Below are 532,150 nucleotides of genomic sequence, written 5' to 3'. Positions count from 1 at the left end.
TTGCTGATCTTTAGCGCCTCTCAGGGGTTGATCCGGATGAGGTTGTTGTTTATCATGATCAACATGGGCGGCTAAAGACGACCAATATCAAATGGGGCGATATTATCCTACCAGTTTCAGGTGCAACCAACAATAACATCTTGGTATTTACAGGCGACGGACGAAGTAAAGACTCCGGTGTACAACTCACGATTATCCACAGTGATGTCAGTAGACGTTTTGCTAAAGCCGGCGATACATTGACTGGTGAACTCAACATGGGCGAAAACAGTATTGCTAATTTGAAAGACCCATGATCGGACGTTGACGTTGCAACGAATAAATACGTTGCAATAAGAACCACGTTAACAACAATGAAGGATTGGCCATATTCAGAGAGGAATATAACAATCACGTGACCGCGTTTATAACTAATCGCAAAATCATATTCAATGTCCTCACTGATTTCTTTGGAAATTCAACGGTCATCGACATTAAACTCTCTGAAATTCGCACACTACTCGATGACAAACCCTAAAAGATCAAAAGGATTGCCGCTGGTGTTGTTCATACGAATCCGTTAATCAACGTGTTATACAAAGTAAAGTCTCGATCATCAACATGGTCATTACTAAATAACTTCATCAAACAGACCACAGAGGTAATCGGGGCGTAAAGGCTCTCCATGTTTAGTACTGCGCGACTGAGGGTATGAACCATATTTCGATGGCGTCATTCCGGCGATAGATTTCCCGGAACTGTGTCGGTCGTGTTAAATGAAAATAACGAGGAAGCATTCATGCTGAAACCAAGAGATGAAGACTTAACCGCAACGATTGGTGGTGTCTGGAATTCGTCGCGCAAACACCTCAATTAGTAACTTAGTATAAACATAATGAAACCGTGATAAAACATATCGCCGACGAATCATGTCATCGACAATGTTGTATACGCTATTTCATCGCTGGTCGTTGGAACAACGACGTTAATCGGCACGTTATCAGCGACGCACGAGATACCGCCCGTGCCTGGAACCGGTGTCGCTGTTTCTGTCGGTGTTGCTGATATCTTCATTATTATCATGGAAAAATATCTACATGTGCCAGAAAAACTTACATGAACACGCAGAAATAACGTACGCGAAGACGCATGCGTTAATAAATTTCGTCGATATTGTCAGCGGGGTTAAATGATGGTGCAATATCAGATAATTAATTTTGCTGCGATCAAGGATATTTATTATCGGTATCACAAAAAAGCAAACATACCGATGCCAACGCCAGATTTAGAATCCGCCGTATAGATAATAATGATCGCAGAAACAACCACTAGACTGGAACGGATTATAGCTAACACAACGCCGCCGAGTACCAAAATGATATCAGCTACGTCAACGCAGCCGACATTTGATATTGGGTTTCCAACTCCGATAAAAGCGCCCATGGGACCTGGATTGTCCAGTCGGTCACTTGAGATCGCACTGGCACAATTACGAGTTTATTTTAGTTGGCCTAATATCAGAGAAGAATCATCTAGTGGATTAGACGCTAATAATTCACTAATATTCTCTTATAAAGCCAGCGGTGAAACCACCACCGTTTGGTGATAGACCACTCCGACAAAACAACAAATCATCGGGTGGTGGTCGTCATGTATAACCAGGCATTATCAATATTACGTTGACGATTTCTGTAAATCAAGCCTGGGACGCAGTCAATGGTAGTTATACATCGTCTTGGTAAGCAATCCACGGTCAGGCTCAGCAGGGATATGTTCTTTAGAACTTTTCTCCGGAGTTCCCAACTGGTCATTTGATTCTGTGGTCATTTTATTGTGTCAGTGCCCGTTAATCCTGTTTATTTATGATGTCATAATCCGTCGCTCACACGAATACGTTTCGTCTAACCTACAAAGACAGTAATTTATTGGAAATGAGTGTGGAAGAATTAACTGTGAGTTTGTACGTGCGTGACAGGCCATGAAATTGTCCGCCGTGAAACGGCTTACAAGCAATGCTCCGCTTTACCAATGAGAAATAAAACAAAACAAAAAACAATAACATCGTTTTTGTCGTTAATTTCATTTTGGTACTGGTGACGTTGACATTTCGCGGATTCCTTGGTGAATTCGGGAATCCTGGCGCATTCCAACACAAGTTGATTTATTTGTCTCGCACGCGCTCTTACAGCCGCACGAGTCCGTATTTTTGAGACAATCATGATCGTATTTCATCAATGGCGCTTGCCAGTGGAACAAATTTAGCTATCTCATTTTTCGCGTAAATTCGCCAATGAATATTCCATTTCTCGTTGGAGTAATTTGATAACTCTATATACTACTGTTAATGTATATCTACTCTCTTGCCCTCACTGCTGTATCATCCATAAAGTATTGTTAATTCTTTTCAAGTACGAATTGAAACGCTAGTCCTTCTTGCTTGCTCGATCCCAGAGACACTCTTTTTAATATTTTCATGGTTCATCACACAACAAAAGTATTTCTTTAATAAAAGATTTTATCGAGACCATTTCGATAGCGTGTTGATGGATCGTGTAAACTTACCGCGATGAATCCATGCGGACTTTTCTGAGCATGGGCAAAGGCGTTTTTGGACTTGTTTATGTCCATGTCGTCGGCACACCACGTTTGATGAATATTTCACAGCGTATGTCTGTCAACACTGTCAAAAATTACAAATATTAGCTGTTTTCTCTAATCACTTTGATGATTTGAGTGTACATTTGCGTAACCTAAATGACATCTGTATTTGTATGTATGCCTCGTGAAAATATGCTGCCTGGATTGGTTTGTTTGTGAAACATAACATCATCGTAAACCACCAGATTGTTGAAATCCCCGTTACTATCATCGACGGACGGCGCATCATCGGTGTCAGTGATAACTTTAATAACATCGTTGATTTCGAGACTCGCCGCCGATTCATTGAATTCCTTAAGAACAACGTAGCATCGTTAGTCATCTTCGGATGGCGCCACTAGATAACGTTTGTCCCTTATGAGCTACCTTATTATCAGGTTGAGCAACAATTGGGTTTAACCAGAACCGGACGGACCATTTATAATGGCTCGAATTGAGTTTGGCAACACTGGATGATGCTTGACCGATGGTTGCTCGCGGGTTGCTGAAATCAATCACGTTCATATTTTACAAATATGGTGTATTTATAATCATGAGTTTACACTGTGTTCAGTGAAAGACGGTCACGGATATAACTGGGTTGAGCACAACCACGTTGAAAAATAACTCGCGGACGATAACAGGCAAGAGTGTAAAATGTTGCATAAAAAATATAAGTTTGTGAATGTTGACACAGTAAGTGGTGGTGATATTGCTGAAACACTCTGAAAATTACCAGGAACACCAAGTGCTAACTACCCGGGGGAAAATCATCTTCCAGGAGACAATTGTTGTGGTACTGGAAACTGAATTGATATTAGGCGTGATGAAGAAAATCAACCTACATCATGCGAAGTTCCGAAGTCGGCTAATACTACATATGATAAACTAATCGCTGATAATAGCAAGCTGGTTTTCAAGGCTCTGTCAAATTAATACCTGTTGTGATAATAGAACTGATATGCTCAAATACTTAATAAATTCTCTGTTAAATGCATGTGCACTAATTATTGATTTATAAGTGTCAATGTACTGATTACATTCTTTGTGATTCGCTGCGAGGACAGCAATGCTGACATAGTTCGTGAAAATTATTTTAACCGTATATTCTTAATGGAGACAGTGGCCGAGTGGTTAGCTCGTACGGACAATCTTTCGATCAACCTGTGAAAACTTGCATCACGTATTCGAGTGAGTTGTGTGCCTGCGATGCATTGAAAAAAAATGAAAAATCATTCAATGGGTAATTAAAAACTCATAACTCCTAACCCAGGTGCACTTGCCTGGGACCCCTTCCGAACCCAAATTTGTGTTTTCATTTTATATCACCCGGGGTTCACATGGGAAAGAGGGTGTGAGCTTGATTACAAAATCAATAAAACTGCAAATCTGCCTGGACAGCCTTCTAAATATCTAAAATTTCGTTTCGCACTTAGCGATTCATCACAGGGTGTTTTCACGCAAGAAGAAATAAAAAACATAATAATTACCCAAGATTCAACAAATATTCAACGTCAGTCAACATGGTCGCAATCATTCCTTTTTATGAGCCTCAGATTAATAAATCAGCATTACCGCAGGTAAAAACAACATTCTCACAATTGGGTCTTGATGGAGACACCCCTCAAAGTCAACGCATATTTTTTGGTTTCCCCCTTTAATGAATAGTAACCGTGCTGGTATACAAGCCTCGGATTGGCTTTAGTATAGATAATAAGTCAACATTGCTTGGCTGAAAAATGTATTTTTTTAGCCTGATATTCTAACAGCAAGTATTGATTGTATTTCATCCCGGTTCCTTATTTTGGGGGATTAACCCCCACCCACCCACCCACCCCTACCCCGCTACATTTGGCATAGTTAGTCATTTTTTTTTTTTTTGTCATAAATTCAACATTGGATTATTTTCGATTATTTGTTATGTCAGATTACGAAAACGGGGCATATCTGTGGTGGGTAGCACAAAAAGTCCACGCCATTTTTGGGCTGGTCGACCCCCTTCTGCTGCTAAGGACTTGCATTAGAAATTATGTAATTATGTGGGATTTATTTCGTTTTACGTTTTTTCTTTATATAATGGAGAAATAAAGTAATTGTTGAATTTCACAAAGCTTATGGACTTAAGTGAATTCGAGCCATATTATCATAATCTTATTTAACTAATGTAAAAAATAATCTTATATTAAATTAAACAGCTCCATAATAATATTAGAGTGAAAATAATGGTGTTCCTCTTAAATAACAATCAAGCACTACATAAAACAGACTGCAGGAACACTTGAAATGAGGAGGACTCCAAAAAAGGAATGATAATGATTGCACTTTTTTCCTTGTATACACCTGCTATTGCGACTCTATTTCACAATATAGACCAGGTGACATATCTTACTACTCATTGTGCATCGAATTTGCCTGTCATGTGACCTAGCCCAACCAAGGGAAAGTTTCTGAATTTTTCTAGAAATGTCGAAACCACATCAGCCATGAAAAATTAATGAAAAGGCGCCACTAAATCTTGTTATTCAGATCATTATTAGTAATTATCAACACATACGAATTTTCATATTCTTTGGAATTGTTAACAAGATCCCGTAACATAGGCAAAACTTAGCTAAAGATATTCAGCACAATTTGAAACCATGAATACAAGTTACTAAATGTTTCTAAAATCATGCAGCAGCAGTTACTATATATATATATATATATATATATATATATATATATATATATATATATATATATATATATATATATATATATATATATATATATATATATATATATATATAGATAGATAGATAGATAGATAGATAGATAGATAGATATAGATAGATAGATATTGCGTTTTAAGGCCCGTTATATTTAAAACAGTTAAGGTCTTTAAATATAATTTTTAAATCCTTTAATATATATACCCTCATTAGTCAAAGTAAGAGATAGTTAAGTTTTGTAAATGTATATATATGTATATGTATATATACGTATATATATACGTATATATGTATATATATGTATATATATATATATATATACGTATATATGTATATATATATCTATATATATATACAGGTTTTGCTGGATTCGCCATATACATATATATATATATATATATATATATATATATATATATATATATATATATATATATATATATATATGGCGAATCCAGCAAAACCTGTTAACATATAATAATATAATAGAGACCAGGACATTTTTTAGCACAGTGACTAGAGAAAAATTAAACATACATGGTCCAAACAAAACGTGAAAAACAGATGTCATTTATCTCATCACATGTAAGATCAGTAGCCTTCGGTATGTCGGATAAACTGAAAAGCTACACAAAATGATCAACCTACATAGATCTGATTGGATGAGGAAGAAACTGTACAGAAGCCCATTTCGCACAATACTTCTCCTCCCCTGGCCACAATTTCAGTGATATAACACTTATTCCAATTGCTCACAACCCCAACTGGGGTCCCCAACCAGGAAAGAAAGGGAATCTTACTGGATACACCGCCTTAGAACATTGAAACAAAGCGGTTCAACCAAGAATACTAGAAAAAGATAACCAAGCACTAATAAAATTATCTTTTGCAGCCGACAGGTTTTCTTTTAAATAATTCTCTAAATTTGCTTAATAGCCTGTGACTACTATAACAATAAAATATCCGGGATATAATGTGCTCTTACATAAATTTACATAAAATAACAGATGTCGTTATGGCTCATCAATTTCTAGGTCAATGCCAATATTTTTCAGTATCAGCAACAAGCTGAAATAAACTAGTTAAAACATAATAAAGTTCAAAGGTTGAATTCCTGTAGAAACAGTCATATAAAGTTTCGCAGACATAACCGTTTTTCTGTTTTATTTGCTTGTCTTGTCTATGTTTCGTTTTTGCTTTTGAAAAAGACTCATTGAAGAGTTGAACGCGCTAGCTAGATACTAGTTTCGCACTGTTCGCTGTATATATATATATATATATATATATATATATATATATATATATATATATATATATATATATATATCAAACCACTTTGTCAGAATTGTTTTCTTGTTCTTGACAAATCAAATACTATAATTGGCCTACTACCTAAGGCTTCAATTGTCCATACAAGCTTAAGTGAACTGTATAAATTAGTACAATTGGTCTACAATCAAGGCATTGTTATTCCTAAGGCAATAATGTTTCGTATTTCAAAATAGATTCCAATAATTGTCACGTAGCAGCAAGATTTGATTTGTCAAGACAACAATTCTGAGAAAGGTTCGAAAAAAGAATATATCTGTCTAAAACTGTTAAAGAAAGGGTATTGTTGATGCATATTACAACTGTCCTGTACTTGCATTTACCCGCTATCTTGTCTGTATTAATAATAATGATAATAATAATTTTTGAAATAAACAAGTAACATTATATATATGTAAAATTGACGGAATATCAGACTGGCAGATAGATGAACATTCAGAGCCAAATAGTTGTGTTCTTAAAAGAAAAAGACCCTTTCTTCAGCGAACCGATTGGAGTTTTGGTATTAAAACACAGATGTTTCCTCTCAGTACAAACTTTTCTTTGATACGTTATACAACTTCATACAATAATCATACGTTTCCTTTTACAGACCACCCCCACCCACCCCGATGATCTCAAGACTTTTCAGATCAACCTGGACGATATAGCCTCAGTAGGAAATTGAACATGGGAATACTGGGACTGTATAGCGACAATACAAATTGGGTTTGTTTTATAGCGACACTATGCTTTTATGTCGTTGTTCTATTCATCCCTTGTTGTGCTTTAACTTTGGATCCGTTTCGGTGTTGTTAAATTAGCCTGCCGTATCAGGTTTCCATACCACGCAAGCATCTAGATGGGTGTTCTTGGCTTCTTTTCCGTACATCAGGAGATTTCACAGGTACGCTCGGTAAGGGAAAGTATCCATTCTTCTACTGACTAGTTTGTTATTCAAGTACAGATCCACTGAGCTGAACAAGGAATGCATAAAATTGTTGACGGGAGCTACTGCTTCATCGTCTATATGACTTCCAGTAAGATCGACAACTTTGACTTTCAAGTACAAGTAACTGCTATTCAGACCAATGTAATCTTCGGGCTGTCATTTCATTTAAAGCCCGATGTGGGTTGATCCTTAGTCCTTGAGAGAGGAAACGGGACAAATTTATACCCATTGGGATACTTACATTGTCGTCATGGTGGGTGGCATGGCAAACAGATCCAGTTCCGACTTGGACTAGGCCAAAGATTCTCGATGCATCATTTTCTTTCTTTCTTTCTTTTTCTCTCTGTGACTTTTTAATAATCAAAAAACTTCTGGTTTCCCTTCTTTCTTTTTCACTTCTTTCGAAGGAGGAGTGGACATCATCTTTTTAACCCAAACTTTAAGTTTATATCGTTGAAGAGTGGGCAAGAGATCAGCAAAGACGCTGAAATCGTACTAAGAATGGAAACTGCTGACGGTGTTTGAAAGACTTCTAGTACCTCTTCTTCCTCAGGCATTCGTTGGGCTAAGCCTGTCTTGACCTCTGGGGATGATGGTGGTGGTGGTGACCGTACTTTTTTGCGATTTTGTGGTTACTTTAACAAGAGTTCCTAACAGGGGTAAAATCCTCCGTGTTGGAGCAACATCTTTTTCTTTTGACGGATGGGAATTTTCTTTTGAACCATTTGTCGAAGAACGTGACGATATTTGGCTAAACATTTTTCTGATGTTTAGAAAAAGGTATCGTGCCTTTCAAGAAATTCAAACACCATTCGCACACGGTATCGATGACGTCTTTGTAGGTTGTTTCAAGGAGTTTTTCCGCATGGGTGGAAACAGGATGGACAACATGCAACATGCCCCCATCGTTTCCTTTTCTTTCCTTTGGGGAGTGAAGAAGGATGTTTTTATGGGGGTAACATCATTGTTTGTCGGTTGCAGGGCACACACCCAAAATACACTGACGTTGATGACTTGGCACACGCCCTTTTTTTTTTGACTATTGCTTTGTCAAATATGTGACAATATGTTTTTCGAAATCGCCGAAGAATCATCCCCTTTGGTTGCTCCAATTTTTCTATTAATAACTGTCTTTTCTGGGGGTGATATCGATGCTTGGCTACGCGTTTTTTCGGGTGAAGAGACTGTCTGTGTTCTTTTCCATTTCATTTTGGACAGGATAACAACAATGGTGAAGGAGTGCGCTTCTTTGAGGGAACATCTGTGTGCTTTCAGGGGCACAAAAACACTGATTCCCATCCTTTACTGATGACCTTTTCTATACTGGACTGCACCGTCACTGATTTACTTTACGTCGTATCAACTTGATGACAGGCACACGTTTGGAGGGGTTCGCAACTGACTAAATCGGGTAATTTCTTGCTGTGTAAATCAAGTCAGCTCTGTAACATGCCTTATCTGCCTTGGACTTTGATTTTAGAGATATGTACTTTGTGAGCAGCTGCCACTGCAGCTAAGGAGTAGGAGAAAATTATGGCTGGAAGAGAAGTTCTCGGAGACGCGGGTTTCCGTTGCTTCATCAGGTGAGGAAGAACGGATGGCAAATTGGGTTTGGCAGGCATCACCAACATTGGGGAAGTGGAAGATCCTGAGGCTACTGGAGACGCGGTCACCGTCGCTGTAGGTGGTGGCATCTTGCGGGAAGAAGCTTCTTTATGGGTGTTTCCTTTTTCTGGGAACCTTTAGCTTTCTTTTTCTATGGGCTTTTTTCTGTTGTTGTGCCTTGTTCTTCAAAACACTCCTGTTTTTCTTCGTATGGGTCCGTTTCGCTTTTGTAGGAGTGACGTTTTCTTGGGGTAGACTTTCGGGGCATTGGGATCCCATTTTAAGAGTGAGAGAATGATGACACCTCCTAGAGAACCTCTACCTCCAGATTTCAAAATGATTTGCTTTTTGGTTTGAGAGTCGATGCGGCAATCGGCCAGTTGGGTAAATGCTACCTTGTTTCAGTCAAAAAAGCGATTATTCATGAGGAATGTGAATGATGCCTTGCAGTAATTGACGTGATGTCACCATAAACCATCGTAAGACTTCTTTGAGACTGGCTTCTATGACACGAGAACGTAATTGTGAATTTTGTTTCGCGACTCATACCGTACATGGCTCGAATCAGTTTGATGCGAAGATGACACTGAAGGTTGGTCATGTTGACACTGTGCGAGACAGACACAAAGTGTCCGAGGTTTTTATAGATCTTTGTGGTTGTTGTTGTTGCTGTTAAGGCAACAACAGGGGCGTGTACACGACAGGCCCTTCGTCTTGGAACCAGTGGTGAAACAGATGGGTGCGAAATTGAAAATAATCGGGGATGGTCGGTTTTAAATCCACGAGTAAATACGCTTGTGGGGTTTGAGTGGCATCGTCGTACGCATGAGTCAGTCAAGGCGATCCTAACTTTTTGGACAAGACTTGCACACGAGATTTTTGTCAAGGGTTCTTAAACAAGACCACGTAATGAGCATTGAGACTGTTGGTGCGATTGGGCTTTACTTTGTTGAAACAAAGTTTGGGTGATGTAAATGACAGTTTACTTTTCCTACATCTTCTCCTTACATATCGTCGAAGATTGGTTTGACTGGGTCAGATACGATCCCGTCGTCTTCGCCAGGAATGCCTTTAACAAACACGATGGAATCGCCTTGATTTGTTCGCAACAGACTATACGCCGAATGCCAATCTTTGTAACACCACACGATACTATGAGGTGGACAACCGATCAAATGATGTTTATGTCCTATCAAACGTTTGACAAATTCGGTTTTGCCTGAACCGCTGGTTCCGGCAATTGACATGTTAAAGAGGTACAAGTCATTCCAACTGGCACGATCTAAGTGTTCGTCGATGATTTTGAAAGTGGGAGCAGAGACAGTATATGTAGCCACAGTGCATGGAATGTCACTTTTGACACGAAAACAAACAAGATAAGAGCTTTTACACTTTTTAGGACACGGTTAATTCAACACATATTTAAAATGGAACAACGTGAAAGACAAATATGTATAAAAGCCAAATGGTTAAGTGCAACGATAAAATACACATCAAAATAATCAAAGTGGAGTATAAACAAGTCTCTGTAAACATGTTTTTGGTAACAAAGGTGTTCTAGGGTCAGTGTTTAATGTTCTTACAGTATCTACATTGGGTACAGTCACACGGGAATCCTTCTGGAATGGCCTTTCGGTAATGTCCATGACATTCCGGTCCTGAAGGGAGTGGTTTTCCTCGGTGACGGATTCTTATGGTACTGCAGTTAACACAGGTTTAAAGGTTACTTTTTCACAGGACACTTTAAGTTCAATTTTTCCTTTGAACGCATAACGCAAAATCTAGGGCAATGTAAACCACTTCTTTGGTTCAAGCCTCATAACCCCAGCTTTTCCAGTCACGTACATCTTTCCAGTGAGCGTGTAAGTCACAAACTATATACGCATCTTCGCAAGCGTCCAGAGTGAATAAAGTTTCACAAAGAAATGTTTCTTCGAACATCAAGAAGTTTGTAAATGAAAGCACAAAGATATTAACAGAACAAGTTTTTCGTGCTCATTTAAAATAAACACATTTTATTTTTGTTTGGTACAGTACAGAGCCTACCGATTCCACAAGGAATCGGCTAGTAAACGAAATCCCAAAAACCAAGTCACTAAGACACACAAAACATGTCGACCCCAATTCAGTGGAGACGGTTCTCGTAATAAGTGTTGGTAATCCTCCACTGTTTAAAAACTCCCATTGATTTCCTTCCGCGGAATCTATTGTATAACCATTGATAAATATCGCGGCATAGTAGGCCATTTTTAATTCTCTTTTTGTCGGAGGTAATAAGTGTACTTTCTGCACAGAGATGATCGTACTCCAGTGGCAAATTTACATGGTTTACCACTAACTTGCACATCACACTATGTTCAAACGTTTCCTCTTCGAATAAGTTTACGTTGTATAAAAGATTTTGGTAATCTTTTAACTCTTCTTCTGGATATTCTTTCCCGTATGTCTACCTTATAGAAAAAAGAACGAGTTACAACAAAACCAATCCTTCTCGCCCACGTCCAGTTTAACAATGTCTGACCACTGGAACACTTTCATCTATATCAGTCCTCTTTTAGCATTCAGGTACCAGTGGCTTAAACATCGGTGACGTGACGGATGCAATTGTTCTTTCCGTTTCACGTGTATTTTGACCAGCTCTCGGTAAATGAGTTCTCTCAACTCTGCACGCAAACCTCGAATGTTCTCTTGTAAAGTATCCATCCAGCGATTACTGAGGTCGTTCCACTAACGGTAGGTACTGACAATCCTTAGACCATCGATCATGTTCCAGGTAAACCGAATCTTTCTTATCCCACTAGCGACTTGACACACCCCAACTAAAACAATTGACTTTATCCCCTTCGCCCAAGTAGAAAATTCCGGCTCTGGATAATTATTCGGGAATAGGTCCTCCCAGATATTTATGCCATTTTATTATGAAGGCTTGAAAACGACTTTCAAAGTTGCAGTATTCAAGAAAACGCACGGGCTCATTTCGATGAGGCTACGGTGAAATCCGCAGAAGTTTGCTCATTTGTGGATGTCATTAGTATGGTGGTATACGCATGGTTTCATGTGGAGGATGACATCCAGGACGAAAACCAGTAAAGTGATAAGGTGTTCCGTAATGGGTGGCCTTGTTTTCGCATCCGTCAGGTTTGACACGCACATCATCACTTTCTATGGTAGGTGTAGTGGTAGTAGCAGTCATAGCAAAGTTCTCTGCTGAAGTAGTCATAACAAAGTTACAATGATGTCCTGCTGAATTAGTCATATCAAAATGTCCATGATGTGGTTCTGAATCGCAGTGGTCTCAGCGTAAGGCATCCCTCTCATCGCAGGACAGAGCATCGCACTCAACTTGAGAATCATCGAACTTGAATGATGTCTGTTTAAAACTATTTATCTTTCTCGCTTGGTCATTTTAGTTACAATGCACTATCGGTCTTGGACGTTGTCCCTCTTTATATACTGACCAATATCGACTTGTCCGTACGGCAAAGTGAAGTGGTTGGGAAGTTGCACTCGCTTCTGGTACACGATTTGATACACTTTTTCCAAAGGTCGACTGACGATTTGGTGTGTGGGTAAACGTACAATCGTGTGCGGTTCGTAGGTGGTCACTTTAAAGCATGCCAAAGTTTACCACTCGTCTGGTGGTAAATCCTTTCACTTTACACTCCGTGTGCACTTATCACTGTTTGTCCCTGTATTCGTAATCGAAATATTTAGAACCGGCACTAGCAAAACTGAGAATCTTGTCGTAAGGTTGATCGTCAGTCTAGGCTCCTAAACGGTCTCCTTCAGTTTTAGTGTAACAGAGACCCAGGTGATCCATGTAGATGCAACTGTCCGTGTCAAAATACTGGACGCAATCCCCTAACAGTTCTAAAACCTCGTACAATTTTTAGTGATCATGGGCTGTCACGATGAGCACTGATGACATTTCCAAATCTTTCGCCTTCTACAAAGTCCAGTTCTTCTTCGTAACGACTAAGATCAGGTCATCACGAAGGACGTCCACGTGTTTCATGTATTTGGTTTTATCATGAAGCATCTGGAAGTAGCAGGCCGGTTATGTCAAGTACTCCGTCTTGGGTAAATACGGTTGTTGTGCCATTTTGCTCCAAAAAAAATTCGACATCTCACTGGCAAACTATCGCCTTCCTTCATTTTTTTCTACGTGGTTTAAAGTGAGCCTTCCTGCTCTCAGTATTTCCCTTTCAATTTATTTTTGTCGTCGGGAGTCTGACACCAGGAAGGATAGCCGCTGATTCTTGTTTCAGTTTCAGAAAGGCATACACGTAGCCTGCGAAAATGCCTTTCTGAGTTTGGTCACCATTGCGGTACTGTTCTGTCTTGGGAAAGTGGTACATTTCGTACACTTCTAACAGTTGATATCCCAGGTCCAGAGCTTTAAACAATTCCACGCTGACCAACGTTCTGTGCAAGGCGCGTTCTTCCTGGGTGTGCTAACAAAGTCGGTATTGGTAGCACGTTTCGGCACAAGTACGGCACAAGGGAAACATCATTTTTCCTAGGCAATGCTGAGGTAGAACTGGATGGTACAAGTCCGTGGTAGTCAATACTTTGCACTTGATCAATCCTTCGTATTGTCGAATGTTGTTAAGTCAATGTGTTGCGTCAGTAATTGTAGATGCCCTGCGGAAAAGTGACGATATTTTCACACTTAAGAATACAGCGAACACACGTCCAAGTATTTATTCTCCGTTTCCTCGTCGGCTTGGTGCAGCAAACAGGTGGCATTTATCCGTCCTCCGTGCAAACTGTTCCTCGGGTGAAGTGGTTCCACCAGCTTCTAACTTTTCACGATGAATTTCAACTGGGGATCGGTTTTCAAACGGTGATCGTACTCGTGTTTCCACATTTCCACCACTTGGTATCCTTGCTGTTCTAACTTTTAGCGCCGCGGACAAGTGGCCTTGTACAAGTATTCCATGGTCCATTGTAAAAACTAATTTTAGTGTCATGTTTAGGGCAGCAGAGGGGACATCCGTGAAATAAGCATCCGTTAAACTCGTACACGATCTTGGGTTTTTTTAAGAACCAACCATCCATCGAATACGTTCCGATGCTCTTTTCGCCTCCACCGTTGTGGGCATTTTCGATCCAGTTGTCTTCTTGTCGGACAAGTAATGTAGACAGCGTAGGAATTTTACCGTGTATTGACATTGAAAAATGTCGTTGTTTGAGGGCGTATGACAGCCAAGATATTTTTGGTCATGAATCGTTGGCGGTACACTAAGGCAATGGTGCAAGCTTCTTTCAAAGGATCGATCCCTCCGTGCTCCATGAACTGTTCTCGAAATATTCCACAACAACGCCGTAAAATGTCCACGTCGGAACGATTTTATAGTTAACGTATTATATATGTATCTACTATATTTGTCTCTCCCTAGAGTAGTGCGTATTCAGGTCAGCCCCTTGCCACATTGTTACCAATGTTCAGTACCATGACGTCACCTCACCTGTTCCATTCATATTGTCCCAATACAACAACCCCACTTTCCCTTGACGATTTACAGTCCCAATATTCTAATATTAAATTTCCCATTCAGGCTATATCGTTTCAGAGTGATCTGAAAAATATTGAGGCTATTTTCTATTTTCTATTTTCCCATTGAAGCTATATCGTTCTAGTTGGGGGGGTGGGGGTGACTGTATTGTATTTTCCCATTGAGGCTATATTGTCGGGGAGGGGGACTCTATCGTATTTTCCTACTGAGACTATATCGTCGCAGGGGGAGTCTGCATTTTATTTTCATTGAGGTTATATCGTCCCAATTAACTACTATTGTTGATTTATCTAAATGGTCTATTACATGTGAAGATATCTGTCAGCTAAATTTAAATTGTCAGATGTTTAGAATGGTCTGACTTAAACGATTTATGGGTGCTAATAAGAGTTTTATTGCTATCCGACTAGACCATGTTCAAATAATTTGGACCTCACACCTAAAACGATCCAGTTAAAGTGTATAATAGTAACGTTTTCCATCTTGTTAATTTGTGCTTTCAATGGAATAAAATATTGGACAATGTTTGCATGGGCTTTATTGGCCGTACATTTTAATTTCCGTTATAAATATGCCAAGATACCTAGCCTTCCTTTCGATAATAAAACTGTCACATCTGCCTGGTTTACTAGATATGTGTCCTTTAAAGCAAAAAACACATATCAACAACATAAAATATGGGCATACCTATGAAGAAACATGGGAGAACATCGAAGATAAGAGATGTATATTACCAACAAAATCAAATTTATATCAACCTTTTCGGTCAATACAATTCCAGCATTAGTCAGCTTGGAATGGTTCTTGCCATCTCGGCACAAGACACAGAGCGATTAGAAGACATCCTACATCGGGTAATTGCATACTAAGCACTATCGATTAGATCCGAGAAAATGATTTAAGGACGAGTTTCACCACTTTTGGATATCTGAGAGAGAGAATGAGAGAGTGAGAGGGAGAGATGTAAAAAAAATCATTTGAAAAATTATGTGACATCACGGTGTATGTACAGTTTGCTATGATAACATTTTCTTGACGAGAAAAAGAGCCAATGAACTAATGATAAGTATAAATTTACGAAAATTTTATAAAATAGTATCAATTATTTCGTAAAGGTTTATGAAGAAGAAAAAAATATTTTCTTAGAACTCAGCATTTAAATGATAAAGAAGTGTTTGGGTCGTAGTGGCTTCCTTTCTTCTCATAAATACATGTATATGAGGAGATAAAGAAATTGGTCACTACGCAATCGTTCGGCAAGCAAATTTGGCACAGCCGTCCTTCGTGTCTCGGCAAATTTTCCCACCGTCCCATCTCTATCAATAGCCATTAATTGAATGTCCAAGTTTTATATTTGATTTATAATTATTTTGACCATCCATAAGTATAATGTATAATTAGACATATCACCGCTTTAGTGGGTGAAATGTACGTGACTAGTCTGTAGAAGTAGGTTCTATCAAGTTTAACCTGGTGTAAGTCAAAGATTTATTTTTGAGTTTGCATAGCACATTTCGTCAGTAGAAGATGAGTTAAAAACAGTACGTACTGGCGAATAGTTTGTTCACTGTAAGAATTGTTTGTTTAGGGAATGGGTATGAAGTCAAATTTCATGCTGATTGTGTCACTGTATCGATCGATCGATCTAGAGAGAGAGATATGTAGAGATAGCAGATTATTTAAGGTAGTTGGGACTGTGGACTTTTAATATTGAACCAATCATATAATTCTCCGCCACAACAGAATTGTATTCAGTTTTATCAGATTTATTATAATATTATTATTATTATTATTATTATTATTATTATTATTAACAACAAAAATAACAGTTGGACAGAAGTAACATTAAAACGCTGAAATCCTGAAATTGGGTTACAACTCTAGGACATTAAAGAGTATTTGACACGCAAAATGAAGGGAATATTTTAATACTAAAAGCAGATTACATACTATTTTGTCTCATATACCAGAGCAAATCGATAAATCAGTAGTAGGAAAATGGGCTATATAGATTTATGTTACTATATTGGATCATGGCCATCGAAGCCTCTTGACGTTCCCCTCGAATCACACGAAAGCATAATTTATACACTAGCCAATGGTATGTTTTTCGCAATTGCAACCCACTTGTGCCTCGTGATTATGCTGCATAATATATTCAGAAGAGATTGATTGATTTTTCAAATACGTTATCGGAATCCTTGACAAATTAATCATGTAAGAATAGTCTTGCAAGAAGAATGACGAAAATACGGTCAGGCATACAACAATATCAATGTAGCTAACCCAAAGACAGCGAAACTTCAAGCGGAAACAGCAAATACTTTAACATTCTTGAAACGACCAGTGACAGTGACAATGATTGCTAATGTAGTAATAAGTAAATCAGTTAAGATTGATAATTTAGACGTTAATATAGCAATAGCATCCGTACCCGAGTTCCATGAGATATGGTATGAACCGATCTACTACGCTATCTCAGCCGAACAGAGGAAACAACAGATTCTCCAACGCAATTTTCAATTCAATGACGCTAATGCCATAGCTGAGATATGCAATTACGTCAAGACCTTTAACATTGGTTAATATAATCGTACAAAGACTGCTCGTGTTCAAGTTGGCGAAGTACTCAGCGATGGGTCAATTATGGACAATTGGGCTGACACGTCGGAATATGGATTCACAATGGTGATCGTGCGATTCTAACCGCAAAACGTCGAAACTATCAGTAATGAAATCAATAAAGCTTTTGAAACGATTCTTGAGACGTTAGAAAAGATACGCAAATACAGGACCAAGATGGATTCTTGATAGATGTGTGGAAATTCAACTGTAAATCTCCCCATTAAAACTTTGCCCGGGGTCGAATTAATTTTCAACACCAAGTTATGCTGCAATGCAGTCAATGATAAACATGAAAAGCGACAACAACCGATGTTTTGCATGGGCATTAAGTCCATCGTTGCATTCCTGGGTGAACTAGAGTTTTCTAAGATAGAGTTTCCAAAAAGTGTAAGCTTGGATCAATTATCTCTACACAAAGCGAATGTTCATATCGGTGAACCATGACTGATTTGCTGTTGCTAAGCGACATGATGGTTCAGAGTTTTGGACCATTACGTGTGAATAAATTATCTTTTCCGGTTACGTAACCAGAACAGCAAGTAATATGATAGTCATTTCCTTGTCAACGATGCTTTCATTTAGTTCGCATCAAGTAGTGGCTCGCGGACAAAGACTTTTACTACGGATGAACTAATGAAAAACCACAGAGTACAATCATACCAGAAACTGGTGAGACTATTTTGAAATTTACTGGTTTGGATGGATACAATGCAAGTAGCTGAACAAGTCCTAATCTAGTATTGTTACAGTGTTGTCTCATGCCACGGAGCGACTTAGCCACCAAAGTTGTATCATAATCAGACTTCATCTTTTGATTTGTTTCTTAAATCGCGTGACGCTACATCGGAAAGGATCCGATAACAGCTAGCCATTGCTGCGGACACTGTTACGACCCTTGATGACACGCGCGCGTTACAGCGGCTATGATTTGCTGTATCTGTGAAAGAACTTTCACGTTCACGTTCACCGATGATAAAGTTTTCATTTGAATGAAATATGTAAAATATTATAAACGATACTGTCACAGAATAAGGCAGGAAATAGCTTCAGAACGATTTGATCATTTTCGTCGTACATGCGTACAACGTTACCTAGGGTGGATAATTGTTTTTCGAGGTAAGCAACTGAACTAGCATATACCTCGTCGTAGATCGCTTGCGGCGAGAGTTACTAAAAGCACGGTATGAACGGGTGTTTTACCCTGACTAGTACTCACTCTCCTGTGGATTTATGGCAAGTTCACCTTCTAACTGATACATTGGTCTATGGATCTTGTCAAGGAGTGAACGTTCTCCATTTGCATTCTCTAGTCATAGGGGTAAGTGTTACATTTGTATTTTATTTGATATGTGAAGCGTATTTAGTTTTCAAAGTCGTATCGTGAAATGACGCCTTTACTACTACGCAGATTTGAAAATTGTTAGAAATTTTGAATTACAAGTTGATATTAGAGTTTAATCTAGTAGCATGTATATATAGATTTTAATTCTGAACCTATTAGTATGATCAGTTTGGTTTTATTGTGGCTGTTTATGGCTGTATGTAGCTGTCTAGGGCTGTCTGTAGCTGTCTGTACGTATATATTATATACCTATGTCTTTGCGCATGGTGGATCCATGAAGGGTGAGTGTGGCCTATACAAGTGTGCAAACCCAATTTAGGAGAGCTGTGTGCTGTCGGTGTGTATGTGTGTGCGGGTATCTCAGGCTATATATCTGGCAGACTGTGTGTCTATATGGAAGTTGCTGTAATCATCAAGACCATACGAAGACGATACCACTATTTTGTAAACTTGTATGGTGGTTCCATGAAGGGTGTGTACGGCCAATACAAGTGAGGCCCAATTCAAGAATTCGGAAGAGCTCTGTGGTTTATCAGTGGACACATTTGCAAGTTTTACAAATATTTATGAATCATACGTCTTTACAAATGACTGAATCACCTTTGTTTCAAAATTTATTGTTGTTTCAATTGAGTACATTTGACTTATTTTGATTACATAAGATTATTTGAATCTTTATTTTGATTAGACGAGATTATGTGAATCTCACTTTCATTCCTGGTGACTATTTGAATCTCAGTTTCATTTGAAACTTTATTTTCATTCCATGGGATTAGTTGACTCTCACTTTCATTGCATGAGGTTATATAAGATTATTTGAATCTTAGTCATACATGAGAATACATGAATCAATTTTAGTTTACCATTTTGCGAATGTTTGGACAGAGTATTTGAATGAGACGTATTTTAAGAGCGTGAACTAATCACTGCATTTGTAATGGATAGAATCACTGCATTTGTAATATCGATTCTATTAATTCATTTTATAAAGTGTCATTTTTCATCACATTGTGTCGTGTTATCATTAGATCCAAGCATCCATTCAGGTCTATCCTGTTACACACACACACATACATTGGGCAATATTTCGAGTTTGATTTCGAGTACCCTGTCAGTCTTCACGGCTGCCTCAATGATTATTTGCTGCACCAGATGCACTGTCGGTACTCCGCGATTATTTGCTGCCGTTCCAGTGCAAAATCATTGTTGATTCTGAATGCGTTAATTTTGAACCGAATCTGTAAACGAAGAACAATTATGTCGTCCACAGACGAAATGTTCAGTGTATTTACGGCTGTGAATGAATGTCAACAGAGTCCATCGCATATTTAGCAATCACCAAAGTGCCTTGATGGCTCCATGCATCCAGATGAACATTGATCTGCGCATTGTCGCAACCAACGAGTTGTAACTCAGGAACGAGCCGATGTTGCGGAACACTATGAAAAACCAACGCACACGGATCCTCAAGGATCTTGTCTCGGACAGTGTGCAAGATAAACGTCTCCGGCTCATTTCTGTCCTAGCGTTTAAGTCACTCAAACTATTTGACGGAGAACTCAGCTGTGGAAGCGATTGATCTGCTGTCTAGTATTCAATCTGCGCCCATGTCTATTCCATACCACAATCCCAGTTTGATGTAACGTCTTTTTACTGCAGTGGAGCAGGTCGTGCACACGCTAAATCTTAGAGGTGAGACATTTACAATACAATTGTACATCTGAAATTTACATGTTCTTTGAATTTGATGACTGATACCCATGTTTACTTTCAATGAGATAAAACTCGTTTACATTACATATTACGGAAGTAGTCTTGGTGATGTTATCTGGGGATCGTTCATTGCCACATTAAGGTATCCACGGCTCTGATATTGCGCGTTGCACTAATCGCTATACAAGCTGCAATGGGCATCGTTGACAGTATCAAAAACGTCATTGTGGATCGGTTGAAAAATCCGAATAGGCGCGTTATTCAATCCATTCGAGATCGACTACGACTATTAGTGACTTGGAAACCATCAAAGGTCGGACCAAAGGCCATTGTGCTTCTACTTCTAGCCCTGGTTAGTAAACTCATCAATGAATCCGCTCATTAACATATAGCTGATTCGGCGGTTTCAAAACTGGAAAAGAGAAGCTGATCACGGTTGTGACTGTACCTGGACGTCAAAAAGGTATCATATAAATGGATTATCCATAGGCAATGACAAATATCAAAGCTACATCCTATCCCACGTTTGCAATTCACGCACATGTGATTATAGATCAAAGCAGAAGAGATTTTCCGTATTACTGGTATTGATTGCCATTAAAATTAGGATCAACATTGCTAACAGCTGAATCACTTGTATTGGCATTTATTCGGTCTGGTGACACGTCAACACTGCCAGACGCAACATCAAGCGATGTTAATGGACAGTTTACATGGCAAACAAGAACCTAACATGATCCAACCAAAACAAATGTTTGTGACGATTCAAATTGTAAAACGAGAAAATTGCCAAGAGCGTAGTGCAACGATATTTGACCGGAAAGGAGTGTATAAAGTTTCCCATCAGGTAGATTCTGAGGAAAGTTTGTACATGCATATCACAAGCTATGTCCATACATGGACGGGCTCAAAGCATCGACATAAGTAAGCAGATTTCCCAGTATGACTTCATCAATATATACATGATTTATTGCTTTCCACTGGAACACATGAATATATTTAGGCTATATGTGGTGGAATCAGAAGAGAACATATGTGTGAAGTCAGATTCAGTATATAGACGCACAGAAAGAAGGAAACATTGGAATTATTTTGTGGCGTCCGAATAAAACAGAAGACATATGTTCTTTTTCCTTACAATGATATCAGGCACCTCTACCTGTATCTCTATTTCCTCCTTCCTTACCACTGTTTTGAATCTGTGGGCATTCTGACGTCCAGTGTTCTTTCCCTCGCCATATACAGCAGCTATCTTAACTTTTATCTCGACAATAGTAGCTCGAAGACGTATCTTAGGCTTACATTTGAGTGATTCTCAGTAAATCTCTTGACGAGAAGGGTTGTCTGTGGTGACTTTTCTCACGATCTGCTACTGAATGGTGACTGAAAACTATATATTCTGAGGGTGAAAATCTCTCTCTCTCTCTCTCTCTCTCAGAACTAAAATTATAATCCAATGAGCACTTTCTGTTTCCATTGAATAATCCAAACAAATGTTTTTCATCTCAAATCATTTCTAAATAAAATATAAAATACATTTACAGACTATATGTTACAACAAGAGCACAAGAAAAAAGATAAAGAAAACTGCCCAGCCTGAGCTACTTATATACGGATGAAAAGAAATAACATGACAAATCGCAAATTGTATCGTAAAGCAACGCACATGCTTTAATCCATCCAATCAGAATTAATTTAATTTTTCTAAGATACCACCTGACCGACCTGTCCAATGGGAAAAAAGGCCGAATCTCGTAAACATATTTATTAATAATTCCATTATTAGTAACTGTTTGAAGCAAGATGAAATAATGCTTTTTTGTACACTTTTTAAAAAGTTTCCTTCTGAATATCACATTTATACAAATACATACAACAAAATATTAGAGGGGCTCCGAGTGGATAAGTGGTCTAAAGACCTCACCATTACGGATCACTGCCATCTCACCTCTGTCTTCGTGGGTTCGAGTATCGGGCTCAGCCATTGTGGGTATGTAAGAATGCTTGCCAGTAACTTATCGTTGGTCGGTGGTCCTTTCAGTTTGTTTTTTCTCGGGTAACAACAAACAATAGACATGCCTGAGGTTTATAAATTATATCAGTAAAAATAAATGTCTGAGCAGATATTTTACGGGGAATTTATTATTCTATGATTTTATACTAAAGCAAATATTCATTATCTGTTTCGAATTGTTATATTTGTCTTTCTCTTTGATTGTAGTCATATATTTAAATAGATCACATACTTTGTTATTGCAATGATAAAAATAATATTTACAAATCGTTTTCTGCACTTAGAAGGAAAGTAGGTGGTTTGCAATTCGAAAAGTATTGTCTCCCTTTTTTGCAGCACCATGTTGTATATACTTACAGCACGTAGGTTGTTGTTGTTGTTGTTGTTGGGTTTACGCAATTTTTCAGCACACGATAGGCTATACATGGCGGCCAGTATTAATGGTGGAGGAAGAACCCGGGAAAACCCTGGAAAGAACCACCGGCCCACGAGAAGCTACTTGCAGGCTTTCTGACATACCCACATTGGACGAATCCGAGACATGAACCCACGCAGAGGTGAGATGGTAGTGAGAGGTAACGGAGAGCGCTTTAGACCACGCGGCCACTCAGGGCCCCCCATCACGTAGGTAGTCCATCAATAGGTTCGACAAAGCTGTAGTATCATGATAGCATTTGTTGGTTTGATTGCAGAACAAGTTATGCAAGATGATGTGGTCAGTGATCAGAACTTAACGACCTTCACCGTTTGTTTTACTAATTCCATATTTTAGATTACCACACACAACTATCAGGTTCTTCAGACCATCACACATAAAACAAAAACAAAACAAAAAAGCCCCTTAAATTACTGAAGTACATGTTATGCTACACTAAAACAGCATATTGTTCCGAATAAAATTAGAGAATGCCCAGGCATTTATTAATGCCCCAACTGTGGCCCGTTAATTCAGAAAATCTCCATGTAATATGTTTTTGTATAAATAAAATATAAATAAATAAAATATAACAGCATGGATTATATTCAAAGCATACTAGATAAATAAGGATTTGAAGTTATTATTAAAATTTAAAAGCCTATGTTTATATGCAGAACTACTGTTTGTAAAAACTGTATACTGAAGTGATTATTTATATTTATTACACTTTTCACAATTACAGACGTATTCCAAAACCAATACTGGCGTACTAGCAGAAACGGACGTATTTTGAAACTTAGCAACTGAAATTCACAAATCAAGGCGTATTTTAGAACTTAGAAAATTGCATTGTGGTAAATTAATTCACTTTTGAACTTTGAAAATCTGCATGATGTGGCTGAAGCGTAAATAGCAATCTGACAAACCATGAGGCATTTTTCAGAACTGTTTTATTCCAGTCTACTGCGAAGTCTCTTTCAGTAACAGCTCCTTTTATATAAACAAGTAACTTTGATTTACTCTTCAAACATGAAATGAAATACATAGACGAAAAAAATAAAATAGTTTTAATATAAATTGTAAATATTTTTATTTTAAACACTTGAAAATTTAACTGAGTTATTATTCTTTTAGTTGAGCATGCTTGGAGTCGGGACATAAGTAATTTTATACAACCACTAGCATCTATTATTTAACTGCCTAAACACACCATACTAGTCAATCAAGGTACATGAAACCTCAAACAAAATGTTCAAAGAGCACAAGAACATGTGAACATTGATTGACTTTTTCAGGAATGGCATATGTGAAACACAGTCTTTTGTATTCAGTATGGGCAAATCTTCAAAACAACAAATCATCTGGACTAAATGTCAAATCACAGTCGTTTTCTACCTTAGTCTCTTTGTCTCTGTGTCCACGTTGTTATTTGAATTCCTGGCGCCAAGGATTCTTCATAACTAAAACTTCCCTTTCTCGTGAATTTCATCTTCAGCACATATACTTTGTACTGACAACAACTTGAATCATTTGGCGTCTGAAATAAGTTTTTAAAAAGGCTTTATTTAATGCCAGTAAATAATTGAATTACTATATAACTGTTTTAATTAGTGATGCACCTATTTTGACGTAGTCTAGTCTGCTTCATATTAATTTAAAAACCAAATGAAAATTGTTCTATCATGATTGAAATTACATACAGTCATGTATGTCAATAAAATTACAAATCCGAATAAAAAGGTCAATTTGCAAGACAATCATTCCAATTGTTTCTTTTCTTCTTGTTCCTACCATCTGTCAAACTCCATATTTGTTCCTAATTTTAATAGTTAAAGCATCAAAGAGAACGACAAATGCCTTAAAAGTGTTTTCAAATTTATAGAGAGCAACATATGATGTTTGGTTTACGCAAAAATATTACGTAATGGCTGCTATAATATAACAAGCAAAATATCTTGATAATGTCTGCTTCCTAAGTTAAAATATACCTAACCTATGCATAAAACAATATGTCATACTTTTACAATTTGATCAGTTATTTCTAAACGTTTGTTATTAATATATTTATACAATTTCTTTAACAGTATTAGAAAACAAAACTCCTTAGTTCTTACGATGTCATGGTTGACAATATCAGACTGAGGCATGCCTTGAACCATGCCAATAAAGCAAGCCGACCAAGATATGCCCTCATGAAAGTTGCTACCATTGGTGTTTACTGACAAGGAAATGGCCCTTCCCCGAAACCTGAGGAAGGAGATATATGATATCCCTAAGACAAAACATATATGTCAGCACGTAAAGGTAAGACATATAATAGATGAACATCTCTATCCACAAAAAATTAGTTTTTAAGTTCTATTTATATAATTTGTTTATGTTTTATTAGAAATATTTTATATTTTGTGACAAATGTTTGGCAACAAATATATCTAATACATGAAACTGATATTTCAATAATATCTACTTTCTCTGCATATGTCAACAATATTCAAAATAATAGCTGATTTAACTGATTATTTTCCTTCTTTGAACCATGTTGGCTTATTGGTTATGGTGTTGGACCGATGATATATGGGTTGGAATTTGATTCACATCTCTGGATCACCTACAGCATGTGTCCTTGGCCAAGGCATTTTCTTTTCCTTCAAAATAATATAGCATTAAACTTGTTGCTGTGCTGTAAAGCCACCAGATCCCAAAACGTTTTAAATTTGTCAGAATTGATATACTAAAATATGATTTAGTTTTCAAAAATGAGCCACTGTAGCTTGGTGGTTGAGTATCATTCGTGTAATCCAATAGTCACAGGTTCGGTTCCCAACTAGGTCAGCTGTGTTGGTGTATCCTTGGGAAAAGAGTACTTAGCTCCAATTTCCTTGACAGATAATAACATGTGTAATGTACCATTAAATAACAAAAGAAACCATCAATTTTCATTATGTATATCCTGGAAATTGAATTAAAAACATATAAATTAAAATTAATATTTCAACTGTCTTCATTATATGAATTTTAAAAAAATTCTTACCTCATATATCTTTATTCCAGAATATGTGAATGCATGGTGTAGTAAATGTGGAATAACAAACCCTCTCAGTGACTAACTGGAATCATGTTGTGTCTGAAATCCTTAGCCATTTGATAAGAAAACGTAGACAAAACTGGGAAAAATACGCTTTACATGACACTATTTCCCCTCCGAAAGAGGACGGACCCAAAATCATGTTATTGGTGGACAATGTCCCCGCATCAAGCGTAGCCTCGTTCAAATTAGCAACACTCAGAACAGAATGTTTCAGCCCAATCGATCGTCGTTGGACGGACGTTTACCAACAATAACGACACGGCAGAATGGAAAAGAGCCTGAAAGAACATTCGACTGTCGGGTTATGCCAAACAAAGAAGAGAAGCTGAACTTGTATTACAGCAAGCTGGTCAATATAAAGACAACCTGCGGCATTCCTGAAATGAATAAGCTGCCATACTTTTTGGCTCCACGCTACACATTGAAAGTACACTCAGACGAAGTGCGCTGACCTCTTTTGTTTCGAGACTACGATATCCCATACGGAAAATACATTCACGTCTATCATCATGATGAACTTTTCGATGTCATTACATGTATCACTGGATTACAGTTATTATTGTGAGAAATGCTACTCTGGGTATAACAATCCAGAGCAACACAACCCGTGCAGATCCAAATGTCGGGGAAGTATAGCTTCTAAAACCTGTCTTCACGAAGGACAAAACGAATGCATTTTCAGCGATCTTTTGCAAGCCCTGCGTGTTACAATCAGAATATCATGACGCAGAGTTCACAGCAGAAAAGTGTTACCAACTCCTGGGATTGCGCTCTACTTTTGAACAAGTCTTACGTACCAGTAGTGCCAAAGCGCACATTTGTCGACTAATCGTGGACTTGGAATATCAATGCTACATTCAAAAACACCAATAGAAAAAAGAGGATGAGGAAGACAAGAAAAAATGGAATTTCATCTTTTTCGATTTCGTATGCATGCAAGAGAACAATATTCACATTCCTCATTTCTGCGTGGCACACCACCGGGCGAGAAGTGCATCCAAGAACCTCCAATTTTGCATTGCCCTCAAGGTAAGAATAATTATGAAAAATGTGAAAATATCTTTCGAGAACTTAAAACGCCTGCCTATTGATCTTAGACTCTATCGACGAGACGTGGAGTCAAGAGGACATCGAACGTTACGAAGATTGCCATCGCTATGCCACGGTGATGGCTCACAATTTCTGTAGAGACACTGGACAATTTCTTTTGAAATAGTATATAGAACAATGCACTAAATGCCCTAAAGTCATCCTGAACGGAGCTAGAATTATTTCGATGCAAGAGGAATTTACCCATGCATTTGAGTCGAATGCCTAAACGTTTTGGTATGACAGAAATGAATATTTTCCTCACTTTTTTATAACTTAAAGCTCATTAGTACGACCCCGACCAACGTGAAGCTTTCTAGGCTTGGTACCGTTCTCAAGCTTCAGACCCCTTCGACTTTCAGGGAGAAATGTTAAATTATTATTGCTCCAGGGGTCTCATTAAAAATGTCTCCGAATTAATAATTCAACTTAAGCATGAAATAGGAAAACCTGAAGAAAAAGATATGTTTACAGGAAACTCATCATGCCTGATACTAAGTTAATCCTCAAAATCCCCTAATATTCAACATCCTTCTTCAAATACCGCACAAATTGGAAAAAGGGAGGGGGCTGGCTCTGTACGCTAGTGTCAGTCAGAAATATAGCAAGAGGAAACCTTGGAATTCCAATCGGTCAAGGTCAAGTTTGGAAACACTGAAATAGATAGCATTAATGTATACGACCCAAGAGGTAAATATCAAACAACAATTACAACTTACAGCTATATGAGAAACAAACAAAGAGCAAACATGATTATATGCGGAGATATGAATGTTCACAGTGAGCTGTGGGGAAGAAATATAAAAGACAAAAGATGAAAAATAATTGACAAATGGGTCATTTTAAATAATTCAGTTATACATAACAAGAGAGAAAAAAAAAACCAGATTAAATCCGGAGAATGAGATATTCAGCTGTCATTGATCTAACAGTTTGCTCAACCAAGATAGCAGGAATAGCTGAATGGAAAGTACATCAAACCAGCACCCTTGTGTGTGATCATTTCCCTATCATAATAACTACCCATATTCAAATCTAACTAATAAATCACAAAAATGGAGGTTTAAAAATTCAGATGGGACAGCATTTCACTCAATCTGTGAAAATCAAAATGAAGACAACCTGACGAGTGAAAATGTTGACGTCTTTAATAAAAAATATCACTGATACCCTAATCTTGGCAGCATCATTAACCATCACCAAAACAGGGGGAACAAAAAGCAAACAAAACAGTGCCTTGGTGGAATGAAGAATATAAGCAAGTTTTTAAGGAAAAGGAAAAAGCCCTCAATAAATTTAGACATCCTAAGCTTTCTTATAATGGAAAGGAGAAAATAACCAAATTCGTCATTCTTAAAAACCCAAAAGAAATCATGGACTGAATTCTGTTCGTCTCTTAATAATAAAAGCAATGCAAAACAGGTATGGGTCATAATTAAGGCGATCAGAGGAAAACCAAATAATATTCCCGAACTAACGGATGCCATTACAACCAGAAACAAGCAAATAAACTGACATGACCTTTGTAACAATGAGCAGCAACATAAACCACTCTGAGAAATATCAACAACATAGAACTGACATTGAAACCAAATACCCTAATCTTGCTGTCAATCAAAGACAAGATTCAAACCAACTTAATGCAGATTCTATCTTATAAAAATGGCGAAATGAAAAACATTCCAAAAAATCCGATTCCCAGTAGAAGGCACCCGCGGATATCAAATACCAAAACATCCCATTAAATATGGCGCTGGTGACATCAACATTGATCTGGAAAACATGAAAAATCCCACTGGAAATAGGTAATAGTAATACCCATACCCAAACCCTGTAAAGACCCATCGAACGATAACTCTTGTAGACCAATATCACTCAAACAATTTATATAAAATCATGAAAATTATGATTAACAATAGACTTAAATATAATCTGTAAAATAATAAACTAATATCACAAATAAAAGCGGTCTACAATTGACCAGCTTATATGTTTTGAATCATATATTAAACTTCCCTTTAATGCAAAACGTAAATGCGATAAACACTTAATAGTTATACTCTTTGTCTTGGAAAAGGCATATGATCTAATTTGGAATACGGGTCTATTCGCAAAACTTAAACATTACGGAATTTCTAGCCGTGGATAACGAACTGCCTTGCCGCATGCATAAGTGGATAACAAATTGCCTTGCCTCATGCGTAAGTGGATAACGAATTGACTTGCCGCATGCATACGTGGATAACGAATTGCCTTGCCTCATGCGTAAGTGGATAACGAATTGACTTGCCGCATGCATACGTGGATAACGAATTGCCTTGCCTCATGCGTAAGTGGATAACGAATTGACTTGCCGCATGCATACGTGGATAACGAATTGCCTTGCCGCATGCATACGTGGATAACGAATTGCCTTTCCGTATGCATACGTGGATAACGAATTGACTTGCCGCATGCGTAAGTGGATAACGAATTGCCTTTCCGATTTTAAGTTAAAGTCAGAATTGGTAACGAATACTCTGAAATATCTAAGTAAAAATAAAACAGGACACAGCAGGATAGTGTTATCAGCCCAACACTATTCAATATAATGATTAATAACCTAGACCAATCAATCGATCAGAAGAAAATAGAACTCTACCAGTTTGCTGATGATAACGATGTCTGGAAAGCAGGCAATCCGTTCAACGATACTGTTTATCAGTGAACTTCAAAAAATCCTAAACAAGTTTGAAAAGTGGGCTGATAACTGGGGCTTCAAAATATCACCAGATAAAACAAATAGGGTTGTATTCTCCCCAGAATAAAGAGAAAAGGGATCCCCTGCCTTATTTCTTAATAAAAAGGAGCCCCCTTCTTTTCTTAACAATATTCAAATACGTCTTGAAGTAGTGGCCGTTTCTTGGGTATGTACTTCGATGAGAACCTAACATGGAAACAGCAAATAGAAGACCTCATCGAAAGATGCAGCAGGATTAGATCCTACTCAAAAACATGGGAACAAATTGGAGAGCAGATCAAGAAAACCACTAACACTATACCGATTTCCACTTAGATCGAAATTAGATTGCGCTTGACAAGCTTCAACAAGCACAAGCCTATTAAGGATAGCCTGCAATAAAAAGCACTTGAATCACTCAACAACACGTTCCTAGAAGAACTTCAGATCATCGCAGTAGAACTAGCACTACAATGACGTAGAGAGGAGGCCATACTATGATATGCAGCGAAACCTCTACTCAAGTAAAAACCAGCCCAAGAAGGAAATTGATTGAAAAATGCAATATATCGTTCAGCCAGCGATATGTCACCTTACACCCAGGTGGCAAAAAGTACATCAATTGACAAAATAATTGGAACTAAGAAAAATCCAGGCAGAAGAAATCAATTATTTCGACCCAACACCATGGTTATGTAAGAATCCAGTAATCAATTTCGAAGCAATAACCTCAGAAATAAATCAGTCGAAGTATTGAAAATGAAAACAGGCATGCTTGATACAATATAAAGTATATACAAAACATGCACAAATATATTTACGAACGGGTCAAAGCCCACAAAAATAAACAAAACACCTGGAGCAATTTATATCCAAGGAAACAACAGTACTAGGAAATAGACTACCGCTTAAAAGTTCAACATATACAGTCATATTTTGGACAATAACAGAAGCCATTCAAATGAATACTTGACAACCAAATACAGAAAACAGTCATACTGAGCGACTCGTTAAGCGTCTTAAAACAATAGAGTCCAGAAAGTCTCAAAACAGATCTAATTTCCTGTATGAAAAATATATTACTCAGAATTTAAACCAGGGTCAACATGTAGTAGAATTCATGTGGATCCCATCCCACATAGACATACAGGGAAATAAAAGAGCTGATAAGAAAGCCAACCTAAAATTTCAAGAACAAGAAACTAAGGAAATAATTTACAGTGTACAGGAAATTTACAGTAAAGTCAGAAAGAAAATTGATGAAACATGGCAAACTATCTGGCACAACACTCAAACAGTCCACAGACACAAAGCATGAAGGATATGAAAATTAACCGGATCAAAATAGGAAAAAATGTTTTAGATGGCAGTTTTGTAAAACTTTGTATCAATCGATTGCGCAAGGGAAACGATGTCATCATTGCCCTGAATTTTAAGCCTTGCATCATGTATTCAATAAGCGTTCAAACCATGCAAGCCAAAGGAACATTTTCAGGAAAACCAAAAAAAATTGGCTCACAATGTACATATCCGGAATTATTGAAGCCAGCTTGTAATAAAACAATCTTAAGTTATCAAAACAATATCAACTTCCTTTCAGATATAGGTGAAACAGGTGAAATATATTTCAGATCCTACAGAATAATTGTTTAAACCAAAGCATTATGATTACCTCTTCCATTACCCTGTATCCACTCTATATTCTAAAATCTGACCCAAAGCATTATGATTACCTCTTCCATTACCCTGTATCCACTCTATATTCTAAAATCTGACCCAAAGCATTATGATTACCTCTTCCATTACCCCGTATCCACTCTATATTCTAAAATCTGACCCTAAGCAGAGCGATATGCACTGTGAGGTCTTGAGAGAGGGGCAGGTTGAGCAAACCAAGATGAAGAACGCGAGAATCGGGCCCTGTTTTGCCAGTGTGCAAATGCAGACACAACACCAATTGTGATGGGGCTACCTGCCTATCAGACGTCTACCAGCTGTATAGGACTCTACTGATTATGGTAATGCAATTAGTAACCGAGTTAGTATTAAATAATATAATAAGGAATGCTACGTTGCTTTTAATTCTTTTTTTTTTTTTTTTCTTCTTTTTCTTAGCCATTTAAACGTATAACAATACAATTAATATATCTTGTAACCTGTCGGCGAGTTGACAATTTGAATAATAAAAATTAATCAGGAAATAAATAACCATACAAATTTTCATCAAGATATCACCTTAAAATAAATGTCTATACCTGATAAAATCAACAATCGAGTTATTCTGGAAATCCCGTCTGGACGTCCCGTCATTTTAAGTGGGCGAATGTTTCAGAATGTTTCAGAAAATCACGTGTTTGAGTTATTCTGAAAAATGCCGTGGCTATGGTGACTATAAAAGACAGCCATAATTTATATCTGCCAATCAGTCGGGAAGAGCATTCGGGACTGAACAGAGGAACGTAAAATATTTTCTTGAACTGTGCTGTATTAATTACCAAGCAGACATTTAAATTATTGCATATAATTAGTTACACTGACACAAAAACTAAAATCTTAATTAGTCGTATAAATAGTACGCAGTAACAAGCGTGGTAGCTACTTAATTACTCTACCAGAGAGAGCTTAGGTTGACAGAGTTTTCTCCCTTCGTCTGTTTGCATTTTACACATTCGGGAGATACTGAAATATTAAAAAATAATATAACGCAGTAACTAGCTGGATAACTACTTAATTACTCTACCAGAGAGAACTTATCTTGGCAGAGTTATCTCCCATTATATGTTTGTACCTAACACAATTGTGTGATACTGAAATATTATTTTTTGTTTATATGTTTCGAAAATGCTGATTTAGTAACATTATCTGCAACAGATTTCACTGAAGGCATGCAAATATCAAAATATTTGTCAGCAGCATTCATTGATTTAAATATTTCTTTACCAGTTTCTGTTTTTACGGATTTAAAGACCCTAGGAAATTTGTTATATTTCCCAGTAGCACCAAATTTGTTATTCTGACTAAAAGCTCGTAAATTATTTAAATATTTTTTTTATTGGTATTTGAAATAATATGATTGATCAAAAGAACTTCTCGATTACTTGGTAATAAGACCCGTATACGAATTAATGACAAAGATAATGCTTCTTCCCCAGCAGAAAATTTGAGATTACCAGTATTATTGACATTACTGACTGTTGTTTTAGCCGAAAGTGCCTGATTACATCATCGCGAGATGACTCGTAATCCTTGATTATAGGATGTTTTACAAATTCATTTTGCTCCATTTTATATAATAATACCATTTGTGTAAAAGGTAATTTTAAAAAATCTGGCGAGATAATTTTCAGAGATTTTTAAGACTTTATCATTATTGTCGGTGACATGTTTTTAAATCATAATATCGTTTTAGCTCTCTGTATATTTTATCACCACATTGCACGCACAACTGCGTTTCTCCTCTAACACTAATACCACGTTTCAATTACGGTTTTGGTCCTAATCTCCCTTTTCGCACACTTTGAAAGTGAAGTCCACAGAATTCGTTTACGCAAGCTTTGTTACAGGGAGTTGTAAAACCTATCATAAACCATTTACAGTTTTTCTTTATTTGAATCATTATATAAATAATTATATTTTAGGTTAAAAATATAGTTGTCTTAATTATAATATGGAAGAATTCGAGACATTATCTACAATCGAGCCTTCTAAATCTTGACTCGATCTTGACAGAAGAACCCCTTACTTATGGAGGTAAGCTTTAGCTAATCAAGCAAATAATAATTTCAGTAAAATTATTTGTGACGCTTAGGAAGAATTTTGCATACATGGTACATCTCATGTGTGGTCAACATTTTAGAATTATTAACAATAACGAAATCATCGATGCTACAATGAACGACCAACGAGCGGCGACGATTATTAATTATCTCGATAATCAAAGATATTTTTCAGTGTTAATATTAAGGAAGTATAAGATACTTGTATTATCAGTGACAAACGCTGCAATGATTGATTACGTCATGGCATTGGAAATAATGTAAAATTAAATTAAATATCCAAACCAGGAATGTTGACTGAGACTGACAAATCGTATTATGTGAGAGCGTATACTATGACCGTAGTTATTTATTCAATATATCTGCGTTCATGCTCTAAAACCGATGACATTTTCAAAATAAATTGTGTAGCCGAGCGAGTAATGGAACATTTTACAAACGCGATACGTGGAAATTGTTTAATGAATCTAAGACGTAAAAAAAATCAATGATTGGTGTGAATCAGTCAAGGATAAATGAGCTACAATAAATGATGTTGCTGAATTAGGAAAGAAATTAAAATTCCCAATAATAGTAAAAACAATAATAGAAGAGATTTTGTACGAATCGAAATATTTATCGAAAGGAGCTGAGATAAAATCGTATTGATAATTATAAGCATGCGTGGACATCGGCTATAACAATGTTTCCACGAAATCGAACTGTTAAATCTTATAACTGTGATATATTTGACTTTATTAACGAAATATGTAAGAATGGTTTGTATCAGTGTGGTTATTTCAGACCTTTGAAAAAATCACAATGAAAATAAGAAAACCTGATGGAAGTATCTGCATCGATCGAGAAAATACGTTTCATCACTTCCCAAGACCTAATGGTGAGATTTATTGAACACAATCTCTCCACGAAGAAATGAAAAATCTTGCGCTGAAATATACCAACGATCATGAAAAGATGCAAGAGAGAGAAATTCGTGGAAGCCCTCGAGGTTTGATTTTCTCGATGATATAATATCGAGTTGTGTCGAATGCAGACACGGATGGTTATGGAATACCAGATAAACTGTATCATGGTTGATATGGTTGCATGTTATCCCAGACGTTTTCTTGGAAGAGCGTTCAAAATATTTTCTGCGATGTGGACATCCAACACATGAGATGACTGGAGTATCGATAAACGGACCATTACCAGATTTTGACCTGACTGGATTCGCGTGTATAGAGTCATTTAAGTTTGTTAAAAATCTTGATCCAATTTGTTATATCTGGTTTGCCAAACACTTTTCAGAAAATCTGTGAGCACCAACAGTATTATTACGGTATATGCTCGGTGAAAAAATATTAATATCGTTGGGTGTAAGTGAAGCGATTATTTCCTATAGTTCGCAGAAACAAGTGTGGTTACCACAGCAAAAGAAATATTATGATGATGAGAATCCTGATATAACCGATTTTCAGAATAAAATCGCAAATGATCTTGGCAGAAAAATAATTGGTAAATTTACCCAAGGAGGATCATATGATCATAAACGACATTGTACAAGATTGTCTATAGATGGTACTGAACTAGACTTAAGAATTACTCATTCAACAAAGAGAAACAGTTTTTTTGCCAGATATGATACATTAGGTACAAATGTGACCTGTATATATAATTTAATTATTTAAGATCTTCAATGATTGTGTATATTTCAATAAATGTATTATCTGTGATAAACAGTTTTCTGAATTTGAAGTCGGAGTCGCTACGGTTTCATTATATTCAACAAAAACATACAGGATTGTCAAAACAATTACATATTGGCGCTTATGCATCATGGGGCGAATGGAGAATAAAACAAGAAAAAATGCTTAGTTATTCTTATTCTGCCGAAAATGAAATAAAAAATATTTTTTACAAAATAATCAAATATCAAAATTATCATCAGCATCATCGGTATAGGATCTTGTAGCTAGATTTAAAACTGTTTATCTTAATGGACCCGAATGTTCAGGTAGATCAACACGTGTGATCGAATTATTTCTTCAGAGTTCTTCAAACTATGTTGATATGGGTTTTTTTAACACCTACACGTTGACTCGTCACAGAAATGAAAGAGCGAGGGGTAAATCTCATACTTATCACAGCTTCATTTGATGTAAAAGAGATACAGGGACTCCTGAATGTATGGGTGAAAATATATTCCATAGATTATTATCTTGGATGAAACAGGTACAGTACATTAAAAATATTTAATTTGGTTACCAAGAACGTCAGAGACACAAAATCTTGTGTTAAATGATATTGTTTTAGTTCCTGTCAGTGTTGTTTTGAGCGCGTTAATGTCTGATATAGTCAGGGACAATACTTCGTGGACTCTAGGATATGCAATAAGGATTCATTCGTCACAAGGATTAACTATTTCTGATAGTTCTATTTAGATTGTTCATGATCGTATTGAATGGTCAAATTTAGTTTATCTCGCAGTGTCTCGAGTCAGAATAATATCTCAGCTGCGGAGGGTTATCATAGACTTTACAGAAACTGCTGGTAATAGCAATAATGTTATTGATAATGATGTAATAAGAAAAAAAGTAGTTATAAACAATGTGACCAAAAAAATAAAAATAAACGCAACTTTGATATCGATGTTGAATTTATCATCATGCTGAAACAACAACAAAATAATCATTGTGCGAGCTGTAACACAGTAATATTGTGACAGTATTCAAATAATAATCCAAGAGAATTTACTGTAGATAGAATTAATAGTAGCCATGGTCACACACGCGGAAAAGTGATGATGACCTGTCTTGAGTGTAATCGGATTCGAGGCGCTAGTTCACAAAAGTGAAGGCAGTGGTAATTGAGTATCTTCAGGAATTACTTGTAATTGCTCACGTACAAATCCACATTGATGAGCAGTTGAATCTAGCCTGTAGATTGCAGATCTACCCGTGGATCTTACCACGCTAGAAACTGTATGTGTCGTAATATTCCAGATAGGATCATTCGCTCTTTTCTACCACCTTCAAGTTCATATAAATATCTGACAGTCAGGTTACCTATTACTGATTGTTTTGAAAAGTCATGTCGTTGTGTTGGTATATGTGTTTTTGTAATTGAATTAATAGGTTTCATAGAAATTGCACGAGTAATTTCATTATTTAACTCAGCTTTTACACTTGGTAATCTTGCAACCCATTCGCGAGATCTCATATTTTTCTGAATTATTTCCTTTGCATATTGATATCGAAATAACAGCTCAGCAAGTGTTCGATTAAATCGTTCTACAGTTGCCTTATGGTATCACGGTACCAATTGTTTTTCCATATACCTCAATGCTAATGTTTTGTGAAATAAATATACTTTCTGTCCTACTTGGGCATGCATGTCACACGCTGTCATATAGAACAATGCTAGATTGTCAATTTGACAATGACATAACCAGGTACTCCATTGCATTTAAGAGAGATAACTCTACTGGAACTAGACAGGGGTAAGAGTTATCTAGTCACAACAAGCACATTTTCAGTCATGTGTACCATATTTTAAAAAAATCATAAAAAATACAAAATATGATCTAGATAGAAATTAACACAAACTCACATGTTGCCAAGAGGCTCAACTTTTTTTTAAGCCAAACAGAAAGTACAAGTCTTACATAATGCACCAATCACAGCTAGTTTTGTTCTTTAATTCTGAATACAATGTTCCATACACCTTAAGCTCTGCCCACCTGGACTTGCGCAATTGGTACCGTTATACCTTATCATGATAAATTGCAGTATGTCCTCGTCTAATTTTGACATTATGTGTTTTCCTCAGCAATGATACTACACCAAGAAATTCCTTGCCAGGATCAACCTGTAGTAACTGTGGCCATCGCAAGGGTCCTCGATGATACATTTGTTCAAAAGCAGATACAACTTCAGCTGCTGTTTTAGTTGAAAGTTGTTCTGCTTCTTTATACCTACTTGCAACGTCAACGACAGTCAACGCGTATGTTTATGTACGTCATTGACGTTAACCAGTTTTAATGGTAACGTGTGAAAGAAATAAAATATCTGCTTGATGAACTTCATTAGGAGTACTGGCATCAAAATGTGCATGCTGAACTTTTTTAGGTGGTGGTATATAAATTTGCCATATTACCTGTCATGCTAACTGATTTGCAGCAACAGAACGTGTAACTTTTCTGCATCAGCAATTTTACTAATCGCTGATCTAACCCTCGAATATCCTTTTGGGCTTTAATAAATCGATTCCATTATAATTATAATAATCGGTTGATTAATTATTGGCCCCTAGCACTAGTTTACCTTTCATCGCAGATCCTATCAACCAATTAGCTAATGATTCTCTGATTCATTTTTTTTATTGAATTTAACAAGTGAATCAACTTCACGTTTGCAATATGTCATTGTTGTAAATCCTTATTGGTATATACTACATCATGAACCTGACATTCTTGATCAATCAGATTTACTGGATCCTCTCCAGGTTTTGATTGCTCCCGCTCTTCAAGTTGGATATCAAGTCGGGTTTCAGGACCACAATAATTACATACGCAAATATATTTTTCTCCTGGATACTTAGCCCATGGAACTCCTGGTTATTTTCCTAATGAAGCAGTGATATCAGCACCTGTTTTCCATGACTTGTCAAGGGAGATACATCTATATTTTTTATACCCCATTTTGCACATTTACCTCTAATTGCACGCATTTTATTTTCTGTATTATTGTTGTTAATCCATTTGTGGGCATAGATGCTCTGCATTGAACGCAATATAGATCCATATTATTTATTATATTTTTACAACATGGATGTCATTGATTTCTCAGCGACACTAAAGCAAGAGTCAGTAAAACATATTTCAGCACTACCGAATGCTATCACAAGGATACTAATAGGTCCATCCGGATCAGGTAAAACACAGTTACTGCTTAATTTGATAATGAGATGGCTCAAGTTATATTTAGTGGCACCATTCGAAGATGATCAGAGATGATACGATGTGCTTAAAGATTTTAATGAAAATGCAAAATTATATCACCGATATTGATGAAGGCCTATCTGTAGATGACCTCGATGAATTTATTAATAATCTCATAGTATATGATGATGTGATGCTGCACAAACAATCAAATCTAGATCAAATATTTTATTGAGGCAGACATAAAAGCACTGATGTTATATATGTTACTCAGTGATATACACAAAAACCTAAAGTGATCAGAGATAACTGCAATATTTTAGTTGTGCTTAATGGAATCGATACACATACTCTGCGAAATATTCATCAGACTTGGTGTTCAGGGGATATGGGTATGATTAAATGTAAATATTTCTTGTCAAAAGCACAATCTACTCCACAGAGATTTATAAAAATAAATTTATATGATCCTAGGTCACAATATCGTATAGGTCTTATAAAATTTTAGTTAAGAAACAGCAGCAGAGAGGAAGCGACCACAAATGAGTGTCCCAATGGGTAAACAAAAAACATGCATTAAATTTTAGAAAAACACGAACGACAAAAATGAAGTAACAAAATAAGCTAACCCAATTAGAGAAACTCTCGGTCAGTTAGAGGCTTCATTTTGATGTTATCGACCTTATATTTTTTATTTTCATAGGAAGCTTTATTTTTCAAAAATGTACAGCAAGTTATCTATTCTCTCTGCTACTTAAACGTACTTTGAAACACATTCTTACTCCACTATTTCTCTTTAGATTCTTTTTTATTATCTTACATTACGATAAAATTACATTGTTTCCTCTCTATAATTAGATTTTTCTACGCAGGTGTGTGCTATATTGTAAGAAGTAAAGTCCATGTTTTTAGTTCTTCAAAGACAAGGCAATCAGTGAAAAATATAAGTCTTAAACTTTGAGATGACTGTCTGAGAATTAGTTCAGGATATACTACTGAATGAAGAACACATAACTGATTATAATTTTGACTTGTATGCACATCTACTGAATTGTGATGCTGCTGTTAATGTAAATAAAAGTATCTGATTGCAATTTATTATAGATTCATTTTACGGTGATTCTTAAATATGGACCAGTCATCATAAGAATTATCATCAGTGTGTTTGGATTTTGCAAAATTGTATTAGGTAATTGTTTTTCTAAATTTATATTTTCTTATCTCTATCATTTTGAATTGTAAATGCCTTCTAGCTTCCACCCTTCCAGTTATTACACACAGTTTGCCAAAAGAAAGCAAAGTATTAAGTCTCTTAAATAGAATTATGTAACTATCAAGAAAGTAAGTCGTCCAACTCAAGAAAGTCGTCCAACTCACATTGCACAGACATTCCTTACATCAGCTGGTTCACTTTTTTTGTTTATAAATCTATGTAAATACAATCATTCCTTATTGCGAAACAAAAATAACAAAAGTTGCTTATAACTAGTTCATATATTAGTCATTACTGTTTATGGACCTAGGAAAAGAAGGACCCTTCTATATATCAATGGACTGTCTTTGTAACAACTGATCAAAGACTATTCAATATTCCACTAAATGTGAACGTTATAGTTGTTAAGATAGCAGGTTCTTTAGCCTTTAAAACAATTAAAAACATTTTTGGTAAGTAAATTGGATAATTTTGCTGTGGGCTCAGCGGCACGTCACAAAATGATATAGTCTGTATATATTGATTTGCTGGGGTAATTAATTCACACTCACTATTCAATGTCCATTATTTCTTAGTAAGCTAAATACGGTATTTATTTCATTTTATTCTGCGATGCAGAGCATCAATAAGTTAATATTCTCTCTTTGAACATTATGTATCAATAGCTACATAATGTTTATCAAAGTAATAAAACTTGTTTTTTTTAATTTTAGTGGGCTTAGTATATTGTTTTGTTTTGGCAATGGAACATAGACATTGATCTCCACTTCACCACAGCCAAAAGTATATTCCATGATACCATGCTCACTAAAACAAGGTATTGAAGCCCATAATTGATTTGGAATGACAAGATATTGAACTTAACAATAGCATATAGTTGTCTGTTATTATTAGCTGATTCTCTCCTCATGTGAAGGCTGTACATAAAGAAGGTTTCAAATATATCTGATATATGTGATGATATGTGTAATTAATCTACATTGCCTGCTTGACATTTTGTCCACAACTGACATTGACATTTTGGACTATAACACCTTTTCTGATTATTGGATTATTGTGAATTCATTCGAACATATTCAGATTCGTTATGATACATCAAGATCATTGGTATATCAGTGCACTGAAGACCATATGTACATCAGCACATTCAATACTGGAATTCATTCAGAACACCATACGTTTTGGCTTGTGGTGGAACTGTGAGGATTGTTTGGTACTTAATTCACAATACTGTAAGTTCCTAGTAATTTTTCACTTTATTTTCTCAGAAACATATATTTCTTGAATTTAAATAAACATTTTCTATTACTAAGTTTAAGACCATAAATTGGCTTTGTTTCAAAATTTTCTTAGTCCCTAGTATAGGCTTTAGTTTTACATTTCTGAATAATCTTTAGAGAAACCAACAAGCATTCACAATGTCATCTAAGGTAGTGAACTTTGTGTCCAATCCTTCCCAGGAAGGATTTAGAGTCAACGAAAAAGGACATGTTGCTTGAGCTTCCTAGACATTATAGCATTTTTAGAAGTATATAAATATTTAAAAAAACAAGACATATAAATAGATTATGGTTCAGTATCTGATGGCAAAGACATTTTTTGATTTGATTGTTTTGGGATTATTTTGTACATATGTAAGTCTGTATCAGGTTTGGATTGAAAAGTAAGAAAATTATAGATTAACGAACAGGTGGAAATGGAGTTATGAACATTTCATCTTAAGAAAGAAATAACACAAATGCAAAGTCAGAAAGATTTGAACAAAATCAAAGTAAATTCAGAGAGAAGTGAGGCAGATGCAAAGAGAAAGGAGAAATACAAATGCACAGAGAAAAAGAAGAAAAAGAAATACAATTGCAGAGAAAGGATTAGTAGGGGTAGAGGGAAAGATAACAGATGGAAATAAAAATGAAGAGAGATAGAGAGAAAGAAAGAGAAGAAGGAAATTGAAATGATTTAGGTTAAAATAAAGTATGCTGTCCCTTATACACTAGTTTAGGATTGTATGTTATTGGAATATCATGTTAGTACTCCTTTTTCTGAAGAAGATGTTGAGAAATATTTCCAAGTGCTTATATTCATATATTACCTAACTTAACTCAGTCTATTCCTGTGGCTGTAGATGTGAAAGTTTATTGTCAAGGTCTTTTACTATTTCAGAATTTTGGAAGACTGTTGGTACCAAAGACATTATGTTCTGGTTGTATGTCATTTAAATCGTCATTTTGTGGGACATGAACAACTAAATGAATTTAATGATTTACAGAGCTATCTCAATCAATGTACTCCTTAAACGTATTGATATGGTATAGTTGATTCCCATTCCGCCTCCCAGGAGTATCGATTATATAATTTCGATCAATTATTTTGTTTTTAATTGTATAGGGAGAATAATACCTAGCCTGAAGGTGACTTTGAGGTATGGGCAAGAGAGCTAGGTTGTCACCAGGTTGAAAAGTTAATTTCTTTGTAGTTTTGTCATACCTCAGTTTTGTGTGTGATTGAATAGACTGAATATTTGCACTTGCCTGTTCACAAGCTTTCGATAGTTTGTATTTAAAATCAGAGACATAATCAAATAAATTGGTATCTGATCCTTATGTTAAAAGAAGTTTTTCTTTCAACAACTTCAGTGGTCCACTAACATTGTATCCAAAAACAAGTTCAAAAGGACTAAATCCAAGGGGCTCTTTAACCGACTCCCTGGCATCAAAGCAATATGACCTTATTATATTCTTTAAAGTCTGACGAAATCTTTCCAACATCTCCTGGCTTTCAGGGTGGAATGCAGAGAACTTGAACTGTTGAATAGCTAATTCATACATAACTTGATGGAAGATCCCTAATATAAAATTAAAACCTTAAGCAGACTGAACGGACTTAGGAAGACCAAAATATGTAAAGAATTGAATTAAGGCTTTGACTATAGTTTTAGTGTTAATAATCCTTAAAGGGATTGACTCGGGAAACTTTCATTGATGCACACAAGTATTGGTTGCCTGGCTTTGTCTTGGGCAAAGGACCTACGCAATCTACCATTATTCTACTAAATGGTTCGTCAAAGGCAGGAATTGGTTGTTAATTAGTTTTATGTATCTTTTCTTTAGGTTTTCTTGCCATTTGAAAAGTGTGATAAGATCTCTACAGTAGTTAGAGACATCACTCTTTAATTTAGTCTCATAAAATGACGTAAGATATTGTGGCAGCTTTTATTGACTCTCAAATGACCATCTAGTGGAGTTTCATTGGCTAAACTTAGGATTTCCTGTCTATATGACTTATGTACAACAAGTTGATAGATAACTGACCACTCTTCATGAGTGGGTACATCGGGTAGTCTCCATTTTCTCATAAGGACCCCATTTTTCAAAAAATAGAAAGTTGGTACCTCTGTGGTTTCAGCTTTGTTTATAGCCCTCTGAAACAAACAGGAGATCTCAGTTTTGTTTTCCTGTTCAACGACAAGTGACTGTCTTTTGTCACCCTGATAGATATGAAAGAATGAATTGTCAAAAGAGGATCGCAATGATCAATACCATTTGATTGATCAGTGACAGAAGCCAGCATGACCTCATCAAAAGCCTGTCCAATACATGTGTCAGCCAAGGAATACTTTCTGGATCAACTTCATTATCAAAAGCTATGTTTGCATTAGCTCTAGTAACTGCACAAGCGGGGTATAAATCAGAGATTTCATTTTCAGTAGGATCAACCTTTTGATCCGAACAAGGTTTGTTAGTTACAAGTGGATTAACCACAACCTTATCTCCAGCTAAGTCATTGTCAAGCAGTAAATGAACACCCTCAAAGGGTAAAGAATCCCATCACCAACATGCATTGGCCCTGATGTTAAATTAACATTATGGAGAGGAATTTCAATAAAACCTCTCTCTACTCCCTGAACAAGAACACTTTCAAAAACAGAAGACTTCTCAGAGAAAGGCAAAGTACTTGACAATAACAGACTCTGAGAAGCTCCTGTGTCCCTTAATTATTTAATAGGGATAGGACTAGTCAAATCACCTTTGACATGAATGGTTTGCAATTCTCCATAATATAATCAGACTGGGATTTGTTTGACCCCAAAAATGTATTGTTTCCAATACATAACCATGGCAATGACCTATCAGGAACAAGGGCACTTGGAACTGCACTGTCTTTATTATGTTGCTTATTTTTTTTAACTTAAGGCAATCAGAAACAGTGTGCCCTATTTTCATACAATAAGTGCACTTTGGAAGAAGTAAGAATTTTTTCTGATCAGTCTTATCAGACATTAGATTCTTACTAGTTCTACCAGATTGAAATTGTTAAGAACTAGGTCGAGACTGATTTGGTATATTATTAACTATCTCTTGAGAGGAAAACTTATTGACAAATGAAACTTTGTGAGCCAAGGAATACTCATTAGCTGCATGAGCAACTTTTTCTAAAGTATTTATATTGAGTTTGCCAAGGTATATTGTGATGTCACTGAGGATCCAGTTCTTAGAGTCATCAACTAATATGAGTTGTCTACGTTTGTCATAATCATTCTCAATTGTTTTAGATGCACAAAACAGGTCAAATAGTTGTTATTTTTCCCTAACTAACTTGACATGGGTTTGGCTATTTTCTTCCTTGCAAATCGCAACCTCTGTCCATATGCCTCAGGTACCAACTCATAACCCTTCAAGGTACTTAACTTGACCAAATTATAATCAGTACTTGCTTCTACTGGTTGTGAAGGAGACATACATCATTAGTATTGCCAAAAAGTATGCCCTGTAATAATAAAGTCCAGTGCTCTCTTGGCCATTTTGAAATCTCTGCTATTTTTTCAAGATGAGAAAAATCCTGGTCTACCTCTTTTTCTTTAAAAGGATTTACCAATCTGACACCAAAAGCTGGACTTTCATTTGTAAAGTTCTTTTTACTTGCTATTTGTATTTCTTTTAATTTTAATTACATTTCCATCTCTCTCTTCTTTTGATATTCCAACTTCATTTGCATCTCTCTTTCTTCTTTTTGTATCTGCATTTGCCACTCTTCATTTTCTCTTTCTTAGTTTTGAATTTGCAATTTCATTTCTATTTCTCTTTCTTTCTTTTTTATCTGCATTTGCCATTTGCTTTCTTTTTCCTGCATTTGTTTCTTTCTTTTTTCTGCATTTTCATTTCCATTTCTTCTTTATGTATTTGTAACTGTGTCTCTCTTTCCTCCTTCAATAACTGCATTTCCATTATTTTCTCTTTCCTCTTTTTATCAAGCTAAAACTTTCGTAACTTCATTTTGTTTTTGTATTAATTAATTTCAATTCCATAACTTGCAATGTAGAACCAGGTTCAGATTTACTAATCATACTCAAAGAAATTTTATCTAAAATATTTTTTTCTGCTAAATATTGGAACATGATATTTCTTATTTCTTGTTTTAATAAAGATGGCTTTGGAGTGTTTTTTATGCCTACTATGACACTTGATGGCATACAGTGTTTGATGCCTACCATGGCACCTTGATGGCATACAGTGTTTTATGCCTACCATGGCACTTGTAGAGACATAAAATGTTTTATGCCTATGATGGCACCTTGATGGCATACATTGTTTTATGCCTACCATGGCACCTTGATGGCATACAGTGTTTTATGCCTACCATAGCACCTTGATGGCATACAGTGTGTTATGCCTACCATGGCACTTGTAGAGGCATAAAATGTTTTATGCCTATCATGGCACCTTTTTAGGCCTATCATGGCACCTTGATGGCATACAGTGTTTTATGCCTACCATGACACTTGTAAAGGCATAAAATGTTTTATGCCTATTATGGCACCTTGATGGCATATGTTGTTTTATGCCTACCATGGCACCTTGATGGCATATAGTGTTTTACACCTATCATGACACCTTGATGGCATACAGTGTTTCATGCCTACCATGACACCTGGTTGACATAGAGCATTTCACTTGTTAGCCCACCACTACACTTGTAGAAGCATATAGTGTATTTGTATACCTACCACTACACTTGTAGAAGCATATAGTGTATTTGTATACCTACCACTACACCTTGTAGAGGCATATAGTGTATTTGTATACCTGCCACTACACTTGTACAAGCATATAGTGTATTTGTATACCTACCACTACACTTGTAGAGGCATATAGTGTATTTGTATACCTACCACTACACTTGTACAAGCATATAGTGTATTTGTATACCTACCACTACACTTGTAGAGGCATATAGTGTATTTGTATTGCTATACCAGTCTCACAATTTTATTTTATTTTTTAAATGTTAAGTACAATTTTTCAAAATGTTGCGTACATGTACCTTGTTGCACACGATTACGTTGCCTTGAGACGGTCCCTCGTTGAAAGCACATGTCGGCTTTGAATGAGATCGACCGACACTCATTTCATCCATTCTGATGATTATTTCGACTCGTCACTATGTTCGAATAACTTAGATAATTATGTATTATTAGATGACAATATTTTATTTTGCCTTACTTGTTTACAGTGTATTTTAATCAAAGAGGGCCTCCCGGATCGTGTTCCGCTAGATTTGTAATGGCGCCATTGTTCGCAGTACTGTAGGTTGCTGAGCGCGAGATGGTAGCGTTCTCGTTTCTAACCCGTATCGGAGAACCTCGAGTGTCCCCGTTGTTTATGTTTATGTAAACATCCGAGGTTCTCCAAGGGTATAGACAGTATAAATAAGGCCCCCGTCCTTGCAGACGGGGGACTGACAATATTGGAATCACAACCGTCTGTCTCCTTTCGGATCAAATTCTAAATCAAAATTTGTATCAGTCATGACTACTTTTATTCAGGTAAAAGCCCTTTTCTGAAAGTGTTTTGTTACTACCAATATCAAAATTCGGATTTGTCCGGATTTTGATTTATACAAAATTCGGACTTATCCTGTTTTAAAGTTATTCCAATTTCGGATTTGTCAAAAATTAGGATTTGCCTAGATTTGGATTTATACAAATTTCAGATTTGTCCAAAAACTCGGATTTACCCAGATTTTGCTTTATACAAATTTCGGATTGCTCCAAAACTTGGATTTACCCAAATTTTGATTTATACAAATTTCGGATTGGTCCAAAATTCGGATTTGCCAAGATTTTGATTTATATAAATTTCGGATTGGTCCAAAATTCGGATTTGCCCAGATTGTAATCTATACAATTTTCAGAGTTGTCTGAAAATTCGGAGTTAACCAGAATTCATTTAAAGGTTTTATTTGACAGAATTTCTATTAATAGGGTTAGTACAATCAAATACATATATTAATAAAATTAGATTTGATGATATTGCATCAAATCTAATTTAAAAACGTATTTATGCTAAAATTGTTATTTCTTAAAATATACAGAAACAATGGCGTATTAAAAACAATAATCTTGTTTGGTTTGTATTGTATAGAAAATGTATGGTCATGAAGAAAAATTATTATTGTGTATGTCAATGTAATTGTGATCTTGTGAGAATTAAAAAAAAAAAGAGATAAGAGAATACAATAAAAAGTAAAACATAATTTATTCTGTATTTATTTACAAAATAAATAGCACACATTTCTTCGTTATTCTCTATAATCTCCTCTGTCATTCTAACCTTTTATTGTACAGAAATATCAATACAAACACTACAGTCAAAAGGTTATATTCATTTCACCTCAAGCCAGTACCTGGCGAACCCAGAATATTTATGACTGAAAGAACCGTACGAAACAGTCGTAACAGTATACCTACCACTACACTTGTAGAAGCATATAGTGTATTTGTATACCTACCACTACACTTGTAGAGGCATATAGTGTATTTGTATACCTACCACTACACTTGTAGAAGCATATAGTGTATTTGTATACCTACCACTACACTTGTAAAGGCATATAGTGTTTCTCTTGTCCTTCCATCTGCATGTTCATATAGCACATCATTGTTAGCTTTTGTGACTAAATCATTTTTCTGGTACTGGGGGAGGGGGCATCAGTGTTTTCTCAACACATTTATAATTTTATTTTAGTGTCTGTGGTGATGATACACTACTGGCATATATGAAAATACTATATCTACCAGCTTTTTGGTGGGGAGTATATCACAACAGATATTATTTTTTTCTGTATTCAAATTTGAATTACCAGTCAGTGTCTATTAGAATGTGTGACTAAACACTTTACTATCAATTGAACTACACCACTGCTTAGTGTGAGTTACAACCCGCATTGGGACAACAAACCCCGTTTTGAATCTCAGAAAATCCAACCACTGCCATGAATATTGTCGATTATAACAATATGCATAGTAGAATATTAAAAACTTGTATTCTACTAACCAAATAATTGTTGATAATATTAAAAGCTCTCAAATATCCTATACAAATGTTCAAAAAGCAAAACAGAAACATTTATTTACATTCACACAGTTTATTGTGAAAAGAAAATGAATTTGTGGCACTTTCTTTATATTGCACTTATTTATTTCAACTTAACATTTTGCATGGATTTCCAAATATATCGAGTCAGAAGCAGTACATTCCAAGACTTACATTTTCTCCTAGTTTATATTTTAAGTTCTAGAAGAGGTCATATATATATATATATATATATATATATATATATATATATATATATATATATATATATATATATACAGTGAATGCATCATATCATCCTAAGTACTGATTTTCAATGTGTTCACTGAGCCAACGATTACAGTGATTACAAATATTTCACAATCAAAAGATGAAATTAGCATCATTAATCATTTTCTCCTATGAAAACTCCAACATTATTTTTTCATCACAGCATGTCATTATTATGCAATTTTCCATTTCATACCAACATAAGGTTTAGTATGGCTTGATATGCTATCAATGTATGCAGCATTGTTTATCATAGTTCCATAGAGTTGATGCATTAAATCATATTATTGAGACAGGATAGAATATCACTGAACTGGCTGTTGTATAACATACACACATGCACCATGGTTAATATAGAATATCACTGAATTGGCTGTTGTACAACATACACACATGTACCATGGTTAATATAGAATATCACTGAATTGGCTGTTGTACAACATACACACATGTACCATGGTTAATATAGAATATCACTGAACTGGCTGTTGTATAACATACACACATGCACCATGGTTAATATAGAATATTACTGAATTGGCTGTTGTACAACATACACACATGTACCATGGTTAATACAGAATATCACTGAACTGGCTGTTGTACAACATACACACATGCACCATGGTTAATATAGAATATCACTGAACTGGCTGTTGTATAACATACACACATGCACCATGGTTAATATAGAATATCACTGAACTGGCTGTTGTATAACATACACACATGCACCATGGTTAATATAGAATATTACTGAATTGGCTGTTGTACAACATACACATATGTACCATGGTTAATACAGAATATCACTGAACTGGCTGTTGTACAACATACACACATGCACCATGGTTAATATAGAATATCACTGAACTGACTGTTGTATAACATACACACATGTACCATGGTTAATACAGAATATCACTGAACTGGCTGTTGTACAACATACACACATGCACCATGGTTAATATAGAATATCACTGAACTGGCTGTTGTATAACATACACACATGTACCATGGTTAATACAGAATATCACTGAACTGGTTATTGTACAACATACACACATGCACCATGGTTAATATAGAATATCACTGAACTGGCTGTTGTACAACATACACACATGCACCATGGTTAATATAGAATATCACTGAACTGGCTGTTGCATAACATACACACATGCACCATGGTTAATATAGAATATCACTGAACTGGCTGTTGTACAACATACACACATGCACCATGGTTAATATAGAATATTACTGAACTGGTTATTGTACAACATACACACATGTACCATGGTTAATACAGAATATCACTGAACTGGCTGTTGTACAACATACACACATGCACCATGGTTAATATAGAATATCACTGAACTGGCTGTTGTATAACATACACACATGCACCATGGTTAATATAGAATATCACTGAACTGGCTGTTGTACAACATACACACATGCACTATGGTTAATATAGAATATTACTGAACTGGTTATTGTACAACATACACACATGTACCATGGTTAATACAGAATATCACTGAACTGGCTGTTGTATAACATACACACATGCACCATGGTTAATATAGAATATCACTGAACTGGCTGTTGTATAACATACACACATGCACCATGGTTAATATAGAATATAACTGAACTGGCTGTTGTATAACATACACACATGCACCATGGTTAATATAGAATATTACTGAACTGGTTATTGTACAACATACACACATGCACCATGGTTAATATAGAATATAACTGAACTGGCTGTTGTACAACATACACACATGTACCATGGTTAATATAGAATATCACTGAACTGGCTGTTGTACAACATACACACATGCACCATGGTTAATATAGAATATAACTGAACTGGCTGTTGTATAACATACACACATGCACCATGGTTAATATAGAATATCACTGAACTGGCTTTCGTATAACATGCACACATGCACCATGGTTAATATTGATGCAAGTCATGAGGTCTTGAAATTCTGACATTTCACAAGTTATTGGAAATAAAATATATTTATAGATATGTTGATATATTTGTGAAACTGTTGCCAAATAACTACATTTAAGATTATATATACATACAGGTGAAAATAGTACATTATATGCTAATAGTTGATATATATATATATATATATATATATATATATATATATATATATATATATATATATATATATATATATACACATACACAGGTGAGAATAGTAAATTACATGTCAAGTATCTGATTCAGTATGTCCATCTATATCATGTGACTGCAATGATTCTGAAGTTGTATCATAATGATACAGGGTGTTCTCGATTCCTATGGACTCTGTATTAAACCTGAGGGTCTGCCCACTGGCAGTCTTTTTCCTCCAATACAACAACCCTCCAATTACTATCACGAGGAACACAACTGTGGCAAGAACAATAGCTGCTATAGAACCAGGGGACATGCTTTTGACATATTCTTCAACTGGAATAGATGAAAGCATAGAAAAATTTGAACTGATTGATAATGGTAAGTTACATTAATGACACATATTTTAAACTCATTGAAAGGTTAATACAAGAGTACCTTCTTAACCCTATGTTTTGGGAAGCTAAAAAATAATTAATTGATATTAGAAAATTTAAATTAATATACAAATCATCTTACTTCAAGATTTTGTATACCCTTGATTTTGGACACCCTTGACTTTCGTATACCCTTGATTTTGGACATGATTTTTTTTCTCTGACCAATTTTTTTATGCACCTATGTTTATGGACAGTAGTGGCTAGTAATTTGTTTCATCAATTGGACACAGTTAACAAGATCAATTACAGTTTGCATGAATAAACAGAAATATAATTTAATAAAATACAATGCTGCATATTTGAACCCAACAAACCCCACAATAAAACATAAATTGTCCTAAACAAATGTCAGTAGTCATAATCAAACATAGTTTTATTTGTATATATATTGGAAAAATGTATACACTATGCAGCGTGTCTGGAGTTAAATGCCTGTGTTGTGATTCTCAGAGTTTGTAATTTCATCAAAAGATTTTATATATATATATATATATATATATATATATATATATATATATATATATATATATATATATATATATATATATATATATATATATATATATATATATATATATATATATATATATATATATATATATATATATTGTTCATTATAAATAGCTGTTTCATTGAGCATGATTTGTGTTTATTTCTACAGCAGCATAAAAAGAAACAAAAGAATCGGGTCATCAAACATGGATCTCTCTACCTGAAATGTCAAACAGTGGTCACATGTATCTTGCTGGATTCACCAGGTTCTATATTAATCATGATTTATAAAGGAAAATTCTCTCACTGAGTCTTCTGACTGACATAATTAGCAATCAAGTCTAGTAAACTTTCATACAGTCCAAACTCACCATGCCCAACAGGGTGTGGGTTCAAATCCAGTCAAACAGCATGGGTCTGCCACCATGATATGCCTTCAGGCAAATGACTTTACTCCACTTCTCTCAATGTAATATTAGACTTCACCTGTACCTGTACCATTAACCACCATCAACAAACCAACTGACCAATCAGTTAAAGCCATTCCAAGGCAAATGAACAAGCACAAATTTGACAAGAACACATAAAGCATATCAAGGAATGAGAAATAGTAGATATGTAGGCATTACATAATGACAGAATAAGCCTTGAAAACATTTGAAAACAGAATATTACTGAAATGGAAATTTCTGCAAATGTAAAACATGGAATTCTTGAACACCATAATCTAATCCCAGTTTTAACACACCTGGCACAATTGCTGTAAAAATACCTGAAATGCAATTCCCATTGTATTACATCTCTGATAGTCATCATGTCAAAAGTGGTGTCTCATAAGGTTTTTAACAGTAAATAATAGATCTTCAAGCTGGAAAATGTTGTCACTTTACCAATCAGAAAGCGTTTTAAAGCTAAATTCACTACAATTCAATATACCTTTCTGGTTTTGGCTTGAAGGAGAAGGAGGTTGAGTTCCTGTGTACTGCCTCATTGTTATTGCAGGTCTAGTAATCCCTGGTGTCGAACTTGTGGGTACTCCCGCAGTAATAACTGGAGGTTGGGATATTGTTGTTATGGGACGAAGGGTGGGGATTTTCTGTGATGGAAGGCTGATAATGGTGGGTACTTGCTGGGTTATTTGGGTTGGTACTAATGCTGACCCTTGACTGGTTGTGGTCAGCTGCTGTGGGTCAACATCTGAAATAGAAAAGAGATGTCATTGTTACCTTGTTTAAATTACTGGTATCAGTGTCTAGGGTGAGAGGTAAATGTCTTGACACAGCTCTAAAGTGACCATTTCAGAATTAACCACTTGTCAATGAAAATCATACAGATCTATGATATACCTGATTAATAGATAAAAGTAAATGGACACAGGACAAGTATTACTAAATTGTGAGAAGGATATGATCTAGATGTATGATGACTGTACAAGTATTGTTGCTGTTGTTATTGTTGTAGTTGTAGTAGGGTTTAATGCCATTTTTCAGCACAAGATAGGCTATACATGGTGGGCAGTGTAACTGGTGGAGGAAGAATTCCTGGAAAACCATGGGAAGAACCACCAACCCACGAGAAGCTTTCTCACGTACCAATGTTACCCAAGCCTAAGAATTAAACCCATGCAGACAGAAGTAAGATGGCAGTGATCCAGAATGGTGAACACTCTAGACCACTTGGCCACTCAGGGCCCCTGTACAAGCATTAGTAAATCATGTAAGGATGTGAGCTAGATGCAGGAAGACTGGAAAAGTATTACTAAACTGTGAGAAGGATGTTATTTAGATGTATAAAGACTGGATAAGTTATTGATCGATTGATTGGTTGATTGATTGATTGATTGTGGTTTTGTGGCACACCAGCACTGTAAGGCTATTTAGCACCATAGAAAAGGGTATATGTAAGATTATTTACCACTGATAAAATGTTTAGCTATTGACATGAGATAATAAAATCAAACAGTTAAAAGCAAAATGATTAGACAGTGAGGGTAATATATTTAACTTCCCTCTTAAAAGGGAATGAAAATGGGGTATGTCAATATAAATGGGGTGTGTCAATGTAAATGGGTTGTGTCAATGAAAATGGGGTGTGTCAATGTAAATGGGGTGTGTCAATGTAAATGGGGGGTGTCAATGTAAATGGGGCATGTCAATGTAAATGGGGGGTGTCAATGTTAATGGCGTGTTTGAATGTAGATGGGGTGTATCAGTGTAAATGGGCGTGTCAGTGTTAATTGGGTGTGTCCATGTAAATGGGGTGTATCAGTTTAAATGGGGTGTGTCAATGTTAATTGGGTGTGTCCATGTAAATGGACGGTGTCAGTGAAAATGGGGTGTGTCAATGAATCTTTAGACTGAACAAGCATTAATAAATTATGTAAGAAAGTGATCTAGTTTTATGAAGACTGGACAACTGTTACTAAATGGTGGTAAAAAGGATGTGGTGTAGATAATAAAGACAGGACAATTATTACTAAATTGTGAGATGGATATCATCTAGATGTATCATGTTCTTTGCAACAAATGCTGTTGTAACATCCTGAGTCTTAATTTGCTTCCAAAGAAGTTAGAAAGATTGTATACAGACCAACCTAATTGACAGCAATATATATGACTGTGTGAAGACCAACCTAATTTACAGCAATATATATGACTGTGTTAAGACCAACCTAATTTACAGCAATATATATGACTGTGTGAAGACCAACCTAATTGACAGCAATATATATCACTGTGTGAAGACCAACCTAATTGACAGCAATATATATGACTGTGTGAAGACCAACCTAATTTACAGCAATATATATGACTGTGTGAAGACCAACCTAATTTACAGCAATATATATGACTGTGTGAAGACAACCTAATTGACAGCAATATATATCACTGTGTGAAGACCAACCTAATTGACAGCAATATATATGACTGTGTGAAGACCAACCTAATTTACAGCAATATATATGACTGTGTGAAGACCAACCTAATTTACAGCAATATATATGACTGTGTGAAGACCAACCTAATTGACAGCAATATATATCACTGTGTGAAGACCAACCTAATTTACAGCAATATATATGACTGTGTGAAGACCAACCTAATTTACAGCAATATATATGACTGTGTGAAGACCAACCTAATTTACAGCAATATATATGACTGTGTGAAGACCACCTAATTGACAGCAATATATATCACTGTGTGAAGACCAACCTAATTTACAGCAATATATATGACTGTGTGAAGACCAACCTAATTTACAGCAATATATATGACTGTGTGAAGACCACCTAATTGACAGCAATATATATCACTGTGTGAAGACCAACCTAATTTACAGCAATATATATGACTGTGTGAAGACCAACCTAATTTACAGCAATATATATGACTGTGTGAAGACCAACCTAATTTACAGCAATATATATGACTGTGTGAAGACCAACCTAATTGATGGCGATATATGACTTTGTGCAGATCTACCTAATTGACAGTAATATATATGACTGTGTGCAGACCAAACTAATTGACAGCAGTATATATGACTTTGTACAGAACAACCTAACTGACAGCAATAAATACCATATATTCCCTTAGTAACAACCCTAGAGGCATTACATTTTCCAAATGGGGCAGGTGGGCATTTATTTGAGGAAAATAATGATAGCATAAGTTGTTCTTTTGATGTACTTATATAAGGACCACATTTACATCTGGGAGTTTTTTCTGCCACTGAATTAAGTCATTGTAAATGTAAGCACAGTTAAAATGATCAGTCAATCAACACATTTACCCACTCAGCAGCTGGCTGGAGTAGGACAGGTAAAGCTTTGAACTTGCTGTGACTTTAGTAATTTTTACATACATATATACATTGTAAGTAGGGGTGTCAAAATTTTGGTGACCATCTACCAGGTACCCATTGATCCTAATTATAGGCTTACCCAACCAAACGAAAACTGTAAAGTCTGACCTGAACCACAAAAACCTTCTCTACTGAAAATGATGGGTCTTACAATACATCTTTTAACTTTTTTGTGCTGAAAAAATGGGAGGGGGTATTTTTTAGAGTGGCTTATATTGGGAATATAAAACATGATTGTGTACAGACCAACCAGTACTTATTATGTTTATCTATGTATTTAATTACAGATAATTAATTCCAAATCATTGTATTCTACTTTTTATTGCTTCCCTGTTTTAGAGCGTGTCTAAATTTTCAGTTTTTATGCATCAGGATTTGTTTTATCTAGTCAGAATATGAAATGATTGATACAGGCATTAAAATCTAAAATTTTAAACTCCATAATAAATCATTCAGAAACTCTTACTAATTAATAAATAAATACATCAAACTGAAGAAAAAATCTCTATTCAAAAGTTTACATGTAATAGTCAAATATTCAAAATGTACATTTGAAATACCTTTGACACAGGTAATACCTAGATATTTTTTGCCTACAGAAATTTTACAGCATTTAAAAGTCACCATGAAAACAAGATGTTAATAAACTTAATAGTTTAGTTTGAAATCAAACATGTTTCTCTTTGTGGACAAAATTACAAAATTTATCTGCCTAAATAATCTATTTATAATATATATCATCTAGGAGGATCGGATTACAGTGTCTTCCAAAACACAATACCATGAGACCAGGATTGGCTCACAGTGTCTTCCAAAACACAATACCATGAGACCAGGATTTACTCACAGTGTCTTCCAAAACACAATACCATGAGACCAGGATTGGCTCACAGTGTCTTCCAAAACAATACCATGAGACCAGGACTGGCTTACAGTGTCTTCCAAAACACAATACCATAAGACAAAAGTGCCTTAAGGAATGCATTTACAAAAATCTCACCTTCAGGTTTCTCACAAATATATGGTCTTTTACTGCTGCAGTCTTCGTCATTCCACTTGCCATCGCTGAGGAATACCTCAACACAATTCTCTTCATTCCCACCCCAGCCTCGGACTGAGGGTTCACCTGGATGCCAATTGATGTACTGTAAGGGCGTGTTGTCTATCCACAGGAACCCAGCTGGAATGCATACAGTGAAAAACATCTAATACAACTGAATAGAAATGCATTAACAGATTCTGATTTGTGATAATGAATCCTAAATCTACAATACAACAAAAGCAATATAATATAGTCCTATAGTCCATCTATGGAAAAATATAGTCCTATAGTCCATCTGTAGAAAAATATAGTCCTATAGTCCATCTGTAGAAAAATATAGTCCTATAGTCCATCTGTAGAAAAATATAGTCCTATAGTCCATCTGTGGAAAAATATAGTCCTATAGTCCATCTGTAGAAAAATATAGTCCTATAGTCCATCTGTGGAAAAATATAGTCCTATAGTCCATCTGTAGAAAAATATAGTCCTATAGTCCATCTGTGGAAAAATATAGTCTTCAGACTTAATCACTGTATCAATGTATCAATGTAGCAGATCATGAAAACTTTCATTGTAACACTGCTTGCTGTAGCATCACTTTAATGTCATTTGACACTGCTAGTAATAGTGTCATTTTAATGTTATGTGACACTGCTACTCATAGCATCACATGTTAATGGTATGTGACACTGTTAATTTTAGTATCAGTTCAATGTTGTAGTGTGAGTTTAATGCAATGTAACACTTTTAGCTGTAGTGTAAGTTTAATGATATGTGACATTGTTAGTTTGAAATGGATGGAACTGGCTTGAACCAGATGGTTGAAATCTGTCCAATCAAGTCTTAAGCCATAAAACTGGCTTGGAATAAACTAGTTTGAACTGGTTCTGAGCCAACATAAATTGGTTTGAACTGGTTTGAAACAGATGGAACTGGTTTGAACTGGATTGATCTAGTTTGATCCACTTAAAACTGGTTGAAACCTGTCCAATTGAGTCTTAAGCCATAAAATCGGCTTGTAATAAATGGTCTGAACTGGTTTTGAACCAGGATAAACTAGTTTGAGATAGTACATCTCGTTTGAAACAGACTGAACAGGTTTGAACCGCTTAAAACCAGTCGAAACTTGTCCAATCAAGTCTCAAGCCATAAAATCAGCTTGGAATAAATGGTTTGAACGGGTTTTATGTGACACTGCTAGCTTTAGTGTTAATTTGATGTTATGTAACACTGTTAGTTTGATGTTATTTAACATGCTTAATTAGATTTTGTGTGACACTGTTAGCTGAAGTATCAGTTTAATGTTGTAGTGTCAGTACAATGTTATGTGACACTGTTAGCTGAAGTACCACTTTAATGTTGTAGTGTCAGTATAATGTTATGTGACATTGTTAGCTGATTGTTGTTGTTGTTGTTGTTGTGGGGTTTAACGCCATTTTTCAGCACAATAGGCTATACATGGCGGCCAGTATTAATGGTGGCACTGTTAGCTGAAGTATCAGTTTAATGTTGTAGTGTCAGTATAATGCTATGTGACACTGTTAGCTGAAGTATAAGTTTAATGTTGTAGTGTCAGTATAATGCTATGTGACACTGTTAGCTGAAGTATAAGTTTAATGTTGTAGTGTCAGTATAATGTTATGTGACACTGTTAGCTGAAGTATCAGTTTAATGTTGTAGTGTCAGTATAATGTTATGTGGCACTGTTAGCTGAAGTATCAGTTTAATGTTGTAGTGTCAGTATAATGTTATGTGACACTGTTAGCTGAAGTATAAGTTTAATGTTGTAGTGTCAGTATAATGCTATGTGACACTGTTAGCTGAAGTATAAGTTTAATGTTGTAGTGTCAGTATAATGTTATGTGACACTGTTAGCTGAAGTATAAGTTTAATGTTGTAGTGTCAGTATAATGTTATGTGACACTGTTAGCTTAAGTATCAGTATAATGTTGTAGTGTCACAGCTTAATGTACCATAAAGTGATATAATTTTGCTAAATAATTCTATGTGTGTTAGACATTTTGATTTTAGAAAGGAACTGACATTAAAAGACAATCATGAAGAAGACATACCAACTTAGGATCCCATTCATGAGAAATGGAACATAGATGCGTCATACAATCAATGAAAGTTAAGAAAATACTTTCAACTGTGGTATTGATAGAAATAATTGATATTCAAGATTTTCAAATAATGGGCATATCCACTATCCCAAATATGATTTAGATCAGAACAAGAAAATATCTTGAGAAAAAAAATCTGATATGATAGCTTTCTTTTACACTGCTATACCAAGTTTACATAGTCTGAAGGAAATATTACTTTCATTGAATGAAAGTAGCTGATACAATAAACAAGGGACTCCACATAGCAAATAGTCTCATTGTCATATAAACATGTGTCATACAATTTGCCCTATGTGGAACATGTCTATCCCACATAAGTTATATAAACATGTGTCAAACAGTTTGCTCCATGTTGGACAAGTCTATCCCACAGAAAACATATAAACATGTGTCATACAATTTGCCCCATGTGGGACATGACTATCCCACATAAAACATATAAACATGTGTCATACAGTTTACCCCATGTTGGACAAGTCTATCCCACATAAAACATAAACATTTGTCATACAGTTTACCCCATGTTGGACAAGTCTATCCCACATAAAACATACAAACATGAGTCATACAATTTGCCCCATGTTGGACAAGTCTGTCCAACATAAAACATATAAACATGTGTCATACAGTTTGCCCCATGTGGGATAAGTCTATCCAACATAAGTCATATAAACATGTGTCATACAATTTGCCCGATGTGGGACATGTCTATCCCACATAAACATATAAACATGTGTCATACAATTTTCCCCATGTGGGACATGTCTATCCCACATAAGTCATATAAACATGTGTCATACAATTTGCCCCATGTTGGACAAGTCTGTCCAACATAAAACATATAAACATGTGTCATACAGTTTGCTCTATGCTGGACAAGTCTATCCAACATAAGTCATAAACATGTGTCATACAGTTTGCCCCATGTTGGACAAGTCTGTCCAACATAAGTCATATAAACATGTGTCATACAATTTTCCCCATGTGGGACATGTCTATCCCACACAAGTCATATAAACATGTGTCATACAATTTGCCCCATGTTGGACAAGTCTATCCCACAGAAAACATACAAACATGTGTCATACAATTTTTCCCATGTGGGACATGTCTATCCCACATAAATCATATAAACATGTGTCATACAGTTTGCCCCATGTTGGACAAGTCTATCCCACATAAAACATACAAACATGTGTCATACAATTTGCCCCATGTTGGACTAGTCTGTCCCACATAAAACATATAAACATGTGTCATACAGTTTGCCCCATGTGGGACAAGTCTATCCAACATAAGTCATATAAACATGTGTCATACAATTTGCCCCATGTGGGACATGTCTATCCCACATAAACATATAAACATATGTCATACAGTTTGCTCTATGCTGGACAAGTCTATCCAACTTAAGTCATAAACATATGTCATACAGTTTGCCCCATGTTGGACAAGTCTGTCCAACATAAGTCATATAAACATGTGTCATACAATTTTCCTCATGTGGGACATGTCTATCCCACATAAGTCATATAAACATGTGTCATACAATTTGCCCCATGTTCAACATGTCTATCCTACATAAGTCATATAAACATGTGTCATACAGTTTGCCCCATGTTGGACAAGTCTGTCCAACATAAGTCATATAAACATGTGTCATACAATTTTCCCCATGTGGGACATGTCTATCCCACATAAGTCATATAAACATGTGTCATACAATTTTCCCCATGTTCGACATGTCTATCCTACATAAGTCATATAAACGTGTGTCATACAGTTTGCCCCATGTTGGACATGTCTATCCCACATAAGTCATATAAACATGTGTCATACAATTTTCCCCATGTGGGACATGTCTATCCCACATAAGTCATATAAACATGTGTCATACAGTTTGCCCCATGTTGGACATGTCTATCCCACATAAGTCATATAAACATGTGTCATACAGTTTGCCCCATGTTGGACATGTCTATCCTACATAAGTCATATAAACATGTGTCAAACAGTTTGCCCCATGTGGGACATGTCTATCCTACATAAGTCATATAAACATGTGTCATACAGTTTTCCCCATGTGGGACATGTCTATCCTACATAAGTCATATAAACATGTGTCATACAGTTTGCCCCATGTTGGACATGTCTATCCCACATAAAACATATAAACATGTGTCATAAATTTGCCCCATGTGGGACATGTCAATCCAACATAAGTCATATAAACATGTGTCATACAGTTTGCCCCATGTTGGACATGTCTATCCCACATAAAACATATAAACATGTGTCATAAATTTGCCCCATGTGGGACATGTCAATCCAACATAAGTCATATAAACATGTGTCATACAGTTTGCCCCATGTTGGACATGTCTATCCCACATAAAACATATAAACATGTGTCATAAATTTGCCCCATGTGGGACATGTCAATCCAACATAAGTCATATAAACATGTGTCATACAGTTTGCCCCATGTGAGACATGTCTATCCCACATAAGTCATATAAACACATGTCATACAGTTTGCCCCATGTTGGACAAGTCTATCCAAGATATGCGCACTCACTCAGACTATAGATGATGTCATGGTGCTTAGAACATCTTGAAAGTATGCAATGTTTCTTGCATGTTTAGTACTAAAACAAATTTTTGGGACATTTTCTATAAAAAGTAATCCTCCCATAATGAAAAAGAGAGGTTGAACCCACCCATCACTGAGATGGAAATGATTGGTTTCTGCCTGGAATGGAAATATTCTAAGCAGAATTGAGCAGGAGACCTGATTTAAATAAGAATTCAGTTGGGCTGTGCTCACATCTTTGATGCAATTCTAAATTTGTTCCACCTGGCTATGGCAGAAAACACTGTCAGCCATTGTTTTGATATGTTTTTTAACTGTGAAATTTGTTTTCAAAGTGGACATTTGGGTGTAGAAAGAGGGTGGACTGGACTTTGAAATCTGCAGAAGGCAGGAATCTTTTACTTAGAATTCACAATAGAATTCCACTATAAGTTTTAGCAAGGATACTTTTTAAAAAAAGCATTAATATAAGGTTTTCCATTTATAAAGAACTGAGAATATATTCTTTGAATTTGTTAAGCAATCAAAATATCTGTAGTAATTATTAAAATTACAACTGTAATTAATTTTCTTTTCTTTTCTTTATTAAAATTAGAACTGTAATTAATTTTAAATTCACTACAGGCACTATTTAAATATAAAACGAAATTTCTTGCATTCAGGACATTTTTGTTACTTTTCTTTCATGGTTTACCAGAAAAAGCAAATCGTCAGTTCTTTTTCTCTGAATAAACATCTCAGAAAAATAACATAACGAGGTTTTGTTTTATTTAAGACAGAGGAAAAGAGATTCATCCCATTCTGCCTGTGTTCTGTGAAGTATTATCCTACACATGGTTTTGTTTCAAATAAACAACAAATAATAAAATCCGACAAGATGAAATGCAGTTTTTAGCAACCAAGAACATCAATATCAAGATAGTAACAGTGGTTATTTCCCTTGTTTATAGCCTTGAGACTATGTTCTTCAGAAACACAACTACCAATACCATGGCAGCCTCAGTTTCAAAAGATGCTCCATAATTTAGCTTGAACTGTTATGGTTTTTCCTCATTTATTTGGGAAAGCGAATCATACAAAAGTGTGCAGAGTATTATTTAGGTTCATACTGAGTTGAATTTAAATAAATAAACAGTTATAATTATATATATATATATATATATATATATATATATATATATATATATATATATATATATATATATATATATATATATATATATATATATATATATATAAACTCATAGTTTAATAACAGTCTTTTATTTAATCATCTTTTGAATTTCATTCAATAAGGTACAATAATACAAAACAGTGAATCTTATACATACAGCCAATCAGAGAAAAGCTCAGCAGCTGACATAAATACACAACTCTGATCAGCTGGAAGATGTGACATGCTAACACCTTACAACAATATAGCATCACTAGGGATGACCTACTTAGTTATAGCAACTGATGACATGGTTTCTTGGAATGGTGAATTTAACTGTTGAGTTGTAAGGGATGACAAAGTGTCACTAATTTGATGAACTGATGAAAAGACCCTGTTGTATCTTCTTACTAAACTTTAATTGTGATGACCACATCAAGATATCCTAGAATCTTTGGTTTTGACTCACTTAAGCACTTACTTTCACTTCTTATGGAAGATACTTTTTTCATAATTATATCTCTCATTACTTTAGCAACATTAATTATATTAACAAAGGATGGATAACAAATGACAATGATATAATCATTGATATTCTTTTTAGCAAGCTTTCATGCAGACAACCCCTTGTCATCATAATCGTGTATTACATCAAACGTTTTCTGATAATTATCATAATCTTCATTTTGGAACAGATTTTGTAATCGAATTGGGGAAAATCATGTTCATATTATAATAAAATTATTTACTTATCAGGGATCAAGCTAGACTTGAATTTAAGGAAAAAGTGACTTCTCCATTTGGATAGAACAGGGATAAGTGAGAGCTGAACTGGGAGAAGTGGAATCAAAGCAAGAAACTCAATACATACATACATACATACATACATACATACCTTCATACATACATACATACATACATGGGTCCCCGAGTGGTCTAAAGTACTCTCCATTACGGATCACTGCCATCTCACCTCTGTCTGTGCCGGTTCAAGTCTCAGATTAAGCCAATATGGGTAAGTGAGAAAGCTTGCCACTAGCTTCTTGTGGGTCGGTGGTTCTTTCTGGGGTTTTCCCAGGTTCTACCTCCACCATTAATACTGGCCGCCATGTATAGCCTATCATGTGCTGAAAAATGGCATTAAACCCCACAACAACAACATACATACATACATACATACATACATACATACATACATAATATAGTTGGTATAACTGAACTAAACACTTCTTTCCAACCGAATCAACACAGACATGTGAGTGCATCTATTTTTAGAAAGAGGGGGTTTCGTAATGTAATCCATTATATAGCTTCATTTCAAGTCAGTCCAGAATAGCATTGCAAATTTATGGTTTTGTTATTTGTCTATGTACTTGTAATAATTTTAGGCATTGGTTAAGTAGTACTTGCTTTGCTGCTTTTTCCCCCTGTATTTCTGCAAATATGAGTTCAGTCAAAAAACAACCTTGACTTTATTGCGCTTCTTGCAAATTCCCCAACACAGCATTGTCCCATACATTGCTGACCTACATAATTGCATTTTAAAGCTAAATCTTCAGCAACATAGTACATAGGCTTTTCTTTCTATGAACTGTATATTTTTCTGAACATATTTGCCCAATGGTTTACGAAAACAGACACTCTGATAAACTGGTGTGTGTGTGTGTGTGTGTGTGTGTGTGTGATTTGGATTTTTAACGTAGCTTTAACAATTTTTCAGTCATATCTCTATGATGTCTGCAGTGTGGCAGTTTATAGTGATGTCTAGCACTGGGGCATCATGCCACAGACATGTAGCATGATGTCCCACCCAGACAGATTATCCTGACACCAGGCTGACCAGTCCTAAAACTAACCTCTTAATGCTGAGCCCCAAGTGAGGCAGCTGTTAGTACCATTTTTGTAAGTCTTTGGTATGACTCGGTGGGGGATCGAACCCACGACCTCCTCGATCCGAGGTGGATGTTCTAACCACTAGGCCACCGGAGCGGTTCTAATAGATAGATTACAGTCATGGCCTGTAATATATAGATTACAGTCATAGCATGTAATATATAGATTACAGTCATGGCATGTAGTATGTAGATTGCAGTCATGGCATGTAATATATAGATTACAGTCATGGCATGTAAGATTTAGATTACAGTCATAGCATGTAACATGTAGATTACAGTCATAGCATGTAACATGTAGATTACAGTCATGGCATGTAATATATAGATTACAGTCATGGCATGTAATATATAGATTACAGTCATGGCATGTAGTATGTAGATTACAGTCATGGCATGTAATATATAGATTACAACCATGTCATGGCATGTAATATATAGATTACAGTCATGGCATGTAGTATGTAGATTACAGTCATGGCATGTAATATATAGATTACAGTCATGGCATGTAATATATAGATTACAGTCATGGCATGTAATATATAGATTACAGTCATGGCATGTAATATATAGATTACAGTCATGGCATGTAATATATAGATTACAGTCATGGCATGTAACATGTAGATTACAGTCATAGCATGTAATATGTAGATTACAGTCATAGCATGTAATATGTAGATTACAGTCATGGCATGTAATATATAGATTACAGTCATGGCATGTAGTATGTAGATTACAGTCATGGCATGTAATATATAGATTACAGTCATGGCATGTAATATATAGATTACAGTCATGGCATGTAATATGTAGATTACAGTCATGGCATGTAGTATGTAGATTACAGTCATGGCATGTAATATGTAGATTACAGTCATGGCATGTAATATATAGATTACAGTCATAGCATGTAATATATAGATTACAGTCATAGCATGTAATATATAGATTACAATCATGGCATGTAATATATAGGTTACAGTCATGGCATGTAATATGTAGATTACAGTCATGGCTTGTAAGATGTAGATTACAGTCATGGCATGTAATATATAGATTACAGTCATGGCATGTAATATATAGATTACAGTCATAGCATGTAGTATGTAGATTACAGTCAGACAAGGTGTTGTCTGCCATTATTTCCCCATTACTGGTTCACTTACAGTTTCAAAATAATTTTATGATGAAATATTGTACAAGAGGCAGTTAAAATATCCAGATCTTCGATTCTGTTCTAAAAACACAAATTGCTATTTACATACCAATATTACAGTTTTGAAACACAAGTTTGTATGTTTTTATTATCAAAGAATAACTTGCAGAAATCGGGCAGTGATAGTTAACTTAGTTGGGAAAGGATTGATGGTCAATCAGCTATCAAAATACATGCCTGTGAATGTGCTGGAAGGAGTTTGTTTGTCAGTGTAATTGATATCAGTACTAGCTACTGATGGCTTGATGAATACATTTTACTACAACACAACACTAGAATGAAACTGGCTAAGATGATCTCAGAATCTATGGTCAGTCATTATACCTATAAAAAATAAAAGGGCAAAGTTGTTTTTGCTTTCCTAACAGCAGAAGGTGAAGTTTAAATCTTTTAGGTGACTTAGTCGCCCTCTTCACCAGGTAGCATGACCACTAACTTATGATTTTTTTTAAATTCGATTAGTGAGTGGCTGTTTTCCAATACTTATTTGGCATGGTAAATATACAGTAACTCAACCTCCAAATGTGTTGTTTTTGGAACTTTAAACTGGTCTACATCTTTCATAACTTATGTCTTTAAAAGTGCAAATAACCTGAGACAGAAAATAAAATGTTACAGAGGGTCTCATTTTGATTTATTGTAATTCTTGCCATCATCAAACCAATTTATAAGAAATAAATTTGTCAAAATAAATATAATATCAAAATTCTTGTAAAGGCTGATTGCAAATTTACTGTTAAAGTAAAATTGCTTATTTATCAGATTGCAAATTTACTGTTAAAGTAAAATTGCTTATTTATCAGACAGAAAATCCAACTACAATAGTTTTTAATAAGCATTAATACACAGGATGTTGATTTAATTATGAAATATACCATAAAATTATATTTCATGTAAATTTCCACAAATTACAATATCTAAAAAAGCACATCATTACAGTATTGACAGATCCATATAAAACAATATAACATTATACATTGTTCTAAACGATGTCAATGATGCACTTGCCAGCTGTTAGTCACATGGCTAGAACTTGTTTAATAACAGACTTATTACTTATTATGGCAGGAAGTTCATTTTCCCCACCAGAATAGATAGATTTTTATGAGGACTTACTGATTGAAAAAAGAGAATGAGTTAAATGCAGGTTTTTTCATGGTATGTATCTTTGTTTCATTTCACAAGTAATAATAATTAGATTTTCAACAAATATTTATATCGTGTGACTCAATGTTGATCAGTGTAAACAAATATTGTAGCTATAATGTCAAGGAGAGATGTGTTCTCTTTAGACCTGTGAGCTTATGACACTGTGTTAAAATAGGGTGTGGGACAATATGACACTGTGTTAAAATAGGGCGTGGGACAATATGACACTGTGTTAAAATAGGGTGTGGGACAATATGACACTGTGTTAAAATAGGGTGTGGGACAATATGCAAGCAGATATTGTTTATTTATTCAAATTTAAGTACATTTTAACTGTAGCATTACCAAACATATCTCATTTATTTGAGGGAAAAAACTCCAATATTTTGCTTCATAATTAAAATCTGACATACAAAGTCTGAATTTGAGTGATCTTAGATTCTGAATATAGTCCTCACTGAGTTTTATTTACAGAAAAGTAGTGCAGGTGGGTATGGCTTAAAAGGAAAAAATGGTTCATGTAAGTATGAACCCAAAAATTAAGGGTCTAAGTATGAACCCCAAAAATTCACAAGGGCCTAGTCAGTATGATTGCTGGAAGTCATAATGATAAAACAAAATTTTAATTATTTGCAAGCAATACCAATACATTTTAGTAACACCAATACACTGCAAGTAATACCAATTCATTACAAGTAATACCAATTCACTGCAAAAAATATCAATACACTGCAAGTAATACCAGTTCATTCCAAGTAATACCAAATTCACTGCAAAAAATATCAATACACTGCAAGTAATACCAATTCATTACAAGTAATACCAATTCACTGCAAAAAATATCAATACACTGCAAGTAATACCAGTTCATTCCAAGTAATACCAAATTCACTGCAAAAAATATCAATACACTGCAAGTAATACCAATTCATTACAAGTAATACCAATTCATTATAAGTAATACCAATTCATTACAAGTAATATAGATTCATTTTAGTAATATCAATACACTGCAAGTAATACCAATTCATTGCAAGTAATACCAATTCATTACAAGTAATATAAATTCATTTTAATAATATCAATACATTGCAAGTAATACCAATTCATTAAAAGTAATACCAATTCATTACAAGTAATGCCAGTTCACTGCAAGAAATATCAACTCATTACAAGTAATATAATTTCATTGCAAGTAATATCAGTACACTGCAAATAATACCAATTCACTGCAAGTAATACAAATTCACTGCAATTAATAAAATTTCACTGCAAGTAATACCAATTCACTGCAAGAAATACCAATTCACTGCAAGTAATACCAATTCATTGCAAGTAATACCAATTCAATTTGCAAGTAATATCAATACATTGCAAGTAATTCCAATTCACTCAAAAAAATACCAGTTCATTGAAATTGTACAGTTTTTTCATGACTGTGGATATCACATATCAGATTGTACTATTGTTTTCCTGAACATGGATATCACATATCAAACTGTACATTTGTTATCGAAACTGGATATCACATATCAAACTATACAATTTTTCTCATGATTGTGGATATCATATCAAATGTACAATTTTTCTTGTCACTGTGGATATCACATATCAAACTGTACAATGGATATCACATATCAAACTGTTAAATTTTTCTCATGACTGTGGATATCACATATCAAACTGTACAGTGGATATCAGATATCAAACTACACTTTTTCTCATGACTGGATATCACATAAAACTTTAAAATTTTTCTCATGACTGGACATCACTTATCAAACTGTACAATTTTCTCACAACAGGACATCACATATCAAACTTCAATTTTTCTCAATACTGTGGATATTACACATCAAACTGTAAATTAAATGTTTACACTGTCTTGCCAAACATGTAAATAATGATACTTTTGTCCATGTTATATAGTACATGCTACTGTAATCTATTTCAGTGGATGGTACTCTACCTAAGTCATACAAGAAGCTAGGGAAGATTCAGGGTTTTTTCTGAGGATTTCTTTTTGGGACAGAGGTTGTTCATTGTACTTTCTAATGGCCAACATTCTTTTCCCCTAAGAGAACAAATTCATGACTTCAGGAACACTCAAGAACTGTTCATGAATGTTCCTGAAATGTTCCTCAAATTTTCATGATCAGTTCATCATTTGAGTTCATGAACAAATGTTCATGAAAGTTACACAATAAGTTCAGGAACACTTCATGAACTTTGATGCATCATACAGGAAGTTCATGAACACACTGATGAACTTCTATGAACTGTTATATTATCTTCACCACCATTCCTGAAATGACATGAACCTGGTTCATGAACAATTCAAGCACTTTGATGCACCACGAAGATATTTATCGAAAATGTTTATGACATTTCTATACCATTATATTCATGAAATGTTCATGAAAATGCATTTGTGAAATATAAATAAAGTTAATAAATTAAAAAAATGAAATGAATACTGTATAAATGTTCATAGAGATCTTTTATTCAATACTTGTGTACTGAGTAGTTTTGGATTAAGATGGGTAAATATTTTCTGACCAGCATGAACAAAATGTACTTGCTATAAAAGCTTTAAATAACTTTGCTCTAACGTTTTCGTCCATTACTGTCATAAACTACATACTCTGTTGACATGTAACAATCACCATTGATTGGTTAATATATGCGTGCAATTTCAGCAAACAAAAACAAGAGAGCACACAAATGATTTGCAAACCTTGAACAAAAAATGTGGACTTTCAATATCATTTCTTGGAAGTCAACAGGAATGCAGAGAAGAGATTATGAAGAATATGAAGGAAATGATTATGTGAGAGCAAAATTAGGAGGAAAAGCATACCCAGCCAGGATCATCAAAATTCTGGTGAATATCTTGGTCATTCATGATTATTTCAGTGGAAGTTCTATGGATATTTTATTGGTTGTTATCAGTCATCATATTAGTTTCAACCAAACTAATGAGGAAAGATTTTTTCAGACCCAGTTTGGAGTTGCTCTTCAAATTTTTGAAAATCACAAACAATTACTCTGCTTCCTTATTCTAAATCATTCTGACCTCGATACAAGATGCAGTACTGCATCTACTATAGGGATTTAGATGTTTGATATTGTTTTCTGTTTGGTGACTTACTATTTATATGATCTGATGTAACTTGGTAAATTTTAAAAAAAAACAACTAGTTAATGTGTCAAATTGTATGCAAGAATACAGACGCGAATAACAAATGTGATGAATCCAGAAGCAATTGCAACATGCGGAGTCAGAGCGGATGCATTAGCAACATTAGGGCCTATACCACACAAGTCTGACGTTTTATCAAAAGGAAATCGTGAAAATTTGCATCAGCATGAAATAACCATATCTGTACTAAAAATATATATACAAATAAGGTTATTTAGTATAATAATGTTGTCAAAAAATTTGATATTTTATTGATAAAACATCAGACTCCTGTGACTATACCCATGGCTATTCAGCTTCAGTTAATGACTTAATGAGTTACACATATGGCTAGTCAGCTTCAGTTAATGACTTAATAGTTATACATATGGCTAGTCAGCTTCAATTAATGACTTAATGAGTTACACATATGGCTAGTCAGCTTCAATTAATGACCTAATGAGTTACGCATATGGCTAGTCAGCTTCAATTAATGACCTAATGAGTTATGCATATGGCTAGTCAGCTTCAATTAATGACTTAATGAGTTACACATATGGCTAGTCAGCTTCAGTTAATGACTTAATGAGTTACGCATATGGCTAGTCAGCTTCAGTTAATGACTTAATGAGTTACACATATGGCTAGTCAGCTTCAATTAATGACTTAATGAGTTACACATATGGCTAGTCAGCTTCAGTTAATGACTTAATGAGTTACACATATGGCTAGTCAGCTTCAATTAATGACCTAATGAGTTACGCATATGGCTAGTCAGCTTCAATTAATGACTTAATGAGTTAAACATATGGCTAGTCAGCTTCAGTTAATGAGTTACGCATATGGCTAGTCAGCTTCAGTTAATGACTTAATGAGTTACACATATGGCTAGTCAGCTTCAGTTAATGACCTAATGAGTTACGCATATGGCTAGTCAGCTTCAATTAATGACTTAATGAGTTAAACATATGGCTAGTCAGCTTCAATTAATGACTTAATAGTTATACATATGGCTAGTCAGCTTCAGAAATGAAACCAGTAACAAATTTCTCTAAATAATATAAATGCAAAGTAAGTTGAGTATTAAGTGATCATAATTATTCCAGTAAATAAAGTACAATAATAATGTGCTAAAAGCTGAAAACATTTTGTTGATCAGAGGTTATCTGTACTAATAAACAAACTTTACCTTTCTTTAAGATCAGGCAGCAGAAAAGTAAAATAAATACAGGATCAAGTTGGTAGGTTAAGGAAGAAAATTTGAAAACTGGAGGATCTTATGACCAAAGTGGAAGAGACATTAAGTAGTGACTGCTGCAGCAATGTTAAAGATCCAAACAGTAACTGGATGGAACAGCTCAAGTTGCAGATGGAGACATTCAGTAGTGACAGTGGGTGGGATTTTAATATAATTGACCCTGAAGATCTTCATAAAAGACAAGTTATCTGACAGGTCAATCACAGGGGAAAAGATTGGTAAAGTGAGGAGAAACCCCAAAGACAGCCCCATGATGATGAAAGTTAAATACAAATGCTCCAATATCTCACAACAAATTTAAAAGAAAAATTACAGAACACACAAAAAGTGTTGCAAAGAGTAAAAAAAGAATATCACCTATCTGACAAACATCCATCCCATCCCCATCTGACAAATATCCATCCCATCACCTACCTGATACACATCCATCCCATCCCCTATCTGACAAACATCCATCCCATCCCCTATCTGACAAATATCCATTCAAATCCCTATCTGACAAACATCTATCCCATCCCCTATCTGACAAACATCCATCCCATCCCCTATCTGACAAATATCCATTCAAATCCCCTATCTGACAAATATCTATCCCATCCTCTATCTGACAAACATCCATTCCATACCCTACCTGACATACATCGATCCCATCCCCTATCTGACAAACATCCATCCCAACCCTATCTGACAAATATCCATTCAAATCCCTATCTGACAAATATCCATTCAAATCCCTATCTCACAAATATCCATTCAAATACCTATCTGACAAACATCTATCCCTCCCCTATCTGACAAACATCCACCCCATCCCCTACCTAACATACATCCATCCCATCCCCTATCTGACAAATATCCATTCAAATCCCTATCTGACAAATATCCATTCAAACCCCTATCTGACAAACATCTATCCCATCCCCTATATCACAAACATCCATCCCATCCCCTATCTGACAAACATCCACCCCATCCCCTATCTGACATACATCCATACCATCCCCTATCTGACAAATATCCATTCAAATCCTTATCTGACAAACATCCATCCCATCCCCTATCTGACAAACATCCATCCAATCCCCTATCTGACAAACATCCATCCCATCCCCTATCTGACAAACATCCATCCCATCCACTATCTGACAACCATCCATCCTATCCCCTATTTGACAAACATCCATCCCATCCCCTATCTGACAAACATCCATCCCATCCCCTATCTGACAAACATCCATCCCATCCCCATCTGACAAACATCCATCCCATCCCCTACCTGACATACATCCATCCCATCCCGTATCTGACAAACATCCATCCCATCCCCTATCTGACAAATATCCATTCAAATCCCTATCTGACAAACATCCATCCCATCCTCTATCTGACAAACATCCATCCCATCCCCTATCTGACAAACATCCATCCCATCCCCTATCTGACAAACATCTATCCCATCCACTATCTGACAAATATCCATTCAAATCCCCTATCTGACAAATATCTATCCCATCCCCTATCTGACAAACATCCATTCCATACCCTACCTGACATACATCGATCCCATCCCCTATCTGACAAACATCCATCCCAACCCTATCTGACAAATATCCATTCAAATCCCTATCTGACAAACATCCATTCAAATACCTATCTGACAAACATCTATCCATCCCCTATCTGACAAACATCCATCCCATCCCCTACCTAACATACATCCATCCCATCCCCTATCTGACAAACATCCATTCAAATCCCTCTCTGACAAATATCCATTCAAACCCTTATCTGACAAACATCTATCCCATCCCCTATATCACAAACATCCATTCCATCCCCTATCTGACAAACATCCATCCCATCCCCTATCTGACATACATCCATACCATCCCCTATCTGACAAATATCCATTCAAATCCCTATCTAACAAACATCCATCCCATCCCCTATCTGACAACCATCCATCCCATCCCCTATCTGACAAACATCAATCCCATCCCCTATCTGACAAACATCCATCCCATCCCCTATCTGACATACATCCATACCATCCCCTATCTGACAAATATCCATTCAAATCCCTATCTGACAAACATCCATCCCATCCCTTATCTGACAAACATCAATCCCATCCCCTATCTGACAAACATCCATCCCATCCACTATCTGACATACATCCATACCATCCCCTATCTGACAAATATCCATTCAAATCCCTATCTGACAAACATCCATCCCATCCCCTATCTGACAAACATCCATCCCATCCCCATCTGACAAACATCCATCCCATCCCCTATCTTACAACCATCCATCCTATCCCCTATCTGACAAACATCCATCCCATCCCCTATCTGACAAACATCCATCCCATCCCTATCTGGATTCACTATGTAAGTGAACAAGATAAGCCACAATGACCAAAATGTGACAATTTTCCATCATTTAGGAGAACATGGCAGTGAGAGATTTCTTATACTGAGGAACTTGCTTGTCTGTGGATCAGCATAGATTTCTTGATCTTTTCTATGTAATGATCCAAATCACAAAGTTTCCTGTATTTGTTTCCTATGCAGATTTTTGTAAGAAAAGCAGTAGATTCCATGTTAGAAAACAATAGAATGTAAGAACTAATGTATGCTGAATTATTTAATATGCTCTTTGTAATAATGTATAAATGTTGAGAAAATAATATTTATTTCTACAGCTATATTTGAACTAATCTTATATCATCTTTTTTCCTGCCCTTTTTCTGTGCATAAGATGGGAGGAAATCATTTTTGATATGCATCATATAAACCAGCATGGCATTGGGAAATCCCAACCTCAGGATGAGAATTTGTGGTCAGGAACTCAGAAAAGAATTATTCCTGTCCCCTATTCTGATCCATGGGTGGGATTTCCCTATCCCATGCCAATGTGCATTACAGATTTGAATAGAATGAGCCACACACCAGCCACTATGTGGTTGAACTGTATAAAGACACAGGAGAAATTTGACAAAACTTTCTGACAAAATCTTAACAACAATGAGAACAGCACCATCACCATCAATGCTGCCAAAGAAAAAATGATACCTACATCTTGTTGTGTTTATACGGGTGAGACAATGAAATGTACATGAAGAGAAAAAGAGAAAAAAATCAATCTTCAGAATTTTAGGTCTTATATGAGTATGTAGAAAGACTTACCGTCAACAGATTTATGTAGACTGGTCCAAAAACTGGCGTAGGGTGATGAAAGATTTTTCATCATCTGAACGAGATACATGTTGACAGTTTCATTGTGAATGGACACCAGATTGCCACCTCTCCTACTGCAGTCAAAAGAAGCATCAAGAAATGTGTACAGCCTGTACTGGAAGAACATGTAACAATTCTGCCCAATGAAGGACCAGCCAACCCCATTACAGCGACCATTTGGAGGTGGTGGTGTGTAAGGAGGAGAATCTGTAAAACATATATAATATCCCACTTTAAACATACTGTAAAACACAGGAATCATATCCCACTTTAAATGTACTGTAAGTAACTTATATTTCAGACAGCATGAAAGTTTTGTGAACGTAGCCAAACATTAATTTCACTAAATCTTTTTGAAATAATAGCAACACATTATTATTTGTTGATAACACATGAGGGTGTTGTAGCAAACATATGTATTGACTAAATTGTGGCAAATATAATGAATTTACCAAATTGTAGCAAATGTACTGAATTCACTGAATTTTACTAAATTATTAATATGTTATGATTTACACTAAGTTAGAACTGTTTTTAATACAAAAGCATCAAAGTGATCATACTGTCTTATGAAATTCACAAAATGTTTTGTCCAAAAGATTTAAAAGACTATGAATATCAACATTATCACTAAGCAGTTTTAAAACCATTATGCTTGGAAAAATACATGTCATGGATTTACCATAGCAAGCTACATGGCATGAATTTACAGTAGCAAGCTACTTGGCATGAATTTACAATATCAAGCTACATAACATGAATTTACAAATAGCAGCTATATGGCATGGATTTACAATAGCAAGCTACATAACATGAATTTACAAATAGCAGCTATATGGAATGGATTTACAATAGCAAGCTACATAACATGAATTTACAAATAGCAAGCTACATTGCATGAATTTACAATAGTAAGCTACATGGCACGAAATTACAATAGCAAGCTATATGGCATGGATTTACCATAGTAAGCGATATGGCACAAATTTCCAATAGCAAACTACATGGCATGAATTTTCAATAGCAAGCTACATGGCATGAATTTAAAATAACAAGCTATATGGCATGAATTTACAGTAGCAAGCTATATGGCATGAATTTACAGCAGCAAGCTATATGGCATGAATTTACAATAGCAAGCCACTTGGCATGAATTTACAGTAGCAAGCTACATGGCATGAATTTACAATAGCAAGCTACATGGCATGAATTTACAATAGCAAGCTACATGGCATGAATTTACAATAACAAGCTAAAGAACAAGAATTTACAATAACAAGCTATATGGCATGGATTTACCATAGTAAGCTGCATAGCATGAATTTACAATAGCAAGCTACATGGCATGAATTTACAATAGCAAGCTACATGGCATGAATTAACAATGCTAAACTAAATGGCATGAATTTACAATACCAAGCTAATGGTATGAATTTACAATACCATGCTAAATGGCATGAATTTACAATAGCAAGCTATATGGCATGGATTTACCACAGTAAGCTATATGGCATGAATTTACCATAGAAAACTAAATGGCATGAATAGACAATAGCAAGCTACATGGCATGACTTTACAATAGCAAGCTGCATGGCATGAATAGACAATAGCAAGCTACATAGCATGAATTTACAATAGTAAGCTAAATGGCATGAATGTATAATAGCAAACTACATGGCATGAATTTACAATAGAAAGCTACATGGCATGAATTTACAATAGCAAGCTACATGGCATGAACAGACAATAGCAAGCTATATGGCATGGATTTACCATAGCAAGCTACATGGTATGAGTTTACAATAGTAAGCTACATCACATGGATTTACAATAGCAACCTACATGGCATGAATTTACAAAAGCAAGCTATATGGCATGAATTTACAATAGCAAGCTACATGGCAGGAATTTACAATGGCAAGCTATATGGCAGGAATTTACAATAGCAAGCTATAGGGCATGAATTTACCATAGAAAACTAAATGGCATGAATAGACAATAGGAAGCTACATGGCATGAATAGACAATAGCAAGCTACATGGCATGAATTTACAATAGTAAGCTAAATGGCATGAATGTATAATAGCAAACTACATGGCATGAATTTACAATGGCAAGCTATATGACAGGAATTTACAATAGCAAGCTATAGGGCATGAATTTACCATAGAAAACTAAATGGCATGAATAGACAATAGGAAGCTACATGGCATGAATAGACAATAGCAAGCTACATGGCATGAATTTACAATAGCAAGCTACATGGCATGAATTTACAATAGTAAGCTAAATGGCATGAATGTATAATAGCAAACTACATGGCATGAATTTACAATAGCAAGCTACGTGGCATGAATTTACAATAGCAAGCTACATGGCATGAGTAGACAATAGCAAGGTATATGGCATGGATTTACCATAGTAAGCTACATGGCATGAATAGACAATAGCAAGCTACATGGTATGAGTTTACAATAGTAAGCTACATCACATGGATTTACAATAGCAACCTACATGGCATGAATTTACAAAAGCAAGCTACACGGAACAAATTTATGATACCAAGCTAAATGGCATGAATTAACAATAGCAAGCTAGATGGCATGAATTTACAATAGCAAGCTACATAACATGAATTTACAAATAGCAGCTATATGGCATGGATTTACAATAGCAAGCTACATGGCATGAATTTACAAAAGTAAGCTATATGGCATGAATTTACAATAGCAAGCTATATGGCATGAATTTACAATAGCAAGCTACATAGCATGAATTGACCTGCCAATTTTAACAAGACCTACTTAGTGAGGCAGTAAATTTTTTCAGTTAGACCAGTTTCAGTAAGTTGTAACAAAATATCATACTGCTGCTGTCAAAGTGGAAAACATTTATTTAAATGTCAAGAAAAAAGTGTGATTCAAGATTGATGCAGTGACAGTAAACATCATGTTCAACTCCAAAGTTTGTAAACTTTACTTGAACCTTAAATACATCCAGTAGTTTCACAAAATGCAATTCCAAACCCTACAGAGCTCAATAGCTTCTTGATATCTCTCAATTTTGATGCAATCCATTAAAAAAATTAACATGACTCATGGCCATGTCAATTATCTTCCTACCGTGTGACCTACTTAAACTGACACATGATGTCCACTAAACATAATCATTGCCCTTCCTGCCTTTTGCCCAACAAATCTCAATATTTCCTTTCATTCTTCTGTACTATTAAAAATTTTTAAGAGGTTTATTGTATCTTCCATCCTAATATGTCACTGAATGGATGCCATTTTGAACAAATAAGCAACAGCTTGATCATGCAGACATTTTGCAACACAAAATACACAAAGATTAAAGCATCTGCAGTACTCAGGTAAAGTTAGTGTCATTTGCTGAATAATTCCACTGAATCTAGTAAGAAACCTGGATCCGAATTTGACAAAAACAAGCCAGTATCCAGATTTTACCACAAACAATCGCATTTCTGAAATTTGTGTTTTTGTTCTTAAGTCCATATTTGACAGGTCATTTCCATAAGACTTACAGTACAGTGGCATGAATTTACAAAAGACTTTTTAGATGGCTAAGTAATAAATATCAAATTTAATCATGTCCAAATTCAATTTTAAAGCTGCTGAATTACTTCAAAAATAAGCATTTAACATCATTAACATGTAAAGATTTTAACCATTAATAACCATAATTACAATGACTGCATTAATTAATAACCATAATTACAATGACTGCATTAATTAATAACCATAATTACAATGACTGCATTAATTAATAACCATAATTACAATGACTGCATTAATTAATAACCATAATTATTATGGATGCAATAATTAATAACCATAACTCCAAAGTCTGCAATAATTAATAACCATAATTATTATGGATGCAATAATTAATAACCATAACTCCAAAGTCTGCAATAATTAATAACCATAATTATTATGGATGCAATAATTAATAACCATAATTACTACATCTTCAATAATTGATAGCCACAATTACTGTCTGCTATAAAATAATAACCATAATTACTATGTCTGCAATAATTAATAACCATAATTATTATGGATGCAATAATTAATAACCATAACTCCAAAGTCTGCAATAATTAATAACCATAATTACTACATATTTAATAATTGATAGCCACAATTACTATGTCTGCTATAAAATGATAACCATAATTACTATGTCTGCAATAATTAATAGCCACAATTACTATGTCTGCTATAATTAACAACCATAATCACTATGTCTGCAATAATCAATAACCATAATTGCTATGTCTACAATAATTAATAGCCATGATTACTATCTCTGCTATAATTAATAACCATGATCACTCTGTCTGCAAAAAATTGATAACCATAATTACTATGACTGAAATAATTAATTACCATAACTACTATGTCTGCAATAATTAATAACCATGATTACTATGGTTGCAATAATTACTAGCCATAATTTTTGTGTCTGCAATAATTAATAGCCATAATTATTATGTCTGCAGCAATTAATAATCATAATTGCTGTCTGTAATAATTAATAACCTTAATTACTATGTTTGCAATAATTAATAACCATGATTACTATGGCTGCAATAATTAATAACCATAATAATTATGTCCGCAATAATTAATAACCATAATTGCTGTCTTTAATAATTAATAACCATAACTACTTTGTCTGCAATAATTGATAACCATAATTCCTAAGTCTGCAATAATTAATAACCATAATCACTATGTCTGCAATAATTAATAGCCACAATTACTATGTCTGCTAATATTGATAACCATGTTTACTATGGCTGCAATAATTAATAATCATAATAATTATGTCTGCAATAATTAATAACCATAATTGCTGTCTATAATAGTTAATAACCATAATTACTTTGTCTGCAATAATTAATAACCATAATTACTATGTCTGCAATAATCAACAACCATAATTATAATGTCTGCAATAATTGATAGCCATAATTCTTATATCTACAATAATCAATAACCATAATTATTATGTCTGCAATAATAGCCATAATTATTATGTCTGCAATAATAGCCATAATTATTATGTCTGCAATAATAGCCATAATTATTATGTCTGCAATAATAGCCATAATTATTATGTCTGCAATAATAGCCATAATTATTATGTCTGCAGTAATAGCCATAATTATTATGTCTGCAGTTGTATTGCTATGCATATTTTAAGAACTTTACCATTTGTCCCATTCATTAACATGTTTGTTACAGCTAACTGCCTGAATAAGATGGAATCTTTAAATAATGTTTAAAAATCACAAGTTACTTTACCTGAGGTGATTTTACAAATGAATGGAAGTGTAATGTTGCAGGAGACATCACTCCAGAGGCCTGTGTGGTTGAAGAGAACGCAACCCTCATTAGGTCCCTTTGTGGGTTCATTAATATCCCACTTCGTATACATTACTGGCCAATTATCAATCCACACATAACTCCCAGTTTTCTGTAATAAATAATGGAATTGCATCTTGTGTATGTGTATCAGTGTGTACTAGTGCGTAATCAGACATGATCTCAAGGTCAGCAAATTCTTTTCTTTTTTTCTAAGAGTAAAACATTTAAGGTAGAATTCTGCCAAGTCAAACTGATGCCCTCCCAAATATTTTAAGTTTTTGATAGTTGGAAGTTTCCAGATGTCACAGACATAAAGTGTTACCCTATGCATGAGTGCTATTCAAGTTATGCAGAGTTAATTAACTGATCTATCTTTGAGTCATCAATGTTCGAATGAATATAATAAAATTATAAAATTCATGTAGCTTCAAAACAGTTTTACATGTGTACATTAATAGTCAACATAATACAAATTTTAAAGTAACAAATATACATTGATATGTCATACCTCAAGACCTTCACCTTTTATTAGCTAGAAATTATACAACATAATTGAGCTTGCTGGATGTATGCAAATATATGGATAGCATATGAAAAGAAAAAATATATGTGGTAAGCATTTTAATGGAAAAAAGATGTGGACAGCATATGAATGGAATATATATATATATATGGACAACATATGAATGGAAAAATGATATGTTGGAAGCATATGAATGGAAAAAAAATTCCAATTCATAAGCATACTTATCAGGAATTCCAGTATTAGGAATTAGGCAGTTTATTTTCTATTTCAATCAACCTATACATACTGTATAGATAGTAACAATTTAGGCCACCTGGGGGAAAATGGTGCATCCATTCCATTAATTCTAAACTAATTCTAAATTAATTCCATTAATTCTGAATTCCTTTATGTGCCCAAAGTAATAACCATAACATTGGCTTTCCTCACAAATAATCTCCACTTTCTTTTCTCTTCAAGTCTACTGCTTTTTTTCATCTGTTTACAGTATCATTGTCTATTTCATTGCCATGTCATTTCTGTTTTTGTCTTGACAAACTCTGTGCTATGTAACAGGTCATGATACCGGTGCTGGAGTACATTTTTCCTATCCAATGTGTCCACAATGAAAACTCCTGTTCAAAACTGCATCCCATACAAATTTGATTTTCTGTACTTGCATCAAACAAATTCAAAATGTGGAATTTTCACTAAAATTTCATAATAATCAAACAAAACTTCAAAAATACACCTGTTAATAACAGCAATGTTTAAGAACCTCTTACTGAAATTCGACTTTATATTTTACCTCTCTAAAGGCCATCTTAAAACAAAGGACAATAATATATGGTCTTGAGGGTTCTTTACATCTAGATCTGTAGTCAAACCTTTAGTATCCAACTTAAGTTTTAAAGAGATATATATGAGTGAAAAATCAGCACAGACCTGTCTGTCATTAAGACCAATCCAAATCGCTGGCACATTAGCATCATCCACCATTAAATAGATGAAGGATTCTTCATAAATGCTGTTTATGGAGATAAGATAAGCTCCCTTCTGGTTACAAATCTGATTGGCTTGTTCCCAGGTCATTGACTTGCCCACATATAGGTAACAACCCATCTGGAACTGTTTGAAACCTTGTTTCAAGTTGCAGATGTTGGGAGTTGGCTCTGGCGTAGGGATAGAGGCCTCTGAAAATGTATTATATTGTTTACTGATAAATTAATAAACAATCAAGCTGTCTTGAAAAGTATGAATTTTGGGTGACAATTGAATGAACATTGTGATTTAATTAAGGACTGTGCTATGGTAGAAAATGATAATCAATGCGATTGGTCCATTACATGCCTAATTCATTTGTTAAGCAGCTGACCTGGCTTTAAATGTGCACAGGTCAATCACTAGTAGGTTGTTTGTAATACCTGTGTATAACTCTGATCATCTGTGGTTACATGTGCCATATCAGTTAAGTTTTATATGTTCACATTTTGTGAATGGTCCCAAACATAACATTCAGAAAGCACAGTTGTTTCAACTTATGTGTCAAATTGCAGAAAGAGGGGTAATTTGCTGTCTTTAAAACTTCATTAAGATGGTGTTCAATTATGTGAAAAAATCCATTTCAAACACTTGCCAGAACACTAAGGCTTAATAATAATAATAATAATAATAATAATAATAATAATAATAATAATAATAATAATAAATAATAATAATAATAATAATAACAACAACAACAACAACAATAATAATAATAATAATAATAATAATAATAATAATAATAATAATAATTCTTTATTTAATGAGATTAGTTTAATCAGATTCCATCTTCATTTTCAAACTCGTTATCCATGTTACAGCAGAAACATGTCAAATATAGTCGTTACATGATGTCAGTCTTATAACAGTGTCCATGAGTCAGATGGTTTAAGTTTTGCATACCAATAGTATCAATACTAGCATGATCTTGTTACCCAACTAGTATCAATACTAGCATGATCTTGCTACCCAACTAGTATCAATACTAGCATGATCTTGCTACCCAACTAGTATCAATACTAGCATGATCTTGCTACCCAACAGTATCAATACTAGCATGATCTTGCTACCCAACTAGTATCAATACTAGCATGATCTTGCTACCCAACTAGTATCAATACTAGCATGATCTTGCTATCCAATAGTATCAATACTAGCATGATCTTGCTACCCAATAGTATCAATACTAGCATGATCTTGCTACCCAATAGTATCAATACTAGCATGATCTTGCTATCCAACTAGTATCAATACTAGCATGATCTTGCTACCCAATAGCATCAATACTAGCATGATATTGCTACCCAACTAGTATCAATACTAGCATGATCTTGCTACCCAACTAGTATCAATACTAGCATGATCTTGCTATCCAACTAGTATCAATACTAGCATGATCTTGCTATCCAATAGTATCAATACTAGCATGATCTTGCTACCCAATAGTATCAATACTAGCAAGATCTTGTTACTCAACCAGTATCAATACTAGCATGATATTGCTACCCAATAGTATCAATACTAGCATGATCTTGCTATCCAATAGTATCAATACTAGCATGATCTTGCTACTCAACTTGTATCAATACTAGCATGATCTTGCTACCCAATAGTATCAATACTAGCATGATCTTGCTACCCAATAGTATCAATACTAGCATGATCCTGCTACCCAACAGTATCAATACTAGCATGATCTTGCTACCCAATAGTATCAATACTAGCATGATCTTGCTACCCAATAGTATCAATACTAGCATGATCTTGCTATCCAACTAGTATCAATACTAGCAAGATCTTTCTACCCAACTAGCATCAGTTCTCGCAGGATCTTGCTACCCAACTAGCATCATTACTACTATAATCTACCATCATGCAACCAATTGATAAATAGATGGGCATAGAATTTTGCTTTTGGTTACTTCACTTCATAGTTCAGCCAAAAACTACATAAAAAGTTGATCTTTTAGTAAATTATGTTTCTCCATTAATATTTATCCTATGACACTGAAGTTAGCGAATAACCTCAACAACCTCATGGAGTCAAAACCTCATGGAAAAACAAAACAAATTTAGTTTTTCCAGTCTATAGAATCATTACAAAGGGAAGTAACTTATGCTTATTACCTCCCCTTACAACTCAACCCATCAACCTAATATTTATCCTTTTAAGCTGTAATACATGAGTATGGTCACTTTTACAAGAAAGTGTGGAAGAGTTTAAAAATAAGTATTTTTAGGGAAAATTAATTTACAAACAACTTGCCTTTACCATCAAATTCATTCCCCAAACACATTAATGCCTACATTAACACTACAGAAAAGGTGATATGAGATGGAAATGCATAAGCATCCAACCTCTACCCTTCAAGGAATAAATGGTTGGAGTCTGTAAGTAAAGGACAAATTGTTATCCTTACATGATGGCAGTGTAAGTAATGATCACATAACAAGTAACATCAATCCACAGATAATTATGCAAATGATGTTTTCTTGCAGAAAAACTATCTAGGCGAATCTAGAAAAACTGCCATTCCAACAGCTGTGTGAGATTGCAGTCACATTAAATGGGTCTAGTGGTCATCTTTACCAAAGTCACTCAATCCACCAGATTCAGTTCTCATCTGTGAATGCTGGGCATGGACTCTGACACATGAAAATATAGGACATGAACTCTGACACATGACAATATAGGACATGAACTCTGACACATGGAAATATAGCGCATGGACTCCGAGACATGGCAATAGAGGGCATGGACTTTGATGCATGGCAATGGACTGAGACATGGCAATATAGGACATGGACAACACATGGCAACATAGGACATGAACTCCAACACATGGTAATATATGACATGGACTCCAACACTTGGCAATGAAGGACATGAACTCCAATAGATGACAATATAGGACATGAACCCTGACCCATAGCAATGGACTCTGAGACATGGCAATATAGGACATGGACAACATATGGCAATATAAGACATGGACTCTGACATATGGATATATAGGACATGAACTCCGACACATGGTAATATATGACATGGACTCCAACACATGGCAATAAAGGACATGGACTCTGATAGATGGCAATATAGGACATGAACTCGGACACATGTCAATATAGGGCATGGACTCTGACACATGGCAATATAGGACATGAACTCTGACACATGGTAATATAGGACATGGACTCCAATACATGGCAATATAGAACATGAAATCCAACACATGGCAATATAGGACATGAACTCAGACACATGTCAATATAGGGCATGGACTATGACACATGGCAATATAGAACATGAACTCCATCACATGTAAATATAGGGCATGGACTCTGATAGATGACAATATAGGACATGGACTCCAATACATGGCAATATAGAACATGAAATCCAACACATGGCAATATAGGACATGAACTCCATCACATGGCAATATAGGACATGAAATCCAACACATGGCAATATAGGACATGAACTCCATCACATGGAAATATAGGGCATGGACTCCAACACATGTAAATATAGGACATGAACTCCAATACATGGAAATATAGGGCATGGACTCCAACACATGTAAATATAGGACATGAACTCCAATACATGGAAATATAGGGCATGGACTCTGATAGATGACAATATAAGACATGAACTCTGAAACATGGCAATATAGGACATGAACTCCAACACATGGAAACATAGGGCATGGACTCCAACATATGTAAATATAGGACATGGACTCTGATAGATGATGATTGCCTAATTTTTCATGAACTCGAACACATATGGGGCATGGACTCCAACACATGGAAATATAGGACATGAACTCCAACACATGGAAATATAAGACATGAACTCCAATACATGGAAATATAGGGCATGGACTCTGATAGATGATGATTGCCTAATTTTTCAGCAAGACAAAGAAGCGTTTGAAATGCCAGATCTGGCACAGAAGAGGTGACCACCATGTTTGACACTAAGTTGAAGATTGAGTGTAAAATCTGTCAAACTAATCTATGAAAATAAAATGGGTTGAGATGTTCACCATCAGAATATTGTTGTCCTAGCTTGGCTGTTCTGTGCTGTATTTGTCTAAGTGTGTGCTGTACCAGAAGGAAGAGAACTATGGTAACTGTGTCTACAAATAATGAACCAGTATGTTTTGACCTAATTTTTTAGGTTGTGAAAAAAGGATGGAAACACAACATGGCAAAAGAACTATGACAATTTATAGGATTTGGTAAAGAAATTATATCCCAGTAAAGTTATGCGAGAAGGTTCTGACGAAAGATGTTACGATAATTGTGTGTCAGGATAAAGGACAAGAACTACAACAACAACAACAACAATAATAATAATAATAATAATAATGATAATAATAATAAATCATTACAGCACATGTTGAGAAGCTTACGTTTGCTTGTTTGACAGACATATCCTCTGGGATCCCAGCATCCTATGTCATTCCACATCCCTGTGTCTCGCGATGATCCATACATGTGGACACATTTCTCCTGCAAGTTAAACCATAGGATATATCAGGATATATGAGGGTTATCTAAAAAATAGCCTAAATTTGAGTGTGTGTGTGTCTGGATTTGTATCGTAGCTTATACTATTTTTCAGTCATATTGTTACGATGTCTGCAGTGTGACAGTTTATAGTGATGTCTAGCACTGGGTCATCATGCCACAGATATGTACCATCATGTCCCACCCAGTCACAAATAGTGACACCAGGCCGACCAGTCCTAAACTAACCTCTTGATGCTAAACGCCCAATGAGGCAGCTTTCAGTACCATTTTTATAAGTCTTTGGTAAGACTCAGACAGGGTTCAAACCCATTACCACCCGCATCAGAAAATTTTAAAAACTGAGTTTGTAATTTACATATTATTTTAACATGTAAATTGCAAACTCAAACTTCACTACATTTTGGCCGAGTAGTCTATTGGTATATCTAAACAGAAGTGATCATTAACTGCTATGTGAGGATCTTGATGAGAGTCATTTTCAATACAGCGTATCTACATTGACCTTTCAATCTATGCAGACGTAATTTTTGTTTCATGAGGAAGGCATTGTTTAGATAAAGGAATATAATGTGAATGTCAGATTTGAAAGCCAGGTAGTTTTTATGGTTGAAGCAATTTGTTTGGTGGATGGTAGGAAAAATAGTTATGCCCTCATAGCACCTTTTGTGCCATTGTGGTATGAATAGCTTGACATCTTCATCTATCTGCTATGAATTGAAGCTATTTATGATGAAATTAGTTCCTCTTTGAGAAGATATATTATTTACATTCTTTTCCGGTAAGTTCAGGGGTCTTTCAATATTCAAAATGTGTCTGTAAAGGCAGGTGAAGTTTCAGTTTATGAGTCACAGCAAATATCCATAAACAGCTTTTGATTTTCTCTTCATCAAAGCATCTCACATAAGATTACTGTCTTTTGATCTGACATAAGCTGACTGTCTTTTGATCTCACATAAGCTGACTGTCTTTTCATCTCACATAAGCTGTCTTTTGATCTTGGTGATTTGAGCATCTGACTCATCCAGACACTGCTTTCACATAATGAATAAAGTAAGATAGCTATATACTTTTAAGTCCATCATAATTTAATTTTATAGCATAGATTAAAGTAAGCGGTAATCTTGTTTGGAATATTATTTGGATGAGAACAGCAATTACCTGTAAGTATGAATTTGCTATACAGTGATATTCAGTGCATTTGTTTAGAAAACAGTTTTAAAATGTGAATCCATGTACAGCAGTCACCTTTATGCAACAGCCGGTTCTGCCTTTTCCCATGAATAGCTGCTATTTACAGGTTTGACTTTATGCTAATATTGAAGGCTAAGTTATATAACTTATTAAAAATGCATACTTAATCAAGAGGGCTTGGGGATTAGTACATGCAATTGGTGCTGTAATTTGCTGATCTGGGTTCAATTTTCTATTAAGTACAAATAATATTTCCCTAACTTGTATGACAATATTCTTTCTCCATGCAATTTTACTTCATGTTCATTGACAATATTTTTTACTCTGTTTTCTATATATTTGTAACTTGCAACAATAACTTCTATATGCCTTGATGTCGGTCAGAGAAATTGTACATTTGGAAAAGTGTTCACAAGCAATTGTGTCTGATATGCATGAAAGCATTTATTCACATTTAAGTTCTATCCTTATGAGTGGGGGGTTGTGCCCTTAGTCAAGAAGGTATGGAGCTGCTGCATGCATGAAAGGCACTGAGTTCTGTAGCTCATGGACCCAGGTTAGGGACCAGTTAAAAGTCTATAACCTGTATGATAATATTCTTTATACATACACACACACACACACACCACACACACACACACACACACACATATTTAAAACAAAAGCCAAAATATTAGTTATGATATTCTAACTTAAACCTGATGTTATTAATTAATGAAAACATCTCAGGTAGAATTAAGATATTTCCACATTAAAAGTTTTCTTAAATCCATAATCAAGTATTGTATTCACAAGACATTATAGATGTCATAAGCCAAAACTGAATCACAACTTTAACCTTGAAATCAATGTCAGAAGCCAAAACTGAATCACAACTTTAACCTTGAAATCAATGTCAGAAGCCAAAACTGAATCACACCTTTAACCTTGAAATCAATGTCAGAAGCCAAGACTGAATCACACCTTTAACCTTGAAATCGATGTCAAAAGCCAAAACTCAATCACAACTTTAACCTTGAAATCAATGTCAGAAGCCAATACTGAATCACACCTTTAACCTTGAAATCAATGTCAGAAGCATTTGGTTAGGAAAGGCTCAAAGTATAAATATGAACTGAACCAGTCTGGCAACCTGAATAATTTAGGCTGTCAAAGCTTTTGCTTAGGAGAAGTTTAAAGTACGAACTGAACCAGTCAGCAGCCTGAATACTTTGACCTGTCAAAGCATTTGCTTGGAAGAGGCTCAAAGAATAAATGTGAACTGAAATAGTCAGGTAATCTGAATACTTTTGGTTAAGAAAAACTTAAAACTCATACTAAGAGTTCAAACATTTTGAACTTTGTTATTTTATTTAAGATTAAGCTGCAATTAAAGGACTTAAGCTTCATTTTGACTTTGCTTTTCCTTCCTTCATACTAAATTTCAATAAATTTTAAGCTGCCCAAATCCCATACCTGCTTTTTGGGCTCTTGAGTCAAAGTTAAGCTACATGCTTCAAAAGTATTGACAATACAGGTGTAACTCACTAATTTCATTTGAATAACCTGACCTACCCTCTGCTGGCCATTGGGTTCTCCAAATCCCCAGTTTGTATAGTAAAGATCTTCATTACTGATCCAGTAGAAGTGACCACTGTCATCCTTCTCCAATCCTAACCAGGGATCAACATTCATGTTTGCTAGCAACGTCACTAAAAAGGCTGAAAAAAATATTCAAGAACAGTGAAATCTGTAAGAAACTTCTAACAATAATAAGAATTACTTGCACCTAAAATATGTTCCAAGTCAACAATGCCAAAACAACAATGATATCAGTATAAGAAATTGAATATGAACATAAAAAACTGAATATCAACAAAAGAAATGAATATCACTATAAAAACATGAATTTCAATATAAAATATACCAATATGTTGAATGGTTATGAAACCAATCTGGTTCATCAAAAGATAAATCAATCACTTAAACAAGGATGATGGCAGTGATCAGAACATATACATACAGAAAAAAAAAACTTATACACATCAAATACACGCAGGAATCACTCATTCCTTTAAATATAAACCCAGCCAACAGTCAAGGGAATCACTCATTCCTTTAAATATAAACCCAGCCAACAGTCAAGGGAATCACTCATTCCTTTAAATATAAACCCAGCCAACAGTCAAGGGAATCACTCATTCCTTTAAATATAAACCCAGCCAACAGTCATGGGAATCACTCATTCTTTCCAATCAGCACATCAAACAGTCAAGGGAATCACTCATTCTTTCCAATCAGCACATCAAACAGTCAAGGGAATCACTCATTCCTTTAAATATAAACCCAGCCAACAGTCAAGGGAATCACTCATTCTTTCCAATAAACACAACAAACAGTCAAGGGAATCACTCATTCCTTCCTATCAACACACCAAACAGTCAAGGGAATCACTCATTCCTTCCTATCAACACACCAAATAGTCAAGGGAATCACTCATTCCTTCCTATCAACACACCAAACAGTCAAGGGAATCACTCATTCCTTCCTATCAACACACTACACAGTCAAGGGAATCACTCATTCCTTCCTATCAACACACTACACAGTCAAGGGAATCACTCATTCCTTCCTATCAACACACTAAACAGTCAAGGGAATCACTCATTCCTTCCTATCAGCACACCAAACAGTCAAGGGAATCACTCATTCCTTCCTATCAACACACTACACAGTCAAGGGAATCACTCATTCCTTCCTATCAACACACCAAACAGTCAAGGGAATCACTCATTTATTCCTATCAAAATACCAAACAGTCAAGGAAATCACTCATTCTTTCCAATAAACACATGAAACAGTCAAGGGAATCACTCATTCTTTCCAAAAAACACAACAAACAGTCAAGGAAATCACCAATTCCTTCCTATCAACACACTAAACAGTCAAGGGAATCACTCATTCCTTCCTATCAACACACCAAACAGTCAAGGGAATCACTCATTCCTTCCTATCAACACACCAAACAGTCAAGGGAATCACTCATTCCTTCCTATCAACACATCAAACAGTCAAGAGAACCACTCATTCCTTCCTATCAACACACTAAACAGTCAAGGGAATCACTCATTCCTTCCTATCAACACACTAAACAGTCAAGGGAATCACTCATTCCTTCCTATCAACACAACAAACAGTCAAGGGAATCACTCATTCCTTCCTACCAACACACTAAACAGTCAAGGGAATCACTCATTCCTTCCTATCAACACAACAAACAATCAAGGGAATCACTCATTCCTTCCTATCAACACACTAAACAGTCAAGGGAATCACTCATTCCTTCCTATCAACACACCAAACAGTCAAGGGAATCACTCATTTATTCCTATCAAAATACCAAACAGTCAAGGAAATCACTCATTTATTCCTATAAACACACCAAATAGTCAAGGAAATCACTCATTCTTTCAAACGTAAACATGGCCAACAGTCAAAGGAATCACTTATTCCTTCCTATAAACACAACAAACAGTCAAGAGAATCACTCATTCATTCAGTTATAAACATGGTCAACAGTCAAGGAAATCACTAATTACTAATTACCTCCTATAAACACACCAAACAGTCAAGGAAATCACTAATTCTTTCAAATGTATACATGGCCAACAGTCAAGGAAATCACATATTCCTTATTATAAACACACCAAACAGTCAAGGAAATCACTCATTCTTTCAACTATAAGCATGCCTGCTAATTCCAAATTAATATGATCTAACAAGCATTCTTGTCAAACTCAGTCCATCACTGGATGCTTATCCAGGAAATTAGGATGAGTCTTACTGTAGTTGTTTTGTTAAAATAAAATTAGGATAAGTTTTACTGTAGTTATTTTGTTAAAATAAAATTAGGACGAGTTTTACTGTAGTTATTTTGTTAAAATAAAATTAGGATGAGTTTTACTGTAGTTATTTTGTGAAAGTAAAATTAGGATGTATTATACACTAGTTGTTTTGTTAAAATAAAATTAGGATGAGTTTTACTGTAGTTATTTTGTTATATTATGAATTAAATGTACACTTTATTTATAAAGGAAAAACAACTCACCATTTTCTCCTTGATTCTGAACACTAGCCAAAGTGTACCCCTTGCCAAAGGCCTGACACTTGGACAAAGCTGAGGTAAAGTTTAGTGCATCAGTAAATATTCTGAAGCACTTGTTGCCATGGAGATTGAACCCTACTGGGCAGAATCCTGTCCAAGGCTGGGTAGGAGCAGCTGGAGTGGGGGCGGCACCCACCCTCTTCTTACATACATACCCTGCCTTGCTGGAACAGATGGCATCATTCCAGCTGCCTGCAAACACATATTAATTACATTATAACACTTTCTTCATTACCTGAACTTTTTAGAATTTCTAAAATGGAATTATCAGCAGATAACATTTGGCATGTACTAGATTTTAAAAGTAGGCAATAAATGTGCATTACAACAAAAGCCACTTCCAATATTGTTATCATTCTTATATTCCTTTTTTATATCACAATATCCAAATTACACAATAAGCAAATATATGTCTTAATAAATAGTGTGATAAAAATGAAAACAAAAATTATATTTGAAGATTAAATATGCTGTCTACATAATTCACAAATTTGTCAACAGAAATAAAAAGGTAGTTTCCCTGTGAATTAAACTGATACCTATAACATTATAAAACATATAACATTAAGTATGACCATATTATATTGGATTGTACTATATTTTACTGGACTATACTGACCATATTATACCGGACTGTACTATATTTTACTGGACTATACTGACCATTGTATAAGACAGGAATGTAGATCAATCAGTTCCAAGTTATTTTGATTTGATCAAAAACTTATGTTCTGGTATGAAGTTTTTATCAAATAAATGAGACTACATTTAGAAAATATGATTAGCATTTTAGTACTTATTTACAAGTCATAAAAATTAAACTGCAGGCATAGTCATGTGATCAAGCCAAAGTAAATTCACTGAATGCATAATCCTGTCAACAAGTCACAATTAATTCTATTTATGTATAATCATGTCAACAAGTCACAGTTAATTCTATTTATGTATAATCATGTCAACAGGTGAAATTGAATTCTCTGTAAGTATAATCATGTCAACAAGTCACAATTAATTCTATTTATGTATAATCATGTCAACAAGTCACAATTAATTCTATTTATGTATAATCATGTCAACAAGTCACAATTAATTCTATTTATGTATAATCATGTCAACAGGTGAAATTGAATTCTCTGTAAGCACAACCATGTCAACAAGTCACAATCAATACTATTTAGGTATAACTATGTCAACAAGTCACAATTAATTCTATTTATGTATAACCATGTCAACAAGTCACAATTAATTCTATTTATGTATAATCATGTCAACAAGTCACAATTAATTCTATTTATGTATAATCATGTCAACAAGTCACAATTAATTCTATTTATGTATAATCATGTCAACAGGTGAAATTGAATTCTCTGTAAGCATAACCATGTCAACAAGTCACAATTAATACTATTTAGGTATAACCATGTCAACAAGTCACAATTAATTATATTTAGGCATAATCACGTCAACAAGTCAAATAGAATTCCTTGTAGCCATAATCATATCAACAAATTGACTGGCTGTTGGCATTATCAAGTCAATAAATCAGTGAATTCAATGTAGGCATACTCATGTCAACAGGATGCAGTGATTTCACTACAGACATAATATTGTCAACAGATCACAGTGAATTCACTGTCAGCATAATTATCTGAACTTGATGCAGTGAATTCACTGTCTGCATAATCATTTGAACTGGATGCAGTGAATTCACTGAGACATAATCATGTCAACAAGATAGAGTGAATTCACTGTAGGAATAATCATGTGAACAGGATGCAGTGAATTCAATGCAGGCATAATCATGTCAACAATTCACACTGCCCTAAGGGTATAATCATGACTTCTAATTGCTGATGAGGTTTCACATTTTCCTGGATATGCAAAAGTAATTCAGTTTATGTTTTTAGAATTTGTTACACTTGTATTGTTGATTTTGCTAATCATTTATAATTTAGGTGGATATCCAACAAACCTGATTAAAAATCGTTCTATTCTTAGCATGAAAAAGTTGATAATAAATTAGTTTTATATAAAATTCAAAGCACAGGAAGGCCTGCATAATAGGTATTGACAAAGACCATGAATCAAAGGGACACAACTCTGCATCATCACACTTTAAGATTAATGGAGTTACCTACCATCCCTTATGTTAATGGAGACACAGTCCTCTGCCCCACCATAGTCATTAGGCTCTCCTGTGGCCCAATTCATGAAGGACACTTGACTGCCATCTGACCATCTAAAGAATATTGCAATGAAAAGTTAATCTCCTTTAAATTTTTAAAACAAAATGCTTGTGGTTTTTGGTTACAAGGTTCTTGTACTTCCCTTTTTTAGTATTGACCATATAATCCATCAATTACATGCAATTATTGCATCACTATATCTTTACCTGGAACTAATCAAAGCAAATTATTTCCTGCCCCCCCCCCAAAAAAACCTACATTTTAATACGAGCAATTCATCACCTGTGATTATTACATTGCTGACTTTGCCAGCCAGGGGTTGGGGATAGTAGGTGTAATGGCTCAAGGCCCAATATAAGTTATCAAGTGAACTTATTATTGTTGTCAGTCATAATGTCAACTCGACTTGACAACTTGCTGGGCTGAAACAACTGGACTGAAAGCATAAAGAAACCCTCACTTTGATCCACCAATGAACAAAAGTTAAATGTCTACAAGGCATGCCAAGAATGCCAGAATGAGGCTTTGATTCAAAAAGGCTCAAGATGCAGCAACAGCACAATCCTTATGGGTTTTTATTTTAATGAAAGTGAGATTTATAAGCTTTTTTAAAAGCCCACCCAATCCAACTCAAGATGTTGGCTGCTAAAATATCACAAGTACCTTCAAAAGGGAAAATAAGATAGTTACAATTGCATGCTTTCTTTTCCTCTATAATTAGCTAGATAGAACCATAAAGTTCTATCTAATGGGTATCCATTCTTGGGGCACATTCATTATGTGCCTGAGCCATCTGTTACAGAATAAGGCAAGAAATAACTTGGTTTCACCTTAGAATGATTTGATCATTTTCAACGTACATGCATACAACGTTACCTAGGGTGGATAATTGTTTTTCTAGGTAAGCAACAGAACTAGCATGTATCTTGTCATAGATTGCTTGTGGCAAGAAACACTAAAAGCATGGTATGCATGGGTATTTTACCCTTACTAATACTCATTCTCCTGTAGATTTGAGGCAAGTTTCATTTTATAACTGACACACTGGTATTCTGGATCTTGTCAAGGAGTGATCTTGTCAAGGAGTGTTCTAAAGCCATAGGGTAAGTGTTACATTTTTATTATATTTGATATGTGAAGCATATTCAGTTTTTAATATCATACCTTAAAATGTTGCCTTTACTACTATGCGGATTGAAACGTTGTGAACTTTTGAATTGTTACAAGTTAGTATTGGGGGTTTAATTTAGTTGCATGTATCTATATATTTTAATTCCATACCTATTATTATAACCAGTTTGGTTTTATTGTAGCTGTCTGTATGTATGTATATACATATGTCTGTGCACATGGTGGATCCATGAAGGGTGGGTGTGGCCAATACAAGTGGGATAAACCCAATTCAGGAGAACTGTGTGCTGTCTGTATGTATGTGTGTGTGGGTATATCAGTCTGTCTGTCTGGCTGTGTGTGTATCTATATGGACATGGAAGATAATGTAACCATCAAGGCAATAATAAGACGAAACCACTAATTTGTAAACTTGTGCACATGGTGGATTCAAGAAGGGTGTGTGCAGCTGATACAAGTGTGGGCCAACCCAAGAATTCGGGAGAACTGTGTGGTTTGTCGGTGGACACATTTGCAAGTTCTTCCAAATGTTTATGTATCATACAGGTGTAAAAATGACCAAGTCATATAATTGTTTCAATTGAGTACAATTGAGTCATTTTGATTACATGATATTATTTGAATCTTATTTTCATTCCATGAGATTATTTGAATCTCACTTTCATTCCATGAGATTACATGAGATTATTTGAATCTCACTTTCATTCCATGAGATTACATGAGATTATTTGAATCTTACTTTCATTACATGAGATTATATGAATCTTACTGTCATACATTTGAATATATGAATCATTTTTTTGTTTTCCTATTTGTGAATGTTCGGATGAAGTAACTGAATGCGATGTATGTTTAGAGTGTGAAAGAATCATTGTATTTGTAGAGTATATATTTTTATTAATTCATTTCATAAATTTCCATTTTTCATCACATTGTGTTTTATTGTCATTTGATCCAAGCATCCATTCAGGTTTATCCTGTTACACCACCTGATCTGATTTAGTATTGGTTAGCTATATAAAACCATAAAGTTCTAACTGGGCAAAGAAGTCTAATTAGACTATCTCAAGCACAGATGTGGTTGAGCCTAGGCAAAGAAGTCTAACTAGACTATCCCAAGCACAGATGTGACTGAGCCTGGGCAAAGAAGTCTAGCTAGACCATCCCAAGCACAGATGTGACTAAGCCTGGGCAAAGAAGTCTAACTAGACCATCCCAAGCACAGATGTGACTGAGTGTGAGCAAAGAAGTGTAACTATACCATCCCAAGCACAGATGTGACTGAGCCTGGGCAGAGAAGTCTAACTAGACCATCCCAAGCACAGATGTGAATGAGCCTGGACATCATCATCATCATCATCAGTCTCATGACCTAGTGTGGTCGTTGAGGCACTGTGCTGCTGAACATCTGACCAGTTCCCTCCACTTGTCTTGATCATGTGCCAATGCCTGTGTCTCCGCAAAACTTTTCCTGGTCCATTCTGTGATGTTGTCAGTCCACTTTTTTCTCTGTCTACCTCTCCTTCTGCCACCCTGGACTGTTGTGGATAGACTGTTGGCTCTAGTGACATGGCCATACCATTTCAGCTTTCTCTTTTTGACGGTGGTGAGGAGGTCCTCATATTGGCCTACTTCGTGCCTGATGGTGTTACGCACTTCTTCATTTGTGATGTGGTCCATGTAAGAGATGCCAAGGATGGTTCTGTAGCATCTCATTTCAAGTGATTGGATTCTTCGTTGTAATTCTGCAGTCAGGGTCCATGCCTCACATGAGTACAAAAAGACTGAGATGACTAGAGCTCACAATAGTCTGATTTTAGTTTTCAGACAGATATTCTTATCTCTCCAGATGGGTCTTAGCTTTGACAAAGCTGCCATTGTTTGTGCTGCTCTTGACAAAATATCTGCTCTTGATCCCTCTTCAGTGATTATGGAACCAAGACATCTGAACTGGCTTACTGTTTCCAGTTCATGTCCTCTGACTTTAATCTTGGCTGAGATTTGTTTGCCACTATTTGTCATCAGTTTTGTCTTCTCAGCGCTTATCTCCATGTCAAATCTGGAAAATGTTTCATCCAGGTTCTTCACTAAGGTGGCTAGCTCGTCTTCACTGCCTGCCAGCCCATCAATGTCATCTGCAAAGCAGAGGTTGGTGATGTTACGCCCTCCCATGCTGACTGTCCCACAGTGGTTTTCCAGGGCTTCACTCATGATGCACTCTAAGTAGATGTTGAAAAGCGTGGGTGACAGGAGACAGCCTTGACGCACTCCAACTGTTGTCTGGAACCAGTCCCCCACAGCACCTTGGGCAATTACTACATTGGTAGCCTTGGCGTACAGCTGCTTGATGGTATTGGTTAGTTTTTGACCCATGTTATACTTCTTCATTGTGGCCCACAATGCCTCATGCCACACTCTGTCAAAGGCCTTTTTGAAATCTATGGACACATGATAGATGTCTTGTTGGTGTTGCGAGTACTTTTCGCACAGAACCCTGAGATTGAATATTTGTTCTGTTGTGCTTCTTCCACTCCGGAACCCAGCCTGTTCTTCAGCGATTATTTCTTCTGCTTGTGGTTTCAGTCTGTTCAAGATGATCTTCAGCATTACCTTACTAGCATGGCTGATCAAACTGATAGTTCTGTAATTATGGCACAGCTGGAGATTGCCTTTTTTGGGAAGTGTTATAATCAGTGACTGGGTCCATTGTGTTGGCCATTCACCTGTCTGCCAGATCTTGTTGCAGATTTTTGTTAGTAGCTCTTTCACTGATTCTCCCCCATACTTGATAAGTTCAGCTGGGATGTTGTCTACTCCAGCTGCCTTCCCATTCTTCAGTGCTCTTATTGCTGACTCCACCTCTTCTTTGAGAATGGGGAAGTCATCATCATTTGAGGAGTTTGGAACTTCAAGCACCTCTGGGTCTCCTGTGGACTGATGGTTGTAGAGTTCTTTGCAATACTCAGTCCATCTTTCTGCAATGTCACTCGCTTCTGTGAGGCATTTTCCATTTTTGTCTTGAATGGTACTGACTCTTGGTTGTTTCGGTCTGGTGAGGTCTTTCACAATTTGGAATGCCTTTTTGCATGTTATTCCTTATCAGACTGTTCTCCATTTCTGTGCACTTTTATCCAATCCAATTTTCTTTTGCTTTGCTCAAGTTTTTTCTGATATTCTTGTTTATTTCTCGGTACTTCAATGCCCCTGTTGTGTGTCTGGTGTTTTTTTAGTTCTCTTCGGGCATCACACAACTTCAGAATCTCTTCTGTAACCCAGGGTTTTTTCTTCGGGCGATGGAGGCCAATGATGTCCTTGGCAGTTGCTGTCATGACTGTGTTGAAGGTGTCTGTCATCTCATTGACATCACCATCCATCACAAGGAGTGGAGCAAATTTTCCTCCAATTGTGGCTTGGAATGACTTGCAGATGTTAGGGTCCTTCGGTTGTTCAAGGTTGAATTTGAGCCTGATGTTCTTTGGCTTGTTAATTTTCTTCAGCCTCACTCGGAAGTTCATGATCACTCCCAACATCAGCACCTGGGAATGTCCTTGTTTTTGCTCTATTGATGCCAGATCAGTAACGGTTTTGAACCAGTATGTAGTCGATCTGGTTGTGATGGGTTCCATTTGGCGAGTGCCATGTGAGAGCCTGGACAGAGAAGTCTAACTAGACAATCCCAAGCACAGATGTGACTGAGCCTGGGCAGAGAAGTCTAACTAGACAATCCCAAGCACAGATGTGACTGAGCCTGGGCAGAGAAGTCTAACTAGACCATCCCAAGCACAGATGTGACTGAGCCTGGGCAGAGAAGTCTAACTAGACAATCCCAAGCACAGATGTGACTGAGCCTGGGCAAAGAAGTCTAACTAGACCATCCCAAGCATGGATGTGATTGAGGCTTTGGATTAAAATAAGAACAAGAACTAGTGAAGTTAACTTATTCTTGGTTAGAATCCATAATTGGTAAAGAGTTAGTTAGTCCTCTTCATCCCATCTGGGACATAAAACTGCAACTATCTTCCACCATCTAGGTCACTCTTGACGAATGACTTGTGCCTTGCCTCAGACACATCTAATTTCTAGGTGCCTTGCCTCAGACAAGTTTAATTTCTAGGTGCCTTGCCTCAGACAAGTCTAATCTCTTATAGCTCAGTCATCACTGTCCTTCGCCATATTATCATATTACCTTCAGCTGTCTACATTTGTGCCTACCATCTGAGGTCTACCCTGGGTATCCATTCTTGGTGCATCTTCATTACATGCCCAAGCCAAATGAACTCACAACCAAGAGAGACTAAACATCATAGTTATCATTGAAAAATAAACAACCCTTTTCCACTGACAAAGCATAAGCTTCATTCCTTGTCCTTGCTGATGCTAGGGAGAGGAGGAAAACTGTTTTATAGGAAAGATTGTTAAAAGAACCTGCACTCAAAAATCCACAAGGTAGTCCAGACAGTGACCAAAGAACATACAAGAGGTTCCACCATGGAATTAATGAGTGAGAGACTGGTGTCTGAAGCTTAACGTTTAGTGATCTGTTCTGAAAGACATGGGTCTGAGCCTACAGTGGAGCCTATAAAAACCTTAAGAGTATTAGGAGGGTCTGATTTATAACCCTTAATTGTGGATATTGAGTAAAGACAAAAAGAAGAGAATTGGCAATTGCTGGTAAAGAGGGGGTAAAGAGATAGCAACACTTTTCCTACTGCAACTGTTGATAAAGCGGGGGGGCACATATACCCACACATCTCTTACTGCAACAATTATATAAATTTCTCCACTCTGCATTGTAAACCCTTGTTTTCTATCATGAACAATGCATTTGGCACTCTGGTTCTAAAAATGGTCTTAGAAGATCATTTGAATTTATGAGCCAGGCATGAAGGTGGAGGATTGGAGGAGTGTTGTTTATGAAGGATCCTTTGTGATGCAATCAGAGATCCCTCTTCAGCAGTAATTCCCTGGGATTGTTGACCAACATGTTTGAAGAGATCATGGAACCACAACCTTTGTTATCATATGGAAGATATAAGGATGAGCCATGACTCTGAGTCCTGATTATGTGAAGAACTTGAAGGTTATTCATAAAGAACTTGAAGGGTTATTCATAAACAACTTGAAGGTTATTCAGAAGGTTATTCATAAAGAACTTGAAGGTTATTCACAAAGATGGGAATGCATAGGATGTGAATGTACAGTTGATCTTATTCAAGCCTGAAGGCATCCACCACTAAAATCTTCTGGTCTGGTACTGAATAGACATAAAGAGGAAACTCGTTCCTCAGCTTCACTCCATTGGTCTTTCCAAGAGATGAAAACGCCTCTATGCTACTGACTTGGAAACTCATTCCTCACTGCAAATACCATTGGTCTTTCCAACAAATGAAAACGCCTCTCTGCTACTGACTTGAAAACTCATTCCTCAACTTCAAATACCATTGGTCTTTCCAACAGATGAAAACGCCTCTCTGTTACTGACTTGTGTAGAGATCATTCTGTCAGAACTCCTTGCCCTATGTCCTCTTGTCCAGAATGTGATACACTCTGAGAGTTATTGCTTGTCCAGTGGGCAAGGTTCCAAACTTTGAAACAGGAAGCTGAGCTAAGAGTCTGAGGAATAATACAACTGATTTGTTGACTGTAATAACCAAGATGCAGCAATGCCTTACATGTCTGATGTACTACAGTGATGGCTTATATGATTCATGTACTACAGCAATATATGTTTAATGTACTATGACAATATATCTTTGATGTACTAGAACAATATTGTATATGGCTGATGTACTATAGCAATGCCTTTTATGTTTGATGTACTACAGCAATGCCTTTTATGTCTGATGTACTACAGAGATGGCTTATATGTTCCATGTACTACAGCAATTTATGGTTGATGTACTACAGCAATATATGTTTCATTTACTACAGCAATATATTTTTCATGTACTAGAGCAATATATGTTTGATGTACTAGAGCAGTATACGTTTGATGTACTAGAGCAATATATGTTTGATGTACTATAGCAATATATGTTTGATGTACTATAGCAATATATGTTTGATGTACTAGAGCAGTATACGTTTGATGTACTAGAGCAATATATGTTTGATGTACTATAGCAATATATGTTTGATGTACTACAGCAATTTATGGTTGATGTACTACAACAATATATGGTTGATGTACTATAGCAATATATGGTTGATGTACTATAGCAATATATGGTTGATGTACTATAGCAATATATGGTTGATGTACTATAGCAATATATGATTGATGTACTAAAGCAATATATGGTTGATTTACTATAACAATATGTGGTTGATGTACTATAACAATATATGGTTGATGTACTATAGCAATATATGTTTGATGTACTATAGCAATATATGTTTGATGTACTAGAGCAATATATCGTTGATGTACTATAGCAATATATGGTTAATGTACTATAACAATATATGATTGATGTAATATAGCAATATGTTTGATGTACTATAGCAATATATGTTTGATGTACTAGAGCAATATATCATTGATGTACTATAGCAATATATGTTTGATGTACTACAGCAATTTATGGTTGATGTACTACAACAATATATGGTTGATGTACTATAGCAATATATGGTTGATGTACTATAGCAATATATGTTTGATGTACTATAGCAATATATGATTGATGTACTACAGCAATATATGGTTGATGTACTATAACAATATATGATTGATGTAATATAGCAATATATGTTTGATGTACTATAGCAATATATGGTTGATGTACTATAGCAATATATGGTTGATGTACTATAGCAATATATGTTTGATGTACTAGAGCAATATATGGTTGATGTACTACAGCAATATATGGTTGATGTACTATAGCAATATCTGTTTGATGTACTACAACAATATATGTTTGATGTACTACAGCAATATATGTTTGATGTACTACAGCAATAAGTTTGCAGGGCCCCGAGTGGCCGAGTGGTCTAAAGCGCTCTCCATTACAGATCACTGCCATCTCACCTCTGTCTGCATGGGTTCGAGTCTAGGATTCAGCCAATGTGGGTATGTGAGAAAGCTTGCCAGTAGCTTCTCGTGGGTCAGTGGTTCTTCCTGGGGTTTTCCTGGGTTCTTTCTCCACCGTTAATACTGGCTGCCATGCATAGCCTATCGTGTGCTGAAAAATGGCGTTAAACTTAACAACAACAACAGCAATAAGTTTGATGTACTATAGCAATGTATGGTTGAAATACTATAGCAATATATGGCTGATGTACTAGAGAAATGCTTGGGAAAAATACAGCCTGCACTTCAAGATTGTTGATGTGAAGGGAACATTCTTTCTTAGACCACCAGTACTACAGGACTATCTGCTCTAGTTCTAGATGAGCCCTCCACCCCAAGTCTGAGACATCAGTTGAAAGGAAGGAGAAAGGTTCCATGGCATGAATAAGAACTGATGAAAGTTGGATCCTGATTGGATTTGGGCAGATAGGAGGTCCTTTAAGTTCTCTAGTTTGCAATAAGCTGGAGAGGAACCATATGATGCCTTCCCATAGGAACTAATTCTGCTGCCATGCTCAAAGTCCAACAGGGGTAGAGATGACTAATAATGTCTACTCATTCAGCTGCACTAAGAGAACAAGTATCCGTGAGACTGGGAGGACTACAGATTGTTCCTTGACATGTGTGAAAAGTAAATTATGTTCTGAGAAGGTATAAGATCCAACATCTGTTTGCAGATTATGCTAGTCAAGTCATTGTCTCCCAAACAGAGGGGATTAGGCCTAATCAAGTCACTGTCCCCTAAACAGACAGGATTAGACCTAGTCAAGTCACTGTCGCCCAAACAGAGGGGATTAGGCCTAGTCAAGTCACTGTCTCCCAAACAGAGGGGATTAGGCCTAGTTAGTCACTGTCTCCCAAACAGATGGGATTAGGCCTAGTTAGTCACTGTCTCCCAAACAGAGGGGATTAGGCCTAGTTAGTCACTGTCCCCCAAACAGAGGGGATTAGGCCTAGTTAGTCACTGTCTCCCAAACAGAGGGGATGATGCCTAGTCACTGTCTCCCAAACAGAGGAGATTAGGCCTAATCAAGTCACTGTCTCCTAAACAGACAGGATTAGACCTAGTCAAGTCACTGTTGCCCAAACAGAGGGGATTATGCCTAGTTAGTCACTGTCTCCCAACAAAGAGCATTAGGCCTAGTTAGTCACTGTCTCCCAAACAAAGAGCATTAGGCCTAGTTAGTATCTGTCTCCCAAACAAAGAGCATTAGGCCTAGTTAGTCACTGTCTCCCAAACAAAGAGCATTAGGCCTAGTTAGTCACTGTCTCCCACACAGAGGGAATTAGGCCTAGTCAAGTTACTGACTCCCAAACAGATGGGATTATGCCTAGTTAGTCACTGTCTCCCAAACTGAGGAGATTATGCCTAGTTAGTCACTGTCTCCCAAACAGAGAGATACATTATGCAAGAGAGCATGTCTGAGAATGTTGTACATCAATCAATTGTCAATAGTGCTGAAGGATGGGAACCCATCTCCCCCACAAGTTATCATTTGTTATCACTGCCAGATTTCACAAGTTATCATTTACTATCATTTCAAGATAAAAACTAGCAACTTGTGCTTCAAAATTTAAAACATCAATAAGAACATACTGATAAATGTGAAACCACTTTCTAAATATATATTTTTATTAGATTCTAACTGCTATGCACGTGTTATTTTTTTCCTAAGATCAGTCTGAAAGTGAATTTGCAAAGGGTAATAACAGTGTACATTGCAAGTCTAGAAATTACCACTTCATTGGACAGTCTGTTTTCGTAATTCATTGGGCACATAAATTAACAATCATAACATATTTATAAAAAGCAAAGTTTTAGTGTTATATGTTTAGAGCTTGAAATTATTTGCAGTTCAGCTGTTACTAATGACATAATTTTCAAGCACAGTAAAATCACCTTCACAAAAACATTTTATCTAGTTGCTCATGATCTCACTGCTATTTGGGCATATTAACAGTTAATTGAAACATATTTCAAAAATGCATTTTTGCTATTTTTCCTTTCTGAATAACACAACAGCAAGTATGATACATGTTGTGAGTGGAGAAATCAAAAGTAGCACAAGTAATCCTAGATGTAATATTTCTTGAGCTATATCTTGACTAGTTTGGTGCTATACTGTAATGACATTGTCACCTTGGAATGTGGATCTAAAATGCAGAGAAATAGAATCTTAAAAAAATGACAAGTTGAGTGTGTTATGGTTTTGACTGTGAAACAACTAACCATGTTTCACTATAATAATAATAATAATAATAATAATAATAATAATAATAATAATATTAATAATAATAATAATAATAATAATAATAATAATAATAATAATAATAATAATTTCTTTATTTAACTAGGGTAATTCAATTAGTTAAATGCAACTAATCTCCCTTGGTGACCTCTATTAAAAACTAAAGTAAAAAAATATAAATATAAATAAAAAAATAAACAAGTTTTTTCCCCTCTCTTATGAAAATAATTATTTACAAGTAAAGACATATATAAATATATACAAAAGTAAATTATAAATTGAGAACGTAACTGCATATATACTTTTTTTTACTGCTCTCCAATAACTATGTCTTGCAATGACTTTCTTCCTTTTTTAAACTTTACAATTTTTTGACATGTTCCCATAAGTATATGTTTTGTCCTAGATTCACTTATAAAAATCTGATCTTGTTTTGACCAGTCTTCAATTGATGTTAGGTCTGAACTTAGTTTGCATTCCAGAATACAGAATGGAAGGTCATTGATAAATAAATGAAAAAAATCTAGAAATATTATCTGTTAGATTGCTAGTATTCATTTCTTCTAGCCATTGGTCAGTTAATTTTGTTAAAGCTGTTTGACATGAATGTTCATTGCCAGAATGGGTATCAGATTCTGATTTAGGGCAGTGATGTAGATTTGAATGATAATATGGAGCTGTCATCACAAAATGTAAAAGCGTGGGAGACATTCAGTCAATCTGTTTCAAAAATAATTACTTTTACATCAGAGAGTTTACTGAAAGAAACAACAAATCCCACTGCTAGAATTTGCAACACCACTGTATTATTATATGACACAACTGTATTATTTTATTTGCTTTTTAAGAAGGACTTATTCAACTTATTAGCATAAAAGAAAGTAGATATGCAGCCCAACAGCATGAAGGCAAACAGCTGTGGACAGACAGACACCAACCCATAGCAGAAAAACTCTTCATCCTCTGTGCAATGGAGATCCTCTCCAAGCTGGAAAGGATAATGGTTTCTGATGGAACATAGATATGAGGGAAGTAGATGGTAAACCTCATTCACTGCCTTATTAAAAGTCAACATCTCTCCTTCTTCCAACACCTCACCTGGTGGAAGGAGTCATGGTGGCTCTATGGTCAGCATGCCTGACTTGCAGCTGAAAGGATCATATCAGCCTGGGTCATCCATTATGGTCTGTCCTTGAGTAAGATGCTTGATTCTAATTGCCTCAGCATGAAATAACCTATTTGTGTTACTGTGCTGTAAAGAACAAACCACATTGTGTGTGTGATGAAGAAGTGAACCCAAGTGATGAGAATGACCACTCATGCCACATTCTTCTGGCACTTATCTGTAACCACAAAGACATAGAGTTTTTTGTCCTGTCTCAACTTTCTAGGTGGTGCAGGATTATCTAGTCCCATCTCCATCCTAAAGGAATTAGACTTCCTGACTTGGAGATCATCTCATCTCATCTCCAGGCAGGAGAGATGGAAGTAGTTATATGATCCTCTGTCCTTAGAGAATGGGATTAGTAATTGCTTCTCAGCACTGAAGAATGTGAATGGTGATCCCCCTCCACTTTTCTGGATAATGACAGCCAAGAAGGCAGAGAGTACTTAGGGCATGCCTAGTCTGCTAATTGAGAAAGCCATTTGTGGTGGCATGGACATAAAAGGAAAAATGGCAAACTCACCAAAGGTGGTGGGAGTTGAAAAGGAATATCAAAAAGGGATGGATATCAAATTGACCCCTTCCCTCAAACCAGTCCTCAAGATCTGAATGCTGTTCCCTATTGGGAATGAAAGAATGCATTGAAAGTGGTGGATAATGAACCAATATCTTGTTTCTGATATGTGACCCATAGACCAATGATCAAAACAGGGTACCTGGTCTATGTTGATTAGTGCTCAACATATGGTGGTCAGTGTTTAGTGACCGGGTCTTAGTGCTCCATGATCAATGATTTGGGACTGAAAATGGAAGATCAGCACCATACACCACACCCAGTGATTGATGCCCATTGCCCAATGATCTGTGCCTGGTGCTAGGTGACTGGTGCCCAGTAATTAGCACATGGTGCTAGGCAATTGATGCTGCCCAGTGCCCAGTAATCTGTTCCTAGCACCCAGTGATTAGCACCTGGTGCTTGGTGATTGATGCCCATTGCCCAGTGATCTGTACTGTACCTGGTGCCTAGAAATCAGCATCATGTAAGTGCTAGGTGACTGGTGCCCAGTGCACAGTGGTCACTGTCAGATGACAAACTCATTAAATGTCAACTGTGACATTACCTGGTGACTGGTGCTTTCAGTCCAGTGCCTAGCACCCACTATCTGGTAACTGATGAACAGTGCAAGACTTTCTGTAACTACCACCAGATGCATACCCTGGTATTTTGTGCCTGGTGTCCTGAGACCGAATTTTGCTGTCTTCTGATACACTACCTGGTGACCAGTGCCTGGAGACCCAGTGACCAGTCTCTGGACAATGACCAGCCCTATGATGTAGATCTTATTGGTCAGTCTCTGTTCAATATCTAGTATCCTGCTTTGAAATAAACTAGCACAACATGACTGCATTTCCTTTGCATCAGAGAGGAAGGGTTAACTATTTGTATATAACGATTTTCCTACACTGGAAAGTGCCAATCCATCCCTCAGAGATGTCTCCCTTAATGGAACTGGGCAATTTCCCAAATCCAGATGCCTATCTCACTGAACTAGGTGACTTCTGTATACCAGGAAGCACCATAGCCAAAGGTGACTTTCATACACTAGGAAGTGTCATAGAAACCTAAACCTCTCTTGCTTAGGTGACTTTCACATAATGGGAACTGCTGTCAATGAATTAGGTGACTTCTTTACACTAGGAAGCACTATAGCCACAGGTGACTTCCACATACTGGGAAGTGATGTCATTGAATAAGGTGAAAGACACACACTGGTAAGTGCCATACCTTCAGGCAACTTCCATAAGAAGAAAATGCTAAAACACCTCTCTTGGAACAGAGGGAGTCATTTTCAGAAGTGAGAGAGGCATGTCATTTCTTCCTGGTCCAATAGGTCAAGCAACTTTTCAGCAGGTCACAAATGTCAAAAGGCCACAAACAACAATTGTGGTATTGTCTCTGCATACACATGCCATGCATACAAAACAGATGGTGTGAGTGTCCCACACTACCTTTCTCAATATCTTGAGCCATTATCAAATGCTGAAAGGAACTATATAATTACAACATTTAAACCAGAACAACAAAAGAGTAGGAAATATTGACCCCAACATTCTGGTTGCTATTAAAGGAATGAAACAAAAGAAGCAGTGCTTCACAAGTGATGTAATCTTAACCATCAAAATTAATTAAATTGGACACAAAAAAATATATCAATGACTACTGTGAAAATACAAAAGAACACAACTGAAAATTGAAATGCCAAAACATGAAGTGCTGAGTGCTCAAGAGACATGTGTATAAATGCATTAAGTCAATGGAAAAGAAGGAAGATATTCCAAGTCTCAAGAAGTAGACTAAGCTATCAGTTTATTATTATTTATTACCAGGTGGTGGAGATAATAATATCCTCATTCTGTATGCCGACAAGTGCTATATGCAGAATAGTGCCATATGCAGACTAGTGTCATATGCAGACTAGTGCCATATGCAGACTTGTGTTATATGCAGACTAGTATCATATGCAGACTAGTGCCATATGCAGACTTGTGCCAGGAAAAGCAATGCAAATTAACTACAGGTAATGTATATCTGCTTTTCAAATGTCATCAGTCCTACCAAGTGAAAGTTATAAAGATGTAAAATTTAAAAGAAATCCCTAGAATAACTGGTGGAAGAAGCTGAAAAAGAGACCACCTGCTACCAAAGACAAAATTGTAATCTCTGAAAATAGACTGACAATGAAAAGGGAAGAAAGCTAGCATTTGCATGTCAAACACACCACCAAAGCATTGCTGAAAAAACTGTAACCAAAAATGTTAAAAAACTGTTGATGCTGAGGAAACAACCAACATAACTTAAATATTATCTGGCTTTCCACTAATATGGGCTTGACAATAAATATGCATACCTGTTACCTCGGTCCCAGTCTATTTCTGAAAGTTCTAAATAAATATGCATACCAGTAACTTCTGTCCCAGTCTATTTTTGAAAGTCCTAAATAAATAAGCATACCAGTAACCTCTGTCCCAGTGTATTATTTAAAGTCCTACATAAATATGCATACCAGTAACCTCTGTCCCAGTCTATTTTTGAAAGTCCTAAATAAATATGCATACCTGTTACCTTGGTCCCAGTCTATTTTTGAAAGTCCTAAATAAATATGCATACCAGTAACTTCTGTCCCAGTCTATTTTTGAAAGTCCTAAATAAATAAGCATACCAGTAACCTCTGTCCCAGTGTATTATTTAAAGTCCTACATAAATATGCATACCAGTAACCTCTGTCCCAGTCTATTTTTGAAAGTCCTAAATAAATATGCATACCTGTTACCTTGGTCCCAGTCTATTTTTGAAAGTCCTAAATAAATATGCATACCAGTAACCTCTGTCCCAGTGTATTTTTTAAAGTCCTAAATAAATATGCATACCAGTAACCTCTGTCTCAGTGTATTTTTTTAAAGTCCTAAATAAATATGCATGCCAGTAACCTCTGTCCCAATCTATTTTTTAAAGTCCTAAATAAATATACATACCAGTAACCTCTGCCCCAATCTATTTCTGAAAGTCCTAAATAAATATGCATACCTGTAACCCCTGTCTGAATCTATTTCTGAAAGTCCTATCCAGACTGCATAGGAGGAACTATTGGCCAGCTGAAATAAAAAATAACATGTTACAAAAGGTTCCAGTGGACTTGAGATTTCCCACCTGGATGACATCTTCCTATTAGCGAAATGCAAGAGATCTGTGTCAGTATGATGTTTTCTGTAGAAATAACTTCCACTGCAGATGAATGTTTATGTTATAAAAGAACTATTATGATATCTCTAATTTTTCTATTTTCATCCATATCTGATGGCACCTAGCACCATTTGTCCATACTGAAACGCCCTTATATCAGAACATTTTGCATCAAAGTCAGCTTGGTGAAATTCCATTCAGCAATTGTTGCTTTTTAAGATACATTTGCGTAAATGTTTTTCATCTTTTAATGATGAAATGCCATCACTTGTATAAATCTAGTTTATGTCAAGTTTCACGCTCTAAAATTTGGTTAAATTTTATTGAGCAGTTTTTAAAAAAAATTTAAATGTTTTACTATTTGTATTATAAGAATAGTGGTCATATTTGATGGCAGACTGGAATAATTTTACAATATGTAAAACTGAAAGACTCCTATTTCTTGATGCTTTATCCAATATTGTTTCAAATTCTGTTGAGCAGTTTTTTAGAAGTCATTCAAAGTCTTTTTCTATTTTGATAAGGGTGGTTACATTTGATGCCAAATTGGTGTCATTTGCATAAACATGAATACTCTTCATGCCAGGATGGTCCAGACAAGTTTTGTTAAATTATATTCAGCACTTTTTAAGTAATTTAAAGGATTTTATATTTTAGTAACAATGGGTTTCCTATTTTTAGCAACAGCAATTATATTTGAAGGTGGATCAGAATTATCTCTATAAACTTTAAAGGTCTTCCTTCCAGGATACCGCCTTGCAGATTGGATAAATTCTGTTTAGCGATTCTTGAGAAGCCATTTAAAGCCTTTTTTTTATGACAGTCAGTAATAGTGCCCATATTTAAAAGACCGGAACATCATAGGTAAAATAAGTTTAAAGTACTTCATACCAGAACATTCTGTAGCAAATTTTGTGAAAACTGGTCATGTGCTTCTTGATGAGAAGGTTAAAATAGCAATGTACAATGGATGTAGGTCACAACTGATTATGGACACACAATGTACAATGGATGTATGACACAACTGTCTATGGACACAATGTACAATGGATGTAGGTCATTCCTGTCTATGGACACACCATGTACAATGGATGTAGGTCACTCCTGTCTGGACACACAATGTACAATGGATGTAGGTCATTCCTGTCTATGGACACACAATGTACAATGGATGTAGGTCATTCCTGTCTATGGACACAAAAAGTACAATGAATGTAGGTCATTCCTGTCTATGAACACACAATGTACAATGGATATAGGTCATTCTTGTCTATTGACACACAATGTACAATGGATGTAGGTCATGCCTGTCTATGGACACACAATGTAAAATGAATGTATGTCATTCCTGTCTATGAACACATAATGTACAATGGATATAGGTCATTCTTGTCTATGGACACACAATGTACAATGGATGTATGACACAACTGTCTATGGACACGCAATGTACAATGAATGCAGGTCATACCTGTCTATGGACACAATGTACAATGGATATAGGTCATACCTGTCTAGGGACACACAATGTAAAATGGATGTAGGTCATGCCCGTCTATTGACACATAGTGTACAATGGATGTAGGTCATTCCTGTCTATGGACACACAATGTACAATGGATGTACGACACAACTGTCTATAGACACACAACATGCAATGGATGTAGGTCATACCTGTCTATAGACGCACAATGTACAATGGATGTAGGTCATTCCTGTCTATGGACACACAATGTACAATGGATGTGGGTCATGCCTGTCTATGGACACACAATGTACAATGGATGTACGACCCAACTGTCTATAGACACACAACATGCAATGGATGTAGGTCATACCTGTCTATAGACACACAATGTACAATGGATGTAGGTCATACCTGTCTATGGACACACAATGTACAATGGATGTACAACACAACTGTCTATAGACACACAACATGCAATGGATGTAGGTAATGCCTGTCTATGGACACACAATGTACAATGGATGTAGGTGATGTCTGTCTATGGACACACAATGTACAATGGATTTAGGTCATGCCCATCTATGGAAACACAATGTACAATGGATTTAGGTAATGCCCATCTATGGACACACAATGTACAATGGATGTAGGTAATGCCTGTCTATGGACACACAATGTACAATGGATTTAGGTCATGCCCATCTATGGACACACAATGTACAATGGATTTAGGTCATGCTTGTCTATGGACACACAATGTACAATGGATTTAGGTCATGCTTGTCTATGGAAACACAATGTACAATGGATTTAGGTAATGCCCATCTATGGACACACAATGTACAATGGATTTAGATCATTCTTGTCTATGGACACACAATGTACAATGGATTTAGGTCATGCCCATCTATGGAAACACAATGTACAATGGATTTAGGTCATGCTTGTCCTTGGAAACACAATGTACAATGGATGTAGGTAATGTCTGTCTATGGACACACAATGTACAATAGATGTAGGTAATGCCCATCTATGGACACACAATGTACAATGGATTTAGGTAATGCCCATCTATGGAAACACAATGTACAATGGATTTAGGTCATGCTTGTCTATGGACACACAATGTACAGTGGATGCAGGTCATACCTGTTTATAGACACACAATGTACAATGGATGTAGGTAATGCCCATCTATGGACACACAATGTACAGTGGATGCAGGTCATACCTGTCTATAGACACACAATGTACAATGGATGTAGGTAATGCCTGTATATGGATGCACAATGTACAATGGATTTAGGTCATACCTGTCTATAGACACACAATGTACAATGGATTTAGGTCATGCTTGTCTATGGACATACAATGTACAATGGATGTAGGTCATTCCTGTCTATGGACACACAATGTACAATGGATGTAGGTCATGTCCATCTATGGACACATAACGTACAATGGATGTAGGTAATGCCCATCTATGGACACACAATGTACAATGGATGTAGGTAATGCCTGTCTATGGACACACAATGTACAATGGATTTAGGTCATGCCTGTTGATGGACACACAATGTACAATGAATGTAGGTCATGTACATCTATGGACACACAATGTACAATGGATGTAGGTAATACCTGTCTATGGACACACAATGTACAATGGATTTAGGTCATGCTTGTCTATGGACACACAATGTACAATGGATGTAGGTCATTCCTGTCTATGGACACACAATGTACAATGGATGTAGGTAATGCCCATCTATGGACACACAATGTACAATGGATGTAGGTAATGCCTGTCTATGGACACACAATGTACAATGGATTTAAGTCATGCCTGTTGATGGACACACAATGTACAGTGGATGTAGGTCATGTCCATCTATGGAAACACAATGTACAATGGATTTAGGTCATGCTTGTCTATGGACACACAATGTACAGTGGATGCAGGTCATATCTGTCTATAGACACACAATGTACAATAGATGTAGGTAATGCCTGTCTATGGATGCACAATGTACAGTGGATTTAGGTCATGCCTGTCTATGGACACACAATGTACAATGGATGTAGGTCATGTCCATCATGGAAACACAATGTACAATGGATTTAGGTCATGCTTGTCTATGGACACACAATGTACAATGGATGTAGGTCATTCCTGTCTATGGACACACAATGTACAATGGATGTGGGTCATGCCTGTCTATGGACATACAATGTACAATGGATGTAGGTCATGCCTGTCTATGGACACACACTGTACAATGGATGTAGGTCATTTCTGTCTATGAACACACAATGTACAATGGATGCAAGTCATACCTGTCTATGGACATACAAAATACAATGGATGTAAGTCATGCCTGTCTATGGACACACAATGAACAATGGATGTAGGTCATTCCTGTCTATGGACACACAATGTACACACAATGTACAATGGATTTAGATCATTCTTGTCTATGGACACACAATGTACAATGGATGTAGGTCATTCCTGTCTATGGACACACAGTATACTATCAAATCATTAAGAAGTGAAATGTGAAGGCAGTATTGGGTGCCATCAAGTCATTAAGAAGCGAAAGGTGAAGGCAGTTTTGAGTACTATGAAGTCGTTAAGGAGTGAAGGGTGAAGGCAGTATTGGCTACCAACAAGTCATTAAGAAGTGAAGGGTGAAGGCAGTATTGGGTACCAACAAGTCATTAGGAAGTGAAGGCAGTATTGGGTACCATCAAGTCATTACAAAGTGAAAGGTGAAGGCACTATTGGTTACTACAAAGTCATTAGGAAGTGAAGGATAAAGGCAGTATTGGGTACCATAAAGTCATTAAGAAGTGAAAGGTGAAGGCAATATTAGGCACCAACAAGTCATTAAGAAGTGTATTGGGTACAACCAAGACATTAAGTGAAGGACAGAGGTACAATTGGGTACAATCAAGTCATTAAGAAGTGAAGGATAAAGGCACTATTGGGTACTATCACATCATTAAGAAGTGAAGGGTGAAGGCAGTATTGGGTACTATCAAGTCAATAAGATTGTGTGTGATTTGGACTTTTAACGAAGCTTTAACAATTTTTCAGTCATATCGCTATGATGTCTGCAGTGTGACAGTTTATAGTGATGTCTAGCACTGGAGCATCAAGCCACAGACATGTAGCATGATGTCCCACCCAGTCACATTATCATGACTCCAGGCCAACCAGTCCTAACACTAACCTCTTAATGCTGAGTGCAGCTGTTAGCACCATTTTTGTAAGTCTTTGGTATCACTTGGCCAGGGATTGAACCCATGACCTCCTGCATCCAAGGCAGATGCTCTAACCACTGGGCCATCAGAGCTTTTAAGTCATTAAGAAGTGAAGGGTGAAGGCAGTATTGGCTACCAACAAGTCATTAGGAAGTGAATGGTGAAGGCAGTATTGGGTACCAACAAGTCATTAAGAAGTGAAGGGTGAAGGCAGTATTGGCTACCAACAAGCCATTAAGAAGTGAAGGGTGAAGGCAGTATTGGCTACCAACAACTCATTAAGAAGTGAAGGGTGAAGGCAGTATTGGCTACCAACAAGTCATTAAGAAGTGAAGGGTGAAGGCAGTATTGGCTACCAACAAGTCATTAAGAAGTGAAGGGTGAAGGCAGTATTGGTTACCAACAAGTCATTAAGAAGTGAAGGGTGAAGGCAGTATTAGGTACCAACAATTCATTAAGAAGTGAAGGGTGAAGGCAGTATTAGGTACCAACAATTCATTAAGAAGTGAAGGGTGAAAGAAGTATTAGGTACCAACAAGTCATTAAGAAGTGAAGGGTGAAGGCAGTATTAGGTACCAACAAGTCATTAAGAAGTGAAGGGTGAAGGCAGTATTGGCTACCAACATGTCATTAAGAAGTGAAGGGTGAAGGCAGCATTGGAACACTTCATAAATGTGATTTTTCTGATGAGCCTTCAAGGAGAATTTTCATTTTAATTTCAATAAGTTTTAAACTACAATATGTTAAAGAAGCTAAGTCTTCATTAACTGCTTAGAAATTTAACTTTCTTCAGAACACATGCTTTAACTAAAGAAAGAGGCAGAAATTGTAGTTGAAAGTTAGCTGACAAGGGTAATATTACTATGCAACATATTTCTTGGACTAGACTCGGTGCCCATGTTGGCATCACATTTCCGTGAATAAAATATTAACCATGCATGACCAAATCACCTCCAACATACAATATAATTTAACATAGTTGCCTTTCAGTTTCCTGTCTTGTAGAAAATCTCAAAAGCAGACAAATGAAATTGCCCACAATATCAGTTTTAATATTATTTTTTTATTTATTTACAAAACAAATAAGCCCAATCCATCCTCAGTTTTTAAAATACCTTTGACAAATTTGTTCAAAATTAAGACTGTTGCCATTTCCCCCATATTTTGTGCAGACTAGTGTGTCTGTTTGTTTGTACATTATAACACCATAATTGGGGCAACTGCAAAACAAGTGGATGATTATGTGTGTGATATATGACTCCTTTATGAAGCGGATGTTCCTGTGTGGGACAGATGGTTACTTTATGAAGTGGATGTTCTTGTTTGGGACAGCACAACAAGTGAATGTTCTTGTGAAGAACAGCAAAACAAGTTTGTTCTTATATAGAACAAATGGTTGCTTTATGAAGTCTAAGGATTCGGTCTGGCACAGTCACCACAATAGTGGATTCTGCAACCCAAATAAGAATGAAACTAAATTAATTTACAACAATTACTGTTCCATATCAGAAATGAATGGTGTAAATAATATGTATGGTCATATAACACTCAGGTTCACTGTTGTTGGCTTGCCCAGTGTTATTGATGTTGGCAGCCATGCCCACATTTAAAACATACTAAGATATTAAGCCTCAAACTATAACAACACTGCAATAGACATCATTTATGTCTAATTTATTAATTATTAAACAGACTGTAATAACATTGTAATATATGTTATTTATGTAGAAAGTATTGATTATTAAACAGACTATAATAACAGTGTAATATATATGAATTATGTGTAAAGTATTGATTATTAAACAGACTGTAATAAAATTGTAATATATGTTACTTATGTATAAAGTATTGATTATTAAACAGACTGTAATAACATTGTAATATATGTTATTTATGTAGAAAGTATTGATTATTAAACAGACTGTAATAACATTGTAATATATGTTATTTATGTAGAAAGTATTGATTATTAAACAGACTGTAATAACATTGTAATATATGTTATTTATGTATAAAGTATTGATTATTAAACAAACTGTAATAACATTGTAATATATATCAATTAAGTGTAAACTATTAAATTGTAAATACAAATATGGTCGTTGTAGTATTTTTTTTAAATACATATACAGTAAAAAAGAAAATTCTTGATTAATTGTTCAGAGATTTTTAGCTTTTCTCACTTTCTGGGGGCTCAAATTTTGGAGTTTAATTTCAGGTGTCTCCATGATGAACAAAGTGATGCCACATATTCAAAATTGTTTATGACAAGAAAGCTGACTGGTCAATTTCTAATTCTGTTTCTGATGAAGGTATAATAGACTATTTCATGTCTCAAATAGTAATAAACATGGCACTCACCAATCTGTAGTATATAAACCACTGTTCTAGGATGTCATGAATGGAGGCCAACTCTCCCCCTGCCATCTGACACACTTGTCTGGCCTCACGCCATGTCTTCCCATCATCCCCTGCTCCATCCAGGGCATGGTAGCAGAATCCATTATAGTATGAATATTCATAGTATGGAGCACACTGATTGGCTGGGGTGAAAATAATTTAAATAATAATGTTAAAAGTACAACACAGTTAATACAGAAATCAGTGGGGAAATAATTTTAAATAATAATGTTAAAAGTACAACACAGGTAATACAGAAATCAGGGGTAAAATAATTTAAATAATAATGTTAAAAGTACAACACAGTTAATACAGAAATCAGGGGGAAATATTTTTAAATAATAATGTTAAAAGTACAACACAGTTAATACAGAAATCAGGGGTAAAATAATTTAAATAATAATGTTAAAAGTACAACACAGTTAATACAGAAATCAGGGGGAAATATTTTTAAATAATACTGTTAAAAGTACAACACAGTTAATACAGAAATCAGGGGGAAATAATTTTAAATAATAATGTTAAAAGTACAACACAGTTAATACAGAAATCAGTGGGGAAATATTTTTAAATAATAACGGTAAAAGTTCAACAAGGTTAATGCAGAAATTAGGACAAAAAATAATTTAAATAATAATGTTAAAAGTACTATACAGTTAATACAGAAATTCTCATAAACACGATTAATGCTTTACAACACTTGGGTCTAAATTAGATGATGTTACAAGTTAATGTTGGTTGGACATATAGAATTAGCATAAATCACTTTCCAAAAGTGAAACTTCTGTAAAAATATACTGTTGAAAATTGTAAAGGTGTATCTACCCACCCATATGAAACAGTGAATAAAAAAGTGTGTGTGTGTGTGTGTCCACATATGTGCAAGTGTCTGATTGGGAAAGTAAAAGGAAAGAAAGTGTGAATAAAGATGAATATGCATGTAGCTGATAATATATGTTGCATGTAACCCATCCTCAGCTCAACTAATTTTGTCACCATCTTTAAATAAAGTTATAATAAAAATAGTAATAACAACAATAATAACTGGCAAAGCTGCACAACTGTTTGCCTAAGAAAATACCATCAATGTCAAAACCACACAGTAAGATGCCCAGGAAAATATACATATTTACACAATTAAAATAGGACTTTAAAACAAAGAGTCTATGATATTCCTCTGTCATGCAGATAATGTAGAGTCTATGAGATTCCTCAATCATACATATAAAGAAGAGTCTATGACATTCCTCAATCACACATATAAAGAAGAGTCTATAACATTACTCTATCACACAGGCAAAGAGTCAATGACATTCCTCAATCACACAGATAATGTAGACTGTATGACATTCCTCAATCAAACATATAAAGAAGAGTCTATGACATTAATCTATCACACAAGCACCAAAGAGTCGATGACTTTCCTCAGTCACACAGATAACGTAGGCTATGACATTCGTCAATCACACAGGTAACAGACAGTCTATAACATTCCTTGATGACACAGATAACCTAGAGTCAGTGATATTCCTCAATCACACAGATAACAAAGAGTCAGTGATATTCCTCAATCACACAAATAACAAAGAGTCTATCACATTCCTTGATCACACAGTTAACAAAGATTCTATCACATTCCTCTGTCACACAGATAAAAAAGTCTATGACATTCCTTGATCACACAGATAACAAAGAATCAGTGACATTCCTCAATCACACAGGTAACAAAGAATCAGTGACATTCCTCAATCACACAGGTAAAACAAATCTATGACATCAGTGACATTCCTCAATCACACAGGTAAAACAAATCTATGACATTCCTCTGTCACACAAATAACAAACAATAGAGGTGCTATTCCTCTATCACACAGCTAACAATAAGTCAATGACATTCCTCAATCATCCAGGTAACAAAGAGTCTATGATATTCTTCTATCACATGTAACAAATATTCTTACAATCTCCAGCTGTGGGAGCCATGATTGTTGTCCTTGGCTGATAAGCCTGCCCTGAAATGAAAAAACAAATACATCATTCACTTAAGTGTTGAGTCTGCTGATGATTAGTACATATCTAATGCATCTTGATGTTCAGCATAATTTGTAGAGCAATTAATTATAAATGCTCTACATCAAAATTAATTATACATGCTCTACTGCAATTAAATGTACATGCTCCACAACAATTAATTATAAATGTACCACAGCAATTAATTATAAATGCTCCACAGCAATTAATTATACATGCTCCACAGCAATTAATTATAACTGCTTCACAGCAATTAATTATACATGCTTTACTTGCTCCACAGCAGTTAATTATAAATGCTCCACAGCAAATAATTATAAATGCTCCACAGTGATTAATTATACATGCTTTATAAATGCTCCACAGAAATTAATTATAAATGTTCCACAGCAATTAATTATACATGATCCACATCAATTAATTATAAATGCTCCACAGAAAATAACTATAAATCCTCCACATCAATTAATTACACGCGTTCCACAGCAATTAATTATAAATGCTCCATAGCAATTAATTATACATGCTTTATAAATACATGCTCCACAGCAATTAATTATACACGCTCCACAGCAATTAATTATAAATGCTCCACAACAATTAATTATACATACTGCATAGTGATTAATTATACATGCTCCACAGCAATTAATTATACATGCTCCATAGCCAATAATTATAAATGGTCCACAGCAATTAATTATTCACGGTCAACAGCAATTCATTATACATGCTAAACAGCAATTAATTATACATGATTGACTTTTAAAATCTGTTATTCCCTTACTAAAGTCTCCTTGAAAACAGACCTTTCCATGAAATTCTCTCTTCATAAATCAGCTGATGATTAGTACATATTTAATGCATCTTGATGTTCAACATAATTTGTAATGCATTTAATTATTCATAATCGACAGCAATTAATTATACATCATCCACAGCAATTAATTATACATAATCCACAGCAATTAATTATACATCATGCACAGCAATTAATTGTACATCATGCACAGCAATTAATTGTACATCATGCACAGCAATTAATTATACATAATCCAAAGCAATTAATTATACTTAATCCACAGCAATTGATTATACATCATGCACAGCAATTAAATATGAATATTCCACAGCAATTAATTATACATCATCCACTGCAATTAATTATATATAATCCACAGCAATTAATTATACATCATCCACTGCAATTAATTATACATCATCCACTGCAATTAAATATGAATATTCCACAGCAATTAAATATGAATATTCCACAGCAATTAATTATACATTATCCACTGCAATCAATTATACATAATCCACAGCAATTAATTATACATCATCCACAGCAATTAATTGTACATCTTCCACAGCAATTAGTTATACATAATCTGCAGCAATTAATTATACATCATCCACAGCAATTAAATATGAATATTCCACATCAATTAATTATACATCATCCACTGCAATTAATTATACATAATCCTCAGCAATTAATTATACATAATCTGCAGCAATTAATTATACATCATCCACTGCAATTAATTGTACATCATTCATGGCAATTAATTATACATCATCCACAGCAATTAAATATGAATATTCCTCAGCAATTAATTATACATAATCCACTGCAATTGAATATGAATATTCCACAGCAATTAATTATACATCATCCACTGAAATTAATTATACATAATCCACAGCAATTAATTATACATCATCCACAACAATTAACTGTATATCATCCACAGCAATTAATTATACATCATCCAAAGCAATTAAATATGAATATTCCACAGCAATTAATTATGCATCATCCACTGCAATTGAATATGAATATTCCACAGCAATTAATTGTACATCATCCACTGCAATTGAATATGAATATTCCACAGCAATTAATTATACATCATCCAAAGCAATTAAATATGAATATTCCACAGCAATTAATTATACATCATCCACTGCAATTGAATATGAATATTCCACAGCAATTAATTATACATCATCCACATCAATTAATTATACATCATCCACTTATTAAATCTATTGTTTCCCTACTACAGATTCCTCAACAACAGACCTTTCTATGACATTTTCTCATTGCAAGTAACATTTGAACATGTGAGTCTCAGGCCAATTATTTCTTGAAACATTTAAGTCCTGACCTGCCTTCAAAAACTATGGATAGACATACAGCAAGCAATATGATGAAGATGATGCCCATGCTTAATATGATTCCCATATTTAATATCACTCCCATACTTATTATCATTCCAATACTTAATTACTCCCAAACATAATAGGACTTACACACTTAAGAAGACCCCCTTGCTTAATATGACTCCCATCTTTATTATATCTCCCACACATAATGACTCCATTACTAAATATGACTCCAATACTTCATGATTCTCACACTGAATATCACTCCCATACCTAATGACTCACATACTTAAGCACTCCCGTGACTGCCACACTCAAACACTCCCATTCTTAACATGACTCCCATACTTTGTATCACTCCCACACATAATATGACTCCCTTACTAAATATGACTCAATGACTTCTACACTTAATGACTCACATTTCTATTGACTTTCATACTTAATGTGACTCCTGTAATTAATGACTCCAGTACTCAATATGACTTCTACATTTAATGACTCTCATTTCTAATTTGACTTCCATACTTAATATGACTTCTACAATTAATGCTTCACATTTCTAATATAACTTCCATACTTAATATGACTTCTACACTTAATAACTCACATTTCTAATATAATTTCCATACTTAATATGACTTCTACACTTAATGACTCACATTTCTAATATGACTTCCATACTAAGCATGACTTCTACACTTAATGACTCACATTTCTAATATAACTTCCATACTAAATATGACTTCTACACTTAATGACTCACATTTCTAGCATGACTTCCATACTTAACATGACTTCTACACTTGATGCCCCACATTTCTAATATGACTTTTATACTTAATATGACTTCTACACTTAATGTCTCACATTTCTAATATGACTTCCATACTTAATATGACTTCTACACTTAATGACTCACATTTCTAATATGACTTCCATACTAAATATGACTTCTACACTTAATGACTCACATTTCTAATATGACTTCCATACTAAATATTACTTCTACACTTAATGACTCACATTTCTAATATGACTTCCATACTTAATATGACTTCTACACTTGATGACTCACATTTCTAATATGACTTCTGTACATAATATGACTTCTACACTTAATGCCTCACATTTCTAATACGACTTCCATACTAAATATGACTTCTACACTTAATGACTCACATTTCTAATATGAATTCCATACTAAATATGACTTCTACACTTAATGACTCACATTTCTAATATGGCTTCCATACTTAATATGACTTCTACACTTGATGACTTACATTTCTAATATGACTTCCATACTTAATATGACTTCTACACTTGATGCCTCACATTTCTAATATGATAATTTTGCTACATAATATGACTTCTACACTTAATGCCTCACATTTCTAATATGACTTCCATACTAAATATGACTTCTACACTTAATGCCTCACATTTCTAATATGAATTCCATACTTAATGTAACACCTGTATTTAATGTAACACCTGTACTTAATATGACTCCTGTAATTAATGTGACTCCGATACTTAAGATTTTCCATGCTATTACATTACAGATTGATAATATGAAATAGTCATATTACTTGTCAATTATAACGTCAATGAATTAAATGAATCAAGATTTATCATCTCAGCAGCTTCTTGGATATGTCCAAACTTTATTGTAAATTAAAATGTCTTTGTACAAATGCATAATTTTTTATTTTAAGTAACAAATAGCTTTGGAACAGTCTACAACTTTTCAAGTCAAAATGGCTTTGGACCAGTCAATAATTTTCATTTCAAGTCAAAATGGCTTTGGACCAGTCAATAATTTTCATTTCAAGTCAAAATGGCTTTTTGAACCAGTCAATAATTTTCATTTCAAGTCAAAATGGCTTTGGACCAGTCAATAATTTTCATTTCAAGTCAAAATGGCTTTGGACCAATCCATAATTTTTTATTATTTCAAGTTAAAATGACTGTCAGTAAAATATCCTTACCTTTTTTTATCATGCAGATCCAGTTACGAGCCCAGTAGCAGTTTTGGTCATTCATTTTGCCATTAGATGACCAGATCTCCACACAGTCCTCTGTACCCTGGAAGTTGTTGGGTTCTCCAACATTCCAATTTGTGAACTGTACTGGTGAGCCATCACTCCATACATAACCTGAGTTATAGAGTTATAACTGTACTGGGGAGCCATCACTCCATACATAACCTGAGTGATAGAGCTATAACTGTACTTGGGAGCCATAACTCAATACATAACCTGAGTGATAGAGTTATAACTGTACTTGGGAGCCATAACTCAATACATAACCTGAGTTATAGTTATAAGTGTACTGGGGAGCCATAACTCAATACATAACCTGAGTTAAAGTTATAACTACTCTTAGTGAGTATAAATGGTGAAAACATTTATTTATTCAGCAATACAATGTTCAATAATGGTATCTTGCTAACATTTATTTACCCTGAAATATAACAAAACATTAATTCAACAACATGGTTGGAACAAAAGATTATAGAAAATGAACCAGTCTTAGCATTTTCTCTTTTTGTTTGTCTTTAACCAAAGCATACTTAACTTGCTGTCTATCAGTAGGTTACTTGCATTAAACTAAAAAGTTTTCTTACTACAAAATGTGCAATACATAAACATGCGAACCCATAGAGAGGTAGAAGAGTAATTAACAAAAAGGGGCAAAAAACTTAATCTGAGTATAAAAAGTCTAATCTATATATTACATGCCATGACTGTAATCTATATATTAAATGCCATGACTGTAATCTAAATCTTACATGCCATGACTGTAATCTATATATTATATGCCATGACTGTAATCTTAATATCACATGCCATGACTGTAATCTTCATATTATATGCCATGACTGTAATCTAAATATCACATGCCATGACTGTAATCTTCATATTACATGCCATGACAGTAATCTAAATATTACATGCCATGACTGTAACCTAAATATTACTTGCCATGACTGTAATCTATATATTATATGCCATGACTGTAATCTAAATATCACATGCCATGACTGTAATCTTCATATTACATGCCATGACGGTAATCTAAATATTACATACCATGACTGTAACCTAAATATTACATGACATGACTGTAATCTTACTATCACATGCCATGACTGTAATCTTCATATTATATGCCATGACTGTAATCTAAATATCACATGCCATGACTGTAATCTTCATATTACATGCCATGACTGTAATCTATATATTACCTGCCATGACTGTAATCTACATATTACATGCCATGACTGTAATCTTCATATTATATGCCATGACTGTAATCTTCATATTACATGCCATGACTGTAATCTTAATATCACATGCCATGACTGTAATCTTCATATTATATGCCATGACTGTAATCTAAATATCACATGCCATGACTGTAATCTTCATATTACATGCCATGACAGTAATCTAAATATTACATGCCATGACTGTAACCTAAATATTACATGCTATGACTGTAATATATATATTACATGCCATGACTGTAACCTAAACATTACATGCCATGACTGTAATCTATATATTATATGCCATGACTGTAATCTAAATATCACATGCCATGACTGTAATCTTCATATTACATGCCATGACAGTAATCTTAATATCACATGCCATGACTGTAACCAAATATTACATGCTATGACTGTAATATATATATTACATGCCATGACTGTAACCTAAATATTACATGCCATGACTGTAATCTATATATTATATGCCATGACTGTAATCTAAATATCACATGCCATGACTGTAATCTTCATATTACATGCCATGACGGTAATCTAAATAGTACATACCATGACTGTAACCTAAATATTACATGCCATGACTGTAATCTTCATATTATATGCCATGACTGTAATCTAAATATCACATGCCATGACTGTAGTCTTCATATTACATGCCATGACTGTAATCTGTATATTACATGCCATGACTGTAATCTATATATTACAAGCCATGACTGTAATCTACATTATTACATGCCATGACTGTAATCTATATATTACATGCCATGACTGTAATCTATATATTGCATGCCATGACTGTAATCTACATATTACATGCCATGACTGTAATCTTCATATTATATGCCATGACTGTAATCTAAATATCACATGCCATGACTGTAATCTTCATATTACATGCCATGACTGTAATCTATATATTACATGCCATGACTGTAATCTATATATTACAAGCCATGACTGTAATCTACATTATTACATGCCATGACTGTAATCTATATATTACATGCCATGACTGTAATCTATATATTACATGCCATGATTGTAACCTATATATTACATGCCATGACAGTAATCTATATATCACGTGCCATGACTGTAATCTATATATTACATGCCATGACTGTAATCTTCATATTACATGCCATGACTGTAATCTTAATATCACATGCCATGACTGTAATCTTCATATTATATGCCATGACTGTAATCTAAATATCACATGCCATGACTGTAATCTTCATATTACATACCATGACTGTAATCTATATATTACATGCCATGACTGTAATCTATATATTACAAGCCATGACTGTAATCTACATATTACATGCCATGACTGTAATCTACATATTACATGCCATGACTGTAATCTGTATATTACATGCCATGATTGTAATCTATATATTACATGCCATGATTGTAACCTATATATTACATGCCATGACAGTAATTTATATATTACATGCCATGACTGTAATCTATATATTACATGCCATGACTGTAATCTACATATTACATGCCATGACTGTAATCTTCATATTATATGCCATGACTGTAATCTAAATATCACATGCCATGACTGTAATCTTCATATTACATGCCATGACTGTAATCTATATATTACATGCCATGACTGTAATCTATATATTACATGCCATGACTGTAATCTATATATTACATGCCATGACTGTAATCTACATATTACATGCCATGATTGTAACCTATATATTACATGCCATGACAGTAATCTATATATCACATGCCATGACTGTAATCTATATGCCATGACTGTAATCTTCATATTACATGCCATGACTGTAATCTTCATATTATATGCCATAACTGTAATCTAAATATCACATGCCATGACAGTAATCTATATATCACATGCCATGACTGTAATCTATATATTACATGCCATGACTGTAATCTTCATATTACATGCCATGACTGTAATCTTAATATTACATGCCATGACTGTAATCTATAAAATGGTCAAGAAAGACAAATTAATTACTTGAAAGACCATGGTTTAGGGAGACCATGTGTCATTTAGAGCAGGTTAACAAATGATTGTTGAATTTGTCACACAATGATTTCTTTAAAGAAACCCTCTCAGAGACCATTCTCTATTGACAGAAGGGTAATATCTTATGGTTTTAATGGAATACCAGTAATTACTGCAAATTATTTCATTTTAACTGGATTATTGGTAATTACTGCATATTATTCATTTTAACATTAATTATTATATGCTCATTTTTGTCTTTATTAACTCTACATGTCAGAATTGTGCAATATTTTACAATATTGCACACCTTCATATTGCACTCATGTGCACAACACATGTGCCCAACAGTTGTTGTTGTTGTAGGATTTTAACGCCATTTTTCAGCACACGATAGGCTATACATGGCAGCCAGTATTAATGGTGGAGGAAAAACCTGGGAAAACCCTGGAAACAACCACCAACCCACGAGAAGCTACTGCCAAGCTTTCTCACATACCCACATTGGCTGAATCCGAGACTCGAACCCATGCAGACAGAGGTGAGATGGTAGTGATCCATAACAGAGAGTGCTTTAGACCACTCAGCCACTTGAGGCCCCTGCCCAATAGTGAATTAGAAACTACTTTGTAAACAAATCATGTACACTCATGTAGTAGATGATTTATGTTTTGGTTGATTAAATTTTTTTCTGAATGAGCTAAAGCAGCTGTTTCATGGACTGCCACATACCAGTTGCTTTGCAATATTCAGTGTTAACTCTTTTGATAATATGTTTTGGATTTAGGCTAGCGATAGATGTCAGACTGGTTATAAAATTGCTGGGGTCCCTACAAATAGCATGCAAGTGACAAGGCATAAATGTGTCTTCTTTAACTTGTAATATATAAGAATGGAAAAAAATATACTTACAGTTTTACATTCTGAATTTCCTCAAAATGTACTTTCTTAGTTCTCCAAATCCGAATTACATGAGCTATGTCATGGGTACCAAAGCTTGATTACACATTTCAAAACTGTACTGTAATTTCAACTATATTCTAAGTGCAATAGCATCCTCCTTACTGCACTCAAAACAAAATGAATGTGATATTCCATAGTCTTTTGATAATTACAATTGAAAGAGTTCATATTTTTCCCACATTATGATTCCAAACATTTCAATGACAAAACAGAAACATACATGCAGATGAGTCAAGACCCTACTCCCTCACTGCACAAATCAGATGTTACTTCATGTAGAATTGACACAAATAAATCTAGTCCATAATCATGAAATTTAGTAGAATCAACAAAAATACCAAACTCTATTCATTCAGACCAAACGGAAAAGTTGTTGCAATGTGCATTAATTCACAATATGACTTTAAGTAGATCAAAATGACAATTTCTTTTGAAAGTTAAGTTAACCATGTGACTAAATTCAAATTTAGCTGGGCGGAGTTATATGCATATTAATATTGTTGTTGTGTACTGATGAATCTGTGCTTGTGTATTTAGTTTAAAATACAGCATAACTTCAGTTACTTTGTTTCTTGTAGTGTCTTTTTGTTTATATAATTCAGCCATAGGTAGAATAAGAAAATCAGCTTATAATAAAAAGGTTACTACATTTAAAAAGGAAAATATGAACTCGTTTTGTTGGATGGATATAGTGCACTCCCCAGGTCATGCAGTATATCTGAAAAAACTTGTTGATATTTTCCCATACAAATGCAGTTACCTATAATTATTGCAGATTATTTCATTTTAATTGGCTACTACACATTATATCATTTTAATAGGGTATTACACATTATATCATTTTAATGGGTACTAAACATTATTTCATTTTCATTGGGTACTGCACGTTATTTCATTTCAATTGGTTACTACATATTGCAACATTTTAATTGGGTACTACACATTATATCATTTTAATAGGGTACAACACACTAGATAATTTCAATTAGGTACTATACATTATTTCATTTTAATTGGGTACTACACATTATATCACTTTAATTGGGTACTACACATTATATCACTTTAATTGGTAACTACACATTATGTTATTGTCATGGGTACTACACATTATTTCTTTTAGCTGTGTACTACACATTATATCATTTTAACTAGGTCCTAATATCATTTTAATTGGGAACTACACATTATATCATTTTAAAGGGTACTACCCATTATTTATTTTAATTGGGTGCTACACATGATATCACTTTAATTGGTACTACACATTATATCACTTTAATTGGGTACTACACATTATATCATTTTAATTGGGTACTACACATGATATCACTTTAACTGGGTATTACACGTTATATCATTTTAATTAGGTAGTACATATTATATCATTTTAATTAGGTAGTACATATTATATCATTTTAATGGGTACTACACATTATATCATTTTAATTGGGTACTACACCTTATATCATTTTAATTGGGTACTACACCTTATATCATTTTAATTGGGTAATATGCATTATATCATTTTCAATGGGTACTACACATTTTTATCACTTTACCTTGCATTAGTAGGAAAATATTATATGTTTAAAGGCACTTAATCAAGGGGTAATCATGGCAAAGTCATACTGATCACTTAAATTCATGGCTTCCTGGTTTAGAACAAACACAAATCCACATATATCTATGCTGCACAAATACAAGTGAATTCAAAGCAGCTGGTCTCTATGTTCATTAATATTCATTGTTGTTGTTGTTGTATGGTTTAACGCCATTTTTCAGCACACGATAGGCTATACATGGCGGCCAGTATTAATGGTGGAGGAAGAACCTGGGAAAACACCAGAAAGAACCACTGACCCACGAGAAGCTACTGGCAAGCTTTCTCACATATCCACATTGGCCGAATCCGAGACTCGAACCCACGCATTAATATTCAAAGATCATTTTTATATGTGATTCTAAAAAAAACTTACCATTTTCAACAGCCCTGTCATTCAAACCTATCCAAAAGTTAAAGGAAAATCCACTGAAAAACAAGAAGAATAATTCAAATTGAAATGATGACTTTCCAATTTTTTTAACATTGATTAAGCATTAATTGTAAAATACCCCTCAAGTGAAGTTACAAAATGAAACAAGAAAGAAAGCCCGATATATAGAATTCATACATGATAAAATCTTGTATGAAAATCTAGGTACATGAGTAGCTTTGAAATTTATCTTGATCTAGAATATATGAAAATACCAATGATACTATGAATAATTGAGTAATAAAACTCATATCAACAAAAGAAAATTTTAAATTGTCACAAAAATTACTAGTAAGTAAAGCTATAGGACTCAGAATTATTAAAGGACAAGAAAAGATGAGGTAACTATATGAACAGTGGCAAGGAGATCAGATTCTTACATCAATCTTGAAAATATATATATAAAAATTTTAGTGAGCTAAATTCATTATTAAATACAAGTATTAGTACTTACACTAAAGCATTCCTCCAGATGTAGTCCATATCAGATACACTATGGAAGCTGGCAAGTTGTGCACCCTGCAGGTTACAGTCGGTTTGTGCATCAATCCAGTTTAGCTGATGACCAACGGGCTGGGAATTGATCTGTTGAGATGCAGCATGGCATTTTAATAGCATTTTAATTTGGCAGGTAGACTGAGAAAATAAAACTATTTGTGTTGAAATAAGAATGAGAAATATAATGCAGTAATATCTGAGTTACTGATTCATATGCCATTAGCAGTATGCCAGTAGCAGTATGCCAGTAGCAGAAAATCTATGCTGCAGATTGACATGAAAACTAAGCATTAGTAAACCAAAGTATTGTTATTGACAGTGTTATACAACCACAGCATTGTTACTGACAGTGTAATACAACCACAGTACTGTTATTGACAGTGTAATACAACCACAGTATTGTTATCAACAGTGGAATACAACCACGGTATTGTTATTGAAAGTGTAATACAACCACAGTATTGTTATTGACAGTGTAATACAACCACAGTATTGTTATTGACAGTGTAATACAACAACAGTATTATTATTGACAGTGTAATACAACCACAGTATTGTTATTGAAAGTGTAATACAACCACAGTACTATTGTTTGATAGTGTAATACAACCACAGTATTGTTATTGACAGTGTAATACAACCACAGTACTATTTATTGATAGTGTAATACAACCACAGTATTGTTATTGACAGTGTAATACAACCACAGTAATTTTTTTGATAGTGTAATACAACCACAGTATTGTTATTGACAGTGTAATACAACTACAGTATTGTTATTGACAGTGTAATACAACCACAGTATTGTTATTGACAGTGTAATACAACCACAGTACTATTTATTGATAGTGTAATACAACCAAAGTATTGTTATTGACAGTGTAATACAACCACAGTATTGTTATTGACAGTGTAATACAACCACAATATTGTTATTGATTGTGTAATACAACCACAGCAATGTTATTGATAGTGTAATGCAACCACAATATTGTTATTGACAGTGTAATACAACCACAGTATTGTTATTGACAGTGTAATACAACAACAGTATTATTATTGACAGTGTAATACAACCACAGTATTGTTATTGAAAGTGTAATACAACCACAGTACTATTGTTTGATAGTGTAATACAACCACAGTATTGTTATTGACAGTGTAATACAACCACAGTACTATTTATTGATAGTGTAATACAACCACAGTATTGTTATTGACAGTGTAATACAACCACAGTAATTTTTCTGATAGTGTAATACAACCACAGTATTGTTATTGACAGTGTAATACAACTACAGTATTGTTATTGACAGTGTAATACAACCACAGTATTGTTATTGACAGTGTAATACAACCACAGTACTATTTATTGATAGTGTAATACAACCAAAGTATTGTTATTGACAGTGTAATACAACCACAGTATTGTTATTGACAGTGTAATACAACCACAATATTGTTATTGATTGTGTAATACAACCACAGCAATGTTATTGATAGTGTAATGCAACCACAGTATCGTTATTGATTGTGTAATACAACCACAGTATTGTTATTGATTGTGTAATAACAACCACAGTATTGATATTGATAGTGGAATACAACCACAGGATTGTTATTGACAGTGTAATACAACCACAGTATTGTTATTGATAGTGTAATACAACCACAGTATTGTTATTGACAGTGTAATACAACCACAGTATTGTTATTGACAGTGTAATACAACCACAGTATTGTTATTGACAGTGTAATACAACCACAGTATTGTTATTGACAGTGTAATACAACCATAGTAATGTTATTGACAGTGTAATACAACCACAGTATTGTTATTGACAGTGTAATACAACCACAGTATTGTTATTGACAGTGTAATACAACCACAGTATTGTTATTGACAGTGTAATACAACCACAGTATTGTTATTGATAGTGGAATACAACCACAGTATTGTTATTGAAAGTGTAATACAACCACAGTACTGTTATTGACAGTGTAATACAACCACAGTATTGTTATTGACAGTGTAATACAACCACAGTACTATTTATTGAAAGTGTAATACAACCACAGTACTGTTATTGACAGTGTAATACAACCACAGTATTGTTATTGAAAGTGTAATACAACCACAGTACTGTTATTGACAGTGTAATACAACCACAGTATTGTTATTGAAAGTGTAATACAACCACAGTATTGTTATTGATAGTGGAATACAACCACAGTACTGTTATTGACAGTGTAATACAACCACAGTACTGTTATTGACAGTGTAATACAACCACAGTAATTTTTCTGATAGTGTAATACAACCACAGTATTGTTATTGATTGTGTAATACAACCACACCAATGTTATTGATAGTGTAATACAACCACAATATTGTTACTGACAGTGTAATACAACCACATTATTGTTATTGGATTGTGTAATACAACCACAGTATTGTTATTATGTAATACAACCACAGTAATGCTATTGACAGTGTAATACAACCATAGTAATGTTATTGACAGTGTAATACAACCACAGTATTGTTATTGATTGTGTAATACAACCATATTATTGTTATTGACAGTGTAATACAACTACAGTAATGTTCATTTATTATCAGCTAATTTTCATTCTGTTAAAGTTTATGTTTGATTTTTAATTGTTAGTGAGCTTTGTAGCACCTTCAAGTGTCTTAGTTTGGGTCACATGATTCTGCCTGGGTATATAATTGTGCAACTGTGGCTGCAATGGTTGTGTGTTATGAAGCGGTATTATGTGAAGATGTCCTCTTGAAAGTGAAGCAGTATAACCACCTACTGCAGCAAGAACATTTGGTCATAGTTTGCCAGACAGGGAAAAGCCAAGCCGTGGAATTTAAAAAGTGTAGGGACAATGTCTTTCATTGACGAGGATACAGGCGCTACAAGGCTCATTTAAGAAACATGGAAATCTTGTGACAATATACACTTTAACTGAAGACATCTCTTCTATAATCATTTTGCACTGTTTTTCTTTCTCTATTTCTCTCTTGATCGAGGAACAACTCATTCGGTGACCCTGTCAGCAACTCTGCAACCAAGTCAACTACTCTGTGACTCACTTGATGACCCAGTCAGTGACTCTGCAAACAAGTCAGTGACTCTGCAACACAGTCAGCGACCAGTTGATGACACTGCAACTCACTCGGCAACCCACTCTGCAACTCTGCAATCAAGTCTGCAACTCTGTGACCAAGTCAGTGACTCAGTGACCCAGCCATTGACACAGTCGGCAACCCAGCTATCCAGCTGATGACTAAGCAACTCAGTCGACGACACAGTCAGTTACCACAGGACATCCAGTTGACAACTCAACTACCCAGTGACTCAGTCACCAACCCATTCGGCAACAAGAAGCCAGGAATAAAATGGTATCCCGCTGCTCAGTCGCCAACCCATTCGGCAACAAGAAGCCAGGAATAAAATGGTATCCCGCTGCGGTAGAAATCTGTCACACTCTGGAGCACCAGTCCTCAGAGAGATTCATTGGAGTATCACTCCAAATACAAAGACCTATCCTAAAGAACCCAAAATAGAGAAAATTGGGATAGTGTAGCCAGGGAGTCTCTGCTACAATACGTCATAGATGCAATAAAAATGAAACATTTTCTACAGCCTTCAAAAGCAACAAGAATCAGACAAATGGAAACCCATCAAATACTGACTGAATTGGGGAAACTCAGTCAAATACTGACTGAATTGGGGAAACTCAGTCAAATACTGACTGAATTGAGGAAATTAATTATAGGAATAAAATATAATTTAGTAATACCTAGACAATTGAAAGATGTTAGGAGTACATCCACTACCTTGCAAATTGATCCCTCCCAAATCCACTACCTTGCTAATCCATCCCTTCTAAATCCACTACCATGCTAATCCATCCTTACTAAATCCACTACCTTGCTAATCCATCCTTCCTAAATCCACTACCCTGCTAATCCAACCCTTCTAAATCTACTACCTTGCTAATCCATCCTTCCTAAATCCACTACCTTGCTAATCCATCCCCTCCCAAGCTATGAAGTACATTCACCATGTCCTTTAACTTGCTTTGGCAACAAAAGTGCTAAAAAGGTCATCTGCTTGTCAAGACTTGATCTCCCTGACAGTGATCTTCCTTTGGATAGAGGAATTAGAATAAATTCCCATCAGCTGTGCTTAATAGGCTAAGGTGTATGCTCTTCCAGGAAGGTAACATGGTTTAATAAATGTCAGCAAGGAACAGCTGCTATGACAACTGTCCTAAACTCATGAAATTATATGCATAAAAAAGTTAGATTAGTTTATTCTATGCTGGCCAGAAAATCTTGCAGATCCAGGAGGGCAGAGCCTGAGTAACAATATCTTCCCTTTCCTTCTTTGAAGGAAAGAAAATTACAAGCTCTCTCTTTTCTAATCGGCTGAGATTTAGGTGCCAGTCATCAAGGGCATAATGGGATCCTGCAGATGCAGCTGGGATAGCTATTTCAAGACAATGGACTGATTCCCAATGAGCAATTTCTGTTCTTGGCATTGAAAATAGGAACTGTTACAAGCCAAACAGAAACATCATAGTAGAAGTACAGATACTCTGGGTCAGCCATTAAGTGTGTATCGCACTGATACCCTCTATCCACTTAGAGAGACAATTCTCATATGACTCAGAGGTGCTGCCAGACATTTTGTTATGAGGGGTGAACCCCCACACCTACCTCTGGACAGGGGTAATCATGTGAAGAAGAGGGAGAGGGGAATTGCCAAAGGACAGTTGATAGGTGACAATATGTTATAAAGTACATGCAAATCTTTTCATACAACAAGCATTTAGTGACCTTGTTTGACAATAAATATATAGAGGTAGGTATCTACATATCTAATTTAGTTTTCTAAGCTGGTAAATATTCTTCTCTTTTTATTACCACTCCATTTCTTGATATCTACATTGTAATCAGTCTATGTACACCTCACATGATGTTTTGAAACCCACACTTCAGGGTGTAGGACTTAATCCCCTCCACTTTACTCTGCAGTGGAGGGATAAATAAATACAAATCACCATCATGCCTCATCAGGCATACTGATGGCAACTCCACTGTGGAGGGGCTGTTATACAATACTGATTGACATTTGAACAGCCAATGAATGAAGACCACCAATGGAAAGACTGATATATCAAGAGTGATTTGAAAGCAGATACCATGCATTTGAAGAATCAGTCAGCTTTATTTCCACCTTATGCATTAACTTTTGGATAATACAAAAATAAGGTGGATTGACTTCTTTAGCAATAATTTTACACATTAACCTTATTTTTAAAAACATCTGCATTGACCTGATGAGAGGCACACCTTGCTGAGTTTATCTTAAATGGCATATATTAGTCCTACTAAATCAATCATCTATAATAACGAAAATTAAAGTAGAAACTGACAACATTTCTCTTTGAAAATAATAAAAAACAAACAATCAAACAAACAGAAAAGTAAAAAGTGAATTTACATGAGAAACTTACATGGCAGGAGCATCTTTCTGACTTGTATCTGAAGAGGCCACTAACTGATGAAAAATTGGCAATCAGCCATTACTTGAACTGTTACCGATGCATGTACCAAAAAAAAACAAGTTTCTATTGTTAATTTGAACTGATTATGATAACTTGTTCATATTGATTCCATATTTTATGATGAGAGAGAGGAAAGTTTACTAAAAATAGTCAATGATCGAGTAATGATTTGGAACTGGTTCATCCCATTTTATTGTAATATGCAAAGTATGCATTCAGAACACAAACAGAAAAAGAAAAAAATTCAACATTAATTCCATCTGAGGTTTGTGCTTACTTGGTGATATAAATATACTGGTATATAATTGATGTACAGCATTTATATACAACCAATGGGTACATGTTTATTCAAGTTCAAGTTTTCTCTGAGATTTTATACAGATGAGCAACTTATAATTTCTGTTGGTCAGTTGTAAAAGGCAGGAATTAATTTTCATGCAAATTAGTCCTATAAATAGAGAGTCAAATAATCAAGTGCTGTAGGTATTACTGTTAATAATAAAAGGTCAAACTGCATCTTTGTAATTAGTCTGGAGAATGACCATTGTCCATTATAAACAACTAATCTGTGACACAAGGAATGGAAGATGATAAACAGATAAATGCAAAAATATTATACTAGCTATACTGTCTGATTAGCTCACAAGTTTTTGTTTCTATCACTCATTTTTCTTTCAAGAAAATCAAACAATGGAATAGTAAATGATTATTCAGTATCATTCACTTATGATCAAGTATGTTGTTTATTGTCAACATAATGGCAATGAAAACAAACCTAACGAAGAGATGCTTTTGTGCTTTAAGATTATCAGTTTGCACATGAAATTAACATGTCAGTGGCAAGAAAAACAAACTGTGTTCACTACTTCTGTTGTGCTAGGTCATTAGTTTGCACATGAGCTTTTATCTTCCAACAGTGTGTCAATCTAGATGTATCTAGGATGACTTTTTGTGACCATTTGTAATAAAATGATCAAAATACACTACATTAATAATTAATATAAAATAGTACAGTTTCAAATTAAAGATATAAAACCTTGATAATGCTTTTTAAGCAATAATTTGATGATTTGATGTTGATGCAGCAACCGCTAGAACTAGATTTTCTTAATTACCCCTCTAAAATGCTGTGATTTGATATCAGAATAAATCATATGTCATGCTAAAGAGAATTACTCCATAGCGTAAATATTGAACTTGGATGGTTTTGCTTCATTCACTCAGTTATGAATGCATAGGGTAAATATTGAACTTGGATGGTTTTGCTTCGTTCACTCAGGTATGAATGCATAGGGTAAATACTGAACTTGGATGGTTTCACTTCATTCACTCAGGTATGAATGTGATTTTGTTATTACTTTGTTCAATGTTTCCCATTCTTTTCACTGCTGCATGTACAGCATCATAGACTTTTATTTGATCATTAAAAATATGTATATTGTGTAAAAGAAATAAGGACACAGATTTATCTGTAGATTCTGTTAACATAGCATTTTAAAAAAATAATTAGAGTCATTGTGTAAAATGCAGCATTAATAAATTATGCACTGTGATTAAATTAATATTATTTCAAATTTAATTTGGCAATATTTATCATACATTATCTTCATTAAAACTAGGAAATATAATTAACTGAATGAGCACATTATTTTCAGTATCAAAAAGGAAGCAAACTGCTAGCATTAAAGAGATATCAGTGTAGATAAATTGGTGCCTCTTTCTCTATATGAATCTCATTGGTGCATTCTAGCAGGAGTCATAGACAGTAAACTATGTCCATATTATCAAGACCATATCCACTCTGTGGTGGTCACTGGATGCAACTTGGCAAGAAAGCATGATGTACATAGCTCTTCTTAACAAGACGCTGTGGCAACTTCATTAGGAAGAATGAGGAGAAAGTAGAGGTTCTTATTTTAATCCTCTCCACTCTCTCTCCATCCACAAGACAACATGTGGTGTTTTTTTTTTAATCGCATGCGGTATACTGTACTGTTCAACATAATAGCATTTTCCTTTCAGCAGTGTGAATTCTGCTTTGAAAATTGAATCTCCTCTCACAATCATTTTATTTTCACTTTTTGATTTTATAAGGGCAGAACCACTGGAAATAAGTCTGAACAAATTCATTAACTGGTCTTCTGCCGATCCAAATAATGATTTTCCCAAATTTATGCATGTTGTTTCAGGGATATATTTCTCCAAGGATCACTTCTCACAAGGTATAAATAACAAGGCATAATCTTTTTTATGAATCCTCCACTTTTTGCACTATATTCAGTTAGCATCAAACCATCAGATCTTCCCTCCTCCTTAGCTTTGTCCTTGGCAGATGATCTTTACATCTCCCCAACTTACCTAAAGAAATCAGCTATCTTTTATTTTGGCATGACTCACTGAGCACAATACAAGTTTCCACAATGGTAGATCAATAAATCTATTAGCTACACCCCTCTAGGAAACAATTCAGACAGAACCATTGATAGTTTATGCAATACATCAATTTGCTACACCCCTCAAGGAAAGAATTCAGACAGAACCATTGATAGTTTATGCAATACAGCAATTTGCTACACCCCTCAAGGAAAGAATTCAGACAGAACCATTGATAGTTTATGCAATACAGCAATTTGCTACACCCCTCAAGGAAAGAATTCAGACAGAACCATTGATAGTTTATGCAATACATTAATTTGCTACACCCATCAAGGAAACAATTCAGACAGAACCATTGATAGTTTATGCAATACAGCAATTTGCTACACTCTCAAGGAAAGAATTCAGACAGAACCATTGATAGTTTATGCAATACATCAATTTGCTACACCCCTCAAGGAAAGAATTCAGACAGAACCATTGATAGTTTATGCAATACATTAATTTGCTACACCCCTCAAGGAAAAATATCAGACAGAACCATTGATAGTTTATGCAATACATCAATTTGCTACACCCCTCAAGGAAACAATTCAGACAGAACCATTGATCATTTATGCAATACATGAATTTGCTACACCCATCAAGGAAATAAATCAGACAGAACCATTGATAGTTTATGCAATACATCAATTTGCTACACCCCTCGAGGAAAGAATTCAGACAGAACCATTGATCGTTTATGCAATACATCAATTTGCTACACCCCTCAAGGAAAGAATTCAGACAGAACCATTGATAGTTTATGCAATACATCAATTTGCTACACCCATCAAGGAAAGAATTCAGACAGAACCATTGATAGTTTATGCAATACAGCAATTTGCTACACCCCTCAAGGAAAGAATTCAGACAGAACCATTGATAGTTTATGCAATACATCAATTTGCTACACCCCTCAAGGAAACAAATCAGATAGAACCATTGATAGTTTATGCAATACATCAATTTGCTACACCCCTCAAGGAAACATTTCAAAAACCTACAATCGGACCAGCCTGGGTCAGCTACTGTGGTGTGTCCTTGGGTAAGGTACTTCACTCCAACTGAATTGATGCCATATAGCCTTCTAGTTTGCAGTGCCATAAAGCCCAAACCAAAACAGAACTCTGATAACTGTAACATTATTTGGAGAAATACTTCTGGCAAGAATATCTGCAAATTATTCAACATGCAAATAAGGGCTTGCAGACTCATCCTGGATGATGCTGAAAACATCCTAAATTATATGAATAATACAAAAACGTTAACAGGTAGTGAACAAATATTTTTAAAAAAGGCTAAACTTATGCCATTTTATCTTATGGTACTATTTCATGACAGAAAACAAGACAACACTCCCAATTTAAGATCAATTTCAACTGACCATATTTCCATTCCAAAACCAGATAAAACGCTATTTACAAAAACTGAATTCCAAAGGAAATTAGAGAAAGTGCAAATATAGATGCATTTAATTGTGATCTAACTCAATGGATGGTAAGTAAAACCTGTTTGAATTGACAAATACATTACAACTTAAAGTATAAATTCTCAAACCTTCTCCTTTGTCGTCTCACTATTTCCATACTGCATATAATTTATGTAGTGGGAGCATGTACCTAACATTAACTGTTTATTATTTCCATATATAAATGAAGTTTATTAATGCAACTATGTACTATTTATGGCAATATATATATATATATATATATATATATATATATATATATATATATATATATATATATATATATATATATATATATATATATATATATATATATATATATATATATAATAAAGGACACAAGAAATATGAATTATTTGCAACTAACTGTGTCACCTATTTAAATCAAGCAATAATAATAATAATATTAATAACAATACTGTCATCATCCTTATTATCTCATCAAAATAATGTACTAATAATAGAATGAATGGGTACAGTACCTGATAACACAGGCCATTATAATCTATCCAGCCTGATGGACATGGCAAAATGGCAGCGGTTGTTGGGGGAGGGGTGGGTGTGGTGAACCCCATCCTCAGCTTCTCACATATTGCCCCAAACCTACTGCTGCAATTTACATTGTACCATAAGCCTGAAGTGGTTCCTGTCCCCAGTGTTACACACTGAGCAGTCATATCTGTAAAGGCATGCAAAACCAGTGTTAGAGTCTGACCAAACATGTCTGTAAAGGCATACAAAACCAGTATTAGACAATGACCAAACACGTTTGTAAAAGAGTACAAAACCAGTGTTACACACTTACCAAACATGTAAAGGAATACAAAACTGGTGTTACACACTGACCAAATATGTAAAGGTATACAAAACTCATGTTACACATTAACCAAGCATGTCTGTAAAGGCGTACAAAACCACAGTGACACAATGACCAAGCATATCTGTAAATGCATAGAAAACTCAAGTTACACTGACCAAACATGTTTATAAAGGCATACAAACCCAAGTTACACTGACCAAACATGTTTGTAAAGGCATAAAAATCCAAGTTATACTTACCAAACATATTTGTAAAGGCATAAAAACCCAAGTTACACTGACCAAACATGTTTATAAAGGCATAAAAACCCAAGTTACACTGACCAAACATGTTTATAAAGGTATAAAACCCCTAGTTACACTGACCAAACATGTTTGTAAAGGCATAAAATAACAGTACCTTTAATACACCCTTTCTTTTGATCTTTGGGGTTTGAAATATGATTACAAGAAAAATGTGTTGAGTGCAAAATGAATCAAAGTGCATCTTACAATCTTAGACCAATTTAGTCCTGCAGACTTGACAAAAACAACTCTCATGACTTTTCCAAAACCTTTCCAACACCACAATATCTTACATTATCAACTGTGTCATGTTCAAAATATGTTTTCTGAATCGGTGCTTGGTACTCTATAAAATTAGCTGTTATCAAATTTTTCAACTACATTGTTAAAAGTGCCAAGACTTTTCCAATACTTTAAAAGGTGTTAAGAAATTCCATGACTTTTCAAGGTCGTCAAAATTTACTTTATAAATTCAAAAACTTGTCCAGATTCCAGGACCTGCAGGAACATTGCTACGTATCACGATACAAAAATGGGTTCAAAGTTTAGTTTACAAGTGAAAAGTGAGAGACTTCCTGTTCAATTCTAAGATCATAATGATTCTAAGAACTAATCACAATTATTAACAAAGCAATTTTATAGTTTAATGGTAATTTATTCTAAATTCTAATATAATAATGTCTGACTACAAAACAGTTATTGAATAATTCTCATTTAAACTGAAATCATTTATTCTAGGCTGGGTTATGAAAAAAAATTCTGTACCAATATAATACACATGTATAGTTCAAGTTCATTTGAAACTACAAAGCAAGCAAATGAAAAATTATCACACAATAATATGCTCTGATGATATGTGGATTCATTGTAGCATTTAATGCTTACTGTATTACATTGTAATTTTACCTGGTTTAGTCTGTGCCCAATTTGTGTATGGGATGTAAGTGTTTCCATCTGCATATTGGTAAAGGCCTGGGACAAACTGGTCAGTTACATCTGTCCAGTACTGACCCTTCTTGCTACCCAGTGTACTTGACAGATATGCCTGTTCATATCTACAATGTGACAATAAAAACCTATACACACAATTGAAAGGATTCACAGAATGACTTTTGGAATCTGAACTCAATTTCTTAAAGAAAGAAAACAATAGATATATTTTATTAATAAGATTAAGGCATGGATGTCAATTAATGTGACCCATTTAGAGACACAGATTTATACATAATACATGGATGTCAATTAATGTGACCCATTTAGAGACACAGATTTATACATAATACATGGATGTCAATTAATGTGACCCATTTAGAGACAGATTTATACATAATACATGGATGTCAATTAATGTGACCCATTTAGAGACACAGATTTATACATAATACATGGATGTCAATTAATGTGACCCATTTAGAGACACAGATTTATACATAATACATGGATGTCAATTAATGTGACCCATTTAGAGACACAGATTTATACATAATACATGGATGCCATTTAATGTGACCCATTTAGAGACACAGATTTATACATAATACATGGATGTCAATTAATGTGACCCATTTAGAGACACAGATTTATACATAATACATGGATCTCAATTAATGTGACCCATTTAGAGACACAGATTTATACATAATACATGGATGTCAATTAATGTGACCCATTTAGAGACACAGATTTATACATAATACATGGATGTCAATTAATGTGACCCATTTAGAGACACAGATTTATACATAATACATGGATGCCATTTAATGTGACCCATTTAGAGACACAGATTTATACATAATACATGGATGTTGATTAATGTGACCCATTTAGAGACACAGATTTATACATAATACATGGATGCCATTTAATGTGACCCATTTAGAGACACAGATTTATACATAATACATGGATGCCATTTAATGTGACCAATTTAGAGACACAAATTATTTCTAGTAAAATTAGTTTCTTCAATAATACTTACCCAATCATCATACCTAAGGAGAACTAGTACTACCTCACATATATAGCCTTCCCTGGTTAAACTCTTAGCTCAAAAGCTTAAAGTTACCTTTTTGCAGGTGGCAGTTTGACAGAGTGATCTCCCTTGACACAGGGATTGGCAGCAAATCCCATGAATATCTCAGTTAATACTGGAGCAGAAAGCATATTCTCTATATGGATGTAACTGCTACGAAGCTTGTAGGGTTATATGTACAGTGTGACCCCAATATAACACGGTAGTTGGGAGCCATAGAACCCGACTGTGTTATAGACCGAACTGTGTGATAAGCAACCAGGTCAGTTAGCTAAAGAAACTGATGCATGTACCCCAAAAGATTTGCAGGGGGGAGTAGGTAATAAATGCAGGCCATAAAATACGTGCTTCATCGGCACAGTTACCATCTTAAATTGATGCATATTAAATGAGAAATACATCACCTGTAGTGAAAACAGAGAAGGCATATATAACAGTTAACTTTATTTAGAGAAACACGATTTGGTACATATACGTGAATACTATTTATATATACATGTCTAATGTATAGCATGAAAAGAGTATCAACACCATGTACTCACCCACGAATCGCATTATATACCTTGAATCCACAAGTGATTCCATTGAAAATATGCACACACACAGATTTAAAATATTCAGTAATTTTGTCACAGGTCATATTGGTCTGAATTCAGTGGAAAAACAGCACAATCACGTAATGAATGATGAAGCACATTTACTTTTCAGTACATCCCAATTCTGTAAAAGTTAGTTTGCATTTTAAGCCGCCGTTGGTAGTGTTTGTAATCATAAACTTTTTCCCTGCAAAAAGGAAACTTTCATGGCACAGTTAATGTGTGCCAGTCATGTTGGAAAATGCAAAAATCAATCAGATTCCATTACTTTTATTTAAGTGTGGTACTGACTTCTTTTGAAGAAAAGTTCTTTGTTTGTATTGAAGATTGTAGTCGGCTTTCTTTGATGAAGGGTGCATGCATTATTGAAGTCACCGCTAAAGGACAGCTTTGGCAAACTAAACAAATACCCATTTCTTATTGTGGCAGCAACATTAAATAATTGTACTGCATGATCGAGACAGATTTTTTTCCATTTGCTGAGTAATCTTTCATAACAATCGGTGCTTCAAAGGTAATCTGTTTCCTTAGAAATTTCAGCAAACTATTTTATCTGGGCACATTTTTAAAAGGGAATTGGCAGTCGTTTTGTCTATTCTAGTTACTGTTCCTTCCTGCCTCTTGAATAAACCAATAAGTAAGATGTGTGTTTTTTCTTTTCTTTTTTTCTTTTTTTGTATTTATGGTAGCAGCGTGATGCTGCCTTCCATGCATGTGTCAGAAATTTAACAAAGGGTCAGAGGATGATAGAGACGCAGGTGTTCTGGTCTGATGATCTGATGATAGTGATTATTACAGAAAATGTGAGTGTTCTGAAGGATTTAATTCTCAGTGAAAATAAGAGGAATTTTACTTACCATCCACATACAAATGTCAGTCTATGTAAATATATTAACTACTAGCGAGCGGCCAAAAATCCGATGATAGATAGATTACAAGATAATGCCTCATCTGGTTGGTCTCTGTTACCAGAAATGTCAACAACAAAAAGGTGGATATCTCACAACTTACATTACTCATGCTAGATGTCAAGATAAGCAGATTATGATATAACAATGCACTGTTTAGATGGTTTGTCAGTATGAACAAAGAATTTGTTTATGTAACAATAGATAAATTTCAGTGCATTTTGTATCTAGTTTGTGGCTTTTTGTCATGGGGCCTCTGAATTTCTCCACTCCAAACCATTGGTTGTATATACAAGTTTAAACAGCCAACAATGTCCACCAATAAAAAAAATTGCCAAATGGTATATTTTGCCACAGATAAGGAAAAAAAATCCAAGTTTGCAACATTGGCAAAGCCCTACGTGATCCCAGAATAAACTTTTTACACATTATATTTCGTACTTTTAAGAAAGAAAAACTACTTTTTCAAGTATGAGAAAAATACATCTAAAATTTCAGGAGCCATGCCACGATCATCTTGTATTATTCATACACAATCTCTTCCCCAAAATGATAATAAACCTTTTACGATTTTTTTGTATGTTTAAGAAAGATTTTTTTTTTCATGTACAAGAAAAATACATGAATACGAAATTTCAGGAGCCACACCACGACCGTGTTATATCCGAACACTTGGGTTTTAAAACTGATGATGCAAAAAGTCTAAAGTGTCAATGTATTACTGATTCAAGTAGTTGATGAAGATGGAAGAGGAGTAACAGAACTCCAATGGTAAAAGGCATAAAAAGGCAAGCCTCGTTTCCTTTTAGTGAAAAATGTATGCATCTCATGATATATCACTGATAAAGCACACATATTTTACATATATATATATATATATATATATATATATATATATATATATATATATATATATATATATATATATATATATATATATATATATTATTTTTATTTTTTTAAAACTCATGGTACATAGTTTTATTTAATTTTTGTAATTTTTAATCATGTTTGTAACTCATACAGAATATATTCAGTTAGATTTTGCCTACATGACCCGAGCCTGTTAAGAGCATAACAGACTGTTCAGTCTGTTAAGAGCATAAAATTACATAGGATCTATAAATAGATGCTGACACATGTGTTGACAATGGATTAATATCTCATTGGCTGATGGGGTTTGAACTGCTCTAGAAGAATTCATTAACTTCCCATTGGTTGGGGTAGGTCACATGAAAAGATAATTTTGAGGCAAAATGAGTACTAAGAGCTGTCACATGGGGCATATTGTGAAATAGTTGCAATAGAAGGTGTATATAAGGAAAGAACTTAGGAATCAAATTCATTCTGATTTTTTAGTTATCCTCATATCTTGTGTTCCTGTTGTAAGTCTGCAGATGTGTTTTATGTTGCAACTGGATATTATATGAGAGGAAAAAGATTTGTTTGGACTTTTCAGTGGAAAAAGAAAGTGCTCATTATTTGGACTATTACATTATTCTGTTGTTGTTGTTGTTGTTCTAGGGTTTAACGCCATTTTTCAGCACAAGATAGGCTATACAAGGCGGCCAGTATAACTGGTGGAGGTAGAACCCTGGAAAACCCAGGGAAGAACCACCGACCCACGAGAAGCTACTGGCAGGCTTTCCCATGTACCCACGATATTATTATGTAATTGTTGTGAATTATTCAAAGGAGTTCTGGAAAATGCCATCTTAACAATGTTATGGTTCTTGGCTGACCAACACATTTCTGGTTTTGAAATTTGTATGGAACTTTTCATTCTTTTGGACTTTCATAGAACTTTATCAGGATTATTTTGGATTCGCTGCATTATATTTTAAGTTCCTCTCATATTTTCATTTATAACTTTGATAATTAAATCAGTTGCTAAGCTTACTAAACCTGTTGGTTTTGCTTCTTTCTGATACTTAGTTTGTGACCATAGAGTGATAACAGTTCATAATGGTTGATCAACTGTAGTCTGTGATCCATTGTGATCCAATGTATATGACAAGAGTCCAGTCATAATGGAATAGGACCATCTTTGCAGGTATTACGACACTGACCAGTTCATGAGGATGGGATTGGGTATGGGATTCTGACACTGACCAGTTCATGAGGATGTAGTGGGGTATGGGATTCTGACACTGACCAGTTCATGAGGATGGGATTCTTTATCCATGTAGCATTCGAGATTGTATTTTTAAGCTGTTTGATTTGATCTCTTCTTGCAAGAGTCATGGAGTCAAATCCTGATGCTGAATGGCCTGTTGGTATCTCCAATATTGGTGAATCGTGTTGTGGTGGTGAATGAGAGGCCAGAACTGTCTCAGAATGTGCTATTTTATGAAGTTTTGTAGCTGATGCACCATGTGCAGATTTATATCCCTCTGAAAGTAATTCATGCACTGAGGACACTTTGGCATGTATATTTATGGCATCTTCGTCTTTCAGCATGTGCTTCTGTGCCTTCCCCTTTGGTACTCCAAGCACAGTAGTCCATTGGCATTCAGTCCATGCTGAATGGAATTCACATGTGTTAATAGCTGGAACATACTACACAAGTGGAATGATTGTCAGACAGAGATTCTTAATTGCTGTCTAGGATGACATCACCTAGCAATGGTTGCATAAGGGACTACTACAGTTATGCTTCATTAAGATGACATCACCTAGCAATGGTTGCATAAGGGACTACTACAGTTACGCTTGATTAAGATGACATCACCTAGCAATGGTTGCATAAGGGACTACTACAGTTACGCTTTATTAAGATGACATCACCTAGCAATGGTTGCATAAGGGACTACTACAGTCACGCTTTATTAAGATGACATCACCTAGCAATGGTTGCATAAGGGACTACTACAGTCACGCTTTATTAAGATGACATCACCTAGCAATGGTTGCATAAGGGACTGCTACAGTCACGCTTTATTAAGATGACATCACCTAGCAATGGTTGCATAAGGGACTACTACAGTCACGCTTTATTAAGATGACATCACCTAGCAATGGTTGCATAAGGGACTACTACAGTTATGCTTTATTAAGATGACATCACCTAGCAATGGTTGCATAAGGGACTACTACAGTTACGCTTTATTAAGATGACATCACCTAGCAATGGTTGCATAAGGGACTACTACAGTTACCCTTTATTAAGATGACATCACATAGCGATGCGCATAAGAGACTATTACAGTTATGCTTTATTAAGATGACATCGCCTAGCAATGCGCATAAGGGACTATTACAGTTATGCTTTATTAAGATGACATCACCTAGCAATGCGCATAAGGGACTATTACAGTTATGCTTCATTAAGATGACATCACCTAGCAATAGTTGCATAAGGGACTACTACAGTTATGCTTTATTAAGATGACATCACCTAGCAATGGTTGCATAAGGGACTACTACAGTCACGCTTTATTAAGATGACATCACCTAGCAATGGTTGCATAAGGGACTACTACAGTTACGCTTTATTAAGATGACATCACCTAGCAATGGTTGCATAAGGGACTACTACAGTTACCCTTTATTAAGATGACATCACCTAGCAATGCGCATAAGAGACTATTACAGTTATGCTTTATTAAGATGACATCACCTAGCAATGCGCATAAGGGACTATTACAGTTATGCTTTATTAAGATGACATCACCTAGCAATGGTTGCATAAGGGACTACTTCAGTTATGCTTTATTAAGATGACATCACCTAGCATTGCACATAAGAGACTACTACAGTTATGCTTTATTAAGATGACATCACCCAGCACTGCACATAAGGGACTATTACAGTTATGCTTTATTAAGATGACATCACCCAGCAATGCACATAAGGGACTATTACAGTTATGCTTTATTAAGATGTAATGTACAATGTGAGTAGATGAATGGAATGAAAGTAGATGAACAATAACATTAATATAAAAGTTTTCTTTATATTATAAAATAATTGTTTTGAGATATTTGTATTGCATCTTATCTGAAAGTGGAATGACATCAAATCCCACTAAATCCCAATATCCTCCCACTATCAATCATGATGGGATACATACACCTAGATCTAGTTACTGTATTGATAATCTGTATATATCAAATGAGAAAAGCACTATTGAACTACTAGTATGTAACATAAATTTAAAAGGCTTTCATGCCAGGATGATTTCTGCCAAAAGTGGTCCCATTCTGTTCAACAGTTTGTAAAATGATGTCAATTAAAGGCATCACTTTTCTTGGTAATGGTGATAGCCATCAGCATCAGTGTGAATAAATGTATAAGGCCTTCAAGCAGGGCAAATACTGTCAAATTTGTAAGGCCTTCTTGTGAGAATGCTTACTATCAAATCTGTAAGGCCTTCTTGCAAGGATTCCTACTTTTGGACTGTAAGACCTTCATGCAGGATGTTTATTGAAAAATCTGTAAGGCCTTAAGGTAAGGATGCCTACTGTCAAATTCATAAGGACTTTATGCAATTATGATTACTGTCAGATAAGGATGCTTACTGTCAAAACTGAAAGTAATGCATGCAGGGATGTTTACTGTCAAATCCATAATAAATTCATGCAGTGAAAATAGTCAAATGTTAAAGGCCTTCATGCAAGGATGCCTACTGTCAAATTTGTAATGCCTCTATAGAAGGATGCTGACTGTCAAATGTGTAAGGCCTTCAGGCAAGGATGCTGACTGTCAAATTTGTAAAGCCTTCAGGCAAGGATGCCTACTGTCAAATCTGCAAGACCTTAATGTAAGGATGCCTGCTGTTAAATTTGTAAGTACTTATGCAAGGATGCTTACAGTAAAACTTGTAAGGCCTTTATGCCAAAATGCCTACTGTCAAATTGCAAGGACTTTATGCAGATGTTTGCTGTCAAATTATAAGGACTATGCAACAATGCCAACTGTTGAATTTGTAAGGCCTTCATGCAAAGATGCTTACAGTCAAATTTGTAAAGCCTTGAGGCAGGGATGCTTACTGTCAAATTTGAAAGAACTACATGCAAAAATGTTTACTGTCAAATCCATAAGAAATTCATGCAAGGAAAATAGATTTGTGATGCCTACTGTCAAACTTGTAAGGCCTTTAGGTAAGGATGCTGTCAAAATTTGTAAGACCTTCAGGCAAAGATATCTAGTTTCAATTCTGTAAGGCCTTAATGTAAGAGTGACTATTATCAAATTTGAAAGGCTTTCATGCAATGATAAATAATGTCAAATTTGTAAGGCTTTCAGGCAATTATACTGAATGTAAAATTTGTAAAGCCTTCAGGCAAGAATGCCTACCATCAAATATATAAGACCTTAATGCAAGAATGTCTATTGTCAAATTTGCAAGGCCTTCAGGCAAAGATGCCTACTGCCAAAAAGTTGCAAATTTGGTCAAATTCTATCAACAGTTTTAAAGAAGGTTTTCAAAGATTTTTCTATCTTTACTAACAGTGGACATACTTGATTGTGAATTGGCATCATTTTATACAATTCTGAATGGCCTTTCTGCCGAGATATGTCAAAAATGGTTAAATTCTTCTAGCAGAATGTGAGAAAAATTTGTTTAATCATTTCTCAATATTTAGTAATGACAGATTTCTTGGCAAAATATGTACTATATTAATAAACTTGTAAGGTCACCATGCCTGGTTGTTTTCTGTCAAACTTGGTCTAAATCTGTCCAACAGCTTTTAAGTTGTTTAAAGTTCTTATTACACTGGTAATGAGGGCCACATGTTAATGGCAGTTTGGCATCATATTTACAAACTAAAAAATACTTTCATGTCAGGATGTATGTTTGCAAAGTTGGTTGAAACTGATTAATGGTTTTTGAAAAATAAATTGAAAACATTAATGGCTGAATAATGTTGGAGAATGCATGCTGGATGCAGTACCATACCATATGCTCATATGGTCATGTTAGAAATAAAAGGAAGGAAAAAAGAGAGGAATAGGTGAAAGATGAAAGACTTAGAGGCATAATCAAAGACAATATCAAACCTGTCATCGATGCGAACAAGATAGGATCCAAATGTTTTACACACCAACCCAGCATCATTCCAAGTCCTTATCGCATCCAGAAACAGGTAACATGACCATCTATAACCATCCCATCCCTGCAGTCAAATATGTCACATGATGCACCATATCTTCCAACATTTAACTTACAAGAATGTTTGAATATTCTCATCATTATTTCATTATTGTATCCCAAAAATCTACAGTGTATCATCTCTTAGATAAATCCAATAACTGATTATTCAGTCAAATTATAGGAATATGAAATTAAATCTTGCAGATTCATAGCAACCTTAATTTTGTGATCAATATAAAAACCTAAGTTCTCTGCTATGGACTGACACTATTTTAGTAATTTTACTTTTAAAAAGGTATTCATTTATGCACAAAGATGTAACAGTGTTCAAAATAATTCCAAGCATGACTTTAGCTAATTTTAACGTTTCATCAAGACATCTTCAACTTTATAGCAGGTGAGATGTTGTCTAATTAAACTAAGTAGGTAAACATTTTATCATAAAGCACAATAAATCTGGCACATAGAAGAGAATTATTACTGTGCCTGAAATTTTATCATAAAACCCAGTAAGTCTGTCACATAGAGAGAATTATCACTGTGCCTGCATTTTATCATGACAATGTACAGATCAAAATCAAAGGACATCTCCTTGACAATGTACAAATCAGATTCAAAGGACATCTCCCTGACAATGTACAAATCAGAATTAAACAACATCTCCCTAACAATGTACAAATCAGAATTAAAGGACATCTCCCTGACAATGTACAGATCAGAATTAAAGGACATCTCTCTGACAATGTACAGATCAGAACCAAAGGACATCTCCCTGACAATGTACAGATCACAAGCAAAGGACATCTCCCTGACAATGTACAAATCAGAATTAAAGGACATCTCCCTCACAATGTACAAATCAGAAGCAAAGGACATCTCCCTGACAATGTACAGATCAGAATCGAAGGAGAACAGAAAGGTTGAGTTCGACCCAAACCATAACTGTCAGTTTAACATTATTCTGCATTCAGTATTATTAGTTAATAAGTTGCTAATCTAGGGACCATATACTGTCTGTAATTAGCAAACATTGCCAAAACATGATGAAACAATTCAAGCCTCTGGACTCAATGTATCTCTCTAATTCAACAAATATTTGCACACAATACACTTTGCATGCTCATTTTTCTTACATGATCAATTAATAAGCACATAAATTATCTACCAAATACATACAAATAGCAGGGTTTCCTAAACACTTCACTCATGTAGTACATGTAATTCTGTTCTTTATTTACAGCTCATGTTACAAATTGCCCACATAAAAATACCTAATTCAACCTGATCATGTACAAAGAACTGCTATACACTTACCAACAGTACAGATTACTCACTTGTTCACAACCCATTATTGCTGGTCGCCTAGTGGGTTCATCAGAAGATGTCTTATCCATCTGACAGACATACTGTCTGGGTCTGTCACAAACATCATCCTTCCAGCCTCCAGTCTGCACAAAAATAATGATGAAGCAATTCATAGAAGCCTACCAAATCAAGTAAATCTGTCAATTAATGTAAGTTCTGAAAAAGAACTAACTGTACTTAATACGAATGATGTTCATCCGACTGTTATGAACATAGACCAATCCATCTAGAACATAGACCAATCCATCCAGAACATAGACCAATCCATCCAGAACATAGATCAATCCATCTAGAATATGATTTGTAAATAGACCAAGGCTAACACTGTTCATTAAAACCAATATCTGAAAGATATATAGCAGACCCAGATCTGACAGCATAGATATATGCCCTTGTTCTACAAGACCTCTCACATGGCTCTGTGATAGCATTCTCCGTCTGACAAAACTGTATTTCCCTTGCAACTTGTTCCAAAATTTTGGAAAGTAATTTGATTGGCTGATGAGATCGACATGACATAACAAACCACTGCGATGATGATATTGTGTCACGTTTCTTGTACCAAGGCACATTCTACTGGTAAAAGTGATCAATGATACATTTTAACACCAGACCCTTTAATGGCATTGATATAACCTAGCCAGATATGACTCATGCTGAATGGTATTGATATCACATGACCACATATAACTCACTGAATGGTACTGATATCACATGGGCACATTTGAATCTTGTTGAATGGCATTGATATCAAATGACCACATATGACTCATTGAATGGCATTGATATCACATGGACACATATGAATCTGGCTGAATGGCATTGATATCACATGGACACATATGGATCTAGCTGAATGGCATTGATATCACATGACCACATATGACTAGTTAAATGGCACTGATATCACATGGTCACACATGAATCTGGCTGAATGGCATTGATATCACATGATCACATATGAATCTGGCTGAATGGCATTGATATCACATGACCACATATTACTGGTTGAATGGCATTGATATCACATGGTCACATGAATCTGGCTGAATGGCATTGATATCACATGACCACATATGACTAGTTGAATGGCATTGATAACACATGAACACATATGACTAGTTGAATGGCACTAATATCACATGGTCACATGAATCTCATTGAATGGCACTGATATCACATGACCACATTTGACTCTGGTTGAATGGCATTGATATCACATGGCCACATATGACTGGTTGAATGGCATTGATATCACGTGGTCATATGAATCTGGTTGAATGGCATTGATATCACATGGCCCATATGATTTTGGTTGAATGGCATTAATATTACATGGCCACATATGATTTTGGTTGAATGGCATTGATGTTACATGGCCACATATGATTTTGGTTGAATGGCATTGATATCACATGACCACATATGATTTTGGTTGAATGGCATTGATATCACATGACCACATATGATTTTGGTTGAATGGCATTGATATTACATGGCCACATATGATTTTGGTTGAATGGCATTGATATCACATGGCCACATTTGACTCTGGTTGAGTAGATTACAGCAGCTCAGGAACTATACTGTAAATTCTGTGAAGAGTATCAAAAGGTATTTATAGAAAAGACACCTAAATTATGTTATCTTGACTAAAAAGAAAGACTAAAAATGGAGTATTGAATATGGCCTCCAGTAAACAATACAAGCATATTATTTTAAATGATTTTAGGGTTATTTTGAACTGTGATCCTAATCCATATGATCAAATAAGCAATTCACATTTTGGAGATGATATACTTAATTTAAAGCTTGAACAAATACCTGAGTCAGAATGCAAACACGAAAAACGTTGTATTAACCTTAAGTACCTAAAGGCAAACAATTTATTTTATGTTAACTTCAAGTTCCAGATTCAAAATGCAAATATAAAATATGTGAAGTCTACTTCAGATAAACGTATTTTCAGCTCATTATTACATGTACTGGATGCTCATCAGCTGTTCTACATGTACCTGTGCATATAAACATGCAATTCGTGTTCTACATGTACCTATGCATATAAACATGCAAATCATGTTTTACATGTACCTATGCATATAAACATGCAATTCATGTTCTACATGTACCTATGCATATAAACATGCAATTCATGTTTTACATGTACATATGCATATAAACATGAAATTCATGCTCTACATGTACATATGCATATAAACATGCAATTTGTGTTATACGTGTACCTATGCATATAAACATGCAATTCATGTTATACGTGTACCTATGCATATAAACATGCAATTCATATTATACATGTACCTATGCATATAAACATGCAATTCATGTTATACGTGTATCTATGCATATAAACATGCAATTCATGTTATATGTGTACCTATGCATATAAAAATGCAATTCATGTCATACGTGTACCTATGCATATAAACATGCAATTCATGTTATACATGTACCTATGCATATAAACATGCAATTCATGTTATACGTGTACCTATGCATATAAATATGCAACTCATGTTTTACATGTACCTATGCATATAAACATGTAATTCATGTTCTGCATGTAGATATGCATATAAACATGCAATTCATGTTCTACATGTACCTATGTATATAAACATGCAATTCATGTTCTACATGTACCTATGCATATAAACATGCAGTTCATGTTCTACATGTACCTATGCATATAAAAATGCAGTTCATGTTCTACATGTACCTATGCATATAAACATGTAATTCATGTTCTACATGTAGATATGCATATAAACATGCAATTCATGTTCTACATGTACCTATGCATATAAACATGCAATTCATGTTCTATATGTACATATGCATATAAACATGCAATTCATGTTCTACATGTACCTATGCATATAAACATGCAATTCATGTTCTATATGTACATATGCATATAAACATGCAATTCATGTTCTACATGTACCTATGCATATAAACATGTAATTCATGTTCTACATGTACCTATGCATATAAACATGTAATTCATGTTCTACATGTACCTATGCATATAAACATGCAATTCATGTTCTACATGTACCTATGCATATAAACATGCAATTCATGTTCTACATGTAGATATGCATATAAACATGCAATTCATGTTCTACATGTACCTATGCATATAAACATGCAATTCATGTTCTATATGTACATATGCATATAAACATGCAATTCATGTTCTACATGTACCTATGCATATAAACATGCAATTCATGTTCTATATGTACATATGCATATAAACATGCAATTCATGTTCTACATGTACCTATGCATATAAACATGCAATTCATGTTCTATATGTACATATGCATATAAACATGCAATTCATGTTCTACATGTACCTATGCATATAAACATGCAGTTCATGTTCTACATGTACCTATGCATATAAAAATGCAATTCATGTTCTACATGTACCTATGCATATAAACATGCAATTCATGTTCTACATGTACCTATGCATATAAACATGCAATTCATGTTCTACATGTAGATATGCATATAAACATGCAATTCATGTTCTACATGTAGATATGCATATAAACATGCAATTCATGTTCTACATGTACCTATGCATATAAACATGCAATTCATGTTCTATATGTACATATGCATATAAACATGTAATTCATGTTCTACATGTAGATATGCATATAAACATGCAATTCATGTTCTACATGTACATATGCATATAAACATGCAATTCATGTTCTACATGTACATATGCATATAAAAATGCAGTTCATGTTCTACATGTACCTATGCATATAAACATGTAATTCATGTTCTACATGTAGATATGCATATAAACATGTAATTCATGTTCTACATGTAGATATGCATATAAACATGCAATTCATGTTCTACATGTACATATGCATATAAAAATGCAGTTCATGTTCTACATGTACCTATGCATATAAACATGTAATTCATGTTCTACATGTAGATATGCATATAAACATGCAATTCATGTTCTACATGTACCTATGCATATAAACATGCAATTCATGTTCTACATGTACCTATGCATATAAACATGCAATTCATGTTCTACATGTACATATGCATATAAACATGCAATTCATGTTCTACATGTACATATGCATATAAAAATGCAGTTCATGTTCTACATGTACCTATGCATATAAAAATGCAATTCATGTTCTACATGTACCTATGCATATAAACATGCAATTCATGTTCTACATGTACCTATGCATATAAACATGCAATTCATGTTCTACATGTACATATGCATATGAACATGAAATTTATGTTCTACATGTACACGTCCATATAAACATGAAAATCAAAATTTTAAGTAGTTTCTATGAAGTTGATAAAAAAATTAACAACACAAAAGTGAAAAAGACATACATGTTAAGTCCACAATCAAAGCATAGCTATAAAACCTAAATCAAAAACTTAACAAAGGATTGGACAATAATGATGATAGAAGAGGAACTCTATATTTTCAATTGCCACTAACGTGGAAGGACAAAATTAGAAAACATAAAAAAACATCATGGACAGTTGAAAATATAAAGATTTTGGGAGTCAGAAAAACAGTGTCAATCTTGGGAAAGGAGTCATATTGTAGCAAAATCTAGAGTCAGCATTTAATAACAGTGTCAGTCTTAGGAAAGGAGTCGTACTGTAGTAAAATCTAGAGTCAGCATTTAATAACAGTGTTAATCTTGGGAAAGGAGTCATATTGTAGTAAAATCTAGGGTCAGCATTTAATAACAGTGTCAGTCTTAGGAAAGGAGTCATATTGTAGTAAAATCTAGGGTCAGCATTTAATAACAGTGTTAATCTTGGGAAAGGAGTCATATTGTAGTAAAATCTAGGGTCAGCATTTAATAACAGTGTCAGTCTTAGGAAAGGAGTCATATTGTAGTAAAATCTAGAGTCAGCATTTAATAACAGTGTCAATCTTGGGAAAGGAGTCAAATTGTAGTAAAATCTAGGGTCAGCATTTAATAACAGTGTCAGTCTTGGGAAAGGAGTCATATTGTAGTAAAATCTAGGGTCAGCATTTAATAACTTGGGTGGCCCATATGGCCCACCGATAAAATGGTAACATCTAGCCAATCGTATTCTGTATGTACAGGAAGTAAGTGTTGGTATGTCTTGTTGTATATTTTGTAAAAGTATATATATGGAGAGAGAGAGAAAGAGAGAGAGAGAGAGGAAGAATGAGAAGATAAGGAAGAGACCACATAAATGGAAATAACTGCTGAAAAAGACTGAAATATAAATTTTACAGTAGACAGAGAGAAAAATTATGAATCTTATATTTCCTACTTTTCACATACATGTTTGGAACACAAATGGACCAAAATTATATAAATATATATTGCAAAGAAACAGTAACTCTTAAAAAAATGTTGTAACCACCAAACCTTATTTCTAACTAGTGATTGCTTTGGCCATGTGCCACCTTACCTGACTAGATATGAGTACACAATCTGATGACGAGGAGGTGTGTTGGGGTTGGAAGACATCCCAATTTGTGTACTTCACCTGCTTGTCAGACGACCACTCAAACAGACTCTCATCTTTCAAGTCATTGAAGCCGATCCACGCGTCATGGCCATCTACAAGATACAAAACTAGATTTGGCCAATCCATGCATCATGGCCATCTACAAGATACAAAACTAGATTTGGCCAATCCATGCAACATGACCATCTACAAGATACAAAACTAGATTTGGCCAATCCATGCAACATGACCATCTACAAGATACAAAACTAGATTTGGCCATTCCATGCAACATGACCATCTACAAGATACAAAACTAGATTTGGCCATTCCATGCATCATGGCCATCTACAAGATACAAAACTAGATTTGGCCATTCCATGCAACATGACAATCTACAAGATACAAAACTAGATTTGGCCAATCCACGCGTCATGGCCATCTACAAGATACAAAACTAGATTTGGCCAATCCATGCAACATGACCATCTACAAGATACAAAACTAGATTTGGCCAATCCATGCATCATGGCCATCTACAAGATACAAAACTAGATTTGGCCATTCCATGCAACATGACCATCTACAAGATACAAAACTAGATTTGGCCAATCCATGCATCATGGCCATCTACAAGATACAAAACTAGATTTGGCCATTCCAAAATATACAACATGGCCATCTACAAGACACAAAACTAGATTTGGCCATTCCATGCCTCATGGCCATCTACAAGATACAAAACTAGATTTGGCCAATCCATGCATCATGGCCATCTACAAGATACAAAACTAGATTTGGCCATTCCAAAATATACAACATGGCCATCTACAAGATACAAAACTAGATTTGGCCATTCCATGCATCATGACCATCTACAATAGACAGACTAGATCACTGAAACCAATCCATAACTCATCTACAAGAGGCCAACCTGATCAATGAAGCCAGTAAATAAATCATGCCAACTACAAGCGACAAACTAGATTTGTTTGTGAAACAGGCAAGCCTCCACTGCTGACAATGTGTCCAAATCTATCAAGTCCAGAAAGAGTTACCTACCCAGCATGCCATGGTAAAATCTCATGCTTTACAGTACATGTTTCAAAGTTCTTGTGCACCACCCGCCCTTTCTGGATCAAGATCCAGAAGTTGAAACGAAAATTCAATTAAACATATCATATGACCTCCTGCAAAGAATGCAGGTACAAAGTTTGGTTAAAAAATATCCCAAAAACAAATCACTGTAACTGCAGTTTTACATATTGGAACTTTCACCCTTCCCAGGAAACTCAGGTGATAAATTCCAATATCATACCCCTTTCACAGATGGTCAGTACATGGGCACCCTATGTAATACATTTGGTGAACTTCCACCCAGCAGTTTATAGGATGTGGTTATGAATATACAGCGAGTATCACATTATCCCTTCGCTAATGTGTGGGAATAAAAATTTAACAAAACTTGCAAATATTTATTTAAATGGTACAAAAATCTAATTAGGTCATGTACTGAGAACAAAAATAATTCATGCTCATAGCACATGGATTGCTAAGTACATAGCTCTGTTTGATAAATTATTTTAAAAAATAAAAATCTCATAAATTATTTTCAGAAAATAAATTATTTGATTAATTATTTAAATAAGACAATTCTGTACCTCCATACTGCAGCAGACTGTACACAAAGTCTTGCTGCTGTTGATTGTTAGGTGAAGACAGATCTCCTCCTAGCATCTGGCAGTCAGCCCTTGCATCAAACCATGCCCGCTTGTCCAGCAGGAGGATGTAACACTGGTCACCATAACCCTTCCAACGAGGTGGGCAGATCTTACTTTCAGGGGCTAGGGAATAAACAAACTATTTACAGAAGTTATTACATATGATTTTTTAAAAAGTCTTTCATTTGTTTGTGTATTCAAAGTGTATTCCTCAATTTTCCAGACTTCAAATATTCCAATATTTTAATCATCCGAACTAATAAATGATTACTTAAATTTCTGCATTTCAAATACTGGATCTAAAATTCTGATAACAATTATCTCAACCATTCCTTTATTCCCTGTGGATTTTAATAATAGTGGTTCTGATGTATATGACAGTATTCAAGGACACAAAATCGGAAGATCCCTGAACAACAGTGCCTTTAGTTATTTTAAATATTTCTTTTGGTGTGGGGAGGAGGAAATTCTTTCTAAATATTTATGTTAGAGGCAAATGCTGATTATACATGCATTTTTCTACAAGAGTAATTTATTTTTCCTTGAATACTGTATAAGATAATTATAATGAAATATTGGAAATGTAAAAGAACAGTTTTAAGTGACAATAAGTGAATACAGAAAATAGATATCATAAAGAGTCTTCCAGTGGAATCCCCATGTTATTGTGACTTTCCATTTTGGAAAAATAGCAATAACAAGAATAGCAAGATAACAGTCATGGTGGCCATGTTGGATGTCAAAAGTATATCATTTTCATTTTTATATCACAAGCATTTTCATGTGTCCATCAGGGAGTAGTTATAATATTTTTTTAAACAGCTGTTGTGGTGGTCAAACTGGAGGCTAGATCAGCACCACTTTCAACATTGTGGTGGCCAAACTGGAGGCCAGATCAGCACCACTTTAAACATCATAACAAGACTTACTGTGAAAACCCTACATCGATGTGACTTTCCATTCAGGAGAAGTAACAATACAAATATTTTCAAGATGACTGCTATGGTGGCACCATTTTATTTATGCCTGACTAGACATAATAAGAAATCTGGTGAAAACCCAATATTAATATAAACTTTCCATTGGAAGAGAAGTGTTAACAAGATTTTCAAGATGGCTGGCATGACAGCCATATTGGATGGCAGATCCACACCATTCTCATTTCTGACCAACTAGAAATTTCAAGAAGTCTTTTAGTGAAAGCCCCATGTTGATACAAAAGTCTATTCAGAAGAAGTAGCAACTGAAAGATTTTCAACATGGCAACTATCTTAGCCATATTGGATGTTCAAGTGGTACCATTTTCATTTAAATCCAGCTAGACAACATATGAGGTCTTCTGGTGTAAACAACACATCAGTAATGATTTTCCTTCCAAGAGAAGTATCAATAACAAAATTTTCAAGATGGTGGACATAGGGACTGTAAGACCACCACCATTTTCATTTCTGACCTGCCAGAAGTCTTTTGGTGAATATGACCATCAATTCAGCAATAGCAACTGCAAGATTAAAAAATTGGTCATTGTGTAGGCCATACTGGATGTCCAAGATTATAAAAATGACCACTGTGTAGGCCATACTGGATGTCCAAGATTATAAAAATGACCACTGTGTAGGCCATACTGGATGTCCAAGATTATAAAAATGACCACTGTGTAGGCCATACTGGATGTCCAAGATTATAAAAATGACCACTGTGTAGGCCATACTGGATGTCCAAGATTTAGAAAATGGTCACTGTGAAGGCCATACTGAATGTCCAAGCATCACCAGATTCATTTAGAACCAAGAAGGCATCTTTAGAGGTCTTCTGGTGGAAATCCCATGTCAAAACAACATTCCATTCAGGATGAGCAGCAAAGACAAGATATTCAAGTCATTAGCAAAATCAGATCAGCACCATTTTCATTTAGGACCAACCAAATATCCTGATAAATTTTAATGAGAACACCATGTTGATATTCAGGAGGAGTAATGATAATAATATTTTCAAAATATGACAGATATATTGCAACTGCAAGCAGCACCATTTTCATTTAGGACCAACCAGATCATGGGATTTATCTATCCATAAAGACCATGATGCAGTCACACTTGACTATTAAGCAATGGGTGGTGCGAGGTCAAAGATAAAGTAAAGATGGAAGTGATAGGACAGTCAGAAGAGTAATGATAAGAAAGGCAGGAATAAGTAAAAGAGTGTCGGTGTACGTTTTCGTTCCTTCATACTCAGACCAATCTGGCTACCGTAGCAGCAATGATATAAGGAACCTCAACTGGCATGGCCCTGAGAATCACTAGGTCTTACTTGTAGCTGACTAGTTCATTAGAATGTGATTTTGGAAAGCTCCTGCTTGTGAGATACCAAGTCAGGAGCTTCTGCAATTATTGATGGTAATTTGTTCCAAGTCTCTATTGAACATGGGAAGAAGCTGAATTTAAAACAATTAGTTGATGCTGAATTTAATTGGAACTTTTCCTGCAGTTTGCCCTAGTCTGGCTACATGCCAGAATCAGATATTTGTCTGCTGGTATGTCTACTAGGTTGTTCATAATCATGTAGTCCAGCTGGATTTGAGTGATTCCCACTAGAGATGGTTCAACACTGCACTGACACTGCTAGCGTTACAATATTTATTTGTGGTGAATCTAGCAGCTCTCCTCTGAACCATCTCCATCTTAATTATTAGATCTTTATTATGTGGGTTCTGCACAGTAATGCAAGACCTGGTTGAACCAGAATGAAATATGCCACACTTTTTACTTCTTCTTTGTTGATTTGGAGGTTGCACCATGGGAAACCAAGGTTACTCTTCCCCTTTTTAACTATCTTGTCTATGTATTTTTTCCAAGATAGGTCTCTGGACAATTCCACATCGAGATATTTTGTTGCCTGCTCATTGGCTAACTTGTGCCCCTTAAGATTATATTTGGACGAAATTGGTGATTTCATCTTGTAAACTCTTAGGATGCTGCATTTTTCTGGATGGAACGAAATACCCCAAGTTCTTTCCTAGAGGGCCAGTTGGTTCAGGTCTCCTTGAAGGATATCACAGTCCTTGGAGACATTTATTTCCCAATATACAATACAGCCATCTGCAAAAAGTCTCAGGTTGGATTTTACGCTTTCAGGTAGATCATTGATGAACACAAGGAAGATGATGGGACCCAAAACACTCCCTTGAGGTACCCCACTAACAACCGATGCTGGGTCTGATGTTGCTCCATCTACTATAACTCTGTGCAGTCTGTTTGATTGGGAATCTCTGATCCATTTCTGGGTGTTAACCCTGATGCCATAGTGGTCCAACTTACAGACGAGTCTTTCATGGGAGACATGATCGAAAGCCTTACTGAAGTCAAGGATAGCAAGGTCATACTGCTTCCCTCTGTCTAAGGATTTGGTGAGCTTTCCACTAGGATTATTTAGCTGTGTTTCACAGCTTCATCTGGCACAGAAACCCTCCTGGCAGTCTGTTAGAATGTTGAAGTGATCTAGTTGTTGCATCATGTTGCTGACTATGATGTGTTCCAGCATTTTGCAGAAGATACTTGTAAGGAAGACAGGTCTATAATTGCTGACCCTGAATCTTTCTCCATTTTTGAAGATAGCTGTAATGTTTGCTGTTTTCCACACATCAGGGACATAACCTGTTGAGAAGCACTTGCTGGAATCATATATGGTCATGTGGCCTTCTGTGGGTTAATTTTCTGCAACAAGTTGTATACACCTTCTTCAGTAACTTGTATGTCAGACATTGGTGGATAATGATCTCCATGTAGGCTTGGTAGATCACTCTTATCCTCTTGTGTGAAGACTGACTGGTATTGATGATTCAGTATGTTAGCCTTGTCGGATGCCTCTGAATGTAGTTTCCCGTGTTTCTTGAGTGGTGCCACACCATAGTTGTCTCTATGTAAGGACTTAATGTAGTTACAGAATCTCTTCTGCTTGTTTGGTTGTTGTTCTTGATTTGGATTACCAAATTCTATCATCTTTTCAATATATCTCCAGTAGACCTGCCATTCTAAGCATTGTGACCTTGCTTTTGCTTATTTGTATAGTTTGCCATCTATTGCTTTGTATAGTTTCCAGTAAATGTGCATGTTAAGTTTCTGATAAATGTGCATGTATAGTCTCCAATAAATGTGCATGTAAAGTTTCCAATAAATGTGCATGTAAAGTTTCCAATAAATGTGCATGTAAAGTTTCCAATAAATGTGCATGTATAGTTTCCAATAAATGTGCATGTAAAGTTTCCAATAAATGTGCATGTAAAGTTTCCAGAAATGTGCATGTATAGTTTCCAATAAATGTGCATGTTAAGTTTCCAATAAATGTGCATGTAAAGTTTCCAGTAAATGTGCATGTATAGTTTCCAATAAATGTGCATGTAAAGTTTCCAATAAATGTGCATGTTAAGTTTCCAGTAAATGTGCATGTATAGTTTCCAATAAATGTGCATGTTAAGTTTCCAATAAATGTGCATGTAAAGTTTCCAGTAAATGTGCATGTTAAGTTTCCAATAAATGTGCATGTTAAGTTTCCAAAAAATGTGCATGTAAAGTTTCCAATAAATGTGCATGTAAAGTTTCCAGTAAATGTGCATATTAAGTTTCCAATAAATGTGCATGTATAGTTTCCAATAAATGTGCATGTAAAGTTTCCAATAAATGTGCATGTTAAGTTTCCAATAAATGTGCATGTTAAGTTTCCAGTAAATGTGCATGTATAGTTTCCAATAAATGTGCATGTAAAGTTTCCAATAAATGTTTCCAATAAATGTGCATGTTAAGTTTCCAATAAATGTGCATGTTAAGTTTCCAAAAAATGTGCATGTAAAGTTTCCAATAAATGTGCATGTAAAGTTTCCAGTAAATGTGCATATTAAGTTTCCAATAAATGTGCATGTATAGTTTCCAGTAAATGTGTATGTAAAGTTTCCAATAAATGTGCATGTATAGTTTCCAATAAATGTGCATGTAAAGTTTCCAGTAAATGTGCATGTTAAGTTTCCAATAAATGTGCATGTTAAGTTTCCAATAAATGTGCATGTATAGTTTCCTATAAATGTGCATGTAAAGTTTCCAATAAATGTGCATGTATAGTTTCCAATAAATGTGCATTATAGTTTCCAATAAATGTGCATGTTAAGTTTCTGATAAATGTGCATGTTAAGTTTCATGGCAATTTTAAAAATAGTTTAGGAGGAGAAGCAACAAAAAATATTTGCCAACAGATGGTCAGACAATTCACAACATGCCATCCCATGTGCTCTTCTGGTCCACAACCAGTAGAGCTAAAAACTAGAGCACTACAGAGATGCCAACTCCTGCACATGCTTATCATTTTATACCTACTACCAGTCTTAGTGACTGATTTCTTGTTATCTACTTTCTACATTCTTTACTGTACATTAAGAAATGTTAGATGCACCAGTCAAGTAGAATGGTGCATGAGAATATTCTTAACATAGAAAATGTCTGTTCAAAAGTTTATCTAAAAACATTTTGTTTGCCAGAATTGCATCAATTTCAAATTTAAATTGACCATCTCACATGAATTTTCCTAAAACTGAATTTTGTTTATTAGTCCAAATCTTTCTTCAAAATTGTGTTTTAAAATACTAAAACAATTTATATAATAGTCTGAAATTCTACAAAGGTCACCTACATATAGCTACAAATATACCAACCAAATTTCATTTGTGTACCTTAAGTGATCTTTGCTGAATTTTGCTAAACAATTATTATTTAACAAATTGGACATAAAAAATAGAAAACTGCTATAATGAATTTAAAACATAACCTGGACATCTACATGTAAATACAAACATATCCATCTACACATAAATACAAATATGACTACCAAATCTCATTTTTCTGCAGCAAGTTAATTTGCTTAATTGTACTTGTAAGGCTTCTGTGGAGAAACAAAAAAGGTCCAAAAGGTTAACAAAAGTGTGCTGAAAACAAAAGAAAATGGCATTAATATCTTCAAATCTAATCTGGTCCTTTTTCATGACCATATAAAAAATGCCTAAAATGTAATGTCTCTAAGTCCAATATTTTTGTGCTAAAATGGATTCATGATAGATGTATCAGGTCATGGGAATAAGGACAGACAGCAACAAGCGACTATATGCCCCCTACTACTATCACGATGACAGAATGAAAGAAAATGCAAAACTCTTCTGAAAATGGTGTGAGTACAATGACTGATTAATGTACACATCTTCTGACGACCACTATATAGATCACAGGTTACCAAACCACAGCCCGTGGGCAACTTGTGGCCCATCAGCTCTCAGAAAGTGGCCCGCGAGGCCTCTGTAGTTACTATAACGTATTTTAATAATTTCAAAAATTTATTGATGTTCAAATAAATAAATAATAACTAGATGAAAGTTGCAATAATGCGTAATCTACAGTATTCTAGAGTCTAGAATGTTATTTCTAAGTCTAAGAAGTCTGTCATTTTGGTCGAGCACTCTAAGCTCCGTCGGTGTTTGATAATTCACTCTGCGCATGGTTGTTGTGCTCAGATATAATTATCCAATGCGCCCATTGAGTTAGCAAACGAAACGTTTGGAAATTCCCTTTTCCCAGCCTTGTCGACCAATCAGAGCGCGCAAGACGCCATGATATCATCTGTTACAACTGTTTAGTAGTCTGCAGTTTGGTGTTGAAATTAGATTTTTCAAATAAACATTTACTGTTAAAGCCGATAAGCATGAACGTGGCTAACATACAATCAAACAATGCTAATAAGCAAAAATGTGAGGATGTTGCTTGTCGTGAATTCAACGCAAATTGGATGGAGAAATTTATGTTTGTGTCTAGTCTTAGCGGTAAACCGGTTTGCTTAATCTGCGGATTTTGTGTTTCTGTTACGAAAAAATACAATCTGGAATGACACTACATGACCACACATTCAGACATAAATGCTCAATATCCGGTCGGTTCGGAGTTAAGAAAAGATTTCAAAGCAAAGAAAGAAGGTTCTCTGACCAGTCAGCAGTCATTTTGCACCAAGGCAAAGAACAGAGCAAGAGTGCTGTTGTTGTGTTGTACGAAATCACTCTTCTGTTGGCTCGCACAAAGAAGCCGTTCACTGATGTGGAAGAAATAATAAAGCCTTCACTTAAAATTGCTGTAGAATGCTTGGCGATAAAAAGTGTGAGACAAAATTTTATCAGATTCCTTTGTCTAATAATGCTATGGCTAGGCGAGTTGAAGAGTTGGCCAGCGATGTTCATCATCAAGTAGCAAAACATGTCAAAATAAATATTTTTCATTGGCAATGGACGAATCCACTGACATTTCTGACACAGCTCAGGTCGCAGTTTTTGTTCGAGCAATAAACGATAATTTTGAAGTCATTGAAGAACTTCTAGGACTTGAATTGATTCATGCGACTACCAAAGGAATTGATCTGTTTGAAACTCTGAAGTTGTGTGTAGAGAAAAACAACACAGAATGGACAAAATTGGATAGTGTATGCACTGATGGTGCTCCAGCTTTGACAGGTAAAAAATCTGGATGTCTGGCATTATTGGAACAGTTTCTTGACCGCACTATATTAAAATATCATTGTATCATTCACCAGCAAGCACTGTGTGGAAAGACATTAAATCTGAAACATATCATGGATGTTGTTCTGAGATGTGTAAACAAAATCGAAGCAAGGCGCTGAACAGGCATGAGTTCATACAGTTTCTATCAGACCTGAATGAGGAATACGGTGAGCTACTGATACACTGCAAAGTCAGATGGCTGTCTAAAGGAGAAGTACTGTCACGTTTCTGGGCACTGAAAAATAGTGTCTATCTGTTTTTGTCTGAAATATATGAATTGCCTACAGAACGGGAATGTCTGCAGAATGATGACTGGCTTAATGACCTGGCATTTTTGGTGGACATCACGTTTCATTTGACTCTTTAAATGCGAGGCTTCAGGGAGAAGACAAACTGTTCACAAATTTGTGCGATGACATTTCTGCATTTAAAATTAACTGCACCTGTTTATCAGACAGCTGACAGAAGGGACTTTAGATGCGTTTCCAGCTCTGAAGACACTTGTGGTGGAAAACAAATTTGACCTGTTACAGTACAAGGTTAAAGTGGAAAGTCTTCTGGATATCTTTCAGTCTAGATTTCAAGAGTTCACAACAGAGGAGAATAATGTTGCCCTCTTCATAAATCTGTTTGCATTTCTGGATGCCAAGATCTGCCAATTACAGCAAAACCTTCAACATGAAGTAATTGATTTGAAATGCAATTCTGCACTGAGATGCAAATTTCTGGAGCTGCCTGCTTCACCCTCAGCTGATCATATGATCTCATTCTGGCGACTATTGCTTGTCGAACAATTTGAACACTTGCGTTCATTCGCACAGATATATATTTGTCGTTTTGGTTGGACTTATAGATGCTAGCAGTCATTTTCCGCAATGACAATTATAAAAAACAAGAGATTTTCCAGACTCACTGACAGTAACCTATCTGTGCTTATGAATTTGGGCACGACAGCTTTGTGCCCAGACATTGATAAACTGGCATCTGAACTTCAGTAACTGGTTGTGAAGAACAGTTACAATTGTAAATTAATTATATTAATATCGGTTTTAGAAACTGATTTAAAATTGTTAAATGAACATTTGATTTAAAACCGAAAATGACTGTAGTGTAGGACTGACAATGACTGCTTTTAAAGTTTTAGAATTTGGTTGCTGAAAGTTAATAAATTTAAGAATGATATTACATGACTTTTATAATTTTATAAACATTGATAAACATTTATAATTTTATAACGTTGTGGGTCGCTTAATTACCGAAAACAGTAGATATGGCCCTCTACTTGAAAAGCTTGGGAACCACTGATATAGATGATAAGTTTCATAGCAAAACAGCAAGTGTAATTGCATTAACAAAATTCTGTCCTATAATGAATTAGCAGTAAGTCAAAAAGGGAAATAACTCTTACACAATTCATGGCAGTATAAAATTTGTTCAATATGCATATCTATAGATGATGACCATAATATGTACCAAGTTTCAAAGTGATGACAATAATATGTACCAAGTTTCAAAGTGATGACAATAATATGTACCAAGTTTCAAAGTGATGACAATAATATGTACCAAGTTTCAAAGTGATGACAATAATATGTACCAAGTTTCAAAGTGATGACCATAATATGTACCAAGTTTCAAAGTGATGATCACAAAATGTACCAAGTTTCCGTGATCACCATAATATGTACCAAGTTTTAGTCATGACCATAATATGTACCAAGTTTCAGTGATGAGCATAATATGTACCAGGTTTCACTGATGAGCATAATATGTACCAAGTTTCACAGTGATGACTGTAATATGTACCAAGTTTTAGTGATAACCATACTATGTACCAAGTTTCAATGTTGACCATATGTACCAAGTTTCAGCAATGACCATAATGTGTACCAAGTTTCACAGTGATAACCATAAATATGTACCATGTTTCACAGTGATGACCATAATATGTACCAAGTTTCAGCAATGACCATAATGTGTACCATGTTTCACAGTGATGACCATATTATGTACCATGTTTCACAGAGATGACCATAATATGTACCAAGTTTCAGTGATGACCATAATGTGTACCAAGTTTCACAGTGATGACTATAATTACCAAGTTACACAGTGATGACCAAAATATGTATCAAGTTTCACAGCAATTCATCAAGCAGTCTGAAACTAACTTCACAAACAAGATTGCATGCTGGATGGAAAGACAGACAGACACAGGGAATCCTATATATTTCTATTACAGTGGGTGTGTAATAAGCATATACTGTTTTGACTCTAGGGTTTTACACTAAATAAAATTAAGGAGCAATAACCAAAAGATTTAGTATGATTAAAAAATATAATTTAGTTCCCTAAAATACCATATGAAATAAGTAAAAATAAGTATGCTGAATTGATTCCTAAAATCCTAAAAGTTATATCAATTCCAATAGTTCTGAGTAATCTTAATAAGATTCAAAGGTGTTTCACAATACAGACAAAATGATTGACATAATCCCAAAATAGCTTTAAATGAATAATAGTAATTCCAGTACAGCTATTAATCCAAATCTCTTTGAATGTTTCACAGTAATTCTGTACAACTATTATACTATTATATTATTATATATCCAAATAGTCTTTAAAATGTTAGAGTACTGCAATTTCAATGAATGATTATATTAAATAAATGTGTCAATCCTCTCATATAATTCTTACAAGACCAATAATACTACTAAGAATGTATAATTTTGCATAATATAATTTACTTGTACCAGTATAGAAAGATAATATGTAACATAAAAAATTGCTGGTCTTTGAATAAAACATTCTTTGTATTTCATAATCCTCGATCAATAAACAGATCAGATGATTCAATTCTGGCTTATCACAAATTAGCTCAGGCTGGCCTTTTCCAGAACTCATATCCTTGACAGATTACATGATGTGTACTTGCACTTATAGTTCGACTCCACCTTGGAACTTGTAAATGAATCAATTTACACATCTGATACATGACTCATCTTAAAGCAAAAAATATGATCGTAGAATTTTTTAGCATTAAAAATGTCATTAACTAAATGACCCTTATAAAAACTATTATTATGAAAATAATACACAATATATAGATATACATAACAATATACTTATTGTCTAGATTTTACAGTAGCATACCTCTTGCAGCTTGAATCAAGAAAATGTGAATGGGTGTCAGCTGAGAAAATTGATGATCGTTTGAAAAAGTTTAACATATCTTGGACACAATGGAATTGGTGAGAATTATCAATGCTATGATCAATGTGTCCACTAAACCTGATGGCAATGCTATGAACAGAGAGAGTTTCTTTAAAACTTGAGGGGTGGAGAACTAGAAATAACACTTCCATGGTCTCAGTGTAGTGAAAGGAATTTCAAGCAATCTGTACCTACTTAGACCAGTGGTGTAGATGACACTAGATGAAGGTCCACCACAGATAAATCTGTTGTTTGGAAAACAGGGCTGGTTACAGTCCGTTGCTGGGCCATAACGCCCATAGGAATTGCCACAGAAACACTTGTACTGCGCCTGAAATTGCATAATATTTTTAAGAATATTACACCTCAAAATGCTAATTACAATTTAATATGATATGACTGCAGCCTACTCTAAATAATCTAGTGTAAACTATGGCCCTAATAACCCTACCTTGACTGTTGGATAAACTGTGTTATAACTCTACCCTGACTGTTGGATAATCTGTGTTATAACCCTACCCTGACTGTTGGATAAACTGTGTTATAACCCTACCCTGACTGTTGGATAAACTGTGTTATAACCCTACCCTGACTGTTGGATAAACTGTGTTATTACACTACCCTGACTGTTGGATAAACTGTGTTATAACCCTACCCTGACTGTTGGATAAACTATGCTAAAACCCTACCCATACTGTTGGATAAACTGTGTTACAACCCTACCCTGACTGTTGGATAAACTGTATTATAACCGTACCCCGACTGTTGGACAAACTGTGTTATAACCCTACCCTGACTGTTGGATAAACAGTGTAATAACCTGCCCTAAATGTTCTGGGTCTGTGCAGTTTGTTCTACTTATTATTCCTAAATAACTGCATAGAACTGGACCAGCTGGTACAACATACAATAGTAGATCTGGGTCTGTGCAATTTGTTCTGCTCATTATTCTTAATAAACTGCATTGAACTGGACCTGCTGGCACATCAAACAATGTCAGATCTGGGTCAGTATAGTCTGTATGTGGACTAAACTTATTAATGAGTATGTACATTATGTAAATTACTCTTTAAGCCTACATCTCTGTTCATGTGATTTATATTACATAGTTCATGTGATTTATATAACATAAGATGATGGTGACATCTCTCAAAACTAAAACATCAGTAAATGAAATCATTAGGAACACTTTCCCTACTTTGAATAAAATTATCTCAGTCAACCAAAGAATCTCTACCATGTTTATCAAAAATTGACTTGTGATCCTATGTGTTACTTTTTCACTAAAATTGAAGAGAATTATTTAGAGCATGAGGATAACAAATGCTTCTGCAAAAACCTAAGACAATAAAACATAAATAAAAACAAAGTAAACAAAAAATCTCTCCCAAACTGAAATTTTAATTTGGTCCCAACATTTCAGCCTTGAGTGTTAGTACACTGAAGAAACAAGAGACCCTAATGACCCTCAGATCACTTATATGACTGACATCTGCCTAACAGCCATGTTTTTGAGCCACACAATCTGGTCTGTATGATGCTTTAAATTTAAATTTTTCAGTGCTGTTGATTCCATATCTTATGAAAACAAAATTTTCAAGGTTCCTGAAGTTGTTGTATTTTGATCCATATCATATTACACATCAGCATTATTTATCCAATATTGAGAGATCCCAATGCCAGGATATCAAAGTGGGTCACACTTTGTTCACAGCCTTTTAAAAAAAATAAAGATGTACAAATAGTTGTAATGGCAGGTAGATTTAAAAATGAAATGAGATCTATTAAAATAATCTGAAAGATGTTCAAGCTAGGGAATTTTTTTGTCATATTTGGTCCTTGAAGAGACGATTTTCTATTTTTAGTAGCAGCAGCCATATTTGATGACAGATTGGCATTATCTGCACATATATGAAAGGTATTCATGTCCAGTTGCTTTCTGTAAAATTGGTCAAACTCATTCATTGGTTTTGGAAAAGAAGACATTCAAAGGTTTCTCTTTTTTGAATAACAGGGGTTATATCTGACCAAAGATTGCCATCATTTGTATTGATTTAAAAGGACTTTATGTCAGGATATTTTCTGTCACATTTTATTAAATTATAATCAGCATTTCTTTAAAACATGTTTTATTTTCATAAAAATTTCTATTTAGTAATTGCTGCTGTATTTGTCTGCAAATCAATATCATTTGGATAGATGTAAATGGTCTTTAAGAGTAGTAAATGGGGACAATATGGCCTATATGTACGATGCTCCATGTCAAGATTGGCTCAGTTTTGTAGCAGTCTTGAATAAGTTGTTCAAAGGTATTCTATATTTAGCAACAGAAACTTACACAAAGACAGTTTGATATATTTTGTAAGACTTTGAATAAGTTTCATGCCTGGATGCTTCCTGTCAAACTAGATCAAATTATATTCAGCAATTATGAAGAGGACGTTGTTTTACAAGTTTTTCTATTTTTAGCAACAGTGACCATATTTAATGCTGCTTGGTGCCCTTTATACACACTTAAAAGTTCTTTCTTCCAGAATGATTTATGCCAAATCAGGTCTAACTATTCGTGGTTTAAGAGCAGTCTTTTAAAAGTTTTCTATTTTTAGTAACAGTGGCCATCTTTTGTATTATTTGAAAATCATTCAAGCAAGAACACTTAATGTCAAATTTGGACAGATTAATTTAAGTGATTATTGAAGGTTCTTTTGCTTTTAGTAACAGCAATGAATGCTGAATCAAAATCATTTCTACAAACATTTAGTAACAGCAATGAATGATGAATCAAAATCATTTCTACAAACTTTTAGTAACAGCAATGAATGCTGAATCAAAATCATTTCTACAAACATTTAGTAACAGCAATGAATGCTGAATCAAAATCATTTCTACAAACATTTAGTAACAGCAATGAATGCTGAATCAAAATCATTTCTACAAATATTTAGTAACAGCAATGAATGATGAATCAAAATCATTTCTACAAACATTTAGTAACAGCAATGAATGCTGAATCAAAATCATTTCTACAAACTTTAAATGTCTTTACTCAAAGATGATTTCTGTTAAATTTGGTGAAATTCTATTCAGTGGTTTGGAAAACATCTGAAGCTGTTTAAGGCTCTATCTAATTTTAGTTATGGTGATCATAATGCATCATTTCAATGGTCTTCATAATGCTTTTAGTCAAATTTTATCCAACACTATTCGTCCAATTTTTAAGACACCAATTAAAAGCTTTTTCTACCTTTTGTAATGGAAGCCATATCTGATTGCAAAATGGCATCATTTGCATAAACCTGAAAGCCCTCCACACTGATAAACTTCATGTTCGATAGCAATTAAGCACTTTTTATATAATTTTTTAAGTTCTTCATGCATGGATGCTTTCTATCTTTCAATTCTGTTCAGCCATTATAGAGAAGAAGTCACCTAAAGGCTGTATCTATTTTTAGTAATAGCAGCCATATTTTCATTTGAACAAACTTTAAAGGAATTTATACCAGGGTACATGTTTTCAAGTTTCGCAGAAATTGGTAAGGAGGTTTGTGAGAAGTTGAAAATAGCAAATGTTGAAGACCATCGACAAGTGTTTCTATTTTTTGTAATGTATATGCCAATACAGAGGGTCTGCAGCGTAGATGCCAATAACAAGGGTCTCTGTGAAGATAAGAATACTAAGGATCTGCAGTGTATTTGCCAATAACAAGGGTCTACAGTGTAGATGCCAATACAGAGTCTGCAGCATATATGCCAATAGAGAGAGTATATAGTGTAGATGCCAATAAAGAGGGTCTGCAGTGTAGATGCCAATACAGAGAGTCTACAGTTTATATGAAAATAAAGAGTCTGCAGTGTAGATGCCAATACAGAGTCTGCAGTGTAGATGCCAATACAGAGAGAGTATATAGTGTAGATGCCAATAAAGAGGGTCTGCATTGTAGATGCCAATACAGAGAGTCTACAGTTTATATGAAAATACAGAGTCTGCAGTGTAGATGCCAATACAGAGAGTCTACAATTTATATGAAAATACAGAGTCTGCAGTGTAGATGCCAATACAGAGAGTCTACAGTTTATATGAAAATACAGTCTGCAGTGTAGATGCCAATACAGAGAGTCTACAGTTTATATGAAAATACAGAGTCTGCAGTGTAGATGCCAATACAGAGAGTCTACAGTTTATATGAAAATACAGAGTCTGCAGTGTAGATGCCAATAGAGAGTCTGCAGTGTAGATGCCAATACAAAGAGTCTACAGTTTATATGAAAATATAGAGTCTGCAGTGTAGATGCCAATACAGAGTCTGCAGTGTAGATGCCAATACAAAGAGTGTACAGTGTAGATATCAATATAGAGTATACAATGTAGATGTCAATACAGAGGGTCTACAGTGTAGATGTCAATACAGAGAGTCTAAGTGTAGATGCTAATACAGAAGGTCTACAGTGTAGATGCCAATACAGAGAATATGCAGTATAGATGCCAATATAGAGAGTCTACAGTGTAGGTGCCAATACAGAGCTTCTGCAGTGTAGATGCCAATACAGAGAATATGCAGTATAGATGCCAATATAAAGAGTCTACAGTGTAGATGCCAATACCGAGAGTCTGCAGCATAGATGGCGATATAGTGCCTGCAGTGTTGATGCCAATATAGAGGATTTGTAGTGTAGATGCCAATATAGCCTACATTGTAGATGCCAATATAGATTCTGTAGTGCAGATGCCATTAGAGAGTCTGCAGTGCAGATGCCAATTTAGAGAGTCTACAGTGTAGATGCCAATACAGTCTACAGTGTAGATGCAATATACAGTCTGCAGTGTAGATGCCAATATAGTCTACAGTGTAAATGCCAATACAGTCTGCAGTGTGGATATCAATACAGAGGGTCTACAGTGTAGATGTCAATACAGAGTCTACAGTGTAGATGCCAATACAGTCTACAGTGTAGATGCAATATACAGTCTGCAGTGTAGATGCCAATATAGTGTACAGTGTAAATGTCAATACAGTCTGCAGTGTAGATATCAATACAGAGGGTCTACAGTGTAGATGCCAATACAGAGGGTCTGCAGCATAGATGCCAATATATAAGATCTGTAGTGTAGATGCCAATACAGTGTGTCTGCAGTGTAGATACCAATATAGAGGGCATGTAGCGTATATGCAAATATAGAGGATTTGCATTGTAGATGCCAATACAGAGTGTCTGCAGTGAAACAATGAAACAAATGAATTTGTTTACCTCTGTCAACATGGACATTACTACAAAAAATCCAACACTGACAGGCCTTGTGCAGCAACCAGATATGTCCTGTAAATGGTGCAGAAATTGTAATGTATGGTACTAACAATGAAAGGTCTGAAACCTGTCAATGATTCAGTCCAATATCATGTGACTGCAAATAATAAATACCTGCACTCCAGCATAGTAGTATCCCTTGTTAAAGCAGTGATTAATACACATTGGTGGCCACATTCCAACACTGGGGTCTGTAAAAGGCTCATAGGGGAGATCTGGATCATGTGGATCATCTGCGAAGCAATCGATTCTCATTCCAGAATCAGCCCCTGAAAATCAGGTACAGGCCTTTTCTATCTTTTTTTTTAAGCAAGCATGTCAACAAATGAAATGTCTTAAATTCATAATGATTCATTTAAAGCAGGGGTCTCAAACGCATGGCCCACCAAGCCATATCCTGTGGCCCGCAAAATGATAGATGTTACAAGGTGTCATGAAAGATAACAAAGGTGGTACAGTCCTTGGGTCATTGAAAATGCCCTCATGCAGCCCTTAAGGGTGGCTTGAGTTTGAGACCCCTTATTTAAAGAATGAAGAAATTTCATCAATGGATTTAAGCAATTTATGTAAAAATTAATTTTGTTTTTGAAACAAAACCATAAATCAGATCTTCTATCACTGCGGCATTGACCCCAAGATCATAAGGGCATGCAAGCATGTTGTAGGAATTAACTGTCTTACCTTCATAATGATAATTAATATCTATCTGAGTAGATTTAAAAATATTATCAAAAATGTTATATTTGTAATTTTGCAAAACTAATGTAGATGTTCCTTGTATCATTAGATAATTAAGTAATTCTAATAAAATCATGTCACTTTGTACCATAGAGTAATTCTATTAAAATCATGTACACTTTGTACCATAGAGTAGTTCTATTAAAATCATGTGCACTTTGTACCATAGAGTAAGTCTATTAAAATCATGTTCACTTTGTACCAAGGAGTAATTCTTTTAAAATCATGTTCACTTTTGTATCATGGAGTAATTCTATTAAAATCATGCTCACTGTACCATGGAGTAATTCTATTAAAATCATGCTCAATGTACCATGGAGTAATTCTATTAAAATCATGTTCACTTTGTACCAAGGAGTAATTCTTTTAAAATCATGTTCACTTTTGTATCATGGAGTAATTCTATTAAAATCATGTTCACTGTACCATGGAGTAATTCTATTAAAATCATGTTCACTGTACTATGGATTCGTTCTTTTAAAATCATGTTCACTTTGTACCATGCATTAATTCTACAAATCAGATACACTTTATCCTATTAAAATCAGACACAGTGTAACAGTAAGTAATCCTTTTAAAATCAAGTACATTTTGTACCATGAAGTAATTATATTTAAATCAGATACACTTGGTATCATGAAATGATTATATTAAAATCAGATACATTTTGTACCTTGGAGTAATTCTATTAAAATCTGACACACTTTGTACCATGAAGCAATTCTATTAAAATCAGATACATTTTGTACCATGGAGTAATTCTATTAAAATCAGATATGCTTTGTACCATCGAGGAATTAAATTAAAATCATATAAACTTTGTACCATGGAGTAACCCTATTAAAATAACTTCTCACAGTGATCGTATTTGAATGGTGATTGTAAATTCCAGAACTTCATATTAAGTGCCATGTCTGGGTGACATTTCAACTGAATTTAGACCAACCAATAACATAAAGTGCCTTGAAAATAACTGAATTAATCAGATTTATCCAACTGCAAGATCTGCATTCAATGATGGTAACCCCAATGGATCTTTAAAAAGCTAGTATTACCAGTCTGGCTTAAAGAATTAAAAAAAAGAAATGCAATTAAAAGTACATTTCTCAAATCTGAATTATTGAATTTAAACAATGAACTGACCAAGTCTGGCTCATTGAATTAAAACAAGGGAGTTCCAAAGTCTGGCTCATTGAATTAAAATAAGGGAGTTCCAAAGTCTGGCTAATTGAATTAAAATCAGGGAGTTCCAAAGTCTGGCTAATTGAATTAAAATAAGGGAGTTCCAAAGTCTGGCATATTGAATTTAAATATGGGAGTTCCAAAGTCTGGTTTATTGAAATAACATAAGTGAATATGTTAACCCTTCACTTACAAGTGCATTGGATGTTTACAGTAAACAGCCATTCCATGCTGGTTTTCAAAGCATCCCTTTCAGGGAAATTCCCTATATTCCCTTCAGGGAAAATCCCCTATTAAAGGAAAATCCCCTATTAAAAACTGTAATTTTGTGGATTTTGACCATGATGTCGCATGATGTGGTTTCTATTTGTGATATTCTTAATCTGCTATTTAAAGTAACTGGACTGGATTCTCCACCATCCAAAATGGAGGTCATAAACATTAATTCATGTAGGCAACACTGACTTTGATATCCATGTAGGTAACACTGACTTTGATATCCATGTAGGCAACACTGACTTTGATATCCATCTAGGCAACACTGACTTTGATATCCATGTAGGTAACACTGACTTTGACAAAGGGGTAGGTACAATGAGGATTCTTTTTGGCTCAAAAATTCACAAATTTTCAAAAACATAATTGTTCTGATGAAAAATGTATCAACATTTGAAAAACTTAAAATTGCAATTGATTTTTAAAAACTGTTTGATATGATATCATAGGCATTTGCTGATGACATCACATTTGACTGCAAAATGGCTATTTTTAAAAATTAAGGTGAGGTGGTCCATATGCAAGAACCAAATTCATATTTTTACCAAATACAAAGGTATGTGTGAACAACTTTTTATTAAACTATCATTTTGGTTGCTGCATGTGGACCATGTTAAAAACAATCAAATTTGAAAGCATCAGTGTTCATTGTTACCTTGCATAATTACAATGGTCAAGTATTAACTACATCTAACTGACGTTTCTGCTACACTTCTTTACACAACGTACAATCAATACTCTTGTGTTATCTTGACCTCATGCAGTTGATTTCACCTAAAACGACCTTGTGAAAGAATTCTTACAATGGAGTATAAATGCTCTTTTAAAATAGTACCAACCATTGAAATAAACCATTGAACTTCAAGTCTCAAACGACTTATATAAAAGATGATACATAGCTCTGTTACAGAGAAAATATAGGTTTCTTGCTTGAAAATATAGAGATTCAGCTCTGCTGTCCATTCAATACATATATTTTCTACAAAAGATATCTTCATGGCATGTAATCAACTTGCTTGGGTTCAGCCATTTTCCACCAATATATTTATTCAGCATCATATCAAGGCAGGCTGGGTCTGCATGACAAGCCAACAACCAAAGCATTTGTGTAAAATTTGTAATCTTCAACCCAAAATCAAAAGGAGATGGATGACAAGCACATCATAGAATGAATGGTCTTTGCCTCATAACGCTTAAATCTATAAACAAACTCCATCAAGGGGTTTAACAAACATAATCAAATGAAAAAATGTAGCTCAAACCCTAGTACAAATATCTTAATACATTAACGAACTATAAGATAATTATGCTCTGAGTAAGAGAAAATTCTAATAATCATGAATTATCCAGAACAAGGAACAACCCTTTCAGTTCTAATACAAATGTTGAATGACTGTGGTCTTGATATTAATTTGGAATTATAGTTAATTCAGACAAGGACTTTTTAGATTATATTATTGTGATACATCAAAAGACTGTTAACACATCACCACAATCCAGGCCACTGGCACAGTAACACTTTCAAGACTACAGGCACATCAACACATTCAATATTGGAATTTATTTGAAATACCTCTGGAATTCAACTGGAACTTCATAGATTTGGACTTGTGATAGAACCTTTAAGATTTTCTATGATTTAGTTCACAATATTCTTTTTAAATTTTCACTTTGTATTCTAGGGAAATAATTTATTTGTTGAATTTTACAAAACTTGTTGGTTTTTGCTCTTTTCTGCCACTATGTTTAAGACCATAGAATAATTAACAAACCAATATATCTGTAAATGAAAAAAAAAAATTTTATTACCTGGACAACCATAGAGTTCCCATCTCAATGCTATTTTGGTTTGATATCCTTGTGGCCACAGCCGAACATAGCGAGCAATAAATGGGATCAGAAGGAAATTTTTACGCACTGTATTCCTATCCCAATTGGCCAGGAACATCTAAAAAGCACAGTAATTTCAAATTTCAAAATAAAAACAAACCTGGGCTGTTTTTAATGATGGGAAGTTTTACAACTAAAAGCAAAGGTTACTGTGGCATTACTGGATGGCCTATATCCTTTAGAAAATTAAATCACAGTAAAAAGTAGAATCCAGATCCAAACAGCAATATATAACACAGTACAACTAACTAGTCATTGATTTGACACCACATGAACTCAAACATTTTAATTTTGCAACCTCAAAAACAACATTTTTGCAGTCATTATTGATTAGTATACATTCGTTTCTGTCTCATCAAAGTAGTCACATAAAATATACTATGTTCCAGTGTTGACTGCTCTAAAGTCTGACTATACCAACCCATTTGTTTGTATGCCCCTACCAATTTCAATAATAGAAACCTTTGATGTGATAACAGTGCACGGAACTGAGTCAATTCATTCAATGATTTATAATTTCTAACGTGACTGTGAGTAGAGTGGCCCTAACCTTATCATCATCTGCACGTTTCATGCTTAACAGAAGTTTTCAATATAATAGACGTACATGCTTGAGATCCGTTTCTAGTTCCTGGACAAGTCCATTTTCAGCAAAGGGGTGTGTGCACAACTACAGATGTACATACATAAGTTGTCTGCTTCCAATATTTACAATGTCGAATCAAGCAAAGGAAAAGAATGACAACAACAAATTTGCCTTTCACGAGGATTTAACAAGTTGTTTAATTTTTATGTTCATGTGTGCAAAGGGATATAATTCCAAACTCTTAATGTTATGTAATTTATGGAATTATCTAGCAGTCACCAAACAGGATGAACTACGTCATTATGTTGTCTGATGGAAATAAACTAGCCCATAGTGTCCTCAGTATGGCACCATGTTATTATGGAAAGTCTGTTAAGCCTGAAAGGTGCAGGGGATGCCAGCATTTGTGCCATTCTGGTCACAGTCAGGTTAGAAATTATAAATGAATGATTTAGTTGACTCAGTTCTGTGCACTTTTTATCACATTAAACATTTTTGTTATTGAAATTGGCAGTGGATTTATAGTCTGACTATAGACATTCAAACCTGTATCAGATTATCCACCACTTTACAGTGAGTACAGTATAATTTATTCTCAGCCACAGCAACATTCATAAAACATAAGGGTTTTGACCTGTTGTCTAAAGAAAGAAACGAAAGAAGAAGTAAGCAATTCATCAAGAGTATATGCTTGCCCTTGGAGATCTGTCCAGCTCCAGGTATGGGTACCATGTCTTCCCATCATTGGAATAGCTCAACTGATAACTCTTGACCCAGCTTTCACTGTCGAATGCTCCTTGCGTGGCCACCGCTGTCACCTGAATCATGTAACCCAGGTCAGCCTGAAACGTATATGCAACTTGTACTCTTACTAAAATTCTAAAACAAATATACACATCATTTTATTTTGACTATCCATACTACACTGCTGTCCAATCACAATATTTAATACACTGTTCAAAATAAATTAGAATTCATTCATACCACACACCTGTCGAATCATAATATCTAATACATTGTACAAATAAATTAATATCCAAACATACCACACACTGACCCAATCACAATGTCTAATGCATTGTGCAAAATAAATTAGTATCCATCTCTCAATTAAAAAAAACAGTGTATCCCCAGCCCTTCACTATAAAACCCTTCAGCATAAACGCAGCCATTCATTTCACAACCATTCAGCATATCCCCATCCATTCACCTTTTAGTATATCCCCACTCCTCACTATAAAACCCTTCAGTATATTCCCAACCTCTCACTATAAAATCTTTCTGCATATCCCCACTTATCACTATAAAACCTTTCAGTATATCCCAGCCCCTCATTATAAACCCTTCAGCATTTCCCCAGCCCCTGCTAAAATAAAACCTTCAGTGTATTCCCAACCTGTCTCTATAAAACCCTTCAGCATATTCCCAGCAGTCACTAAAAACCCTTCAACATATCCCAGCCCTCTTAATAAAACCCTTCAGCATACCCCTACTCCCTCACTATAAAACCATTCAGTATATTCCCAACCTCTCACTATGAAACCCTTCAGTTTATTCCCATCCTCTCACTAAAAACTTTTCAGCATATCCCAGCCCCTCATTATAACCCCTTCAGCATTTACCCAGCCCTCACTATAAAACCCTTCAATATACCCCATACCCTCATCATAAAACCTTTCAGTATATCCCAAGCTCCTCACTATAAAACAAGTCAGCATATCCCATCCCTCTCTGTAAAACCCTTCAGTATATCCCCATCCCTCCCTATAAAACCCTTCAGTGTATATACAAAGCGCCTCAATAAAATCCTTTAGTATATCACCAACCCCTCAATATAAAATCCTTCAGTATATCCCCAGCCCCTCCTGTAATGTTTGTATGGTTATGAATCCTATTAAATTAATTAAATTTTAATTATTATCAATTAATTTGATTCATTAAATTTTAATTCTTAACTAATGAAAGTAATGTAAATTATTATTCCACATAACTCTATTTTTGTGTTTTCATGCTTTATTGTGACATGACATTGACGGAGATACCGCAATATTGGTTGCCTTGTATATAATGGAGTCATTTTCATGTCTTTGTTTATTGGAATATACCTCAATGTTTGTTGCCTTGCATATAATGGAGCCACTTTCACATTTTTGTTTATTGGAATATACCTCAGTGCTGGTTGCCTTGCATATAATGGGGTCATTTTCATGTCTTTGTGTATTGGAACATACCTAAGTGTTGGTTGTCTTGTGCATAACAGGGACTTTTTCATGTCTGTTTATTGGAATATACCTTAATGTTGGTTGCCTTGCATATAACGGGGTCATTTTCACATATTTTATTATTGGAACATACCTTAATGTAAAGTGGCTTTACTTAAAATGGGTCACTTTCTGACATCATTTGTTAGAACATACCTCAGTGTAAGGTGTCCTCATTTTAAAAAGGCCACTATCTTGTCTTCATTTTTTGGAACATACCTCAGTGTAGAGTGGCCACACTTGTAATAGGGTCACTATCATGACTTCATTAAAAGTCTTATCAGGACAAAGCATGATATCTGATCAATTTCATGAAATGCTAAGATTTCAGAAGAATTCATCACATGGATACAATTGTAAATGTACTCTACCTGTATATACTGAAAATGATCATTGTACTTGGGGGCCCATGCACCAGCATAGATTCCGTCTGAAGGTTGGTTGAGTCGACTGCGAAATGGCCCATGTTCATTGTCCATGGATGAGGAAGCATTCAGCTTATCATCTGTCACTTTGTGCTCCCCATTTAACAATGGAATGCCTTTACAACCTGTATTGAGCAGGAATACATCATCAGCTTTTTGAAAAATTTGAACTGATTCAATACAACTCACAGGAACTAATTTTAACTGATTCAATACAACTCACATGAAACTAATTTGAACTGATTCAATACAACTCACATGGAACTAATTTGAACTGATTCAATACAACTCACATGGAACTAATTTGAACTGATTCAATACAACTCACATGGAACTAATTTGAACTGATTCAATACAACTCACATGGAACTAATTTACACTGATTCAATACAACTCACATGGAACTAATTTACATTGATTCAATACAACTCACATGGAACTCATTTGAACTGATTCAATACAACTCACATGGAACTAATTTAAACTGAAACTGATTCAATACAACTCACATGGAACTAATTTGAACTGATTCAATACAACTCACATGGAACTAATTTAAACTGATTCAATACAACTCACATGGAACTAATTTGAACTGATTCAATACAACTCACATGGAACTAATTTGAACTAATTAATACAACTCACATGGAACTAATTTAAACTGATTCAATAAAACTCACATGGAACTAATTTGAACTGATTCAATACAACTCACATGGAACTAATTTAAACTGATTCAATACAACTCACATGGAACTAATTTGAACTAATTAATACAACTCACAAGGAACTAATTTAAACTGATTCAATACAATTCACATGGAACTAATCTGAACTGATTCAATACAACTCACATGGAACTAATTTGAACTACTTAATACAACTCACATGGAACTAATTTAAACTGATTCAATAAAACTCACATGGAACTAATTTGAACTGATTCAATACAACTCACATGGAACTAATTTAAACTGATTCAAAACAACTCACATGGAACTAATTTAAACTGATTCAATACAATTCACATGGAACTAATTTAAACTGATTCAATACAACTCACATGGAACTAATTTAAACTGATTCAATACAACTCACATGGAACTAATTTAAAGTGATTCAGTAAAACTCACATGGAACTAATCTGAACTGATACAATACAACTCACATGGAACTAATCTGAACTGATTCAATACAACTCACATGGAACTAATTTAAACTGATTCAATACAACTCACATGGAATTAATTTGACTGATTCAATACAACTCACATGGACCTAATTTGAACTAATTAATACAACTCACATGGAACTAATTTAAACTGATTCAATACAACTCACATGGAACTAATTTGAACTGATTCAATACAACTCACATGGAACTAATTTGAACTGATTCAATACAACTCACATGGAACTAATTTGAACTAATTAATACAACTCACATGGAACTAATTTAAACTGATTCAATACAACTCACATGGAACTAATTTAAAGTGATTCAATACAACTCACATGGAACTTATTTAAACTGATTCAATACAACTCACATGGAACTAATTTACACTGATTCAGTACAACTCACATGGAACTAATTTACACTGATTCAATACAACTCACATGGAACTAATTTAAACTGATTCAATACAACTCACATGGAACTAATTTAAACTGATTCAATACAACTCACATGGAACTAATTTGAACTGATTCAATACAACTCACATGGACCTAATTTGAACTAATTAATACAACTCACATGGAACTAATTTAAACTGATTCAATACAACTCACATGGAACTAATTTGAACTGATTCAATACAACTCACATGGAACTAATTTAAACTGATTCAATACAACTCACATGGAACTAATTTGAACTGATTCAATACAATTCACATGGAACTAATTTGAACTGATTCAATACAACTCACATGGAACTAATTTAAACTGATTCAATACAACTCACATGGAACTAATTTGAACTGATTCAATACAACTCACATGGACCTAATTTGAACTAATTAATACAACTCACATGGAACTAATTTAAACTGATTCAATACAATTCACATGGAACTAATTTACACTGATTCAATACAACTCACATGGAACTAATTTGAACTGATTCAATACAACTCACATGGAACTTATTTAAACTGATTCAATACAACTCACATGGAATTCATTTGAACTGATTCAATACAACTCACATGGAACTCATTTGAACTGATTCAATACAACTCACATGGAACTAATTTAAAGTGATTCAATACAACTCACATGGAACTAATTTGAACTGATTCAATAAAACTCACATGGAACTAATTTAAAGTGATTCAATACAACTCACATGGAACTAATTTAAAGTGATTCAATACAACTCACATGGAACTCATTAGAACTGATTCAATACAACTCACATGGAACTAACTTGAACTGATTCAATACAACTCACATGGAATTAATTTGAACCGATTCAATAAAACTCACATGGAACTAATTTAAACTGATTCAATACAACTCACATGGAACTAATCTGAACTGATTCAATACAACTCACATGGAACTAATTTAAAGTGATTCAATACAACTCACATGGAACTCATTTGAACTGATTCAATACAATTCACATGGAACTAATTTGAACTGATTCAATACAACTCACATGAAACTAATTTGAACTGATTCAATACAACTCACATGGAACTAATTTAAACTGATTCAATAAAACTCACATGGAACTAATTTAAACTGATTCAATACAATTCACATGGAACTAATTTGAACTGATTCAATACAACTCACATGGAACTCGTTTGAACTGATTCAATACAACTCACATGGAACTTATTTAAACTGATTCAATACAACTCACATGGAATTCATTTGAACTGATTCAATACAACTCACATGGAACTCATTTGAACTGATTCAATACAACTCACATGGAACTAATTTACACTGATTCAATACAACTCACATGGAACTAATTTAAAGTGATTCAATACAACTCACATGGAACTAATTTGAACTGATTCAATAAAACTCACATGGAACTAATTTAAAGTGATTCAATACAACTCACATGGAACTAATTTAAAGTGATTCAATACAACTCACATGGAACTCATTAGAACTGATTCAATACAACTCACATGGAACTAACTTGAACTGATTCAATACAACTCACATGGAACTAATTTGAACTGATTCAATAAAACTCACATGGAACTAATTTAAACTGATTAAATACAACTCACATGGAACTAATTTAAACTGATTCAATACAACTCACATGGAACTAATCTGAACTGATTCAATACAACTCACATGGAACTAATTTAAACTGATTCAATACAACTCACATGGAACTCATTTGAACTGATTCAATACAATTCACATGGAACTAATTTGAACTGATTCAATACAACTCACATGAAACTAATTTGAACTGATTCAATACAACTCACAAGGAACTAATTTAAACTGATTCAATACAACTCACATGGAACTTATTTGAACTGATTCAATACAATTCACATGGAACTAATCTGAACTGATTCAATACAACTCACATGGAACTCATTTGAACTGATTCAATACAACTCACATGGAACTAATTTGAACTGATTCAATACAATTCACATGGAACTAATTTGAACTGATTCAATACAACTCACATGGAACTAATTTAAACTGATTCAATACAACTCACATGGAACTAATTTGAACTGATTCAATACAACTCACATGGACCTAATTTGAACTAATTAATACTACTCACATGGAACTAATTTGAACTGATTCAATACAACTCACATGGAACTAATTTAAACTGATTCAATACAACTCACATGGAACTAATTTGAACTGATTCAATAAAACTCACATGGAACTAATTTAAACTGATTCAGTACAACTCACATGGAACTAATTTAAAGTGATTCAATACAACTCACATGGAACTCATTAGAACTGATTCAATACAATTCACATGGAACTAATTTGAACTGATTCAATACAACTCACATGGAACTAATTTGAACTGATTCAATACAACTCACATGGAACTAATTTGAACTGATTCAATACAACTCACATGGAACTAATTTACACTGATTCAGTACAACTCACATGGAACTAATTTACATTGATTCAATACAACTCACATGGAACTCATTTGAACTGATTCAATACAACTCACATGGAACTAATTTAAACTGAAACTGATTCAATACAACTCACATGGAACTAATTTGAACTGATTCAATACAACTCACATGGAACTAATTTAAACTGATTCAATACAACTCACATGGAACTAATTTGAACTGATTCAATACAACTCACATGGAACTTATTTGAACTGATTCAATACAACTCACATGGAACTAATTTGAACTAATTAATACAACTCACATGGAACTAATTTAAACTGATTCAATAAAACTCACATGGAACTAATTTGAACTGATTCAATACAACTCACATGGAACTAATTTGAACTAATTAATACAACTCACATGGAACTAATTTAAACTGATTCAATAAAACTCACATGGAACTAATTTACACTGATTCAGTACAACTCACATGGAACTAATTTGAACTAATTAATACAACTCACATGGAACTAATTTAAACTGATTCAATAAAACTCACATGGAACTAAGTTGAACTGATTCAATACAACTCACATGGAACTAATTTAAACTGATTCAATACAACTCACATGGAACTAATTTAAACTGATTCAATACAACTCACATGGAACTAATTTAAACTGATTCAATACAACTCACATGGAACTAATTTAAACTGATTCAATACAACTCACATGGAACTAATTTAAAGTGATTCAGTAAAACTCATATGGAACTAATCTGAACTGATTCAATACAACTCACATAGAACTAATCTGAATTGATTCAATACAACTCACATGGAACTAATTTAAACTGATTCAATACAACTCACATGGAATTAATTTGACTGATTCAATACAACTCACATGGACCTAATTTGAACTAATTAATACAACTCACATGGAACTAATTTAAACTGATTCAATACAACTCACATGGAACTAATTTGAACTGATTCAATACAACTCACATGGAACTAATTTGAACTGATTCAATACAACTCACATGGAACTAATTTGAACTAATTAATACAACTCACATGGAACTAATTTAAACTGATTCAATACAACTCACATGGAACTAATTTAAAGTGATTCAATACAACTCACATGGAACTTATTTAAACTGATTCAATACAACTCACATGGAACTAATTTACACTGATTCAGTACAACTCACATGGAACTAATTTACACTGATTCAATACAACTCACATGGAACTAATTTACACTGATTCAATACAACTCACATGGAACTAATTTAAACTGATTCAATACAACTCACATGGAACTAATTTGAACTGATTCAATACAACTCACATGGACCTAATTTGAACTAATTAATACAACTCACATGGAACTAATTTAAACTGATTCAATACAACTCACATGGAACTAATTTGAACTGATTCAATACAACTCACATGGAACTAATTTAAACTGATTCAATACAACTCACATGGAACTAATTTGAACTGATTCAATACAATTCACATGGAACTAATTTGAACTGATTCAATACAACTCACATGGAACTAATTTAAACTGATTCAATACAACTCACATGGAACTAATTTGAACTGATTCAATACAACTCACATGGACCTAATTTGAACTAATTAATACAACTCACATGGAACTAATTTAAACTGATTCAATACAATTCACATGGAACTAATTTACACTGATTCAATACAACTCACATGGAACTAATTTGAACTGATTCAATACAACTCACATGGAACTTATTTAAACTGATTCAATACAACTCACATGGAATTCATTTGAACTGATTCAATAAAACTCACATGGAACTAATTTAAAGTGATTCAATACAACTCACATGGAACTAATTTAAAGTGATTCAATACAACTCACATGGAACTCATTAGAACTGATTCAATACAACTCACATGGAACTAACTTGAACTGATTCAATACAACTCACATGGAACTAATTTGAACCGATTCAATGAAACTCACATGGAACTAATTTAAACTGATTCAATACAACTCACATGGAACTAATCTGAACTGATTCAATACAACTCACATGGAACTAATTTAAAGTGATTCAATACAACTCACATGGAACTCATTTGAACTGATTCAATACAACTCACATGGAACTAACTTGAACTGATTCAATACAACTCACATGGAACTAATTTGAACTGATTCAATAAAACTCACATGGAACTAATTTAAACTGATTCAATACAACTCACATGGAACTAATTTAAACTGATTCAATACAACTCACATGGAACTACTCTGAACTGATTCAATACAACTCACATGGAACTAATTTAAAGTGATTCAATACAACTCACATGGAACTCATTTGAACTGATTCAATACAACTCACATGGAACTAATTTGAACTGATTCAATACAACTCACATGAAACTAATTTGAACTAATTCAATACAACTCACATGGAACTAATTTAAACTGATTCAATACAACTCACATGGAACTTATTTGAACTGATTCAATACAATTCACATGGAACTAATCTGAACTGATTCAATACAACTCACATGGAACTCATTTGAACTGATTCAATACAACTCACATGGAACTAATTTGAACTGATTCAATAAAACTCACATGGAACTAATTTAAACTGATTCAATACAACTCACATGGAACTAATTTAAACTGATTCAATACAACTCACATGGAACTAATTTGAACTGATTCAATACAACTCACATGGACCTAATTTGAACTAATTAATACTACTCACATGGAACTAATTTGAACTGATTCAATACAACTCACATGGAACTAATTTAAACTGATTCAATACAACTCACATGGAACTAATTTGAACTGATTCAATAAAACTCACATGGAACTAATTTAAACTGATTCAGTACAACTCACATGGAACTAATTTAAAGTGATTCAATACAACTCACATGGAACTCATTAGAACTGATTCAATACAATTCACATGGAACTAATTTGAACTGATTCAATACAACTCACATGGAACTAATTTGAACTGATTCAATACAACTCACATGGAACTAATTTGAACTGATTCAATACAACTCACATGGAACTAATTTACACTGATTCAGTACAACTCACATGGAACTAATTTACATTGATTCAATACAACTCACATGGAACTCATTTGAACTGATTCAATACAACTCACATGGAACTAATTTAAACTGAAACTGATTCAATACAACTCACATGGAACTAATTTGAACTGATTCAATACAACTCACATGGAACTAATTTAAACTGATTCAATACAACTCACATGGAACTAATTTGAACTGATTCAATACAACTCACATGGAACTTATTTGAACTGATTCAATACAACTCACATGGAACTAATTTGAACTAATTAATACAACTCACATGGAACTAATTTAAACTGATTCAATAAAACTCACATGGAACTAATTTGAACTGATTCAATACAACTCACATGGAACTAATTTGAACTAATTAATACAACTCACATGGAACTAATTTAAACTGATTCAATAAAACTCACATGGAACTAATTTACACTGATTCAGTACAACTCACATGGAACTAATTTGAACTAATTAATACAACTCACATGGAACTAATTTAAACTGATTCAATAAAACTCACATGGAACTAAGTTGAACTGATTCAATACAACTCACATGGAACTAATTTAAACTGATTCAATACAACTCACATGGAACTAATTTAAACTGATTCAATACAACTCACATGGAACTAATTTAAACTGATTCAATACAACTCACATGGAACTAATTTAAACTGATTCAATACAACTCACATGGAACTAATTTAAAGTGATTCAGTAAAACTCACATGGAACTAATCTGAACTGATTCAATACAACTCACATAGAACTAATCTGAATTGATTCAATACAACTCACATGGAACTAATTTAAACTGATTCAATACAACTCACATGGAATTAATTTGACTGATTCAATACAACTCACATGGACCTAATTTGAACTAATTAATACAACTCACATGGAACTAATTTAAACTGATTCAATACAACTCACATGGAACTAATTTGAACTGATTCAATACAACTCACATGGAACTAATTTGAACTGATTCAATACAACTCACATGGAACTAATTTGAACTAATTAATACAACTCACATGGAACTAATTTAAACTGATTCAATACAACTCACATGGAACTAATTTAAAGTGATTCAATACAACTCACATGGAACTTATTTAAACTGATTCAATACAACTCACATGGAACTAATTTACACTGATTCAGTACAACTCACATGGAACTAATTTACACTGATTCAATACAACTCACATGGAACTAATTTACACTGATTCAATACAACTCACATGGAACTAATTTAAACTGATTCAATACAACTCACATGGAACTAATTTGAACTGATTCAATACAACTCACATGGACCTAATTTGAACTAATTAATACAACTCACATGGAACTAATTTAAACTGATTCAATACAACTCACATGGAACTAATTTGAACTGATTCAATACAACTCACATGGAACTAATTTAAACTGATTCAATACAACTCACATGGAACTAATTTGAACTGATTCAATACAACTCACATGGACCTAATTTGAACTAATTAATACAACTCACATGGAACTAATTTAAACTGATTCAATACAATTCACATGGAACTAATTTACACTGATTCAATACAACTCACATGGAACTAATTTGAACTGATTCAATACAACTCACATGGAACTTATTTAAACTGATTCAATACAACTCACATGGAATTCATTTGAACTGATTCAATAAAACTCACATGGAACTAATTTAAAGTGATTCAATACAACTCACATGGAACTAATTTAAAGTGATTCAATACAACTCACATGGAACTCATTAGAACTGATTCAATACAACTCACATGGAACTAACTTGAACTGATTCAATACAACTCACATGGAACTAATTTGAACCGATTCAATGAAACTCACATGGAACTAATTTAAACTGATTCAATACAACTCACATGGAACTAATCTGAACTGATTCAATACAACTCACATGGAACTAATTTAAAGTGATTCAATACAACTCACATGGAACTCATTTGAACTGATTCAATACAACTCACATGGAACTAACTTGAACTGATTCAATACAACTCACATGGAACTAATTTGAACTGATTCAATAAAACTCACATGGAACTAATTTAAACTGATTCAATAAAACTCACATGGAACTAATTTAAACTGATTCAATACAACTCACATGGAACTAATTTAAACTGATTCAATACAACTCACATGGAACTAATCTGAACTGATTCAATACAACTCACATGGAACTAATTTAAAGTGATTCAATACAACTCACATGGAACTCATTTGAACTGATTCAATACAACTCACATGGAACTAATTTGAACTGATTCAATACAACTCACATGAAACTAATTTGAACTAATTCAATACAACTCACATGGAACTAATTTAAACTGATTCAATACAACTCACATGGAACTTATTTGAACTGATTCAATACAATTCACATGGAACTAATCTGAACTGATTCAATACAACTCACATGGAACTCATTTGAACTGATTCAATACAACTCACATGGAACTAATTTGAACTGATTCAATAAAACTCACATGGAACTAATTTAAACTGATTCAATACAACTCACATGGAACTAATTTAAAGTGATTCAATACAACTCACATGGAACTCATTTGAACTGATTCAATACAACTCACATGGAACTAATTTAAACTGATTCAATAAAACTCACATGGAACTAATTTAAACTGATTCAATACAACTCACATGGAACTAATTTACACTGATTCAATACAACTCACATGGAACTAATTTGAACTGATTCAATACAACTCACATGGAACTTATTTAAACTGATTCAATAAAACTCACATGGAACTAATTTGAACTGATTCAATACAACTCACATGGAACTAATTTAAACTGATTCAATACAACTCACATGGAACTTATTTGAACTGATTCAATACAATTCACATGGAACTAATCTGAACTGATTCAATACAACTCACATGGAACTCATTTGAACTGATTCAATACAACTCACATGGAACTAATTTGAACTGATTCAATAAAATTCACATGGAACTAATTTAAACTGATTCAATACAACTCACATGGAACTCATTTGAACTGATTCAATACAACTCACATGGAACTAATTTGAACTGATTCAATACAACTCACATGGAACTAATTTGAACTGATTCAATACAACTCACATGGAACTCATTTGAACTGATTCAATACAACTCACATGGAACTAATCTGAACTGATTCAATACAACTCACATGGAACTAATTTGAACTGATTCAATACAACTCACATGGAACTCATTTGAACTGATTCAATACAACTCACATGGAACTAATTTGAACTGATTCAATACAACTCACATGGAACTAATTTAAGCTGATTCAATACAACTCACATGGAACTAATTTGAACTGATTCAATAAAACTCACATGGAACTAATTTAAACTGATTCAGTACAACTCACATGGAACTAATTTAAAGTGATTCAATACAACTCACATGGAACTCATTAGAACTGATTCAATACAATTCACATGGAACTAATTTGAACTGATTCAATACAACTCACATGGAACTAATTTGAACTGATTCAATACAACTCACATGGAACTAATTTGAACTGATTCAATACAACTCACATGGAACTAATTTGAACTGATTCAATACAACTCACATGGAACTAATTTGAACTGATTCAATAAAACTCACATGGAACTAATTTAAACTGATTCAATACAACTCACATGGAACTAATTTGAACTGATTCAATACAACTCACATGGAACTCATTTGAACTGATTCAATACAACTCACATGGAACTAATTTGAACTGATTCAATAAAACTCACATGGAACTCATTTAAACTGATTCAATACAACTCACATGGAACTAATTTGAACTGATTCAATACAACTCACATGGAACTTATTTAAACTGATTCAATACAACTCACATGGAACTAATTTAAACTGATTCAATACAACTCACATGGAACTAATTTGAACTGATTCAATACAACTCACATGGAACTAATTTGAACTGATTCAATACAACTCACATGGAACTCATTTGAACTGATTCAATACAACTCACATGGAACTAATTTAAAGTGATTCAGTAAAACTCACATGGAACTAATTTAAACTGATTCAATACAACTCACATGGAACTAATCTGAACTGATTCAATACAACTCACATGGAACTAATTTAAACTGATTCAATGCAACTCACATGGAACTCATTTGAACTGATTCAATACAATTCACATGGAACTAATTTGAACTGATTCAATACAACTCACATGGAACTAATTTGAACTGATTCAATACAACTCACATGGAACTAATTTGAACTGATTCAATACAACTCACATGGAACTAATTTGAACTGATTCAATACAACTCACATGGAACTTATTTAAACTGATTCAATACAACTCACATGGAACTAATTTGAACTAATTAATACAACTCACATGGAACTAATTTAAACTGATTCAATACAACTCACATGGAACTAATTTGAACTGATTCAATAAAACTCACATGGAACTAATTTAAACTGATTCAATACAACTCACATGGAACTAATTTGAACTAATTAATACAACTCACATGGAACTAATTTAAACTGATTCAATACAACTCACATGGAACTAGTTTGAACTGATTCAATAAAACTCACATGGAACTAATTTAAACTGATTCAATACAACTCACATGGAACTAATTTAAACTGATTCAATACAACTCACATGGAACTAATTTAAAGTGATTCAATACAACTCACATGGAACTAATTTGAACTGATTCAATACAACTCACATGGAACTAATTTAAACTGATTCAATACAACTCATATGGAACTCATTTGAACTGATTCAATACAACTCACATGGAACTAATTTGAACTAATTAATACAACTCACATGGAACTAATTTAAACTGATTCAATACAACTCACATGGAACTAATTTGAACTGATTCAATACAACTCACATGGAACTAATTTGAACTGATTCAATAAAACTCACATGGAACTAATTTAAACTGATTCAATACAACTCACATGGAACTAATTTACACTGATTCAATAGAACTCACATGGAACTAATTTAAACTGATTCAATACAACTCACATGGAACTAATTTAAACTGATTCAGTACAATTCACATGGAACTAATTTAAAGTGATTCAATACAACTCACATGGAACTAATTTACACTGATTCAATACAACTCACATGGAACTAATTTAAACTGATTCAGTACAATTCACATGGAACTAATTTAAAGTGATTCAATACAACTCACATGGAACTAATTTGAACTGATTCAATACAACTCACATTTAACTAATTTACACTGATTCAATACAACTCACATGGAACTAATTTGAACTGATTCAGTTATCAATGCCCAGACATTGATGCAGTTCTAAATGCTGCTTTGATAGATATTGAATACCAGTATACTTGATATGTTATTTGTGAAATATTGTCCATGGCACCCACTGAATGCAGTTTATAAAAAAAACATATACCATGTACTAAAGTTACTCAAAAAGTTCATATAAAAATATATGACATGTACTAAAATTACTCAAAAAGTTCATATAAAAATATATTCCATGTACTAAAATTACTCAAAAAGTTCATATAAAAATATATGCCATGTACTAAAATTACTCTGAAAGTTTATATAAAAATATATGCCATGTCCTAAAATTACTCAAAAAGTTAATATACAAATGTTGCAAAATTCCAAACTGCATTAACAGGTGACTACTCGACAATGAAAGTGCCTTCCCTGGGCAGAAGTACATTTTACAGTATCAGCTTTTGGTTGAATAATAATAATAATAATAATGATGATTTATTTATAGAGGGGGCCTCATTAGTCAAGGACTATTCTCCCTTGATGCCCTCTTAAGGAGAGTATAACAATGCACATTATAAGAAGATAGCAATAACAACTGTTTATTTTAACAAGTTTAGTATTAAAATACTAAATTCCATTATCTATTAGAAACACATACGTGCTCATGATATCTCTTCTTAAAGACTCAGCAGATTTTACATGTAGTGGAAGCTTATTCCACAGAACTGTACCAGAGCATTGGAAGCACCTTTTAAATTGTTCTGTTCTTGGTTTTGGTGCTAGAAGGTTTCCATGTGATATTGATCTTAACTGGTATTGTGTTGAAAAAAGCCTGAATAAGTCCTGGACATACTCTGGTGCAGTTACATATAGACATTTATATAAAAGAACTGCCTTGTGAAAATATATCCTGTTATATATCATGAACCACTTGAGTTCTGTAAACAATGCTTTTGAGGGATGATCAACAGATGCATCTAAAATTACATGTGCTGCTCATTTCTGAAGTTTATAAATCCAGTCAAGCTCAGATTTTGCAGTTTTCCCATACATCTGAACAATAATCCATTGTTGGAAGAATATATGACTTGTAGTATAGATTTAGAGTTTCCATAGGTAAATATGTTTTGATTCTGCTGAGTAGGACATTTTTTATGACAGTGTTTACTAAGCTTATCAATATGATCATTCAATAATAAATTATTATCTACAGCACACACCTACAAGCTTTTCAAGTTTGACATTTTCTAATGGATGATTATTTATTGCAAGAGATAGTTCTGGGTTCCCTATGTGTAGCTTTTGTAATGTCACCAAAATCATAACTTTTGTTTTACTTTCATTATTTACCATCCTATTTTGTTGTGCCCAGTTTTGAACTATAATAAGGTCTGAGCTTTCTTGAAGTCAAGGAAAACAATCCCAGTCATATGTCCATTATCCATTTCCTTCAGCCAAAGATCAATTAATTTGGTAAGTTCTGTTTGGCATGAGTGATACTTTCTAAATCCTGATTGTGCTTTATGAAATAGAGAGTATGTTTAAAAAAATGGTATAGACCTGAATGGCTACATGCTTTTCAAATAATTTAGACAATACAGGTAGAATTGATATTGGTCTGTAATTCCATGGATCCCCCTTTTCTCCTTTCTTAAAAATAGTTGTAACCTTCAAACATTTCAATGTTTCTGGAAAATTACCACTCATTATACTTAAGTTTATGATATGCATTAGTGACTTTGTTATTACTGGTGCAGCAATTTTAAGAATTCATGGACCAATACCATCCAATCCAGAGACTTTATTAATATTCAAATTAATTAGCATAACAAAAACATCAGCTTCACTAACATTAGCTATTGAAAAATAATAGAAGAGCATCAAGTAAAATTGGGATGTTAGTTTGGTTCTGAATAATGTTACTGGAGATGCTTATGAAGAAATTATTGAACATTTCCACAATGCCTTGTATAGATGTTGCTATATCCTCATTTTGCTTAAGTCTAGGGGGAAAACAACTGTTCTTGGTGGGTTCAGCTCTTTTTAGATGCTTCCACAATGTTTTGGTACTCTTACTTTCATTAATAGCCTGTTTATAGTAGTTCTCTTTTGCCTTTAATTTATCTATCAGGTGCTTAATAATAATAATAATAATAATAATAATAATAATAATAATAATAAAGACTTTATTTAGAAAAGGTAACTCAATTAGTTACAGAACTAATCTACCTTGAGGCCTTCTATATGTTATGTACAATATATACAGTATATACAACACGATGTGAAGAGTCTGGCTTGACACTAAATAATTAAGCAATTTTAAAATTCAAAGTATCAAGCCTGGAACACATGCACAGGCATCAGTGAAAACATAAACATATATTAAACATAAAATATAATCCTGCATTGAAAAATTAAGTGAAGAAAATGATGTAAAATTACAGAAAAGCAGGCAGTATTTTTTGTACTAGAACTGTTCAATTTTCTAAAGATTTCATCCATTTAAGACATTGATTGTGAAAAGATGAAATGCTAGGAGCCTGCCTTATGTCACTGAGAACACTGGGAATGTTGTTCCATACCAGTGGACCAGTATATTGAAAACTATTTTTAAACAATTCCTTCTTTGGCCTTGGTATAATGTAATTTTTTCTTCTTATGGACTTTAAATCTGGAGTACCATCAGCATCTCTTTGGTGAAAGATATTGCTTAGATAGACAGGAATGTTTTTTCTGGATATTTTATACATCAATTTGGCCTTTCTAAGAAATATTCTTTCATGTATTGTTAAAATCTTTATATTATTCATTCCATCCTGAAAACTGTCTATACTTTGATGTAGAATTAAATGGCAAGACCTCTTTTGGAGTCTTAAAAGTGTTGTTATGTTTGAATTAGAGGTATTACCCCAAATTACATTACAGTGTCCAGATATGGCTGAATATAACTTTATAAAAGATGACCCTATACTGAAGAGGAATGTATGTTTTGATTTTCCTCAATAGCCAAAGATAAGAATTAACCTTTTTTGAAACATGTTTAATGTGAATAGACCAAGTAAGATTGCTATCCATGAATACACCAAGCATTCTATCTTGAAAGGTCATATTGAGGCTCTCGTTGTCAAAAAGAACCTGGAGTTTGTCGCTATCTAGTCTTGCTTGTTTTTGTTGTGTTGTAACTAGCAGGGCTTTCATTTTTATCTGTATTTATGATCATACAGTTTTCCTTGCACCATACTTGAAGTCTGTTGAGAGCATCTTGTAAGTTATTTTCAAGTACCGTTTTGGTTTTACCAATCTCAGACAGTGTAGTATCATCTGCATAAAGGTCAGTGGAAGAAACTGAAGTTCCAATCTTAAGAGGTAAATCGTTGATAAATAGAATAAATAACAGAGGCCCAAGGATAGAGCCTTGTGGTACTCCACAATTAATATTTTTACTTTCAGAAAGTTGATCATTTAAAGATATTTTTTGCACTCTATCAGTTAAGTAAGAAGTAAACCAGTTTTGGGAGTTTTCACTGCACTGATAGATATTTAGTTTTCCAAGCAAAATTTTATGGTCTACAGGATCAAAAGCTTTACAAAAATCAACCATAATAGTGCCTACCATTTCTCCTTGATCTAATGCTTTCAGCCATTTATCAATCAAAGATACAAGTGCAGTTTCACAGGAGTGATTCTGGCGAAAGCCAGACTGATTATCATAAATAAGATCATAAGTGTTTAAATAGCTGAGAAAAGAATAATGTACATGTTTTTCTAGTAATTTGGAGAGACAAGGAAGGATAGAGATGGGTCTGTAGTTATTTACATCATCTTTTGTTCCTGCTTTATGCAATGGTATAACCGTGGCAGTTTTCCATGTTTGTGGGAACTTATTAGACCTAATATTTACATTGCTTAGCTTTATTCCTTCAGCTTTTTATAGCTTTTCATATCTTTTTTCTTGTGGAAATTATCTCTTAGGTGCCTAGCCTCATTGATTTTAGGGGTAATCCACTTGGGTGTTATTTGGTGTTTAATCCTTTTTGTTTTAATTGAGGCATGCTTGTCTAAGGCTGCATTGAACATCCGATACCATTTGTCTAAGGCAGTGTTGACATCAGCTATATTGCAGACTGATTGGGAGGGTTTGCAAACTAAATCATTTAAGAACATTTCCCCATCAAACTGTTTAAAGTCCCTATATTGCATTTCAATGTGTTGACCACTTTTAGATGATTTTGGAACATGTCTAGTTTTTCAGACTGGGTAGTGGTCACTCAGTGCATACACTGGCACCTTAATTTCACTTATGTTTCCAGGTTTATCAGTATAGACATGATCAATGATAGTAGCACTTTTATCCATTACTCTAGTTAGGGTCTTAATTAATTGAGTAAAGTTGTAAGTTTCAGAGTTACTTATCCATGTTAATGGTGGAGTTTTCATGTAGTCAATGTTAAAATCACCTAATATGATAGTTTCTAAATCTTCCTTTAGTAATGCTTTTTGAATTTACACCTCAAATCTATCAATCCAATTAGCTGTGGAACTAGGCAGCCTGTAAACTAACAATAAGAGTATTGGCTTTGATTGGGCAAGGGATACTTTGATCCAGATACTCTCTACCCCAATAGTCTCTAGATCAACACTGTCACGGAACTGTGTATGAGTTATATCAATATGTATATGTGATCAAAAATGTTGCAGTGTACAGCGTCACCTGAGGGTGGTATATTTTTTTGGCTCTAGTTATTTCGAAATACTGAGCAAAACTCAACCCATGCTGCATGTGCAAATTGCCTGCAGTGAAAACCTAAGTACCTAGCTGCGCATATCTGTCACAGCTATTATACATATAAAGCAAATTCTCTATAAACGAATTACATTACGACGAGTCTTATCAGGAAGCTTACCTCTTTATGGGAGCAAATCTCCAGCTGTAGAGGTAACAAAATTTAAGTATTCTTTATTACTATTCGTTTTATATGACAGAATTGTTTCATACTTTAGATGTTTTAGAATTTATTCTAAATTCTACAGACAGTCAATACCTAGGTTATAGAACGCCATATTAGAAATACAGCAGTCTGGTTCGAGTTAGCTATTTGTTGTAACTGAACAGACAAATTTAATTTAATTATATGCTGCATGCATTGAACGATTAATGTAATGGGTAAAGAATTCATGTGCGCACATGCCCAACATACATCAATGCAGAAGTACTTAACCATGTCATATCTACTACATGGTTTAGTTGTTATAATTTTAGCTGCCTTATACATGGTTTGATGTGGAGTCACAGAACTCTGTGTAGTTTCTTGTGACATGTACGCTGTGTTGGTTCGGAAGAGTGTACTGGTTTTCTTGATGCAAGGGACCACGGCTTTGCGACCATCAGGTCTGTGTTAAATGTGAGGACTCACGAGGGATCTTTCAACAGAATCAGAGGGGCGGACCATGTCTGGGCGCTTCTCTGACCATTGACTAGAAGGAGTGGAACTGGAGATACATCTTAGACGTCAAATGGGTGCCACAATAGTTATATTTATATATATTACGTGTTCCATGTCACTGTTATTTCCACTATTACTATCTGAGCAAAATTTACACGCATTCCCATTTCAATATCTTTATATGAACAATACATTCAAATTTACATGCATTCCCATTTCAATATCTTTATATGAACAATACATTCAAATTTACATGCATTCCCATTTCAATATCTTTATATGAACAATACATTCAAATTTACATGCATTCCCATTTCCAGTTCATTTTATGAATGATATGAATGATAAATTCATAATTACATGCATTCCCATTTCAATATCGTTATATGAGCGATAGATTCATACATTTATACATATCCCTATATCCCTTGGTGTTTAATAAGACCTTGTTTATATTGGGGTGTAGATCATATACTTTTATTTTGTTGATCGGTGATAGGACTTAATTCACGTTTGTTTGAAAATTCCATTCGTTAAATTCATGTTTGAGTTTTCTCATTGAGTTATTTGTTGTTGATAGTTCCATGTTAGGAACTTTATAATTTTCCTTATCTTTTTTGTTTATAATGGTGTCAGATTTGTTAATATTTAATTTGCGTTTATAAATAAACATCTTATTAAAGCAGTTGCTTTGGGTGTCTTCACTAATCCAGTCCCAACCCGGCTTCATCTTGTGACAAACACGTCTGTTATAACTAATAGAACTGTCTACTTACAGAACAATACCCCCACCCCCCATGGAGTCTCTATCTGTTCTTTCAAAGTTGAACCCCTGTATTTGAAAAGTCAAATCATCAGTATCATCAGAAAGAAAGGTTTCACAGACCTAGAATATTGACTGATCTAGTTTGCTGTATTATTAACTTTATCTCATTCAGTTTAGGGAGGATGTATTGAATATTTAGGTTGATTACTTGCAGACTTCTTTTGAGGAGGCCAAAGACATGAAAATTTTGAACAGGACTGATTTTCAGACAAGGTAGTATGTAATGTATTGTTTTTAGACTTGACAGATTTCTTTTCATCACCTTGATTATTTACATAAACACATGAAGAAGATAACATACAAGATCCATCTGTTGTACCATGACCACATGTAGTGGACACATGAGAATGTTCAATATGAGACTGATTTACATATATATATACAAGAAGACACTGACATATTAGACACTTGGTGGGCCTCAGAGGGAGAAGTAACTTGAACAGTATCACATAGTTGTTTACATGTTAACAAGTTTCACTTTGTATACAAATCAGATAGTGCCTGAAATCTATTTATAGAATTATAATTATTACGTTGAAAAGTATACACATATTCTAATGCATTTTGTTGCTGGATATGTGTTGCATAGGCCTGCACATCATCATTGCTTCTACCTATTGGTATGTGCACAACTTTTGCTTATGTCCTAGTTTGTTACAGAGATGGCAATGAATCTGTTTTCCATACAGACATGCTGTGTTACAAGACCGTGCTCTCCACAATACAAGCAATTTTCTGACTCATACCTAACCCCTTTTATAAGTCTTGTGTACCGGTCTATATTCTTAATGAGCAGGGCAGTACCTCTGTTGGACAAGTGGATTCGGTCTCATTGGTATAACTGTTGGTTTACTTGATTGTATTTGAAGAAGATCCTGTACTGTGGAACAAAGAGTATGTGGAAATTTTCATGTAATTACGGTATCATTTAGTGGAGTCATAAGTACATTCCTTCTCAGCGGTAGACCTGAGATGATTATTTTACACTCTGTGTTTTTGGACCTGATGACATACAACCAGCTTTCATAATCATCCTCAATGCCCTTCAAAGATTGGCCATTACTGTAATTATTGCCACCAATGAGAAGAATTACAGTATGATATGGTGACATATCCATTTCCAATATATTTTCTGTAATAATATTAATAGTTGCAACCCTACGGGCTTTTACGTCAGTTTTATATAATCCTCTTGTTCTTACTCCTTTGATTATTGATGATCCTATGAGAAGAGATCTGTCTTTAACTATGTTGCTGATTTTGACAAGTGGGGGGTTCAGATGCATTGCTTGAACTTCTTGTTTTCCATGACTAGATTGACTGAGAGTTTGGTGACTGCTGTATTTAGTATTTGTATTTAATTTAGCTTCTTGCTGTGTGTAATTGGAGGTTGTCTTTAGAACAGTTCCTTCTGTACCTAGATTTGATGTTGAGTGAGACACATGATGGTCAGTGTTTACAGTATGTGCTTTAACTGATTTTTGGCTCTGCCCATCTAGTACCTGTAGTAGAGAGTCATCTTGTTTAAATGGTGAGGTTGCATCTGTTTGTGTGTATAATGATTTTTTTTCTAATAGCTGGTTTGGGTATGGTCTGAGTGCCATGACATGCTCTCGTATTTTGGTCCTTTGACATGTTTGTGTATTGTAATGTGTGGGTCTCCTGGCACACATTTTTTGCACCTGGTTAATCCATTTGAACACTGTGCAGACTCTTTGATCTTAGTGCAGAGACTTCTTGTTCTAACCATTCTACTTGTGCCTGGGAATTCCTATCATTACTGAGCACTGCATGGAGGTGCATATTTTTTCTGGTTATGGGTTCCATGGAAATCAAAGGAATTTGTTGCACCTTTCACAAAATGGGATTCAGGTTGGAGTTTCCTCCACATTGATTGCAATAATGTTTACTTCATGTAAAGCTGTTTTACTGTTGACTGGATTTTGAGATATGTGGGCTTCAGGGATGGGTGTTGATGCCCTTGGCTGAGAGGTCATTTATTTCAAACTGGTGTTATCTACCATTTGCTGACAAGTGTTGATAAAATAATGTACCCATTCTGTATAGCCTGACCCTTGTACATGAATTTTACCAGTTGTTATGTATAGAGTTACTGACTGGCAGAATCTGTATCCATGGATATATAGATTAGTCCATTATGTGAGTGTCCCTGCTGGAAGTGTAGATTCTCATCCCTGACTTTCTTGATTGTTGGAATTTTTTTTGAGTCAACTGTAATTGTTATATTCTGCATATTATGTTGGATTTTAAGAAAGCCTAAAACTGAAGAGGAGAAGTCAGCCATGTTGGATTTTGGTGTTACACAATCTCGGTAGGTTGAATCCATTTCAAGTGAAAATTTATGTTCAGTATTGAGTACATCTGTATTCTTTGTATCATTTAAGAGATGCTCTTGGGTAAATCCTGAAAATGAATCTGATGAATCTGATTTGAAATATGAGTAGATCCACTGAGACAGTGAAGAAGTGGCCATATTTGTTTTACTGTTCTCTTGTCTGAACATGCAAACATGCAAATCTGTACTTATATCCACAGACTGAGGTTACTAAGTTATCCTGACACTTTATGCATAACCTATATTAGTTGCTGGTAGCACTTAGAATTAGTATATTTTCTTCTGTACAGATGTATTTCCGAATGTTTCAGGAGCTGGTTAAGAGTCTCATACCATGGTGGCCATTTTGTTCTTTTCTTAATCCTTGAATATCTGTCCCCATGTAAGCAAGAAAGAAAGGACCCTGTAGTCATTAGTAGAATATTTATCCCCACATAAGCAAGAGAGAAAGGACCCTATAGTCATTGGTTGAATATCTATACTCATGTAAGCAAGAGAGAAAGGACCCTATAGTCATTAGTAGAATATCTATCTCCACATAAGCAAGAGAGAAAGGACCCTATAGTCATTGGTTGAATATCTATCCCCATGTAAGCAAGAGAGAAAGGACCCTATAGTCATTAGTAGAATATCTATCCCCACATAAGCAAGAGAGAAAGGACCCTATAGTCATTGGTTGAATATCTATACTCATGTAAGCAAGAGAGAAAGGACCCTGTAGTCATTAGTAGAATATCTATCCCCACATAAGCAAGAGAGAAAGGACCCTATAGTCATTGGTTGAATATCTATACTCATGTAAGCAAGAGAGAAAGGACCCTATAGTCATTAGTAGAATATCTATCCCCACATAAGCAAGAGAGAAAGGACCCTATAGTCATTGGTTGAATATCTATCCCCACATAAGCAAGAGAGAAAGGACCCTATAGTCATTAGTAGAATATCTATCCCCACATAAGCAAGAGAGAAAGGACCCTATAGTCATTAGTAGAATATCTATCCCCACATAAGCAAGAGAGAAAGGACCCTATAGTCATTGGTTGAATATCTATCCCCACATAAGCAAGAGAGAAAGGACCCTATAGTCATTAGTAGAATATCTATCCCCACATAAGCAAGAGAGAAAGGACCCTATAGTCATTGGTTGAATATCTATACTCATGTAAGCAAGAGAGAAAGGACCCTGTAGTCATTAGTAGAATATCTATCCCCACATAAGCAAGAGAGAAAGGACCCTATAGTCATTGGTTGAATATCTATACTCATGTAAGCAAGAGAGAAAGGACCCTGTAGTCATTAGTAGAATATCTATCCCCACATAAGCAAGAGAGAAAGGACCCTATAGTCATTGGTTGAATATCTATCCCCACATAAGCAAGAGAGAAAGGACCCTATAGTCATTAGTAGAATATCTATCCCCACATAAGCAAGAGAGAAAGGACCCTATAGTCATTAGTAGAATATCTATCCCCACATAAGCAAGAGAGAAAGGACCCTATAGTCATTAGTAGAATATCTATCCCCATGTAAGCAAGAGAGAAAGGACGCTATAGTCATTGGTTGAATATCCATCCCTTGAATTGACATTATACTGATAATAACAATAATAATAATAATAATGACCTTGTTTAAAAAGGGTAACACAATTAGCTAAAAACTAATCTACCCTGAGGCCCTCATACAAAGGAATTTATTTATATTAGCTGCATCTCTGAAGCCACTGGATATATTGGGTTTGGAAGAAGGAAATAGAGTGGGCATTTCTAATCTCAGCTAGAATACTATTCCAGAGCAGAGTACCAGAGTATTGGAAACTTTTTTTAAATAACTCCTTATTTGGTTTGGGAATTTTATACTATTGGTAGACGTGGATTGCAGGTGGGGAGTATTACCAGGTAGCCTATAGTGGAACAGTGATTGTAAATATTCAGGAGCACTATTATGGGATATCCTGAACATTAATTTGGCTTTTCTCAACAGATTTGGTCTTTAATAGGTAATATTTTTAACTTGCCAGCTAAATTTTTCTTACTTTCTTTCTGGATTGATATTAGCCCTAATGCTCTTTTTTGAAGATGTGCCAGCATTGCTATGTTTTTATCATTTGAATTACCCCATACTATATTACAGTAGTCTAAATAGGGTTGTATGTAACTGTTATAAAATAGTTTTCTGTGCCTTTCAGGGAGAAAATGTCTTATCCTACTGAGAAGCCATAAACTTGAATTGACTTTTTTACTGATATGTTTGATATGTTCAGTCCATGATAGGTTATTATCTACCAGAACACCAAGTAGTCTCTCATGACAGACCATTTGCAAATTTTTATCCTTACATCTCAGACACAGTTCATCACTATCAAGATTTGTCCTTTTTTGCCAGGTTGAGATAAGTAATATTTTAGTTTTACCAGTATTTACTATCATGCCATTGCATGTGTACCAGTTTTCCAGTTTGTTTAGGGCATTCTGTAAAGAAATTTCGAGTTCATGTTTTGCGTTTTGGATGTCTGACAATGTTGTGTCATCTGCATAGAGATCTGTAGATGATATTGAGTCTCTTAGTAAAAGTGGTAGGTCATTAATAAATAAAATAAATAGTAATGGACCTAGAATTGAGCCTTGTGGTACTCCATATCTGACTGTTCCAGCTTCAGACAGAACATTATTGATGTAAACATCTTGTGTTCTCTCACTTATATATGAAGTAAACCATCTAATTGTTCTTTCATCACATTGGTAGATTTTCAGTTTCTTCAAAAGGATTTCATGATCGACCATGTCAAAAGCTTTCCTGAAATCTACAAATACAGATCCTATTATTCTACCTTGGTCAAGTGCTTGAAGCCATTTATCAGTTAGGGAGAGCAAGGCAGTCTCACAGGAATGTTTCTGTCTAAAGCCTGATTGATTAGGGTGTAACAGCAAGTGTTTTGTTAGATATGACATGAATGAGTCACGGACATGTTTTTCAATCAATAGTTTGGTAGTATTGAGATTGGTCAGTAGTTATCAGCATCATCCTTAGAACCAGATTTGTGAATAGGAGTTACTTTTGCAGTTTTCCATATTTTGGGGACAGATGAGGTTGCAATACTTAAATTGATTATGAATGTTTTGCTATCTACAATAGCAGAGGCAGAAGGCTTAATGAGGTGTGGACCAATCTGATCAAGTCCTGTAGCTTTCTTGGTATCAAGTTCACTGAGACATTTTTTAACAAAGATTTTTGATACTGGTGGGATACAGAAACATACCTCCTTAGAGATTTTGCTGCTGCAGAACTTTTTCAGTTCATTAAAGTTGTTTTCTATCACTGGTTCATTTAACTTTGTGGTAATGTTGGTGGAAAAAGCATTGAAAACATTCACAATGTCAGTGTCATCAGTGACTATGGTGTCATTTACCAGAAGTGAGTGAATTTTATTTATCTGATCTTTTTGTGTTCCTCCAGTGACTTCATTGAAGACTTTCCAAATGGAGTTTGTATTGCTCTTTTTGTTTTCAAGCAATGATTGATAATAAGTTTTTTTAGTTTTTTAATCATACTTGTTATTTTATTTCTCCATACTTTATATTGTGCATGGTTTCCCATAGCATTGAATTGGTCTTGTGTTTTCATAGCATCTAGGATTTCAGCAGTAAACCAATTAGGTTGAATTTCAGTCTTTACTCAATGTACTTTCAGTGGTGCATGCTTATAGACTACATCCATGAATCAGTCAGCCCACACCATCAGAGCTTCATCTATGTCTTCCAAATTTTGGATCATATTCCATGGAACTTTACATAGGTCACTGAGAAATTGTTCTTCATTAAAAGTTTTGAATGATCTGTAAGTGATCGTTTTATGTGTATTTTTCTTATTTTTCTTGCATTTAACCTTTCTTGTCAAAAAAGTAGGATAGTGGTCACTAAGACCAACATTCAGTACATTAACACAAGCCACATTGTCTGGTAGGTTGGTATAAATGTAATCAATAAGAGTGCTTGATTTTTCTGTTACCCTTGTGGGCTCATTTACCAGCTGGACTAGGCCTAATGATTCAATAAATTCCATTTGAGTATTGAGAAAGTCCTTATTTATATTGCCGAGTATATATGTTTCTTTCTCCTGTGCAAGAACATTTTCAATTTGTTTCCAAACATTATCATTCCAAATTGCTTTGGAGGAAGGTGGCCTATAAATAAAACCAACTAGGAATGATTTTGCATCATTTTGAAAAATTTCCACCTAGATACTCTCAATTTCATGTGACTCCAAGTCAAGTCGCCTTTTTACATTTACATCTTTCCAAATGTATATAACAAGACCTCACCCTGCTGTCTCTCTGTCGTTGTGTAATGGTTTATTGCAGCCTTGACAGTGAAATAGATCATCATTGTGGTTAGCATTTTAATTTGGTTTCAGTCCTAAAATACATATATTATTTTCCTTGGAAGACATTAACTAAAATCTTGTCTATTTTTCCTACTATACCTTGTACATTTAAGCGACCTATGTTAAAACCTTTTGTATTTAGTTTCAAATCAATTATATGTATGTCATCATGCAATTGGGTACTCACTGAGATTGTCTCCATACTACTTTGATCATTCTGACATCCTATTTCTATATTTAAATGTTCATATATATTAGCATCTTCAAAGTCACATACAGACCCTGCAAAATCTGTTAACTTTTGCATTTACAATAGTGTTCATTGAATAGTTAGAGTCAAGAGTCTCACTAGGTACATTTAGAATTGTTGTAAATGAAGCATTGACATTCTCCTCTTTGCCAGCTTCCTAGTATGTACAATACAGTGATTAACAAAGCCTTTGTTTGTGTCCAGAATTATGGCATCTGAAGGACTCAGTCTGTTTGCCATGATGGCATGCCTGTGTCACATGACCAGTTTCTCCATAGTAGAGACAGTACTCTTCATTATAGCAAATGAAAATGGGGGCATACATGTTAATATTTCTCAGTAGTTGAGAGGTTCCTTTTCTATGTAAATGAAGTTTGTCTCTGTGGTAGAGACTTAGGTTGACATCCTGTTCTGAAGAAAGAAAGATGTGTACTGTGGAATGTACTGTAGCTTGAAGTCTTCACATAGGTCAATTATCAGATCACTGATTTCTTTCACCCTGGTGTCCACACAAAGAGGTAATCCTGATATCATTATTTTACATGTATTTGGGCTGCAATACCAAGCAGCATACAGTAAACTTTCAAAATCTGATCTGATTTGATTTAGTGACCTTCACTCACTGGCATAATTTCCACCTACTAAAACAATAATTTGGTTGTATTTGGTTAAGTCAGTAATCATTATTCTGTCTGTGATGTTGATTTTACACCTCTTAGAGTCTCTCTTAACCCTTTACTACATGCAAGCGCCTTTGGACACCTCTACTCCATTTGCATGGAAGCACCTTTTGATGACTCTACTCCATTTGCATGGAAGTGCATTTTGATGCCTGCTGGAAACACCAGCCATTTTAAGCGGGTTTTCATAGTGCCACCTTCTATGAAAACCCCTTTTTAGATACTACATTCATTTCTGCAAATGACCATTACATCAGATCATGTAGTCACATTTTATGCCCTTGTTGAAATCTGCTATTTAAAGTAACTGGGTCATATTCTCCACTCTCCAAAATGGAGGTCGCAGATTCCGTTCAGTACTTGCAAAGTCTTTACAAGTAGAATCACAACAATAACTTAGGTAAAGCCTCTGATATTGATGAAGGCAGCAATTAGTTTTTATAATTATCAAAATTCAGATGACTTAGTGATATAGACGCAGACAAAAATCTCTTACATTTCGAGTATGAAAAATGGCAGTTATGGTTGGTCACGTGGTTTCACTGACTTGACATTCAACAAGTTCTCTCAAGATTTTAAAGCACATTAAAAATTCTTCATTGAAAAATAATTACACAGCTATAACTAACAGACTTTACTCTTAAATTTTTCCACACATAATAGATGTGTACCAAAAATGTAAAATGGTTAAAATTGCTGTTAAACGTAACATACACTACATTGCTTAACAGTTAACAGGCAGGCCTATATGTATGGAGTCAAATAAGTAACAATTGTTCTATTTATAGCACATTGCACTAGGTAACTTTGCTACATGTGTATCACAGGCCTAAAAAGCCATATACTCTGTGAGATAAAGGGTTAAGTAAGAGATAAAGGACCCTATAGTCATTGGTTGAATATCAGTCCCCATGTAAGTAAGAGAGAAAGGACCCTATAGTCATTAGTTGAATATCAGTCGCCATGTAAGTAAGAGAGAAAGGACCCTATAGCCATTGGTTGAATATCAGTCCCCATGTAAGTAAGAGAGAAAGGACCCTATAGTCATTGGTTGAATATCTATCCCCATGTAAGTAAGAGAATGGACCCTATCATCATTGGCTGAATATCTATCCCCAAGTAAGTAAAAGAGAAAGGACCCTATAGTCATTGGTTGAATATCAGTCCCCATGTAAGTAAGAGAGAAAGGACCCTATAGTCATTGGTTGAATATCAGTCGCCATGTAAGTAAGAGAGAAAGGACCCTATAGTCATTGGTTGAATATCAGTCCCCATGTAAGTAAGAGAGAAAGGACCCTATAGCCATTGGTTGAATATCAGTCGCCATGTAAGTAAGAGAGAAAGGACCCTATAGTCATTGGTTGAATATCAGTCCCCATGTAAGTAAGAGAGAAAGGACCCTATAGTCATTGGTTGAATATCAGTCCCCATGTAAGTAAGAGAGAAAGGACCCTATAGTCATTGGTTGAATATCAGTCCCCATGTAAGTAAGAGAGAAAGGACCCTATAGTCATTGGTTGAATACACTGGTCAACAGTGAAATCATTACTGACTTGAAAAGGCCCTAATCTGTAGTATTTTGGTGTGCCGAACACGAATATAACCGTGAAAAATTTGTATTGGCTCTCGTTTTGAAGATATTCATATACCTCATTTTCTATGTTTCACTGTGTAAATTTCTCCAGTAGGACTGCAGCAACATCCGGAATAATGATGTAACATTGCATAATACCATCATGCTCACATCATCCACAGTTGATTGCATCATTTTCTGATGCAATGCAATACTAATGCCATGCGGCTGCTGAAGTAAGTTGACGTCAGCAGTGTACTATACATGTGTAGGCCTATTATACTAATGCCAGGCGGCTGCTGAAGCTGACGTAAGCAGTGTACTATATAAAGCCCAATCAGATAGGTTCAGCATTTAAAATATTTTAGACGTTGTGCGAGACAGTTCAAGCTACTGTTACATAAAACTTATTATTTTATCCATTTACGTACAATAAAGAACAGTAATGCCTCGAAAGTGTGTTAATACCGCGGACAATTTTTGCTATATTTGTGGGGAAGTGACATTTGCCAACCAGAAGAAAAGTATCAATTCTCAAGTGAAGAAGGCATATCATCTTTACTTCGGATGCAAGGTTGGTGACCAAGACAAGCCTTGGGCTCCGCATATATGCTGTGCTACATGTACAACACAGCTTTCACAGTGGTTGAATTGCAAAAGGTCATCAATGCCGTTTGCAGTCCCAATGGTGTGGAGAGAGCCAAGCAACCACCTAAATGACTGTTACTTCTGCTTGGTTCCTCCTCTTTCCGGCGGAATAACGAAGCGAAAGAAGTCGAGAATAGTCTACCCAAACATTCCGTCTGCATTGAGACCAGTTCCACATGGTGAGGGACTTCCTATTCCAGAACCTCCAGCAGAATATTCTCTTGATTCATCTGACGAAGACAAAGGTGAGTCGACCTGTTCTTCTCCTGGTCCATCAGCATGCAGTGATCCAGATTTTCACTGTGGTGCATCATCAACCCCACACAGAATAACACAGGAAGAACTAAATGACCTGATTCGTGATTTGGACTTATCAAAGAACAAGGCAGAATTGCTAGGATCAAGACTCCAACAATGGAATCTTCTAGAAGAAGATGTCACAATTACTGCATATCGAAAGCGCCACCAGCAATTGGAGCCTTTCTTCAGAAAGGAAAGTAATATGATATTCTGTTCCGATATTGAGGGCCTCATGAATGCTTTAAAAATCACTCATGACCCACAAGAATGGAGACTATTTGTGGACTCTTCGAAACTGAGTCTCAAGGCTGTGCTTTTGCACAATGGAAACATTCTTCCATCTATTCCAGTAGCGTATGCTGTCCACATGAAAGAGACATACGATAACTTAAGGCAGCTACTGAATTCCATTGAGTATAACAAGTACAGCTGGCACCTCTGTGGTGATTTGAAGGTAGTTGCCCTTTTAATGGGACTGCAGCAAGGATATACAAAATACATGTGTTTCTTATGCGAGTGGGATAGCCGAGCAAGGGAAATGCACTACATGAGGAAGGAATGGACTCACAGGCAGAATGTAGCCATTGGAGAGAAGAATATCCAACACCCAGCTCTGGTTGAGGCTCAGAAAATCTTGCTACCACCCCTTCACATCAAACTAGGTTTGATGAAGAACTTCGTGAAAGCCATTGACCGGACTTTGCCAGCATTCCGATACTTGCATGAAAAATTCCCTCGACTCAGCGAAGCAAAGATTAAAGAGGGAGTTTTTGTGGGTCCTCAGATTCGAGAGCTTTTCAAAGATGACCGGTTCAACAACTTGCTGGAAGGTGACGCGAAACAAGCATGGAATGCTTTTCGCCTAGTTTCTACAAACTTCCTCGGAAATGTTAGGGCAGAAAACTATAAGGAACTAGTAGAAGACATGTTGATGAAGTATAAGAAACTTGGCTGCAATATGTCTCTAAAGATTCACTTCCTTCATTCCCATTTGGATTTCTTTCCTAGCAACTGTGGTATTGTTAGTGATGAACACGGCGAACGTTTTCATCAAGATATCGCAACAATGGAACAAAGATACCAGGGAAAATGGTCCACTACAATGCTGGCTGACTACTGCTGGACACTCCTCAGAGATGCTCCCGAACAGCTGTACAAGAGACAGGCGAAGAAATCTAAGATGTAGTCAATGACTTGATTTTTTATAGGTAGGCTATTACAGTTGACCTTTTACTATTGGAATGCATTTCGTTATGTAAACATTAATTTCTTGCAGATTACAAAAAAACTAGAGCCAATTTTGCAATTTGACTGTCATATTCGTGTTCAGCACATAAAAATTGATAAGAATTGACTAATTTTATTTCAGTAACATGACTTTTGTAAAAATTTGTTGTCCAGTGATATCAGTCCCCATGTAAGTAAGAGAGAAAGGACCCAATAGTCATTGGTTGAATATCAGTCCCCATGTAAGTAAGAGAGAAAGGACCCTATAGCCATTGGTTGAATACCTATCAACCAGATAGGTTGTATCAGAGTAAGTATCAGAGAGAAAGTACCCTATAGTCATTAGTTCATAAAATCACAACTAAATGAATATTTAAAAACTGAAGACTGAATAACACCATTTGTCTTATCAAATACACAAAGAAAAGCATATGCTAGTCAACGAATTTTTTCAGTACGACTAAATTACTGTGATCACATTGATTTTTTGCAACAGAAAGCTTGTGCGTTCAATTTAAAGCTCTCAGTTTTCCACAACAGAGAATTTGTGTGGTCAATTTACAGCTGGTCCTTATCTTTATCCTAACTGTTATTGTGAATATTAAAATGCTATGCCCATTTTTATTTTGTGATTATTCCATATGAGATAGAAGAAATCATGTCGCTTTATATCCAGTGTATCCTAGAGTTTGTATTTGAGCACTACAGCACAATAAGGTAAACAGTGACATCACTTTGATGATGTAATAAGGTTATGATCACATCATTTCAAGCTGTGTTTATTGGACAAAGTAAGCATCTCTAATGTAGAGCTGAATTATGCATGAACTCTTATAACGGTTCCTTCAGTATTTTTTAAAGTTTTACCTTCACAAGGTGATCAATGGAAATCATAACACAAATAAGATCTATTTTTTCTTCTTACATGTGAATAATTTATTTAATCTGTTGATTTATAAGAAATCAATTAAAGGTGCCAGTAATTTATTACAGTAATAAAGGTAATACAGGGCCATTTCAGTTCTACCTGTTAACATTCTTATGAAAGAAATTATTGGATATATTATGATTATCTTGACAATGTTAGTGGTGCTAAGATAGTTATTATCTTCACCTAATTTAATATCAAAGGTATGCAGAATGCAAACTAACAAGGTCCTATGTTTAATTTCCCCACTATATAAACCATACCATTAGGGCAGACCAAGATGTCCAGTCTGAGAGCTATGTTGCTTTTCCAGGACATGGGAAGAATGCGGATGAATCGGGCCTGGAAATGAGACTTGAAGTAGTTGGTCACTGGTGATGTGTTATCGGAATTTCCAGGTAGGACCTGTCACAAGAATGAATTTCTACAGTAAATATCCAGTGTATAATGCTAGGCATGTTTCTGGTGATGTTATTGTGAGCCTAAAGCAGTACTGTGATATAACTACTTTTTTCAATATTGTTGAAGTAGAATTACAATGTTTATATCGTGAAGACACATGCCTGACAAAGCGCCAAGGTCTGGACGGGTGCAGTTCAAAATAATTATGGTAAATAGGCTACTCTTTATCACTGCTCTGTATTGCAGTGAAATGGAAATACCAAACATAAATAATAATAACAATAATAAAGACTTTATTTAGAGAAGGTAACTCAATTAGTTACAGAACTAATCTACCTTGAGGCCTTCTATATGTTATGTACAATATATACAGTATATACAACATGATGTGAAGAGTCTGGCTTGACACTAAATAATTAAGTAATTTTAAAATTCAAAGTATCAAGCCTGGAACACATTCACAGGCATCAGTGAAAACATAAACATATATAAAACATAAAATATAATCCTGCATTGAAAAATTCAGCTATGAAAATGATGTAAAATTACAGAAAAGCAGGTGGTATTTTTTGTACTAGAACTGTTAAATTTTCTAAAGATTTCATTCATTTAAGACATTGATTGTGAAAAGATGAAATGCTAGCAGCCTGCCTTATGTCACTGGGAATGTTTTTCCATACCAGTGGACCAGTATATTGAAAACTATTTTTAAACAATTCCTTCTTTGGCCTTGGTATAATGTAATTTTTCTTCTTATGGACCTTAAATTTGGAGTACCATCAGCATCTCTTTGGTGAAAGATATTGCTTAGATAGACAGGAATGGCTTTTCTGGATACTTTATACATCAATTTGGCCTTTCTAAGAAATATTCTTTCATGTATTGTTAAAATCTTTATATTATTCATTGCATCCTGAAAATTGTCTATACTTTGATCTAGAATTAAATGGCAAGCCCTCTTTTGGAGTCTTAAAAGTGTTGTTGTGTTTGAATTAGAGGTATTACCCCAAATTACATTACAGTAGTCCAGATATGGCTGAATATAACTTTATAAAAGATGACCCTATACTGAAGAGGAATGTATGTTTTGATTTTCCTCAGTAGGCAAAGATAAGAGTTAACCTTTTCTGAAATATGTATAATGTGAATAGAACACATGAGGAGGGTGTCTCAAATCTATAAAATATTACTGGCCTATATTTCTTGCCTGCATCATCATCACAACAAATCCAATAATGATACATCATTATGGCAATATATGATACCAGCATCACTATGGCAATATATGACACATCACTATGGTAATATATGATAGCAATACTATAACAATATATGATATATCATGATGGCAATAAATGATATGTCAAGACAGTAATATATGATATTATGTCAATGACTATGACTATGTCAATATGTGAGAACATCAATATGGCAATATATGATCCTATCAATATATGTTTCTGAATAAACAAGCTGTGTTAAATACATAAAATGTATCATTATTAAGATTAAATAGTGGACACTAATAATCCGTACTTATGAAAGACAATTTATTCTTTAAATGGACAATAAAAAAGAATGGGTCACATGACTAAAGATTATGAACAAATTAATGACAATTCTGTTTCCTACTTAACAAGAGTGTAGCAATGTAGTGGAAGGGACTTCCAAATTTCACAAATTAGGGAAACAAAAGTGCTCTTCAAACTTTAGCTCTTGTATTTTAAGGCATACTTTATTTGCAATATAATCAAATTTAGACTAATTACAGCCAATATAATCAAATTTAGACTAATTACAGTCAATATAATCAAATTTAGACTAATTACAGTCATGTAATCAAATTAGCCTAATTACAGTCAATCTAATCAAATTCAAACTAATTAGACTAATTACAGTTAATGTAATCAAATTCAAACTAATTAGCCAAATTAATCAAATTCAAACAATTTACAGTCCATGTAATCCAATTTAGACTAATTACAGTCAATGTAATAATATTCTAATTACACTCAATGTAATAAAATTCAGATTAATTATAGTCCATGTAATAAAATTTAGACTAAATACAGTCCAGAACGTATGTAATACCAATTAGCAACACCACTAAGCATTGCATAAAAATGTCTTCCTTGTGACAAACTTTGTATCTTTCAATTCAGAGAGAGACATGTTCACAATTGATATCTTAAGGAAGCATTGATTACAACTTACCCTCAGTACCCCATAAGGCTCATTGTAGTACAAAAAGGGTTGGGATGGACCATACACATTGTACTGGACCTTGTAGGACATTACATACTCCAGTGCATCAGGGTTCCCCATGGTGGTCACTCCCCGGATAATCATTACAGATCCAATGTCCACCTGGATCCACTGATTGACATCATTCTGTTGAGGCTGCCAACAGGACAGAGCAGCACTGGATATAATTGGGTGGAGTCTTGCTGCAGATGCACTGTGGTGTGGGTCAGCAATACTGCTTGCCATTAGGCCATAATCCATGACAATGAGAGGGCCACTAACTGCATAATCAGCCACACAATCCTCTGTAACCATAGCAACCAATTCAGTTAGAACTTTTCTCCTTGATAAAAAATTCAAGGCATTGCATTTAAGAGACAGTAGGAAGAAAACTGGTTTAGAAATTCAAATATTAAAGCATATAAAATTATGGTCACATTATTATATCTCTCATTAGAGATGTCTACAACCTACTTACCTATCAACCTGGTTCTATGCATGCCTTCTCACCTATACGTAGATTTAAAGTAAATGCTTATCTTTGTGAATTTAATTAAATTTAAACAAATGTACTGTTGGAAAAATTATTCCATAATAATACACTCTAAATATATCCCATAAATATATCCCATAATAATACTCTCTAAATATATCCCATTGTAATACACTCTAAATATATCCCATAGTATTACACTCTAAATATATCCCATAGTATTACACTCTAAATATATCCCATAATAATACACTCTAAATATATCCCATAATAATATACTCTAAATATATCCCATAGTAATACACTCTAAATATATCCCATATACTTGTCCCAGGAGGTAACTGAACAATATTTTCCCTTGTACATCCTTTATATCAAGAGATTGCTTAATTTAAATATAAATAATACACTCTAAATATATCCCATAGTAATACACTCTAAATATATCCCATAATAATACACTCTAAATATATCCCATAGTAATACACTCTAAATATATCCCATATACTTGTCCCAGGATGTAACTGAACAATATTTTCCCTTGTATGTTATCATCAAGCAGAATATGTCATTGATAAGGATGTGTATTATGGCAATAGGACATAATCCAACTATTTTATGACATCATCCAGCTTGCCTAAGAAATTTATTAGCATCATGAACAAAACCAATTTATCAGGAAAATATATATCTATAATAATACTTGCCCAATACATATCCAATTATAATAATGTTAGAGTATGTATATACGCTAACTTTAAGTCATCTGCTTGCCAAAACAGCAGGTATAATGGTACCAATTGTAGAACCTCAGGTGGGTGGAGGTTAAGATGTCGGGAACATTGGAACTAGCTGTGATTGGTGCATTATCAACTGTGCTGACTTGCAAATTTCGGCAATTTACTCCTGAAAATTTATCAGTTTATATTCCCAACAGATAGACCCTGACCCCACTGCTCTGCAGCCATTTTGGAAAACTGCATGAAACTTTTAGATCTGGCTAATTTGTAAATGTTCCAGCAGTTTTGTAAACATTTCTTTTGGATGATTTTAAGCAAATGTCTGAATATTTATTTTTAACATTTAATGAATTTCTGCCCACAGAGTCTCACCTCAACACTAAAAAATATTCTGTACTCAAATATACAGCCATCTGATTAGTCTGAATATTACTGAGTAAGACCAAAGGTATACTGATCAGAATATTACTAAGACTAAAAGTAAATTGGTCAGAATATTACTAAGACTAAAAGTAAATTGGTCAGAATATTACTGAGTAAGATTAAAAGTAAATTAGTCAGAATATTACTAAGTAAGATTAAAAGTAAATTAGTCAGAATATTACTGAGTAAGATTAAAAGTAAATTAGTCAGAATATTAATGAGTAAGACTGAAAGAAAATTAGCCAGTTTATTAATGAGAAAGACTGAAAGTAAATTAGTCTGAATATTACTAAGACTAAAAGTAAATTGGTCAGAATATTACTGAGTAAGACTGAAAGAAAATTAGTCAGAATATTAATGAGTAAGACTAAAAGTAAATTAGTCAGAATATTAATGAGTAAGACTGAAATTAAACTGGTCAGAATATTACTAGAAGTAAATTGGTCAGAATATTACTGAGTAAGATTAAAAGTAAATTAGTCAGAATATTAATGAGTAAGACTGAAAGTAAATTAGTCAGAATATTAATGAGTAAGATTGAAAGAAAATTAGCCAGAATATTAATGAGTAAGACTGAGATTAAATTGGTCAGAATATTACTAAGACTAAAAGTAAATTGGTCAGAATATTACTAAGACTGAAAGTAAGGTAAAATGCTACAATTAATGCATCAGGTCCATGTCCAATTAACCTACCAAAATGCCTCATGCCTAATAGGAAAATTTTAATAAATACCTTCAAAACAGCCTAGAATTTCCCATTTTAGGGAAATACCTTGCTGCCAAGTTATAGGGATTAACTTGACTGTCTGGGCCTCAAAAGGGAAATTAAACATGTTTGTCACTGGACTTGTGCCATCTGTGTTAGCTGTAAATATCTGAAAATAATAATAATAATAATAATCATCACCACAAGTAAAAGAAGGATATTTTGCAATTTTTATTATTTTTATATATACTAAAATGTCTCACATACATCCACATCCAGTACAAGCACTTTACTGCTACGCTTCATTATACATAAACTATATGGTGCAACACCATTGTTTTTTTTTACACTTGTACATTTATCAACACAGATAATCATTTGTTTTTCTCATCATCATCGTCACATTCCAAAAGGTCATTTTATATATGGGAAAAATTACTCTCCATCTTTTCATCTGTATCACTGTCTGTCTGCCTGTCTGTCTAGTTCCCTATCTCCTAGCAAACTGCTTGATAGAATCGTACCATTTTCTGTACTACTTATACGATGTAGGTGTGAAAATCCAGTGCAATACACAATTTTTGATACCTTTTTAGAGAATAAGTCAAAATATCAAAAGCGATACAAATTTTTATTAGAATGATGTCTGCATGCTAAATCCAATGAATGATGAAAAAACTGTAACCAATTCAAAAATAAACTTTTATCAATGACAACAATGATTCTGGCAAAAAATTAGTACTAGGTTTTAATTACCACTAACATGGACTCAACATGAAGCAAGATCAGTGACGTCACATTGTTTCCTTATGGTTACAAAGTGAATATAGATGACCTGATTATCAATGTCATGTTTTATGTTAAAGCAAGGAAGAGAATGAAATGTATGGTATTCCTGTCTATTTCCAAGGATATTTTACCTTGTCTGTTCCAGGTGGATCCTGATACGTCAGGAATTCTGAGTAGTAATTATCCTGGTATTGAAGCTTATAGCTTTTCACCCATTCATCAATGTCAGATCGGCCAGTAGTGATAATACCTTTCACTATGATCATGTTGTAAAAAGACACGGTGATGAAATCTGAATTGTTGTTGTACTGTGCTGACCAGCCACCTTGAAAATATATGAAGCAGCTGATTGATTTCATAATTACTTTTATGTCACATGCAATATAATCAACAGTAGTCATTAGAGATTAAATTTGTGGGCTTTTTGTGTGGATAACTAATATTAAAGAACGTCAGCCATCATATAAAATTCAGCATATACTGGTGCCATATTCTGTGATACCGAAGGTTTTTATCTCCCAAACATAGACCATACATCATCAACCATTAAACTGAAACCCCATCAACATCACTGATTTCACCTAAATTAAGCTTTAGACAAAGAGAATATGATTAAAATATAAAATAAAATCATGCAAACATACAGTCCTAAAACTATCTAACTAAACATAAAAGTACTTAAAAATGTCCAAAATGTATATATATTTAAAATATAAAACAATCCTAATAATGAAGAAAATACAACAACTGTACCATGCAAAATCAATTATGTAACTTTTATCTCACTGTACAGCATAGCTGATCCACAAAATAGTTAATAGCAAACAAAATGCAAACTGTAAAAAAGAAACTACTTTCATAATTTGATGTTGACTTCAAAGAATCTGATTCCAAGAGGAGCATGAATAACATCATGTATTACTGTAAAACACATTTCTGAGAGTTTAATTATTATTTACATACATAAATACATTACATGCATCATTTTTTTGCAAAGAAAGTAAAACATATCTTTAAAAATCAAGGCTATGATAAACCACCTGTCTTGAGAGACCAACTTCTCAGTGTAAAGATATCCTGATTCAACAGTGCTATGACCTGTCATGAGACCACCTGTTTTAAAAGAAAACATCTTTCATCAGGAGGGATGGTCTTTCAAGAGAGGTTCTGTTGCATATGAATTTCAAACTGAAGGATGAAAAAAAACTGAAGACACTTTTAATTAATAAACACCAATGAGATTTTAAAATGCTTCAAAATTCCTTGCAATTTTATATTAAAATTTCTCACATGAATGTTTTATACTGAAAAAAGTTTTTTAGTCATTATGCTGTCTTCATTATGCTGTCTTCATTATGCTGTCTTCATTACTATGTACTAGCATAATCTAGTTTTCATTCAGTGTCTAATTTACCTACCTCCAGGACCTCCTGGGTACCTGGAATTGCTTGGTACATGGCTACTGTCTCGAGATGAGGAGGCTCCAAATGCCTGAGGGTCTGCCAGGCTGTAATTCCCTGATATCATGGCCTCTGCAACACAGCTACCTGGATAACACAAAATTAGGTCAACAGCATGCTGTATCCCTGTGTTGCATTATGGTATGAACTGACTCAATAACCAGTGTTGCAACACTCCAAATATGAACTTATCTTTTTATGTCCAGTCAGTGTGTACATGGTGTAAGGCATGGATATTGACAACTTCCAAGAAATAATCCAAAGATAAGTCCATACTCCAGTACCCTGTTTTGGATACTTAAGTACATTTAAAGACATGTCCACACTCTAGTGAGCCTGTGTTGGATACATAAGTGTATCTAAAGATAAGTCCCACTTCATATGCCTGTGTTAGATACACAAGTGCATTTCAAGACAAGTCCCACTTCAGAAGCCTGTGTTCGATATACAAGTGCATTTCAAGCTAAGTCCCCACTCCAGATGCCTGTGTTGGATATATAAGTACATCTAAAAACAAGTCCCTGCTCCAGAAGCCTGTGTTGGATATACAAGTGCATTTAAAGACAAGTACCCACTCCAGAAGCCTGTGTTGGATACATAAGTGTATCTAAAGATAAGTCCCCACTTCAGAAACCTGTGTTGGATACACAAGTACATTTAAAGCCAATTCCCCACTCAAAATGCCTGTGTTGAATACATAAATACATAAGTGCATCTAAAGACACGTTCCCACTCTAGAAACCTGTGTTTGATACATAAGTAAGTGCATTTAAAGACAAGTCCATGCTCCAGATGCCAGTTTGGGTACACAAGTGCATTTAAATGATATGTCCCCACTCCAGAAGCCTGTGTTGGATACACATGCATTTATCTCTTCAAGTCCATTAAATGTATATTAGGGTATGGGGTGAGGATGTAAGCAGTTTCCATGTATATTTTTAAATGGGGTGAGGAATATGCTAGCAGTTTCCCATTTATGACTCATGGGCAAATCCCCTACCACTGGGGCATAATATAGGATTGTATTGGCTAATTATATCTTATTTTATCTTGTCATTGCCCATTATACTTATACATGATTACTGGGTGGGGATCTCAACAATATCCATGTTATGATTACTCCAGTGGCATGATCCAGGGTCTGTATTGAACATATGTTTGATTTCATGTCCTCTTCTTCTTCAAACCTGCATGTGATTATAGGATGGGAAACTCAACAGTTTCCAAGTTTATACTGAACTATGTGCAACATTCCACCAGCCCTGAGACAAGAACCAAAGGGGTCATTCATAAAACTGTTAATTATATTACAGCTCTAGCCTTAATGATGCACCAACTTTCAGATCTACAACTAAAATATACTAGATATTGTTTGAGATTTTTAAAAGCTTTCTACCAAACCCACCCCAATGATATCAATTATTGTTAATCACTGAGCACATGTACTGACCAGGGTGGTCATATCTCAAAACTGTGAGCCTATATTTTCAACCGTGTATGAGAGATATACTCTGTTACTAATAGACAACTGAACATTAGTCAGCATAATCTTCCATCACTTTTTAAGAAAAAGCACAGATGTAGGTATCAAGTCCCTAAAATACAAATTCTCTATATAAACTGCAACATATATATAAACTGTAAAATATATAAACTGTAACCTGTATAAACTGTAATCTGTATAAACTGTACCCTGCATAAACTGTAATCTGCATAAAATGTACTCTGCATAAATTGTAATCTGTATAAACTGGACTCTGTATAAACTGTACTCTGTATAAACTGTAATCTGTAGAAACTGTACTCTGCATAAACTGTAATCATTATAAACTGTACTCTGTATAAACTGCAATCTGTAGAAACTACTCTGCATAAACTCTAATCTGTATAAAAAGTACTCTGCATAAACTGTAATCTGTATTAACTAATCTGTATAAACTGTACTCTGTATAAACTGTAATCTGTATAAACTGTACTCTGTATAAACAGTATTCTGTATAAACTAATCTGAATAAACTGTACTCTGCATAAACTGTAATCTGTATTAACTAATCTGTATAAACTGTAATCTGTATAAACTGTAATCTGTATAATCTGTACTCTGTATAAACAGCACTCTGTATAAACTAATCTGTATAAACTACTCTGCATAAACTGTAATCTGTATAAACTGTAATCTGTATAAACTGTACTCTGTATAAACAGTACTCTGTAATAACTGTAATCTGTATAAACTGTACTCTGAATAAACTGTAATCTCCATAAACTGTACTCTGTATAAACAGTACTCTGTAGAAACAGTACTCTGTACAAACTGTACTCTGCATAAACTGTAATCGGTATGAACTGTACTTTGTATAAACTGTACTCTGTATAAACAGTACTCTGTCTAAACTGTAATCTGTATAAACTGTACTCTGCATAAACTGTAATCTGTAGAAACAGTACTCTGTATAAACTGTACTCTGTATAAACTGTAACCTGCATAAACTGTACTCTGTATAAACAGTACTCTATATAAACTGTTATCTGAATAAACTGTACTCTGTATAAACTGTACTCTGTTAAAACATTCAAGGCCTTTTCAGTTGGAACATCATCCTGATAGCATCCCAAAGCAAACAAGTTGTCTCCCTTAGTTACCTCTTCTGATCTTGTGACATACCAGGAGGCACACATGGTCTTTTCAAGATCCTCACTCCTGCAAGGCAGCCTGATAAGGGGATGTGCGATTATGAAGCTAAAAAGCACTTGGATTTATTTTTGTGGGGTTTAATTTATCTGCAGAGCTGTCAACTTTCCCATATGAGAAATCAGATCTCCACTTTCAAACATACAAAATCAGCAGGTTTGTTTTCTTCTCACAACCTTAGATTTTAACAGCTATAGTTTTCTTATAGCACATCCACACGTTTCTGCTATTTCACTATCAGGAAACATTTTTCAAAATAATGTACCAGCATGCTCCGCACAGCTGAAGACATATTGTGTTCAATATGGAATGGCATGAACAAGCATTCCTCATTACGAATGCTGTCATCATGTGCTATAAAATTTAAATCTAGGTCTTATTGCTTTCTATGCAATCCTTATGTTTCTTTGTATCAACGTGTTTCATTATGTCACTCTTCCCACCATGAGAGATCAAGATATCACACCGGCATATGCTACAAAATGCCAAGGAAATAAATTCCTCAATTCCATTAAACACAGGAACTCTTGTGTATACCTATTTGAAAAGTGTCTCATATCTTTCTGCCATTTTGCTGGATGTTATTTTTCTAAAATATAACAGCACAATTGATGTTGAACAAAGAATACTGAAATAGCATGCTTCATATAACCATGTATTTGCTTCAGTCACACAGTTTATAAACAAATGGAGACACTACTCTGAGATGAAATGGAAAGTGAATTTACTATTGTACCCATGTTTTTCCACGATGATGAAAAATCAGGAGAAGTTACACTCCAAGCAGGAGAGTGGGAGTATAAGTCTGATGTCTAAATCAGGATGGCTGGCAGCTCGGTATCTGGTTTTTGTTTTTGATGGTATTTAAATTAATGAACTGGAGAGAGGTTTTGTTTTCTTCTGTGATGGGTCACTAGCAATCTTGTAATCCATGCAACTTGGTACCCCTTCCCCTCACCTCCCATCAAATGGTGACCTCAGAGTGTATAATGCTGAATGGTACACCAACCCCCATCAAATGTTGAATTCAGAGTGTATATTGCTAAATGGCACCACCCACCACCCATGCATCAAATGGTGAATTCACCATGCATGTTGCTGAATGGAATTCCCCACCACAATCAAATGGTGAATTCAGTGTTTGTTAGATAGATAGATAGATAGATAGATAGATAGATAGATAGATAGATAGATAGATAGATAGATAGATAGATAGATAGATAGATAGATAGATAGATCAATAGGTATGCACACATCAAATAGTGAATTCAGTTAATATTGCTGAATGATACATGAAATGGCTAATACACAGTGTATTTTGCTAAAAATACCTTTATCAGGCTTCATTGTTGGTGCAACTGTGTTTGTCTGTGTTACTTGAGCTGAAAGGAAACAATGATTTAAAAGTTATCCAAGTACAAGGTTTCCCTGCAATGAAGCTTTTTCTTTATTTCTGTACAATATACAATGTATGAATTTGCTTATATGTATAGTAGCTATCTTTGGGAAACCTCTTTCAAAAATTAGAAACCATTAAAAACAAAATCCTGAACATTTGGTAGGATTATGAACTAATTTTATCTGCTTATTGTGTATTATGCAAATCAGTTTAAGTAGATTTTGGCAAATATTTAAAAAAAAATGAACAAAACCTTTGACCAAATCAAAAGTAATTGCACCAACTATGATGGGATCTCTGATGCAAATCCCCACACATTTTACTGTATATTGCAATCCCCTCCCCATTCCACCCACTCACAGTTAGTAACCCTTGAGTCAAATGCAAAACCCCTCACTTCTTCATGCTATAATTGTTTATATGAAGTATGATAAAAAAAATCAAAATGTTTGTATAATTTCAATTTGTGAACATTTAACCTTGGGCAAGTCAAGAGAACTGTCAAAAAAGCTTCTATCTCCACATTTCAAAGTACACTATGAAAATGCTCATCAATTATGCAATGTCAGGCTATGTACTTTTCATGCAGATAACTATGCTCATCAATTATGCCATGTCAGGCTATGTACTTTTCATACAGATAACTATGCTCATCAATTATGCCATGTCAGGCTATGTACTTTTATTCAGATAACTATCTCAAGAATTAAGCCATGTCAGGCTATGTACTTTTTATGCAGATAACTATCTCATGAATACAACTAAATAAATGAAGATGGAACATCCTGTGTATCAATGCCCCTCACACTACATCACCTCTAGATGTATTTGCATCCTGTTTTACCTTACATTATGTATCTGGTAAATACATGAAGAAAAAACATGTCTATGTCTGCCAAATGTACTGGTTATTCAAAGTAATACAAGCATTCAGCGGAACTTGTGTCTCACTTGCACCTAGGCAATGATTTATCACCACTGCTACACTGAACTAAAACAAAAAATACAAAACATTTTATGCTTCCACCACTGCCATCAGAAAAATGCTACCAATCTCTTACTATGTTTATTTAATAACATTTTTACTTCTAATTATTTGTTCACTTGAAAATGAAAGTAATAAAATAAATGCATAAAAGTGTATTGAACAGTACAGCACTTGCTAAATTTGTACCAAGTCTTTAAAGTTTACCTGCTGGTTTTGTACTTGCTGGCCAAAGCTCTGTAGCATAACTGCTGGCTTTGTACCAAGGCTCTGTGAATTACCTACTGGCTTTGTACTAAAGTGCTGTGAATTACCTACTGGTTGTGTACCAAGGCTCTGTGAATTACCTGCTGGCTTTGTATCAAGGCTCTGTGAATTACCTGTTGGCTTTGTACCAAGGCCCTGTGAATTACCTGCTGGTTTTGTACCAAGGTGCTGTGAATTAACTACTGGCTTTGGACCAATGCTCCGTGAATTACCTGCTAGCTTTGTACCAATGTGCTGTGACTTACCTGCTGGCTTTGTACCAAGACTCTGTGAATTACCTGCTGGCATTATATCAAGGCTATGTGACTTACCTGTTGGCTTTTTACCAAAATTATGAGATTACTTGCTAACTTTGTACCAAGACTATGTAGATTACTCGCTGGATTTGTACTTGCTGGCCAAAGCTCTGCAGCATACCTGCTGGATTGTACCAAGACTATTTAAATTAACTGCTGACTTTGAACAAAGACTATCTAGATCATATGCTGGCTTTGAACCAAGACTATATGCATTACACACTGGCTTTGAACCAAGACTATATGCATTACACACTGGCTTTGAACAAAGACTATATACATTACATACTGGCTTTGAACCAAGACCATATGCATTGCATACTGGCTTTTGAAACAAGACTATATACATTACATACTGGCTTTGAACCAAGACTATATGCATTACATACTGGCTTTTGAAATAAGACTATATACATTACATACTGGCTCTGAACCAAGACTATATACATTACATACTGGCTCTGAACCAAGACTATATGCATTACATACTGGCTTTTGAAATAAGACTATATACATTACATACTGGCTTTGAACCAAGACTATATGCATTACATACTGGCTTTTGAAATAAGACTATATACATTACATACTGGCTCTGAACCAAGACTATATGCATTACACACTGGCTTTGAACCAAGACTATATGCATTACACACTGGCTTTGAACCAAGACTATATGCATTACACATTGGCTTTGAACCAAGACTATATGCATTACACACTGGCTTTGAACCAAGACTATATGCATTACACACTGGCTTTGAACCAAGACTATATGCATTACACACTGGCTTTGAACCAAGACTATATGCATTACACACTGGCTTTGAACCAAGACTATATGCATTACACACTGGCTTTTATTCAAGACTAATATGTAGAACACAAACTGGCTTTGAACCAAGACTATGTGCATTATACACAGGCTTTGAACCACAACTATGCATTACACACTGGCTATGAATCATGACTATATGCATTACACACTGGCTTTGAACCAAGACTATGTGCATTACACACTGGCTTTGAACCAAGACTATGTGCATTATACACAGGCTTTGAACCAAGACTATATGCATTACACACTGGCTATGAACCATGACTATATGCATTACACACTGGCTTTGAACCAAGACTATGTGCATTACACACTGGCTTTGAAGCAAGACTATATGCATTACACACTGGCTTGGAACCAAGACTGTGCATTACAGACTGGCTCTGAACCAAGACTATGTGCATTACACACTGGCTTTGAACCAAGACTATGTACATTACACACTGGCTTTGAACCAAGACTATATGCATTACACACTGGCTTTGAACCAAGACTAATATGTAGAACACAAACTGGATCTGAACCAACACTATCTAGATAACACACTGGCTTTGAATCAAGATTATGTGCATTACACACAGACTTTGAATAAAGACGATATGCATTACACACTGGCTTTGAACCAAGACTATGTACATTACACACTGGCTATGAACCAAGACTATGTGCATTATACACAGGCTTTGAACCACGACTAGGCATTGCACACTGGCTATGAACCATGACTATATGCATTACACACTGGCTTTGAACCAAGACTATGTGCATTACAGACTGACTTTGAACCAAGACTATGTGCATTACACACTGGCTTTGAACCAAGACTATGTAGTTTACCTGCTGGATTTGAACCAAAGCACTTTTGTTTACCTTCTGACTTTGTACTGTGTTCTATAGCCTACCTGCTGGCTTTTTACAGATATACTGCTGTTCCTTGTTACATTTCTTGTCATTCCACTGGAAATTCCAGGTTGGGACCATCTCTCCACAGTCCTCAGGTTGACTTGAAAGTATCCTGTTGTTAGGTTCTCCTAAAAATTAGAATTAGTAAATTCAAGACAAACACAATTCATTTTGAGCAGTGGAACTGCTGAAAAAGATATGTTCCTCCCAACCTTTTCTATCTGGCAGTAATTTACTTAAAAAATCTTCAATTACCTCTGAACAGTGTTTCCCTTTACCCACATTTGTGCATTCAGGGATGCATGCTGGATAAAACTGATGCACACATTTTGCTGCCATGCGTTTTTTGATGCATAGGATTTGCATAATGCGATTAGGATTTATTTAATATCCAATGCTTTGGATGAGGGATGGCATCATGTATACTTCAAGCATAGGCATAGACTGGTTCCCTGCTTTGTTTGCTCCCTGCGTTGCACACCTCTATTCGTATAGCAGTGTGCAATGCAGGGAGCATACAAAACAGGGAACCAGACTAGCATAGGCAGCATTATGATGGAGTAGCTTCCCCTAATCTCGTGAGCTCACATGTGATTTCCAATGAGCTCAGTAAGATGTCTAGATGTTTTACCTCAATTCTTGTTGCACTAGAAAGTGATCTCCAGATTAAATGTCATGCGCTAAGAATGATCAGCAAAGAAAGTGAAAGAAACAGAACACAAAAGAGTAACTGTGGATCTAACTTTAATGAAAATTGGAGGAAATAATTCCCTTGACTGGAATACTGCACATCCATTAGGATTACTGGTGTGACTTCCGATTGCGTGATTGCAAAGATTGCAAAAGTGAATAACCCTTTCATGACAGGGTTTTAGAATTTTTAAAAAATCTGCCCTCATTCGCCACAAGATATCTGGAGAACAAATTATAACCCAAGACATTCTTTCACAACAAAGAAATCAGTAAACTTGCAAAGACAAGTGCGTTATTTGGATTACAAAGTCAGGGGGTAATTGCAGATTTTGTTGGTTTTTAACTTTTACTGCAATAAAAGAAAGATCTTAAAGTTCAAGTGTAACTTATTAGAAAGAAGATGAATCATTATCCTCCTTGATTTTTGGGTTTAATAGGACAAGGTGCAATGAAATCAATGATATGAAAGGCAGTAAATTAACTGCCATTTCGCTAAAAAGATTTATTTGGTTTTTTGTATTGGCTTATATATAATGTTTTGGTCTATAATAATGCTTCAAAAAGATAATAAGGAGACTGTTAAAACGACTTTAAACTAAAAAAAAAATGAATTAATACAATTATTCTTTGAATGGACAACACAGTTGTTTGTTAACTGTGTTGGTTTATTTGCATGTTGAGAGAGAGAGAGAGAGAGAGAGAGAGAGAGAGAGAGAGAGAAAGAGAGAGATAGTATCTTGTGCAAGTTGCAATATTCTATTTCAAGCTGAAAAAGTATGGGTCAGATGAAAATTTGTCAGTACGTTTTTGACTCCCACATTTTTTATTTGACTCCTAGTTTTGACGCCAAGGGGTTTTGTTGTGCCCCCAATTTTAAACCCCTGGAGGATGCACTGTCTGTAAATCAATAAATTTAGTCTATCTGCCTTTCAACACCAGGTTCATGTTTATCAATCAAAAATATATTATATCAATAAATCTTAAAACAACAATTTGTTTTCATCACCTGGATACCAATTCAGGTATCTAAATGGTGTACTATCTATCCACTTCCATCCTCCTTCTCTGCTTTGGTCTGTTGCCCCAATCCAGAGGTTCATCTGTATAGATGCATAAATACCAGTTGACAGCACAGCTAAAAAGTAGAATAATAATAATAATAATAATAATAATAATAATAATGAGGACTTTGTATAGAGCCTAAACTTTAGAAGCTCTAAGCACTTTACAACATTAGACAACACCTATAAGATAAAAAACATATAATGATATGATTACAAAAACAAACACCATGAAATTAGAAAACATAAAAAAAACATGCTGAGAATATTTAAGGTAGGAAACATTATTAGGTCTTTAAGTTTGTTCTTGCAGTCGAAATAAGTGAGTTTTGAGAGCACTCTTGAATGGGATCACTGTGTCTTTGTGTCTAAGTTCAGTGGGCAATTTATTCCATGTTGCTGGGCCCTGGTATGCAAAAGAATGCTGTCCATATGACTTTGTTTTCATAGTGGGAATAATGAGTATATGATTGTCAGAAGAGGAGCGTAAACATCTTGCTGGTGTGTACACATGGTGAGGTTGGATTGGAGTCCGTCAGTGAAACATAGCACAGAGAACAAATTTGTGTTTGATTCTGGATCGAATGGATAGCCAGTGTAGGGTACAGAGCAGCGGGGAGGTGTGCTTTGATCGTGGTACTCTAAGTATGATCCAAGCAGCTGTGTTTTGAACTTTTTGAAGTTTCTGGAGTAGATATTGAGATGAACCAGACAGAATTGAGTTACAATAGTCCAGTCTTGAAAGTACTAATGAACACACATGTGTTTTAGTGGCATCAACTGAAAGATATTTGTGAATGGAGCTGATGCGTCTCAGCTCAAGATATGCAGCCTTGCATATGTTCATGACATGTTGGTGCAATGTGAGAGTACTGTCCAGAGTAACACCTAGGTTTCGTACTGATTGTGTGAATTTAATGTTGGTGCTGCTGATATTTATTGTTTGAGGTAAAGGATGTGAATGAAAAAGTCTTTGTGTTGTGTTGTGATCAGAATGGCCTCAGATTTATCATCATTCTCATCTGCAGCTTGTTACATGTCATCCATGATTTCACATCAGAAATGCACCTCTCTACACCTTGGATGGTAGCATCAACTTCATTTGGGTGGCTAGATTTGTATATTTGGGTGTCATCAGCAATATACAATTGGTGAGACACTGGATGACGATCTATGACACTTGAGAGCAACTGAGTGTACAGAATGAAGAGAACATGTCCAAGAACAGACCCCTGTGGAACACCACTCAACTGGGCTGGAGTGTATTCCATTCGCAGATACAATTTGTGTCCTGTTGACCAAGTAGGACTTGAACCACAGTAAGGCTTTATCATCAATGCCAAATACATGCTGGAGATGGTGAAGTAATATATCATGGTCTATTGTGTCAAATGCTGCAGACAAATCAAGGAGGGTGAGGACTGTAATCTTTCCGCTATCCAACGCAGAGAGAATGTCATTAACTACTTTTAGAAGAGTAGTTTCAGTACTGTGGCAAGGGCAATATGCAGATTGTACATTGCTAAAAAGACTATTTGAATTCAGATGAGATACAAGCTGGGTTAGAACAACCTTTTCTCAGATTTTTTATATGAATGGGAGATTAGAAACTGGGCAGTAGTTCTTTAAATTGTTACGTCTAGTGTTGGTTTCTTCAGCAGAGGCTTTACAATGGCAGTTTTGAAAAATGATAGGAATTCCCCGGCTGAGAGAGAGGTATTAATAACATCAGTTAGTGAAAGCAATACTGGATCTAAGCACTCAGGCAGCAGTGATGTTGGAATTGGATCAAGTTCACATGACTTTGGTGCACTCTTCACAAGAATATGATAAGTATCATAGCTTACAATTATGCAACAAGATGCTTCTAAACCCAAACAAATGTAGTTGATCAGTCGCATGGATGATTGCCGACAACATTTAAAAGTAATTATCTTTTTGAACAAAATGACCTAGATCTGCATATCAAGTCAACAATCATAACATTGCTGTAAACCATGTGGCCATTACCTAAAAGTAAAAGTGTGGCTTGACCCTAAAGTCAAAAGGTTATGTAAGCATGTCACACAATACATTGTCTTAACTTCACAATGGTTCATTCTATATTATGAAGAAGGTTATGTAAGCATGTCACACAATACATTGTCTTAACTTCATAATGGTTCATTCCATATTATGAAGGTTATGTAAGCATGTCATACAATACATTGTTGTTGTTGTTGTTGTGGGGTTTAACGCCATTTTTCAGCACACGATAGGCTATGCATGGCGGCCAGTATTAATGGTGGAGGAAGAACCCGGGAAACCCCTGGGAAGAACCACCGACCCACGAGAAGCTACTGGCATGCTTTCTCACATATCCACATTTGCCGAATCCTGGACTCGAACCCACGCAGACAGAGGTGAGATGGCAGTGATCCATAACGGAGAGCGCTTTAGACCACTCGGCCACTCGGGGCCCCCACAATACATTGTCTTAACTTCATAATGGTTCATTCTATATTATGAAGGTTATGTAAGCATGTCACACAATACATTGTCTTAACTTCATAATGGTTCATTCTATATTATGAAGAAGGTTATGTAAGCATGTCACACAATACATTGTCTTAACTTCACAATGGTTTATTCTATATTATGAAGAAGGTTATGTAAGCATGTCACACAATATATTGTCTTAACTTCACAATGGTTCATTCCATATTATGAAGAAGGTTATGTAAGCATTATGAAGAAGGTTATGTAAGCATGTCACACAATACATTGTCTTAACTTCACAATGGTTTATTCTATATTATGAAGAAGGTTATGTAAGCATGTCACACAATATATTGTCTTAACTTCACAATGGTTCATTCCATATTATGAAGAAGGTTATGTAAGCATTATGAAGAAAGTTATGTAAGCATGTCACACAATACATTGTTTTAATGTCATAATGCTTCATTCCATATTATGAAGATGATCTATGAGGTTTGGAAAATACAGGCAAATTAAAAACTTTAAAGAAAATCTGAATGTATATTTTAAGATGGTGTTTAGGTTAAACCTCTGGAATAAATTGCTTTTACAAGCTGGTTTTCAAAAAAATAATCATCAAAGTTTATCCGTGAATAACTGATGAATACATTTGTAGTATCTTTTGAGTGAACAAACTTTAAGTTAAAAGGACTAAACAGATTTAGGTCTCTCATTTACTGTATTGTTGTGTGCAGGTGAGCAAGGACATTATTCTATTCCTGATGTTTAGAAAATCATGCCAGGATGTAAAAAGGACCCTAAAAGGAGATGTTTTTCAGATGACTTCATGCAAGTCCAAATATATATGGCAAGAAAGATTTCTACAGATCCAACTTTGGACTCTGAATTATTAGAATCTGCTGCTTACTGTATTACCCCAAATATAGCATCCAACATGGCATTAAGTGAACTTTCTGTTGATAATTTTGTTACTAAAATGTTATCAGTCCTTCAATTACCAGAAATTACTGCATCTCTTGCTAAAGCTGTGGGGCAGACTGTTGTGGATAAAATATTTGAAGAATTTTCAAGTGAAATTCAGAGTTTGAAAGTTTCAATTGCTAAAGCTCAGGCAGAGCTTGAAAAAGAACAAACAGATCAAATTACTTGAAAACCAGTCAGATGACTTATGTCCATACTCATAATAACAGAGTATTTGCATATAAGGTGTACCCAAGTCAAATCGGTATTTAAACCACAACCTTGACTCAGTAAATGAAGTGCACAAGGACTGCAAAAATAATGAGGAATACCAAGTCAAAGAGAGCACAATGAAAAGAGCAAATATACAAACATCATCGAACTTATACTTGCACATGATATCGGAGTAAAACTGACAATAGATAATATAAACGAGAGTCATCAAGTAGGACCATCCAGCCAAAAAATAGACCAATTTTGGTTACATGTTTGAACTATCACATGTATCTGGGAATGATGAAAGTACAGTCTACTAAAACCCCTCAAATTGTCATCTAAGAATAAAGACTTGACACAAATAAAAGCCATGATCACAAAACAAGCAAGAATTTTGAAAAATGACAGAAAAATCAAAGATACCTGGGTGTGGGACAGGGTGATGTTCATCAAAAAAAAGTACAAAATGGTTATTCAAGTCACACAACTTGGACGGCAATGCAGACATTGATGGTCAACCTCCAATGAGCAGAACAACCTTGTTCTATAATTCATTTCCACTATTTACATTTTGAATATGGAACTTGTTACCTGATGAAGTATGAAAAAACCTTCAATACATAATTGTAAAGCCTATTTGAACTGCGATAAGAAAAACACATCATGTTACTATTATGTTGGTGACAGAATTCCTCAGATCATGCATGCTAGGCTAAGAACAGATTGTAGTAATTTAACTTACAATTTATATACAAATCATGTATCTAATAATAAGTATTGCTCCTGTGGTGAACTTTCTTCTGAACTCTTCTAAATATTAAAATCTTGGAGATTAATATTCTATACACACTACCTTTTGCTCCTACGATTGAAGCATTATTGCTTGGCAACCCCATGCCAACTGCAGAAAATAACAAACAAATATTTTTAACTGTGCAAAATTACATTAAAGCGACCAAGAAATTTAATTAACTGACTGAACTCTCAACCTTTTGAATCACAATTAATTAGTTCTTATTCACTGCTATTTTTTGTATGCAAGTTTTATGCATATTTTCTGTATAACCATTTGTACTAGTATCAAAATCTCTCATCTTATATTGTTCTTACTGTTGGGGAGACAGTGCTAACTACCTTATGCTTTGTCCCCAAAATCATATGTTTGTATGTATATCTGACAAAGGTTTTTAAATAAATATGGTTTAAATATGAATATCTTTTTAATGTCCTAATTCCAACAGTGGTAATAATAATGTCCTAATTCCATCAGTGGTAATAATAAAGTCCTAATTCTAACAGTGGTAATAATAATGTCCTAATTCCAACAGTGGTAATAATAATGTCCTAATTCCATCAGTGGTAATAATAATGTCCTAATTCCAACAGTGGTAATAATAATGTCCTAATTCCAACAGTGGTAATAATAATGTCCTAATTCCAACAGTGGTAATAATAAAGTCCTAATTCCATCAGTGGTAATAATAATGTCCTAATTCCATCAGTGCTAATAATAATGTCCTAATTCCAACAGTGGTAATAATAAAGTCCTAATTCCATCAGTGGTAATAATAATGTCCTAATTCCATCAGTGGTAATAATAATGTCCTAATTCCAACAGTGGTAATAATAATGTCCTAATTCCATCAGTGGTAATAATAATGTCCTAATTCCAACAGTGGTAATAATAAAGTCCTAATTCCATCAGTGGTAATAATAATGTCCTAATTCCATCAGTGGTAATAATAATGTCCTAATTCCAACAGTGGTAATAATAAAGTCCTAATTCCAATGCGGTAATATTAATGTCCTAATTCCAACAGTGGTAATAATAATGTCCTAATTCCAACAGTGCTAATAATAATGTCCTAATTCCAATAGCGGTAATATTAATGTCCTAATTCCAACAGTGGTAATAATAATGTCCTAATTCCAACAGTGGTAATAATAATGTCCTAATTCCATCAGTGGTAATAATAATGTCCTAATCCCAACAGTGGAATTAATACTGTCCTAATTCCAACAGTGGTAATAATACTGTCCTAATTCCAACAGTGGTAATAATACTGTCCTAATTCCAACAGTGGTAATAATAATGTCCTAATTCCAACAGTGGTAATAATAATGTCCTAATTCCAACAGTGGTAATATTAATGTCCTAATTCCAACAGTGGTAATAATAATGTCCTAATTCCAACAGTGGTAATAATAATGTCCTAATTCCAACAGTGGTAATAATAATGTCCTAATTCCAATAGTGGTAATATTAATGTCCTAATTCCAACAGTGGTAATAATAATGTCCTAATTCCATCAGTGGTAATAATAATGTCCTAATCCCAACAGTGGAATTAATACTGTCCTAATTCCAACAGTGGTAATAATACTGTCCTAATTCCAACAGTGGTAATAATACTGTCCTAATTCCAACAGTGGTAATAATAATGTCCTAATTCCAACAGTGGTAATAATAATGTCCTAATTCCAACAGTGGTAATATTAATGTCCTAATTCCAACAGTGGTAATAATAATGTCCTAATTCCAACAGTGGTAATAATAATGTCCTAATTCCAACAGTGGTAATAATAATGTCCTAATTCCAATAGTGGTAATATTAATGTCCTAATTCCAACAGTGGTAATAATAAAGTCCTAATTCCATCAGTGGTAATAATAATGTCCTAATTCCAACAGTGGTAATAATAAAGTCCTTATTCCATCAGTGGTAATAATAATGTCCTAATTCCAACAGTGCTAATAATAATGTCCTAATTCCAACAGTGGTAATAATAATGTCCTAATTCCATCAGTGGTAATAATAATGTCCTAATTCCATCAGTGGTAATAATAAAGTCCTAATTCCAACAGTGGTAATAATAATGTCCTAATTCCATCAGTGGTAATAATAATGTCCTAATTCCATCAGTGGTAATAATAATGTCCTAATTCCAACAGTGGTAATAATAATGTCCTAATTCCATCAGTGGTAATAATAATGTCCTAATTCCATCAGTGGTAATAATAATGTCCTAATTCCAACAGTGGTAATAATAATGTCCTAATTCCAACAGTGGTAATAATAATGTCCTAATTCCATCAGTGGTAATAATAATGTCCTAATTCCATCAGTGGTAATAATAAAGTCCTAATTCCATCAGTGGTAATAATAATGTCCTAATTCCATCAGTGGTAATAATAATGTCCTAATTCCATCAGTGGTAATAATAATGTCCTAATTCCAACAGTGGTAATAATAAAGTCCTAATTCCAATAGTGGTAATATTAATGTCCTAATTCCAACAGTGGTAATAATAATGTCCTAATTCCAACAGTGGTAATAATAAAGTCCTAATTCCAATAGTGGTAATATTAATGTCCTAATTCCAACAGTGGAATTAATACTGTCCTAATTCCAACAGTGGTAATAATACTGTCCTAATTCCAACAGTGGTAATAATACTGTCCTAATTCCAACAGTGGTAATAATAATGTCCTAATTCCAACAGTGGTAATAATAATGTCCTAATTCCAACAGTGGTAATATTAATGTCCTAATTCCAACAGTGGTAATAATAATGTCCTAATTCCAACAGTGCTAATAATAATGTCCTAATTCCAACAGTGGTAATAATAATGTCCTAATTCCAACAGTGGTAATAATAATGTCCTAATTCCAACAGTGGTAATAATAAAGTCCTAATTCCAACAGTGGTAATAATAATGTCCTAATTCCATCAGTGGTAATAATAATGTCCTAATTCCATCAGTGGTAATAATAATGTCCTAATTCCAACAGTGGTAATAATAATGTCCTAATTCCATCAGTGGTAATAATAATGTCCTAATTCCATCAGTGGTAATAATAATGTCCTAATTCCAACAGTGGTAATAATAATGTCCTAATTCCAACAGTGGTAATAATAATGTCCTAATTCCATCAGTGGTAATAATAATGTCCTAATTCCATCAGTGGTAATAATAATGTCCTAATTCCATCAGTGGTAATAATAATGTCCTAATTCCATCAGTGGTAATAATACTGTCCTAATTCCAACAGTGGTAATAATAATGTCCTAATTCCATCAGTGGTAATAATAATGTCCTAATTCCATCAGTGGTAATAATAATGTCCTAATTCCATCAGTGGTAATAATAATGTCCTAATTCCATCAGTGGTAATAATACTGTCCTAATTCCAACAGTGGTAATAATAATGTCCTAATTCCATCAGTGGTAATAATAATGTCCTAATTCCATCAGTGGTAATAATAATGTCCTAATTCCATCAGTGGTAATAATAATGTCCTAATTCCATCAGTGGTAATAATAATGTCCTAATTCCAACAGTGGTAATAATAATGTCCTAATTCCAACAGTGGTAATAATAATGTCCTAATTCCATCAGTGGTAATAATAATGTCCTAATTCCATCAGTGGTAATAATAATGTCCTAATTCCATCAGTGGTAATAATAATGTCCTAATTCCATCAGTGGTAATAATAATGTCCTAATTCCATCAGTGGTAATAATACTGTCCTAATTCCAACAGTGGTAATAATAATGTCCTAATTCCAACAGTGGTAATAATAATGTCCTAATTCCAACAGTGGTAATAATAATGTCTTAATTCCAACAGTGGTAATAATAATGTCCTAATTCCATCAGTGGTAATAATAATGTCCTAATTCCAACAGTGCTAATAATAATGTCCTAATTCCAACAGTGGTAATAATAATGTCCTAATTCCAACAGTGGTAATAATAATGTCCTAATTCCATCAGTGGTAATAATAATGTCCTAATTCCATCAGTGGTAATAATAATGTCCTAATTCCAACAGTGGTAATAATAAAGTCCTAATTCCAATAGTGGTAATATTAATGTCCTAATTCCAACAGTGGTAATAATAATGTCCTAATTCCAACAGTGGTAATAATAAAGTCCTAATTCCAATAGTGGTAATATTAATGTCCTAATTCCAACAGTGGAATTAATACTGTCCTAATTCCAACAGTGGTAATAATACTGTCCTAATTCCAACAGTGGTAATAATACTGTCCTAATTCCAACAGTGGTAATAATAATGTCCTAATTCCAACAGTGGTAATAATAATGTCCTAATTCCAACAGTGGTAATATTAATGTCCTAATTCCAACAGTGGTAATAATAATGTCCTAATTCCAACAGTGGTAATAATAATGTCCTAATTCCAACAGTGGTAATAATAATGTCCTAATTCCAATAGTGGTAATATTAATGTCCTAATTCCAACAGTGGTAATAATAAAGTCCTAATTCCATCAGTGGTAATAATAATGTCCTAATTCCAACAGTGGTAATAATAAAGTCCTTATTCCATCAGTGGTAATAATAATGTCCTAATTCCATCAGTGCTAATAATAATGTCCTAATTCCAACAGTGGTAATAATAAAGTCCTAATTCCAATAGTGGTAATATTAATGTCCTAATTCCAACAGTGGTAATAATAATGTCCTAATTCCATCAGTGGTAATAATAATGTCCTAATTCCAACAGTGGTAATAATAATGTCCTAATTCCAACAGTGGTAATAATACTGTCCTAATTCCAACAGTGGTAATAATACTGTCCTAATTCCAACAGTGGTAATAATAATGTCCTAATTCCAACAGTGGTAATAATAATGTCCTAATTCCAACAGTGGTAATATTAATGTCCTAATTCCAACAGTGGTAATAATAATGTCCTAATTCCAACAGTGGTAATAATAATGTCCTAATTCCAACAGTGGTAATAATAATGTCCTAATTCCAATAGTGGTAATATTAATGTCCTAATTCCAACAGTGGTAATAATAAAGTCCTAATTCCATCAGTGGTAATAATAATGTCCTAATCCCAACAGTGGAATTAATACTGTCCTAATTCCAACAGTGGTAATAATACTGTCCTAATTCCAACAGTGGTAATAATACTGTCCTAATTCCAACAGTGGTAATAATAATGTCCTAATTCCAACAGTGGTAATAATAATGTCCTAATTCCAACAGTGGTAATATTAATGTCCTAATTCCAACAGTGGTAATAATAATGTCCTAATTCCAACAGTGGTAATAATAATGTCCTAATTCCAACAGTGGTAATAATAATGTCCTAATTCCAATAGTGGTAATATTAATGTCCTAATTCCAACAGTGGTAATAATAAAGTCCTAATTCCATCAGTGGTAATAATAATGTCCTAATTCCAACAGTGGTAATAATGAAGTCCTAATTCCATCAGTGGTAATAATAAAGTCCTAATTCCATCAGTGGTAATAATAATGTCCTAATTCCATCAGTGGTAATAATAATGTCCTAATTCCAACAGTGCTAATAATAATGTCCTAATTCCAATAGCGGTAATATTAATGTCCTAATTCCAACAGTGGTAATAATAATGTCCTAATTCCAACAGTGGTAATAATAATGTCCTAATTCCAATAGTGGTAATATTAATGTCCTAATTCCAACAGTGGTAATAATAAAGTCCTAATTCCATCAGTGGTAATAATAATGTCCTAATTCCAACAGTGGTAATAATAAAGTCCTAATTCCATCAGTGCTAATAATAATGTCCTAATTCCAACAGTGGTAATAATAAAGTCCTAATTCCAACAGTGGTAATAATAATGTCCTAATTCCAACAGTGGTAATAATAATGTCCTAATTCCATCAGTGGTAATAATAATGTCCTAATTCCATCAGTGGTAATAATAATGTCCTAATTCCAACAGTGGTAATAATAATGTCCTAATTCCAACAGTGGAATTAATAATGTCCTAATTCCAACAGTGGTAATAATAAAGTCCTAATTCCATCAGTGGTAATAATAATGTCCTAATTCCATCAGTGGTAATAATAATGTCCTAATTCCATCAGTGGTAATAATAATGTCCTAATTCCATCAGTGGTAATAATAATGTCCTAATTCCATCAGTGGTAATAATAATGTCCTAATTCCATCAGTGGTAATAATAATGTCCTAATTCCATCAGTGGTAATAATAATGTCCTAATTCCATCAGTGGTAATAATAATGTCCTAATTCCATCAGTGGTAATAATAATGTCCTAATTCCATCAGTGGTAATAATAATGTCCTAATTCCAACAGTGGTAATAATAAAGTCCTAATTCCAACAGTGGTAATAATAATGTCCTAATTCCATCAGTGGTAATAATAATGTCCTAATTCCATCAGTGGTAATAATAAAGTCCTAATTCCATCAGTGGTAATAATAATGTCCTAATTCCATCAGTGGTAATAATAATGTCCTAATTCCATCAGTGGTAATAATAATGTCCTAATTCCATCAGTGGTAATAATAATGTCCTAATTCCATCAGTGGTAATAATAATGTCCTAATTCCATCAGTGGTAATAATAATGTCCTAATTCCAACAGTGGTAATAATAATGTCCTAATTCCAACAGTGGAATTAATAATGTCCTAATTCCAACAGTGGTAATAATAAAGTCCTAATTCCATCAGTGGTAATAATAATGTCCTAATTCCATCAGTGGTAATAATAATGTCCTAATTCCATCAGTGGTAATAATAATGTCCTAATTCCATCAGTGGTAATAATAATGTCCTAATTCCAACAGTGGTAATAATAAAGTCCTAATTCCATCAGTGGTAATAATAATGTCCTAATTCCATCAGTGGTAATAATAATGTCCTAATTCCATCAGTGGTAATAATAATGTCCTAATTCCATCAGTGGTAATAATAATGTCCTAATTCCAACAGTGGTAATAATAAAGTCCTAATTCCAATAGCGGTAATAATAATGTCCTAATTCCATCAGTGGTAATAATAATGTCCTAATTCCAACAGTGGTAATAATAAAGTCCTAATTCCATCAGTGGTAATAATAATGTCCTAATTCCATCAGTGGTAATAATAATGTCCTAATTCCATCAGTGGTAATAATAATGTCCTAATTCCAACAGTGGAATTAATACTGTCCTAATTCCAATAGCGGTAATAATAAAGTCCTAATTCCATCAGTGCTAATAATAATGTCCTAATTCCAACAGTGGTAATAATAAAGTCCTAATTCCATCAGTGGTAATAATAATGTCCTAATTCCATCAGTGGTAATAATAATGTCCTAATTCCAACAGTGGAATTAATAATGTCCTAATTCCAACAGTGGTAATAATAAAGTCCTAATTCCATCAGTGGTAATAATAATGTCCTAATTCCATCAGTGGTAATAATAATGTCCTAATTCCAACAGTGGTAATAATAAAGTCCTAATTCCAACAGTGCTAATAATAATGTCCTAATTCCATCAGTGGTAATAATAAAGTCCTAATTCCAGCAGTGGTAATAATAAAGTCCTAATTCCATCAGTGGTAATAATAATGTCCTAATTCCAACAGTGGTAATAATAATGTCCTAATTCCAACAGTGGTAATAATAATGTCCTAATTCCAACAGTGGTAATAATAATGTCCTAATCCCAACAGTGGAATTAATACTGTCCTAATTCCAACAGTGGTAATAATACTGTCCTAATTCCAACAGTGGTAATAATACTGTCCTAATTCCAACAGTGGTAATAATAATGTCCTAATTCCAACAGTGGTAATAATAATGTCCTAATTCCAACAGTGGTAATATTAATGTCCTAATTCCAACAGTGGTAATAATAATGTCCTAATTCCAACAGTGGTAATAATAATGTCCTAATTCCAACAGTGGTAATAATAATGTCCTAATTCCAATAGTGGTAATATTAATGTCCTAATTCCAACAGTGGTAATAATAAAGTCCTAATTCCATCAGTGGTAATAATAATGTCCTAATTCCATCAGTGGTAATAATAATGTCCTAATTCCAACAGTGGTAATAATAATGTCCTAATTCCATCAGTGGTAATAATAATGTCCTAATTCCAACAGTGGTAATAATAAAGTCCTAATTCCATCAGTGGTAATAATAATGTCCTAATTCCATCAGTGGTAATAATAATGTCCTAATTCCAACAGTGGTAATAATAAAGTCCTAATTCCATCAGTGGTAATAATAATGTCCTAATTCCAACAGTGGTAATAATAATGTCCTAATTCCAACAGTGGTAATAATAAAGTCCTAATTCCATCAGTGGTAATAATAATGTCCTAATTCCATCAGTGGTAATAATAAAGTCCTAATTCCATCAGTGGTAATAATAATGTCCTAATTCCAACAGTGGTAATAATAATGTCCTAATTCCATCAGTGGTAATAATAATGTCCTAATTCCAACAGTGGTAATAATAAAGTCCTAATTCCATCAGTGGTAATAATAATGTCCTAATTCCATCAGTGGTAATAATAATGTCCTAATTCCAACAGTGGTAATAATAAAGTCCTAATTCCATCAGTGGTAATAATAATGTCCTAATTCCAACAGTGGTAATAATAATGTCCTAATTCCAACAGTGGTAATAATAAAGTCCTAATTCCATCAGTGGTAATAATAATGTCCTAATTCCATCAGTGCTAATAATAATGTCCTAATTCCAACAGTGGTAATAATAAAGTCCTAATTCCATCAGTGGTAATAATAATGTCCTAATTCCATCAGTGGTAATAATAATGTCCTAATTCCAACAGTGGTAATAATAAAGTCCTAATTCCATCAGTGGTAATAATAATGTCCTAATTCCATCAGTGGTAATAATAATGTCCTAATTCCAACAGTGGTAATAATAAAGTCCTAATTCCATCAGTGGTAATAATAATGTCCTAATTCCAACAGTGGTAATAATAATGTCCTAATTCCAACAGTGCTAATAATAAAGTCCTAATTCCATCAGTGCTAATAATAATGTCCTAATTCCAACAGTGGTAATAATGAAGTCCTAATTCCATCAGTGGTAATAATAAAGTCCTAATTCCATCAGTGGTAATAATAATGTCCTAATTCCATCAGTGGTAATAATAATGTCCTAATTCCAACAGTGCTAATAATAATGTCCTAATTCCAATAGCGGTAATATTAATGTCCTAATTCCAACAGTGGTAATAATAATGTCCTAATTCCAACAGTGGTAATAATAATGTCCTAATTCCAATAGTGGTAATATTAATGTCCTAATTCCAACAGTGGTAATAATAAAGTCCTAATTCCATCAGTGGTAATAATAATGTCCTAATTCCAACAGTGGTAATAATAAAGTCCTAATTCCATCAGTGCTAATAATAATGTCCTAATTCCAACAGTGGTAATAATAAAGTCCTAATTCCATCAGTGGTAATAATAATGTCCTAATTCCATCAGTGGTAATAATAATGTCCTAATTCCAACAGTGGTAATAATAAAGTCCTAATTCCATCAGTGGTAATAATAATGTCCTAATTCCATCAGTGGTAATAATAATGTCCTAATTCCATCAGTGGTAATAATAATGTCCTAATTCCAACAGTGGAATTAATACTGTCCTAATTCCAATAGCGGTAATAATAAAGTCCTAATTCCATCAGTGCTAATAATAATGTCCTAATTCCAACAGTGGTAATAATAAAGTCCTAATTCCATCAGTGGTAATAATAATGTCCTAATTCCATCAGTGGTAATAATAATGTCCTAATTCCAACAGTGGAATTAATAATGTCCTAATTCCAACAGTGGTAATAATAAAGTCCTAATTCCATCAGTGGTAATAATAATGTCCTAATTCCATCAGTGGTAATAATAATGTCCTAATTCCAACAGTGGTAATAATAATGTCCTAATTCCAACAGTGGTAATAATAAAGTCCTAATTCCATCAGTGGTAATAATAATGTCCTAATTCCATCAGTGGTAATAATAATGTCCTAATTCCATCAGTGGTAATAATAATGTCCTAATTCCATCAGTGGTAATAATAATGTCCTAATTCCAACAGTGGTAATAATAATGTCCTAATTCCATCAGTGGTAATAATAATGTCCTAATTCCATCAGTGGTAATAATAATGTCCTAATTCCAACAGTGGTAATAATAAAGTCCTAATTCCATCAGTGGTAATAATAATGTCCTAATTCCATCAGTGGTAATAATAATGTCCTAATTCCATCAGTGGTAATAATAATGTCCTAATTCCATCAGTGGTAATAATAATGTCCTAATTCCATCAGTGGTAATAATAATGTCCTAATTCCAACAGTGGTAATAATAAAGTCCTAATTCCAACAGTGCTAATAATAATGTCCTAATTCCATCAGTGGTAATAATAATGTCCTAATTCCAACAGTGGTAATAATAAAGTCCTAATTCCAACAGTGGTAATAATAATGTCCTAATTCCAACAGTGCTAATAATAATGTCCTAATTCCATCAGTGGTAATAATAATGTCCTAATTCCAACAGTGGTAATATTAATGTCCTAATTCCAACAGTGGTAATAATAATGTCCTAATTCCATCAGTGGTAATAATAAAGTCCTAATTCCAACAGTGGTCATAATAAAGTCCTAATTCCATCAGTGGTAATAATAATGTCCTAATTCCATCAGTGGTAATAATAATGTCCTAATTCCAACAGTGGTAATAATAATGTCCTAATTCCATCAGTGGTAATAATAATGTCCTAATTCCATCAGTGGTAATAATAATGTCCTAATTCCAACAGTGGTAATAATAAAGTCCTAATTCCAACAGTGCTAATAATAATGTCCTAATTCCATCAGTGGTAATAATAATGTCCTAATTCCATCAGTGGTAATAATAATGTCCTAATTCCAACAGTGGTAATAATAAAGTCCTAATTCCAACAGTGCTAATAATAATGTCCTAATTCCATCAGTGGTAATAATAAAGTCCTAATTCCAACAGTGGTAATAATAAAGTCCTAATTCCATCAGTGGTAATAATAATGTCCTAATTCCAACAGTGGTAATAATAATGTCCTAATTCCAACAGTGGTAATAATAAAGTCCTAATTCCAACAGTGGTAATATTAATGTCCTAATTCCAACAGTGGTAATATTAATGTCCTAATTCCAACAGTGGTAATAATAATGTCCTAATTCCAACAGTGGTAATAATAAAGTCCTAATTCCATCAGTGGTAATAATAATGTCCTAATTCCATCAGTGGTAATAATAATGTCCTAATTCCATCAGTGGTAATAATAATGTCCTAATTCCATCAGTGGTAATAATAATGTCCTAATTCCAACAGTGGTAATAATAATGTCCTAATTCCATCAGTGGTAATAATAATGTCCTAATTCCATCAGTGGTAATAATAATGTCCTAATTCCAACAGTGGTAATAATAAAGTCCTAATTCCATCAGTGGTAATAATAATGTCCTAATTCCATCAGTGGTAATAATAATGTCCTAATTCCATCAGTGGTAATAATAATGTCCTAATTCCATCAGTGGTAATAATAATGTCCTAATTCCATCAGTGGTAATAATAATGTCCTAATTCCAACAGTGGTAATAATAAAGTCCTAATTCCAACAGTGCTAATAATAATGTCCTAATTCCATCAGTGGTAATAATAATGTCCTAATTCCAACAGTGGTAATAATAAAGTCCTAATTCCAACAGTGGTAATAATAATGTCCTAATTCCAACAGTGCTAATAATAATGTCCTAATTCCATCAGTGGTAATAATAATGTCCTAATTCCATCAGTGGTAATAATAATGTCCTAATTCCAACAGTGGTAATAATAAAGTCCTAATTCCAACAGTGCTAATAATAATGTCCTAATTCCATCAGTGGTAATAATAATGTCCTAATTCCATCAGTGGTAATAATAATGTCCTAATTCCAACAGTGGTAATAATAAAGTCCTAATTCCAACAGTGCTAATAATAATGTCCTAATTCCATCAGTGGTAATAATAAAGTCCTAATTCCAACAGTGGTAATAATAAAGTCCTAATTCCATCAGTGGTAATAATAATGTCCTAATTCCAACAGTGGTAATAATAATGTCCTAATTCCAACAGTGGTAATAATAAAGTCCTAATTCCAACAGTGGTAATATTAATGTCCTAATTCCAACAGTGGTAATATTAATGTCCTAATTCCAACAGTGGTAATAATAATGTCCTAATTCCAACAGTGGTAATAATAAAGTCCTAATTCCATCAGTGGTAATAATAATGTCCTAATTCCATCAGTGGTAATAATAATGTCCTAATTCCATCAGTGGTAATAATAATGTCCTAATTCCATCAGTGGTAATAATAATGTCCTAATTCCAACAGTGGTAATAATAATGTCCTAATTCCATCAGTGGTAATAATAATGTCCTAATTCCATCAGTGGTAATAATAATGTCCTAATTCCAACAGTGGTAATAATAAAGTCCTAATTCCATCAGTGGTAATAATAATGTCCTAATTCCATCAGTGGTAATAATAATGTCCTAATTCCATCAGTGGTAATAATAATGTCCTAATTCCATCAGTGGTAATAATAATGTCCTAATTCCATCAGTGGTAATAATAATGTCCTAATTCCAACAGTGGTAATAATAAAGTCCTAATTCCAACAGTGCTAATAATAATGTCCTAATTCCATCAGTGGTAATAATAATGTCCTAATTCCAACAGTGGTAATAATAAAGTCCTAATTCCAACAGTGGTAATAATAATGTCCTAATTCCAACAGTGCTAATAATAATGTCCTAATTCCATCAGTGGTAATAATAATGTCCTAATTCCATCAGTGGTAATAATAATGTCCTAATTCCAACAGTGGTAATAATAAAGTCCTAATTCCAACAGTGCTAATAATAATGTCCTAATTCCATCAGTGGTAATAATAAAGTCCTAATTCCAACAGTGGTAATAATAAAGTCCTAATTCCATCAGTGGTAATAATAATGTCCTAATTCCATCAGTGGTAATAATAATGTCCTAATTCCATCAGTGGTAATAATAATGTCCTAATTCCAACAGTGGTAATAATAATGTCCTAATTCCATCAGTGGTAATAATAAAGTCCTAATTCCAACAGTGGTAATAATAAAGTCCTAATTCCATCAGTGGTAATAATAATGTCCTAATTCCATCAGTGGTAATAATAATGTCCTAATTCCAACAGTGGTAATAATAATGTCCTAATTCCATCAGTGGTAATAATAATGTCCTAATTCCATCAGTGGTAATAATAATGTCCTAATTCCAACAGTGGTAATAATAAAGTCCTAATTCCAACAGTGCTAATAATAATGTCCTAATTCCATCAGTGGTAATAATAATGTCCTAATTCCATCAGTGGTAATAATAATGTCCTAATTCCAACAGTGGTAATAATAAAGTCCTAATTCCAACAGTGCTAATAATAATGTCCTAATTCCATCAGTGGTAATAATAAAGTCCTAATTCCAACAGTGGTAATAATAAAGTCCTAATTCCATCAGTGGTAATAATAATGTCCTAATTCCAACAGTGGTAATAATAATGTCCTAATTCCAACAGTGGTAATAATAAAGTCCTAATTCCAACAGTGGTAATATTAATGTCCTAATTCCAACAGTGGTAATATTAATGTCCTAATTCCAACAGTGGTAATAATAATGTCCTAATTCCAATGTGGTAATATTAATGTCCTAATTCCAACAGTGGTAATAATAAAGTCCTAATTCCAACAGTGGTAATAATAATGTCCTAATTCCAACAGTGGTAATAATAATGTCCTAATTCCAACAGTGGTAATAATAATGTCCTAATTCCAACAGTGGTAATAATAAAGTCCTAATTCCAACAGTGGTAATATTAATGTCCTAATTCCAACAGTGGTAATATTAATGTCCTAATTCCAACAGTGGTAATAATAATGTCCTAATTCCAATGTGGTAATATTAATGTCCTAATTCCAACAGTGGTAATAATAAAGTCCTAATTCCAACAGTGGTAATAATAATGTCCTAATTCCAACAGTGGTAATAATAATGTCCTAATTCCAACAGTGGTAATAATAATGTTCTAATTCCAATAGTGGTAATAATACTGTTCTAATTCCAACAGTGGTAATAATAAAGTCCTAATTCCAACAGTGGTAATAATAAAGTCCTAATTCCAACAGTGGTAATAATAATGTCCTAATTCCAACAGTGGTAATAATAATGTTCTAATTCCAACAGTGGTAATAATAATGTCCTAATTCCAACAGTGATAATATTAATGTCCTAATTCCAACAGTGGTAATAATAATGTCCTAATTCCAACAGTGGTAATAATAATGTCCTAATTCCAATAGCGGTAATATTAATGTCCTAATTCCAACAGTGGTAATAATAATGTCCTAATTCCAATAGCGGTAATATTTATGTCCTAATTCCAACAGTGGTAATAATAATGTCCTAATTCCACATGTGACCTGCTACCACTTGCTTAATGAAATTAGCAAGCAGTGTCAGAGTGTAAATATGCTAACTACATTGACAAAAAAAAATGGATTCACTCCGGTGTTTGACCTTGTCTCATGTCAAATGAACTTCAGGAACCTTGCATATGCAACACTTCTTAAAATATGTGTTTTTATGTCAAGAAACTAAGTTCTCATAAGTACAACACCACAAAACCCTCATGAGATGAGTCAGTGCCCTCACATAACTAATTAGTAACTATTACCATCACAAGACAGAAAAATGTCCTAGATTCAAGCAGCTTACCATTGCATTGTACAGCAATGTTAACAAACATATGATAATGTGAACTGCTTATGTTACAGTACTGTAATGTTATTCAAAACAAAGCATTGTTTTATCTAGCTGAATCTGGCATGACCTTTGGGTCATAGTGATATTGGCATATTAAAACATACAGTGGCTAGACCTCTAGGTCATAGTGATATTGGCATGCTAAAACATGAATGTGTCTATATTCTTTATATCATTTAAGACATCCTGTGTTCAGTGTTGAGTGTCTATATTCTTTATATCATTTAAGAGATCCTCTATTCAGTATTGAGTGTGTCTATATTCTTTATATCATTTAAGAGATCCTCTATTCAGTATTGAGTGTGTCTATATTCTTTATATCATTTAAGAGATCTTCTATTCAGTATTGAGTGTGTCTATATTCTTTATATCATTTAAGAGATCCTCTATTCAGTATTGAGTGTGTCTATATTCTTTATATGATTCAAGAGATCCTCTCTTCAGTATTGAGTGTGTCTATATTCTTTATATCATTTAAGAGATCCTCTTGGGTAAATCCTAAAAATGAATCTGATGAATCTGATTTGAAAAATGAGTAGATCCCGTGAGACAGCAAAGAATTGGCCATGTTTGTTTTACTGTTCTCATGCAAAATGCAAATCTGTACTTATATCCATAGTATGAGCTTACCCTGACTCTTTATGCACAGCCTAAATTAGTTGCTGGTAGCACTTAGAACTAGTTTATTTATTTCTGTACAGCTGTATTTCCAAATGTTTCAGGAGCTGTTTAAGAACCTAATACTATGGTGACCATTTTTTTTTTCCTAAAAGAAGTGTTGGCTAAAGTACATGAACCACTAAGGTTAATATTACACCATTAATGACGGATGTTTACAGGAAATGGGGTCACCAATTTTGTGATAAAGTTTGGGGCTTAACACAGCAGTTGAGTTTTTCTTTGAGCATTACAACCAGACATAATTGTCAACAGCGTAACATGATCAGCATAGGCTAAATATAGATTTTATGGATTAACAAACAGAGAGAAATTACCCTTGAACAAAACAGGGTACCAGACAAAGGCAAAAAATCACAAGACAGTACATGTATCACTTCCCTTATTAACAAGGCATTTTGTTTACTCTACAAAGTTTCATCTGCATAATTAAATTGCAGTACTGTACCATTAGAAACAAAGAAATTAATCATTACAAAACTTAACATGTCATCATGTTAACAGAAGAAAAGTATTAATTATTCGACTTGACAACAATGGGGAGAGTTCATGAGTTCTTACTGAAAAATTGCATGATGGGAAGACTTGAATAAACAACATCATAACAGATAAGAAGACCATTCTACAGGTAAAATGGAGTAAATGGAAAAAAAAATTATTTTAAATGCCAGGTAATGCATATACCAAGATTTAAATGACATTTCTGAATGTTTTGCAATGTGCATACCAACCCCACTCACATTTAATGTTTGAAAATAAGAACTACATGTAATAATCTATGTTAACTTGAAATAAGTCAAGAATAACCTTTTAATAATGAATGCTCTTTTAAATGAAGATATTAATTGCTTTGAACGTATATGTAGCTTTCTTACTACATACTCATATGCATACATAATACTTCTCATAAATATATCCCCCCCTGGGAAGACCACCCATCTTATGCAGTCACTTTCCCCATGCAGAAGGGGTAGCAATTTGAGAGGGAGACTGCTGTATAAATTTTTACCTTGAACAAAATTTTGTTCTGTTGTGCCACTGATGCTCAGTAGGCTGCCTCCTCTTTGCTGGCAGTCAGACTGGGATGCAGACCATGTTCTGGGCTGGTTTAGCACAACCTGGTAGCAGAAGTTTGAAACAGAGCTATATATCCAGTCAGACCCACACAAACTGGACAAGGTTCCTGAAATAGTACCAAGAGACAAAATTGGACTTGTATCACTGGTCACAATGTCTAATTTTGAAAGACATGGAAACAATTATTATAGAAGGGAAGTTATGGCTGACTGACAATCCAGTACATAGATGCATGGACTGAATAACAAAATATCCAATTATCAAACAACACTTTTGTGAGAAAATTATGTTGCAATTTAAGTTCTTCGAAGTGACTGTGCACAAAAGTCAAACTCTGGTGAATAAAATGGCACTAATTGCACCATTTGTTCACAGGCTGACTTAAACTGAGACCTGCAACTTAAATGAGTCGTCCTGACAGGCATCAATAAAAGTTCATGTTCAACTAACTTTTAGAACTTCCTGTTCACTTACATTTAGTAGCTTCTCAAATCCAGCATTGCATATTGTGTTTGGGAAAGTGGGAAACCTATCCTTAGCAAGGATATGTTCTAAATGATATTTTTGATTAAAATCACTATGAAAGCTGTACTTTGATTGGTGAATCGAAAGGTTAACTGAAGACCTAAAGTTGGTGCCTGCCAAGTAGATCTGAGCTACTTTAATTTGATTACATTTCTTCTATGATCTGTTTTAAAGATTTGGTAGCCAAAACACTTGGACTGAAAAATTGGAGATATTTAGTGGCAAATTTATATCTACCTACCAACAGCTGGTGTTGTTGTCTGAGCTGCTGCACCAGAATCTGTGGAGAAATGAAGTAATATTTAATACAAGAAAGTCAATGTCTGCATCCCAAGCCACAATCAAAGCAGTGCTGTAAAATATATGACCTTGACCCCCAAGGTGAAAAGGCTAGAGTGAGTATGTTGCAGGATAAAATATCTTGTGTTCAGAATAATTTATCCAATGTATGAACAAAATTGATTAATGTTATTTTTTTAAATAAAAGCAAATTCATTTTTATAACCAAATCTTATTTAAAGTTGCTACAGCTTTTACCTTGACCCCCCAAAAAAAGGGTTGAGCACTCATAGGGTTTAGGAAGTATATGTGTGTGGACAAATTTTCTATCACTGCCACGTTGAACCCAGGTCAGAGGGGTAAACATGCATGTCACCAAATGAATTGCTTTAGCTTCATCATGATTCACACCAATTATGACAAGAGTCTATTAAGAGGTTTAGGTCATTCATATGCAAATTAAAATTTTCAACTAAAACATTCAGCTGCTGATGCTAATGTTGATGCCAATGTCAGAAAAGTGACTGCTGTGTTTTCTTCCCATTGAAGTGGGATTGACAGAAAGAAAACTAGCTGCAAAATCTGATTTTAAGTTAATAGAGTAATCACATTCTAACAAATATACATGGAAACCATTTCGGTGAAGCACCATTTATCTACACTCTCTAAGATAAAGTGTTAATAGGTCAGACATCACAGTGAAGCACCATTTATCTACACTCTCTAAGATATAGCATTAATAGATCAGACATCACAGTGAAGCACCATTTATCTACACTCTCTAATGTAAAGCATTAATAAGTCAGACATCACAGTGAAGCATCATTTATCTACACTCTCTAAGATATAGCATTAATAGGTCAGACATCACAGTGAAGCACCATTTATCCACACTCTCTAAGATAAAGTGTTAATAGGTCAGACATCACAGTGAAGCACCATTTATCTACACTCTCTAATGTAAAGCATTAATAAGTCAGACATTACAGTGAAGCACCATTTATCTACACTCTCTAAGATAAAGTATTAATAGATCAGACATCACAGTGAAGCACCATTTATCTACACTCTCTATGATATAGCATTAATAGGTCAGGCATCATAGTGAAGCACCATTTATCCACAGTCTCTAAGATAAAGTGTTAATAGGTCAGACATCACAGTGAAGCACCATTTATATACACTCTCTAAGATATAGCATTAATAGGTCAGACATCACCGCGAAGCACCATTTACCTACACTCTCTAAGATAAAGTATTAATAGGTCAGACATCACAGTGAAGCACCATTTATCTACACTCTCTAAGATATAGCATTAATAGGTCAGACATCACAGTGAAGCATCATTTATCCACACTCTCTAATGTAAAGCATTAATAAGTCAGACATCGCAGTGAAGCACCATATATCTACACTCAAGCATTAGTATGACTGACACATATCTCAGGTGAAGAATTAAAAGCTGCTAAAATAATATTTCCGAATGTCATGAAAGTGTATATGTACATTTATTTCAGAGAATATGTACATTTATTTCAGTTATACTGAAAGGTATTATAAAGTCAAATTAAGTATAAGTACGAATCTGGCTAAAAACTTGTCTTTGCCTCCAAACCAGGGCAAACACTTGGGAGTATATAAACAGACCAATAAATTTCCTCTACACTCTGAGAAAGGGAGGCATCTACTGAAATATCTCACAAAAATATAAAGTCTTAATGTGGTGACCCTTACATGCATTTTTCTTGCATATAAATCCTTGTTGAAGGGAACAGTTGCCATCATCCCATGCCCCCGTAAAGTCTCGTCTGCCACCAACAATCTGTATACACCACTGGCCATCATCTAGGTCATCTGGTTCTCCTGGATAGAAGTTGGTGTTATTGGTCTGGAATCAGATTTAATTGTATGACAAAATATTCTGTCAAATCTTTTCTGTGCATGATCCTGATTTATGAGTAAAAACTATGATATGGTTGCGGAACATGGGTACCCAGTCACAGTGCCTGAAAACATGGATACCCAGTCACAGTGCCTGAAGATATGGGTACCCAGTCACAGTGCCTGAAAACATGGGTACCTAGTCACAGTGCCTGAAAACATGGGTACCCAGTCACAATGCCTGAAAACACGGGTATCCAGTCACAGTGCCTGAAAAATGACCTAAATTTAAAACCTAACCAAAGTGTGACAGACAGACAGACAACATAATACTAGACATCCCTGTCACTATTTTGATGGGCTCACATTTTTGTATCTTTAACTCTTTACAATATCATGACAAGTTATGACACCTATCTCATACATACAAACAAACAATTTACCTTTTTCTCTCCATGAGGATGCCTGGTTGAGTACTGCACATCCCCAATGACAATATTTGGTGAGTTTAAAAATGGTTTGGAGGTAGACTGTGCCCATAAGTTGGGGCATTTTTATTTTCAGCCAATTGGTTTGATTATAGAAACTAGAGTACAATGGAACCCTGATATATATAACACGACAACTGGGGTCCAAAAGATTGGATCATGTTAATGCGGGGTTATACAGTATTTTACTTTTTTCAGAGAACAATGCATTGGCACATATATGCTTATTCATGTCTAATGACGTATATCATGAATAGGGTATCAACACCATTTACTATCATGCCGTTGTGGCATGCAATTCATCCATAATGCATGTAATTCCATTGTAAAATTGCACACATATTTAAAATATTCAATAATTTTGTCACAGATCATTGTGTCTGAATTCAACATCTAATATATAGTATGAAAAGAGTATTAACATTGTTTACTTACCGTCTGACATCATACCATCGCAGCATCCAGTTAATCCATAATACATATAATTCCATTGTGAAAATTGCATACATGTTTAACTATTCAGTAATTTTGTCACAGATCATTATGTGTCTGAATTCAATGGGAAAAATTAACAACAAAATTAGGTTAGGAAAGATGAAGCACATGTACGGTTCATTACGTTCCAGGGCCTATGAATGGTGTCTGTACAAATTTCATACTGCTAAAATTTTCTCATATGTGTTTCTGTGTAATTTTATCTATTGTAAATTCCCAATAATTAACACTTGTATGCCTATTCATCTGAATGACTACAGCAAGAATAATTAACAAACAATATATGCTTTCAGAGTGCATATAACTTTTACTTTAGATTTTGTGAATATCGAAAGAAACATGTGAAAATTCTTTTATAAAGACTTTTTAAGCTGAATGCATGTACAATTTCATACCCTTTCAATTCCCAGTTAATAAAGTGGACATTATTTACTGGTCAACTGATTGCATCTAATAGCACCACCAAGCCCAGCAAACATGTTTGCAGCTTTCATTTTTTGATGTTTATTAAATTGTGGGAATCTTTAATCAACCACTGCATTGTCTGATGCTTGGTTGTGTATGCAGTTAAAGAAGAAACACATGTTGGCTATTGTTTGGGCAATGATTGTATACAGAATTAATTGAAGATAATCACAAAGACAACTAACTGGCTTTACTCATGGATCAGTTATAAGTAACATTTCTGATAATGTTTATTTTGGCATAACACTTCAAGAACCTGGTGAAATTGTTAAATTTCAGAAGCCACGCTGCAATTGTATTATATTCGAATTCATACGCGAACTCTTCCCCCAAATGACAATAAACATTTTACACACTATTTCTTGTATTTCAAAAAGAAATAATTTCTGGGTACGAGAAAAATACACGTACATATATTTAAAACTCCAAGAACCATGCCACGATCATATTATATTTGAATTCATTCATGACCTCCTCCCCAAAATGATAATAAATTTTTTATACGCTATTTCACATACTTTAAAAATAAATATTTTTCTGGGTATGAGAAAAATACACGTACATGTATTTAAAATTTCAGGAACCAAGCCACAATTGTATTATATTTGAATTCATACACGATCTCTTCCCCAAAATGATAATACATTTTTGAAGAAAAAAAATTCATGTGCGAATCAATATATGAAATTTCGGGAGCCACGTCACAACCGCATTATATCTGAATTCGCATTATCACGGGGCATATTATAGCAGGAGCATACTGTACTATAATTATTCATTGTGAAATTTGAAATGGGGGGAATTTTACCACTATAAATAGGATATTACAATCTGGAAACCAGTGCATGCACATCTTGTTTACATAAAATGGTGGACCCTGTTTCTGATCTAGATAGCCACATGAACAGTGAAGGGGTGTGTGTGTGTGTGATTGCAATTTTTAATGTAGCTTTAACAATTTTCAGTCATATCACTATGTTGTCTGCAGTGTGGTAGTTTATAGTGATGTCTAGCACTGGGGCATCATGCCGCAGACATGTAGCATGATGTCCCACCCAGTCACATTATCCTGACAACAGGCCGACCAGTCCTAACACTAACCTCTTAATGCTGAGCGCCAAGCAAGGCAGCTGTTAGTACCATTTTTGTAAGTCTTTGGTATGACTCAGCTAGGGATTGAACCCATGACCTCTTGCATGAACAGTGAAGGATTGTGGGAAATTATCAATGAAAGCTCTGAGTTTTCTGGCTTTTTGTGCTGAGGTTTTACCAATGTAAACGCAGAAATTTAGGATACACAAAATGGTTGTTGTCTCAAAGTGGACTACTCTCTTTTCATAGAAGGCACCATGTTTGAAACCATGGCCATTTAAACAAATTTATATGCAGAGATAAAACAATGGCAAGCCAATGTCACAGACAAGTACTGATCTACTGTCACACCAGAAAACCAGAAAAAATAAAAGCTTTAACCAAATTAAATATCATCATTTCGTGATTGTCCCTCCTTGTCATCCTTACCAGGATTACTGATGCACAGATGATTTATTAGAGTCTAGATGATTTATGAAAAACAGGTATGAAAAAAATCGGTCAGTATTTTAATATCAATGCACACCCCTCGCATGTGCAAAGGAATGACCCTAATTATCATTCCATTAACAAGGTGAAACCTCTTCAGGGAATGGTGTTGGCCAATTTAAACCAAAAAAACAGCATTCCACTGAGACACAATCAGTGAGGAAATGAGGGATTATTACAAGACGTGTTCAGAACTGTGACATTACATGCCTGCCAAACCAGACAAATTTGGAATTTTTCAGCTGTATTATGGTAAAAAGATCAAATTGGACTCCTGACAAGGTATTGATTGGAGTATCACATTGTCCATGATCCTTCATGAGATCTGGTGGGAAAGAAATCATCATTTATACTTTGATAGGTACTTTTCCAATATTACCCTTGCTGAACACCTGGAAGAAGATAACATTTACATCTGTGGCACTATATACAGCAATCACAAAGGTCTTTCACCATTTCTTATCAAAAGTAATTGATAAGGAGCAAGATACCAAACAGAGGGCAATGTTGCTGCTGCTGATGATGTAACCTGTGAGAGACAGGTGAGTAGAGATGTCACCCAGCCAAAGGCTATCTATTTGTACAATAAGGATTATATGAATGGAGTAGATATTCAGTTGAGAAAGCAATATGCTGTTGGAGGACCAAGAAAACAATACAATAGGTACATTATTTGGTTCATCTTTGATTGTTGCTGAGTTAAGTGCTTACATGATAGGTATCAAACAGACAGGTAATTAGTGCCCATAATACACAAAAACGAGTACTTTGTGAGCTAAAATAAATAAATAAAAAATAAAAACTGCCTTACATTTCAGATGTGAAAATTAACCTTTGATAAAGAAATCTGACCAGACAGTATTTGCATCTCTTCTAAGTTATTTCCCCTTACTTCCATGTCAACAATGACAAACTAGCCGTGATGCACTGCTGAATTAGACTTGCTTTGTTTTCAGATAGGGACAAATAGTTTACCAAATGACAAAATTGTAATTTTCTGTCAGATTAGGTCAACAACATCCTAACACATTCTTAAGTCATGAATATTTACATGATCAGGCTATGAAAGTGAGGTGAATTTATAAAATGGGGGTAGAGGTGAGAATGTCTTGTGCCAAAGAGTGAGTTTAATCTTCTAAAATACAATTCTGGAGCAAGTTTGGTATATAATAAAAAGAAAATGTTTTTATGTTAATACCAGATATATTTAATCTTGTGGTACCTATGTTAATACCAGATATATTTAATCTTGTGGTTCCTATGCTAATACCAGATATATTTTGTCTTGTGGTACCTATGCTAATACCAGATATATTTCATCTTGTGGTTCCTATGCTAATACCAGATATATTTCATCTTGTGGTACCTATGTTAATACCAGATATATTTAATCTTATGGTTCCTATGCTAATACCAGATATATTTCATCTTGTGGTTCCTATGTTAATACCAGATATATTTCATATTGTGGTTCCTATGCTAATACCAGATATATTTCATCTTGTGGTAACAAAAACTATGTATTTAAACTCATAACTTTGCCGCTCATTAAAATATGATGTTTTGGTACCATACAATGAAATATATCCAGTATTCACATTGGATAAGAAAATATCCTCTATTTCTAACAAAACAGTCTGGACAATGAATAATGTGTGTGCATGCTTCAAATTCTGAATCAGGTGTTAAGAAATTAGAACACTTTCTTCTGGTCATTCCCTCTTTCCTATGAAGAAAAATGCTACCCTGTGACCTTGACTTTAAACCTAATGAACTTATCTCAACTTGTTCAAGATCACTGATGAAGTTAATTACCAAGTCTGATCAGACAGTCCTCAAGTACTAGTTTGAGATGTTGTCATAAAAAATTGCACAAGTACCAGTTGGAAATATCATTTCAATGATAAATACAGATTATGTTAAATAATTGACTGAAGCAGGATGGAGTGACAAATGATAAACTGAACAGAAACATGAACCTAACTACATAACTTTACCCATCATGAAATTTCAGGCAGACAAGACAAAACACATTTCTGTAAAACCCAGTATCTCACCTGGATCCATACAATAGTTAACTCCCCTGTATTCAAATTGCAAAAACTTCCACATGAAACATGGACCCAGAACTTAAATGTGAACAAGTCCATTGCCATTGCTACTATCGCTGCCAATAAATATATACCTGTGTATACTTAACATGTACTGTGTCTAATCATGCTTACATAGGTGAGACTATAGGTAAATACTTAAAATGTACTGTGTCTAATCATGCTTACATAGGTGAGACTATAGGTAAATACTTAACATGTACTGTGTCTAATCATGCTTACAGAGGTGAGACTATAGGTAAATACTTAACATGTACTGTGTCTAATCATGCTTACGAAGGTGATGTTATAGGTAAATACTTGACATGTAATGTGTCTAATCATGCTTACATAGGTGATGTTATAGGTAAATACTTAACATGTACTGTGTCTAATCATGCTTACATAAGTGATGTTATAGGTAAATACTTGACATGTACTGTGTCTAATCATGCTTACATAAGTGATGTTATAGGTAAATACTTGACATGTAATGTGTCTAATCATGCTTACATAAGTGATGTTATAGGTAAATACTTAACATGTACTGTGTCTAATCATGCTTACAGAGGTGAGACTATAGGTAAATACTTAACATGTACTGTGTCTAATCATGCTTACGTAGGTGATGTTATAGGTAAATACTTGACATGTAATGTGTCTAATCATGCTTACATAGGTGATGTTATAGGTAAATACTTAACATGTACTGTGTCTAATCATGCTTACATAGGTGATGTTATAGGTAAATACTTGACATGTACTGTGTCTAATCATGCTTACGTAGGTGATGTTATAGGTAAATACTTGACATGTAATGTGTCTAATCATGCTTACATAGGTGATGTTATAGGTAAATACTTAACATGTACTGTGTCTAATCATGCTTACATAAGTGATGTTATAGGTAAATACTTGACATGTACTGTGTCTAATCATGCTTACATAGGTGATGTTATAGGTAAATACTTGACATGTACTGTGTCTAATCATGCTTACAGAGGTGAGACTATAGGTAAATACTTAACATGTACTGTGTCTAATCATGCTTACGTAGGTGATGTTATAGGTAAATACTTGACATGTAATTTGTCTAATCATGCTTACATAGGTGATGTTATAGGTAAATACTTAACATGTACTGTGTCTAATCATGCTTACATAGGTGATGTTATAGGTAAATACTTAACATGTACTGTGTCTAATCATGCTTACGTAGGTGATGTTATAGGTAAATACTTGACATGTAATGTGTCTAATCATGCTTACATAGGTGATGTTATAGGTAAATACTTAACATGTACTGTGTCTAATCATGCTTACATAAGTGATGTTATAGGTAAATACTTGACATGTAATGTGTCTAATCATGCTTACATAGGTGATGTTATAGGTAAATACTTGACATGTAATGTGTCTAATCATGCTTACAGAGGTGAGACTATAGGTAAATACTTGACATGTACTGTGACTAATCATGCTTACATAAGTGATGTTATAGGTAAATACTTGACATGTACTGTGTCTAATCATGCTTACAGAGGTGATATTATAGGTAAATACTTGACATGTACTGTGTCTAATCATGCTTACATAAGTGATGTTATAGGTAAATACTTGACATGTACTGTGTCTAATCATGCTTACATAGGTGATGTTATAGGTAAATACTTGACATGTAATGTGTCTAATCATGCTTACAGAGGTGAGACTATAGGTAAATACTTGACATGTACTGTGACTAATCATGCTTACATAAGTGATGTTATAGGTAAATACTTGACATGTACTGTGTCTAATCATGCTTACAGAGGTGATATAGGTAAATACTTGACATGTACTGTGTCTAATCATGCTTACATAGGTGATGTTATAGGTAAATACTTGACATGTACTGTGACTAATCATGCTTACATAGGTGATGTTATAGGTAAATACTTGACATGTAATGTGTCTAATCATGCTTACAGAGGTGAGACTATAGGTAAATACTTGACATGTACTGTGTCTAATCATGCTTACATAAGTGATGTTATAGGTAAATACTTGACATGTACTGTGTCTAATCATGCTTACATAAGTGATGTTATAGGTAAATACTTGACATGTACTGTGACTAATCATGCTTACATAGGTGATGTTATAGGTAAATACTTGACATGTAATGTGTCTAATCATGCTTACATAGGTGATGTTATAGGTAAATACTTGACATGTACTGTGTCTAATCATGCTTACATAGGTGATGTTATAGGTAAATACTTGACATGTACTGTGACTAATCATGCTTACATAGGTGATGTTATAGGTAAATACTTGACATGTACTGTGTCTAATCATGCTTACATAGGTGATGTTATAGGTAAATACTTGACATGTACTGTGTCTAATCATGCTTACATAGGTGATGTTATAGGTAAATACTTGACATGTACTGTGACTAATCATGCTTACATAGGTGATGTTATAGGTAAATACTTGACATGTACTGTGTCTAATCATGCTTACATAGGTGATATTATAGGTAAATACTTGACATGTACTTTGTCTAATCATGCTTACATAGGTGATGTTATAGGTAAATACTTGACATGTACTGTGTCTAATCATGCTTACATAAGTGATGTTATAGGTAAATACTTAACATGTACTGTGTCTAATCATGCTTACATAGGTGATGTTATAGGTGAATACTTGAGACATACCCACTGTGCTCCTGGCTGAGTACCATCCACCCACAACAGCTGTTGTTTCCTTTGATCATACCGAAGACCAATCCAGGATGTAACTGTCTGACTCTGCGTAACTGCAATAAAATTGTACAAATGTATTTAGTTTTTATTGTTGTTGGTTTAATGCCATACTGAAGACCAATCCAGGATGTAACAGTCTGACTCTGTGTAACTGCAATAAAATTGTACAAATGTATTTAGTTTTTATTGCTGTTGGTTTAATGCCATTTTTCAGCACACAATAGGTTGTACATGGCAGTCAGTGAAACTGGTGGAGGAAGAACATGGTACAAACCACCAACCTACAGGAAGCTACTGCAAGCTTTCTCACATGCCCACAATCAGCTGAGCCTGAGACTTGAATACATGCAGACAGACGGCAGTGATTGGTAAAGGTGAACACTTAATACCACTCAGCCACCTGGGGCCTAATTTATTTAGTAATCAACCAATACATGCACAAACAATACAGCTGTTTCATGCATAGTATCAGAAAATCAAATGTCAAAAATTCAGAAACTTTAAATCTTCATGATACAGCCCTTAAATTTTGTTTATTATGATGATGTATTTGAAAAGAAATTCATTCAAATAGAAGTACTCATTACACACTCTAGTGTGAAAAGTGCTTTTAAAATTTGAATATCAACTGAATTATTGAAAATTACAGACCAAAAAGAGCTTGGTATTATCAACGTCTATGAATTCATAAAAATTACATTGGTATAAAAAGCATGGACAACTATGATCCACTTTGAGAACCAAATGTATGATGCATGTCAAAATAATGGTTCTTTGGAATTAACAAATGAAATTGAAATTTTCCTTTAATTATACAAAACTTAAGAGTGACACTATAAGTTTGATTATTTTTTTTTGGCTTCTTCCATCTGTTAAATTATTTTGATTTTATTGATCGAAAACAACCACATGTACAAAGAGATTTTTATATGACACCATGTTGTAAGGCAATATTTAATACCTGAAACCAGTCCATCAACTTTTCTTATTTCTTTACCTAGGGACTACCAGCTGTAGCCTTGTTTGTGTGTCTGTCTCTGTATGTGTTTGTGTGTGTGTATAAGTGGGCAGGTGGGAGGGTTATACAGTCAAGACCCACCAAGTTGACTAACAGATATAGAATATATAATAACCCTAACTTTTGATAACTCTGAAAGTTCATTGAATTTGTGTCAGATTCAAACGTTTGCTTATTTATATTAAAAGTAAATGTCTGAAAAGTTTCATCATTTTGAACATCCAATATTCATACAATATAAATATTATAAAATGTCTTGGTGATAACCCCTTCTTCGAGTGACCATCCAATATTCATACAATACAATTATTATAAAATGTCTTGGTGAAAACCCCATCTTCGAATGATCATCCATTCAAGTGGAGTAGCAATAATAAGATTTTCTAGATGGTGGCCATGTTGGATGTCAGACTGGCATTCATTTTAGGCCACCTACATGTCATAAGAAATATTTTCATGAAAAAGCCATGTAGATATCACTGTTTATTTCAAGATAGCTGCTGTGGTGGCTATGTTTGATGTCAAGTTGGCACCATTTTCATTGTAGAACATCTGCAAATCATAAGTTCTCTATTTAATGAGATCCCCATGTTAGCATGAAAATCCATTTTTGCAAAAGTAGTGATAACAAGACTTTTAAGATGGCACCATGGCAGCCATATTAGATATCACCATGGCAGCCATGGCAGATATCAGATAAGCCTCAATTTCTTATTTGAACTATCTACAAATCATAAAAATTCTTAAAGTGAAAATCCAATGTTGATATGATCATCCATTCAGGAGAAATAGTAATAACAAGATTTTTTCAAGATGGTCACCATAGGTGATTTGTTGGACATCAAACTAGACCATCCTCTAACAGGACCATTAAGTAGTGATAAGAAGTCTTTAAGGGAAACCCCTATGTCAATAGGACAGTCCATTAAGTAGTGATAAGAAGTCTTTTAGTGAAACTCCCATGTCAATAGGACAGTCCATTAAGTAGTGATAAGAAGTCTTTTAGTGAAACCCCTATGTCAATAGGACAGTCCATTAAGTAGTGATAAGAAGTCTTTAAGGGAAACCCCCATGTCAAAAGGACAGTCCATTAAGTAGTGATAAGAAGTCTTTAAGGGAAACCCCTATGTCAATAGGACAGTCCATTAAGTAGTGATAAGAAGTCTTTAAGGGAAACCCCTATGTCAATAGGACAGTCCATTAAGTAGTGATAAGAAGTCTTTTAGTGAAACCCCCATGTCAATAGGACAGTCCATTAAGTAGTGATAAGAAGTCTTTTAGTGAAACCCCCATGTCAGTAGGGCAGTCCATTAAGTAGTGATGAACAGCAAGAACAGGATTTTCAAGATGGTCATCATGGTGGTCATTCTTAATGTCCAATTTTTATTTAGGACCATTTACATTTCAAAAGATGTCTTTTAGTTCAAGGAGTATTAGCAATAACAAGATTTTCACAACAGCCACAATGGTGGCCATGTTGGATGTCAAATCAGCCCCACTTTTATTTGGTGCAATTAACAATTCATAACAAGACATAGTGAAAATCCCATGTTGATGTTACTGGCCATTCAGAAATATTAGTGATAACAAAATTGTCAGGTTTTAGATGTGTTGTAAAATATATATGTTCTCATCTTTACATATAAAATCCAGACTAGAAGCCTTTTAGCATTAATATCTCCACAGTTTACAATATCCCCAAAAGACTTGTGTTCAAAAACAATTTGTCAACCACTTCAAAAATGTCATACTCAGCTTTAAGTACATAGGATGAAGTTGGAGGCTTGAACCACTGGTAATTAGTGTTTAATATATATATATATATATATATATATATATATATATATATATATATATATATATATATATATATATATATATATATATATATATATATATATATATATATATATATATATATATATATATATATATATATATATATGCTTATTGATAGAATAACTATACCATAACAGTACCTACCATTACTACAATGTCTCTACATACAGAACTACCCATGCCACAACAGTACCTACCATTACTATAATGTCTCTACATATAGAACTACCCATGCCACAATGGCACCTACAGTTACCACAATGTCTCTGCATACAGAACTACCTATGCCACAACAGTACCTACCATTACTATAATGTCAATACATACAGAACTACTCATGCCACAATGGCACCTACAGTTACCACAATGTCTCTATATATAGAAATACCTATGCCACAATGATACCTACCATTACCAGAAGGTCTCTACATATAGAAAAGCCATTCATATTTATATAAGTATTGCAGTACATGAAGTCTCAGCTAAGAAACACTAGATGTGGCATATGCAACTTCCTTCAGAGTTCAACAGACTGGGCAGCAATTCTTAAATGTACCTATATGATATAAATGTACCCATATGATATAAATGTACCCATATGATATATATGTACCCATATGATATAAATGTACCCATATGATACATATGTACCATATGATATAAATGTACCCTTATGATATAAATGTACCCATATGATATAAATGTACCCATATAATTTATATGTACCCATATGATATAAATTTACCCATATGATATATATGTACTCATATGATATAAATGTACCCATATGATATAAATGTACCCAGATGATTTAAATGTACCCATGTGATATAAATGTACCTATATGATATATATGTACCCATATGATATAAATGTACCCATATGATATATATGTACCCATATGATATAAATGTACCCATATGATATAAATGTACCCATATGATATATATGTAACTGGATAAAACATGTCATGGACCAGATGCTGTCCATGGGCATTAGATTGCACATGTCTTTACTAAATCATAGTTTCTAATCTTATCCCAAAAAAATATACCTTCAACTGTATTCACATTATTCAATGTTCCACTCACTTTTCTGACTGAATGCCTGGTACTCTTTAGTGCACATCACATATACTTCTATTGATAATTACTATCAACACATTGATATATAAATTTTATCACTGACATAGGACTCTTTAGTCTCATGTCTAATTACTAAGGCATCAGGAAAACTTTAAACCCAAAATAATAAAACAACAATTATTAGAATTCTACTTATTCAGCACATAAACCGACTTTATGCTGACAACTGTTGAGACCTCAATGATCCTTTGACACAAGATAAATTAGCAGATCAATGGTCTCTTGGCAGTACACGAAAGGTGCCTACATCACAGTAACTGAGATATGCATATTGGTTCAGCCTGAATGCTTGCTGAAATCGCACTCCACAGACATATTCAATTTTACATTTGGCTAATATGGTGGCTTTAAATCCAAATATTGGAGTGATATATACCAGATTAACATCAAAGTCCGAAATAAAACACTCCTTATTTGTCTTTGCACTTTCTTTTTATTTGGATCCAAATGTAGTGTTCTGGACCCATGTGACTGCTGTCACCCATCTGCATTCATTAGTATAAAAAAAAACTAGTAGTTTCGCTCAGTCGTTTTCCATGTCATAGTACAAAATAGTTCATTTAAAAACACTTTCAAGGAACCATCATTTAAATCTATTAATGGTTTTCAGCAGTTTATGGGCGTAAATGAAGTTGCAAAGCTTTCGATGTTTATGCGCTTGTTTGCAAAAACTACATGCTGTTGCATGTAAGGAAGGTACCTCCTACTTCACAATTGCACATATCCATGAATACTGCATTTCAACTTCATTTATAATTACATTACACTGTGACCTTCTCTTAAAAGACCCTCCATGACAGTCCACTTCTGTTATAAGGCCACTTTTCTCAAAATAGTATATTTTAATCACTGACCCCTCATGACAGCTTAACTTCTTTGTAAGGCCATCTTTTCACTGTAGACAGGATGGTCTTATGAATATGGGGTCCACTTTATATCATTAATTTATTGACTTTAATTTATGATTTAGATCCCATGTCTGTAAGTACTAAATTATTTTATATTTATAAATGTGTAGAACAACACAAATTATAACTGTGTTACATATGCAACAGCCATAGCCTTCCTATCCCCACAACTGTAAAACAAAATTTTAGTCTATCTTGCTTTTTCACATCATCTATTATGCTGAAGTCTATATTAATGGATCCAATCACCTACAAGGTATCAAGGGAGATTACCTTTACACTTGGGAAAGTTTTAACACAAATTCTGTCCAAAGAATTATCTCCCATATATATATATATATATATATATATATATATATATATATATATATATATATATATATATATATATATATATATATATATATATATATATATATATATATATATCTATATATATATATCTATATATATATATATATGTATATATATATATATATATATATATATATATATATATATATATATATATATATATATATATATATATATATATATATATATATATATATATATATATATGTTAATCACTGCATTAAAAAATTATGTTAAATGAAGTAATTAGCACAAGGCTTAATTACTAATATATGATAAACTATATTATGTTTGCACAGGTTCTTCTTAGTGCTGAAATAACAAAATTATATTGCTACACATATTGAAAAAACTTGTCATAAAGAGTGAATTACAAACTGAAAGGGTCAATGAGTACAAGTTACTAACCTGTTACAAAGGACATTTCATATGGATCTGCAATTATCACCATGTTTCCACCCGTCGCAACACAGTAATCATAGGAATCGGGCCAATCCTTGAGACTCTGATTCTGTGTCGGTCCAAAATAGTAACAGTGATCCCTGAACAGAAGCCAGTTGGGGTCACAGTGGAAATTAACTGAAAATTAAATGAACATATACTTAATTTTAAAATTATAAAATTAAATAAAAAATTTAACAAAATCTTAAAATGACAAAATAAACATTTAACCAATTTTAAAATTGCAAGAGGCCTCAGCAGGCATGACATTATTCAAGTATTCAACCTGTATTTGTCAAACATTTTGTTTCTCATCTTCTCAGAAAGTGGATAAAAATACAAATGAGTGAAAAAAAAAAAAAACAAGAAGAGAGAGTCAGATTTAGTCAGCCATATACCTTGTCATGCCAAAATCTTTGTTTAGAAACAGAAGGATTTATTGAAGAGTTCACATTTGCAAAGTATACAGGAAAGTCATAAGCACCATTAAGAATGTTATTAATATTTATAATTTGATGGGAATATCTTGAGAAAATTTTGATTTTATGCCAATGAACTGAAAATGTATGATGGATGAATAGATTGACAGAGTGCTAACAATGACATGTGGAAGCTGATGATTTCATGATAGCAAAAGGTGTGTGTGTGTGTGTGTGTGTGTGTGTGTCTGTGTTGATCAAAAACATAAATGGCAATTACTTTTTTATTTCTGTAGGTGGGGATGAGGTTAAGGTCAAAGGTCACATTTACAGTACATCTAATAAGACCATAATGGTTTCTGCACATTAAGTTAAATTTAAGACCACATAACTTGACCAAAAGTCCAGTTTATTGAGACCAATTATACCCTACTGGTGTCTGCTATATACAGGGTTATTAAACAAAGAGTGGTCATAATGTCATTCATAATACTTTTATCAGCATTTGTAAGGGTATGATTGTGTGTTATACTTTTCAAATATAGACAGCATAATTGGTAGATACATATTTCTGTGTCTTTCTTCCAGTTTCTGTAATGGTCAGTTTAAAACACAATAAACCTATGCTATGAAATTTTATGCAAACATTTAATGTCAGGTTTTTAAGTATGGAACATTCAAACCTAAACCTCCATATTTGCCACAAATTAAATACAAGCTTAGCATGGGATAATTGTTTGGTTTTGTTGATGCAAACATCTATTAAAACAGGACCAAAAAGCCAAACTTGATAGTGATTCAGATATCCAATATACCATATCTGAATGATTCAGATATCCAATATACACCATATCTGAGTGATTCAGATATCCAATATACCATATCTGAGTGATTCAGATATCCAATATACCTTTATCTGAGTGATTCAGATATCCAATATACCTTATCTGAGTGATTCAGATATCCAATATACACCATATCTGAGTGATTCAGATATCCAGTATACCATATCTGAGTGATTCAGATATCCAATATACCTTATCTGAGTGATTCAGATATCCAATACACCATATCTGAGTGATTCAGATATCCAATATACCATATCTGAGTGATTCAGATATCCAATGTACCATATCTGAGTGATTCTGATATCAAATATACCTGTCATATTTGCATCCAAAAGATGTCACTATGACTTACTTTGTTTCAATTGTTGAAGGTGCAAGTTGGGGCTTTTTTTGTTACACAAAATGGGTTTTCAGAATCAATAATATGCCTCAAATAACTTTGAACATATAGGTAATTTTACTAACATACCAACCCTAAAACAGGTAATTTTACTAACATACCAACCCTAAAACAGCTAATTTTACTAACTTATTTATAATTTTCATTTGCAGTCAATCCACATTTGCATTTTTTCTGCATCAGTCATTTTGTTCTTTGTTTATGGTCCCAGAAATGCATTCCAATTTTGTATTTATTGCTTCCATCCAGTTTTCTTTCTTGGTAGCTTGTTCAGAACAGAATGAGGTACATTTAGCAAAGTCCAGTTTTCCATTTTGAGATTGTTAAACAGCGAGAACTGTACCTGTGGCATCTTGTTTTATTAAAAGTTTGCTTTAATGAAATGGGAAATGCATAAATGCCAATGTCAGCAAGTAATTAATTTATAACAAAATTAAAATGTAGTTGCTACTGCAAAAAATGTACTTGTTGAGTATTTATCAGCAATATTTTACATGTTTCATTTCATTTAAATCAAAATTGTACAGAGACAAACACCATTGATGATGTTGTCAGATGAACAGTATTGAATTTTATGACTGCCACAACAAGTTGTTGTTGTTGTTGTTGTAGGGTTTAACGCCATTTTTCAGCACAAGATGGGATATACATGGCGGCCAGTATAATTGGTGGAGGAAGAACCCTGGAAAACCCTGGGAAGAACCACTGACCAACGAGAAGCTACTGGCAGGCTTTCTCACGTACCCACATTAGCCAAGCCTGAGACTCGACCTCACACAGACAGAGGTGAGATGACAGTGATCTGTAACGGTGAGCGCTTTAGACCACTCGGCTACTCGGGGACCCGCCACAACAAGAACATTGACGTAGTGTATAAGATGTAAAAAGTTCTTGCACTGTAACAAATTGGATCCCAAATTATCATGTGAAATGGTTTTCAACCAAAGAAATTAATCAGCTGTTTGAAAATAAATAGTTTTCAAATTTATATATTTTGTCTATCATTCATCATTCTGCATTCTTCAATTAGCATTTTCAGTCTCCATTTTGCTAAACATGTATTTATCATTTTGTTCGCAATTATCTGTGTTTGTGTTCACTCTGCATTCCATTTGCATTAATTCTGCATTCCATTTGAATTCATTTTGCATTTCATTTGCATTCATTCTGCATTCTGTTTGCATTCATTCTGCTTTCCATTAAATGCATTCATTCTGCATTCATTGTGCATTCCATTTGCATTCATTCTGCATTCTGTTTGCATTCCATCTGCATTCTGTCTGCATTCATTCTGCATTCCATTTACAATCATTCTGCATTGCATTTACAATCATTCTGCATTCCATTTACAATCATTCTGCATTCCATTTACAATCATTCTGCATTCCATTTACAATTATTTTGCATTCCATTTGCATTCATTCTGTATTCTATTTGCATTCATTCTGCATTCTGCTTGTATACTGTTTCAATAATCTGTACTTGAGCACTGTGCAGTGCATATAATTTACCTAGAGTAAGGATTGGGATATATATATATTACTTGTCTGGATGCATTTACACCTCTCCCTCAATAACTTGTGCACAACGTGGTCCACAAATATAGAACGTACTATAAGCGAGGTACGAGTCACCGAGGGACCTTCAAAAATGGGAAATAATCGCTTTGACATCGAGAAAACCGGGGGGGGGGGGGGGGGGGGGGAAGCGGCATTATGGAACTGGGCTTTTAATTGACTAAATCCTCATTTTACAATCATGTCAATAATAATTTTTAATAATGCGCTTTTTCTAATGAAGTTGTTCGTTATTCTGTTTAAATAACATTTATTTTCAAAATGTCCAACATATGAAAGATCATTGCAACTGGTTTCAACAACCATCACATGTTCGCAAAAAAAATCTGTGCATTACATCACTGCTTTTTGTTTTCTTGATGAGTCTGGTTCTCATAGAGGTGTTTAATATTATCCTGCTGAATCAGGAGTCCCTAGAGCAGGAAACTAGACTAACCTTTTGATACGCCGGCAAACAAGATTCCTTTTTTAAAAAAAATGTGACATTTATTTCGTGTGACAATCATCTACATCGAAACTCAATTTTTGTATTGTTCAATTAGTAAAATATTGATGTCGTGATTTCATTGGAAGTAATAATGAAACTTCTTATCATCCTTGAGGATATATCTAAGTGTCAGTTCAAGAATTCTATGAAACTCGCTTGCCGACAATGCAACGTATCTGTGAAATCAAGCTCTTTATTTTATAAAGTATTCATTTTGCTTGGCTGCCTTGTTATGATTGATCACAGTTATGAAAGAGTCAGTTAATTTGAGGTAGTTTATGTAACATACACAATAACATTTATAAGTGTTCTATTCATCAAATGAAGTGAGTTCACCCGACATACGACCGGGGCTGCTAGATTTTAAGTTTGTTGGATTTTCGTTCCTTTTAACTTTTATTCCACTTCATTTATTTGATTCAAAAGATATAATTAACATGATAATACAAAGGAGACAAGCTTTTAATTCAGTGCATCAATACAACAAGTAATTCTGGAAGTCAGTTATCGAAACACGGTTGGCACTTAATTAGGTTCTCAGAGAAATGCTCGCAGACATAGCTGTTATGGTAGATTGACCCATTTCACGTTTGATTTCAAGAGGGCACATTGCATTTATGATGAATACACTTAAAAGGAACTAAAAGATAGAACTAGAACACAAATTTAAATTGATAATGTTTCTAAATTTAATTTGCCTTTATTAAAGTACTGCCTCCACTCAGAGTAAGTGACATTTTCATTGATCAAAATTTGCTTACATATCGTTAATTGCGGTGTACTAGGAATGTAGTTTGGAACAAAATGTAAAAAATAGTATGACCTATTTTTAAATTTGATATTTCACAGTGTTAATTAAAATTTCCAGGTCCTATCTACCGTTTTCGACAATAAAACAAGTGATACTTTGAAGTTTCCGTTACCAATTACAAAATGGGATCCACACCTGACCCCACGTTATAAGCGGGTTCGCGAGTTATCAGGGTGCGAGTTATTGAGGGAGTGGTGTAATCTGCCAATATACAATTTACATAGAGGATGGGTTGAGTTATAAGGCTATATTTAACCTACATGGAGCAGGCATATGGTTATATGACTGTATGTAATTTACCTAGTGTGTATGTGATTTGTATTATTGATATAGCTTTAAAAAAATTTCAGTCATATTGATACAATATCTACAGTGTGGCAGTTTACAGTGATGCATAGCACTGGGACATCATGCAACAGACATGTAGCATCATGTTCCACCCAGTCACATTATCCTGACACCAGGCCGGCCAGTCCTAACACTAACCTCTTAATGCTGACCGACTAGCGAGGCAGCTGTTAGTACCATTTTTGTAAGTCTTTGGTATGACTCAGCCGGAGTTCAAAAACCCGCAACCTCTCACATCAGTGGTGGTAATTTATCTAGAGTAATGTATATTATTTACCTGGTAGTATACAATTAACCTGGAGCAGGCATTGGCTAATGCAGGTGTACATAATTTATCTGGAGCAAAGGTTGGATTTTAAGACTGTACATAATTTACTTTTGAAGGTGTTGGGATAAAAGGTATGAAGCTATATACAACTGTATATAATTTACCTGACTGTATACAATTTACCTGACTGTATATAATTTACCTGACTGTATACAATTTACCTGACTGCATATAATTTACCTGACTGTATACAATTTACCTGACTGTATACAGTTTACCTGACTGTATATAATTTACCTGACTATATATAATTTGACTGCATATAATTTACTAGAAGATGTTGGATAATACAGGTGTATATAATTTACCTGGAGCAGGGGTTGGGTTATAAGGCTGATCAGTGACATGCATCTCACAAATAAAACTGTTGGCATTGAAACAGTATGCATTTGACCACTTGGCATCACGGACACCTGGCAATAAAAACTAACTAAATGGACTGAATGACAAATAAATAAAGCTTAAGAGAAAAACAATGTAACAATATGTTTACAATGAAGACAGAAAAGAGAGAAAAGTACAATACTATTTAATACCATAGTACTTAATACTGCTTGTTTACTAGTTTCACAACCATTATTAAAATTTAATTATTTGATCTATATTTATGTTCTATATAAATAAACATGAAAGTTACTGCTATTATGAAGCTCAAGTGCTTGAAATTTGGGGCTCAGACTGCCACACAATATAAATCGAAACCACATAAATTATCAATAATGAAATAATAATGAAATACACAATGCCAAAAAACGATTGACTATTGAGCCAGAAGATTATATTAATGGACAGTAACAAAATTCGTTATTGTTCATGAAGTGTGATCCATAAAATTATCCGCATCTCTCCATGTACATACTTATACACATACATATAATATATACACACACATATACCTACATACATATCTACAAAACACCTATATATGCAACATCATAAAAAATTGAATGCCTACACTCGAATAAATACACCTACATATATAGGGGAGGTTGTGTCGGGGCGGCGGTGGGAGTTAAACTTAAAATTTCACACCAAATATTTTCAGAATCTAGGATTGCGTCACTGCCCCTCTGCTGTTCAGTTGAAAGTGATGCTAATTATCATTCAGTAAATGTGCGCCGTTGCAAGCCCTGACTAATGATTGGCCAGTGAAATCCATGTGACCACTACGGGGCAATTCAATTGGCCCTTCCAGGCTATACTCACAGTCATAACAGAGTAAGGTAAAAGGTAGACCCAACCTCATCACACCAATGTACTTACGCAGGCATAAGTAGTTTTAATACCATAGTACTTAATACTGCTTGTTTACTAATTTCACAACCATTATTAAAATTTAATTATTTGATCTATATTTATATTCCTGATACATTAAGAAAACAAAATATAAATGAAAACTATAGTAAGCTGTCTGTATAAAATTTAGTAAAGTTAAAATGTTTAGGATATCCACTGGAAAAGTAATCATGGCACTCAAAGAACACAACAAGAGTTTTAACATGTAATATCTACAAAAACCCGATGTGTAAAATAGTGCCTTGTAGTACAACCTTGATTTATTCAAAATACCAGGGAAAATAAAAATAATGATAAAAACAGCCATTTAATGAAATTCCAGATTGAAATAAAATGTTGGCAATTGGAAAATATCCTAACTTCACATGTTTTACCTGTTGTTATAAGACCACAATCAAACCTCTTGTCATCAGTCTGTGGGTAATTGGTGTCCCAGTTTTCATAACCTCCGCCAACCACAGCCCGCCCATCTATCCACTGTAGAACTTCTGACTGGTTGACATCTGGAGTAAAGGACAGGGTGGACATCAGAACAAGATGAAGCAAGATATCAGATTTAACTTTTTTTTCTGAATACAATGAATATCCATTCTTCCTTTAAAATTTAATCTGCATCATGTTGACTACCAAAGTAGGAAGAATTGTCAGAGATGTCAACTGAATTTACAAGAATTTATATTTTGTATCTGCCAGTTGATTATACTGTTACTAACAAGCAGAAAATTAGTCACAATCACCAAGAAACTTTTTCCATGTATTAATTTAAAGTTATAAAATGTCTCTGTCAATGTAATGCATAGCTTCATGGTCATTTTGGATATGAATCTAATGCTGTTTTGCAAAAAAATACATTTTTGTAAAAACTTAAATTCATGGATAAGTCTATAATATGGAATGGGAGGGGTACTTTTATCTTCACAACTGTATTATTTCATTGTATGGTTATTAAAGGTGTTGTTTGTAGAACCCAAAAAATCCAAGAAAATTAGTAAGCAGTGAATTACAAGAAATTAAGCAGTCAGAAGACAGTAAAGCTCATCTGAACATATTATTCCGACACTGGAGTTTTGTATTTGTCAAAAGTGAATGTGATCAATACTGAGTGATGATAAAGACATGGTAGCTAATGTAGGCCACAGTTACCGAGTGATGATAAAGACATGGTAGCTAATGTAGGCCACAGTTACCGAGTGATGATAAAGACATGGTAGCTAATGTAGGCCACAGTTACCAAGTGATGATAAAGACATGGTAGCTAATGTAGGCCACAGTTACCGAGTGATGATAAAGACACGGTAGCTAATGTAGGCCACAGTTACCGAGTGATGATAAAGACACGGTAGCTAATGTAGGCCACAGTTACCGAGTGATGATAAAGACATGGTAGCTAATGTAGGCCACAGTTACCGAGTGATGATAAAGACACGGTAGCTAATGTAGGCCACAGTTACCGAGTGATGATAAAGACACGGTAGCTAATGTAGGCCACAGTTACCGAGTGATGATAAAGACACGGTAGCTAATGTAGGCTACAGTTACCGAGTGATGATAAAGACACGGTAGCTAATGTAGGTAGCTAATGTAGGCCACAGTTACCAAGTGATGATAAAGACATTGTAGCTAATGTAGGCCACAGTTACCGAGTGATGATAAAGACATGGTAGCTAATGTAGGCCACAGTTACTTGTCTCTTCCATATGGTGATGTTGTTACTCCACAAGATGTTCATGTCCAGTAAGACTGTACAAACAATACAGTCACACTTATCTAAATATCAGAAGATGTATAATTTCACAAATTGTAAAATGTAGGTTAGAGTGACCTCATTTGGACATGCTGGAGTAGTATTTCTCAGAATGCATGCACTTTGTCAAGAATCATGACTGTACAAGCAATAATTACAAGAATGTCCAAGATACTCACCTTAATATGAAAAATGTCTTTGAAGAATGAAAGTAGGTTGCTAACCTACTTTGATATGATGGTCTGATTTCCCTTAGGATTCATGCACTCTTTTCTTGTCATGACCTTGTAACAAAAACTTACTTGGGTAACAAAAATATTGGTATCCCTTGGGATCAGTACACAAATATCTTTTCATGACCTTGTAAGAAAGTGTCCCAGAAACTGAATTAGGTAATAAACAAAAGTGTACACCGATACTGATCCATGAAAAGTGGGTCACATTGATCTACCTTTAATATGGAGGTATCCCACTCCTCAGACTGCATGAGCAAATTAACTGAATTATTCAGAATATTTTGTGTTCTGATATTTTCTGCATAATTCATTATTTGAATCCTTGATTAAGTATGCAACAAGTTTCATTCCAAGATTATTTATGTAGCTGAATGACAGCTTTCTATCCCTATATACAATTCAATATCAATGAGTCTGGATGAATTCTCTATCATATAATTCAATATCAATGAGTCTGGATGACATTCTCTATCATATAATTCAATATCAATCAGTCTGGATGACATTCTCTATCATATAATTCAATATCAATCAGTCTGGATGACATTCTCTATCATATAATTCAATATCAATCAGTCTGGATGACATTCTCTATCATATAATTCAATATCAATCAGTCTGGATGACATTCTCTATCATATAATTCAATATCAATAAGTCTTAATAACAGCCTTATATTCCTATTCATAATTCAAAATCAGTCAGTCTAGATAACGGCCTGAAATCTCTAAAATTCAATAAAATTTGTCAAAACCTTTAGATTTAATCCATTTACAAGCCTAGATTAGCTTTACTTACTTGTGTACTAGGTTTTTGAGCATTTGTCTTACTCGCACTGTGTGTGTGTGTGTGACTGTGTTGGATTTTAACTTGGCTTTAACAATTCATTCATATTGCTAAAATGTCTGCAGCGCGGCAGTTTAAACTGATGTCTAGCACTGGTACATCATGCCACAGACATGTAGCATCATGTCCCACCCAGTCACATTATCCTGATAACAGGCCAACCAGTCCTAAACTAACCTTTTCATGCTGATTGCCAAGCAAAGCAACTGCTAGTACCATTTTTATAGACCTTTGGTATGACTCAGCTGGGGTTTGCATCAGAGACAGGCACTCTAACCACTTAGGCCACAGGAGCGGTAAGTTTAGTAAGTATTAGGTAGGCATGATATTATCTTTTACATACCGAGAAAAACTCATCTTCAAGACACTAAGTAGAGGGTACAATGTTACAGATTATATTTAGTACAGTAGGAAAACGATATGTTGTTTACAGACTATATTTAGTACGGTAGGGAAAATGAGTTAGTGGCTTTTCATACTAATAGAAGTTCATGAGTTACATTGGACTAATGTTAAGTAATTTCATGTTTACATTTCTTTAGGTTACTGGTTGACAAGTAGTAACTCAAAATGACTGCAATTAAATTTTGCAACATACTGAGCTGATTGTTGTTTTATCCCAATTGCAGTAAGTAAACAAATATGCTTGAGAAAGGCTAGATTTATGCACAAGGTTTCAAACAATATGGCCCCATTATATCTCAATAAAGTTATTTCATGCTAGAAAACAAGGCAACACTCCCAATTTAGGATGAATTTCAGTTAACCATCTTTCCATCCCAAAACCATATAAAGAACTCTTTAAGAAAAGTTTTCAATATTCAGGATGACTAATTTGGAACAGAATCCCAAAGTAAATTAGAGAATGTACAAATATAAATATATTATTATTATTATTATTATTATTATTATTATTATTATTATTATTATTATTACACTACATTTGGATATCAGCCTGGTGGATTTGATCAAACCATCACTGTTGTATAATGTCATCTCTTAAAAGTAGAAACATTACTACACTACACTGAGAGATCAGCCTGGTGGATTTGATCAAACCATCAGTGTTGTATAATGCCATCTCTTAGCTGTAGAAATGTTACTACACTACATTGGAAGATCAGTAAATGGGCTTGATTAAACCATCAGTGTTGTATAACATCATCTCTTTGGTGTCTTCTCTTTTGTTTAGTCCATGTACTAGGTACAATAAGTTTGGATATCAGCAATACTGGGTTTGATCAAAACCATCATTGTTATATAATGTCCTCTCCTTAGTGTCATCTTTTGGTTAGTCCATTTTCTGCCTCTACCATCCTAGTTGAAAAATCAAGCTGCTGAATCTCTTTTTTTGGAATGGATACCTAACCTCTTGGAGTAAGGAATTGGTGGCAATCTGATTAATCTTTTCACTTTGACTGTTATGAAAATCAATAAAAGTCAAAACTCCTTGATTCTATTCACATTTTCATCCTGAACCAGTCAGTTAGAAAACACACCCATAAACATGGTCACATTTTAGACTGGATTCTTTGTAGACCTGGTGATAATATTCTGAAGTCTTCATTGGTGTCCCACGAACTTGTACCAGATCAACTCTGCATAATACATTGCCATCTCAATGTATCAGTCCCAAACCCTCCATCTCTGTTTGCTACTAAGAGAAACCACCATATGATAAATAGAACCCAACTAATACATGACATCCAAGCAACTCTAACAACTTTGTTATCTCTTACAGCAGCACAACTTGACAAGTGCTTATGTTTATAGCTTTGCAAATATGCCCCAGCAACCAAGAGCAGAGTATCAATTCCAAATTGCTCTACGTGGTATAGTAGTGTTAGGGACCAGTTCCACACTGCTAAAAGAGAACGCCGTACGGTTGAGATGATTTCGCTTCCCAACAGCCTCACTATTCATAAACAGATGTATGAAGCTGCTAAGAAGAATGTCACAAAGTTCGTGCAGGAAAATCAGACTACTACAGTACTAAGATCACTGAAAGTTCCAGTTAGAATCTTCAAGATTATGAACAAGCTATGGTCAAGGTGTAAATGTACACCACTTCCAATGACCTTGTCTTTGGCTGGTCTTCCAGACCTGCTTGCAAATTTCTTCCATGCCAAAGTTCAATCTATTATAGATAAGCCTGACAACACAATTTCAGTTAAATCATCATCACCATACTGCTGTGATATAGAATACTGAAGTATCATTTATTTTTGTTGGCCTCAATTTTCGTGGTCTTGTATTAAAAAAAAGGCATTTTCGTGGGTACTTAAATTTGTGGTTTTGCCTGTCAAAGTTTGCATATTAGTAGGTATGTAATGTGTTGGTTTAACCTCTACAAATACCCAAAAAAAAGAATACAATCATGGATAAAAGTTAAGCACACAATATAGATATACATGACACTGACCTACATTTGGTATGGCAGTGTAGTTACCCCTCAAGATGTACGTATCTACTCTTATCACTGTACAAGCAACAACATCCAAGAAACGAAACTAAACATATAAAGGGGTATACTATCAACAAAGTGCAAAACATAGGTCACAGTGACCTATATTTGATATGGCTGTGTAGTACACATCAGAAGATATACACATATTAAGCTTCATGATTGTGCAATGAATAGTGATCAAGAAACATTTGCATGCAAATAACCATATTCATGCAAAATGAGCCAATGTAATCCACTGACTTGCTTGACTCAACCTTGCAGTTTTGAAAGGACAATCTAGCCAACCCCTAAAACATAATAAGATGTACCAAATACCAAAAATGGCTACAGATGGTTCTAAATGCCAAAAAATGGTTATGGTTATATATGGTTCCAACAATTCCATTACTCAGCAACACAAATATGCTATGCTGACATTAATTGTAAATGGTACCATCAATTTAGTTTCTGACAACATGCAGTAGCTATTGTAAAAATGGTACCCTCAATTTAATCTTCAACAACATACAGTAGCTATTGTAAAAATGGTACCCTCAATTTAATCTTCAACAACATACAGTAACTGTTGTACAAATGGTACCCTCAATTTAATCTTCAACAACATACTGTAGCTGTTGTACAAATGTAATCAATTTATCTCTTTTTGAAAAGCAAGAAAGGTAGTGGGTATCTGTAAAAATGAGCATACACTTACCAGAAAATGCCAGCCAAGCTCTTATGATGTGCAAATCTGCAAGTGTTTTTAGTATGAATTTCTGCTCATCTGCACTGAAGTGACAAAATTTACATGAATTAGATGTGCAGTAAAAAAAAGTCTTTTCACAAAACAAATTTCTTAACTAAATTAAAGTAAACTTGTACAACCTTTTATATCATATAATAACAACTGCTAAGGAATTAAGCTTTCAGGAAGCATTTTCCAGTAAAACCCATATATCACAATAGAAAGAAATAGGTTATGATATCCTACCAAGCATACCTGAACTATCCTGACAATTTGCTTATGCAATTTAAATCCAAGGTCATTGCTGATTCACCAAGGCATAATAATAAAATTGATTAATGAAAGCAGGGATGCCTATCAACCTAAATCAAAATAATGTAATGATCACAACAAATTATCTCATATGTCTTGAACACTGAAAACAATCTTGTCTCACATGGCTTCAAAAATCCCAGTAATGGATTTAATCAAGCACAACTTCTTACAAGGCCTACAAGCATAAATGATGATGTCATTAGTAAAAGGCTATTGATTGTCCTAAAACCCCATTGTATCATACTGTCCAATGCAATAACAATCAAACTGTCCAATGAAATTACAATCAAACTGTCCAATGAAATTACAATCATACTGTCCAATGAAATTACAATCAAACTGTCCAATGAAATTACTATCATACTGTCCAATGAAATTACAATCATACTGTCCAATGAAATTACAATCAAACTGTCCAATGAAATTACAATCAAACTGTCCAGTGAAATTACAATCAAACTGTCCAATGAAATTACAATATACTGTCCAATGAAATTACAATCAAACTGTACAATCAAACTGTCCAATGAAATTACAATCAAACTGTCCAATGAAATTACAATCATAATGTCCAGTGAAATTACAATCATACAGTCCAATGAAATTACAATCAAACCAGCAGTCTACTTAATGCAGTCTACTTAATACAGCAGTCTCCTGGCCAAGTGAAATTTCCTCTATAAATCATGTATTAATTGGTCAGTACACCCACTTTCTGTGGTCAACAGTCAGTTGTTTTATAAACAAACAGTGGTTCTTTACTACTCAAGCAGATCAACCTTGCAAATTATGTGGGGTGGGTGTCCACAAGAAAGGTATCAAGCACAAACATATCATGTATACTGATGTGTAAACATGTTTCATTTTCTTTCTAATCTGTGCACTCCAGTCAATGTATCAGTGTAGCTCAATTTGAATGGCTTCTCCATTGTCATTTCAAGAACTTGAATAAAGCCACAATGTGGCTTAAAAATTCATTTTTGGGTAAATTCTCCAGGTAAATTACGATCATCCTTATAAATGGGATGGGTATGGTTGCTGTAGTAAGCAAATTCATCAGAAAATATTAACAGTGATCTGATTTTGCCCTGAATTGAAATTAGTTTATCACATCAGGTCACTACAAAAAATTCTATCAGTGTTTGCTGCCTAGTTATAGTTTGGGGATCAAAATCATGGTAAAGTTGATGAGTTTGGTTGAAACTTTCAACATCTGGCTGAGATTTGTTAATTTTGAGACAGCTGGACTCAAATTGTAATGTACAAGAAGCTGGCCAAGCTACCTCCTTACCAATTAAATAAACAAAAACATGCTACAAGAAAAATACAGGGAAAATTTAATGAAATCAATCAATGAAACCCTTTTCCATGAGAATTTTTGAATGATAAATTTAGATAGTGAACTGTCTGTATAGGAAATTACATACCTGACTGATATATTAACAATATTAATAATACATGTAGCAGCAACAACAAAAACAATAATAATAATAATAATGATAATTATAAAAATAATGGTATTAAATGAATTGCATTTACTCATTAATACAGTTTGAAATAAGAATCTGCATTCAAAGTCACCTGTGTAGAAAGGTGAGTTTGATTTTTTTCCCATGGGTTGGTACTAATGACAGGTTTGACTTTGCTGTAGCACCCATACTGTCATCATTTGCACCAAATACTGGACATGAGAATAAAAAAATAAAGTTGCTAAGCTTAAATTGAAACTTCATTTTAAATGGCTATAAGTTGTACTTGTTGTGCTGTACCATCACATGGGAACTTTACATTACAGAGCAAACAAAGAGCTAATATTGGCTTGGACAAACAAATCAGTACAGCAGTCTACTATACGATTCATTATTTCCTCTACATGTTGATGAATAGATGTCTAGTACTCTACCTATTTATTACTAGAAGTCTAGTACTTTGCCTGTTAATGACTAGATTGTTGTTGTTGTTGTTGTTGTGGAGTTTCACGCCATTTTTCAGCACGATAGGCTATACATGGCGGCCAGTATTAATGGTGGTTAATGGCTAGAAGTCTAGTACTCAACCTGTTGATGACTAAAATCTAGTACTCTATATGTTGATGACTAGAAGTCTAGTACTTGTTGATGACTAAAGTCTAGTACTCTACATGTTGATGACTAGACATCTAGTACTCTGTTGGTAACTAGAAGACTAGTACTAGTACTCTACCAGTTGATAACTAGAAGTCTAGTACTTTGCCTGTTGATGACTAGAAGTCGTGTACTCTACCTGTTGATGACTAGAAGTCAAGCAATCTACTTGTTGATAACTAGAAGACTAGTAATCTACTTGTTGATGACTAGAAGTCTAGTACTGTACTTGTTAATGACTAGAAGTCTACTACTCTACCTGTTGATGACCAGAAGTCAAGCAATCTACTTGTTGATAACTAGAAGACTAGTAATCTACTTGTTGATGACTAGAAGTCTAGTACTGTACTTGTTAATGACTAGAAGTCTACTACTCTGCCTGCTGATAACTAGAAGTCTACTACTCCACATGTTGATGATTAGAAGTCTAGTACTCTACATGTTGATGACTAAAAGTCCAGCAATCTACTTTTTGATAACTAGAAGACTAGTACTCTACTTGTTGATGACTAGAAGTCTACTACTCTACCTGTTGATGACCAGAAGTCAAGCAATCTACTTGTTGATAACTAGAAGACTAGTAATCTACTTGTTGATGACTAAAAGTCTAGTACCGTACTTGTTGATGACTAGAAGTCTACTACTCTGCCTGCTGATAACTAGAAGTCTAGCAATCTACTTGTTGATAACTAGAAGACTACTACTCTACTTGTTGATGACTAGAAATCTAGTACTGTACCTGTTGATGACTAGAAGTCTACTACTCTGCCTTCTGATGACTAGAAGTATAGAACTCTACCTCTTGATAACTAGAAGACTAGTACTCTACATCTTAATGACTAGAAGTCTTGTACTCTATTTGTTGATGACTAGAAGTCTAGTACTTTACCTATTTATAACTAGAAGTAATGTGCTCTACCTGCTAATGACTAGAAGTCTTGTCCTCTACTTGCTGATAACTAGAAAACTAGTACTCTGCCTTTTGATAACTAGAAGAGAAGACTATCATTATTTCCTCTACCTGTTGATTACTAGAAGACTGGTACCCCTTTGGCTGCAATACTGGAGAGCATCAAAATAAGTTTTCCTTGATGCAGGAACATCTATCACTTGGTAACATCTGTCTCCATAACTTAACCAACCATTTGGACAGGAACCTGGAATAATAGACATGATACCTGATTTTTGTTTCTTCCTACTACAGTATGTACAAACTCTATAAAGTAATGGTATTTCTCTCTGACTTATCTTGTCTTATTTTTCAGAGTGACTGCATTCTAACAAACTAAATTATTTTTGCAAGTTGAGATTTGGCTGCCTTGATTTTCATCAACATCTTATAGTTACTGTAGTGTAGTAATCCACTTTAATCCTGCATTTATGGAATTACATTTATTGCCTTCAACTCACCATATTAAGTAAAACATGAAATAACATATTTAAAAAATCATATAAAATCTTTATTATATAAAATAATATATTCAAAAATCGGTGTAAAATTCTTATTATATGAAATAATATATCCAAAAAAGTAGTGCAAAAAATAAAGCCACTGTAGAAATTCAAGCACACATGTAACAAATAAAATAGCTAACAAGTAACAAGTAGGTAAACAAAATCAGAACAAACCCATGGTCCTGTTACAGACAAAAGTGAAGGATGATGTACAAAGTTCCGTGTCCCAACCTAAATTATTTACAGGATTGGTGACAGCGCATGTCTGACCAGCCTGTCTGAAAAATAAACAATTAAAATAAAATTGAAATAAGTGTAACATGAAGGGATACCAAATTATACCTGTCACTGAGACTTGAACTTGAGTCTCCCATGTAACAGTGAAGCATACAAATCCTGAAATTAATGCAAATTAAAACAACAATAACAATAGAATACAGAGGACAAGAGATGGAAATTAGTTCATTCCAGGGAGTTATGTAGTGCAGGAATCTGGTTTGCATTATCTTGTTATAATAAAAATAATATAATAATAATAATAACAATAATAACAATAATAATGATGATGATGACTTTATTTAAAGAAGAAGCTCATTTGGTCAGCTGACGAATCTTCCATGAGGCCTTCTAGAATGACATTTGTACAAATATATATATATATATATATATATATATATATATATATATATATATATATATATATATATATATATATATATATATATATAATGCACAATTTTTACAAGATGAAGTGTCTTTAGACAACAAATGCGGTTAAAAACTCAACAATTGATCTAGCGCTACAATAAAATATGTACAAGGCTTCAAGGATGAGTACATACAGGATTCATACAAATAGTAGTAGTGAACATTTGTAAAACATTATAGGTGAGTACATGATAACAATGTTGTAAAAAACAGTGGTACTAAATTAAACAAAATCATACAAAGGATTGTTTTTGTAGATGTTGACTAATAAGCTTTTTAAAAACTTGGCATCTGTCAGCTGACTGTATATAATGGAAATAGTTCCATGTCAGAATGTCAGAACACCAGAATGCTTGATAGAAAGATTCCATTGTGAATAGAAAGGATGCCTTGTAGATTTATTGATTACTGCATTTGTATGGGAAAATATGAACAAGTTTTTCGGATGTAAATACTGCACGACTTTGGGAGTGCAGTATATCCATCCAACAAAACGAGTTCATATTTTCCCATATAAATGCAGTAACGATTTTATTATAAGCTCATTTTCTTATTCTACCTACTAGGCTTAATTATATAAACAAAAATACACTACAAGAAACAAAGTAACTGTAATTATGCTGTATTAGAAATATTAATACACAAGTGCAGATTCATCATTACACAACAACAACATTATTACTGCACAAATAACTCCGTCCAGATAAATTTGAACTTAGTCATGCACTCAACAAAACTTTCAAAAGAAAATGGCGTGTCTAGTTAAATTTGAAATTTGGAGTCATATTGTGAATGAATACGTATTGCAACAACTTTTACATTTGATCTGGAATGAATAGAATTTGGTATTTTTTTTATTCTACAAAATTTTGTGATTATGGATAAGATTTATATGTGACAATTCCACATGAAAAAAATTGGATTGAAGAAGCAAGGGAGTGAAGAAGCAAGGGAGAAGCGTGTTGACATCTGCAAATGTGTTTCTGTGTCTGTCATTGAAGGGGCCCCGAGTGGCCGAGTGGGCTAAAGCGTTCGCCGTTACGGATCACTGCCATCTCACCTCTGTCTGCGCCGGTTCAAGTCTCAGATTCAGCCAATGTAGATATGTGAGAAAGCATGCCAGTAGCTTCTCGTGGGTTGGTGGTTCTTTCCGGGGTTTTCCCGGTTTCTTCCTCCACCATTAATACTGGCCGCCATATATGGCCTATCGTGTGCTGAAAAATGGCGTTAAACCCCACAACAACAACAACAACAACAACAACAACTGTCATTGAATGTTTGATTCATAATGTGGGATGCAGTTATCAAAAAGATGCTATGGAATTTAATGCTTATTTCATTTTGATTGCAGTAAGGAGGACATAATTGCACATATATTCGAAATTACAGTGTGCATCCATTGTTTGTTTACAATAGAAGGTCGTTCCTTTATGCACGTGATTCATGCAATATGAAGGTGTGCAATATCATAAAATACTGAATGATACTGACCATGTAAAGTTAACAGAGAAAAAAATAAGCATATAATAATAAAGAAGTTATGCCAGAGCGAAAAGTGAAGACCAGCAGAAACAGAGTCTTGCTGTACAAGCTGACACCAACTGACAAGTTACATTGATTCTGGAGGGTGGTCAGCAACCAGATCATGTTATGCAGACATACTGGATAATTAAGTTGGCAATTTGCTCACTCATCCTCTAGTCAATGATAACCACCACCACCACCCCGTAACAACCTGTGAATACTAACATAATGCATTATCTATATTATTAGCCAGAGGCCTGAAGTATCTATTTTGTAATCAAGTGTTGATTTGCATGGATAACTAAGTGATATTAAGTCATATCTTTTTTGTGATAAAGTGGTGGCCTGCTTCGATAGCTAGGTGATATTAAGATATATCTTCTTGTTATAAAGTGGTGGCTTGCTTCAGTAACTATGTGATATTAAGATATATCTTCTTGTGATAAAGTGGTGGCTTGCTTTGATAACTAGGTGACATTAAGACATATCTTTCTGTGATAAAGTGGTGGCTTGCTTCAATAACTATGTGATATTAAGACGTATTTTTTTTGTGATAAAGTGGTGGCTTGCTTCGATAACTAGGTGATATTAGGATATATCTTTTGTGATAAAGTGGTGGCTTGCTTCGGTAACTAGGTGATATTAAGACATATCTTTTTTGTGATAAAGTGGTGGCTTGTTTTGATAACTAGGTGACATTAAGACATCTTTTTTGTGATAAAGTGGTGGCTTGCTTCGATAACTAGGTGATATTAAGATATATCTTCTTGTGATAAAGTGGTGGCTTGCTTTGATAACTAGGTGACATTAAGACATATCTTTCCGTGATAAAGTGGTGGCTTGCTTCAATAACTATGTGATATTAAGACATATTTTTTCTGTGATAAAGTGGTGGCTTGCTTCGATAACTAGGTGATATTAGGATATATCTTTTGTGATAAAGTGGTGGCTTGCTTCGATAACTAGGTGACATTAAGACATATCTTTCTGTGATAAAGTGGTGGCTTGCTTCAATAACTGTGTGATATTAAGACATATTTTTTCTGTGATAAAGTGGTGGCTTGCTTCGATAACTAGGTGATATTAGGATATATCTTTTGTGATAAAGTGGTGGCTTGCTTCGATAACTAGGTGATATTACTGTAGGGTAAATAGCATGATCGATTTCACGCAGGAGAAAAAACTGTCCCTTTCACAGTTTGTAGCTGTTAGATGTAGTAGTCATTTTCAGATTAGTCAGCACATTTATGTATAATGACAAAAACACTGAATAAGGGTTGTCCACATGGAAGTAGCTTGATTGTTCAAACAATATCAGAGTTGTCCACCCTGGATTTGATCATGTGTTACTTGTACTTAAGGTACATCTTGTCATCAAGTATCATCACTGTGCTATAAACCATGCATACAAAACTCAATAAATTCCAAAGTTATCAAGTCTAACTCTTATAAACTTTGCAAATAAACTTATACCAAATGGCTTATCAGAAATAATCCAACAGCTTAACCTATTAATGTGGATTAATGAGGACCACAAATTACAGGTTTATCATAAAAGAATATTAACTTTTCATAAAAATGAAGACAATATATTTGTCACAGAATTAGGTGAAAAAAATAACCTGGTTTTGCCTTAGAACTATTTGACTATTTTTCGTTGTACATGCATACAACATTATCTAGGGTGAATAAGTGTTTTTCCAGGTAAGTGACTGTACTAACATGTATCTCACCAGAAATTACTTGTGATGAGGGACATTAAAAGCATGATATGCACTGGTATTTTACCCTGACTATTACTCACTCTCCACTGGATTTAAGGAAGATCAATTTCTAACCAACACACTGGTCATTTTGGATCTCGTCAATGAGTGAATGCTCTCCATTGTGTTCACCAGCCATAGGGGTAAGTGTTAAATTTATATTTCATTTGATATGCGAAGCTTATTCAGTTTGTAATGTCATATCATGTAATGATGCATTTATTACAATGCAGATTTGAAACGTTGTGAACTTTGAATTACAAGTTGCTATTAGAGTTTAATGTATTAGCATATATCTAGAGATTTTTCAGAACCCATTATTATGACCAGTTTGGTTTTATTGTAGCTGACTAGAGCTGTCTAGAGCTGTCTGAAGCTGTCTAGAGCTGTTTAGGGCTGACTGTAGCTGTTTAGGGTGGTCAGAAGCTGTTTAGAGCTGTCTGGAGTTTCCAGAGTATTTAGGGCTGTGTGCTGCCGATACGTATGTATGTATATATGTCTGTACATGTGGTGGAGCCACGAATGTAGACGTAGCTAATTCAAGGGTGCTGTATGCTGTCTGTATGTGTGTATACGTATGACTGTACATGTGGTTGATCTGTGAAGGGTGCGAGCAGCCAATAAAAGTGTGGGCCAACCCAAGGACTCTGTGAAACTGTGCGGTTCATCAGTTTTTGAATCGTACGACTGTACCAGGGTCAAGAAGCATATGTTGGTTCCAATTGTTGTTTCAATTGGGTACATTTTCATTTACATGAGATTATTTTGAATCTTAGTTGTATTCCAGGAGATTATGTGAATCTCACTTACAGTGCATAACATTATTTGAAACACATTTGAATACCCTGAGATTATTTGAATCTTAATTGTAGTCCATACGTGAGATTATGTGAATCTCTCTTACAGTGCATAATATTATTTGAAATGTATCTGCAATCCATGAGGTTTCTTGAATCTGTATTTCATATTGAATGTTTGTGTAGAGTAGAGTGATTGGATCAATCGTATGTTGAGAGCGAGAGAGAATCATTGTATTTATACACCATATATTTTTCTTTATTAATTCATTTCATAAATTTCCATCTTTTACACATTATGTTTGTGTTATTCATTTAATCCAAAAACCCACTCGGTTTCTATTCTGCAACAATATTCAACCAAATGGGCAAACTCTCCCTATTTGTAAAATAGTCTAGCTAAAGGGGTGAAGCGTATGGAAGAAATACATTTTGTTTCTGATATCATCCCCATGGTATAGTAAGAGAATTTTATGATAATCAAAATATGTTTACAATTCCACCTAAACCAGTGAGAGGATTAATTTGGTACATATTTTGCCTATATAGTGGCCTTCTGCAATAGGGATACATAATTTGGGCCTTCTCCTGGGGTCCCTGAAAGGTCTTAGACACAAAAATTACAATTATTGTGATATTTTTTAATATTTTACCCAAACTTTAGACATTTAAGCAAATAAGACAGAAATGTAATAACTGAAACAGACTTTGGGTTACAGACCATGGGTTACAGTCAGAAAGTGGGGTAGATTGGTTTATGCTGAGTGGCAACATGTAGTAAAAAGAAAGATGATTTTCCAAAGTGAGCAATGGAATTAAATATAGCTTTCAGTCACATCATATTAATGCACTAAAAAGACCAAAGTTTGGATCAAAGTGTAGATCTGCAATTCTAACATCCAGAATCAACATTACTTTCTTCATGTAAATTCATGACTTGGTGGAAAAAGGACAACACAAATTGGCACACAAATGCCAACACAAATGCCTAACAAATGGCACACAAAAGCCTAACAAATGGCACACAAATGCCATCACAAATAAGATTTTCCTGTATGCAGTAATACTCTTCCTAGACATCTGATTTGTTACAGTCTAATGGTATGGCATACTGGATAGTTTAAAGTACTTGCTTTGCACCTTGTTAGATCCTGGTCCTGTATCATTTACTACATGTTCAGGGCTAAACAGGCCTCCATCCGTTTCCACTATGTTCTCTTTGCACCTTGGTGGTTCCTGGTTTAGAATCAAGAGCCACATTTTCAAGGGGATATGGCTGCACATCTATGCCATTAGTTCTCTTTGAACTTTGGTGGTTACTGGTTTAGTATTGGTTTCCATGTGATCAAGGGTAAAAGGATGCCCATCTGTTTTCTTTAAGTCCTCCAATTTCCATGAACAACAATAACCACTTTAAACCAACACGGGAACTTTCCAGTGAGGTACAATTCTTATAACATGTTATAAAAGTCTTAACATGTGTTGTAAAAGCCTTAGAACATGTCATACAAGTCATAAAAGATATCACACAACTTTTAGAGTATATAAGACAATGTTAAGAATGTCAGAAAATTGATGCATATGTATATATGTAAGTATATGGTTAATTGACTAGTCAGAACAATCATGGCTATATGACGCAAAATAAAAATTAATGAAAAATTTTTAAAAAGATAAAGCAAGTGATTCAAAATAAATTAATTTTAAACACAAATATATATGCATGCAACTTACAAGATCTGAATGGGGTAGGTATTCCAATGCATAAATCTCAAACTGCTGTTATCAATTGACATCCACTGTCCTGGTTTAACCTACAAATGAGGACATCAAATTTATTCTAATATTTGGCACATTGCATTGTAAAATGTTCTTAAAGGGTAACACATAAAAATGGACATAGAGGATGCTCCAATGAATACTTTCATATAATATTATTGGTCTATGGTGGACAATGGATGGTAGTTCTTGTCCCAAATATCTGTATAAGGAAATAATTGTCATCAAGTGATACAGGTGAAATTTCTCACAGTCTTACATCAATTTCCATTACATATCTTTTCTTTGATATTATTTGGAAATAGTAATCATTTTTTTTAACTTTGGATAAAAGAAAAGAAAATATTTCAGCTCAAAGGAAAATAACAGTTCTCCTGCAAAAAAAGAAATGGCCTACACCTATCAGTGGATGAATTTGCTGTGTCCTGTAATGTTGTATAAAATGCAATCTAAATGCTGTAACTAAAAGTAGGATGATATATAGGATCTATGTTGGGGTTTGGGCCGAGACAAGGAAATCCCAGTCAAGGGTTTATATGATCTGTCTCCCCATGAGGCTTGCTGTTATTGTAAATAATAAAATGATTTTGGCTAATCATCTCTACTGTAGTTATACTTAGTACAAGCTGTAATGAAGAGTAACATCTTTCTTTAGATTATTCATGGGCAATTAGAGATCTGTGTCATTATCGTATATAACTATTCTTCTTTTCTTTGGAGGAGTTGAAACTGTGTGAGACATACTTGTGTTGTCTTTAATATTGATTGTAAAATTTCCCCTGTGTATAAAAGACCCTCCAAAAACGGACTCTAGCAGATAACCATGTGCTAAACTTTCAAGTTCACAGATTATTTGAACATTTATTTTTCTGTCCTGGAAATATGGCAAGTGCTACAGTGAAATTTGCTTATGGATTAATGTCCTGATGGATAAATTATTCCTTCTGGCTGGTAAGTGTATTATTTGTCATTAAATATTGCAGGTATATTTTTGATTCAACCGGGGCACAGTGGAGATGCTTAACAAAATTAGAAAAAAGCATGTTTTATATAATACTTTTCTGGCTGTTACTAAGTTTTCCATAGTTTTTAAGAGAAAAGGGAGGCTATGAAGAGTATAGGTCTATAGTATACATGCATGGATAAGTGTTTTCTGTTATATTGTTCATTTGACACAGCATTGAGAAATTTATCCTATCTATAACACTGTACAGTCATTTTCAGGTCAGCGTCATTAAATGTAGCTAACAGTATATAATTTGTTTCACATGAAGTATTTAAAACTAGTTAGGTAGCTTTAGCTACATTGAATGACACTGATTTAAAAATGTATTGAGCTAGGCCTGCATACAGGATAAAATTGACCATGCAGTCAGTGCCTTGTGGCACTATGCAGTCAGTGGTACTATGCAGTCAGTGCCTTGTGGCATTATGCAGTCAGTGCCTTGTGGCACTATGCAGTCAGTGCCTTGTGGCACTATGCAGTCAGTGGTACTATGCAGTCAGTGCCTTGTGGCACGATGCAGTCAGTGGTACCCCTGTGTATAATAGACACTCCAAAAATGCAGTCAGTGGTACTATGCAGTCAGTGCCTTGTGGCACTATGCAGTCAGTGCCTTGTGGCATTATGCAGTCAGTGCCTTGTGGCACTATGCAGTCAGTGGTACTATGCAGTCAGTGGTACTATGCAGTCAGTGCCTTGTGGCATTATGCAGGCAGTGCCTTGTGGCACTATGCAGTCAGTGCCTTGTGGCATTATGCAGTCAGTGCCTTGTGGCACTATGCAGTCAGTGGTACTATGCAGTCAGTGGTACTATGCAGTCAGTGCCTTGTGGCATTATGCAGGCAGTGCCTTGTGGCACTATGCAGTCAGTGCCTTGTGGCACTATGCAGTCAGTGGTACTATGCAGTCAGAGGTACTATGCAGTCAGTGGTACTATGCAGTCAGTGCCTTGTGGCACTATGCAGTCAGTGGTACTATGCAGTCAGTGCTTTTGGTACTATGCAGTCAGTGCCTTGTGGCACTATGCAGATTAGGCTGATCCACAAGAGTACCTGTGTTACATGGGTTCGGCAATGTGGACAATCTGATAGATCACAATCAGCTATGGTATTGCCCCACTGCAATCAGAGCCATGTGGCAGTCTGATCAGGACACAACCGTCATTGTCCTTGGCATGATTTTGTCCAGATCAATTGTAGGGATGGGATATTTCATCAACATACTCAATCTATATATCTAAGTCCAAGACAATAACTGATGTAGATTGTTTTGAGCTCAGTCTCACTCAGTGGCAGGTAATAAAGCCATTGAAAATAGCCTGCTAGTTCTACAAAGAAAGGTTTATTATGATTTGATGATGAGGGAGGATATGGAGCTGTTGCTGATCATGATAGGTTGGATCAATTCATCGTTAATGAACAGTGTGGAGTGCGATACCCATGGAGAAACTAGTCATTCTCTGATATGACATCAGTGTGTAAACTAACATCTTCATCCATCAATGTGCACTTCTGCAAATTCCCATTTAGTACCCATAGTACTACAACCCACTGACTTTCTGTCAATATTATTGTGCTGTATATTTAACACTGGGGAAATTCTTTTCCTTAAAAATTCTAACCCTATGCAAAATATTAAACTGAGTGCCACATAAATTTATGCTGCAGAAACCAGTCAGGATAATGGAAAATCAGGGGCCATAACTCATATCAGATCATGGAATGCAGGAAAAAGCACTCACTCAAGCTTTCATCACAATAATAAGTCTGGTTCAAGTCCAACATTGACTGGGAAAGTTAAGCTACAGAAGCAAAAGTTAGAGGGAAAAAGCAGTCAGGGGCCACAACTCCTTTAAATGTTGACAGACGGTTGGAAATCAAACACTTTTTAGGTTCAATCAATATAGAGCTGCATAGCAAACTTGGTTGAAACCAGCAATTCCCAATATTGTTATCTTGCAGAAACCAAATTGTTGATTGACAGATATGATTAATAAGGGCTCCACTAAATTCAGTTTTTGTCAATTATCAGTTGTTCCGATCATCACTTCATAAAATATAATTTGGAATGGTAATTGATATTCTTGTCAAATTTCTTTTTATTGGTGCTTTCATAATTTGAAATGCAAACTAGCTTTACATGGCTTTTATTGAAGATCACATAACAAGTCAAACATTGTCATTTTTAAAAGTGTCACCAATTACAAAATTTCAGTACAGTCAATAAAAAAACTTTTAATAAAAACTGGGCAAACTATGGGCAAAAACAATGACAGGCATAACTGGAACCAGATGTCTCCACCATACAACTTCTTTTAAGAAATAAATATCATTCTAGACTGGGAAATCCAAATATTGCTCCAGACTGGTAATTTTAGTGATATGATGCAGAAATACAGCTAAGTCTTTGGTCAAACTACTTTCAGGTAAGATATAGAACCAATCAAAGTTTCATTACTGACAGGCCATTTCTGAGCTCTAAAACTCAAATTTCCAACAATTTTAACATTCTTAGATTAACATGCACAAATTTTAAATCACACTACTTTCAGGATTAAAACTCATACATTAGTTCCTTTTGAAGGTGAACTCAGCATGTATTCATAGTCCTGATTTACTGAATCTGACAGACCTATCCATGTAAAATGTATTCAAAATTCTGATCTACTGTATCTGACATGCATATCCATGTAAAATGTATTCAAATCCTGATATAATGTATCTGAAAGCCTATCCATGTAAAATGTATTCAAAATCCTGATTTACTGTATCTGACACGCCTATCCATGCACGGTTCTCCCCAGTATGACAAGGTATCAGTTCCCACATATTTTGCTCTGTCTGGTAGTCTGGTAGCACCAACAGGTCTCCACCATTACGCTGACAGGTTGCACGGGCATCATACCAGTTCATTTGTTGACTAAAGTACTTCCAGCATGATCCACTCAAGTAATGCCAGTCATTTATCTGGTCACAGAAGTCCAATACATCTATGGAATTGAAACTCAAATTTTATTAAAGAATGAATCCATTAGTTACCTTCCTCTAATGGTAAGACCAGTGTAGTAACTAGCATGTTTCTTTTAAGAATCTGGATGAACTATACATATCATTTGGTAAATGACAAAAGACAGTTAAATTCATGGGCACAGTCAATTTTCAAACTGTATGAAAGTCAATTGCATGTACTGTCTCTAACCACACTGCTCAATTTCACAAGTACTAAAATAAAATTTACTCTGATATACCACACTGCTCAATTTCACAAGTACTAAAATAAAATTTACTCTGATATACCACACTGCTCAATTTCACAAGCACTAAAATAAAATTTACTCTGATATACCACATTGCTCAATTTCACCAGCACTAAAATAAAATTTACTCTGATATTCCACACTGTTCAATTTCACCAGCACTAAAATAAAATTTACTCTGATAATACCACACTGCTCAATTTCACAAGCACTAAAATAAAATTTACTCTGACATACCACACTGCTCAATTTCACCAGCACTAAAATAAAATTTACTCTGATATTCCACACTGCTCAATTTCACAAGTACTAAAATAAAATTTACTCTGATATTCCACACTGCTCAAAATTTACTCTGATATTTCACACTGCTCAATTTCACAAGCACTAAAATAACATTTACTCTGATATTCCACACTGCTCAATTTCACTAGCACTAAAATAAAATTTACTCTGATATTCCACACTGCTCAATTTCACAAGCACTAAAATAAATTTTACTCTGATATACCACACTGCTCAATTTCACCAGCACTAAAATAAAATTTACTCTGATATTCCACACTGCTCAATTTCACAAGAATTAAAATAAAAATAAAATAAAATTTTGTGTTACAGTGAATCCAGTAAATTAAGTTGGTATTGTTCATAGGGATAAAATAATTAACTTCAATATGGAATTGCATATTATAACATTGACTTCTGACCTCTAGATAAATAATTGTTATCTGTACATTATCATAAATTGATAGTGTTATGACAAACAGTGCTGATGTAACTCACAATGCAGTAATGAAACACCTTTATTATTTCATTGAACCTTTAAAATCCTAAACTGTGGTCTTTTGTGATACAGCCAATAGGATGTTACAATATGCTATCTTGTCAGTAGAAATTAAATAGTGGATATCAGAATAAATATTTTGTTGTCAACTATAATACATAGATTAAAGTTTATGACATTGATAACAGAAACAAATTAAATCCATTTAGAAGCTAATGGGTACACCTCAAAATATTGACTATTCTATTTTGATTCCACCACCAAGAGAATAGATATCTAGCTGTACCACCAAAAGAATAGATATCTAGCTGTACTACCAAAAGAATAGATATCTAGCTGTAACTCCAACACCTCCACCACAAATGTGACCCATATCAGGGGATGTTCTAACAATGTGACCCATATCAGGGGATGTTCTAACAATGTGACCCATATCAGAGGATGTTCTAACAATGTGGCCAATGAACTGCAAGCACAAGGACAGTACCTTTACTACCTCCGTGTCCATATTTGTCTGACTGCAACGGTCATGCATTAGACTAGTCACTTGTAGGCTATGCATTAGTCACATGCATTAGACTAGTCACTTGTAAGCCATGCATTAGTCACATGCATTAGACTAGTCACTTGTAGGCCAAGCATTAGTCACATGCAGTAGACTAGTCACTTGTAGGCCAAGCATTAGTCACATGCAGTAGACCAGTCACTTGTAGGCCAAGCATTAGTCACATGCATTAGACCAGTCACTTGTAGGCCAAGCATTAGTCACATGCATTAGACTAGTCACTTGTAGGCCATGCATTAGTCACATGCATTAGACTACTCACTTGTAGGCCATGCATTAGTCACATGCATTAGACTACTCACTTGTAGGCCATGCATTAGTCACATGCATTAGACTACTCACTTGTAGGCCATGCATTAGTCACATGCATTAGACTACTCACTTGTAGGCCATGCATTAGTCACATGCATTAGACTACTCACTTGTAGGCCATGCATTAGTCACATGCATTAGACTACTCACTTGTAGGCCATGCATTAGTCACATGCATTAGACTAGTCACTTGTAGGCCATGCATTAGTCACATGCATTAGACTAGTCACATGTAGGCCATAAGACAAGATAGTGACTTTATTTAGGACTGAATTTAAGTCATAGAAATCAGAAAGTTATTATCCACTGAACTGAATTGCATGTACCAAATGTTTTTGCATAAAATGTGTTATATATCTGTAATTATAAAGTTGTGATGTCCTTATCTAGTAGCCACATTATGATGTTGCCAGTCTTAAAATGAGTTATATAGCTGTAATTATAAAGTTGTGATGTCCTTATCTAGTAGCCACATTATGATGTTGCCAGTCTTGGGTTACAGGCTAGTTGATATTTTCACTTGCCATATATGAATTTTTAATCATAAATGTGACCATTTAAAATGCACCTTGGAGCACTGCCCTATATAGCCACCGTTTTGCTCATGTGCCAAGGGAGCACTTTTACTACAAAAGATTAATGTCTAAACCTGTTTTCATAATTTAACTTTTATCCTTCCCCATCTACTTTTGATATGATTCCATCTACTTTTGATAAGATTCCATCTATACATACATCAATACTCATGCAGAATCTATGATTCTATCCCAGTGACCAAAATCACAATCACATGGCTGTTAATACTGGTCTGATTTTGCAGCTGAGAGAAGAAAAAAGTGCAATTGCTATTACAGAAATATATAGGTCATAAAAAAAGAAAATTTCAAAAATATATTCTGCAAAAATCCCAAACATTTTGGGTGTTACATATGCAGTTAGTAATGATCTTAAAATGTTTGATCCTGAAATTGCTTTGAAAAAGGAAATTTGCATAAAACTTGAAAAAATAGATTTTAATTAAGAATCAAAGGGATGATACAGACATTAATGCATATTGTTCATTCAGCTGTGTGATTTGGCTGCTCTTTTTCACCTAACACAGTGGTTCACAAAGTGGGCCATACCACCCCCTGGGTGGCAGTGGGATTACCATGGGGGGGGCGCTAATGCCGAATAATGCTTTTTATGGAGTAAGATAGGGGGTGCTGAGGATAACCAAGGGCGTGGTGTCCCAAAAAGTTTTGGGAACCACTGACCTAACAGGTCACCAATAACAACATTCATTGTTTACTGACTATTCTTGCAGAGAGGAGTGTAACTCGGTGACTACAACTTGTTACTATTTTTACAAAGAAGAGTGTAACTCAGTGACTACAATTCATGCATTTGTGATACACGGTAAGCAGATGATTTGCATACTGTATACTATCATGGAATTCAGACCTATATTGAGTCCCCAAGTACTGTATCTTATATTGGAAGTGGAACCTATATTCGGTCCCACAAAGACTGTTAAAAACCACAAATAATGCCAAGCAGAGAACAAAGAATGACAGAATTTCCATCTGAGATGACTGACCTACAGGTCTTTTGCAGATGATTCCCATGCCATAGTTACAGGTTTGGAACGTCAAATTTCCCAAGTTAGGTGGATAGCCATATATGTTACCACATCCATCAGCAGCACCTGTATTTCCTTCCTGGTGTCTTTCCCAGTGTCTGCAAAGAAAATTAAGCTAAAAGGTACTTCCATGAGTATCAATGGTAAATTCCCACATGCTTTACTAAGAGCTGCCCCCTCCACACAGGGATGGGGGATCTATGACCTAAAGAAAATTATATATATTTTTTTCCAACAAAGATAAAATTGTTCTAGAAACATCCAAAAAGACACTAAAATTGAGTTTCTTTTTGTTCAATTGACTTTAAACTATTTGCCAAGGATACCTCAGGTGGGAGGCATAAAATATACATAGATATATTGCTTTGCTCCAGCAAAAGGTGTTGGGCTCATGGGTATAGTGCCCTGTTTATTAGAAATAATTTCTCTTCTGTTTTAAGACTTTGGAACTCTACTGGATCATGATGCCATTTTTGGTTTCTACTGAAATTACTGGGTGATGCCATTGTTTTGTTTTTTTTTAACTCTACTGGGTGATGATGCCATTTTTATTTTCCTTGGAACCTTAGTTAAACATCCTATCAATCCAGTTGACAACTATGATGGATGTTTTAAATGTGGAAGTTCATTAGGTGTTTGTGTCTGTTCTAACTGTGATTCCATGCACACATCTATGGTGTTCTAAAATTGACTCATACACACATCTGTTCTGTTCTAAAAGTAACTCATACACACATCTGTGCTGTTCTAAAAGTGACTAATACACACATCTATGCTGTTCTAAAAGTAACTCATACACACATCTTTGCTGTTCTAAATGTGGCTCATACACACATCTATGCTGTTCTAAAAGTGACTGGTACACACACCGATGCTTTTCTAAAAGTGAGGCATACACACATCTATGCTGTTCTAAAAGTGACTAATACACACATCTATGCTGTTCTAAAAGTAACTCATACACACATCTTTGCTGTTCTAAATGTGACTCATACACACATCTATGCTGTTCTAAAAGTGGCTCCATGCACATATCTATCATGTTCTAACAGTGACTTGTACAAACGTCTATTCTGTACTATATAGTGACTCCATACACACATCTATTCTATTTTAAAGTGACTCCATACATACAGCTATGCATGTTTCAAGAAACTGTACAAATGTACCAGCTTAATTATTTTCCTTGTGTGTCTCTCCTAAGTAACTTTAATGACAGATTAAATCAATGAATCAAGGGTAAAGATCTACACACTGGGCATATAAATACACAAGGGTAAAGATCTACACACTGGGCATATAAATACACAAGGGTAAAGATCTACACACTGGGCATATAAATACACATGGGTAAAGATCTACACACTGGGCATATACATACACAAGGTGTAAATAATAGGTAAAAGCAACAAAATTTAATATTATTATTTAAAGTTAAAATATATTCTTGATTAACATAAACAAAGTTAAATGCCAATCATGAAAATTACTGCTCATTGATGGTTACGGTACACCAATCATTACAGATTCTGAGGGTGAAGGTGTTGTTGCATATGTAAGAAATGGTTCATTAGTTGAAACGAGGAATGATTTATAATAAGATGAGGTTGAAGCAGTATGGATCATAGTGGGCTTTTTCTTTATATCCTCATCTGGTAAAATCAATTAAATACAAAGCCATTCAAGGTGGGCTTTTTCTTTATATCCTCATCTGGTAAAATCAATTAAATACAAAGCCATTCAAGGTGGGCTTTTTCTTTATATCCTCATCTGGTAAAATCAATTAAATACAAAGCCATTCAAGGTGGGCTTTTTCTTTATATCCTCATCTGGTAAAATCAATTAAATACAAAGCCATCCAAGGTGGGCTTTTTCTTTATATCCTCATCTGGTAAAATCAATTAAATACAAAGCCATTCATAGTACGCTTTTTCTTTATTTTCTCATCTGGTAAATCAATTAAATACAAAGCCATTCATAGTGGACTTTTCTTTACATCCTCATCTGGTAAATCAATTAAATACAAAGCCATTCATAGTGGACTTTTCTTTATATCCTCATCTGGTAAATCAATTAAATACAAAGCCATTCATAGTGGACTTTTCTTTATATCCTCATCTGGTAAATCAATTAAATACAAAGCCATTCATAGTGGACTTTTCTTTATATCCTCATCTGGTAAATCAATTAAATACAAAGCCATTCAAGGTGGGCTTTTTCTTTATATCCTCATCTGGTAAAATCAATTAAATACAAAGCCATTCATAGTGGGCTTTTTCTTTATTTTCTCATCTGGTAAATCAATTAAATACAAAGCCATTCAAGGTGGGCTTTTTCTTTATATCCTCATCTGGTAAAATCAATTAAATACAAAGCCATTCATAGTGGGCTTTTTCTTTATTTTCTCATCTGGTAAATCAAATAAATACAAAGTCATTCATAGTGGGCTCTTTCTTTATATCCTCGTCTGGTAAATCAATTAAATACAAAGCCATTCATAGTGGGCTTTTCTTTATATCCTCATCCACAAAAGTCAGATGTAATGAGCATTTTCAAAACTAAATAGGCACTCATCTGCATAAATTAGATGGAATGAGCATTGTAAACAATAAACAGATTGATGAACAAAAGATATTGATATATTAAGTCATTTCAACAGGGACTTATGAATAATCAGGTTAACTAAAATAGGTTAAATTTTCATAAAAATGTTCTGGTAATAAGATGTGCTATGACAAAGTACTCTGCACTACATGTAGGTCCAATGATTTGTTTAACAAGGTATGTATTACAACAAAGTACTCCATCCTACATTAAGTCCAATGATTTGTTTAACAAGCCATGTATTAGAAAAAAGTACTCTATCCTACATGAAGTCCAATGATTTGTTTAGCAAGGTATGTATTACAACAAAGTACTCTATCCTACATTAAGTCCAATGATTTGTTTAACAAGGTATGTATTAGAACAAAGTACTCTATCATACATGAAGTCCAATGATTTGTTTAACAAGGTATGCATTACAACAAAGTAATCTATCCTACATTAAGTCCAATGATTTGCTTAACAAGGTATATATTAGAACAAAGTACTCTATCCTACATTAAGTCCAATGATTTGTTTAACAAGGTATGTATTACAACAAAGTACTCTATCCTACATGAAGTCCAATGATTTGCTTAACAAGGTATATATTAGAACAAAGTACTCCATCCTACATTAAGTCCAATGATTTGTTTAACAAGGCATGTATTAGAACAAAGTACTCTATCCTACATTAAGTCCAATGATTTGTTTAACAAGGTATGTATTACAACAAAGTACTCTATCCTACATTAAATCCAATGATTGCTGTAATAAGCTATGTGCTTCAACAAAGTACTCTATCCTACATTAAGTCCAATGATTTGTTTAACAAGGTATGTACTAGAGTAAAGTACTCTATCCTACATTAAGTCCAATGATTTGTTTAACAACTATGTATTAAAGTACTCTATCATACATGAAGTCCAATGATTTTTGTAATTAGATAAGTGTTACAACAAGGTACTCTATCCAATATCTAGGCTCATTGATAGTTGTAATAATGTATATTTTACAAAAAGGAATTCTACTGGTATCCTATATATAAATCCAGTGATTACATCTCTTACAACAATGTACTCTTCTTTATCCTTTATATAATTCCAGTGTTTATTGTAAGAATGATCTCTTACAACGATGTACTCTTTTGGTACCTTGCATCTAGGTCCAGTGTTTTTAATACAAAATATGCCTACTGAATCTTATTTGACTACTTCAAGTGTTTGTAATACAAAATATGCCTACAATATCTCATTTGACTATTTCAAGTGCTTTTGTGCACCTATGCTAATGAAGTTTGTGTCAAAAAGGTTCAAGTCCCAACAGCAGAAAAAGCTGTAAAAACTGAAAAGTGTCTAAAATGGGCTGAAAATCTGATCAAACCATCTGTATACTTCCATCCTAACAAGAGCATTATAAACAGGCATCCTAACAACAACATTATAAACAGTCCTTTTAACAACAGCAATACAAACCATATATCCCAACAATAGTATCAAATACATTCATCCTGATGATAGCAATATAAACAATCCATCATAACAACAATATAAACAACCCATCCACATGACAATGTCATAACAGTCCAGTCCATCTTAATGACAGCATTATAAAGTCATCCTAACAACAGTATAAACAGTCCACACTAACAACAATGTTCTAAACAGTCCATCCTAACAACAATGTTCTAAACAGTCCATCCTAATAACAATGTTATAAATAGTCCATCCTAATAACAATGTTATAAACAGTTCATCCTAATAATGTTATAAATAGTCCATCCTAACAACAGTGTTATAAACAGTCCATCCTAGCTTCAGTTTTATAAACAGTCCATCCTATCAACAGTGTTATAAACAGTCCATCCTAACAACAGTGTTATAAACAGTCCATCCTAGCTACAGTGTTATAAACAGTCCATCCTAACAACAGTGTTATAAACAGTCCATCCTAACAACAATGTTATAAACAGTCCATCCTAACAACAGTGTTATAAACAGTCCATCCTAGCTACAGTGTTATAAACAGTCCATCCTATCAACAGTGTTATAAACAGTCCATCCTAGCTTCAGTTTTATAAACAGTCCATCCTAGCTACAGTGTTATAAACAGTCCATCCTAACAACAGTGTTATAAACAGTCCATCCTAGCTACAGTGTTATAAACAGTCCATCCTAACAACAGTGTTATAAACAGTCCATCCTAGCTACAGTGTTATAAACAGTCCATCCTAGCTACAGTGTTATAAACAGTCCATCCTAACAACAGTGTTATAAACAGTCCATCCTAACAACAGTTATAAACAGTCCATCCTAAAAACAGTTATAAACAGTCCATCCTAACAACAGTGTTATAAACAGTCCATCCTAAAAACAGTTATAAAGAGTCCATCCTAACAACAGTTATAAACAGTCCATCCTAACAACAGTGTTATAAACAGTCCATCCTAGCTACAGTGTTATAAACAGTCCATCCTAAAAACAGTTATAAACAGTCCATCCTAACAACAGTTATAAACAGTCCATCCTAACAACAGTGTTATAAACAGTCCATCCTAGCTACAGTGTTATAAACAGTCCATCCTAGCTACAGTGTTATAAACAGTCCATCCTAGCTACAGTGTTATAAACAGTCCATCCTAGCTACAGTGTTATAAACAGTCAGGAGTATACTAATACTAATATGTCTAAGAAATTTCATTTGTTTACCTCAAGTGATTCTTCCTTAATTGTTCTTACAAGGTGTTTTCAAAAGAAGCCAAAGGAAGGTTAAATTTGGTGTAAAAGAAAAATGACAAATTGTCCAAATGGTCAGAAAATGTAATCCAGGCATCTACACATTTTGGAAATATGCCTAATAACTTATATTTCTCCAGGGACTTGTTGTTTACAAGGCTCTTGTCCCAAACATCCAAAATTTATAAAATATTACAAATCATGGTTACAGAGACCAGAACCAATTCCACTCAAGGAATCTAAATATCAACTTTGTTCTGCCTGGGCTAAATAGTTTATTTTGTGGGACCTTATGCTGCTTTTTCTGTTCTTTGCTTTTTTTTGTTTACATATATTGCTTGCAAGGTATAGCAAGTGTGATGAATGAATGGATGGATGGTGGATGGATATCACAAAGCCATTATACAGGGTTCCCCTCATTATAATGATGCACTTGAGATCCATAACTGTAAACTGCATTATATACCAAACCATGGTATAGCAAGTATGATAGAATATTTGAAGACTGTTGTTACAACTCTAGGACTTAAAATATGTAACAGGGAGAAGTCAAACCAACAATTTAAATAAAATCAACAAGTTATTTAGTTTAAATTACAACATCAAAACAAAAGAATAATCATATTTTAAATTAAAATTGTTTAGATAATTTTCAGACATAGATCCAAGATTCTGAAAATTGGTCTATGTAGACATTTTCAGGGTTTGATACTAACATTAGTCCATCAGTCAGAGACTAGTATAGTATTGGTATTAGTCTAATGGGACTAAGGGAAAATTTTATTTTAAATTTAAGTTCAACACAAAGAGTGGGGTGTCTCAGGCTGGGGAAGGCAGCTGCTACCTTCTGAATCTGCAAGGATAGTGATTGTTTATTAAAATCTACATACCTCAAAACATACTTGAATAGCTCTAAACATGATTTGACAAATATTAAAACTTAAATAGAACTTGCTTAAATTGGTTTGATGCAAAAGAAAGTAAATTAGATTCATAAACAAACTTTCAATATAAAACGGATTTCTATAAGATTTTTTCATTTTCTTGGCTGTGCTATTTATATTTTTTTATAAATATATATGGAATTATTATAATTGTTGTAATTATTATGTAATCTGAATGTCCATTATAAGCACATGTACATTATGTCATGATAATATTCAGACTTTCCAACACCAAAAGTACATGTACATTATGTCATGATAATATTCAGACTTTCCAACACCAAAAGTACATGTACATTATGTCATGATAATATTCAGACTTTCCAACACCAAAAGTACATGTACATTATGTCATGATAATATTCAGACTTTCCAACACCAAAAGTACATGTTCATTATGTCATGATAATATTCAGACTTTCCAACACCAAAAGTACATGTTCATTATGTCATGATAATATTCAGACTTTCCAACACCAAAAGTACATGTACATTATGTCATGATAATATTCAGACTTTCCAACACCAAAAGTACATGTACATTATGTCATGATAATATTCAGACTTTCCAACACCAAAAGTACATGTTCATTATGTCATGATAATATTCAGACTTTCCAACACCAAAAGTACATGTACATTATGTCATGATAATATTACCACTTTCCAACACCAATCTCCACTTCCATGTCAATATAAAGAACATTCACCCTGCATTGATAGCCTCATTTTGATTTTTAGCAATCAATATTGGGAACGGTAACTTATCCGAAATATGTCTTGTGAAAAGGGTTTATTGATATGATGATTATGTTTACATAACACCAAGTTTGACCCATAATTTATCAACTTGATTGGATTACAATGTGAGAATTTTCTTTCTTCACCATTGTATAATGGTTCTTTTCTTAACAAGGCCATCCTTATGTTGTTCTCTTATTTGTGCACTGGCAACCTATGGGGGTGGGGGGCCTTCATTTATGGAGGTATATTATACATTTATATAAGTATAATATAGTAGGCTTGTGATGAGGTGACCTTGACCTCACACAGATGTGCATGCAAAATGCATGGTATTCAGCACCACAAGACATCATCTACTGCCTGAAAATCCCCCCCCATCATGTAAACCTAAATTTTCATAAAGTTCAATTTTGCTATGTATCCAAATTGCAAACACTAAAAATCTTAAATCCATAAAAAAAACTGCTACAAGCACAGTTTCTTACACCAAGTTTCTGTCATAATATGTTCCATCTTCCCATGTCCAGCGATGATTCTTCAGACGGAGTCCAACCCACCAATTCATACGGGTCAGGTGAACAATTTGCTGCATTACCCATTGCTGCAAAAATAAACAGACAAATTATCTATCCCATGTTGAAATGTAATATACAGACTGGAGTAAAAACAAAGTATGTGTTCACATCAATTTATTATCTATCCCATGATGAAATGCAATACACAGACTGGAGTAAAGACAAAGTGTGTTTCACATAAAAACACAGACTGGAGTAAAGACAAAGTGTGCTTTACATCAATCTGGTATGTATACCTTTATGCCAAAGAAAATGCAGATGCTGAAAGGTATTATATGTCATATATCAATTCTCAAGATATTTAAATGAGAGGGAAAAGGTCTGCACCCCTGAGAGGGTAGGAGAGAGGGCAGGGTGATATCTAGGAATGGCAGGGTGCCATCCTTCAACAGGCACGGGGCAACACTTTAGACCAGTCACTGAAGTTTCTAGAGGCAGCAACTTTCACTACCACTACATGCTGCAGATTAAAAACTAGACTGTTCTGGAAGCAGGGACTTTCACAACCAAAGACAGCACTGAAGGTTAAAAACTAGACCATCCTGGAAGCCTGAGCTTTAACTATCAGCAACAACATTGCAGATTAAAACCTGGACTTTCTGGAAGCAGGGACTATCACTACCAAATTTAAGAAAACACTGTAGATTAAAAACTGAACTTTATAGAAGCAGGGACTATCACTACCAAATTTAAGAAAACACTGAAAATTAAAAACTAGACTTTCTGAAAACAGAGACTTTCTCTACCAAGAAAAACACTGCAGATTAAAAACTGGACTTTCTGAAAGTAGAGACTTTTACTACAAAGGACAATGCTGCAGATTAAAAAACGACTTTCTGGAAGCAGGGACTTTTTGTACCAAGAATGCTATACAGATGCTTTGCCTTTAAAGCAACAGCTCAGGTCATCTTTCTCAAACATGTACAGACACAGTAGATAACACATGCAGACACAAATATTAAAGATAACAGTAGATAACACATGTGAACATGAACATTAAAGATAACAGTTGATACTCAAGACAGACTTAGACACAGCTATCATTAGTGATCGACCCTGTTTCCAGGAGTCTGGACCTCCATTTTCTTGTCATGGACTCTTCAAATTTGCAAAACTAATTTCCAAATGGTATTTTTAAACAGCAAAAAATAAATGACCCTAGAAGGACAAAAATAAGTTAATAAATAAAAAATTGATGTGACATTTCTATCCTTTGCATTACTTTAATCTTAAAAAAAATTGAGCTAGGTATAAGAACAGGAATGTCTGAAAATAAGAATGTGCATTTATGATGAACAACAAAGAACTTACATTTCTGCCAGATTCTTGCATAAATCAAATTGAGGCTGCTGAGAGAAGTGACAGCATTATCTGAACAATGATGGATGTTAGAAAGTTATTAAATTAAAGTTCTGAAAAGATTTCTTTGTGGAAAGAGATTCTGAACAATACAGAGCTGTCAGTGATGGGTTTATGACCAAAGACATTTTTAGTATGGGAAAATGTTAAAATATACAAGTTGAAATGGACAGGAAATGACAGAATAGCAGTACCAATATCAAGTTTCCAACTAGCAATACGCTGGATGTGAGAATTGGGAAAACACACCAAAGCCTGGGGTGGTTGTGGAAAAAGCAATGACAAATGTGGGTAAATGGGTCAGCATCATGATAAATGTGGGTAAATGGGTCAGCATCATGACAAAATGTAAGTAAATGTGTCAGTATCATGACAAATGTGGGTAAATGGGTCAGCATCATGACAAATGTGGGTGAATGGGTCAGCATCATGACAAATGTGGGTAAATGGGTCAGTATCATGACAAATGTGGGTAAATGGTCAGCATCATAACAAATGTGGGTAAATGGGCCAGCATCATGACAAATGTGGGTAAATGGGTCAGCATCATGACAAATGTGGGTAAATGGGTCAGCATCATGACAAGTGTGGGTAAATGGGTCAGTATCATGACAAATGTAGGTAAATGGGTCAGCATCATGACAAATGTAGGTAAATGGGTCAGCATTATGACAAATGTGGGTCAATGGGTCAGCATCATGACAAATGTAGGTAAATGGGTCAGCATCATGACATATCTGGGTAAATCGGTCAGCATCATAACAAATCTGGATAACTAGGTCATGCATTTTCAACTATATTGTTATGGTGTGGTCTGTGGTGGAAGAGGGCTTTCCTTCTTTTAGTAAGGGTTAGCCAATCGTAGTCTGTATGTAAGGGAAGTGGGTGTTTGTATATGATATAGTAAATATATAAGGGACATACAGAAAGAAAAGATAGAGAAATACAGGATGGGGACTTCATAGATGAGATAGAATACACAAAATAATGGAGAGATTGATAGATATTATGAGAATAAACAATATATTAAGAGACCATGTAGCTAAACTGTAGTGTCACTAAGGACTTGGAGAGATGGACAGAAATTTAGTATATATATAATTAGATATAAACAGCAATTCACCAATGACTTTGTGTTTTAAACATTATATCAATGAAATCCCCTGAACTTGAAGCCAGAAGAAGAAAACCTTCCATCAGAAGTGGTAGAAAAGTCAGCAGGTCAGACAACAAGACCTTAATAAGTAGAGAGGATCATGACAAAAGGCCCTGCTCTCATCAAGTTTTTCAGCAGGGCCTCTAACAGAGGTACATTTTGGAAATAAAATGGTATGTATCCATACAAAATTATGATGCAAAATGGCATGTATCCATACAAAATCATGATGTAAAATGGCATGTACCATACAAAATCATGATGTAATATGGCATGTATCCATACAAAATCATGATGTAAAATGGCATGTATCCAGACAGACTAAAGATGTAAACAGCATGTATCCATACAAAATCATGATATAAAATGGCATGTATCCATACAAAATCATGATATAAAATGGCATGAATCCATACAAAATCATGATGTAAAATGGCATGTATCCATACAAAATCATGATGTAAAATGGCATGTATCCATATAAAATCATGATGTAAAATGGCCTGTATCCATACAAAAACATGATGTAAAATGGCATGTATCCATACAAAATCATGATATAAAATGGCATGTATCCATACAAAATCATGATATAAAATGGCATGTATCCATACAAAATCATGATGTAAAATGGCATGTATCCATATAAAATCATGATGTAAAATGGCCTGTATCCATACAAAAACATGATGTAAAATGGCATGTATCCATACAAAATCATGATATAAAATGGCATGTAACCATACAAAATCATGATGTAAAATGGCATGTATCCATGGAAAATCATGATATAAAATGGCATGTATCCACACAAAATCATGATGCAAAATGGCCTGTATCCATAGAAAATCATGATGTCAAATATAATGTATCCATACAAAATCATGAAATAAAATGACATTTTTCCGTACAAAAACATGATGTAAATGGCATGTATGCGTAAAAAATCATGATGTAAAATTTCATGTATCCATACAAACTCAAGATTTAAAATGTCATCTATCCATACAAACTTAAGATGTAAATGACATGTATCCATACAGACTCAAGATGTAAATGGAATGTTCCATACAAAATCATGATGTAAAATGGCATCTATCCATACAAACTCAAGATGTAAATGGCTAATGAAGCCGATGTGTTTTAGTGGCATCAACTAAAATAAAATTGCTAATGAAGCCGATGTGTCTCAGCACCAGATATGCAGCCTTGAATAGACATCTTGGTGTAATGTGAGAGTTATATTGAGAGTGACACCTAGGTTTCATGATTTCACACTGATTGTGTGAATTTAATGTTGATGTTGCCAATATTTATTGCTTGAAATAAACAATAGAAATGAGAAAGTCTTCATGTGTGGTGATCAGAATGGCTTCAGTTTTATCATCATTCATCCAAAGCTATGTCATCCATGACTTCACATCAAAAATGCACCTCTCTATGCCTTGGATGGGTGGCTAGATTTGTATATTTGGGCATCATGCAATTGACAAGATACAGGATGAAGATCCACGACACCTATGAAGGGCTGAGCGTATAGAATAAAGAGAAAATGGTCCAAGAATAGAACCCAAATTGCAACAACAAAACATAGATCAGCTGGACTGAAATGTTTTCCATTTATGGACACAATCTTTGTCCTGTCATCAAAGTATGACTTGAACCATAGCAAGGTTGAGTCACAAATGCCAAATACATACTGACGACAGTGATGTAATATAAGCATGGTCTATTGTGTCAAATACATAATGATGACAGTGAAGTAATATAAGCATGGTCTATTGTGTCAAATACATACTGATGACAGTGAAGTAATATAAGCATGGTCTATTGTGTCAAATACATAATGATGACAGTGAAGTAATATAAGCATGGTCTATTGTGTCAAATACATACTGATGACAGTGAAGTAATATAAGCATGGTCTATTGTGTCAAATACATAATGACGACAGTGAAGTAATATAAGCATGGTCTATTGTTTCAAATACATACTGGCGATAGTGAAGTAATATAAGCATGGTCTATTGTGTCAAATACCACAGATAAATTAAGCAAGATGAGGACTGTAATCTTTCCACTATTCAAAGCAGAGGAAAGGTTTTTAACTACTTTAAGAAGGGCAGTTTCAGATCAAGGCAATATGTAGACTATAAAATGCAAAAATAAAATTCAAAATAAAAATTAAATTCAGATGAGATACAAGTTTACAACTTTTTCACAGATTTTTTTATATGACTAGAAGGTTAGAAACAGGATGGCAGTTTTTCAATTCAATTGGATCAGACATTGGTTTCATCAACAGAGGCTTTACAATGGCAGTTTTGAAAACATGATGGGTATTCCCTGGATGGGGAAGAAGTATTAATAACATCGGTTAGTGAAGGTAATATTGAATCTAAGCATTCAAGCAGCAGTGATGTCAGAATTGGGTCAAGTTCACATGACATTGGGACACTCTTAATCAGGATTGTATGTAAGACACACAGGCTAAACAAATGCTGTTTAATGTTGCCTTTGAAATTCTGTATCACAACTGTGTGGTGATGACAAGTCAATTGAAATTGTCTTGTCAGGTTGATCTCTAATGGTTTGCACTTTATTTTGGAAGAACTTTGCCAACAGGTTCAAAAGGTTGACTGGAGAGAAGATCCATCGAAGTCGTGTACACTTGTTCCTTGACATTAGCTTGTTAGCAATATTGAATAACTCTTTACAACTGGAACTTTTAGTGACCCTAGTATTGAAGTAGGTTCATTTCACTGCATCAACTACAGTATATTTGTGATATTCTTTTTGGCAGCTTCAAAGATCTGCTTTTGAACAGTAAGAACGGATGAAAGTCAGACTTATGGTTTTCTCCTTTGGCAGAGCAAACACTAACAATACTACACCATGGAGAACACTTCTGAATTGACACTCTGCATTTGGAAGCTGAAGCATGTTTGTCAAGCAATGAATGCAAGCATTTTTCTACTGTAAAATGTAATAAATGGTTTTTGGTTTTCTTGGATGTCATTCATTAGTAAACAAAGTTTTTAGGTTTTCTTGGATGTCATGTATGAGTAAACAAAGTTTTAGGTTTTCTTGGATGCCATGCATCAGTGAACAAAATTTTAGGTTTTCTTGGATGTCATTCATCAGTAAAATAAAATTTTAGGTTTTCTTGGATGTCATGCATTAGTTCATCAAGATGGAGGATTTGGGACTGATATGTCAATATCACATTTGAGGCAGAGGTGATCTGATGCAAATTCATAAGACACCTGTGAAAACTGTTGAATATTGTCAACAGGTCTATGAATAATTCAGTCTCAAATGTGACTATGTTCATAGGTAGGTTGGCTAAAAGACTGAGGTAGAAAACATGAATGGAATAAAAAAGTTTTCGTTTGCATGGGTTTCCAGGGCAGTAAAAATTAAGTTGAAATCCCCAAAAATAAACAGTTTTCTATATTCCACAAAGATAGGAAACTGCCTCAAACAGAGAGATTCAGTCAACTTGTTTTTTGGAGTTTTTACTAGGAGGATAGCTAGAGGGGAAAAAATGGACTGACCTTTGTTCCATTGTAAATGTGGCTTGGACCAGTACAAGTGATGTGTGACCAAAACTGAAGGTTGCAGTATAGCTAAGATGGTGGAATATGGAGTTCTTTGTGACAATAGGGAGTAGTGGGGGAACAACTTGATAGAGTAACCAGTGGGTGTTACATCTGCACACTTTGGCTTATCACCTGATGTTTTCTAGCCATGTTTCTATCATGAAAAAGATTTTGATATCCCAAACATTGATAAAGTTGACTATTTCTGTGGGCATTTCCAATGGTCAAAGTGAATAATTTGAATTAAATTGCTGAAATTAACGAAAGAGTTTTCAAATCTCTGAATGAAAGGGCAAAAAGAAGATAGCTGTAATTTTTGTCTCTGTTCTATGCTAGCTAGCTTTGAAATATTTTTTTTTAATGCTGTTTACATTTCAGTGGAGATGAATGTAGTCTAAAGTAATTCATTCTTCACTAATTGATAATATTGAAATGCACACTAAATTCACCGATTCCAGGTAAAGCTCTGCTGCAGAAATCAAAGTTCAGAAGACTGGAAATCAAATTCATTCACAGACTTATCAACATAATGATGTTGTAGTTTAAACCTAACAATTAAACAATTGTTTAGAAAATCTAGAAAAGAAAAATTAAAAGAATGTGCAATAAAGGGTGTTAGCTTATCTTGGATTAGACTTATCCAAGGTATCATCAACATAAAGTTGCATGCCAAATTTGGTTGAAATTCCAAATGTTCTTAGTAAAGTTGTGCTGCAGAAATTGGGAGGATCTGCAATCAGGGGCCACAACTGCTTTAAATGATAACATGGGCCACAACTGCTTTAAATGATAACAGGGGCCACTACTGCTTTAAATGATAACAAGGGCAACAACTGCTTTAAATGATAACAGGGGCCACAAATGCTTTAAATGATAACAGGGGCAACAACTGCTTTAAATGATAACTTGGGCCACAAATGCTTTAAATGATAACATAGGCCACAATTGCTTTAAATGATAACATGGGCCACAAATGCTTTAAATGATAACATGGGCCACAACTGCTTTAAATGATAACATGGGCCACAACTGCTTTAAATGATAACATGGGCCACAACTGCTTTAAATGATAACATGGAATGCTGGAAAGCAATCAAAAGCTCTATGACAATTTTTTTTTAAATGAAAAAAATTTGTTGCAGATAAAAATGAAGAAGAACTGGAAATCAAGACTTTATCTCATCTAAATGGATGTCCATGAATATTAGAAATCTGATTTATTTTAGTTTGTCATCAACATAAAAGTGAACACTAAATCCAACTGAAATCCCTAATAAAGTTATTTAGAGGAGACCAAAAGATTGAAGGGCAGGATATTAGGGACCATAACTCCAGTGAATAATACTCTAGAATGCTGGAAAACAAACCCTCTCAAGGTCTCACCAATATAATGCCACATGGTTGAAATCCAAAAATCATTGATCAAGAAACCAAAATTAGGAGAGGAAGCAACCAGGGGACATAACTTATGCATGTAACTTGGATGGCAGAAAATCAACACATTTGACTTATGAGGTCTCATCATGCAAAGCTACAAAGCAAATCTGGCACAAATCCAACAATTTCAGTAAAGTTACTTTGCAGAAACCAAGTTGTTGATGGAGCAGCAGAGGGGCTGAACCCTACAAAATATTTCGCTTAACAGAGCCTTCTATCGAGGACATTTTAGATAGAGATATTATTTTCACAAAATAAACACTTCAAGTCAGAAAAACAACACAGAATGGGCTTTCTCTGCTGACTTGGAAGAGTTATCTCATGATAAATATCTACCCGTACAACTATTTCCTGATACAAGGGTCTATGCTGCGAAAACGTCTCAGGGATGTTCAGCCCCTCTGCTGCCCTGTGAAAGTCCCTGGCGGGGTTTGCCTGTCTAGTTAAAATTTTTATCTAACTCAACTTGATACCGTGTTCGAGGATCATGTAAATTTATTGTTACAAATCCATGTGGTTTTGCCTGAGCACGACTAAAGAAATTTCTGAATTTATTTATGTCCATGTCGCCGCTGCACCAAGTCTGATGTATATTTCGTAACAAGTGTGTGTCAACGCCGTTGAACACCGCAAGAATATTACAGTTATCTCTGATCACTTTTGGTATTTGTGTATATCGCTGTGTTACATAAATCACATCAGTGATTTTATGTCTGCCGCGTGAAAATATCCTGGCAGGGTTTGTTTGTCCAACATCACATCATCATACACGACTAAATTGTTAATTCTCCCATCAATATCATCAATGCTCGGTGCTTCATCGATGTCAGTGATAAATTCAATAACATTATCATCGCCGCTTATCGACGCTGCGCTCTCATTAAAATCTTTTAACACGCTGTAGCATCGCTGATCATCCACAGACGGGGCTATCAAATACAACTTATCCCACGTCATCCACTTCATTATTAAATTAAGTAACAACTGCGTCTTACCCGACCCAGATGGGCCTATAATAATCATTCGAATTGAGTTTGGTAGCGCTGCGTGATGCTTGGCAGGCTCTCGTCGTTTTGTAGCAGAAAAGTCAGTGATCTCCATTATATATATTATAAAATAATATGGATTTATATTGTGTGAAATGTAGAGCACGTACCCCAACCGCGGACATAACAACCACTACAACAAAAAATAATCGATCTGCGCTTACAGGCAAGTGTGAACGATGCGGCACAAGTAAGTTTAGATTTATTCCGTCGGGTAAAAAAAAGGAGGTGATATCGCAGCCAAGTTAGGAAAATTACCAGGAACTCCGTGGGCTAAATACCCAGGAGAAAAACATCTTCCAGGATATAATTACTGTGGTCCTGGAACCCGACTTGATATCAGACTTAATGCCCAAGATCAGCCCAATCCAGGTGAGTATCCGATAAATGCTATCGATAGCGCATGCTATGTCCATGATGTAGCTTACCGAAGCAAGGATTTGCAACAGCGCCATCTCGCGGATGTGAAATTAATTCACGCGTTAAATGCCATCACTGATAAATCTATCAAGGAAAAGTTAGCATCCTGGTTAATAAAATCTGCAATGAAAGGTAAATTAGCGCTAGGTGCTGGTATATAATGGAGTCGATTTATTATTCCCCAAGCGGATATTGGAGAGGTAGCGCAGCAATTAGTAAACTCGCTGAAGCAGCAAAAGTTACACGAGTTACTGCTAAAAATTGGTTATCCAAGCAGGCAATATGGCAAATTTATCTGCCGCGTCCTTAACAAATTCACTTTGCACATTTTGATGTTAGTGTGCCAAATGAAGTTCATCAGACTGATATATTATTTCTGCCACACGATACTATTAAAATCCGAAGACGTCAAAACACATACAAGTACGCGCTAACTGTAGTTGATGTTGCAAGTAGATACAAAGATGCGGAACCGTTAGCGACTAAAACAGCATCTGAGGTTGCTTCTGCGTTTGAACGAATTTATCAACGAGGACCTCTACAATGGCCGCATTTGTTACAAGTTGATCCTGGCAAAGAATTTCAAGGTGCAGTATCATCACTGATGAAACAACATAACGTCACCATCAGACGAGGGCATACTGAAATTCACCGTGATCAGGCAATTGTTGAGCGATTTAATCGAACACTTGCTGAGCGGTTATTTGGATATCAGTACGCGAAGGAATTCATTCAGGATACGAGATCTCGTGAATGGGTTGCAAGATTACCAAGTGTGATAGCTGCGTTAAATAATGAAATAACTCGAACAACCAACATAAAACCTGCCATCGTGATCACAAAAAAATATATACCTGTGCAAAGTGATTCTTCAGCGCGGCCAATACTGGGTAATGTCACTGTGGGATATTTATATGAACCAGGTGAACTTGAAGGCGGTAAAAAAAAGAGCAACTGATCCTATCTGGAGTATTACCGCACATAAGATATCTAACATAACAAGATCGTCAGGCAGACCAGCAATCTACAGGTTGGATGCAACTGCTCCTCAACGTGGATTCACACGTGAGCAATTACAAGTAATTCCAGAGGACACCCAATTACCACCGCGATCACATAACTAGCACCAAGGGTGCCTGCACCCAAGGCGCTGGCACCTCTACGTCGATTACACTCAAGGCAGGTCAGCATCACATTATCACGTGTATGACCGCGGCTGTTATCTTTTCTATCTACGGTGAATTGTCTTGGATTATTACTCGAATACTGCCATAGCATTATACAATTACAACTCGCACAGTGATTATTCTGCTGTTGTTTCAGCGCAACAACGAAGTCATCATCGAGGTCAAAATCGCGATTATTTTTTTTGTCACTCTGTTTGTAACCAGCGAGTTTTTTTTTTTTATGTCACTGGCGACTGCGTCGCTGTTGTTTTCAGACTCATCCAAGACAATTCTTCGCAGTTGAGATATTCTTCTGACTCTGGACACAGCTAAGTAAACTAAATTTGACCATTCGATGCGGTCGTCAACGATCCAGACAGTTGTATCACTGATAGTTAGTCCTTGAGATGAATGTATCGTCATTGCGTATCCTAGCGTCCACGGGGATTTATTCATTTTTAGTGCATCTTTGACAGCATTAATATCAACTAGCACAATATCATTTCAATACTAAATTCTGTTTCCTTGACTCTGTCCCTGACTTTGTTCCCGGAATATCAACATCTATATTTTGTAACCGCGTATCAGCTGGTCTATAACATAACGGCACTGGCAGCATTGGAAACTTTTCTTGTTGTAACTGAAATAACTGCTGTTGAAGTGTGTCTCTGAGTCATCCTGTATACGGGTACTCGTGAATTTACAACCCTGACCATAACTGGTCTACGATGAGAATTGTGTACAATCATTTTATTTAATTGTTATTTCTCTAATCGCTGTCCGTGAGTTGATCAATAAGTTCTCGGTAGATGCTAGTATCCATGATGCCGCCGCGAAATAATCGCTGACAAATATCAGCGGCTTCATTAATGATTTCCGGAGAGTTATTTCCGGCACGCCTTCCTCCGATGAGAACTTCTAACCGTGATACATCATTGATGATATTATCAGGACAAATATTTAAACCTTTTCCAGTTTTTGGTTGTACAATTCTCGGGGTTAAAACATCTTGCGGTAAACTTTCAGGAGATGTTGTTAAACCAATTATCGGCGACCTAGTTGGCTCGGACTTTTGACGACGTGGACTTTGTTCAGATGCAACCTCATATTCACCTAATGGGACTAGGTCAGTGTCTATTATCCTCCGCCGTGGTTGTTGCAAAGGTGTAGAAGGTTCCTGCTGGGGAGGTTCTAGTTGTTTTACATATTCGTTATAAACTCTTTTTACTTCATTAAGGAGACCTCTGTATTCTAAATCATTGTCTCTGGCTTGTTTTTTGTTTTCTTTTATGCGATATATCCATTTAATAAAATTATCATCGTTTATTTTTTCAAAACCGGGTTTTAAGATACTAGATTTATTAAACATACCAATTAATATTTTTCTGGGTAATTCTTTTTTAGTATTTCTAATATCTTCAACAAAACCCTCTCTAAATTTTGCAATCAGCCCAATATTTTCCTTTATTGGTTTAGACGCGAGTTCAGTACGAATTTGTCCAATACCTTCAAGTATTTCTTCAACGACGGGCGGAGGTTGAGCTGCAGCTATATCAGTTGGAAGATCTCGTAAAATCTTTTTTGTTTGTTTGGTTCTTCTAGCAATTTTTTCAGTCTGCTCAGCGGTTTGTTTTAGCACTGGAAGAATACCCTTTTCATCTCCCAGTAAAGCTCTTCCAGTGATCGCCGCAGCTTTTTCAGTAGCTGTTGTAACGAGTTTAAATAATTCTTCTGCACCTGTCGCAAATTCAACTTATGTTTGTTGCCGCGCTTGTAATTTTTGTCTCACAGAATCTCTCACAGGAAGAAATTTTTTTATTGCTTCTAGTCGCTCTCGAGCTAGTCTGGCTGAATGTGCTTCTCCAATGTTGGCCATTATTGTTAGCTTGAATTTTTAATTCACAGCAGCGGAAACGGCGACGACAGGCAAACCCTGCCAGGGACTTTCACAGAGCAGCAGAGGGGCTGAACATCCCCGAGAAGTTTTCGCAGCATAGACCCTTGTATCAGGAAATAGTTGTACGGGTAGATATTTTCATGAGATAACTCTTCCAAGTCAGCAGAGAAAGCCCATTCTGTGTTGTTTTTCTGACTTGAAGTGTTTATTTTGTGAAAATAATATCTCTATCTAAAATGTCCTCGATAGAAGGCTCTGTTAAGCGAAATATTTTGTAGGGTTCAGCCCCTCTGCTGATGGGCAGACAGACAGAAAGTAAGACAGAGAGCATGAGTATTATAGGGTTCTGTCAACTTTTACAAGTGGCACTCTACATACTGTGACCGTCTTTTGCAATGTGAAACGAGATTTCATTTTATAGTCAAAATCCTTGTCGTATGAAATCGATCTAAAAAGATTCTAATTTCTCAACTCTATGATATGGAAGAAGAAAAACGTTTATTTGAAAATTCGGCGATAATTCATGTGTAAACTTGAAAAGATTTATTTTTTTAAAAAATTGAACAAAATTTATAATCGTGAACTTTAAAGACGAGTGTCAAGAAAATGTAAATCGAATGTCGCAGCGCCCCAGATTCATTGCATGATGCATGAAGTCAATAAAACCAGTTGGAACAGCTACTAAAATCTAAAGGAACATCTCGGATGGCTTCAGAACCACCATTATATGTGGGTGTTGGGTGGGAAAACTGCCAACCTACTTCTGCTCTCTTGGCACATGGTCTATGCCTGCGAGGCTACTTACGAACCGGCCAAGCTGGCCCGGACCTTTAACTCAATGTACGCCCAACTTAAATAATTCAACCTTCCAAATAGGTGTTGATATTGATGGACGATATGTCGAAAATCAATATCATCACGGGTGAGGGGCTGATTTATCAGCCTACGACCGACTGCGAGACAGATGTACCCGGTTCGATTTCCGAACGCAATAGTTAGAATTGGTCTGCCCTCCTGTTAACATGAGATTAACTTACAAGTTCCGCTTCACTGTGCCAGACAAACATAGATGAGTTTTTCGATGTGCAGAAAGTAATTGCAAGATCGTACTGTGGTCTAAACTGGTCTGAGAAATAATAGCACGTGTTGTTGTACTGCTTCCACCCAGGGGGACATTCCGCAAAAATGGACACAAACGCTGAAATATTAAAAAGAAAAATGTACAATAAAAAATTAAAAATATTAAGTATTGAATTTCCTTTTATTTTAGTTACAACAGATTCACAGTGAAACTTTAAATTCTCAAATTTCAACCCGTTTTAGACAAATTTTAAAGAAATTTTCCTCAAAATTGAATTACAAGAAAAATGTAAAGCCTACAGCAGATTTAAACAAACTACAAGTCTAGCATACAAAATGTCAATAAAATCAGTGGGGGTGGGGGTGGGGGGGCATGACAAACTCACTGAAAACCACCAGAGAAGTGGTGACAACCTAAATTTACAAAATAAACCTATTTGGAAGTTTTCCAAGAAATTTCCCCCAAACTAGACCAGATAAAAAAATGTTAAACCTTATTGTATATCTGCACCAATTTCATCCCTAGCCACAGAGTTCAAATTAAAGAAATTCCTCCAATCAGTATATGATGTTATGCATATCAGTATTTGTTCTGTAATTTTTGTTAATTAGTGTAAATTGTAGCGAGTATCTATAAATAAGATCTTACATAGCTAATATTTGTACACGGGTATAGATTCTAGTTTAAGCTACTTTTTGTACACTGGTATAGATTCTAGTTTAAGCTAATTTTTGTACACGGGTATAGATTCTAGTATAAGATATTAAGTGTGCATATGAATGCATAAGGATGAAAACTGGTGTTGTCAAGTTACTAATAATAATCATGTTTTCGAGCTTGGAGTTCTTTACGTTTGGCCTGTTAAAGTCAGGTGGTTGAGTAATGCTACGTAGGTCACGCAAATAAGTATTGCGAAATATTAGACTGAGTATTAAAGTCTGTCAGATACATACATACATACATACATACATACATACATACATACATACATACATACATACATACATACATACATACATACATACATATATACATACATACATACATACATACATACATACATATATACATACATATATACATACATACATACATACATACATACATACATACATACATATATACATACATACATACATACATACATACATACATACATATATACATACATACATACATACATACATACATACATACATACATACATACATACATACATACATACATACATACTCTGTTGCAACACACACTCAAATTAGACCCTTGGAAGTGGATATTAGGAGATAACTGAGCAATTACTTCATTCCTATTTCGGATTCTTACTTCATATGTTCTTTTGTTAAAATCAGTCTGCATACGTGTTTAATGTTGTGCTTGGAGATAAATTGAGCGGAGACATTTGTTTTCATTATTCGTTGGAATTACAAAGTGATCATTGGACTAAAATATTATTCTTGGACTATATTTGACTTTTTCAAAAGAATTCTGGATATCAGGACTGTTGGAAGACCAGTACATTCGAGGGCCTGGAATATATTCCTAACATTCGATTGTTTAGGTCTTGTGATCAAACTTTTGGAATAATTTAGTACTTATAAGAATTTAAGTTCCTCTTAAATTTTCATTTATGACTTTATAATTAAATTGCTTGTTTAAGTTTTACAAATCTTATTGGTTTTGCTTCTTTCTGTTACTTAGTTTATGACCTTAGAGTTGTAACGATGAGAAGAAGCGATGAGGAGCTGAATTGTCAAAATTCTCCTATTTGACAATTTTTCAACGAATTTCCCGAAAATGGACCATAAGAAAAAAATGTAAATCTTACTGCACATTTATACGAACCACATATCTAGCCTAAACAGTTTAACTTTATTACTGAACCAAGGTGGAGGAGCGATTATAAAGTGGATTCTCACAAAATATGCCCATTATTTACAATTTTTCAAGACATTTACCCATTAATTGAGCAGGGGAAAACACTTAAAACTTATTGTACATCTGCATCAACCACATGTATAGCATTGAAAGTTAGAGTGAAATTCTTCAACTAGTGAATAAGAAGATGCGATGATTAGGTAAGGCAAACAAGAGTTCTAAAAGTCTAATTACGTTTGAAATTGTAAAATCCATTTAGCTTGAACGATCTCACACGCACAACAAAAAATAAAAATAATAATGACCAACTCTTAGTAAAAATAATGCAACTCTCATTATTTACCTACTCTGTAAGGGGCCCCGAGTGGCCGAGTAGTCTAAAGCGCTCTCCGTTACGGATCACTGCCATCTCACCTCTGTCTGCGCCGGTTCGAGTCTCGGATTCAGCCAATGTGGGTACGTGAGAAAGCTTGCCAGCAGCTTCTCGTGTGTCGGTGGTTCTTCCCGGGGTTTTCCCCGGGTTCTTCCTCCACTATTAATACTGGCCGCCATGTATAGCCTATCGTGTGCTGAAAATGGCGTTAAACCCCACAACAACAACAACAACAACCTACTCTGTAGCACCCACTATGGTCCTACTAAAACCTTGATAGTAGCACAAAACAATCAACTGATGCATAAAAAAACAAACAGCACACACATGTCTTGCGGACTTTCCTGTCAACAAAATGTTCAGAGATGTAGTCAAGAACCAGCGGCATACATTACTATTGGAGAACTACCATACTATTTAAATGTTGTTATCATCTTAAGTGGAGCGATAAAGTGTTATAATTGTGGTACTTCAAAATTAGAACACCAACAAAATTTGAAACTGATTGCACAAGATAAAAGATGAAGCAAAGCTACATTGTGATCAACTCAACAGTTTTCAGCGAGGTAATGGATATATTAATTCATTGTGTTAAACAGAAAAGAAACAATATCAGTATTGAAAAATAACATGCATTTGTTTACAGTTTTGGGTGACATTAACTGAACGGTCACAGTCAGCTGTTATACAAAACATTAAAATAATACAAATATTTATTTGCCTATCTCAAACACAACAAATACTTAGTATAAAGATGGGAAAATAATAGAATTTCATGTCACACCCGTAACATGGACTTTTCTAAAGTGACTTAGATCTCGGCGATAACCGTATGTTTAAGCGACGCTGTCAGTGTAACTTAGCAAATTGTACGAGAAGAGCTGATAGCCAGATAATGAACACATTCGGGGAAAACCGTCTGAAAGATCTCATTACATGCAGTGAACAGTCTGAAAGATCTCACGACATACAGTGAACAAGCTGACAACGAATTACTTGTTATTGAAAACAATGGTAATGAAAAGGTTTACAAAATCTCAAGGCTACAAAAAAAGATTGCCAAGAAAATATTTTTAGAAACTCATGACGAGTTTGAAATAGAGGTTGAATACGTTATTTGGTACCATGAAACCCTACAATGAGCAAGGACACAACACATGATTTACGTGACGTTAGGCAACATTTGCAACTAATCGAACATAGGATAAACGGCTAAAAATATTTCTTGGAAAATGACTTGGAGAAACTTAAAACATCTCTAGAAAATCAGTAAGCGAACTTATAAAGAGACGTGAATAATGGAATCAATATTAATAATATAAATAATAATAATGATGATAATAATAATAATAATAACGAGGTTAGCGCGGTATAAAGTGATTTTAGCAAATAAATTAACAGCCTGAATGACAAAATCACTACTAACAATATTACGTTTTCAGAGTTGCATGTAAGTAATGATTTGGCACAGATAACAACAACAAAAAAATAGATAAAAGCACCAAAGAAATTTTAATCAAGGTACCATCATATAAATATAGGCACCTTGCGATCTATCAATTACCGATTTTACTGATAGACTAAAAACAAAAGGAGAAAAGGTGTTCCATCCGCCAAATATTGCACGAAATTAAAGGTTACAGTTGCACAATATAGGATGGAGATGGAGAGTACGTCAACTAAAAGTGGTCAATAATATATTTAGCAATGAAGAAAAGATCTAAGTGACTTGACGAATATATTATATACAATATTTACAGAAACATGAAAAACTGGAGTAGATAAAAAGAAATTCGCATGAAGTAATATCATTGCAAGGATTATCAATGAGACAGAGGCTGCTAAAACTGAAATGAACTACATGACACGCGCGTTAAATAGCATGGATATAGTTAGCATTATATAAAAGCAAACAAGGAAGCATTCAAAACAGAATGGAACACGGGAAGGGGTGTAAAAATCATTATACCCGAAGTCATAACGGCAGTCATAATGCATGGACTCAAAAAAGAATTCGTTAAAAAAAGGAATTTGGTGAGAAAACAAGAAGTATACCGATTTACGATTTTCTCATTGTACCTAGTCATGATAATCCAGATGTTGGACCTAACATAAATCAGTAGTACAGCAAAATGGGGGTACTGAACCACTTGATCAATACGTGATAAAGAGTGCCTAAGAGAGGCCCCCCCCCCCCGGAACTTTACTACTGTATTGTGGGAGTTCTGGGACATTGTCAGTACGTGGGGTTTGCCTCATAATGCGATGTCTTTGGTGTGTGCATACTACATAGCTGTTATGATTAGGTTTGGTAGTGTCCGTGTGCGAGTGTGTCAATGCCATCGATGGAGTAACGTTTATCATCAAAGGGGCATAGTCCTTTTTTATACTGATGAGCTTTGTAGATATTTTGTGCTGTTGTGATCGGAAAGTTCTCATGGAGTAGTAATGCATGTCTCCTTGTAATGCTTGTGTGTAATGCTGGTGAGTAGCGATTTTTGCGGTGACAGTTTTTTTTATATACTCCTTTGGCTTTTTTCATGACGGTGCCATCGTCGAGGCTGATGCAGTAAATTTGGTTCGAAGTCCGATGAACTCCAGGATGGGTACATCGTGATTTTCATCGGCGAAACTTCCTAACACTTTTTTATTATCGTCACAGTGGAATGGGCTGTTTGTGGGATAATCACTGATATCAAGCAGTTCTCGGTGTTGGTATAGGTCCGCGTAGACGTCTTCAGTGTGAATTCCATACAAGAGCGAGTCGGTATCGGTCATGAGCATTGTGGCATTGTCTCCGTATTGGTGTTTGATGAAATCGTAGTGAAACTAGAGCATGAGCATCTCGGAGAACAGCCGCGCGAACGTTGATGGGTTCGTACAGCTTGAAATTGGTTTTTCTGGATTCGATCGCGACGAGTTCTTCGTCAAAGATTTTCATGCGCAGAAAAGTTATATTTGGTGACCAGTTTATCTCGTCGACGTAGGTTATTGACGATTTCTATTTTTTTTGCGGTGTCGAATGTTTTCCATGGTTTATCCGAACACGCTATTGTTTTGGTTTACATAAATCCTTGTCGAACACCGTGGTGGTGCTGGCTCGTTGCGTCGTGTTGAAGGCGATGTAGGGTTTCATCCACGATGACTGACAAAATTTGAGAGTACAATGAACTTTATCTAGAACGAATCCGGACTGGAGAGCTTGATCAAGCAGTCGATGGTGTAATTTATACTTGGCATTATTGGAGAGACTGGGTACCAGTTTTTCAACTTGGCGTGTCCGAGTCCGAACTGGCTCTTCTGCTGTAGTTGTTGTTGAGACAGCATGAAGTTGGTGACTAGAATTAGCTCGGTGCAGAATGGATAATCGTTATGGACGTCGTGGAGATGTTGTGGATATCCAAGGTCGGCTTCAATGAAATAGCACCACTCGTTGTGGTATATCGTTTGTCTTTCTTCGAGGAACTGTTCTCAGATGATCCACTGAAAATCTTCTACAGGAAGCGGTTGTGATATCGCCCAGCCTTAGAGGTTATTCTTGCCGATATAAAGGACGTACACGGGTGGATTTGTTGGGTCATAGTGTTTCATGTATTTATTGTTGGCGACTGCGTGTTTGTTACCGATGACGGAGATTCCGCCTCGTACCATCTGCTCGGTGAACATGAACATGTCTACATTGGTAAAGAGTTCTAAGGTCACTCTGGACTGTTTGAGGAGGGCGTCCCAGGAGAGTCCAGGCGACGAGAAATACCAGAGTGGATAGAGCTGGTAATGGTATGTGCACGTGAATTTGTCAAGCACATCCGGGAGCAGGAGGTCATCCATTTCGAGGCAGATTCGTGATAATCGCTAAGGGTCTTATAATCAAACTCCTTCCATTTCTTGTTCGCATACAGGTATTCATCGTCATCATCGTTCTAGCGAGATGTAAGCCGGGATAAAAGGCGTCTTGGAGTGGCATAGATGTATTCGAAGGGATAAATTCTTTTTTTTTTTGGGAGCAGATCTTCGCTGGTTCCAAATTAGTTTTGCAGGTGTGAGAACTTAGTACAGTTTCAGCGAGTGTTTTCAGCCATGCCTGCATGAACTGAGCGCTTTCGATGAATTCGAAAGGTCCAGTCGAGAACGACATGTACTTTTCAAAATTGTTGGGGATGCATTTTATTTTGGTTCCAACAACAGCGAGAAGTTGTTTGATGCGCAGATGATTGAGTGCTGAGACGATAATATGTCCGACATACCTTCGTAGATTATGAGCGATCGCGGTAAGAAGTCTGGATCTTTGGAAAGTAGATTGCAGTTGTCATAAGCAGATCCTCGATAACGTCAGGGCACATGTCAATGCTCTCTGACGTTTTTGTCATGAGGTTTAAAGTGCTATTCGCAGATGTGGCACTGCTTTGTTGATTTTTGCTATCGCAGTCGTTGTGGAGTGAGTGGGATCATTTTCGCTGATTTTTTTCGGATGTCGATGATGCATTCCCATTCAGCCACGACCAACTCAAAGAACCAAGGGACGCAATCCTGGCAGCGATGCTGACGATACGGTGAAAGCAAATTTTCTTCGACGGAACAACATGTTTTTTAGCCGATCGCGCACGGGATATGTTTTTGTTCCATTTAGTTAAAATATTGGTCTGGATCAGGCGATGTTCTTGTACTTTCTAAAGAATCGCTTCCGTGTCAAAATTGATGTCAACCGTCTGTAGTGTTTCCTCGTGTGGCATCTGAACGGTTTATAGTTCTTAACAGTATCTCGACGACCCATGGTCGTGTAGTTTTTGTGGTTGAGGAAAGCATTGTAAGCAACGATAACAGAACTATCCATGATTCTTATGCTGCGTGCATTAAGACCTGCAAAACCGACTGAAGTCTTTGATGTACATGAAATGATTTTGGTAATAAAGTAAACTGATGCTGTGTTGTGAGACTCTTTTGGAGATCAGCATGGGATAGAACAAACTGTTTATCGCACGCTTTATTTTCATCGAGTCCAAAAATGTTGATGGAGAGTCCATCGTTGAGTTATACCAGTTTAGGGACATCTTTGACCGCAACTTCAAACGTAATACCGGTGGATTTGATGGCATTGAAATGCGGCCTGTAGTTGGAGATGCGATCAACATGGTCTTCAGCAGGATGTATCGTGGAGAGAATCGCCTACAACAGACAGTAGTCGTCTTTGTTTCTGACGTTGATGCACGTTTTGGTCGCGATGATTTGTTTGGGAAGTGGCACGTGCTTATTTTCCACGCAACAGTGTAAATTTGGAAGTTTGAAACGGGAAGGAATTGACTTCGGCAAAGATCAATGCCAATCTTGACTCTTGATAATCTTCGATGTGACGTGGGATAAATGATCATACAACGTCGACAATTTAACTGAACTCATCACTGCGATAAACTATCAACGATCTGAATTTCATCCAAGCGTCGGTGTTCTTTAGATCAGTAGCTCGCCCAACATGAACGTTGAGAGCTACTCCAAGTTTGATGGCCGTGTTTGTTCGTAGTTCTGCGTCCACGGTAGGCTTTAGAATATGTTTCAGTAGTTCTTTATTGACTCACTGCTCCAGCACGTGCTGGTTATTGTAAATACATCCCTTGTCGGTGCCTCCGCACAATTGTTAGGTTTGTCGGGGTGGTGGTAGTGCAGTGGACAATTGGATTACGCCCACGTGATTTTATCGCGTTGTCGTCGAATGGCTTGTGGATCAATTTTGATTATTTTTTCTCGATGTCTGCTCTCCTCGACCTGCTCATGATTTTGTGCTGAAATCTAAGGAGTTTGGAATGTATATTGCTTTTACCCGTGAGCGCTTGTCACGCAGTTGCTTTATGTACTGCTGTGCGGTCATGATGTCTCGTCCCGTCAGCGCTTTCTACTCTTTCACGAGCTTACGATGTGTATGTCCTCTTAGCATCGCCTTTAGTTCTCCTCTGACTCGTTCGATCAACTCATACAGAGCTGCATTGGATCTTGGATAGGGCACGTTGACACCATGCATCGAGTGAGCGATGTCCCTGAGTCGACGAGCGATCTCATGTCGCAGGATAAAATCTTCTCCTGGATCTGTCACTAATTTGTGCAGAATATTATGTTCCATTTGTATAGACAAGTATATATATATATATATATAATCGATTTTATGCAGAATTAACTGATTGAGCGACATCATTTTTGATGATGTGTGCTTAGTCGCGAGGGAATATGGGCTCGTGTGTGCAGGAAAGGCGATGGGTGCCGTTTATCCGCGATCCTGAGTTCGAATCTCCGTAGAGTACGAATTAAAAATTCTCTATCCTGTATAATAGTATTATTTGTATTAAAATATAAATTCTGCCTACTTATTATCAAGCAGTCTTCTATACGAATCCAGAAATAGCACTTATTGTTCTGTCTGGTGAATATTTATAATTCTCTCTCTCTCTCTCTCTCTCTTTATAATGAGAATCGCCAGCCGAATCAAAGAAAAACCAGCAGCGTTTGACGAGTTTCTGGCGAAGCTTTGGCGTGACGCAACTGTGCGAGAAAACGATGTGGAGAGTTCATCCTGTGTTTAATCGTTACGAAGTTAACACGAATGGAGATATACCAAGCGAGCGCACTAAAATAAGGCACATGGTAAGATTCAGCACCACCGGGTACTCCATCATTCATTTAAACGTAAGCGGAATCAGGGCCACGATGTACCATTATCGTTTTGTGATTGAAGCTTACCGAGGAGTTATTCCCGTCGGATACACTGTCGTTTATTTCAACGGCAGCAAATCCGATAATCCATTAGACAATTTAGAGATGAGACCTGACGGATAGCGAACAAAAATGCTTTGTGAAGCATAATATTGCTGGTTGTTTTAGTTACCTAATGAAGATGTGCTTTCTAAGCAGTCTATACATCGGTGTATCTGTACAGTAACCCGAGGAGCTGCTCTCAAGTAAGGCAAGAGATGCGGTGCTTGAAAATGAGATCTTTATCGCAGACGACATTGAGTAAGCAATTATCGTAGAGGTTCTTTTGCTGCCCCGCCGTAATCAACACGAGATCGTTTCCTATCCCGACCACCTTAGTGAGAGTGAGTGACACGCTGATGTCTATGTTGAGATGGAACTCGTTCACAATGGCATCCTCGATATCTTTACGATTTTCAATGATGACATAAGTGAGATATCGGCTGTGATCCACTGCGTTGTCCACACTGTGGTTTACCTTATGGTTGACTTCAGTCATGCTTTCTAGGAAGTCTTCGGAAGACAAAGTCTTGGGAAACAGCGTTTAATAAATTTAGGACTAAAATAATTTTAAGATCGTTTTAAGAGTTTTTTCACTAATACAACTCATTCGGTGATTCCTGATCAGATCCTCATCATAAAATATGTTCACGATGCTATTTTTGGATAACACCGTCCGTTACTCTTGCGTGAATAACACATGCTTGCGTGCTGCTCCCTGTGCTTTCGTCAACGCTAGTTCGAGCATCACAGGAACGTTATTTCGAACCACCGTCGCGATGACTTCATTGAGCGATATAATTGGATTGTGCAGGATCACGTCGGTGACGAAAACTTCGTCGCTGTCGACAGCATAGCTGCTGTAGAGACATTTTCCATCTATCACTAAAGATGATAATCCGTGACATACGTATTATTGTAGACTTTTGGAATCGGCTCAGCGACGTCAATTCGCACATTTTTCCAACCATGTCCACGATGAGATAATCAACGGTCCTCATCTCGCTAATCATTAACTCTATGTCAAACGGAGTCTCACGCAGATATGATCATATCTTATTGAGCATTTTCTGATACGACAGTTTGGAACCATTTGTTTGACCTCAAATTGTGGCTCAATGCGTTTCATCATCATTTGTAAGGCCTGCCCAGCCCCGAACAAAATCAGCATCATTGGATTGGCTAGCGCTCCCGTGTTGATCACACCGATGGCAGTTGTTATTGTTGTTGAGTTTAATTATAGTGACGTGCGCACAATTGTGCATGTGCCACTTTTTTCTGACTGCACCGCTGCCTGCTAGTTGTTCCTGGGGAAGGGAATGGTGCCACCCCCACCCCCCACGCTTTTATGGGTTCAAGGAACCCTGATAGTTTGGCCTCAATCTGTGGGTCCATAAAGGTCCCTTACAGTTGACGGATGGCAGTCACTGTGAGCTGTGTCAACGAGATGAACATCAGTACTTGTTTGTGTCTCCTCTACGCGTACTTGTACACGTAGAATTTTCAATGGTAACAGCGATAGTATGATTATAGCTTGTGACGCTCCTCCGCCGACAAAGTCTCGTCGATGTGATTCAAGTAGATAATGGGCTTCATCGTCTTATGCTCCTTTGACGACTCAACTCCTGATGAGCGTTTCAAGCTGTGGCAGGTAATCTTTGAGGAATTTGATATGCGTCTGACCCAATTTGACGGTTTTATCGTCACACTCCTTGGTGAGGTCCCGGTTAGTTGGTATCCTAAACTATAAATTCCTTTTCATCTCCGTCATCTGGTTTAAATTTAACAAGAACCTCTAACATGTCAGGAGCCTCTTCCAGTTTAATAAGTATTCATAACAATTTACCACAACTTCAACATGAAACATGTATTGATCACCACGGTCATAGCTGTAAAGATGACAAAAAGCATTAACTATTTTGTCTACGTTTCTATTTACTTTTTCGTAAGCAAATATTTATCGATAAAGACCCACCACATCCAGGAGAGATAAAGGAAAGGTTAATTTTCTCAAGCACATCCAGAGAGGCCACTGGGGGATGAGCGAAATGTCCCATGACGATGGCGTCACTGTCCTTAAGGACATTGGGTAGCTTACTCCAGCTTAAAACTATCCAGGTATTGGTGCGTGGCATCTGCGAGATTGGTATACACCGTTCAATGGCCTCCGTACAGGATCACAATGTCATTAGCCTTCTATGGCCTTAGGAGGTTCAGCATGGGACCTTTTTCAGCTAGTACCTCATTGTCATAAGCACCTTTGCCAGATATTTCGTCGAGCGTCATCACTTCCATCATCTTGTTCACGTCCTCGTACTCTGTCAACTTGTTGGTAAAAAATTCATTTGTCGATAGCATCGCGCAGTGCTCGATGGCCGAAAAATCGTGTTCGTAATACGATTTTGTCCATGCAGTCGTGATCTTTTATGTGTGCATCAGCATTTTCCTTTCGACCAAACCGTAGTCGTTTCACGTATTCTGCTTTCACGATTGCGTCACACAAGGCTCGGATTTAACTCGTTAATGATATCGTGCACAATTCCCTCGAATGGTTTTGATAGAGCTCGCCGATTCTTGATCGTTACAAACTTTTAACACAGCAAAATACGTATCGATGGCTTCTCTGAGCTGTTGATGATGCATGCTCCCCACGGGAATGTGAAATGTGAGACAGTTTCACCTCATCATTCTTCCATCGTACGTGAGCAGTTTCCAGTGATGATTTAGTCGCGTTTCTCACCTGGATGATATCGCCCGTGGTATGCTTGAGCACGTGATTGTCATTTCCACAATACAACGCTATAAGTATCATCGAACAACACCTGGTAACGTTCGATCGCCACTCGGACCATTTCCGCCATGGTGACAAGTCGCTTTATATTAATTCATCCAAAGTAAAATTCTGAAAATAACTCAAGCCTTTATTGGGTGGTTCGGCTGTGGGCGCTGTAAACTTAAACGTGTAATACTTCGTGTAAATGCTGGAGACGTAAAATGCAAGTGTGGTTGCTCTGATCGCTGCTGTGCCGTCGTAAAGCACATACGCGGTGCTGTCAGGTTTAATGCTATTGATTCTCCACGTGAGAATTCTCTCTGCACCAGAGGTTCGTCCATGCACTTGAAATGTCCAGATAACAACTGCCTGCGGTAACTGTATTTGTAGCCTAAAACTAGATATGATTCTGGCAGTACCCGACTCGTTTTCAGTGGTCGTGGGTGCGATGTGATGAGCGAATACATTATAAACTGTAAAAGACGTAGAGTATTCTATTGACTCTGATATGACTAGGCCACATCGATTTTGCAGCATTTCCTGTGAGCGTTGTATTGTATCCAACATTATTTCTGACATGTCGAGTGGCCACGTACATTTTTGTGGACACTTCGTTATTAGTAGTGGGCGGATAATCCGTCACTGCGATATTAGTCCCAGTCGCCATGGTGAGATTTCCTGTGAGTTTTCCTCCCGTCGATGATAATTTTGTGCCACCAAACGAGTTCAACTGCGAGTACGATATCGCCTGGGTGTTATCGGTGATCTGCCACGTCGCTGAATGTCCGCTTACAGTATTTCCACCCATGTTTAAGTTGCCAGTGAGAGTTCCACCCATTTTATCATACTTGTTTGCCAGTGCCACCTCCAGATCCGCCGACGAGAAAGCCTGGGAAAACACCAAAGATTGTCCGGTCGGTGCTGGAGGTCCATATGAGATACTTCTACCCATGTTTAAGCTGCCTGCAAGAGTTCCGCCCGTCAGCGACAATTTAGTCTACGCGAGTCTGCTCACTTGAGACCATTGTGTGACATTGGCCTCCGGGGGTGGATAAATCACATCATCGAGATTGACGATTCTAGGACCGCTCATGCTGAGATTAACCTGCAAGGAACCTCAGGCTCAGTTGGCTTTTTTATCCAGCTCAACCTGACTCGTAGAAGAGCTGCCTGGTCCCATGAGAACACCAAAGGACGTGCACGACATGATGGTGAATTATATTGAAAATGACACCATTAATTCTGACACGAAGGCGAGAACGAAAGCGCACCAGCATACATTTTTTATGCCGGACAGCCATTACATGTTTGTGGGTATGACTGGTCATGACAAAGCGAATTTATCTCACTCAGTCGTACTACGATGTGCCTAAATACATCCGACTTAACACGGACTGTTTTGTACTGTTTTCAGGACTTTACAACTGAGACATTGCCGTGATTGCGAGAGACCATTGCAATGGCATCACCTCGAAACAATTCAAAGACTGCTATGCCTAGGCTACGTCGTCCTCCAAAAACGACTTTATGACGTTTCATCGAGATGCAGAAACGATCCCAGAACGCTATAAAAAAAGGCTTCGATGAATTTTACATCCCTGATTAGTATATTAACAACAAAGTTGGTACCATGCCGTTCGAAAACATCACTAATCATCGTCAGCGTGAGAATGTCCTCAAAACGTTTATCGAGCTGCATTAGTCAGCGCGTGCTAGAAGACAAGAAGCGAAAACGACATACGATATCAAGAAGGATCAGTTGTTGGACACGCTCAGAACAAGTCAGCGATCACAACAAGCGAAAACAAAGGATGTGAAGAAAGAAGAAGATGTCATACTGATCCTCGGTAGCCAAACACGCTGATGAACGCAAAGGCATCGTTCTTAACTTGTCGGCATCACAGCTGTTCAAACAAGAACGATTCATAGGACCACTGTTAGCAGGAATTTTTGGATAGTTACTTCAAGGAAAAGGACGTCAACTTCTTGTAACCTTTTGATATATTTTCTGGGAGTATTTAAAATGCATGGCAGAAACATCTATCGCTTGTCTTTTTCCTGTCTACATGGGCCTCTTTATGTCTTTTCAGTAGATCAACATGAACACCGTCCTATAAATATATATCCATATACATCTAATGTTACAAACTCACCCATGTCAAAGTTCCGCCACGTGATATCTGGTGTTTACAGTCTTAATTTGTTTTGCAAAACATTTAAACAAACGATCAATTCATTCACTATTCATTATGTTCTTATATCTTCTTCTATGCTAAAATTGTATGTATTCATCATTGTCTCGTTCCTGAATACATTACATGTATTCAAATTTGTCTCCTTCCTGTATGCATTACTTGTATTCATCACTGTCTCCTTCCTGTATGCATTATATGTAATCATCATTGTCTCCTTCCTGTATGCATTACTTGTATTCATCATTTTCTCCTTCCTGTATGCATTACAAGTATTCAACATTATCACATTGCTGTACGTCTTCCATGTATTCAGCCTTGTCTTCTTGTGATGTGTATTCCCTGTTTTCAACCTTCTCTCTTTGCTGTATAAATCTTGTCTCCCTGATGAGTGAATCCATGTATTCGACCATGTCTCCTTGCAGTGTGTATCCCATTTATTCAACTTTGTCTCCTTGCCGTGCGTACTACATGTATTCAACCTTATTTCCTTGCTCTGTGTGCTCCATGTATTTAACCTCATCTCCTTGCTGTGTGTGCTCCATGTACCGAACCTTATCGCCCTGCCGTGCGTACTACATGTATTTAACCTTATCTCCTTGCAGTGTGTACTCCATGTACTGAACCTTATCTCCTTGCTGTGTGTACTCCATGTACTGAACCTTATCGCCTTGCTGTGTGTACTCCATGTACTGAACCTTATCGCCTTGCTGTGTGTGCTCCATGTATTTAACCTTATCTCCTTGCTGTGTGTACTCCATGTACTGAACCTTATCGCCTTGATGTGTGTGCTCCATGTACTTAACCTTATTTCCTTGCTGTGTGTACTCCATGTACTGAACCTTATCGCCTTGCAGTGTGTACTCCATGTACTGAACCTTATCGCCTTGATGTGTGTACTCCATGTACTTAACCTTATTTCCTTGCTGTGTGTACTCCATGTACTGAACCTTATCGCCTTGCTGTGTGTACTCCATGTACTGAACCTTATTTCCTTTCTGTGTGTACTCCATGTACTGAACTTTATCTCCTTGCAGTGTGTACTCCATGTACTGAACCTTATTTCCTTGCAGTGTGTACTCCATGTACTGAACCTTATCTCCTTGCAGTGTGTACTCCATGTACTGAACCTTATCTCCTTGCTGTGTGTACTCCATGTACTGAACCTTATCGCCTTGCTGTGTGTGCTCCATGTATTTAACCTTATCTCCTTGCTGTGTGTACTCCATGTACTGAACCTTATCGCCTTGATGTGTGTACTCCATGTACTTAACCTTATTTCCTTGCAGTGTGTACTCCATGTACTGAACCTTATCTCCTTGCAGTGTGTACTCCATGTACTGAACCTTATCGCCTTGATGTGTGTACTCCATGTACTTAACCTTATTTCCTTGCTGTGTGTACTCCATGTACTGAACCTTATCGCCTTGCTGTGTGTACTCCATGTACTGAACCTTATTTCCTTTCTGTGTGTACTCCATGTACTGAACCTTATCTCCTTGCAGTGTGTACTCCATGTACTGAACCTTATTTCCTTGCAGTGTGTACTCCATGTACTGAACCTTATCTCCTTGCAGTGTGTACTCCATGTACTGAACCTTATCGCCTTGCTGTGTGTACTCCATGTATTTAACCTTATCTCCTTGCAGTGTGTACTCCATGTACTGAACCTTATCGCCTTGCTGTGTGTACTCCATGTACTGAACCTTATTTCCTTTCTGTGTGTACTCCATGTACTGAACCTTATCTCCTTGCAGTGTGTACTCCATGTACTGAACCTTATTTCCTTGCTGTGTGTACTCCATGTACTGAACCTTATCGCCTTGCTGTGTGTGCTCCATGTATTTAACCTTATCTTCTTGCTGTGTGTACTCCATGTACTGAACCTTATCGCCTTGATGTGTGTACTCCATGTACTTAACCTTATTTCCTTGCAGTGTGTACTCCATGTACTGAACCTTATCTCCTTGCAGTGTGTACTCCATGTACTGAACCTTATCGCCTTGATGTGTGTACTCCATGTACTTAACCTTATTTCCTTGCTCTGTGTACTCCATGTACTGAACCTTATCGCCTTGCTGTGTGTACTCCATGTACTGAACCTTATTTCCTTTCTGTGTGTACTCCATGTACTGAACCTTATCTCCTTGCAGTGTGTACTCCATGTACTGAACCTTATTTCCTTGCAGTGTGTACTCCATGTACTGAACCTTATCTCCTTGCAGTGTGTACTCCATGTACTGAACCTTATCTCCTTGCAGTGTGTACTCCATGTATTGAACCTTATTTCCTTGCAGTGTGTACTCCATGTACTGAACCTTATCGCCTTGCTGTGTGTACTCCATGTACTGAACCTTATCGCCTTGCTGTGTGTGCTCCATGTATTTAACCTTATCTTCTTGCTGTGTGTACTCCATGTACTGAACCTTATCGCCTTTCTGTGTGTACTCCATGTACTTAACCTTATTTCCTTGCAGTGTGTACTCCATGTACTGAACCTTATCGCCTTGATGTGTGTACTCCATGTACTTAACCTTATTTCCTTGCTGTGTGTACTCCATGTACTGAACCTTATCGCCTTGCTGTGTGTACTCCATGTACTGAACCTTATTTCCTTTCTGTGTGTACTCCATGTACTGAACCTTATCTCCTTGCAGTGTGTACTCCATGTACTGAACCTTATCGCCTTGCTGTGTGTACTCCATGTATTTAACCTTATCTCCTTGCAGTGTGTACTCCATGTACTGAACCTTATCGCCTTGCTGTGTGTACTCCATGTACTGAACCTTATCTCCTTGCTGTGTGTACTCCATGTACTGAACCTTATCGCCTTGCTGTGTGTACTCCATGTACTGAATCTTATTTCCTTGCTGTGTGTACTCCATGTACTGAACCTTATCTCCTTGCAGTGTGTACTCCATGTACTGAACCTTATCGCCTTGCTGTGTGTACTCCATGTATTTAACATTATCTCCTTGCTGTGTGTACTCCATGTATTTAACCTTATTTCCTTGCTGTGTGTGCTCCATGTATTTAACCTTATTTTCTTGCTGTGTGTGCTCCATGTATTTAACCTTATTTCCTTGCTGTGTGTATTCCATGTATTCAAAATATCTTTTTGATGTGTGTATGCGATGTATTAAACCTTGTCTCCAATCGGTGTGTATTCCGCGTGTTCAGCCATGACTATGCTTCAAAGTCTGACCTGTACTAGGCTGATTATGCTTCAAAGTCTGACATGGACTAGACTGACTATGCTTATAAGTCTGACCTGGACTAGGCTGACTATGCTTATAAGCTGGCCTGGACTAGGATGACTATGCTTATAAGTCTGACCTGGATTAGGCTGACTATGCTTATAAGCTGGCCTGGACTAGGATGACTATGCTTATAAGTCTGACCTGGATTAGGCTGACTATGCTTATAAGCTGGCCTGGACTAGACTGACTATGCTTATAAGTCTGACCTGGACTAGGCTGACTATGCTTATAAGCTGGCCTGGACTAGGATGACTATGCTTATAAGCTGGCCTGGACTAGGTTGACTATGCTTATAAGCTGGCCTGGACTAGGTTGACTATGTTTATAGGTCGGACCTGGACTAGGATGACTATGCTTATGAGTCTGACCTGGACTAGGTTGACTACACCGATAACTCTTCATCATTTATTTATTTAAGTGATTATATTTAAATGTACATTTTTATTACGTTTTGTCTAGTTGAACTGACTAAATTTTAGTATATATTTTACTATACTTTGTTTAGTCCAACTGACTATATTTTAATGTGTATTTTACTTTGTCGAATTTAACTGCAATATATTTTATATACTGTTCTTTTAATCGTTATTTACAGAACGGTACATACATACATACATACATACATACATACATACATACTGTAAGATTTATCTCCCTTTACTTTTGGTCTGGCGATATACTGTACAATAATTGTCTCAATAAACTGCTTACTCGTTTATTTTAATTGGTTGTCAACAACATTGTTGTTTTCAATTTTGACTGTCATTCTTTTGACCCTACTTTAGTATATTTCATTTGTCTTTTCAAACTATTTGTAATTTTGCTTTGATACGATGGTAGAAATATATCTACTTTGTGCGTAATCATTAAACATGCGTGGATGTCAAATGTACGCCTTTGATCTCCCCCAATCAAGATGATTAGCAAATGAGCAATCTCCGCATAGTCGGCATCGAGTATTCCCTCCATGATTTTAAAGTACCGCAGTTTCAGAATTGTATTGTCTTCATTTGATGTGTTAATATCGTTCAAATAAGATGGGAAAGTTTCAGTAGTAAGGTATTGGCCGATTCTTTAACACCTACCTTGCGCATTAGTTGTAAAGATAATGCGCCTGCTGTCAGCGTCGTACGGTATAGCAGGACAGTGCGTACACGCACCAGAGTATGCAAATAATGGGAGTTATGATATCTGAATTAAGAGTTAGTTAAATGATCATACTATTTTAAACTGCAATAACGGTTCGGAACTCTCATTATTAATGTAATTATGGCGCAATTAGTTCACAAATGCCCCTTTTGTAAAACTTTTCAAATTAACTTTCACATAAATGTGCCAGAGGAAGAAATGTTAACCTTAGTGCACATCCATAGCAACCACAAATCTAACCTACAAAAGGTTCAAGATAATCTTCCAACCAATGTGGTAGAAGAAGACATGAAACGAATTCCCCAAATACCCCTTTTGGGCAAATTTGTCAAGAAAGTTTCCAACAAATGGGCAAGGGGAAAATTAAACCGCATTAGAAAGTTGCAGCGGCTACATATCTAATCTACAAAGTTTTAATAAAATTTCCATGACTTTACAATTTTTTTTAAAAAAAATGTCATCAGAACTGGCTAGTGGAAAGCAAAACCTTATTGCGTATCTGCACCAACCAGATATATTTCCAACAACCATGCACTAAATATCCCTAAACTGTGTGGAAAGAGAAACGATGACACACTTTGTCACAAACAAACTGACAGACACACGGATAGACTGACGCACGTGAGTGACGGCTGTATCCGCTCTTTTCTCAGAAGGGGATAATGAGATGAGTGCCCATAATTGTCAAAAGTATAAGAAATATAAACTTCGGCCGCACCTCCTCCTCGCATCCCCGCATACGGTTATGATGATGTGCTGGTCTAGCAATATGTGATGTCGGTGCTGATGTGGGTGGGGGTGGCTACAGTTGTTGTAAATAATCATTCTTTTCATACCGATCATTTACAAATATATATACATAGCAACTAAGTAAAGGCAGATCTGTGTCATCATGTAAGTAGAATATGCCAATGTTCTCATAATATTCGTAAAACTATGCAAGTGTTCCAAAGAACAGTTATATGTCTATGTTAGTTATCCCCGTACAGCAGTGAAGAGAGGGGTTATTGTCGTTGCACACCCACCCACTCGTCATCCTATCCGTCCTTTGTAGACTAGATGTGTGGCTAGTGTATATGAACAATAATACGTTACTTGCTTTCCTCCGACCCATTCTTTTAGAGATTACTTGAAACAGTGACGAAATAATCAGCTTGGGAATTAAGTTCGCCATGTATTTTCTTCCCGTCAGTGTGTTTTTTAATCTGCTGCTGACATGTTCATAGTAGTTCACCATCACCTTTATGTAACGAAGGCAATTCTTCACAAAAGTTATATTTAGGAGTGGGAGAGAAGGAGGAGGATGGAAACTGTCATAAAACTGTTTTCTGTAGCAAAGTAGGGGCGCACTAATGAACATTGCCCACGGGCGTCTCTAACCCTTGCGCCGCCACTCTGTAGATGTTCAATACGGTTTCATGTTTGTCTTCTATCCTATTTTGAGAAAACTTCTTACACAATTGTCAAAAATGAGAATTTAGATCATTCGTTTTGTTTATTTAGTCCTTACTAAACCGGATGCAGTCTTACTGCTGGACATTTATAGATGTGCATGAAATATACTGATCTCTCATTGCTGCAAGTCTTGGGGGGAGGGGGTATGTACCGTTGTTTGCTAACGAATATGTCTAGAAGTATGGATATATGCATGGCTGTTAAACGAGCGTATGTCTACATTTTATCATAGATGTTGTGTTATATCATCTCTTACTCTCTTAAAATAAATTTATTGCTGAAACGAAAGAAAAATGCTGAAAGTAAATCTCAGTCTACGAGTTAGGAAATAGTGTAAGAAAAGCATAGTTCCATTATCAGTGCACCCTTTGAAAAGTCTATTTTTATAAGTTCGCCTCAAAGAATCGGTTTACAGCCATTACATGCATACACAATGTCAAAAATATTTAGGCCCTTCATATAAGATCATTTATTTTATCCCAGTCATTCTCGATACAAGCATTTATGAGGCTGTAATTCTGACACTCATGTTAATTATGAGGCTGTAATTCTGACACTCATGTTAATTAAGAGGCTGTAATTCTGACACTCATGTTAATTAAGAGGCTGTAATTCTGACACTCATGTTAATTAAGAGGCTGTAATTCTGACACTCATGTTAATTATGAGACTGTAATTCTGACACTCATGTTAATTAAGAGGCTGTAATTCTGACACTCCTCTTAACGAATGCAACAAATAAGACCAGACCGTCCAGTTGTTTGTGTGATATTCGTAATATATAACCTTAATTATTCTACATAATATTAAACATGTATTTATCTTACCTGATAATAAGACAACGAAAAATATCCTCAGATCTTTTGTAAAAGCTTCCATTATGAAGAATTCTTTTAGTTAATAATTTGCTAGCGGCAACATTGTTAAAAGTAGGTATGATTCTGTATCAAACACGAACTTTAAACTTTGTATCTGAAGTACATTGCAGTGTGTAATATATCGAGGTATGTTGGTCAGTGTCAATCACTATCTGGGAACTCGTACTGGTGATAGTATCTGTACCCGATAACACCACTTCAAGAACTCGACCAAGACAGTGTAATATGAATGGATGTGATATTATATAGCAGTTAAATGAGGCATCTGTTGCTACGAAAAACAAATAAACAGACAAAACTATTTTGAATAAAGGTTTAGGTACATGCATACAGATGTCTAATTTTGCAAACTATCGTTTCTAAACATGCTGTCACAGTTTTATATTATATATTAATAACTGTCCTGAAAAGCAGAAGATTGTTTTTCTTTTCTTTTTTTTTTACAGTAAACCCTGTTGAGCGCTGGAGCTTGACTGAAGGAAGGTAAAGCACACTGGACAGTTACAAGCCATATAAATTTGTTTGAATCTGCAAGCTCAGCAATTCTGAAACTATCAACGTACACTTACATTTTTCTTCGTGAGTGCTCATAAGGTTTTTTTTGTGATGCATGAATGCGGGCTGTGTAAAATTGTGTACATTCCTTATTGGGAAGTAAACATTCTATAGAAACCTCAGAATGATCAGATAACGAACTTGAACAGCCTAAAAAAAAAAGCAATTTCATCTAAATAATATTTCGCTGATATATTAACTCCGATTACATAGCAACATCAACAACTCATTCCGAAAATATACATATACGGACGCATAATAGGAACACGTACATAGACGTGGACGGGGGACAGTTCTGTATATATATATATATATATATATATATATATATATATATATATATATATATATATATATATATATATATGCGTAAGTGTGTGCAAGCCTTTCGTCCCTTTGATTTTGGCTTTGCTCACAGGTCATACGCCGATGATTTTTATATTCCTAGGCCGATAACTTTTATATTCCTAGGCCGATAACTTTTATATTCCTAGGCCGATAACTTTTATATTCCTAGGCCAATAACTTTTATATTCCTAGGCCGATAACTTTTATATTCCTAGGCCGATAACTTTAGATTCCTAGGCCGATAACTTTTATATTCCTAGGCCAATCGACAAAAAGTGAAGTAGCTGGTCATTATGGCTAGCTAAAAATGTTACAAGCGTTTTTAAAAAATGGAGAGCCAGAAAATGTTTCGGAGGAAAACCAGAAGTTTTTAGAGCTGCTAGTAATTTAAGACCGAGAGAAATTTAGGAAAAAGGGGAATGCTGCTGTGTCTGTCTGTCTCTCATGAATCCATGCATATGCATACAATCATATGTATATTAAATTGTTTGTCTCGCCTGTAGGGCAAAAATGAAATCTCACAAAGTACAAGCATTTTTCTCACGGCGTTGTTGCCAGCGTCCTGTCAGCGTTGTTGCGTTTAATTTCTTATAGGACAGTACTGCATGAGCCATTAAGAAACTTCAGGAGTTGGTCACAGTAGTCCACATTTCATGCTTCTAGCTTTTAAATCAAGCATTCTTCATGTATCGAATGGGCAAGTGGGATATGGAATTTCGCGCTGTTCTTATATGCCGTTGTATTCCTTTGCCTTATGGGTGAGGGGAACCAAAATAAACACCCATTTCCTTGTGTTAGCCAACGAAAGGTCTCACTAAGTCATACTCTTGGTTCCCATTTTAAATTCAGAGATAACACGGGGACACTCAGAGACATATGTGGCTAGCTCGGGTGAAAAATTCGTCTTGATCAGATAGATATGATTGCGGGACAATCAGTACTACAACGTTATCAAAGTATCAAACAACGATCCCGATGTACACATGACATCCCGACTGTAATGAACGCAAAATATCAGTGCATAGTTTGTTTATAGAAGCATCGGTGCTATTACTGCGAGGTTACACAATTAAATTTGTAAAATAATTTGTTCGTTTTTGTCACAGAATTTTGCTTATTAAAGAAATTTAGTGTTTTGTTTCTTCTATTTTTCAACAAGACTAGTTTTGAAAACAGAAATGAAGAACAAAATGAAGACAGAGCTAATATGAACGGACTGATAGGGCATTTAATATGTAATGGACAAAGGCGTTATTTCCGATTCCAAATACCAATTGTGCTAACCCATGCATACTTTACGGAGTTCGTAAAAGAGAGAAATCCTGTACTTACTCCCTGCTTGCTCTTGCCTGGGCGTATCAAGAATAGATAGAAAACGTCAGTTCCCAAACAATATAAGGCTTTACTTTAATTGTAATATATATTTTGGTCAATAAAGAGATTTTAACAAACTGTGAGAAGTGTTTGTTGGTACTTTGAAAGCGAAATAGTTTGACCGTGATACAAAAATGATCTCGTTTGAAATGATCCTTTCTTTTATTCTCTCTTAATTGTAAGCAGCTAATTTCATTTATTGAGGAACAACTCTGCCACGAGTCATGGTCTTCGATTGCTACGAAACACAGTCTTCAATTACTAAACGGTACCAATTACTCTTAACATTAGGACAATAATTTTGACCGAAAATTTAACTGGACACTAAATGTAATTACTTTGTTTAGTTCGTGTCGACAAGTTGCTGTCTTCATTCTCATCAATTGCTGCATAATGTTGCCGTCTTACATGTCACAAGCTTTTGTAAACAAGGAGATATCTCTCAGAGAAAATAAAATAATCTCCATGAAAAAAAAAATATTTCAAAGTTTTAGATGTGTCAGAGTATGTATTTCTTGAATAAAATTTCATCATTCTAAGGTCAATTCCTGTTCTTCTGTCAAGCACTGAGTTGTGATACGATGCAATATATTACGTACTTCTTTGTCACCCAGATTGCCATGGTAAATACACGGAGTATCACCCGAATTGCCATGAGGCTTTGTAAATGCACTGAGTATCACCCAAATTGCCATGGTAAATACACTGTCACCCGAATTGTCATGGGACTTTTTTATGTAAATACACTAAGACTAATGTCACTCGGATTGCCATGGGACGTTTAAAGTACACGAGTAGATATAGATCGAGTTCATCGATATTGCCATGTGACTTTTTGTTTTAAATACACTGCGTACATAGAGACCGATGTCATCCGGATTGCCATGGGGCTTTTTGTTAATGCACTGAATAGATAAAGACATATGTAATCCAGACTGCCATGTGACTTTTTGTAAATACACTGAATAGATAAAGCCTATGCTACCCTGATTAACATGTGACTTTTTGTAAATACAACGAGTAGACAGACTGATGTCACCCGGATTGCCAATTGTGGCTTTGTAAATGCACCGAGTAGATATAGATCTATGACATCAATATTACCATGGGACTTTGTAAATACAATGAGTAGATAGAGACGGATGACATCCGGTTTGCCATGGAACTTCGTAAATTCATTGAGTAGATATAGACTGATGCTCAAATCTACTCTGTTACATTTTCTGCAAAAATACAGAAAGCTCTAAGTAAGAAACTGAATTTCTATTTCCATTTCAAAAGAATAATGAGGTTATCTTTTTAAAGTTCCATTTTCTAACCATAAATAGCACATCAGAGAAGGGTAAAAAAAAAGAACGAAAAAAAAGAAATATGATTTCTTTCTGTTGGAACCAAGGATACCGACATTTTTTCAGGGGCAGATTCGGCGGTAGAAAAGCTTATCTCTGTCTAATAAACATACGCATTGTGATTGGCGGATTTAAAGTACATAACTCGCCAGAGGTGGTGTTGGCGTTGGAAGGGGGTGGTGGTGATATATTTAGCACACTGGACTCACAAGAGTAACAAATCAACCCTGTAGCATTCTTTGCTAATGTATTTCAAGGCATAGGGAAACAATATACTTGCAAACACAAATACTTGTGATAAAAGTACCACATTTTTTAGTAGCAGAGAATACAAAGACCGCTTTTGAAGAAATAACATTACTAGACTTTAAAAATAGGTCAGTTACCTACTTTTTATATACTTGATTTATTCTTTTCAAAATGCATGCACATACCACAGTTCATGAGCACGTGAAATGGGACCCGAGACATTGAATATATATTGAACAGATTGCTAACAATACAAGTCGCTGAAGCGTGAAAAATATGCTAAAGTGACCTAGTTTTTGTAAGGTTGAGCTGCACTCAATAATATGCCTTCATGAACCAAGTTTCATTTGTAGATAAAAATGGGTGTAAAAGATATGATAGCACAACCAAAAAATAGCTGAAATAAAAAACACATGCGTGAAAATGAAGTCACAATATTTTTTTATGATGGGATTATAAGCCTTAATATCCATCCAAGTGGAATATGGTTGAATATATCCATATGTCTTGAACAGTTCTCTAAAAACGAAAAAAAAAACAAAACGTAAAGTGTACATATATGAATGGTGAAATTGACCTAGTGCTGATAGGGTTGAGTTATTAAGATGTATTATTGTACATTTTCAATAAGGTTGGTGAAATAGTTTACAAGATATTATGGGCTTAATGAACAAATTGCTGAAAATTCTAATGTCACCAGTGTCAAAAGTAGGTCACAATGGCACACTTATTGTATAGTTCAGTTGCTTTATTTGCAGTGCAATGACATAAATACACATTTTCAGATTATTGGTGAAAGTGTTCTTGAAGTGTGTCACAAACAGAAAGCTGAAACTATTTAAGTCATTCAAGAAAATTGGGTTACATTGACTTTTTTATGTGGATGAGTTACTTTTACAGTGATATATTTATTATATTTATATACCAGTCTTCCCGAGTATGTGAAATATAGTCCAATATATTGGTGTGTAACAAAGGAACAGTTGCAGATAATAAGAAAGTGAGGCATGAAAATTGGATCAAATTCACCTAGTTTTGGAAGTATTAACTTACTTTCATCAAGATGTAATAAGTACCAAATTTCACAAGTAAAAGCGCTCTCCGTCACGGATCACTGCCATCTCACCTCTGTCTGCGTGGGTTCGAGTCTCGGGCTCGGCCAATGTGGATATGTGAGAAAGCTTGCCGGTAGCTTCTCGTGGGTCGCTGGTTCTTTTCGGGGTTTTCCCTGGTTCTTCCTCCACCATTAATACCGGCCGCCATGTATAGCCTATCTTGTGCTGAAAAATGGCGTTAAACCCTATAACAACAATAACAACAACAACAACAATCACAAGTGTAAAATAGGATTAAAGATACTGGTGGTTGGAACAACTATACAGCTGTAAATACCAGTCACTCAAGCATGCAAATTAGGTCACATTGATCTAGCTTTGGTTGAAATACTCTTCTCAAGATCCATCCACAGTTCATTTTTATAATTGCAGGTGAAATAAGGTCCGATATATTGCGGGAGTAGCAAAATAGCTATGGAAACGAACGAATGAAACAGGAAAGAGAAAAACGGTACATCTCCTCCATACTTCATGGGGATAACAAAAGTTCCATGTACAAAATAGCACAGAAACATTGGTATGTCACTTTTTAAGTATCACACTGTAAGCGTTCAGCAAATTTTAGGAGATCTTAATATTTCTAACATAATTTATGTGAATTTATAAGAAATGCAAAAACAAATGGTCCATGGCTTTACATTTATCATATTCCAATCATTTCAATAGGTAAATTGTTATAGGTCTTGTATCTTGACACTCCAGTCGCAAGTGAAATATGCTGTTTACCTAGAGTTATGGGTCTTGTTTCTTTACAATCAAGTCTCAAGTAAAAATATGTTGTTTACCTATTGTTATGGGTCTTGTATCTTGACACTCGAGTCTCAAGTGAAATATCCTGTCAACCTAGAGTTATGGGTCTTGTTTCTTTACAATTAAGTATCAGGTAAAATATGTTGTTTACCTATTGTCATTCGTCTTGTATCTTAACACTGGAGTCTCAAGTGAAATATGCTGTTTACCAAGAGTTATGGGTCTTGTATCTTAACACTGGAGTCTCAAGTGAAATATGCTGTTTACCAAGAGTTATGGGTCTTGTATCTTAACACTTGAGTCTTAAGTAAAACTGAGGCAGGTAAACGACAAAAACAAAACAAAATGTGTGTAAGATTTATCAATCCTTTAATTTCTTCAAAACAAATTAGTGTGTTTTATCAAGTGCACTATCACAGACAATGGAAAATTGGTGTAAATTGTGTTTCATTTGTAAGACTGCATCAATACTATGCCTTTAGCATCACACTAACAATATTAAACAAATATTTTACAATATAAAGATTTATAAAACATTGCAATAAATATTTTGCTGCTCTTGAGATGTCATATCTACAGTTACAGTATAATGTGACAGCACTACCCTGGCGATAATGTACAGCATTATGTAACAGCACTACCCTGGAGATGATGAATATTGACAGATTTAAACCAAATATTTCTATTCATTACACAGAAATTCAACATTTTTAACAGTCGAATAGAAAAAACATGTAAACGTTAGTTCACGAAAAATGCAATATCCAAGATAAAACTAGAGCTGTTAGTGATGGGTACATTGCGAAGGGCCCATTCATTGCAATTTGCTCCATAGGTTCTTAAACAGAGAAACTAATAAGAGAAGCTGGGCATTCTGGGGTCAAGATTAAATGCTGATGTCGAATGCTTGAAATCCAACTCTCATCAATACAAACAAAATCTCATGTAAAGATATGAAGCTGATTTAAAGGGCCATAACTCTGTACAAAATGGAACAGGTCAGACACGTAGGTCTATGAATAATGTTCATATCAAATTGCTCAGAATATGTTGACGGGTTCCTGAGCTATGCTAATTATAAGTATCTTTTGTTGTAAAATTCATAAAAAGGGGGTATAACTCTGTCAAAATTAGACTTGAAAAAATAATTTACCTACCAATGGCATAAAAAAATGCCTACAGAAAAAGGCAATTAGTATGCAGTTACTACATCTCGATGCAGAGGCCTTAATTAACCAAGATTTTTTTGCATAAATCCAAGACTTTTTAAAGCAGATGGTACAAAGTAAATAACAACACTCAAAAGTACATTTAAGTATAAATAAAAACTTATAATAATTTCTATCACACACTTCTCAGAAATGCATGATAGGGACGGAATATTTCATTGAAATTTTGCCAGAAAGTTGCATATTTAAAATTTATAAAAAATTCTAAAATAACTCCAAAATATTTTAAGATAAATTTTTCTATATATATATATATATATATATATATATATATATATATATATATATATATATATATATATGAAATACTTTCCAAAATTTTTTAAAAGCTAGGAATTAAAGAAAAAAAAAGACCAAGTAAAGTCAACTAACTTACATTATATGTTATTGACAAGAATACCAAATTCTTCACTTTCCAACAGATTACATTTAAGAAAACTTGGCTAATCATGTCAATATTTTCAGCAACAAATTAAAGCCACTATTGGAGAAAGTCAAATAGATTATCATAAACAAAGACATGAACACCCTGGGTAGATGCATGTCTCAAGATTGATTATTGCAAAATCAGTCACACTATTCATTGGTAACATCCAATATTATCAAGATTTAATTATACTTTTTAATTAATTGAGATAAACCCTCAACAGTCTTATGCATATAAAATAATAATTAAACTTTGCACCCTACCTAAATGCATAGGATTTCTTTAACATGTAGTGTAGCACATAATAGGTACAAACACTTCAAAATGACATTAGTATAAATTCTGCATTAAAAATAACCACACAAAGTTAAAGATTTCAAATATCTAAAATGAGCATAAAAAGTAAAATTAAAAGGCAGAAAATATGGATTATAGTAACTTTGTTATGGTGTGGTTCTTTTCACTGGGTGACTGCAGGTCAACTTCAGTCTACTGGTAAAAAGTGGACACACACAGAATAGCACATTCATGTACATTTGCAGATCTTGAGAAATGAAATGTTTAAACTGATATATATACTTGAATATACACACACACATGCCGAGTTGTCAGTTCCATTTCAATTTAAAACACTTGGAAATATGTTTGGAATGTTTTGGGTTAACTTCTGTTAGCAAATTTAATGTTTAATTTTTACACATTTTTAAAAATACCTTAGTACAAGAGGCCCATGTGGGCTTTAGATTCTTCATCTGGCTGACATCTACCTCAAAGCCAAATACCATGGTAGTTGGACATCTACTTCAAAGCCAAATACCATGGCAGTTGGCCAAAAAACCTGGATTAGTATAATGTCTGACATTCAAGGGTATTTTCTATTTTTAGTAATGGCAGCCATGTTGAATGACATATTAATATCATTAATGAAAACTTGAAATGCATTATACCAGAATGTATTTATTGTCCAATCTGATCAATTTCTGTTGACCAGTTTTCAAGAAGGTTTTAAAAGTTTTTGATTTTCTTTAACACTGCAATATTTTGCGATTGATTGGCTTCACCGTTTTATTAATGTGAAAAAAGTTTTTGATAATATGGTAAAATTCTGTCCAGTAATTTTAAAAAATATGCATTGGAAGTTTTTATTTCTTTCTCTTTTTAATATAGGTGGCCATATTTTATGGCAGATCAAAATCATTTATAGAAACCTGAAAGACCTTCAAGATAACACCACTTGGTTAGAAATGACATACATCACTCTTTATTTGATATACAAAAATGTTGCAACAGCTATTAACATTCAGAAAAAAGAAAAAAGTCATTTATGATTTAAGAAAACCAAGCATCAAGATCTTCATACATCAGGAAGGAGTACTCAAACCATGAAAAAAAATATGACTGCAATCAAACACTGCAAGGAACTTTTTCATACGTTATACAGATGTCATTATAATTAATCAGGAGATGGCATATTACAGAGGAATATCAAATTTGTGTCAAGTTTTGCCATCAAATGGATTTAAAATGCTTTCAGTATCAACTCCATGCCAATAAATAATGTGGTTTAAATGTGCATTCTTGAATTATGGAGTGTTTGAGATAATTTCAATGTGCTTTCTTGAATTATGGTGTGTTTCAGATAATTTCAATGTGCATTCTTGAATTATGGTATGTTTGAGATAATTTCAATGTGCATTTTTGAATTATGGTGTGTTTGAGATAATTTCATACAGAAAAGTGAGGCACTAAGAAGAAAGAATAAACGTTTAATAATTCTCTGACCCTTCTAGCAATTTCAGATTGCATCATTTAATTTCTTTGGAAATATGAATGCAACTCAGAATATATGCTGTATGTACATTTGTTTTTTTATCAATCCTTATCTCAGATTAAAAACCAGTATTGCTATGTAGGTGCATTTGTCCACAGTCCATATTTTTTCAAGCCGTAGCTCAGATGAAAACTAGTATTGCCACATTCTGTCTTAAATGTCAAAAGGCCCTGCAAGGGAATTGCAGTGTGGCAACTTTATTAAAAAAGTCTGCAATTCCAATAAATATGCTCTTGCCAAAAAATAAAGAACAGTTACCCAAATTGGGAGGCAGAAAAATTTCTTACATATCTGTAGCTAATTTTCTCTATGAATATTGAGAAACAGACAAAACATGGCTACTACTAAGTGGATCCATATCAATCGACTGAAAAATCGAAGGGATCGTTTTTATTAACCTTAAGTGTCGGAGTTTTGGGTCTTGGTGTCTCTGCCAAATCTTCAATTCTCAGCATCTGAAACTCACTGGGTCCACCCCGATCCACTTTCACAGGTTTCAATTTTTCATGTCGTAACCTAGAAATAATTAATTGAGTTGTGTTTAAAACTTTAATGTTTTTATATGACATTCATAACTTTCGATTGTTGCCAAGTCTTTATTAAAAAGCTCTAATCTTGCTGAAGTTGAACTAATATTTGCAAATACTTAAGATTCAACAATTGGATTTTCTTTTACTAAAAACACAAATAAACAATGAAAACACAAATAAACAATGAAAACAAAGTTTCACACATATGGCAGAAACATACACTATATTGTTGCTACTGGCACTATAAGGGAAATAATTGATATTCGTTAAAATTACACAATGACCTATTAAACAATATCATTTACCGATTATCAGCGATAAAAAATAACTTTTAATTGATTTACATACTCCCCTCCACCAATCTTGCAAAATGTTTAGCTTATTCTCCCTGACGCTATTAATATACCCATGCATTTTAAAAACAGAAAAAATTCAGATTTTATGGAAGATGATGTACTTATTTTTATGTTATGCATTGGTCAGATAATGAACATTTGCAGTGAGTGAATCTGGAGCAAGCTACAGCCATTAGCGATGGAGCATGGCAAATGGTACAATTAATTACAATGTGCTCCACAGGAGCTTTAAGCAAAGATCTTGTGATAGGAAACCAAGGTCATCAGAAGATGGGCATTCATGGGATGTAACTGCTCTAAATGATGACATGGGACATGACTGTAACAAATGATGCAATGGGATATGACTGCTCTAAATGATCATGTGGGATATGACTGCTCTAAATGATCATGTGGGATATGACTGCTCTAAATGATCATGTGGGATATGACTGCTCTAAATGATGACATGGGATATGACTGTAACAAATGATGCGATGGGATACGACTGCTCTAAATGATGACATGGGACATGACTGCTCTAAATGATGACATGAACATGACTGCTCCAAATGATGACATGGAACATGACTGCTCCAAATGATGACATGGAACATGACTGCTGAAAATGATGACATGGGATATGACTGCTCCAAATGATGACATGGGATATGACTGCTCCAAATGATGACATGGGATATGACTGCTCCAAATGATGACATGGAACATGACTGCTGAAAATGATGACATGGGATATGACTGCTCCAAATGATGACATGGGATATGACTGCTCCAAATGATGACATGGGATATGACTGTAACAAATGATGCAATGGGACATGACTTCTCTAAATGATGACATGGAACATGATTGCTGAAAATGATGACACGGGATAAGACTGCTCTAAATGATGACACGGGGCATGACTGCTGAAAATGATGACACGGGATAAGACTGCTCTAAATGATGACATGGAACATGACTACTCCAAATGATGACATGGGACATGACTGCTGAAAATGATGACATGGAACATGAGTGCTCCAAATGATGACATGGGACATGACTGCTGAAAATGATGACATGGGACATGACTGCTCTAAATGATGAAATGGAACATGACTGCTGAAAATGATGACATGGAACATGACTGCTCCAAACGATGACATGGAACATGACTGCTGAAAATGATGACATGGGACATGACTGCTCTAAATGATGACATGGAACATGACTACTCCAAATGATGACATGGGACATGACTGCTGAAAATGATGACATGGAACATGACTGCTCCAAATGATGACATGGGACATGACTGCTGAAAATGATGACATGGGACATGACTGCTCCAAATGATGACAAGGAACATAACTACTGAAAATGATGACATGGAACATGACTGCTCCAAATGATGACATGGGACATGACTGCTGAAAATGATGACATGGGACATGACTGCTCCAAATGATGACATGGAACATGACTATTGAAAATGATGACATGGAACATGACTGCTGAAAATGATGACATGGAACATGACTGCTCCAAATGATGACATGGGACATGACTGCTGAAAATGATGACATGGGACATGACTGCTCCAAATGATGACATGGGATATGACTGCTCCAAATGATGACATGGAACATGACTGCTGAAAATGATGACATGGGACATGATTGCTCTAAATGATAAATTAAACAGAGAATGCTTGAAATATAACTTATTCAAGGTCTCATTAATACAAGCAACATCCCATGTAAAGGTATGAAGATAATCAGCAAGGGTCATAACTCTGTCTCAAATGGAGTATAGGAGTCAAAACCCCATTATGGGAACCATCTAGGTCCATGAAACATATTTAAGTTTATGAAGCAGTGTTCACATACAACTGCAAAAGAATAATTTATTATGCTGAATGTTCACATCCAACAGCAGTAGAATATGTTGAATGTTCACATCCAACTGCAATAGAATATGTTGAATGTTCACATCTGACTGCAACAGAATATGTTGAATGTTCACATCTGACTGCAATAGAATATATTGAATATTCACATCCAACAGCAACAGGATATGTTGAATAGTTTATTAACTATGCTGAATACAAGTAACAGCACAAGTAACAATATGAAGTCGATTGACAAGGGCCATAACTCTGTCCAAAACTATGTTCTTTCCAAATATCATCAGATTATGATAAATGGTTCTTGAACAATGCTGACTGAAAGCAGCAGTCCAACATTCCATGAATTGACAAGAAAATGCTTGACAACGACCATAACTCTGTCAAAAATGGACTAGACAAGATTAAATAAAAAAGTACATGTAATATGAGAAAATATTACTACAAAATTTTGTCAGAATGTATTGAATGGTTCTTGAGCTATGACAATTACAAGTAACATCCCAAGTAAAGATATTAAATTAATTGTCACATGGCATAACTCATGATTAAAATAGGATTGACAAGACAAATCCCAGAAAAAGTACATCCAGGTTTATGATGTCGTTCACACACAGAATTTCATCAGAATCTTGTAAATGATTCATGAGCTATGCTAGTAATAGGGATCTATTATAGTGAAGATTTAAAATCTCAACGCAGAGTGGAGCACTATTAAAGGCAAGTCGTGTAAATAATAGTTACTGTACAGTAAAACCTTCTATCAAGCCACACAAAAGATTGGAGAAAATGTATTTTTTGTACAGTGGATGCCTCAGCAATGAGGTCTGTTAAACAGTGCAGACGCAATTCTTTAAAATTCTGACCATTTTAGAGGTTGTTGTTAGGAAACATTCCACTGTATTATGAGATACAAGATGAATAAACAAAATACTGATAATGATAAAGACAGATGGATGTTCAGCAGTCTCATAAGATATGAAAAGTCAACTTACCTTTTGCCAGTACCCTTTTTAAATGCCTTCTCCTTAATTTGCTTGGCTATTGCTTCATCATCTATTAAGAATTGCTGCTTGCTGTATATGATTGGTGGTGTTGGTGTCAACTAAAAGAGGAAAATAGTATACCATCTGTAATAATTAGAAAATGTAATAATTAGAAAATGCAATAGGATCTGGAATCATAGAATATTGTTACATGATTCCCATGAGAGTGTTTCAATGCCTGGCAAAACATCCCATAATATGTGAAATTTCACTATATAGCATGGCTACTGTTCATGCTTCAAGGTCAAGGACATCACAGCCCTAACAATGATGCAAATAATGTGAAGTTCTTAGCATCAGGCTGTTAGCATGGCGTTTGAAGAATTCCATGAAGTTTATATTTTGTACAATTGTGAAGCAAACTGAATTGCAATTGGATGCTTTAAATCATGCCCTAAATGAAATTATAGACCTTTGATGCAGATAAAGTTTTATGAGCCTAAAAAGCTATCTATCATACTGACATCTGCTTTGTTTATGTCAATATGAGATTTACTTGTTTAGGTCAATATGAGATTTACAGGTTGATAATACTGACATCTGCTTTGTTTATGTCAATATGAGATTTAGTTGTTTAGGTCAATATGAGATTTACTTGTTTATGTCAATATGAGATTTAGTTGTTTAGGTCAATATGAGATTTACAGGTTTATCATACTGACATCTGCTTTGTTTATGTCAATATTAGATTTACTTGTTTAGGTCAATATCAGATTTACTTGTTTAGGTCAATATCAGATTCACAGGTTTATCATACTGACATCTGTTTTGCTTAGGTCAATATGAGATTTAGTTGTTTAGGTCAATATGAGATTTATAGGTCCATCATACTGACATCTGATTTATGTCAATATGAGATTTACTTGTTTAGGTCAATATGAGATTTACAGGTTGATAATACTGACATTTGATTTGTTTATGTCAGTATGAGATTTACTTGTTTAGGTCAATATGAGATTTACTTATGTCAATATGAGATTTACTTGTTTAGGTCAATATGGGATTTACAGGTTGATAATACTGACATCTGCTTTGTTTATGTCAATAAGAGATTTACTTGTTTAGGTCAATATGAGATTTACTTGTTTAGGTAAATATGAAAATTACAGGTTTATAATACTGACATCTGCTTTGTCTATGTCAATATGAGATTTGCTTGTTCATGTCAATATGAGATTTACTTGTTTAGGTAAATATGAGATTTACAGGTCTATCATACTGACATCTGATTTGTTTATGTCAATATGAGATTTACTTGTTTATGTCAATATGAGATTTACTTGTTTATGTCAATATGAGATTCACTTGTTTAGGTCAATATGAGATTTACTTGTTTAGGTCAATATGAGATTTACTTGTTTAGGTCAATATGAGATTTACTTGTTTAGATCAATATGAGATTTACTTGTTTAGGTCAATACGAAATTTACTTGTTTAGGTCAATATATTTACAGGTTTATCATACTGACATCTACTTTATTTAGGACAATGTGTACTGTATTGGTTTACTTTTGGTTTTATACAGTGTTTGGGATGTTAAATAAAGTTCTGAATAATGCATGTGCTAATTTTGCCTTGCTGACAATGGCAATTTAAGTAGAACTGTTATGACCAATTGCCAGCATGTGACACCATCTGGGTAAAATGGGCAGAAAATTGTCTGTAAGTAGCATCTTTAGGACAGGTCTATTGTACAGAAGGCCCTGAATATTTTAAATAAATTACTATTGTCATTGTATTTCTCCAATCATAAACCAATGATGAAAAATTAAATCCCATCACCCAACAAATAAAAGAATAGTTACATTTCAATGCCAGTAAATTCAAAATAATATCAAATGCGCATGAACAGATAGCATTTCTTATATTTGCTTATTACTGAAATCAATTCCATGATCTGTCACTGCTGTGTGTCTGGGTGTGCAGTTTATTACAATGCACAATAGAAGATTACCTGACAATAGGTTGGGAACCTGACATTATTTTTCTTTAAACAAAAAGAAAATCCACTCTGTATGTTTTTATGAAGAAGACAGTTCATCAAAAAGGTAAATTACATTGTTTAAAGAAATTGTTCTTTCTTCAAGTCATTTCTGCAGACTAATGAAGTGTAATAAACCCATATTTTGGTGATCTAACTTTAATATTACATTTCAGAGAATATGCCCATCTCTAATTTCTGAAAATAATGCTAGCTGGCCCCCAGTTTTATCCAATAAATATGACATTATTATTATTGTTTATTATCTTCCTGGTCTTTCCACAAGATTTTATTATAGTTTAACTAGAAAAGTATTATGGAAGTATTACAACTGACAAATATGTAGCCCTTTTGCCATGTCACACTCCTGGTGCTTGCGAGATAACAGACAACTGTCATTTACTATCTTCGTGAAAGCATGGAACCTTCGTTTTTTCATCCACATTAGCACAATGCTTTTAACCAATTAATGTAGTTAAGGGAAGTTTCCTGACTAGCTGCTATAGGAATGATGTCACTGTTGTGTAAATTACATCATGGATTAACCAACTAGATCAAAGAGATTTTACCAGTTACCAGTCTAATGATGCAGACATGCTGGGTATGAAAGCAAAGGAATTTCAAAATGATGCTTGGTATTATCCACAAGTTTGATGGCATTACTGTTGTTTGAGTTAATGCACTTACATGACATCAATTTGGGTATGTCATTTTTCCACAATACTTGTACTTTAAGTTACTCATTTGTGATATTGCCCATCAAGATTCCTAAATACATCTTTACCCTGTCATTTGTGACATTGCCCATTAAGATGCCTAAATTACTTTACCCTGTCATTTGTGACATTGCCCATTAAGATGCCTAAATGACATTACCCTGTAATTTGTAATATTGTCCATTAACATACCTAAATGCCATTAATCTGTCATTTGTGACACTGCCCATTAAGATGCATAATGTCATTACCCTGTCAATTTTTAGATTGTCAATTAAGCTGCCTAAATGACATTACCTGTCATTTGTGACACTGCCCATTAAGATGCCTAAATGCCATTACTTTGTCATTTTTTATATTGTCCATTAAGATGCCTTAATGTCATTACCCTGTCATTCTTTATATTGCCCATTAAGATGCCTAATTGCATTTACCCTGTCATTGGTGACATTGCCCATTAAGATGCCTAACTGCATTTACCCTGTCATTTGTGCCATTGTCCATTAAGATGCCTAAATGCCATTACTTTGTCATTTTTTATATTGTCCATTAAGATGCCTTAATGTCATTACCCTGTCATTCTTTATATTGCCCATTAAGATGCCTAATTGCATTTACCCTGTCATTGGTGACATTGCCCATTAAGATGCCTAACTGCATTTACCCTGTCATTTGTGCCATTGTCCATTAAGATGCCTAAATGCCATTACCCTGTCATTTTTTATAATGCCCATTAAGATGCCTAGCTGCCTTTACCCTGTCATTTGTGACATTGCCCATTAAGATGCCTAAATGTCTTTACCCTGTCCTCCTCAGATTTAAAGGAGTCCTCATGTATGATCTGTTGGGTGTTTTGTTTCTCCTGTAGCAATGGGTGGAATGGCAGGCTCATGGGGTCAATAAGTACATCATATGGCACCATGGGATGCTCAAATGTGTCGGGATTATAAATGTCCCATGGATTCTGCTGACCAAATGTTCCTGAAATAACAAGATATATGAAAAGAAGTCACGGAAACTTGTGTTTAATTTTAAAAACTGGATGTTAATAAAATATTCCTGTGTAAAAATTATGAGCCAAACACAAAATAAGTAAATGATCTTTTCATGGCCATTTCATAAAGAACATTATCAGATTATCCATGGTTGAAAATTTATAATTAATCCAGTGAAATTTGTTTCATGTAACATATTCTCCTACCAAACTATGATAAAACAAGAGTCTCTTATAGGGACTGATGCTATACTTTCCAAAAACAATTTACTGGAATTCAAGACCATTTCTTTCTCACCATCTGATATAATTCTTTACTGACCAGATTTTCAAATTAGCTGATTTTGGCAAACATATTGGATGTAAGACCAGCACCATTTTGATTTGGGTCAAACTAGACACCACTGAAGACACTGGTGAAAACACCATATATCAATATAACCATCCATTCAGAAACAGAAGTAACAAGATTTTCAAAATGGCCATTATGGCAACGATAATTGATTGGTAACATTTGCATTTAGGACCAACCAGATATCTTATGAAGCCTTTTGGTGAAAACCAAATGGTGACCATGGTGACTGGATGTCAGATCAGCATCATTTTTATTCAGGAGAAACTAGACATCATAATAAGTCTTCTGGTGAAAACCCCTTGTCTCTATGACTTTCCATATAAAAACTAGACATCATAATAAGTCTTCTGGTGAAAAACCCTTGTCTCTATGACTTTCCATATAAAAACTAGACATCATAATAAGTCCTCTAGTGAAAACCCCTTGTCTCTACGACTTTCCATATAGAAACTAGACATCATAATAAGTCTTCTGGTGAAATCCCCTTGTCTCTATGGCTTTCCGTATAGAAACTAGATATCATAATAAGTCCTCTAGTGAAAACCCCTTGTCTCTACGACTTTCCATATAGAAACTAGACATCATAATAAGTCCTCTAGTGAAAACCCCTTGTCTCTACGACTTTCCATATAAAAACTAGACATCATAATAAGTCTTCTGGTGAAATCCCCTTGTCTCTATGGCTTTCCGTATAGAAACTAGATATCATAATAAGTCCTCTAGTGAAAACCCCTTGTCTCTACGACTTTCCATATAGAAACTAGACATCATAATAAGTCCTCTAGTGAAAACCCCTTGTCTCTACGACTTTCCATATAAAAACTAGACATCATAATAAGTCTTCTGGTGAAATCCCCTTGTCTCTATGGCTTTCCGTATAGAAACTAGATATCATAATAAGTCTTCTGGTGAAAACCCCTCATGTCTATGACTTTCCATATAAAAACTAGACATCATAATAAGTCTTCTGGTGAAAAACCCTTGTCTCTATGACTTTCCATATAAAAACTAGACATCATAATAAGTCCTCTAGTGAAAACCCCTTGTCTCTACGACTTTCCATATAGAAACTAGACATCATAATAAGTCTTCTGGTGAAATCCCCTTGTCTCTATGGCTTTCCGTATAGAAACTAGATATCATAATAAGTCTTCTGGTGAAAACCCCTCATGTCTATGACTTTCCATATAGAAACTAGACATCATAATAAGTCTTCTGGTGAAAACCCCTTGTCTCAATGACTTTCCATATAGAAACCAGACATCATAATAAGTCTAGTGTTGAAAAACCCCTTGTCTCTATGACTTTCTATATAGAAACTAGACATCATAGTAAGTCTTCTGGTGAAATCCCCTTGTCTCTATGACTTTCCATAGAGAAGGAATAGCAATAACAAGATTTTGTTACAATGGCCACTATGATGACAATTTTTGAAGTCAGATCAGCTCCATCTTAATTTAGGACTAATTAGATATCAAAATTAGTCTTCTAGTAAAAATTCCATGTCAAAATAACTTTCTGTTAAGGTTTAGTGATAAGATCTTCAAAATGGTTGCCATGTGGCCATACTTGATGTTAGACTGGCATCATTTGCATTTAGGACCAACCAGATATCACAGAAAAGTCTTCTGATAAGAAGCCAGTGCTAATATGACCTTCCATTTCTGATGAGTAGTGATAACAAGGTTTTCAAGATGAATGTTGTAGTAGACATATTGGATGTCAGATAGGCAGCATTTTCATTTATATTCAACTAGACATCACAAGAAGTTTTCTGGTGAAGCAAGGAGTAGCAATAAGATTTTCAAGATGGGTGCCATGGTGGCCATATTTTATATTAGATATATAATGAGGAGTCATTTAGTGAAAACATGATGCTGACATTATCATACATTCAGTAAGAGTAGCAATAACAAGATTTCAAGCTGGCCTCTGGATGTTCAATGCAGCATCCATTTTAATTTAAGACCAACCAGACCCAGTGATAAATATGTGTGTAACGTTTCAAGGCAATCTTGTAAGTCATATAGGACAATGGACAATAGGAAACAGACCATGCCATAAGCTCTTCTGGTCTATGACTAGTACAGCTCAAAAAAGAGAAAGGAACATATAGTCATCTGTACTTTGACAAGTATTTCACTTGATTGTGGGTCGTCATTATAATTTCCTGCTCAATACAAACTCACCCTCTTATAATGTAGATGCAATTGTGGCTGACATTAAATGAAATAAACTTTGTTCTATCATTGCTTATTTTAAATGATTTTAATTGCTAGCCCTTAAGAACCAAAAATAAAATCAATGTGGAGTCACACCATCAAAAAACTGTTTTGTGCACTTTTATGACCTGACATTGTTGGTATGTACAGAGTAAGGTGACCTAACCTAACATAGTTCTCTTTTATAATAGCAGCATTGGAACATAACTCAGAAAAAAATGACCTAACCTAATATGGGTCACTTTTATGACACAAAATTGTAAGAAGATTCCTCAAAGTGAGGTGCCCCAATCTAATATAGCCAACATTTATGACATAGCATTGTCAGAACATGTCTCAGAGTCAGGTGGCCTAACCTAATAAGGACTACTTTTATGACAGGGAACTGATGGAAAATGACACGAGTTAGATGGCCTAGTATGGGCCACATTTATGACATGGCATTTTCAGAACATATCTCAGAAGTGAGATGGTCTAATTTAACAGAGGCCACTTTTATGACATGGCATTACTGGAACATACCTGTAAGTTGGTGTGAATTAAAATGGGCCACTTTATGACAGTCTAATCAGGTCACTTTTATGACATGGCATTATCAGAACATACAACAAGCTAAAGTGGCTAACCTAATATAGGTCACTTTAATGACATGGCTTTCTTACAACATAACTCAGAATAAAGTGGCCTAACCTAATTATGGCTCACTTTTATGACATGACATCACTGGAACATGTCTCTGAGTAATGTGGCCAACCAAAGAAGAGTCACTTTTAAGACTCTGATGAACAATAGTATGACTAGACTACTGTGAATGGCACGTTATGTGTCTAACAGTCCTCTTTGTTGACACACAAATGGTTTCATTGATTTGGGAGATCCCTTACATCTAAACCTTTGGTCAAAGTACACTGTCTTGAACAAAACATAATGTACAGAAAACATTATTTCCTTATTAGAACTACCATGATCTCTGACCTTTAAATAACAGAATCTAAAGGTTTCTTTATTATCCTAATGGTAAGCCATCAACATAGTTTGGTGAAGGAACTTCCTCAAGAACAAGTATTCTGCAAAACCCATTTTTCCTGGAGCCACAGTCACCTTGCCCTTTGACCTCTGACCACAAAATCAATACGTTTCTTCCTTGCTTTAATTTAAACCCATCACAGACTTTGTTCAAGGTACTAAACAGTTTTCTTCTTTTAAAGTGATCTTAACCTTTGACCCCCATCAAAACGTTTATTAGTTACCAAACATGCAAATCATCCACAAACTTTAGTCAAAGAACATGATCGACAACTTAAAATTGTCTGCAGAAACCATTTTTCAGTCACAGAGACCTTGACCTTTAAACTTTATAATTTCAAAATCAACACAATTGTTCCTTACCCCAGGTGCAAGTTTATCACAAAGTTTGGTCCATGTCTATGACGTAGATCTAATGTTATTAAGTAGAATCAGTCACAGTGACCTTGACCTTTTGATGCCCAAATCAATAGGTTTCTTCCTTAAATTAACTGCAAAAACTTTCCACAAGTGTATCAAGTAAAACACTGTTAGTCACAGTAATCTTGACCTTGACCTTTTGACACCTAAATTGATGACATTTTGCTTTACCCCAAATGCAAGCTACCAACCAGTTTCGTTAACTGCCTGAAGAGCAGAACTTGTGCTACTGTACATAAACCTTTTTTCTTCTATTACAGTGACCATGAATTTATTAGGTTCTCCTACCCATAATTCACTATGTTTGGTAACTGTAGATGGTGGAAAAGTCAAATTACTTTGTGCAAATGAAACTGGTAAGAGAGGGATCAATGAATGAATGGACAGAAGGACAAACAACTTAATATGAGGCACATAAAGAGGAAGCACTGTGTTTAAATAGTTTATAAATAGGAGTTTGTTGTACACAGGTGCCATGAAGATGTGATCCACTTACATATCAAAACAAAAAACATAGCTGAAACTAGTACAAACACTGCAGTGTCTCTTCTTGTTCCACAATGGACTACATACCAATATAGTGACCCTCCCCCTTTCATGTTCAACAATGGACTACATACTGATATAGTGTTCGTCCCCCCTTCTTGTTTCACAATGGACTACAAATCAATATAGTGTCCCTCCCCCTTCTTGTTCCACAATGGACTACATTTTGATATAGCGTCCCTCCCTCCTTCCTGCTCCACAATGGACTACATATTGATATTGTTTCCTTCTCCCTTCTTGTTCCACAATGGACTACATACCAATATAGTGACCCTCCCCCCTTCATGCTCCATAATAGACTACATACCAATATAGTGACCCTCCCCGCCTTCATGCTCCATAATGGACTACATACCAATATAGTGACCCTCCCCCCTTCTTGTTCCACAATGGACTACATTTTGATAAAGTGTCCCTCCCCCCTTCATGCTCCATAATGGACTACATATTGATATAGCGTCCCTTCCATTTATTGTTCCATAATGGACTAATATCAATATAGTGTCCCTTCTTGTTCCACAATGGACTACATACCAATAATGTGTCCCTTCTACTTCCACAATGGACTACATACCAATAATGTGTCCCTTCTACTTCCACAATGGACTACATACCAATATAGTGTCCCTTCTACTTCCACAATGGACTACATACCAATAATGTGTCCCTTCTACTTCCACAATGGACTACATACCAATATAGTGTCCCTTCTACTTCCACAATGGACTACATACCAATATAGTGTCCCTTCTACTTCCACAATGGACTACATACCAATAATGTGTCCCCTCTTGTTCCACAATGGACTACATACCAATATAGTGTCCCCTCTTGTTCCACAATGGACTACATACCAATATAGTGTCCCCTCTTGTTCCACAATGGACTACATACCAATATAGTGTCCCTTCTACTTCCACAATGAACTACATACGAATATAGTGTCCCTCCCCCTTCTTATTCCACAATGGACTACATACCAATATAGTGTCCCTTCTTGTTCCACAATACCAATATAGTATCCCTCCCCCCTTTCTAGTTCCCTAATGGACTACATAGCAATAATGTGTCCCATGTAGTTCCACAATGGACTACATACCAATGAAGTGTCTGTTTTAGTTCCACAATGGACAACATACTAAGACAGTCTCTCCTTGTTCCACAGTGGACTACATACCAATGTAGTGTCTGGCGTTTTCATTCCACAATGGAATACATACCAATATAGTGTCCCTCCTTGTTCCACAGACGGACTGTACAGTCTTTTGAGGCAGTAATTATGAGGTTCCTCTTTTCCATCAGTTCTAATGTGCTAATACTCTTCACATGACCTCGCCAGCTCTGCAACACTACAACATCATATTGTTTCAATAAAAAATTTATTTATGTGATCATATTTTCAACATTTACTTTAACTTAGTATCTAATACAAAACCCATTAAAAGTTTTAAAGAAACAACACAGATCTGTTGTAACACAACAAAAGTACTAAATATTGATTTAAAATATCTTTTGCTAGTACCTCAAAGTATCTAACATGCAAAATGTAATTTACAAGAATTTTAATGTTGAAAGTGAGAGAAAAAATATACAGATGTCTCTCCATTAGCTAAATGCAGATGTCTCATCAATAGCTAAATGCAGCTATCTCATCAATAGCTAAAGGCAGATGTCTCCCCATTAGCTAAATGCAGATGTCTCATCAATAGCTAAATGCAGATGTCTCATCAATAGCTAAAGGCAGAAGTCTAATCAATAGCTAAATGCAGATGTCTCATCAATAGCTAAATGCAGATGTCTCATCAATAGCTAAAGGCAGAAGTCTAATCAATAGCTAAATGCAGATGTCTCATCAATAGCTAAAGGCAGAAGTCTAATCAATAGCTAAATGCAGATGTCTCATCAATAGCTAAATGCAAATGTCTCATCAATAGCTAAATGTAGATGAGACAACGTTGCTTTTCAGTGGCTGATATGACATGATTTGATTTGCAATAATCATGATATTGCAGCACCACGATATCATAACACTGAAATGACATTTTTACAATACTGAAACAAATTGAATTTCTGAAATTGGTTTTAATTCATGCAATAAAACAATTATAAACCTTTGTCTGAGTTAATAGGAAATGTTATGAACCAAGTAAACCTATCATATTGACCTAATTGCATCCTGGCTTATAAAACGTCCTACTGACCTCAACAAAGGTCAATAATTGAATAATAACTTAATATATAATAGTCCTAATTTTCTTCTATAGTCACCTGTTATGTATCCAGTATTTGTAGGACTCACCAAAATTGTAAAGCCTATCTCAAGCCCTCATGTGAAGGAAAGAAAACTTTCTGAACCATAGACCCAAGAATGTGATAAAAGAAGAAAAGATTAGATCTACAAGAATCCATGCTTTAATTTCTTACGTTCTGGCGGATCTGTAGACGGGCCTTTCAGACAATAACCATTGACATTCCATATGAAGATGAACCCCATGCTATCCCCTGTGTACAGATTGATATTAGCACTGTCAAGTTTCATGGACATCACAGTTGTGCCTTCATTCTTACACTGAAATTCAGAATATACAACATGAGAGTTTGCTTCCGCTCTGGGATTTTGGAGAATCACTGAAAAAAGGGGAAGGTGCAGCAAACAGTAAAAAGCATCCCTCTCCTCATCTGTTTGCTGATACATTTGTGGGGATTAAGAAAGCTCAGCTATTTGATAACTGAGCTTTATTACTGTAATAAAAAATTATCTTTAAATTTGTTGCTTTCATTTTAACCCATTATTAAAAAGAAAGAAACTGTAAAATAATTCATATGTACATTGTATCATGTAGCTGTATTTTCCACTAACTGCAATAAATCGCTAAGTGGTACAGAAAGGATCAAGAGAAAATAGAGCACAAACTATTTAAGTACTGGAATTACTGAAAATAAAAGGATAATGAAATATATGAAAATCTGATTATTCATTTATTTGAAATGGCCATCGAAAATACTGTTAAAATGAATGACAATGCATTTTATTTATTTGAAACGGCTGTCGAAAATACTGTAAATACAGTAATGACAATGCATTTTATTTATTTGAAATGGCTGTCAAAAAAACTGTAAATACAGTAATGACAATGCATTTTATTTATTTGAAATAGCTGTTGAAAATACTGTAAATACAGTAATGACAACGCATTGTTTAAAATTCTTTGTGATTTAAGATTTAAACACAGTTTTGATCCAGTTGAATGAATAATCTATACAACATACATATTCTTCTAATTGTAGCTTATTTGATTATGTAAGTGTAGTTTATCCCACATAAAATAGTCCAAACCAATATGGTCAAGCTATATATTAATACAGAACAAGTCAACCAATCAAAAGATTTTCAAAGGTCATGTGCAATGTCTTTTTTCAATATTTCTTAATTGGAACAGTGAGAACAACAGCATGCTATGCCATTTTATTGATCTTCGTTTTATGCTTCACTATCTGTGCTTAGTGCATCATTTGTTACCATCGAATTATAACTTTTCCATTATTCATTACCATCACTTTATAACTTTTGCATTATTCATTACCATCACTTTAAAACTTTTGCATTATTCATTATCATCACATTATAACTTTTGCATTATTCATTACCATCACTTTATAACTTTTGCATTATTCATTACCATCACTTTATAACTTTTGCATTATTCATTACCATCACTTTATAACTTTTGCATTATTCAATACCATCACATTATAACCTTTGCATTATTCATTACCATCACATTATAACTTTTGCATTATTCATTACCATCACATTATGACTTTTGCATTATTCATTACCATCACTTTATAACTTTTGCATTATTCATTACCATCACTTTATAACTTTTGCATTATTCATTACCATCACATTGTAACTTTTGCATTATTCATTACCATCACATTATAACTTTTGCATTATTCATTACCATCACTTTATAACTTTTGCATTATTCATTACCTTCACATTATGACTTTTGCATTATTCATTACCATCACTTTATAACTTTTGCATTATTCATTACCATCACTTTATAACTTTTGCATTATTCATTACCATCACATTGTAACTTCTGCATTATTCATTACCATCACTTTATAACTTTTGCATTATTCATTACCATCACATTATAACTTTTCAATTATTCACTACCATCACATTATAACTTTTGCATTATTCATTACCATCACATTATAACTTTCACATTATTCATTACCATCACTTTATAACTTTTGCATTATTCATTACCATCACAATATAACTTGTGCATTATTCATTACCATCACATTATAACTTTTGCATTATTCATTACCATCACTTTATAACTTTTGCATTATTCATTACCATCACTTTATAACTTTTGCATTATTCATTACCATCACTTTATAACTTTTGCATTATTCAATACCATCACATTATAACTTTTGCATTATTCAATACCATCACATTATAACTTTTGCATTATTCATTACCATCACATTAAAACTTTTGCATTATTCAATACCATCACATTATAACTTTTGCATTATTCATTACCATCACATTATAACTTTTGCATTATTCGTTACCATTAGCCTAGTTACCATCACTTTATAACTTTTCCATTATTCGTTACCATCACTTTATAACTTTTGCATTATTCATTACCATCACATTATAACTTTTGCATTATTCATCACCATCACTTTATAACTTTTGCATTATTCATTACCATCACATTATAACTTTTGCATTATTCATTACCATCACTTTATAACTTTTGCATTATTCATTACCATCACATTATAACTTTTGCATTATTCATTACCATCACTTTATAACTTTTGCATTATTCATTACCATCACATTATAACTTTTGCATTATTCATTACCATCACATTATAACTTTTGCATTATTCATTACCATCACATTATAACTTTTGCATTATTCATTACCATCACTTTATAACTTTTGCATTATTCATTACCATCACATTATAACTTTTGCATTATTCATTACCATCACTTTATAACTTTTGCATTATTCATTACCATCACTTTATAACTTTTGCATTATTGATTACCATCCCATCATAACTTTTGCATTATTCATTACCATCACATTATAACTTGTGCATTATTCATTACCATCCCATCATAACTTTTGCATTATTCATTACCATCACTTTATAACTTGTGCATTATTAATTACCCTCACAATTTAACTTTTGCATTATTCATAACCATCACATTATAACTTGTGATAACTTTTGCATTATTCATTACCATCACTTTATAACTTGTGATAACTTTTGCCTTTTGCATTATTCATTATCATCACTTTATAACTTTTGCATTATTTGTTATCATCACATTATAACGTGTGATAACTTTTGCATTATTCATTACCATCACTTTATAACTTTTGCATTTATTCATTACCATCACATTATAACTTGTGATAACTTTTGCATTATTCATTACCATCACTTTATAACTTTTGCATTATTCATTACCATCACATTATAACTTTTGCATTATTCATTACCATCACTTTATAGCTTTTGCATTATTCATTACCATCACATTATCACTTTTGCATTATTCATTACCCTCACTTTATAACTTTTGCATTATTCATTACCATCACATTATGACTTTTGCATTATTCATTACCATCACTTTATAACTTTTGCATTATTCGTTACCATCACTTTATAACTTTTGCATTATTCATTACCATCACATTATAACTTTTGCATTATTCATTACCCTCACATTATAACTTTTGTATTATTCATTACCATCATATTATAACTTTTGAATTATTTGTTACCATCACTTTATAACTTTTGCATTATTCATTACCCTCACATTATACCTTTTGCATTATTCATTGCCATCACATTATAATTTTTGAATTATTCATTATCATCACATTATAACTTTTGCATTATTCATTACCATCACATTATATCTTTACATTATTCACTACCATCACATTATAACTTTTGCATTATTCAATACCGTCACATTATAACTTTTGCATTATTCATTACCCTCACATTATACCTTTTGCATTATTCATTACCATCACATTATAATTTTTGCATTATTCATTACCATCACATTATAACTTTTGCATTATTCATTACCCTCACATTATATCTTTTGCATTATTCATTACCATCACTTTATAACTTGTGCATTATTCAATAACATCACATTATAACTTTTGCATTATTCATTACCCTCACATTATACCTTTTGCATTATTCATTACCATCACATTATAATTTTTGCATTATTCATTACCATCACATTATAACTTTTGCATTATTCAATACCATCACGTTATAACTTTTGCATTTGGATCTATCACATCTGGTATGTTTCTTAAGTGCCATCTGCACTTTTGTCAGGACTATGACTTGCCCATCATTGTGTGTCTTTGTAAACAATGGTTTCATGTTCCTCATGAAGACATCCTTTTAACCGGATTTTCCACCACTTGGAGCAAAAGGCATTTCGGGACTACTGTTGTTTTGAAGCCTGCCTATGATCTATCCAGTTTTGGTGATGGACTCATTTCAGTGACCTTGGCTTCACATATGCCATTTCCTGCCTGGAGCTTATTGGACATTATTCACTTTCATGTCTTCCTAATAAAAACACCACTGGCATTTCCCACAACTCAGTAGTGTGCATTATTCTCCTGAGTAAAACACACAGGCAAACAACAAGTTATATTTACCTAAAATAATTTCATAAGAATAGTTTTGCTTTTCTGGAGTTGAACTATGGATTCCATACCACCTTATATAAAGTCATCTGACTCATGTCAAGCTTTTAAAAAGCTTCTTAGTCAACATCTACAGAAACAATCATTTGTATGATTTTGTTTAATTCAGTACTACTAATTTTTACAACACTGTTATCAAATACTCACCTATAATGTTTTACACGTTTGCTATTTGTATGAATCCTGTATATGCTCATCCTTGAAGCCTTGCACATATTTTATTGAAGCAGTAGATTAATTGTCGAGTTTTTAACAGCATTTGCTATCTAAAGACACATCATCTTGCAAACATTGTGCATTATATATATATATATATATATATATATATATATATATATATATATATATATATATATATATATATATATATATATATATATATATATATATATATATATATATATATATGGTTGTTATTGCCAGGAGTACATGTGGGAGATAAGCACCAACTTCACCTGGAAATCTCTTAATGGCTTGCATCTGATAGACCCTTTGACAACCAAATCCAGCTCCAGGCCTTCACGAGTGTCTTAACTAAGCCTGGTGGAATCTGTTTAAACTGACTGGACAAGGGATGACAGGTGAGTCTCTGGCGCCTCAAAACCAGATGTTTCGGGCAGATGGGGCTCATCTAGGAGAAGGTAAATTCTGGCTTCAAACCTTCATTGCCTTGCAACAATACTCTCTCATAGCATGAGATGAGTTTGGGTTGACCATCAACCTAAAGAAAACAAACGTGATGGCTCAGGATGTGGATCATCATGAACAACTACGAACTTGAGGTAGTCAGTCAGTTCATGTACCTTGGCTCTACCATCACCAACAACCTCTCGCTTGATGCTGAGCTCAACAAGTGGATTGGAAAGGCATCAACAACTCTCTCCAGGTTGTCGCAGAGAGTGTGGAACAACAGCATGCTGACCCTGAACACTAAGATCTCCGTGTACTGTGCCTGCGTGCCTAGCACTCTTCTGTACGCCAGTGAAACCTGGCCTCTGTACACCTCACAAGAGAAAAGACTTGAGTGCCTTTCACATGTGATGCCTCTGACACATACTCAGGATCAATGAGGTACTTGAATGTGCCAAGATTCCCAGCATGGTCACACTCCTCCAGCAATGTTGCATCAGATGGCTGGGCCATGTATGTCAGATGGATGATAGACAGATCATCAAAGACCTTCTTTATTTGAAACTTGCCTCAGGCAAAAGGTAGATCAAAGCCACATATCCGCTTCAAGGATGTCTGCAAGAGGCACAACATGAAAGCCCTTGACATCGATGTCAACACCTGGGAAGAGCATGCTCTAGACAGGTCCAGCTGGCGACATGCTCTTATCACTGGTTTGAAAGCCAGCGAGGACAAGATATACTTGCTAGCTGATGAAAAGCGATCTCGTAGGAAGAAGATGCAGCTCCAACCCACACTAGACTCAACCTTCAAGTGCAGCAAGGACTTCCACTCCCGTGTTGGGCTCAACAACCGCAGCACAACCACCAACCAGGACATCTCTCATGGATGCACTTCCATCGTCTCTCGAGACTAACAGATGTCAACCAATATATTTGTACAAAATGTCATTGTAGAAGGCCTCATGGAAGATTTATCAGTTGACCAAATAAATTTCTTAAAATAAAATCATTGTTATTATTATTATCATTATTATTATTATTATTGACAATACCTTGAAAACTCAGACAGAATACATTGATGCAGTGACTGCACAGCTGTGCACTACTTCTAAAGTGGGAACTACTTCCAACAATGGCTGCCACAGTGGTAAACATATTATCTGCCAGTAAACATTGCAATCACCCATATTCCATTTTTGGTTATCAACCAGAATCACACCAGGGTGAATTGTTTTAAGCTAAATGATCTGCTGTTTACAACAGACTGTAGTAAACCACCTTAGAGGTTTCTGTAGTTGTTACATCAGTATAATAAAGAATTCAACAATTCAAAAACTAACAGCCATGTTTGTTACATTTATTATGACCACAGTCTAGGAAATATGATCTCAGTATTGAATAAATTGTCTTGGAAACCATTAAACCAACATTTGTTGTTGTTGTTGTTGTTGGGTTTAACGCCATTTTTCAGCACACGATAGGCTATGCATGGCGGCCAGTATTAATGGTGGAGGAAGAACCCGGGAAAACCCCAAGAAGAACCACCGACCCATGAGAAGCTACTGGCAAGCCTTTTCACATACCCACATTGGCCGAATCCTGGACTCGAACCCACGCTGACAGAGGTGAGATGGCAGTGATCCATAATGGAGAGCACTTTAGACCACTCGGCCACTTGGGGCCCCTTAAACCAACATAGATTGGAAACAAAAAGCAAAATACCCCGCTACGGTTTAAATACAAAATATTCAGTATAAATCAACATAAATATAGATATTGGATACCTTATGGACAAACAGATACTTCAAATTTAGCTTTATCCCCACAAATGAAGATTAGAATTCATTACCACAATTTAATCACAACTGCTGAATCTTCAGAAACCAAATTTATAACCTTTCAAAATAAGTACAGACATATATTTCTTCAAAAATATGTTTATTATAAAGATTGATACATCATATCTAATTTCTTCATAAAGTAAGTCTGGGTTCATATCTAATTTCTTTAAAAAGTATCTAATTTCTTCATGAAATAAGTCTGGGCTCATGGGAGGAGGAGGAAAATGAAAGTCTGACAGAGAGAATTCCGAAATTGGTGAAGGAAGTCACAAAGATTAATTTGGACAACAGGGACATAGTGGCTGTGCATAGGATTCCAGGTCAACAGGGACAACCAAGGCCAGTGATTGTCAAATTTTGGAGTCAGTGGATTGTAAACTTCCAATTATCAAGAAGCTGAAGGATTTTAAACAGTACAAAGGAATTAGACTGGTAGAGGATGTGACCAGGATGAATACTGAACTTATCAATAAATTATCCAGGCATCAAGAAATTGATAGTGCATGGTACTTTAATGGATCTGTGTATAATAAAACCAAATCAGGAAAAAGGATGATGAAATTGATGAGAAAATTAGATTATAAGTGTAATATGCAACTCTGTGAACTTATGAAATTGACCGAATAGGTATGTGAACTTTCGTTTTGATACTCCTTTTTCTACTCTAATTTGTTTTAATATTTTGTTTATAAGACACTTCTTTCCCTCACCAGTTTTGTCCTTAATTAATATATTTGTTTATTCGCTCTTCCACTGTCATATCTCTCCCTAATAAATTTTCTCACTAGTTCATAAATCACGTTTCACTCATATACACTCATATACACATTTACTCAGTCGTTTACTCACCTTTTTCAACATTACTCTTCCACGATCAATTTCTCAAGTCTCACATTCTTGCTCATACATTCAATCACCCACCACTTCCATGTATGCGCTCATTCACACTTTCTTCCCGTTTACCCCTTCTTTCATTCATTAATTTGTAATTTATATTCTTATTAATCTGTGCCGTTTGGTTTACAAAACTGTCTTAGCTCCAGAAAGGTCTGTCAGAGGTGCATAAGAGTTATTGCAAATGGAGTTGCTTCACTTGCTGTCCATCGTATACTGTATCAATGTTAAATGCAGCCAAATCTACAGCATGTACTGTAACACCATGGATGATTTTATTATGGACGTTTGTATTCGTAAAATTTCTGCTGTTTTCATGGATAATAACATAAAAATTATATCTATTAATGTTAGAGGCCTGCAAGGTTCAGTCTTAAAACGAAGGGATATTTTCCACTGGGTAAAACAAAAGAATGTATCTATAATATGCTTGCAAGAAACTCATAGTACAAAGAATGATGAAATATATTGGGCAGCTGTATGGGGATACAAATGTATATCTAGCCACTGCTCTAGTAAGAGTGCTGGGTTTGCAATATTTTTTAGAAATACTTTTGAATTTATAATTCATAGAAAAAGATGTGACAGTCAAGGGAGATTTATTATTTTCGATATTACAATTAACGGCAACAGAATAACCCTCATGAATTTGAATGGTTATAATGATGATAATCCTAGCTTTTTTAGAAAGTTAAAGGAGGAGATTTTATTTTTTGAGAATTCATCAATTGTAATGTGTGGAGACTGGAATACTGTTCAAGACTTAGATCTGGATACTTATAATATTTTACATGACAAACACCAACAGTCTAGGGCAGCGATTCAAGACCTGAAAAACGAATTGGAATTAATTGATCCCTGGCGAAATTCCAATCAAGACTTAAAGATGTATACCTGGAGGCAAAAATCTCCCTTGAAACAAAGTAGATTAGATTACTTTCTTGTATCGGATGACGTTCATATGAATACAGCTGATGTGTGTATCTTACCAGGGTATAAGACTGATCATTCAGCTATTGTTTTGAGTGTGGCGTTTTCAACGTTTCCAAGGGGAAAAGGATATTGGAAATTTAATGCCCAACTGTTGAGGAACACTGAGTATACTGATTTGGTCAAAAAGTGTATAACTGACACTGTAAATGAATATTATGTAGGGGGAAATAAAGATGACTCTCTCCATGTTTCTCTTTCCTGTAATGAACAAATTTTCTTTGAAATTTTGAAAATGAAAATAAGATCTGAAACTATATGTTATTCTATTAGGAAAACAAAAGAGAAACGGGAAAAATTAAAGAAAATTGAGCAGGAAATAATAGAAATTCAGGGGGGACTGTCGAATAACATAAATGAGGAAATTCTGGAAAATTTAGAGAGAAAAAAAGCAGAATTAGAGGAATCTAGGAAAAAATACATAGAAGGTGTTATATTAAGATCTAAAGCTAGATGGTATGAATTTGGGGAAAAAAGCACAAAGTACTTTTTAAATCTTGAAATAAGAAACTATGTCAATAAGACAATAAAGGAAATTATTTTAGATGATGGGACAAATATATCTGACCAAATAGATATTTTAGAAGCTCAAAAACAGTTTTATATGGAATTGTTCAAAAGTAGAATTGCTCAGCTTGATGACGAGGCTACTCAAGAAACTCAAAATAGATCTTTTAATCACAATATTAAACTTAGTCAAGAGGAAAGAGAATCATGCGAGGGTCTGCTTACAATTAATGAATTCAGATTGTCTCTAAAATGGATGGAAAATGGAAAAAGTCCTGGTCTGGATGGATTCACTGTAGAGTTCTGTAAATTCTTTTGGAAGTCTCTGGGGGGATTTATATGTAGATCAATAAATTACGGATATACTGTAGGAAAACTTTCAGATTTTCAGACTCAAGGAGTCATCACATGTCTACCAAAGGAAGAAAAAGACAGAAGATATTTTAAAAACTGGAGACCTATATCACTTTTAAATATTGACTACAAGATTGCTTCGGGAGCAATTGCAGCTAGGATTAAAAAGGTTCTTCCATCAATAATCAGTAATACTCAAAAAGGATATATGAAGGGTAGAAACACCAGACTATTATATGATATCATGGACCATCTTGAGAATGAAAACAGATATGGTTTATTATTGTTAATAGACTTCAAAAAACCCTTTGACTCAATTAACTGGATCTTTGTGGAAGAAGCTCTACAATCTTTTAATTTTGGTGATTCCGTTTGTAAGTGGTTTAAACTGTTTTGTAATGACTCTAATAGTTGTGTTATAATTAATGGCCATATGTCATCTTTTTTTAGACTTGAAAGAGGATGACGTCAAGGAGATCCCCTTGCACCTTATTTGTTTATCATTGGGGTTGAGATTTTAGCTATAACTTTAAAGCAAAATGTGGATGTATGGGGAGTAATCTTTGACGCCAGTGAATATAAATTGGGTCAGTATGCCGATGACGCTTTTATTCTTCTTGATGGATCTCATTTTTCTCTTGAAGCAACTATGAATATCTTGCAAGGTTTTTTTCTATTATCTGGACTTAAATGTAACATAACAAAAACAAAAGCTATTTGGATTGGAAACAGGAAATTTTCTAATGAAAGAATATGTCCCGAAATGGGCCTAATTTGGTCCTCTTCTAACTTTACACTCCTTGGCATAGAATTTTCTCCAGATTTACAACAGATGGTGGAAATTAATTATATGAAGAAACAAACAAAAACAAAACGAATACTGGCAAGCTGGAGTCAAAGACATCTGTCAATAGTTGGTAAAGTAATTGTTGTAAAGACTCTTGTTCCGCCCATATTCATACATCTTTTTTCAGCACTTCCTAACCCATCAGCAAAAGTTGAAGCAGAACTAAATTGCACGTTATTTAAATTTGTAATGGTGGAAAAGTAGAGAGAATAAAACGTGATATACTAGTTTCCCCAGAAAACGAGGGACGACTAAATATGATACACATATTTTTCATTCATTAGGTATATTAAGATAAGATGGGTTAAAAGACTGCTGGAAAAGGAAAATGCAATGTGGCAGAACTTAGTCAACACAATTATACTTAGAAATAAAAAGGATATTTGGAATTTAGGGAGAAGGAAATTAGAAGAATTTAGTAAGTTCATTAAAAACAGTTTTTGGAGAGATGTAATTTTGTCAGTATCTAATTGGAAAGAAGAACCGCAAAGTCCTAACGAGTATCTATCAATGAGTATTTTAAATTTTGTCCCCCCTAAAATGATCTATCAATACAAATCCTGGACAGAAGCTGGTTTTGAAATTCTGAATGATCTAGTAGATGATCATGGTAATTTAATACCTTTTGAAATAATAAAACAAAAAACTAGAAGCGATGATTTCTTGAAATACTTCTCCTTAATATCCAAAATTCCAAAAGCACGGAAAGATGCCATAAGAAACCATTTAGTACATAATAATTTTGATAAACAGGAGGATAAAATAATGAACTTGTGAAAACAAGATTCACTCAAGTTTGTTTACAAAGATCTTTTGCAGGAAGCTAAAAGGCAACACACTGCGAAGCAAGAAACTTGGATGCAAGTATTTAATAAAAATATAAGTAGTGAGAAGTGGTCTGATATTTATAGCTGGGCAAAATGCTGTACCAAGGATACCAAGCTGATCTCTTTTAACTTTAAATTAATCCATAGAATAATCGCTACTAATGATTTTCTTAAAAGAATTAACATATTTGATGACAACAAATGTACTTTCTGTAAGAGTGAAAATGAAAGTATTGAGCATCTCTTTTATGACTGCAGTATTACTTCACAGTTTTGGTACCGTTTTATTGAAGTTTTTGCACCTTTTTGCCCAAATATTGTACATCTGTCCAAAAAAGAAACATTCTTAGGAAGTGAAGAACTGGATAGTTTGGGTAATTTCCTGCTTATTTTGGCAAAATATTATATTTATACTTGCAGATTCAATATGAAAAATCCTTCTATTTTTGCTTTTAAGCAAATAGTTGTAATGCATAAGAACATTGAAGAATACACTGCTAAGGTTAATAACAAAAGAGGACCAATTTCTTCAAAAATGGGCCTCAATAATGAACATGTAACTTGTATCTGACTTGATGGTAAACAGGAACAAAATAGTGTAATACCACAAAGTCCATGTCACCTAGAATGTGTGCCATATGCATGTGTATATGCGTGTGTGTGTTTTATTCTTTCTCTGTAGATTATATTTATTATCCCTAGATTATCTGATAACCAGAAATGTTTCATTGTAAGGTGACCTTGGGATGGTTCCCCAACCCATTGGTCAATCTATTATGGGGTTAATAAAATAATTAAAAAAACAATAATAAAAAAATAAAAAATAAGAAATGCTGGGCTCATGTTGAATTTCTACATAAAGTTAGTCTGGGTTCATATCTAATTTCTTCATTAAGTAAGTCTGGGCTCAAGTCAAATTTTTTATTAAGTCTGAGCTCATACTAAATTTCTTCATGAAGTAAATCTTGGCTCATGTCAAATTTCTTTATTAAGTAAGTCTGGGCTCAATTTGAAATTCTTCATGAAGTATGTCTGGGCTCAAACCTAGTTTCTTCATGCAGCAATACTCATACTGAATTTCTTCCTGAAGTAAGTCTGAGCTCATATTGAATTTCTTCCTGAAGTAAGTCTGAGCTCATATTGAATTTCTTCCTGAAGTAAGTCTGGGCTCATACCTAATTTCTTCACGCAGCAAGCCTATACTCATGTTGAATTTCTTCAGGGAGTAAGTCTGCACTCCTATCCAGCCTAATTTCATCACAAAGTATGCCTGTGCTCATATCTAATTTCTTATGAAGCAAGTCTGTGTTCACATATAATATTTTCACAGAGCAATTTAGTGTTCATATCTGATTTCTCCATGAAGCAGGCCTGTGCTCAAGTCTAATTTCTTCATACAGTATATTTGTGCTCATATCTAATTTCAAGTTTTAATTTTTCACAATAAGCTTATACTGTAAAATTTCCAATGTAACAACTCATATTCAGCTACTGTATGAAATAGAAATCTATAAATCAAGTAACTTGTACAGCAGTTTTAATGTGTTGTGAATAACACATTAATACAGTCATGAAATTTATCAGCTTTTTCAAATGGGACTTGGGGCCCGAGTGGCCGAGTGGTCTAAAGCGCTCACCGTTCCGGATCACTGCCATCTCACCTCTGTCTGCGTGGTTTTGAGTCCAAGGCTCGGCTAGCGTGGGTACATGGGAAAGCCTGCCAGTAGCTTCTCGTGGGTCGGTGGTTCTTCCCTGGGTTTTCCAGGGTTCTTCCTCCACCAGTTATACTGGCCGCCATGTATAGCCTATCTTGTGCTGAAAAATGGCGTTAAACCCTAGAACAACAACAACAACAACAAACGGGACTTGATACTGGATCATATTCAATACAGTTATTTAAGTTTTGTTCAGCTAGGTATTTTAATATTGACTTCAAGCTGCCTTTTTGACTAAAATCACTGTATTTAAACTTCATTATTCTAAGTGGAATTTAGTTCCTAATCAATTAGGTATAGAATTTAAAACTAATAGTATTGTAATTGGTAGACCAAGTCATTTAAGTCAACCATAATACATCCACTCTAACAGTACAATGGCATTTGTTGTTTGTTACTAATGAATTATAATGACATACAAATAATAACTGGAGGGAACTCTCATTTACAACACTTATCACAACTAAGACAATATAAGACAGGTAAAACAGTGTGTTACAAACCCCTTTGAACTGTGCCATCAGACTACCTCCCTGGAAGACCCGCCAAAAATGAATATGACCTCGGGGACCGCTGGCTATTAGGGAGGCTGCATCCTTTTTGTATGCTCGGCTCTCCATGAATAAAAGCTGATGTATGCTCAGGTCTCCATCCACTGTTGTAATGAAAAGATAATGAAATCTAATATTTACATGCACATAAGCACAACAAAAGCTATTTAATTATATGATGTGATGGTGAGAACACGTGATCGGTTATGATATTATCAAAGAATGGAAGATTAAATACTACATTAATGGTGAGAATGAGAGAAGATATAGTTTATTAATTAAATGGCTTTGTCTTAATTACCTTGAATGAATCTTATGATTTGAAACAATGAAAGGATACTGGAATTAAAAATTGACAGAATCTACAAATTGGAATCAATACTGTAATTTACAGTTTGAAAAAAGGAAGAAAATTAACCAAGGTGTCCAATCAGCAACCCTTGGATTATGATTCCAAACACCCTACCAAATGAACTAACACAGCTCCCCTTATCTCATGATGAGGATAAACACTTGTATTAAACTGTATCCATGTTTACAGAAAACTATCAACGTGATCCAAAGACACAAGTGTTCTAAAGAATGCAGTTACTCACCTGTGAACTGCATGAATTACTTGATAAATCAACAAAATTAACAAGACAAAAAGGAAGAGAGATTGATATAAGTTTAAGCCACTCCCTAGGTGCCTTGAATATCCTGTTTCAGGATCACTGTGTAAAACAAAACATTGATACTGCCAACATCCATCCCTGTCAATGTTGGAAAACATACATACTGTATTTGGCTACATTCAAACAAACATCCCTGTCAATGCTGGAAAACATATGTACGGTATTTGACTACATTCATCCTTGTCAATGCTGGAAAACATACATACTGTATTTGACTACATTCAAACATCCCTGTCAATGCTGGAAAACATACATACTGTATTTGACTACATTCAAACAAACATCCCTGTTAATGCTGGAAAACATACATACTGTATTTGACTACATTCATACAAACATCCCTGTCAATGCTGGAAAACATACATACTGTATTTGACTACATTCATACAAACATCCCTGTCAATGCTGGAAAACATACATACTGTATTTGACTACATTCATACAAACATCCCTGTCAATGCTGGAAAACATACATACTGTATTTGACTACATTCATACAAACATCCCTGTCAATGCTGGAAAACATACATACTGTATTTGACTACATTCAAACAAACATCCCTGTCAATGCTGGAAAACATACATACTGTATTTGACTACATTCATACAAACATACCTGTCAATGCTGGAAAACATACATACTGTATTTGACTACATTCATACAAACATCCCTGTCAATGCTGGAAAACATACATACTGTATTTGACTAAATTCATACAAACATCCCTGTCAATGCTGGAAAACATACATACTGTATTTGACTACATTCATACAAACATACCTGTCAATGCTGGAAAACATACATACTGTATTTGACTACATTCAAACAAACATCCCTGTCAATGCTTGAAAACATACATACTGTATTTGACTACATTCATACAAACATACCTGTCAATGCTGGAAAACATACATACTGTATTTGACTACATTCATACAAACATCCCTGTCAATGCTGGAAAACATACATACTGTATTTGACTAAATTCATACAAACATCCCTGTCAATGCTGGAAAACATACATACTGTATTTGACTACATTCATACAAACATACCTGTCAATGCTGGAAAACATACATACTGTATTTGACTACATTCATACAAACATCCCTGTCAATGCTGGAAAACATACATACTGTATTTGACTAAATTCATACAAACATCCCTGTCAATGCTGGAAAACATACATACTGTATTTGACTACATTCATACAACCATCCCTGTCAATGCTGGAAAACATACATACTGTATTTGACTACATTCAAACAAACATCCCTGTCAATGCTGGAAAACATATGTACGGTATTTGACTACATTCATCCCTGTCAATGCTGGAAAACATATGTACAGTATTTGACTACATTCAAACAAACATCCCTGTCAATGCTGGAAAACATATGTACGGTATTTGACTACATTCATCCCTGTCAATGCTGGAAAACATACATACTGTATTTGACTACATTCATACAAACATCCCTGTCAATGCTGGAAAACATACATACTGTATTTGACTACATTCAAACAAACATCCCTGTCAATGTTGGAAAACATACATACTGTATTTGACTACATTCAAACAAACATCCCTGTCAATGCTGGAAAACATATGTACGGTATTTGACTACATTCATCCCTGTTAATGCTGGAAAACATACATACTGTATTTGACTACATTCAAACAAACATCCCTGTCAATGCTGGAAAACATATGTACGGTATTTGACTACATTCATCCCTGTTAATGCTGGAAAACATACATACTGTATTTGACTACATTCAAACAAACATCCCTGTTAATGCTGGAAAACATACATACTGTATTTGGCTACATTCAAACAAACATCCCTGTCAATGCTGGAAAACATACATACTGTATTTGACTACATTCAAACAAACATCCCTGTCAATGCTGGAAAACATAAATACTGTATTTGACTACATTCAAACAAACATCCCTGTTAATGCTGGAAAACATATGTACAGTATTTGACTACATTCATACAAACATCCCTGTTAATGCTGGAAAACATACATACTGTATTTGACTACATTCATACAACCATCCCTGTCAATGCTGGAAAACATATGTACAGTATTTGACTACATTCAAACAAACATCCCTGTCAATGCTGGAAAACATACATACTGTATTTGACTACATTCAAACAAACATCCCTGTCAATGCTGGAAAACATACATACTGTATTTGACTACATTCAAACAAACATCCCTGTCAATGCTGGAAAACATACATACTGTATTTGACTACATTCAAACAAACATCCCTGTCAATGCTGGAAAACATATGTACAGTATTTGACTACATTCATACAACCATCCCTGTCAATGCTGGAAAACATACATACTGTATTTGACTACATTCAAACAAACATCCCTGTCAATGCTGGAAAACATACATACTGTATTTGACTACATTAATACAAACATCCCTGTCAATGCTGGAAAACATATGTACAGTATTTGACTACATTCATACAACCATCCCTGTCAATGCTGGAAAACATACATACTGTATTTGACTACATTCAAACAAACATCCCTGTCAATGCTGGAAAACATATGTACAGTATTTGACTACATTCATACAACCATCCCTGTCAATGCTGGAAAACATACATACTGTATTTGACTACATTCAAACAAACATCCCTGTCAATGCTCGAAAACATATGTACGGTATTTGACTACATTCAAACAAACATCCCTGTCAATGCTGGAAAACATACATACTGTATTTGACTAAATTCATACAAACATCCCTGTCAATGCTGGAAAACATACATACTGTATTTGACTACATTCATACAAACATACCTGTCAATGCTGGAAAACATACATACTGTATTTGACTACATTCAAACAAACATCCCTGTCAATGCTGGAAAACATACATACTGTATTTGACTACATTCATACAAACATACCTGTCAATGCTGGAAAACATACATACTGTATTTGACTACATTCATACAAACATCCCTGTCAATGCTGGAAAACATACATACTGTATTTGACTAAATTCATACAAACATCCCTGTCAATGCTGGAAAACATACATACTGTATTTGACTACATTCATACAAACATACCTGTCAATGCTGGAAAACATACATACTGTATTTGACTACATTCATACAAACATCCCTGTCAATGCTGGAAAACATACATACTGTATTTGACTAAATTCATACAAACATCCCTGTCAATGCTGGAAAACATACATACTGTATTTGACTACATTCATACAACCATCCCTGTCAATGCTGGAAAACATACATACTGTATTTGACTACATTCAAACAAACATCCCTGTCAATGCTGGAAAACATATGTACGGTATTTGACTACATTCATCCCTGTCAATGCTGGAAAACATATGTACAGTATTTGACTACATTCAAACAAACATCCCTGTCAATGCTGGAAAACATATGTACGGTATTTGACTACATTCATCCCTGTCAATGCTGGAAAACATACATACTGTATTTGACTACATTCAAACAAACATCCCTGTCAATGCTGGAAAACATACATACTGTATTTGACTACATTCAAACAAACATCCCTGTCAATGTTGGAAAACATACATACTGTATTTGACTACATTCAAACAAACATCCCTGTCAATGCTGGAAAACATATGTACGGTATTTGACTACATTCATCCCTGTTAATGCTGGAAAACATACATACTGTATTTGACTACATTCAAACAAACATCCCTGTCAATGCTGGAAAACATATGTACGGTATTTGACTACATTCATCCCTGTTAATGCTGGAAAACATACATACTGTATTTGACTACATTCAAACAAACATCCCTGTTAATGCTGGAAAACATACATACTGTATTTGGCTACATTCAAACAAACATCCCTGTCAATGCTGGAAAACATACATACTGTATTTGACTACATTCAAACAAACATCCCTGTCAATGCTGGAAAACATAAATACTGTATTTGACTACATTCAAACAAACATCCCTGTTAATGCTGGAAAACATATGTACAGTATTTGACTACATTCATACAAACATCCCTCTTAATGCTGGAAAACATACATACTGTATTTGACTACATTCATACAACCATCCCTGTCAATGCTGGAAAACATATGTACAGTATTTGACTACATTCAAACAAACATCCCTGTCAATGCTGGAAAACATACATACTGTATTTGACTACATTCAAACAAACATCCCTGTCAATGCTGGAAAACATACATACTGTATTTGACTACATTCAAACAAACATCCCTGTCAATGCTGGAAAACATACATACTGTATTTGACTACATTCAAACAAACATCCCTGTCAATGCTGGAAAACATATGTACAGTATTTGACTACATTCATACAACCATCCCTGTCAATGCTGGAAAACATACATACTGTATTTGACTACATTCAAACAAACATCCCTGTCAATGCTGGAAAACATACATACTGTATTTGACTACATTAATACAAACATCCCTGTCAATGCTGGAAAACATATGTACAGTATTTGACTACATTCATACAACCATCCCTGTCAATGCTGGAAAACATACATACTGTATTTGACTACATTCAAACAAACATCCCTGTCAATGCTGGAAAACATATGTACAGTATTTGACTACATTCATACAACCATCCCTGTCAATGCTGGAAAACATACATACTGTATTTGACTACATTCAAACAAACATCCCTGTCAATGCTCGAAAACATATGTACGGTATTTGACTACATTCAAACAAACATCCCTGTCAATGCTGGAAAACATACATACTGTATTTGGCTACATTCATCCCTGTCAATGCTGGAAAACATACATACTGTATTTGACTACATTCATCCCTGTCAATGCTGGAAAACATACATACTGTATTTGACTACATTCATACAACCATCCCTGTCAATGCTGGAAAACATACATACTGTATTTGACTACATTCAAACAAACATCCCTGTCAATGCTGGAAAACATAAGTACTGTATTTGACTACATTAATACAAACATCCCTGTTAATGCTGGAAAACATACATACTGTATTTGACTACATTCATCCCTGTCAATGCTGGAAAACATACATACTGTATTTGACTACATTAATACAAACATCCCTGTTAATGCTGGAAAACATACATACTGTATTTGACTACATTCATACTACCATCCCTGTCAATGCTGGAAAACATACATACTGTATTTGACTACATTCAAACAAACATCCCTGTTAATGCTGGAAAACATACATACTGTATTTGACTACATTCAAACAAACATCCCTGTCAATGCTGGAAAACATACATACTGTATTTGACTACATTAATACAAACATCCCTGTTAATACTGGAAAACATACATACTGTATTTGACTACATTCAAACAAACATACCTGTCAATGCTGGAAAACATACATACTGTATTTGACTACATTAAAACAAACATCCCTGTCAATGCTGGAAAACATACATACTGTATTTGACTACATTCAAACAAACATCCCTGTTAATGCTGGAAAACATATGTACAGTATTTGACTACATTCATACAAACATCCCTGTTAATGCTGGAAAACATACATACTGTATTTGACTACATTCAAACAAACATCCCTGTCAATGCTGGAAAACATACATACTGTATTTGACTACATTCAAACAAACATCCCTGTTAATGCTGGAAAACATATGTACAGTATTTGACTACATTCATACAAACATCCCTGTTAATGCTGGAAAACATACATACTGTATTTGACTACATTCAAACAAACATCCCTGTCAATGCTGGAAAACATATGTACGGTATTTGACTACATTCATCCCTGTCAATGCTGCAAAACATACATACTGTATTTGACTAAATTCAAACAAACATCCCTGTCAATGCTGGAAAACATATGTACTGTATTTGACTACATTCAAACAAACATCCCTGTCAATGCTGGAAAACATACATACTGTATTTGACTACATTAATACAAACATCCCTGTTAATGCTGGAAAACATACATACTGTATTTGACTACATTCAAACAAACATCCCTGTCAATGCTGGAAAACATATGTACAGTATTTGACTACATTCAAACAAACATCCCTGTCAATGCTGGAAAACATACATACTGTATTTGACTACATTAATACAAACATCCCTGTTAATGCTGGAAAACATACATACTGTATTTGACTACATTCAAACAAACATCCCTGTCAATGCTGGAAAACATATGTACTGTATTTGACTACATTCAAACAAACATCCCTGTCAATGCTGGAAAACATACATACTGTATTTGACTACATTCAAACAAACATCCCTGTCAATGCTGGAAAACATATGTACTGTATTTGACTACATTCAAACAAACATCCCTGTCAATGCTGGAAAACATACATACTGTATTTGACTACATTAATACAAACATCCCTGTTAATGCTGGAAAACATACATACTGTATTTGACTACATTAATACAAACATCCCTGTCAATGCTGGAAAACATACATACTGTATTTGACTACATTCAAACAAACATCCCTGTCAATGCTGGAAAACATATGTACAGTATTTGACTACATTCAAACAAACATACCTGTCAATGCTGGAAAACATACATACTGTATTTGACTACATTCAAACAAACATCCCTGTCAATGCTGGAAAACATACATACTGTATTTGACTACATTAATACAAACATCCCTGTTAATGCTGGAAAACATACATACTGTATTTGACTACATTAATACAAACATCCCTGTCAATGCTGGAAAACATACATACTGTATTTGACTACATTCAAACAAACATCCCTGTCAATGCTGGAAAACATATGTACAGTATTTGACTACATTCAAACAAACATCCCTGTCAATGCTGGAAAACATACATACTGTATTTGACTACATTCAAACAAACATCCCTGTCAATGCTGGAAAACATATGTACTGTATTTGACTACATTCAAACAAACATCCCTGTCAATGCTGGAAAACATACATACTGTATTTGACTACATTAATACAAACATCCCTGTTAATGCTGGAAAACATACATACTGTATTTGACTACATTCAAACAAACATCCCTGTCAATGCTGGAAAACATACATACTGTATTTGACTACATTCAAACAAACATCCCTGTCAATGCTGGAAAACATATGTACGGTATTTGACTACATTCATCCCTGTCAATGCTGGAAAACATATGTACAGTATTTGACTACATTCAAACAAACATCCCTGTCAATGCTGGAAAACATACATACTGTATTTGACTACATTCAAACAAACATCCCTGTCAATGCTGGAAAACATATGTACTGTATTTGACTACATTCAAACAAACATCCATGTCAATGCTGGAAAACATATGTACGGTATTTGACTACATTCATCCCTGTCAATGCTGGAAAACATATGTACAGTATTTGACTACATTCAAACAAACATCCCTGTCAATGCTGGAAAACATACATACTGTATTTGACTACATTCATACAACCATCCCTGTCAATGCTGGAAAACATATGTACAGTATTTGACTACATTCAAACAAACATCCCTGTCAATGCTGGAAAACATACATACTGTATTTGACTACATTCATACAACCATCCCTGTCAATGCTGGAAAACATATGTACAGTATTTGACTACATTCAAACAAACATCCCTGTCAATGCTGGAAAACATACATACTGTATTTGACTACGTTCAAACAAACATCCCTGTCAATGCTGGAAAACATACATACTGTATTTGACTACATTAATACAAACATCCCTGTCAATGCTGGAAAACATACATACTGTATTTAACTACATTAATACAAACATCCCTGTCAATGCTGGAAAACATACATACTGTATTTAGCTACATTCAAACAAACATCCCTGTCAATGCTGGAAAACATACATACTGTATTTAACTACATTAATACAAACATCCCTGTCAATGCTGGAAAACATATGTACAGTATTTGACTACATTCATACAGTAAAACCTGTCATGAGCAACCTCTGCTATGAACAACCACCTGTCATTTCTGACCACAATCATAATGCACGGATCGATTTTACTATATAAACGCTCCGTTTTGAACAACCACCTGCTGAACGCAACCAGTGACCACAATTTCTTGGCAAAATATGCATTTTGACACTGCTATGAACGACTGCATCGCCAAAAAACAAAACAGATTCACACCACTGACCTTAACTTAATCCTTTGTAAACACTAGAGCTCGGAATAAATGTAGTATGCAAACAAAGTGCACATTAAATAACAATATAGTTGAACAACCATATATCGAGATAAACACCTCTAACCATCATTTAATCCTTTGTAATAAAGACTGCATAAATAGTAAAGATTGCTCTAATAAAGTATTTATAAAGAATTTGTCTTGCTACAGTACCAGTTTTGTGAAATTTACAACTCCAGAGTATGGTGTCATTTGTAAACTGCAGTAAACCAGACTAAAGTACATGTCACTAACCGCCACTGAAGTGCCGAAGTCATGTGAATAGCCAGTAAGAGTAACATCAAAGAGAGTAATGATGGATATACGCAGTCAATTTAGAGGTTTGTATTTTTTCTTTATCTTTATGAAAACTCACAAAACGCCAGTAGTCCTTCTGTCCCAGTGAGAAATTGTTTGAAAGGGCTTCAGTGTAGGTTTGAGTACATCGTTTGTCTTTCCAGTTAATCCATAATGCCTGGAGGGTGAATGAGCTCATTGTCTTTAATACTAGTAAGTGAGAATCATTTCTGGATTTTTTGAAAATTATTTTTTATTTCTTTTGTTAGTGTTTCACCAAACCACCATCTGTTTACCTGGGTGCAGATGGTCGCAACCTTTGCTTATCAAGCTATAACGCTGTTGATTTAAACTTTGTCTCAGAATAAATGTATTGTTTCTTGAGAGTTAATTATGTCTTTTGGTTTAATTCATTGGTACATAATATATATTTATTCCACATTTCCCCAAAACCTGATCAAAACCGATAGTCTTTATAACGTCAATACTAATAACAATGGCAGAACCTCTGCTGAAAAAAAGAAAAATTTTAACACTGGAAGAAAGGATTAATGTCACTGAAAGAAATTAAAAAGGGGAGACCGCTCACCAAATAGCAGTCAGCTTAAGCGTTGGTAAAATGCAAGTTCAAAATGTAATCAAAGACAAGGAGTCCATTAGAAATGAATGGCAGAAAGGTGCACAAGCACAGAGGAAATATGCCACGGCACGACGGACAGTTTACGGAGATCTGAACGAGTGAGTATGGGAGTGGTTTTGTGTTGCAAGGAGTAAAAACATAGCAGTAAGTGGAAAATTGATTCAGGAAAGGGCAATAATTGAGATACATGTTCAAACCAAACAGCTGAATAAAACAGGTCAACAAAGAAGTATAATGGATTTCTTAAAAAACAAGTGAATAAATGTATAGAATAAGATATATACATCATATCTGTTCATTTTTTGTACATATTAATGTGATGTTGAAATATGAATTTTATTCTTGTTGTTTGATAGCTGTATATCTTTATTATATAAAGATATTTTGAGAGGAATGCATGCAATATTTAACAAGATTTATTAATAAAGGATATGATACATGTACAGTGAGTATGGGTATTATTTATTTTTCAACAATGCTAACTACTGACCCTGAAAACCAGTGCATTTACACACACCTCTTATGAGAGACCACCTGTCTTGAGAGACCGCTTTTGGTTGGCAGAAGGGGCAGTCTCTCATAACAGGTTTTACAGTACAACCATCCCTGTCAATGCTGGAAAACATACATACTGTATTTGACTACATTCATACAACCATCCCTGTCAATGCTGGAAAACATATGTACAGTATTTGACTACATTCAAACAAACATCCCTGTCAATGCTGGAAAACATATGTACAGTATTTGACTACATTCATACAACCATCCCTGTCAATGCTGGAAAACATACATACTGTATTTGACTACATTCATACAACCATCCCTGTCAATGCTGGAAAACATATGTACAGTATTTGACTACATTCATACAACCATCCCTGTCAATGCTGGAAAACATACATACTGTATTTGACTACATTCAAACAAACATCCCTGTCAATGCTGGAAAACATATGTACAGTATTTGACTACATTAATACAACCATCCCTGTCAATGCTGCAAAACATACATACTGTATTTGACTACATTAATACAACCATCCCTGTCAATGCTGGAAAACATACATACTGTATTTGACTACATTCATACAACCATCCCTGTCAATGCTGGAAAACATATGTACAGTATTTGACTACATTCAAACAAACATCCCTGTCAATGCTGGAAAACATACATACTGTATTTGACTACATTCATACAACCATCCCTGTCAATGCTGGAAAACATATGTACAGTATTTGACTACATTCAAACAAACATCCCTGTCAATGCTGGAAAACATACATACTGTATTTGACTACATTCAAACAAACATCCCTGTCAATGCTGGAAAACATACATACTGTATTTGACTACATTCAAACAAACATCCCTGTCAATGCTGGAAAACATACATACTGTATTTGACTACATTAATACAACCATCCCTGTCAATGCTGGAAAACATACATACTGTATTTGACTACATTCAAACAAACATCCCTGTCAATGCTGGAAAACATACATACTGTATTTGGCTACATTCAAACAAACATCCCTGTCAATGCTGGAAAACATATGTACAGTATTTGACTACATTAATACAAACATCCCTGTTAATGCTGGAAAACATACATACTGTATTTGGCTACATTCAAACAAACATACCTGTCAATGCTGGAAAACATACATACTGTATTTGACTACATTAATACAACCATCCCTGTCAATGCTGGAAAACATACATACTGTATTTGACTACATTCAAACAAACATCCCTGTCAATGCTGGAAAACATATGGACAGTATTTGACTACATTAATACAAACATCCCTGTTAATGCTGGAAAACATACATACTGTATTTGGCTACATTCAAACAAACATACCTGTCAATGCTGGAAAACATACATACTGTATTTGGCTACATTCAAACAAACATCCCTGTCAATGCTGGAAAACATATGTACAGTATTTGACTACATTAATACAAACATACCTGTTAATGCTGGAAAACATACATACTGTATTTGGCTACATTCAAACAAACATACCTGTCAATGCTGGAAAACATACATACTGTATTTGGCTACATTCAAACAAACATCCCTGTCAATGCTGGAAAACATACATACTGTATTTGGCTACATTCAAACAAACATCCCTGTCAATGCTGGAAAACATACATACTGTATTTGGCTACATTAATACAAACATCCCTGTTAATGCTGGAAAACATACATACTGTATTTGACTACATTAATACAAACATCCCTGTCAATGCTGGAAAACATATGTACGGTATTTGACTACATTAATACAAACATCCCTGTTAATGCTGGAAAACATACATACTGTATTTGGCTACATTCAAACAAACATACCTGTCAATGCCGGAAAACATACATACTGTATTTGGCTACATTCAAACAAACATCCCTGTCAATGCTGGAAAACATATGTACAGTATTTGACTACATTAATACAAACATCCCTGTTAATGCTGGAAAACATACATACTGTATTTGACTACATTAATACAAACATCCCTGTCAATGCTGGAAAACATATGTACGGTATTTGACTACATTAATACAAACATCCCTGTTAATGCTGGAAAACATACATACTGTATTTGGCTACATTCAAACAAACATACCTGTCAATGCTGGAAAACATACATACTGTATTTGGCTACATTCAAACAAACATCCCTGTCAATGCTGGAAAACATATGTACAGTATTTGACTACATTAATACAAACATCCCTGTTAATGCTGGAAAACATACATACTGTATTTGGCTACATTCAAACAAACATACCTGTCAATGCTGGAAAACATACATACTGTATTTGGCTACATTCAAACAAACATCCCTGTCAATGCTGGAAAACATACATACTGTATTTGGCTACATTCAAACAAACATCCCTGTCAATGCTGGAAAACATACATACTGTATTTGGCTACATTCAAACAAACATCCCTGTCAATGCTGGAAAACATACATACTGTATTTGGCTACATTCAAACAAACATCCCTGTCAATGCTGGAAAACATATGTACAGTATTTGACTACATTAATACAAACATCCCTGTTAATGCTGGAAAACATACATACTGTATTTGGCTACATTCAAACAAACATACCTGTCAATGCTGGAAAACATACATACTGTATTTGGCTACATTCAAACAAACATCCCTGTCAATGCTGGAAAACATACATACTGTATTTGGCTACATTCAAACAAACATCCCTGTCAATGCTGGAAAACATACATACTGTATTTGGCTACATTCAAACAAACATCCCTGTCAATGCTGGAAAACATACATACTGTATTTGACTACATTAATACAAACATCCCTGTCAATGCTGGAAAACATATGTACAGTATTTGACTAAATTTATACAACCATCCTTGTCAATGCTGGAAACCCGAAGCAAGCTGTTTTTAATGTAACACTTGCACATGCCTTAATAAGCATACACAGCCCTCTCTGGTAAAAACTAACAAAAAATAACTTCTGAGCACACATCTCGAAACCTATGGGAGGAGTGAAAGTAGTAAAACTCCTCTAGAACATTGGAATATTTTGAAACTTGTTACCATGCATATCTGGTGGTTCCTTACATCTTAACTTGTAGGGTTAAATCAGTCTATACAAAACTTCAACATGTGTTGTTTTTTTTTTTATTAAGACAATGATGAGAGACTGAATATACCTTCAAGAGGAAGAGTTCATACTCTACCCAAAGGGAGCTAACATTTCTACTATGTATATACAAGGAAAGGAAACAGCTTTTGAGATCATCAGTATGTGCTTATTATGAGCTTTAAACTCAAGAAATGTATCCAAATAGTTTTAAGCACACAGTATAAATATTATATGAAATAAAGTCATGTCTGGTTCTTAACTGGAGAAAAAATACCTTACTTCATTCTTGTAACAAACTGTAAATGATGAGAATGAATCAAAATGAGACAAGAAAATTCTCATCGTTCCAATATTAGGCTATATAATTAACGAGGTGGTGTTTATCAACTTACATGACTGAAGCTTACAGCAGTATGGCAAAAGGGAGCTGATAAGGCAGAATATGTAACCTAAATGGTGTTTACTGACTTACATGACTGATCCTCATAACCATCTGGCACAGGAGAGCTGACATGACAGAATATGTGACCTGAGACCATGTTCCAAACTATGATTTTTCCATCATAACTAGCTGTGGCCAGCAGGTTGGGAATGCACTTAGCTACTGCCAAGATATCCTCGGTGTGGCCACGTTGCTGCAAAAGTGGTCAACAAAATACTCAGAAAATCTATAGAGAAGATTTGTGATAATGAAAATAATGCAGTTAAACAGGATAATGTAGAGAGCTTAAACAACATGATGACTCCGACTTCAATATTTATCTTCCTTGAAATTGACATCTGTATAAATGATGGGCCGTATTCTATATAAAGTGTCTAGAAGTTATCAATTCTACAAACAAGGGTTCCTCAAAGAAACTGATGCTCTACTGGGAGAAAAGAACTTCTGGAAATTCCGAAACCATTTCTTCCTTTTAACTGCTGAGTGCTGAAACCATCTCTGATATTCTTCAGCAATAACAAGGTTTTCAAATTAGCTGCTGTGGTGGACATCCTGGATGTCAGATTGGCACCATTATCATTTAGGACCAATTAAAAATCACAAGGAATCTATTGGTGAAAATCCTGTGTTGATGTGACCATCCATTTGGAAGGAGTAGAGTCAATAATATTTTCAAGATGGCTACCATGGTGACAATAATGAGGGACAATTTGCATCATTTTCATTTAGCACCTGATCTAAAGTCCAATATGGCCATCAAGGTGGCTATCCTGAAAATCTTACTGCTACTCCTCTTCAAAGGAAAGTCATTGTTACATGGAAAGTCATTTTTACATGGAAAGTCATTTTTACATGGCTTTTCATCAGAAGAATTACTGACTGCCATTTGAATTTAGAACTGACAATACAGTATAAGAAGTCTTCTGGTGAAAGCCCCAGGTTCATGTAGCTTTCTGGTTTTGATGGAATAACGAGATTTTCAAGATGGCTGCTATGGTGGCCATAGTGAAATCAGACATGCACTATTTCCATTTATGGCCAACATGACATTAAAGGAAGTCTTCTGGTGAAAGCACAATATCAACATTATGAGCCATCTATAAGTATTGATAATAAGGTTTTCCAGATGGCCACTGTGACTCTCATATTGGAGGTCACATTGACACTATTTTCCTTTTATGACCAACATTTTACAAAATCACCATTTTGATTTTTGACCAGCTAGACATCATTAAAAGTCTTATGGTGAAAACCACATGCAAATATGATTTTTTTTCTTCAGGAAGAGTAGCAATAACAATAATTTCATAAGAGCTGTGGTGGTGACTATACTGGATATCAGACTGGCACCATTTTCATTCAAGATGAAAATTATAAGAAGTCTTTTAGTGAAAACCTCATCTTGATATGAACATCCATTCAGAAGGAATAGCAATAACAAGATTTCCAAGATGGAAGCTGTGGTGCCATATTGGCTGTCTAAGTGGCACCATTTTCATTTAGGACATACCAGATCATGGGATTAATGTGTACATACTAGATCATGGGATTAATGTGTACATACTAGACCATGGGATTAATGTGTACATACTAGATCATGGGATTAATGTGTACACACTAGACTATGCTAGTCCATGGGATTAATGTGTACATACTAGACCATGGGATTAATGTGTACATACTAGAATATGGGATTGATGTGTATATACTAGAATATGGGATTATTGTGTACATACTAGACCATGGGATTAATGTGCACATACCAGTCCATGGGATTAAAGTGTATATACTAGAATATGGGAATAATGTGTACATACTAGATCATGGGATTAATGTGTACATACTAGACTATGCTAGTCCATGGGATTAATGTGTACATACTAGATCATGGGATTAATGTGTACATACTAGAATATGGGATTAATGTGTACATACTAGACCATGGGATTAATGTGTACATACTAGAACATGGGATTAATGTGTACATACTAGAATATGGGATTATTGTGTACATACTAGATCATGGGATTAATGTGTACACACTAGACTATGCTAGTACATGGGATTAATGTGTACATACTAGACCATGGGATTAATGTGTACATACTAGAATATGGGATTAATGTGTACATACTAGACCATGGGATTAATGTGTACATACTAGAATATGGGATTAATGTGTACATACTAGACCATGGGATTAATGTGTACATACTAGAATATGGGATTAATGTGCACATACCAGTCCATGGGATTAAAGTGTATATACTAGACCATGGGATTAATGTGTACATACTAGAATATGGGAATAATGTGTACATACTAGATCATGGGATTAATGTGTACATACTAGACTATGCTAGTCCATGGGATTAATGTGTACATACTAGACCATGGGATTAATGTGTACATACTAGACCATGGGATTAATGTGTACATACTAGATCATGGGATTAATGTATACATACTAGACCATGGGATTAATGTGTACATACTAGAATATGGGATTGATGTGTACATACTAGACCATGAGATTAATGTGTACATACTAGACCATGGGAGTAATGTGTACATACTAGACCATGGAATGAATGTGTACATACTAGACCATGGAATGAATGTGTACATACTACACCATACCAGACCATATAATTAATGTGTACATAATAGACTATACTAGACCATGGGATTAATGTGCACAAACTAGACCATGGGATTAATGTGTACATACTAGAATATGGGATTAATGTGTACATACCAGACCATGGGATTAATGTGTACAAACTAGACCATGGGATTAATGTGTACATACTAGACCATGGAATGAATGTGTACATACTAGAATATTGGATTAATCTGTACATACTAGACCATGGGATTAATGTGTAGATACCAGACCATGGGATTAATGTGTACAAACTAGACCATGGGATCAATGTGTACATACTAGACCATGGGATTAATGTGTACATACTAGACCATTGAATGAATGTGTACTTACTAAACCATGGAATGAATGTGTACATACCAGACCATGGAATGAATGTGTACATACTAGACCATGTGATTAATGTGTACATACTAGACCATGGGATTAATGTGTACATACTAGACCATTGAATGAATGTGTACTTACTAAACCATGGAATGAATGTGTACATACCAGACCATGGAATGAATGTGTACATACTAGAATATGGGATTAATGTGTACATACCAGACCATGGGATTAATGTGTACATATTAGACCATGAAATGAATGTGTACATACTAGACCATGGAATGAATGTGTACATACTACACCATACCAGACCATAGAATTAATGTGTACATTATAGACTATACTAGACCATGGGATTAATGTGTACATACTAGACCATGGGATTAATGTGTACATAATAGACCATGGGATTAATGTGTAGATACTAGACCATGGGATTAAGGTGTACATACTAGACCATGTGATGAATGTGTACATACTAGACTATGATAGTCCATGGGATTAATGTGTACATACTAAACCATGGGATTAATGTGTACATACTAGACCATGGAATGAATGTGTACATACTAGACCATACTAGACAATGTGATTAATGTGTATATACTAGACCCTGGGATTCATGTGTACATACTAAACCATGGGATTAATGTGTACATACTAGACCCTGGGATTAATGTGTACATACTAAACCATGGGATTCATGTGTACATACTAGACCATGGAATGAATGTGTACATACTAGACCATACCAGACCATATAATTAATGTGTACATAATAGACTATACTAGACCATGGGATTAATGTGCACAAACTAGACCATGGAATGAATGCGTACATACTAGACCATGGGATGAATGTGTACATACCAGACCATGGGATTAATGTGTATATACTAGACCATGGGATAAATGTGTACATACTACACCATGGGATTAATGTGTACATACTAGACCATGGGATAAATGTGTACATACTAGACCATTGGGATGAATGTGTACATACCAGACCATGGGATTAATGTGTACTTACTAGACCATGGGATAAATGTGTACATACTACACCATGGGATGAATGTGTACATACTAGACCATGTGATTAATGTTTATATAGAGCTTCATGGCAATCCACAAAATAGGTTAGAAGTAGCAATAACAAACTTGTGCTTTCATATGAAAAGACAAAAAACCATCCTGCAGACTCGTCAAGTCTATGACCAGTAGAGCTAACAACATTCTGATTAAAAAAGTTGTGTTGTAATCTTAATGGTCAAACTGTGACTAACTTTCTATCTGAAATAAAAATATCTTTCTTTTCTTATTAATGAATGTGATAAAAGTTATTTTTTTGTATCTTATATTCTTTGTCATTGTATCATATGTGCTATGTTTGCTGGTCCATTTATAATGATAAATTTTTTTGTACTGACACTTTTAATGCCAAATTTAAAAGTAAACAGGTCAAATAAGTAAGGTTACTGGATAACTGAAGTGGTGTGATTACCAAGTCATCCTTCCATTTTGGCAGTGGGTGTCGTACATGATGAATATTGCTGTCAGTGAGAGAGTCACTGTAAATGTTGATTCTTCTATCCCATCCCACTGCCACCACATATCTGGAAAAAAACAAAGCTAACGCACTCACATAATGCATGAAAAGACACACAAGTGTGTGAAATTACAAGCCTGGAGTCAAAACTATGAAAAGATATACCAGTGTGTGAAATTACAAGTTTGGAATCCAAAATATGAAAAGATATACAAGAATGTGAAATACAAATTATGAAAAAAAAACTTACTTCTGAACAAACAAATATGGCCACATGTCAGTGATGCCCCTACAAACATGCTATTCATGAAAGTTATTTAAAAATGAAAGGGCAAAATTCCAAGCAGGAAACATAACTTGGTTACATTTTGTCCAAAAACACAGTACACAGAACTTGATGTAAGTCATCTAAATTTAAAGCCTCACACTAAATTTTGCTTCAGTCCCAAAATTCCTTCCAAATTTACTGTGCAGAATTTTTTTTATATGACAGAATGGAGCTGACAGAAAGGGATGAACTATGGTTAGTGCAACTTGGAAAGTAATTGTTAACTGTGTCTATAAATAACTGATGACCAAATGGACACACATACAAGTGGTCAAAAAAGACCAACCAATGATTGCATATGTAATGATCAAATGGACACACATACAAATGGTCAAAAAAGACCAACTGATGATTGCATATGTGATACTGGTAGCTGAAACAGCATTTTGGATTTTCGGATAACAATGTATGAACAAACCAAGAGAAAGTCAAATCATGACAAAATTTTACAACAAATCTTTATTTTACAATAAATGATATGAAGAGAATACGATAATGACAAGTTCAATGTCATCATACTGGCATAATCATGGTGAACTCGCTTGTCTCCCTTCCCATGGTAATGGCAGCACCTGTCAGCACTAAAGAGCTATAATTAGAATAGGACAAGGACAAGTCAAATGTCATACTGGCATATTCATGGCAGAGTTGTTTGACTCCCTTTCATTGATAATGTCAGCACTAAAAGAGCTATAATTAGAATATGACAAGGGTAAGTCAAATGTCATCATACTGGCATATTTATGGTACATTTGACTGACTCTGTTTCCATAGTAATGTCAGCACTTGTCAGCATTTAAGAGCTATATACTTATAATACAATCAGGAAAAGTCCAACGTCATCATTCTGGCATGTGTATGGTACACTTGCTTAACACCATTCCATTATATATTTGTGCCCAATTATCAAACTGCAAAAGATAAAATGGAGAAGAGTTTTTTTCAAAGTTGTAATATCTCATGTGAACATCCAAGTTTGCACATGAGCAAAGATCTGCCCACTGAAGAATTTGTTTTTTCCTTGGCTCAAAGATCTAGCAAACCACATATGCAAGCTTGTAAATTCTAACCCAATTTGCATGAAGCTTGTAAACTCTAATGCAATTTTTATGTTTCTAACAAGGTTTTCATGTGCCTCAAAATATGAGCAGATCATTTGGAAAGGTGACACCACATGACAACATATAATCATATCTAACAGAAGTATCCACAGTAATTTCTGAAGAAAAAAAAGCATGAATTAAATTCTTCTTACCTGTTTTTATTCATTTCAATATAGGTCAAATCACAGATCTCTTCATTGTCTTCCTCTAAAAGTACAACATTAATAAAGATATACAATACAACATTAAAACTGCATTCGCTCCCAGACGAATTTTTAAATGATACAATACATACATGTTTTTTTGTAGCTCGAAATTATTTACATGTGACCTTGACTTTAATGTATAAAGGTTGAGTAAGTCTTGTGTATAATAAATAGTCCAGCTTGATGATGATTCACTCCAGCTATAAACAGAATCCATCAAGAGACTCTGGAAATATAAGCAAATGAAAAAATAAGCCCTCATGCAAATTTTCTATTATAGTGACCTTGACCTAAAAGTCAAAGGATTCAACATCTGTGTTGCAGAATAAACTGCTGTTGTTTGCAGTGATTTATCCCAAGTATGAAGAATCCATCAAGAGATTTAGAAGGAAAAAAATGAAAACTTCAACCAAAACCTTAATGCAAATTTTCTCTGATTGACTATGACCCCAAGGCCACAGGGGTGATAAAAGTATGTTGCAGAAGGAATTATCTTCGTGTCATAATGATTCATCCCAATTATGACATCAAGTGGTTTAGGATATATGAACAAATTAAGAACTTAAACCAAAGCCTTTATTACAAATTTTGTAAGACTGAGACCACGACCCCGTGTTGAGAGGGATGAATGAGCATGTCATGGAATGAATTATCTTGTTTCCTGAAGATTAATGCCAAATATGATGAGAATCAATGAATGGGTTTAGGAAATAATTGTAAGGTAATGGCAGAAATGTGACTGCCATGTCTTGCTTTTAACTAAAGTTGGCTTAACAACAATATGGCAATATGGCCTCTGTATGGCATATGGCAAGGGAATAAAATGGGCTTGACAAAATATGGTTTCTGTATGGAATAAAATGGGTTTCACAAAAATATGGCTTCTGTATAAAATATGGTAAAGGTATAAAATCATTCAATGTTCACTAAAATGGGCTTGATAAAATATGGCTTCCATATGGAATATGACAGGGGAATAAAATCAAGTTCTGACAAACCTTTCTGTAGCACCTTCAGGCAGTGACCATTATTGTAATTCCACATCCGTATAACTCCATCTCTACCACCTGTAATTAACCTGGAGAAAAAAAGAAAACACATTATAAGGGTTTAAACCAGAACTTCTTGGAAAGAAAGTCTTGGAAAGAAAGGCCATCTCATTTTCATAACATTGTACAATCATTATAACTTCCATCTCATTTTCATAACATTGTACAATCATTATAACTTCCATCTCATTTTCATCACAATGTATAATCATTATAACTCCCATCTCATTTTCACCACACTGTATGATCATTATTACTCCCATCTCATTTTCATCACACTGTACAATGATTATTAATCCCAAATCATTTTCATCACACTGTATAATCATTATAACTCCCATCTCATTTACATCACACTGTACAATCATTATAACTCCCATCTCATTTTCATTACACTGTACAATCATTAATACTCCCATCTCATTTACATCACACTGTACAATTATTATAACTCCCATCTCATTTTCATCACACTGTACAATCATTATTACTACCATCTGATTTACATCACATTGTTCAATCATTATAATTACCATCTGATTTACATCACACTGTTCAATCATTATAACTCCCATCTCATTTACATCACACTGTACAATCATTATTACTCCCATCTCATTTTCATCACACTGTAAAATCATTATTACTCCCATCTCGTTTACATCACACTGTACAATCATTACTCCCATCTCATTTTCATCACACTGTACAATCATTATTACTCCCATCTCATTTTCATCACACTGTATAATCATTATTACTCCCATCTCATTTTCATCACACTGTAAAATCATTATTACTCCCATCTCGTTTACATCACACTGTACAATCATTACTCCCATCTCATTTTCATCACACTGTACAATCATTATTACTCCCATCTCATTTTCATCACACTGTACAATCATTATTACTCCCATCTCATTTTCATCAAACTGTACAATCATTATTACTCCCATCTCATTTTCATCACAATGTACAATCATTATAACTCCTATCTTATTTTCATCACACTGTACAATCATTATAACTCCCATCTTATTTTCATCACACTGTACAATCATTATAACTCCATTCTCATTTTCATCACAATGTACAATCATTATTACTCCCATCTCACCTCTATCAGACTGCATTGTCACCATAACATACATTGTTGGCTGTTAACTTCTGTGTGTTACAAAACTGAAAACTGTGATTGAAATGTTAAAAGAAAAAACTTACAAATTATATGAGTAATAAAAGTAGCTGTAATGAAATTGTCTTCCTTAGATTAAGTGGCAGTAACCTCACCCCCCCCCCCAATTTCAAACACTATAAAAAGCCACAGAATGCACTTACCTTCGACCCGAATTGTCAAATGTCATACAGGTGATAGCTGAGTCGCCATGAGCACCCCCATATTCAAATATGGGAGTTCCTGTCTCCAAGTCCCACAGCTTTACTGCCTGGGAAAACAAGGGAATTTTTGAGAGACTTGATTCAAAGTATAAAACATAATGTTCAAAATTGTCATGACCTATGGAGAAAATCATTCTTAGATTAATCGATGACAACTTCCTAGGCCAGCCAGCCAGCCAGCCAGCCAAGGCATCATGGGGGTAGTAAACTTTACTGAAACTAGCCAAATGTTTATACTACAGAGAACTTAAAAATGTACATGGAACATGGATACAACAGCACAGTACCTGAAATTGCTAACAAGCCAACCTAAAAAAGACCAAACAGACAGACAGGCAATGACAACACTTCATACCACTGCCACTGTCATGGTGGGGCATAAAAAGTTGTTTAGATGGCTTTACATGTATTCTCTGTTCCAAGCTACTAGATTAATACTGAAATCATTTCCCTCTTAACCATATGGTGGTTTTATAACAAATGTACATAAAAAATTTTAAAACGAAGTAGTTAAATTAGAAATTTAATTTAATCAAGCAATGTGTTTAAAAATAATTAAAATTAATGTTTTGCAACAAATGTCCCTCTGAGAAATCTGCCAAAATATTTCCCTACCACCTTCCTAACATGACCCTGACCTGGGATATTTTGGCCCCCTCAGATCTTTCCCCTTCTTCCCCAAAATATATTCTACCAAGTTGAACTTTTGGCCCCCTCAGATCTTTCCCCTTCTTCCCCAAAATATATTCTACCAAGTTGAACTTATACTTATGTAAAAAGTATATATATATATATATATATATATATATATATATATATATATATAAATGCTGCATCTCAGATCTAACAGAGAACAAAGTACTTTCTTGGAGCCTTTTATTACTTGGCCTTGCCTGTAAAACATGCTATTACATGTGTTATTTCACTTTCAGTAGTAGTAGTAGTATATACAGGGTTTATCAACACATCAGCACATCATATGGTGCCAATTAAAAGAAAAATTCTAAATATGTAAAAATATAAAGAACTGTAAAAAAAAATATGGGAAAATAAAGCCTTCAAAAAAATCCCCGAATAAATATTAAGTATCAAAGAATGACAAAAAGAAAAGCTTTCTCTTGCAGTACATCATCATCAAGTTTCTTGATGGAGTGCATATTAAAATGCTTCTGTCTAACAGGGAGGAAGGTGACACATTTGACAAGAATATGTTGCACTGTCAATGGACAATAGCAGGGTATGCACTAGACAGAGCTCACTGACTTCAAGAAGTATGCATGATTCAGTATGTGTGTCCAATACCTGATGGTACAGGTATCGCTGTAACATGTTCGATATGAGATGCCACTCATCAATGGTGGATTTGATGACCTGATTGTACAGTATCTCTGTAACATGTTCGATATGAGATGCCACTCATCAATGGTCGATTTGATGACCTGATGGTATAGGTATCACTGTAACATGTTTGATATGAGATGCCACTCATCAATGGTCGATTTGATGACCTGATTGTACAGTATCTCTGTAACATGTTTGATATGAGATGCCACTCATCAATGGTCGATTTGATGACCTGAAGGTACAGGTATCTCTGTAACATGTTCGATATGAGATGCCACTCATCAATGGTGGATTTGATGACCTGATTGTACAGTATCTCTGTAACATGTTCGATATGAGATGCCACTCATCAATGGTCGATTTGATGACCTGATGGTATAGGTATCACTGTAACATGTTTGATATGAGATGCCACTCATCAATGGTGGATTTGATGACCTGATTGTACAGTATCTCTGTAACATGTTCGATATGAGATGCCACTCATCAATGGTCGATTTGATGACCTGATGGTATAGGTATCACTGTAACATGTTCGATATGAGATGCCACTCATCAATGGTGGATTTGATGACCTGATTGTACAGTATCTCTGTAACATGTTTGATATGAGATGCCACTCATCAATGGTGGATTTGATGACCTGATGGTATAGGTATCACTGTAACATGTTCGATATTAGATGCCACTCATCAATGGTGGATTTGATGACCTGATTGTACAGTATCTCTGTAACATGTTTGATATGAGATGCCACTCATCAATGGTCGATTTGATGACCTGATGGTACAGGTATCTCTGTAACATGTTCGATATGAGATGCCACTCGTCAATGGTGGATTTGATGACCTGATTCTTGTTTGTTTTTATTCACATATTTTGCCAAGAATAAATAAAATGCTGACTTATGTAACACTTAAAGTATAGGGAATCTTACATTTTGGAAAATGATGACTGCTGGGTAGCTTTGGCTGATTGATCTGCACTTTAGTAACCTTAATAACAATGAGATTAAGCAGCCACCTGTGCAGAATGATTTTCTGATTTTTCAACATTGCATGAGCAAATCAGATATTTCGTATGAGTTTGGCTATTACTTTGCTGAACTTTATTATAAAGCAAAGACACAAAATCCTGCCTCAAAGATGAAAATGATACCTGCACAGGTATCTCCTATTTAAGGCAAAGCAAAAACTGAGCCAGAGTAAAATGTTGTCTGTCAAACCACTTACAGATCCCTCTGAGCATGAGACTACTTGCTTGAAACTGGGGTTGTACATGCAGCAGGTGACTGGTTCCTTGTGGCTGGTCACTACATCTGCATGGAGATTTGGTCTGAAGGCAGAAAATGGTATCAGTCTAAGGATTTGACATGCAATTAATTAAACAAAGAACTTGAAATGATTGTCTTGAATAATTAGTTATAAAACTGTCATTATTAAATATCATGCAGCAATGCCTGATTTGAACGACCTCTGCTATGAGTGATCAATTGTCATTTATGATGATATTAATCATGCATGGATTGAATTTAATATTTTAATTCCACTGGTGCAAGTGACCACATCCAAAACCTGACCAGTCACCATAATTGTTGGATACAATGTGTGCTTCTAAACCACCAATAACAATTGCAAAACTAGATAGAAAGACTAGTCAAAGTGTACTGGACTGAGTACACTTAAAGTGTATTAGAGCTTGTATACTTGTGTAAGTGTATTGGACTGAGTATTATACTTAAAGTATATTGGACTAAGTATTATACTTAAAGTGTATTGGACTGAGTATTGTACTTAAAGTATATTGGACTGAGTATTGTACTTAAAGTATACAGAACTGAGTATTATACTTAAAGTGTATTGGAGTGAGTATTATACTTAAAGGATACTAAGCTGAGTATTAAACTTAAAGTGTATTGGACTGAGTATTATACTTAAAGCATATTGAACAGAATATTGTACTTAAAGTGTATTGCACTGAGTATTATACTTAATGTATAATGAACTGAGTATCATACTTAAAGCATATTGAACTAAGTATTATATTTAAAGCATATTGGAGTGAGAATTATACTTAAAGTATATTGGACTGAATATTGTACTTAAAGTGTATTGGACTGAGTATTATACTTAAAATATATTGGACTGAGTATTATACTTAAAGCATATTGAACTGAGTATTATACTTAAAGTGTGTTGGACCGAGTATTATACTTAAAGTGTATTGGACTGAGTATTTAAGTGTATTGGACTGAGTATTATACTTAAAGCATATTTAACTGAGTATTATACTTAATGTGTATTGGACTGAGTATTATACTTAAAGCATATTGAACTGAGTATTATACTTAAAGCATATTTAACTGAGTATTATACTTAATGTGTATTGGACTGTGCATTATACTTAAAGCATATTGAACTGAGTATTATACTTAATGTGTATTGGACTGAGTATTATACTTAAAGCATATTGGACTGAGTATTATACTTAAAGCATATTGAACTGAGTATTATACTTAAAGCATATTTAACTGAGTATTATACTTAATGTGTATTGGACTGTGCATTATACTTAAAGCATATTTAACTGAGTATTATACTTAATGTGTATTGGACTGAGTATTATACTTAAAATATATTGGACTGAGTATTATACTTAAAGCATATTGAACTGAGTATTATACTTAAAGCATATTGGACTGAGTATTATACTTAAAGTATATTGAACTGAGTATTATACTTAACATGTATTGAACTGAGTATTATACTTAATGTGTATTGGACTGATTATTATACTTAAAGTGTATTGGACTGAGTATTGTACTTAAAGTATATTGGACTGAGTATTGTACTTAAAGTATATTGGACTGAGTATTGTACTTAAAGTATATTGGACTGAGTATTGTACTTAAAGTATATTGGACTGAGTATTGTACTTAAAGTATATTGGACTGAGTATTATACTTAATGTGTATTGGACTGAGTATTAAAGTGTACTGGATTAGATATATTCAATGCATATTGAATTCAGTACACTTACAGATTTTGTATAATTTAAGTGTACTGTATTCAGATACTTCATGTGCACTAGATTTTGTATACCAAGTACCATATATGCTCACTTAGAGGTCCAATCCAACTGCGAACAACTGCAGAATTAGCCAGCAGGTCTATGTTATTTTTTGTACTGATTACTCCTAACAAACTGGATGGACCCAGACTTGCCTGCATATTATTAAATAGCAGATCTGGATCTGTGAAGTTTGCAGTTGGATCTGACTTTAATGCCAGCATATACAGTAATGGATATAATTGGTAGTTGATATATATATGGTAATGGATATAAATGGTAGTTGATATATATATGGTAATTGGATATATATGGTAATGGATATATATATGGTAATTGGATATATATGGTAATGGATATAAATGATAATTGGATATATATATGGTAATGGATATAAATGGTAGTGGGATATATATATATATATATATATATATATATATATATATATATATATATATATATATATATATATATATATATACGGTAATGGATATAAATGGTAACTATGTTTATACCATAACTGAAAAATCGATCACATGATGCACATAATGGTTTCATTCTTTTACCTGCTTGAGAAATCAACATAAACTAGAAAATAAAATATTGGCATTATTATTACCTTCCTTTTTCTTGAAATTCTTTTACAATGCACTTATTACAATGGAATATAATTTTGAGAAATTCTTTGAGATATGACTTATTTTTATGATTTTGTCAAGAAATTTAAAATAAATCTTCATTCATAACCTTTATAAGTAAATCTTGATTGTTATAATTACTAAATTCAATCTGAAACAATAAATGAAGGAAACTGTTTAAATGAAAAATGTCAAAACATACAGAATTTCATAGAAAGTTTTTAGGGTTTTTTGTTAAGTAGAATAATTCTTACAATTTGCAAAATATTGTAAACAAACTAAAATAAATTATAAGCAAAATAGCTTAAAGACTTTACAGTTTTGTTGCTTATAAAATTTGACATTGGTGTACTAAACATAATTTTATTTACTGATTATGTAATAAGTTATTAATTCATCTGTTTACATACATGTACATGAATATATCCCATTATGTACCGAATTGTGTGACATTGTCACAAAAACCAGAAAATGAATAAATGCAAAGGTACAAATATTATGACCTATTCAAGCTATTGTCAATTTGATAACATTAGATAATACAGAATTTAGAACTATGATATAAAAAGCTGTGGAAATAGAAATTATAAATTACTGTCTTAGGACCAAAAATGTAATCAAGCAACGTATAAGACATAAATTATAACAACAGCGAAACTTTTGGGTACCTAGTTCAGAATTATTTTTTTCTTCAGTTATGCATTATTAACTTTAAATACATGTGCAAATAAAAAATATTTACTCTAAATGTATACGACTATAGCTGAATACTGGGCGATATCAGTAATACAATCGTGAAATGTCACAGGATACAAACATGGCCAACCTATAAAAACTGTAATTAAAAGGTCTATATATATGTTCAATAAGTGTTCTCTTTTTCCTTTTCATAACCCAGTGAAAATTTTGACCTTGAAAACTGGCACTCCTGCACAGACCTTGTATGAGAGACCACCTGTCTAAACAAATCAGTTTTTGTTGACAGAGAGGTGATCTCTCAGATGGGTTTCACTGTATTTCACAGTACAGAAAATATCTATCTCTGCTATAAAATATATCTTACAGCCCAGTTTTCAAAATCCAGGTAATAATTCCAAGTGTTCAAGGCAACACTATTTCACTCTACATCAAGAATTCAGTCTGTAAAGATCTGATGGACATAATACATTTTTCAGATTTGTTAACATGAAAAATTGATTAGTACAAGCCTGAGAAGTAGAATGAAAATAATGTAAGGAATGACAGTAAAAACTTCACATATGAAATGGAATTAGTTTCATGACCTTAAGTATTAATATAAGATTACATGGCAAATTTAAACAATTTTTTTTTAACCAAAAAAGGTTTTATTTTTAAGGCAGCTCTAACTTTATGTATTTTAAAAAATGTATAAAAAAGGAAACATTCACATTCTTCTTTATCCATCTTTATTTGGTTCCTATGTCTTTATGTATTTTTATTTAGTCCCTATACTTTTATGCATCTTTATTTGGTTCCTATGTCTTTATGTATTTTTATTTAGTCCCTATGCATCTTTATTTGGTTCCTATATATCTTTTATCTGGTCCTTATGCTATTGACTCAAGATATTATCATTAAAGACAATAATCAAATTTTAATCAAAAAAATATCTAAATCATTTCATTATAGAATAATCAATTAATCAATCTGAAAAAATATTTTATTAATTTATTTATAAAAATAAGAAAACATAACTTGCAATTTCACTGCCTGAAATCTATATAGTACACACTGATTATAAACGTAGGTCATACATGAAAATTGAATCTTCTCCTAAGGAAAAAAAGATATTCCATATTAATTTTCACCTTGTGGAGATATTGTAAAAGTTGTTATTCATGTCATTTTTCAATCTTCACTATTTCATTTCAATTTGTATGCATGAGTTTAAAATGTCTAAGTGTGTATATGTGTGTCTCTATATATACACTCACAACATGTATGTATGTGTGTGTGTGTGTGTGTGTGCATGTGTGTGTGTGTGCATGTGTGTGTGTGTGTGTATGCATGGATGTATGTATGGATGGATGTATGTATGTGTGTGTGTGTGTGTGTGTGTATGCATGGATGTATGTGTGTGTGTGTGCGTATGCATGGATGTATGTATGTATGGATATATGTATGTATGTATGTATGTATGTATGTCTGTGTGTATGTATGTGTGTATGTATGTATGTATGTATGTATGTATGTATGTGTGTGTGTCTGTTTGTGTGTGTGTTTGTGTCTGTGTGTATGTATGTATGTATGTATGTATGTATGTATGTATGTATGTATAACAGCCTATCAGCACAATACTCCATATTAAGTGTCAATTAAAAGTTTAATACAGTAAAGATAAAGAACTGAGCCAGAAAGCATGAGGAAGATGTAAATATGTAGTATTCCAAAATAAAACACAGAATGTAAAGGTATTAAAACGTATATATAAAAAAGATAAAGGTGAAAAATATAAAATCCGCAAAATATAGTCTAAACTTGTTTTATACCATCAACCTCCCTCCCTCAAAAAGTTAAACATATTCTGTCTCACAGGGTGAAGTCAATTCACTCAACAGAAATGTATTCTGTTGGTGAAAACAGGCAAAGTATGCGCCCGACAGGAGGTATGCATGAACCAGGAATGTGTGTCCTAGATCCAAAAGGCACAATATACCACCTCATTCCTTCAATTTGTTCCATGAAGGATGCCATTCTCAATTGATGAGTTTGATGTTCTATAGCTTCACACTCAATGAATTTACAGATATTACATGATGGAATTACAGTGACCCCTAACTATACAACCATTTTTATGGAGCAGTAAAAATAAAATATAATTACAGCACATCAGGACACTTTATAGTGGAGCATAATATACACAGTATTAGTATAATATAATATAATGTAACCAAATCCATGACACTACGCACCCTATACAAAGGCCAGCATTGTACAAAGGTACCTTACAGTGAGGGAATAATGTATATAGAAATGTCACCTTATACTGGGGTACATTATACATAGTATTGCTATTACAAAATATAATGGGATCCATGACCATACCTGCCTTATAAAATGGAATGTTATACTGAGGTGTCTTATAGTGAGGGGTCACTTTATGTCACAGCAGATCTGTGTCTACACTCATCACAATCATGTGCATGTTATAGAGGATTAAATACAACAAATGTACTAGTTTTGTCAACAGAAATTGGATTAACAAGAGTGGCTTGTGTAATGTAATGATAAATAAAAAACACATCATGATGTGGTAACCTGAAGAAAAAAATATCCTCCCCTTAAAAATAAAAAAAGTTGACAAGTAAGTAGAGCCAAAGCTGTGACACTCGAAATAAGATTTATCACATAGTGAAAGATGTCAATTCAAAACTGCGTGCAGAAGATTTCAAGCAACTGTGTAGCAGTTATTTCCATTTACTAAAAGAAGAGTTTTTGACTGGAGCCTTACCTGGATGGTGCACTCTGATCAATACTTAAAATAAATGGAATAAATTAATTTAGATATCGACAAAATCTAAGATTAATTAGAGATATATATCGATACAATGCAGATAACCCCATAAAATATGATCCAAAAGAAAGTAAAGTAGTCAAACAGGTTCTGAGATGCCAACCCTAGTCAAACAGGTTCTGAGATGCCAACCCTAGTCAAACAGGTTCTAAGATGCCAACCTTAGTTAAACAGGTTTCCCTGAGATGCCAATCCTAGTCAAACAGGTTTTGAGATATAAAACCTAGTCAAACAGGTTCTGCGATGCCAACCCAAGTCAAACAGGTTCTGAGATACCAACCCCAGTGAAACAGGTTCTGAGATGCCAACCTTAGTTAAACAGGTTTCACTGAGATGCCAAGCCTAGTCAAACAGGTTCTGAGATACCATCCCCAGTCAAACAGGTTCTGAGATGCCAACAATAGTCATACAGGTTCTGAGATGCCAATAATAGTCATACAGGTTCTGAGATGCCAACAATAGTCGTACACGTTCTGAGATGCCAACAATAGTCATACAGGTTCTGAGATGCCAACAATAGTCATACAGGTTCTGAGATGCCAACAATAGTCGTACACGTTCTGAGATGCCAACAATAGTCATACAGGTTCTGAGATGCCAACAATAGTCATACAGGTTCTGAGATGTCAACCCCTGAGCATGCTCATTATGAACACTAGCCATAATTTTGTAGAATGTATGCAGCCTGTCTAGAACAGATAAAAAACTACAGTTATATTACATCTTCCTATAAGCCTATACATATATATATATATATATATATATATATATATATATATATATATATATATATATATATATATATATATAGAAACAATGAAGGTCTAATGTTAAATCCATTTCTTCATTTCCAGAACCATCAGATCCATCTTGGGCAAAATAATAACCATCAACACCAGTCCTCATTAATTATCTGCATTTTTCTTTTCTTTTCATCTCTGCTGCTATTGTTTTTTACTAAGTCCTGTCTGTGAAGATCCTGTGAAAGGTGGGAAGGTGTTACCGTTGATACTACCCTAGACTGAAGACATCCACTGCCATGCCTTCTGGTTTAACACTGGAGAGACAAAAATAGTAAGCTTTTTCTCCACCACATTGCAAACAAGTCTACCATTCACTTTCTACAAAGATGAAAGAGTGTTTCTGTTGGTGTAGAGATCATTCTGTGAGGACTGCTCTCTCATATCTGGATTGGCTATTTGCCAGAATAATTTTCTTGCAGAATCTGAGAGTGATCCCCAAAGCTGTCCAACAGAGGAGGTTCCAGACTTCCAATCAGTGAGATGGTGCTTTCTGTAGCAGCTATGACACAATAATGTTTTGTCTTATCTGGTTGATGCTCCCATGAAGTGCTTGAAAAAGATTTCTTGTTCATGTGAAGGGAAGATTCATACTGATACCACATGCCCTGCAACACTAACCATCAGTCTACAGGTGAACACCCAACCTGAATCAGGAATTGGTATAATGGAAGGAGTGAGATTTTGGTGCATAAATTGGTCACTCCAGTCAGAAACATGTCCTGATTTTTCCACCAATTCCATGTTCTATGAAATTTCGATCTTAAAGAGTCCGGAATGGACTAGGGGTTCTTGTGAGTTCTCTGGTTGCTACATGTAATAACTGGAGAGGCCACATATGAAGCCTTCCTTAAAGGGAACCAAGTCCAGGGGTGAAGATAGACTTGAATTATAGGGAGAACTGACTTCTCCTTTTGCACAGAGCATGAAAAAATTATAGCTCAACAAGGAGAAGTGGAAGTGAAGTAAGAAATGATTTATATATATATATAGTGTGTGATCTGTTATTTGAATTATGCCCTCTATTTCCCGTATTCATATTTGCATTTAACATTGGATTAAAGCAATACTTTATTTTCAATTAGAAAATTTTTTGAGTTATTTTGGCCATATGACTTTAAAAGAGAATAATAAAAGCTACAATGTAACAAATTTTAACTGAGTAACCAGATTACATTATTGTAATTGCAAGTTAGTGAAAATGCTTAATCAACTACCCTTAATCACATTTTATTTTACTTTCTAAAAGTTCACAATAATGGCACTCTAAAGGTTTCTAAATGCATTTGAAACAAACCCTGTACCCTGTACATGAGTAAAAATGCACACGTCTTCCGATCATACCTTTTGTCCTGATTTCTTTCTTGTGGATTAAACTTTACCATAACTATTCATACATGACACACTAATATGCATAAAATTACAGACATGTAGGTATATGAACTAAACCTTTCTTTCCAACCAAATCAACACAGACTTGTGAGTGCATCTAGTTTTAGAAGAAGTGTTTTCATAATGTAACCACTCACTTGATATAGCTCCATTGATAGGGTTGTAAACTTATGGTTTACTTATTTGCCTATGTACTAGTAGTAGTTTTAGGCACTGGTTAAATAGTATTTGCTTCGCTGCTTTTTTCCTTATTTTCACAAATACTAGTCAAGTCAGAATACAACTTTAACCATACAAGACTTCTCACGAATTCCACAACATATCATTGCCCCATATGTTTCTGACCTTCATAACTGCATTTTAAAGCTATATCTTCAATAACATAATACCTAGGCTTTGCATTCCATGAATCGTATATTTTTCTGAATATATTTGCCGAAAAATTTACGAAAACAGACAATCTTAAAAAGTGGTACTTCCCAGACACAGTAATGTCTGCCATTATTTCCTTGTTACTGGTGCATTTACAGTTTCAAGCTAATTTTATTACGAAACAGTGTACAAGAGGCAGTTAAAATGTCCAGATCACTGATTCAGTCCATAAAACACAAATTGCTATTTATATACTATTGTTAAAGTTTCAAAACATGTTTGTATGTTTTTATCATCAAAGGATAACTTACTCAGGAAATGGTTAATGGTCAATCACATATCAAAATACATGCTTCTGAATGTGCAAGAGTTTGTTGGTGTAATTGATATCAACACTAGCTACTGATGGTTTGATGAATACATTTGGCTACAAGACAACACTAGAACTAAACTGGATAAGTACTGCTGGTTTCCCTACTTAAAATGTATTTGCGGGTGATCCATGAATCTTCCAAGATGAGTATACTGCTTTGATGGTACTATGGCCAGGAAATGGCGTTGCTTATTCCTCAGTTCTTTTAAGGCCACAAATCCATGTTGCTGTGTCAAAGTTGTACACGGTGTCATGGCAGTACAAGAGGCATGGCAAACTTATCATTGGGTGGTAGGAGTCCACAGGTCCATTAGCACTGAACAGGAACATTAAGAAATCAGGGTTATCAGCCCAATGGGTCATTAAAATTTGGAACCTATTTCCCTCAGTTAATACAGAAACACAGGGAAAGGGGCTCAATCAAAGCTACTCTCTTTCCTCAAAACCAGTGGTCTAAACCTGATGTCCAGTGCTCAGCACTTGGTATCTGATGCTCTGTGCTCACTGACCAGAGACCGAAAATAGGAGATTGGTACAAATCATACCTGATGGTTGCTAGGAGATTGGTACAAATCATACCTGATGGTTGCTAGGAGATTGGTACAAATCATACCTGATGGTTGCTAGGAGATTGGTACAAATCATACCTGATGGTTGCTAGGAGATTGGTACAAATCATACCTGATGGTTGCTAGGAGACTGGTACAAATCATACCTGATGGTTGCAGACTAGTGTCCAGTAATCCATGATTGCAGATGTTCAGTGTCCACTACCCTGTGTGCATTGTCCAATGCTCAGTGACAGTCATTCTATGACTGTCACGTGATACATTTGCCAGTGACCATTGATGGACTTTCAATGTCTGTCATTTAACTTATTACCCAGTGCCTGGTACCATACCCCAGGTGATACATTGCCCAGTGACCTGTGTCCAGTTTAGGTGACCTAGTGCCTAGTGAGTGGTGGCTAGTACATGCCTGGTGAGTGATGGCTAGTAGGTGCATGGTGAGTGGTGGTTAGTAGGTGCTTGGTGCATGGTGGCTAGTGCCTGGTGAGTGATGACCTAGTGTCTAGTGAGTGTTGGCTAGTAAGTGCATAGTGATTGGTGGCTAGTAGGTGCCTGGTGAGTGGTGTCTAGTGAGTGGTGGTTAGTAGGTGCATAGTGATTGGTGGCTAGTAGGTGCCTGGTGATTAGACCATGTGGAAGATATTGGAGAATCTCTTTTCAGGACTCTGATGAATGAGAGTCCATTGATTTTAAACACAGGTCTATTCAGGCAAGAAGAAGACTGTGCTTCCCTTGCATCAGAAAGGCAGAACTCACTGCTGGGTGCTGGCCACCTCCCTCTACAGGAAAGTGCAGAGGATCCCTCTCTTGCACGAACTTCCTTTCATGTGTCATTGATTCCACCTCTGTGAAATCATAATCTGGCAAGAGTCAAGGAACCCTCCCTTGCAGGGGGCTTGTGACTTCCCTAAATCACAAATTGCTGTTGACCCCCTAAATCACAAATTGCTGTTGACCCATGATGAGAATGGAAATATTCTTCCAATGTCAATGAGGAAAAAGCTAGTCTTTCTTCCCGGCCATGTTGGCTTGATGACTTCCAGCCAAGTCTGACACCATATCAGACAAGGACTGCATACATTCACAGTCCATGCAAAACATGTAGGGGGTAGGGGTGTCTCGTGTAGTCTTGTATGACTGCATTTACCAATAAAATGAATACTGAAAGTAAACACAAGAAAAATACAAAACAGTGAACTAGAACAAGAACTGGCTAGATAATACTTACCCAAAAACTGGCTATTAATAGAGGAATGATAACCCAAAAAGTACCACTTCAACAACAAGGTACTCAAAACCATCACAAAAGGGGCACATGTACATGATCATTACACACAACTGTAGAGAAAATAGTAAATATAATAAGGACTGATTGACAGTAACAAAGCCTAAACACCAGAATGATGAAACAGTGTGTGCCCATGAGACACATGACATCTGCATAATGTTCAGGGAAAAGAATGGCGATATTCCAATTGTCAGAAGCTGACTAACATATCTGACATGGGCTGTTATTTCTTTTACTTGGACCTCCAATTACTAAGTACTAATTAATAACTGGAGGATGGAATAAGCTTAAACTGAGTGCTAGAATAAACCAAATAAAGTAATGCAAAAACAACTGGTAATGTATTACTGCAACTAAAGTCAATTTTACATCAGTCAATGGTACATCAGTAATTATGAACCAATCATACAGGTTTCAAATAATTTCCAACACTAAAAAAAACCTCCCTAAATACAAGCTTAACAAATACTAACACAAAGTCTTAAGGATTAGGCTGCAGTAATCATTATAGGGAGGGTGAAAATTGTACCATGCCTATGCTTAAAGTCAATAACCCAGGCATCAGGGAATTCATATCACGCCTAAAGTCAATAACCCAGGCATCAAGGAATTCATACCATGCTTATGCTTAAAGTCAATAACCAAGGCATCAAGGAATTCATACCATGCCTAAAGTCAATAACCAAGGCATCAAGGAATTCATACCATGCTTAAAGTCAATAACCCAGGCATCAAGAAATTCATACCATGCCTATGCTTAAAGTCAATAACCCAGGCATCAAGAAACTCATACCATGCTTAAAGTCAATAACCAAGGCATCAAGAAATTCATACCATGCCTAAAGTCAATAACCCAGGCATCAAGAAATTCATACCATGCTTAAAGTCAAAAACCCAGGCATCACGGAATTCATACCATGCTTAAAGTCAATAACCCAGGCATCAAGAAATTCATACCATGCCTAAAGTCAATAACCCAGGCATCAAGGAATTCATACCATGCTTAAAGTAAAAAACCCAGGCATCAAGGAATTCATACCATGCCTAAAGTCAATAACCCAGGCATCAAGAAATTCATATCATGCCTGAAGTCAATAACCCAAGCATCACAAAATTCATACCATGCTTAAAGTCAATAACTCAGGCATCAAGGAATTCATACCATGCTTAAAGTCAATAACCCAGGCATCAAGGAATTCATACCATGCCTAAAGTCAATAACCCAGGCATCAAGAAATTCATATCATGCCTGAAGTCAATAACCCAAGCATCACGAAATTCATACCATGCCTATGCTTAAAGTCAATAACCCAGGCATCAAGAAATTCATACCATGCCTAAAGTCAATAACCCAGGCATCAAGGAATTCATACCATGCTTAAAGTCAAAAACCCAGGCATCAAGGAATTCATACCATGCCTAAAGTCAATAACCCAGGCATCAAGAAATTCATATCATGCCTGAAGTCAATAACCCAAGCATCACGAAACTCATACCATGCTTAAAGTCAATAACTCAGGCATCAAGGAATTCATACCATGCCTATGCTTAAAGTCAATAACCCAGGCATCAAGGAATTCATACCATGCTTAAAATCAATAACCCAGGCATCAAGAAATTCATACCATGCCTATGCTTAAAGTCAATAACCCAGGCATCAAGAAATTCATGCTATGCCTATGCTTAAAGTCAATAACCCAGGCATCAAGAAATTCATACCATGCCTAAAGTCAATAACCCAGGCATCAAGAAATTCATATCATGCCTGAAGTCAATAACCCAGGCATCACGAAATTCATACCATGCCTATGCTTAAAGTCAATAACCGAGGCATCAAGGAATTCATACCATGCTTAAAGTCAATAACCCAGGCATCAAGAAATTCATATCATGCCTATGCTTAAAGTCAACAACCCAGGCATCAAGGAATTCATACCATGCTTAAAGTCAATAACCCAGGCATCAAGAAATTCATACCATGCCTATGCTTAAAGTCAACAACCCAGGCATCAAGGAATTCATACCATGCTTAAAGTCAATAAGCCAGGCATCAAGAAATTCATACCATGCCTATGCTTAAAGTCAATAACCCAGGCATCAAGAAATTCATATCATGCTTAAAGTCAATAAGCCTGGCATCAAGAAATTCATACCATGCCTATGCTTAAAGTCAATAAGCCAGGCATCAAGGAATTCATACCATGCTAAAGTCAATAACCCAGGCATCAAGAAATTCATATCATGCCTTAAGTCAATAACCCAAGCATCACGAAATTCATACAATGCCTATGCTTAAAGTCAATAACCCAGGCATCAAGACATTCATGCCATGCCTATGCTTAAAGTCAATAACCCAGGCATCAAGAAATTCATACCATGCCTGAAGTCAATAACCCAAGCATCACGAAATTCATACCATGCCTATGCTTAAAGTCAATAACCCAGGCATCAACGAATTCATACCATGCCTATGCTTAAAGTCAATAACCGAGGCATCACGAAATTCATACCATGCCTTTGCTTAAAGTCAATAACCCAGGCATCAAGAAATTCATGCCTAGCCTATGCTTAAAGTCAATAACCCAGGCATCAATAAATTCATGCCATGCCTATGCTTAAAGTCAAAAACCCAGGCATCAAGAAATTCATACATGCCTAAAGTCAATAACCCAGGCATCAAGAAATTCATATCATTCCTAAAGTCAATAACCCAGGCATCAAGGAATTCATACCATGCCTATGCTTAAAGTCAATAACCCAGGCATCAAGAAATTCATGCCATGCCTATGCTTAAAGTCAATAATCCAGGCATCAAGGAATTCATACCATGCCTAAAGTCAATAAGCCAGGCATCAAGGAATTCATACCATGCCTGAGTTTAAATCAATAACCCACGCATCAAGGAACTCATACCATGCTTAAAGTCAATAACCCAGGCATCAAGAAATTCATGCCATGCCTATGCTTAAAGTCAATAACCCAGGCATCAAGGAATTCATACCATGCCTAAAGTCAATAAGCCAGGCATCAAGAAATTCATATCATGCCTGAAGTCAATAACCCAGGCATCAAGAAATTCATACCATGCCTATGCTTAAAGTCAATAACCCAGGCATCAAGGAATTCATACCATGCTTAAAGTCAATAACCTGGGCATCAAGAAATTTATGCCATGCCTATGCTTAAAGTCAATAACCCAGCCATCAAGGAATTCATACCATGCTTACGCTAATGAAGTCAATAACCCAGGCATCAAGGAATTCATACCATGCCTATGCTTAAAGTCAATAACCGAGGCATCAAGGAATTCATACCATGCCTAAAGTCAATAACCAAGGCATCAAGAAATTCATATCATGCCAAAAGTCAATAACCTGGGCGTCAAGAAATTCATACCATGCCTAAAGTCAATAAGCCAGGCATCAAGAAATTCCTATCATGCCTATGCTTAAAGTCAATAACCCAGGCATCAAGGAATTCATACCATGCCTAAAGTCAATAACCAAGGCATCAAGGAATTCATACCATGCCTAAAGACAATAACCTGGGCATCAAGAAATTCATGCCATGCCTATGCTTAAAGTCAATAAGCCAGGCATCAAGAAATTCATACCATGCTTATGCTAATGAAGTCAATAACCCAGGCATCAAGGAATTCATACCATGCTTAAAGTCAATAACCAAGGCATCAAGAAATTCATATCATGCCTATGCTTAAAGTCAAAAACCCAGGCATCAAGGAATTCATACCATGCCTAAAGTCAATAACCCAGGCATCAAGAGATTCATATCATGTCTAAAGTCAATAAGCCGGGCATCAAGAAATTCATACCATGGCCATGCTTAAAGTCAATAACCCAGGCATCAAGGAATTCATACCATGCTTAAAGTCAATAACCAAGGCATCAAGAAATTCATATCATGCCTATGCTTAAAGTCAAAAACCCAGGCATCAAGGAATTCATACCATGCCTAAAGTCAATAACCCAGGCATCAAGAGATTCATATCATGTCTAAAGTCAATAAGCCGGGCATCAAGAAATTCATACCATGGCCATGCTTAAAGTCAATAACCCAGGCATCAAGGAATTCATACCATGCTTAAAGTCAATAACCAAGGCATCAAGAAATTCATATCATGCCTATGCTTAAAGTCAAAAACCCAGGCATCAAGGAATTCATACCATGCCTAAAGTCAATAACCCAGGCATCAAGAGATTCATATCATGCCTAAAGTCAATAACTGAGGCATCAAGAAATTCATACCATGCCCATGCTTAAAGTCAATAACCGAGGCATCAAGGAATTCATACCATGCTTAAAGTCAATAAGCCAGGCATCAAGAACTTCATACCATGCCCATGCTTAAAGACAATAACCCAGACATCAAGAAATTCATGCTATGCCCATGCTTAAAGTCAATAACCCAGGCATCAAGGAATTCATACCATGCTTAAGGTCAATAACCCAGGCATCAAGAAATTCATACCATGCCTATGCCTAAAGTCAATAACCCAGGCTTCAAGGAATTCATACCATGCTTAAAGTCAATAACCAAGGCATCAAGAAATTCATACCATGCCTATGCTTAAAGTCAATAACCCACGCATCAAGGAATTCATACCATGCTTAAAGTCAATAACCCAGGCATCAAGAAATTCATACCATGCCTATGCCTAAAGTCAATAACCCAGGCATCAAGAAATTCATATCATGCTTAAAGTCAATAAGCCAGGCATCAAGAAATCCATACCATGCCTGTGCCTAAAGTCAATAACCCAGGCATCAAGAAATTCATACCATGCCTATGCTTAAAGTCAAAAGCCCAGACATCAAGGAATTCATACCATGCTTAAAGTCAATAAGCCAGGCATCAAGAAATTCATACCATGCCCATGCTTAAAGTCAAACCCAGGCATCACGAAATTCATACCGTGCCCATGCTTAAAGTCAATAACCCAGGCATCAAGAAATTCATGCCATGCCTATGCTTAAAGTCAATAACCCAGGCATCAAGAAATTCATATCATGCTTAAAGTCAATAACCCAGGCATTAAGAAGTTCATACCATGCCTATGCCTAAAGTCAATAACGAAGGCATCAAGAAATTCATATCATGCTTAAAGTCGATAACCGAGGCATCAAGAAATTCATGCCATGCCTATGCTTAAAGTCAAAAACCCAGGCATCAAGGAATTCATACCATGCCTATGCTTAAAGTCAATAACCCAGGCATCAAGAAATTCATATCATGCTTAAAGTCAATAACCCAGGCATCAAGAAATTCATACCATGCCTATGCTTAAAGTCAAAAATCCAGGCATCAAGGAATTCATACCATGCTTAAAGTCAATAACCCAGGCATCAAGGAATTCATACCATGCCTATGCTTAAAGTCAAAAACCCAGGCATCAAGGAATTCATACTATGCTTAAAGTCCATAACCCAGGCATCAAGAAATTCATACCATCCCTATGCTTAAAGTCAAAAACCCAGGCATCAAGAAATTCATACCATGCCTATGCCTAAAGTCAACAACCCAGGCATCAAGAAATTCATATCATGCCTAAAGTCAATAACCCAGGCATCAAGAAATTCATACCATGCCTATGCTTAAAGTCAATAACCCAGGCATCAAGGAATTCATACCATGCCTACAGTCAATAACCCAGGCATCAAGAGATTCATATCATGCCTAAAGTCAATAACCCAGGCATCAAGAAATTCATACCATGCCTATGCTTAAAGTCAATAAGCCAGGCATCAAGGAATTCATACCATGCCTATGCTTAAATTCAATAACCAAGGCATCAAGAAATTCATACCACGCCTATGCCTAAAGTCAATAACCAAGGCATCAAGAAATTCATACCATGCCTATGCTTAAAGTCAATAACCCAGGCATCAAGAAATTCATACCATGCCTATGCTTAAAGTCAATAACCAAGGCATCAAGAAATTCATACCACGCCTATGCCTAAAGTCAATAACCAAGGCATCAAGAAATTCATACCATGCCTATGCTTAAAGTCAACAACCCAGGCATCAAGAAATTCATACCATGCCTATCCTTAAAGTCAATAACCAAGGCTTCAAGAAATTCATACCACGCCTATGCTTAAAGTCAATAACCCAGGCATCAAAAGAAATTCATATCATGCTTAAAGTCAATAAGCCTGGCATCAAGAAATTCATACCATGCTTACAGTTAATAACCCAGGCATCAAGGAATTCATACCATGCCTATGCCTAAAGTCAAAAACCCAGGCATCAAGAAATTCATACCATGCTTAAAGTCAATAACCCAGGCATCAAGAAATTCATACCATGCTTAAAGTCAATAACCCAGGCATCAAGGAATTCATACCATGCTTAAAGTCAATAACCCAGGCATCAAGAAATTCATACCACGCCTATGCCTAAAGTCAATAACCCAGGCATCAAAAGAAATTCATATCATGCTTAAAGTCAATAAGCCTGGCATCAAGAAATTCATATCATGCCTAAAGTCAATAACCCAGGCATCAAGAAATTCATACCATGCCTATGCTTAAAGTCAAAAACCCAGGCATCAAGAAATTCATAACATGCCCATGCTAAAAGTCAATGACCCAGGCATCAAGAAATTCATACCATGCCTATGCTTAAAGTCAATAACCCAGGCATGAAGGAATTCATACCATGCTTAAAGTCAAAACCCAGGCATCAAGAAATTCATACCACGCCTATGTCTAAAGTCAATAACCCAGGCATCAAGAAATTCATATCATGCTTAAAGTCAATAAGCCAGGCATCAAGGAATTCATACCATGCCTAAAGTCAATAACCCAGGCATCAAGGAATTCATACCATGCCTAAAGTCAATAACCCAAGCATCAAGAAATTCATACCACGCTTATGTCTAAAGTCAATAACCCAGGCATCAAAAGAAATTCATATCATGCTTAAAGTCAATAAGCCAGGCATCAAGAAATTCATACCATGCTTAAAGTCAATAACCCAGGCATCAAGGAATTCATACCATGCCTATGCTTAAAGTCAATAACCCAGGCATCAAGAAATTCATACCATGCCTAAAGTCAATAACCCAGGCATCAAAAAATTCATAACATGCTGATGCAAATGAAGTCAATAACCCTGGCATCAAGAAATTCATATCATGCCTAAAGTTAATAACCCAGGCATCAAGAAATTCATACCATGCCTGTGCTAAATGGAGCCAATAACCCAGGCATCGGGAAATAGTGTCCTAAAAGAAGATATTGTTACAAAATCATATGCTGCATATACAAATTGCTACTAAACTATAGAAATACCTGACTTGTGCATGATGTACGGAACAGTGCTATAATTTCTAATATAGAAACTGATGGAAAAAAGAATGGATAATTCATAAAAATTATATTCTAGCCTATTTTGTCAGGATCTTTATAAAAGCAATGCTGGTATATACTGAATTAGCCAGGAGTACATGTTAAACAATAAAATTACTGTATACACTTCAAACTTACTTCTGTCTAAGATTTAGTGCTGCCATCTGGTCAGTAGCAATAATCAGCGTCTTGGAAATACTGGAATAGTGACATGCCTGCAAATCACCTCGAATTTTGTGCCCCTTGGGCCGAACTGTTAACAGACATGTATGGTCCTGTATATCCCAAACCTGGAGAAAAATGGCAGAAGACAGATTGATATGTCAGATTTTAGTTTAAAAACGTGACTCCGCCTTAAGGCTACATAGGGGACTTTATTACACAATATTAAGGCTCTGTAGGGGACATTATCACACCATATTAAGGCTATAAAGGGGATATTATTACACCATATTAAGGCTACAAAGGGGACATTATCATGCCATCTTAAGGCTCCATAGGGGACATTATTACACCGTCTTTAGGCTACAAAGAGGACATTATTACACCATCTTAGGGCTACAAAGGGTATATTATTACACCATATTAAGGCTACAAAGGGGACATTATTACACCATATTAAGTCTACAAAGGGGACATTATTATACCATATTAAGGCTACAAAGGGGACATTATTACACCATATTAAGTCTACATGGGGACATTATTACACCATCTTAAGGCTACAAAGGGGATATTATTACACCATATTAAGTCTACAAAGGGGACATTATTATACCATATTAAGGCTACAAAGGGGATATTATTACACCATATTAAGTCTACAAAGGGGATATTATTACACCATCTTAAGGCTACAAAGGGTACATTATTACACCATATTAAGGCTACAAAGGGGACATTATTACACCATATTAAGGCTACAAAGGGGACATTATTATACCATATTAAGGCTACAAAGGGGACATTATTACACCATATTAAGGTTACAAAGGGGACATTATTACACCATATTAAGGCTACAAAGGGGACATTATCACACCATATTAAGTCTACAAAGGGGTCATTATTATACCATATTAAGGCTACAAAGGGGACATTATTACACCATATTAAGTCTACAAAGGGGACATTATTACACCATATTAAGGCTACAAAGGGGCCATTATTACACCATCCTAAGGCTACAAAGGGGACATTATTACACCATATTAAGTCTACAAAGGGGACATTATCACACGATATTAAGGCTACAAAGGGGATATTATTACACCATATTAAGGCTACAAAGGGGACATTATTACACCATATTAAGTCTACAAAGGGGACATTATTACACCATATTAAGGCTACAAAGGGGACATTATTACACCATCTTAAAGGTTACAAAGGGGACATTATTACACCATATTAAGGTTATAAAATGGGATATTATTACACCATCTTAAGGCTACAAAGGGGACATTATTACACCATCTTAAGGCTACAAAGGGGACATTATTACACCATATTAAGGCTACAAATGGGACATTATTACACCATATTAAGGCTACAAAGGGGACATTATTACACCATATTAAGGCTACAAAGGGGACATTATTACACCATCTTAAGGCTACAAAGGGGACATTATTACACCATCTTAAGGCTACAAAGGGTGCTTTATTACACCATATTAAGGCTACAACGGGTACATTATTATACCATATTAAGGCTACAAAAGGGACATTATTACACCATATTAAGTCTACAAAGGGGACATTATTATACCATATTAAGGCTACAAAGGGGACATTATTACACCATATTAAGTCTACAAAGGGGACATTATTACACCATCTTAAGGCTACAAAGGGTACATTATTACACCATATTAAGGCTACAAAGGGGACATTATTACACCATATTAAGTCTACAAATGGGACATTATTATACCATATTAAGTCTACAAAGGGGATATTATTATACCATATTAAGGCTACAAAGGGGACATTATTACACCATATTAAGTCTACAAAGGGGACATTATTATACCATCTTAAGGCTACAAAGGGTACATTATTACACCATATTACGGCTACAAAGAGGACATTATTACACCATATTAAGTCTACAAAGGGGACATTATTATACCATATTAAGGCTACAAAGGGGACAGTATTACACCATATTAAGTCTACAAAGGGTACATTATTACACCATATTAAGGCTACAAAGGGTACATTATTACACCATATTAAGGCTACAAAGGGGACATTATTACACCATATTAAGGCTAAAAATGGGACATTATTACACTATCTTAAGTCTACGAAGGGGATATATTACACCATCTTAAGTCCACAAATGGGTCATTACACCATCTTAAGGCTACAAAGGAGACCTTATTACACTATCTTAAGCCTACGAAGGGGATATTATTACACCATCTTAAGGCTCCACAGGGGACATTATTACACCATCTTAAGTCCACAAATGGGACATTATTACACCATCTAAAGGCTAAAACTGGGACATTATTATACCAACTTAAAACTAAAAAGGGGACATTATTACATCATCTTAAGTCTACAAAGGAACTTTATTACACCATATTAAGGCTATATAGGGGACATTATTACACCATCTAAAGGCTACGTAGGGGACATTATTACACCATCTAAAGGCTACAATGAGGATATTATCACACCATCTTAAGTCCACAATGGGGACATTATTACATCATCTTAAGGCTACAAAGGGGACATTATCACACCATCTAAAGGCTACAAAGGGGACATTATTACACCATACTAATGCTACAAAGGGGATATTATAACACCAAATTAAAGATAAAATGTAGACATCCCATAATTTAAGGTAACTTTTTTAAAATTTTGTTCATTTTACTTATGCCATAAAACTTTATATAAACTGGTCCCTTATTCATGAATATCCATTGACCTTCAATAAGCTATGTTTTATGAGTTAAATATGCAATCTCAAAAGACATTTCATGCACATGGTCCCTAACTATCAATCCATGCTATGAGACCATAACTGTTGAGAATTCATAAAAAGCAGGCATACCCGTAAACATTTATCTGTGGAAAAGCTAAATATTCTATTTTCCTCTTCTGCAATACACAAAAAGAAAATGGGAGCTCCATGACCTCGTAACATTGCTGTTGGTTTTCTATAAAAGAAAAGTTTTAAGCTAAACTTATTTTCAATCTTCAGAGCAGTGTCTGTCCATTTCTAACATTAGCATAGCTGTGCCTGTCAAGTTTTAACATCAGCATAGCAGTGTCTGTCCATTTCTAACATAAGCATAGCAGTGTCTGCCCATTTCTAACATAAGCATAGCTGTGTCTGTCCATTTCTAACATAAGCATAGCTGTGTCTGTCCATTTCTAACATAAGCATAGCAGTGTGTCTGTCCATTTCTAACATAAGCATAGCTGTGTCTGTCCATTTCTAACATAAGCATAGCAGTGTCTGTCCATTTCTAACATAAGCATAGCAGCATGTCCAGTTTTAACATCAGTATAACAGTGTCTTTCCAGTTTTAGAATCAGCATAGTAGTGTCTGTCCGGTTTTAAAATCATCATAGCAGTGTCTTTCCAGTTTTAGAATCAGCATAGTGGTGTCTGTCCAGTTTCAAAATCAGCATAGTAGTGTCTGTCCAGTTTTAAAATCAGCATAGCAGTATGTCCAATTTTAAAATCAGCATAGCAGTGTCTGTCCAATTATAAAATCAGCAGAGCAGTGTCTGTCCAATTATAAAATCAGCAAAGCAGTGTCTGTCCAGTTTTAAACATCAGCATAGCAGTGTCTGTCCTGTTTTGAACTTCAGCATGGCAGTATCTGTCCAGTTTCAAAACCATCATAGTCTGTCCATATTTAAAATAATTAGAGAAATCTGTATATTTCAAAATTATCAAAGCAGAGTCTGTCAATTCTGTTAACAGTATATACTCGAGTACAAGTCGGATCCAAACAACATAATCACATAATATGCCAGTAGATGAGGATCTACGATGTTCATTCTACACCACTCCCTTTACAGCTTGGAACCTGATAACTTGCAAACCTGCTTATAATGTGGCATTAGGCATGCATCCCATTTTTTAAACCTGAAAATACCAAATAATCGATCCGTTTGTTAAACTTGAAAAAAAAATTGCAGTCAAAATTGGTGACTCAAACTCTGATATATCGCTGATTTTAACACTGAAAATGGTAGATAGGACCTGGAAATTTTAATCAACATTATGAAATTTTCAACTTTTAAAAAGAAATCATATATTTTTTTTACATTTTCTTTCCAAACACAATTCTTATTTCACCATAAATAAAAGATACTCAACAAAATTTTGAAAAAGGAAAATGTCACTTCTAGTGGAGGCAGTATTTTAATAAATAAATACCAATTAAGTAAGTTTTTAATCAAGTGACATTTGAGTTTGAGTTCTATCTTTCGATTTAAGTCTAATCATAAGTACAATGTGTCCACTTGTAATTAAATGTGAGCTGTGTCAACCTACAGTTACAGCTATGCTCAGAATCATTTCTCTGTGAACCCAATTAAATGCTGGCTGGATTTTGACATCTGACTTGTGGAAGTATTTGTTGTATTGTTGCAATGATTTTAAGATTGCCATAACTTCGTATTTTTGGGAGATCCCTTGGTAACTCACACAATTGCTTATAGTGCAGTCTATGTTTTAGGACCTTGTTGTACACGATAATGTGTAGTCATATAATTATGGTGGCACATAATGATTATAATTATGGTGGCTCATAATGTGTAGTCCTATAATTATGGTGGCACATAATGATTATAATTATGGTGGCACATAATGTGTAGTCCTATAATTATGGTGGCACATAATGATTATAATTATGGTGGCACATAATGTGTAGTCCTATAATTATGGTGGCACATAACGTGCAGTCCTATAATTATTGTTACACATAATGTGTTAGCAGATAAGGATCTATGTTGTTTGTCTGACTGATCAGTCATAATTTGGTAGAACATAATGTTATAGCTGATCTAAATCTATGTTTTATGGAGCTGGATCCAACTTATAATTGAGTATATATGGTACATTGACAATTATGACAGATTATCATGAGTATATATGGTACATTGACAATTATGACAGATTATCATGAGTATATATGGTACATTGACAATTATGACAGATTATCATGAGTATATATGGTACATTGACAATTATGACAGATTATCATGAGTATATATGGTACATTGACAATTATGACAGATTATCATGAGTATATATGGTACATTGACAATTATGACAGATTATCATGAGTATATATGGTACACTGACAATTATGACAGATTATCATGAGTATTACCCTGACAATTATGACATATTATCATGGGTATATATCAAACACTGTCAATTATGACAGATTATCATGGGTATATATGGTACATAGATAAATATGACAGATTATCATGGGTATATATGGTACATAGATAATTATGACAGATTATCATGAGTTAATATGGTAACAAAAATGTAAGCACTTTTTTAAGTTTATTTATGTCATCGGTACTTTTATGATATCTTAGATGGACAAGGTTTTAAGAAAATCAATGACTAATCACCATGTATCCCAGCAAATGTCAGAACTGGGGATCAAAGCTAAGACAGCAATGATACAGAATGAACACATTACCACTGCACTATATTAGGCCCCCTGGAATCTAAACTCTTTATTTTGTACAGAACTAAAAAGGTATCCTGTGGACACAGATTACCCAGCAATAACGTGCAAATGAAGATACCTTGGTTTTAGCTGCACAATCCAATTTCCAAGTAAAACAGGGCCAAAACTCGCTGTTAGTAAAAAATTAAAGCTGAACGACATCATTTTAATGTTTACAGGCCCATAGTAATTTTGGTTTCAATACACTAACTACGTCAAAAATTAAAGCTCAATGGCTTGTTGCAATCTCTCAACTTGACGCAATTCTTGGAAATTATTTTTCCATTACACATGATGATGGCAATCATATCTCCTGCTACAAGTCATACTCAGATTGGCACATGATATCCAAAAAATGTAATTGTGTCCCTTCCAGCAATTATACACAAGAATCTGAATATTCCTTGTTATTTTTTCTGTGTTGATTATTAACACTTTTCAAGAGGCTTATTTTCCCTTTCACCTTAAAACTGCATCACTTGCTTGACACCTTTTTTAAAAATTTCTATGATCAACAGTTTGATCATGCAGATGCTTCACATGAACAAATAAATGCAGTTTAAAGCATCTGAGATGCTGCTGTAAAGTTAGTTTGGTTCCTGACTAATTTCGCTACTTTTAATATGAAACCTGGATCCAAATCAAACACAGATGAAACAATTTTCTAGATTTTTTTGCAATGATGGTTTTTCTGTACATTTTTCTTTCATGCCATAAGCCCGTATTTTAAGGGTAATTTTCATAAGACTTATGGCAAAATCGTAAGGGTTGGCAGGTCTGATACAATGTGAGGTGGAACATGGGTCACTTAATTTGATACCTCTACAGAATAAGGGTGGGCATAACAATAAGCACCTGTGCTGGACCATGGACAGAACTGGTGGTGGTACCTCTTGAAAACTTACCCTGGAACATAAGGATTCCAAAGCCTCACAATTCTATCCATACCTGAAATAAAAATCCAAGAAAGATCAATATCAATGCAAGCCATCATAAATGGCACTGAAGGACCAAATCTTAGTAGCAAAACTGATCTGATAAGTTGTTAACATATGCCAACTAGAAATGAAGCACCTGAGTTATGTAGAGTGTAAATGGCATGAAACATGCAAGTGATAATAGTGTAGTACATGACATCATCATTAAATTTTGTATTCAATTCTAGAATATTTAATATCTGATTTCCTAGAGTTATGGACACCATTAAAATAATTTTGTATAATATAAAGCAAAAATGGCCTTTTATTATGTCAGAATTGTGTAAACATTGCACCTGACAGTCGTGTAAACATTGCACCTGACAGTCATGTAAACATTGCACCTGACAGTTGTGTAAACATTGCACCTGACAGTCATGTAAATATTGCACCTGACAGTCATGTAAACATTGCACCTGACAGTCATGTAAACATTGCATCTGACAGTCATGTAAACACTGCACCTGACAGTTGTGCAAAATTCAAAGAAACAGTTTTCTAGATATGAGTGTTACTATGTCATCATTTTGTATAAAATAAACTGCATAATTTAAATGAATGATGACAAAGTTGCATTCATATCTTGAAAATATGCATGAAAAGCAGCAGAGGGGGCGAATCCGACATTTTGTCCAATCGTCATTTGGCTTAATTATTACTTTCTGCACTCAACGATCTAGTGTCGTCAGCGCCTGGTAAAAAAAAAACGACGTCGTCGTCGAGGGGATCGTCCGGACGTCATTTGGTTTAATTAATACCTTCTGCGCGCCGATCCCAGCGTCGTCAGCGTCCGGTAAGCACATCGACGACCGCGTCGATGTCATCGCCCCCTCTGCTGCTATGATCTTACAAACAGAGTGATCACTAACTCCTCCTCTTGCAGATCAATTAGGTTATTTGACTGATCGGTAATTCTAAAATTAATTCTCGTTAAAAACCGATCATGGCATCGCATATAGACCGGATTAATCGGACTCTCAACGATTAAAAATCCCGGAGGGGCTGTTGGTGAAAATGAATAAAGGATATATCCCTGTTGAGCCTGATTTGATTGCTTGGTATCCACCTGGTAACTCCCTTCGATAACATCACATACTAGATTGATTGCTATCACCGATGCAATATTTACGTTGTATGGAGCAATATGCCTACCACCATCTCCGTTATCGTATCTGAGGATAGTTGATGGGGGGGCGTCCGCTGGTGGATTCTTAGGCCATCCTAGTATGGTTCTTATTGAACTGTTATAAATATCAACCATATACCCCGGTGTGCTTATTTCAATCGTCGACGATAACGTCGGTTCATGAACCGTAATAGCGATTTTTGATTCTTTTCCTGTGATCGATTTTATCCTGCGTTGAAATTCTTTATTGATTTGCTCTATTTGGTATGACCCAGTTGGTATTGTAACCTCCTCCCAGTTTGGGGTCCCATCGGGTTTATTTGTCCGTGCAAAAACCAGCGAGTTATTAGGTTGTTGTCCGTTAAATGCGTTCGCTCGAATATTAGGCCAACTGTGATATATTCGCAATTTTGCCAGCGCTATTTCCTTCACTGGAACCGGCGACGGGAAGTTCACACTGAATTCGGGTTTCGTTGATGTCACTGATATCATACTTGTTTGTACCGGAGTGGTGTTCTCCGCGATCCGCTGAAGCAACTGAAACCCTTCGGGGTTCAGCGACATTATTATTATTCGTTGTCTTTAGTGTCTAATTTCAGCAACCAGGTGGTTCCGGCTTCCAGTTAAAAATCCTCGATTTTTGACATCGCGGAGCTATACAACTGGACCATCGTGGAGAATTCAACATCGGATACGAACAAATTATCAATCGATAACGAGATCAACCCGGATAATTTCGAGTATGCGTCGGATACTATTTGATGTTTTACTGTATACTCGTTGAGTTTTTTCTGAAAACACGATGATATCTTTCTAGTGATTGCGTTGGCGACTCCAGCAACTGTTGTCATCGCGGAGACAGCGATTGGAACAGCGATCGGGGCTATCGTGGTCACCGTGGATAAAATAACACCGGTGCCAGCTACTATACCCGACACCGAGTACACGACCGCGTCGATGGCGGTTATTTTACGACGGTATTTTTTTATTTTTGCACGGTATTGTTCGGAAAGCGTTTTTAAGTTCGCGGAGAATTCTTTTGCGGTATCGAATCGATATTGATGTGACGTCGGTGATACCTCTGATTCAATTACCTTGGTGGTCATTTTATTCTAAAAGAGCTAGTGTTTTTAATTACTTAGATTCGCTACAAATTCCACATACCATGTGATGTTTGCCCGGGCTAAATTTCCATCAACGGCATAAATTGTAAACTGTTCAGTTGCGTTCTTGTCTATAATTGTTGATATTGTATTGTTAAACCCGGATGAACTCGACGATAATATATTAAACTGCATCATTGAAACCAGTGTCAATCGATAAATGCCCTTAACAGTTGCGGTAGTATTTACTGTATTCTGTGTAGGAGTCCAATCGAATGATCCATGCCGAATTGTGTATACTGTGTTGATGATGTTCTCATGAGGGATTTTTATTTTTTCGAATTGCTCTGCTACTCTCGGTAGTCCGTCTTTAATCGCTTCAACATCAGTTCCGATTATTTCTATTCTCCGCAAATTCGCGTCTATATTATTCTTGTTCGCTGCAACCCTAGTAATGAGTATATCTATTTCCTGTATATGCGCGTCCACATTTTTTTTGTTCGCTGCAACCTTAGTAATGAGTGTATCTATTTCCCGTGTATGCGCGTCCACATCTTTTTTGTTCGCTGCAACCTTAGTAATGAGTGTATCTATTTCCCGTGTATGCGCGTCCACATCTTTTTTGTTCGCTGCAACCTTAGTAATGAGTGTATCTATTTCCCGTGTATGCGCGTCCACATCTTTTTTGTTCGCTGCAACATCAGTTTTGACTGTTTCTATTCTCCATTCATGCGCGTCTATATTATTCTTGTTCGCTACAATATCAGTTTTGATCGTTCCTATTCTCTGTTCATGCACGTCTATACTTTTTTTATTCGCTACAATATCAGTTTTGATCGTTTCTATTTCCCCTGTATGCGCGTCTATATTTCTTTTGTTCGCTGCAACATCAAGTTCGATTGTTTCTATTTCCCCTGTATGCGCGTCTATATTCCTTTTGTTCGATGCAACATCAGTTTTGATTGTTTTTATTTCCTGTCCATACACGTCTATATTTCTTTTGCTCGTTGCAACATCAGTTTTGATCGTTCCTATTTCCCCTCTATACACGTCAACACCCTTTTTGTTCGCTTCAATATCAGCTCTGATTGTCATTATGTCCTGTGTATGCGCGTCTATATTCCTTTTGTTCGCTACAATATCAGTTTTGATTGTTTCTATTTTCCGTCCATGCGAGTCTACATTATTTATGATCGTTGCAACATTAGCGCCGATTATTTCTATTTCCCGTTCATGCGCGTCTACACTCCTTTTGTTTGTTGCAACATCAGTTTTGATTGTTTTTATTTCCTGTCCATACGCAGTGATATCATTTATAGTTGTTGTAATCTCATCCAGCTTGGTATTTTTTTTACCAAAGAATTTATCAAAGTTGTCATCGATCCTGTTAACATTTTTTCGCAACGTGTAAAATTGGCCCGACAGCGTTGCAAAATCCAAAATAGTATTCCTTATTGTTGTAATATTCGGTTCGGTTACCGTCGGGGTCCCGAAAAAACTAGCGGTAGTGAGCTGTATATCGGTGATAGATTTTTTCACCTCGGTGACAGATTTTTTCACCTGCGCGTCGAGTTCGGTCACCGATCTATCCAACCTTATAAAACCGTCTTTGACTAATGTTACCGCCGATATATGTTCACCCGGTTTGAGTCGTCCGTCGCCGGTATACAACGCGATAGTGTCCTCGGCGGCATCACGCTGTCGTGTTAAAACATCATCCAGGGACACATTACTGGATTTCAATTTACCCTGGCGGTCTTGAAATACGACTATTTCACCTGGGTCAACACTGGTTAAATTCAACGTATCGGCGATTTCATCCTCGATTAGTTTTTTTATGTCATCGGTAGCGAGCGTTTCCGTGGATTCCTTCAGCGCCGAAACCGGTCGTCCCCAAATATCAATCATCGTTATTGTAAAAAAAAACGGCGTTTCTAATTAACCCGCCGGGCCTCTACGACCCCACTGGTGTATTCGTTTACAACTACATGAGGTGGTTTTCGCGATGATGAAATCGCCGCGAGTACGTTCAATACCTCACGGCCGCATATCGGTGGGTCACTTAACTGCTGTGTTGGCAGCGTGGAATAAAAAAACCCGGGCTGAACACGTCCGGATATACCGCATAAACTCGTTCGGCGGGGCTAACCCGTATGAATCAAAATAGACGATCGCGCGCGGATCAATCGCGTACGCAACCCAATGAGTTCCCGCTCCGGAGGACCCATCGAGGTTAATTATGCCGGTTTCAATATTTCTTGGTGCCGCCGGTAATTGATCCCTCATAAAAACACCTCTGAAGTTTTTTATCGCTAGCGCGTTTGCGGCGTCTATTAAATCAAAATTAGACATGGGAGTCATAGACTCCCGAGTCAATAAACGGTTCCCGGTAGTCTTAGACCCTTTCCCGAGTACCATGAATACGGGGTTCCCGGTAGTCTTAGACCCTTTCCGGCCACGGGTCGTTTTTTTTGTAGCCTTTCCCGGTTGCCTTCTTCAATGCCATTCCCGCCGCGGTACCAACGGCTCCTAACGCCGCCGCCTTAGCCACTGCTGGTGCGGCCGCGGCAATCAACGCTGGAATCGCGGCTAACAGCGGAAATATCCCACCGGTCTTTTCCATGTTTTTAATTGCTGCGGCTGAAAAATCTATTTGAACACCCTTTTTATTCTTCATCGCATCATTGAAATGTTTTATTTGACGCGCCGTCAACGATATCTTATGATTACCACCTGCCATCTGTGACGGCTTCAGCGTTATTGTGGTTCCGCATTGTTTAGCCGACTTTGATCGTAATTTCTTGACTTGACCATCAGTCAACTCTACACTGACGACACTATACGACATTTATTGTAAACGCGTTTGTGCTTTCAATTACATGTTTTCCACTGGCGCATCAACGATTCTCATTCGTCCACCAACACCTTCCAACAGCATTGATTTATCGCTGAGAATGACAGCAACCGCTCTATAATTAACACCACCCGGGGCTATACGAGCTCGGAAGTGTATATCAACGACGGATTGTCTCGTTAAATCAAGATGTTCCAGCGAAAAATAATAAATCGGATACAGCTTTTTAAAATCAAGTTGTGATATTTGCAAACCAGTGTCGACGTTTTGATCACGACCCATATATGACAGCAATCGATGATACACACGTGCGACATGGTTGTCGCCGTAATTAAGCTGTATATCCTCGGATGGTTCCTGTTGTCCGTTTATTCTCAGCGAAACATCCCTGACTCCTAATTGATCAAATATCATATGGCTGTGTTCTTGATTACCCAATCGTTCCCTATTCTGTAGCGCTATAAAAATATGACGCGGGGCTGAAACACCCTGTTTTGATGCTAGGTGCCATGTAAACGTATCGGCGACGTTATCCTCTTTAGCATCAGTTGTTACCGCTAGCCAACTCAACAACGATTTTCCTCCCTGTTCCATAAATGCTAACAATCGTGCTTCCGTGGTAACTGATGGAGTCAGCACCGGCATCCACAATGCCATTTTAGTTAAAATGACTTTACCGGCAGCGACGCCAGCAGCACGCCATATTGCATTGTTATCATCGCCCCTTCGCGTCAGCGCGATTGTATGCTTAGCCCCATAGATAACTTTTCTAACATTTCTGCAGAATCCAAATATGTGATGGAGTGGAATCGCGCATGAAAACTGTCGGCGTGGTCCTTGCAACATCCCTACTCGTGCTGCGAATCCCATATTGTAATTATTGTTAAGACTTTTCATAATATTGAACTCAGTGTCCGGTCTTGCTCTGCGGTCTGGATTGGCTGCTTCAGCCTGTGGGTCAGTTGCGGTATCTCTTTCCACCAGCACGTTGATGTACTGAAGATGATCAGCGTTATTAGTGGTGTCCTTTGCGAACATTATAGATGGGCCCGCCGATCTTGTATAATCATCCGAGTATCTCGCTAACCCAATTATCGTCGTTGCAACATCAACCTCGCGTTCTATTGATTCAATTTCTCGCCCGTCAATAAGATATCTGGCACTCTCAAATAACGCCATGATACCGTTGTTGACGAAGCCAACTCGAACACGATGGTCATCTGCGTATGGTGCATTATCGGCGGCATTTGTCACGAGTTCTCCCTCAATTTCGATAAACGCTTCACACGGCAGAAAGTATTTACTGGTATCTTGGACCTGAAGTTCAATTCGCGATCGTAGGTCGGGTTGCGCTGCATAATAAGAATAATATTGATAATCACGGACAGAATCATCCCTGCGCACTGGGGCGTCCATATCAAACGCGGGGTCAGCGGTTCGCGCAAACATTTTATTATTATTCATGTCGGTGTTTTCAATTGAAATCCATCAACGTCGTTTTCGTCGTAGACCACTCCCCGCTATCGCGTTCATGAGCGCGTTGGTTGCCGCATCGGCTGATGGCGAAGTCGCCAACGACGGAGTCGTCGCCAACGACTCTAATTTTTCTTCCACGGCGTTATTTATTACTTTACTGACATTTGCAGGCATCACTATCGTTGATGGCATCTGTTTTCTTTTTGAAAATCTCTTGGATTTCACCAATGACATTAGTTTGTCCCGCGCGGCTGAAAGCGCCTTTCCGGCAACATCTCCAATAGCACTAATACCCTTATCACGAATAACATCAATAGCCTTCATTCCTAATTGTTTGGCTAACGGCGCTACTTTTGGAGCCATTCTTGTAAATAACCCCGCAATGGTGCTACCGAGACCATCTCCATAGTACGCGCGGTAAACAGGCAATCGCGAGTTTACCACGTAGACGAGTACTGGTTTATCATGGTTGTAGTGTATGATCATCCTTATTAAAAACACCAGTTTTCCAATTAATCATCCACGAGCTCGTCTATGAGCGTTCGATATGCATTAATGTCCATAATACCGCCTGTAAATAACCGCTTGCAAATATCAGCGGCCTCATTGATTATTTCCGTAGAGTTATTTCCGGCTCGTTTTCCTCCGATTAGTACTTCCAGCCGTGATATATCACTGAGAACACTACCAGGACAGGTAACGCCGTAGGATTCTTTACCAACAGAGTATCCTTTTCCTTTTTTTGGTGTTATAATCTTAACTTCCTTGTGGAATGCGTCGTAATCGGATTTACTACGATGTGTTAATGCATCTTTATGTTTACTTGCTAAATACACTATTCTTGCCCAGTCCTTTAACGACTTTATATTTTTCTCGTAACCGCTATTGATATGCTTCTCATCTCGTATGCTCTTAGCAAAATTGTTGGCAGTAAAATTAATTAATTCTTCCCTGTTGCTGAAGTCTCTAATTTGATCTATTGTGCTCTTCTTGAGTACAATACGGGGTATATTCCTCTCTTTTTCTTCCGGTATTTCTTCTTCTGGTGTTTCTTCTTCTGGTATTTCTTCTTCTGGTTCTTTCGCAGTAGCGCCTAGTTCTTCCTCGTCGGCCATTGTAACATAAGGTTCTTGTGGTTCGGTTATAGCGAGTGGTGGTGGCCTCCGTGTTGTAGCAGCCGCTATTTTTGCAGGGAGTGTTTCTAAAGACCTTTTTGTTTGTTTTGTCTCTGCCGCTATCTTTTCAAGCGCACCAAGAACGGGTACAGTTACCGCCGTAACATCCTTAGTCGCTTTAGTTACCGGGGCAAATAACTGTTCACTTCCAACAGCAAAATCAGTTTGCATTTGTTGTCGCGTTTGAAGTTTCTCTCTCACTCTGTCTCGTAACGGTATAAACTTTCTAAGCGCTGCTAGCCGCTCTCTGGCTAGCCGAGTAGTAAGTGATTCACCTACCATTATTGTAAATTGATCCGCAATTTTCTAATTTTCCGCCGAGTGTACCATCGGGAGCTCCACGGAGTTTTCGTCTATAATCCTTCTAATGTTTTTGATCTTACTAGAAATCTCCCGGCGTCGTTCATAAACACGTCCGAGTTTTTTTCGTATTATTTCAACGGCAGTGAATAGTCCAATGAATGCATTTGCGTCATTGTGGTACAGGTTCTCATTAATCGTATGTTGTAATCGTTTTATAAAAAAATACTCGCGGGCCAGGGTAAAACGCCCCCGTTTCGACTGTTCGTTAATAATCTCATAATCGGATAATATTTTTTCACTGTCGAGACCATCAGATAATTCAATTCCTTGATTTTTTAATTTTGAAATCTCAGTTAATATATTATTGATGTCTTGGGAATCCATATTCTTATAAACATCTTATTTCTAATATCAAAAATTTTAATAAAATTTAAGTTTAAAGTTTAATAAAATTATTGGGTCATTTTTGACCCCGTTTTTTGTATGGACAGTACAATGCCGTAGATCTCCACTCGAGTGTTGTGGCAGATTGCAGGCATACATGGACAGTACAATGCCGTAGATCTCCACTCGAGTGTTGTGGCAGATTGCAGGCATATACATATACTTAATTAAGGATGAATATATTTACAATGAAATGATTGATGGATGATGGGACGACACAAGACAGCACAAACATAAAACGGCGGGGCGGAACTCTACGGCCAATTCAACCAATCAAAAGCAACCCAATTAAATTAACCCGGTTGCATGATTGTGAACAAAAGACAACCACACGCCCGGGTCAAGAGCGTGGGTTAGTTTTGATTAGTTGAATTGGCTTTCGAAAGCCCCAGGCTTATAACGAGTCAACTTATATATAAAGTGACTAATACAGCGGCGTCAGTCACAAGGTGTGTGTTAATTTGAATTCCCTTGAATCGTTGAATCCTTAAATACTTATTAATGGTGTTTCACGGCATTTAAATGAAACCAAATACTCAAATAAAACATTAAAAAAAAGAATACAGCTGTTAGATAACAGCGTGTATTTCATTAGTTTTCATCGTAAAATGATTAATTAATCGCAACATTAATTGGACTTCAAGGGACGTAACTCTTGTCATGCGACGCTATCACAAAACGAGTTATCTCCCTTTGATGTTATATATGAAAATCGAATTCTGTGACTTGTCTTTTTTGAGATCGCTGTTTGATATACTCGTTCTGCTACTCTTCGTATTGAGGCGATACAAATGTCAAAATATTTTCCTGCCTCATTCATCGACTGAAATATTTTTTCCTCGTGAGTTGTTGTATCAAATGACTTTACGGGTTTTGCTTTCTTTGAGTATTTACCAGTTTCCCCTTTTTTGGTATTTTGACTTTGCGAGATAGCTTGCAAGTTTGTAAGAGAATTATCAGTCTTATTATTATTAATATGATCAATAACAAACCCATTCTCGATTAATCCGTTAAATGCTTCAAATACCGCCCTATGAACAAAATACTTCTTTTTTCCGGCACCAAACATCAAATATCCCTGATTATTTTTCCATCCAACCGGCTTCTTCAGTCTACAATTTCTAACAACGCCGTCGCGAGATGCCTCGTAATTAACAAACACAGGGTGAGGTCTGAACTCTTGGTCCATTTGTATAATAATACTACTTGTCTAATTCATTATTTGGTTTAATTATAAACCTTTCAATGTAGTCTTGAGGAGTTTTGATGATTTTGTCGGCGGTGGGGTCGATGACGGCGTTTTTTATTCGTTTATCGTAATAGCGTTTTAGTTCCCTGTATCGCTTTCCGCCACAATTGATACACAACTGCGATTTTCCTCTTACACCGACGTGACAAACCAAGCACGGGAGGGGGCCAAGAGAACCATTACGAACGCTTTGTAAATGATACCCGCAGAATTCACCTCTGCATGATTTATTGCACGGGGTTGTCGACCCAATCATCAACCATTTGCATTTATTCATTATACTATATTCTTTCATTTAAATACTTGTTTTAATTATATGGATGAGTTTGAGAGATTAGCAGTAATTAAGCCCTGGAAAAATATTAAGTTCAATCTCGATAGAGTCCTCAAGGACACACCAAAAGCGTTAATAAACGATAAAACCCTGTTGAGTAAAATACGCGATTGTATCAATGAATTCAAGCGTGATGGTGCATCTCATAGTTGGTCAACATTTCGAATTGATGGTGTTGTTGATGCTACCATGAACGACAACCGCGCAGCAACGATAATATCACAACTTGACGGTAAAAGGTATTTCTTCAGAGTAAAATTCATTGTCCGGGTGGAATCAGGCGATTGGATCATGCGTGATAAATTTGAACCAGTTCTCAGCGACAAGAAAACAGTCACTGTCAGCCGCGACTCCAAGCCGGGGTTGTTAACCGGAATTGACAGACCATACTATGAACGAGCGTATCCTGAAACAGCAGTTGTTTATGGAATATACCCGTTAAATAAGAAACCTGATATCGGAAAACTGAAACCGATGAAACAGTCAACTGGGATAAATTGTGTAGCAGAACGAATAATAGAGCATTTTACAAATGCATGTCGAGGAAACAAATTGACTGATTTACGACGTAGCAAAATCAACCAGTGGGAACTAACCGTAAAAGAGCGTGGAGCAACCATCAGCGACATAGCGAGATTAGAAACGTCGTTGAGATTTCCAATAACAGTTACAACAATAACCGGTGAAGTATTATACGAATCAAAGTACAAATCAAATGGGGCCCCAATCAAAATTATTGATCATAACGAACACGCATGGACGCCCGCGATCACAGTGTTTCCACGGGATAGAACAGTAAGGTATATACCCGAAGAATTCCTGGGAGAACAATTCTCCAAGGACGGTTTTCTCGCGGAGAGGAAACTATTTGATGCTATTGCCTACTTGTGTAAAAACGACCCTGTATCAGTGTGGTTACTTCGCAGCGCTGAAAACGATGCGGATACCTTTGATCAGTTTGTAAGACCAAACGGCGAATTATATCGCACTGAAGCATTTCACAACAGGATGAAAAAAACCGCCATGGAATTTGAAGAGCATGATGAACAACTGCTAACAAATTGTTTTACAATTCCATCGGTTGTAGCTCGTGTTGCAGCAAGGAAAAATGCGTGGAGACCAACGCGCAGGGAATTTCTACCGGATGTACAATCCAGTTGTTTGGAATACTATCACGGTGGACTATGGAACACTGAATACAACCGCGACGCTATGATCTCGGTTGATATGGTTGCCTGTTATCCAGCGAGTTTTCTCGGGTATGGATCCGCCGCTGAGTACTTTAGACGATTTGGACACCCCAGTCATGAAATGACTCGTGTTGCTATTAATGGACCACTGCCTGATTTTGATTTAACTGGATTCGCTCGCATAGTATCATTTGAATTCGCGGCAGGACTCCATCGCTGTTGCTATATTTGGATCGGTAGACACATGGCTGAAAAGAAGTGGCTGCCAATAGCGCTGCTACGGTATATGATTGATTGTAGCATGCTAGTTTCGTTGATTGTCAGTGACGCGATTATATCATACCGGGCACAGACTGAAGTCTGGTTACCAGAACCGGAGCGTCTAGATAGCATAATTGACGAGTCCAGAAAAAACATTGATGCCGACGAGGAATATATCATCGAATGGTCCAGGAGGATATTTAACCAACGAAACCGCGAGGCAAAAGATCTCGGTAGAAGAATAATTGGTAAGTTCACACAAGGTGGAAAAAACCACGACTACAAACGATATTGCTCACGGCTGATTATAGATGACGCAGAATATGATTTCGTAATCAAGGACGCAGTGGCAAAAAATAGATACGTGAACTGCAAAACAGCTTTCTTGTCCAATGGAACGAGGTTGGGTACAGTTGTTACCTACAGCGATGGAGACAGCCCGGCGTATCCACATTTGAGGGCGTCTATGCTGGGTTATGCCGCTATCAATTTATTCTCGATGATAAATAGATTCCCCGATACCGCGGTTAGAGTAGCCGTTGATTCATTTTATGTTGACGTAGCGTATAAGGGAAACGTAGCCGAGTTTACTAGTCCGGACGAGAGTTGGGGTACATGGAGAATTAAAAATGAAATACGACGCGATTATTCCCCGTCAGCAGATGTCACCGTTGAGAACAACTACTTACGCGGTGATAAATTGTCAGAATGGTCTAATGCACCATCGTGTTCTGATCCAATTTGTAGACACAAGACGGTTTATTTAAGCGGCTGTGGCGGGTCAGGAAAGACGACTCGGGCAATTGAATTATTTCGAACGCGGGCAAGTATAATCGTGCTTACACCGACCCATAGACTAGCGCGAGAGATAAAACAACGAAATGTTGACGCCGTTACTTATCACAGCTTTTTTCGATACAGCGGCGGTGAGTGGACTCCTGATCGAATGGGTGAAAAATTTATTCCCGACATTATCATCTGGGATGAGATATGTACTGTTTCGTTAGATACTTTACAAATGTTTCTTGAGTGGTTGCTGCGCGCGAATACAGCGGTAATCATGTGTGGAGATCATGGCCAACCACCACCATTTGTCGGCGAGGGTCCACATGATTGGTTAAGGGGTTTTGTGGACTATTATGAAGAAACCGATACTGATTACCGAGCACTTGATGAACAACTGCGCGAGGTTAAAAAACTAATCAGATTACAGCCGGATAGAGTTCAGTGTGAAATAATCCGCGAGGTAATTCCGGAAACGCCGTTGAATGAATTCTGGGAAACATGGAGACCAAACGATTTGATTGTAGCGAGTAGAAAGATAGTCAGAGACACACTTCAGCGGAAGTTGTTTACGTTGCATAAGGAAAAGTTTCCAACGCGTCCAGTGCCATTATGTTATAGACCCGCGGACACACGGCGGCAGAACATTGAAGTTGAAATTCCAGGCCGGACAGAAAAACAAATTCTCGTGCTGAATGATATCGTGCTCGTTGATATCGGTGTCGTCGAGGACGCGCTACGTGCTGATAAATCCCCCCCGTGGACGCTAGGATACGCAACAACAATACATTCCTCGCAGGGACTAACCATCACGGACACAATTGTTTGGATAGTTGATAATCGCATCGAATGGTCGAATCTAGTCTATCTTGCAGTGTCCAGAGTACGAAGGATAAATCAGCTTCGAAGAATTGTTATTGACGAAGCCACCGACGAAGCCGGCGACAAAGTCACCATCGATGCAAGCGTCATTGATAGAAAACTCTCGGGTTACCGCCAACAGGATAAAAAAAAACAGCGGCGTTTTGATATTGATGCCGAATTAATAATCTCGCTACGACAACAACAGAATAATCACTGCGCGAGTTGCAATTGTATAATGAGTTGGCGTTATTCGGATAAAGACACTCGCCAATTTACCGTGGATAGGATCGATAACAGTCTCGGTCATGTCAAAAACAATGTGAGGTTGACCTGTCTTGAGTGCAATAGACGCAACGGCGCTAGTTAAGACCACGTGGGGGCAATTGAGTATCGTTAGGTATCACTTGTAGTTGCTCGCGTGTAAATCCGCGCTGAGGAGCAGTTGAATCCAGTCTATAGATCGGTGGTCTACCAGTTGATCGTGTTATCGTTGATATGTTATGTGTGGTAACACTCCAAATAGGATCGGTAGCCCTTTTTTTATCGCCTTCAAGCTCTCCTGGTTCATACAGATATCTCACGGTGACATCGCCAAGAATCGGCTTAGAAACGCTATTTATTTTTAATTTTCCGGGTATATACTCGTATTTAATCGCGTCGCTGGGCTTCATGTTGATTACTCGGGTAATCTCGTTATTTAACGCTGCAATTACACCTGGCAACCTTTTAACCCATTCACGAGATCGTTTTTCTTGGATAAATTCCTTCGCGTATTGATATCCAAATAACCGTTCAGCGAGAGTCCGATTGAATCGTTCAACAATTGCCTGATCACGATGTAGCGCAGTATGACCTCGTCGTATCGCGACGCTATGATGTTTTAGCGTTGATAAAACAGCGCCGCGAAATTCACTACCAGGATCAACTTGTAATAGATTTGGCCAGCGCAGAGGGCCTCTTCGATAAATTCTTTCAAACGCAGCGGCTACTTCAGTTGCCGACTTTGTTTTTAACGGCTCCGCTTGTTTGTATCGACTCGCAACATCAACTACGGTTAGCGCGTATTTGTAACCGTTGTCATGCGGCAAAAATAGTATATCAGCCTGATGAACTTCATTAGGTACGCTGACATCAAAGCGCGAGAAGTTGATTTGTTTAGGCGGTGGTAGATAGATTTGCCATATAGCCTGTTTGGATAACCAATTAGCCGCAGTGGTCTTTGTTACCTTTGCAGCGCTTGCAAGCTTACCAATTGCGGCCTTCCCCTTCCAGTATCCTCTCGGAGAATAATAGATGGATTCCATGTTGTTATTATAAACGCTATCGTTTTCAATTACCAGCGCCAGAAGCTCCGCTTCCAATCATTAATTTACCTTTCATAGCCGATTTTACCAACCATGAGGCTAATTTTTCTTTGACGGATTGATCAGGAATAGCATTTAATGTGTGAATTAATTTTACATCCGCGATATGACGCTGTTGCAGATCGCTACTTTTGTAAGCAACATCATGAGCATGACACGCCTTATCGATAGCGTTTATTGGATACTCACCGGGTTTGGGCTGATTTTGATCATCGAGTCTAATATCTAATCGTGTTCCGGGGCCACAGTAGTTATATCCTGGGAGGTGTTTTTCTCCTGGATACTTTGCCCACGGTGTTCCGGGGAGTTTTGCCAATTTGGCTGCGATGTCACCTCCTCGCTTTTTTTTAAAACATCTCCGGGTCTAATAGAAATAAATCTAAATTTCTTTGTACCGCATTGTACACACTTGCCAGTAAGCGCCGATCTGTTATTTCTTGTTGTAGCGGTTGTCATATCATTTGTGCCAGTACGTACTCTACACTTCACACAATATAGATCCATAATTTATGTATAGAGATATGAATATAATTGATTTTTCGGCGACTAAAACAAGAGAACCAGTTAAGCATGTTGCAGCGTTACCAAACTCGATCCGGATGATTATCATCGGACCATCTGGATCCGGCAAGACGCAATTGTTACTCAATTTAATAATGAGATGGATGAAGTGGGATAAGTTGTATTTGGTTGCTCCTAGCGTGGATGATCAACGATGCTACGAGGTGTTGAAAGATTTCAACGAGAATGCATCAGCGATCGCTAAAAAAAATGTTATTGAGTTTATTACGGATATCAATGATGCACCGGGTATTGATGATATTGATGGCGACGTTAACAATCTAGTCGTGTACGATGATGTTATGTTAGACAATCAAAAAAACCCAGCTAGGATATTTTCCAGAGGCAGGCATAAAAACACTGACGTGATATATGTCACTCAACGATACACTCAGATTCCAAAAGTAATTAGAGACAACTGTAATATTCTTGCTGTGTTCAACGGCGTTGATACACACACGCTACGAAATATTTGGCAGACATGGTGCGGCGGTGACATGGACTTTAATGTTTTTCGAAACTTTTTTAGTCATGCTCAGTCGACCCCACATGGATTCGTAACGATAAATTTACATGATCCTCGGACACGATATCGTATCGGACTTGACCAAATATTCGGTTAGTTGTAAATAATTTTCATTGTAAATAACTACTTAGCAGCAGAGGGGGCGATGACATCGACGCGGTCGTCGATGTGCTTACCGGACGCTGACGACGCTGGGATCGGCGCGCAGAAGGTATTAATTAAACCAAATGACGTCCGGACGATCCCCTCGACGACGACGTCGTTTTTTTTTTACCAGGCGCTGACGACACTAGATCGTTGAGTGCAGAAAGTAATAATTAAGCCAAATGACGATTGGACAAAATGTCGGATTCGCCCCCTCTGCTGCTTGAAAAGCATGCTTTATTTACACATTACTAATTGTGAAATGATTTTATTCTATTTAGCATTATTGTGGAATGTAATATACACATTTAACATAATTGTGGAATATAATATACACATTTAGCATTAATGAAGATTGTAATATACACATTTAGCATTATTGTGGAATGTAATATGCACATTTAGCATTATTGTGGAATGTAATATACACATTTAGCATTATTCTGGAATATAATATACACATTTAGCGTTATTGAAGATTGTAATATACACATTTAGCATTATTGTGGAATGTAATATACACATTTAGCATTATTGTGGAATGTAATATACACATTTAGCATTATTGTGGAATGTAATATACACATTTAGCATTATTGTGAAATATAATATACACATTTAGCATTATTGAAGATTGTAATATACACATTTAGCATTATTGTGGAATGTAATATACACATTTAGCATTATTGTGAAATATAATATACTTATTTAGCATTATTGTGGAATGTAATATACACATTTAGCATTATTGTGGAATATAATATACACATTTAGCATTATTGAAGATTGTAATATACACATTTAGCATTATTGTGGAATGTAATATACACATTTAGCATTATTGTGAAATATAATATACTTATTTAGCATTATTGTGGAATGTAATATACACATTTAGCATTATTGTGGAATATAAAATACACATTTAGCATTATTGAAGATTGTAATATACACATTTAGCATTATTGTGGAATATAATATACACATTTAGCATTATTGTGGAAAGCAATTTACCTTTTGTACATTATTTTGGAATGTAACTGCCAAATAAATGTTTTTCTTATTTAAGATGAAATTTGTTTGCAATGAATTCCATTGAAATGAAAAAAATAAAAAATATATACCCATTGGTTGGTAACTGCATGTACAGGTGGAAAAAAATGTGCTTTTAAAATATAACATTTTCTTTACTGATGCTTATTTTTTAATAAGCACAGACAGAACTTAATTAATGACTGTAATGAACTTGATGACTGTAATGAACTTAATGACTGTAATGAACATTACTACCCTTTTATTTAGTAGCAGGCATCGTGAAATTAGTCACAAGATATGTTTGAAGAAAATCTCGGACTTGTCAGACAAGATATGTTCGAAGAAAATCTCAGACTTTTCAGACAAGATATGTTTGAAGAAAATCTCAGAATTATCAGAAGTGATATGTTCAAAGAAAAACTCAGAAATGTCCAACATGCTAGGCCATACCTCCAGTGACAATGATGTTCTTTTCTTTGGAGAAGTCAAAACACTTTACCCCCTTGTACACCTTGAAGACAGACTGGTCAGACTCTAGACGATGTCGTACATTGAGGTGACTAAACTGTCTTTTCTGGGACTTCTCCTGACCTTGGTTTAGATCCCTGATGCCCTTCAACTGCTGTTCTATATGAGTGCTTCCTGTTGTACATCCTGGTTACAAGAATGTTAATAGTTACTTTCAGTATCAGGTTTTACGGATTTGCATAGATAGTTTTTATCACAATAAATCTTAAAATGGTTTCTAAATACAAGTAATTTGCTAACAAAAATGAAGTGTCACTGAATATAAAACCAGATTTTTTTTGTGTCGTAATCACGAACCCCCCCTCTGAGGCCTAAAATAACGTTCTGTGCTGTAGCCATAAACCCAATCTTTGATATCTAAAAATATGCGCCATGATTATGAAGCCCACCTTCGATATCTAAAAACATGTGCCATGACCATGAAGCCCACCTTCAATATCTAATAATATGTGCCATGACCATGAAGCACAACTTCGATATCTAAAATCAAATATGTGCCATGACCATGAAGCCCACCTTCAATATCTAATAATATGTGCCATGACCATGAAGCCCACCTTCAATATCTAAAAATATGTGCCATGACCATGAAGCACAACTTCGCTATCTAAAACCAAATATGTGCCATGACCATGAAGCCCACCTTCAATATCTAATAATATGTGCCATGACCATGAAGCCCACCTTCAATATCTAAAAATATGTGCCATGACCATGAAGCACAACTTCGCTATCTAAAACCAAATATGTGCCATGACCATGAAGCCCACCTTCAATATCTAATAATATGTGCCATGACCATGAAGCCCACCTTCAATATCTAAAAATATGTGCCATGACCATGAAGCACAACTTCGCTATCTAAAACCAAATATGTGCCATGACCATGAAGAAGCCTGCCTCTAAGAGCTTAAATAACAGTGATCCAAAGACTTCTGACAACACAGACTGCAACCCAACTGACAGTTATGCCATCACCTCAGAGTTGATTGTTTTAATGAGACCTTGCTAACTGAACTCCTGGATATTTCTGCTTATATATCACATACTAATTCATCTACCTAAATTTTATGTTGTTTACCCAATACTGAAAACATTTTCAGTGGTGACACAGCAGTGCTACTATGCATGTAAATGTTCTGACCAAAATCTTTAATACTAAACTTATTAAACTTACCGATGACTAATGCTGTGTTAGCATGATTGGAGCAGGAGATGACTTGACCTATTTCATGGTAATATTTAATCTGAAAAAAATAAAACGGCAAAACTTTTTTATTTACAGCAACAAGAAACTGCTAAATTTCTAACATGGATAAAAATGAAAACAAGAGGCTCAACTGGACCTGAGATCATACATGTCTGCCAATTGTGTAATAGCAGATGACTAAGAATTATTGTTCAGTTGAATGTACAGATTTTTTCAACATGCTGCAATAAAAGCACTGTAAATCGATCATTATAATGAATTTAATATGACACCAATATTTTTAATGACACATTATACATCTGAATGTCTTTATTATGACAGTCAATATTTTTAATATGACACATCATACACCTGAATGTCTTTATTAAAACACATTATACATGTGTTTAATATGACACATACACCTGTATGTGTTTAATGTGACACATTATACATGATTATCTGTAATGATACATTATACACCTGAATGTCTTTAATATGACACATTATACAACTGTATGTGTTTAATATAACACCTTACAAGACCAATGTTATCACTGACTGCCTTAAAAGACCACTGCCATGACAGACTACCTCGAAATATCACTGCTGTGATAGAGTACCTTAAAAGACCACTGATTTGATTGATTACCTTAAAAGACCATAGTTTTGACAGATAACCTTATAAGACCACTGCTTTGATAGACTACTTTCAAAAATCATTTCTATGACAGACTACCTTAAAAGACCACTGCTATCATAGACTACCTTAAAGACCACTGTTTTGATAGACTACCTTAAAAGACCACTGCTACCTTAGACTACCTTAAAAGATCACTGCTATCAAAGACTGTATTAAAAGGCCACTGCTATGGAAGACCACATGTTTTGGGAAACCACTTCTTTAGGAGACCAACTGTCCTGAGAGACCACTTGTTGTTGGAATGGGGGGAGGGTCTCTTATGGCAGGTTTTATTGTACTCCTGGGATTAGATGTTTTTATGTGCTTCTATTTTTGTTGAAAAAATGGAGAACACCCAAACAAAATCCCTGACTTTAGATTGGAGAACACGTCTACTTTACATGCCTGAACCATATAATGGAACCAGAGATGTAAAGTATGAAAGTTACTTCTACCCTACTCAAGACTCCATTCAAAACACACTTTTAACTGATTATTTTTCAAAAATCACTAATCAAGGGATGTTATTTAATTGGCTCAATTTGATGGAGAGAGTCTACAATTCAAATTGCTATGTATTACCTCATTCAACCAGTCTCCACAGTCTACAATTCAAATTGCTATGTATTACCTCATTCAACCAGGCTCCACAGTCTACAATTCAAATTGCTATGTATTACCTCATTCAACCAGGTTCCACAGTCTACAATTCAAATTGCTATGTATTACCTCATTCAACCAGGCTTCAGTCTACAATTCAAATTGCTATGTATTACCTCATTCAGCCAGTCTCCATGAACTTTCCATCTTATAAACTGTACGCTGTCTCCCTTCTCAATGGCATCATTAAGACTCATGCTTGCAATGAACTTCTCATGCTTTGGACACTTCTTCCACGTTCTGAAAAGACAGAATTAGACTGTAACTGTTTTATTCAACAGACTCTGAAACCACCCTGCATTAAAATTAAGAGTGTTGTCCACTTAATAGAATGAAATCTTTTTTTCTGTTAAAATCCACTAAATAGAAAAGCACAAACAAGAACTGTGCTTTAAGAAACCCATGAAACTGCTTCAATAAATGGCACCACACAGAAACACAACCCTGAGATAATACTAGTATAGGGAGAAAGACGGGTGTGTGAGTGTACCATTGGCATAGGTAGAAGGGGATCATATATTATTCAAACTAATAAGTAAATCAAGTAAAGAATTATCTGAATATTAGAAAACAAACGTTAACCAAAAGTGGTCCTACTCCTTGACCCCATGGGCCCATCCAGGTAACATGGAAGATATTCTAAGAGGTTACTAAGGTAGAAATGTTGATAAAAGACTTTAACCATGGCTGTCCATAGACATACACCCACCCAATGTTGACTACCATAGCTGTCTACACACACACCCACACACCCAATGCTGACAACCATGGCTGTCTACACATGCACCCACACACCCAATGTTGACAACCATGGCTGTCTACACACACCCAATGTTGACAACCACGGCTGTCTACACACACACCCACACATATAATGTTGACAACCATGGCTGTCCATAGACACCCACCCACCCAATGCTGACAACCATGGCTGTCTACACAGTACCCCCACCCACCCAATGTTGGCAACCGTGGCTGTCTACACACACACATACACAAACACACACACACTCTTGAAAATCATGGCTGTCCACACAAACACATAAAATCTTGATAATTATGGCCGACCACACACAAACACACACACCACTGACAACTCAAATACTAGAGCATTAAAATATGACAATCTGAAAGATTTAAATTTCATATGACTAGTTCTTGGATACTTTTAGAGACAAGTATTTACCAGCCTGATTTATTGTTTATTGATATGAGATATTTGAAACCAACCTGAGACATTCTCCAACATTGTTTAGAACAAGGATATTGACAATGCCATGACTGTCTCCATACATTATTAGACATTGATCATGACCTGTAGCACTGAAATGGAAGATGTTTTTGCTTTTAAAAAAATGAACAAACAATTTTAACTTGTTTTTATCAATGCACTTTTCTTAACACTACATAGTATTTATACACATTTAATGATCAAAATTTGATTTTTCAATATATTGCTTACAAGTTAAGAAATAGTATTTCTCCATTGAAAAACTCAAAATGACTAACTTTGTAATGCTTTTGAAATGGGGACTGGTTGGAAAAGGCTTTTAGAAATAACTATTTGCCAACATATTCCTGATGCAGGCAATTAACATCAAATATTGGTTACTGTAAATTGACTATTTTTAATGTGGTATGAATATTCATGGGGTAAAACCCTTCGTGGGGTAAAACCCTTCATGGGGTAAAACCCTTCATGGGGTAAAACTCTTCATGGGGTAAAACTCTTCGTGGGGTAAAACCCTTCATGGGGTGCCAAATTTTTTGGTACCATTTTTTGTCTTTCATGGCTGATTTAAACCATGAATTTCAAGACCCAGTGAACATTTCTGTTTCTATTCACAAAACCCCAAATGAATGACTTTCCTGACCCACAAATCTAAGTATCAATTCAAAAGCCATTTCCCCCAAAGAACAAAAATTTATACACATGAAAGTAAATGAATTTACAGTTATCATAAAGGAGTGTTAAAATTTGATTTTTGGAAAATATTAATTATAAAATATTACTCATTTCTGCAACATTCTGCAAAATTTCTACCCTAGTTTAAAAAAAAGTATAACAGTTTTGATTACTACAAGATCAAAATTATTAAGAGTACAGCAAGATTTTTTTTCCTTCTCATTCTCCTTCATATAATGTCATCCTAAAATTTAAGAAACATTCCACAATTTTAGAAATTGTGTAATTAGTGACTGCAAGTAAACTTAACATCCCAATATTTTAAAAATATGACAATAATTCTATACCTTTTTGGACAACTTACCAATAGTCTAATTTGAGTGGCACAGTTTCTAATCCACTGATTTGGCAGTAAGGTTCAAAGGAAGAGAGTTCAAAGAACTGAATCTCACGGTCCCTGATTTAAAAAAGAGAACAGATTGACATCTAAGTATTAGAAAACAAAATAACCTAAATTTTAAATCATTTCAAGTTACTTATTTTACACATTTCTATTTAAGGAAAACATCTCAACTTTTTAGGCTCTTTGTGAAGCAAAAACATCTTTGCTTGAAAAGGGTCATCAAAGCTAGCCCATCCATTTCATCCCACACTGACCTTTGTGATATCTTTATGATGCCAGCCCAGGTTTGCTAGCCAATGATCATCAGTCCATTTCATCCAACACTGACCTTTGTGATATCTTTATGATGCCAGCCCATTTTTGCTAGCCAATGGTCAACAATCCATTTCATCCAACACTGACCTTTGTGATAAGTTTATGATGCCAGCCCAGCTTTGCTAGTCAATGGTCATCAATCCATCCCACACTGACCTTTGTGATATCTTTATGATGCCAGACCATTTTTGCTAGCCAATGGTCATCAATCCATTTCATCCCACACTGATCTTTGTGATATCTCTATGATGCCAGCCCAGCTTTGCTAGCCAATGGTCATCAATCCATTTCATCCCACACTGGCCTTTGTAATATCTTTATGATTCCAGCCCTGCTTTGCTAGTCAATGGTCATCAATCCATTTTATTCCACACTAACCCTTGTATTATCTTTATGATGCAGGCCTATTTTTGCTAGCATAGGGTCATCAAAGCCAGCCCATCTTTGCTAGCCAAGAGTCATCTATCTATTTTATTCCACACTGACCCATCTTTGCTAGCCAATGGTCATCTATCCCACAATGATCATTGTAATATCTTTATGATGCAGGCCTATGTTTGATAGCCATGAAATAATCAAAGCCAGCCCATTTTTTCTAGTCAAGGGTCATCAATCCATTTCATTTCACTGACCCTTATAATATGATGCAGTTATATGTTTGCCAGCAGAGGGTCATCAAAGACAGCCCATTTTTGCTAGCCAAGGGTCATCCCACTATGTCCCTTGTCATATCTTTATGATTCCAGCCCAATTTTGCTAGCCAAGGGTCATCAATCTATTTGATTCCACACTGACCATTGTTATATCTTATGATGCCAGCCCATCTTTGCTAACCGAGAACTGTCAAAGCCAGTCCATTTTTGATAGCTAAAGGTCATCAATCAATTTCATTTCACACTTGCCCTTGTATGTTGCTAGCAGAAACAATATTTTATTAAAAGCCCTCCTGCAGATGGAGGAGTTTCAGCCTGTAGTAAGCAAAACCAACTGACCAATAAGAAATCTCATTACATAACCTGTCAGGTATTCAAAAGGGTCCCTTAAATGACATTCACATGTACCTGCTCAACATGAATACTTGTGTGAAGTGTTTAGATTGGGGAAACTTGCCTGTGTATTGGGTTTTTGTCTGCAAAGGCCATTATAAATATTCCTACCTCCCTAACTAAATGTAACATGGGGTATGACTGGATCAGTTTCTTTCAGCTGTGTCCAACCATACTGTGGAACTGTAGATACCATTTCAGCTGTGTCCAACCAGATAGTGGAACTGTAGATACCATTTCAGCTGTGTCCAACCAGATAGTGAAACTGTAGATACCATTTCAGCTGTGTCCAACCAGATAGTGGAACTGTAGATACCATTTCAGCTAGCTGCATGTGTCAAGGTTAAATGTGGAGTTGGACAGTGAAGATGGCTGCCAGACATTTAACTTTGATCATCATTATACCCTGTTTTGTGGCATTATATTCAAGTATTAAGGTGTTATTTTAAATAACATTTTTTTAAATTCAATTTTTAGGGAACTTTAATTTTTGCATATTAGATATGAAAAATGTTAGCAAAAGATACTGATGAACAAAAATAAACATTTTAGCTGTAATTGTTTTCTGCAACATTGTATCCGTAAAAGATAATAAGTCCACAAGGTTACATAATGATGATTCTATACCACACAATATATTGCAACACAATCTCTTTATAAAAAACAATAATATAATTGAACAATGTGATGCATAGCAACAGGTCATGTAAGTTCAGTCCTTTACAGGTTACAAGATTCATGTAGAAAGCTAATTACAAAAAAAATGTAATACCTGAAATCTACTTTGTGCTGTTTCAAGTTCATTTTAGGCATTTCTTCATCGCACCTCATTGACTGATACAATAAATGCCTTTGTTTTAATTTGTATTTTCCTTTTCCATAAGTTAGATTTAATGCCCTAATTTTCTACCAGTGCATATGGCCAAATAAGCTGTTGGTTTTATAAAGACAGCTCTCACTTTGTTTTAAAGTTGACAATCTTTTTGATTGAGCTATGAACGTAATACTCGCTCAGTGCCAAGTAGAGTTCTACAGCTTCATATGCATGTTTGAACTTCTGAATATCCCATTACAAAGACATACCATTACTGTACTTCTGAATATCCCATTTCAAAGACATACCCTACTGTACTTCTGAATATTCCATTTCAAAGACATACCATTACTGTACTTCTGAATATCTCATTTCAAAGACATACCCTACTGTACTTCTTAATATCCCATTTCAAAGACATACCATTACTGTACTTCTGAATATCCCATTTCAAAGACATACCATTACTGTACTTCTTAATATCCCATTTCAAAGACATACCATTATTGTACTTCTGAATATCCCATTTCAAAGACATACCATTACTGTACTTCTGAATATCCCATTTCAAAGACATACCATTACTGTACTTCTTAATATCCCATTTCAAAGACATACCATTACTGTACTTCTGAATATCCCATTTCAAAGACATACCATTATTGTACTTCTGAATATCCCATTTCAAAGACACACCATTACTGTACTTCTGAATATCCCATTTCAAAGACATACCATTACTGTACTTCTGAATATCCCATTTCAAAGACATACCATTACTGTACTTCTGAATATCCCATTTCAAAGACATACTCCTACTGTACTTCTTAATATCACATTTCAAAGCATAATTTTGCTATCTTATTCATTAACTTATTACTGCCCTTTATTGCACTTTCTTTAAGTGCAGTTTTTTCTCCAGTCTTCATCTTCTGTATTTCAAATGAACTGAATGTGATTATTGGAAGCATGGTAACTTGTACTGAATGTGATTACTGGAAGCATCGTAACTTGTACTGAATGTGATTGTTGGAAGCAAGGTAACTGTACTGAATGTGATTACGGGAAGCAAGGTAGCTTGTAATGAATGTGACTACTGGAAGCATGCCAACTTGTACTGAATGTGATTATAGGAAGCAAGGTAACTGTACTGAATGTGATTACTGGAAGCATGGTAACTTGTACTGAACGTGATTACTGGAAGCAAGGTAACTTGTAATGAATGTGATTACTGGAAGCATGGTAACTTGTATTGAATGTGATTACTGGAAGCATGGAAACTTGTACTGAATGTGATTACTGGAAGCAAGGTAACTTGTACTGAATGTAATTACTGGAAGCATGGTAACTTGTATTGAATGTGATTACTGGAAGCAAGGTAACTTGTATTGAATGTGATTACTGGAAGCAAAGTAACTTGTATTGAATGTGGTTACTGGAAGCATGGTAACATGTACTGAATGTGATTACTGGAGGCATGGTAACTTGTACTGAATATGATCACTGGAAGCAAGGTAACTTGTACTGAATGTGATTACTGGAAGCAGGGTAACTTGTACTGAATGTGATTATTGGAAGCAAGGTAACTTGTACTGATTCTTGATTACTGAAGTATTACACCTTGTACTGAATGTGATTACTGGAAGCAAGGTAACTTGTACTGAATGTGATTAATGGAAGCATGGTAACGTGTACTGAATGTGATTACTGGAAGCAAGGTAACTTGTAATGAATGTGATTACTGGAAATATGGTAACTTGTACTGAATGTGATTACTGGAAGTATGGTAACTTGAACTGAATGTGATTATTGGAAGCAAGGTAACTTGTAATGAATGTGATTATTGGAAGCATGGTAACTTGTACTGAATGTGATTATTGGAAGCGAGGTAACTTGTACTGAATGTGATTATTGGAAGTATGGTAACTTGTACTGAATATGATTCCTGGAAGCAAGGGAACTTTTACTGTATGTGATTACTGGAAGCATGGTAGCTTGTAATGAATGTGATTACTGGAAGTATGGTAACTTGTACTGAATGTAATTATTGGAAGTATGGTAACTTGAACTGAATGTGATTATTGGAAGCAAGGTAACTTGTACTGAATGTGATTATTGGAAGCATGGTAACTTGTACTGAATGTGATTATTGGAAGCAAGGTAACTTGTACTGAATGTGATTATAGGAAGCAAGGTAACTTGTACTGAATGTGATTACTGGAAGCATGGCAACTTGTACTGAATGTGATTACTGGAAGCAAGGTAACTTTTACTGTATGTGATTACTGAAAGCATGGTAGCTTGTAATGAATGTGATTACTGGAAGTATGGTAACTTGTACTGAATGTAATTACTGGAAGTATTATAACTTGTACTGAATGTGATTACTGGAAGCATGATAACTTTTACTGTATGTGATTACTGGAAGCATGGTAGCTTGTACTGTATGTGATTACTGGAAGCATGGTAGCTTGTAATGTATGTGATTACTGGAAGCATGGTAGCTTGTACTGTATGTGATTACTGGAAGTATGGTAATTTGTACTGAATGTAATTATTGGAAGTATTATAACTTGTACTGAATGTGATTACTAGAAGTATGGTATATTGTACTGAATGTGATTATTGGAAGCATGGCAACTTTGCAGTGAATTCTAAGGAAACATTTAAAATGAAGCTCAAAATAACTTACCCAGTTCCCACAATAAATTTTGTATACTGTGGCATGATGACAAAGTCTGTAATCCACTTTGGCTTGGCCCTAATTGTCTGTTCTGTGTTCTAAAGAGAATGAATGAATCAGAAATAATCAATCAATCCAATGTATTATATCACATGCACATTATATGGTAGAACACTGTTTACCCTCAGTCTGGAGCTAAACTCATCATGTGTGTAATATATCAGTGAACATTATACACAATGTGTTTCAGCTCATTCTGGGGTTGAAAACCATGTGCATGTTATACACACCGTAATACATTATACACAGCATAATACATTATACACACCATAATACATTATACATAGCATAATACATTATACACAGCATAATACATTATACACATCATAATACATTATACACAGCATAATACATTATACACACCATAATACATTATACACAGCATAATACATTATACACAGCATAATACATTATACACTGCATAATACGTTATACACAGCATAATATATTATACACAGCATAATACATTATACACCATAAGTCTGTCCACCACTGCCACCCAATCTTCCTACCAATTATGATATTTTATTTTTGGTTATAATTATTATGTTGTAAAACTAATCTAGCTTATTCCACATTTCATGAAGCCTAGCCATTATGTTATAGAACTAATCTTGTTTATGCCACATTTCATGAACTCTGGCCATCATGTAATAAAACTAATCTTGTTTATACCACATTTCATGAACCCTGGCCATCATGTAATAAAACTAATCTTGCTTATACCACATTTCATGAACCCTGGCCATCATGTTATAAAACTAATCCTGCTTAAACCACATTTCATGAACCCTGGCCATCATGTTATAAAACTAATCTTGCTTATACCACATTTCATGAACCCTAGCCATCATGTTATAAAACTAATCCCACTTAAACCACATTTCATGAACCCTGGCCATCATGTTATAAAACTAATCTTGCTTATACCACATTTCATGAACCCTGGCCATCATGTTATAAAACTAATCTTGCTTATGCCACATTTCATGAACCCTGGCCATCATGTTATAAAACTAATCTTGCTTATGCCACATTTCATGAATCCTGGCCATCATGTTATAAACTCCATCTTACATATATCATATTGTATGAAGCCTGGCCGTTGTGTTATAATGATGTTTACCTGTATATACAGAACAAAATGAAACAGAAGAATTGGTTCTTAATATGTATGATGGTACAAAGGTAGTATATGATCTGCGAAAAAAATAAACTTACAATGACTGACTTTGTTTTCTTGAGTTCCAGCTGTGATGACCAAAAGGATACTGACCCATCCTAAAATGGAAAAATGACGGATATCATGCTGGACTGATAAAATGTATTGATTGACTGGATGAAATTTCTATCATGCTGAATAAAATGTATCGATTGACTGAATGAAATTTCTATCATGCTGGACTGATAAAATGTATTGATTGACTGGATGAAATTTCTATCATGCTGAATAAAATGTATCGATTGACTGGATGAAATTTCTATCATGCTGAATAAAATGTATCGATTGACTGGATGAAATTTCTATCATGCTGGACTGATAAAATGTATCGATTGACTGGATGAAATTTATATCATGCTGAATAAAATGTATCGATTGACTGGATGAAATTTCTATCATGCTGAATAAAATGTATCGATTGACTGGATGAAATTTCTATCATGCTGAATAAAATGTATCGATTGACTGGATGAAATTTCTATCACCTGAATATATGGCAAGCAATTAAGTGATCTGTTCCATTAAAAAAAAAAACTAATGTTATAAATGTTTGTCTATACAACAATCTGCTTGCAGACTTGTACAAGTTCATAAAGAGTCTCCTAGTCTGCATACATACAACCAGGCAGACTCAGTACATATGTTATTTATTGTAACCTTGTTAGGCAGAAAATTAGTCAGGATTTCCAGATTTTCCCAACCTTGAAGCTATACAGGCATTAAGTGACTGTTGCTACAGAGATGGAAAGCAATATCCAGAAAAATGATAAAATTCAGGACAGATTTATCCATGATTTCTCATATTTACTTTGCCAGGGTAGTATATAAAGATATTTTCTCTCTACCATTTACATATACATGTAATTCCAAATAAAATGGGTTTTTTTGCCACTATTGAAAAAGTTAGTTTAATGAACTCCTGTCTACTACAATGACTCAGGCGGATTGTAAACAGTCAGCAAAGTGGGCAAATTTTATATGTCAAAATACATGGTTTCAATTTTAAATCCAAATATCTAAACCATACACCCTCCAGCATTAAAAAGTACTTGTACCAATTTCATCAAATTGTCTAATATGGTCTGGTACACCATACACCCTCCAGCACTAAAAAGTACTTATACCAATTTCATCAAATTGTCTAATATGGTCTGGTACACCATACACCCTCCAGCATTAACAAGTACTTGTACCAATTTCATCAAATTGTCTAATATGGTCTGGTACACCATACACCCTCCAGCATTAAAAAGTACTTATACCAATTTCATCAAATTGTCTAATATGGTTTGGTACACCATACACCCTCCAGCATTAAGAAGTACTTGTACCAATTTCATCAAACTGTCTAATATGGTCTGGTACACCATACGCCATCCAGCATTAAGAAGCACTTGTACCAATTTCATCAAACTATCTAATATGGTCTTAATGTTATTTAGTCCGACGTGACAACAAGTACATGAATTAACACATGATTAGGCAGATGGAATAAAATATATCCTTTTTTTTTGCTACAATGTGAAAAACACAAATGCCTTCTAAAAAAAGAAGCTCTATTGGCATCAAAAAGGACGCTCTGACTGTTTCATGAATGCTGTTAGTGATCACAAACAAAAAACCATGGAAACACAAAACCATGGAAACATAAAACCATACATTTATCATTAATAGTGTATCTTATCACCTGACTACACCCAACAAATGCCCCATCTGGGGTGTCTGTAATCCTAAGGACTGGATCTCTGTGAGGTATTCCCTCAATCTTAGCTGGCAGATGAAAGTCGACATCTTTGGCTCGAAGATATGAGTCCTCTTTTTCTGCATACTCCAGCTGCATGTACGTACAAAATTCATCCCATGAGATAAAACCTTCAGAGGACCAGTCAATCTTCATAAATAATGCATCTATCTGGCTCTCCTGGAAAGACAAAAAAGCAGTGACACAGTACAAAAATGAAATAAAATGTTACTATTAACTCCAACAATATCCCTAAGGTGTCAAAATTTGGAAAGTGGCTCCTTTCTATTCTAATGCTCTTCTATTCCATGTGAGGGACATTCACTCCTGATTAGGCTATGTTGTCCATTTGTCCACCTGTATATCTGTCCATCTGTCTATCTGTCCATTTGTCCATCTGTCTATCTGTTGACCTGTCTATCTGTCCATCTGTCGACCTGTCTATCTGTCGACCTACCTATCTGTCCATCTGTCTATCTGTCCATTTATCCATCTGTCTATCTGAAATCTGTCTATCTGTCCATTTATCCATCTGTCTATCTGTTAATTTATCCATCTGTCTATCTGAAATCTGTCTATCTGTCCATTTATCCATCTGTCTATCTGAAATCTGTCTGTATGTTACCAGTTTGGATTCTGCACATAACTAGTGTAAACAGTTAAGTTTACTGCTTGTAAATGTTTACAAAATTAGTAACTGTGTAAACAAAGATGTGAGTGGCTGTCAGTGATGCCTATTCCAACTTAAGTGACATAAACATCTCGACCTAAGAGGACTGTTTAGTAAGATTTTTCAGTTAAATCTTCAAGTGTGAATGATTTTCATATTGAATATAGCACTGCCAGAAAGAATTTGACAAGATCAGACTGATTTACTGAATTTGCTGTCAACTATTTAGCTCTGAAAAATATTTAACAGAACTTTTTGGTGAGTAACTGATTGCACTCTGTTTTGTAACTAACTGACTTGCCCTAATTAAAAAAAGTCTTTATTATTATTATTATTATTATTATTATTATTATTATTATTATTATTATCATTATTATTATATTATTATTATTAATTATTACTGCAATTATCACTAACTACTATTCTAACTTGATTACATTCTACTCCAAACAAGCAACATAATTTCATCAGCAATAGTAATTCCTATAGGCTGATCATCCAGTCTTATGTTATAACAAGCACTGTACTCTGTAAATTCCCGAATTCATCTAGGAAACCTTTAATAGCCTGGCTTGTTTAAATATCAATTTTAAATGCTATGTCACAGTTATTCTCTCCAAATCTCAGTTGTAAATGCTATGCCATAATGATTCTGTTCATATATGGGTTGTAAATGCTATGCTACAGTGATTATGTTTACCTTACAGTTGTGAATGCCATGCAACTGTGATAATGCCTACATATCAGTTGCAAATGCTATGCCACAGTGATTATGTCTACATATCAATTGTAAATGCTATGCCACAGTCATTATGTCTACATATCAATTGTAAATGCTATGCCACAGACATTATGTCTACATATCAATTTTAAGTGCTATGCCACAGTGATTTTGTCTACATATCAATTGTAAATGCTATGCCACAGTCATTATGTCTACATATCAGTTGTAAGTGCTATGCCACAGTGATTTTGTCTACATATCAGTTGTAAATGCTACACTACAGTGATTATGTCTACATATCAGTTGTAAATGCTATGCCACAGTGATTATGTCCACATATCAGTTGTAAATGCTATGCCACAGTGATTATGTCTACATATCAGTTGTAAATGCTATGCCACAGTGATTATGTCTACATATCAGTTGTAATTGCTATGCTACAGTGATTATGTCTACATATCAGTTGCAAGTGCTATGCCACAGTGATTATGTCTACATATCAGTTGTAAATGCTATGCCACAGTGATTATGTCTACATATCAGTTGTAAATGCTATGCTACAGTGATTCTGAATGTCTTCTATCAGAGTATCCTTCTCTCATGTGAAGAGAGAAGAAAGATATTTGAAAATGGATGCCATTGTACTGGCTGAAACACTGGGTAAGGCAACTCAGTACTTCATATGCTGTATTTAATCAAGGCAAAAATCTCTGAAACCACCCCCAATGACTTAGTGGTTTTAAATCAAGGTTGCACACTTCAGCCAGCTTATCTGTGCATGGATCCATTTAACATGAGACATGGCAGGATCAGTAAGCTGTTATGGGTGTCTGTTTAAATATAACTGTCTTTGATGTCAAGGTGCCAAATACAACATACTGGCATATGATGTATGTTTCAACATAAGACCATCTGCCATAGTGCCAGTACTTCTTGCAATGTGTAAGGACTCAATCTGCCATAGTGCCAGTACTTCTTGCAATGTGTAAGAACTCAATCTGCCATAGTGCCAGTACTTCTTGCAATGTATAAGAACTCAGTCTGCCATTGTGCCAGTACTTCTTGCAATGTATAAGAACTCAGTCTGCCATTGTGCCAGTACTTCTTGCAATGTGTAAGAACTCAATCTGCCATAGTGCCAGTACTTCTTGCAATGTGTAAGGACTCAATCTGCCATAGTGCCAGTACTTCTTGCAATGTGTAAGAACTCAATCTGCCATAGTGCCAGTACTTCTTGCAATGTATAAGAACTCAATCTGCCATAGTGCCAGTACTTCTTGCAATGTATAAGAACTCAATCTGTCACAAACTTAGCAAATCAACTCAGGAATAGTCTCCTTAGTGTCACAAACAAGATAACCCTGTCAATATGTATAGATCTCACTCCTTATCAATCTCATTCAAGATAACCCTGTCAATATGTATAGATCTCACTCCTTATCAATCACATACAAGATAACCCTGTCAATATGTATAGATCTCACTCCTTATCAATCACATACAAGATAACCCTGTCAATATGTATAGATCTCACTCCTTATCAATCTCATACAAGATTACCCTGTCAATACATATAGATCTCACTCCTTATCAATCTCATACAAGATAACCCCGTCAATATGTATAGCTCTCACTCCTTATCAATCACATACAAGATAACCCTGTCAATATGCATAGATCTCACTCCTTATCAATCTCATTCAAGATAACCCTGTCAATATGTATAGATCTCACTCCTTATCAATCACATACAAGATAACCCTGTCAATACATATAGCTCTCACTCCTTATCAATCTCATTCAAGATAATACTGTCAATACATATAGATCTCACTCCTTATCAATCTCATTCAAGATAACCCTGTCAATACGTATAAATCTCACTCCTTATCAATCACATTCAAGATAACCCTGTCAATACATATAGATCTCACTCCTTATCAATCACATACAAGATAACCCTGTCAATATGCATAGATCTCACTCCTTATCAATCTCATTCAAGATAACCCTGTCAATACATACAGATCTCACTCCTTATCAATCTCATACAAGATAACCCCATCAATATGTATAGCTCTCACTCCTTATCAATCACATACAAGATAACCCTGTCAATATGCATAGATCTCACTCCTTATCAATCTCATTCAAGACAACCCTGTCAATATGTATAGATCTCACTCCTTATCAATCACATACAAGATAACCCAGTCAATACATATAGCTTTCACTCCTTATCAATCTCATTCAAGATAATACTGTCAATACATATAGATCTCACTCCTTATCAATCACATTCAAGATAACCCTGTCAATATGTATAGCTCTCACTCCTTATCAATCACGTACAAGATAACCCTGTCAATATGCATAGATCTCACTCCTTATCAATCTCATTCAAGATAACCCTGTCAATATGTATAGATCTCACTCCTTATCAATCTCATTCAAGATAACCCTGTCAATATGTATAGCTCTCACTCCTTATCAATCATGTACAAGATAACCCTGTCAATATGCATAGATCTCATTCCTTATCAATCTCATTCAAGATAACCCTGTCAATATGTATAGATCTCACTCCTTATCAATCACATACAAGACAATCCTGTCAATATGTATATCTCTCACTCCTTATCAATCTCATTCAAGATAATACTGTCAATACATATAGATCTCACTCCTTATCAATCTCATTGAAGATAACCCTGTCAATACGTATAGATCTCACTCCTTATCAATCACATTCAAGATAACCCTGTCAATATCTATAGATCACACTCCTTATCAATCTCATACAAGATAACCATGTCAATATGTATAGATCTCACTCCTTATCAATCTCATTCAAGATAACCCTGTCAATACATATAGATCTCACTCCTTATCAATCTCATTCAAGATAACCCTGTCAATACGTATAGCTCTCACTCCTTATCAATCTCATACAAGATAATACTGTCAATACATATAGATCTCACTCCTTATCAATCTCATTCAAGATAACCCTGTCAATACGTATAGATCTCACTCCTTATCAATCTCATTCAAGATAACCCTGTCAATACATATAGATCTCACTCCTTATGAATCTCATTCAAGATAACCCTGTCAATACGTATAGCTCTCACTCCTTATCAATCTCATACAAGATAATACTGTCAATACATATAGATCTCACTCCTTATTAATCTCATTCAAGATAACCCTGTCAATACATATAGATCTCACTCCTTATCAATATAATACAACATAATACTGTCAATACATATAGATCTCACTCCTTATCAATCTCATACAAGATAACCCTGTCAATATGTATAGATCTCACTCCTTATCAATCTCATTCAAGATAACCCTGTCAATACATATAGATCTCACTCCTTATCAATCTCATTCAAGATAACCCTGTCAATACGTATAGCTCTCACTCCTTATCAATCTCATACAAGATAATACTGTCAATACATATAGATCTCACTCCTTATCAATCTCATTCAAGATAACCCTGTCAATACGTATAGATCTCACTCCTTATCAATCACATTCAAGATAACCCTGTCAATATGTATAGATCTCACTCCTTATCAATCTCAAACAAGATAACCCTGTCAATATGTATAGCTCTCACTCCTTATCAATCACATACAAGATAATCCTGTCAATATGCATAGACCTCACTCCTTATCAATCTCATTCAAGATAACCCTGTCAATATGTATAGATCTCACTCCTTATCAGTCTTATTCAAGATAACCCTGTCAATACGTATAGATCTCACTCCTTATCAGTCTCATTCAAGAAAACCCTGTCAATATGTATAGATTCCCCTCCTTATCAATCTCATTCAAGATCTTACGTGTCAGATCAAAACCTGATAAGAAATATGGCCTCCAGAGTGGTATCGAATAAAATGAGAACACACAATGCAAGACAGGCCGTACATAAGCTCACTTAGCCTTATGGCCAGGCCATGATGGATGGTACACAGTGGATATTGGGCCATACCATAAGTTCATTTGGCTTTATTGCAAGGTGAGCTAATAATAAAATGAAGTAATTATAAAATAAAAAAAACACTGTCATTGTATGTAGTAATATTGAAATAGGCTATGTATACACATCATTTATGAATATTCATGATCGCTATACCTTGATATGCATGTTTATGAATTCCCTTTCTCCATGGGAATCTGGCGTTTTTTGGAATAAAGTCGTAGAAACATGCTTGTGTTAGATTCTATATATTCTCATTAGAGATTCAAACAAAGATAATCCATCTATAAACAATACAGTAAATTAAGTCATATGCTAACCAACACAACTAAGATATATGCTAACCTTGTTTGCACTGATATTTAATTTGCTCTTCAGTAATTCTTTGAATTCCGCTAGGTCCAATTTTCCAGATTTGTTTTCATCTGCTGCAGCAAATGCTGCTTTTAGTGTTTCGAGTGCATCAATGTTAATCCTTTCCTCAATCTGCAAGAAAAATGAGAAAATATGAACTGATAAATTTTCAATTTTTTTGGTAAAATGACATTGTAGCTATTTTCACATTTTGTAATCATTACTTTTGATTGTTTTCTTACTGGGTAACATTTACAGAGAGATGTGAATCTTTTATCTTTGAGAAATATTTGAAGAAAACAAGTTGTGACTGCAACAAATGCTTTAGAAATAAATGGAAACAGCTGACCTGACTGTGACTGACAACATTCAACATGAGGTCTTTTAAAAGAGATTGAAGTTGGGTCTAATGAACATACATGTCTTAAATACAAGACGAGGAAAAGGCATGAATGTAAAAAGCCTCTCTAAGATACAACCTCATTTAGAAGTAGGTTTCAGTTTGCATGATAAATGAATGTAAGTAATTACAACATTCCGCTAAAAGACATTCTCATGCACTCTGCACCATAAATACTCATTTATAAACCAGGTCCAATAGCAAACTGCATAGACATAGATCTGCCATCGCATAATGCTCCAGCAAATCTGGGTCTATGTAGTTTGTGAGGAGTAATCAAAACAGCAAACAACACAGACCCTGCATGAGTCAAAACAAAATTGATTTTGTCAGTACAAATTATGTTCATTGACAGCAAAATAATGACAAATGCATTTCATGCAATTAAAAGCGCATTATCCAATTATCTCACTAAAAGTTTTTGTCCCAAACTTTTAGATTCAGCAAATTAATATTTTGACAAATATTAATTAATGCAAGAAAAGAACAAGAGCCCCTTGATGGGAATGATGCTCTACTGGGCAAAATGAAAATCCAGGAATTCAAGATAAGACCATTTCTTCATGTCAACTGCTGAGTGTTGAAACCATCTCTAATATACTTCAGCGATAAAAAGATTTTCAAATTAGCTGCTGTGGTGTACATTGCATGTCAGTTTGACATCATTTTCATTTTGGGACAAAGTAGACATCAATAAAAGTCTTTTTGGTCGAAGCCACAAGTCATAATGATGATTACTTCAGGAAGAGTAGTGAGAGCAAGATGTTCATGACAGCCATCATGGCAGCCATTTTGGATGTAAGACAGGCACCATTTACAAGCAAAACCATAAGAAGTCTACTGGTGAAAACCCCATCTTGATATAGATTCATTTGTGAGTAGAGATAACAGACTGACACCATGGTGGCCATATTGAGAATTAGTCTTTTCATTCAGAACATTTAAGCAGATAACATAAAAACTCTTCCGTTGAAAACCCTGTGTCAAAATGACTTAAAGAGTAGCTCAAACAAAATTTTCAAGATGGCCATTTCTTGGGGCATCATATCAGCACCATCTTAATTCAAGATCAAAAAACCATTATAAGAGGTCTTTTAGTGAAAAACACATAGTGATATGATGATTAATACAGAAAAAGCAGTGATAACAAGATTTTCAAGCTGGCCACTGTGGCAGCCATATTAGACCCCAGAGTAGCAACATTTTCATTTAGGACCAAGCAACATCATATGTCTTTTCGTGAAAACCCCATGTCAATGCAACATTTCATTTAGGAGGTGTAGCGATAAAAAATTGCTGCTGTGGTGGCTGTAATAGACATCATATCAGTGTCATTTTTATTCAGGACCAAGTGGACATAATAAGATGGTTTTGATGAAAACCTCATGTTGATGTCATCATCCATGTATTGTACGATGACTATCAACATCAAAAGTTTCCAGAAAACCAGTGTGGTGTCCATACAACATAAAGATGACCACTCTGGTGGCCATACTGGACTCCAGATTAGCACTATTTTCATTTAGGACTAACTGTACATTGTAAGAAGTCTTTAAGTGAAAATCCAATGTTGAGATGACTATCCATTCAAGAGTAGTCACAATAACATTTTCAAGATGACTGCCATGGTGGGCATATTGGATGTCAGATCAGCACAATTTTCCATTAGTATCAACTATCCATCAAAAGAAGTGTTCTAGTGAAAACCCCATGTTGATATGACCATCCATTCAGGAGTAACTTTAACAAGATTTTCAAGATGGCAGGTGTGGTGGCCATATTGGATGTACAAGCAGCACCCAATTAATCTAGGACCAGCAAGACCATAGGATGAATTGTGTTTAAGGCAATTCTCCAAATAGTTGAGGAGGAGTAGTGATAATCTTCTGCTAACAGAAACATAAATGTTGGATGAAAAAGAAGGACAAATGACCATCCCCTGTATAAATGACCATCCAATGGGCAAATGACCATCCCATGTGTTCTTCTGGCCTATGGCAAGAAAAACTCAAAGTTAAAACATTCTGGGATTTTTAAAAAAAAACACAAAACAATGGTAGGATTTTTTAAAGTCTGTGAATGGATCAAATTATCTCATTTTTGAATCTTTACTGACTGGTGAAGTTAGTTGCACAAAATTGATTTCTATAAATGTTGAAGGAATATATATTATATAAATTTTAACTTTTTTAAACATTTCCCTGCAAGTTATGTTCAAAAATAGCTTACCATGTTCTTCATCATGGTCAAATGGTATTTAGAGCAAATTTATTTGTAACTACTTAAGCACTGAAAGGGGCTTTTCAATTCTAATAAACCAACTTTGTTATGGCTTTTCTTGTAGAAAACAGTCAGGCTTCCAATATTAATGTTTCAAAAAATCAAAACATCATGCAAATGAAAGGTTAGATGAGACAATCTGTAAAAAGCATGCAACAGAAGTAAATGACAATACTGTCTGGTTTTTTTTCAATTTATACTGAGTCACATGACAATAAATGTACAAAATCCTTCAACTGGAAACTACATTATCAACTGAACATGTATACTGCATTATCAATAACTGTATATGTATACTGTATTATCAATAACTGTATATGTATACTGCATTATCAATAAATGTATATGTATTATCAATAACTGTATGTGTATACTGCATTATCAATAAATGTACATGTATACTTCATTATCAATAACTGCATATGTATACTGCATTATCAATAAATGTACATGTATACTTCATTATCAATAACTGTATATGTATACTGCATTATCAATAAATGTACATGTATAATGCATTATCAATAAATGTACATGTATATTTCATTATCAATAACTGTATATGTATACTGCATTATCAATAAATGTACATCTATAATGCTTTATCAATAAATGTACATGTATACTGCATTATCAACAAATGTACTTGTATAACGCATTATCAATAACTGTATATGTATAATGTATACTGTATTATCAATAACTGTATATGTATACTGTATTATCAATAACTGTATATGTATACTGCATTATCAATAACTGTACATGTATTATCAATAACTGTATGTGTATACTGCATTATCAATAAATGTACATGTATACTTCATTATCAATAACTGTATATGTATACTGCATTATCAATAAATGTACATGTATACTTCATTATCAATAACTGTATATGTATACTGCATTATCAATAAATGTACATGTATAATGCATTATCAATAAATGTACATGTATATTTCATTATCAATAACTGTATATGTATACTGCATTATCAATAAATGTACATCTATAATGCTTTATCAATAAATGTACATGTATACTGCATTATCAACAAATGTACTTGTATAACGCATTATCAATAACTGTATATGTATAATGTATACTGTATTATCAATAACTGTATATGTATAATGTATACTGTATTATCAATAACTGTACATGTATACTGAATAACTGTATATGTATAATGTATACTGTATTATCAATAACTGTATATGTATAATGTATACTGTATTATCAATAACTGTACATGTATACTGCATTATCAACAAATGTACTTGTATAATGCATTATCAATAACTGTATATGTATAATGTATACTGTATTATCAATAACTGTACATGTATACTGAATAACTGTATATGTATAATGTATACTGTATTATCAATAACTGTATATGTATAATGTATATTGTATTATCAATAACTGTATATTTATAATGTATATTGTATTATCAATAACTGTATATGTATAATGTATACTGTATTATCAATATCTGTATATGTATAATGTATACTGTATTATCAATAACTGTATATGTATAATGTATACTGTATTATCAATAACTGTATATGTATAATGTATACTGTATTATCAATAACTGTTTATGTATAATGTATACTGTATTATCAATAACTGTATATGTATAATGTATACTGTATTATCAATAACTGTATATGTATAATGTATATTGTATTATCAATAACTGTATATGTATAATGTATACTGTATTATCAATAACTGTATATGTATAATGTATACTGTATTATCAATAACTGTTTATGTATAATGTATACTGTATTATCAATAACTGTATATGTATAATGTATACTGTATTATAAATAACTGTATATGTATAATGCATTATCAATAACTGTATATGTATAATGTATACTGTATTATCAATAACTGTACATGTATAATGCATTATCAATAACTGTATATGTATAATGTATAATGCATTATCAATAACTGTATATGTATAATGTATAATGCATTATCAATAACTGTATATTTATAATGTATACTGTATTATCAATAACTGTATATGTATAATGTATACTGTATTATCAATAACTGTATATGTATAATGTATACTGTATTATCAATAACTGTACATGTATAATGTATACTGTATTATCAATAACTGTATATGTATAATGTATACTGTATTATAAATAACTGTATATGTATAATGCATTATCAATAACTGTATATGTATAATGTATACTGTATTATCAATAACTGTACATGTATAATGCATTATCAATAACTGTATATGTATAATGTATAATGCATTATCAATAACTGTACATGTATAATGTATACTGTATTATCAATAACTGTATATGTATAATGTATACTGTATTATCAATAACTGTACATGTATACTGAATAACTGTATATGTATAATGTATACTGTATTATCAATAACTGTTTATGTATAATGTATACTGTATTATCAATAACTGTATATGTATAATGCATTATCAATAACTGTATATGTATAATGTATACTGTATTATCAATAACTGTACATGTATAATGCATTATCAATAACTGTATATGTATAATGTATACTGTATTATCAATAACTGTATATGTATAATGTATACTGTATTATCAATAACTGTACATGTATACTGAATAACTGTATATGTATAATATCTTGAAAAGACCATGTCAAAGTGATGCAAAACCTTGGTAGCCATTTCCATTGATCATCTGAGAAAAATCCAACTATGTTTTTCTTCATATGAACATTGAAACATTTTATAAAATGACAGAATGTCTGACTTCAAACTTTCAAAATTGTAAATGTTTGCAGTATAAATGACTGAAGAGAAATAACAGACATAAGCATTAAAAACACAGTTTATATTATAAAATCAAAGCATACCTGTTTGAGCAAAATTAAAAAAAAAATTAAAAAATAACCATTGTTTGATATTTTACTAAAATATTTTTGTCATGTACTCTCAGTATAAATAAATTTAATACATGATTAAAGAACTTCAAGTAATTCCCTAAGTTCTGTTACACAATAAAAATTCTCATCATTACTAAATATAGTTGTGTAAGCTGGTGTACACAGCTTAAACTAGAAATAATTTTTTTCTTCAAAAAGTGTCCAAAATGCCATGTTTTTCAGAATTCATGCTTAAGAAATTGTTTTGGAAATATATAAAATATTAAATCTGGAATGAGCCTTGGAAGTGTAACAGAACTTATTTTATTGTGACAGAATCCTGTTGCACCATACCAACTTCTGTTCTATAATTTCTCCATTCACCTGTAGAAATATGTATAACATATGTATAATGAAAAGTATATAGCATATGTATAATGTAATGTATATAACATACGTATAATGAAATATGTATAACATATTTATAATGAAATGTATATATATAATGTATGTAAAATGAAAAATGTATAATGCATGTACAATGAAAAATGTATAATATATGTACAATGAAAAATGTATAATGTATGTACAATGAAATATATATAATGTTTGTACAATGAAATATGCATAATGTATGTACAATGAAATATATATAATGTATGTACAATTAAATATGCATAAGGTATGTACAATGAAAAATGTATAATGTATGAACAATGAAAAATGTATAATGTAAGTATAGTGAAATATGTAAAATGTAAAATGAAAATATATTTTAAATGTACAGCTTTTTATAAAGCCCAAATGATGTCTCAAATCATGTTGTGGCATTAATAATGGCAGCTTTAAATGTACAGCTTTTTATACAGCCCAAATGATGTCTCAAATCATGTTGTGGAATTAATAATGGCTGCTATAAAGGTACAGCTTTTTAATCCCTTACATTATGTGACAAATGAATATTTTCCCATGTATACAAAACAATTCTGTTACTTAACACTAACAACTCTAATTCACATAAAATTTATATAATTATAATTAATGCTATAGTTATTTACAAAATTTATATCATTATAATTAATTCTACAGTTATTTATAAAATTTATATTGTTATAATTAATGCTACAGTTATTTACAAAAATTTATATCATTATAATTAATGCTACAGTTATTTATAAAATTTATATTGTTATAATTAATGCTACAGTTATTTACAAAAATTTATATCATTATAATTAATGCTACAGTTATTTATAAAATTTATATTGTTATAATTAATGCTACAGTTATTTATAAAATTTATATCGCTATAATTAATGCTACAGTTATTTACAAAATATATATCATTATAATTAATGCTAGTTATTTACAAAATTTATATCATTATAATTAATGCTACAGTTATTTACAAAATTTATATTATTATAATTAATGCTACAGTTATTTACAAAATTTATATTATTATAATTAATGCTATAGTTATTTACAAAATTTATATCGCTATAGTTAATGCTACAGTTATTTACAAAATTTAAATCATTATAATTAATGCTACAGTTATTTACAAAATTTATCTCATAATTAATACTACAGTTATTTACAAAATGTATATCATTATAATTAATGCTATAGTTATTTACAAAAGTTATATCGCTATAATTAATGCAACAGTTATTTACAAAATTTATATCATTATAATTAATGCTATAGTCATTTACAAAATTTATATCGCTATAATTAATGCTACAGTTATTTACAAAATTTATATCATTATAATTAATTTTAGTTATTTACAAAATTTATATTGCTATAATTAATGCTACAGTTATTTACAAAATTTATATAATTATAATTAATGCAATAATTATTTACAAAATTTATATCATTATAATTAATGCTATAGTTATTTACAAAATTTATATCATTATAATTAATGCTACAGTTATTTACAAAATTTATATCATTATAATTAATGCTACAGTTATTTATAATGCACCTGATTCTGTAAACTCAATGCCTTTTCGGATTTGCAGATAAGCAGTGAATTTTTATATTTTACTCAAATTGTCTAAAAATTAAACTTGAAATGAGTTCAAATGAAACAAAACAGTTTAATTCTAAGGAAATCAAGTCCACAGTCATCAACACATTGCTTAACTCAAAAGCACAGTCCTTGTCATAAGAACAGTCCATCATAAGCACAGACCCTGTCATAAGCAGTAACCCTGTCATAAGCAAAGTCTCTCATAAGCACAAGCCCTGTAATAAGCAGTGACCCTGTCATAAAAGTCTCTGTCATAAGCACAGTCCCTGTTACAAGAACAGTCAATCGGAAGCAGTCCCTGTCATAAGCACAGTACTGTCATAAGCAGTCCCATCATAAGAACAGTCCCCATCACAAGAATAGTCAATCAAAAGGACAGTCCTGTCATAAGCAGTCACATCATGAGAACAGTCCCTGCCATAAGCACAGTCCCTGTCATATGAACAGTCCATCATAATTACAGTCCCTGTCATATGATGACACATTTATTCAACATAACAATGCCATCACATCAGCATATGTTCATGTGCCATGCATATTTGAAATAGTACTTTATCCCTGTGAGAACAATCACTCAAATAGAACCATTAAATTAAACACAACCTGTAATATGAAATATTCTTGGTCAAGTTTCTAGGTTTTTTCATAATCAATATGCAATAAACATTGGTAACACTTACAAGAATAAAAGTATTAAGCATAACATACATATTGAAAACAATAATATATATATATATATATATATATATATATATATATATATATATATATATATATATATATATATATAAATAACATTCTGATTTATCAAGCACTGTTTTTGCATTATACAGAAAAGACTGTCTTGAGAGACCACCCCTTTTGACAACAAAAAGCAGTCTCTGAAAAATGGGTCAGATGGTCTCTCACAGCAAGGTCTGTGCAGGAGGACCAGTTTTTAAGTTCAAAATTCAATTTGGTTTAAAATGGAAAAAATACCCTCACTTATTGTACATGTACGTCTTTATTAAGTCGTAGTTCTTCTTAATATATTACATTCATTATTAACAAAATAATTTAATTTAGCAACAAAATACACATCATAAAATGTTCACATTTATATTTGTTGAGATGTGTTGAGATGTTAAGGTAACAGTGATCAGTTGTAATATTTGTACTGATCAGACAGTGGGCAAATACAATATATATATATATATATATATATATATATATATATGTCAATTATAAAAAGAAGAAATTTATTTACCAACAGAAGATAATTAGCCTCAATTAACCAACAAAATAAATTGACTGGCCAAGCTTGATGAATGCAAGATGTTCCTGACTGCAGGTTTCAACAATCAATAAGAAACAACATGAACCTCTGAACTGTGTATGTGTGTGTCCAATCCCCACACAATTTAAAGAAGAAATGATTAATGAGGATTTGCGTGACTTTGAAACTACAATCATGGCACAAAGTGACATGTAATTTAGTCAACTACAATCATGGCACAAAGTGACATGTAATTTAGTCAACTACAATCATGGCACAAGGTGACATGTAATTTAGTCAACTACAATCATGGCACAAAGTGACATGTAATTTAGTAAATATTTGGAATATAACACAAGATGCTACATGAAGATTAAAATCAAGATCTCAGACACATTGGATTATTAAAGCTTGTCTACAAAATTGATTACAGTAAGCAAACTATGGATTATTATATACAGATCTCAATTTAAATTAGATTACGTAAGGAAACTAGTGGCTATACTCCTTCATTGTTTCCCATCTAGTTTCTGATTAATCTGAACTTTGCCTGCCGACCCTCATCAACAATGGTCATTACAAAGGATTCAATAAAGCTCAGTGGTATTTGTATTTATTTTTGTTATATAAAGTCCTGTTTATCAGTTTTAAAACAAATAAAATTCTCCCTCTTTTTGTTTCACAAAAATTCACACAATATAAGACAATTCTCCCTCGTTGCGTTTCAAACATTTTACATGATATAAAATGACGTCTTTTGCAAAATTTCACACATTATAAATTGACTCTCTTTCTTTGTGTTTTAGAAATATCTTTCAGGAAGTAAACTTCAAAGATCTATCACAATTAGACAAATAAAGTCATACTGTACTGTTTCTAATTATAATTAGGCAAATGAATTTGTACTGTACCTAACCTAATCAAACCACCTAACCTAATCAAACTACCTAACCTAATCAAATCACCTAAGGATCAGTACAGTGATATCTTCTGCCACACAGTTTAAGTGGGGGTTTTTAAAAAGAGAATTGAGCATAGATAAACAAGATTTCTAAATATATAATTAATCAAATGAAATGCCTGACATCTATGCTTCATTTTTTTTTTTTAATTTGGGAACAATGGTATTTATTCCAATTAGGGTATTTATTCAGACAACTATGGTATATCAGATCCCAATGTTAATAGACTAAATTGAAGATTTTAATGCCCCTTGGTCAATATAGGTTTTGGAAGGGTGACCCTTCAAATAATGTTAAATTCCTGTCTGTAGTCTATGGACAACATAATCACTGTAAGATGGGTAATAAGTATCAATCCACTATCAAATGATACTTTGATAATCACTGTAAGATGGGTAATAAGTATTAATCCGTTATGAAATGATACTTTGATAATCACTGTAAGATGGGTAATAAGTATTAATCCGCTATCAAATGATACTTAGATAATCACTGTAAGATGGGTAATAAGTATTAATCCACTATCAAATGATACTTAGATAATCACTGTAAGATGGGTAATAAGTATTAATCCACTATCAAATGATACTTTGATACTCACTGTAAGATGGGTAATAAGTATTAATCCACTATCAAATGATACTTAGATAATCACTGTAAGATGGGTAATAATTATTAATCCACTATCAAATGATACTTTGATAATCACTGTAAGATGGGTAATAAGTATTAATCCACTATCAAATGATACTTTGATAATCACTGTAAGATGGGTAATAAGTATTAATCCACTATCAAATGATACTTTGATAATCACTGTAAGATGGGTAATAATTATTAATCCACTATCAAATGATACTTTGATAATCACTGTAAGATGGGTAATAAGTATTAATCCACTATCAAATGATACTTTGATAATCACTGTAAGATGGGTAATAAGTATTAATCCACTATCAAATGATACTTTGATAATCACTGTAAGATGGGTAATAAGTATTAATCCACTATCAAATGATACTTAAATAATCACTGTAAGATGGGTAATAAATATTAATCCACTATCAAATGATACTTAAATAATCACTGTAAGATGGGTAATAAGTATTAATCCACTATCAAATGATACTTTGATAATCACTGTAAGATGGGTAATAAGTATTAATCCACTATCAAATGATACTTTGATAATCACTGTAAGATGGGTAATAAGTATTAATCCACTATCAAATGATGCTTTGATAATCACTGTAAGATGGGTAATAAATATTAATCCACTATCAAATGATACTTAAATAATCACTGTAAGATGGGTAATAAGTATTAATCCACTATCAAATGATACTTAGATAATCACTGTAAGATGGGTAATAAATATTAATCCACTATCAAATGATACTTAAATAATCACTGTAAGATGGGTAATAAGTATTAATCCACTATCAAATGAACTTTGATAATCACTGTAAGATGGGTAATAAGTATTAATCCACTATCAAATGATACTTTGATAATCACTGTAAGATGGGTAATAAGTATTAATCCACTATCAAATGAACTCTGATAATCACTGTAAGATGGGTAATAAGTATTAATCCACTATCAAATGATACTTAAATAATCACTGTAAGATGGGTAATAATTATTAATCCACTATCAAATGATACTTAAATAATCACTGTAAGATGGGTAATAAGTATTAATCCACTATCAAATGATACTTTGATAATCACTGTAAGATGGGTAATAAGTATTAATCCACTAGCAAATGATACTTAAATAATCACTGTAAGATGGGTAATAATTATTAATCCACTATCAAATGATACTTAAATAATCACTGTAAGATGGGTAATAAGTATTAATCCACTATCAAATGATACTTTGATAATCACTGTAAGATGGGTAATAAGTATTAATCCACTATGAAATGATACTTAGATAATGACTGTATGATGGGTAATAAGTATTAATCCACTATGAAATGATACTTTGATAATCATTGTAAGATGGGTAATAATTATGAATCCACTATCAAATGATACTTTGATAATCACTGTAAGATGGGTAATAATTATTAATCCACTATCAAATGATACTTTGATAATCACTGTAAGATGGGTAATAAGTATTAATCCACTATCAAATGATACTTTGATAATCACTGTAAGATGGGTAATAAGTATTAATCCACTATGAAATGATACTTAGATAATGACTGTATGATGGGTAATAAGTATTAATCCACTATGAAATGATACTTTGATAATGACTGTAAGATGGGTAATAAGTATTAATCCACTATGAAATGATACTTAGATAATGACTGTATGATGGGTAATAATTATTAATCCACTATGAAATGATACTTTGATAATCATTGTAAGATGGGTAATAAGTATTAATCCACTATCAAATGATACTTTGATAATCACTGTAAGATGGGTAATAATTATTAATCCACTATCAAATGATACTTTGATAATCACTGTAAGATGGGTAATAAGTATCAATCCACTATCAAATGATACTTTGATAATCATTTTAAGATGGGTAATAATTATTAATCCCCTATCAAATGATACTTAGATAATCACTGTAAGATGGGTAATACGTACTAATCCACTATCAAATGATACTTAGATAATCACTGTATGATGGGTAATAAGTATTAATCCACTATCAAATGATACTTTGATAATCACTGTATGATGGGTAATAAGTATTAATCCACTATCAAATGATACTTTGACATTCTCATGTTGATGGCAGTCAACAAGTCATTTTGCTTATATAGTAAACTAGTTTTCAAGTTAAGTTTCAACTTGCCTTGTAAATTTAAGACCTGCCAATATTACAAATATTTAATTATGCAATGACCTCTATGTCCTTCAATTCTCATGATGAAAGTCTTCTATTTTAAACTTACCAATGTTTAAAAGCAGCCATATTCAAATTTTCTTCTCTAGTTTCTTCAAGAAAAGTAATGAAATGACCAGTAACATGCAAACTCACTTCTTTAGAGCCCCCAGTTAGCAACCAACACTAGTCCTAAATATAGCATTACTTACGTGACTGCCATTGCATTAAAAACATTAATGCAAAAGCCCCAAATACATGCTTACCATACAAACATGCACAGTGGACCAGTCTTCTTTTGTTTTGTACATCTTGGTTAATGCAAAAGCCCAAAAGCATACTTACTACACAAAGATGCTCAATGGACCAATCATCTTTAGTTATTTACATCTTCCAAGAGACCATAAATATTTAAACATTTAATAAAGTTATATTATTTCATTATTGATTTTCTGGTGTTAGTTCTATAGCCATTTCATTGCTACATTGTTATAGGTGGGCCAACAAATCTGAAGGGGGTGAAATTTATAAGTCACTAAAACTCTTGACAAGTCTAATTGAACAATTTTCAAGTGACCTCATAAATTCAATTTGTGACCTTAAAGGATTCATGTGCCAACTTACTAAATTGGAATCTCACCATAAAATTATTCAAATCGATGCCACGCTAGCTTTTTCTAAAAGCTAAATCTTTTTTTGTTTCATGGAGTAATACAAATTAAATAACAAGTCAGATTTAAAATACAGGTGTTTTATGGTACAGCAACACAAGTAGTTTGTTTTCTGCCAAGGCAATATGATTTAAGTGCCTTGCCCATGGATACATACCAAGGCAATAGGATTGAAGTGCCTTGCCCATGGATACACACCAAGGCAATAGGATTGAAGTGCCTTGCCCATGGATACACACCAAGTGTGTGTTTTTGGCTTTTTAATGTAGCTTTAACAATTTGAGTCATATCGCTATGTCTGCAGTGTGGCAGTTTATAGTGATGTCTAGCACTGGGTCATCATGCCACTGACATGTGGCATCATGTCCCACCTAGTCAAATTATCCTGATACCAGGCCAACCAGTCCTATCATAACCTCTTAACACTGAGCACCAAGCAAGGCAGCTGCTAGCATCATTTTTATAAGTCTCTGGCATGCCCAATGGCTGGGCTTTGAGCCTGTGATCTTCTGCATTTGAGGCAGTAGCTCTAACCACTTAGGCCACCAGAGCGGTCCAATATGAGTGAAGTGCCCTTCCCAATGACACACCAAGGCAATAGAAGTCATCTGCCTTGCCCAAGGACACACCAAGGTAATAGGAGTGAATTGCCTTGCCTAAGGACATACTATCAAGGCAACAGGAGCAAAATGCCTTGCCATGGACACATACCAAGGCAATAGGAGTAAACTGCCTTGCCCAAGGACACACACTGAAGTGCCTTGCCCAAAGACACACACCAAGGCAATAGGTGTGAAGTGCCTTGCCCAATGACACACGCCAAGGCAATATGTGTGAAGTACCTTGTGCAATGACACATACCATGGCAATATGTGTGAAGTGCCATGCCCAGTGACACATACCAAGGCAATAGGAGTGAACTGCCTTGCCCAAAGACACACACCAAGGCAATATGAGTAAATTGCCTAAGGACGTACACCAAGGCAATAGGAGTGAACTGCCTTGCCCAATGAAACACAACAAGGCAATAAGTGTGAAGTGCCTTGCCCAAAGACACACACCAAGGCAATAGGTGTGAACTGCCTTGCCTAAGGACATATATCAAGGCAATAGAAGTGAACTGCCTTGCCCAATGAAACACACCAAGGCAATAAGTGTGAAGTGCCTTGCCCAAAGACACACACCATGGTGGCTGATCTGGGCTTGTCTGATGGCAGGATTCTAACCTACACCCTTTCAAGCACAAATCTGGCATGGTAACCAGAGCCCCTACAGCTTCTAACAACATGAAGGCAGGTAGATGTACACAAATATACAGATTGTATTCTGCCTGTCTTTAAACTTTGAGAAGTCACCTTTTTTAATAATGCAATCAAACTTAGACTAAATATGGTCTTTTGAGCCAAGTAAACCTAACAAGCCAAGTTGCAAACAAGTCAAAGATATTGTTTGCTGTCCTTAAAACCAGTATTAATGAACTGAACAGAAAATAGTCTTTACTTGGAGGTTTATGGAACTGCAACAAAATGGGTTGTGTTGATAGTAATTATAATGGGTGTTTAGAGGATATGCATAATGTGTTGATAGTAATTCTAATTGGTATTTATACAATATGCAGGGTGTGTTGATAGTAATTCTAATTGGTGTTTATACGATCTGCAAGGTGTGTAAATAATATTTCTAATTGGTGTTTATATGATATGCAAGGTGTTCAGGTAGTAATTCTAACTGGTGCTAATTTGATATGCAGGGTATGTTGATTGTAATTCTGATTGGTTTTTATATGACATACAAATAAACAAAGAGTTTAACTGAGATATATGGAATACAAATGTAAAACAACATTAGCTATTTTTCCACAAGTACACAGCCTAAAATTTGTTGAATGGTGAAAGAAATAATATTATCGTGAGAGTAATATCACTTATTATATCTCCAATAGTACACAGCCTAAGTAATGACACTACTTATCTCTCCTGGTACACAGCCCAAATAAGAGCACAAGTTATCTCTCCATTAGTACATAGCCCAAGCAAAAGCACTCGTTATCTCTCCACTAGTACATAGCCCAAGCAAAAGCACTAGTTATCTCTCCACTAGCACATGACACAAACAAAAACGCTAGTTATCTTTCCACTAGTACATAGCCAATGCAACAGCCCTAGTTATCTCTCCTGACAAGTCCACAGCCTAAGTAACAGCACTGCTTATCTCACCAATACTTAAGTAACAACATACTATCAATGTAAAGGTAAAAGCATCAACTGTCTCTCCACTAGCACATAGCCTAATTACATCACTAGATATCTCTCCATTACTGGTTGTTGTTGTTGTTGTTACTGTAGGGTTTAACTGTATTTTCCAGCACAAGATAGGCTATACATAGTGGCCAGTATTAATGGTGAAGGAAGAACCCAGGAAAACCCCAGAAAGAACCACTGACCCACAAGAAGCTACTGGCAAGCTTTCTCACAAACCAACATTGGCTGAAGCCAAGACTTGAACCCACGCAGACAGAGGTGAGATGGCAACGATCCATAATGTTAAGTACTTTAGACCACTCAGCCACTCGGTCGACCTTCCCCCCATTACTGGTAGTACATAATCTAAAAACAACACAAGTTTTTTTTCACTAGCACATAGCCTAAGTAACAGCACCAGTTATCTCTCCACTAGTACATAGCCTCAAATCTGCTGAATACTGACAGAAAAAGCTGAAAATGAACTTAATATTTCATAATCAAAAACTCTGAACTATTAAGATGATTTCAATCCAGTTGTTTTAATCAGGGCACTAGAAATCCCTTGACCCCCACTGCCACTAAATACTGTCACTCTTCTTACCTTCCAAAAGCCACTTTGTGAATTAGGGCTTTGTTCAAACAGAAATGTCTTGCTTTCCTCGGTTAGTAAAAGTGAATGTTTCCTCAATTTTTGCATCCTTAATTTTAGCTGTATCTGGTTATATAATCCATCCATGATATTTTATCCAAATTATAAACAACTATGAAGCTATTTTTACTTCTGAAGGATTCGGATGGATGCTTGTCAAAATATTTTTGGATGATTCAAAAACTTCCTGTGTAATCAATATTCTAGTACTGATTAACACTTGAAATCCCGTGGAAGTGGGAAAATGTATCTATTTAAGAACAGAATCAATTAAAATCCACTAGAGATGAAAACAATCCAGACTCCATGAATATAAAATCCAAGTATGTATATTTCCCTTCAATACCTCCGCAAACACAGCATGAGGATCAATAAACCCTTTCAAAATATGATGAGGGTTTGGTTAGTTTATTTAAAGGCATTTGACTCCCAACATATCAGCCAAATGAGAGCCAAGCTCATTTCCCGTTGGACACAAAGACAATACCACACCAATGAAGAAAACTCTCATACAGAATTTTTTTTACAGCTATTCTATACCTGTTCCCTTAAAATACAGTAAGTACACATCAGTTTAATGCCTCCTGTCAAGAACATGGGTCATTCTCTGTTAAAATTCCTTGAATAACTACATCAAATACACAAAATGAATATTTTGCCATTAAATCCCAAAAGGCACAAGGAATTTATTCTCAGTTCAATTATATAAACCTCTGTAAAGTAATGGTCCAAAAGCAACAACTAGCTTCTGTCAGATACATAATCAATTTTCATCAAAGTAACAAGTTTTCATATTTACTAATGGTTATAACTTATCCCATGGGACCAATAATGTCGGTGGAGTAACCCAATGGCAAAAAGCTAACACTACCCTAATCAAACAATAATGACATTGAAATCCACACAAAGAATTCAATATTTGCAAGATTTAATACACAGTGCAAATCAAATCCAACTGAAACCAAGTGAGAGGTTTATGAGTAACATATCATCCATTTTAATCAGCTATTTTATTCAATCCAGATTATCAGAACATCAAATTCAAGCTGAGGTATAGACAAGTCCACTCCAACTGTAATTACTATATTCAATGTTATCACAGCATCAAATTCAAGAAAAGGTATAGACAAGTCCACTCTGATCATAATTATTATATTTATTCTATTCAATCCAAGTTATTACAGCACCAAATTTAAACTTTTGTATTGATAAGTCCTTTCTGATCTTAATTACTGTCTTCAGTCCAGGTTATTACAGCATCAAATTCATGTTAAGGTATAGACAAGTCCACTTGACTGTAATTACTGTCTTCAGTCCAGGTTATTACAGCATCAAATTCATCTTAAGGTATAGATAAGTCCACTTGACTGTAATTACTGTCTTCAGTCCAGGTTATTAAATCCCCGGCCGAGTCATACCAGAGACTTACAAAAATGGTACTAACAGCTGCCTCGCTTGGCACTCAGCATTAAGAGGTTAGTGTTATGGCTGGTCGGCCTGGTGTCAGGATAATGTGACTGGGTGGGATATCATGCTACATGTCTGCGGCATGATGCCCCAGTGCTAGACATCACTATAAACTGCCACACTGCAGACATTGAAGCGATATGACTGAAAAATTGTTAAAGCTACGTTAAAAAAAAAGTCAAAAAAAAAAAAACGTCCAGGTTATTACAGCATCAAATTCATCTTAAGGTAGAGACAAGTCCACTTGACTGTAATTACTGTCTTCAGTCCAGGTTATTACAGCATCAAATTCATGTTAAGGTACAGACAAGTCCACTTGACTGTAATTACTGTCTTCAGTCCAGGTTATTACAGTATCATTTCAAACTAACGTACAAACAAGTCCACTTTGATCGTAACTACTTTCTTCAGTGTGGGTTATCACAGCATTCAAATTCAAGCTAAGGTACTAACAAGGAAGCTGTCCATTAAAACTCTCAGCTTCAACACTAATTGATTTTATAATGTATATGTATGTACAGCCTCATCTATTTATTGCTTCACACTGATTTTTTCAATTAGTGTTGAAATGGAAGCAGGGATTTGAAATAATTTAAGTACATTTTTTCATACTTCAGAAGGTCATAAGATGGTAACAATTTATAACTACCAATCTATTCCTTGCCAGTAAAATCCAAATTTTGGAAACTGTTCACAAGTAATTACACATGCATGGAAAGATTTCCATTGAAAAAGATGTAAGTTTGGTATAGAAGATAAACTTAAATATCTTCTTCCTCTTCCAAGCAAACTGTTTTCATCGTACTAGCTGGTAAAGTGCCATCTTTCAACATTATGAATGACCAGGAAAATGTAGGTCAAAATGTAGGTCAACAAGATTTTCAAGATGGCCACCATGGTGGTCATTTAGGACATCAGATCAGCACCATTTCAATTAAAGACCAACAAGATACCTTAAGCTTTCTGGTGAAAACCCCATAAAGATACAACTTTACATTCTGGAGGAGCAACAACAATAAGTTTCTCAAAATGGCTACCATAGTACACATATTGGATATGTGTCACCATGTCCTTTTAAGATCATCCAGACATCATAACAAGTCTTTCAGTGAAAACCCCATCCTGATACAACCATTCATTTCAATATGACCACTATGTCAGCCACACTGGATGTCTCAGTTGCACCACTTTCATTTCAACTAACTAGACCTTATAATGAATATGCCTGTGTATGTGTGTAAAGTCTGATGGCAATCCTCCAAAAAAATAGACCTTATAATGAATGTGTCTGTGTATGTGTGTAAAGTCTGATGGCAATCCTCCAAAAAAATAGACCTTATAATGAATGTGTCTGTGTATGTGTGTAAAGTCTGATGGCAATCCTCCAAATAACTAGACCTTATAATGAATGTGTCTGTGTATGTGTGTAAAGTCTGATGGCAATCCTCCAAAAAAATAGACCTTATAATGAATGTGTCTGTGTATGTGTGTAAAGTCTGATGGCAATCCTCCAAAAAAATAGACCTTATAATGAATGTGTCTGTGTATGTGTGTAAAGTCTGATGGCAATCCTCCAAGGAGGAGTAGTGATAATAAACTTGTACAAAGAGGTGGATGGATGGCAGATGGATGTTGGACAACAGACCATCCCATATGCTAGACTGGTCTGTGTGGATGAAGGACAACAGACCATCCCATATGCTAGACTGGTCTGTGTGGATGAAGGTCAACAGACCATCCCATATGCTAGACTGGTCTGTGTGGCTGAAGGACAACAGACCATCCCATATGCTAGACTGGTCTGTGTGGCTGAAGGACAACAGACCATCCCATATGCTAGACTGGTCTGTGTGGATGAAGGACAACAGACCATCCCATATGCTAGACTGGTCTGTGTGGATGAAGGACAACAGACCATCCCATATGCTAGACTGGTATGTGTGGATGAAGGACAACAGACCATCCCATATGCTAGACTGGTCTGTGTGGATGAAGGACAACAGACCATCCCATATGCTAGACTGGTCTGTGTGGATGAAGGACAACAGACCATCCTATATGCTAGACTGGTATGTGTGGATGAAAGACAACAGACCATCCCATATGCTAGACTGGTCTGTTACCAACAAAGCTAAAAAAACTGAACCGTGAAACTCTGCCACTGATTGAAATCATTATCTAAAGCTGTAATCAACAGCATTACAAAAACATTTCAAGTAGGTGTTGTGGTTTAGTGGTTAGTGTGCTGGACTCCTGACTGAAAGAGTGCAGGTTCAAATCCTATTATCAGATAAGACTAGATCAGCTTCTGAGTAAGACACTTTACTCCAACCTCTTTGGCACTAAATAGCCTACTTGTGTTGCTGTGCTCTAAAACACCAAATCAACAACAAGGTTTTGTAAAGATGTGAGGAAAACGATACATTATACACCTCAAAACAAGTATGAACTGAGCAAAACAGCTTCAAGTGCAGGTGGTTTTCACATTTTGCTTGACAATGCCATTCAGAGACATGATTGAACACTGCCTGCCAACAACTCCATACAAATCTTAAGTTGACCCTAAAGGACATTTCTCAATAAAGAAAGAAATATTCCAAGATATAAGACAATTTTGCCAGAAAAAGAAAACAAGACAAGAAATTTCTCACATTTAAATCTGTATGTTCTTTTAATGAAAGCATCTGGATTATAACTCCAAACCCATATACTGGGATGATGACTGGATTGTAACTCCAAACCCATATATTGTGATGATGACTGGATTGTAAGTCCAAACCCATATATTGTGATGATGACTGGATTGTAACTCCAAACCAATATATTGGGATGATGACTGGATTATAACTCCAAACCCATATATTGGGATGATGACTGGACTGTAACTCCAAACCCATATACTGGGATGATGACTGGACTGTAACTCCAAACCCATATACTGTGATGATGAATGGATTGTAACTCCAAATCCATATACTGGGATGGTTATTGCACTTCCATGGTTTAATGTATTTATTAACCTGTTATGTAATAAAGTGATATAAACATCTAATTTTTCAGCTACAAACAATAACCTGGAATTAAGACTTCTACTCTAACAATATTGTTGCATAATTTATAATCATCTGAGATACAGAATGAAACAACACATTGGCCTTTCAACCAAAGAAATGAGCTATTATACAACCAGCTAGGTTTGGTATTTTAAAGCTCATCAACACTTTAAAACGTATATCATGCTTGGGCAAATAGTAAAGTGCCAGAGGGACACGCCTGCTCCAGACTGATCTCATGGCGAGATCTGAACTCAACCTTTCTAGTCATGATTAATTTGCCTTAACACAGAACCATTACCATTCTGGATATGCAAACAAATTGCCTGCATGCCTGAGAGCATGCTGTACAAATGAAGTGTAGTCTACATTACGTATTCACAAACAAGTCACAACCAAGTGTAGTCTACCATACGTATTCACACACAAGTCACAACCAAGTGTAGTCTACCATACGTATTCACAAACAAGTCACAACCAAGTGTAGTCTACCATACATATTCACATACAAGTTACATCCAACTGCAAACAACAAACCCTGATTTGTTATCACATAATGCGCTGACAGATCGTGATATGTTTTTTTGTACTAGCGATTAGTGCTAATAAACTGTACCGACCCAGATTTTCAGTTGGATCTGACATGTACATCAGTTATAAGATACAGTATCTGATGATCTTAAATCGTCTACCATATTATCTGTAAATTTGTGTACCCTTTAATTTTGTACTGCCAGTATATATAAATATCATAATTATTTTCTGCATTTTGATTCTGCATGCCAAGACATTTTGTATTCCAACCGTTTACAAATCATGTATCTAAAAAGCAACAATTTTTTTTTATATATTTACACTCACCAAAAAAAACATCTTAAAATGTGCCATAAAAATTAGTGAAAAATGGCATTTTCCTTACATGTACTCACTTACTTGCCTTCCAAACCAATATTTTCATTGTTACTGAGAAATATTTTCATTGTTTCTGAGAAATACAAGTCTTTTTTGAGTACAAATTTCTTTGTTTTTATAAAGGAAAGGTCTCTGCATGAGTTCGAGTCTCATGCTCAATCCATGTGGGTACATTAGAAAGCTTGAGGTACCTTAATGTTTGTAGTTTTTATATACCTTTTATGACTTTCTTTTGTACAGGTAATGGATGCTCCCTTCCAAATTTGGTTGGACCATTTCTACGTTCTGGTGAGATGTAGATTTCACCTGATGGAGTCACATGGTATCAGCTTATACAAGACCCTGAGTAGTGCAATTTGGAGAGATCCTATATGGTCTATAAAAGACCTGGAGAAGTGCAGTTTGAGAGATTGTATGGGCCTATAAAAGACCTGAAGAAGTGAAGTTTGAGAGATTTTATTGGACTATAAAAGATCTAGAGAAGTGCAGTTTGAAAGATATTATTGGCCTATAAAAGACCTGGTGTAGTGCAGTTTGAGAGATATTATTGGTCTGTATATAAGACCTGGTGTAGTGCAGTTTGAGAGATTTTGTTGGTCTATAAAAGACCTGGTGTAGTGCAGTTTGAGAGATATTATTGGCCTATATACGACCTGGTGTAATGCAGTTTGAGAGATTTTATTGGACTATAAAAGATCTAGAGAAGTGCAGTTTGAAAGATATTATTGGCCTATAAAAGACCTGGTGTAGTGCAGTTTGAGAGATATTATTGGCCTATATAAGACCTGGTGTAGTGTTGTTTGAAGAGATTTTATTGGACTATACACGACCTGGTGTAGTGCAGATACAGATAATGAATAGAAAAAAACACAGATCATGGATACAAAACTCACAGACAGATGATGGACTGAAAACACAGATACAGATAATGAATAGAAAACGCACAAATTATGGATAAAAACTCAGATGATGGACTGAAACTCCACCAGCTAGGTCCTGCTGCAAGTGTGGCAACTTGGGCCTCGCTAATTATAAGGCTGGGCCTGTCTGTGGTGCATGATTTGGAAAACTTTTGTTCATTCTCATCATCTAGATATAGAGAATGGTTGCAATGATTTTATTCCTTCTTCTAATTTTGATAATTTTTAGCAAATGTATTCTCTATATACTTACTTAAAAGTTGGGTCCAACTGCTAACAACATAATGCACCAACAGATCAGGGTCTATGATGTTAACTTTAGTGACTTATCCAAACAAACCACACAGACCCAGATTGACAGACACATCATGCAATGACAGATCATGGTCTATGATGTTTATTTTAGTGACTTATCCAAACAAACCACACAGAGCAAGATTGACAAACACATCATGCAATGACAGATCAGGGCTTACGCAGTTGAATCCAAATTGTACATGACTGTATACGATAAATAAAAGAGTTTTAACATTTTTCTTCATATCTATCATGATCCCAATTATTATATATATTACCTGGACACTGAATATGACTCTACCTTCCTCTTCTTCTGTTACCTCAGTCAGATCTCTCTGATAAAGTGAGGTGAGGTAGGCTCGCCGAACACGCATTTTGTCTGCCATGAAGCCTCAGTGACATCAAGAAAGATATCTCCAAATATACATTTATCTAAATCTCAGTGGCACTACGCTGATGAATATTGTTACAGTCCATTTAACCTCTAACCCCTATAAGCACTAAATTGTGAACAATGTCACAGTGTTGATTCAGCACTTGAACAAAATACATGTAAACAAAATCATGCAATGTGAGGCAGTTAATTAGAATTCCAGGCAGTTTAATTGTTATTCAAAATATAATGACACGTATTGAACCAGTAGTTCTCAGCCAATAGTATCTTGTATACAGCATATGAAACAGTATCAACATATATCAATTCTGATTGTTATCATCTCTTCTATGAATTGGTATATACCTTTATCATTCATTTATTAACAATCGTCAACTCTATCTAGTATATGCAGGATAATAAATCTGATCCAAGCCTATTGTTTCATAATGCTATCTGCTGTCTCTCCATGTACATCTCTACTAACCACTTCTGTTATGAGCCATGATGAGGCAAATAGAAAAAGGTCAAAGAATTTTGACGAACATAATAATTATATTAATAATTATATGGGTAATTCTTATCCCTACCCTTAATTATTAGACCCACTGAACTTTACCATATTACTGTATTCATGCAGGTACAGTGTAGTTCAAGTTATCATACTCATTCCAAATGCTGGTTACTAATTTGATATACCTTAAATTACATGGTTATATAATGAAATTACTCTATCCAAATGCTGGTTACTAATTTGATACACCTTAAATTACATGGTTATATAAGGAAATTACTTTATCCAAATGCTGGTTACTAATTTGATATACCATAAATTACATGGTTATATAATGAAATTACTCTATCCAAATGCTGGTTACTAATTTGATATACCTTAAATTACATGGTTATATAAAGAAATTACTTTATCCAAATGCTGGTTACTAAACACCTTAGATTACATGGTTATATAACGAAATTACTCTATCCAAATGCTGGTTACTAATTTGATATACCATAAATTACATGGTTATATAATGAAATTACTTTATCCAAATGCTGGTTACTAATTTGATACACCTTAGATTACATGGTTATATAATGAAATTACTCTATCCAAATGCTGGTTACTAATTTGATATACCTTAAATTACATGGTTACATAATGAAATTACTCTATCCAAATACTGGTTACTAATTTGATACACCTTAGATTACATGGTTATATAATGAAATTACATTATCCAAATGCTGGTTACTAATTTGATACACCTTAGATTACATGGTTATATAATGAAATTACTTTATCCAAATGCTGGTTACTAATTTGATACACCTTAGATTACATGGTTATATAATGAAATTACTCTATCCAAATACTGGTTACTAATTTGATATACCTTAAATTACATGGTTATATAATGAAATTACTTTATCCAAATGCTGGTTACTAATTTGATACACCTTAGATTACATGGTTATATAATGAAATTACTCTATCCAAATGCTGGTTACTAATTTGATATACCTTAAATTACATGGTTATATAATGAAATTACATTATCCAAATGCTGGTTACTAATTTGATACACCTTAGATTACATGGTTATATAATGAAATTACATTATCCAAATGCTGGTTACTAATTTGATATACCTTAAATTACATGGTTATATAATGAAATTACTTTATCCAAATGCTGGTTACTAATTTGATACACCTTAGATTACATGGTTATATAATGAAATTACATTATCCAAATGCTGGTTACTAATTTGATACACCTTAGATTACATGGTTATATAATGAAATTACTTTATCCAAATGCTGGTTACTAATTTGATACACCTTAGATTACATGGTTATATAATGAAATTACTCTATCCAAATACTGGTTACTAATTTGATACACCTTAGATTACATGGTTATATAATGAAATTACTTTATCCAAATGCTGGTTACTAATTTGATACACCTTAGATTACATGGTTATATAATGAAATTACTCTATCCAAATGCTGGTTACTAATTTGATACACCTTAGATTACATGGTTATATAATGAAATTACTTTATCCAAATGCTGGTTACTAATTTGATACACCTTAAATTACATGGTTATATAATGAAATTACTCTATCCAAATGCTGGTTACTAATTTGATACACCTTAGATTACATGGTTATATAATGAAATTACTTTATCCAAATGCTGGTTACTAATTTGATACACCTTAGATTACATGGTTATATAATGAAATTACTTTATCCAAATGCTGGTTACTAATTTGATATACCTTAAATTACATGGTTATATAATGAAATTACTTTATCCAAATGCTGGTTACTAATTTGATATACCTTAAATTACATGGTTATATAATGAAATTACTCTATCCAAATGCTGGTTACTAATTTGATATACCTTAAATTACATGGTTATATAATGAAATTACTCTATCCAAATGCTGGTTACTAATTTGATACACCTTAGATTACATGGTTATATAATGAAATTACATTATCCAAATGCTGGTTACTAATTTGATACACCATAAATTACATGGTTATATAATGAAATTACTTTATCCAAATGCTGGTTACTAATTTGATACACCATAAATTACATGGTTATATAATGAAATTACTCTATCCAAATGCTGGTTACTAATTTGATACACCTTAAATTACATGGTTATATAATGAAATTACTTTATCCAAATGCTGGTTACTAAACACCTGTGATGTTTTACCCCAACCCTTGTATTATACATGTATTTATAAGTCTGTAAGTGGAGCCAGGTAAGCTTTGTTTTTCCAAGTACCTAAGTTGGCTAATCCTCTTACGTAACCCAGTCTTTGTTTGAGCTCTTGAGTGGAAATCTGGCGGGAATCTTTGTACATGGGAACACGTGACGTAGACAACTTCAAAGAGCCGGAAGCCGACAATGGTAGGCTGGACAGTACATGGGGACACACAGACTGACATTTTTATGATTGACAGTTCGATCAAATGACCAGAGTCCGTCGCCATCCAATCGGGATGCGTTGTAGGTGGGACTTGATTCGAGAAACTGGCATAAGACTTGTACAAGCCTGAAATTCGTCAGTTGGTGTTTAAGAGTCGCAGTGACACACACTCCGTTAGCCATTCGTAAAAATTTGCGGAATTTAGGAAATTCATGAAATAGCTTCGATCAGGTAAGTTTGATGTTACGTTGATTCTGCTTGATACGACTGCTGTTAATTGAAGAGAATTTGTCGTATGTATACATTTTACTTGTATTGAAGTATGAATAGTTAATTATGACCTTAATATTTTGCATTTTTTCATGACTTTAGCTAGTACCTTTGTTTACGATTGATTACGATGTTGATTCGTTGCATCATTATTCATAATGTTACTATGTACACCTTATTTGTGAGGCGAAAATGTTCTCTTCTTTCGCTAGTAATATGTGTGCATATTATTTCGTGGATTATTACGTTTACGCCCTTTTGAAAGGACGATTTGTATTTGTGAAGAATTGTATTGCTCGCTAGCCGCTATAAGAATTAATATTGTAATTCTTTGCGTAGTTATATTTTGGTAGACAAGAAATTTGTTTACGTAATGATAGATTTTGCCATTGAGTAACGGATTGCCGTTTATCACCATTTGAATGTGAATATTGTGGATTTGGTACGCTTGTGTAGGAAATATATATAAATATATATAAATATATAGATAGTCATATTACTAATCGTAGTAATATTTTAGTACAATCATATTTGAAATATTTTGTATGTATATACTGATAGGGCTCAGTATGTAGATATCTGAATCCTTTGTGTGATTGTGTTATGGCGCCATTTTGTAAGCAGCGGAAGTGTATGGGAATTTCGATGTGTGCGCATGCGCGACCCAAATGTCCCGCCTTAAACTGATGGTTCAGTTCAGTGACGTAGTGTGAGGGAAGATTTTTATAACCCTATGCTAATGCATTATACCTTTCAACAGGAAGCTTTCGGGGGACGAAAGAATTTCAGAGAATTTCGGGGGACGAGAGAAGTTCAGAGAATTTCGGGTGATGGTGAGAGATACTGAGTGAATTTCGGGTGACCTCAAGGGATACCGTCAAGGGTTCCGGATACTAGAAGAGGAACCGGAAGTCAAGATAATGGCAAGGAACAAGGATTATAGAAGAGGAAGCGGAAGTGGAGATCACGAAAGGAGAGAAAGACAAGGGAACGAAGAGATTTAGATGAGTAGCACTCAAGAAGGGAAAAATCTCCTCACACTGTGAACTCAAATGATGATCAAAGGGATCATTGGGTGAAAGAGAGACATTGATTACTTTAAATTCTTTTAAATTTCATTTATTAAATTGTTATTGTTTAAATTTCATCTTTGTATTTCTTTTAATTTAACTGTCGGCATTGCTGACTGGGGGCTCGTAGCCATAAATATATTTAGTCAATAAATAATATAGTGTCCAGAATTAACCTTCTGAATAAGGACCAGGGGAACTTCTCATAATTCGTTAAAGTCTATAAGAAGAACCCCACCCCTAGACACCCACTACACCCCCACAACACCTTAGATTACATGGTTATATAACGAAATTACTCTATCCAAATGCTGGTTACTAATTTGATATACCATAAATTACATGGTTATATAATGAAATTACTTTATCCAAATGCTGGTTACTAATTTGATACACCTTAGATTACATGGTTATATAATGAAATTACTCTATCCAAATGCTGGTTACTAATTTGATATACCTTAAATTACATGGTTATATAATGAAATTACTTTATCCAAATGCTGGTTACTAATTTGATATACCTTAAATTACATGGTTATATAATGAAATTACTCTATCCAAATGCTGGTTACTAATTTGATATACCTTAAATTACATGGTTATATAATGAAATTACTCTATCCAAATGCTGGTTACTAATTTGATATACCTTAAATTACATGGTTATATAATGAAATTACTCTATCCAAATGCTGGTTACTAATTTGATATACCTTAAATTACATGGTTATATAATGAAATTACTTTATCCAAATGCTGGTTACTAATTTGATATACCTTAAATTACATGGTTATATAATGAAATTACTCTATCCAAATGCTGGTTACTAATCTGATACACCTTAAATTACATGGTTATATAATGAAATTACTCTATCCAAATGCTGGTTACTAATTTGATATACCTTAAATTACATGGTTATATAATGAAATTAATCTATCCAAATGCTGGTTACTAATTTGATATACCTTAAATTACATGGCTATATAATGAAATTACTCTATCCAAATGCTGGTTACTAATTTGATATACCTTAAATTACATGGTTATATAATGAAATTACTCTATCCAAATGCTGGTTACTAATTTGATATACCTTAAATTACATGGTTATATAATGAAATTAATCTATCCAAATGCTGGTTACTAATTTGATATACCTTAAATTACATGGCTATATAATGAAATTACTCTATCCAAATGCTGGTTACTAATTTGATACACCTTAGATTACATGGTTATATAATGAAATTACTCTATCCAAATGCTGGTTACTAATTTGATATACCTTAAATTAAATGGTTATATAATGAAATTACTCTGTCCAAATGCTGGTTACTAATTTGATACACCTTAGATTACATGGTTATATAATGAAATTACTCTGTCCAAATGCTGGTTACTAATTTGATATACCTTAAATTTCATGGTTATATAATGAAATGCAGCTAGACCTCAGCCAGTTTTGCTATGTCAACTTTTCCACCCAACTAAACGTCGTGCATGTTAGATCTACCACCTCCATAAACAACTTACTAGCAAATGAACCTTTATTACAGCCAGTAAATACAGCATTTTAACACAAATGTAAAATGTGTAATAGAAATATAATTCACATCAATCTTCACACCAATTAGACCAGATGCTACCAGAATAGTGTGTCTAGCTACCATAAAATGAAGTCACATAGCCCAAGGACAACTATAATGCTGGGTGTGGGATAATGAAGTTAGATAACTCAGTGGCTACTATAATGTTGTGCCTATGCTGCCGTATAGCAAAGGGGCAACTATACTGCCGTGACTAGGCTACCATATAATAAAGTCTGATATCCCAATTGCTACCAGAATGATGTCTGGGTTACCATAAAACAAAAATTTGATAGCCCATGGGCTACCAGAATACTTGATATGAGCTACCATATATTTATGTCTGGTTGCTCAGTAGTCTACCATCTGATTTATTAACTGTGCTGTAGTTTGGCTACAAACTGGGCTACTGACTTTAAGCCTGGCTACCATCTTCATTCAAATTCAGATGGACTACTGACTTTAAACTTGATACCATCTTCATTTAAATTCAGATGGGCGACTGACTTTAAACTTGATACTATATGATCCTGAAATGTGTCAGACAAATGTGTTTAAAGACATTTTATTCCTATGTAGCTTCTACAGTACTTAGATAAACTCTCAGAATTCCTTTTTGCTTTCATTACAAGGTTTCACACCAATAATTAAAGTCAGAAAGTACTTTGACACTGAAGTTACTGACTTAAAAGTACTGCCATAAAAAGAAACCAATCATCATGGTTTAGTAATGACTTCATGTTTTCTATAAGTAGTGATTTTAAGTGTCAATCACCTAAAATTCCTTGTACAGAGTAAAAACATGTAACGTTTTATACTGAAAACCCATGCCTATCTTGTGGAATGTAAACCCACACCTATCTTGTGGAATGAAAACCCATGCCTATCTTGTGGAATGTAAACCCATGCCTATTTTGTGGAATGAAAACCCACGCCTATCTTGTGGAATGTAAACCCATGCCTGTCTTGTGGAATGTAAACCCAAGCCTATCTTGTGGAATGTAAACCCAAGCCTGTCTTGTGGAATGTAAACCCAAGCCTATCTTGTGGAATGTAAACCCAAGCCTGTCTTGTGGAATGTAAACCCATGCCTATCTTGTGGAATGTAAACCCAAGCCTATCTTGTGGAATGTAAACCCATGCCTATCTTGTGGAATGTAAACCCACACCTATCTTGTGGAATGTAAACCCATGCCTATCTTGTGGAATGTAAACCCATGCCTATCTTGTGGAATGTAAACCCATGCCTATCTTGTGGAATGTAAACCCACCCTTACCTTGTGGAATGTAAACCCATGCCTATCTTGTGGAATGTAAACCCACACCTATCTTGTGGAATGAAAACCCATGCCTATCTTGTGGAATGTAAACCCATGTCTATTTTGTGGAATGAAAACCCACGCCTATCTTGTGGAATGTAAACCCATGCCTGTCTTGTGGAATGTAAACCCAAGCCTATCTTGTGGAATGTAAACCCAAGCCTGTCTTGTGGAATGTAAACCAAAGCCTATCTTGTGGAATGTAAACCCAAGTCTGTCTTGTGGAATGTAAACCCATGCCTATCTTGTGGAATGTAAACCCAAGCCTATCTTGTGGAATGTAAACCCATGCCTATCTTGTGGAATGTAAACCCACACCTATCTTGTGGAATGTAAACCCATGCCTATCTTGTGGAATGTAAACCCATGCCTATCTTGTGGAATGTAAACCCACCCTTACCTTGTGGAATGTAAACCCATGCCTATCTTGTGGAATGTAAACCCACACCTATCTTGTGGAATGTAAACCCACGCCTACCTTGTGGAATGTAAACCCAAGCCTATCTTGTGGAATGTAAACCCATGCCTATCTTGTGGAATGTAAACCCACACCTATCTTGTGGAATGTAAACCCACGCCTACCTTGTGGAATGTAAACCCAAGCCTATCTTGTGGAATGTAAACCCATGCCTATCTTGTGGAATGTAAACCCATGCATATCTTGTGGAATGTAAACCCACGCCTATCTTGTGGAATGTAAACCCATGCCTATCTTGTGGAATGTAAATCCATGCCTATCTTGTGGAATGTAAACCCAGGCCTATCTTGTGGAATGTAAACCCATGCCTATCTTGTGGAATGTAAACTTCTCCATGAACATTAGAGTGGCACCATATTGGACTAGCAATTATCTTGGGATCTGCCATAGCAATAAGACAACTTCACTTCAGAAATCACAATTTCTGGAGGAAAAAAAAAACAGAAAAATTACTACTGTGGTCATGTTTGATGAAACATAATTACGAGTTAACCTGACAAGTCTTCCATTTATTTCAAGAATAGGACCCAGTCAAAACTACAACATTTCTCACGCTGTACGTATCAGCTACCTAGAATTCATGGGGTTCATTATTTATATAAATTTTGTATTAAGAGGCTTTCTGTAAATTAAACAGGTACAGACAATAAAAAAGTACATATCAGTCTTAAAATTCCATGCATGGTTGTGAATGTCAGTCTTAAAATTCCATGCATGGCTGTGACTGTCAGTCTTAAAATTCCTTGCATGGTTGTGACTGTCAGTCTTAAAATTCCATGCATGGTTGTGACTGTCAGTCTTAAAATTCCATGCATGGTTGTGACTGTCAGTCATAAAATTCCATGCATGGCTGTGACTGTCAGTCATAAAATTCCATGCATGGTTGTGACTGTCAGTCATAAAATTCCATGCATGGCTGTGACTGTCAGTCATAAAATTCCATGCATGGCTGTGACTGCAAATTAGAACCTGATCAATTAGTATAAAACGACAGTAGTGGCAACACATAATACTTCATAATGCTTGACGATGAATGTGTTGTAACCAAACATTGTTATTGTTGTTGTTGTAGGTTTAACACCATTTTTCAGATAGACTATGCATGGCGGCCAGTATATAGGAAGAACCCAGGAAAACCCAGTGAAGAACACATACCAATTGGCAAGCTAATCGCAAGCTTTCTCACATACCCACATTGACCATGCCAAAAATTCAAACCCACATGGACAGAGGTTAGATGTTAGTCATTTGTAAACATAAGTTTCTTAGACCAGTTGGCCAATCAAGGCCCCATAACCAAATGTAACATTAACAGACATTTCCAGATAAAACTAAACTTGTCATGAGATACCTCCCTTAATCTAAAACTCTGCTCAAATATTTCCTGGTAACAATAAAGAATATGTTAATTTTGAGAAAATTTAAAGACAGAAAATTTCTTGCAGACACAAGACTTGCTGATAATAAGTATTTAACATGAACGGTGAATACCTGTCTTAAACTGGGCAAACCCTAGGTCTGAACTCTCCTGCCCCTATTAAATTTACATTATTCCTTTTGTTGTGTTAGTCAATACAATTTATATTAAAAAGAAGAAAAATATTTTGGAAGCAAAACTAATAATAATAGATTTAAAAAAATACAATAATTTCAAACTGTTATTAATCTTAACAACTTACATAATATCTGAAGTACGATATATCATCAGGGAAATAATAATCCCGATCTCCAAAAAACATATCCTCCTCTTCCATTCTTAATAATGAAGTAATTTTCAAAAATTAATCCTGAAGAAAGGTCATTCTAAATATATTCAGGATAAATCTACCATTTCATTATGTAAACTACCAACCAAGGGGCGAATTAAATTTGGCCCCAACATGATTTAGTATCTATTTATTTTTCTACTTAGCTGATTGTCAAATATGCAAACTTAAACGTACTTCAAGCAATCAATTTCATGTGATCAAAAGTTTGTATGCTACATAAAATTACTAATGATCCTTTCCTGAAGAAACCAATGATCTAAAGTAGGGTAGCATAGATCAACATGTCAGTTGTAATTTTGCAAAACAAACAAACTTCAAGACTACTGTCCAACTCGTACCTGGGTAACTATCGTATTTCTTTTGACAAGTAACTTATCATTCTTTTTTGGAAGGCTTGTTTGTTACATAATAAAAGACAACTACTTCTATCAACTTGACCTTTCAGTCAGCATTTCAATGACTGCACAAGTTATTCCAACAGGGTTCAAAATATGAACATGGTTTGTGTTTTTTTAAATCTACTTTGAAGTTTGGGTAAAAATGTATCTATAATGTCGCACTCCAAGGTAACTGTGTACATGCACACCAAAAATCATCATTATGCTCCTACTGTCATTAACGTTTTACACAACTGAGTCCAATTCAATCTTTCCAACAGTCATGTCAAACATTAACATTTTACACAACTGAGTCCAATTCAATCTTTCCAACAGTCATGTCAAACATTAACATTTTACACAACTGAGTCCAATTCAATCTTTCCAACAGTCATGTCAAACATTAACGTTTTACACAACTGAGTCCAATTCAATCTTTCCAACAGTCATGTCAAACATTAACATTTTACACAACTGAGTCCAATTCAATCTTTCCAACAGTCATGTCAAACATTAACGTTTTACACAACTGAGTCCAATTCAATCTTTCCAACAGTCATGTCAAACATTAACATTTTACACAACTGAGTCCAATTCAATCTTTCCAACAGTCATGTCAAACATTAACGTTTTACACAATCAAGTCCAATTCAATCTTTCCAACAGTCATGTCAAACAGTAACATTTTACACAACTGAGTCTAATTCAATCTTTCCAACAGTCATGTCAAACATTAACGTTTTACACAACTGAGTCCAATTCAATCTTTCCAACAGTCATGTCAAACATTAACATTTTACACAACTGAGTCCAATTCAATCTTTCCAACAGTCATGTCAAACATTAACATTTTACACAACTGAGTCCAATTCAATCTTTCCAACAGTCATGTCAAACATTAACATTTTACATAATCAAGTCCAATTCAATCTTTCCAACAGTCATGTCAAACATTAACATTTTACACAACTGAGTCCAATTCAATCTTTCCAACAGTCATGTCAAACATTAACATTTTACACAACTGAGTCCAATTCAATCTTTCCAACAGTCATGTCAAACATTAACGTTTTACACAATCAAGTCCAATTCAATCTTTCCAACAGTCATGTCAAACATTAACATTTTACACAACTGAGTCCAATTCAATCTTTCCAACAGTCATGTCAAACATTAACATTTTACACAACTGAGTCCAAATCAATCTTTCCAACAGTCATGTCAAACATTAACATTTTACATAATCAAGTCCAATTCAATCTTTCCAACAGTCATGTCAAACATTAACATTTTACACAACTGAGTCCAATTCAATCTTTCCAACAGTCATGTCAAACATTAACATTTTACATAATCAAGTCCAATTCAATCTTTCCAACAGTCATGTCAAACATTAACATTTTACACAACTGAGTCTAATTCAATCTTTCCAACAGTCATGTCAAACATTAACATTTTACACAACTGAGTCCAATTCAATCTTTCCAACAGTCATGTCAAACATTAACATTTTACACAACTGAGTCCAATTCAATCTTTCCAACAGTCATGTCAAACATTAACATTTTACGCAACTGAGTCCAATTCAATCTTTCCAACAGTCATGTCAAACATTAACATTTCACACAATCAAGTCCAATTCAATCTTTCCAACAGTCATGTCAAACATTAACATTTTACATAATCAAGTCCAATTCAATCTTTCCAACAGTCATGTCAAACATTAACATTTTACACAACTGAGTCCAATTCAATCTTTCCAACAGTCATGTCAAACATTAACATTTTACACAATCAAGTCCAATTCAATCTTTCCAACAGTCATGTCAAACATTAACATTTTACACAACTGAGTCCAATTCAATCTTTCCAACAGTCGTGTCAAGCCCTCAAATCTGTCTACATCAACATTTTCCACGTTAGACAAACATATAAAATTGCTTTGACACAACTGAATTGAGTAGCTTCTGGTCTGAACAGATTATAGCATTCTAGCATTTTAAAAAACACATTAGTAGAATCACAGTAGACACCTACCAGCAAATCTATTTCAACAGACTGAGGCAACAAAGAAATAAAAACGCCTAGCTTGAAACCAGTCAAACTACATCTACATACATACAGTAAGTAGATCCTGCTGGTTTTTCCAATTATAGTTATTACTGACTAGCAATACAACCAACTTCCATAGCAACTCTACTGGTATTTCTCATCAAAGTCACTAATGACTGGGAATACAACTTCAATAGCAACTCTCCTGGTAATTCTAATCAAAGTCACTACTGACCAGGAATACAACTTCAAAAGCGACTCTCCTGGTAATTCTAATCAAAGTCACAACTAATTAGGAATTAAAAATTAACCTGGAAATATTAGACTGTGCTATATTCACTGAATATGATCAACTCTTCAAGTGGCATATCTCAAATATTGGGGTGTTGGGGAGGTAAACCAGTAGGTGCAGTGTCTGTGTACCTCCAGGGGTTAATGTGTTAAGTGTTTCCAGGGCATAATTGTAGTCATCTAACTGTAAGAAAACTTGCTCTAGGAAACCTTCCAGTTTTTGTATGCTAATTTTGGGGTGGGTGGGTAGGAGTTGTTGTTATTGGGGCGGTGGGGTGACTATGCCCCCACCAATGTCATATATTCTATTTCTGGATTTCTTCCACTGAGCAATGGATTAGAAGGTTAAGCAAGGGATGGGGGTCTGGCATTAATTCATTTTTGTCTCAATTTGATGTTTAATTTTACGATTTATTTACTAGATTGCAAAATAAAGACAAATGATTTTCAAGATTTTCAAAATATTAGAGAATTTAGATTAACATATTAACCCCTGGAGGTTTTTGTCATTTTCGCCTGAAATTCGAGTAGGAAACACATTTTGAAAGCTATTTCTGAATACATCCTAATAAATCAACTTCCAGGTGATCTTCCAATAACATAATGCCTCGATGTGTTAGAAACATTGTTTTTCGTTGGCTATTTGGCTCACGCATGAGCAGAAGGGTAAAAGTTGGACTTTTTGGGGAGCTTAACGGACCCATTATTTGCGTATCGAGACCACTCTTTATTCCAAATGCCCATCTTATTCTACTTTCTGCAACTGTTCATCTGTCTGTTTGAATTTCATGCCAGGCTGCCTTTGATCTGAGACCAAAAGGTCTAAAGTCCAGACACAAAATCGGATTCTGACCATGGGCTTATTCTGGGTGGAAAAAATTTGGGTCCAAAAAATTTGGGTCCAAAAAAATGAGGTTTTTTCCTCTGTATTTTGCAGTGCAACGAAAATTCCAGATTATTTGGTATCATTGTAGAGCTACATTTGTCTACCTTTCTATAATACCACTCACTTTAGTGTATCGTACATGACCTTGACGCTACAGAGATTGGCAGTAGACTACTACCTCCTGCCATGTAAACTCGTCATCAGGGGTTAATGTGTTAAATGATGAATGCCAAAGTTTTTCAGTAATTACTAATGTAGGTTCCCATTAGTGGTAGTCAAAGCAGTCACTCACTTGGCACTGTCTAAGATGGCTACTAAATTCTTTGAAAAATCTAGTTTTCCCACTTTTTTCCATGATCAAAATTAGACAACTGTTTTAATTTCCAATATAATTTTTATTTTTTATGGTAATTTTTTTGTGGTTTTTTTTTTGGTTTAACAGATCCATTATTTTCATATCGAGACCACTCTTTATTCCAAATGTCCATCTTATCCTACCTTTTGCAAAGGTTCATCTGTCTGTTTGCAGTTCATACCAGTCTGCCTTAGATCTGAGACCAAAAAGTCTAAAATCCGGACAACTGTTTTAATTTCCAATACATTTTTTATTTTTTATGGTAATTTTGGTTACTACTGGAAACTATCTAGTGGGAACTGAGAATTACATAACTGCAAATGTACCTAGTGCCAAATCAAGAAGGGATTATGTATGGCAGGTGTCTGAAACTGACAGCATAAGTGCCAATGGTGTCATGCCAGACTCTTTCGAAAGGCACATAGTACAAGTTGTAGTTTTGTATTGTACGTACTAAAAACGATTAACAAATTAAAGGGACAAATATGACTTGGCATGCAGCACTTTACAACTGAACGGACCTGGCACAGCAGTTCTAAAGAGTTGCTTATGCCTGGTGTACTCCCTTTTGGAGTATATTTTTCAATGGTGTAAGTACTCCCTTTTGGAGTAAATTTTTCAATGGTGTAAGTACTCCCTTTTGGAGTACATTTTTCAATGTAAAATCTACTTTTCTAGAGCAACAAGTTGTCATCTATGAATTTATTTTCAAACAATACTATATGACCAGTAATGTCAAAAAGTAATTCCCCCCTACAAAAAAAATGGCAGAAAGCAACTTGTTGGTATAACCCTTTACAAAAAATGAATCTCAACAGATTAAATAAATAGAAAACCTGATGCTGATACAGTACCTCAGTGATAAATGAACCCAATGACTACTCATCAACCCCTGGGGTAGCTCAGTCAGTAAATTGCTGGACTCCTGATCCAGGTGTATTGATACCCACCCAGGCCAGCCAGACTCAGCTGTTACAGTGTGTCTTTTGGAAAGGCCTATTGCTCTCATTTCCTTGGCATAATATAGCAAATAATGTGTTTAAATGCTGTCAAAACAAAATATATAAATAAACTTACCCATCCCTTTCTTTTCTCAAATCTATCTTCTTTCTCTGCAACTGGTGTTATATCCTGACTGTATCTTCTTATTGGGAAATAGAGAGGAGTAAACAAATCTCTCATCCTTGCACCTAGAGCAAGGGTATTCTTCATTTTAAAAATAGGAATTTCCTTGATTTCTGGATTTGACATGGTTATTTTTTTTCTCCAACACTCACAATGTTTCTGTTTAGATTTTTATTATTTTAGTTTTACTTCACAGTACACTGTTTGATTTCTGATGAACAAATGATGTAAATCTATTAAACTTCCATTTTTATTTCAATATAATAATAACTTCCTTTTCCTGACAACTACAGTTAATGTATCAAAACAGAAACCTCTGCCCTGAACAAAAGCACCACAACTTTGGAAAATCCTCTAGACATTCTGTCAGAAAACAACAACAGTAACTTTAAAGAATATCCAAATCCTGCCTAGCATTGTCCTGTTGATGAGATGCTTCAGCCTACCAACAATCAGATATGAAGCTTCTGGCATCATACATTTTTAATAATGAAGTGGCATAACATCTAGTGGTATTGTATTAATTACCTCAACCGTAAGTAGGCAACTCTGCTTAACTATTCTACAGTTAAAGTATTTCTATAAATTTTTCATCCATATTAGGTTTCTAAAGTACCTGAATCATTTCACTCATGACGCAGCACCATGATGTACAAAGAAAAATGGCAGTTACTTTGAATTTCCTTAAGAAAAAGACTTTGGTTTACTAGGATCTGGGATCAATAAAGTTTTTCTATCATTTGAACACATTTGATGGAAATTAAACTTTGAAATGTAAGGAATGTTTAACTTCCATTATTCTACAACATCTTTCCATTTGTCAAAAGATAGATGCGTAAAGTTTATAACAAGTTGTTATAGGTAAGTTGGGAGTAGATATATGGCACTATTGGACTGCATCTTCATTTCCATGTACAGGCACTATCCTATATGCACTGTACCTACACACAGATTTAGTCAGATTTACAAACAACTGCTTCATAAAGTATCTATATGCATTGAGTTATGACTCTATTGTCTTAAACTTAGTAACACAAAAAGCAAAGTCAGTAAGTTTAGAAAAATTAAACAAATAGTTTATTTTGCTAGAATACAAAGTGAAATTTTGAAAGGAACTTGCAGTATTGTAATTTAAATCCCAAATAATCCTAAAAAGTTATATAACAAGTTCAAAGGTACAAATGAATTCCAGTGGTGTTCTAAATGAATTTCTTCATTTATCACAATGATATAATCCACATTGGTTTTGAACAAGTCCTCAGTAATCTCAAAGTAGCGTTTTTGTCCAAAATACCAATGGGCACTTTAATGTAATTCCAATGAATAATATTTAATTAAAAGATTTCTCTCAAATAGTATCTCAACACAATAGTAACTACTCCTACAGGCTGAAATTAAAGGAAGAATGAAAAATATTGTTGATCTCAAGCTTATGTACATCCCCACTTGACCTATGCTGCCATAACATTTTCTGAAGAAAACAAATCCAATCATCATAATGAATAATTACCCCAAACTGTAAACAAGTTCTTTTCTAGAATCTTCTAAGGTCATAATCAAGACTGGATCTTTAACTCGAACCCAAGTATACAACCTATTTATACTTACAAACAACACAAAAAGCAGGTACAAGCCAAACCTCTATCCTTAATCATGAACAAAGGTCAAGCACTCAAAATAAATCAAATATATATATTGGTAATAAATGTACATATAGACAGATTCAGTGGGTATTTTATTTTAAAAAACATGCTTCATAAATTATCTATAGACATTATACCTACACAGAGATTCAGTGGGTTTTAGAAACAACTGCTTCATACATTATATACACTTTCATTCAGCTTCAAAGTTCCCAGTTCAAAGCTGTATTAATTATGCATGGATTCTGGATCTTGATGGCTGTATCTGACACCAAAACAAAGGTCAGTCAAAATGCAGGATGTTTTAGCATGCTTAAATTTCTTTGGGCAGGAAAAGTGAGGAAGCAAACACTATAACTTTCCATCAAAGGAATTTCAGGCCAGCAAGACAATTCATTACAATATTTTGTAAATCCCATTGGAAGCATAACGTGTGAAAAGTACTGAGTACAGTGTAATGGGTTTATCTTAATTATAGATTATTGGCCATTTCATGATTAGTGGCAAAGTTTATCTTAATTAAATATTATAGGTCATTTCATGAACAGTGGCCAAGTTTATCTTAATTAAATATTATAGGCCATTTCATTAACAGTGGCCAAGTTAATCTTAATTATATATCACAGGCCATTTGATGATCAGAGGCAAAGTTTATCTTAATTAGAGATTATTGGCATGATCAGCGACAAAATTTATTTAAGTCAGATTTTACTCCATAAATATTAATGTAGGCAGTTGGAATAGTATAGAAGAGTGATCAATTTTTTTAAGGCAAATGTTGAAACACCACTGTAATTCCAGGAAGGATGATCCATATGTGAAGTGAGCAAAGCCAAGCAAAACAAAGTTTTAACTCTCCTGGCTGATGGAGTTTAACTTTGTGAAGCATAGCAGCAAAGGGGGGTCATTTTATTCTTTGCTCATACTGCAAAAACCACAGTGACCAACCATTTAAATTTTGGAATGTGGGGGGGGGGGCTAAGGATTTTCTTTTGAGCAAGAATATTTGTTTGCTCTTATACCTCAAGTTAATGTACTTTCACCTAATATAATGAGAATGTCTTTTTCTTTATAAATCAGAGCTACATGTATCTGGGAGCTGGAAGGTTTTTTTCATAATAAAATCTCAGGCCTAGTGAATTGCCCACTACTCCATCGCTGGATAAATAAATGGTAAGCCATTAGTTATTCTGGAGTGTCCGACATTTGTTGACATAGTGACATTATTGAGTATGAATACCAACTGAAGCATTCTAAAGGACCAAGCATTTAATTGGGAGACAGGGTGGGTGGCAAGGTTAAAGAAAACTTTCAGGCCCTAGAATAGCTTTAAAAACAATTCTTACTCTGATTTATAAAGACACTATCACAGCTACCATATTAGCTGAATAAATATAATCTTGAGGATAAATTAAAAAAAATAACATCTTTTTAAAAGAAAATCCCAACTATCCACCTGAAAAATTAAATGACCAGTCATTAACACGTGAGGTCAAAGCATGTTTAACATTACCTCACAGCAAAAATTATTGTCTATGCTGGGAACAAATTTAGCAAGTTCTTTCAGGAAGTGTGGACATTACAATAGAGTCTCTGATGAGTGCAAAGTTAAACCAAATGACATCTCATTTTCATGCACACATTGAACAATTATGTGCAAAAATGTCTGCGACTAATTAAGATTTCCACTTTCCAATGGATTTTAAAGACAGAAACTTTGTGCTTTTATTTGTTTAATTTCTGTGGTTGTAAGTGTGTGTGTGTGTGTGTGTGTGTGTGTGTCTATGATATTTGAGAATGCTATTACTTGACCAAAATAGTGCATTTCAAACATATATTTTATTTCCTTTCATTCAAACTTGAATTTCTAGTCCGTTTCTATAGACTTGTATGAGTAGATGCCTTATTCTCAATTAAACAGAGTCTTTCTTTTATATGTTGCATGCATGCACAGGTCCATGAATTGGCCTTAATACACCCTTTTATATGTTGCATGCATGCACAGGTCCATGAATTGGCCTCAATACAACCTTTTATACATTGCATGCATGCACAGGTCCATGAATTGGCCTCAATACACCCTTTCTAAATCTATAAAAAGAACACCACAACCAATACTATCTGGAGTGTTGGCGGAGGTATTATTAACCTGATGCCATACAAAATTATTGACTTGAATACTTGGTATTGGTCAAGTTTATTTGGTGACTTGAATACTTGGTATTGGTCAAGTTTATTTGGTGACTTGAATACTTGGTATTGGTCAAGTTTATTTGGTGACTTGAATACTTGGTATTGGTCAAGTTTATTTGGTGACTTGGCACTGACGGTCTTATTTTATCAAACCTCATTAACATAAATTAAGTTTCCTTAAAATTGATTGTTAACTTGAAGAAATGTACCTATTATATTTAATTCACTTTTCTTAGCTTTGATTATCGTAAATGTTTGATGTGCCAGAGTTCCCAAAATTTAGACACATGCTGCCACAACTCCCATAGGACTCTGGGTGCAGAAGTGATTCCATATGAAACTAGAAAACTTTCTCATGAAAGCAAAACCAGAAGTACTTGTAATGTTGAGGACAAATTGGGATGCACAAGTAAGCATCCTGAATGTCAATGAAGTCTGGCCAATCTGAAGTACACATGAATGCAATCTACACTAAGAATATGGTCTTCATTTTGAAAAGTTCCTCAAGAAAAAAAATCCAGCTTAAATGGCAAAGATTAAGTACAAGACAAAACTTTCCACTTTCCTTCAGAAATAACTGGGAGTAGAATGCAGGAGCCCGATTACACAGGACCCTTTTGACTGCCCGTTTCTGTAAAAGGGGCATGCACCTCTTCCTTTAAATTCACCAGATTAAACTAGTCTGGAGGAATGATTGGATTTTAATTTGGACCCACTAGGATAACAGTCCCACAGATATGTCATTGTAGGGTAAAGTGGAGGATATTACATGGCTGAGACAAATTTTGGGAAATCTTGGGCAATCTGAAATAGGTGTCATAAAATGATATTTTCCTGAATAGTTATTAATAAAGGCGGACTAGAGAGAATTATTCTGACTTCAATGGGAGTGTTATAATTTTGGTGGTTTGAGAAAATGAATCCTGATTAAAAGATATAAAATTAAGAAAGAATCATACTCATTGACTGTAATGATGAGTTACCCGGGTACCTAATCAAAGGGAAATTATATTAAATATGAATGTGAATTGCCTTGTCGTAAGCTCATACATGACAACCCCCCCCCCCCCCCGAGGTATAACCATAATTATTAATGTAAATGGCAAAAAAGTGCAATCTGGTCATAAAAAGAGTAATCTATATTACAGTGATATGATGTGATTTGGATTTTAAAAGTAGCTTTAACAATTTTTCAGCCATATCGGTACGGTGTCTGCATTGTGGCAGTTTATAGTGATGTCTAGCACTGGGGCATCATGCCGCAGACATTTAGCATGATGTCCCATCCAGTCACATTATCCTGACAACAGGCCAACCAGTCCTCACACTAACCTCTTAATGCTGTATGTCCAGCGAGGCAGCTGTTAGTACCATTTTTTAAAGTCTTTGGTATGACTTGGCCAGGGATCGAACCCATGACCTCCCGCATCCGAGGTGGACGCTCTAACCACTAGGCCACCGGAGTGGTCTTTTATGCTAATGAATGGTTAGTTACCAATAATTACACAGCCATAATTCAGCAATCTATATATATGACATGCCATAATTACAGTAATCTATATATTACATGCCATAATTACAACAATCTATACATTACATGCCATAATTATAGCAATCTATATATATTACATGTCATAATTACAGTAAGCTATATATTACATGCCATAATTACAGTAATCTATATATTACATGCCATAATTATAGCAATCTATATATTACATGCCATAATTATAGCAATCTATATATTACATGCCATAATTATAGCAATCTATATATTACATGCCATAATTATAGCAAGCTATATATTACATGCCATAATCATAGCAATCTATATATTACATGCCATAATTATAGCAATCTATATATTACATGCCATAATTATAGCAATCTATATATTACATGCCATAATTACAGTAATCTATATATTACATGCCATAATTACAGCAATCTATATATTACATGCCATAATTATAGCAATCTATACATTACATGCCATAATTATAGCAATCTATATATTACATGCCATAATTACAGTAATCTATATATTACATGCCATAATTATAGCAAGCTATATATTACATGCCATAATTATAGCAATCTATACATTACATGCCATAATTATAGCAATCTATATATTACATGCCATAATTATAGCAATCTATATATTACATCCCATAATTACAGTAATCTATATAGTACATGCCATAATTATAGTAATCTATATATTACATGACATAATTATAGCAATCTATATATTACATACCATAATTACAGCAATTTATGTATTACATGGCATAATTACAGAAAACTACATGAAAAATTTACATTTATTTTTACTACTTATCTGAATCTGCAGTTAGTTCAAATTCTTATCACAAATTGACTAACTACATGTGGATTAGTACAAGAATGCAGACAAAAAACAAAATTATAAATTTTTTATACACAACATTCACTTTAACTAATCTACATCACATGTTTAACTTTCACTGAAAGGTCATAGTCAAGTCCTCAAATTCTGAATGCTGTATTACATCACTATAGAATTCCTCTTTCAAAATTGTCAAGTGTTATTGATTTGACCTTTTCCTAATGCAATATTTTCTTCACTTTAACAAAATCCCTCTTCTCTAACATTTTTTTGTCATATAACATCCACAAGTCAAATCAATAAAGCCTGTTTCAGTTTATATTTCATGCCTTGTTTGTTTTCAATATAGACTAGTTTTCTAATTAAGTGTACATCAAACTATAATGAATCTGTGACACATTGTTTCAAATTCAAGAAACCCCTCCGTTTTCTTACTAAAAATGAAAATTAAGGTCACTGTTGAAGTACAAAGCGAAATGGTCGCACAAGTCTAAAATATAAGACCAGTAGAGTGAGGTCTATTATGGCTCAATGTTACATGACACGACTCTTGAACTGTACTCGCTTTACTGTGTCTTGCTCACTCCTCATGTCAACAGATATAATCTTTGATCTGAACTTGCAAACATGTTTTTATTTCTTCATTTTTACATGACTTAAATGTGTACCCATAAATAATTTTACTACTATGGTAATTATGAACAGGCAAGTACTCGAGTACTCGTTTACACCTTTACTGTAGTTTTTAACTCTTTATTTTTATTTTACTTGTTATAGCAGTTAGAATAAATGTACCAGTTAAATGTATCAGCCTTTATTTTTGCCAGGATACAAACATTCACGTCACAACCACACAATGTACATAAAGATACTAAAGATGGCATTCCTTTAACACTACACTCACTGTTCAGGACTTTATTTTTCCAAATTAAAAATGGTTTGCTCTGACAAAACAAGGTCTGGTTTTAAATTTGTACGGTATGAAGGGATTAAATAAGTCTCTGCTTGATTCTGACTGTGCCTGGCAAAGACAGGGGTGTTGTATGATTCTTTATGAACAGTAGACATACTTAAATTACTAATTTATGGTAACAGTCAGATTATAAATGAATGAATGCAATGAAAAAGTTTTGTGCATCCTTATTAATATTCCTCATGCTTTTCGTGTTTAAAATCGGTAGCATGGGGTTCAAACAAACGGGAGGGTGTTCGAATACTGAAATATTTTTTATTACGTTTATATGCTTCTGTTACACTGAAGAAAAACTGGAAAACTTCATTTTTGAATAATGTCAACGGGTAATTGATACGTTCGACTGATAAATATATATTTGTAAAGAGCAGCTGATTCTATTGTTAACCGGAAATGACAAGTGTCAAGTTGCTACAACAAATTGTCCGCCATCTTTGTTTCACACGTGAGTCTATCCTAACGAGAAAACATAATCTGTATTGATTTTAACCCATAAGCTTAAACTCTCATCGGATATTTTTACGAAACTGAACTCTACTATAACTTAAAAAAATTATAATGTAGTAAAAATGGAAGATTCGTTGGTTATATGGAATGCGAAACTAATGCTTTGCTACCACATTCGCTCCCAAACAACGCGCGTGGTCGTACCTGTCAATCAAATCTGAAATGTCAACAAACGTTATTAACACTTGAATAAAACTAAATAAATCTCATACTTTGCTCTTCAGTTGATGGGCTGCTGATCCCTGAACAATTCCAGGCCTTATGATGGTATCTAGATCGGCTATACCTTCCACTGTCCCCAGGGTGAGGCGGCGGGGTTGTTTGAGAACATCGTTCTTGGGCTCCTGTATTACAGTAGCATGCCGACCCCACTGTCTCCTCGGACCCGCGGCATGGGTCGCCGGTCGCTGAATCCCTAAACTTTGAGCCGACTGACTACTGGGGGCCGCAGCAGTGGCGGGCCTGATACTAACATTATCGAAAAGTCCTGTCGAAAACGAGTGATGAGTCTGTAATTTGGCAGCCGCCGAACTGGGACGGATTTTCTTGTTGGTTTTCGTTACCGAGGGCAGGTGACCCGGTGGCATCATCATGTTGATGTTAGTCCCAGGTCTGACAGTCACCAATTTATTCAGTAACTCCCTCTCTGCCTTAGTCACGTACAGATCTTTCAAAATTTTGAAGGTATTCACATGGTCCCGAGTGAATGTTTTGACAGTCCGTGTACTGTGTGCCTGACGTATACGAAGTAACTTTCGTCCCACCAACGCTGACAACGCAAACTTTGCCAGAGCCTCGTTTTCACCCCTGAAAAGATACGATAGGTATGCCTATATTGACGTGAGTTTTGAACTTAAATAATACATTGAGACACATTCCATTCACTTTCAAGGAAAGTTCTTCTTCGTCTCTTTTTGTAATTAAAATTAAATTATTCTTTCAAAGTTAATCATTAAAATAAAATTAATTGTGAATGTTGCGATATGGTACTTTTAATTGCACCTGAAACCTGGCACTTTCATACGAATGACTGCTGTATGGGAATCAATATTGAATAGGTGACAATCACTTAAAATACACTCCACTAGATATCAACACCGGGACAAGTTGAAGTATCAAGAACTGCTGTCAGGAGTTAAGCATTGCTTTGTTGTCCAGTCAGAGTTAAATGATAGCGCACTTTGCCAGTCGCTGTCAAGAATATTGTTTTCTAGTGTATATCTGAGTTGAAAAGAGATCGAAAACAGGTTGTTCGAACGTACAATACTAAAACTCCCATATTAAACTCCTGTGTCATGCCTATCCCACAGTCAGCCCCCCCCCCCATTCTCTTGTCTAGAATGTCGACATGAATGCTGTTGTTGTGGTAGTGGGTTTATTATTTAGACGGGCCCCATAGGGGCCGGGTTGCCTTTACATATCACTCACATCTCAACTGTATTTGCGTGGACTTGATTAACGTTAGTATGTAACAAAGCTTTCCAGTAGCTACGATGGGGGGGGGGGGGGGGGAGGGGGGCTCGTGTCGCTGCTTACAAAATTAACTATAAGTTTATCAGTCATATAGTATAACATAATGCTAATGTCTGGCTGAAAACTAAATTGTAAGCAACGATATGAGCCCCTGTGCCCGTGGGTCAGTGTTTCTTCCCGGGATATTCTTGGGTTCTTCTTCCACTAATGTACTATCCGCCATGTATGGCCAATCATCTGCCGAGGAGATTGCGTTAAAGCCACACAGCCAAACCATTTTTATTTGGAACCACACAACCAAACCATTTTTATTTGGAACCACACAACCAAACCATTTTTTTTTGGAACCACACAACCAAACCATTTTTATTTGGAACCACACAACCAAACCATTTTTATTTGGAACCACACAACCAAACCATTTTTTTTTGGAACCACACAACCAAACAATTTGTATTTGGAATTTTGAGACATAATAGAAAATGTTTTATTTTATCTTAAAATGTCCCTAACCATTCGTACCATTAGATCACATCAGTTATTATTTTGGTCATGTTGTAGTGGTATTCTCTTGGATACACTTTGAACAAATTATAGTTATGTAAGGCTAGCGTGCTGTCCCTGAAAAAAAAATAATATATATATATATATATATATATATATATATATATATATATATATATATATATATATACACACACACACACATGTATGTTGTTGTTGTTGTAGGGTTTAACGCCATTTTTCAGCACACGATAGGCTATGAATGGCGGCCAGTATTAATGGTGGAGGAAGAACCCGGAAGATCCCCGGAAAGAACCACCGACCCTCGAGAAGCTACTGGCAAGCTTTCTCACATACCCACATTAGCCGAATCCGAGACTCGAACATATGCAGACAGAGGTGAGATGGTAGTGATCCGTAACGGAGAGCGCTTTAGACCACTCGGGCCCCCCCATATATATATATATATATATATATATATATATATATATATATATATATATATATATATATATATATATATATATATACGTTTTCGTTCGTATATAAAGAATAGACATTAAGTACAAACTATTCCGTGACAACTCGCTGCTCACTCGGGTAAATTCGATTTCGTGTTAAAGCTGGTCAAATCCAAATGACCACAGCTTTGTTGGGTTTCTGCGCTAAAGCGTCTGTAAATATCTACTTTCATTTTCCCCGAGTGGCCGAGTGGTCTAAAGCGCTCACCGTTCCGGATCACTGCCATCTCACCTCTGTCTGCGTATGTTCGAGTCCAAGGCTCGGCTAGCGTGGGTACGTGGGAAAGCCTGCCAGTAGCTTCTCGTGGGTCGGTGGTTCTTTCCTGGGTTTTCCAGGGTTCTTCCTCCACCAGTTATACTGGCCGCCATATATGGCCTATCTTGTGCTGAAAAATGGCGTTAAACCCTACAACAACAACAACAACTTTCATTTTCAATACTATTAAGCATATTTTTCTGAGTGACTTTGTCTTTGACAACGCAAAATGGACAAGTGTGCATGGTGTAAGTGAACGTGCGAGAGCATGCACGAAGACTCCTCTGAAATGCTTAATTGGTTTTGTCATCACGAGTAAATTAAAACTGGTTAACGGACGCACTGCGGTCATCAGTGGCAAGACCACAGCCAAAGCCCCCGCCCGCTTCGAGTCCTCCCGGATAGATGAAGTCCTTTTCGTGTTTTTGTCGGCTTGTAAATTCTGCCTTTCTCAGACCCATCAAGAATACGATTCCGACTACCTCTAATGCAGTTGCTGTCGCAACCACGGAATCATCAACCGCAAAGCTCAAGTAACCGAGAATACTTTGAAAACTGTCCTGCGACGTTCCTTCTTGGCTGCCTCGAACTGTTGCACTGCATCGATGTCAGAATCAGTGGCGAGTTCCAGGATAACTTGTCCGATGACATTTTAAAATGAATTCCGGCTTGTTGTTTCGTTGCCATTGGGATCTTTTTGAGTTGACTCCGGCTCAATATGAAAAGTTTAAATTGGTGTGACATTTTACTTAAGAACGTTAGAGGTATAATTTTCCACTACGAGTCTAAGAAAACTTTACGAGTTTATCACAGATGCGTCAGTTACCCTCATCGAGCCACAAAAACCCTCAAACAAGAAAGTCATCTTAACGAGGATTAACAGCAATGCATCTATAACTGTCGGTGTGGACAGGACTAACAAGTGCGTTAAGCTGCATGTCGACCTAAACTACTCCTAGTATTCCAACAAATCATAAATCGGACACAACGTAGTGAAATTTTGCAGACCTGTGTCAATGTTTTGAGCCCGATCCATGTAGGGTCATATCTTTCTAATATGAACCTTCAACATAACTGTTTTTAAAGTCAAGCAAAATTTCTTCCTGATCGCTTATTCGTACAGAAACTTCAGAAACTCCGAACTTCTTAAATATCATCACATTACAGGCCTGTCCACCGACCACCCGAGCCACATCTTGAATTGCGACAAACACTTGTCATGTGAACCCGAGAAATGACAACGTTGACATTCTTCCAGACTATGTAAATAATAACAAACTTGATTCAGTGGTCAGCGAAGAAGTTATCACAGCCATCTAGAATATCAATTTCAACAACTCAACTTTGCCAGCGGCACCCATCACACCAAATTGTATCGTTACTCTTTCGGGTGATAATGTTTTGCTTGGCTTCAAAACTTGTATTGCTGCCATCTTTGCAAAGCCCAAATATGTGACTAAGAGGAATTACTCATTAGACATTAGACTGTCCTCAACGCTGCAGGAATCCAAGGTTGAAACATTTATTGATGGTAGTTACATCTTGTATTGGTCCATCTCCTGTCGCGTTTCTGACGTAAGTCATGGTATGTTGTGTATGATCAGTATGGTCGGATGTATCTTAATAACACATCATAGCTGGGTCAGCGGATCTCTCGTAGGCATGGCTGTAACGGAGAAATCCGAGAATTGTCGTAGCAACATCGATGTTTTCGAAACATGCTTCGATTTCCTGATATTTCTACCTATCCGTAGCTGCGCTTTTGATGCTATGATCGACTCGCATTGAATCCTGTCTTGTGATTAGTGCAGTGCACGCGGCCAGGCTAGCAGGAATCTTTGGAGCTCCTGTGAACAATTCCCGGAAGGCATCGCCAATGCCATTTCCGTAATATGTTGCGTAAAACGGTTTTCTCGAGTTGACAACTCGTACAAATGTTAATGTCCACGTATGATCGTCATTTTATGCTGGAATATCAGATCAATTTCTAATGTACAATTATATCGTTAGAGACTGTCCACGAAGGTCTAACGCGTACCAGCCCTAGTCCACGAGGAAAACTTACATGCTTGAGTCAGGGATTGATGCATGGAAAATACATGGGTGCCATGATAGTTATCAAAGCAGATCACCAGGACCGCATTCCAGGAAAACCCAAGCAATATGTAATCTCTGTAACGGCCCTATACGTCATATTGACCTGAATTGTCGAGGTAATCCTGGCAATGTATGGCGCAATATTGCATTCTTCGCGTATTATTTACTTATGCTTGGAATCGCATTAATATCTTCAAGGCATCCATGAACTGTTCTTAGGGACTAATGTCCGATGGACGTAGTGTACTTCTGAAATTTGATGAGGATGAGAGAACCAAGTGTAATATTGTGCACGTGCATGGAAATTTTAGAGTGCTTGCCGGTCACCAACGAAATCCTTCATCGGATCTCATCAATGATTGAGTCAATCTCGTACGTGACGTAGAAATTACAACAATATTCATGGTACCTTCTCCACCGTCCTCCGACAATAACACGAGCGAGTTTTTTGTATATAGGCCCCCGAACAGATGCGGTCGGATATTAGGCCGGTTGAAATAAACGCCCCACGACGCTCTTGTTATCTGCGTCATGGAATTCCGGCCTCGTTGACGATATTGTGATTATCACAGTGACGCTCAGAGTTGTATTTGCAACGATACGATGCATCACGACTTTGATTTGCGAAGAATGTGAAGCGTCTAAGAACTCGTCATCAGTATTATATACCTCATCGTGGTATTCATTCGTGTTTGCGTCCATAATGTGGTCGGTGAACAACTGGTGACAAATTGACGTGGCCTCATGGATGATTTCTGGTGCGTTATTGCCAGCAGGAAATGACCCACGAGCATTTCCAATCGATCTAAAGGTACATGAACCTGCTTCTGGTCACACGGGTCCAACTGGACCTCTTCTTACAGGTGCTTTTCGCCTGCACACTTATTTAATTTGTTTAGCCAGTTCATTTTCGTTCCACGTGAGTTCATCTGCTTTAGGTTCGGGTTCGGCTGCTGAATGAACTTTTCTGCAAATGTTTCCAGTTCTTCTCGCCTTAATTATTTTTAATTGTAGTTGTTTTCGCAACACTGCTTTTTTCTGTTTTGTTTTCTGCCTGATATTTTCCTTTTATTGTGCGGAATCTGTTTTCGGTCGGTCTCGCGTTCGGGTTCGGGTTCGAGTGGATATATACCGCTTCCTTGCTTTATGTGTCTTCCCACCTGTACTAGTATCGTAAATTCTTCAAACATTTATAGTTTTCCTTGTTCTGAAATTGCATTTTAGTGGGTTTTTTTTTATATAATAGGTATTTACCAAAGAATTATTTTTTTCTATCTTAAGCATCAGTCTTAATGGAGTCATTTAGCTGTGTTCAGTCGAGATGATTTAACTTATTTATTTTAATTATTCACTGGAACCCCAATGTGTTCATGAACTTTGAACTATGTAGCTGTTTTGGAATTACTGTGATTCATTTAAAGACGTTTTGGATTTTATCTTTTTGATACATCAAAATTGTAAGCACGTCAAAATATTCAAGAGTATTGGTCCATCAGCACAATAGATAAGTTTTCGTTCGGAACACTACCGGAACTCATTTGAAATGTTCAATACTTTAAGATTTGTTAATAACCTTTAGAACTATTTTGGTATCCATTTACCATATTGTAATTTCTTTTTTCCTTTTTCAATTTGTATAATAGGGACATAAATTATTTGTTGAATTTTGCAGGATTTGTCGGTGTTTACTCTGTTTTGTTACTTAATTTAAAACCATAGTGTCATAACATAGGACATAATTGGCGCGTTGATCTCATCTTTGATTCTTACACGGGTGGATGTGGCTTTGACATATTTTCAGTTGTGTCTCTGAACTCCTTCATCGAATACACTAGTGCCTTTGCGATCATACCAATGCTTTCTCACAGTTCCTCAATTGTTTCGTGCAATTCTTCTAATCATTTTTTACATTTCCGTAACGTCACCTTTGATAGCATCTAGGTCTTTATGGAATCATCCTCATTATTTCTGGCTAATGTTCGATGGACCCAGCATTTTCTCTCATAGCTTTCTATATGTCCTTGATGCGTTTGGCTGTCTTGACAATCGGACCAAGTTCTGTTTCTGTTCCTATCATCGTTGCCACTTTAACCGTGGTTTTCAAGCGTGTGTTTGAGCAGCGGTTCAAATGCTTGTTCAAAGTCCACCGTGAGGTCTTCCCCTACTGATTGTTGAGACTAAAACGTACTTTAAGATGTTCGAGGGGATTTATATGATTACGGATCTGATTTGGCAATAACGCCTCAAAGACATGTGCGAACAGCAACGTATCCATGCACAAGTGCAAGTCATAGTAGTCAGCAGATTTCGACAGCCGAACGCCCACAAGATTTATTTGCGTCCGCGTTATCGTCAGCGAAAATATCGTCGAGGGACTGTGACGAATACAAGGCCTCAATCGACGATAACCTAGTTTCAGAAAACTTCTCGAGTCAGTTTTGTAATCATAGGAATAAACAACTTAACGATGAGCAACCTGACCCATTCAGGCGCAGCGCTATCATATGGGCAGTGATTGCAAGACGATCATCACTGCCAGCCGCAAGATCCTTAACAACTTAATCCAAGCTGGAATTGAGAACTTCAACGAGTCAATGAATTGCATTCGACCCAGTCAGAAAGTCATGAATTTTTCCATGCTTGTATTTAATCACACTTATTGTTACGTTTAATGCTTTGTCAGTTCTTATCATGATTAAGTGACCATCATACAATCCCACGTTATGATGCACAACCGGAATTGTAACTTTACCGAGTTAAATTCACAGCTGCAGGTTGTATATGCTGTGTGCAGCTCCTATTTACACGCTAGTGACGGGACAATAATCACTGAATCGAGTCTTGTCGATGTCAAAGGGACCTTCATCATATCCAACAATGTGTCGCCGTTGAAAGCTCGCCAACATCCTCGTGGATCATGATTATATCTACGGGCGAAGAAAGCTAATGCATAATCAATTTCACTTTAACAACGAACGGTTTCATGAACATCTCAAGTGAGTCATTTCCGCGGTATAACTATGGCTGCTCAGCTGCTCAATGGCTTTGGGCAACAGTAGAACAATACCAAAATGGAATTTGTGGAGTAACTGGTATCGTATTTCCACGACAACCTATTGTTGTTGGAACCTTTGATTTGGAAAATAGAGCTCTGGAAACATTAATGTCCATGGGAACGTAAAGGCATTCAAACTTTGCTTAAAGAACATATGGAACTTTCATCTTCCGTTGCACCGCGGTACAGTCCAAAACGTTCTTGCTGAATTTCTTACTCTGTAATGGTCGTACACTGCGGTTTTTCCCGACTCCCCTGCAGTTATCATCATGGTTGTAAAGGAGCCGTTGCGTGACGAATCCATTCAGACGGCGTCGACAGGGAGACTTTTTCCAAAGTACTTACTATTCGGGGAAAATATTATATCCACACATAATGATACTGCGCCTCCGGACCATCCATTTGCTCAAGAACAACAAATATATGTTAACTACAGATAAATGTTAAACCGCTAACGCTCGAAAGCTTCACTTTTCTCTGTGGATAATGATGAAATGTACTGAGCACCGATGCAAAACCTTTGTCAATTTCATTTTGATGGCATCAGTGTCTCTGCAGATCAAGACTACAAGGGCACCACAGTTAAACCATCCGGCAGATAAGATTTTTAATCCTGTCGATGGAGCCTTTGGCTTTTGCAACGTGAAGGGGCAAAAAATTTGCACCGAGAAGAATGTTTATTTTGAACATTGTGTACCTTAGCCATTGCGTGTTCCAAAGCTGATATGATTTTCAGATATGTGTTCAACAGAGGCTTTGCAGAGTCTTTCCCTGGTTGACATGCGTATGGCATGATTGCCCGTAATCTTCGATAGCACCATTGCACTTGTGCAACTTAAACTCTGGGGACTGGTATCGTTGATTACCATACGCGACTTCATCAGCGGAGGTAGAAGATGCTGTGCGACGGCGTTTCTCCTCGCAGACGACCACACGTGAGATTTGGGTCCGCGTGGCCCTTGGAGGAATTTTCATGTGTAACTGCGCTGCCGTTGCACGAAACTATTTTACAATCCGACTCAGGGAAAGTGGTAAAAATACATGTATATCGGTTTTTCTTGCGCCTCTTGGTAACCTTGTTATGTGGTCTCGCGTAATGTGCTTAAGCCGATTCACGGTCAGCATTATCTTTCGCTAATAACTTTTTGTAGATAGTTTTAATTTGCCAGGATCAAAAATGCGATCGCTTCAATTCTCTATCCCAATGGCATCGTTTTCTTTTTCCACGACGGCACTGACGATGTTTTCCACGTTTGCCTTGGCAACTCTGTGCCTGCGCGTGCGTAGAGATCCGTGGATGATGAGGCAAAAATTTAGATGATCGCGACAAGTTAGGTATAAAATTTTTTTTATTTCTTTAAGTTACAAAGTGAAAATTTAAGAAATGCTTACAGTATTGTGAATTAAATCCCAAAAAGTCCTAAATATCCTATCACAAGTCCAAAAATATAAAAAGTTCAGAATGAATAGTCTTGAATGTCCTGAGTTACTTTAATGATGCAATCCAGACTGTCTTTGAATGAGCTCACGATAGTTCCAGATAATGTGTTAATCCAAAGTAAATGAACGTTTAGTAATTCTAATCAATAAATTTTAACTGTTACCTTTTATGCTCTTTAAAACATTAACAGGAAAAGAGTAAAGCCAACAAGCTTTGTAAAATTGAACAAATAATTTATTCCCTAGAAAGATAAGTTAAAAATAAGAAAAAGAACTTACGGTTTTACGAATCAAATAAAAAAGTAACCAAAGAATTAAAAAATAGAAATCCTAGTATTAAAAAGTCCTAAATGAATCTGAGTTGGAGTCCTGATAAAAAATTCAAGATGGAGGACGATGACGTATGCAATAGTCAATGTTGTCCTGATGAGTCAACAGTTCCTTGTTGAACCACATAAAATATTCCAGTTTTGAATTCCGAATAACATTTCAATAAATGTCTTAGTCCACGAGTTCTGTATGAGCACTTAAATATTTTCCAGCAAAAAGAATTAATAATTCCATAAAATAGAATTTCAATTCAAACAGGTAATGACAAAACACCTTTAAATATTAATGGTTTATAGCCCCACTGACTAAATTCTGTATAGTAAAAGGTTATACACTAATTTAAGACGCAAAACAGATTCCCGTATTAAGGTCATATGGTCATGTTTCTAGAACAAGATAGCTTTACATGCCTAACATCACGTACTCCCAGTATGGCCTAGATTTCACTTTATGATTCTACACCAAGACAGGATAAAAAAGAAGTTGTTTACTTCAACTCACTGATTCTGAATCAAAATCATGAACTAGGTTAACATTTTATACTAAGTTTCTATCATTAGGTGTTTACGAAAAAACAATGAGGTCAAACTAATTTCTGGAACATGTCAAATCCAGTAAATAAAGCTACATTACAATAGCATGTAATGGAATATAAAAACTATTAAACTAACGAACAAACAATTAAATTAAATATAAATTAATCAAATATACACAACAAAATAAACAGTTCCTCTCGAATGACAACATAGCTACACATGATTCACACAGACTAATCTTAAACCAAGAATTAATTATTTGCTTACCAAATCCCTATTTATTCACATTTTCACTGGACCATTACACTAAAAGAATGTGAAGATTTCCAAAGGAAAAGCCTAGTCTAACTGTAAACAAAAACTGACGTTGAATTCTTGGTAAGTAAACAAGTTGTTTACAACTTGCAATCTTAGACAAAGGTTAGCTATGTAAACATTTTATTTGCATTATCTACAACTTACAGTCATGGACAAAAGCCAAGAACAATTTAGATATATTAACAATGATAGATTGGATTTACATGGAGTTCATCAAGCGACGTATTTAAAAGTTTCAAATTATTTGCAATGAAAATGATGTACCGTGATAACTGTCAACTTTTAACGTTAACTCCTTCGCAGGTGGAAATGTCAATTAAATAATCAGTAATATTTCACTTTGAGCAAATCGCATTCAACGTTGATTGTAAAAGACTTACGAGTAAAAGATCACGTATATAGTATATCATATAATCAATCAAGCAAACCTGAGTATTATGTTTGCAGTTCAGTTTCTTTTTCACGCGTAAGCCCCCGGCACATATCTGATCTATATGTGTTTGTACATTATGCAGCTTATATATATATGACATAAATTAAAATTTAGGACATCGCTACCTCCACCCAACATCCCCACTTCCATCGACTGATTCTGAACCCTGAGGGGCACATACAAATGGCTTTTATTAGACCATCACCTCGATGTTTGTCTAACATTCACATCTCATAACTTCACGTTGAGGTATCATGTGACCATATTTCTCGTAGTCATGGTGGAGCTCTACAGTTTGGTAATCTGAATACAGTTAGATTTTTAAATAAAACGAATTTCCTATGCTTTACTCACTGGTTATGCTGGCTAAAAGAAAGATCTTGCATATCTTAGGTATTGTTAAAATAAAATAACTTTATTTGGTGTATGAATGATGGGTGTAGTTTGGGTTGCAGAGTACACAGCTTGGCTTGACTTAGATATGTGCACCTATCCAAACAATGCATGGTTATTTGCACTTCTTGGACATCTCAAGTAAATTGCATAAAAAAAGAACCGATAACTTTCTACATTTTATAAAAATTATAGTTGGCAAAATTCAATAGCTGCTAAAGTTAGTGTACTTTAGACAAATCCATGCTGATTTTTTTGGGCACATCGAAGCACTTCATAGTCATCTTCACTTCTTGACCTTCTCAAGTAAGTTGTAAAAAAAAAAAAAAAAAAGCAAAGAGCCGCTACATTTTTTTTCAAACACTGTCATTGGCAAAGTCATTTTCCATATTTCCATAACTGCTAAAGTTAGAGTACTTTAGACTAATCCATGCTGATTTTTGGGCACATATGAGCTGCCATTTTTGTGAGCGGTGTGCTTAGATAATGTACAGTCTCCACAAGTGCGATGTCCAAATAAATTTCAGCCATAGGACATCATCCTAAAGTAGAAATAAGTGAACATTCTCTCTATTGTACATGTTGCAAATGCAAACACACACACACACACACACGCACCATCATGTAATACAGGAATGTTTTGTATGGGTATAGAGAGATTCTTCAAACCAGATACCAGCTGAAATTTCATTACTTGTTCTCACAATTTCAGACGAGTAGGCGAGACACTTTACTTTATATTTCCGTTAGGTGATCATGCACAAATATGGTGAAAGGCGAAAACATATGACGCAGCGAAATGTTAATGTGTACATAGAGGATGTGAAAAGTGCATTTGACCAAAGACAAAACAATTTGTAAAGATAAAAAGGACCAGAGTAATAATGCTGAAAATTATTATTATTATTATTATTATTATTATTATTATGCCAGATAACTAAACTTCTCTTTAAATTATATCTGCGTACCCCTCATCTTTGGAAACCTTCCTGTCCTCATTTTTGGATACGTGTAAAGTCGACTTGGACACGTCGCTTACAGAGGTCGACGTTTTGGATTGTTCTAAAAGTTTCTGCATGAGTAGCATCCTATTTGGATGGCAGTAACCTCGTCAAAAAATGTCCATTGACGTATTCATCTCGTCCGCTCAACCCATTTCGGCGCGTCGTCAAGGCGTCGTTGTTGACAACGTAATACGACATAAGTGTTGCTGCCTTCATCGAAATTGCGTCACGCAGTTAATGTGTCACAGTTCGCAGGGAAAAAGGCCTGCGTCATGTTTTTCTTTGTATATATATATATATATATATATATATATATTTTTTTTTTTTTTCCTTAAAATATTCGTTACCGTTGAAAAAGTATTGCAAACTACCGGCCTTGGAATTTTATTTAAATTATACCAAAGTATGATAGGCTCAAGTATAAACAATCAAATATACATAATAAATAAATATAAATATGAATAATGTAAAAATATTAAATGTGTGAACTATATTAAAGACCATAAATTAAACGCGACTGTCTTAGTATTTTAAAGGACGGGTCCTCATTTTTAATAAAAGAAAAGGTTGTTGTAACTTTAACGTTTTTGAGACCACCTTTCACAGACGTTTGAGCAGTGACTCAACATCGTTGTCATTGTATGTACGCAAATTTTCATGACAAGCTTATAAACATTGACTCAGCATCGCAGCTTTGTATATCTAAAAATATTCATGACAACCTTTTAAGCAGCGACGTAGCATTGCAGTTATTGTTGTTTTTGTTGTTGTAGGGTTTAACGCCATTTTTCAGCACACGATAGGCTATACATGGCGGCCAGTATTAATGGTGAAGGAAGAACCCGGGAAAACCCCGGAAAGAACTACCGACCCACGAGAAGCTACTGGCAAGCTTTCTCACATACCCACATTGGCTGAATCCGAGACTCGAACCCACGCAGAAAGAGGTGAGACGGCAGTGATCCGTAACGGAGAGCGCTTTAGACCACTCAGCCACTCGGTATATATGCAAATATTCATGACAGAAACGTAAATTTTAACCAGTTTGATATTCTAAAAAAGTAGGTGGAGTATATTGTGACAGGTCCGTTAGATGATCAGTATTACTTCTGAGTTTTCTTTTTCTTTTTTCTGTATTTTTTTGCTTCGGAATTTTAATCACTTTAAGATGCAAAACTATTTTTTAAATTTTATGTACTAAATTACCTTGAAATCATATGAGTCGAATGGAAACCGATAAATATGGTAAAAAAATTCATGTATCTTTTTTACTGTTTTTAAAAGAAAGAGGTATACAACCCAAGAATAAAGAAGAAATATCAAATTAATGTTGTTGGTTTTTTTTTTTACATATGCAGTGGAAACATATGTGTCCACTTATTTACCAAATTAACACTGCATCAAAATAAAAATTAGAACAATGGCAAACCGTTAACTCCGATGAAAGGGTTTTTGAACAAACCGCCATCACGTGATACTCGCCAGTCAACCCGTTTATGCTATGATGGACCCTCATTAATTGCTTTAAATGATCACTCCTTGGCTCTCCTCACTACATTGTGCTCTAGACTAAACGAACTGGGACTACATTGATCATTACCTAAATGTAAACAGAAGCGAAAAAAGAAACGTTGTTTCTTAGCTGGCCGGCGTAGAACAGGAAGAAGAATTCCAGTTATCTCCCTTATTTCGGCACAACCATTTAAAAACAATTCGACCTTTAATTTAGATAACCTAATTCAAATCCCTATTAATTCGTCAACTTTTGTGTCAACTATCCAAGAAATACATCTGCGCATTGCATTATTGAATGCCCAGTCAGTAGAACCACCGGAAAAGCGCACAGAAATAGTTAATTTTATCAACGACCCAAATGTTGACATATTTTTCCTGACAGAAACATGGCTAAAAACATCAGGCGATGAGCCCAAGTGTGCGGATCTAACACCCACTGGTTACTCCATCAAGTCGTTCCCCCGTAATTCTCGCGGAGGTGGAATTGCTGTCATCACAAAGAACTCCATGATAAAACGTCTTAACTACGCCACGACATTCAATTTCAACCACACATCGTTTGAACTAGTCCAAACCACACTCACACTGGAGCAAAGGTCAGTCCATTTTTTCTGCCTATACCGCCCTCCTCCTGTTAAAAAAAACAAGCTGGCTGACTCTCTCTTTTTGGAGCAGTTTCCGAATCTCCTGGACAAAGGAAATTCGATAGGTGGCAACCTGGTTATTCTTGGAGATTTCAACTTTAACTTTGACTGTCCCGGAAACTCAAATATATCAAAACTCATAGATTCCATTAATGTTTTCAACCTCAAACAGTCAGTTAACCAACCCACCCATAAACATGGTCACATTTTAGACTGGATTCTTCATAGACCTAATGATAACATTCTACGGTCCTCCCTGGTATCTCATGACCTTGCATCAGATCACCTCTGCATTATATGCCATATTGACGTATCAGTCCCTAACCATCCACCTTTATCTGCTACTAAGAGAATCCTCCGTATGATAAATAGAACCAAACTAATGCACGACATCCAAGATAACCTAACAACTTGCTTACCTCCTACCGCAGAACAACTCGATAACTGTCTGCGTTCATTGCTTGACAAACATGCCCCAGCTACCAAGTGCAGATTATCAATTCAAAAGTGTTCTCCATGGTATAGCAGTGCTAGGGACCAGCTTCGCACTGCTAAAAGAGACCGCCGTAAAGCTGAGAGGCTCTGGCTTTCCACCAGACTCACTATTCATAAGCAAATCTATGAAGTCGCTAAGAAGAATGTCACAAATATAGTCCATGCAGCGAAATCAGCCCACTACACTACTAGGATCATGGAAAGTTCCAGCTGCAAAGAGCTCTTCGATATTACTAACAAGCTAATGTCAAGGAACAAATCAACACCACTTCCAACTACCTTCTCTCCAGTCGACCTTCCGGACATGTTTGCAAATTTCTTTCGTGACAAAGTACAAACCATTAGAGATAAGCTTGACACCACAATTTCAATTGACTCGTCGTCACCATACAGTTGGGTTACAGAATTTGAGCGGCAACCATTAGCTGCATTTGAACCTGTCTCTATGGATTTCGTACGTACAATCCTGATGAAGAGTGCACCAAAGTCATGTGAACTTGATCCAATTCCAACATCACTGCTGCTTGAGTGCTTAAATCCAGTATTGCCTTCACTAACTGATGTTATTAATACCTCTCTCTCATCCGGGGAATTCCCATCATTTTTCAAAACTGCTATTGTAAAGCCTCTGCTGAAGAAACCAACACTAGACCATAACGATTTAAAGAACTACCGCCCAGTTTCTAATCTCCCATTCATATCAAAAATCTTAGAAAAGGTTGTTCTATCCCAGCTTGTATCTCATCTAAATTCAAACGGTCTTTTTTAGCAATGTACAATCTGCATAACGCCCTTGCCACAGTACGGAAACTACTCTTCTAAAAGTAGTTAATGACATTCTCTCTGCGTTGGATACCGGAAAGATTACAGTCCTCACCCTCCTTGATTTGTATGCAACATTTGACACAACAGACCATGATATATTACTTCACCGTCTCCAGCATGTATTCGGCATTCATGATACAGGTGGTTCAAGTCCTACTTGGTCAACAGGACACAAATTGTATCTGCAAATGGAATACACTCCAGCCCCGTTGATCTATGTTGTGGTGTTCCACAGGGGTCTGTTCTTGGACCAGTTCTCTTCATTCTGTACACTCAGTCGCTCTCAAGTGTCATAGATCATCATCGAGTGTCTAACCAGTTGTACGCTGATGACACCCAAATATACAAATCTAGCCACCCAACTGAAGTTGATGCTACCATCCAAGGTGTAGAGAGGTCCATTTCGGATGTGAAATCATGGATGACATGTAACAAGCTGCAGATGAATGATGATAAAACTGAGGCCATTCTGATCACAAACACAAAAACTTTCTCATTCACATCCTTTACCTCAAACAATAAATATCAGCAACGCCAACATTAAATTCACACAATCAGTACGAAACCTAGGTGTTACTCTGGACAGTACTCTCACATTGCACCAACATGTCATGAACATATGCAAGGCTGCATATCTTGAGCTGAGACGCATCTGCTCAATTCGCAAATATCTTTCAGTTGATACCACTAAAACACTTGTGTGTTCATTAGTACTTTCAAGAATGGACTTTTGTAACTCAATCCTGTCTGGTTCATCTCAATATCTACTCCAGAAACTTCAAAAAGTTCAAAACACAGCTGCTCAGATCATACTTTGAGTACCACGATCAGAGCACACCTCCCTGCTGCTCTGTACCCTACACTGGCTATCCATTCGATCCAGAATCAAACACAAAATTTGTTCTCTGTGCTACGTTTCACTGTCGGACTCTAGTCCAACATACCTATCCGATCTCACCCTTGTGTACACACCGGCAAGAAACTTACGCTCCTCTTCTGACAATCGTATACTCATAATTCCCACTATGAAAACGAACAGCGTTCTTTTGCATACCAGGGCCCAGCAACGTGGAATGAATTGCCCACTGAACTTAGACACAACGACACAGTGACCACATTCAAGAGGGCTCTCAAAGCTCACTTATTTCGACTGCAAGAACAAACTTAAAGACCTAATAATGTTTCCTACCTGAAATATTCTCAGCATGTTTTTTATTTTTTAATGTTTTTCTAATTTCATGGTATTTGTTTTTGTAATAATATTATTATATGTTTTTTATCTTATAGGTATTGTCTAATATTGTAAAGCGCTTAGAGCTTCTAAAGATTAGGCGCTATACAAAGTCCTCATTATTATTATTATTATTATTATTATTATTTATGTAAATGTAAGGGGTTTTTTTCGACCTGAATGTGAAAATTGAGTTATTCCCCATGCATAATGAATGTTTATACTTTCAACAGTTGCCTCCCTTCAAAGACACCGAAAACGTCACCGCCCTCCCGTTGGTGTATGGTATCACGGTCAAAATTGTTTTTCCATAGACCTCAATGCTAATGTTTTGTGGAATAAATATACTTTTTATCCTACCTCAGCATGCATGTCACACACTGTCATAGAGAACAATGTTAGACTGTCAATTTGACAAGGACAAAACCAGGTACTCCAATGCATTTAAGAGATGTAACTCTGCTGAAATTAGACAGGGGTAAGAGTTATCTAGTCACAACAGACACAGTTTCAGCCATGTATACCGCATTTTTTAAAAAAAAATCATAAAAACTACAAAATATGATCTAAATATGAATTAACATAATCTCACATGTTGCCAAGAGGCTCAACTTTTTTAAGCCTAACAGAAAGTACAACTCTTATATAATGCACCAATCACAGCCAGTGTTGTTTTTTTTTATTTCTGAATACCCTACACATTAAGCTCCGCCCACCTGGGGGTTGTACAACTGGTGCCGTTATACCGTATATTCAATTTTATTGTTTGGGGGAGGGGGTATTTAGGAACGTGACATTCGAATGGGTGCATGTTTTGGAGTATGCTTATACGCACTGAGATATCTTGGGTTCATTTCTTAAATCTCATTCTCACTGAATTAATAAGTCCTCGATTAAGGGTGAATCCAGAAATATATTTTGATATCGCTTAGGACGATGGGTCTGTGGTACAGAACCCGAAGGTGCGAAGTCCGCTGAAGTCTCTACATTGTACATGTTTCCGGGCATCTTTCAACCATCTGACTGTAAAGAAACTTTACTCAATGAAAGATTCCGGCCCTTTCGCATTATTGGGGGTGGGGGTGAAGCTGGTTCTTCCTATGCTAATTAGGAGTCTTAGATTTATTATATCGAAGCGTGTGTTTGAGCTATAACCATATAAGGTTAATGGATCTCTGTTAAACGATGCGTAAAAGAAGTTATTTTATTTTAGTATAATACCGTAATGGGTACTTTTGTATGACCCTACGATGCACATCCCGATACGAACCTAAATACTATGGATTTCACCCCACCCCCACCCCTTGTCAGATATTCCAGTCAATCTTCCATTCTCTTTATTTTATATTGACTCGTACTGTAACAGGGCAAACTATCAACGTATTTGTAGTGTGGGACAATTTCAACAATTAGACGGTAGCTCACTGCCTTATGGACTACCAGGGAAAGAATTCCAGTTTGAATTCAGGATCCCAAACAAGTAATTTTTAATATAAAACCGTTAGCTTCAAGATTCCCAGCTACATGTCTAACATTTAATTTGAATCTCATTATATCACTGAATTCAACACTTGGTGGCACAGCCCCAGCATTCTGGTTGCTACTGGGATCCACACAAAGAATCCTATTGTATTTTCATGCCACTCTGGTTTAAACTGCATTAATTACATAGTAAAATCATTCCCAGCAGCACTTGGATTAAGTCGTAAAGTCTTTGCAATCACCACTACAAAAAATCGCATTTGTTTGATGTAATAATACATTAATTTAGTTCCTTCGTTATTTCATTAATTTTCTACTTTATTTATTTATTTATTTATTTATTTATTTATTTATTTATTTATTTTATAAAACTCAGCGCATTAGCTATAAGTTCGGACGCAGTGCTTTTTGACACATGTGTAAACAATGTCAGTTTATGATATCTTACATTTTTGGGGGATTGAATTGACTGACATTTTTAGTACAAGTTTCATTTCCAAAACCGGCCGAATCACACCTGTTTGCTTTTAATCCTGCCCTAAAATCAAGAATTTGTAGTCATTAAATTCTTTATTTTCTGTTTAGACTTTGATGCTATTTTCTGACGAATGAAATCAACATTCTAAATTGCATACCCAAGAACTCCTTACTGTTTTAAAAGACATCACCTAGCATTACATACTGTTATAAATAACATCCCCTAGTAAATCCTTACTGTTCTAAATGGAATCCCCTAGAATTCCTTACAGTTGTAAATGACATGAGAATAGTTGTAGTGAACTGAACCCATTTTGTGACCTCTGACTTTCATTATTTACGTTTTGTTCCCTTAGTCACATGATACTTACAACTTTGGTTCCAAATATTTATTTTTTCCTTTTGTTTTGTTCAAGTGAGATGACATACTGGTATCATAGAAATGGCGTTTTAGGAAACATCCTGAAGGTGAGAACAGCGCTCTACGTAGCTTTGAACCTTAGTACCAACATTCATCTTCATAACCTCAGTAGAACAAATCTCCGTGTACCAGACAGTCGACCTAGCATGTAATATACACCGTACCGTCGCCGTTAGGTAAGCCATTTCTATCATTCGATTAACTATGGAATTTTGGACTCTGATTGTAATCTGAAAAATGTCAAATTCTTCATAAAAGCGTGTTAACTAGTGCTTTTTATTTTTTTTAATAAAGGAAAAAAAGAAAAAAGGTAAAATTTACCCATGCTAAGTGGAGCACTTCCAGTGTCAAATCTCCAGTTTAGGATCTTACTTTTTGCACTTTGTCCACGCCTTGCATGTAGTCTGCAGTCTCAGAATGCTGAGATGAAAATAATAATCTCTTTTGAAAAAGAAAATGACAAAAAATGGAGACAATACCCACATTTAATGCAAGGACAAGTATATCAAGGTATTTAACAGAACATCAGCACAGGAAAGATTATTTAGTGCTGGTGTAGACAGGAATCGAACCCGTAACTCATTAATTATGATTCCGGCTCGCTATCCGCTGACCTTCTGTGGATCTTTTTTCTTTTTTTCCTTATAGATAGTCTTTAATCTTATATATACTATTTTATACTCCTTTATCTCATACGTACTATTTTATCTTATACATTGATTGACTGACTGGATTTACGTCGCGTGCGCCCAGAAGGGCATGTGCAACGGTTCTTATACATGCTATTTCATTCTCCTTTATCTTATACATACTATTTTATACTCCTTTATGTTATACATACTATTTTATACTCCTTTATATATTCATACTACTTTATACTCCGACTCCTTTATCTTATAAATACTATTTTATACTCCTTTATCTTATACATACTATTTTATAGTCCTTTATCTTATACATGCTATTTTATGCTCCTTTATCTAATACATGCTATTGTATACTCCTTTACCTTACACATACTATTTTATACTCCTTTATCTTATACATGCTATATTATACTCCTTTATCTAATACATGCTATTTTATACTCCTTTATCTAATACATGCTATTGTATACTCCTTTACCTTACACATACTATTTTATACTTTTTTCATACATACTATTTTATACTCTTTAATATTATACCTATTATTTTATATCCGTTTATGCCTACTCTTTTATATTATTGATATTATACTCGTTTATCTTACACATACTATTTTATAATCTTTTATCTTATACATACTACTTTATACTCATATTTTTTATACTCTTTTATCTTATACATACTATTTTATACAATTTTACCTTATACATACTAATTTAGTTAGTTTTGCCCGTCACCCCTCCCGGGGTATAGGCCGCTCACAATAGATCGCCAGAGGCTTCTGTCCTGTGCCATCCCCTCAAGCTGACTCCAGGTGTGACCCATCTTAGTGATGTCAGCCTCAAGGTCACGTCGCCAGGTGTTTCTTGGTCGTCCCCTTATCCGCTTGCCTTGAGGGTTCCATTTCAATGCCGGTCTGGTAATGTTGGTTGGCGGCTTACGTAGGGTGTGTCCTATCCAACCCCACCTTCTCTTCTTGAATACTAATTTACACCCTTATATATATGTACTATTTTATACTCTATCTGTTAATACTATTTTATACTATTTTTCTTATTGATACTGTTTAATTGTCGTTTATCTTCTGCATGCACTTTTGTCTAGGATCTTATACGTACTATTTGTTCCTCTTTAAAAAAAATCACTGGGACAAATGGCGTTCTCGTTCAAATACTGGTTTAGTTGTTGGCAATAATAAATATAATGTGAATTTATATGAGGTAAATATACATGTGCTACACAAGAATGGGGAAAATCAATCGTGAAGAACACGCCACCCTGTGAATAGCGTGATCACACATTAACATTTTTCGAAATTATCGACAAAAACATTAGTATCCCGAGCTATTTAAGGTACGCTTTTGAAAGAGCCATTCCTTGTTATTATTATCCTTAAAATACAAATGCATATTTCCCTCAAAGCCAAGTTGACAGCAACATGCTGATGCGAAAACACCTGTCTTTCATACCTGATCCTGATTAATTGATTTTTAACATGATGTCAAGCAGTTCAGAGAACTCTCGACATGAAAAATTACATTTTTGCACGAAATTCTGTCAGCCTCTTCACATTTGATTGTAAACATATGTTTAAATGTCGGGTTTTAATTTGAAAATTACACACCGTTTTGTAATTATATTTGTATATTATTACATTATTATTTGGAATGTTTCACTTACATGTGGCACATTATGTTCATGTCAGTAATTATTGACGCATCATAAAAATTGCTAAAATATCGAAAACAATTTGGACTGTATCACTTTCCCAGTATAATATGATGTTCCGTGCACATTGGGATGATTTTAGTGAAGAAAAACGTGAGTGCTAGCCAAGTTTAAGATTACGTTTTGGTCTACGATGTACACGAGTAGCTAGCAATCCATTTTGTCCTAGCTCTTTTTGTGTGTTTACAAGAATTTTCAAAGTAAGTGATTTTTTCAGAAATGGTCCACTTTCATCGTCATCAAAATAAATAGTAAGTAGTAATCATTGCCTTAATCAAATCATATCCGATTTTGCATATGTTCTGGAAGTGGTTAATCAATACAAGTTCAAGGGATTTATGTTTATTTTGATAAGGACGGATTCGTATACGAGAGGGCAAATCAGCCGTAAACGTTCTGAACTCTGTACCGATTCTTCTAAAGCACACACTAGCAATATATTTATATTTGTCGTATCATGAAAACTCGCTTCACGGGCTGCGTTTGCTATATATTTACATGTAAAGATAAAAACATAAAATACATATTTTTTTATTTACAGTACATGTAATGATACTAGCACTGTGCATGCATGTGTACGTACGTACGTACGTACATAGGTTCGTACGTACATGCATGCCTTCCTGCCTACCTACACACACACGTACGTACATACATACATGCATGCATACACACACACACACACACACACACACACACACACACACACACACATATCGTCCCTGGGGAATAGCCTGTGATACTTTACTATAAAAGAAAAAAGTAGAACTGGAGCTTTTGATAGACATAGATCAGCACTTATTTACTGAATGAGGAATCCGGGGGGATATCATTAGCGAGCCACCGATACTCAAAAGCCAACAAACCAGGTGTGGGCGCATAAGATCCCGTATCGTCCAAACGTTACATCATGTATTTTGATCTAAAAAAAAATCTTTAGGGCATTGGAACTATGCACCCCATTCCTTTTGGCGGGTTTGAAATGGTTGATTTTCCTCGAACATAGATGTAGAAAAATATGACAGTAATAACTATATCGGGGACTTTTATAAAGTTGAATGGAGTACCTGGATGAGCTTGACTGAAGTCATAAAGATTATCCGCTAGCACCGGAAGCGCTATCTCTGACCCGCGAGTGGCTCTACCCGTATCAGTGTGGCATCGTTGGAAATTCTGACGCACATTTTCATAATGCGTCATGCTTGTTTAGGACCTAAGAACTAAGAACATTATATCTGCCAGAGCGCATGGATGGGTCCGTACATTCAAATATCACAAACCTGCGTAACCAATGAGTACGAAAAGGACTTTTTCAAACTAATGAGCAATGACGTGTTTGGCAAGACTATAGAGAGTCTTCGAAACGGATAAGAGTTGATCTAGTCCGTCTTGTCCGTGATAATGAACAAGACAAGCTTCGCGGGTTTTTTTTTTTTTTTTGGTGATTCTGCATTGAAATCCCGGAAAATATTCTATGGAGGACTCCTTACCGTTCACAGTAAACAAAAATCGAAATTAAAGCTAACGAAACATATTTACATTGGTCTAAAGCGCTCTCCGTTACGGATCACTGCCGTCTCACCTCTGTCTGCGTGGGTTCGAGTCTTGGATTCGGCCATGTGAGAAAGCTTGCCAGTAGCTTCTCGTGGGTCGGTGGTTCTTTCCGGGGTTTTCCCGGATTCTTCCTCCACCATTAATACTGGCCGCCATGGATAGCCTATCGTGTGCTGAAAAATGGGGTTAAACCCAACAACAACAAAACAACATATTTACATTGATGCTCCTGTGCTTGACTTGCCTAATCTACCCATGTACGAGTTTTGTTATGATATGATCAAATCGCGGTGCGGGGACAACATTAATATTTGTACGCGGGTAAAGCCTCGTTGTTGAGCACATCATAACTGATGACGCATGCGGACATGGGTGAGACGTTACAAGTAAAAGAATTTGATAACAGCGAGTGTTCGAAAGATCACCCACTGTTTAGCAACACGCACGAGAAAATCGTGGGAAAATTCAATGATGAGTGCTTGGGTACGCCTATCGAGGAAAGCTTCGGAATCCACCCCAAACTGTATTCAGTCGAGGTACGAACTTCCAGTTCCATCGGTGGGATCCGGCAAGAACATTAAGAAGTCGAAAGGAGTTCCAGGCATGATTGTGCAAAAAAGTCTTTTTCACGAAATGTATGCAGACTGTTTATAGCAACGACGTGAATTCGCATATTATCTCATCCGGTCAAATATACATCATATGGGAGTGTACCTTTGCATAATTTGGGTTTGTTCGCGCCTGACACTCAAATGTTGATCTTCTCTGATGGAATCACAATCATTTTTTGTGATAGGTGTAAGGTGGAGTTGTTTGAATTTATAACATGCACAATGGAGAGAATGTTGGCAAACCTCCATCTTACTTTCAGCACCTGAAAGTTCTTAAAATATTGTAGTTGTGGAAATCGTGCGTGATTTGGGCACACATCTGATAAAAATGGCTGCCCTCATGTCCTCAAAAAATCAGCCTCAACTAATAAAATGTGCAGTAATTTTTGCTTGTATTAAAATAGGAAAACCAAATTGTTCCGGAGTAACTAATACCAGCCAGTGACAGTGCAATGAATAAATGACAAACTAAATAAAAAGCAAAACAATGTTATTGGCTCGTTCTTTTACATGTTAATGTTTAAGTACAGGAAATGAAAATGACCATACGGTGCTTGCATTTCCTTCTGACAGGTGCGCATCTGAAGTAAGGCCAAGCTAAATACTCTATAAACCAACTACACCCAGCAAACTTACACCAAGAAACTAAAAGGAAATTAAATGTTCTTTTCACAATAAATTAGATATAGATGGTCAGCCTAAATTAGTCAGATTAAAAACTTAAACCCTATGAAAAGTGGGAATCTGTAGAGCGCCTTTTCAAAACGAATATGAAAATGTTTGCCATTGCTTTTATCCTTTTCATATCACCGTGCATGATTTTCCCAACAAAGCGGTACATATAAATCTCTACTTAAGTCAAATGTTGCCAGAGGGGACATATTAAGAAAAAAGTGTTTAGAATTAGACCAAACTGAAAAAGATAGTAGCAAAAATAGGACAAGACAAGAACCAGCCTGTGGTATGCAAATATTGCGCAGGCGCCAATGGTGGCGACCAGACATTCATCCAAAACCGCCAGTTCGAAAAGAAAACAACCGCTGGTTGAGATCCAGTATGTAACTACTGACACAAGAATGTTAGCAACAGTCAGGATCCAAGGTCTTGATACAAAGCTTTTGATTGGAGTGACAGTCACACTGATATCTGAGAAATTATATTGACAAATTCTTATCCAAAACCGGTATCCACTCTTCAAAGATATGCAGGACAACGTCTCTGCAAGAGGAACGATGCTGACGCTTTTAGGACAAAAAAAAGTTTTACTTTATGTTTTGGTGGTAACGCTTACCACATCAAAGCGTGAGGCAAATATTGATATCGCCGGGATCATAACTTTAGACATTTTATGAAAAAACAACTGTGCTCTAATAGATTTTGCCAACAGCATATTTAATTGGCGACAAGTCACTGCCCGTCTCGTTCAAACGAACGTTGGGGTGTTACAGCTTCAGTTGTGTTCCTAAAGGAAAATCACCTCCCCAGTCTGAGTGACTGATGATCATCTACATCGTTTCTGAAGACAGGCCAAGCATAGTTTTCTACAACATTAGTAAAGGAGGACAACCTGTTTGGCTACGGATGATGAATCCATCAAGGGGGACAACCCGTTGAGCTACGGATGATGAATC

At 35.0% G+C, this 532,150-nt stretch overlaps 2 protein-coding genes across 3 annotated transcripts; both read right to left on the bottom strand.

Moving 5' to 3' along the window:
• Positions 1–50,475: 50,475 nt before the first annotated feature.
• LOC149796368 (uncharacterized) lies at positions 50,476–337,915 on the bottom strand. Its single transcript, XM_089961040.1, has 51 exons — positions 337,791–337,915; positions 317,108–317,268; positions 303,899–304,014; positions 296,366–296,505; positions 292,635–292,858; positions 288,822–288,901; positions 282,470–282,573; positions 281,862–281,997; positions 278,373–278,446; positions 272,760–272,888; positions 271,398–271,502; positions 265,839–266,009; positions 260,119–260,219; positions 252,148–252,301; positions 250,375–250,413; positions 249,541–249,714; positions 228,463–228,591; positions 226,763–226,891; positions 223,407–223,457; positions 219,342–219,470; positions 218,055–218,248; positions 217,162–217,303; positions 214,741–215,075; positions 212,388–212,529; positions 180,826–181,004; positions 178,889–179,035; positions 177,527–177,665; positions 173,636–173,790; positions 168,413–168,548; positions 157,366–157,548; positions 155,666–155,817; positions 150,142–150,255; positions 148,714–148,829; positions 140,078–140,226; positions 138,550–138,746; positions 128,552–128,682; positions 128,041–128,093; positions 121,778–121,945; positions 117,542–117,592; positions 115,542–115,723; positions 108,290–108,357; positions 93,036–93,136; positions 90,841–91,089; positions 88,308–88,453; positions 85,442–85,541; positions 80,919–81,166; positions 79,406–79,577; positions 74,021–74,278; positions 56,214–56,393; positions 52,283–52,543; positions 50,476–50,750 (listed from the first exon to the last, which is right to left on the bottom strand). The coding sequence occupies exons 1-51, from the start codon at positions 337,840–337,842 to the stop codon at positions 50,509–50,511; spliced, it is 7,488 nt and encodes a 2,495-aa protein (XP_089817166.1). The 5' UTR covers positions 337,843–337,915; the 3' UTR covers positions 50,476–50,508.
• Positions 337,916–343,933: 6,018 nt separating this feature from the next.
• LOC149796367 (cilia- and flagella-associated protein 337-like) lies at positions 343,934–519,043 on the bottom strand. Of its 2 annotated transcripts, XM_089961042.1 has the most exons (27): positions 518,854–519,043; positions 506,742–507,336; positions 460,984–461,124; positions 455,192–455,425; positions 453,504–453,563; positions 452,232–452,320; positions 447,326–447,418; positions 446,286–446,378; positions 445,172–445,295; positions 443,702–443,771; positions 442,447–442,650; positions 425,130–425,172; positions 421,569–421,674; positions 418,638–418,789; positions 406,270–406,293; positions 400,323–400,425; positions 397,687–397,793; positions 396,295–396,374; positions 395,243–395,297; positions 393,615–393,726; positions 389,140–389,302; positions 375,081–375,232; positions 361,574–361,718; positions 360,370–360,498; positions 354,389–354,567; positions 350,839–350,948; positions 343,934–347,584 (listed from the first exon to the last, which is right to left on the bottom strand). In XM_089961042.1, the coding sequence occupies exons 1-27, from the start codon at positions 518,970–518,972 to the stop codon at positions 347,428–347,430; spliced, it is 3,639 nt and encodes a 1,212-aa protein (XP_089817168.1). In that variant the 5' UTR covers positions 518,973–519,043; the 3' UTR covers positions 343,934–347,427. The 2 variants fall into 2 exon arrangements, with proteins under 2 accessions (XP_089817168.1, XP_089817169.1); XM_089961043.1 differs by lacking the exon at positions 406,270–406,293.
• Positions 519,044–532,150: the final 13,107 nt, after the last annotated feature.

The sequence above is a fragment of the Sinohyriopsis cumingii genome, chromosome 6 (assembly GCF_028554795.1).
Source record: "Sinohyriopsis cumingii isolate HCF-2022 chromosome 6, ASM2855479v2, whole genome shotgun sequence".
In the NCBI taxonomy this organism is placed as follows: Eukaryota; Metazoa; Mollusca; class Bivalvia; order Unionida; family Unionidae; genus Sinohyriopsis; species Sinohyriopsis cumingii.
The sequence above is the reverse complement of the archived record's forward strand: the minus strand, read 5'-3'. Positions and strand labels throughout refer to the sequence as shown.

Excerpts from the sequence above, each read along its gene's own strand:
- LOC149796368 (XM_089961040.1), bottom strand. The coding sequence starts at position 337,842 with ATGGAAGCTTTTACAAAAGATCTGAGGATATTTTTCGTTGTCTTATTA. Across the intron at positions 215,076-217,161 it reads AATTCTAGGCTGTTTTGAAG|AGGATTGTGTGGCTGATTAT; the intron begins GTATTTATTAAA and ends CTATGGTTACAG. Across the intron at positions 85,542-88,307 it reads AACCCAATGGCCAGCAGAGG|GAGAAATGTGTCCACATGTA; the intron begins GTAGGTCAGGTT and ends TTTAACTTGCAG.
- LOC149796367 (XM_089961042.1), bottom strand. The coding sequence starts at position 518,972 with ATGCTACTCATGCAGAAACTTTTAGAACAATCCAAAACGTCGACCTCT. Across the intron at positions 395,298-396,294 it reads CCTGAAGGTGCTACAGAAAG|AGGAAGACAATGAAGAGATC; the intron begins GTTTGTCAGAAC and ends TTGTACTTTTAG. Across the intron at positions 389,303-393,614 it reads CAAAATGGAAGGATGACTTG|CAACGTGGCCACACCGAGGA; the intron begins GTAATCACACCA and ends CCACTTTTGCAG.